The sequence below is a fragment of the Cynocephalus volans genome, chromosome 13, assembly GCF_027409185.1.
Source record: "Cynocephalus volans isolate mCynVol1 chromosome 13, mCynVol1.pri, whole genome shotgun sequence".
Classification (NCBI taxonomy): domain Eukaryota; kingdom Metazoa; phylum Chordata; class Mammalia; order Dermoptera; family Cynocephalidae; genus Cynocephalus; species Cynocephalus volans.
The window spans coordinates 44506957-45083672 of record NC_084472.1 but is presented as its reverse complement, the minus strand read 5'-3'; the positions used below and the strand labels follow the sequence as shown (position 1 = coordinate 45083672).

Below are 576716 nucleotides of genomic sequence, written 5' to 3'. Positions count from 1 at the left end.
AAATACTTGAAAATGTAGAAACAGCTTTGGAACTGGGTGTTAGGCAAAGGAGGTTGGAGCAGTTTGGAGGACTAAGAAGACAAAAAGATGAGGGAAAGTTTGGAATGTCTTAGAGACTGGTTACGTGGTGGTGAGCAGAATGCTGATAGAAATATGGACAGTAAAGGCTATTCCAAGATCTCAGAAGTAAATGAGAAGGGACTGGACTTACTGGAAACTGGGGCAAAGATCACCCTTGCTGTATACTGACAAGAAATTTGGTTGCATTCTATTCATGCCCAAAAGTATTATGGAATGTGGAACTTGAAGGTGCTGACCCAGGGTATTTGGTAGAAGAAATTTCTAAACAGCAAAACATTCAAGAAGCTGCATGGCTACTTGCAACAGCCTATGCTGAGTTGTGGCAGCCAAGGCATGACATAAAGCCAGAATTTAAAAGGGAAGCAGAGAGTGAAGATTTGAAAAAATTGCTGCCTGGAAATGTGGTAGAGAAGAAGACTGTTTTCAGGAGAAAAATACAATGGCGCAGCCCAGGGATCATTTGTTAAAAAGATTAGTATGAAAGAAGGGGATTATCAAGAGAAGGGGAAAAACCCTGAAGAAATTGCATAAACCTCTGGGGCCAACCATTCCATTACAGGCCCAGAGGCCTAGGGAGACAGAATGGTCTCAAGGAACAGGATGCCCTCTGTGGGCTCGCTACCCAGGGCCACCTCAAGATGCTGCTCCCCACACCAGCACTCCAGCTGCTTTAGCTGCTCCGGCCATGGCTAAATTGGCCCCAGATATGGCTGGATCCGCAGCTCTGGAAAATACAAGCCAGAAGGGCAGCGTCCACATGGTGTTAAGTCTGCAGGCTCGCAGAATGCCAGAGCTGCAGAGGCTTGGGAGCCTCCACCCCAATTTCAAAGGACGTATGGAAAAGCCTGGGGAGCCAGGAAGAGATCTGTCACAGGGGTGGAGTCACCTCATAGAGCCCCCACAACAGCAATGCAGAGTCAGAGTTGCAGCAGAGATACCCCACCATAGTCATGCCTAGTGGAGCTGTAGGAGTGGGACCACCATGGAGGCCCCAGAATTGTGAAGGTACTAGCATGCAAAACTGGTCTGGAAGAGCTGAAGTGTGGCCTGAGACTAGGAAAGCCATAAGAGTGGAGCTGCCCAAGGGCTTGGGGACACAACCCCCGCATTAGTGTGCAGAGGATGTACATAGAGTCAAGGTACATGTTTTGCCAGCTTTGAGATATAATGTCTGCCCTGTTTCAGACTTGTTTGGGACCTGTTACCCCTTTCTTTTGGTCTATTTCTCTCTTTTTCTATGGAAGTATGTACCCTATGCTTGTCCCACCATTGTATACTGGAAATAGATAACTTGTTATTATTTCACAGATGGAACTTTGAACTTTGGACTTTTGAGTCGGAACAAGTTAAGGCTTTGGGGACGAAATGAATGCATGTGTATGTGAAAAGAACATGAGTTTTGGGAGGTCAAGGGTGGAATGCTGTACCATGGATGCCCCCCAACCTCATTGAAGATTAAATCCCCACTGTAAATGCTGAGGATGGGAAATTCTATTACATTCATTGAAAGGTGGGGCCTTAAAGAGGTGATTAGATGGCAGGACCATGCCTTAGTGAATGGATTAGTAATGGTGATCAGGAGTGTGGTTCTGAGGGCTTTAAAAAGGTGAGCACAAGAAGGGTCTCTCTCTCTGCTCTGCCATTTTCTACCATGTGAGACCCCTGCGTTGCTGTAAAGCCACCAGCAAAGAAAACCCTCACCACAAGTGTTCTGTGGGTTGGACTTCCCAGCCTTAAAACTATAAGCAATAAATTTTGTTTTCTTTATAAAATACCCAGTTCTGTATATTTTTTATAAGCAACAGAAACTGACTAATACACATCCCAAGGTGGGTAGTCAGATAGGAGACTTTTTGCTGGATCCCCAAAGGGCTAGACCCAAGTGGAAAAGTGGAACAAGAAAAATATCTGCCTCACAAAGCGAGAAAGATTACTTATCTCAGCTTGGCTCTGCGTAAAGGGGAAATAATCTTCCCCGAGAATGAGTAGGGAAGAAAAGAGAAGGAAATCAGAAAACTGACGCTTATTCAGTGTCCTTTATACATGACATCTACAGTCATGCACCATGTAACGACTTTTCAATGACAGACCACATGTATGACGGTGGTTCCCTAAGATTATAATGGAGCTGAAAAATTCCTATCACCTAGTGATAGTCGTAGCCGACGTGCATCATGTCGTAGGGCAGCACTTTATTCATGAAAGAGCAATAGGCTAAGCCGTCTAGCCTCGGTGTGCAGTAGGCTATACCATCTAGGTTTGTGTAGGGGGTTCTTCAAGAAACAGAATAGTAGCTAGATGAGGACGAAGGGGAAGGAAGGAGGAGGTGGCTTATTGTTTTAGTGAATGAGAGACCTGAACATGTTAAATGCAGATAGAAAAAGTTGGCGCAGAGCGGAGGGGTTAAAGACACAAGGAAGAGAGAGGACACTTGGGATCTGCAGGCTGTGAAATCTGTGCACAGGTGTTGGGAATAAGTTGGAGGAAACAGTTTGGAACCAGGACGAGGGACAAACTTCCCTTGTGCTCAGAGAAGGTGCAAATGGCACAAATGCTAGAAGAAGGTCTGGTGCCCAGGAGGGAGAAGACCTGCTTCTCGTGGCTCCTATTTTTCTTAAAAGTAGGAGGGAAATTTATCTTTGGGGAGGGGCTGTTCCAAGTCAGAGGAGAATGAAGCATCATGGGAGTGACAGATTGGAGTCCCTGGGCAACTGCCTTCCAGGGCAGGCAGCCAGCCCTGACATGGCCCAAGAGATAGCAGCTTGTTTATCTCAAAAGGAACTGGCCTCAAGCTCCAGGACACATTCCTCTCACAGCCCAGACTGATAAAATTATGCCTTGAGGCTACCAGCTTTTGGGGCAAAAATGTGGGGCTCTGTGGAAACTCATAATCACACGTAGCTCTGCAGATGCCCTGGGCTGGGACAGCCACCCCTCACAGACTTTTGGGACCTTCCCAGCAATACCCTAAACCCCCATCATGCCATGTTGCTACCTCCCCCATAGTGGTCATCACAGTCCACCAGCGATCACAATCACGTGGCTTTATCAATATTCTTCTCTGTAGGTTCCTTGAGAGCAAAAATGCTATGTTTTTGACCATTGTATCTTTTTTCAAAATTGTTCTCTGTGTGAAATTGATCATATTTTTTGCTAAATTCCACCAATCTCATGCCAACACTTTGGCTCAGCCGCCACTGAGAGATGGCCCCCAGAAAGCCACCACCCTTGCCTCTGGCATGGCCTGCTTCACATGAGAGTTTTAACAAGATGATGGCTAGGGATTTATAACCCACCCCTGCCCCATCCCAGCAGCCAGACAAGAAAGGAGAATTCCAGATCTGCAACCCTTCCCAGCTCAGCTGCCTCCCTCCTAAAAGAGAATTTCTGGGAGTTTATGCAATCCCAAGTCCACAGCGTTCATTATCTCCAGCACAGGATGCCCTGGCCTTTTCCCCTTATTAATTCAACATCAGGGAGTACTACAAAGAGATGGGCCACATTCCAATCATGTCATCACTGGGGAAACAATAAAATGCCTGAATGGTGATAAAGGCTATAAACCGTTGCAGAGATAAAGGCCAGTCTCTGATTATGCTCCAACAGTGGCCTTCTGGAGGGGCTTCGAGTACAGCTCCGGAATGCTTGGTTTGCTCACTCAGCAGAAACCAGGAAAACATTTTTCATTTTGAAGCCCCTGCTGTCTCTAGCATGGGCTGAATTGACAAGAGACACAAGGCAATGGAATGTGCTGCTAGATGGAGGGCCCCAAAATTGAGCTGAGAGCACCCCGTACCCACCTACACCCCATGCGCCCTACAGGCCTGTGCGGTCTAATTTAGCAGATGTCTAGAGGAGGGAAAGTCCAGCTGGTTTGTAATCAAAAGAATCATCCCTAATATCAGGACAGCATGTGGCAACTCCTAAGCCTCTTTCACATTTTTATCTTATTTGATTCTCAAAACAAGCTAGGACAAGTGTTATTGTTCCCATTTTATAGATGAGGAAACTGAGACCCAGGTAGTTAAAACATCTATGGATCTTAAGTGGCAGAATCTCTCAGGTCTTCTGACTCCTAGTTCACAGGTTTTTCTTTTGAAGGTGCCATGCTTCCTTTTTTTAGAGTGTGGTATTTGTATCAAAAGTCATAAACAGACACTGAAGATGCTATGATTTCTTCATCCTCTCCAAGCCTATTTGGCAACAGAGCATCAGAAAAGTTCCACTCTACTTCATGATGTAAGAATCACCTCCTAGAGCAAGTTCTGACCAAGTCGTCAAACATGCTCTTCTTGCCTGATCTGAACCAGGTGTGAACAACGTTGTCTTGGGATACAAGGGCTCTCCGGGGTGGGGGATGGAAGTGGTCTGGGAAGATGTCCCACTGCAGAAGTAGAAGGACATAGGGAATGGAGCTCCACAGTTCAAACAGCCAACCTGAACTTCTTCCTTCAGGGTCAGATTGAAATGCAGATTGCAATGTATAAAATTTCAGAAATGTGAAAAACCACTTTATTTTTGCAGTTTATAATTAGTTTAATCCAATCAGCAAGTATTTTAAGGACAACCCCTGTTTGCCTGTTTGCCCAGCCCAACGCCAGGCTTAGAGAGAGATGCCAATACCTAATTGTGAATCATGGGCCCTTTGCAAAGCCCTGTGAAGCATCCTCTTCTCCTGCTTTCCTGCCTGAAACTTCAAGGCCAAAGAGAAGAAAGAACAAAGCTCTCCATGAATCTCTGCTCTACCCACAAACTTAGACTCAAAACCATGCCTTCATGGGTTAGCATCTTCATGGAGCCAAGGGCCGACAGCGCTCCCTTGAAAGCTTTCTCTGTAGAGCTGGGAGGAGAATGCACCAGGATGGGTACCAGGAGAATGCCTTTCCTCCCTACTGTTCTGGGTCTGTTCTGGCCCTGGATTGCCTACAAAGGTTGGTTACAGCACAGGGTAAATCCAGAGAGTTTCGAGTCTACCTCATTGGCATATGGGTTACTTTCAGGTCAAGTCTGAACTGGTCTGGTCCAAACTGTCGCTTCCCAGGCATGTGGCTTTACATGAACTGTAATTGCCTAAGACTCGCTGTGGTCATCCTCAATGGGATGGATGGCAAGTGACTTGAGAGCAGGGATGTAGGCAGCTGGTCTCCCAGAGCCATAAGCTCTAATTTCTTAAACCTTCACCTCCACAGAATCCCTTCTTCCCTCTCAGTTTGTTTAACATCCTTCCAGGCTCTTCCTATCAAAACCCTATCTCAAAGAAGGATCTGAAAGCAGGATAAGAACCGGCTGGAGCTGGAATAATGCCTGATTTTCCAAGTGAGGAGACTGAGGTTATTGCAGCACCTAAGGTGTGTCCTCTGCCCCTGCAATTCACACTTACAAAGACCTGAGAAATTGTAGGCATCAGTGAGGAGGGAAATATTACTGTGAGTGTTCAGCAGCCATTCATGAAATCAACAGTGGTGATTTCTGCTTTCTTTTTAGGACAAGACTTAGCACACCCTTTGCACTCACAACACCAATTCCAGCAACAAATGAGTGAGCTACTCTGGGTCTACACGCCTGACATGGACATGCTCGAGCTTGCACTTGAACATTTATTCACAAGGCATTGGCCATGGGTTGATGATCAGAGCAACCTCAGAGCCCTTTGTTCTTGTGTCATTTTTCTCAGTTATGCTAGATTCACTGTATGCTTTGCATCTCCAGTCCCAGGACAATCACACTTCACTCTACTTAGGTATCCCCAGGTAAGCAGTGTCTGGAAGCAGGAGGTTTCATCCAACATCTTACCCATACAAGCTGGCTCAAAACACATTTATTGAGCACATATTTTGTGTTGGGCACTGGGATAGGTACAGGGAAGCCAAAGTCACACAAGGCACAGTTTTTGTGCTCTCCATGATTTAAGCTTCAGTAAGGTTGGGGGATGGGAGGGAGCATCTAATCTGCAGCAGGTGCTTTGCTAAAGCTCATCACAAGGCTGGGGAGCTAAGAGAAGATCAGCCACCAACCCCGACTGGGGTGGGCAGAGATGCTGATGGAAGGCTGGGGAGGCAGTTGTCTACCTACGATTTCAGTAAAACATGGTGTTGTGGATTGATTGAATCGTGTCCCCAAAGTTCATGTATTACAAGCTTAATTCCCACTGCAACTGTTGAGAGTGGGAAATCCTATTATGGTAATTGAAAGGTGAGACTTTGAAGAAGTGATTAAATTGTAGGACCGTGCCATAGTAAAAGGATTAATAATAGTAGTCAAGGGCATGGTTCTGAGGGCTTTAAAAGAAGAGCACTTGAGAGGTTAGTTGCTCTCTGCTCTGCCATTTTCTGCCATGTGAGACCCCTGGGTCACTGTCACCACCACCAAGGCCTTCACCAGCTATGTTCCCTGGACTTCGGACTTCCCAGCCTCTGAAACTGTAAGCAATAAATTTTGTTTTCTTATAAATCACCCAGTTCCAGGTATTTCGTCATAAGCCACAGAAAGAAACTAAGACATATGGAAAGTGAAAGGATAGAGATATACACAAAATCTGCCTTAAATGAGAAGTCTTCCCTATACCTGTTCCCCTTTTGCTTCATTTCATTACCTCCTATCCTTCATAGCAAAGTCTGTTTTCCACACTTATTCCCCACGCCATTGAAATTGTTCTAAAATCACCAGGAACCTCATAATCGACAATCGAACAGTCTCACCTTCATCTTATAAACCTCCTGTTGTGTCACTCCCTCCTCCTTTCTCGGTCTCTCTGACTCCCTCTCTGCTACCTTCCTGGCTGCTGACTCCTTGGTGATTCTGTCCTTGGCTCTCTTCTTTCATGCTACTCAATCTCCCCAGGGCCATCTTACCCACATCCGACTTCAACTACCCACTTCCTGTTGCTGTCCCAGGCATGTGCTAAGCACGTTAAGTATATTATCTTGTTTAGTCCTCCACAGTCTTATAAGATAGGACTTTTTTACAGAAAAGAAAAGCAACACACAAACAGCTCATAGATGATGTCTTCCTCGAGTTTTCACAATTAGTAAGAGGCAAAGCCAGGAATCAAATTCAGCTCAGACTTCTTGAAGCCACCAGTTTCTACCACCTCCAGCACCTAGGTCTCTCCTTCAGTCCCCTCGCCTTCACTCCAGACCCCTATATCCAATTTCCCATGAGCCGGGTCTACCAAGCAAATCCATAGAAAAGTAGATGAGGGTTTGCCTCTGTGTGGACGTCCTTCCCAGAGCACCTAAAACTTACCATGTCCAAAATAGACTTCTCCTCATCCCAGCAGACCGCTGCTCTCTCTGTCTTCCCTGTCTCAATTCCCACGGCACAACCAGGGACCTAGGCTCCTGCCCCAAACATTGGGCTCTCCCTGCTTTGGTCTCATTCCTTAGCAATACTGACTGACACCTTCCTGGCCTCCCCATTTCTGCTCACCCCTATAGCCCATTCACACTGCAGCCGTTGTTTCTAAAACACACTCTGATCACACCATCCTCTTCTTAAAATCCCTCTCTGGTTGCCCAGTACCCTCAAGTCAACCCCCAAACTCTTTAGTTTGGAAGATAAAATCTTCTAGGACGCTGCCATCCCTGCCTGTCCACTTTGCTTCTGCCCCTCTCAGAGGTGGTCCATGGTCCAGCCATCTCAGCCATCTCTGGTCCCAGGAAAGCCCCAAACTCTTTCCCTCTGCTGTGGTTTTGTACATGCTTTTCGCTCTATCTAGAACAGCCATGAGATAAACCCCTACTCATCCTTGATAATGTTTGGATGTCACCCCCTCCAGGTAGCCTTCTCCAATGCCTCTCCACCTTTCCCACCTCCTGCCTTCCCAGGCACATTTCTGCGCCCCCTCATCAACCCTCCCAGAGTATCCTCTATTCACCACTGGTATGTAACTGTTCCCTCGGCTATATACTCCTGCACCCCCAACTAGGCTGCATGTGCCTCATTCCAGATGGTGCCGCCTTAATCTTTGTATCCCCGAGGACTGGCACAGTGCCTGGCAAATAGTTCTTTTAATAAATATTGATTGGTTGATTGGTCAATTAAATATAAAACAAGGTTCCCCGTGAAGAAACTGCAGTCCAGATGAGGAGGAAAGCCAGTCACAGGCAAGATGATAGAAGACACTCAATACCAAAAGCAAGCATGTTGTCTTGACGACAAGGAGCGGTAGAAATTTGGAGGAGGAAGACATTCAAGAGAGCTCGAGTGGCCAGAGTAGCAGGAGGTTTCCTGGATGAGAAGGGCGCTCATCCATGCACAGCCTGGGCCACGGCTCCACCTGCACCTGCTTTATTACCCAGCAGCAGCAACATTTGAGCAAGCGTCCGTGCCAACAGGCACCCAGGGTCCCTTCCACATAATTAGCATGTCTCTGGCGGAAGGGGGGGTCTGAATCCCACGGTCGGAGATGTAGACAAAGAGGGTCTGTTCCCTATGCTAATTGCCGCCTCTCTCCCACAGAGGATGGGGCTGTGCAAGATTCCAGGAGGCAGCCAAGCGAGGACGGGGAATTCCTCAGCCCCCGCCTTCCCCTGCTCCTCCAGCCCTGCCCATGCCCAGGGAGGGGGCCTGCCAGCCCCCACTAGGGAGAGCTGTAGGCAGAGCCTCATTCAGATACCCCACAGGCTGTCACCAAGGAAGTGGAGTTGGAAGACCAGGCAGCCTCCTACTCAGGAGCCCCAAAGCTTAAAATTCCATTTTACAGATACTGTGTAGTGCCTTCTCCAGGACACTGCTTTTTAAATGCAAATGACCCTGAAAGACGCACTACATTAAGTTCCCAACACCTTCATATAAACGGGAGGCTGTGCAGCTTTCTCGTGGGGGCAGCTGTAGAGGAACACAGAGAAGACAAGAGGACTGGCTCACAAACCATTCCTGCCACAAATGTGCCCCCAACCCTGTTGTTGCCCAGCAGCCCAGTGCGAAGCTGGCCCTTCCTTCTGCCACCACCCTGGGCTGGAGAACTCTCTAATCCTCAGCAGCACCCACCATCCCACCCCAAAACCTCTCTCCTCAAGGACTTCCTCTGCCTAGTATCAGAGACCCCCCCCCCCCGAGGCCACAGGAACCCCTGTGCATCCACATGGCTGCTGCTCCATGCTTGGGAAGCATTGGGGGCAATGCACTTAATACCCATCTACAACAGTTCTCAAACACCAGCATGCAGCAGAATCACCTGGATAGTTTGTTAAAATAGATTTCTTAGGGGGCAGGTTGAGGAGAACAGGGAGATATTGGTCAAAGGGTACAAAGTTTCAGCTGGGATGAATAAGTTCTGGAGATTTATTGTACACATAGTGACTACAGTTAATAATAATGTATTGCATACTTGAAAACTGCTAAGAGTAGATCTTGGGTGTTCTCATCACACACACACAAAAATATACCTATGTGAGGTGATGGATATTTTTAATAGCTTGATTATGATAATCATTTTTCAATGTTTACATATATCAAACTGTCACGTGTACACAGTAAATACTCATATTTACAATAATAATAATTGTTAAAGTATTGCTGGGCATTACCCCCAGAATTCCTGATTCAGTAAGTCTGAGATGGGGCCTGATAATCTGCATTTCTAACAAGTTCCCAAGGGATGCTGATGCCTGTTTACGTACCACACAATGGGAACCACAGCTGTGTAGTGTTGCCGCACAGATGTGGTCTGCAGACAAGTATCCCCGGCATCATCTGAGGGCTGTTTAGAAAGGCAGAATCAGAAGCTGCATTTTAGCAAGGCCCCCAGGTAACTGGTATGCACATTAAATTTTGGGAAGCCTTCTCTAAAGCAGGGTTTCTCAAAGTTAGGTCCAGACCACCTACATCAGAATCACCAAGGAGCTTGCTAATATAATAAAGGTATCCAGGCCCAGCCCCAGGCCTACTGAATAAGAACTTCTGGGGGCAGAGCTCAGGAAACTGCGTTTTAACAACTCCCCTGGTAATCTTTTTTTTTTTTTTAAAGATGACTGGTAAGGAGATCTTAACCCTTTGCTTGGTGTTGTCAGCACCACGCTCTCCCAAGTGAGCCACAGGCCAGCGCCTTCCCCTGGAGATCTTTATGACAGTCAGCGCCACCTCCACTTTGACTGCCCGCGAGAATCTCCTGTGGAGCTTGTCCAGGCTGCATCGCCAGAACAATCAAATCAGACTCTTTTGGGGGACCCCAAGTATTGGCATTTTTTTTAAAGTTCCCCAGGTCATTCCAACAGGCATTGGAAGTTAAGAACTTCTGGTCAACAGCAGCATCTTCTCAACAGCAAGTATTTGAGCCACGCTTCATGTTTCCTTGCATCAGACGTTCTCAAACTTGGCTACAAATCAGATTCCCCTGGGAAGTGTTTCACTTTTTTTTCTTTTTTTTTTTTTTTTTGAGATGAAATTCACATAACAGAAAACACATCATTTCAACCTTTTTTAAAAATTGAAACATACATTATTGATTGCACATATCTGTGGGTCTTGAATATCAGTATCTGTGTACAATATGTGAAACCATTTTAAAAAGTGTACAATTCAGTGGTTTTTAACACAGCCACTGTGGTGATAGTTGATGTTGTTCAACTATCACCACTGTCTAACCCCAGAACATTTTTATCACACCAAAAAGAAAGCCCATACCTCCCAATTCCTCCCTCCTCCCATCCCTTGGCAACCACTAGTCCATGTTCTGTCTCTGTGGATTTCCCTGTTATGGACATTTCATATAAATGGAATCATACAATATTCGGCCTTTTATGTCTAGCTTTTTTCACTTAGCCTAATGTTTTTGAGGTTTGTCCATGGATATATCAGCACTTTTTTTTGGCTGAATAATATTCCATTGTATGGATATACCACATTTCATTTATCCATTTATCAGTTGATGAACATTTGGTTTGTTTCTACTTTTTGACTATTACAAATAATTCTGCTACAAACATTCATGTACAAGTTTTTGCAGAAATATATGTTTTCGATTCTCTTGGGTGTATATCTAGGAGTGAAATTGCTGGGTCATATGATAACTGCATGTTCAACTTTTGAGGAACCACTAAACTGTTTTCCAAAGCAGCTGCACCATTTTATATTCCCATCAGCAGTTTACAAGAGTTATGATTTCTCCACATCCTCCCTAACACTTTTCCTTTTCTTTTCTTTTTTATTATAGTCATCCTATCAGGTGTGAACTGTATCTCATGGTTTTGATTTGCATTTCCCTAATAATGTTAAACATCTTTTACTGTACTTATTGACCATTTGTGTAACTTTGCAGAAATGTCTTTCAAATCTTCTGTCCATTTTTTAATTGGGTTATTTGTCTTTTTATTGTTGAGTTGTAAGAGCCTGGAAAGCTATTAAAATCATCCATACTTAGGTCCAAAATTGTTCAATTAAATCAGAACACTGGAGTGGGCCCAGGCATCAGTATTTTTTAAATTCCCCTAATCTGCAGTTAGGGTTGAAAATCACTGGTTTACATTATGTGGCCAAGCAAGCACAGAGATACCAAATAAGAGCCCATGAAGTTTATGATCTCATCTGATCACCTTCAGGGCTAATGGGGTCTATTCATCACCAAACATTAAGTGCCTTCTTTCTGCCAAGCACAACGCTAAAGTGGAGAGAGGTAGAAATTGGAGGAGGAAAATGCAGACGAATAAGACCCCGCTGCTGCTGTGTAAGAGCGCTCAGCCTAATAGAGAAGCCAGGCCCTAAACAAATCATTGCAATACAATGTCTTATGTGCTCTAGTGGAAGTATGTACAGAGTGCCAAAGGGACTCCAAGAAAGAGAGACTCAACTCATTCCTTCCTGAGTGCATTAGTATTGCTGAAGATGGGTTGGTAGTCATCCAGGACCTCTACCCTAAGGATAGTCCCCTCTAGCAGGATTAGCATTCCATGGGAGCTTATTAAAAAATGCGGACTCTCAGGCCCCACCCCAGACCTACTGAATCAGAATCAAGTTTAACAAGATCCACAGGTGATTCATATGTACATTAAAGTTTGAGATGCGCTGATCTCAGGTGATATCAATTAACAAGCATCCAGCAAGTCTGCCCACCTAAAACAAAATAAAAATTCTACCACGATAAGGTATCGGTTCATTAAATTGTTCCTTAAGGTAACTAACATCCTCTTTTAAAATGCAATGCATTAAATAACTCTTAGTCATGCATATCTTAGCATAAATTCATTTATCAGAATTTTTATCCTACCCCATCCTCTTTCTGAAGCTTTCTCTGCCAGCCAAATTACTAAGGAACAGGAGTCAGGACCAGATTGGGGTAACATTGGTGCTTTGGGCACAAGCACAGTTGAAACCAAAGTACAGGGGCAACAGAGAAAGCAGAAGATGGCTTCATAATTTCTTTCAAAGTCAGTCCTTGCTCACAATTTTATAACATATTTGTAGAGGCTAGTGGCTTTCCCAGCATCACACAATAAATTAGTGTAGCAGTAGCTAGTTTACAACTTGGGTGAAATGAACCATTTGACTATGTTCAACCCTCTAGATCATACCTGACTTTGATCCTTCAACAGGCAAAATCATAACCTCCCCTGACTGCAGGGCTTTCCAGAGGTCATTTCTGACCCTCTCCTTTATTCCCACACACCCATAGGTATTTGTGCTCAAGCTTTCAGCTTATCTTTTCCTAACTGTTAAAACTGGCTTGGGCACAATGAAGATTTGTATCATACTGTGGACTAACTCCTTGATGGAAAATTATCTGAGTTACTGTATAAAATTAAAGTTTAAAAAAATACTCAGTTGGATTCATATTCAACCAAAATGCCATGGACTTCAGCCGCAATAAAGTATACTGACAACAATCAACAGTAAATCAAATGGAGGGGATAGGCCATTGGTTATTTACTATAATGTGCAAATCCTTGGGGTGGGCTTCCCTGAAGATGGTCTTTATACAATCCAAACTTTCTTCAGATTAAGACATATAGATGTGGATGTCATGTGATTTCTTGGTGTGTTGACATTCTGAGGGGAAGCAGGAGGTGCAGTCAGGAGGAAGCCACCCACAGCAGGTGGCTATTACTAGAAACAAGCACGAGGTCCCCTCACCTCCTGTTCTCCTCAGCAGAAAGGAGGGTGCCTGCACCACCACTGCAAGAACAGGGAGGTATGGCCAGATGCAGGAGGGGAAACATTTGCAGTCAGGCCCCCAGCCCTGAACAGAGCGTATTAGCAGGCCATAATGAATGAGGCCAGGAGACAGAATGGGGGATCTCAGGACAGCCTTCTGGCAATGGATGTTGGCTGTGGCCTGACCACATGGAGAATAGCAGCAGTGCCTGGGGAACCAGCCCTCTGCACCACAACCTCCCTGGTGACATTGTTTATGAGGCCACTTCTCACGGTCCAAACTGCTTGTGCTTGTAAGGGATTCTCTGATGGGCGGATGGGGTGAGGAAGAAAATATCTCCTGACACTAAATTCAGGTATGCACAGAGCAGCTCTACTCTGCATTTCAAGGAGGGAGGAGGAATTAACTGCTGGACTTTGCTGAGTAAATTATCCATGCTGGTCGCTGCCCACTCACCCCTCTCCCCACCATCAGCTTTCCCCCTCCCAGCCTTAATCTTTCTACCAGGTGAGTGTTGAAGAAATATTTTAAATATGAGTCTAAAGATATGCAATACAATTCATTATCCTGCCTAGCTCTATATTCAATACAACACAGTGACTAAAAACAACAGATTTGGAGAGACCTGGGCTTGAATCCCGACCACAACTTACAACGCTGACCTTTGACAATTCAGCCTCTCCAAGCCTCAGTTTCCACATTTGAAATAAACAAAGGGAAAACTCATCTCTCATCAGTACAGTAAGGATTAAATGTATTAGGCATGGTTTCATCCTGGGTCCTCCATTATTTCCAGAAACTTCTGGGCCTGCCTAAGTGCAGGATTTATGTCAAGGTGAAAGACTGGATGTTGGCTACTGTCTGTGGTGGGAAGAGCTGATGTGTGTCCAGGACTCGCCTCACAGATTTCTCCTCCAGGGCACCTCCCATTCCCACAGCAGCTCCTCTCCTCAGGTAGCATCCCCTCCCACCACACCAGGTGGTTCTGCTGGGAAAACATATGTAAGCCATTCTTCAGGAATGTGCATGATTCTGGGTATTGCACAGCGAGCCAGTTGGGCAAGTTTGGAAATCTTGGTGACTGCTAATCTCCCACTCACCTGAAGCACTGGAGAGTTTATGATTTCATTGTCCATTTCCTTATGAGAAAGTCTTAAAACAGATGTTCCCCTAAAGAAAGCAGATGGCTCCCACCTCATAACAGGTGAATGTCCAGATTTATACAGCAGATAAACATACTCACCAGAGAAGTCTTCTGAAAGATAAATTCTTCCAGTCCTTTTAAGGGAAGGAAACAGCACAGGCGTTATACCTGTAAACCCACGTTTACATTCAAGTTCATCCACTTACTGAGAAGCCTTGTATCAGTCACTTACCTCTTTGGACTTTGGTTTTCCCCTGCCAAAGAAAAATATCTACCACATAGATTATTATAAAGGTCAAAGGAGGGAACAAAGGTGAAAGGACTTTTTAATACAATTAATGTATTAGTCATTATTTTATAATTAAATTTACAAAAATATATATCTTTTGTATAAAGTGAAGCTCACTTACATGGGACAGCCCAAGATTTTAAAGGCACTATTCTAGGGGCTGGCCCATGGTTCACTCGGAAGAGTACGGTGCTGGTAACACCAAGGCCACGGGTTCGGATCCCTACATAGGGATGGCCAGTTCGCTCACCTGGAGAGCATGGTGCTGACAACACCAAGCCAAGGGTTAAGATCCCCTTACTGGTCATCTTTCAAAAAAAATAAAAAAGGAGAGTGTGGTGCTGATAAAGGCACTATTCTAACTTGTACAAAAAATGTGGGGCTGGCTGATTATCTCAGTTGGTTAGAGCATGGTGCCAATAACACCAAGGTCCAGGGTTCAATCCCTGTACTGGACAGCCACCAAAAGAAAAAGAAAAGTGGGGAGTTCTTTGTTTTTTTTTTTTTTAAAGATGACCGGTAAGGGGATCTTAACCCTTGGCTTGGTGTTGTCAGCAACACACTCAGCCAGAGAGCGAACCGGCCATCCCTATATAGGATCCGAACCCCTGGCCTTGGTGTTATCAGCACCGCACTCTCCCGAGTGAGCCACGGGCTGGCCCTACGTGGGGAGATTTTGTGAGGCTCATGTTCTCGGGACAGAGCAGGACAGGCTTTATGTCAGGGTGGAGGTATGAATGTGGGCTACAGTCTGTGGTGAGGAAGAACAACCACAAAGTCCATTCATTGGATCCTGTTTGCCCACCTGTCCGTTCTGATCACTCTGGCTGTCATCAGCATGAAGAGGTGAACAGGAATGTTTGAGTATCACAGTGTTTAGTTTTATAGCAGTTTGGTACCAGCTTCTCCCACTTCCCATCTCACACTCCTGCCCTCACTGAACGGGAGGAGAGAAAAGCTTCAAAGTGGGTTTCCCTCACCTTTCTCATCGGGGCTCCCCTCCAGCTCTAGGGCAGGTGAGCCTCTCTCTTTGGCTTCCCTTGACAGAACAAGGAAAGCCTCCCCCTCTCCCTCTCCCTCCCCATGGGTCACCCATGTCCCTGCCACAGAGGCCTGCCAGGGGCTTTCTCCTGTTGGGTGGTTTTGCACAGCGATGTGAAAGGGAAACACTTCATCTCCTCTCACTGGCAGATGGTTTCACAGGGTGATTGTGAAAGGGAAAGCACCTCAGATGAGGTAAGTGACTGTGACCTTAAGCAAACAGTCACCACTGGCCACTGATAAACTGGCTTTCTGTCTTCCCCACCTCTCATCCCCGAGAGCCTCATGGGCTGCCCTTGAGGTCTCCAGCTACACTCCTTTAAGTCCTTGTGTTACTTATAAGCTCATGAGGAATTCACCATGTGTCTTAGGTCAGATTCCCTGAGAAGCACTGTGACACTGTGTCTGAGATGGAGATTTGCATGCAGGAAGTTTACCAGGGCGAACTCTTCAGACCAGTACCTGGGCGGAGGTGAAGGCAGCAGGGCCGGGCAGGGGAAGAGACCAGCTATGACACCACAAAGGCCTCCACTGATGCCACCAAGCTCTGCAGCTAGTGTGACCCTGCAGAGTTGTCCCCTCTCAAGGCATGGGGGTCAAGCTTTATCAACTGGTCATTGGATGTGTATTGCCCCTGGGTTGACTGACGGCAATTCCTGGAGAGAGACTCAGGTGAGAACCTTCAACTACCAACACTCCCAGCACCTGAGGAATGAGTGCCTCAGGCCGACAGAGGCTTCTGATGGCCCCCACAGCATCCACACACCATCTAAAGTGTTATCTTGACATTTCTGAACATTCACATTCTTAATTTTAAAAATGAAAATGCCATTGTAAATAAGTAATTGCATATTTCCTTAAAACTGATGTATCTAAAAACACTTCTTATATATTCAGAAAGAGTGAACCACAGCTCCCTAAAGAAATAATATTAGCAGAAAGCTGTAAAATTCAATTTCAGTGTAAAAAGTGTTCTGATTCAAATCAAAAACTGGTGAAAATGGATTGAAATATTGTTAAGATACCAATTCTCCCTAAACAGAGCCATAAATTCAATGCAAACCAACCAAAATCCAAGCAGACTTTGTTTTGTAGAAATTGACAAGTTGATTTTAAAATTCATATGAAGATGCAAAGGACCTAGAAGAGCTGAAAGAACTTTTGATAAAAATAAAAGCTGGAAGACTACCAGCACCAGACTTCTAGACTTATTATAAAGCTATGGTAATTAAGACTGTGTGGTACTGATATCAAAACAGGCAAACAGAACAACAAAACAGAGCCCAGAAATAAACCCACACATATTCGGACAATTGATTTTTGACAAAGGTGCTAAGGCAATTCCAAGGATGGACTTTTCAACAAATGGTGCTGGAACAATTAAGTATCCATATGCAGAAAAAAGAACTATGATCAATGATTAATACCTTGCACAATGCATAAAAAATTTACTTAAGATGAATCATTGACCTAAATATGAAACCTAAATCTATAAAACTTCCAGAAGACATAAGAGAAAATCTTTGTGAACTTGGGTTAGGCAAAGATTTCTCACAGATGACACTAAAAGCAACAATCATAAAAAACCAAATTGATAAATTGTATTTCATCAAAATTTTAAACTTATGCTCTTCAAAAGACACTGTTATGAGGGCCAGCCTGTGGCTCACTTGGGAGAGTGTGGTGCTGATAACACCAGGGCCAAGGATTCGGATCCCTATATAGGGACGTTGGTTAGCTCACTTGGGTGAGTGTGGTGCTGACAACACCAAGTCAAGGGTTAAGATCCCCTTACTGGTCATCTTAAAAAAAAAAAAAAAAGACACCATTATGAGAATGAAAGGACAACAGACTTGAAGAAAGTATTTGCAAATCATATATCTGATAAAGAACTTATATCCACAATACATAACCCCCAACACTCAATAAGAGAACAACTTCCCTGAAAATGGTTAAAGATTTGAACAGACACTTCACCAAAGAAGATATGTGACTGGCAAATAAGTACATGAAAACATGCTCAATGACCATTAGTCAGCAGGTCAATGCAAATTAAAACACAACGAGATACCACTGTATATCTGCTGAAATGACTAAAATCGAAAGACTTGCCACACCAAGTGGTGAGGATGTGGAACAACTGGAATTCCCACACCTTGTTGGTGGTGATATAAAATGGTACAACCACTTTGGAAAACAGTTTGGCAGTTTCTTAAAAAATCAAACATACATGTACCATATGATACAGCCATTCTACTCCTAGGTATTTACCCAAGAGAAATGAAAGCACATGTCCATACAGACACAAATGTTCATAGCAGATTTACTTGTAATAACCCCAAACTGGAAACAAAGTCCTTCATCAAATAAATGGATAAATAAATTGTTACATCTATGCAGCAGAATAGTACTCAGCAATAAAAAGGAATAAACTTCTGAGACATGCAACAACATGGATGAATCTCAAAAAAATTCTTCTGAGTGAAAAAAGCAAACAAAAAAGAGAACATACTGTGCATACATTCCACTTGTATAAAATTCTAGGCCCTTTCACAAGATGGCACTGAAGGCAGAGAAGGAAGCTCCTGCCTCTGCCAAAGCCGAAGCCAAAGCAATGAAGGCCAAGAAGGCAGTGCTGAAAGGTGTCCAAAGACACACAAAAAAGAAGATCCACACATCACCCACCTTCCAGCGGCCCAAGACACTGGCTCCGGAGGCAACCCAAATACCCTCGGAAGAGCGCCCCTGGGAGAAACAAGCTTGACCACTGTGCCATCATCAAGCTCCCCTGACCACTGAGTCTGCCATGAAGAAGACAGAAGACAACAACACACTTGCATTCATTGTGGATGTCAAGGCCAATAAGCACCAGATCAAACAGGCTGTGAAGAAGCTCTGTGACACTGATGTGGCCAAGGTCAACACCCTGATCAGGCCTGATGGAGAAAAGGCGGCATATGTTCGACTGGCTCCTGATTATGATGCTTTGGATGTTGCCAACAAAATTGGGATCATCCAAACTTGAGTCCAGATGGTTAATTCCAAATATACAATTTTTTTCAGCATAAAATCAATAAATTAATTTAATAAAATTAATTTCTAGAAAACGCCTATTAATACATAGTGACAGAAAGCAGATCAGTGATTGCCTGGGGAGAGGGCAGTAGGAAGGATTATAGAGGAGCACGAGGAAACTTCTGGAGGTGATAGTTTCACAGTCTTGATAGTGGTAATGATTTCACTGTTTCATGGTGACTTCATATGACAAAATGTCAAATTATATGATTTACATGTGTGCAGCTCATTGTGTGTTCACTGTACCTCAATAAAGCTGTTGGAAGGAGGAAGAGGAGGAGGAGAGGAAGAAAAAGAAGATGAAGAAGCCTGCAGCATTGTCGGTTTCTGTTGCTTATAACAGAATAACAGAAGCTGAGTAATTTATTAAAAAATGAAATTTATTTCTTACAGTTTTGGAGGCTGGGAAGTCCACAGTCCAGGGGGCACATCTGGTGAGGGCCTTCTTCTTGGTGGTGACTCTCTATAGTGACGCAGGATGTCATGGCAAGAAATGGCATAAGCAAGAGAGCTAACCTTCTCACTCACTGTCTTTATAAAGCCATCAGAACTGCACCCATGACCACCCATTAAACCATCAACCCATTTGCTGTGAGTTGATTGAATTGTGTCCCCAAAGTTCATATATTAGAAGCTTAATTCCCACTGTAACTATTGAGGATGGAAAATCCTATTACGGCAATTGAAAGGTGGGCCTTGAAGAGATGATTAGATTGTAGGACCGTACAGTAGTGAACAGAATAATAATGGTGCTCAGGGGCATGGTTCTGAGGGCTTTAAAAGAAGAGCACATGAGAGGTTAGTCTCTCTGTCTGCTCCACCATTTTCTGCCATGTGAGACCCCTGCATTGCTACAAAGCCACCGCCAAGACTCTCACCAGATGTGTTCCCTGGACTTTGAACTTCCCAGCCTCTGAAGCTGTAAGCAATAAATTTTGTTTCCTTTATAAGTCACCCAGTTCCAGGTGTTTTGTTATAGGCAACAGAAATGGGCTATTAGTCCATGAATGAATCAATCCATTCACCAGAGCGAAGTCCTTGCAACCCAATCACCTCTTAAAGGCCCCCAACTTCCACCACCATATTGGAGGTTAAGTTCCAACACGAGCTTGGGGAGACATTCAAACCACAGCACCAGCGTTGAAGGAGAGAGAGGTGGCATCAGTGAGGCTGCCAGGGACACGAAAATCAGGGTTGTGAAGCCACATTTGTTTCTGAGGGTCTCTTTCTAACCAGCCAGAGAGTTTGGGGTAGCCTAGTGAGAAGGAAGAAAGATGTGTTTGTCTAACAAAGGACACAGGATAAATAGGAGGGCTGATATCTCAGATGGAAAAAAGAAAATGAGTTGTTGAGGTCCTGATAGGGTGCTCTCCCTCACAATTAATAATTGAGGCTTTGACTTCATAACAACCCCACCAAAGTTGTCTTGGGGTAATCAGGACAGCAGTAAAGATGTCTTCACTTTTAAAGGGTAATCTTAGCTTCTCCATTCCAGTGAGATCATCCTAGCCTCTGCTCTGGCCTCTGCGCTTTCATGGGTCAACGGTGACATCTGTCAAAGCCTTCTGGCCATGACCAATTTGTGTAAATCCAAGACCACTTACTTCTGGTAAGTGGTCTTACCAGAGACTTCCAGCCTCTAGAACTGTAAGCAATAATTTTCATTTTCTTTACAAATCACCCAGTTTCAGGTATTTATGTTATAAGCAACAGAAATGGACTAATACAGTGTGGATTTGTTTGGGCTGAGATAATTAGCACAAATTCAGATAACTCTGCTCCCTACTGCCCCACCTGGCCTCTGGGCCTGAGCCCTTGCCTGCTTAGAGCTGTACTAGCTTCCAGACTCTTCCAGCAGCCCTTTCCCACTGCAACACAAACACACACTGGTATGATATGAAGAAAGTCAAGGTTAAATGGTATTGATAACCATGGAGTTTTAGGAAAACAAGTGACTTGAACCCTGGTTTATATTTGTTCTGTTCTTATTTCTTTTATTTACTTATTCATGTTTTTTTAGGAGAGGCCGTCCCCAATTTATAGATAACCCATAGTCACAAAAGAGGGCATTGACACCTCTCTTCTCCTCTCCATGACAACTGCTGCCACTGCGGAAACCACTTGGGAGGCAAGAGGAGAAACAAATACTGGTGCTTACTTACGGGATCCATAAGTTAAGGAGTGAAGGAATGAAGTTAACTATGAAAGCCAGGACTATTTGGGGGGACTTGATTAGAGGATAGATCCCCAAGCAGAACAGGCCTATATGTAAGGTGACTGCCCTGCTTCAATATTTTCCTACCCTAATAGGAAGCTTTCCTGTTGATTTGCTCTGCTGCCTCAGTGCAAATTGTATTAGTCCGTTTCTGTTGCTTATAACAAAATACCTAAAACTGCATGATTTACAAAGAAAACAAAATTTATTGCTTACAGTCTCGAAGGCTGGGAAGTCCACAGTTCAGGGAACACATCTGGTGAGGGTCTTGGTGGTGGCAACAGTGACAGCAGAGTATCACATTGCAAAAATGGTGGAGTAGAGAAAGAGACTAACCTCTCACATGATCTTCTTTTAAAGTCCTCAGAACCACACTATGACCACCATTTTTAATCCCTTCACTAAGGCATGGTCCTACAATCTAATCACCTCTTCAAGGCCCCACCTTTTAATTACCATAGTAAGATTTCCCAACTTCTTAACAGTCACAGTGGGGGCCAAGTTTCTAATACATAAACTTGGGGGACACAATTCAAGCTTCAATGAGTTTGGGGGTTGGGGAAGACTTTTAATCCATTACACAAATCAAAGGTTAATTCTATTAACAAGCATCTTCTTTGAACAACTCTGGACCAGTTAAAGGTCTACTAGCCATTGACACATGAGCATGACTTAGTTCAGTTAAAAACTTCCAACAAATCCCTTGTGGAAATCAGCTACAGTGAATGAAAGAGAGCTTGGGCGGAGAGAATAGGAAGTCAAATAATTTGGAAAAGGGAGCACTTGGGAGGGGAAGTTCTTGGAGCAACATAAGACTATGTCATAGGGGCCAGGAAAGGAGGCACCAGGGGAACAGAGTAGACAGAAAAGGAATGTAGACCTGATGGTCAGCAGCAGAGGAACGGCTAAAGAAAGAATGACTGTCCACCCACTGTATGGAAATTTCTGTGGCCATTGAAAAACTGATCATTAAGCTCTATTGCAATATGGGAAACACACCTAATATAATGTAGTGTGAAGAAAGCTAGAGGCATAAGAAAGAAATGTCAGAGACTGACAAACACAAACTTCACCTAGTTAAAAATTTTAACTAGAGTTGGATTGAAAGTCCTTGTATGAGTCCATTTGTGTTGCTATAACAGAAACACCTGAGACTGGGTAGTTTATAAAGGAAAAGAGGTTTATTTGGCTTACGATTCTGGGACAGCTGCATCTGGCATGGGCCTCAGGCTGCTTCTACTCATGGTGGAAAGCAGCAGGCAGCCAGCAGGTACAAACAGATCACATGGCGAAAGGAAGCAAGAGAGAGAGAAGGTGCCAGGGTCTTCTAAACAATCAGCTCTCGCAGGAACTAATAGAGCAAGGACTCACTCATTAATCCCCCCTCCCCCAGGGAGAGCATTAATCCATTCATGAGGGATCTGCCCCCATGACTCAATCAGTTTCCAACACTGCCACATTGGGGATCAAATTTCAACGTGAATTTTGGTGGGGACAACACATCCAAACTCTATCAGTCCTCCTTCTCTTCCTTCCCCTCCTTCTCATGCCCTGATTCGCAGGACATACAACCCCAGTGAGTTCTAGGACTACTGTATTTTGGCTACATGATGCATGGAATAGACTTCTGTGATCTAGCAAACATTAGGAATATAACTATGGTTTATAGCATTGTTCCTATTGAGGAAAGCTTGAATATTCTCAACATTCAACTTAAAAATGTACTTTTGTTCATAAACTGGAGACTGCCTGTAAGTATAATCCTTGTAGCATTTTTCTAATTTATACTGTTATTTTAATAAAGGGGTTCATTCTTTTGTACAAAGCAGAATTGGCAAGATTATGTGGTTTGTCTCCCTACTCTGTCTACTCCTAGAGAAGACTCATCTCTGGGTCCATCCAGGACACTCAAAGACGTTTCCCTCTAGCAATAGCTGCACCTGCGCTCAGCCTCTGCACGGCCTACCCTGCGTATCCAACACAGCCTTCTGTGCAGAACAGGTGCTTTGAGAAAAGAAACCATTAAAACAAGGGTCAGAGTTCTTGTGTGCTCTACTAGGAATTGCTCTGCTCATGTTTGGAATCATTCTAGATCATTGACAATGGAGAACAAGCAAGAAAAGGGCTGTGTCCAGGAATTTGGTTTCTATTTTAATTATTTCACTTTATTATTTTCTTTTTGGACCTCAACTTCTGAGAGTTCGATTATCCATTCTCCTCAGTTCATGGCATTCTATCATCATGAAAGTCTCTGGATTCATTTTTATTTTCCACCTTCTACTTAATCCCAACTTTTATTTTTTTCCCTTTCACCCTGGGCATCTACACTATCACGTTTCATATATATTCTTATAAATATTATTTTAAAGTATATTATTTTGAGTATATGCATTTTAATTTACATAAAATGTTCTGTAATATAGACATATTTTATTGCTCTTTTTTATTTAACAATTTTCAAGACCATCCAATTTGCATCTAGTTCAGGACTTCTACTACATGTTGTATTGTATTCCCTAGAATGAATCCACCACTTTTACTTACCCACACCCCTAAGGACACTGGTATGATAGGAAGATTCTAAGATGGTCTCCAAGATTCCCACCCTCTGGGAAACATGCCAGGTACAGTCCATTCCCCTTAAGTATGGGCAGAGCTATGATGAAATACCACTTCCATGACTAGATTATTAATCCATTAACTCTGATTAATCGAAAGAGAGAGTATCTTGGGTAGGCCTGACCTAATCAGGAAATCCCTTTAAAAGAAGGTAAGGCATGAGAGAATTGCTTATCTTACTGACCTCAAAGAAGATGAAAGCTGCCATAAATTCTCCAGCCACATGAAACTGAATTTGGCCAACAATTTGAATGAGTTTGGAAAAGGACCCTGAGTGTCAGATGAGACCGCAGTCCCAACCAACACCTTTATTTTGCACATATATGAGACTTGAACAGAGGACCCAGCTAACCTATGCCTTGACTCCTGACCCACAGAGATAATAAATGGGTGTTGTTTTAAGCTGATAAATTTGCAATAATTTGTTGCATAGCAAGAGAAACCTGATACACATTTGCCCCCAACACCCAGTATAACAAACAAGATGGTATAAATATCCTCATACATATCTCATTAGGGACCAATATGAGAATATATCTGGTGTGTATATATAGGAGTGAAATGGCTAGGTCATAAAGTATAAATATTTAAATTCACTAAATAGAGCTAGATTATTCTCCAGAATGCTGGAACATACCAGCCATGCATAAGGGTTCTGTTACTGGACTTCTTTACCAACACTTGATATTACCTTCTTTTGAAAAATTTTGCCTTTCTGATGGTATAAAGTAGTATCTCACTGTTGTAATTTATATTAATTTGACTTCTATGAGTTTGAGTATTTCTTCATACACTACTTAGCCATTTTTTCACTTCTTTCTCTCGTTTTTCTTTTGGAATCCTATTTCTTATTGATTTATAGATGTTAATTTTATGCACTGGATACTCATCTCCTTTCAGGTTTATACATCACAAATGTCTTCTCCCAGTCTGCCCTCTGTCTATTAATTTTGTCTGGTTCATATAGCAATAGAGAAATCAGCTTCTACGCGGTTTAAGTCACTAGTATCTAGGTCTCAAGCAAGCAAACCTATATCCTCACTAATGTTCCCCAATTTCCAGCCACTTTCCTTGTTCTTCCAAATTTCCACCTTCAGTCCTTCCTGTTGAAATTCAAATAATTTTTCTTCTTGTTCTCTAGGGAAAGGAGTGTTCACTTGCTGCCAGCACTGAGTATCAAACAGAGAATATATCTTATATTCAAGTAATGTTTCGACAAACACTAGGCTTGCACAGCCATAATTCTTCCAAATTTTAAGAATTGAGTTGCCAGACCATTAAGAATTCTGTAGTTTTTTATTATTTTACTATTAAAATTTTTTAATCTTGAAATTGGTTAATCTTAAAGTAAAAACTAACCATATATTTGTTTTATATATTATATACACTTGAGAAATAAATAGTGTTCTAAGTAGCATTTTTAAAAAGCAACATTATATACAATTAAGGCTTCAAGCCAAATGTATAAATACACAACCCACTGAGGATTCGATTCCCAAAGCTTTCATTACTAAAACCAGAAGTCAAAAGGATCCAGGATGCACAGCCCAAAACACAAGCTTCATTCTGGCTAGAAAGCAATCACAGAAGCAACAGGAGCACACCACTGGACTGAGAGCATACCTTGAAGACATGACTGATTATGTCTTCCGAAGTTTGGCGTTAAACAGTGATACAACTTTGGTGCAATACAGATAAACCAATATCCTTTAAAAACCTAAGTACAAAGAAAATCACTGTTCCTCCTCCATCTGATATAACACTTCCTTCCAAATAAATCTCACCCATAAAAAGCCCAACCCCTTGGCACAGGTGTTCTCCTGGTTATATATTAATAAAAGGGTTTAGGATTTTATGGATGGCTCTGAAAAAAAGTCCTAGTTTGTCACATCTGGGGCATATTGCTGGGAAATGGCTATAGATACCTTCTTGAAGTTTCAGAGATGAGTATACCATGGACTTTGCCTCCACAGAAACTGGGTCCTCAGCCTGGCTTTACCATCAACTTGGTATATAACTCTAGGCATGTGGCTGAACCTCACTAAGCCTCAGTTTTGTAAAATAGGGATAATAACAGCTGCCCTGCTCAACTCGCTCCAACTAGGTGATGCATATGCAAATCTTTTGAAAAGTATAAAAGGGTTTCTCAGATATCATGTATAAGAAAGTGGTACTAGAGCAAGATATTTTGAGGAAAAATCATTGTAGTAAATCTTAGAGCCAGCTGTGTTTGACAAGTGCCGGTTTCCATATGAACAGATATGTATAAAATGTGCATGTAATACTTCTATTTCCCTAAGTAGAGGAGATTTTGCTCCAAAGAAATCATATCCAGCAATTGGCCACCATTTTCTGGCCCCAGCACCTATAATACTATGCTTGCTATTCTACTAGTGATGAAATATGTCACTCTTGGGGGAAATGGCACGTGTTAACTAAGAAGAAATAGGTAGAAACCACTTAAAACCTCAGGGTCTCCGACTCTTACATCCTGAAGTCTTTCCCCCATGCCCCTCATGCCTTTTGCCACATGTATACTCATGGACCATCTAAACTGAAAGGGATTCTAGAAATCCCAACCCCACTAGGTTCTGAATGGAGAGGGTTAGTAATGCATCTACTGCCACATACTAATTAATATTAATTAAGTGCTCAATAAACACTTGTTCAATCAAAACACTAACAATGGAAAAATAAGAAAGCCAATGATGAGTGTTTCAGAGAGTGAGGTGGGGAGCAGGACAGAATGTCTAAGGGGTAACCAGTATCGATCGATGCAGCTCATCAGAACTCCAATGGCGAGGGCCTCAGCTCCAGCCCAGGTGTACCATCCCCTCTCTGGGTGGACAAAGTAGCAGGACTGCCACCCTGACGTGAATCAGCTCCCAGCAGAAAAACTTCTCACTAAGGCTCAAGTCAGGCTAAGTAGCTGACAGCCTTTCACTGAGCCACTTCAGAGCCAGCGTTCCTTGTCAGGCAAAGCACAGGCTCACGCAGCAACTAAGAAGCCATTCAGCTGTGTGCACACAAATCTGGACTCGGTGCTCTCAGAGGCATCCATGAAGGTCTGGAGTTAGAGCTATCCTAGAGCAGCAACAGGAGCTACAGCAGTGCACTGTCCCTCCTGTGAGAAGTCCCAGCCCGCCGTGAGAGACAAAGGTCTGAGCCCAATGAGCAAGTTCATCCCGGTGCTCCAGGGTCAAGGCCAAGAGGCGTTCTTCCTTCAGGTGAGTCCTCAGCAGTAACTTTCCTCCATGTGCTTGGATGGTGGGGTCGGGAGTCCTTGCTGGCCAGACTTCCTGGGGAACCCTCAGGGGAGCTCCGCAGCTGGACTGTAAGGAACCATGTGAGAGTGGCGTTCGTTAGCTCGCTTGCCAGCAGATGTGCAGACCTGTGTGGGGCTGTGCTCTGCCAACCTCAAGATGCAGCTTTCTGACACACCTACCAGAAGCTCTTACTTGCTTTCCTTTCAGAACAAATAGACACCATCCTGAGTGCTTCCTTCTGCCCCTCACTCCACAAGGCACAGGTTCACATTGAGAAACACCACCCTGGAGCCCTGTCTGGACCCCTAGCCACATACTTCATGGTCCTTGCATTTACATATTTAGTATAATAGGTACCTGCAACACACACACATGCCCACACACATGCACAAGTGTATGGAGAACTATCAAAGTGTCCTCTTTGCCTCGATTGAGAAATACAAGAGACTGCTGTATGGTAGGAAGGAGGCAGAAATCAGAGACCTGGATTCTAATCTCAGCTACACAAACTCACCATTGAACTTTTCTGAACCTCAGTCTCCTTACTGGTGAACAGGTGAACAGTATCCGTGTCAGCAGGGAGAATACCGAAGGTGTCACATGAGTCTAGGGATGCTACAACCTCCTAACATTAGTTTATTACTCGGGCTCCTACTGTTTTCTGTTCCTTTGAGGGAAAGGGAAGGAATGGCGTGCTTTCTAAAAGAAGTAGTGTGAGGCAGGTAGTCATGTAGTTCTCAACTGCTGTGAAGTTCTGGAGCAGAAAAGAATGAAATATCTCATCCCTTATCATAAGAATAGTGATCCTTCCTGGGTGTGCCCAATTGACATGGCTGTTCTAAAGACCACCGAAGTTAATATATATGAAAACACTTTGAAAGGTATAAATTTGAATACAAACAGAAAGAATTTAAATTATTATGACAGCAGAAAATGATATGAGTCTACACTAGACTGACTCCCTTAATTAGAAGGGCAGTTTTCAGACCCCACAAGTCCTGTGATCACTGTGCATTGGTCGCGTTGATGTGCTCCTAAACAGGAGCCAGAGCAGCTGGGGACACAGCCCAGCCCTCCAGGTTGGCAGACAGTTAATCACAGAGGCCCCCAGAGCATGGGCACAGCTGCTTGATAATTGATACCCAGACCGAGGTGAGGTGATTCGTCTGAGCAAGAAGGAACCTCGAGAACACAGGCTTTAGAGTAGACCAGTCTGCTTCAAATCCCCACTCTGCCATCACTAGCTGGGGGGCCTTGGGAGAGTGACTTAATTTTCCTGAGTCTCAGTTTCTTCATCTGTACTCAGAGATAGCAGCACCTGCCTCAGAGGGTTGGTGATGAAACTAGATGATTATGTAAGTCCGTGGATGCAGGGTGGGCACAGGCTTAGCACTTGGTGCATGGCAAAATATTACTATCTAGTACCCTGGTTGGGCAAGGATGGGGGCAAAAATCTGTGGGGAGATGGTCTCCCTCCTCCTCAGCAGGTATTTAGGCTCAGAGGGTATGTGGCAGGTAACCCCAATAAGCCCACTGCTTCACACAACGACAAGGGCCTTCCTTGATTCTGAAACAATGGGGTTCCCGCACGGGGCAATGGGACACTGAAGCTTGACGATGCCTTTGTCAGACTCAGCTCCCTGTACATGACCACTACAGCTTCTCAAAAAGGGGGGCATTAGGCCCCCTAATATCCACTCATGCCAACCTGGGTTCCAGAAAACCTAAAAAGGGGTAATATACTCTGTGCTTCTCCCTTACCTCCCAATCCCACTCTTCCCTTCTGACCCCTCTCTGTGCCCAGAAGGAAGCTAGGAACCCTGGAACATTCCCACTGCACTGCTCACTAGAAAAAAGATATCAATCGAAGGTGGGAGGGCATGGGCACCAGCCCGGGGGTGTAGCTACTGAAAGGACCTCACTCCAGTAGGGCCATGTGCTGTGAACAGGGTGAGGCAGCCCAAGGGACAAGGGACACTAACATCCTCTGCATATTTATTTATCTGTCTCTCTACTCCCAGCAGAAGGTCAGCTTCACAAAGGAAGGGATTCCTATCTGTTTGGTTCATGCTACGTGCCAAGCACACAGACCCACGCCCAGCACATGCGAGGTGATCAGCCAGCATGTGCTCAGTGAACACATGAGAAAGTCCTGGTTACCTGGTTTCGTTTTTCATTCTCCAGCCATCCCGACACTTGTGAAACCAGAGCTCTTGGCCGGGGGATATGCTAGTTTTCTCAGGGTCTTCTGCACAAAATGTCAATCTAAGAGGAAAAAGAAACCACTGATGTCACTAAAACTCTTGGGGAAATCTAGACTGGGCTTTCTGGATTTGAGGTGGGTAGAGCATGGAACAGAGAAGTTTCCATCATGCCACATCCTGACTCAAGAGCCTTCTGGACTCCCCATCACTGTTACAAGGACTCTTGTACTACAAGATCTTGTACTACAAGGATTCAGCTTCAGGCAGCCTTAACCACACCTCTCTCACCTCCTTCCCCCTGACTATCCAAAAGGTCACCTGCCTTTCAAGGCCACAGCCATCTGGGAAGCCTCTCTGACAGTGTGAGCCCTGTTAATCTAACCCTCCCTTGACCTCTCAACTTAGTAAACTAGTATATCCTCATATAAATGTTGCTTTTGTTACTGTCATTACTTCTTGTAGCATGAAGTTAATAATACATGTTTTGTGTTATTTTAAAACATTATACACTACCTGGAATTGCTTGAGGCTTAACTTCTATTTATGGTAGACTTCTCCACTAGACCGTAAACTCCTTCAATGGAGGAATTTAAGGTACTTCTAGAGCAATGTTCTATGAATACCCATTGACAAGAGCAGCTGGAGCTCAGCTACAAGTCGAAATCAAAGATTCAGCAAATGGACAGCCCAGATCACAAGAATCGGGTCTGCTAACCATTTCACTATAACTTGTGGCTGCCCATTCAGCCTCGCGGTGTGTGATTGGCATGACCACATGATCAATAAATGTGTGGGCAACTGACCCTGATGCAGAGGCAGGACAAAAGTCACATTCACAACAGTGTAAGAACCTTTCCCAGGAAGACCTAAGGACCTTAGGACCTATATGTTTATAAACATATAAAAAGATGACCTATCTCACTCACGATCAGGAAATGCAAATCACAACAGGAAGGGACCCATTTACACCCAACAGAACGGGCAAGAATGCCCACGGTGAGGAGGAAGAGAAAGAGGAGCTCTTTCTCTATAGGCTAAGAGTGGAAATTAGTCCAACCACTTTGGAGAGGGATTTAATAATATCTGGTTAGGTTGCAGAATGCATATACTGTAATCCAGCAACTCCACTTTTTTAGTACACATGCCACAAAGAGGCCATCGAACACATGTGCAAGGAAAATGTATAAGGATGTTCATCTCAGCACTATTTGTAACTACAAAAAAGGTCACAACAACTTAGATAGTCAGCGGAATAGTGGTAAAACTACTGTTTGTACTATGATGCTTCACATACAGAATTAAACATGAATAGACTAGATCTGCAAGTATTGGATAAATTTCACAAACAATGTTTGAATGAAAAGGAACTTGTAAAATAATATACCCACTCACGTAACATTCAGAAGCATCCAAGACAATGCTATACATTGTTTATGGATACAAACAGAAGTACTAAAGGTGTAAAAGCATGAAGCAAGTAAACACACTGCCACTGGTCAGGGGAAGGGTATGAAGGGGCTTCAGCTAATATCTGTAATGTTTTACTTTTTAAAAATCTTATGTCTGGAGCCAGTATGGAAAACTGTTTCAATTTCTTAAGTCTTAGTGGTGATTTAATAGGTATTTATTTTATCTGAAATATTGTACAGGTTGTCTGGTTAGCTCAGTTGGTTAGAGAGCAGCCTTATAACACCAAGGTCACAGGTTCAGATCCCCATACCAGCCAGCCACAAAAAAGAAAACTGAAATATTTTATAAAAATGATCCTCTTTCTGCTATCACACCCATAGGCATAGGTTGTACTTACAAGAGCCCAGAGAAATAAAAAGATACACAATTACCTAAATTACAGGCTGGTACCTCCAGTTCACAGTTTCTAGAGGGACCCAAGCTTCTGAGGCACTTCCTTCTGCTGCCAAGCTGGGCCATAGATGAGGGGTGTAAACAAGACATGTGAAGAATTGCAATGAAGAAAAGGCCACAAGAGGGACAAAGAGGCGAAAGCTGCTTTGTCTCGTCCCAAGGCTGGCAGTGACCTCTCCAGAAGTCGGCTGAAGGCCTTGGTTAAGGAAACTCTCCTCTCTTAACAAAGTCTCTCAGGGTTCCCTGGCTTTGAGCCATCTCTGGCTACTGTTTAGAAAGATGCCTGCTCAGAGAGTCAAGGCAGGGTATCAGGAGCTGATATATAAAAGTCTGGATCTTTCATGCTAGGCTTGGGGTTAAAAAAAAAATGGTGACGCTACCATATGGCACGGCACAGAGGATTCTCTGTTAGTCAAAGTCAGGACCCCAGCCTTGACTCAGAGCCCCTGACGTAGAGAAAGAGTAACAATCAAAATAAGATGTTGGGGAAGACCAAGTCCTCCCACAGCCCTCATCTGTGGGGGCTCCCTGAACATGACGCTCTGGTTTGCTCTGGGCAGAAGCAAAGCCTTTTGATGCATGGACCCCATAGAAAACAGATCAACAAGGCAGCACTCCTAAAAAGTCCTGTCTAGGAGAGGCCACCCCTTTCTCTGAGCCGACACAGAGCTTGGCAAACAGAACAAGGGCCAAATTCCAGCCTCTACTTGCCCACCCTCTCAGCCAAGTGCCTGCGATCACAGCATGAGATGCACAACAGCTGACAGAAGCCGTGATCTGGTAGTCACTTTTCCTTGCAAAGGTGTTTGAGGTTTCGCCTGCATGCTCTGGCAACAGAAGAATGGAGGCTGCATGCTCAGCAAAGGAAAGGATGCAGCAGAGGCACAGCCTTCTGCCAATCATTTACACGGGGCAGGAGAAGGGCCAGGAGGCACTTACTTCTGCTGGGTTTCCCCAGACTTGACCCGGATGCGCCTGATATTCAGTTCCCGCTCAGGGCTGTGGGGTTGAGACAAGTAGCTGCGAAGCTCTTTCCACAGGTTGTACCAAGACTGAGATGTCGCCTCCCACGTGAGTTTGATCTTTAGGAGGTCTCCCAAGTCTTCCTCGGTGTAGACCAGGAAGGTGTTGGTGGCATTCAGCCCAATCTGCTCCACTCTACATGGTGAAAAAGAAGCTGCTCTCACTCCCCTGCCACCTGGAGAACTGCCGCACTTGAGGGTTGCCCCAGTGGCAGCCCCTACCCACACTGACTGGAGAGAAACAGGTGTGAGGGCCCTCCCCCACCTCTTGCCCTCCACATCCCACCAGCAGGACCAAGGTGGAAACTCAGTTGTGTTCCACATTGACAGAGAGATATCTTTGCCCACAGTCCCCGGGTTTCTTATTAAAACCATTTTCAAGCATGTCTCTAGCTATGCTACTTCCTGGGGAGACAGTACTAAGAAAGGCAGAAATAGGAAAACACAAAGAAGTTGCATCCCCACTCAGCAGTGTGCAGTTTGTCTCCAGCCTACAGGCTCTGAAATCCTAGCCTCTTCCTGCCGGTCCCTCTCATTTGGCACTGGGGATGGGCTGCCTTGCTGGTATGGTCTGAGTATCTGTCCCCTCCAAAGCTCATGTGGAAGCTTGATTCCTATTGTAACAGTGTTCAGAGGATGGGAAATCAGACTATTGTAGTGAAAGGAGGGGACTTTGGGTGGTGTTTGGATCGTGAGGACTCTGTCCTCATGAATGGATTAATCAATTCATAGATTAATGGGTCAGCAGATTAATGGGTTATCATGTGTGTGGACTGGTGGCTTTATAGGCTGAGCAAGTGAGCGCGTTAGGAAAGCACTCCCGCTCAGCCCTTACCATGGGATACCCTGCACCGCCGCAGGACTCTGCTGAGAGTCCTCAGCCAAAAGAAGGCCCTCACCAGATGTGCCCCTTAACCTTGGACTTCCCAGCCTCCAAAACTGCGAGAAATAAATTGTTTTCTTTATAAATTACACAAATTCAGGTGTTCAGTTACAAGACACAGAAGACTGACCAATTCACTCGCCCCATCATGTGTGAGTGTGATTGTGTGTGTATAAAGCTGGTCTCCCCACTAGACCCTGAGCCCTGAGAGGTGAGTTACTCTGGTGGTGTTTCTTCACAACCCCAACATTACTTGGCATGGCGCTTTGTCCCTGGTGGGAACTGAACAAATATATACAGATTGCTATGTGCCCCTCCCACAGCCAAATCATTGGAAAAGGTCCAGGGATGACATTTATGAAGTTCCAGATTTCCTAAAGCCTCAGGTGCCAGGCGTTGCCTGAAATGAAACAGCAGTTTCTGCCCAGCTGATCCAGCAGCTTCTCACGCGTCTGATTCATCCTGGGAGCTTCCCTCCCAGAAATGTCTGAGTCAAGGGTTGAGGGACAGTGTGCAGAGGAAAGAGGACTGCAGAGGAAAGAGGACTGCAGAGGCCAGCTAGAAGCATCTGGCTCCTCTTCGAGGCAATCAGACTACACTCTCCTGCACATGCTCAAGTGCTTCCTCACACTCCCTCATTCATTCTCAGACCAACCTGTTCTCTGTCCTGAACCCAGAAAAAAAAACTCACAACTTACATTTCCAAAGGCAGAGTCTGAGAATCTGCATTAGTGCCATAAAGGGTGACATGAAAGGCTGGCTCGATATTTCCCACATTCTTGTAACTGAAGACGTGGATTTTCATCTGATAATGGTAAACTGCAGAGACAGCAGAACAAAGACATTTGGGAGCTGTGCTTGTCATCTCAAGGCTTCCCTGACCCCTACTGAGTCACCCAACACACTAAGTTTTCAGGGGTAGACATCCTTTTGGTCCAGATCAGTCTCTAGCCTCCCTCTGATCTTGTTCTGTCCAATAGTATAAGAGGTCACTGCAGTATAGAAGAAGGAGCCCTGAACTTGGGGGGAAGGAGACCTTTGGGGGATTTTGGCCTGGCTAATTTCTAGCTGTGTGACCCTGGATTAAGGACCAAGGAATTAACCTCTCTGAGCCTCCACTTCCTCATATGTAAAATAATACCCACAATACCACAAAATGAGATGGTCTTTATAACATGTTATAAAAATGTAAAACATCATTTTCATCCTCTGTTTGTCCTACCTCAGATTTGTTATGCTGATTAAATAAGAAAACAAATGTGAAACAGCTTTGCAAAGTTAAATGCAAGATAGAAATTTAAGATATTGATATGGTGATTATGAAGTGATATTCACGTCACAAAAGGAGCCCCCACCATTTATTTTTTTAAAGATTAATTTCCTAGAGCCTGCACAATGTAATCGGATTTGCAATGATTTGAATTAATTGTGCTGGCCTCATCTCATGGACTGGCATGTGCCCTGTGCTGCAGCAAGGTATTAAGGAGGAAAAAGTGCCTTCCTCAGGGGCCCTTTGGGAACTGAAGGTTACCTCTGAAAGGCATGCCTGCCCGGGTTTTTAGATACATTTTGCTGTTCCTCTTGTTCCTCATTTTCTTGGCATTGTAGCCAATGCTGTTACAACGGTTCTTCCGGCAGCTGAGACAGATCCCCTTTTTGAAGCGGTTGGAATCGGTGCATTGGAAGGCGAAGCTCGGCTTGTCCTGATTCACCAGGGAGTCAACAAAGAGGTGCACAGCCCGCTCATGTTCACATTTCACCACCTCTGTGATTGCTGGGGCACCAGAGACAGAGGACATGCAGGATGAGCCCTTCTCCCCAGCTAGACCCCTCAGTCAATAAGAACTGACACCTCATCCGTGATAACTGTGTGCATGGTGGCTGTTAGTATTTTTGTTGGTGTAATTCTTAATATGGGGGTACTTCAAAAACTTCATGGAAAAATAGAATTGAAAGATGATACAAATCTTTCTGTGAACTTTTTGAAGTACCCACATACATGACCAGTGATGTGCTAGGCTCCTGTTAGTATGTGTAAGAATTTAAGGCCATTCCTGCCGCCTTAGAGTTCAATCTCTTGGTGTGGGTTAGTTAGTACTACTCATGCAGAGCAATAAAGAGCAAGAGCATGCATAAATAAGTGCTAAATAGGATGCATACAGTTGTGCAGTAGGAGTCACTAAGTCCTAACAGAGTTGTATAGTCATGAAATGCTAAAAAGGGATCAAATGCTAAATATCATCTAATCCAGGGCTCAGCAAAACATGGCTTGCAGGTTGGCTACCTGTTTTCATAAAGTTGTATTGGAACACAGCCACACTCATTTGCTTATGTGTTGTCTATGTCTGCTTTCATGCTACAACAGCAGAGTGGAGTCATTGAAACAGAGACTACATGGCCTGCAAAGCCTAAAATATTTACTAGCTGACCCTTTAAGAAAATGTTTGCCAGTCCCATTCCAGTCCAATCCTTTCAATTACAGATTATGACCCAAGGCCCTTAGAGGGGAGGTGATTTGCTCAGGGTCATACAGACTGTTGGCTGCAAAGTTAGGAGTACACTTTGGATTTTCTGACCAATTGTACATCATTGTTTCTTAGTAATCAGAAGCTAAAGCCAATAGTTTAAGGAACTCCTGGGACCTTAAAAATTTGGCAAAGCCGCCCCCATCCCTTCCTCACTGGAACCACCAGCTTTAAGAAATGCTATCATCACATAGTCTTAGGCAGGGGAACTCCCCTTGCATGGACTTCCAAGCCCTACGGAGCCCCTAGGATATTAATCACATTGGGAGAGGGGAAGACTGAGTGACAGAGTGGGACATCCAAAGGTCAGAGCATCAGAGCAGAGAGAGCTGACTGGGGCTAAGATAGGCAATGTTGCCAGCAACCAAAGCAGAGAGAGAAGGGGAAACCCAGAAAGGGACCAGTCACTGGGCTACACATCAGTTTCAGCAAACTTATTTCACTCCCAAGTCTGCTGAGAATAGGCTCAAGCATTCAGAAGATGAATTATAAGTGAACGGAGAACGCCTCTTGGTTTTGTTTCTTTAAAATGTTACTAAAAATTAAAATATAGTGTATCTATGCTTTGGAATATTATATAGCCTATGAAAAGAATGTTTAGTAAATCTACCTGCTCTGATGTTTAACAACGTTCACAACATATTACTACTGAAAAAAAGAAAGTTGAAAAACAATGTGATTTTGAAAAAAATATATAACAGCACATATACATGCACAAATAAATTTGCAAAGAAAAAAGATGGAAAGGATACACTCAAAAATGTTCACGCTGTCTACATTTGAAGAGTGAAAGTAGGGATGGGAGTGGGGGGATTTTCACTTTTTGCTTTTGCAATTCTATATTGCTTGATTTTGTTCAACAAACATACATATTTCTTTTGTCATAAAAAGAAATTAATCAATAACAACTGTGACCTTGAAGCATGAGAAAGCAGAGCAGAGACCACTGGGTGGCTGTCAACAGGCATGCAGAATGATGAGAAACATTAAACAGAGTTGCAGGGCTGCCGCAGGGGAGGAGGGAATAAGGAACTGAATGGTGTCGGGAGCACTCACAGCTCTGGCTGATTTAGAAGGACATGGGATAAACTGAGTCAAACATGAAGCAGAAAATGAGGAACTCACTTCCATATGCGATTGAACCCAGGACATCGTTGAGCCCACAGCCTGGCTGGAAGTCACCTCCATTGGGGTAGATGTCGATGTGGCCAATGGGCATCTGAATCCCGATGCTCAAGCCAAAGGAGCGCGTGTAGGTGTGGAGCACATCCACAAAGTCTGCATCGTCAGGGGACAGCCTCTTGTGGATGTCCACCCCTTCAAACATGGGCCCAGCAGGATCCAAGCCTGCAGCAGAAGCAAGGGACCAAGACCAACTGTGTCAAATGTGACAAGTCACTGCGTCCTGATTTAAAGCTAAGTCCGACTGTGCAGGATGAAGATGCCCCCTGAGTCTGGCCCCTTGAATTAAGACAAGGAAGGCATGGAAAACGAGGAACCCATTTCCTTATGCGATGGACTCCAAGACATCATTGCAGAGATTAAATTCTATTGTTGTGGAACTTACTTTCTTCCAAGGTCTTCATGTGTCGTGACACCCAGCCAACCCAGTAAACTAGCCACAGGGTCACACTGCCACACAGCTCCAAGGACTTCATAGACTGTTAGAACTGGAGCAGTTCTAGAAAGAACTCAGGCTCCCTGAAACTAAGCTATTTGTCCCATTTATCCTGCCGTGGACAGCCTTCTACATCCTTAATTTTAGCGGAGTTTTTACAGAATCACTAAGCTGCCTACATCCTTCTGCAAAGAGAACTGTCTCCCCCAAACTGGGCTATTTGCATTTGGACTTACTCTTCCCTTTCTTTAGCTGAGTCAGGCCCAGGGGTGGAATGGAGAGAGAAGACGGTCACCCAACACCCTGAGAACCCATGGACTAGGCTTCAGAATTCCTCTATTTTGCAGCCTCAATGAGAAAATCTTTTTTGCCTCCAAATGTTCTGTGTTGAGCACTAGTTCTCACACTTGAAACTGCACAAATAGCACTGGAGAGCTTGTGAAAAAATTAGATTCCACCATGTAGCTATAAAAAACTCTGCCAGGACATATAAGCAACTAGTTACCTGTGTGTATGTGTATGGGGGGTGGGGAGAAGTGGGGAAATTGGGGAAGGGAATTGAGCACGTAGCCACAACAGTAAGTAAGACTTTTCACCATCTTTTAATTTTGGAACTATGTGAATGCGAAATCATTAAAAAAAAAAAAGAAAGAAAGAACTTGTAAAGCATAAAATGCAGATTCCCAAGTCCCTGACTTCCTAGAGATTCTGATTAGTAGATCTGGCATGGAGCCCAGAAATATATATTGATTCCCAGATGATCCTAAAAGTAGGTGGTCTGTGGACCAAATATTGAAACTCTTCCCTGTGCTACAGTATCATCTATAAAATGGAACCTGAACACCTTAATTCATACCATTCATGTGAGTGCTTATCAATATTAGCTACTATTACCAAGCCCAAGTGATTATGGGAGCAAGATTCATCCCAAGCAGGAAGGCTCTATGCCCTATAGACACACAGAGAGGACCTGGAGAAAGTTAAGAAACAGATGTGTAGCCAAGGAAGGGCTCTGTTCACCACCAGGAGTGATTTTGCTACCCAAAAGCACTTTTGGCAATGTCTGGAGACATTTTTTTGTTACAATGGTGAGGGGGGAGACCTACTAGCATCTAGTGGTGACAGGCCAGGGATACAGCTAAACATCCTACAATGTACAAGACATCTCCACACACAACAAAGCGTTACCTGACCCCAAATGTCAATAGTGCCTAGGCTGAGAAACCCTGCTCTACAAGCACCAAGGCCAGGTGAAAATGTGACCTAGAACAGAGTCCTGAAAGGAGGAGATGAGTACCAGAATTACATTCACCAGATCCCAGCACAACAGAACCAGGGAGCACATGGGGAGGCTTGAGATGGTCGTTTTAGCATAAGTGAAAGGTAGAGGTACTATCTAAAGCAGTGGGCCAATTTGCAGAACACATTACTCATAAAAACTGGGAGAGGCTGAAACTCTGTTTCCAGAAGAAGCTTAGATAAATTTATGTACAACCGAGGCAGAAAGGGAGGCCAGGCTGTTGCTTGGGGGTGTATCCCTAGCCCAGGACCCAAAAGAAAGATGGCACAAAAGCAGTGTCCTCCCAGAGCAGCCCAGGATGACCCATTTTAGAGGCTGCAAGGACCACGTACTGACATAAGTAACCTCTCCCTGCCTCTCGCCATGTCCCCTAAAGAAAAAAAAAAAAAAATAGAGGAACATTCTGTTTTGCAACCAGCACAAGAGAGGGGCTCTTTGCTCAGTGTGAACAAAGGTCCCCACCAGACAGTCAGTGCCATGGAAACCAAGCTGTGCTGGAGGAATGTGGCGCTGATGGGGCTTCACAGGCCGGCTGGCGGGCAGGCTGGGTCTGCACCAGCCTGACGGAGCTGCCTGCCCTGCTCTGGCTGTCTCTGACACATATCTGTGACCCACAGACTCAGGGGGAAAGGGGCACAATTTACGTTTTTAACTAGAAATGAGAAGGAGAACTTACCCCACCAAAGAAAGGGAAGATGGAGAACACCCCACCCTTCTTCCATGCTGTCATAGACTCCTCCAAAGGGCGCTCTGTCCGGCAAATGCAACACACACACACACACGCACACGCACACACACACACATATATGCAGGAAACCTCTGGGGCTACGTACTCTGGCCCAGTAGGGCAGAGCCTGCTGTACTTCAACAGCTAACTTATCTATACCTATAGAAGAGAGGCCGCGTGGCACAGAGGTTAGGTGCAGTCTCTGGAATCTGACAGCCTGGGTTTGAATCCCAGCTCTGCTACTTACAGGGTACAAAATATATTGGGCCCATTACTTAATCACTACACCCAGTTTCCCCATTTGTAAAATGTGTGGGGTTGCTATGTAGTTTCAGGATAGCATAAGTACCAGTCACATGCAAGATATTTAACATTAGGTAGCATCTAACATGTATATAGAGGACAGTTCATTCACATTTCTTGAATGAATTAATTTGCTTGCTTACTTGTTTATAACTAACTAGATAGTGTTTTAACTAGACATATATGACCCCTTCCCTAAGGGGGAAGCCTAAGAGGGTAAAACCCTAGCCCTCTGGCCAAAGCAAGATTGGGGTTCAGGTATCCCCTTGCAGGCCCCAGACTAAGGACTCCCCAGTGACTGCACAGTGAGGTATTGCTGGCCTCGGGACCCTACACAAGCTTCAGTGTCTGTCCTTTTACCAATCGAGATCATCTGGTCCACAGGCCCCTGAGAAGTCTACCAACTTTAGGGACAGGAGAGGACACAGCCCCCGCTACCAGACATGCACAGAAGCAGGTCCTGCTCCAGCTATACCATTTAAACACATACCCTCTGAAGTGCTGCTTGGCAACTGGACAGAGGCGAGGGCCCTGCTCCACAGAGGAAGGCTGGAGGGAAGGGGCTGCGCTCGGGACGTGCTCCATGCGGACATCACAGAACGCTGATTAGCATTCTGCCCAGCTCCTCTGCCGGCCACGGAAGAGAGCCCTCACCTCAGTAGCTGCCACTCAAACAGGCAGGGGAAAGAAGTGAAAAGTTCCCTCGCTAGCCCCATCTCATTCAGATTTTGAATTGGGGAAATGCAGATCTGTAGTTTGTCCTTGTTGTCAACAACACTCTGGGCCCCGCCTCTGACGGGGGCCGTGTATGTGCTGCAATTTGAACACAGCTGGCCTGGCTCTCAAATATCTTACCTCTCATTCAGGGGCTGGGAAGAGGCACTCAGACAACAGAACCCAGAGTGGCTTCCCGTACGACTGCTTTGCTCCAACGACAGGTTAATGAGCAGCCAATGGGGGCCACATAATCATGGCCCGCTTTGGACAGCTCGAGCCCCACAGTCTTGGAAATCAAAATTAAAGCTCTCAAGTGATGGTGAATAAAATCATTGGATCTAAAGAAATGTGTGTATTTGTGTGTGTGAATGTGTATTAGATGTAAGCCCAGGGACAACAATTCAGGAGGACCAATAAAAACTCAACAAATATTTTTTTAAAAACCTACCCTACCAGCTTGTCACCAACACCTGACATTCTACCTTTACCACATCATTCTTTAGCTAAGGACTTCCTGCTACCTGAGATCTGTTTTAAAATGAAAACACTACAGGGAAAGAAATTTATCAAATCTTTCCTTCTAGGTGACCACCCTTAGTATCCTGGGGGTGAGAGGGACTGGGAGTGAATACAAATAAAAGAATGCTGGAAGGAGGGAGAAAGTTCAGGGCAACAAATTACCATTAATTTTAGCATAGAGGAAGCTCTGTGCACGTACAAGTATTTGAAGGGGCCCCAAAATGGGAAAGAAAATCTTTCACACTTTGTACAATCATTAAATGATTTGATCCAAACTCTCACAGTAGATACTCACTAAGGTGCAGTTTTCAAGATGGAAACTTAATTATCTATTAATCACCTGGGTACCGATATCAGAAAGGTCTCATTAATTACAAAGTTTAACCATCCATTCTAAACAGGTAACTATCATGAATAATATGCCAACTCAGCATCAGAAAGAGCCTATTGGATGAAATAGAAATCAGAGGTGGAATTCCGGCTAGCATCTACCATTCATTCTTTTCCCTTCATTCCCTGGAGTACTACGGGCAGCAATCAGAAGTGAACACCCGGAAGCTTGGAGGCCAGGGCTCCAGTCCAGCTTCTGCTCTTTAGTTATTACCTGTTTGCTCCCAGCAAGCTGCCTCACCTCTCTGTGTCTGTTTCCTCACCTGTTGGACTACACCAGTGGTTTTCAAACTGTGTTACCCGGTGCTCTGAGACCCTGAAATTCCTCCAGGGAAGGGGAAGGCCCAAATAGCAGGTCTAACACTACACATCATATACCCTCCCAGCTTTACCCAGAATATTCCTGCCTGTCTGCCTCGTAGATTGGGACCCCACACAAGTTCCATTTGGGAAAAAAGTTTTCTGTGACTAAAAAGAACGTCTAAAAAGCTCTGGCTCAGATGTTCTCCAGGTATCTTCCAACCGTCTATGACTCAGTCAAGCTGCCTCATTTGGGAGCACTCTAGTTCTGGAACACTCTGAGCACTCAGCTCCATGGCTATGGCTGGCAGAAGCGGAGCTTACCTGTGATTCTGCCCACTGTTCCTTTCACGAAGTTGCCAGCATACCCAGCCACGTGCGCTCCCAGGCTATAGCCGATCAAGTGAACATTCCTAAGAGAAAAATCATCCTTCCCCTGCAGGAAGCCACCAAAGCGTGTGAGCTGAAGAGTGTGGTCCTGAGTCCCCAGGGTCACCAACAACTCAACAACTCAGTTGGGATGGAGGAGGAGACACAGGGGCCAGGTAAGCAAAGGTCAAAGGACTCAGTGGCACTTCACGTGCCAAGTGCTGGGGCGGGGTGGAGGGTGTGACCAGAGGCTGCATACCTGACCCTTTCCCCCATATTCTCTCTGGCAGCATCTAAGAGCAGGGGAAGCAGCAGTCTGGAGATTAAAGCCTCCGTACTCATTGGAGACTGAAGCTCCAGCCACAGGCTGCAGCGGTGCACTCCCTGACCACCCTCTTGGGCCCTGACCTCCATCCCGGCCCTGGGAGCTACCAATCTCCTGCCCACAAACCCACAAGGGACCCCAGAGTTGAAGCATCATCCGCTGACAGAGCAGCCCTCAGCAGGTGGGGGGTCAGAGGGTGGGGCTTTGACCACACAGCTCAGGAACCAAACTCTATAAAACAACATAGGCAGAGGACAGTGCAACTGCTGCAGAATCCTGACCAGAATTCTGCCAGAATTCATCAGATTCCATGGGTAAAAAGAAGGTCAGGCTGAGGCTGGCCAGTTATCTCAATTGGTTAAAGTGTAGTGTTATAACACAAAGGTCAAGTGTTCAGGTCTCCATACTGGCCAGCCACCAAAATCTTTTATAAAATTAAAAAAGGAAGGTCAGATTGGAACTGCCCAGACAATTGGGTCACTTTGACAGTGCATTCCTGCCCCTCCTGCCCCAGTTAAATCCGTTGATCTCAGGCAAATCATTAACCTATAAAAAGTAAATGTAAGACCTCGAGATCTGTTTTTCACACAATATTCTAGACAATGCATTAGGCTGCATGTGTTTGAAACAATCCCCTCCCCACCCGTAGCACAGCCATGCTTTAGAAACAAGAGCAGGCTCCAGTAGGTGTCTAAGATTACAAGCCTGTCCTGGCTCCTGGCCATTCCCAACCAACCAAAGGACATCAGTTTCTAAGATCAGCAAGTAACAACCCATAAAGGGAATTTTCTCACAGCAAATAAAGCAACCGGAAAAATCCAGAGACCTATCAGTAGTGAAAAGTCTCTCTTTTCAAGTCCCAGCTTTCAAGTATTTTGAGCAACTTAATTCAGTAAAAATTTTAATCTCAAAGATTTTGATCAAACTCCAGAAGTTGACAGTAACACCAGTGTGACCTGTATTTCTAACGAAGGTTCAGGTCTGAGATCTTGCTTGGGAGAGGAGATGACTCCCTTTCATCCCCAGTTACCTGCAGCCAGTCGAGCATTTTTGCGATGCTACGTCCCACCACCCTGGTGTTATTGACAGCATCTGTGTAAAGCTGGTGAGCTAAGGGGAGCCAGTCGACCACCACTACGTTGGCATCCTTCTCTCTTGTCTGCAGGGCTGACACGAGCTTGTGCAGCCAATTTTCAAGCATGCCGCTCATCTGCCAAGAAAACAGGAAACTTTTTAAAATTCTTTTTCTGGGCCTCAGAAATCCTAATGAATATGGTGTTCCATTCCATGACCCTCTTCCCAGCCAATTTTAGAGTGTTCACATTGGCTGCCTAAGGACCAAGCATTTGCACGTGAGGAGGGCCAGCCATGGGCAGAATCGCTACGTGGGTGTCTGTCTTCCATTGCTCTCTACATCCCCAGTTTTCCCATCAAAACCTTCTTTTTTTTTTTTTTTTTTTTTTAAAAGACCGGTAAGGGGATCTTAACCCTTGACTTGGTGTGGTCAGCACCACGCTCACCCAGTGAGCGAACCAGCCATCCGTATATGGGATCCGAACCCGGGGCCTTGGTGTTATCAGCACCGCACTCTCCCGAGTGAGCCACGGGCCGGCCCTCCCATCAAAACCTTCTGATGTCCTCTGCTGTTGCCCCACTGTCTGACAGGGCCACTTGAGATATGCATTGGTGGTGATCTTGGCATGAGGATAATCTGAGTCACAGTCAGACAAGTGACCTGGCCCATCCTTCAAAGGCAGCTGGGGAGAGTTGCCCTGGAGGATTAGCATCTTTCTTAGACATGCAGGGAGATGCTGTCTCCTAGGCAAACACAGAGTTAACAAATGACCCCTTCATATAACCCATCTCTGCCATCCCTTTTGACCCCAGAGTAGGGAAAAATCTGTCCCTGGAATCCCAAATTAGAAATCAGAACACATTTTACCACAGGAACAAAGTTATAAATGGTGGCCAGGTCCAGTTGTAAACCTATCCACAAGTAAATTATCAGATAAATAGATTTTCTGTGCCTAGCCTGAAAATCCAGACACCATTTACAATCTTGCTTGTATGGGAAACTGCTGTTCCAAGTTCTACACAGATTACGGAAGAACTTTCTGGAATGCAACCCATTTGTACGTCACAGGCAGTTTGTATTTGCATTTTGACAGGGGGCCTTAAAAAGGTTCAAATGCATGATTCCAATTGTAGGCTGTGGGATAAGGATGGATGGACAGGCCTTAATCATCTCTTCGTTCACATTCGGTATGTAGGCACCTACGCTCCCCCCACCCCCAAACATAACCATTGGTGATAGACCTAAAGACTCAGAAAGCATGTAACAGATATGAATTTCTCATCATTAAGAGAGGAATGTCCCCTCCCAATTAGCCCAGGCAGAAGCCTGGTCTCTTAATAGTGCCATTTTCGTACAGATTGTCATTATATGAATGAATAAATCCCTAGCTGGTCAAAAGCTTCTGAAGCTGAGTATTAAAGCTCTTTTTTGTTGAAGTTTGTCATGGGCCTTTCAATGTGAATTGCACAGCTAGGGCACATAAACAGCCCCAATGCCTTGAATGGGACCATCTCTATGCAAACAGGAGGGCAGCATGCCAACAGTGCCTGGCACTCCAGGCCAGCTGGCACCTCAGAGTCTCTGAGCCAGTCAAGTTGTTTCAGTGGAGCTCAGCTCTTACGGTGGGATGGCCCCCTCGAGGCAGTGGTTGGCCAATGTAATTAAGTGTAATTAGAGGGGTCCTTAAGAGCCAGTGGAGCTGAGCTGCTGTCCTCAGGAGAGCCACTTTCTGAAAGCCCGTTGTGTGCCAGAATTAAATATCACCCTGCTGGAGTCCAGATTGCCCCCTCTGCGAAGTGCCCATTACATTCTTCACAGCTGTCTGAAACACAAGCAGCCCACAAGGAAAGCAGGGAGAGAGTTTGGAATCTGGAAGCACCAGTGTTCTTTTTAATTGACCAAAACAAAGGGAACCAAATCTTGTGTTAAACTGCAGAGCTCCCTCCCCAGGCTCACCGTCCATCCATGAATGATGAAAAAGGTTTTGGCTGTCATGTTGAAACCACAGTCTTCTAAGGGCTGGCTGTGGCCCAGGGAGAGGTAGCATCCTTCATGCTCTGGGTCCTTAGAAGTGCGGAGGTTAAAGTTCACAGAGGGTTTGGCCTCAGTCTGCACATCCCTGGATTTGTGGAGCTCTTCTGGGGAGAAAGAACAAAGTGCGGGTACTTCTAGTGGCCTTGGGAAGTAAGAGATCTGGGGTCTAGTTCTAGTGTAATCTTGAGCAAATTGGTGATAGACCTAAAGACCCAGAAAGCATGTAACAGATATGAATTTCTCATCCTTAAGAGGAGGAATGTCCCCTCCCAGTTAGCCCAGGCAGAAGCCTGCTCATTGGCACTATAGATTGTCGTTATATGAACAAATAAATCCCTTGCTGATCAAGAGCTTCTGAAGCTGAGCGTTAAAGCCCTTTTTTGTTCAATACTTAAGCCATCTGGGTTTCAGTTTTTATACCTGCTGAATGTTCCCTCTTCACCTCCCAGCAGAATTGCAAAGATATTATAGAAGGGATATTATATGAGAGGCATTATACTCATCTATACTTAATGATTATAGTCACACGTATTAATTACTATGCCTCTGCAATAAATGGGTCTCTCTCTTGCTTTTCTCTCTTCTTCCCTATCAAAACAAGATTCCCTTCCTTCCCCCAAGTTCCTACTTCTAGAGTATGGGTCCTCAATTCATTTTCTGAAATGCTTGGGACCAGTTAAGTTTCAGAATTCAGTAATTTTTAGATTTTAGAAAGGCATTAGGGAACACACACCATATATTATACTTTCCCAGTGGGGTCTGGGATATCTCCCCGTGAATCAAACACACTAATATTTCTGCAGAGAAATCTATGGTTACTCACACTAGAGGGCAAAAATAGAGATTACAAATAGCCTTCTGTCAATGCAGGTCAGGTTTTGCTGCCAAATGAGTTCAGATCAGGTAAGGCCAGGTCTTGCTGCCAAACAAATTACCAAATTTTCCAGTTTTTAGAGATTTTGGATTTTGGAAATGGATTTTGACCTGTCATATAATGGGCTTCCCCCAGCCTTCCCATCTCAATTTCAGCATTTTGCTCCAAAGACCTCATGCATCCTCAGTTTCCCTTGTTGTGATGGACATGTGCCAGGCATTCATCCAGTTTGTTAAATGAATGACTAAAGCCAGGGAGAAATTACTAAGGTCAGCAAAACCACCCATTTCCAGCTCCACTGTTCATTCACAGTGCCGCCAAGGAGACGGCCCTGCTCCCAAAGTGCAGCCCACGTCACTGATGGTCCCTATGGCCTTTGAACACTAGGTAGGCACTGTCATCACACTATTTCAGATGGTCATAAATGGACCCCACTCAGCACTCTTTTAGCCATCCTGGTAAGCATCACATGATAATGGGCTAGGAAGTTAGAGCACCAAACTCCTTTCTCCCAGCAGTCTTGAGGGGAGATACCAAATGACTATCTCAGGGGCTTAATTTATCCCAGAGTTGAGAAGCAAAAGGAATCATGGAAAGAGAAACCGTAGGGATGGAGAGGGTGGTGGCGAAGGGGAAGAGCACGGTGAGGAGAATGCACCAAATGTAAGAGGGATAAGTTTCTTAACATGCAACTAAATCACATGAGCAGGTCAACTGTCATGGAAGAAATGAACAGAAGACCCAACCAGCATAAATTTGAACGATGGACATAACAAGTCTGACAGCTCCCAAATTCCACCTAGATAGCCACTTACTTGGAGACCTGATGGGGAAGTCTAGGTGAAAAGGAGTCTGCTGGCTTCCTGAAACTGATCTGTGGACAAACTCACAGATCAACAAAGAAGTTTCACTTTGGCACCTGGCTTGCTCTGACCCCACAGTTCTCTAGCTTCATCCCTACTACTCTGGCCTAGTCACTTCACCTCTGGGACTTGATGGTTGTCCTTCACCCAGATGTCCTTGTGGCTCATTTTCTCATGTCCTTCATCTCCTTGTTCAATGGTCAGCTTCTCAGCGAGGCCTTCCCTGGTCACATATTAAAATTGCACCAACTTCCCCCACCAGCACTCCATACCTCCTTCCTCTCCTTCATGTTCCTCCATAAAACTGAGTACTATTTATATATTTTAACTAGTTTACTGTCTGTCTTCCTACCACTGAAATGTAAGCTTCACAAGGGCAAGGATTCTCATCTGTTTTGTTCACAGCTGTCTCCCCTGCTCCTAGAAGAGTGCCTGGCACTAGGTAGCCATGTGATAGATACTTTTACAATGAATGAAATGGCCCACAAATACTCAGAGGCAAAGAACACACAGTTGGAAGGAACGTTAGCATTTTATAGTAGAGGAACTAGAGATGCACCCTACCCCAGGTCACCCTTCCAGTTAGCACTAGAGTTGGAAACATGTTAAGTAAACAAGCCTTTTCATTCATTCAAATTAACACTCCCACATGTACATTAGTTGACATGGACCAACATCACTTGGCCTAACCTCAGCGGACTAGTAGACGAAATGACGGAGCTTGGTTTAGGGGCTCCCCAGCCCTCCGCTGTTTAACCAGTTTAACTCGCTCTGGGTGGCCCTACCCTCACTCCACCAGGGCAGGCTGCCTCCAGTGGAAGAGAGGGCCATACAGAACCCAAGAGGAAGAAAAGCCTAAAAGTAGGAGGAGTGGGAAGGGGAAGAGTGGAGGGAGGAAAGTGTTGGGGAGGAAGAGACAGGCAAGCTGAAGGAGCGAGCCCAGCAGCTTCTCAGCACAGTGACCCATCAGATGCTCCCTGCAAGCACTAACCAAACCAGAGCCAGCTACTCTGCCACCTTAATTTTCAGAACACCTACATCATTAAAAGGAGGGGAGCCCAAAGACAGAGCTCTTTCTAACAACCTTCCTGCCTCCTGCCTCTCAAACCTTCATGTTCAAAGATGAAGACAAGATTTAAGAGCTGCTGGCAGGCCATTGGGCTTGCTGGAAAGCACCGATTAAGGGACCATATAATGGAAGGGCGGGGGGACAAGAGAGAGAGAGTACCAGCCAGCACACCCCGGCAGCCTGTTACCTTGTGGATGCCTTGCAAGGGGATGTCCTCATCAGAAGCACAGAGGAACAAGTGGACCCCAAGGCTGATGAGGAGAAAATGGACAGCACAGTGGGAAAGCCAGGAGGATTTCCTAAGAACAAGGAGGGACTGAAGAAGGGTCTGCAAGAGAGAGGTGGCCCAGCACAGAAGAGAAGCGGGGAGAGGGGGTAACAAAAATAAATGCACATTACCTTCCAGCCGTCCCTCGGAATCAAGGGCTGAGGGGCTTCCCGCAGCAAAGCAACAATAGATGCTCCAGAAACAGAGCAGAGGAAAGGACTTTCTCATCCTTGCCCGCCACACCCCCTCCCCTGAAACAGGAATTTTTAAAAAGGAAAAGAAACACCTATGGGTGTTTCCAGCAATCCGAGCCGGTAACACCAGAAGTGGGCAGTCTTCTCTCAACCCGAGGGGGGGTGAGCTGGGCAGCTGCAGGAGCAGAAGGTGGAGAATGAAAACTTGACTGCCCTGAGCCCGGGGCGGCGGGAGGGGACAGTGTGAGGGGCTTGCAACAGAACCAGATCTGCGGGGAAGCAAGGGCCGCTGTCACACCGCGAGCTCCCAGCGAAGTACTTTTTTAAAGTATCGGAGTCATCTGACCCATCGCCAGATGGTGATTTGCATAATTTATTCCCGTATCTGCACTCTGATTGGTCACACCTTCGCTGACGCCCGAACCAAGACTCCCCAAAGTTTGAATGAAAGCGCCGCACACCCACCGCGTGGACTCTCGCTCGCGCAGCCTCGCTTCGTCCCGAGCCCGCTCCGCCGGCGGCCGCGACTCCAGCCGCCCCGCTTCCTCCTAGTGCCTCTCCTGGACCCCCAGATCCTCCGCTGGCCCCTGCCGCCCCCAGCGGGCATTTTTCTGAAACCCTGCACCCTCTAGGGACGCGACCCCTGGAGAAGGGAGGTCACCCTCTCCAAGGCGCAAAGCTACCTCTGAGCCGGGAATGGTCTCTCCGCGACCCGGGCGAGAGTTCCGATAGGAGAGAGCCACCTGCAGTCGGAAAATCCCCTTGATCCCTCTCTTCTCCCTCCCCTCACGCCCAGCGAGGGCCACGACAGGTGCAGGCAGCGTGACTGGACAAGAACGCGGCAGAGCCTAGGGGCTGTGGGTTGTCGCCGGCGCCTCGGGGTCGCCCAGGACTGCTCCGAGTCCTGGTTCCGCCACTAGCTGCAAAACTCCGAGCGAGCCACTCCCCGTCTCCAAGGCCGTTCCCTGCCCCGCAATACGCGGGCGATGAACCATTCCCGCCGCTCAAGGACGTTGGGGGAAATTAAGAGTTCAAGTGCTAGAGCGCGTAGTGCGGCGCCGGGCACCTGGTAGGCGCTCTCCTGCCATGAGGGTGGACTGCAGGACACAAGGCGACCTTCCCCAAAGGGAGAAGGGAGCCGAGCTGGGGGGGGGGGGGGCGGCCGACGCGCCGTAACTACCTGGCGAGGGGAATTAAGCACCTTCTTCCACTTTTCTCCATCATTTTCTCCCTCCTCTCCTTCCCTTTATTGATCCGGGTCCCGGGGCGGAGAGCGCAGAGAGCTGGAGGCCTTGGCCCAGCGTCCGCGACTGGCGCGGGGAAGCGGGGACCGAGTCCAGGACACCGGCGGGGCGGCTGCGCCTCTGCAGCCGGTGGGGACACTGGGCGGGCGGGAGAGGTGGGACGCGCGGCGGCAGGGCTGCACCCTGCGGGCCAGCCTCGTCTCGGCCGGCCGGGGAGGGCTGGCTCTGCAAGGCGGCACCCTTGACCGCCAGTAACCCCGACGCCGCCAGGAGCCAGTCCCACCCCTGCCTGAGGAGGACGCGCCCCGCCCGGCCCTGCGCCCCTTGCTCCCCAGTGTCGGGGCTGCAGCCTGAGGGACATGTGTGGGGAAACCGGTCCGGAGCGAAGAGGTCCTGTTCTTGCCCACCCTCTTTCCTTTTGTCACTCCAGCTGCCAGCGGAGCACGCGTTGTCCCTCCCGTATGCTCTCATTCATTAACAAGAGGCCGGCCAGCTTTATTTTCTGCATATAAAACTCAGCGCTCTGTATGGGATGGTAAATGTCGTCCCCAGATACGTTGCTCCCATCCCCCTCCCGCTCTCCCTTTCCATTGACGAACTATGCAGACACAGGTCGGGTGTTATCTCCATTTTACATGTGGGAAAACTGAGTCATGGGGAAAGGCTGCACGTTTGACGACAACAGGTCTTCCTCCTGTGCTCTAGGTTTGATTTGGCCAACTGACCTCTAAATGTGAGCCCTCCACAACCTTGTCTCCGTCTCCTTCGTGGCTGAGGCAGGGGGTAACCTGTCATCAAAAATCCCCTTCCTGTTCTGAGTTGCCACAACCATGGTCCCTAGAACATTAACTGGACAATGTGGAGGGTGTGTCTTGGGGACATTTGTCATGGCTGAGATTTCCTAGGGGAGATGGTTGGTTTTCCTGCCTGGAAAAAAAAAAACAGGTTCCACAAAATCAACAGCAATTTTTAAATTGCCAGGGTTATGAAACCATTTAAGTTTTATTGCTGGTTGGTTAGAGTGCCCTCCTGTGTCTCCATATTAAAATATCATATGAGAACTTTCAAAGGACATAATGAAATTATAATCATACCATTACAATATATGACATCAACTGCTATGCTTCATACTTCCCAGAAGAACCGGAGAAGCCCTGAGGAGCCTCCTGTGTGGAGAAATTCCCAGCTGAGGTGTCTCAGTGGAAACTTGTGTTGCAGTCAAAGTTTCAAAGTCTCCAGCTACCCTGGTAAACGACTCTGGTTATTCTTTTTTGGCAGCTCAACATCTAAAGACCCTTCCTACCGTAGGGGAATGAATCCTCCTCTTATGATAAGAGCCCACTTTTCTCTACAGAAACTGAAAAGCAAACACTTGCCTTCCCAGCCTCCCTTGCAGCCAGAGTTCCCAATTTAAACTTTATCAAACAAACTCTGAACTGGAAGCTGCTGAGGCTACAAGCACATACCCACTCCACTCTGCCAATGGGCAGCCAGCTCTGGTTCTCTGTGGCAGCAGTGGAGTCTCCACCGGACGAGTCTGCAGTGAGATTTGGGGCATTGCTGTCTGCCTGAGTGTATCCTCCAAGTCTGATTCTTCTGCCTTGCAGAGATTTTGATTCCCAACATCCTCTCAATGAGTTCCTCTTTTGTATATATTATCCAGACACTGTCTGTATTGCCTAAAACTAAGAAAACGACTTAGTCGCCAGATGCTTATTGAGCGGCTACTAGGGAAAAAACACTGGGCTGAGCACTCCAAGGAATGTTCTGGAGGTCAGCCCTGCCTTCACAGACAATGTAAAAATTAAAAGTGCCAAGAGGCTGGTATGTAGGAGTTCCCAGATATCTAGACCAGGGCAATTTCAATAGCCACAAGTTTCAGTCAACTCAGGCTGCCATAACAAAATACCATAGACTGGGTGGCTTACCCAACAGAAATTTATTTCCTCACAATTATGGAAGCTGAAAGTCCAAGATCAGGGTATCGGCATAATCAGGTTCTGGTGAGGACCCTCTTCCTGGCTTCTAAACGGGGTCTCACTGTGTCCTCACATGGCAAGGAGAGAAAATAAGCTCTGGTGTCTCTTCTAATAAAGACACTAATCCCATCGTGACCCACCCTCATGACCTCATCGTGACCTAATGATCTCTCAAAGTCCCCATCTCCAAATACCATCACAGTGGGGGTTAGGACTTTAACATACATATGAATTTTGGGAGAACACGATTCAATCCTAGCACTACACATGTAATCTTACATTTTCTGGTACCCACATTATAAAGGTAAAAAGAAACACATGAAATTAATTTTAGTAATATATTTTATTTAACTCACTATATCCAAAGTGTATTTCACACTTACAGCACATGTCAGTTTGGACTAGGCACATTTCAAGTGCTCAGTAGCCACATGTAGCTAGTGGCCACGTATTGGACAATGTAGATCTAGAGTGTTAAAACTAAAACTAACTGATTTGCTCAAGGTCACACAGTTGGTCAAAAGGCAGGGATGGAACACAAATCCAGGTTTCTGATTCCAGGATCAATGCTTTTCCCATGGCCTCTCCTTATTCAAATACAGAAAAGATGATGGAAAGCCAAGATGACCAGACTTAGTGGAAGGTTTGGAATAAATTCGCACCATCAGTTAAAGAAAAAGTAGCCCTTCAAATATGTTTTAAACACCTGTCATATTCCCAGTATTATGCTAGGTGCTGGAAGAAATTCAAAAAGAAATGAAAAATATAACTGAATGTGCAGCTTCCTCAAACTCTACATTCCAAGTTCAGAGAAAAGAAAAAATATGTGAATGCAATTGATAGGAAAGACGATTGGGTGGAGGTGAGACTTGAGAAGACCTTAAGGGATGAAAAGGCTGTAAGTCCCAACTCCTGGCTGGCACTTGAATCCTCCTGAGTTACTTACAAAGTTAGGAAAGGGAGTGCCAAACCTCCATCAAGGGAACAGCCTTCCTCTGCTTACTTGGCTCTTAGTTCTGGGTAACAAGTAGCCTGGCTCTCCCCTTGATAAATTAAAGGGCTTGAAGCCTCCAATATAAATGAAAGTTTATATCATCAGCAGCATTTTATCTATTTTTTTTTTATTTATTTATTATTTTATTTTATTTTTTTTATTTTTTTTGTGACCGGCGCTCAGCCAGGGAGTGCACCGGTCATCCTTATATAGGATCCGAACCCGCGGCGGCGGGAGCGTCGCTGCGCTGCTAGCGCAGCACGCTACCGAGTGCGCCACGGGCTCAGCCCATTTTATCTAAAAGATATAAGCTAGAGCAGCATTTCCTAATGTGTGGCCTTGGGATGTTAATAGGTGTTACATGCAATACATACAGGAACAATAAGTTAAGCCAAAACAGGCTTTTTCATTGCAGAACTTCTCAGGACCATTAATTTGCTCTAACCCATCAGTGGCTTCAGCTTCAAGGTCAAGATCCTTAACATGGCCCACAACACCCTCCATGGACTGGCCCAGATGGGTAGCAGCACCTCACCTCACACCACCCTCCACTTGCCTTTCTGCCTTCCTGCCACTGGCCTTGCCTTCAGGCCCCCTAGATCTATGTCATCCAATGCAGTGCCCATGAACTGCCTGTGGCTATTGAGCACTTGAAACATGGCTAGTCCAAATTCAGACATGCTCTAAGTGTAAAATACACACCAGATTTTGAAGACAGAACAAAAAAAAATTGTAAAATATTACATTAATGATTTTTTATGTTGATTACATGTTGAAATGACAGCATTTTCGATATACTGAGTTAGGTGAAATGTGTTATTAAAATTATTTTCACTTTTTTTTTATAATGTGGTTGCTGGAGAAATTTTAATTACATATGTGACTCCCATTACTTTTCTATTGGACATTCTAAAGCCTCAAGATTTGGCATTTGACCTAATTATTACTAACTCTTTTCAGGCTTCAGATGTTCACATATCTTTTTGTGTCCCTTCCTTGGAGAAACTTCCCTGACCTCTGGCCTAGATTTTCTATAAGTATATCCCTTTCTTTTATAGAATTTACCTTGATTTGTAATTATACATAATTTGTTTGGCTATTTGATTAATGCCTCTCTCCCTCAGAGTATATGCTCCATGAAAGCAGCAATTGGGTTTGTTTTTGCTTATTATTATTCTCCTGGAGCTCAGCATAAAGCCTGGCACATAGAAAGAGCTCATTAAATATTTGTTGAATGATTACATAAATAAAGTGTGTTGTGAATCCCAGGAAGGGGACAGAGTATTCAGCTTTTGCTAAATGGATTTGACCCCAGAACTCTTGCCCCGCAAAGAGTTTAGTGAGGGACTAGAATTCTCCAGGAACACAGTTTGGGAAGCATTAGATTAAAGACTACAGAGGAATTTAATCAAGTCTAAATTTAAATCTCCATTTGCAATATGGCTCCACCTTCAAGATTCATCCAGAATCTAACCACCTCTGCACACCTCCATTGTTCCCACCCTGATCCAACTACCATCATTTTTCACCTGAAATAAACCACCTAAAATACTCTTCAATGACTCCTCATTTCATTTATGGTAAAGATGAGTCTTTACTCTGGAAGACCTCCCCTTTACCCTACAAGAACTCCCCTTTACCTCTCTGACATGAACTGAAATGACACTACTCTTACACTGGCTTAGTCCCCTCCTCATTCTGACCCTGCTGTTCTTGGAACACCTGTGCATGTTCCCACCCCAGGGCTTTTATATTTGCTGTTCCCTTTACTGATCCCTCAGATATTTGCAGGGCTTACTCCCTCACCTCATTCAGGTTTCCTGACCATTAGGCTTTCCTAACCACCCTATTTAAAGTCGCAAACCCCCTCCCAGCACCTCTATCTCTGTCCCCTGCTTAATTTTTCTCTGTAACACTTACCAACAACTGACATATTATATATCTCAACTACTAATTTGTTTAAAATCCGCCTTCCCCCACTAAGATGAAAGAGATTTTTGTGTTTTTTGATTATAAATGTATTCTCAGTGCCAGGACTTAATAAATGCTTGTTGAATAAATGCATGATAAGTTCTGAAACTACTTAAACTTTTCCAGATCCAGACAAAGAATAAAAGTGCCAGAATTCTTTCTACAAGCCCAGAATAACATTGATACCAAATCTGACAATGATTGAAATGCAAAAAAAGAAAAGTATAAACTGATCTCATTTCAAGTATTTTATATAAAATATTAGCAAATAAAACTCAACAGTGCGTGAAGAGGATAATACATCATGATCAACTGAGGTACATTCCACCCAGAAAAGCAAGCAAGCATGGCTCAAAGCAAGGAAATCTATAAATATAACTCACCACATTTATACATCAAAGGTGGACAAAAGAATTATTTCAAAAGGTGTTTGAAAAAATTAGAAATAATACAATCAAATAACAAGAGTGATTACCTACTTAATATACAAAATGTCTACTTTCCCAGTACCATAGGGAGAGGATCTCTAAAGCAGGATATAAACACAGAGGATAGTACTGGCTGATTAGCTCAGTTGGTTAGAGCAAAGTGTTGTAACACCAAGATCAAGGGTTTGCATCCCCATGCCAGCCAGCCACCAAAAAAAAAAAAAAAAAAAAAAGACGAAGATAAAAGGCTCATAATAAACCTGACTACACTAAATTTTTTTTAAAATTATCTACAGTGAAAAAGATTTCAAACAAAGTCAAAAGATAATTTAAAACTAAGTTACAAAATATTTGTGACATATTTGTTTTCTTAGTTTTCAAAGAATTTTTGCAAATTTTTTTAAAAAGACAAAATTCCAATATGTCGCTTTCTGGCACATTAGAAAAAGGACTCCTTTTGTCATGATACTTTACCTCAGCTTTTGGAAACACTATCCCATTATGCTGGTTTTGTTAGAGCACAGCACTTCACTGCCATCTGCCAGAAAAATGTCAAAATAAATATCAAAATCTATGATTTCAATAATGTGAATAGCATCCCATAGGTTGGACAGTATTTGACCAGCACAACCATTAACAACATCTGTATTCTAAACTTAGATAATAGTAAACAGGATTTCACTATATGAACATCCACCAGAATTAAAACATGCATCCAGGTAAATTCTTTTTTTTTCCCCCCGGTGTTCAGCATTCTTTCCTGTTCCCCAAATTCCATTAATACTCCTAAATCCTTGGAAAAATCAAAAACAGTCCCAGACCTTTCACAAGTGTCCCCAGGAGATGGCACTCCCGTTTGGAAACCAGTGGTCTAGAAGATGGCTGGAGGAGGTGGAGGAAGACTTAACTCTTCATTTGATGCTTTCCTATCCAGCTTGAATTTTTCGCCATGTACATACATAAAACATGAATAATTAAAATGTGAAAATAGGTTTATCTCACCCGTTGTGCTCAGTTTAGCCTCTGCTCTGCTACCTGAGGCCCCAGGTCACTCACCTGCCATCACTCTCTTCCCTGCACGGGCTGCAGGAGCCATAAATGAGGATACTGGGACAACCAGAAGCTGGGAGATGGACTCAGTGGCCTTTGAGGATATGGCTGTCGACTTCACCCTGGAGAAGGGGGCTATGATGGATCATTCCCCCCAAAAAACTTTACAGAGATGCTGTGGGGGAAATCTTTACAAACTTGGCTTTTATAGGAAAAAAATGGGAAGACCAGAACATGGAAGATTAGTACAAAAATAACAACAGACACCCATGCTCCCAGGGTGGAGCTGAGGGTAACATTCCCAGTCCAGAAGCAGGCAAGAAACACACTGAAAACATCACTTCCACGTGAGTGGCCCACCAAAGCCACCACCAGAGCTACAGCTGCTGCAAAAGCTGCTTAATACCGCAATAGTCATAGCTGCCATGTAGGTGGCTCACCAGACACTCGACTGGAGTGACACAAGGAGAGTCACCAGTGGAGACTGGAAAAAGAACAGGATGCCTCTCTCCTCAAAGCCCACTCCAGCATAATAGAAGAAGCAATGTTTCTTTTGCAAAGAAACATTGAGGTGAGATAGTCTTGTAAGCACTGTGAGATAGTCTTGTAAGCACTCTAAGCAATAGTACATAAGTTTAACAGCTAGTTTTATTTTTAGGTCAGTTAAAATATTTCTCTTTTTAATTTGAAGTGTGTTGTATCTATGGGAGAATTGAAGAATATTTTTCATATGTAGGTAGGTTTAACTTTTATATACTTTAATTGTTCATTGATGAATGGGTCATTGAAAAATGAGTCTTGGTTAATTGCTGATATTTTTCTAGTGGCCTATGTGGAAAGTACTAGATATCTCTAACATATTATATATAATACCCCATTATTTCTTATGGGAAAAATGACATTTTTAAAAAATGGTGCAAAAAGAGCTTTATTCCATTTTCCTTCCTAATAAATAGTTGGCATCAAAAAAAATTTTTAGTTAAAATAAATAATATGTAAAAATACAGGCTGGCTGGTTAGTTCTGTTGATTAGAGTGCAGTGTTATAACACCAAGGTCAATCCCCTTACTGGATAGCCACCAAAAAAAAAAAAAAAAAAACCCATAAAACGTAAAAATACACATAAATTAAATTAGTAATCTAGGGAGGAGCTAAACATAAAGGATGAAGGGTGATTCCAATAAAAGACATAATTTACCCCAGTACACAACAGTAATAGAAGTCTGAGGTCTACCACACTCTCAGCAGTAACTAGTTGAAAAAGCCTGGTCCAGAATGCCACGAGCCTTCATCTCATGGTGTCCTGCATGTCTACATCTGCAGATGACGTACGACTAGAGTGCAAAAGTGTTCAGGCCCATTCATATGGGAGAGCACATGAAAGTCATGATAATTTTTGCTGAAGAGCATTAAATGTTAGAATATTTCATTCTATCACGTAAACTATGATCTCACATAAAGCCATTTTTTAGCCAGCATGTTTTGCATAAAAATGTCAGTTTAATTAAATTTACACACTATAAAACATAATGTGAAAACACAATTATAAATACAGATGAAAAACCAGCTGTCTAACCATTAATGGCCAATTTTGAATTTTTCCTTACTCCTTTGTTACTTGTTTATGTGTTCTTTAGTCTTTTGAAAGCATCAAGAGTTAGAAAGCCCAAAAACATTAAGAAAAATTAAGGCTTTTTTGTAAGCCAAAAATAAGTTAAAAATACAAAGTTTTTAAAAGTGGTAAAATTCAAATAAATTCTGTAGTATAGTTAATAGGATTGTACCAATGTTGAGCTCCTACTTTTGATCACTGTACAGTGGCTACATACGATGTTAACAGGAGAAGCTGGTATGGGGTATACAGAGCTTATTGGACTATTTTTGCAACTTTTCTGTAAGGCAAAACTTAATTCAAGAGTAAAAGTTTTAAAAATGATGGGAAAAAACTTCAAATTGATAATAATACTTTATATTAACTTGTCTTGCAAATTGGGAAAATGCAGTTGTTCTGTTTTAGTTAAGAATGTTTATTCCATTCTGGCCAGTTAGCTCAGTTGCTTAGAGCGTAGTGTTATAACACAAGGTCAAGGATTCAGATCCCGTACAAGCCAGCCACTAAAAAAAAGAAAAGAAATGATCCCTTCAGTGATTTTAATCCACACCCTTGGTAAGAACCACTAGGGAAGGTGCTTTCTAAAGTCTCTTTCCAACCCCCTTGTCTTCTCCACTTGCGAAATCCTACTCAACCTTAAAATTCTAAGTCAAAAATCACCTCCCCCATGAAGGCCTCCTGCTAGGAAGAAACCAACCAGAATTCTGGAGATTACATTCTGAGATGAGTTGAGTTTACAAGAGTAGCTGACAACCTCAAGAGTGGACTGCACTGGGCCCCATAGTGCATGATCCAAGTGCCCTCTTCACGTCCAGTGCACTCATGTTGGCTACTGAGGATTCAGAGCTGAGTTTCTCCCTGGGAATTACTCTTGGCTTAAGGAAATAAAGCACCTACACACAAATCTCTGCTTCAAAGTCCATTTTCTGGGGAACCCACCTTAAGATAACTACCAATACCTTGCAATTAATAAATCCACTTCAAGAAACTTATCCTTCATTATGCTATGCAAAGTTACATATGTACAGGATAATTTATTGCAGCTTGCTTGCAATAGCAAAACATTAATTCCATTGCTTTTTTTTTTTTTTTTTTTTTTTTCAGCTGGCCAGTGCAGGGATCTGATTCATAGCTTTTTTGAAACTTTTAAATGTTAAACTACATGAGCACATTGTTTATTCAAAACCAAATAGGTTAAAGAGATGTAAAATAAAATAAACATTAAGGACCAAAAAGAAACCTTTGGGCTTGGAGAACCGCAGCCACAGATGGTCATCAGGAAAGCAGTTTCAGCAGAGGTACAGAAACAGAAGTTTTCAGGGGCACAATGAGTGGAGGACAGCAGAGGAAGTAACAGTGCACACAGGCCACTCTTCCCAGATGTCTTCCCAGCAGGCAGGGAAGCCTTCTTCTCCTTACTCCTGACGCCACCTGCACCAGGGCACGTTGGAGCCAGACACAGCCACTTGGGGGGGCTGGCCAGCAGCCTTTGAGGTAGGCTGGCACTCCAAACTCTGTCCTTACACGAACAAACTAGGCCAATCCAAGTTCTCTCCATTCAGCCTTTGAACTGGGGAACACGGAAAGGATTTGTGAAGCACCAAAGGTGAAATGGAAGAGATGCACAGAGAGAGACTGTGGGCAGAGGGTCCACATCAGGGCAGGAGTGGTGCACAAGCACCAGCAAGCCAGAGCAAGCCGTGAGATGAGGGAAAGCCACACGGAGCAGAACGGAAGGAGCAAGCCTTAGGGGGTAAAAGCATCAGACACAAAGTAGCTGTCACACTAATGGGGAGTACATGAGGCTGGGGCAAAATCCGTGGACTTCTGTTGTTTGTTGTTGCCAGACCTCCTTAGAAAAGGGAGTCTCAAAGTGTGGGATCTAAACCAACAACATCAGCACCACCTGAGAGCTTGTTAGAAATACACATTCTTAGTTCTCTACCCAGTCCGACTGACTCTAAAATTCTGGAGGGGAGGCCCAGAAATCTGGGCTTTTATAAGCCCTCCAGGTGATACTTGTGCTCCTTACATTTGAGAGCCACTGCTTTAGATCCAGCCTCCCCGAGGCCCAGCTGTAGTAGGACTCCCATAGGTGGATCTTTGGCTGTGTGTCTTTACAACAAACCCCCTGGCCAAAACTAGAATAAGCTCTCTGGCATAAGATCTTGTTTCCTGCACCAAAAGAGCCTAACACTGCCTTCCCCACCAGTCAAGCTAACTCCTATTCTTACTTCGAGCCTAACCTCAAGGACCACCTCCTCCAAGAAGCCTTCCCTGCAGCTCTCTCCCAGTCTAAGTAAGATGTCACTCCTCACTGCTCCTGTCGTGACAGCTCCTGGGTTGAATTAACCCTTGTTTCTGTTCAGGGAATTCCAGGGGTTAGCTGATGTTGATTGGGCAGAAGCAACAGAAGATGGCCAGCTGGCATGCCCAGAAGACTGGGCCTATACATAAAAGGTCCCTTCTCTCAGGGATCCTGCCTAACAGGGAGGCAGACAGGTAACAGATCGTTATAACACAAGTGATAAGTTTTACAAGAATGGTAGAACAATGAGATAATAAAGGAAGAGGAAAAGGGAGAAAATAAGAAAGTACTTAATATATGCACATTACATATATAAGTGAGTGGATAAATAAGGGGCGAAAAGCATAGTCCCTTGCCTGTCTGTGTTTTCTAAAATGAACAAATTTTACTTTGGTAAAGTGGGAAGAGATATAACATACCATTTAAGATTAGTGGGAAGACAAAAGTTCTTTCTCACAGAGGTAAAATAGGCTCTTTCATGTCTTGGTCCCAGCCTTGTTGGAGCTTCCCTCAGGTGGGTCCAGGTGGACAAGGCAGAGAGAAGCCAGGTCAGAACTTTCAGTGTGGCTGGTTCAGCCTGAACATGTGCCACCCCATATGAGAGGAAGGAAGCTTTTTGGCAGCTATGATAAACTTAAGCATGTCCACACTTCACATCACTGAGTTGGGAAAACCACGAAAGTGGGCACTCAGCTGTAACATTCTAACAAGCACTTTCCAGAAATGCAATGACTTTAAGCCAGCCCAGCTAAAGGCAGATTAGTGGAGTAATGTTTTGCTCTGAGCAATGCAGAAGAAAATAGTAAGGCCTAGCATTTGTGTAACACTATAAGAGAAACCCTTTTATAGGCATCATTTTATTCGACTCTTAACTCAGAATATCTTCTCCCCGCCTCGCCCCAACCAAAACACAGAGTATATCCAAAATATTGTGTGCCTATGCATATGCTCATTTTGCTGGAAAGAAGGACCCAAGCTTGCATCAGATTCTCCAGGGGCTTTTGTTGACTCCAGAAGGGTTAGACCACTGGGCTGATGGATGCAGCTGGTTTTCAGCGAGCTGGCTCTGTGTCCTCATCTGTTAAAAACAGGATTGCGCTGCATGATCTCTGTAACCTCTTCCAGCTCCTGCTGCCCCTCCCTTTGTCACACTGTCCAGGCACTTGGGAGCCAGAACTTATTTCCAGGGTCTGGAGGTGGCCTGACCTTCACTATCTATCATGGCCTCCCACAGGACCTGCAGAGGAGCAATGAGGATGTCTGCCTGCCTGGTGACAGGATCTGCAGCCAACAAATCCCTCCTCCAGGCAAGGGGATTATGAGACCTGTCTGCCTACGATTTATTCTCCTTGGTCACTTTGACTGCAGCCAAGTGCCAAGGGAAATTTGAATCTGAATGCTGCTGCCTCTGAAATAAGCTTAGAAAAATATTCAGGCTCTATTCAATAAAGAGCAAGCCTGGCTGAATCTGAAGAACCACGTTTGGGGTGGGATAAAGATGCACAGGCAGACACTGTCCAATTCAGTCAAGTCTCAGAAAACCAAAGGGAGATTAATTTCTTACTAGAGGGAGAGCTTTAGCTGCAGGAGAGGCAGTAGCTCAGAACAGAAAGGTCAAATGAAGGCAGGGGGGATGGGGAAAGTCAGAAAAACATTGAGCTCATCTGAAGGATGCATTCAGGAAGTCACAGGTGTAAGCAAGAAAAGGGCTGCTTCAATGACACATGTGCAAGCACATTTGTCGCAACCAGGTTTGCAGGAGCAACAAATTGGAGACAAGCTGCATGTACATCACTAAGAGACAACCTAAATGCACCGTGAAGTACTATATGGCCATTAAAAGGAATGTGGTACAAAGAAATGGTTACATTTGGTAATGATGAATATGCTAATTTCATGATTTGATCATCACACATTGTATACATGTACTGAAATTGAAATTCAACTCTGCGCCCCACAAATATGCATAATCAATATATTTACATAAAAACATAAATACAAGGGAATATGGCAGATCAATATGGACTGATATAAAAAAACTCCAATTTTTCTTGTTAAGCAAAGAAAAAAGCAAGGTATAGAAAAGCATGTGAAGAGTGTAGAGTTTGTTACTCTTTACATTTTTAAAGGTAAAATGTAAATATATAATATCTCTGAAAAAAATCCCAAGAAACAGATTTGGGATGGGAGAAAGACTCACTGTTCACTATATACCTTCCTAGATCTTTTGAATTGGTTACCATGTGCCCATATTCCAGTTTAAAAATATAAGTAATAATGTTAAAAAGGGGAGGGGGAAAAAAGCAGCATCTCCCCCACCCCCCAAAGTCAGCTCTGCCATGGAACCATCTTCCCTTCCCAGATGCGATGGTTAATTTTATGCGTCAACTTGGCTGGGCCTTGGTACCCAAGATAGTTGGTCAAACATTATTCTAGATGTTTCTGTGAAGGTATTTCTTTTTTAACATTTAAATCAGTAGACTTTGAGTAAAGCAGATTGCCCTCCACAGTGTGGGTGGGCCTCATCGAATCAGTTGAAGGCCTTCATAGAAAAAGATGGACCTCATTGGAAAAGTGAGACTTCCTCCAGCAGACTGCCTCTGGACCTGAACTGTGACTCTTCCCTGGGTCTCCAGCCCACCAGCCTACTCTGCAGATTTTGGACCTGCCAGCCTCCGCAATCGCAAGAGCCAATGCCTAAAAACAAATCTTTCTCTATATGTATATACACTCTGCTGGTTTCTGTTTCTCTGGAGAACCCTAACACACCAGTGCTGAAGGGAATCCCTTAGGCCAGGCTTGTGCAAAGGCAGAGGGAGGGGACCTTTGCTGCCTGCTAGGGAAAGGGCAGGGTCTGAGAATTACTCCTGTGGGGAATGGACACTGACCTCACTCTGTGGGGCAAAGCCAGGAGTAGGGCAAGTCTGGCCAGTCCTCTCTCAGCATGTGGAGCAAGCCCACCCATGGTTCTCCCATGGACACTTTGAATACTTTCTGAACATTAATGGGTAGATTTTTTTTGCTTCCTCCTGGCCCTTTCTCCTAATCTTTTTCTTTTTCCTCTCCTACTCTCCAAGTCTTTTGTCTTCCATGTCTTCTTTGTGAACAAGGTTACACCAACAGGGCAAAAATAAAAATGTTGCTATGTTGCTGTTTCCTCCCTGAGTATGATCCTATTTGCCTCAGTTCAATTACCAGTCCTGGCTTCCAGGGCCAGCAATTCTGCTGAACAGAAAAGACAGTCAATCAGCCAGTTACTTTGTCTCAAAGACCCAAATAATAAGTTTGACTGTTTTCCCCAGCTTTCATTGTTTGACCGAATAAAACCAGGCGATTCAAGTCAAGATGATTGAAAATGACATGTATAGATACCCTCTTTTTTTCTCCCTTCCCAACTCATGACACACTGAATTATTCATTCGAACTGTGTTATTCATTCTTCATTCCATCATGAAAGAGGGCATAAAATGATCTCAAACTGAAGGTCCTTGTATTGGGTGGTCCCTTTAAAATAAGTCTCCATCCATGTATCCCAGCTTCAATTAAGTAGTCAGTCCACAAAGATGTACCGACTCCAGTTATGATGAATACAGCATGCTAGGCATTGAAAGGACTCAAAAGAGCAGAAAAAGAGCCTATGGGCAGAAAGAGTGGATAAAGCACAATACATAAATAGATCATAAATTAGCAAAGAAGTACACCTGTATTGATATTCGATTCTGTACCCCACAAACATATAATCAATTATCTTTCAATAAAAAACTGTCAAAAAAAAGTAGAAAAGAAATATGTACAGCATAACAATATATGTTGTAAAAATTAAAATTATATATAATTACAAAGGTATTGAATTAAAAAATGAGTTAATACTCAAAATAAATAAGCAAAGCAGAATAAGGCTAAAGAAGTGACAACTCAGAGAGCTGTTTCTGTGGGCTGGAGTATCTCAGAAGGCTCTGTCCTGGGCACTGAAGATAAATAGGAGTCAAAAAAGAATCCTGCTTCAACTCCTGTCATATCATTCAGTCCCTCCAGCTACTGAGCAGGGTAGGTCATTCAGACAGATCTTCCCTCTGTCCAGGTAGGTTTGGTTTGAGCCAACAAATATTTCCTGCCACACATCAGGAATGGAAGCTCAAAGAGGCCAGGTGCCTTGAGCAATGTTACCCAGCATGCCAATGCCAGAATCGGGGCTGCAGCCAAGTTTCCAGCTCCCCAGTTGGTACTCTGTTCCTTAAATGAAAGAAATGGATGAGGCTCTCCAGGTAAGGGCATCAACAGGCAGAGAGGTCCAGAGGCCCAGAGGGAAAGAGTGGACAAAGCAGGATAGCTGGCACAGTGGGAGAAAAGCTGAGAACGTGAGGGCCTGTTCCCAGTCCCCACAGAACATGCACATACACAGGCACACACGCGCATACACACAGTTTTCCTCAAATTACGGTTCTGCCTGAGAGAGTATAAACAACAAGCAAATCATTAAGCATGCATCAGCTAAACCAGGATTCTGAAGAATGGCTTTAACCTGTAAGTCTTTGCCCCCCATGGGAATCTAGCTCCAAATCCATTCAGCAAGATTAATATGCTAGCAAAGCGTCCACCTGGATCTGTCTGACTTTATGTCAGAAACTCCTAGAGGAAGTAATAGTAATTCTATCTAGCTAAGTAAATAAATAAATCAACAAATAAATAAATAGAGCTTTGTCATCTATGCAAAATTACACACATTGTCCCAGAACTAATGACATTTGGCCCAATTTCAGCCACACACAAAAGAATTATCAGCGAGACAAGAAATTTGTCCTAGGGACAGTAAATAGTGGAGTGAGGCGTTCACTCCAGCTCATTGGTCTGGGACCTCCAAAGGACTAGACTCCACCATCGGGTGACCAGCTCAGATACACTATTACCAGGAGCTGTTGCAACCCCCACTGATGTGAGCAGGAAAAAATTGAGTGTGGCCTGCCAAGAGATACTGGACGGTGGCCTCCGCTTTCCCTCCCCGGGTGGGTCAGTCTCCTTATCTGTACAGTCAGGATAATAAAACTCCAAGAAAAGTTTCTTTGGGGCCTTCAGAGGGCACTTCCACGTGGGAACCACCGCTGGCATCACTCTGACCTTTACTCCTCCAGCAGACTCTCAATGGGGTAAGGGAGAACATTCTGGAGGCCTCTCTGGAGGGTATTCAGACCTGGATAGATTCCCAAACAGGGTGAAGTTCAGCTTCCTCCAGGATATTTTCTCTAACTGAGTTCTGCAATGTTCACCCTTAATATCCTCTAAGAAATACAGAGTCTCTACTTCTGAAAAGATCTCGAATCCTCCCCAGAAAATACCCCATCCAGTGGCAGAATCCCCTCCAGTGTCCTGCGTAGGTTTCACCCCACCATGGATGCTGCTGGAACCCATGTAATGAAGGAACTGTCCACTTCAGAAGGCAGCTAGTTCATTCTATTTAGGTCACTATAAATGTAAAAAGTCCCTTATATAAGGTTACTTACATCTATTCCTGATCATTCCCACCTATTGGACTTGGTTCTGCACCCTCATCCATGTGGTGATCCAAGTTCCAGAAGACTGTCAATGTCAATCCCACTTCTGCGTTTTCTCTGCTCCAGGCCAAACACTCCCAATTTACCTTACTGTGACATTTGGGTATGAGCATCAAACATGACAGGCTTTGTTTGCAATCACTTCTCTGCAACTCTCTGCTGGTGTGCCCTTGGGCAAATGACTTTGTCTTGCTGATCTTCATTCTCCTCACCTGGACTCACATAATGAACATGGCAATGCCCATTTCAGAGAGGCCATGGCAGCCAGATTCTGAGATGGCCCCTGTGACACCCACCTGCTTGTGCTAGTTCCCTGTATAAGCTCCTCCCATGGAGTATGGGCGTCTGAAGAAAAAACACTATTTTTCTTTCTACTCTCACGCACCGCTCACCACTCACTTCTGACACCAGATGAGTGGGGCATTTCCCCACACACCAAGTAGTTCCCCAACAAACACCAACAGAGTGTCCTATAATTCAATTTAATTCTCACGCTATCTACCCAGAGTTAGAATCAAATCCCACAGGTTAAGGACTCAGTCCCACGTGACTGCTTCCCACTTCAGACGCCAACCGCAAGTAATAGGTTGTGACCCATACTTCTGACCAATCAGTTATAAATCGGGGGCCCCATGATCCCCTCCCAGGTTTGAGTATTTGCTAGGACAGCTCCCAAAACTCAGGAAAATACTTATGTTTACCCATTCATTATAAAGGACATTATAAAGGATACAGATGCACAGCTGGATGGAGAGACACACAGGGCAAGGTATGCAGGAAGGGACATGGAGCTGCCACGCTCTCCCTGGGCACTCTGCTGTCCAGGTACCTCCATGTGTTCAGCAATCCAAAAGTTCTCTGAACCCAGAACTTTTGGGTTTTATGGAGGCTTCATTGTGTGGGCATGACTGATGACATCATTGACCATTGGTGATCAACTAACCTTCAGCCCTTCTCCCCTTCCTGGAAGTCAGGGGACAGGACTGAAAGTTCCAACCTCTAATCACACAGTTGGTTCCCCTGGGCACCCCAGTAAGTAAGGACAGGGCTCTGAAGGAAGGAGCACAAGTTTGTTATCAATGGGCAGAGGCAGTCTGGAGCATGAAGCGATACCTGGAAAGGTTAGATCTGGGAAAGGCCCTGTCATGGAGAGTTTCAGAGAAGGATGGCATCTAAGCAGATGGTAGAGGGCAGAGGACTAAATAAAAGGGCACCGACATACCCCAGAGCCCTATTTGGGGAAGCAGCACCAGGAGGTTAATAGCCCAAGCTCCAGCACCTGAAGGGCTCGGTAAACAGGGACTGTCATCATCACACCCAGAAATACGACACCCTCCTCTGTACTCACCTAGTTGAGACACACCTGTATCACTGCGTGTATCCCATTGAATTTCACTTAAGTAGGTCTGAGCTTAAGAGTTGTGGGCTCCTTAGAGGCAGGAACCATATCTTTTCTATCTTTGAATCTTCCTCATCCAGCACAATACTCTCACATGTGTAGGTGCTAATTAAATTTTAGAGAACTGAAGTAAGTGGTGAAGAAATCTCAGTAACTAGTCTTTGGGGAACTTTGATGGCAAAAGATGGAAGGAAAAGGACACTAAAAGAGAGCTGAAGAAAAAGAAGGAGCTGAGGGCAAGTCCCAGTGGATGTTGAGCTCAGAGTGGGGGTGTGGGGGAACTCTGAAGTGGGGAGGCCAGGTGCAAGCCTCTTAGAGAGCTCATGAAGTAGGGGACAAAGGCCTCCTCCAAAAGTGAGAGAGGGTAGAGGGTCTGGGGACTTGGGGAGAGGTAAGATGCTCTGGACTAGCCACAGTGAAAATGTCTTTCACATTTTCCAGGATAGGACCACTATGGTCAGTTCACTTGTATTTGTCAGACCTATGTTCCAATTCTTTATTCAAAAAAAAAATGTGTGTGTGTGTGTGTGTGTGTGTGTGTGTGTGTGTGTGTGTGTATGGCTACTATAGAAATCACCCCTGAGAGTCAAGGAAAATGAAACTACATTCAGCAATCAGGAAGCAGCAATAGAGAATCAAAAAAATTAAACCTTTCCATATTTACTCTTCATTATATTTTCATAAAGAAACTTGAGAAGGATGCCCAAGAAGTAACAGAAGTGGTCGTTACCCCTGGGTGGAGGAGTGGGCAGATGAGGGCAGGTAGCAAGAGGGGTAGGAGAGAGACTTTTTAATTGGATGCCTTTTTACATTGTTTCGATTTTTAAACCAGGTGAATGTATGGCCAATTTTTTTTTTTTTTTAATTATACTTTTAAAAAGAAAAAACTGTTTGGAAAACTTGTCCAGAGAATTTTGGTGAGCAAAAAGCGGAGAAGTCACCTTTGGAAACAGAAGGAAGGGAACGAAAGTGCACCTTTATCGAGTTGTCTTACAAAGGCCTCAGCACCTGGGGAGGCCACAAGGCGAGAAAGGTTAGACCAGATAGTTTTCACTAGAGCAGTTGAATAAGTGGGGGGATCGCTGGCACAGAAAGCAACAGAGGGATGTTTCTCCATCTGCATAATGAAAGAGTTGGGCTAGAAGGCCTCCTCAGAGGCTTCCAGCTCTAATGCTTGAAGTTTGTGTGTGGGGGGGGGGTTGGCATGAAGGGCATGATATTTATTTTTTAAAATTGTACCACACCGATCATGATGACCAGCATATGATGATAATCGAGGTTCTTTGAATGACAGTTTTACTTTGCTACCGTTTTCTCCTCCCATTCACAATCTCACCACTGAAAAGCTCAAAAATTAGCCCGGTTTTGAGGAAATACAGAGTTCATTAGATCAAAGTCATACTTATGTGCCAAGGTAAATAGAACTTGCACTACACACACCCTTTGCCCACAAAACGACACAGGGCAAAGCTTCATGGGACGCTGAACTGATGCCATCTAGTGGCCCATGGTGTCACTCAGTTACCCTGCAACAGAAACGTGTCCTTCAAAGGAAATTTTTGTGAATAGTGTTAAAGTTTCTTTCTGGGCTAGTCCTTAGCAAAGTCCAAAGCAAATTTTCTCATAATACCAGGGTCCCCTTTCTGGAATCCTCCCCCGTGAGAGGCAGGTGAGATGGAAAGAGAGCAAACGGAGCCACGCCCACCTGGCTCTACGCTGAATGCATCCTCAGCCACACAGAGGACCTGGGACAGGTTACCGAACTTCCCTGAATCTCGAGTCCATCTTCTATAAAACGCAGGTAGGACAATGCTCCTTACAAAGCTGCCGCGGGGATATATGTGAGGAAGCACACACATCGTGCTACATCACGAAGGTTCTCGCTGAATGTTTCTTCCATTCTTTTTCCTTCCCCTTTGTCACGGATCCTTCCTTTCTTCGCTCTGGGCTTCGGAATAATTGCTTTCCAGTTACCCAAAATACTCATTGACACTAAGAAGTGAGGGACTGAACATAGTCCTCTCCCCAAGAACACAAGGGATTCATGTCAGGAGGCCTGGGAGTTCAGTCCTGCTCCTGCTCGGGCACTGACTACGTTAGATAACCTTTCTTGCAAGAAGAAAATTGGGTTGTAAAGATTATTTGGTAAAATGAATGTGAAAGTACCTCGCATAAAATAAGCATCCAATAAACATTAGTATTCATGCCAGAAATAGTTGTATTTTATATGATGGGAGATGAAAGGACCAACTCCAACATAGAATTTCAGGCAGTCATGAAGGCAGATATCCAGGTACAAATTGCATATTACTTCATTGCCAACTCTACATTGGCATGTTGATCCCAGTTCTACAGTCCTCTTCAAGTTTTAGAAGAGCATTTGTAACTGAGTATGTGGAGCAAATCAACCCTCTAATAAACGTTGAAAAGAAATGGAACTACTATGTTGGAGAGGAAGATGGGCTCAGCCCCATGGGCAATGCTCATGGGGCTGAGCCATCGTTCATTGCTGGGACATGGTGGTCACCCTTGCTTCTGTCTATCTTTCAGGACCCCAATGAATGAAGGGACTCCTGGGAGAGGCATAGACAAAGTTAAGAGAACAAAGACTGGTTACTTCCCCTTGGACAGAGGGGAAAAGGATGAAATGGGGCTACCAGAGCCCAATGAGACCTGGGATCAGGGAGGTGGGACTGCCCATCGGGATCCGGGTTCATGGAGAAATATGTCTAGGGCTGGTGGTTCTCCACAGCCATTTCACGACAGCCTGGACTTCAGGGATTTTTGTTTATGGAATTCTCCCTTGCGTGTATCATTAATTCAACAAATATTTATTGAACTCATATTACGAACAAGGAATTATTCTAGGCACTGGGGAAAAAAGACAGACAAGGAGTATGTTCTTATAAAGCTTACATTTTTGAGCGAAAAGGTAGAAATTTAATAAGAAAAACTAATAAACAAGACCATTTCATTCAGTGAGATAAGCTGTGAGGACAATAAAACAAGATAATGTGTCTGGGGAGGAGCTTCTGTAGACTGGGTGTCAGGGAGGGCGCTGAGGCCTCAGTGCCTGGAAGTAGCCAACAGGTGAAGACCTGGTTGCAAGTGGTGACAGGCAAGGACAAAGGCATGAAGGCAGGAGTGAGTTTGTTGTCTTCCTGCAGCAGCAAGGAGCCAACGCTGCTGAGCAAAGTCAGTGAGAGGAAAATAGTAGGACATGAAGCTAGAGAGGTAGGCTGGGGCTAGATCAGCCTTGCACGCCACAGGAAGGAGCTCGGACCTCATTCTGAATGAAATGGGAAGCCTTTCAAGGGTGTTAACCTGGGAGGTACAGTGGAGGGCAGGGGAGAGTGTTATACAACATAGTTTATATTTTTAAAAGATTACATTTATCCTGCAGTTCTAGGAGCTGAATTTCAGGAAAATCAAATAGCTCTAATTGATGAGAGAAAACTGTTTTGACAAAGAGTGCCAAACTATTCCAGTATAGCAAAGAATAAAGAGACATGGCAACTAAATGCAATGTCTGATTCTGGATTTTGTTCTTAGTTCAAAAAAAAATCCATAAAAGGTATTACTGGGATAATTGGTGAACGCTGAATATGGCCTATGGATTAGATAAGAGCACATATTATACCAAATGTTACATTTCTTGACTTCGATAACTATGATTATGAAAGGGAATGACCCTGTTCTTTGGATATACACACTAAACTGTTTAGACATAAGGAAGATAATGTCTGCAACTTAACACTCAAATGATGTAAATATACACACATAATATGACATATGTCTACACACATATATATAGGGCTGGCTGGTTAGCTCACTTGGTTAGAGCATGGTGCAAATAACACCAAGGTCAAGGGTTTGGATCCCCATACCAGCCAACTATCAAAAAAACAAAAAGATTCCAATATATACATATATATGTGTATACATACATATGCATATATATACACATATAGAGAATGAGAAATATGGCAAAATATTAACCATTGGTGAATCTAAGTTAAGGGTATACAGAAATTTATTGTATTATCCTTACAACTTTTCCATAAGTTTGAAATTATTTCAAAGTAGAATGTGTTTTACAATTTAATTTTTTAATTTAAGAAAAAAATTTGCTAAGAAGAGCAGAAAAAAATGATAGAAATTTTAAAATTAGGGCTGGCCAGTTAGCTCAGGTGGTTAGAGTGTGGTGCTGACAACACCAAGGTCCAGGGTTTGATCCCCACACTGGCCAGCTGCCAAAAAAACCAAAAAATTAAATAAATTTCGTTGTTTTTCTTTTTTTTTTTTTTTGGTGGCTGGCCAGTACAGGGACCCAAGCCCATGACCTTGGTGTTATAAGGCTGCATTCTAATAAACTGAGCCAGCCCCTAAATAAAAATTTTCATTCTGGCAAATATCAGTAATTAGTGCTCATAAAACATCAGGTAAATGTTTGCTGGAGAATCAATGTTTACACAGCCAAGGTAATACCACACTGATTATTTTCTAGTCCAGGGGTTGACAAACTATAACCCATGGGCCAAATCAGGCCCACCACCTATTTTAGTAAATAAAGTTTTATCACAATACAGACATGCCCATTTGTGCACTGATTGTCTATGGCTGTTTATGCACTATAACGGAGTTGACTAGTTGCAACAGAGATCGTTTGGCCTACAAAGCCTAAAATTTCTACAATCTGGCCCTTTAAGAAAAGATTTGCCAGCCCCTGTCTAGTCTCAAGGGAGTCAATCAGAGAGTCATCACCACTTGCAGTCTTCAATCCCAGTATCCCTAATGGTGGGTCACCCAGATATTTTGTCTTCTAGTATGATACAATGTACAGTAGACAACATCATCCATAATTAGCTCTAGCCAAAAATATTTACCTTGAATCCACCAAGTTAAAAGCTAAATGATACCACAAGGAAGCAACTAGACAAATCCATGGTTAATTCTGCAGATAGACTGGCTTAGCCTCTACAACGAGACTCTGACATTAAAAAAAGGAACTGTGGAAGATTAAAAGAAACTCGAGGAACAACTAGGTACCGTGTAGATCCTAGATTGGGTCCTGCTTTGGAGAAACCAAAGGGTATGAACTAACTAGGGAAACTGAAATTTAGACTGGATTTTAGAAGAGATAAAAATGTACTAACATGGTAAAATTAAGATTAACAGGGGAAAAAGCAGATTACAAAATAGCACAAACAACATGGTTTCAATTATTAAATATATATATACACACACAAAGTATATATACTACACTATAGTAGAAGGATATACATTAAGGGTTAATCTTTTGGATAGTGGAAATATAAAGATTTTATTTTCTTAGTCTGTTTATCTGTTATATCTAACTTTCTGTAAAGCACATATAAAGCTTTTGTAATAATTTTAAATTTATAATGAATAAATGGTTCTGGCTGTTTTGGCTAGATTGTGCAGGAATCAAGAGTGGCAGCAGACTAACTAATTGAATGACAAGATGCTTTTTAGCATTTATTCCCCAAGTCTAAGTGGAAGCCAGAATCTTGTTGGAAATGAAGCTTGTCCTTCATTGGAACCCCATACACCTGGCCAAAGAGATCTTATGGCTTAGAGCACAAACTGGGTATGTTAAAGATCTTGATATTCTCTGGGGCCTTTTGTTGCACAGCAGAGGAGGGTAGAGATTTGCATGAGTCCACGGAGCTGACCAGTAGAGGGAGAGTCCAGAAGGCTGCTACAGAGCAGCCTAAAGGCAAGGCATCAGCCCTCGTTGGAGTTATACAGGGACCCTGCCAGGGAAATCTCACACGTGCGTGCGCGCGCGCACATGCACACGCACACGCACACGCACACGCACACGCACACACACACACACACCCAACATCCCTTAATGACAAGATGAAAAAGAAAATGTGTTTTTAAATTTGACTTTAAGGCTGACCAGTCAGCTCAGCTGGTTAGAGCATGGTGCTAATAACACCAAGGTCCAGAGTTTGATCCCTGTACCGGCCAGCCACCAAAATAAATAACTGAATAAAAACCAATAAAGTTGACTTTTAAAAAATTCACACCTCCTAGAAATAAATATAAGCAGAACAATAACAATAAACAGCAAAGGAATTAAAGCGTCTCAGGAAAACAAACAGAATGGGAACCCTTAGGAAAAGCCTAGCAAATAAGAAAATCTCTAGATATGAGCCCAGCTCTGGGGGCAGAGGAAAGGCAGCCAGGCAGCAGAGAGCAGAGGGCAGCCGCACGCCGCTCTGGGAGCAAATACGAGCACTCCAACCCCCTGAGGAAGGGATTACATTTTCCCCATTGTCCTGAAAAGAATTCTCCCTTCCTGGCTAATAAGGCCAATTTCTAAGTGAAGCTCAAAACAGCATTGTTTGGCAGGCTCAGACTGAAGAGAGAGGAGTAAATGCCTGCCAAGGGATTAAGACTTTCCTCCCTGGCTCTCTGAAGAGTATTATAGCAGGGGCAGCAGAGGTGGACGGTAATGCTAAAAGACAGAGCATTGAATATTCACTCATCTGAAAATTCCCAAAAGACATTCCTTTCTAAGAAGATGTTCATACTAATTTAAACCGGCCAACAGATGTAATGTGCAGGCTGACAAACCATTTCCTAAGAGACTTATAACCTCCTCAAAACAGTTGTTGGACAAACTGTCAAACTCCTGCAGGGCCCACTTGATATTTCTCTTTGTCAGGTCAGCGAGGAGAATGCTATTACTTTAAAAAGGCTAAGGGTTTGTTGTTTCCTGCTGCTCTCCAGAGATCTACAAAGTACGTGAAGCCCCAGTGGTCACCAGGAAGGAGAACCAAATAGAAGGTCTCAGGAGTTGTATTTAAATCCCATCTGAGGAGCCCAGGGATGCTTCCTATTCCATTCCCACCTTCTTTGCCCTTGCCACGTTCTTATTAACTCATGCCTGAATTTGGCTTTTCTGGTGCTCTGCTGGAATCCAATCCCAGGTTCCTGGCCTCATCAATCTACACAGCCTCAGGGCCAGAACAATCCTCTCCAACACTGCTTTCATTGAGTCTGGTGAGTGCAGGCAGCAGCGGACATAGATGTGGGATGGTGGACCCTGGAAAACAGAGCCAAAGCTGGGGCGAAGCAGACAGCCGACCCAGGAATGGCCTGCCCAAGGCAGGGTGGGGAGCAAGGCCAACAACAGCGAGCCCAGGTCACCCAGGAACGTGGAGCTCACCGTCAGCAGTCAGGAAGAGGCGGAAGTGCAAAACTGCTGCAAGGATGGTGGGAAAGAGCGCAGGCTCCAAAGGTACATCTAGGTTCACATCCTGGCTCTGTCCTTTCTGAACCTCAGTTTCCTTAGCTGTGAAATGAAACAGCAGTCCCTACTGTGGTGGTGGATACTGGGATGTGCTTCCCAGATGCCTCTTCAGGAATGAAGGACATATTCTCCATCTGCTAGGAGTGCTGTCATCCCTCTCTGAGGACTGGCTGAAGAAAATTGCCTCACCCAAGGTTATGCCTCCTTCCTGAGGCAGCTCACAGCCAGTGACTGATCAGTGGGAGGGTACAATGGCCCGTCCTCCTCCCCCGGACTTGGGACAACCCTGCAGGAACAGCCAGCTCCAGAGCTCCCCTGGGGTGGGGGTAAGGGTGCTGGCTGAGCCTTCATGAGGACTGTGTCCCAGCCATCTGACAAGGCCCCACATCAGTCTGCTCCCTAACCCTCCCTTCCTCTTTGTTGTTGCTGGTGGTGGTGGTGGTGGTGGTGTTTTGCAGAAGGCTGGTACAGGGATGGAAACCTGGTCCTTGGTGTTATCAGCACCATGCTCTAACCAACTGAGCTAACCAGCCAGCCCTCTCCCTTCCACGGTGTGGAAACCAAGAGCACTTGTTATCATCTCAGACCCTGCTTCCTGAGGAGCCCAGCTTGCAAAATCCATCTCAAGCAGTTGTGAGGTTCCATGAACTAGTAAATGTTAAGCATCCAGCCACGATGCCCAGTATAATAAAGATCAACCCCTCCCTCTTCTCCATCTAATGCAGCTGACTCAGGATGTGGTCAGCCAAATCTGAAAGATGCATGTAGTGGCTTCTTAGTTGAATGGATCCTTCCATTCGAGGAAGGATGGAAGAGAGGGAGGGAGGAAGGGAAAGAAAGAAAAGGAAGGAAGGAAGGAAAGAAATTGTGTGAATTCTGTTATTTTGTAGTGGGCTAGAAATCTTGATTCTCCTTTAATCTTAGAATAGGATTTTTAGGTAATGCATGAATCAGCCAAAAGGCTCTTGAGTAGGGGACAATAGTTCACAGATAAGTTTGGCAAAAGCCATCTAATCAATTCTAATCACTGTTTAGGGATGGGATTGTATACTTTGACTGTTTTAGGTTGCTGGTTTGATACCAGCTTCAATGACAGAGCAAGGTATGTGGGAAAGGGCACAGAGCTTCCATACCCTCCCTGGGGGTGCCACCCTCCAAGAACTTCCATGTGTACAGCTATCTGGAAGCTCTCTGAACCCAGGCCTCTTGGGCTTTTGTGGAAGCTTCATTACATAGGTATAACCGAGCAAATCATTGGCCACCAGCAACCAACCGGCCCAGAGGCTGGGTAGTAGAACTGACCGCACTGCCTTGGCCTTTTCTGTGACCCCACCTGAAGCTACCCAAGGGCTGCCAGTCACTAGTCAACTCATTAGCATACAAAAAGACACCACTTCGGAGATTCCAAGAATTTTAGGAGTTATATTCCAGGAGACCAGGACGAGCACTTAATATATATTTCACAATATCACACGTGCTAACACTGCTACTAAAAAAGTACCCCGAAATATCAATAACTTTGTAGAAGAATTTATATGTGTGATTAAATACCATGTACTATATATATGTATATATATATATTTTTTTTTTTAATTCATGATATGCCATGCTGTTAATTTAGCAACTCCTTCACTGAAACAAAGTTAATCATTTATTATTTAACAAGTATTTATATAGCACTTTCTGTGTGCCAGGCACCTTTCTAAGTGCTCTGTAAATAATAACTCATTTAATCCCCACAACAACCTTATGTGGTAGGTTCTATTATTATCATCCCCATTTTACAGATAAGAAAAGATAAAGGTAAGGAAACTAAGGCACAGACAACTTAAGAAACTTTCTCCAGGTCAGACAGCTAGTAAATGGCAGTCCTTGAAAGGACAGAGGAGATGGGATTTGAAACTAGGAAGATGGGCTACAGTGTCTCTGCTCTTAAGCACCAAGTCATGAAATTTTACAGATAGTGCTGAAAAAACTAAGAAGAATGTGATGACTGTTACATATTACATATATATATATAGTGGGGGTGGGAGGGGCAGCTGGCCTGTATGCTGTTACATACTTAGATGTATTTGGAATATGTTCCTCCTTACTTTATGTTTATTGCTATGGGAAATTAGTCTTGCATTATGCAATCCTTCAGGAATTCATCTCTTGCAAAAAATTCTATTGCATTCTGCTGCCAGATTCTTGTCATAGAGTCTCTATTCATTTCTGCTCTCTCCATCAGTCCTTTATCCCTCTCCTGATTTTATTATTATCCACTTTCTAGGTCAACTCTAAAACCATTCCTGTCTCCGACTCTGGGATCCACATAGTAGGGCACACAGTCACTGAGATGTTCAAAGAGCTTGCAATACTGTGATAAAATAAAATATATATTTTCTGGTCTTCATCCTTGGTTTCTTACACTGAGAACTTAAAACCCTTGTAATTTCCTTTGATACCAGCAATAAAGATGCATCTTTGTTATTCATAAAGAGCCCCTTTAAACCAACCTCAGTTTATGTTAATAAGGAGACTTTTGAAAATCCCCTAAGAATGGTGGCTGGCTGCCAGGGAAACAAAGCCTGTGATTAGAGGATTTGACTTTTCAGCCTCACCTTCCCCCAGCCTCTGGGGAAGGGAGAGCCTGGAGATTAAGTTCAATCAGCAATGGCCAATGATTTAATCAATCGTGACTACATAATGAAGCCTCCATCAAAACTCAAAAAGAGAGGGTTCAAAGAGCTTCCAGGTTGGTGAAGACTTCAAGGTGCTGGGAGAGGCTTACCTGGAGAAGGCATTTAAGTCCCATGTACACACACACACACATACATACACAGACACACATGCACACACCATGCATCGCCCTATGCATCTCTTCCATTTGGCTATTGTTGGGCTGGATCACAGAACCCTCTGCCCCATCCTGTGCAGGTTGTGAGTCAGGTAGTTGAAAAAAGATTCTGGTGACCAATAGCAGGATAGACATGCCTTACTCCAACATGAGCTCTTCCAGCCAGCAGTTCAGAGCCACTGCCCTTTATACAAAGGTACAAAGCAAGGTACAAAACAATGGCAAGGAACCAAGGAATACATGGGTGCACATGCACAGTCACACCACTCTTATATAACTTGTTTACAATGGATGTGCTGAATCATACCCAGCTGGATTTGAAGCAAAGGGGCCTGACTATACTGACTCCATTTTCCTCACAGCTATTCTTGAATTGAATCCTTTATGACAAACCAGTAATCTTCTATAAGGCCAATGTTACCCTGAAACCAAAGCCAAAGACATCACAAGAAAACTACAGAACAATATCCCTTATGAAGAGAACATCCAGTAAAAATTTTAAAGGATTATATGTCATGTCCAAGCAGGATTTATCCCAGGAATGCAAGGTTAGTTTAACACTTGAAAATCAAATTAATATAACACACCATATTAATAGACTAAAGAACAAAAACTACATTATGTTGATTAACTCAATAGATGCAGAAAAAGCATTTGACAAAATTCAACATTCACTCTCCCAGCACAAGGAAATGATAAATATTTTAGGTAATGGGAGGAAAAAAATCAATGGTTGCCAGGGTTTCAGTGGAGAAGGGAGAGAGGGAGGGATGAATAGATGGAGCACAGGAAATTTTAGGGTAGTGAAACTATGATACTGTAATGGTGAACACATGACATTGTGCATTTGGCAAAACCCAGAGAACGGTACATTGTAAAGAGTGAACCCTAATGTAAATTTAGCTATCAATAATGTATCCATATTGGTTCATAATTGTAACAAATGTACCACACTAATATAAAACATTAATAATAGGAGAAACTGATGTTCGAGTCAAGATGGCAGAATAGACAGTCCCCAGCGTCACTCTCTCCAACAAGTCAACCAATTTACAACTATAAAAACGAAACATCAGCCAAGCTAGGGCCACTGGAGCTCAGGGGAAGAGGAGGAGAGACCTACGGAGTTCATGAAGGCAGGAGAAACCACAATGAGAGAAAGAAAAACCTGCTGTCAGCATTTCAGGCTGCAGCTGCTTTAAGTCTCGAGCTGATGAGCGCATGGAGCAGGAGCTGGCAGAAGCTGCAGCTGTGCCTTTCAGATGGAATTACTTGGAGGTGGCAGGGGAGAAAAGGGCCTTGGTGGCCCCCAGGACAGCAAGACCACTAATAGGGTTCCCATGGACCCACACAGGAGTAAGGGGCCAGAACAGCTGAAGAAGGAAAGCCATTCAGAGGCCGGTGAGTCCACGCAAGGGACCAGCACAGAACCCGTCCCATGAGAAGTGTTTGGAGCACAGGCGGTAGGGGAGACAGGCCCACTGGTAGAACACTGGGACACAGCAAAGACAGCTGATCCATCCCCCAATCAGCGCAGGACCACTCAGAGGAGACTGGTTGGGAATGCAGAATTGCGTGGGGTGCAGTTTGATGAAAAAACTCAGGCCCAGATCAGAGTTTCTATACAACCCTGGTGCACTGGGTCTCTGGAGAGCTGGAAGTATCTATAAGGTCAACCAGTAAACCCTGAGCTGCACAAAAAGCCTTCCCTAGGGAAACAGCAGCAAAGCAGCAATTTAGCTCAACAACACAGCTCAAGTACTGGTTTCTGCAGGAAGTTCTCCCATATTAGAAGTAAGCAAAGTACAAAAAAATAGTTCTGGTCCAGGCACACCACCAGCACCTTGGGGCCCACCAGGGGACATAAGGCATGGATCTGGGGACAGGACCCCCAACCACAACCAGGCACACTGCACCAGTGCCTTGGGGCCCACCTGGGGACCTGAAGTATGAAGCTGGGGACCAGACCCACCTCCCATGACCAGGCACCACATCAGTGCTTCAGGGCCCACCCGGGGACCCAAGGCATGAAGAAGTGGACCAGACCCCCCCTTCCACAGCCAGGCATACCGCCAGTGCCACGGGGCCCACCTGGGGACCTGAGGCATGGAGAAGGAGACCGGACTCCCCTCCCACAACCAGGCACACCATGCCAGTGCCTTGGGACCTGCCCCGGGACCTGAGGTATGAAGCCAGGGTCCAGACACTCCCCACAACCAGGCACACCACCAGCACAAAAGAGCATGCCAAAAACATCACCTCCATGTGGGTGACCCATCACGGCAACCACAATAACCATGGCTGCAGGAAAGCAGCTAGATGCCACAACCACTAAGCAGATGGTCCACCAACCACTGGAGTGCATTGACACAAGGAGAGTCACCAGCAGAGATAAAGAAAAGAAGAGGACATCTCTCCCCACAAAACCCATTTCAGAGTGACAGAAGAAGCATCTGCTCTACAATAATACTGGGGACTTGATCACACCTCTCAGCATTAGACAGATCATCTAGGCAACAAATCAACAGAGTAACCATTATTCTTTCAGAAGGAGAGAAGAAATCTAGGGTGATTTGAGGGGGGAGGGGGGAGGAGAGGGGGTTGGGGAGAGATTGGACAAGGGGCATAAAGAATAATTATGATTTGTAACAATATATATGCTAGTAATATTGATTTGATCAGCATATCTCAATGTTGAACCCCCAAAATATGTATAATCAATTTTGATTCAATAAAAATTAAATAAATACATAAATAAATGATAGGAGAAACTGCAGCGGGGAGATGGCTATGGAAACTATCTGTACTTTCTGCTCTGTTTTTCTGTAAGCCTAACACTCCTATTAATATAAAGTCTATTACTTTTTATAAAAAAAATTAACATCCGCTCATGAAAAAACTCTCAGCAAACTAGGACTAGATGTGAACTTCCTCAGCCTAATAAAGGTCTATGAGAAAACTACCGCTAATATCATATTTGTTAGTGAAAGACTGAATGCTTTCCCCTCAAGACTGGGAAAAAGATGAAGATGTCCACTATCAACACTTCTATTTATCGTTGGACAGGAGGTGCTGGCCAGTGAAATAAGGCAAAAAGAAAGATAGGAAGGAAGAAAAGAAGGGAGGGGTAGGGGGGGAGGAAAGGAGTGAAGGAGAAAAAGAGGGAGGAAGGGAAATAATCCCAAAGAATAAAGCAAAGTTGAAAGATACAATTTCAAAATAAGGAAATCAATTGTATCTATATACTAGTAATCATCAATCCAAAAATGAAATTAAGAAAATATTTTTATTCACAATAGCATAAAAAAGTACTTAGGAATAAATTTAATTTTTAAAATGCAAAACTTTACACTGAAAACTACAAAATATTGCTTCTTAGGAATGTTTAAGTTTCCCTTGAACTTAAAAAGATTTAAAGAGGATATTTTTTGTTTATAGATTAGAAGACTTAATATTGTTAAAACGTCAATTCTCCCCAAATTGCTCTATTGATTCAATGCAAACCATATCAAAATCCCAGCAGGCTTTTTGTAAAACTTGACAAGCTGATCCTAAAATTGATATGAAAATACAGAGGACCTAGAACAGCCAAAACACTTTTGAAAAAGAGCAAAGTTGGAAAACATATACTATCTGAATCCATAACTTACTATAAAGTTACAGTAATCATGACAGTGTGATGTTAGAGCAAAGATGGTTGTGTAGATCAATGGAACAGAATTGAGAGTCCAGAAATAAATCCTTCCATTTACAGTCAATTGATTTTCAGTGAAAGTGCTACAGGGGCTGGCCGGTTAGCTCAGTTGGTTAGAGTGTGGTGCTGATAACACCAATGTCCAGGGTATACAGCAATTCAGAGAACTATCCTATAGAAAAGATAATTCTTTCAACAAATGGTGCTGAGACAATTAGACATTCATAAGCAAAAAAAAAAAAAAAAAGATTAATTTAGATACATTTGTCACAAAGAATGCCCACATTTCAGGATATGGCTAATTGCATTTGCATGGTATCAAAAAACATTTCTCCCATCCTTCAAGTTTCCTGGAAATACACCTCCTTTTTTAAAAAACTCAGACAAGGCTTTACTGGGGTTCATGCTCAAGCACAAGGGAGACAGCACAGAAGGGAAGGTCCTTTGACTGGCTCCCCAAGGGACCCTTCTGGGTCCTTTATAGGGTAAGGGGTGCAGGCCAGCATCATCATTCTGAGTCTCTGGAGGTCTTAGGAAGCCAAGCCAAGAATAGGACGCACTCTGATTATCTGCACTAGTTGGGTAAATTCCTCTCTTCTGGAGGTTCACCAAATATCGAGGTTCTGGCTGTACATTCTTTACTTACCACAAGACCAGGAACCCTGTAATCATGAAGACAAGGTATCAAGCCAGTCCTTCCAACGGGATTTTTACTGGCTCCAGGAAAGCTCAATCTCAATTCCTTAAGGCAGTCTGCTCATATCTGGAAAAATGACATTCTAATTAAAGCCTTGGTAAAATAATCAGTGTCTCCAATTTTGTCCTGTTACAAAAGAAAGCAGATTCTTTTTTTTTTTTTTTTTTGGTGGCTAACTGATAAGGGGATCCAAACCCTTGACATTGGTGTTATAACACTGCACTCTAAACAAAGAAAGCTGATTATTATTGAACTTATGCAAATAGCTGTATTGCTATAAAATAAGAATATCCACAAATATTTTAAAAATTCATGTGGGATCAATTTGTTCTTCCTGGTTGCAGCATGGCCATGGGCATATGCTCAGTTAGGGCTTTGGTCCTTGCGCCTGCTCAGTAGGTCCAAGATGACAGTGTTGCTCATTATTGCCACAGTCACCTTGAAGCTTTGTGTGCATGCACATGTGGGAGTAAGGGCTAACTGCCTGGGGGAAGTTTGTGGTTAGAAAATTTCCTTATCTTGGGCCACCCGTGGCTCACTTGGGAGAGTGTGGTGCTGATAACACCAAGGCCGTGGGTTGGATCCTATATGGGGATGGCCAGTTCGCTCACTGGCTGAGCGTGGTGTTGACAACACCAAGCCAAAGGTTGAGATCCCCGTACGGGTCATCTTTAAAAAAAAAAAAAAATTCCTTATCTTAATTTGTGAAAATAGCTTAGCTAGGAGTGCTGGATTCTTTGTGGCTGGAGATGAGGGGCTAAGTTTTGTCTCTAACCTGTCTTATTCCCCCAGAGGGACTTTACTCTACTGATTCTTAAGGAGAAAGGGACTGAAGGTCTCATTTTCTGGAGGTGCTTCCTGCTGAAAAGGGGTGATGACCCTATACCCTTGAAGTGTAAAATCCTCTCACTGACTGATCTAATGATTTATAGGGACTTGGTGCCTCTTGAGAGGGGATGGATTGGAATCCTTGTGCCATCATCATCTTGACATGGATCTGTTGTAGCCTGGAAGACACAGACTTTACTAACAGATGAAAAAGACAGGGCTTGAATCTACTGACATTTTTACTAAAGATATTTACAACAAGACTAATTCATTTGCAAAATAAGTTTAGTTTCTGGCCAGAGTGTTTGCATAAAGTGCAGCAGCATAATGATTTATCATACAGGCTCTTTTTTTTTTTTTTTTTTTTTTTGTCTTTTTCGTGACTGGTACTCAGCCAGTGAGTGCACCGGCCATTCCCATATAGGATCCAAACCCACGGTGGGAGCGGAGCGTCGCTGCGCTCCCAGTGCCACACTCTCCTGAGTGCGCCACGGGCTCGGCCCCATACAGGCTCTTTCTAAGTTGGCTTTGCTGGAACTTTTATAAGGAATATCAGATTATCCCTTTAAAAGGCTCAGTTGGTTAAAGTTGGTGTTGTAACTCTGAGGTCAGGGGTTTAGATCCCCACACCAGCCAGCTGTCAAAAAAAAAAAAAAAAAAAGAAGTGAGGAAGACAAGGCCAGATTACGGAGGGCTCCTAAATCATGCACAGAAAAAAATAATGGAGCTCCAAAAATGACATGATCGTTTTGGCAGCCATTTTAGAAAAATGGTTCTGTCTGGAATATGAAGAATATATTAAAATATGAAGGATATGTAGAAAAAATAAAAGCAAGGAGATTTGCAAGACTCTAGCAATAAGGTAAGTCTGTTAAATAATTGTGTGTGCAAAGACAAGAAGAAAGGAAAGTGTCTCCCAGCTTTGTTTTCTGGTTTAAGAACCTAGGTGTATAGGGAAGCCACCAACCAAGGAAGGGAGAGAGGCAGTATTGCCTAATGACCACAGGCTTGTTCACAGACACCTGCAGTGCAGTGGTTTCCAGGTCTGCCACTTCCTAGTTGTGGAACTTCATGGGAAGTGCCTTAATTTTTCTGTGCCTCAACTTCATCATTTTACAAAATGGAAATAATATCTCTTTCAACAGTTGTCCTAAGGATAAGGAAATGCATGTAAAAACACGTGAAAATAGCGCCTGGGACTTAGTAAGCTTTTATAAGCATTGTCTGCGATTATTACCATGCAACATAAAATAAAGAACCTAGAGAAAAAGAGAAAACGTTCTGTTTAACGTTGTGTTAGGTTTCAAATATTTGCATAGGGGACCTCCCAGGAAAGATGTCCATGGAATTGTTTATATCTGGGTCTAGCTCAGGAGAGAGATGTAGGGTAGGGACATTAATTTGGGAGTTCTCAACCCGTGGTTGAAAACAATGTGAGGGATGGGAATTACTGAGGAAAGGCCATGGAATCTGGCATTTGGTGCTGGGAGTGGAGAAGAGGTGAGGGACTTGGAACTGAGGTCAAGAAACCAAGTGATCTGCACAAATTGGATATGTTAAAGGCTGGGGTTTTTTCCTTTCTTTCTTTCTTTTTTTTTTTTTTTTTTTTTTGTTTGTTTGCTGAAAGAAAAGAGAGGGAAGAGAGAAAGAGGAGAAGAGAAAAGAAGGAAGGAAAGGAAGGAAGAAAAAAGAGGAAAAAAGGAAGAAGGAAAGAGAAAGGAAGGAAGCAATAAAAAAAATTTTTTTTAATTTAAAAAATTAAAGAGAAAGAAAACAACTGAGCCCAGTGCATTGTCTAGAGTCCGCTCACTTGTAGTCCCAGCTCTAGGGAGTGATGGCGCCATGAAATAGAAGACCGCAATCCAAGTGCTGACGCCACCTCTGACTGTGAGGGAATAACCAGATGGATGACCTAGTTGAGAAAGACAAAGAATAAAATGCCAAAGGGTTTTCTCCACCAGACGAGGAAGATCTAGAAGTGGCAGTGAGAAACAAGGAGGATGCTGAACTTGACCCTTCAATTAGCACTTTCTTCACACAGGTTACAATATAACTGATTGGGCAACATCCCATTCCTGTGAAATTCCTGATTACTATAATTACATCCCATGCTTTCATCTTCTTTTTTTGTTTTTGGTCGGTTCAGGGATCCGAATCCTTGACCTTAGTGTTATAACACTGAGCGCTCTAACCAACTAAGCTAACCTGCCGACCCCCATCGTTTCATGTACTTTTTTTTTTTTTTTTTTTTTTTAAAGATGACCGGTAACCGGCCATCACCATATAGGATCCGAACCCGTGGTCTTGGTGTTAGCACCACCCTCTCCCGAGTGAGCCGGGCGCTGGCCCCCGTCGTCTCATGTTCTTAATTAACCATATAGAATCCACTTTCAGGGGTACATGATCACGTAAACCTAACGGTTCGGATCCCCATACTGGCCAGCCGCCAAAAAACAAAAACAAAACCAAAACCTAACTAATTTTGATGAATAAATAAATATCTCGCTTATATCTGACAGTATGTTACCGTGTTCTAGAACTACAATCTGTTTTTAATTCACTGATGTTTAAACCAATAACTTTATTCCTGGACACACAAAAAAAGGAGAATTTGAAGACAGTCTCTAAGGCGGCAAATCGTTTTTGGACATTCTTAAAACGTATTCCACGGTCCCTTTCTTCTCCACCTCCTCTCCAATACAGATCTCGTTTCTTGGGCTGTAATCTCGCGAGAATTCAAGTTCTCATGCGCTCTCCCAGAAACCACTGCTCTTCCTCTTCCAGTAAGCGGCCTAAGGTGAGCGTCTATCTTCGTTACTCCGAGTGGTCAATCCTGCCGTCATCGGCACCATCCTGGCTTCGGGGGCGCCGGTCTTAAGTCCGCCGGGAGGAGGACTCCCAGGGCTACTGATTTCTCGCTGGTAGCGGTGTCCCTGTTTGCGGGGGAACTTGGCGGAGCGCCCGAGTTGGTGCGCCGGGCCGACTGGCCTCTGCTGCCCGCGGAGGGAAGCGATGGGCGGCAGTGGGGGTGGCAGGTCTCCTCCGCTGGCGGGGGCACGGGCGGCCTGTGGTTCGTGCTTACTCCGACTCCGCAGGTCTAGTGTCTCGCGGCGAGTGGTGGCCGAGTTCGCGGCGCGTTTGTGGTCGCAAAGAGAGAAAGTTTGGGGGGGAATAAAGTTGGGTCGAGGCTTTACTAGTTTCAACCGTGTGGCATATTCGGTGGTTCTCAATGTGGGTAATAGCTCCAAAGCCTGTGTTGCGTGAGCACTGCATTATTTATGCAGCTGTGTGAGTAAAAGTAGCTGAGTTCTGCCATGCTAATGCGTCCTCGTTTTACGCTTGAAAGATCCAGGGTTGGATTGAACCAGGCTGTATTTCCAAAGGGAAGAGAGAGGGCCGGTAAGGTCCGTGTTACTAGTTTTGACGAAGCAGTGCTGTGGTAACTGGTAGGTGCGAAGGGGAAGAAAGCACTGGAAGGAAAAAAGGATGGCTGCAATGATGCACTACTTAGGACACCTTTGGATTAATAATGAAAACAACTACTCTCTGAGCAGCTGTTGGCAGCATTTAGTGCTTATTTAAACTGCATTAGTTAATGTAGATATGTGTTGATAGAATTATGTTGTGCTCCCTTCCAGGTGATCTTTAAAAATGGTTCGCTATTCGCTTGACCCAGAAAACCCCACAAAATGTAAGTGAACAGGAATTATATATTTCCCAGTTTGGGGTAAGCATAATAAGATATCCATAATTAACCAAAACGTTTTTATTTTCTAGCGTGTAAGTCGAGAGGTTCAAATCTTCGTGTTCACTTTAAGGTATGTGAATCGTAGTTATGACCTAAGAGTTGTGCCATGCGTTCCTGTGAGTATTTCTAACTGTTCTGAAAAGGTGCCTGCAGTGATTGTTTTCCTAGGACACCTTTAGATTTACCGTGAAAATTAATAAATTCTGAGCAGCAACCTTTTATTTACACGTTGATCATCAGAGTATAAGGAGCACTTTGAGGTTTGTGGAATTTTGTAAAACTGCCAGAGAACTACTTGAGAACCTTGTATGTAGATCAAGATGGGACACACAATTGTAATTACAGAGTGATGGAATTTAAACATTTTCCCTATTTCCAAGTGAAGTCTCCCTGGCTCTTATTTACTATTATCTCCTAAGAATAGAAAGGAGGTTTTAATTTTGATATATGTTGACATTTTTAAAGTCTGAAAATTTAATGTTTACTTTAAAAATTATAATATTTTGACATGGTTAACCAACAACTTATTCATTCTTAGAACACCCGTGAAACTGCTCAGGCCATTAAGGGTATGCATATCCGTAAAGCCACCAAGTATCTGAAGGATGTCACCTTACAGAAGCAATGTGTACCATTCAGGCGTTACAATGGTGGAGTTGGTAGGTGTGCCCAGGTAAGAATTCTTAGTTACCATTTGAAAAGACAAAAATTGTGAAGAAAAGTGATTGGATGAGTTAAGAGTGGCTAAGATCTGCCTTTATCAACTCTTGTGGTTGCTGTGATGACAATCTTAGGACACCTTTGGATTAACCATGATATAAACTATGTTCTGAGCAACACTGATGCCAGATAAAGTCAATTCATCTTACTTGTAATGTTAATTTAAAATCAGGGAAAATGACTAATCACCTCCCTTCATTTTCTTTCAGGCCAAACAGTGGGGTTGGACACAGGGTCGGTGGCCCAAAAAGAGTGCTGAATTTTTGCTGCACATGCTTAAAAATGCAGAGAGTAATGCTGAACTTAAGGTATCTAAATCCTTAACATTCCTACATATAAGCAACTTGGATGGTTATTCAATTAATGTTGCTGTTGTCCAAGTTTATATCCTTGATTGTTTTGCTCTCAGTAATAAGTTTCTACCTCCAGTCTCCAGCAGACCAAAATTTTGTAAAGATTTTCAGAAGCATGGTCTTCAGTCTTTCCAAGCCTAAGACTATTTTCCTTATCCCCAGCAGTTGTAAATGTTTTCTCCTGGTTTTTTATTTATTTACTTTTTTTTTTTTTTTTAAAGATGACCAGTAAGGGGATCTTAACCCTTGGCTTGGTGTTGTCAGCACCACGCTCTCCAACGTGAGCTAACCAGCCATCCCTATATAGGGATCTGAACCCGTGGCCTTGGTGTTATCAGCACCACACTCTCCCGAGTGAGCCACGGGCCGGCCCCTCTCCTGTTTTTTTTTACTGGAGATATTTTATCAAAGGTTTGTAACTTCTTGTGCCATGGATCTTTTTGGTAGTATGGTTAATTGTCAAAATGATTTCCTTAGTAGTGGTTAATGTGGTTTGTTGCCTACGTTCATAATGAAGAAAAGTTAAATTTCAGATAGCAGAATTTGTACTTTTTCTTTTTTCTACTTTCGGTACTCCTCCATTTATCAGTAGACTTTTAAAACATTGATATAATTGATGAAACACATGAGTTTCTCCATTTTCAGTAGTGTCCATTACCCTCTCGCATTTGAAAGTGGGGGCCAAAAGTGGAATTAATTTAGGTCTGTCTAGCTCCAAACTAAGCTTCTAAGCCATGCTTCCAAAGTCTGTTTTACCGTCATGGCTTAGAAACTGGCTTTATTTTGTCCCTCAACACTCCACTCCTCTTGAATGACCTTTAGGGAGGCCACCAAACAACATGCATTTGGTACACTGAACAAATACACTGTTAGAAGTCTTAAAGGATTGCCTTTCAAAATTATTGATTAAGGCAGGGACTTTGGGGCAAGGTTGGGATTAGAATTTCCCAATGATGCAGTTGTTGGTGTTGCCTGATTTTGTTCTCCCCTCTTCCCAGGGTTTAGATGTAGATTCTCTGGTGATTGAGCATATCCAGGTGAACAAAGCACCCAAGATGCGCCGCCGTACTTACAGAGCTCATGGTCGGATTAACCCATACATGAGCTCCCCCTGCCACATCGAAATGATCCTTACTGAAAAGGAACAAATCGTTCCCAAACCAGAAGAAGAGGTTGCACAGAAGAAAAAGGTAAATTACTTAGTAGTTGCTTACTTTTGTTAGTGTGTAATACTAGAAAGATTTGTGGTTGCTGTGATGACTATCTTAGGACACCTTTGGAATAACCATGAAAGAAAACTATTCTGAGCAACCTTTTCACTCATTTTGGCCTTTGTGAGTCTTAATTTAATTTGTTTCTGGACTAATAATAGATTGTAACTTTGTATTCACTACATCAGACCCATACGACCTATCTGCTGGTGGCCCCACTTCAAACACATGTCTCAAAATGGACGCTTCCCTCTCCCAAAAATAATTCTAATAAGCTTGTGATTAGTAAATGATCAAGCTAGGAACCTGAGAGTGATTCTGTACTCTTCTTTTCACACCTACTGAATTTTAACTTCTGTTGATTTTATCACAGTTATTATCCACGGTCTTTGCTCCCTCCAGTCCTTACCAACTGGACTTCATGTTTCTATTCTTCAGTGTAAATTCAAATCTTCCAAGGTGTAATGTGGGTTTCTCTAAGAAACTTAACAATTCTTTTATTCTTTCCCCAGATATCCCAGAAGAAACTGAAGAAACAAAAACTTATGGCTCGAGAATAAATTCAGAATTAAATATAAATAAAAGAGTGTTGGTTTTATTACTAAGCATATTTCAAGCAAGTGTCTTCACAAGATGGATCAAGAGTTTTCTTATGGTTAGAATTAGAAAAGTTTTTTGTTTACCCCTTTACTTTTGTTTGTTTGTTTGTTTTGGCGGCTGGCCAGTGCAGGGATCTGAACCCTTCTTTGGTGTTATCAGCACCATGCTCTCCCAGTTGAGTAACTGGCCAGCCCTTGGCATTGATTTTGATTCATAAACATGCTGGGGTTTTACTTGGGTTTTTGTTTTTGTTTTTTTGCTACTTACAAATGGTCCCAGTAGGTATTTGTGTAGCCACGTTTTCATTTCTCTTGGGTGTGTATATACATATATATTCAAAATTGGAATTGCTATTTCATATGGTAACTTCAATAAACATTTGAGGAACTGCCAGACATTTCCGAAGAGGCTACACAGTTTACATTTCAACCAGCAGTGTGTATGGGGGTTCCAGTTTCTCCACATCCTCGCCAACACTTCCTGTACAGTTACAGCCATCCTAGTGGGTGTGGAGTACTATAACCATTTCTTCTAAGCAACTCGTCTAAAGTCAACTGTAATGTTACCCGTGCCCTTAAATATAACACTGGCAGAGTGAACATTAGCTTAACCACACTGCGAGGGAAAACAGCTCCCGCATGCAAGTGGTGTGACCTTCCCTGTGGGTGCTAAGGCACTGGCACAGACGTTAGTTCCTGAATCTGTTGAATGTTTCCCGGCACGGAGTAGCACAAGCGAGCTTCGGTGCGCAGCCCAGGAAGCTTTATGCTTAGGCTTCCGCGCCGGAAGTCCCGCCGAGTCCCTGCTCGGCGTCGCCGTGACGCCCTCTGCGTCCTCAAGCTGACGCAGGCGCGCCTTTGTCGGCCCCCTTCTGGAGGCGCCCATTGGCTGGGCTGCCGAGCGTCCCTCCCTCCGGAAGTGCGGCCATTGCCATTTGGGTGTCGCGGTCGCAGGTGAGCCGAGCTGGGGTGGGCTCGGGCCGGCGGCCGGGGGTTCAGGCCGGGCGTGGGCTCTGGCCTTGGCGCTCCTGCGGCGTCTTGGAGCTGCTTGGCAGCCTGCAGCACAGCCGCGCTCGCGGAGGTGGTCTTCCTGCGCTCCCACGGTACGCCCCTCTGCCGGACGCGCGCCGCCACCCGGCCTCCATGCTCCGCCCGCCTCTCCTTTCCTTTCCATTCTTTTCCATCTGTTTTCTCTTCGGCCTCGTATCGTCGGCTTCACTTACCTTCTGATCTGTTCTTTCCTGTCTTTTCAGTCGTTGTCCTGAACTCAGTCCGACCCCGCTCCCTCTGTCCACCTAAACGCTATGCTGAGCTGGGTTACTGTGCGGGAGGTGGCTTTCCCTCCTACACCGGCGCTGTTTCTGATGGAGCCTCAGCCTTTCTGCTCTATTCCATTTTAGTCTTGGACTAAATGGAGTGAAAGGAGATTCCTCTGCAACAGTTTTAATCCATTTAGCCTGCTGGGTTGCCTTGGAGAGAGTAATTAAAATGATAATGAATCTTTCCAGGCCACCTTCTAGACTTTTATACCCTACAGTTTCCACATGTATGACGTAAAATGTCCTACCCAATAAGCATAATAAGGATTAAGAGGTCAAATACAAGTAGCTTCTTCTTCTTTTTTTTTTTTTTTTTTTTTTAAAGATGACCAGTAAGGGGATCTTAACCCTTGACTTGGTGTTGTCAGCACCATGCTCAGCCAGTGAGCGTACCAGCCATCCCTATATGGGATCCGAACCCGGGGCCTTGGTGTTAACAACACCACACTCTCCCGAGTGAGCCACGGGCCGGCCCAAAGTAGCTTCATTTTGAAGAGAGGAAAAGTTTTATAAAAACTATAGTTGTGGTATAAGTGATCAGTAGTATTTGTTTTTGAGTTTACATAATGTGTACGAACTCATTTGAAAAAACCACTATACAAAGGAAAAAATGCATCTTTATGATGGAGGGATTGCCAGTCACCGACTTAGCTTCGTGCTCATAGCATTTTTAGTTTGTTTTGAAAGTTTGGTAGAAGGAATAACATGATCATTGTATTTTTGGAAGAGGAAAAGGCAAGAGCATTAAGCTAGAGGATTGGGAATTCTGGTGTTAGCCAGCTCTAGTTACTAGTTAGTTACCTCTGTGTGAACTTTGGACAGGTCACAACTTTTGGATCTTTTCCCCCGCCTTTTTATAATAATACTTATATGGCACTTACTGTCTGCAGACACTGAGAGCTTTGTGTTCGTATTAGCTAACTCACACTACATCTCTGTGAGATAGGTACTTTTTCATCTTCATTTCACACGTAAAGGAATTAAGGCACACTCTGGTTAAATAATTTGCCTGAAAACATCATCTACAAAGTGCTGAAAGCATGTCTCAAATCCAGGCAGCTACTAGCTGAAGTGTGCCTAATTGCTATGCTATGGTACTTGTAAGAGGCTGCAAGACCGAAACCAAATCACCTCTTCAGTTTCTTCAGAGCAGATTCGAAACATATATGGGCAAAAATAATTATTCCTTGAAAGACAGTCACTGCTTGTCTGCTTTATTTTATTTTAATCAGACAATGTTCTTTAAATTCTTAAATTGTTTTTTTTAACTTGATTAGGAAACTTTCAGAGAATCCAATTATGAGTCCTTGGTAAAATAACTGATCATTTCTTAAGTTTACATTTTTATATGTAGCTGTTGCTTGCAGTTCATTTCAAGGTTGCATTCAGATTGGATTGTCTATTCCTTTGCTCACTTCTATTTTGAATAATTTAAAGTTGCTTTGGTGTCATGATGCTGACTCATTTGCCAGCAAATACTACCTAATTTACTATATTTTGAAAATAAGAAATTTTAACATCCTGAATTATTAGCCTTATGCACTGTTCTGAAGCTTCTTGTTAAGGCCTTCCATTCTACTGTTACCATTCTCTTGTTTTTCGGTTTTTGGTTTTTTGGTGGCTGGTGGGTATGGGGATCCAAACCCCTGGCCCCACTATTAATTCTGTATTGAAGGATTAAAAAGTTTTGTAAATTTAAGAGGTCTTTTGGTTTAATAGTATGTTACCAAACTAGAGTTGGTTCTTTAAGAAAATGCTGATTTTCAGAAATTCCAGTATGCTTTCAAAACATCAAGGAAATTAGACGTGTTAATTTTTGGAAATACACAATTTACTTGTAACGTACGATAATACAAAATACATTTTTTTATTACTTGGCACCTCTTAAATTATGCCCATAAAAAGAAAAGCGAAATCTATATCAAGGGAGAGGGTGTTGCCTGGGAAAGACCAGCTGATTTGCAGCTTAGATGTCTTCCAAAGTGATATCCTGGTGCGTTTCATATTACAGGATTTGTCTCCAGTGTTGTAGATTTGGCTAATTTATATTGTCATCCCCTGAAGATTGGGACTTGGGAGTTAAATCACACTATCTACTCCACACTTAAAAGGGATGTAAGTCATAATAGTAAGTTTAAAGTTATTGTGTCTCCATTTCTTTATCTGTAAATGGAAATAGCAAAGACACCCAATTCCACTGCGTTTTTTGCCTTTTTTTTTTTTTTTTTTGGCAGCTGGTCAGAAAGGGGATCCAAACCCTTGACCTTGGTGTTCCCAGCACCACACTCTCCCAAGTGGACTAACTGGCTAGCCCCCGCTGGGTTTTTTGAGCATTAAACGATTTGTTATATGTAAACTGCCTAGTGCCTACCAAATGTTGGTGTCTTTCCTTTATCGTCAAATGTATTATTGGGGAGCAGTAATTGGAAAGGTGTGGAAGTAGGCACCTCACTATTTTTATGTCTACTACCTATTAATCCTTTATTTTGCAGATAGCAGCATTTTAAGCTTTTCCTTCACTGTAGAAATAGTCCTTTCAGATATCTTAATCTAGGTAAGTTTCTTCAGTCATTAATCCTGTAATGAACTAATTTTTTTACTTCACATATATCAACAGTTTAAGAACTCAAGCCTGGGACAATGGTGTGCATTCCTTGTATCGTCATTCCAGTTCTGCTCTGGATCTACAAAAAATTCCTGGAGCCATACATATACCCTCTGATTTCCCCTTTTGTTAGTCGCATATGGCCTAGAAAAGCTGTGCAGGAATCCAATGATAAAAATCAAGGCAAAATACACTATAAGGTAAGAACATTCAAATGCCTTGGATAAGGGTGGTACTTGGGTAAAACACTTGGCTTTTGGAAAGTCAAGTTTTTGGAAACAGTAGCTTCAATAGTTTGTTTTAAGTAATTAACATTTGGCTTAAACTAAATTTTTAAACTAGGCCTCTGATTAATAAATTGCTCCTTGTCTCATGGCCAAGATAACCAGTATTTCCTGACTAGTAAGAGTAATGGTATATAACTAATAGAGAAGAGGTGATAGTAATTTAAGCCACTTTCACTGATTGATAACTTTGGTAAGAGATTTAAAACAAGATGTAGGTTTTTTGGTTTTTTTGTTTGTTTGTTTTATCTTTCTTGTTTTGTTTTTGGTTTCCTTTTTTCTTTGGTGGCAGCTGGTATGGGGATCCGAACCCGACCATGGTGTTACAAAGCTGCGTTCTAACCAACTGAGCTAACCCGTCAGTCCCCTAGATTTTTTTTTTTTAATGAATATTTAGACAACTCTGTTGTCTGTAGCATTGGTATCTGTTAGACTCAACTCTGACTATGTTCAATTGCACTAATTTAGTCATCCTGCACATTTCTGGAAGCAAAGTTTTTGCATTCTAAAGTTTCTTGACTGTTACTAAAGTGAATTCCTCTTATAATGAGTATCTTCTTGTAATAATTCCCAAAATGTTTTTTCATTTTAGGATACGGACATAAATGGATTACCAACAAAAGGGCCAGCAGAAATCTCTGCTAAAAAGAAAGACTGAAGCGATTCTCACAAAGGATCTCATTGTTTTTAAAATGGACCTGGTAATATGAAGCACCTTTGTGGTTGTCTCTGACCTTTTTCTCGAGACCACAATTCAGGATAGATAGTTCAGATATTTACTTGTTATTAATTAGGAAATACATGGTATTTATATTTAAAATGTGTTTAGTTATATTCAGTGACCTCATTCCTGAATTCCTTTTTCACTAATGTAGCTTTTATTTCTATTGTTGCAGTTTTAATAATATGAATAAATAGGTTTGTGCCAGTGGACACTCTGTTACTAAATCTATACTTAAAAATCCTTGTGCCTCTAGCATTCATTCACATGAATTTGAGTGCTCTTTGCTCTAATTTCTTAAGGCACTTCTATTCTGAGTGGAGTACAGTTTTACTGTGAGACTGTTGTATAAAGGTGCTCTGAAGGGTAGAGTTTTGGGAGATGATAATGATGTGAAACATAAAGATGTAATGACTGTCCAACGCAGTGGAGCAACTTACTCGTGAGAGGAGTAGTTATTATTTATTTATTTATTGCTTTGAGGAAGACTGAAAAGACAGGGAAATAGGGGAAATTTCTTTGAAAATGAAACATCTTTTACATAAATGTCTGATGTGTACTATAAAATTCTAATCCTTGCTGCGTTCCTTCTATTCCTACAAATGTATTAAACATTCAGTTTAACTTGTTCTTTTTTCTTTTAAAGTTTATTTAAATATTTAAAAGGGAAATTTTTAACCACACAGAAAGCAGACTTTCAATAGTGTGACAGCATCTGGGTAGTGGTGGGATAACAATTACCTATTGTTGTATAATAAGACACTTCCAAATTTAGTGGTTTTCAACAACAATGACTTAACTGTTGTTTGCTGGTCCTGAGTCACTTGTAAGGCTGAGGACCTGGGCCTCTATTTGGTCTTTCATCTTAGGCTTCTCTACTTCCGTGTATGGATCTGTAAATATTCAAAGATGATGAGAAATATCTTTGCATCATATTTATTTATTCCGTATGAAGCAGGAAAAGATCAGAAGGGACTCTTGCCCTTGGGTCCACAATGAAGCCCTGGGTCCTAACTAAGGCTCTGTTAAGCTAAGTTTCTGGTCAAGTCGTTGATCCACCCTGAACTTCATTTGATATAATGATATAAATTAGTAGGTCTCAACTTCTCTGCCCCAGCCCACCTGAGGGATAAGATAAATTCCCATTAGTATCTAAAATCAGTTGATTAGTTTGGTTTTTAAGGTATTAAAAACTGTATTATAAAAATAGCAGATGTTTATAGCGAAACAATATAAGAGCATGTTAAATAAAAAGTTAACGTTCTTTCTCCACTCTCATTCCCTTATTCCAGCTCCACAGATGTAACCCCTGTTAGTTTTTTGTGTAGCCTTCTTGCAACTTTCTGAAAGTTAATTTGTTTTTCTTAAATCATTTTTTTTAAATCAAATAATAACGCAAGATTTACAATGTCCCCACTGCCTTAGTCCCCAAAGGCTTTACTCATTAAGCTGTTGCTTTTGGTATTTATCTCTGTATTTCTAAATAATACATATGTACTGCTGTTTTTTGACATATCAACTTTACACATTATTGACTTCCAGTCATGGTTGAGATGTAGCTTACACTCCTCCTTCTCCCACACATCCTCCCTTTGTACTTTTGTAAATTTTGCTTAAGTTCATCAGTCAGCATTTCCATCATGACTGTGCCATATGTGCAAAGGGAAAGCTATCCTTTGTGAATCTCTCATTAAGCACTTTTTAAAGAAGTTGTATGTTCTGATGGTCTTTGATAGAGAAGGGCTGTGTGCTATTATTTGGGGTTCATTTCCACCTGTAGGAGGCAGCATAACCTGTGATGGGCTGGCCCCATTTAAGTACCACACTTCTGCAAAGCCTTCCCTTTTTCCTTCAGCCTCTCCTGCCCCTGTGCTCTGCAAGCTGCTTACAACACTTCTCATCCAGGTGACCTTTCACTTCAGGTAGCTGGCTACCTGCTGTGTCTTTCACAGGATGGTTAGCTCCTTGCAGACAGGAACTGTCTTTATGTCCCACCTTCCACAGTGCCTTGGAGGGTACGTTTGCTAAATGATTTGGAACTAAAAAAAAATGCAGTACAATTACAAATTACCAAATGCTAAATCAACAAATTACTTGAATCTCTTCTGATACTTTGATAGCTCTTGAAAGGGCAGTTTCAGTGAACTAAAGAGCTACGTCACCAGGTGACCTAGTGGAGGGCTTGGAGGTTTGGGTCACTGCTGTTCTGTGCTTCTTTCTGTAGATATTTCCAGCCCCATTCTCCACAAAATGACAGGATAGGACAGATTAGGTCATAAGTCCCCTAGACTCATGCTTCTGGCTTCTGGGAGGTTCACCTTGGGTAATGAGACCAGCAGTGTCATTACTGTATTATTACCATCTTCTATAAGACTTTACCTAGTACGAATGAAAATAGTATTTGCCTACTTTGGTTCAAGGGTGCCAATAAATAAACCTGATCTTGGCCTCTGAAGTCAATTACATTTCTTCAGGTCTTCCCTAGACTCGCTGTAAATATTCATATCCAATGTTGTTTGTACCCAATGTTACAGGTTGAATGGGACCCTTCAAAATTCATATGTTCGAGTCCTAACCCCCCAGTAAATCAGAATGTGACCTTATTTGAAAATAGGGTAATTGCAGAAGGAATTAGGTTAAAATAAGTTTACTAGTGTGGGCCCTAATCCAATATAACTGGTGTCCTTTATCAAAAAGGGGAAATTTGTGTGTGTGGTTTTTTTGTTTGTTTTGTGGTTGGCTGGCACAGGGAACCAAACCTTCGACCTTGGGTTTACAAGACTGCCATAACCAACTGAGCTAAACAGCCAGTTTCCAAAATGGACTTTGTCTGTTTGGATACAGACATACACAAGAAGAAGGTCATGTGAAGATGAAGACAAATCAGGGTGATCCTTCTACAAGCCAAGGAATGCCAAAGATTGCCAGCAAACCTCCAGAAGCTAGGGGAGAGGCATGGAACAGATTCTCCCTCACAGCCTCGGAAGGCACCAACACTGCCAATGCCTGGATTTTGGACTTCTGGCTTCCAGACCAATGATACAATGTCTGTTATTTAAGCCACCCAGTGTGTGGTACTTTGCTATGATAGCCTAGCAAGCCAATATACCCAGATAATACAGTCAGGTGTAACAGCCCATTTTAGCTGGAAAGACTAACTCTGAGGGTCAAGAGGGAGTCTTCATACACTGGCATTGTTGGCAAAAAGATCTGAGACGTCCTTTTCCGGTGTGTAAGAGTGTGGGTTCTGCAGTCAGACTACCTGGGTTTGAATCACTGCCTGCTAGCTTTGCAAAGCTGAGAAGCGTATTTAATTTCTTGGGGCTATAAAATGGAGGTGATATATATAAGTATCTTGTCTTAGTCCTTTTGTGTTGCTATAACAAAATACCACGGACTGGGTAATTTATAAAGAACAGAAATTTATTTCTTACAGTTCTGGAGGCAGGGAAGTCCAAGATCAAGGCACCGGCAGATTTAATATCCAATCAGGGCCTTCTTGCTGCATCCTCACATAGTAGAAGGATGGAAGGGCGAAAAGGGCTTCTCTAGTTCCCTAGAGTCCTTTTATAAGGGTACTAATCCTATTTATAAGAGTGGAGCCCTCACGACTCAATCACCTCCCAAAAGGCCGCACCCGTTAATGTGTCACCCTGGGGGTTAAGTTCCAACATAGGAGTTTTAGAGGGACACATACATTCAAACCATAGCATACCCATTCTAAAGGATCCTAATGCCCATTAACCACTAAGTGAGTTAATGTGTCTGAAACTTTTAAAACAGTGCCTGGAATGGGTGTTTTTGACACATTGTTAACTTATTAGTTTGTGACTCTTCCTAACTTGTCCCAACAAGAAGGAAAGAGTGATGGCTGTACTGTATTTCCTCGATAGGTTCCTCTGGCAGGCCTGCAGTGGGCAGCTTCCTTCAGGAGGAAAGCAGTCAGGAAGCCCAGTGGTCTGGCTGTCCGAGAATTTCTCCCCAGGCATAGCCTCAGGGCTCAGAAAGAGGAAGGATGAGTGGGGACTCTAAAGTACAGCAGGGCTCCTGAGAACTAATTGTGTAGCCTCTCATCCTGTCCGGCAGGCAACACCCAGGAACTCACTATCTGCAGCAGTATCTGACTGGCTAACAGCTGGCTTGCAGGGAATTCATTATCATAGCATCACATGATAACTTAGAGGACTAGTTCAGGAGCCTTTTCAGTCATTTAGACAAGTTAATAGACTGTGTGTCCTTGTCCAAACCCTCTCATGTCCCTAGGACTCAGTTCCTCATCTTTAAAATGAAAGGAGGGGGTGGCCAGTTAGCCCAGTTGGTTATAGAGCTCAGCCTTCTAACACTAAGGTCACGGGTTCAAATCCCCATACTGGCCATCTGTGAAAAAATAAATAAATAAAATGAAGGGACTTCAGTGTTGATAACACCAAGGTCAAGAGTTTAGATCCCCATACTGGCCAGCCACCAATAAAGTAAAATGAAGTGACTTAATAAATCGCTAACTTTCCCCACACTGCTGTAACTTTATTTGCCTACCTGTTCAGCCAGCCTCTGCTTGAGCATGTGTAGTGATTGGTATCTCACTTCTCTTTCAGATAGACCTTTCCCTACTGGTAAGCTTAATTTCACTTAATCAGCTATGGTGAAGTGTTTTCCAAATCATTAACTTTTTACAGCAACCCTTTCTCATAGGGTTGTTTGGAGATTTAAACAAGATAGTGCACAGCTCGTAGAAAATAACGCATAATGTGAATTGTTAACTATTGTTACTGATACTGTGTCAGAATGTTGTTTTTTTGTTTTTGTTTTCTTTTGGTGGCTGGCCAGTACAGGGATACAAACCCTTGACCTTGATGTTACAAGGCTGCATTCTAACCAAGTGAGCTAACCGGCCAGCCGAGAAAGTTCTTATATGGAGCTGAAACCTGCATTCTGTTAACTTCGAAACTTATGATCCTAATTTTGTTCATTGGCAAAACAAAATAAGCCTGATTGAGCCGCCTGAGAACAGTTATATTTCTCATAAGTCTCCACATAGTCTAGTTGTTCACACTCTGTTCCCTCAGCCCTGCCACATCAGGCATGACTTCCAGACCTCTTCCATCCTGATTGCCTGTGCCAGGACAGGTTGTGGTTGATCTACATCCCTCTGAGGAGGAGTGCCCAGGAGCTGACATCTAAGACACGTAAATTGACTACCATCTGGATTATGCAGGTGGACTAACATTGAAAAAGGCATGCTCTGTGCCTTACTTAATTTTATTCTCATGGCACTTTTATGAGAATACTGAGGCTCATGGAGGGTAAGCAGCTTCTCCCAAATCATTCGGCTTATAAATTATGGAACGAGAATTCAACCCTAGATCTGTCTGACTCCAAAGTCTGCTCTTCTTTCTCAGGGAGGTGGAAACCTGAGCACTGTTCTTGGAACAAACTCAACATAATAATCTGGGGACAGTCTTGGTGCTGCTTCTGGAATGTCCTGTTAGGTACGGGTCTTTTTTGGCCTTTTAACTTCTAAAAAGAGAGTCAGCCCCCCTTCAGCTCCATAGACACACGAAGTCTGTATTTAACTTGTTGCAACACAGAAAAGCTTCACCATAGACCTTGCAGCAAACCAGTAATTATAAAAAAGCTCAGCCTACAAGGCTTTGAAGGACGCCTGGTCTACCCATTTGGTTCCACCTTTTGTCCTCATTCTCTTTTTACTCCTGTTTTTAATGTTGCAGTTTTGTGTATTTCATGTTTATTTATTTGCAAGTCACTTAAAGTACTTTTAGGAAGAAAGATATAAAAAAACTAACAAATGAATAAATAGCCCCTGCTCTTTCCCTTTTACTACACCACATCTAAACTGAACTTTCCAGAGTGCAAGTAAACTCTTAGCTGCCTGCCCTACAGTAATCTAATACCTTCTATGATCTTTTACTTTACTGTTCACAGTAATCTAATACCTTCTATGATCTTTTAAATTTAAACCACACCCTATCTATTTTGTTTGTTTGGTCTGCAACATTAAAAATGTTTTAATTGTACTTATTTTTTGAATAGGTGATATACTCACTACGTACAAAATTTACAAGGCACAAGAATGCACACAAAGATTTCTCCCTCCCATCCTGGTTCTCATGCACCCAGTTCCTCTCCTAAAAGGCAATCGATGTTACCCTTTCTTCTTTATCTTCCAGAGATATTCTCTGCATGCAGAAGCAAATACATACGTATGTATTTTACTTTCTGGTTTTTTTAGACAATGCAATATGCACTGTCGGTTTTCTTTTTTCAATTAAATGTGTTAAATAAAAATTTATAGGAGGCAATTGTTCTGGACTAAGTACCTGCACTACTCCCCAGAATAAAAATCAAAACGGGGTCTCTTCTGCTAAGTCCCACGTCACCAAACCTAAACTAAATTGTGGTCTGACCTTCAAAGAAATTAGGAGAAAGAAATAGCCAATTTCCCAAACAGGCCGGTTTAAATCTACAATCAGAATAATAATAAAGTTCCCTTTGCTTTAATCCTTACACAAAAAGGATAGCCTGAGGTAACCTGATGTTAAATAATCAGTTATTTTTCTAGTGTTCTGTCTCCCTGTCCCTATCTTACAAGGAAAGTAACACTGAAATGACCAATCTGCTTTTTGTTCTTTGTTTCGGCTTTCTTCAGCCTTTTCTGTATATGAGCTAATCTCTGCTTGGCTCACTGGAACACTTATTTTATTATAGGGAATGATGTGTGCCCCAATTCTAGAATCACAATAAAGCCAATTAATATGTTTGACTAAATTTGTTGTAATCTTGTCCTTTGACAAATATATATTTTAAAAGGAAAATGTACATCTTGAAGATCGGTGGCTATTACACTGCTTTCTGTCTTTTGACATTACAATGTAGTTGTAACCTAAAATAAAATCAAAATATGTGAAACAAAAACTGACGGAATTGAGGGGCTGGCTGGTTTAGTACACTTGGTTAGAGTGTGATGTGATAACACCAAGGTTAAGGGTTCTGATCCTCCTACAAGCTAGCTGTCAGAACAAAACAAAAAACTGACAGAATTTAAAAGAAAAATAGATGTTCCTGCAATAGGAGTTGCAGACTTTAATACTTTACCCTCAATAATGGATAGAACAACCAGACAGGAAAAGTAAAGAAACAGAGGACTTGAATAATACAACAAGCCAACTAGATTTTTCTTTTTTTTTTTTTTTGGTCTTCTTTTGGTGACTGGCCAGTATGCCAACTAGATCTAACAGACATGTGCAGAACACTCTCCCCAGCAACAAGAACATACACATTCTTCTCAAGTACACATACGACATTCTCCAGGATAGTCCATATATTAGACCACAAATTAAGTCCCAGTAGATTAAAAAAGATAAATATCATTCAAAGTATCTTCTCTGGCCAAAATGGGATAGAGTTAGAAATTCATAACAGAAGGAAAATTGGAACATTCACATATTATGGAAATTGAACAACATGCTTATTTATTTATTTACTTATTTATTTGTTTGTTTATTTATTTACTTTGGCAGCCAACAGGGATCAAACCCTGGACTTTGGTGTTATCAGCACCCCTCTTTTAACAACATACTCTTAAACAATCATTAGATCAAAGAAGAAACCATAAGGGAAATTACAAAACATGCTGACACAAATGAAAATGAAAACATGACATAACAAAAGTTACAGGATGCAATGAAAACCATGTCAAGGGGGAAATGTATAGCTATAAACACACTAAAAAAGCAGAAAGGTGCTCGCCAGTTAGCTCAGTGGTTAGAGCATGGTGTCGTAAAAAAGCAGAAGATCACTGTCACGCTAGGCTAATGTCGGAATCCTGCTGACATTGCCAATTGTAAAGCTCTTTTACCTGCCTGTAATCTTGCACTGACTGGACCAATTGTTGAGCTAGGGCTGGGTCTGGAGCTCACAAACCCCTCAAGCCCATTCACAGACTGGGTCACAGACCCTTCACACACCAGGCTGGGTTACCAGACCCCTCACACGCAAATCTATGAGCTAGGTAAGTGGCCAAAAGGTCCTTGGAGCCATAGGTTTGAAAACATGGTTGTGCGCAGTGTCCACCTGAGGCAGACGCCAGCCAAATGGTGGCGCTGTGCATGTGCACTTATGCCACCCACACACAACTTATTTACAAAGAATGTACTGCACCACCCCCAACCAGAATCAGGGTGAGGGGCCCTGATTAAACTATTCTATTTTCCTAACAATCCACCCCTTCAGGGTCCCTTGCCATACAATCTACGTGTTCAGAATCTTCCACGATGTTCCCTTAGCGAGGATAAATGACCCTTACATTTACATAACCTATTGTCCATTCAGTATGCCTTAAGGCTTGTAGTTCTGTCCTTTTAACTATTAGCCACATGTGTCTGGTTAGTAGTCACCATTGGCGTGATCCTCCACGGGAATCCTGCAGTCATACTGATGGCAAGTTCAATGCATATTCAGTAGATGATCACGCCAATCACGCAACTCTGGTGCAGTGCCTGAAGCCAGAACACTACGGGCAAAAAGACAGAAGAGTTATTGGTACCAATAGGTTATCTCAATAGCTTCTGGGATGACCCTCATCTTACCTGAACAGACCATTCCTAGGAATTTCACTGACAGCCCAGGTCCTTGCACTTTGGCTGTGTTCACAGCCCACCCCACATTGTTCCAGGTGACTTAACAGTGTTGAAGCTGCATGGGTTAAATCTGCAAGAGAATCAGAGGTTAGTAACACATCATCAATGTAGTGAAACATTGTGACCATGCTGGGCCTAGTCGACCTAGCTAGGTCCCCAGCCACCAAACCATGACAGATGCTTGGGCTATGCAGATAACCTTGGGGCAATACTTGTTGGCTATGCAGATAACCTTGGGGCAATACTTGAAAGGTCGACTGTCTTCCTTCCCACTTGAAGGCGAACTGATCTTGGCTATCAGTCAAGATTGGAATAGAGAAAAAAGCATTTGCAAGGTCCAATACATAATTATAAGTCCCCAGCTGGGTCATCAGCTGATCCATCAAGTACTGAACTGAAGGCACAACTGCATGCAAAGGAGGCACTACTTTGTTCAGTTCTCGATAATCTACAGTTATTCTCTGGGTACCATCAGGCTTTTTCACTGGCCATACCAGAGCATTAAATGGGCTATGAGATGGATGAATAATGTCAACTTTCTCTAATTCCAATATAGTGACACTTATCTCTGCATGTCTTCCCAGTAGGCGATATTGCTTTACATTAACTACATGGCTTGGGTAACACCTGTGGGTCATGTTTAGCATATCCTCGTAACACAGTCTTTACTGTCCATATTCACAGCTGAAACTCTAACCGTTGTTTGCAGATGCAAACCATAAAGTACATCCATACCCAAGATGTATTCAGCTACAGGGGATATATATATATATACAGTATATACACAAGGGGGTAATCTTCCTATGCCCAATAACAATGACACAGCTTTGACCCCAATCGTATTTCCTCCATAGCCATCTATACGAATGGGGGCCCCTGGAAACTTACCTGGATTGCCATATATGAGGCTACATTCTGCACCTGTACCCACCAATGCCAAAACACGCTGCACATTTGTTCTCAACCAATATATTGCCAATTCAGCATGAGACCTCTGGTCCTTGCCTGCCCCTAAAAGACAAGTACCTTGGCCTGCTGCCTAATCGAAATGGAACAGTTCATCCGCCTCCTTGGGAGCAACCAAAAAGTCTTAAATCCACTGAGCATACCTTGCTACCTGTTTGCAGACATTTAGTGAAATGCTGTTCAGGGGGCAGTTGCTGCCACAAGGCAAACAGGACTGCATTTGGGGGGCGGTCAGTTTTCTTTTTATCAACCTGTGCTGCAAGCAAGTCAAGCCACATCTGCTTACAGCTAGTCTTGCTTAGTCCCCTTGGGATAAAATCCCAAGCATTTCTTGGGGTTTGGTCTTAGCCACCTTTCGGACCCCTTTTGCTTGTCTGCTATCCCCTACTTCACCCAAGCTCACTATCATGGTCGTTACCTCATGTATAGGACGACAAATGTATGGGTCCAGTATGGCCATCAGTGACCCAAAGGATGTAGACGGGGTGTTTTGCAGCACTATGTTTCTCATGCTGCCTGTAAAATTTTCATTGTCCGGGCCATGAGTGTTCACATTAAACATGGACTGCCGCATCCCCAGCTCGCGAATTATTTGGACCAGCTCAGCATACGTTTGCCATTTACTAGCAATCTTGGGCAGTTCTCCAGCATTTGCCCACACGGTTTGGGCAGCTGGATTCACCCAGTCCATCAGGGAGTGATTACCTCACCCTTGTGCATATCTGCAGCTATTCTGTAGCCACTGCCTCAGGAACAGGTGTATGGTAATGGAGGCCAACTTCTCCATCTCCTCACCAGAGCACATCACGCTATCTACCTCTAGGTCCCATAACCACAACACCAAGCAGTCAGGGTCTCCCATGTTTCTGCCTGAACTGTCTTCACAAGTCAACCCAGTTCAACCTGGGTATACGGGACATAAGTGATGAACTGGGTCACCTGTGGATCGCCCACCGGTTGTCCATCCAGTCCCATAGGCTGCTCGTATTTCAATTTCTCATGCACAACAGGGCGTGCCTGGAAATGCAATGTTTCCCCCAACTCACCACTGGGTTGGTCGTCTTCCCTGGTGTGAGAGGCAGGAGTGGCCAGTTGCTGCACATCATCCTCTAGGATAATCATCCTTGCTTCCAACAACTCTGCTTTCTGCCGCAAGTCTCTGTTTGCAGCATTATGAGCTGCAGCCAGGTTCCGGTCAGCAGAAAAGTGGCCACTGGGCACCATATGCTCAAGGATAGCCACATTTTTTCCCTTTCCCAAGGGGTTTTCCATTGTAGTGCCTGGTCTATGCTGCCTTGCAGTACAGTGTGCAGCAACTACATCCCGGTCAACAGGAAGGTGTCCATAGGGCAGAGCATATTCAAAAGTAGCCACATTTCCTCTTCCTTCCAAGGGCTTTTGGCTCCTGCACCTGCTCAGAATCCTGTCACAGACTATGCCAATTGTCATGCTAGGCTAATGTTGGAATCCTGCCAACGTCACCAGTTGTAAAGCTCTTTTACCTGCCCGTAATCCTGCACCTACTGGGCCAATTGTTAAGCTAGGGCTGGGTCTGGAGCTCACAGACTCCTCAAGCCCATTCACAGACTGGGTCACAGACCCCTCACATGCAGGTCTATGAGCTAGGTAACTGGCCCAAAGGTCCTTGGAGCCATAGGTTCGAAAGCATGGCTGTGTGCGGCGGCCACCCGAGGCAGACGCCAGCCAAATGGCTGTGACACTAGCCAAATGGTGGCGGTGCCACTGTGCATGTGCACTAACTCCACTCACACACAACTTATTTACAAAGAATGTGCCGCACCAACCCCAACTGGACCCAAGGTGAGAGGCCCTGATTAAACTATTCTATTTACCAAACAATCACAAATCAACGACCTGTTTAATAAAACTTATAGGGGGCCATTGTTTTGGTCTAAGTTCCTGTACTGGGTCCCAACAGACCAGACTAAAAATCAAATGGACTCACCCCTGCTAAGTTTTATGTCACTTAGGCTGTGTTCTGACCTTCTGAGAGATCAGGAGAAAGATAATAGCCAATTTCCTGATGAGGCCAGATTAAATCTTTGATAGGTATGATAATGAAGTTCCCTGGACTTCAATGTTTACACAAAAGAGATAGCCTGAAGTAACCTGAAGTTATTTTCAATTATTCTGTCTTCCTGTCCCCACCTTACAAAGAAAGTAACTTTGATATGACCAGTCTGCTTTTTGTTCTTTGTTTCTGCTTTCTCCAGTTTTTTTCTGTCTATAAAACCAACCTCCTTTGCTTGGCTCATTGGAATGCTTATTCTATTTTATGGAATAACGTGTTGCCTGGTTCTAGAATCACAATAAAGCCAATTGACATCTTCAACTAAATTTGTGGTAATTTTGATTTTGACATAACTTTGTACCTTTTTTTTAACGTAACTTTACATCTTAAGGAACTAGAAAAAGAACAAATTAAACCCAAAGCTAGCAAAAGGAAAGAAATAATAAAGATGAGCACAGAAATAAGTGAAATAGAGAAAAGAAAATAGAAAAACTCAACAAACCCAAAAGATGGCTCTTCAAAAAGACCAACAAATTGACAAAACATTATCTTAGTGGACTAAAAAAAAGACTTAAAACCGCTAAAATCAGGAACAAAAGTGGGGACATTACTACCAATGCTATGGAAATAAAAAGGATTATAAAATTGGAGTAAGCAGAACGAAAGCCATGTTGGGATGTAAAACTGCATGGGCTGTAGGCAAATGTTAAAAGGACACAGGTTTTTTTCTTGGCATGCATTTCTCTGAGTTCCCTCTTTTCCCATGGTTAGTTGATATTTTGAATCCTGGTTATGGCACAAAATGACATTTGTATTTATTAGGTCGTATGAGAACCCTTTCGGCCACACCCCATCATGGCGCTGGCTACCCTTCTCTTTAGCCTTCTCCTTCCCACTGGCGCCACAATACCTTCCCACCGGCGCGAATCGCACGCCAATCAGCACAGGCTCCCTGCTTCTGGCCCCTTAGCAATGCAATCCATTCAATCCCTGAACACTCCGTGTCCTCAGCAAACCTATCAGCTCTCTTCTAACCCTATAAAAGCAGATGTGCCCGCTGAATAAAAAAACCTTCTCCAGCGAGCTGCCTTGCGTTTCTGTCTCATCCTTTTTTTTTTTTTTTTTTTGTCTTTTTTGTGACCGGCCGCACCGCACTCAGCCAGTGAGCACACCGGCCATCCCTATATAGGATCTGAACCCGCGGCGGGAGCACTGCTGCGCTCCCAGCACCGCACTATCCCGAGTGCACCACGGGGTCAGCCCTGTGTCTCATCCTTTAACTGGTGCTGAATTTTATTCCTTTCATTGGTGCCGAAACCTGGGACGGGATTGTCCACTGTGGACCCCAGCTCCATCTCAACCAAGGCGGCTCGCCCTCGTCCACATTTTCGGGCGCTGGCTCTTTGCACTCACCACCGCTTCCACCCTTAGGTAAGTCTCCCTTATAGGGCTGCCACCCTCCTCTGGGCTACAGCGTAGCAGTTATCAACCAACTAGACTCCGACACCCTTAAGAGGTGTAAAGTTACATGCCATTAAGACCTTTACGGTCGTGACAGACCCTCCAGCTATCCACTCCCTTCTCTCCAGGAGCCTTTGAATGTGAGGGTTCAGGGTGGAGGCTCCTTTCTGCTTCTCTCTCTCTCTCTGGACGCTAAAACGGGTTCCCAAAATCCTAGTACTAGGTTCCTCGTGGCCTCCGGCACTGTGCCTCCTGGGAGCTTGAAGTGTGGGTGACGACCCTCACTCTCCTCCTAATCTGGTTCCTATAGAACCTCCGTGGCTCACAAACTCCTCGGGGGATGCTTCCTGGATTTTGCTGACCCACTTCCAGCCCGGGGATTCATTTCCTCGTTTTCTTTTTTTCTCTTCATCTTGATTTCCCTATCTCTGTCCATTTCACAATGGGAGCCTCCTCATCCCTTCCAGAAACCTTGCCCCTCAAATGCTTACTCAGAAACTTTACTGTACTCTCCCTTACACCAGATATTAAGCCAAAGCTCTTGATCAGATTTTGCACTCAAGATTGGCCCCAGTACCCCCTGGACAACCAAAACCATTGGCCTTTTGAGGGATCCCTAGACCCAGACCTCCTTCGTGACCTTTTTAACTATTGCCAGCGCCTCAAAAAGTGGAAGGAGATCCCCTATGTCAGGCCTTTCACCTCCTCAGACAAAATCCCCATCTTTGTTCTTCATGCTCTCCCTCCCAAGTACTCCTGGCCTGTAAGTCTCCACCCCTTCTTGACCCTCCTACTTTCGATCCTGCAGACCGCCTGCCTCCCTCCACTCCCACTTCCCCTTCCACCTCAGTTTCCTCTCTGCCATCTTCCATTTCAGCTTCCCCTTCCACTCCAATTCCACAGCTGCCCCCTGTTTCCCCTCTTCCCGCAAAACCTTTTAGTCCTCCACGGACTAGATCACAGGGGCTCCCTCCGGTCCCTCCCACTATTGCACCACTTCGAGAGGTAGCTGGCCCAGAAGGGGTAATCAGAGTTCATGTACCTTTTTCCATCTCTGATCTCACACAATTAGAGAAGAAACTGGGCTCCTTTACCACTGACCCCACCACCTATGTTAGGGAGTTTCAGTGGATCCTGCAGGCTTACAGTCTCACACACCATGACATATACATGTTGATAGCTAACACTCTCCCTCCTGAGGAGCAAAGGCGTGTAGGGGAATTGGCCCAAGCCCATGCAGACGAAACACACAGGACTAATCCTAACCACCCTACAGGTCCCAATGCAGTTCCAGAACAGGATCCCCAATGGGATTATAACACCCCTATTGGCATAAATTCCCATGATGTTTTTGCCTCCTGCCTTGTAGCCGGCCTCAAGCAGGTTGCTTGAAAAGTTGTAAATTTCCAAAAGGTGCAGGAAGTAATACAAAAAAAGGAAGAAACCCCTTCCGAATTTTTAGACAGGTTAACCAAGGCCCTTCAACAATATACCAATCTAGACCCAGAAACCCCAGATGGTTGTCATGTTTTAATGACCTATTTCCTAGCCCAGAGCTACCCTGACATTAGGGCTAAATTAAAAAAGCTAAAGCAGGGGCCCGCTACTCCTCAGACTGAAATTCTTACGGTGGCTTTTAAGGTTTTTCATAATAGAGAGGAGGAAAAGGAACACCGCAAGCAGAGAACTGATCAGGCAAATTTTCAGATGCTTGCACAAATAATCCAAGGACAGCCGCAACCCAGGCACCCACAAACCCATAAGCTGCCCCCTGGAACCTGCTTTAAATGCAGAAAAGAGGGACATTGGGCAAAAGCCTGCCCCTCTCCTTGGCCTCCAACCACTCCCTGTCCCAAATGCCACAAAAGGGGCCATTGGGGATCTGATTGTCCTGCCACCCGAAGGGGAGAGGGGCCAATTACCCCACAATCTAAGCCCAACCTGTTGGGACTAGCAGGAGAAGATTGATGGGGCCTTGGGTCTCTGTTCCCGACCATGGCCATCACGACACAGGAACCCAGGGTGCGACTTGTGGTGAATGGGCACCCCATTTCCTTCCTCTTAGACACTGGAGCCACTTTTTCGGTCCTGAGGAAGTTCTGGGGCCCAACTACACCTTCCACCTCTCCTATTGTTGGGGTAGGAGGTAAACAGATTTTTCCTCATAAACCCCCTCTATTAACATGCACAATGCAAAATGTTTCCACACCCTTCTCACACTCCTTCCTTGTCATGCCCCAATGTCCCATCCCTCTACTGGGAAGAGATATTATCTCCCTTCTCAGGGTTATGATCAGCATTAGCTCCCATGCCTCGCCTACCACACAGTTTTTTATAGCACTCCTGGCCGATGACTCGGACTCACTGCCTCCTTTTCCAACATTAACTGAGCCTGTCAACACAGTTGTCTGGGACACGTCAAGCCCCTCCACTGCAAAGTGTTCTCCAATACACATTAGGCTTAAGGACCCCACTAAGTTTATATGCCAGGCCCAGTATCCCCTGACCACCACAGCCCTTCTTGGCCTTTGCCCCATCATTCAGGATTTACAAAAAAAGGACCATCTCCGCCCCACTCACTCGCCTTTCAACACCCCTATACTAGCTGTAAAAAACCTAACGGGACCTATCGCTTGGTGCAGGATTTGCACCTCATTAACTCCTCAGTCATCCCTATCCATCCCTTATCCCAGCCACCACAACCCATTTTTTGGTTTTGGATTTAAAGGATGCTGTCTTCTCTATACCTCTAGCACCAAGCTCTCAAGATATTTTTGCTTTCACTTGGACTGATCCTCACACCCGATACTCCCGGCAATTTACCTGGACTGTTCTCCCACAGGGATTTCGGGACAGTCCTCACGTCTTTGGTCAGGTTTTAGCCCAGGATCTCACTGATTTTTATGCCAACCACCCCGATTCCATGCTTCTTCAGTATGTAGATGGCCTTCTCTTGTGCAGCCCCTCGTGGGAGCAATCTCAAACAGATGCCGCTCACCTATTAAATCACTTAGCTAATAAAGGATGTTGGGTCTCCCCACATAAAGCCCAAATTTCCCAGTCAACGGTAACCTACCTCGGCTTTCTCCTTTCCCCAGGGAAAAAGTCAATTACGCTTAACAGAAAACAACTTCTCATGGACCTTCCCATTCCCCAAACAAAGGCTGAAATATTGTCATTTTGGGGATTAGCTGGATACTTCAGAGCCTGGGTCCCAAATTATTCCCTCCTGGCCAGACCTCTGTACAACCTAACTAAGGGTCCCCCTGATGAACCCCTACTCTCCTCCCCCCGCTTGCGACAGACCCTTGTACAGGCGCCAGCACTTCATCTCACTTATCTCTCTAAACCTTTCTTCTTGTACGTCCATGAGAAGGGCGGACAGGCACTCGGGGTGTTGGGACAAAATTATGGACCCACCTTTGCTCCCGTAGCATACCTTTCTAAGCAGTTAGATCCCACCGTCCATGGATGGGCACCCTGCATAAGGGCCCTAGCCGCCGGACAGCTCTTACAAAAGGAGGCATACAAATTAACTTTCGGGGCACCATTAACTATCCTTTCCCCCCACCACTTAAAGGATCTCCTGACATACAAGGGACTTCAATCCCTCCCTCTGTCCAGGGTTTTGTCCCTTCTCACCTCCTTCCTCGAAAACCCTGACATCACCTTTCTTCTGTGCCCCCCGTTAAATCCTGCCACTTTACTTCCCATACCTTGTCCTTCAGGTATAGGCACCCCTTCCCATGATTGCCTGGAGGCCCTAGAAAACTTCCTGCCCTGTCACTCCTCTCTTTCAGAAGGACCTCTCTCTCATCCTGATTACATTTGGTTTATGGACGGTAGTTCTTTCAGACAGGACTCTGCCCATTATGCAGGATATGCCGTAACCTCTCTCACCATAATCATAGAAGCCAAACCCCTACCCCCAGGCACTACCAACCAACAGGCTGAGCTTATAGCAGTTACAAGAGCCTGTATTTTAGCCCAAGGTAAATCCCTCACAATTTACACTGACTCCAAATGTGTTTTCCACATCCTGTTGTCCCATGCTGCTATGTGGAGGGAACGGGGCCTACTCACCACAAAAGGAAACTCAATCACTAATTCATCCCTTATCACCAAACTTATAGAGGCCTCTCATCTGCCCATCTGGCTAGGGGTCATTCACTGCAAGTCTCATCAGAAAGACAACTCCCGTATCACACAGGGCAATTCCAGGGCTGACGCGGCTGCACGAACAGCGGCCATGAATCCCGAACATAAACCTGCTCATCTTTTAGTCGCCCTCACTGACATCCCCGCCGCGGACAATACGGCCCTGTTCCAGCTTCTCCATGCTCTCTTCCACACTAGCCCCCAAACTTTAACCATCTTTTTACAAACTTTCTTTACACTCACCCCTTTAGATAAAGCCCTCCTACAGGAAATTTCCCTTACTTGTAAAGTCTGCCAGCGCACTAACCCCAACACTCCTTTAAAACCTAAACCTTTCCCCTCCCACCAGGCCAGAGGTCACACACCTGCAGCTGATTGGCAGGTGGATGGCACTAACATGCCGCCTGTACGATGCACTAGATATCTCCTAGTGTTCGTAGATACCTTCTCTGGATGGGTAGAGGCCTTCCCCACATCTAATAAAAGGGCTATTACAGTGGCGTCCATCCTTCTCTCTCAGATGATACCTAGGTTTGGAATGCCCACTTCATTACAGTCAGACAATGGTCCTGAGTTTATCTCTCAGTTTACCCAGAAAGTTTCCCAAGCTCTCTCTTTTCAGTGGCACTTACACTGTCCCTATCATCCCCAGGCTTCCGGAAAGGTAGAGAGATCCAACAGAACTCTTAAAAATATTTTAACAAAATTATCCTTAGAACTACACCTGGACTGGGTTCAGCTACTCCCGTTGGCCTTACTCAGGATAAGGGCTCTTCCAAAAAAACCCTCTCTGTTGTCTCCTTTTGAAATAATGTACGGGCGTTCCCTCTTACCTCCAGGGCTCACTCCCTCACAGGGTCCAATACCGCCAGACCTCAATTTACCTCTCCTTTTCCCTCTCCACTCTGAACTTTGGAAATTTCAAGATTGGCTTCTTCCTGACCCTGCTTCCTCTCAAAACTTCTTGCCTCTCCACCCTGGACAACTAGTATATTACAACTCCCTGGAAGAAAAAGGACCTGTCATGCCCAAGTGGGAGGGCCCCTACCCAGTTATTCCTTGCACCCCTACACCTGCCAAACTCTCTTTACCTGGTAACCATTTTACTCCCTGGATTCACATTTCTAGATTAAAACCAGACACCCGGAACCTCGTCCCCACCAGCGTCCAGGATATCTCAGAAGAGTCCCGAGGCTCCCCTCCATCTACTCCTTCTCCCTCTTATTCTTGTACTCCAGACCCATCTAATCCCCTGAAATTGCGATTTTCCTGCATTCCTGCCCTTCCTCTCCTCAACCATAAGGATGCTCCCTTTTAGTATTCTTAACACTTTTAATATCCTCCTCTTCTTTCTCTTTATACTTCCTCAAAGTTCCTCTTCTTCTCTGTCTTACATATGGAGATTTAAGGTGAGAGAGTCACACACACACACACACACACACACACACAAAAAACACCAAAGTCACTCATTTGGCCGCTACTGCGGACTAGCTCCATCAAAGGTTGCTCCGAGGCTGTCATTATCACTCTTTCCAATTCCAAGTTAGTTAAACAAGCCAACTGCCCTTATCTTTGCTTCCTCTTTGATCAGACCCACGAATACTGCCGCTGGTGGCCTGACACCTATGGCAGCTGTCCGTATTGGTCATGTAAGATCCACTGGGGGTTAGGGTATATGGGACAGCCTACTGGTAGGAGACTTTTTCAGTGTGACGGCAAACGACAATGTTCTTTAACCATCCAGGACCCATGGGAGAGCCGATGGGCTACCAGGGTCCTTGCTTCTGTTTACTGTAATGGCTATGCTTCACACCCCTGTGGAACTTTTGAAATATCCCATGAGTATGTTCCTCTTCATGACCCTATATCTCTTGTTTCTACAGACATAAAACATCATGAACAGAGCATCATATCCTCTTTAGAAAATGCCCCTTCCCTTCATGCCCCGGGCTCCCCTATATATACTTGGTTACAGATCATCTCCGATACCCTGTCCTTTTTATTTTTATTTTTATTTTTTTATTTTATTTTATTATTTTTTAAAAGATGACTGGTAAGGGGATCTTAATCCTTGACTTGGTGTGGTCAGCACCACGCTCAACCAGTGAGCTAACCGGCCATCCCTATATAGGATCAGAGCCCATGGCCTTGGTGTTATCAGCACCACACTCTCCCGAGTGAGCCACAGGCTGGCCCTAGAAAGAAAGTCTTAACGTTATAGGGGCCACTCAGCTCCTGGATGAGGCTTGACAAAATTGTCCTGGTTGAGGCTCCCTGAAATTGATACCAAACTCACAGGTCTGGCTGCCTGCCCCCAGACAAAAGCAAAATAATGAAAAGTCAAATGTTGGTGAAAATGGAAGTCAGCTTTTATTCAGGAATACCAGTGACCTGAGGAGAGATGTTAGGCTAGATGTTTACCCATCTCTCCACTAAACCTGAAGGAGAATGAACAGGCTAATAAAGTCACCTCAAAGACTCAGGTTTACTGAGGGGTTTTTAAAGAGGGGAATGAGGGAATGGAACATGGGAAATGAAAAGTAGGAAGGAAGGGTATGTGAGCTACATGGGGTCCATGTCTATGAGTCAGGTACAAAGTCTTGCCAAGATCTCGTCTGGTTTCTGTTCTCATCTTTGCTGTTGTCTCAGGACCCTGCAAGATTTTTGATTTGCTCCAGAGGAGAATCAATTCTTCTGCAAAGTCTTTTGTGTAGTTTCACTTCACAGACTTGGGGTTGATTTGGCTGGTGCCCAAGGTCAGCTTCTAGTCATTTGGTCTCGATCACTTGGTAAAACTCTATAAGTCTCAAAGAAAGAACTGTTAGCTTTGCAAAGTACTGATTGGCTTCTCAACCTTGTTTTTCTATTCAGCAAGCAAGGTAAGAAAGTCAGGGGGGTCAGAAGAAAGAGTGAGACGGGAAAAAAAACACCTCCAAAACTGTGCTTTTTAAAATTTGCCTACAGCCCATGTGGTTTTAAATATCAACATGGCTTCAGTCCTGCTTACTTCAACATTAACAGTGGTCCAAGTTCTTATTTATTTATTTATTTTTAAAGATGACCAGTAACGGGATCTTAACCCTTGACTTGGTGTTGTCAGCACCACACTCTCCCAAGTGAGCCACAGGCTGGCCCCCAAGTTCTTTGATTATAACTTGTTTATTTATTTTATTGTCTTCTCCCTTCAGAATGTAAGCTTCTTTAAGGCAATAAATAATGTAGTTTACGTATAACATTCCAGTGCCAAGAGCAATGTTTGGCACTTAACTGGCATGCAATAAAATATTCACTATTTTTTTAAAAAGGCACACAAGGGCCGGCCCGTGGCTCACTTGGGAGAGCGTGGTGCTGATAACACCAAGGCCACGGGTTTGGATCCCTATATAAGGGGGGAAAAAGGACACAGTGATATAGCACCAAAGTCAAGGGTTCCGATACCCATATTAGCCAGCCACAAAAAAAAAAAAAAAAAAAGGGTGATTCAAGCAGTGAGAGCAGCAGATGCTTAAAAAGCTCTGAGCAGGACACCAAGGTCGAGGGTTCAGATCCCCTGCAAAGAAAAAAAGTAGTTCTGAGCTGGGAATGCACTTGATGTATTCAAGGAACTGCTAGGAGGCCATTCCAGTTAGGTCTGACAGTGAAGGAGACAGGAGTGAAGGTGAGAGTTGGAATGGGATGAATGGGATTGGGGGAATTGAAGCATGTTGTGTAGGGCCTGGTAGGGCATTTAAATTCCTTTAATTCTGAATGAGGTGGGAAACCACAGGAAGTCTTTTAGCAGATGAGGGACATAATCTGATTTATGTAGGTGAAGGGAGGCAATTATGTTTACAATCTCATAGAAAATCAGGATAAATAATAAATTTACACTGAGACTTTGGTGTATTTCTTTTTTTGATTTTTTTGTTTGTTTGTTTGTTTTGTTCTGTTTTTTTTTGAAAAAATATTCTTTATTCTTACTTGGAAAATTGTATTTGCTACAAACATATATTGAGTATACATGTTGAATGTCTCATAAATTAAAATGTATAATGAATTTGAGTGCTAGATTTTGGAAATAGAGAATGAAATTGTATCCCAGAGAAGTTAAATCACTTGCTGAAGGTCATTTACTGGTCAATGAACTTTAGCTCAAACTAGAAAGGAGGGTTTCTGATTCCTAGCCTGGGTTCATTCTGTTTCAATATCTTATCTCCCAAGTTACCTGATTCAAGTCCTGGAAAAATCTGACTACCTCATGCTGGTGAGAAGCCTCAGACTGATCCTCTGATGTTTTCTCCCTTCCTTTTGGGAAATTCTTGGCAAGTAGGCTGAGAAATGAGCTTGAATGAGCAAACACCATGTTTCTGACCCTCTTGAGCCTTCTCTACTTATCAAACCATGCTCTCAAAAGTCTCTAGTGAAGAATCGTTCCTTGCCTCTTCCAGCTTCTGGTAGCTCCAGGCATCTTTTGGCTTGTGGCATTCCCAGGTTCTGGAAGTTAGGCTGTAGACATATCTTTTTAGGGTGGCCACTATTCAACCCAGTACACTCTCTTCTAGTAATGCTGTTCACCCTTAAACAAAGTTGAATCATTGTACTTCAGAGTTATTGAATGATTCAACCATTATGTGTTGAACATTGCCAATGCATGGGATGCTGGATAAAAGTTTGGTATTGGAGACACAAGATGATTAAGGCATGATTCCTGCTCTCCAGAAATTCTTAATAGTTTCTGAGGCTGGGAAGTCCAAAGTCCATCTGGTGGTGGCAACAGTGACTCAGGGGTCTCACATTGCAAGATGGTAGAAGCAGAGAGAGCAGCCTTTCGCTGTATTTCATTCTCTGGGTAAACCTAGGAAAAGTTCCATGAGTCTATAGCCAAGGCCATTTGATGGCTTTCAAACCATTTATTCCTGAAGGACCATGGTGGTATTTAATACCTCTGGAATAACTTTGTGTTGGTTTAGGTCAGTCCTGTTTTGTTTTTTTTTTGTTTTTTTTTGGCAGCTGGATGGTATGGCCAAGTCACTTATCAAGTCAATATTGAAAGTTGGTGACCAAAGATAATACTTTGCACATCACATGGACAATACATTTATTGAAGGACTGCCGTTCCAACTCATGCTTCCAATATTGTGAAAACCATTCCTAATCTTACTCTCTGATTTATTACATTTGCCTAGCAATGTTATGATATTTGCCTAAGAATACTGGCAAGAACTTTTTTACTTCAAGCCATCCAAAACACACAAAAGGGAGGTGATGATGTAAAATTTCAGTAATAGCCAGTTTTTTTTTTTTTTTTTTTTTTTTTAAAGATGACCGGTAAGGGGATCTTAACCCTTGACTTGGTGTTGTCAGCACCACGCTCAGCCAGTGAGCGAACCGGCCATCCGTATATGGGATCCGAACCCGGGGCCTTGGTGTTCTCAGCACCACACTCTCCCGAGTGAGCCACGGGCCGGCCCTCAGTAATAGCCAGTTTGGAAGATAATCTCACAACTTGCTACATCATTTTGGGGTAGGTAGAGTGTGTACAAAATAATTTTTAAAATACTGTGAATTTAGTTTTAGTGCCCAACTCTCTTTATTGCCGTAATTTAAAAATATAATTATAGGGCCGACCCATGGCTCACTCGGGAGAGTGAGGTGCTGATAACACCAAGGCCACAGGTTCGGATCCCTATATAGGGATGGCTGGTTGGCTCACTGGCTGAGCATGGTGCTGACAACACCAAGCCAAGGGCTGAGATCCCCTTACCAGTCATCTTTAAAAAAAAAAAAGATATATATATATATATGTGTATATATATATATATATATATATAATTATACAAGTAATTCATATTCTTGCAGAAAATTAGAAAACACATAGAAAAAAAAAAACAATTTTATTTTATTTTATTTTATTTTGTCTTTTTTGTGACCGGCTGCACCAGGCTCAGCCAGTGAGTGCACCAGATCCGAACCCGCGGCGGGAGCACTGCTGCGCTCCCAGCGCCGCACTCTCCCGAGTGCACCATGGGGTCAGCCCGAAAAAAACCAATTTTAATCACATATGATCTCATTACCCAAAGTTAATAATTGTTAAAATGGGGACTTCCAATCAAAATGGCAGTGTCCTCTCCCATAACCAATTTACAACTATTAAAAAGCAACAACAGCCAAGCTGGGGCTGCTAGAGCTCAAGGAAAGAGGGGGAGAGAACTACGAAGGCAGGAGAAGCCACGGTGAGAGATAGAAAGGACTTCCTTGACCGTTTTGAGCCCCTGCTGCTTCAAGTCTGGCCCTGGTAAGTGCACAGAGCAAGAGCTAGCAAAAGCCACAGCTGTGCCCTTTGTATGAAGTTGCTTGGAGGTGGCAGGGGAGAGGAGGGTCTTAGTGGCCCCAGGCCAGCTAGACCACTGACAGGGTTCCCATGGACCCACATAGGAGTGAGGGGCCACAGACAACTGAAAAAAGGAGCCCTCAGTGGCTGGTGAGTCACCACAAGGGACTGGTGCATGGCCCATCCCATGGGAAGAGTTTGGAGTATGGGGGGGTGGGAAGACAGGCCCACCAGGGAAACATTGGGGCACAGCATAGACAGTTGATCTGCTCTCCAATCAGCACAGGACCACTCTGTGTGCACTAGTCAAGAATACCGAACTGCATGGGGTACAGTTTGCTGAAAAAACTCAGGTCCAGATCAGAGTTTCCACACAACCCAGGTGTACAGGCCCTCACAAGACCTGGAAGTGATTACAAGGTCAACCATTAAAACCTGAGCTGCACAAAAAGCCTTCCCCAGGGAATCAACAGCAAAGCAGTAATTTAGCCCAACCACACGGCTCAAGTGCTGGTCCCCACAGGAAGTTCCCCCATATTAGAAGTAAGCAAAGGACAACAAGTTAGTTCCAGTGCAGAGTTTAAGTAGTGGGAATAGTGCATAATCCGACACTGAACTAAAAGAAAAAACTAAAAACAGATCAGAAACAAAGGTCTGATATTAGCTAGTAAAGGTCTACACCACCATGGGAACACCTATAAAACCTAGAAGGACCGGAAGCCCCTTGGGTTCCCAAGACAGGGTTGGGAGAGGGCCAAGAGCCTCAGCCACGCCTCTCTGATGTCCACATCCAGCCCAGTGATGACCACCAGGCCACTGGAAGCACACCTGGCTGCTGAGCCAGGGTGGTGGAGGGCCAAGGGCCTTAGCCATGCTCCCACAAGTCCACATCTAGCCAAGCCATGACCAGGCTACTGCTAGAAGCCCCCTAGGCTCCCCTGCCCCCCTGCCAGAACTGGGAGGTGCCACAGGCCTGACCACGCCCCCCTCTTCCACCCAGTGTACCTCCCTCCTCCTTCCCCTCTCCCCCTCCTCCCAACTGCTCTGCAACATCTTAGAATGTAAAAAAATAATTAATTAATTAATTAATTAATTTTGTTGTGGCTGGCTGGTACCAGGAACCAAACTTGACCTTGGTGTTACAAGGCTGTGCTCTAACCAACTGAGCTGACCAACCAGCCCTAAAAATTTATTAGAAAAAATAATTGTTAATATTATTTCAGTCTTTTTTCCTGGGCACATATACATAGATATTATAAATATAATACATTTACAAACATTGGATAATACTGTTCATACTGTTTACTCAATGTTTCATGAACAAGCTTTCAAATAAACATGCATCCATAATGTTCTTTACAATGGCTGCATAGTACTGTCCATCTCTTTCTAGCTAGGCTCCCAGGTACCTTGTGTTTTAGTATGTTTTCCTGCTATAATCCTGCAAGCTCAGTAAGTGTACTGGCTGTTGATGCTGGAAAAGAAAATCTAATATCTGTATAGTACTTTCCAGACTGCATTCACACATATTACTATATAATGGAAATAACAGTAACATCTGTTACACAGGTTTATTTGAGAAATAAACCGGATAACAATAGCACAGGAAATAGAAAACACCCATAATGCGAATTGTTCATTATTATTACTGTAATGTCAACAGTCCTGTAAGGGCAGTACCACCATCACGATGTATATATTTCACATGAGGAAACTGGCTGGGAGAGTGAAGTGATTGTTCAAGGACGTCCATCTGATAACTTCAGCTCATTTGACTTCAAGTTCCATACTTTTGGCATTACACAATATTGATACTGTTTCCTGGGGGACCTGTCCTTTCTCACAATACTGCTAGCAAGTGTAGACCTGCCCACTGCCTCCATCAAAAATGAATTTCCAGGGCCGGCCCGTGGCTCACTTGGGAGAGTGTGGTGCTAACACCAAAGCCATGGGTTCAGATCCCTATACAGGGATGGTTGGTTAGCTCACTTGGGAGAGCGTGCTGCTGACAACACCAAGTCAAGGGTTAAGATCCCCTTACTAGTCATCTTTATAAAAAAAACAAAAACAAACAAACAAACAAAAAAAAACTTTCCTATTTTTCAGTTCTTCAGGACCCCACAAAGAATTGCTTGACTTTGGGATGGTAATTCAGCTGGAATTAACGGGGACTTTAATAAAGCTAAGCCACCAGAACAGGTGGTGTAGGTAAGCAGGTACTCTACAACGGAGGTGAGGGTTTTGCGCGTCTCTATTTTGCCACGTGGCTTTGCGGTTGCCGGGAGGCGCTAGGGGGTTGGGGCAGCCAGTAACACCCGAGGGACTGCATTTCCCAGAAGCCGGCGCGCTGCGCACCACGTGACTGTCCGGCTGGCACGCGCAGGGCCGTTGGGTCTCTAGTCGCGTTTTCGGTCGCTTCCCTCCTCTCTCCCCGCCTCCCGGCCTCCGCACCAACGCCGTCGCCGGGGCTGGAGCTGAGCCCGAGTCGCAGCCGCAGCCGCAGGCAGACGTGGAAACATGGAGGCCTGAGCCGGCGTGCGTCACCCCGGGCTGCGGCAGCGACCGCGGCTTCTGACCCCCGCCCCCACCCGCCCGTCCCTGGAGCGAGTCAACCCGCCGGCGAGACAGGTGGGCTGTGGCGCCGCCCCTTGTCAGAGTGGGTTAGGGGTCGCCTCTCCTCCCCGGTCAGCGCAGGGAGGTGAGGGGCGGCTTCCCTGCCAGTGGGGGAGCGGGCCACCCCCAAAGGGCTGTGCCCGGGGTGCTGGAGCGGGCCCATTTTGCGCCTTCCCACGGAGCGGTGAGGGGGTGTGTTAAGAGAGTGACAGGGACCTCTGTCCGTGTCTGGTGTTGGGAGTTGGGGGCAGACCGAAGGGCAAGTCGATGCTTCCGGAGATGGGGCGATGTTGGGCTGACAAATGGGCGTGTGATGGGCAGGGTGAGCAGTAGTGTTGTTTTTTTCTTTTTTGACGCACACATTTTTATTGAGATATTCACACACCATAAAATTTACTCTTTAAAAGTACAGTTAAAGTACAACTCGGTGGTTCTTAGAATATTTACATGGTTGTGCAGCCATCACCACTCTCTAGTTCTAGAACATTTTTATCACCCCTAAAAGAAGCCCGAATCCATTAGCAGTCACTCCTCAGCCCCCTCCCTCATCCCTTGCAAGTACAAGTCTACTTTGACTCCATGAATTTGTCTAAGCAATTTGTGTTTTAACTGAACGGTGTGTGTTTGTGAACTGGGGGCAGTAGTGGGGTTTGAGGGTAGTGGCGTGATAAAGCTGATTGGATCAAAGTACGGAAAAGGAGTGGAGAAGTGATGGGATGATTGTAGTAGGGCCAGCGAACGGGTACCCAGGATGGACTGATTGGGGGGGTAGATGGAGTGGGAAGCTGGAAAGAGGAGAGGGGAGGTTGGGTGTGTAGAGAGAAGGTGCTTTGCTGGTAGGTATGAAAACATGAGGGGTGGAGGTGGTGGAGGAGTGTAATCTCAGCAGTTGCTTGGGCTCAAGAGAGGAGCTGGAGGTGGAAGGGAAGAGAATCTATGGAAATAGGTGAATGGTTGCTGCAGAGGACGAAATTTATTGACTATATGGATTTTTAGAATGATTATCTTAGATAATCCTCTCAGCAACTCATCGATAGACTGAGCAAGTATGAATATCCCATTCTGCAGATGAAGAAAAATCAGTCTTTTTAGAGTAGAGAGTAGGTGACTTGCTTAAGCTTATAAAATTAGTAAATAGCGGCTCACTTCGTTAGAGCGCAGTATTGTAACACCAAGGTCAAGGGTTCTGATCCCCACACAGACCAGCTGCCAAAAAAAAAGTTGGTAAGTAGGGCAAAGTGAGTTGGGATGAAAGAAGAATAATTGATGAAACTATCATTTGCAAGTGGATTAAATGGTAGAGAACTGAGGTGGGGCAGTGTTAATAGGTTGTAGATTCAGCTAGTAAGAAGTCTGTATTATGACAGGTACGTTATGTATTAAGAAGTTTACATTGTTATGACACATAGGTTAAGGCCTTTTTTTTTGTTTTTGTACCTTGTAAGTATAGAAAAGTTTAGGGCTGGCTGGTTAGCTCAGAGTGTCGCCTTCTAACAGGAAAGTCAAGGGTTCAGATCCCCATATCAGCCAAAAAAAAAAAAATATATATATATATATATATGTGTGTGTGTGTGTGTATATGTATATATATAAATTTAAAACAGTGAAATAATATAATGTACTCCTATGTACCCACTACCCAGTTCCAACAATTAACTTATGCCAATTTTTATTTATATCCCTACCCATTTCTATCCCTACTCCCAGTCATTTAAATTAACTAATTAGTTAATTAATTAATTTATTTATTAAAAGATGACTGGTAAGGGGATCTTAACCCTTGACTTGATGGTGTCAGCACCATACTCTCCCAAGTGAGCTAACCGGCCATCCCTATATAGGGATCCGAACCCGTGGTCTTGATGTTATCAGCACCACACTCTCCCGAGTGAGCCACGGCTGGCCCTTCCAATTATTTTATTTTATTTTATTTATTTTTATTTATTTATTTTTTTAAAAAAGATGACCGGTAAGAGGATCTCAACCCTTGGCTTGGTGTTGTCAACACCACGCTCAGCTAGTGAGCCAACTGGCCATCCCTATATAGGATCCGAACCCGTGGCCTTGGTGTTCTCAGCACCGCACTCTCCCGAGTGAGCCACGGGCTGGCCCCTTCCAATTATTTTAAAGCAAATCATAGGCATACCATTTCATCTATAAATATTTCAGTATGTATCTGTAGACCCTCTGAGTCACTCTGTCTTTTTAATATGCCCATACCATTGTCACACTTATAAAAATTAATAGTAAGCTCTTAATATTATCAATATCTAGAAGGACTTTTTAAATATGGTATCCATTTGATACAAGGGGGATAAGCAGAATAAGCAGTGCAAACATTTTTATGTTTGACTCTCAGAAAAACAAACATAATTGTTTCCTGACCCAGTAGAACCTGCTATCCTGACTTTTTTTTTTTTTTTTTTTTTATTAATATGACTCATTCTTCTGCAGAGAGTGAAGAATTGTCACTTTGGCTGGCTTTTTAATGAATGAAGTTTTGTGAGGACAGGAGATTAACAGAAGAAAAATATACTGTAACATGCACACATTACTCTTTCTTACAGTGTTCTAAGTATTTGGGCAATTTAATTATGCTTTTCTCCTGTAGATAATTTCACATATTATTAGGTGTTTAATGTGTATGTATTAGTTTTTTATGACTGCTGTAACAAATTACCACAAATTTAATGGCTAAAAATAACACAAATTTATTATTTTACAGTTTTGTAGATTGGAAGTCCAAAGTAGGTATCACTGGGCTGAAATCAGTGTGTCAGAGGATCTGTGTTCCTTTCTGAAGGTTTCTAGGGGAGAATCTATTTCCTTGCCTCTCCCAGCTTCCAGAGGTTGCTACTTTCCATGGCTTGTGGCCCCCTTCCCCTGTCTTTTTTTTTTTTTTTTTTTTTTTTAAAGATGACCTGTAAGGGGATCTTAACCCTTGGCTTGGTGTTGTCAGCACCACGCTCTCTCAAGTGAGCTAACCGGCCATCCCTATGTAGGATCTGTACCCATGGCCTTTGTGTTATCAGCACCACACTCTCCTGAGTGAGCCATGGGCCAGCCCTCCCTTCCTCTGTCTTTAAAGCCACCGATGTTGCATCTCTCTGAACATTCTTGTGTAGTCACGTCTCTGACCACAGCTGGGAAAAGTTTTCTGCTTTTAAGGATCCATATGATTATTTTAAGCCCTTTTGGATAATTTCCCTTATCGAGATCCTTAATTTAATCACACCTGCAATGTCCCTTTTGTGGTTAACATAATCACAGGTTCCATGGTTATTGTGGACATCTTTGGAGGCTATTATTCTGTCCACCATGACATGTTTTGGAATATTGTGATGAGGCTTAAGAAAGTGGTGATTTCTGTTGTTGCTACAAATACAATGAGAGTGCCATCTTTCACTGAGAATTGTAGATGATGGGAATGGTTAGAGCTAGAGAGAGGACTGTTCCATTTTTCTTTCTAGTGACTATAAACAAATATATGGGAAATACCTGTGACACTTGTAGTGTAGGCTTTGGTAAAATTAGACCTTTAAAAGTGATAAAGTATAAAAGCAGTATGTCATCATATAAAGTTTTTCTGTATTTCATTTTGGTCTCTTTTTCATGTTTCTGTTTTTGAGTATTGTAAACTTGAAATCAGTGTATGTGTATATAATGTAAACTGATACTTGACAATGCAGGGCACTCTGGCACAACGATCGTTCTCATTCCCAGGGTGACAAGGCAGGTGGGAGGTAAAGGCACCCTCAATTCAGCAGAGAGAAGACTCTTAATGAAGTGGGAGAAAATTTTACTTATTTCTAGACAATAATAACCTAAATTAGTAGGGAACAACTTTACATATAGGTCTTATTTACTAAAAGGTTTGGGTAGTACTTTTTGATGTCTTCTCCAATTTTTATCACATTCTTTAAAAATGGGGGCACCAAAAATGGCTGTAACTCTCCAATCTGGACACTGGAAGAATTAAAAAAAAATCTTTTGTGTGTTCATGTGACTGATAGTAAATTTCTTTTTTTTTTTTTGCTATTGAGTTTGAGTTTCTTATATATGGATATTAACCCCTTGTCAGGTGCATAGTTTGTGGATATTTTCTCCCATTCTGTAGGTTGTCTCGTCACTCTCTTGTTTTCTTTGTTGTGCAGAAGTTTTTTGTTTGATATAATCCCATTTGTCTACTTTTGCTTTTGTTACCTGTGCTTTTGAGTTCTTATCCAAAAAATCCTTGCGCAAACCAATTTCCTGGAGTATTTCCCCTCTGTTTTCTTCTAGTTTTTTTTTTTTTTCTTTATGGTGGTCCTTGACCTTGGTGTTATCCACACTGCACTCTAACCAACTGAGCCAACCAGCCAGCTTCCTCTTTTAGTAATTTTATAGTTTTGGGTCTTACATTTAAGTCTTCAATCCATTGTGAGTTGACTTTTTTATATGGTAAGAGAGAAGTGTCTAGGTTCATTCTTCTGCATGTGGATATATAGTTTTTCCAGCACCATTTATTAAAGAGAGTGTCCTTTCCCCAATGTGTATTCTTGGTGCCTTATTGAAAATCAGTTGGCTGTAAGTTTTTGGATTTAAATTCCATGTTCCCTATTCTATTGCATTGGTCTGTATGTCTGTTTTTATGCCAGTACCATGCTGTTTTGGTTACTGTAGCTTTGCAGTATATATACATATTTTTGTAAAAAGTAATACTTATTGCTACAGGTTACGAGAGTGAAAACAAGTATTTAGTCTTACAATTTGTTGGAAGCAGAAAAAGCTTACTGACATTTTGAGGAAAAAAGCAAAGAAATAATCAAACAAAATAGTATCTAGCCAAAGGCACAGTATTCCACAACTGCTTCATACCCTGTGCACAGCGAATCCTCTTAGAGAGAGGAGAGAAGTTACACCAAATAAGAATTGCATTAGAAGCTGCATATACTACCTTTGATTTTATTGTCCTACAACAAAAGGCTCTGTAAAATCCCTCTGGGGAAAGAAATGTAACACAAAATCTGTATAACAAAGGAAAGCAAAAGTAGCAATAAAGGCCTGTCTTAGTCCATTTCTGTTGCTTATAACAAAATACATAGAACTGGGTATTTTATAAAGAAAACAAAATTTATTTGCTTACAGTTTCTGAGGCTAAGAAGTCCAAAGTCCAGGGAACACATCTGGTGAAGGCTTTCTTTGGTGTGACTTTAGTGATGGAAGGGTATCACATTGCAGAAAATGGTAGAGCAGGGAGAGCAAGAGAAAGAACAGAGACTCTTCTCTCTCGTCTTTTAAGGTCCTCAGAACCATGCCCCTGACCATCATTTTAAAAAAATATTTATTAATACTGTTAATGTTTTTACATTCTAAGATGTTGTGGAACAGCTGGGGGAGAAAGGGGAGAGGGAAAGGGGGAAGGAAATAGGGTGGGGGCAGGAGGAAGGAGGAGGGGCAGGGTTGAGGCCTGTGGTACCTCCATCGTTCTAGCAGGGGAGACCAGGGGGCTTCCAGTGGAGGCTCAGTCATTGCTGGGCTGGATGCAGATGTCAGAGGGGTGTGGTTGAAGCCCTTGGCCCCACCACCACCCCGGCTTGGGAGCCCAGGGCACTTCTGGTGGCCGTTTGGCGGTCATCGCTGGGCTAGTTGCATATCTTCAGGGTCGTGGCTGAGGCGCTTGGCCCCCCACCACCCCAGCTCAAGAGCCCAGGGTGCTTCTAGCAGTGGCTTGGTCTGACCACCATTTTTAATCCATTCACTATAGCATGGTCCTACAATCTAATCACCTCTTCAAGGCTCCACCTTTTGATTACCATAATAGGATTTCCCACCCTCTTAACAGTCACAGTGGGGCCAAGTTTCTAATACATAAAACTTGGGGGATACAATTCAAGCTTCAGTGGGTTTTGAGGGGGACATAATTCAATCCACTACAAGGCCCATAGGAATATACACAGTAAACAGTATTTCAAACTCAAGAAGAGAAGTTTTTGATTGGAGTGTGAACTTTCAAGTTGAAGATATATTTCACAGGAATGTTCACTCAAAGCTTGAGAACTAGAGGAAAGAGACTTGAAGTTGGTAACTAAGTGGATGAAACACCTGGTTTTTCACTAGGTCACAATGATTCCCTTCAGGAAGAAGTGTTTTATCTTTAAATTCATTATTCCACTTTTTGTTGTACGGTTCATGCTTTTAAACTGCAGTTGTCTCAAACTTGCTTGCTATGGAATTGTGTAATGTCTTATAATGGCAGTCTGTCAAAAGATAACCCCAGTAGATAATTTAAGCTTCTTTTATTTTATTTTATTTTTATTTTTATTTTTATTTTTTTACTTTACAATTTTATTTTATTTTATTTTTTTTTTTTTTTAAATTTTATTTTGTCGATATACATTGTAGCTGATTAATGCTCCCCATCACCAAAACCTCCCTCCCTTCTCCCTCCCCCCTCCCCCCAACAATGTCCTTTCTGTTTGTTTGTTGTATCAACTTCAAATAATTGTGGTTGTTATATCTTCTTCCCCCCCCCCCGGTTTGTGTGTGTGTGTGTGTGTATGTGTGTGTGTGAATTTATATATTAATTTTTAGCTCCCTCCAATAAGTGAGAACATGTGGTATTTCTCTTTCTGTGCCTGACTTGTTTCACTTAATATAATTCTCTCAAGGTCCATCCATGTTGTTGCAAATGGCAGTATTTCATTCGTTTTTATAGCTGAGTAGTATTCCATTGTGTAGATGTACCACATTTTCCGTATCCACTCATCTGATGATGGGCATTTGGGCTGGTTCCAACTCTTGGCTATTGTAAAGAGTGCTGCGATGAACATTGGGGAACAGGTATACCTTCGACTTGATGATTTCCATTCCTCTGGGTATATTCCCAACAGTGGGATGGCTGGGTTGTATGGTAGATCTATTTGCAATTGTTTAAGGAACCTCCATACCATTTTCCATAGAGGCTGCACCATTTTGCAGTCCCACCAACAATGTATGAGAGTTCCTTTTTCTCCGCAGCCTCGCCAGCATTTATCGTTCATAGTCTTTTGGATTTTAGCCATCCTAACTGGGGTTAGATGGTATCTCAATGTGGTTTTGATTTGCATTTCCCGGATGCTGAGTGATGTTGAGCATTTTTTCATATGTCTGTTGGCCATTTGGATATCTTCCTTAGAGAAATGCCTACTTAGCTCTTTTGCCCATTTTTTAATTGGGTTGCTTGTTTTCTTCTTGTAAAGTTGTTTGAGTTCCTTATATATTCTGGATATTAATCCTTTGTCAGATGTATATTTTGCAAATATTTTCTCCCACTCTGTTGGTTGTCTTTTAACTCTTTTAATTGTTTCTTTTGCTGTGCAGAAGCTTTTTAGTTTGATATAATCCCATTTGTTTATTTTTCCTTTGGTTGCCCGTGCTTTTGGGGTCGTATTCATGAAGTCCGTGCCCAGTCCTATTTCCTGAAGTGTTTCCCCTATGTTTTCTTTAAGAAGTTTTATTGTCTCAGGGTGTATATTTAAATCCTTAATCCATTTTGAGTTGATTTTAGTATACGGTGAGAGGTATGGATCTAGTTTCATTCTCCTGCATATCGATATCCAGTTATCCCAGCACCACTTGCTGAAGAGGCAGTCCCTTCCCCAGTGAATAGGCTTGGTGCCTTTGTCAAAGATCAGATGGCAGTAAGTGTGTGGGTTGATTTCTGGATTCTCTGTTCTATTCCATTGGTCAGTGTGTCTGTTTTTATGCCAGTACCATACTGTTTTGGTTATTGTAGCTTTGTAGTATAGCTTAAAGTCAGGTAGTGTTATGCCTCCAGCTTTGTTTTTTTTGCTGAGCATTGCTTTGGCTATTCGTGGTCTTTTATTGTTCCATATAAATGTCTGAATAGTTTTTTCCATTTCTGAGAAAAATGTCTTTGGAATTTTGATGGGGATTGCATTGAATTTGTATATCACTTTGGGTAGTATGGACATTTTCACTATGTTGATTCTTCCAATCCAAGAGCATGGAATATCTTTCCATCTTCTTGTATCCTCTCTAATTTTTCTCAGCAGTGGTTTGTAGTTCTCATTATAGAGATTTTTCACCTCCTTGGTTAACTCAATTCCTAAGTATTTTATTTTTTTGGTGGCTATTGTAAATGGGCAGGCTTTCTTGATTTCTCCTTCTGCATGTTCACTATTGGAGAAAAGAAATGCTACTGATTTTTGTGTGTTGATTTTGTATCCTGCTACTGTGCTGAAATCATTTATCAATTCCAACAGTTTTTTTGTAGAGGTTTTAGGCTGTTCGATATATAGGATCATGTCATCTGCAAACAGGGACAGTTTGACTTCATCTTTTCCAATCTGGATGCCCTTTATTTCCTTCTCTTCTCTGATTGCTCTGGCTAGTACTTCCAACACTATGTTGAATAGGAGTGGTGAGAGTGGGCATCCTTGTCTAGTGCCTGTTCTTAAAGGAAAAGCTTTCAGCTTTTCCCCATTCAGGATGATATTGGCAGTGGGTTTGTCATATATGGCTTTAATTATGTTGAGATACTTTCCCTCTATACCTAACTTATAGAGGGTCTTTGTCATGAATGAGTGCTGAACTTTATCAAATGCTTTTTCAGCATCCATAGAGATGATCATATGGTCCTTGTGTTTGAGTTTATTAATATGGTGTATCACATTTATTGATTTGCGTATGTTGAACCAACCTTGCATCCCTGGGATGAATCCCACTTGATCGTGATGAATAATTTTTCGTATGTGTTGCTGTATTCTGTTTGCTAGTATTTTAGTGAGGATTTTTGCATCTATATTCATCAAGGATATCGGCCTGTAGTTTTCTTTTTTGGTTATATCTTTACCTGGTTTTGGTATCAGGATGATGTTTGCTTCATAGAATGAGTTTGGGAGATTTGCGTCCGTTTCAATCTTTTGGAATAGTTTGTAAAGAATCGGTGTCAATTCCTCCTTGAATGTTTGGTAAAATTCTGCTGTGAATCCATCTGGTCCTGGGCTTTTCTTTGTTGGGAGCCTTCTGATAACAGCTTCAATCTCCTTTATTGTTATTGGTCTGTTCAAATTTTCTACGTCTTCACGGTTCAGTTTTGGGAGCTTGTGTGTGTCCAGAAATGTATCCATTTCCTCCAGATTTTCAAATTTGTTGGCGTATAGTTGTTTATAGTAGTCTCGAATGATTCCTTGTATTTCAGATGAATCAGTTGTAATATCGCCTTTTTCATTTCTAATTTTTGTTATTTGAGTCTTCTCTCTTCTTTTTTTTGTTAGCCATGCTAATGGTTTGTCAATTTTATTTATCTTTTCAAAAAACCAACTTTTTGATTCGTTGATCTTTTGAATTGTTTTTTGGTTTTCAATTTCATTCAGTTCTGCTCTGATCTTAATGATTTCTTTCCGTCTGCTAACTTTAGGATTGGATTGTTCTTGTTTTTCTAGTTCTTTAAGGTGAAGTGTTAGGTTGTTCACTTGCCATCTTTCCATTCTTCTGAAGTGAGCATTTAATGCAATAAATTTTCCCCTCAATACTGCTTTTGCAGTATCCCACAGGTTTTGGTATGATGTATCATTGTTTTCATTAGTTTCAATAAACTTTTTGATTTCCTGCTTGATTTCTTCTTGGACCCATATGTCATTAAGTAGAATGCTGTTTAATTTCCATGTGTTTGTATAGTTTCCAGAGTTTTGTTTGTTATTAATTTCTAGTTTTAATCCATTGTGGTCTGAGAAGATACATGGGATAATTCCAATTTTTTTGAATTTATTGAGACTTGATTTGTGACCTAATATGTGATCTATCCTGGAGAATGATCCATGTGCTGATGAGAAGAATGAATATTCTGAGGTTGTTGGGTGGAATGTTCTGTAGATATCTGCCAATTCCAATTGGTCTAGAGTCTTGTTTAGATCTTGTGTTTCTCTACTGATTCTTTGCCTAGATGATCTGTCTAATATTGACAGTGGAGTGTTCAGGTCCCCTGCTATTATGGTATTAGTGTCTATTTCCTTCTTTAGGTCTAATAGAGTTTGTTTTATAAATCTGGCTGCTCCAACATTGGGTGCGTACATATTTATGATTGTTATGTCTTCTTGATGGATCAGTCCTTTTATCATTAAGTAGTGTCCCTCATTGTCTCTTTTTATGGTTTTTAGTTTAAAGTCTATTTTGTCAGATATAAGAATAGCCACTCCAGCTCGTTTTTCTTTTCTGTTTGCATGGTAAATCTTTTTCCATCCTTTCACTCTTAGTCTGTGTGAATCTTTATGGGTGAGGTGGGTCTCTTGTAGGCAGCATATAGTTGGGTCTTGCTTTTTGATCCAGTCAGCCAGTCTGTGTCTTTTAATTGGGGAATTTAAGCCTTTAACATTAAGAGTTGTTATTGAAAGGTGTTGATTTATTCCTAGCATTTTATTGGTTGTTTGGTTGTCTTAGGTGTCTTTTGTTCCTTGCTTTCTGATTTACTGTTTGGTTTCTTTGTTTGTTGGTTCCTTAGGTTGTAGATAGTGTTTTTGTTAGCTTGTTTTCTCTTCATGAATGCCATTTTTATTGTACTATCGGGTTTAGATTTTTCTTAGGTTTTTATGGCAGTGGTAGTTATTTTTCAGGAACCAAACCCAGTACTCCCTTGAGGATTTCTTGTAAGGGTGGTCTTGTGGTAGTGAACTCCCGCAGTTTTTGTTTGTCTGAGAAATATACTATTTGCCCCTCATTTCGGAAGGATAGCCTTGCAGGGTAGAGTATTCTTGGCTGGCAATCTTTGTCTTTTAGTATTTTGAAAATATCATCCCATTCCTTTCTAGCTTTTAGGGTTTGTGATGAAAAGTCTGATGTTAACCTGATTGGGGCTCCCTTATAGGTGATTTGACGCTTCTCTCTTGCAGCTTTTAAGATTCTCTCTTTGTCTCTGAGTTTTGCCAATTTGACTATGACATGTCTTGGAGAAGGCCTTTTTGGGTTGAATACGTTTGGAGATCGTTGAGCTTCCTGGATCTGAAGATCTGTGATTTTTCCTATACCTGGGAAGTTTTCTGCCACTATTTTGTTGAATATGTTTTCAATGGAATCTCCATTTTCCTCCCCTTCTGGAATACCCATGACTCGGATATTTGAGCGCTTGAGGTTGTCTGATATCTCTCTCAGACTTTCTTCCAAGTCCTTGATTCTTTTTTCTTTCTTTTTGTCTGCTTGTGTTATTTCAAACAGCCCATCTTCAAGTTCAGAGGTTCTCTCTTCAACTTCGACAAGCCTGCTGGTTAAACTCTCCGTTGTGTTTTTTATTTCGCTGAATAACTTCTTCAGTTCAGCAAGTTCTGCTACATTTTTTTTCAGGACATTGATTTCCTTGTATATTTCCTCTTTCAGATCCTGTATACTTTTCCTCATTTCATCATGATGTCTAGCTGAGTTTTCTTGTATGTCATTCAGTTTCCTTAGAATTATCACTCGAAATTCCTTGTCAGTTATTTCAAGGGCTTCTTGTTCTATAGGATCTAGAGTATGAGATTTATTAACTTTTGGTGGTGTACTTTCTTGATTTTTTGTATTTCTGGTGTCTTTTTTTTGGTGTTTATTCATTGTGGCAGGGGGTTTCACAGTCCACCGGTTTGAGACTAATGACTAACTAGGATGTTGCTGTGGTTGCCAATTTGGTATGGCTCCCGCCGTGACTGCTCAGTTGGCCTCTAGTGTCTTGTGTGTGTGGTTGCCTCGGGTCTTGGGCTTCTCCGGGGATCCACCTTTCTGGTCAGCTTGTACTCTCCTGGGCTGGTGGATCACGTACCACAGGGTGTGTGATCTCTGTTGAGCTTTCACTTCCCGTGCAGGACTTCTCCCCGTTCCGTGTGCTCTGGCCCAGGCTGTTAGATCGTGCAGTGGCGACCCCACCGGGTGTGTGGTTTCTGTCGAGTCTCCGCCTCCCTGGCCGCACGTCTCCCCCCTCTGTGCACACTGTGCTGGGCTGGGGCGTGTCTTCTGCACCCCTCGTCTATCAGCTGGGCCTTCAAGACCCTGCTCAGCACCGCCTCGCCCAGGAAGTCTACCAGGTTTCTGCTAGGCACAGACGACCGGTCTCTCTGGGTGCCTTTGTAGCACTGTGTAGATCTTTCTCGGGTCTTGTTCACCTTTGTATCCCCCCGGTATAAACCGAGTCTAGTGCCCGCCTGCAGCCTGCTCTCCTGCAGGTTCAAGCGGACCTGGGAACTCTCCTACCACACTATTCCCAACCAGAAATTCGTTAGGCTTTTTTCCAAACTGGTGGTCGCAGAGATGGTATCTGCCTCCCAGTAACAGGAAGTTTACCGGGGCCGGAGTCCAGGGTGTGGTGGAGTGACAGTCTGCCCGCCCGTACTTCCTAGCCCTCCCAAGACTGGTCGGGACGCCCCACACCCCCAGCCCCGCCAGAGAACCACGGAGGGAGTGGGAGAGGAGGCCGGCCCGCAGGGTCCGGAAAGCCCCGCGCCAGGCCAAGCAAATGGGCTCAGTGATGGCCGAGCAGGGCGGAGCTGCCCGCACCTGGGAAAATGGAGGCAGCACCGGGGCAGTGAGTGGCCTGGTGGTGCAGGCGGGAGCTGCGTGGGCATCCACCCCCCGAACAGAGCTGTGCCAGGGATCACTCACAGTGCTGTGCCAGGTCGGGCGCTCGCTCTGTCTCTGGTTTGTTGCCTTCCGTGTTCTCGGCGCTGCCGCCTCGGGCTGTTCAGTTGCGGCGCCACTCGGGCGCTCCCAGGAGTCTTCTTTAACCCCGGCCTGAAACCTCGAATCCTGAATAGGGCAGCTGGCCGCCTTCAGTGCGGCCCCAGCCTCCGGGATCCTGGCTGCATCCACAGCAGCCCTGGCGCCGTGTTCCCTGTTTCAAGACTCGCTTTTGCAGCTAAGAATCAGTTCTTTTCCTGCTCCACACTTCAAAGCTGTTGCCTGTAAATGAGGCAGCCTCTCCTGCCGGGGGCAAAGTGGCGTTGAGCCCCCACGACCGGCCAGCAGCAGCCGTCCTCCCTTAAGAGATGGCCAGAGGAAGGTCCACAAGTTTCCCGGCTGCCTGAGGCCCAGTGGCCACCTTTTCCACCTCAGCTACTCTGCGCCAGCCGCCGCAGCTGCCGCCATCTTGAGGTCTAAGCTTCTTTTATGAGAAGCATGTTGTTGAGCTGCCTTACAGGCTTTTTACATTAGCCATAAAAAGGTGAGTTTATCTGATCATGTATTATCCCTTCTCAAGCAAAGTCATATTAGAAGAATTCTTCTTTAAAGAGGCTTTCAAACTAGTCCTTCAAGCATTTAAAAAATCTTCATATAAAATTCCAGTTCTTTAATACGTAAGAGCTAACATTTTCCTTTAAAAAAAAAATCTCATATTCAAGTCCAAATAAGTTACAACTTGATGAAATACCTTTTTTAATGGCTCAGTACTTATTCCAGAAATATAGAGCGATATTTTTTGCACATCTTCAGAAATTAGAGATACTGAAACAGAGTAATTACCTCTAAAATGACATGATGGTACAACCCTGGCTCAGGGAACAGATCAAGCTTTCAATTTCAGGAATAAAAAACTGATACTCATCATCCAATCTATATATATATTCTTATATTATGTACATATTAATAATCTATTCAATGTAAAAAAAGATAGCAGTTTCATAAAACTTTCAAAACTCAGCATAAAAATGTAAAGAAACAAAATATTCAATATATAATCTTTTCCATAGGGAATGTGTAAATTATGCTGAGAGATAAAAACTTATCTACAAATAGAATATAACAAAAGGGAAATGATTTAAGAAGCAATCACAGGTTCATAGCTCTTCAGTTCTTCCAAATTCGTAGATCAGAGTGCTAAAAAATACAAGTGCATTTTGAAAAAACACAGCTAGTCCTGGGTAAACCATCAGTGTTTTAGGTAACATATACACCAAAAAGAATGCACATGGAAGCAATAAGTGACTCATAAATTAACATGAAACCAATGAAGAGCCAAACTCGAGCACCTGTTCTTCCTAAACAGCTGCTTTCATAGCTGTCACCTCTTACTTAAGCATCGGACACAGCATTTATCATGAAGAAAGCCAATGTGGAAGACACGCCCCATGTGTGAAAAACATGGCTTGACTGTTGTGGCTTAGCGTATGCCATTGCCCAGTCAGTCATACCCGCCAACCTGTAAAAAACAATATACCTGCTACCACAGAAGCCATGGCTTTTTTTCTCACTCCAGTCAATATAATGACATTCTGGCCAATGGAAATTATTACCACAACCCTGGAGCCTGCGCGGGCAGCAGGCGCCCTGATGCATTTTGAAGTCAGCTAGTTTGATGCCTCCTTTTCTGTGTGTGTGTGTGCATGTGCGTGTGTGTGTGTGTACGTGTGTGTGTTTTCTTAAGCGTAGGCCTTCACACATGCTGTTCTCTTTGCTTTGCAAGTTTCTGAACTTCCACATCCAACTAGGCCAATCCTCTTACCCTTTAGGTCTGTAGCTTTTATGGCATGACCTCTGGGAGGCATTCCTTGAGTCTGCAGTTGTTGCCACATTATAATTTTTTGTTGACTTACTTGTGTCTCTTACTATTTTATTTACTTTTCTACTTTTTTTTTGTGGCTGGCCAGTATAGGGTTTCGAACCCATAACCTTGGGGGTACAAGGCTGTGCTCTAACCAACTGAGCTGGCTGCCTGTGTCTCTTACTAGACTGTAAGTTTAACACAGTTTTAACCTTGGCACTTTGTATAGTGCTGGCCACATAGTCGGCACGCAAGAGATATTTGCTGAATATTGACAGACTTCTTGTGCTTATATAAACATAATGTGGTGTAACGTGGGTATTGCTTGTTTGGTTTCTCAACCCTGTACTGTTCCTTGGTATTTGTACACAAACCAATGATTGTGAAAAAGTAAGGCACATTTTCTCCAATTTATTTACAAGATTTTTTTCCTACTTAAAATAATACTTGCATGTTGTTAGAAAAGATAATACTAGAAGGCAGATTATAAAAAATCAGTAGTACCCTGCCTTACTCATCCCCACTTTTTAGTGTGAACTCCAGAGGCAGTTAAACTCTTCTAAGCTTTTTCTTCTGATACTTACCTCTGATTGTAAATAATATGTGTAAATTGCTATTTTGTGATTTATCAATGTTTGATATGTTGACTCCTTGTTATGGTAGACGAGGTGGTTGTCTTCCTCTTTCCCCTCTTCCAGCCTTGCTAGTACAGGTACATAAGAATTCTTGGTTGATTTAGTGTTCAGTGTTTCTATTATTATGACTACTGTAGTGGACTGAATTATGTCCCCCCAAAACTCACTGAAGCTTGAATTGTGTCCCCCATGTTTTATGTATTAGAAACTTAGCCCCCACTGTGATTGTTAAGAGGGTGGGAAATCCTATTATGGTAACTGAAAAGTGAGGCCTTGAAGAGGTGATTGGACTGTAGGACTGTGCAGTAGTGAATGGATTAAAAATGGTGGTCAGGGGTGTGGTTCTGAGGACTTTAAAAGAAGAGGAGAGTCTGTCTCTCTTGCTCTCTCACTGCTCCCTCTGCTTCCACCATCTTGCAGTGTGAGACGCCTGGGTCACTGTTGCCACCACCAGATGTACTTTGGACTTCCCAGCCTCAGAAGCTGTAAACAAATTTCATTTTTTTAATAAATCACCCAGTTCCAGTTATTTTGTTATAGCAACACAAAACGGAATAATACAACTACATAAATATTGCTCACTGCTGGTGGGTAGTTTACCTTGTTCCTCTTCCCCTCCCCCAATTTGCTTAGTTTTCCATGAACATGTTTATTTTTACCAAATACTTTGAAAGACCTATGGGAATTGGGGCCCAGGAAACTGATGCAGGATGTTACTCTGTCTGCTGCTGCAGCAGTGAATAATAAATTGTTTTTCTTCCTAGTCCCAGAGGCTTCCTGTCTGTTAGCTTTGTAAGTAAGGTCAAATCTCAGACCCTTCATAGGTCCTGACTTGACAGTGTAACACCCCTCTGTTTTGTTTGTGCTTTCTTTTTGGAACTCCTATAAATTGGATTTTTAATTTTCTAATTTTTTGCCACTTGTTTTCCATTTATTTGTTGTCATGTTCTTTATTACGGGAGTTTCCTTAACCTTGTCTTTTCTCCTTTCTATTAAATTTTTTATCTTATTTTTAATTTCAAGTGTCCTTTCTTGTTCTTTATGTCCTTTTTGATAGATTTTGGACGTGGCCGGTGCCATTGTGCACACAATAAGCACCAGCACAAACTAGCTGCTGTCTCATCTTCCACTCCAGCACCAAGCCCCTCCCCACTTCCCTTTACGAGAAGCCTCCTGACTGAGAAACAACTTTCCGGCTTCTGCATCGGTGCCGTTCTCCACTCAGTTACATCAACCTAATGGTCCCTCTGCCCGTACATTTCATGCCCAAAAGCTAATATAAACTCTCGCAAACCCATTGTTGGGGCTGTCCCCCATTTTCAGGGCAGCCCTGGTCTGTCCTCCATTTTGAGTACAGCCTGGCAGATTTCTTTCTTTAATAAAGCTTGAACAGTACCTGGCATCGCCGCTCACTTTCTTTCACTTTTATATGACATCCTTTTCTCAGTTCATGAAACAATATGGTATAGTGGTTTAGTTTTAAGTTTTTTTCTTAGAATCATCTGTTTTCTGTGATTCTTTTCTTCAGTTTATTTTGGTTTTTGTATTTTATGTTGGAGGCTTTCCTCACAAGTGTAATCATTTTTGGCTGTCCATTTGCTGTAGTTTGAATGTCCCCCACAAAACTTATATTGAAACTTAATCCTCAATGTGATGGGATATTGTGAGTTGGGGCCTTTGGGAAGTGATTGGATGTGAGGGCTCTGTCCTCATGAATGGATTAATCCATTCATAGATTAATGGGTTAATGGATTAATGGGTTATCATGGGAGTGGCACTGGTGGCTTTATAAGGAGAGGAAGAAGGCCCTTACCAGATGTGCCCCCCTTGACCTTGGCCTTCTCATCCTCCAGAAGTGTAAGAAATAAATTTAGTTTTTTTTATAAATTACCCAGTTTCAGATATTCTATTAAAAGTGACAGAAAATGGACTCATACACCATTCTTATTCACCTCCACATCCTCCCCCCCCCATATTGATTGGAAGCTCTTTGTGTAAATGGATTTTTTTGAGTGGTGGCAATCAGGTTTTTAAGTGGAGTGGGGGGAATCCTAAATGTCTGTATCTTTTTCCTATGTCCTCATTCAGTTTCTCTTGAGAGGAACCCTTCAATCTCCTGCCTTGAAGGCTGGGAAACTCACTGTGTAACTGTGTAGCAAGTCAACTTTGTCTTTATTCTCCTTTTTTCATCCTTCACCTCATTACCCTCCACAACGTTGGCACTGGAGTCCAGGTCTCTCCAGTCAGGTTTCTCTGAAGAGCACATGTAACGGTCTCCTGAGGAGAGAGACCCACAGTTTTTAGCTCTGCACCTTGCCCCTGTCTTCGCTGGTGCCTGTCTCCCACTTGTTAGATTTCCCAGGGTTGCTTGGGGTGAATTGCCTTTCTTCCTATTAGTGTCCCCTTTGATAGGCACTTACACTGGGGTGTTTTCAGCTCTGCCTGTTGAGTTACACTCCTCTGTCATCTTGCCATCTGCCACATTTCCTCTGATCTTATGTTTGTGAGTTTTTATATCTTTTTATTTTCATTGCTCTCATTTCATTGGAGTGGAATACCCAACTGTACTTAATATAGCACTTGGAGCCTTTCAGATAATGTTCCATTACTTGATGGACTCATGGCACCTGTGGCATGTCCTTTGGCCAGTGACTGTTGCCCATTATTTCTCTGGTCTCCTGTTTCAACCATAACGTTTCTCCTTAAAGTCTCCGAAGTACAAATAGGGTGTGCACACATGTGCGCGCGCGCACACACACACACACACACACACACACACACACACACAGAGTATTTCTTTTTTAGGAAGCAAGAGATTCTGGAATATAGCTTATGATTTGTGAATTCTCAACCTGAGACAAAGTACAGTATGATGTCTTTTACATATTTTGAGAATTTGGTTGTCATGGATTTTCAGATTCACTAATGTTTACTTTGCATTTAAGGTACGTTAAATCAAAAGATAGTGAGTACACATAAAAGAAGGGATTTAATTTTATGCATATATCAAATATTTCACAAATTAATTACAAAATATTGAACATATCATTTCTTGTTCAAAGTGTTGTTTCTGCCCATGATGGTAAAATTGACTTGGGGAAATAAATGATCCAAAAAGTTAAGAGTGAGACAGCAAAACAAGGCATATTAGAAGAGTAGTTAAATTCCAAATGAGTGGTAGAGATAATGAGTGCTGTAGGATTACAGAGGAAAAAAGAGATCACACTATGAGGAAGTGAGTAGGGTTTGAGGTGTGGGGGACAGATGTGGTATGGAAAGGCAGACGTGACTGGCAGGAGCAGAGGTGTGGAAGAGCACACTGGACTTTAGGAGAAAACTTGTCCAACTTTGTTGTGCTTATTTGCAAATTGAGGTTCACAGACCACTTGTATCAAAATAACTGTGACTCCTTTTCAAAAAGATTCGGATGCCTGTGGTCTACCCTGACATTCTGAATCTTTGGCTCCGAGAATTTCTATTTTTAACTGTATGCTCCTGAGGTGTTTTTAAATACTCATTTAAGTTTGAGAACCACAAGTTTGGAGAGTAGTTGGAAATAAAGTTGGAAAGTGAGCTTTCAGACTGTGGAGAGCCTTGAAAGTCAATGTTCTGTTTTTTTGTGTAATGAAGAATCATTGAATGTTTTTGAGCTGATGAATGAAATGATGGAAGTGGTAATTTTATTAAAAATTAAAAATAAATTATATTTGACCTTTTATTTGGCTAAGCTTACTCTGTGCTAGGTTCTCCACTAAGTGTTGCTTTGCCTCCCATGGATTTGTCATCCTTTTTCCCCTGGGTGACGGAGCTGCCAAAGATTACTCAAAGCCCATCTCTTCTGAGCAGTGAGAAGCCCCAAAAAGGGTTAATCTCCCAGAAACCTCGAGATAGAGGCATTCCTTCCATTTGGGAAATTAACCACAAATTGGTGTTCTCTTCCCGCATTTATTCTCCAGACCAGGAAGTTATAGGAAGAGAATATAGATGGGGTTTTTGCTAAGTATAGTTTAACAAGTTTAACAATAGAAGCTGGTAACATTCAGTAAAACAAGCAAGGTGACCTTCCATAATGCAATTTTCAAGAAGTTAAGTTGATCCACCAACAAAAGCTTGATCTTAGCAGACCTTCTCTTCTTACAGCAATTTCCCAGTGTCTTTACATATCAATCAGTAACCTGTCTTTGAGCCAGCAACCTTGCTGTGTTACAATTCTTTATCTTACAACAGAGACTATAGCCTGGGGAAAATTTCCTGTCCTTTGCAAGGTTAACATTTGAAACTGCAAGGCTTTGGAAAACCAGGCCCTGTGAAGTACATTTGTTTTATATATACTCCACAACTAAGTGCATTGCATGCGTCATCTTACTTCTTCCTCAGAAAATCTTATGAGTTGTAAGTACTATTGTTTTTGTTTGTTATGCAGTGGAATTTTATAAAGTGGTAAAATGGAGATTGGTAACATGGAGATTCATACTGACTCTATATAGACTTAGCAGGGTCTGTCTCATGCTAGAGCCTTTGGTCTTAATTGCTATGCTGGACTGAATTTCTTGTTTTATAAGGATTAATTTAGCAGTAAAGTGTGAAAAGTGAATCAAAGTTGAGAGATTAGAAGCAAAGAAATCAGGATACTGTTGCATTAAATCATGTGAGGTTATAGAATCCTGGTCTAGTAGGAAGCAGTGGGAATATGAAGGAAGAGATGGATTTAAAACATAATATGTAGATTTGTAAATGTTATAGAAGAACCTATAGGACTTATTGATAGGAGAGTTAGCATAGTAAAGTGGTAAAGACCAGGGAGTCTGGAATTAGATTGCCTGGGTTCAAATCCTGGTTTTGCTACTTATTATCTCTGGGATTTTGGTCAAATTACTCAAGCCCTCTGTGCCTTAATTTCCTCATCTGTAAATTGAGATAATAGGACCCACTTGTTAGGGTTGTTACAGGGACTGATGAGTCAATAATTTAAAGTGCTTAGAGTAGTTTCTGACATATAGACCGAGTAAATAAATTGGCTAAATCAAAGTGCCATTGCACATAATGTTCCCTCTGCCTGAAATATTCCTATACTCTTATTTCCTGCTTCTTGTATATAGATAACTATTGTAGTACTTACCATATTATGTTACAGTAATTTATTGACATATTGTCTTTCCTACTAGGTAGGCTTTGATGGCAGAGACCTCGTTTCATTCGTTTTCATTCATTCACTTTTTATTCATTCACTTTCAGTACCCATCATATCACCTGGCATTTGTAATAAGTATACAATAGGTATTTGTGGAATGAATGCTTGATTATATGAGAGAGATGACATGAGCCAAGGATGCTGATAACATTGATAGAAACAGTGACTTTTAGAGCAGTTGCTTATTTTGGGAGTGGGGGGGGTGTGCAAACATTAAATTCTATTTTAAGATTTAAGTTGATAGCAAGACATCAAATTGAAATGTCCATTAAATAAAGGTTTATGATTGGGTTTTTTGTGTGTGTGTGTGTGTGTGGCTGGCCAGTAAGAGGATCTGAAACCTTGATCTTGTTATTACGACACTGAGCTCTAACCGATTGAGCTAACTAGCCAGCCCTGTGATTGGGTTTGACTGAGAAGTCAATACTAAATAGTTCTGGGGTCACAAGCAAGGAGCACATTCAGAACCTTCCTGAAGGAGAGCAGATACAGAGAGAACAATCCGTTTTTTGTTTTTTTTTAACTTTAAAATATAACATGTTTATGGGTAAAGAAAAAAAAATCAAGCAGTACAGCACATAAAGTGAAAAGTTCCTTCCCCACAGATTTCCAGTCCAATTCTTCAGAGGTAACCAGTCTTATTATGTTTCCTTTGAGAAATTGTCCAGGCATCTATAAGAATTGACATGTTTATTCAAACTAATGGTGGGTTCCTACTATTTGAGCTATTCTGTGTCTTTGTTTTTACTTGAGGTATTCAGGATATCTTTGCATATTAACACATTTAAGATCTGCCTTATTCTTTTCAGTGGTTACATAGTGTTCCATTGATGAGAGAATTCAAAAATTCAAATTTTAGCTGACTTGTAAAATGCCTCTGTAACTAAATGTGCTTATCTCCTAGGACCCTCAGAACTCTGCTTAGTTAATATTCAACTGCTTGCAAGCATTTTTGCCTCTTTGTAATCTTGCTAGCCTGCCCCGTTTGCATTTCTAATTTTGCCACTTGCTTTTCTAATTTTGCCTGTGACATGAGTAAGGAAAAACTAAAACCAACAGCTGTTTATCAAAGATATAAGTTAAAACTAAGATTATGGCCTATAAATACCCTGTCAAACTTATGTTCAGGGTCTCAGGCTTTCAGGAAGTAAGTCCACCTGGGTCCCATGCTTAATAAACTTTCTGACTCTGACTCCCTAAGTATCTGGAGCTTTCTTGCCGAGTTCCACAACACCATTGTATGCTGATGGAGTTTGGATGTGTTGTCCCCTCCAAAACTCATGTGGAAATTTGATCTCCAATATGGCATTGTTAGAAACTGATTGAGTCATGGGGGTGGATCCTTCATGAATGGATTAATACTCTCCCTGGGGAGGGGGGATCAATGAGTGAGTTCTCACTCTATTAGTTCCCACGAGAGCTCATTGCTTAAAAAGACCCTGGCACCTTCTCTCTTTCTCTTGCTTCCTTTCTCTTGCTTCCTCTCACCATGTGATCTGCTTGTACCTGCCAGCTGCCTGCCATTTTCTGCCATGAGTAGAAGCAGTCTGAGGCCCATGCCAGATGCAGCTGTCCCAGAATTGTAAGCCTAATAAATCTCTCTTCTTTATAAATTACCCAGTCTCAGGTATTTCTGTTATAGCAACACAAAACGGACTAAAACATATGCTTATTCCACAATGTAGTTAATCCCTAGTGATCAGCTAGGTTATTTTGTATATTTGTTATTACAAGCAATGATGATTAACATCCACATGCATAGAACTTGTTAACTTGTGTGAGTTTGCCTGGGGGATAAGTTTTTAAAAACAAAATTATTGGTACAATGGTTATGTGCACTTAAAAATTTGATAGTTATTAACAAATATCTATACACTAATTGTGAGGGTACCTGTTTCCTTGTTATCCTCACACTGTTATCAAGGATTTTTTTAACCTTTACTGGTCTGATGGGTAGAAATGATACCTTACTGTTTTAATTAGCATATTTTACTCCTAATTTAGGCTGAAGATCTTTTTCATAAACTTAGTAGCTGTGGGACTTTGGCTATTTCATCAAATTTTTTTTAGTAATTTCTCTTTAGCAGTGTGCTGGAGGTTAATTAGGGATAAGGAAGAAATGTGAAGCCTGATTCATGCTTCTCAGGAATAATCTACCTGGGGAAATGTGTTATATATTGCTACAGAAAAATAACAGTTCAAGGCAGTTTTACATAGTGGGAGATTTAGGGGAGTAGAGGGGAGTTGCAAGAGGTAACCGGTTTTGGGAGGGGTGATAGAATCTGTTTTGCACCTGTTAAGATTGAGTTCTTGACTATACTGCATTAAGAATAGGTCCTTTGAAAGGTTTACTACTAAAAGCATCAGCAGTAGCACACTTCTCATTTCTAGCATAGACTTGTATAAGGGGAATTGTTTCCAACAAAATTATTGATTGAATTATATATATATAATGTATATATTATTCTTGAGTTTAAAAAGTCTTAAGTATTATAGGGGTATTGATAAGACTGGCCTTGTGGTCAAAGGTTAGGGCTAGAAGGAGAGATTTGAAAATAGTATCATGGAAGCCCCTAGTGAATCCAGGAGATAGGATCAGTTACTGACACATTTAGAGAAAGAAGAGATGAAAGCCAAATGAGTTTAATGATGCACAGCAAGAGGATAAAGACAACAGGACTCTTTGGAGGTGATTCAATAATGGGCCTTTCAAGTTCCATTTTATTCTGGTTTTCATTGATAAGGGTCTTGGGAGTTCCCAGTAAATCTAGAGCAGGTGATATTGTGTGTGTGTGCGTGTGCGTGTGCGTGCGTGTGTGTGTGTGTGTAATTCTTGGCATGAATCACTGCAGAAGAGATGCCATTGGGTCTCTCTCAGTTTTCTACTTTGTTTCAAGAGTATCTCAGTGGCCATTGGTCTTTGGTGGCTGAGTTTGTTCCTCCTGGGCATTCCAGCTGCCTAGGCATTGCCTTTGCTCCTTGTTCTCCGCAGATAATACCTTGTTGTTGTTGTCTGGGGGAGTGGGGGTTTAGGCAGAGATGACTGCTCAGAGTGCCCTAGGCAAGCCTCTGTTAGTTGCCCCTGGGCTCTGGCCTTTTTCTGGCTTTTCTGCCTCTGGGCTGGAGTTGCAGTTCACTCTTTTTGATGGTGCCTTTGAAGGCTCTTGTGCCAGCTCTGGGATGCCATTTCCCACTTTAGCCCAACCCCAGCTGTTTTTATTTTAATAGGGGTTCCTTACAACTTCTAGTCTCTTGTGAATTTTCCAGCACAGCTGTATGATCACTGACTATTTAAAAAATGTCTTTTACATTATTTCTAGCGTTTTGTGAGAAAAAAAAGGTAGGAGACACTGCACTTTGTGTGCGGTTGGCTGTCTCAATTTTCTCATGCTGTTCAGTCTCTCCTCATAAGCTTGTAGGCTTTATTCCTGTTGTTTTAGAAAGATTTCATAGTGGTACTGGCTGAGCAGTTATTTAACTTTTTAGTCTATCTTGGCAGCTTTGAAAGAGAAATGCAAATTAAAACCCTATTGAAAAACTACTTTTTTCACCTCTCAGTTGGCAAGAATCAAAAAGTTAGGTGTAATAGTGGTGGCTGTGCAGTGGAGAAGTAGACTTTGCTGGTAGAGTGCAACCTCTGTAGAAGGCAGCTCAGAAGTATCTATCAGAATTAGAAAGGCACATACCCTTTGACCTAGCAATTCTATTTCTATGGATTTATCATACCTATATGCTCATACATGTGTGAAATATCTTATATACCTATGGAAAGACTATTATAAGTAGTATATATATTTATATTTCTTATTGGAGAATGATTTGTAGTAGCAAAAGACTGTAAACTACCTAAATCTTCATCAATATGGGATTTGTTAAATTATAAAGTGGGATGTTATACAGTTGTAATAATGAATGAAGTGCTTCATATATTGATACGTAATGATTTCCAATATATATTGATAAATGGAAATAGTAAAGTGGCATATATCATGTTCTATGGTCTGTGTAAAAAGGGGAGGAATATATGTTTGTATATAAATGGAGTATCTGTGGAATGATACCCAAGAAAGTGGTAATATTATCTGAGCTAAGAAACCAGGTAGTTAGAAAAGGGAATGGGAGGGAGACTTTTCTTTCTTGTTTTATTTATTTCTATTTTTGTGTTATCCTTTAATTCCATTTTCCACTAACATTGTGAAGATCTCTTGCATATCCTTGGAACTCTTTGTATTTTGTACTGCGTATGTTACTAATTCATAAACAAAAATAAAAAAAAGTCTGACTTAAATTTTATTAGTAGGCTTTGTGATAATATTGTTTCTCATGGTTACCTTGTCTAGGAGGGAGGGAGGCGGTTGATTCCAAAGTGAAATTTTGTTCTTTTGAAAATTCAGCATTCATGTACCTAATTAAACTCCCAAAGCAAATCATTTTAATTGATTGCTTTTAAGGTACCACAAGAGAAGTAAAATACTGGTCTATTTAATTGAGAACAAATTGCTCTGATTCTTATTTCTTTTGCTCTGGTGTCATTTTTATCAATTTAATTTTAATTTAGTATAGAGAAGGAAAATAGAGTTCATGGTAGAGCCAGGAGAACCCATACTTAAATTACTTATGCCAGTGAACCAACTTTCTCTCAACTAACCCATTTTGGTCCACACATTTAGAGGTGTTTATCCAGTATACTACTGTTAGGCCTTCAATGATAACTGCTAATTAGATGAGTCCACTGAAAGATAGCAGACTATAAAGGAGGTCTATTTTATTTGTTTTTAAAAAAAAAAAAAAAAAAAAAAATATATATATATATATATATATATATATCTTTCAGTGAGGCATATTCAGGAATCACAGGGATTATTGGACAAAAGAAATGGAAAGGTTTAGTAAAAAGGAAGTAATTGTGCCCTAAAGTAAGTGATAGAGGACAAAATCTGTTGTATATTTCTCAGACTTAATGAAGTTAAAGCAAAATCCCAAGACCCAAATATGTTACTTATTTTGCTTTTATTGAAGAAGACATTTCAGTGTTGTTGGTTTTTTTTTTTTGGCAGCTGGCTGGTATGGGGATCTGAACGCGTGACCTTGGTGTTACAAGGCTGTGCTCTAACCAACAGAGCTAAACTGGACAGCCCAGGACAGTTCAGTTTTGAAAAAGATTTGAAAGAATTTATTTGGGGAAACTAGTCTAAGTGAAAGAGCATTCCAAAATACCAAGTAATTAAATGTGAGATACTAGTATCTTATCTCATCATGTGATAATATAGGTGATGAAGTAATTTGTTTATGTTTTTTTTTCCAACTCCTTTCTCCCAAAGTAATTTAATATGTGAAAATAAACTTAGTGGTTGTGAAAGTCCATACCTGTTAATCTTATTTGTTGGCACCTTTCTGGTACATGTAGAGTGGATTTTTTGGGTTGGATATCTTTAGTTGATTTTTAAGAACTTTTTTATTTTGAAACAATTATAGACTCATAAGAAGTTGCAAAAATAGTACAGAGAAGTCTTGGTACACACAGCTTCCCCCAATATTAATATAACTACAATACATTAGCAAAACCAGGAAATTAATATTGGCACAATATAATAGACTGCAGACTGAACTTAGATTTCTCAAGTTTTCATTTAATTTATTAATTAACTAATTAATTTTGGGGGGGCTGGCAAATTCAATGATCCAAACCCATGACCTTGTTTTATAAGACTGTGCTCTAACCAACGGAGCTAATTAGCCAGCCTTGATTTCTTCAGTTTTTACACGTACTCATTTTTTTCTCCCGTGTGTGTGTGTGTGTGTGTGTGTGTGTGTGTATAGTTTTGTGAAATTTTATCGCATGTATATGTTCATGTAACCACCACCAGAAGATACATTTTCCATTCCTGCAAATGAATTTCCTCATGCTACCCTTTTTAATTTAATTTATTTTTTTTGGCAGCTAGCCAGCAAGGGGGTACAAACCCCTGACCTTGGTGTTATCAGCACCATGCTCCAACCAAGTGAGCTAACTGGCTAGTCCTATACTCATCTTAAGCCCTCTGAATCTCCACACTCTGGCAATCATCGATCTGTTCTTCATCCCTGTAGTTTGTTGTTTCCTGAGTGTTATATAAATGGAGTCAGGGTAGATAACCTGTTTTTGTTTGTGAAAACCCTTTTTTAATGAAAAGTTTTTCATACAGAAAAGTAGAGAGAACAGTATAGTAAACACCACTTACTTCCTCCATCCAGATTTTATAATTGTTAATAATTTGTCATGTTAGTTTTGTCTCTTTTTTTCTGAACCATTTGAGAGTAAGTTGCAGGCATAATATGACTTCATCCCTAAATGCTTAAGCACATGTCTTCTAAGAATCAAGTCATTTTTCTACTAAATCACACTACCAGTATCCCATCTAAGTCTGTAATATCTCCTACTACTCAGTCCATATCAAGTTTCCTTAGTGGTCTGAAAATTATCTTTTATAGTGGGTTTTTCCCCTTTTCTTTCTTTTTTGAAATCTGGGTTCAGTAGATTCACAGAGGACATTCAATTGTTGTATTCCTTTAGTCTCCTTTAGTTTAGAACAGCTCCCTCATGCACATACTTTTATTTTCTACAATACTGACTTCTTGAAGAGTCTAGGATGGTTGTTCTTTACAATGTCCTGTATTCTGCATTTGTCTAAATATTTCCTCATGGGTTTCATCTAACTTGCTTCTCTCTCTAGCTTGTTGGTTTTGAGCACTCAAAACATTTTGTTATTTCTATTCTTTTAAGTTTGTTAAGGTGTGTTGTTATGGCCCAGAATGTGATCTCTTCTGATGAACATTCCATGTGAGCTTGAGAAGAGTTTGTATTCTGCTGTTGTTGAATGAAATAATCTATAGATGTCAATTATATCCTATTGATCTATGGTGCTGTTGTTTTTAACTATGTCTTCTATGATAGATGTTTAGATTATTGATATAGTTGGATTAATATCTACCATATTTATTACTCTTTTCTTATTTGTTGTCCTTGTTCTTTGTTATTGTTTATTGTCTTGTATTTCCCTGTATTTTCTGTACCGTGTTTTCTTGTATTTTTCTGCCTTTTGTAATTTTAACTGAGCATTTTATATGATTCCATTTTCTCTCCTTAGTATATCAATTACACCTCTCTCTCTCTCTCTTTTTTTTAACCTTTTTAAGTGATTGCCCTAGAGTTTGCAATGTATATTTACAATTAATCCAAGTTCACTTTCAAATAACACTGTGCTGCTTTACAGGTAGTACAAATACCTTATAATAGCAAAATATTTCTAATTCCCCCTGCTTATCCCTTATATCATTGCTGTCATTCACTTACACATAAGTTGCAATCATTGAATTTGAGTACGTAGCTTTTGAGATGGGCTTTTTTCACTTACAATAATGCCCTTGAAATCTATCCAAATTATTGGATACATCAATAGTTTGTTCCTTTTATTCCGTTGTATGGATATGCCAGCTTGCATATTCTTTCTCTTGTTGAAGGACGTTTGGGTTGTTTCCATTTGGCTATTACAAATAAAGCTGCCATGAACATTTGAATATGTGTATGTGGTTTTTTTTTGGTTTTTGTTAAGTTTTCATTTTTCTAGGATTATAGGCCAGGAGGCTAATTGCTGGGTTGAATTGTACATGTATGTTTACTTTATAAAAAACTGCTGAACCATTTTCCAGAGTGTCTGTACCGTTTAAAATTCCCATCAGCAACATATGAGAGATCCAATTTCTTCACATCCTCAGCAGCATTTGGTACTGTCAGTATTTTTTATTTTAATCATTCTAATAGATGTGTAGTGGTATGTCATAGGGTTTTAATGGGTAGTTCCCTAATGGCTTATGATATTGGAATATCTATTTTATGTTTTTATTTTCCATTTGCATATCTTCTTTGGTGGTCTGTTAAAATCTTTTGCATATTTTCTAATTGTATTGTTTGTTTTCTTACTATTGAGTTTAGAGAGTTCTTTATATATTCTAGATACAAGTTCTTTGTTGGATATGTGATTTTCAAATATTTTCTTCCAGTCTGTGGCTTGTCTTTTCATTCTCTTAAAAAGGTTTTTTATAGATCAAAAATTTCTAATTTTGGTGAAGCCGAATTTATTAACTTTTTTTCTTTTATGCGTTGTGCTTTTGCATCATGTCTAAGAACTCTCCTCCTAACTGTAGACCACAAAGATTTTCTCCTATGTTCTCTTCTAAAAGTTGCACAATTTTATGTTTTACATTTAGATCTGTGGCCTATTTTGAGTTAATTTTTTGTAAGGCGTGAGGTTTAGGCCAAGGTTTTCTTTTTCTTTTTCTTTCTGATTTTTTTTTTCCTATTGATGTCCAATTGTTCTAGCACCATTTGTTGAAAAGACTGTATTACCTCTATTGAATTGCTTTTGCACTATTGACAAAAATCAGTTGGCTGTACTTTTCTGGGTCTATTCTGGATTTTCTATTTTGTTTTATTGATCTGTGTGTCTGTCACTACTGTGGGTTTGAATTTAACTCCTCTTTTGTGATTCAGCGTTGACTATTGCTTGTTAGCAATCTCATTCAGTGGTGGAAATTTGAAATTTAGATTTTGGGAGATAATCAATTTTAATATGTTTTATGACATTAACTGTATCAGACATAGGTTTTCTTTTTCTTTTTCTTTTTTTTTTTGCATGAAGGTGATGCCTGATTGACACAGATTTTCTTAAGCTTGAGAGTTATGTGACTCAGTAATAAAAATTCACATTTTTTTTTTCTCTTTTAAAAGATGACCGGTAAGGGGATCTTAACCCTTGACTTGGTGTTGTCAGCACCACTCTCTCCCAAGTGAGCTAACCAGCCATCCCTATATAGGGATCTGAACTCATGGCCTTGGTGTTATCAGCATCACACTCTCCCAAGTGAGCCACAGGCCGGCCCTAAAAAATTCACATTTTTGTTGCCATTACTTTAGTTATGATGGTAACATTCTGTTTTCCATGTATGTTGTGTATGTTAAGAAGTTTAAATTTGAATAGAAAATGGAATGATGAAGGAGATTAAGATATTTTATTTTGAATCAAGTAATATACGGACATGGTTATGAAAAATCAAATAATATGATGGACTTAAAATAAAAAACTGCACTACCACTCTCTCCACTCCAGAGTCCTTTTCCTTTTCAAATCTATTAGCTGTTGCTTCTTGTTATTTACCTCTTTAGTTATAACTAACATGCTTTTACTGTTGTTTTTTTATTTAGTAATTTTAGATATTTTCTGTTGACTCCTTACCTATTATTGAAGATGATTTAGTACTCTTACACCACCATTCCCACTTCTTCTAGAATCTTCTCAGTATAGTTAATTTTCTCACAATTTTTGGTTAAGTATTTATTCAGCATTTACTTTACAGTGATTATATAAATATTGATTACAGTTGAATTGAGTCATATACTATGATTACAAGACTTCCCTTGAACAATTTTTGTTTTTCCCAGTGTACATAGTCTTCAAAAAATCATTTGCTTTGTTTTCTTTTTATTTTATTCTTTTTTGGTGGCTTGCTAGTACAGGAATTGAACCCTGGACCTTGGTGTTGGCAGCACCATGCTCTAATCAACTGATCTGACTGGCCAGGACTGCTTTGTTTTCTACATAACTATTACTCATTATGAACAAAATCTCCTACAGTATTGTAACAATCTACCGAATAAGGTCAAACACATCAAGTATCAGTTCTATTTTTTCTTCCCTTGGAGATCCTGAAGCCACTTTGACTCTTGTCCCAGCTTGTTATACTGCTCTTGTCCTGTGACTTCACTTCACCACTGCCCTATGTAGAACCCCTGTTTCCTGAATTCTGCTCTTCCTTTTTCTTGGCTTGTTTCCTTATATCTTCTAGTAGCTCCCTGAAAATGGGTGCCTGGGAGTTTTTTGAATCTTGGTAAGTCAAAAATGTCTTTTTTTTTTTTTTTTTAATTTCTTTATTTTATTTTTTATTATACATACATGTGGGGTCCAAAATATCTTTATTTTCCCTTCATACTTAATTAGTAGCTTGGCTAGCTATAGAATTCTAGTTAAATTATTTCCTCCTAATTTAAAGCCATTGCTTTCCTGTCATCTAGCTTCCAGCATAGCTGCTGAGAGGTTGAGAAACCATTTTTTTTCCATTTTTAAAATTAATGTATAAAGCAGACAGGAATAGGGGGTAATATAACAGAAACCCAAGTGCATACTATCCTTCTCAGCAAATCTAACCATTTGCCATTTGTGCTTCATCTCTCTTTCCTTCTATTCCTTTCCCTTTTCTTCCTTTCCCTTGTCTGTTTAGGAAAGTATTTGTTGATATTTCTGAAGCCCCTCTCTGTGCTTTCTGATAACATTAGAATTTGCAGTTTACTTTTCCCACGTATGTGTTAATACTTGGATATATCCATAATATTGTTTGCGTGTTTAAAAATCTTATAAATGAAGTCATGTTATGTATATTACTCTGTAGCTTTCTTTTTTTAAATTTTATATTTTTGAGATGTGTTCATGTTGGCAATTATATCTCTGGTTTATTCATTTTCACTAATGTATTGTAATCCATTGTAAGACTGTAATGAAAAATTTATTTTTTATTTATTTATTTTTTTGTGTGACCGGCCGCACCGCGCTCAGCCAGTGAGCGCATCGGCCATCCCTATATAGGATCCGAACCCGCGGTGGGAGCGCTGCTGCGCTGCTAGCGCCGCACTCTCCCGAGTGCGCCACGGGGTCGGCCCTATAATGAAAAATTTAAATAGCTTAAAATATATAAAGTAGCCTTGGAATGGGGTAGGATAAGTAAGGAATTTATGTGTTTTAGAAATTTTTTATAGTATTTTCTAATTGGGCTTAACAATTCCTATTTTAAGAACTGAAACCTACAATTAGCTACCTTGACATGGAGGCTAAATTGGAGTCAGCTATTATTGGGGTCGCTGTCCTCATGACTAGAGAAGATGAGAGTAGTGGATGGCCTTGGGTTCAGGGGCAGGTGATAAGGAGCCAAATCAGTATTTCTTCCTCGTATTCAGAAGACCTAGCTGCCCCTGTGCACAGGGGAAGCCTAATGTCCATAGATAAGCAGCTTAGTCCACTTCCAAAGAGGACATGGAAGGCATGCTTCCAAATTCTGACCTTGGATTCGATGCCTTTGTGGGACTATGAGGGACACAAGTAACAAAGCAAGTCACTAACTAATGTAAATTTCATCCGATCTGAGCTTGTTTTGGCCAGTTAGCCCCCATGGTTTCCTTTCATTGTGATGGTGTTTTTGAAATAGTGAAATTTATTGTTCATCTCACCACCATTGTATTAGTCAATGAGAGACTTTTCCTGAACAAATTGAGATAAAACATGATCTAGAGCTATGTTAAGTGTGATGTGAGGAGGACCAAGAATAGCAAATACTGAAGAGCCTTGTGGGTACTAATTATTTATTCACTCACTTGTTCCTTCAGCATAGTGTTGAGAAAATGCCTGTTACGTACTTGTCTAGACATTGGGGGTAGAAAGATGAGTAAGATAGTTCCTGTCATCAAAAGAATTCATGGTTCAGGAGAAAAGGCATGTCAAATACTGTATGTGCACTACAGCAGAATGAGAGAAACAGTAAATGTGACTCCTTTGGAATTGGAGCCTCTTTCACTTGAAGAAGGTAATTCAGGTCATTCCCATTCTCCCAAGAAGTGCAGGTAGCGCCTGGTCATTACTTGAATTCTTTCTCATCTTTGGACATTCAAGCCATCCAGTCTCTGTATTTCTTTATCACCATTGTTTTAGTAGTAAAAGAGCTTCCTTTTCAGACTGTTTGTTAATAGGTTATCTTTGTTATGAATTTGCTTTGAGACATTTTCCTGGTCAGAGGTTTGCCCATTCTAAGATTTGTGGTACAAGTGTAGATTCGGATTTTTGTGTTTGTATTGGCTAAGACAAGATTTTAGCCTCACATGTTGTCTGATGTCTAATATATTCATAAATAAAGAGAGGTGGGATTTCCTTTAGTGCGGTTACAGTTTTTCACATGTAGGTCTAGAGAAGGAAAAGTATGATGACTATTTTGAATGTTTGAACATTTTTTTCATTTTTTTTTATAGGTTGTCTTGTGAAAATGCAGGCTTAAGGAGAAGTTATTTAACAAATTAGAAGATGGGATCAAACAGCAGCAGAATCAGTGATCTTCCTAAAAATGAATACTTAAAAAAGTTATCGGGCACAGAATCTGTCTCTGAAAATGACCCGTTCTGGAATCAGCTTCTCTCATTTTCTTTCCCTGCACCAACTAGCAGGTAAGAGATTACCTGGAGATTGAAAATTTGTATGCCACATGAACTTGTGTGGTATGCTGTTTTTTAAAAAATATTTTAAAATGTTCTCTCTGTCTATCTGTCGTATATATACTAGTAGAGAATCCAAAAGGTAGGAAAAGTAGGAAATAAGCTTTTCCTTCTCTTTCCCCCACTTAGCCACCTCCCTTCTCTAGATTACTGGTAGCAGTTTCTTTTGACTCTTTCTAGAGATAGTACAAAGTTATTTAAGCATATATCCCATGTAGTTTTACAAAATTGCTTAAATATAAATGGTAGCACATTACACATACTATTTTTCCCTTGCTTTTCTCCACAGTTAAGTAAAATATGTCTTGTATATGTAGCACATATGCACCTGCCTTATTTTTAATGGCTGCAGAGTATCCATAGAATATATTTAATCAGTTTTCTTTTGATGGACATTTAGATTGTTTTCAGTCTTTTGTTATAACTGCTAATACTGCATACATCATTTCTCATGGATACAAATCCAACTGTAGTATAAATTCCTTGAAGTAGAATTGCAGGGTCGAAGTATACATGTGTTTGTAACTTTGGTAAGTATGCCAAACTGTGCTCCATGGAAGTTGCACCAATGTACACTGCTACCAGGATCTGTTTCCCTACACCTTTTGACCTTTTAAGACTTTTGACCTTTGCTGATTTGATAGGTGAAAAACAATATCTTAGTTTTAAATCCTTTTTTTTTTTTTTTTTTTTTGGTTTCTGGCTGGTACGGGATCCAAACCCACGACCTTGCTGATGATATAAGGCAGCTGTCTAACCAGCTGAGCTAACTGGCCAGCCCTTCATTTTTAAACCTTTACTATAAAAATTCACATATGTATAATAATATAGTGTGACTAGAATATTAAATTCACATATATTCAATAACTGGATTTTTAAAAAATTTATTTTTTAACAGCTTTATTGTGATAGGCGAAATAGTGCTCCCCCCAAAATGTCCATGTCCTAGTCCCCAGAATTTGTGAATATGTTACATTACATGGCAAAGGGGAATTAAGTTAGCAGATGGAATTAAGGTTGCTAACTGGGCTGGCTGGTTAGCTCAGTTGGCTGGAGCACAGTGTTATAACACCAAGGACAAGGGTTCAGATCCCCACACTGGCCAGCTGCCAGAAAAAAAAAAGTTTCTAGTTAGCTGACCTTAAAATAGAGAGATTATCCAGGTGTGCCCAAATGTAATCACAAGAATTCTTGAAACTGGAAGAGGGAGGTAGAAGAGAAAGAGTTATGTGAGGTGATGTGAGGAGAACTCAACCTACCCTTGCTGGCTTTGAAGATGGAAGAGGGGGGTCATGAACCAAGAAATGGGAGCAGCTCTAGAAGCTGGAAGAGGCTAGGAAACAGATTTCCTCTAGAGTCCCCAAAAAGGAATGCAGCCCTATGGACATTTTTAATTTTTTTTTTTAAAGATGATTGGTAAGGGGATCTTAACCCAGGCTATTTCTCTGTTTTTGAGGGTAAACTAAACACACACACACACACACACACACACACACACACACACACACACACACACACACTCTCTCTCTCTCTCTCTCTCTCTCTCTCTTTTCATTATGACCAATTGCAGTCATTTTACTTTTTTTTTTTTTTTTTTGGTGGCTGGCCAGTAGGGGGATCTGAACTTTGGTGTTATAATACCACACTCTAATCAGCTGAGCTAACTGACCAGCTCTATTTTGCTTTTTTTTTAAAAAAAAAAAACTGGTAAGGGGATCTTAACCCTTGGCTTGGTGTTGTCAGCACCATGCTCACCCAGTGAGCCAACCGGCCATCCCTATATGGGATCCGAACCCGTGGCCTTGGTGTTATCAGCACCACGGGCTGGCCCCCTATTTTGCTTTTTGATATCCAGTTGAATGAGCTTTGGACAGTGGCCTTTATGGTTTTAATTTGTATTTCTTTAATGATTAAAGTTGTGTTTATTTTCATATGTTTAAGGATGTTTGATAGTTCCTTTTCTGTGAACTGTCTGTTTATATCTTTTGGCAATAAATTTTGATTTCTAACTTTCAGATACAGTTGGATTGGGCCTTAGAAGTTTAAATTAGTTTGCAATTTATCTGATGGCATAGATTAGTTGTGTATCATATTGCTTCTGAGATCCTTCAGAAATTAAAGGTGGCTGTGATTGGTGGGAAAGATCAAACTGGACATGGCTATAGCATCAACAATATTTGAAACCATTTCCTTAATCCTTGCAAAAAAGAGAACATGATTTATTATCCAAAGTAATTTTTCTTTTCAGTTATGTTAATTTTAGTGCGATGTATGTATGCTGTTTGAATTATATGGGTTTTATATCAAAAGATGTTAAACAAGACTTAATTAAATACAGATATATACTGCGTTTAAGGAATGAAAATTATTATAAAAATGTCAGTTCTTCCCAAATTGACATATAGATTAAGGCAATTTTGTTTGGGGAGTTTAGGGGATCTTGATAAGCTGATTCTAAAATTTGTGTGGAAAGAAAACAACTAAGAATAGCTAATATACTTAAGAATAAGGAGTGTGCATGTGCATGTGTATATATGTATGTATACCTGACTTATACAGAGCTGGCCTTTCAGAGCAGTGAGGAAAAAGATGAACTTCTTAAGAAATAGTGATGGGAATAATTTTTTAGCCATTTTTGTCTATTTCTCAACTTGCGAGTTTGCCAAACTTGTGCCAGTGCCTTACAGTTTATTATGGCTTTATAGTTTTTTTGTTAGTTACTGCTTTTTCTCAAGATCCTTTGCTGTTTTCATGTGTTCATTCTTTTTTATGACATTTCTTTTTCTTAATTCACTCTTGTTTATAGAGAAGGGAATAAAGGACTCTTAGAAAGTATAAAAAGCTGTAAAGTGGATAAGCTGTCCATTGTAGGTTACTGGTGGTGTTGCCTTTATGTTTGGTCTTTCTGTCATTTTGTTTGGCTGCCCTGCTCCTCAATTATGGTAGTTGATGTGTAACTTTGAAATTGAGTAGGTTTTGAGGTAGCAGGTGCTCTCTCATTGACAGAGCCAGAGACTGGAATTACCTAGTTTATGCATTGTTTCAGAACCAAGACAAATCTCTGTAGGGAAGACTCCAAATCCAGATATATCTGAGATTGTTCACTCTTGGAATTCCTTGGGTCCATGTGTGCTGTCATTGTGTGCAGCCCACTTTTGCAGCCAAAAATTGATGTTGGCCAAATTTTAGAAACACTAATAAGGTCTTTAGGACTAATCTGATCCTTCCTTACTATTAACTATTTTTAGCACCAGAGTAATCAGATTATGTTAGAGTTTCCAGGTATGGTGCAAAATCTTACTTGGATTCTTCAATAGTTTTAAATTTGTCATCTTATTAAAATTACTTGCGAAACATGGTCTGACATAAAATCAAGAAAAATTCAAGAGTAAAGTTTAAGTAATATACGATTTTTTTTTTTTTTTTTTTTTGGTGTCTGGCTGGTATAGGAATCGAACCTTGGGCCTTGGTGTTATCAGCACCACACTCTAACCAACTGAACTAACTGGCCAGCACTTGTTTACTTTTCTTAATAAGGTGTTTTTAAAATACTTACATCATTGATTTTATACTGTTTCTAAATTACTACAAAATAGCAGCAAAAACAAAAAACAAACCTGTGCTTATTATTTTTGGTTCATAGTCATGTGAGTATCCCCACATATCACATGGTACATGTAACATAATCATAATGTGTGTTGTGCTTATTATTGAGAACCGCTGAGCCAGATGACCTTTCACTGTGCATCCAACTGTTATTTACCTGTTTGTTTCTCAGGCTGTCATGTAGGCTAGAGAGATGATGTCTCTCGCCCTCAAAGAGCTTATCGTCTTATCTGTAAATCAACAAGCGAGTATAGTGATGTGTGATAAAGGCTATTATAGAAGAAGTACAGGGAAACATGGACACAGCAGGAATATCCCTTACCTGAGCTGGAATGGAGCAGGGAGAGTCAGAAATTTCCTAGAAGAAGTGGCATGTGCTTATTTCACTTATGTTTTGAAAGGTAATTTGTTTCCCATGGTTTGAATCTCAGAATATACCAAATGGTATTTAATAAAAGGTCTCCTTCCCACCTTTATCTCCCAGTCATGCCAGTCTGCTTTCTGGAGGCAGCCAAAGATGACCTTTAAGGTGATATCTGAGCCCCAGAGGAAAGGGCCTGGGAACTGGAGAAGACTGGCCCACAAGGAAAGCTCAGTGGTGAGGAAGAGCATGTCAAGTGTATAGAACTGCAGAGGACTGGTGAGGGGAGGAGGTTTGGAAGATTTGAGGGTTCTTATAAAAAATACTAAAGAGTTTCGACTTTGTCCTAATGTCAGTAGAAACCATTGAAGGATTTTAATCAGAAAGAACATGATCATGTTTTCATTTTATTTGATGTTCTAATTGCATCACATTGTGATAGTCTCTTTGTCCTTCAGCAGAAATGATTACTTCTTGACTATGAAGTTTGTTTTTCTAAAAAATAATTCAACCATAAGATCAGATACACATGTTCCAAACAAATAGAAAGTTCGATAGTATGTGGATACTGTGTGGGATGGTACATGGATTACAGGATTCTGGAAAGTATTTGGACGGGGTGGAATGTGAACAGAGCCCCTGAAGAGGTGGATGATTTAGAAAGGGAGAAGGCAAGGTGAGAGAATTCAGACACTTTTGAAAAGAGTGTGGCCAAAGGCATTGAGGCAGGACACAGCTCTGTCTGCAGGTATGGACCAGTGGGATACTAACCTGTCTGAAGGAAAATGTTGATCCAGGCCTGTTCTGTGGCCTAGAGCCCTACCTAGTATCAGTGATGGTGTGAAGAGATAGAGGGGCAGTGGTGTCTGTAGATGGAATTTTAAAAATTTATTTATTTATTTAGGAGGCTAGCTGTAATTTTATTTTACTTGAAAAGATAATACATTTTTGTGGTTCAAAATTCACAGAATACAAAGATTGTAAAGTGGAAAGTTTCCCTTCTTCTATGCCCCCATGTGCCTGGTTCTCTTCCCCAGAGGCAACCAATGTTATCAGTTTTCTTGAATGTTATTTCAAATGTTATTTCATAAAATGTTATTTAATGCATATGTAAGCAAATATGCACATACATCTCCCCTCTTTTTAGACAAATAATAGCATGTATATCAAACACACTTCTTCACTTTGTGTTTTTTCATTGCAGTATCTTGCAGAGCCTTCTATATATTAGCTTCCTCATTCTTTTTGATGGGGTATATCAAAATTATTATAACCATTTACTTTTATCATTTGGATTGTTCCAGTGTTTTGTACTCACATATAATGCAGCAATGAATAATGTTATACGTATGGGTAGAAATGATTTCTTCCACTTTATGTTGGGAGGGCATGGGAAGCAGGTGTAATACGTTGGGAACAGATTTTAGGAGAGCATTGAAAGTGCTTTCCAACATATTTCAGGGTAAACTGATAAGGCTGCTCAGGTCTAGAGTGGTCTGGAGTAGCTTGGGGGCTCTGAAGGTTGTGGGGATTCTGACTACAGAAGGCTGAATGAATCAGAATCTGTCCACCTGTTACCCATTTTTGGCACACCTGTTAGAAAGCTGAGGATTAGATATAGGCTTTTGTTGAGTGGATTTGGTCAAAGCTCTGTTTTAGGGAGATTACTTTTAAAGTAGGGTGAATGATCGATTGGAAGAAGCAGTAAAGAAAAAATAGGGCGGGAAAACCAAATCTGAGGCATCTGTAGTACTGTACCCACGATGATGAAGGTCTGAATTTCTATTCCTATGTAGGAAATGTAAAGTCCTGCATCCCTTTAAAATTCGATTTGAGCATTTAATGTTTAAAGAGCTTAGAGTTCTAGATTTGAGGGCACAGTGCTCAGCAATATAGCAACAGCTTCTCTCTTTAAGGGGAATTGTTTTGCCAAAAAGTGTAGTCATTTTGAGTCAAGTGTGAAGAATGGAGACAGTGAAATGTGCATGGTAGGGGGAGCATAGATTTTGGAGCCAGACAGACATTGCCTTGCAGCTGCGCTATGCTACTTAGTAGCTTTGTGAACTCAGGCAAATTACTTAATCTCTTTGAGCCTGTATGGCAATAATAATCCCTACCATGTAAATTTGTAGGGACAATAAAACACCATGCTGTATGTAAAATGTCTGACTTGCCTCTTCTTTCAAGGAGTAAATACCTGTTCATTTAAAAAGGAGCAGTATTTGAGGAATGAAAATAAGCAGCAGAAATTTAACCAGTTTTCTGATGACTACTGATGATTGAAAGTCCTGTGACTCTCTTGAATTAATTCTTCAGCTGTTTTAAAAATTATGCCAGACACTGAGTAATATTTGTCTTTGTGCTTAAACAATATATTTTTTGTAACAGGCCATTTTTCAGAAACCTCTGCTGCATGATGAAAATTGTATTATGTATACTGAGCACTAGATGGTGCTCATATAAGGCAAAAGGCATTTAAAAACTCATTTTTCTTAGTACGAAATTAAGACATGTTCATTTTTAATACGTTTAAATATGGAAAACCACAAGGAAGACAAAAAAGGTAAAAATAACACTCAGGTGTAACTATTGTTAACATTTTGGTGTATATCCTTTTAGTTCTGTCATTTAAACATTTTATCATCATATTCTATGTATTGTTTCTTTAACTCACATTTCCCTCATGTTAGTGTTTTCCTACCACATAATTTTAAATGGTTGTAGAGTCTTATGAATATTTGTGTAGCTAATGTTGAACATTTTGTTTGTTTCTTATTTTTATACACAATCATGAAAAATATGATGAAATTTCCTTGTAGCTAAGTCTTTATGCATATCCCTAATTATGTAAGTAGAGTGGGTTCTTTACACTTGATATGCTGTTTGTTTCCAGAACCTTTTCATCATCCCAAACAGAAATGCTATACCTATTAAGCAATAATTCCCCATTCCCCGCTCCCCTCAGTCTCTGGAAAGCTCTCTTTTAGTTTCTGTCTCTATGAATTTGCCTATCTTAGGTACCTCTTATAAGTGGAGTCATTTGTTCTTTTGTGACTGGCTTATTTCAGGTAGCATAATATTTTCAAAGTTCATCCATATTGTGGCATGTGTCAGAATTTTCTTCCATTTTAATGCTGAATAATATCCACTGTATGTATTTGCCACATCATATAATGTTTTCTTAAACTTCAGTTTTTGTACTCTTATAGATTCTTTCAAAAGGCCTCCATTTCTCTTTAGCATTATTAGGTTCTAATTACCATTTTGATTTTTCTCTCAGAAGAATTTTTTTGCATTATATAAAAAAAAATCGTGCTAAGATAAATGATGAAAGATAATGATAAAAATATTATTTGCTAATGTAAACATCATTGTTAATTTACCAGGTATTTACTGAGCACTTACTGTGTGCCACACCTGGGCTCATTGCCTTGGGTGCATCTCTTTGTTTACTTCTCACAAACAAGTCTGTTATTTTTCTCCTACACGAGAAAACTGAGGCCTAGGAAGGTAGTCCAGGGTCAGTGAGTAGATGGTAAGAACCAGATTTAAACCAAGTTTCTATAACTCCAGAGACAATTTTGTACACCATTATACTACACTGTCTACTTTTTGGAAGCATTGACTAACTACAGACTAAGCTTCAAATGACTAAAGAGCTGCAACATTAAATTATATGATAATCTTTGAGAAAAGAGTCACCAGAGTATATTATCTTTTTAATTTTTTTTTGCAGCTGGCCAGTAGAATCACCAGATTATATATTCACGTTTTCAGGCACTTTCAAGGCTACTGGTCATAGTCACAGGTACCTTATATTTGAGTGCCATTATAACACAGGAAAGCTGATGGGTAATCTGTCCAGTGTTGTAACTCTGCCTTAATGTAGTGTGTCTTCTCTGTTTAAGGCGGGAATGATTCTTTCTCAAAGTCTTAATCTGTTTCCTCAGTTGAGAAACAGGAAAAAAGACTTTTAGGGAATTAGGTTTCAAATCTTTAACTGACAGAAACAATTAAGTAACTGTAAAATTATCTTTTTCTTTGAATCTTTGATGCCTGTCTGTTTCTGTATTTTTATTCTCTTTGGCACACTTTCTATACAATTTTATTAGAACTTTTCAGGCGGAAGCAATCTGTTCTGTCTTTAAGGGGGGCCTGGGATAGCTACAAAATTCTCTTCTAATCCTTTTCTCATAGGTTTGCTTGGATGGTGACCAGAATAATGTACTAGGCCATTTTGCTAAGGGAATAAATAATTTGAGACTTTTCTTGGCATCTTACTTTCTCAAATTAAGGGACAACAGGAAGTTCAGGTTTTACATCTTGAGTCAAAACCTTTACATTCTGTCCTTTCATTTGTATTTTTCTATGCAAAATCATTTTAGAAGATGCTTAAGTTTGCTCAGGATTAATAACTCCCTTAAACTAAAAGTTTAAATGGGGGAAAATATAACGCATTGTTTAAAGCATTAAAGTAAGGGGCCTAGTAAAGTTTTACCCCAAGTTCACCCTTGATTCCTTTTCCCACTGTGTTGGTTGGAGTCAGATTAGGTCATTTTTTCTCTTACTTTCTTGAGAAAATAAATACAATATTATCTAGCATGATAGGTGCTGAAATTTTGACACTTTAATAGTTACAGTTCCTTTCATTTTGGCAGTTGAATGACAGAATATAGGATTGTTTGTGAATCATATGAATATAAACACCTTTTTGGTTCTGCTTGGTGCATTAAAAATTGCTATAATAAATTTAGATGCAGTTTTTATCCTCTGACTTTTTCCTGTGCATAGGCCCTTTTAAAACATTAACCTTCCCAGAGTTTAACCACTGAATGGGCTGATTCTTGTTAGTTTTGTGAATGATTTCTGTAATTCTCTCTTTGCTAAGGTAAGGTGGAGAAATCTTCAGAAATGCTTCTATGCTTTTCTGAATAGTTACTTGTCGATTTTCTCAGGACATGTCTTAAACCGACAAACATTATATTTTTGTCAGAATATGTACGTTGTGGGCTGAAAATGACATTATTAATATAAGATGTCAATTTTGAAATAATTTTATGGCAGAATTTTCAGTGAAAGGGATTTGAGCATTTTCAGTGTTTATTATATGAACCTTATACTTAAATGTATTTATTTGATTGTTCAGCAAATCTGTGTTTAGAAGTCTATTATAATTTTTCCCCCAACAGCTTTTTGCCCATCTGCTTTTCTATAAACGATGTGAACTGTGAGTTTACCATCTTTCATTATTGAGATTCACATATGAGACTGGTGTGCCTAAAAGTAAAATAAAACCAGTCTCAATTACTGAAAGGTATGAATTAGGGAAAATATAGTCTAAAAATTTAGCTTCCTGACCAAACTGTTTGGTTTCATAGCAGTTGCAAGTCATCTATCATCTTACCACTTTTCTTACCAGATTTAAAATGTTCTGTTTTCTTCTAATTCTTAATCATTTACGTAATTTTTTACATGATTATAACACATTTATAATTTTTATAACAAGTAATACATTTATGACACTTCTTTTAGATATATAGAACTTCCGAGTAATTAGTGGTAGTGTTTCTAGATTGATATTGGGTTTGCTTTAATAAGAAAGTGTCTAAATTATTGTGTTATTCATACTGAAAGAATATTTAAATAGAAGTTAGATATGTTTATTCTTATATTATGACCTAGAACAAGTTACTTAGCTAATCTATTTCTGTCACTTATAAAATGAGAATATTTGTTTCCTCAGAGAACTTCTCATGGTTTTTAAAAGAAATTAAATGAAATAATCAAGGTTAAAGAACTTTGCACAGTGTATACAGGACTATACAAAATGCAAGCTATTTCAGCAAATTTATATGCATGTCAGCAGTTAATATACTAGTGTCTTTAAACACATTTCTTCTGTAGAAAGTTAAACAATACTTTTCCTAAATCCCCTCCTCCCTTCCTGAAATACTTTCTTTAAAATATAACACAGAGGTCAGTTTAACTCAGTTTTAGCCAAACATCCCTAAAGTCTGAATTTAGTGGATTTTGTCAGTGCAGTCCTGCTAAACATGTACTTAGTTATAATTTTTAGTTTTTTAAAATACATTATTTTTCTCTGCAGTGTAAGAAAATTCTTTTTAAATCTAATTTTATATTAGATTTGAGAATATGATAATAAACATTTTTTCTTTTTTTTAGATTGCAATGCTATTCTACAACCAACTTATGAGCTTCTTTTCTAAGATTATATATTATTCAACCTCTTATTTTCTTTTTTTAATCCCTGAGGGCCAACACCATGGCCTGGCAGTATCCATTGGTACCTCCTATGTTACTTAAAAATCTGAAGTATGGACAGATGAGGAAGAAAGAGCCAGATGGGTTGGCAGAAAAGAAGAGTTGACAAAGGAAAAAAGTGTTGGATGATAGAAATCACTAAAGGGGGCACAAATAATTCTTCTGGTGCTGCATATTAGGTCCACGATAGAGGTCACAGATCATCAATTAAGCTATCAGCTTATGTATGCTGCTTCCTCACTCGAGTTGTATTTCACTTGCAAACTGTTGGCTGCCTGATCTGTTACACCAGTTGACTAAAATACTGTATATAACTTTTGCATATTTTCATATGTGACAATGATCAGGAATAGGTATTTAGTTCATTAGATGACCCATGTTATGTATTTATTTTGCTTGTAGAAACTTGAATTCTTGAACTACAGGCTTTGTGTAAAAGGAGCTTTTTTCCCCCCTACCAACAAATGTTCTTTCTTGTTTATTTTCAGTTTTGGAAAACTGCCTGGCATCTAACAGTGGTACTTTGTTGATTAATGAAGGGATGCATACTTTAATACTGAGTTCTGGTCTTTTTATTCCTTCGTTCGTGAACTAATGGAGAGTCTCCCTGAGGTTATGGTAGAGAACAGATCTACCCATCAAAGCAGGGTTGTTCCTCTTCTATCACTTCATGAATTGTGGCTGATGACATGTGGAGGCATTTTCTGCTTTAGTGGCTAATATAGTCAATCATCTATGTTTATAATGAAAAAATATTACCCACAAGTTTTTACTTAATATTTGCTAAAGTTTTACTTTTTCTATGACAACTGAACATTTCTCTATCCTATTCACTAGACTGTTCTTGAAGTTAAGGCCAGAGCTGCTTGTCATACCATAGGATTGTAACAGTTTAAATCCAAAAGAGGTTGCAAACTCTCTGTATAATATCGATTTGGCCCTCCCCCCCATGTTATTTAATACGAAAATTGATTGCTTGGTATAACTAAAGGATTTAGGTGGTGTTGAATAGAATTTGTTGTAAATTTACAGTGACATGGTAATAATTTGCTACTTAGACATATCCTTTATGAATTCCTCTCTGTAGGTGATTTTAGAAGGAAAAAATCTGTACTGGTAATAAAGATTCTTATACTTGCTTACTATCATCACTTACTTATCAGGGAGTATAAAGATCACTGGATTTGGTTTCAAAAGGTCTGGGTTTGCAGTTCTACGAATTTGGCAATGTGTGGGAGCTTATAAGCCTCAGCTGTTGGTTGGTAATTGGTTAAATCTTTCTGGAATGTAATTTGTGATATTCATCAGATCAGAAATCTTCATTGACCTCGCAATTTCACTTCTCGAGTTTATGTTAAGTAGATAATTAGAAAAATTCATAAATAGATGTAGAAAGATATGTGTAAAGACATTCATAGCAATGCTATGTAGCAGAAAATTGCTAGTAACTTAAATGTTCACGAGTAAGGAGATGGATAAATAAATTAACAAATAAAAATGGTGCATCTGTATGCTAAAACAACATAATAGCCATTAAAAATGGTCCTATGTTTATAGACATGGAAAAAGATCTAGAGCATATTAAGTGGTTAAAGCCTACTATAATGTGTATTTTTAAAATGTGTATATTTATTTAACATTTCCGTATAAGTTTGTATAGCTTTTTATTTTTATGGATCAGCTTTTTAAACTTGATAATTTAGATTCACATGATTGCAAAAATGTACAGGGAGGTTCATAGCACTCTTTATCAGTTTCCCCCAACACTAATATCTTGCATAATGACAATACATTATTAAAACCAGGACATTGACATTGGTAAAATCCCCAGAGCTTATTGAGATTTCAGCAGTTAGTTATACATACATTCATTTTTATGTGTGTATAGCTCTATACAGTTTTTTCATATGTGTAGATTCATGTAGTCACCACCACAAGGAAGATACAGAACTGTTTTATCCCAACAAGTTTCCCTGTGCTTTCTCTTTATAGCTACATCCTTCCTCTTCTCCCCATCCTCTTCCCCTGCATCAGTTTTCCATCTCTATATTTATTTCAAGAATGTTATATAAATGGAATTATCCAATTTTGTAAATGGAATTATTTGAGATTGACTCTTTTCAATTAGCATAGTGTCCTTGAGATCCATTGAAGTTGTTGTGTGTCTCAGTAGTTCATCCCTTTTAAATTGCTGAGTAGTCTTCTATGTTGTGGATGTACCATAGTTTGTTTAAACAGTCACCAATCGAGGTACATTTGGATTGTTTTCACTTTTTAGTCATTAGTATATAAGTTTTCGTGTGAACTTAAGTTTTCATTTCCTTGAGATAATTGCTCAAGAGTACAATTGCTGGGTTGTATGTTAAGTGCATATTTAACTTTATATGAAACTGCCAAATGGTTTTTCAGCGTGGCTGTGACATTTTACATTCCAACCATCAATGTACAAGAGACAGTTTTTATGCGTCCTTGCCAGCATTTGATATTGTCACTATTTTTATTTTAAGTGATTCTGATATGTATGTAGTGTGGTTTTAGCGTGGTTCATTTTTACAATAATAAAAAATAAAAGCCATTTTCTTTTAAAAAATAAAATTACCTAGATTTAAGTCTCTGTTCTGCCACTTATTAGTATTTTCTTTGTAAGTGTCATTTATCTCATCTGTAGAATAGACATATACTATCTGTTGTTCCTTTTCCATAAGATGGTTGTGAGGATCAGATGACATAATGTGTTCGGAACCATTTTGTAAATTGTGAAGCACGATACACATATAAGTTACTTAATACTGAGAAGTTTTGCTAGGTGAATAACAAATATCGATTTCCTTTGAATCCACTAGGGTTATACATCTATTATAATAAAACATTAATATAAATAAAATCAAAGCAGATCACCTGCAGTTGTTTCACATAGTTGCTTTGATACTATTTCAAAGTGTGTAACAACTTCAAAATTACTAAATGATGTTTTATACTTCTCTCCCACCCAATTGTGGGGAAGTCAGGACAGGCTGGTAAATTACTTGTGAGTGTATAAAGGGATAAATATGTGCAGATTTGAAAGCTTAATACTTGTGGTTTTGTTTTTGTTGTTGGAGGAGGATTAGAGAACTCTCATTTATTGAGCTATGTGCTGTACAATTTCCACACATTGCCTTATAATCCTCACAACTATCCTGTGAGATGGTGTCTTCCTTACATCCATTTTACAGATGAAACAGACTCACAAATTAAATAACATTGCTAGGTCCTAGAGCTAGGGCTGGGGTCTGGAGCTCACAGACCCCTTGAGCCCATTCACAAACCCTTCACACGCTGGTCTATGAGCTGGACGAATAATGCCAACTTTCTCTAATTCCAATATAGTGACACTTATTTCTGCATGTCCTCCCAGTAGGCGATACTGTTTTGCATTAACTACACGTCTAGGTTTGGGTAACACCTGTGGGTCATGTTTAGCATATCCTCGTAACACAGGCTTTACTGTCCATATCCGCAGCTGAAAACTCTCCAACTGTGTTTTACAGGTGCAAACCATAAAGTACATCCATACCCAAGATGTATTCAGCTACAGGGGATATATGTACAGTATATGCACGAGGGGATAATCTTCCTATGCCTAATGGCAATGATACAACTTTGACCTCAACAGTATGTCATCCATAGCCATCTATACGAACTGTGGCCCCTGGAAACTTATCTGGATTGCCATATAGCAGGCTACATTCTGCTCTTGTATCCACCAATCGCAAAACACGCTGCACATTTGTCCTCGACCAATGTATTGCCAATTCAACATGAGGCCTCTGGTCCTCGCCTGCCCCCAAAAGACGAGTATCTTGGCCTGCTCCCTGTTCAAAATTGAACATGTCATCTGCCTCTTTGGGAGCAACGAAAAAGTCTTTCAAATCCACTGAGCATACCTTGCTACCTACCTGTTTCCAGATGTTTACTGAAACGCTGTTCAGGGCGCAGTTGCTGCCACAAGGCAAACAGAACCACATTTGGTTGCCAGTCAGTTTTCTTACTTTCTACCCCTACTGCAAGCAAGTCAAGCCACGTCTGCTTACAGCTAGTTGCTTGGTCCCTTTGGGATAAAATCCCGAGCATTTCTTGGGGTTTGGTCTTAGGCCACCTTTCGGACCCCTTTTGCTTGTCTGCTATCCTCTACTTCACCCAAGCTCGCTATCATGGTCGTTACTTCATGTATAGGACGACCAATGTATGGGGCCAGTATGGCCATCAGTGACCCAAAGGATGTTGAACAGGGCATTTTGCAGCACTATGTCTCTCATGCTGCCTGTAAAATTTTCATCGTCCGGGCCACATTAAACATGGTGTTCACATTAAACATGGACTGCCACATCCCCAGCTGTCAAATTATTTGGACCAGCTCAGCATATGTTTGCCATTTACTAACAATCTTGGGCAGTTCTCCAGCATTTGCCCACATGGTTCGGGCAGCTGGATTCACCCAGTCCATCAGGGAGTGATTACCTCGCCCGTACCTTGTGCATATCTGCGGCTATTTTGCAGCCACTGCCTCAGGGACAGGTGTATGGTAATGGAGGCCAACTTCTCCATCTCCTCACCAGAGCACATCACACTATCCACCCCTAGGTCCCATTACCACAACAGCCAAGCAGTCAGGGTCTCCCCCGTTTCTGCCTGAACTGTCTCCCCAAGTCAACCAGTTCAACCTGGGTATACGCGACATATATGGTAAACTGGGTCACCTGTGGATTCCCCACTGGTTGTCCACCCGGTCCCATAGGCTGCTCGCATTTCACTTTCTGATGCACGACAGGTCGTGCCTGGAGATGCACGGTCTCCCCCAACTCACCACTGGGTTGGTCGTGTTCCCTGGTGTGAGAGGCTGGAGTGGCCAGTTGTTGCACGTCATCCTCCAGGATAATTGTCCATGCTTCTAACAACTCTGCTTTCTTCTTCAGCTCTCAATCAATTTGTAGCATAGTGAGCAGTAGCCAGGCTCTGGTCAGCAGAAAAGTGGCCACCGGGCACCACACACTCAAAGACAGCCTCATTTCCTCCCCCTCCCAAGGGGCTCTCCACTGTAGTGCCTGGTCTGTGCTGCCTTGCATCACAGTGAGCAGCAACCAGATCCCGGTTAACAGGAAAGTGGCCGTAAGGCACAGCACATTCAAAAGTAGCCATATTTACTCCTTCTTCCAAGGGCTTTTTGGCTCCTGTACCTGCTCAGAATCCTGCTCTGACTACGCCAGTTGTAGAGCTTGGGCTAGGGTCTGGAGCTCACAAAACCCTCAAGCCCGTTCACAAGCTCTTCACATGCAGGTCTATGAGCTAGATAACTGGCAAAAAGGTCCTTGGAGCCTTGGTTGAAGAAAGAATTGTCTTTATTCAACACACATGTCTAAGAGTTAGGCAGTACAAAGAGAAACTCAGAAACTCAACTGCTACCAGCAAAGTCCAAAGAAAAACTGAGCAGCTGCCAGCAAAGTAAACTGTTTTTAGACATGAGCTCTCTGCTGGCCAGCACTGCTTCACAAACTGAAGAACACACAATAGTAACAAACTAAAAAGATACATGGGGGCACATGTGCACTAACTCCACCCACACACAACTTGTTTACAAGAAATGTGCTGCACCACTCCCAACTGGACCTCAGTGCAGGGGGCCTGACAAAACTGTTCTATTTTACCCACAAGTATGCATGAGTTTTGTTGATTGATGGTAGTGGTTAAATTGAGAGGTAGTCTAGTTGGTGTAAAGGTTTAAGAACTTCTCTATAGTTGTGAAAATCTTATCAACTTTCTTGCTGAATTACCTTCAGGTGCCCAGTGAAGGTTCTTGTTGGGAAAATAGAATAGTTTAATCAGGGACCCTCACCTTGGGTCCGGTTATGGGGGTGGTGTAAGCAAATTGTGTGAGTGGAGTTAGTGCGCATGTGCAGTGCTGTGGTTTGGCTGGCATCTAGTGCCTCAGCCATGCTCTGGAACCTGTGGCTCCAAGGACCCTTTTGGCCGGTTTTCTAGCTCAGAGACCTGCGTGTGGGGTCTGAGGATGCAACCTGGTGTGTGAGGGGTCTGGTGACCCCGCCTGGTATGTGAGGGGTCTAGGGACACAGCCTGGTGTGTGAAGGGTTTGTCACCCAGTCTGTGAATGGGCTTGAGGGATCTGTGAGCTCCAGACATTAGCCCTAGCTTGACAATTGGCCTGTAGTTGGTGCAGGATTACGAGCAAGTAAAATAGCTCAACAATTGGCTACGTTAGCAGGATGCCGACATTAGCCTTAGCGCTACAGTTCTTAAAACTATGGAAAAATCCCTACACCTGTTTGAGATTTTCCGTGCGCGCGTGTGTGTGTGTGTGTGTGTGTGTGTGTGTGTTTCTTTGGTATAGCGCTCCAGTTCCTTTTGTTTCATTGTTCATTGGGATGTCACCAGCAAAACTGAGGTCCCTGTTCTGTGACCCATCTGTTTATGTTTCAGCCAGAATGATAGTGTGGCATAGCTCTGATTTGCTAACACATAAGGATTGCTTCAGATAGAGCCCCATTTGGTCATTGGATCAATATGGTGGTTTATCTAGAGTTTAGTTTGGTCAGTAAACATTTGACTAAGAGATTACTAATTTTAACTATCCCTAATCTCCCATTATTGACAGTTTTAAAATTGACCCTGGAGGTATGGAGTTTATATATACAGTTAGTTTGAAGTACTCTGGTGTGGTACTAATTTATGTAATCTTAATTAGTATGAATATTTGACTACTGCTTTTTTGCCCCCCCCCCCCTTTTTTTTTGCATGTTTTCAGTGCCACAGATCTGCCTTTAGAAACTGCATTCAGTTTCTAATTGTAATTGTCTTGGAAACATTGGCATATTTTCGAAGTACCATTTACTTTTATTTACTGCAAATGGTGATTTGTTAGTTGCCTGCTGCCAGAATATCTGAGCTCATTTGTTTAACTAAAGCAGTACTGTGCATAGATCCCTATAACAGGCACTAACAGTTACCAACTGCCCCAGTTGCTTACCACCTCATTATAGCTCTAAATCAAGCAAATGGGAAAGCAGATTATTCTTAAAATGTTCCAAGATGTTTAGAAAATTGGAGGATGGAGGGATGAGAGGAAAGGAATTCTATTATAACAATCAGTGTGTTGCTTTTGGCAGGGGTGTGCCTGGCTGATTTCCTTTGTAGCAATAAGTAACACTTCGGAGTGCAGAAATTGCAGGCATACTGCTGCAAACAGTTCTATGACTTTTATTTAATAGATATTTATCAAGTGTTTTTCCTCTGGCGGCATGGTGGGGGATGCATGAGTGAATGAGACATTTTCCCTGTTCTCATGGAGTTTATAATCTGGGCACTGAACATGCTTCTACCCGGAGGTGGTGATTGTTGAGGAGGTTGTTGCAGTGTTGCTGTTTCAGATCATGCCCATGTGTAGAGGACCCAGGTCTGGAGTGGGGGTCTAATCACAGAATGGCAGGTGCTGGCTGGTGGTGGTGGTGATTGTTGAGGAGGTGGTTGCAGTGTTGCTGTTTCAGATCATGCCCATGTGTAGAGGACCCAGGCCTGGAGTGGGGGTCTAATCACAGAATGGCAGGTGCTGGCTGGCTCACCACAAGGGGAGCTTTCCAAGCAAGATGGGATGATTTTAACAAAGAAGTCAGACTGCATCAAAGAGATGTGTTCTTTCACATTTGGAAGCAAATAAATGTCTTTTAATAAAAATTTAATCTTGGGGAACAGACCTTGCCTTGAGGGTTGGAGAGTAGGAAGTGTTTCTTAAGGAGCAAGGGAAAATAATTTTGTTCTCTGGTAATGAGGTGTGTGACAGTGGCATCTATTCATTCAATACATTTTTATTCAGTGCCTGCTTTGTACCAGGCTGAGAATACTGTGATGAATGAGGAGCCCACAATGTAGTAGGGGCCACAGACAAGTAATTGGGCAATCTTACTGCCGTGAGCTCAGTTTTATTATTGGGTGCTTTTGGGGCAGAGAATGGGCTTTTCACCTGATCTTAAGGGATCAAGGAAGGTTTCCTGGAAGAAATGATGTCCAAATCAACCTCACTAATATATTTTGGAATTAATACCTTTTCAGTTTAATACTGTATTAAAAATGAATCAGAGCCCTGTTTTGTTTTTGCTTTGGGATACCCAGTACCTTTCTATTGAGAGAAAGCTGAGAGGCTGAACTCCATACTCCTGCCATCTGGTAAACTTCTCTAGCTTAGGAGTTTGACATTCCCCTGTGTTGATTCACCTCCAGTTCCCAGAACATGCCAGGCTCTTGGTGGCTGCCATGCCTCTGCAAATGCTGTTCCCTTTTGTCTGCCTGCCTGACTTTGCTTGCTCCTTCAGGACAGAATGGTTACTTCCTCCAAGATCTTTCCCTGATTCCTCCTGGGGTAGGTTGAATGCACATACTAGGAGCTCACAAACAGGGCTGGTCTTGATCTTTGTACTTACCCTGCACCAAATAGTCTGACTGCTTCTTCATTCCTCCGTGTGGCCTGGAGGCAGGGACAGCATCTTTCACAGAGCTTAACATGTCCTAGGGAGCCACGCAATGTTTGCTGAATGAACAAATTTAGTAGCTTTTGAAGGTTGTAGCCACGTGTATGTAATTGAAGCTCTTGATTCTAGCCAGTTTTAAAAGAGAGTGTCATTGAAGAAAGCAGAAGCACTATCAAAACAGATTTTATGCAAGAGTCTAGTTATTAACCTATAAAGCTCTTTACAATCTTTTGCATTTTATACCTTACTTTTTACTTTTTGTCTGAGTAACCAATAAACTGAGTAATTCATAGTTCCCACTTCTTGCCAACTACTAATGTGTATCATTAAATCTGACCACAGTGATTTATTAATCAGAAGTCTGTTGGTTATTAACAAAAATCAATTTGACTTAGCATATGCCAGAAAGAGGGGAATATGTGATGAAGAGACATGGGTGTCTCGTAGAATCCAAGATCAGGAACACAACTGGGCTTCAAGGAGAACTGGTCCCAAGAATTGGAATGCCAGCAGGAATTCTGAGAGTCCTTTCTGTTTATGTCTGCTTCTCTCTGCAAGGCTCTTTTTATTTGTCTTTCATACTAATTGCTTTCTCTGCTTCTTGGTGGATCTCTCTGGATGGCCTCCCATATCCCTCAGCTTTGCAGCCAAGTTTCAGCCATATGGAAAGCCTGTCTATCCATCTCAATTCCACATTCATCAAGACTTTGGCTTGGCTTAGGTTAGATCTCTGTCCCTAATCCAGTCAGCTGTGGCCATGCTGCACAAAACTGCCTGCCTCTGATCATCTCTGAAAAGTAGGCGGGAAGGTAGAAAAAAGGGTGGGGAGATGACAGGCAGGTGAAAGACATTGTGTGGCTGGCAGACCCTCTAAAAATATCTAATATAGTGATAAATACTAGACTCGTAAACTACTTTACCATAGGATCATTTCTAGGTTATCTTATTCAAAAAAAATTGGTCTTAGATAAAACTTAAGGATTTAACTTTGAAAAAATTATATTTATCTTTTAAAGTACGAATATAATTTGAGATTCTTAAGGTAATGGCATATTCACTTAAGTAGTTCTTGGTTTTAGCTTTATGTGTATATATAATATTTCTTATAAACGATATCATCTTCGGTTGCTGGGAGGCAGGTTCTAGCAGCTCTGTCCAATGGCAATATAAAGTAAGCCACATAGGTAATTTAAAGTTTTCTAGTAGCCACATTGAAAAAGTAAAATGAAACTGGTGATATTAATTTTAATGTATTTTATTTAACCCAATATATCCCAAATATTATAATTTTATGAATATAATGACAAATTTGATGAATTAATGATGAAGTATTTGTCCATTCTTTTTAAATCTTTGAAATCTGGTATGTAATTTTACATTCTAGCACATCTCAATTTGGACTAGCCACATTTCAAGTGGTGAGTAACAATATGTGGCTAGTGTTTACCTACCATATTGGACAGTTCAAGGACTGTCTAAAAGCCATCAGTTTTCTTCTACAGTTTTTCTAAAATTTGCTTGTCAAAATCCTTATTAATGCTTCTGGATCACTCCTTCTAAAAGTGCACTTTATCAGCAGAAGCAGAGAACCCTGGGGAGTAGGGGTTTTTAAACCAGCCACACGAGAGTTGCTTATTGGGAGGATTTGCTGTGCTGTGTGGACTGGCAGAAAAGAACACATAATTTTTAACCAGGTCACCAGGCTCTAAAGCTGGTTCTTATTCTTTTTATTTATTTGACAAGTAATGGGATCGCAACCCTCAGCACGGTGTCGTCCACACCACGCTCTGGCAGTGAGTGCACTGGCCATCCCTATATAGGATCCCAACCTGCGGCCTTGGCGCTACCAGCACCGCACTCTCCCAAGTGAGCCACGGGGTTGGCCCTAAAGCTGGTTCTTATTCTTTCCAGACTTCTGATTCCTGGAGTGTTAAACTCCTAGGAAGCCTCATTCTGCCTATCTAACAATAGGATTTTTTAAATGGTCCTGCTCATTAGAAGAGGTTTTTGTGGGATTTAAATGCATTACTAAATTTGAAGTGCTTTGAAAGGTAAAGGATTATGCAAATGTAAGGCATTATTTTAATTTATGAAGTAGGGGAAAAAACACTACGTTTTGGAATCAATAGTAGCTGTCATTTATTGAGGGCTTGCTTTGTGCCAGGCACTGTTCTAAGTGCTTTTACACAAATAACTCAATCATAACAGCAGGACTATTATGGTACTTTTATTATTTCTAAAGAGTTTGGAAACTACTCCAAGGTCACATATCTAGTAAGTAGTTGAGGGGAGTTGGAATGCACATTTTAAAAACGTTCTGGTGAAATATACACAACATAAAATTTGCCATTGTAACCATTTTTAAGTGTACGGTTCTGTGGCATTACATACATTCATGTAGTTTTCCAACTATCACCACTATCCATCTTCAGAATTTTTTCATCTTCCTTTACTGAAACTCTTCCCCTTTATACATTAACTTCCCCTTCCCCCCTCCCTAGCCCCTGGCATCCACCAGTCTGCTTTCTATCTCTATGAATTTGACTGTTCTAGGGACCTGATGTAAGAGGAATCATACGGTGTTTTTTTTTTTTGGTGGCTGGTTTATTTCACTTCGCTTATATAATGTCTTTAAGGTTCAACCATGTTGTAGCATGTGTCAAAATTTCCTTCTTTTTTAAGACTAAATGATATTATTCTGTTGCATGTATGTACCACTTTTTGTTTATTGATCCATCTGTGGCTGGACACTTGGATTACTTCTACCTTTTGGCTATTGTCAATAGTGCTGCTATGAACATGAGTGTGCAAATATCTCTTAAAGACCCTGCTTTCAGTTCTTTAGGGTATATACCCAGAAGTGGAATAGCTGGATCATATGGTAATTCTATGTTTAATTTTTTGAGGAACCACTGTATTTTTTTCCATAGTGGCTGCATCATTTTACATGCCCATCAGCGATGCAAAACTATAGCAATTTTTTCACATCCTTGCCAACACTTTTCCATATTTTTTTTTTTTAAACATCAGCCATCTTAATGGGTGTGAAGTGGTATCTCATTGTGGTTTTAATTTGCATTTCCCTAGTGACTAGTGATGTTGAGCATCTTTTCATCTTATCGGCCATTTGTATATCCTCTTAGAGAAATGGCTATTCAAGTCTTTTGCCCATTTTTTAATGGAGTTGTTTGGTTTTTTTGTTGTTGTTATTGAGTTGCAGGAGTTTAAAAAATATATTCTAGGTATCAATTCCTTATCAGATAAATGATTTGTAAATATTTTCTTCCATTCCATGGGATGGCTTTTCACTTTGTTGTTAGTACTTTGATGCAAAGAAGTTTTTAATTTTGATAAAGCTCAGTTTATTTATTTTTTATTTTGATGACTGTGCATTTGGTGTCATATCGAAAAAATAATTGTCAAGTCTAATGTCAAGAAGGATGTTTTCTTCTAAGAGTTTTATTTCTGCCTCTGTCTGTGCCTCCTGTGTCGATTTGCATCTGTCTCTGTACATTTTTATCTGTCTTTTGTGTCTGTCTCTGTCTTTCTATATATTGTAAACCACTGAAGCTTATAAACGCATTGTCTTTATTTTCTTGCCTTGTTTCTTCCTTTTTCTTTTTTGTAATTGGACTATTTGAAAGTATTGCAGACATATGACACTGCATGCACCTCCTAAAAATAATGACATTTTTCTTCTGTTTTTAAGGGAAAGTGTGAATAATGATGTTTTCTAAATAATTACAGTCCTATTATCAGTACTGCTTTTAGAATTGGGCATGGGCCCCTGCCTTGTGATTTCTACTTTGGAGTGCCTTTCTTAAAATTTTCTAGGTCTCCTCCCCATCCCAATGCCTGAAAGGCAGGGTACCCCATGGTCTTCTCTTTTAGAAATCTCATATTAGGAATTATAGTAAGTTTCCTAATTTATTGAAAATTGAAGCTTAGCTTTATGTGCTGATTTTATTGTTCACTACTGTGTACCATATTTTTCTTATAAATTATTTTTCTCTTATTTTTATATATTCTTTTAACTGGTTAGTGTGTATATATTTAGTATTTTATTAATTACCTTTCTTCTTCTGTCTTTCCAGTACTGAGTTGAAACTCTTGGAGGAGGCAACCATTTCAGTCTGCAGGTCTTTAGGTAAGGGGGAAGTGTGGGGGGGGGGGGCATTTTTTTCAAATTTTCTGTTATAAATTTTGATAGTATAACGTGAATTGATGAAGTGATGTATTCTTCTTGATGGTGATGGTAACAAAAGTAATAACAATTATTTTTATTCATGGTGCTCCCTGATGCTACCAGAAGATACCATTCAGTCAGTAGTAATAAGACACATAGTTGCCTATATTTGCAGTAGTGGTAATGGACTCTCCTAAGCCATAGATACTCTTTCAGCTTGTTCTTGTGAATTTTGAAATATTAAGAAAAATAAAAATATTAAGTTAGTTTTATAGTTGCATGGATAGTTCATGTAGAATATAGGACCCTTTGTCCTGTGATTTGCCAACTTCCCTGACTATATGTGTGCTGTTGTTGGCTATGTTAACTAGAATAATTATTACTAATTAAAATGCATTGTGAATATACAAAGGTATTTCAAAAAGTCATGGAAAAATAGAATTAAAATATGTATGAATCTTACGATTAACTTTCTGAAGTACCCTTGTATATTGAGGCTTCTCTGTAACAACTTGATGTTTGAGAAAGAGCATGGGATCTGGAATTGTTTTATGATTTTAATTTCAGTTCTGCTACTTATTAGCTTAGCTTTACTTTCCATCTAAATTGAGACTAAGAACAACTATTTTATAGGATTTCTGGAAGGAAAAAAATTAGATGACATGAAATATCTAGTATAATGTGTAGTATCTGGTCATCATTCACCATTTATATCAACAGATATTACATTTTTCAGGCCTTGTTTCCAAATGCTTTACTTTCAAGTTGGTAGCAATTGGAAAGAAATGTATATGCTTTTAAAAATGCAGATAATTGTACTTATATTGCATTGTTGCTTTGAAAATTAGAAATAATGTGTCCGTATACAGGAGCTTAATAAATGATAACAATATTCTATTTTTAAATCAAGCTATATGGATAAACTCCACATAAGCTATATGGGTGACTCCCATATAAGTTATTTTGCTAGAAACAGTCTTTGATGAAATACTTTTGTTTTTAAAAACAAATTATGTTGGTAGTGATAGAGGTGTTATTGTAGTAGTTGGCTTGAATTATAACCATAGATTGGAGAATTTTGTGCTAAATAGAGCTGGCTTTCAAAAACCATGTGGCAGGGGGCGGGAGGGAGGGAAAAAAAAAAAAAAAACCATGTGGCAGTTTAATACTGAAAGTTAAATAGTTTTACATAACAGTGACGTTAATGCAGCTATTGTGATGATGGCTTTTAAGGTGACCTTGGGTTGTTATAAAAATTACATTTTAAAAATTGAAAGTAATATTTACTAATTATATATAATATGGAAAGCATACTAACATGAAAAAAGGCAGTACTTGCTCATAATTCTATCACCCTGACATAGTCATTGTTAATATTTTTGTGTATTGTCTTCTATTTATTCCATGGGTATACACTTACATATATATCATCCACCATACACACACACAAATTATTTTAATCTATGTTTTTCACTTGACATTATATTAGGAGTGTGTTATTATATATTTAAAAAATACTTTTGGCAACAGCAAAAAAGATACACGTTTATTGCCAAAAATTCCAACAATACAGTGGTTGGACTAAAATAAAAATTGTCCTGTGTTGAATAACACAGAAATTACCAAAGCTAGTCTTGCGTGACAAAATTCTTTCCAGAGCATTCTATGTATAATGATTTATATGCACAATTTTATATAAATGGTATTATTTCCATGTTATTTTTTTGGTAGTATGTCAAGAACTTTTTTTCATGTTAATAAATATAAATGTATGTCAACTTTAAGGGCTACAAGGATGTGCTTAGTTTCCTTTTTAAAAAAAAATTTTTTTTCAAGCACCTATGTACTGACAACAGTTCTCTTTTTTTTTTGTTTGAAAATGCCTTTATTTTTTCTTCACTTTTCAAGGATATGTTTGCTGGGTGTAGAATTCTAGGTTAATTAATTTGTTTTCTGTGTTTTATTTTTTAAAAAATTTTACTTTTTGGCGGCTGGCCAGTATGGGGATCCGAACCCTTGACCTTGGTATTTATTATAACACTGTGCTCTAACCAATTTCTTTTCCATACTTTAAAGGTGTCATTCCATTAGTTTCTGGTTTCTCTTGTTTTTGTTAAGAGGAAAACTGTCAATCTTATTGTTGCTTATTTGAAAATAATAGGTTTTTTTTCTTCTGGCAGCTTTTAAGTTTTTCTCTTTGTCCTTTGGTTTTCAGCAGTTATAGAATGACGTGCTGAGGAGAGGTTTTCTTTATTTTTTGCTGCTTGAGGTTTATAGAGCTTCTTAAATCTGTGGGTTGATGATGTCTTTGATCAGTATTGGAAAATGTTCAGCCAGTTTCTGTTTATGTATTATTTCTGTCCTATTCTGTATCTCCTTTCCTTCTGAGACTTCTGTTATACTTCTGTTAAATGTTTTCATTGTGTCACATATCCCTTTTAGGTTCTTTTTTTTGTGTTTTATGTTCTTTTTCTCTCTGACCTTCAATAGGATATTTTCTATTAACCTATCTTTAGTTTATTAAATGCTTTCTTCTTGTGTGTCTCATCTGCTATTAAATCTATCTATTGAGATTTTTAAAACAAACTTTTAATTTTAGAATAGCTGTAGATTTACAGAAAAGTTGCAAAACTGGTATAGAGAGATCCTGTATACCCCTCACCCACCTGTTTCCCCTGTTGTGAACATCTTTCTTTAGTATGGTACGTTTGTCACAACTAAGGAATCAACATTAGTATTAACTATTAACCAAACTGCACACTTTATCCAATTCACTAGTTTTCTTCTAATGTCCCTTTTCTGTTCCAGGATCCTGCTCAGGATACCACATGACATTTAGTTGTCATGTCTCCTTAGCCTTCTCTGATCTGTAAGAGTTTCTCAGAATTTCTTCATTTTTGATGATTTTTAGAGTTTTGAGGGGTACTGGTAGGGTAATGTCCAGAATATCCCTCAATTTGAGTTTGTCTGATATTTTTCTCATGGTTAGACTGGGTTATGGGTTTGTGGGAGGAAATCACACTCTAATCAGCTGAGCTAACCTGCCAGCCCTATTTTTTTATTTTTTTATTTTTATTATTTTTGATTTTTTGGTGACTGGCTGATACGGGGATCCAAATCCTTGACCTTGGTGTTACCAACACTACACTATAATGACTGTTTTGTTTTTTAAATAGCTAACCATTTATAAATTCAAACGATTACTTATAATGTCACTTAGTAATAAAGGGGCTGTCGAATGAACAGATTTTGAAGTTGAGTCTGAATGATGGTTTTAGTCGTATCAGCCTCAGCTTAATTTGTTTTAGTGTTTTGATTTGGTTTATAATAGCTAGGTAATATTAAGTCCTACAGAGATGCGCTTGTAAACGTTAACTGTTTACTTTTTTTTATGACAGTTTATCCTGAAATCTCAGGGTATTTCATTAAACTAAAATCAAAGCTTGAAAGAGGATTACAAAATTTCGGTTTCAAAGTGAAACTCTCATGATATCTTATATCTAATCACATATCCTTGATTATGAACGCTGTACAAAAACTTCCCTCACAGAAATGTTTCACCTTGCTACAGTGGTGTTCTCTAACCAGCAGCGGTGGGCACCAGCTGGGAGACTGTTAGAGATGCAGAATCTCAGGTCATACTACACACATTTGGAATCAAAATTTGCAGTTTAATAAGAATGCCGTATGATTTAAATGTACATTAAGCTTTTAGATGCACTGTCAACCTCAGTATGTGTAGAGTTCACCTGGGATTCTGGACTTCCAACAAGCTCCCAGATAATGCTATTGCTGCTAGTCCCTGAACCACACTTGGATTAGCAAGGCGCTACAACATTTCATCAAAATGAGAACGTTAAGCAGTTATTTGCATTGACTCAAGCTGTGACAACGAATTTCCAGCAGGTAGAAGTTGAGTTATGCAGGTATGCTCTAATGGTGTACTTATTCCCATGTGTTTTTTAAAGTATATACAAGGATATTTTTAAAAGTTCATGGAAAGATTTGTATTACCTTTTAATTTTGTTTTTCCACGATCTTTTTGAAGTACCCTCGTATGTGTGGACCTGGATTTAAAAAAAAAAAAATTCTCGTGAACTCTGTCTTTCCAAATCTTTGACACAATTCAAGAAGTTCAAATATATGCATAATTCTGAGATCTGCATAAAAATGATTTCTACTGGCAGCACAGGTTCATGTGTTTGAGTGTTTGCATTTCTGGTTTTCAAAATAGTTAAAAATATACATCAAAAGAGAAACAAATATCTAGAACTCTGGAATCTCACATTTTGAAAACTGTTGATAAGGAGTAACAACTGCACTTGTCACTAACATGTTGATTTTGGGCCCAACACTACCTTTCTGAGCCTCTGTCATCTTTAGTGAAATTAAGTCTTCTGACTTAAGAGTCTCTCCCTTCTGGTAGATTTTTAACTTCTGTGCTTCTATGACTTGCTCTGTAACCTAATAGAACTTTATAGTTTCATTAAGCCCAATTCCTTGGTTATAGAGGTTGGTGTAACAGCAGTCTAGAACCAAGGATTTAAGCCAGTAGATAAGCATGTGTCTGTCCTTAAGCAAGTAACAATCCACAGGTGAGGATCTGTAAAGTGGAAGTAATATTGGTGCTTATCCTGTGGGGTTGTTGTGAGCATTAGATAAGATAATACATGTAAAGCACTTAGTATATATTGTTCAATATATGTTAGCTGTTTCTTTTACAGATGAGAAGACTGAGGTTGGAGAAGTAAAGTGATTTGTCTGAGGTTTGATATCTAGTTATTTATAGACCTGGATCTAGAAACCAGGTCTTCTATTCCCAGTATAGTATTCTCTCAATTCTTTAGGCTGGCTTTGCTGAAATGCCCATCTTTTAAACTTAAAAAAATTTTTTAAACAAATTCTTTAAAATTTTATCTTATCAAATAGTTCCCCCTTTAGCCACATTGCTTTGTTTGTGTATTTTTATTTTTCATTAGAATGATTTGTGATGATCTGAATAGAGTTTTGCTTTTATGATTTTTTACATTCTTATACTGGGCATATTGATATCAATTTTCCAGTTTTTTTGAATATCTGCTTTTCTAAAGAGAAAGATATATATGTGTAAATTGAATATATCTATTAGTTTTTTACAACTTTTTAAGAATAATCTGCGATGAGATGGCTACTTTCTTCTATTGTTTCTATCATTTTCATTTTGCAAATCATTTTTTGATGTTCACAATTAAGAGATAAGAATAGCAGTTTCTCTCATTGCTTATTTCCCTAATTCTGTGTGAAATTGGCAATAAGGTTGGTCGATGAGCAATTTCAATTTGACATTTGGTTTTAGAAATGTTATGATATGCTTATTTTGGTTTCAGTTCTTAACTTTTTAAAACCTTTTCTTCTCTTGCAGTTGAAAACAATCCTCGAACAGGAAATCTTGGTGCACTAATTAAGGTCTTCCTTTCTAGAACCAAAGAACTAAAACTTTCAGCAGAATGTCAGAAGTAAGCTGGCTGATTAAATCATTTTTGCTTTATGTGTAACAATATGAATATTATTTCTTATTTATTGGTGGAAATAGACTGTGGTGTTTTGAAAACCCTTGTAAAGGAATTATTCTCATTATTAAGGGAAAAAGGTAAAAGAGAGAGGTTTTAGTTTAGTGTCTAAGTCATTGGGGTGAGATTATAAATTCCAGAATCTGTTTGATTTCAGCATTTTAGATAATCTTTAGAAATATATTAAGAAGACTAATAGTGATGTAATTATCACTAAAAAAAAGTAATTTCTCCCATTATAACTGCTGATATATGTAGTTGAAATAATGACTTTGTTGGGGTATCATTTCATTCCATATCCGTTGCCTTTATTTTTATTTATTTATTTATTTTTATTGAAACATAATTGATAATATATATTCATGGTGTACAGAGTTGATTATTAATACTGTGTGATGATCAAATCAGGATAATTAGCATATTCATCATTACAGTATATAATCATTCTTTATGTCCATTAGCCAATTTCTTGCTTCCCCCTTTATTTCCTTTATTTTCTTCATATTACATTCAATGGAAGGGTTAACCTTTTATGCATTCAAGCATTTTTTAAAACCATTTTTTGGATGGCAGTCTTTTAAAAGATTATTCATTGTCTTGCTTCTAAACAAATTATACTGAATCCAGTTAAAATTTTTCTTGCTAGTTCATGGTCATCAACAATAAATAGCAAGTACTGTGCTGATGGTAATGCCTCATTTAAAATTTTGATTACATATTTGTATATATTTTCTTTGTCTTAGCATATTTTTGGATTTTTCAGCTTTCTTTTAATTGCCTTTATGTGGGACAACTATAGAGTTAAGAATGAAGAGCAGTCATGTCTACAGGCATCAATAAGTATTTTTATTAAGTCGACTCACTAAGTAGAATACACAAAGTGAAATATGAAGTAAGATGTAATAGATATCACTGGTCCAATGGAATCATGAGCCATTGAAAGATATGGACATTGTTCTAATATTACAAATAGGATGGGCAAAATGGTTGACAAATCATGAAGTAATCATGGTCTAGAAATAGACTTATTGCGCTTGTGGTTAAGTATTGATTCTTGTGTGATTTTGGTTTTTTCTCTCTAGCCACATCTTTATTTGGCAGACTCACAATGCTTTGTTTATTATTTGCTGTTTGCTGAAAGTGTTCATCTGTGAGATGTCAGAAGAGGAGTTACAACTTCATTTTACTTATGAAGAAAAATCTCCTGGCAGTTACTGTAAGTATTGCCTTTGTAGATGTTCTGAGTATAGCATGTGTAACATATAAGGATAAATTTGAGGAATAAAAGTATAATTTTTTTTTCTTTTTTTTTTTTTCTTTTTTTGGCACCTGGCCAGTAAGGGGATCTGAACCCTTGACCTTGGTGTTATCAACACCGTGCTCTCTTCAATGAGCTAACCAGCCAGTCCTTAAAAGTGTAGTTTTTAGAACGCTAGTTTTCCTCTTACAATTTTCATTTTTAAGTGACCTGACACTGTTACTTTCTTTTCCTGTATTAATTTAAATGAGCCAAGACTCTCAAAGTTTTTTTTTTCTCGTTTTTAATAATAAAGCCAGTAGGATCAAGGGTTTTTACTTATTTTGACTTCCATGCATGTGGAAGAAGGAAGTAAAATAAAAATACAACATTCCTTTCAAAAACATGTGTCAATTTTAAATTGACAGTGTAGTACATTATTAAGGGAGACTGCTAATCAGAATTACAGATTTTACGTTTGTGGGGAAAATAGAATAATGTAGTCAGGCTCCTTGACTCAGGTTCCTTTAGGGGTGGTGCAGCACATTTCTTGTAAACAAGTTGTGTGTGGGTGGAGTTAGTGTCATGTGCGCCAGTGTATCTTTTTAGTTTTGTTGCTATTGTGTGCTCTTCAGTTTGTGAAGCAGAAGCTGGCCTGTAGAGCTTGCATCTAAAAATAGAACATGTTTACTTTGCTGGCAGCTGCTCAGTTTTTCTTTGGACTTTGCCAGTAGCAGTTGAGTTTCTGAGTTTCTCTTTGTACTGCCTAGCTTTTAGATGTGTGTGTGCTGAATAAAGACTATTATCTCTTCAACCAAGGGTCAAAGGACTTTTTTCCTGTTACCTAGCTTATAGACCTATGTATGAAGGGTTTGTGAACAGGCTCGAGGGGTCTGTGAGCTCCAGACCCTAGCCCTACCTCTACAATGTTAAAGGTTACTTTTTTATAGGACATAATGTCAATGTCTGAGTCTGGGTGTCTTTGGGACTGCTTTATCAGAAATAACATTTTCAAGGACAGTTTTATGATGCTGGTCTCATCTTTTTCTGAAGATACAGAGAAAGGTTACCTTTTTCTCCTGATATTGCTGAGATTTTATTTTTATTTTTATTTTTTTGCCAGGGCCTATAGTTTTCAATTTCAAATGCCGATGTTTCAGTTCTTAGTGTTGAAACTTGTAACCTGTAAAGTCAAAGAGTAAAATATGATTATTAACAAATGAAATACGGGGAATGCAGTGTTCTGCATTTACCCATTATGCTAACTTCCCTTTCTGAGGGCAGAGGCAGTGTCACTCTTCAGTTTTCTGAGTTTTGTTTTCAGAATACATCTTTGCTCTCATAAGATTGACAGGGATCTAATATTTGATTCAGGGTCAAATGTTGTCAATTCCTAGAGAGGAGTGGGTGTTGGAAGAACTTAGTAATGTTTATACTTTTAATTGTGGCCTGTGTGCTGTGTGGGTTTCATGCATGTATGTAGTTACACTTACTTTCATACACTTAGGAGTAATTCTTTCTCTACTGAGTGTTAATACCTGTTTTTAAATGTCAAAGTCAAACCTTGGCAAAGGGAAACAAACACATAAAGGATTTACTGCCCACCCAGGTCAAAATCACAATGTACTAATTTTTTGGTATATCCATGTCCACTTGTGAAACATTTCTTTAATTCTAGAATTTTTAAAAACAGTGTGTGGGAAGGTAGAAAATATTCTGTGGAAAGCTAACCTTTTATGCACTCAAGCACTTTTTTTTGTTTGTTTGTTTTGGCAGCTGGCCAGTAGGGGGATCTGAATGCAAGCACTTCTTAAAACACTTTTTCTTTTTTTAAAAAAAAAACAGGTGGCCAGTCCAGGGAACTGAACCCGTGACCTTGGTATTACAAGGCTGTGCTCTAACCAACTGAGCTAACTGGCCAGCCTTAAAACACTTTTTAAGTGGCAAAAATCTTACAGAAATTCTGGTTATTATCATTTAAATATACTAAGGGATTATGTTACATTTCAAACAAATGAAATCACACACTACAACAAAATACTAGTTTACTTCTAACTCAAGATAGTAGAATGACCACATGTACATTTAGCTCTTCTCTCTTCTGAGATCCACATACTATCAGACAACTTAGGACAGTCCTTTTTTTAGGCTCCTTATGGCTTCTTTAAAGATCACGAAACAGTTTTGGGGAAATAGAATATAAATTTCTGTTTTGCTGTAATCTTTTTCTCCATTCTCATTCTCAGTGTATTTCCATGTTAGAGAAGGGGACATCCTTCTTGACCCACACTTTGAAAATATGATTTTATAGTCTAATGACTTAACATCATTTCTATGTCTGACCTCCTTGATAGTCATTTTGTAGGTTCATGTCTAAGGAGGCTGTCTCCTTCCATTTCTATGAAGTAAAAATCTCACTAAGTGCTTCTGCAGGTTTGGAGGAAACTGAAAGGTGGCAAATATCATAGGGAAGGAAATCACTTTCCTTGTAGCAGTGCAATATACAAAGTCTGTGGGACATTTAGCTGGCAAGAGCTTTTCATTTTTTTGCTAAGAAGTTTGTAGATTGAATGGAATTCGCCTGAATTTACATATGTTCTCCCAAGTATGGGGGTAGATGAGCAAAGTCCAGTTTGTGTTTGAATGAGATATCAGCAATCTTCTGTTTTATGTTTTCTGCTTAATTTATGCAGAAAATTTTTCTTTTCCTCCAGTGATACTGACTAAATATGGGCTAAGTTTATGTGTCTTTATTTATCTTTATTTAAGTTTATTCCTTAACAGTCTGCTGAATTAAAAATGTCAAAATTAAGTTTGTTTCTTAAGTGCTCTAAAGTTTCCTTCCAAACAAATATGTAGTTGACTGGCTGCAGAGAAGCTAAATCATGATGTTCTACTCTTCTTTTAAAGCTATTATCCTTCATTTCAGAGATAAAATGTGATAACTTTAACTATGATTCTTTCATTGAATAAAATAAGCATATTAATATTAATTTTAGAAGTTTTATTTTTTGTTATCCCTTTTGTTCTACAAGACCTATTGATGGAAAATCATTCATTGTTTTGCCCAGTTTTGAGTTAGTATAAATTGCTACCTCATTAGCTTGGGGGGATGGGGGAAGGGGAGAGAGAGAGAGAGAGATGTGTAGATACTGTACTAAAATTCTCTTTGATGCTGTTAAAAAAATGTTAAAATTTCAAATAATATGCCATGTTATAATTTATGAAGTAATGAGTGAGTTCCTATAAAGAGTGAGTAAAATGACAGTGAGCATAGGTAATTTTTTTTTGTTTTAAGCCAAAGGCAGATATAGATAGGAGTGTGTATGTGTATATGTTTTGTATCTTTTCCCCCTTCCCATTTTATAACTGTGAGAGCCCCAGGTATTTGGGGGCTGCTGCATGTGTATTTTCCTTGGATGAAAATGCTTGCTTTGTCTGCTTCTCAGGGGAAGTGACTCTGTGGTTCCATTATAGAAAAAGTTTTTTTTTCTTTTTCTTTTGTTTTCTTTCTTTTTAGGTAAAATTTTCTTTTTTGCATTTTGTGCTGTCCTCTTCTAGCTGTACCTTTCAGATTCTGCTTGAAGGAAACAGGCAGCCACATTTTATAGAAGGTCTATCAGGCTACCTTGGAAAAGGGATATGAGGCATGGGAAGCAAACTGAACCCTCCATGTTTAGAGACTGAGCGTTTGTCATTTCACCAAAACTTATTTCAATAAACAAAAGGCATTTTTGGCTCCACATTTGATTATTGGTATTGAAAAAACTGGGATTTCTTCTTTTTCCCCCTTAACTGATCACAGGCAAAATACATTTCCTATCTTTCTCTCTCGCCCTTAAGAAGGAAAGGAACATAATAAAGTTAAGACGTTCTGTGAGTTACTTTTGAGTATGGCTAGATTTTCCGCTAGTCTTGATCCTCCTTCTGGATCAGCTGTTACATTCTCTAACATACCATGTAACTGTATGTGATGGTCACAGACTTAATCAAGGATTTTGAAAAAATTAACTATGTTGATGTATGAGAAATTCTGCAGAATTTTGGTGTCTTGAGTGTTAAGAACTTTGTTTATTCTAGGAGGGAATGTTTGTGAGAATTATGTAGAATTAAATTAATTCAATGTAACTATATCCAAACCACTCCATCATCTTTCACAATTATTGTTTATCATTCAGCATTGATTTTCAGGGCTTGTGCTTTATACATTGATTTTGAGTTTTAAGAGATGAATGTGTTTAATTTACTATTTTGATAATTAGCACAGTATTTTTATTTTAATATAAAATTATTTTTTATTACTTACCGTGAGTAAATTGATGCACTTGAGAGATATTCTGTATTTATTTTGAGGCCAAATATCCTCCCAGAATTGCCCTTGCACCCCCCGCTCTTATGTAAGCTTGAGAAGCATGGGGTTGTTTAATACATCCTAGGTAACGTGTAATGTAGGGACAGTGTAAAAGTGACACTTTTTCAACAATAGATCACATGATGAAGATGGTTATTACACTGAAAGAGCCATCTGTGTGGTCTGACGATTGGTGATTCTGTTCAGGTACTGACAGACCATCCCCTTCTTTTGTTTGTAGTTAGCAAATCAGGATTTTATACATGCTCTAAAATGTTGTTCTTTTCTTTTTTTTTCCCCCAGCTGGCTGGTATGGGGATCCGAACCCTTGACCTTGATGTTTCCAACATCATTCTGTAACCAAGTACACTAACTGGCCAGCCCTGTTCTTTTCATTTATAATTGAGCCTACTGTTTATCCACCAACTTAAGTCCAGTGAACATCTTTTTAAGATTAAAGACTTTTGGCATAGTATTTATTTTTATCTTAGTCTTACATGTTAGTTTGAGATTTCTACTTCTCACTGTTTAAACTCTTTTTATATTCTCTACCAATCTTTTTTTTTTACAGATTGTAAAAGTGCAATAAAATTAAATGATTACACAGATACTGCTGAATGGAACTTCACTAAGCAATAGCTGAAAACATCCATCTATCAGCTGACACATGAATATCTGAATTAGGTGTCTGAAAGACTGGTGGTAGATAATATACAGTAGTACAGGTTGTTTGAAGGTTGAATTTACAAAACTAGAGGATCATTTGCAAACAATTGAGCAAAGTGAATGGAGGCATCTTAGGCATGTTGGCTTATAATAGCATACAACATTTTTTTCCTTATTCCAATCCATTGTAATACTGCTGGGATCAGATGGATATTGCTGGCATTTTTAGTGAAGCAGTCTTTGGAAGAGTAATGTGACTATCAGTAAGCTCTCAGTTTGTAATCTAAATTTGTGAAGATTTTGTGTTTGAACATTTCCCAAAGGCTATGAATGATGTGGTAGCAGATTGTTAGAGAGAATTTGTATCATTATATGAAGATAGCTCTTTCCACTATTCCATGCCTTTAAGAATTAGTCAAAAGGGACAACACCTGCCCTAGGCAAAACTGTGAAGTACGACAAAATTGTTTTCATTTTCCTTTTGCCTTCAGTGTGAGTTTTCCTTTTCTCTTCTTGGTATTATGCCCCATTTTGCCAAGGCAATACTGATATTTATTTTATATAAATTCAATATTTTAAGGCCTTAGAGGTCTAAATCTGTTGTTTGTTTCTGCAAATTTCCTTATGTATTTGATGATGTTGATTATATTTATTTGGTTTAAATCTGAAGCCCCAAATAAGGGAGGGATTTGTATTTGCTTCTAAAGAGATCCGGGGGCTGTGTCACCTGATGCCACTTTAGCCCCCTTCAATGGTTCTTGACTTAATGTTTCAAGTTCAAGTACCCTTCCTGGCCACTGAGTCTCCCAATAGTAGGCTTCATTCATATTGGCATTTGTCCTCAGGACCACCCTGCCTTAGAGTTTGTTTACTGCTCAGTGTTTTACTCTGGATTCAGATCAGTGGTTGTTCTTTTTGGTTATGATGTTGGGGGTCGTCAGAGATTTCATTTACTCTCTGGAAGTCCATCAGTGCACTAAAAATTGTTATTTTAACCAAGAACTAGTTGTTTTGTACAAGTGGGCTCAATGGAGTAACTATTTCACCAGACTGCTGCCAGTGGAAGGCAATTATAGTTTCTTTACAAATTCATTGTTGTTTATTTTTTAAATAAGGGAAGAAGCCTTTGGAGATTGAGAGACTGAAGATAGACGTTGCAGAGGGGGAGGAAATGCTGAAAAGAGGTTACAAGGAAGTAGGAGGAGCTGGGATGAAGAGCACAGCAGGGAGTATAGGCTTGCTTTGAGAGAGACTACCTCTTGCGCCTGGTGGCTGCTCTGGGCACGGAGGGGAGGAAGGAGGCAGATCATCTGCCATGAGCTGGGGAGAACAAGGTATGTGGGCCTGAGAAGCTTGGTAACCAGTTAATGCAGCACTGTGGAGAGCAGAAAAGAGACCAGGGACGTGACAAGTACAAGTAAAAGGTTTGCTTAACTGAATTTCCCATTTCCTTGGCATAAAATAGTTCAATGGGTATTTATTTTAAAAAATTGTTTATATTGTAGGACTCACTCCAAGCATAGTGGATTAAACATATATGTTTATCTATACTTTCTCCTGAAACTCCAAAAAATCAGCAAAGGAACTTTAAAAAGTCACATACTTATTAGGTTAAAGAGAAGGAGAAAGGAACACATTGTTTTTTTTTTTTTTTTTTTTTTTGTCGTTTTTTTTTTCGTGACCGGCACTCAGCCAGTGAGTGCACCGGTCAGTCCTATATAGGATCCGAACCCGCGGCGGGAGCGTCGCCGCGCTGCCAGCGCAGCACTCTACCAAGTGCGCCACAGGCTCGGCCCAAGGAACACATTGTTAATAACATTTTGGAAGTTAGGTATTGAGAAATGATGAGCTTAACTAATCAGTGAAAACTGAAAGCTAAATGCCTTCAGGGTCGAATTCCATAAAAAAGCCAATTATGCCCCAGAAACCTGAAAAGGCTTAGGAATTGGAAGTGCCAGGTGTCTTTGAAGGTAGACATCTGGGGTTGGTTGAAAGCAGTTAGATACCAAGATTCTCTCCCCTGCCGGTCTGTCATGAGACCATCACCTTCCCATTTTAATACTAGAGATGCATTTTTTCTAGGGGGTGAACCCAGAGGCCCTCCCTGATCTCCCAGGCACAGACAAGGGCTGGCCTCCAGAGTTAAATGAAAAGGCTGCAGATGGAAGAATGAGGCGTCTTGACTGGGCTGCTAGAGTGCACCAGGATTTTTCCACCCCATTTCCTTTCCTGCCAGATTAATGGATACTCTTCTAGAGAAAATGAACCAAAATAGGGAAAAAAGACTTACATTTGGGTATCCCACAGTGAAACAGCCTGAAACCTTCCAGTGAGAACTGCCCCTTGGCAGGCTCTGCCTCTGCATACCCAGCTAGGTACTTGGAGACCAAAGACCCCAAACAGTCTGAGAATAGCAGCTAACTTATAAGAGATCAAACCAAACAGAAAAAATGATGTAAGATAAGACATTTGTGGAAGCAGACTTAAAAATCCCTAATTGTACCTAACACCACCATTTCTTTTCCATTCTTCTCTGCCTTAAAACCTTTTTGAAACTCTTCTTTTGGAATTAACTTCAAAATCTGTGGCATATTTGGTTTGCTAAACTTAGTGAAGGTAAATGTCTGCTTTGGAACAGTTTTGATTTTCTTCGCTGGCTGAGGTGCTTTGCCTTCCATGGCAGCAGGGTTTCGTGGCTTGCTTTTCTCTATTTGAACTGGCCCTTAGAGACTGGGACAGACCATAGCCCAGGAGCTAAACCTGACATGGTATAGTGAGTGGTTGAGTGGTTTTTGTTTTGTTTATTTTTATTTTAATATAATATTTAGCAGTTTAGTTTCATTTGTTATAGGTAAGCAATGCTAAAAATAAATGAATAACAGAAAAATGTGACTCAGAGAAAAAAGAAAGCATAGATTTATTCCTGTAAAAGATTTGTAATCTGTCTTTGCAGAAAAACAAAAGTGCCTCTAAAAGCTCCTGAATTGTTCTTTTGGTCATGTAATATGTGCTGTCATTTTATAATATTTCTCTTTTCTTCTCTTTCTTTCCTGTATGTTATCAGTGGAACAAAATCGATTAAACTTTCCTAGTGGGCACATTTTATAATCAAACCTGGTAGATTATATTATCTTTTAGGGTAACTAGAAACATCTCTGTTTGATGACAATAATAGCAGTCTACCAGAATTATTACTGATTTTATTGGAATGGCATAGGACACAAGCTTATAAATATTGTAATGCATTGAAATGTAGATCAATTTTATTTTTAGAAAAGAATGAGTCCATTTGCTTTTCCTCTTTATGATTAATTTATAGAGGCAGTTTTATTTATGCTAATTAGAAATTTAAATATGATTTTTAATGTTTTAGAGTAATTCCAATATCATCTTCATGATTGAAACTGGCAACTACATAAACTCTACCAGGGTTTTCTGAATATAAGTTTATAATAAATATAATGTAGCTATGTGTCTTCCATATTAAGAAAGTCAATTTAGTTCTGAACTTTTCAGGCACTGTGTTAATCTGTTTTTGGATACAGCTCTGTGTTCTTGATTAGATTTTTTGTACTTGTATTTGGCACAATGTAGTTCTGGACAGCATTGACAAACTGGCAGTTTGACTTTCTGAATGCAAAGAAAACAACAATAATTAGCTCTGTCTTTTAACATTCCTTTTAGCAACTATATGTAACCAGATTTAAATGACCCATATGTTTCTTTTTTTTAAATTTACATTTTAACATTTACTTGTACATATTTGTGGGGTACAGTGTGTTGTTTCAATACATGCATATACTGCACAATAAATCATTTAGGGTAGATACCATAGTTTTCTACCATTAGTCCACCCCTTCTCCTCTTCCTCATCTTCCTCCCCTCCTGGCCTCTGCTAACCATTATTCTATTCTCTACGTCTATGAGAACCACTTTTTAAAATTTTTTTAGATTCTACATATGAGTGATATCGTATGGTATTTGTCTTTCTATGCCTGATTTACTTCACTTAACATGATGGTTTCCATTTCCATCCATGTTGCTGCAAATGATAGGATATCATTTCTTTTAACAGCTGAATAGTATTCTATTGTGTATATATACCATAGTTTTTTTATCCATTCATCCATTGATGGGCATTTAGGTTGACTCCATCTCTTGGCTATTGTGAATAGTGCTGTGATGAACATGGGAGTGCATGTGTCTTTTTGATATATTGATTTCATTTCTTTTGGGTATATATCCAGTAGTGGGATAGCTGAGTCATAAGGTAGAACTATTTTGAGTTCTCTGAGGAAACTTCATACTGTTTTCCACAATGGCTGTACCAATTTACATTCCCACCATCAGTGTAAGAGGGTTTCCTTTTCTCTGCATCCTTGCCAGCGTTTGTTATTTTCTGTCTTGTTGTTAATAGCCATTTTAACTGGGATAAGGTGTCTCATAGTGGTTTTAATTTGTATTTCCTTGATTAGTGATTTTGAGCATTTTTTCACGTGCTTGTTGGCCATTTGTATGTCTTCTTTTGGGAAAGGTCTGTTCAGGTTCTTGGCCCATTTTTTAATTGGTTTATTTATTTTTTTGTTGAGTTCCTTATATATTTTAGGTACTAGCTCCTTGTCTGATGTGTAGTCTGCAGACACTTTCTTCCATTCTGTGGTTGTCTCTCCACTTTGTTGATGTGTCTCTTGTTGTGAAGAAGCTTTTTAGTTTGATGTAGTTGCGTTTCTGTAGTTTTGGGGTTTTTTTCTCAGTGGTTACCCTTATTTTTATTTGTTTTTTTTTAAATTTCTTTTTTATTAGTATATTCATTGTTACAAGTCATACTTATTCTTCATGCCCCTTATCCAATCTCCCCCCCACCCCTTCCCCTCTAATAACCGTAGATTTATTCTGTCCATCTGTTAGATTAACTGTTCCTTTGTTGGTTTGCTGCTTAGATGATCTGTCCAGTACTGAGACAGGTGTGATCAAGTCCTCCCCTATTATTCTAAATCAGATGCTGCTTCTATTACTCTGGAGTGTGCTTTGTGGAGAGAGAAGACCTCTTCTTTATTTTTTTGGTTTGTTTTTTTTTTTCTTTCTTTCTTTTTGGTCTCTGCTGGTGTCTCTCCTTGTGTCAATGAAGTTGAGAGTTTGGCGTGCTATGTGCATGGTGGCTGTGACTGCTGCTACAGAGACTAGCTGCTTTTGCGGCAGCCATGGCAATTGTGATGGCTACGGAGGGCTACCCATGTGGAAATGGTGTTTTTGTTGTGCTCTTTACCTGGTTGTGGCTGGGTTCGGCTTCCCCCAGCTCCACGCCTGAGGACTGAGGAAAGTTTTTTAGTAAGTGGAATTCTTCAGAGATTTCAACTGGAAATTGCTTATTCTTATTTTTTGTTTTGTTGGGGCTTTGACCTTGAAACGTTACATTTTACTTGTATGAAATGTATTTATCATCATCTTTATTACTACATAAAATCGATATCAAAGCTGTGAATATACTCCTTAATTGACCCAGTGTAAACTTGGCTGAGGTCATGATTTGGATGACACATGGACCTGAATCTTTGTCACCATTTTAAGGTTTAAAAATTAGATGTGTTTATACCCCTGGAAGTAAAGCATCCAATCAGGCACCATCTGTGGCTCCTGAGCACTTGTTCTCTTACCTTCTGTAATTAAAAAACTATGTTGGCTGCTTGACTGAACAGGGATATGTTATTATACTGGCATTTGGTCTGAAATGTTCTTTAGGGAATCAGTGAGTGATTTTAAATGTTCTTACTTGGGTCTGGGTCACTACATTCTGTAGGATGAGCCAAGGAGTGACAGTTAAGCAAACATATATTGAGTGTATATATGTGCCAACAAATCAACTTGTTGGAATAGGTTGTTAACTCTCATTTGGGTTATGTTGGACAGCCTTGGCAATGAGAGGGATTTTAGTTAGATATACTTATTATGTAGTCTCAGAGACAAATGTTACTTATTTCTTTATTTTATTTTCCTCACTAGTTGAGCCAAGTCCACTGTTTCTTGGAGTGAGATTTAATGTGGTTGTTGAACTTGAGTCTTGCTATGTATCCTTTTAGCATTGATTGGTGTGTTCTGTGTGATTTAATATTCTCTTCTAGATTATTCACCTCTCAGAGGGTTATGTGCCAGTTCTATTTGTGGCAAGGCAGGAATTATTTTTTTATTTTTATTTTTGGCAGCTGGACAGTACGGGGATCTGAACCCTGGACCTTGGTGTCATAACACTGCACTCTAACCAACTGAACTAACTGGCCAGCACCTAGGAAGGAATTTTTTTTTTTTATAATTTCTGAATACCAGGTGATGTTGTAGTCTAGAAAAAAAATTGCTTAAGTTCTTTTGAGACTCCAAGTACTTGGATTCTTAGGAAATAACTGCTGGATTTGTCCTTAGACACCTGGGTTCGGTTTAGCAAACTGTACTGAATGTATGTTATGTGCAGGCTCTCTGTCAGTCATCACTCTCAGGAAGTACAGAGTCTAATAAAGGCCTGCCTGCATGTAGACAGAAAAACGACAGTATAGTGTAACCAGCATATGCAATGAAAGACACAAGCACAAGTCATGGATACTTTAGGGATGATTGTTTTTACTCAGGATTAAGCAAGAGAGTTGGGTTTTATGGAGGAGGTGAAGATTGAGGGTGCATAAAGATGGGCTTTTTAAAACAATCAGGTTTTTATTGTTGGAGAGTATTCTAGGCAGAGGGAATGTTATTGAGGAGTCATAAAATGGCATGCGGCAGATAGCTTGGTATTGCTGGAATATATGTTGTGAAGAGAGTAATGGAGGGAGATGAAGGTAGAGAGGGATGCAGAGCCTATGTCTTGCAGGGTCTGGACAGGAATTCCCCCTTATCTGCAGGGCATGCATTCCAAGACTCCCAGTGGTTGCCTGAAACTGATAATAGTATCCGAACCCTATATGTTCTATGTTTTTTTCTTGTTTTTTTCTTTTTTTTTTCTTTTTGGTAGCTGGCTGGTAAGGGGATTCAAACTCTTTACCTTGATGTGTTATTTATCAGTACCATACTCTAACCAACTGAGCTAACTGGCCAGTCCACTATGATTTTTTCAATACATACATACCTGTGATAAAGTTTAATTTATAAATTAGGCAAAGTAAGAGAATAACAATAATAACATAATAAAATAGGCCAATTATAACAATATCATACTGTAATAAAAGTTATGTGAATGGGGTCTCTCTCTCCCACTCTCAAAATATCTTTATACTTAGGACCACGATTGACCACTGATAACTGAAATAGCAGAAAGTAAAAACTTGGATAAGGCGAGACTACTGTTCTTTGGAGCTTGGAATTTTTTCCAGATACATAGTAATCAGCTTAAAGTAATGAAAGATCTAAGCCAGGAGAGTGAAAGGATGGAGTGTAGTTAGTCTGTGGTAGCAATCTAGAGTTTTGGCTGGAGAGGAGTAAAATTGGAGGAATGAATACTAGTTAGGAATGTTTAAAGGAGTTCAGAATAAGTTTAAATTTAGTAACCTTGTTTAACTAAACTGAAGTGATGAAGTAATGAACTGAAGCAGGACGGCAAGTGAAGAAAAGAAGTATTAGAAAGGTGGACTGTATAAATGAGAGGACATAGTGTTTGATGGTTATAAAAGGATGAGTTCTTACTGGGTTCTGGCTTTGGGTTACAGGTGCAGTCACCAGAAAGGAGAATAAAGAAAAAATAAGTGGATGTGAAGTGTTGGGAGAGATGAATTTAGTTCTGAGCATGTTGAATTTGAGGTACTGGTGATGCATTGAGGTGGCGATATTCAGTAGGACCTGGATATAAAGGATGTTCAGTGGAGAGGTCAAGAGGAAAACTGTACATTTAGGAATCACCAGCATATAAGTGGTGGTTGATGAGGGAGAGCATGGTTAGTGAGAAGAGAAGAAAGCAAATGGTAGAACTCTGGGGAACACATCAGTAGGTGAAAGGTATTCAGAGAAAGCAGATACTGGGAAGAAACAGAAAAAGAAGTTGAGTAGAAATAAGGTATTATAGGAACTGAGGAAACAAAGAATTTCATGAAGGAGTAGGTGTCGGCAGTGTCCAAAACCAGAAGTCGTATGAGATATTGATTGGCTTTGGAAATTTGGAGGTTACTTAGCTATTGCAGTTTTGGAAAGAGGAACACTTCCATTGGAATGGTAATTTGCATCTTCCTTTTGCCACTTATTTATTCTGTGACTTGGGAAAGCCATTTTTCCTTTGGCTTGCCGTCTATAAAAAGGTGGTTGACCTCTTGGTAGGTTTCAGTCTGTGTTCTGTGCAGCCCTAGAGGTTCAGAAAAGGTGCCTTGAGGCCCATCAAGAAGATCAAGGGCAAGGTTGGATATGGGGGGAGGGGTACAGGTCCTCTACCCCAGCTTCAAAGCAGCTGGAGCAGCTTGATTTTTATCTATTTTATGTATTTGACTTTAATATAAGATTTCATTGAAAGAAACATACTGCAGTATAAGAAACTTGAAAACTCCTGGCCTACAGGAGCCTTAAGAAACAAACTTGCTTTCTTTTTTTTTTCCTCCCTTTTTCTTTTGTTTTGGCAGCTGGCCGGCATGGGGATTCAAACCCTTGAGACTGGTGTTATAACACTGTGCTCTGACCAACTGAGCTAACTGGTCAGCTCTTCAGGCTTTAAAAAGCTGTAGTATTAATATCTGGTGTTCAAAATTCATATACTACATGAAGATCATAATAGATGCTGACTTGCTCATGATTTGGGTTTTATTCAGAGATCAACATTAGTGTCTGTGGGTTTGTGTAATGATAACTATTCTTATTCTTATTAGGAATGAATGAAAATGCAACTTCCAAACTCCATTTTATTGTATACATTGTTAAAAACCTATTTATATGTCTTACCAGGTTCTGACTCAGAAGATCTTTTGGAAGAATTGCTCTGCTGTTTGATACAGTTAATCACTGATATTCCACTCTTGTAAGTTCTGGCTAAGCCAGGATTTGTTTTATCTTCTTTGTATATTGAAAATGATAACTGATTATGCTGAAGAGTTCATGGGTCCTGGTGTAGTACTTTTTTGTGTGTGTTTTCAGGATTATACATTCATGGATTTTTTTCTCTTTTGCCTAATAGTATTTAGACCGACTATCTATTATCAAAACAAGAATTTTATGTTGTTAAGGGGAAAAGAATCAAACTCTTTATCAATATTAAGCATATGGTAGATGCAGCTAGTTGACCACCCAATATTTGTTCTTCCTTTCTTCTTGACTTCCTGATTTTATTTCTGGCCTCCTCTGGAGAGGCCAGATCTCCATTTCTAGCTTTCCTTGAATCTGGTTGTGGTCAGTGAGATGTATAGGCAAATCCTCCAGTGAGACTTCCGGGTAAAGCTCTTAGTTAGGAGGCATATCTTTTTGTTCTTGACAACCCTCTTTCCGTCTGTCTGGAATGTGGACAAGGTCTTTTGAGTTGTGTGGCCACCTTGGCACCATGACCAAGAGACTCAGAAAATCCTGCCTTGACATCATTGAGTTGCTGAACCGAAGTCAACAACTACCAATCCCCCTTCCTCACCCTGGATTTCTCACTTGACAGAAATAGATCCTTATTTGTTTATGCTACTGTAACTGGATATCTGTCACTGTAGCGCAATGCAATTCCTATGTGATTAAAAATGTTCATCTAGTTTGTTACTTTTAAAGCAATAATTCTTAACCTTTTTAAAGAAAAAATTGTCTCCCTGAGAAGTCATAATGAAATTCGAATACCCCAGACACACTGAATATTATATCTGTTCATGTACTGAGTCCCTTTGGAGGGACACAAACCATTATAATATCGATGAAGTTTTTTGCCTGAGAGAACCCATTTTCATTTCCTGTTGAGAATGCATATTTTAAAGGAATTATTTTTGAAGTAAAGAAATAGATTTTAAGGTTTATTATGACAGAATCTCAATCTACATTGGGATGTGGGTAGAAATGTGCTATATGTCTGTGGCCCAAAATGGAGACAGGTATTTGTGAGAAAAAAGTCTCCTGTCTTCTGTTGTACATGAATGCAGAATCTAGAATTTTAATATGAATTTAGAAGTGAGAACCACCAAACACTGTTCTGATTTGATCCGGTGGTGAGCAGCCTGGAAGGTAGGGCAGAGACAGCTGAGGAATCATCTGCTAGAGGGGAGAGCACAGGGGAAAATTCCCCTTTCAAGCTGAACTCTATTGACAGACAGCTATTTGCATGCCTAACATTCTTTCTTCCTTTCCTTTCTAACAGAGCTCCAGCATTGTTTGGGGTGGCAGTGTGTGTCCAGCTTAGTTTTCAGACACTTTGGCAGCAACTTGTGGGCCACATGACATAGTTTGGAGTCAGTTATACGTAAAAAGAAGTCGTGAACTTGCAGTCATGTCCCCTTCAGCTTTTTGTCCATTGCCCTCTCTTTTTCCTTCCTGGAACATGGAGGCAATGCTTGGGCCATTCTGAAACTGTGATAATGAGGGCCACATGCAAAAAATAGTGTCCCAGGAGTATGGGACATTATGAAACTGTTTCATCAGCCCTGGATCTCTTCTCTTTGGATTTCTTCTTACATGAGAAAAATAAACACCTATCTTGGTTAAGCCACTGTGGTTGGGTTTCTGTTACATATGGTCAGATGAGGAAGGGGGAACACACATATTGTCTACTATTTCCTTGTAATAGGTGGGATGCTTTGTATATTTCTGATTTAAATGTTAAAATAGCACCACCTCTAATTACTTTTTTTTCATTACCAGATTTATTGCATTTAGTATATATATCCCAAATGAGTACATTCTCTTTTTTGCTTTTATCAGTAAAATGTTTTGGAAAAGTTAGGGGGGATGGAAATAGTAAATACCTTTGGAAAGTAAATAAGCTGTGAACACAATGAATAGAGCAGCCACTTAAAACACTCTTGAGGAGCAAGCAGAAAGTGTTGTAATATATCAAACATTTCAGTGTTTTAATGTGTTTATACTTTTTAAATTAACTGAAAATGCACAGACAACCAGATGTCTTGTATTATGCACACTCAGTTTTAAACAGCTGCTGAAACAATTTCTTATGATTTAATGTTCTTGGAACTCCATCCTACAAGAAAGTTTGTCTTGGTAACGGTTTCCATGTGAAACCAAACTACTCTTTAAATGTTTCTTCTCCTATAACCTTAGTGTGGTATTACAGATCTGCTTATAATTTAAGGGAGAATATTAACATATGAAAACTGGGGATGCTTTCACACCTATATGTCATCAATTATGCTATAAACTTTTCATATTTAACATTGGCAAGCCTATGCTGAATTAGCAGGAGAGTAGCAAGAGGAATCTAATTTTAATGGCCACTGAAGGTAATTCAAAACTGGCTTAAATGTTTCTTATGAGACTCTACTAAATAATTCTATTAATACTGAAAGCAAGTGATTATCAAAGACATACATACATATATATGTAAGTGTATGATCTATATTTAGAGATCTGTAAACTACATTTTAAATGATACTTTATTATTAAAAGAATAGAATCAACTGTAGCAGTTCAGATAAATACCCAGAAATTCATTGTAGTGAACTTTGTGGGAGTTCATTTGTAATTAAAATTGACTTTTAAGTAGTTAGTGGCTACTGCTTCTCAGTCCTTTGGATTTCTTGATAAAATATTAATTCTCTGAGGTATTACTGTTCAAAGTCAGATTGTACATCTTTCAGGAATCCTTCCTTAGCATCGTACCTCTCAGCAGTTATATATTTGAAATCAAGATTAAGGCTTGCATGGGCTCATGACATGACATTTTTCAGTGTATACTGGGTTGAGCCCACTAGAATTTAGATGTCTTCCAAAAGTAAAACCTTGCCTTTAATTTTTATACATTCTCTGTGGTCTCAATTAAGAGAACAGGAAAGGAATAAAGTAAGATAAAGGCATTTTCCTCAAGACACTAATATGGAAAATAACAGAAAGGATATGGACAGGTGGGTCCAGTTCTTAGGATTTTTGACACACTATTAGTTCCTGACAGTGTTACTGTAAGGATTAACTGAGACTTGAGTGAATCAACCCAGTAGTGGAGTTTAGGTGGGGCCATAGCAGCAGAAGCAGTTATGTAGGCCCAATACTTATATTTTGAGGACTGCTCATGATGCTGTTTTATTATGAAATAGAAGATATTTTGAAGACTGGAACAAGATTTCTTTCCTTACTTTTAAATCTGTTTTTGTTGTTGTTTTTGGCAAAGCTATCACTGTTAGCTGTATATGGTGATTTCATTGTCACGTATAGGCTCTACCCCTTCTCTCTCATGCTGCTACTCCAGACAGGCCCTGAGAGGTCTGCTCAGGGTGGGCCTTTTTTCTGGCCCCAGGCCAACATACAGCCTCTTCCTCTGAGATCCATGTGTTCTTCTCCCTTATGAACCAGTGAACTCATTGAGGACTGGGACAGTTTAATTCTTAGCCTGCCCGGATTTGCAGACTTTTAAATTATAATTTAATCTAAGAAAAACTTTCTAGTTTTGTCATAAGCTATACATTGATAAAGATGAGATTTTCATGATTGATTGCCTTCACTGCCTTTTTGGGGGAGTGTGCGTCTATTTGTGTAATGTGACTTTATCTACTTGTCGAGTGCAGGGAGTATCTGATGTTACCTGCTAACTTCGACGTCCCTCATTCTGCTTCAGCCTCACTGATGTCCTTGCTAATGTGGAAATTGCCGATCCATCCTGTCTCCAGGGCCGTGGCCCTTTCTTCTGCCTTCACTCTTTCCCTTTAGTTATTTGCATGGCTCGCATCCTGACCTCCTTCAAGCTTTCTTCTGCTCAAGGGTATGTTTCTTGGAAATGGCTGCTCTGGCTACCCTTTTATAAAGCACCTCTATCTACCCTAAAATAGCTCCCCTCTCATTCTCTGTCCTTTTTTTACGCTTTGTTATTTGTCTTACCACTTACCACTACTTTTCATATTATCTGTTCACTATCTTGCTTGTATTTCTGTAAAAAATTCGAATGCAAGCTCCATGAAAACAAAAGCTCTTCTTGTGCCATACTTTGTTTTGCTCACTCCTGTATCTCTGGTACTCAGATTAGCCTCGCACATGGTAGAATCTCAATAAATACTGGTCAAATGAGTAAATTAGTAAGGATACAACCTATTCCATGTGCTTAAAACATTTTATTTCTTTGTTTCTCAGCATCTAGTCTATATAGAAACACAGTATTGTGCTAAGGCATATTCCATTGCAAGTGTAGTGGCTTGAAGCCCTTTGCAGGTTGGCACAATGTAATGACTAGGTGTCTTACTGACATTTGTAGTAGGAAGTTGCTACTGGTGGAAGCCCAAACACTGAGAAATAACATCTGACAATATTTAAGGAAATGATAGATTAATTAGTTATAAGTGCTGATTAGTGTAGGGACAATAGGTTTTGTATCTCTGTAGTCCCTAGATTATAATTTCATAGTACAATAATTTCTTTTAATTAAGTTCACCCACAAAAATGCATATTGTCAATATTCTATGAGTATATAGTATACTAGGCCATGGGCATAGAGAGACATGATTCTTGAGGAGCTTAGAGATGGATAGATAGATTGAAAATCAGTAAGAGGAAGGATTGATAACACAGTCATCACTGTAGTGATTAGCAGTGGCATTAAATTAGGCATTTAAGATATTATAAGCTCTAAAGTAAAGGTTATAGAATTTTCAGATACCGAGACAGTATTATGTATTAAGTTCAGAATAGCTTTTCAGTTTGAAAATTGATGTCTGGTGCCTTGAGGGGAAAAATCCCAGTTCATTTTTTAATATGTAAACCATAACCTGGTTTATTGAAGAAATCTGATCAAAATTTATTCAGTAGCACACAAATAATGTTACTTTTACAAGATAGCACACAAATAATGTTACTTTTACAAGATATGTGCTTAGAATGTTAATAAATGCTTAACTGATCTTTGTTAAGAAGTATAAGATATATTATGTAGAAGGGAAAAATTCACTAATTCTGGATCCAGGACATATGGTTTGAATCCTAGCACTAACCAGCAATGTCACTCCAGGCCTTGACTTTTCTCATTTTAAAATTGGGGTTAATAGATCAGAGATTATCACTTGGAAAAGACAGTTGAAGATATATGTGGTTTAGTTTTTAAATATTTTAGATATGGAAATTGAATTACATAGCTATTGGGGGAACTCACATAGTTATTGAAGGAATAGCTAGGCAAGTTGGTAGTTTAGGACTGCTGGTAGTAAGGCCATCATGTCCCTAATTGAAGTAGAGGGGCCAGCAGCTGAGAGGGAGTGTTTCATCTGGGATGAGAGCTGCCTGGTGCTCTCACTGCCTATCCTGTTGCTCAGCATTGTGTTGGAGGACCAAAGTAACACACTTGAAAATGCTTTTGTATGTTGTAAAATGCTAAATGAATTATAAGGTGTCTTGTCTCACATATACCCTATACTAAAAAAACAAAAACAAAAAAACAAAAAAACAAATTTATTTGCTTCTGAGTTAATTTTCATATTTTAAGCTTTTCAGTAAAAAGTAATAACACTTGGCCATTAACAAGTATTGTGGTCACAAGATGCAGGATGCCTGTGATTTAAAAGGAAAAGGTTGAATAATCTGTGCTGGAACTGAAGCAAGTTTCTGATGTGTTGAGCTGCTGGGAGGAGCTTATGTGTCCAAGGACTTGTTCTAGCTGGGCATTGGGTGTGAAAGGTTAGCAGCAGCAAAAGCAGAATCCTGACTTCTGTCATTTTGTCTGTGTTTGCAGATTTTCTTACAAGTTATGAGCTATTTAAGAGTCATATTAGATTTGAGAACTGGAATTTACCTTATTTCATTTACTTTTTTTTAATTTTTAAATTTAAAATTTTTTGTTTGTTTTTTGGTGGCTGACCGGTATGGTGATCTCTTGACCTTGGTGTAATAACACCATGCTCAAACCAACTGAGCTAATGGCTTATTTTATTTAGCCTAGCCCTTTTATCTTATATATATCACTGAAGTAGAGAGAAGGGAAGTGTCTTTCCTAAGTTCAGTTTGCAGTATTATGAGGTAGCTCGGTCCTGAAAACATCAAATCTCTACCTTCAAAGAATTTTTACTCTTAAAAAGTCAAGACTGTTACTGAATGCTTTTGTTAATTTCTTTTGCTGTTATTAATAAATGTAGAGCAAAATATGAATGAGGTGGTTTGATATTAGTAACTGCAAATTTTAATTCTGCCAACATTCAATTGATTTTTTTTCATTTTCAATTTTTTCTGACACTTATATAAATTATTTCTTTACAGAGTAATTTCTTTTCAGATGTAGTCCAGGTTATATTATATTTGGATACTTTATGCTAGTCACAGATGATGAATTTTATTTTGAATTGTAATATACAAGGGTACTTCAAAAAGTTCATGGGAAGATTCATATTATCTTTCAACTTCATTTTTCCTCTTTTACATTTTTCTTTTTCTTTTTGGTGGCTGGCTGGTACAGCGATGGATCCCTGGTCCTTGGTGTTATCAGCACCATGCTCTAACTGATAACAGCTAGCCCCCACAAACTTTTTGAAATACCCTTGTATGTATGCACATAGTTTGGGGAAAAAAATCAAATAGCACAGATGATTTAAAGGATAACAAATGTTCTTTGTCCCATCTCTTTTTATACCTTTCCTCCCCAAAGACAACCATTTTTAATTCTTAGCTGGTCTGGTGGTTTATATAAACCTTTATTTTTATTTTACCTTTATATTTCTAAATAATATACCACTAGTTTAAAACATTATTTGACTTTATTTTTAATAGTAGTTTTAAGTTTATAGCAAAAATTAGCAGAAAGTACAGAATTCCTAAATACCTCCTGTTCTCACACTTGTATAGTCTTCTCTACTATCAATGTCCCTCACCCGTGAGGTACATTTGTTAGAATTAATAAACCTGCATTGACACCTCATTATCCCCCAAAACATATAATTTACTTTAGGGTCCCTCTTGGTGCTGTATGTTCTGTGGGTTTTGACAAATGTACAATGACATCTATCCACTGTTATAGTATCATACAGTGTAGTGTCACTGCCCTAAGAATTCTTCGTGCTCCGCTCATTCATCCCTTCCACCTTCCCTCCCTCATAACCCCTGGCAAACCACTACTCTTTTTACTGTCTCCATAGTTTTGCCTTTTCTAGAATGTCATACAGTTGGAAACGTACAGTGTGTAGCCTTTTCAGATTGGCTTCTTTCACTTAGTGATATGCGGTTAAGATTCCTTCATATCTTTTCATGGCTTGATAGCTCATTTCTTTTTAGCACTGTCTGGATGTACCACAGTTTATCCATTCACCTACTGAAGGACATCTTTGTTGCTTCCAAAATTTGGCAATTATGAGTACAGCTGCTATAAACATCTGTGTGCAGGTCTTTGAACATGAGTTTTCATCTCCTTTGGATAACTTCTAAAGAGCACAATTTATGGATTATATGGTAAGAGTATGTTTAGTTTTGTAAGAAACTGCCAAATTGTCTTCCAAAGTGACCGTACCATTTTGAATTCCCACCAACAGTGAATAACAGTTCTTGTTGCTCCACATCCTTGGCAGCATTTGGTGGTGTTAATGTTTTGGATTTTGGTATTTGAATAGGTGAGTAGTGGTATCTCATTGTTATTTTAATTTGCCTTTCCCTAATGACATGTGGTGTTGAGCATCTCTTCATACGCATATTTGCCATCTGTATATCTTCTTTGATGAGATGTCAAAGTCTTTGACCCAGTTTCTTTTTTTTCAGACTAGTCAAATGTAGTAGTGAGAAGGGGGAAAGAGTAGAACAAGAAGTTTAATCTGTAACTGACTGTGAACAATCAAATGAGATAGCTCACTGCCTTCAGACCAGCCTGGCCTGTTTTTAATTGAGTTATTTGTTTTCTTGTTGCTGAATTTGAAGAGTTATTTGTATATTTTGGATAGCAGTCCTTTATCAGATATGTCTTTTGCAAATATTATCTCTCAGTCAGTGGCTTGTCTTCTCATTCTCTTGACAGTGCTTTCACAGAGCAGAAATTTTAATATCAGTGAGGTCTATGCTATCAATGATTTCTTTCATGGATCGTGCCTTTGGTGTTGTATCTAACATGTCATCACCATACCCAAGGTCATTTGGGTTTTTTCCTGTTTTACAGTTTTGCATTTTATATTTATATATGTGATCCATTTTGAGTTAGTTTTTGTAAAGGGTGTAAGGTCTGTGTCTAGGTTCATTTTTTTGCGTTTGGATGTGCATTCCATTTGTTGAAGGAACTATCTTTTCTCCATTGTATTGCCTTTGCTTCTTTGTCAAAGATCAGTTGACTATGTGTGGGTCTATTTCTGGGCTCTCTTTTCTGTTCCGCTGATCTATTTGTCTGTTCTTTTGCCAATACCACACTGTCTTGATTACTGTAGCTTTATAGTAAATCTTGAATTTGGGTGATGTCTGTCCTCTTAGTTTGTTCTTCTCCTTCAATTTTGTGTTGACTCTTCTGGGCCTTTTGCCTCTATAAACTTTATTATTATTATTATTATTATTATTTTAAAAGATGACTGGTAAGGGGATCTTAACCCTTGACTTGGTGTCAGCACCACGCTCTCCCAAGTGAGCTAACCAGCCGTCCCTATATAGGGATCTGAACCCGTGGCCTCGGTATTATCAGCACCGCACTCTCCCGAGTGAGTCCTGGGCCGGCCCTACCTCTGTGAACTTTAGAATCAGTTTGTTGGTGTTCACAAAATAACTTGCTGGGGTTTTAATTGGGATTGCTTGACTGTATTGATCACGTTGAGAAGAATTGTTGACAATACTGAGTCTTCCTATCCATGAATGTGGAATATCCTTCCATTTATTTAGTTCTTTGATTTCTTTTCTGTGGTGGCTGGCCGGTATAGGGACCCGAACCCATGACCTTGGTGTTATCAGCACCACACTCTAACCAACTGAGCTAACTGGCCAGCCCTAGTTCTTTGATTTCTTTCATCAGAGTTTTATAGTTTTCTCATATGGATCTTGTATATATATTTTTAGATTTATACCCAAGTATTTTTGGGGGGGATGCTAATGTAAATATATATTACTGTTTCTTAATTCATTAAATTATTTATTGGTACCTGCTCAGATGATTGTCTCTTTCTGCCTACCTGCATGTTACCTGTTGCTGTATTCTTTTACTATATTTAAATTATTATTTTTAGGTTTTTTGTGTAATATATCTTTTTGTTCTTTCAACTATAGGCAGTAATATGTGATTTTCCCTTTGTAAATTAAAAATATCAGTGCCCACACCCTTTATGTAGTTCTCTTTCCTTTCTTCCAACTTGTATCATCTGTACTTTTACTTCTTCGTAAGAAGTACACAAAAGGAAGATAAAGGATAGGAATTAGTTGGGTTCAACAAAAATAATGGAATGGTAGAGCTTTTCATCTCTTAAATCTTTTTTCTTTTAAGATGACTGGTAAGGGGATCTTAACCCTTGACTTGGTGGTGTCAGCACCATGCTCCCCCAGTGAGCAAACCAGCCATCCCTATATGGGATCCAAACCAGTGGCCTTGGTGTTCTCAGCACCACACTCTCCCAAGTGAGCTACGGGCTGGCCCTCATCTCTTAAATCTTAACTACACATCTTTATTGTTTTAAAATATTACTAATTCCTAGATCAGAAAATATTTATTAATAATAATAAATATGGATTATATTTATTTAGGCAAATCTCTCTTGTAACATGATTGGAGTTAGGTCTTTTTTGGGCAGCTGGCCAGTTGGAGCATCCAAATTCTTGACCTTGGTGTTACAACACAATGCCGTAACCAATTGAACTAACTGGCTGGCCTAATTTTCTTTTAGTATATTTATTGTTTTGAGAACTGACTTTATTTATCTTTGTATCTATCTATCAATCCGTTTATTTGCAACCAATATCGGAATCCTAACCCTTGACTTTGGTGTTGCAACATCATACACTAACCAACTGAGCAAACTGGCCAGGCTAATTTTCGTTTAGTATATTTACTGTTTTGAGAACTGACTTTATTTATTTTTTTATTTGCGGTTGACTAGTACGGGAATCTGAACCTTTGACTTTGGTGTTACAATACCACTTTATAACCAACTAAGCAAACTGGCCATTCCCTGAGAACTGACTCTTCCCCCCATCCCCCCACCCCACAGGACTTTTAATGTTTGTTATTTTTTAGCAAGTTAATGGTTGTTTTATTTTTTAAACTTTTTTCTTCGGGAATAATGATAGATTCTCAGGAAGGTACAAAGAAATGAATGGGGAAGTCCCTTGTACCCTTCACCCAGTCTCCGCAATGTTACATTTTGCTTGTTAACAATAACTATAGTACAAAATCAAAACCAGGAAATTGACATTGGTCCAACCCTCAGAACTTACTTAGATTTTATGAATTATGATGCATGTATGTGTGTGCATATTAGTTTGCTAGGACTGCTGGAACAAAGTACCACAAACTGTGTAACTTAAACAACAGAAATTGATTGTCTCACATTTCCTTAGGCCAGAAGTCCAAGATCAAGATATGGGCAGAGTCGGTTCCTTCTGAGAGCTGTGAGGGAAGGATTTGTTCAATCTTCATGTTCATATGATGTTCTCCCTTTGTGCATATGTCTGTATCAAAATTGCCCCCCCCCCCCGCTTTTTAAAAAATTTTTATTGAATCAAAATTGATTATACGTATTTTTGGGGTTTAACATTGAGATATGTTGATTAAATCAATATTACTAGCATATATATTGTTACAAATTGTAATTATTCTTTATGCCCCTTGTCCATTCTCCCCATCCCCCTTTTTCTCCCCCCTCTAATTACCCTAGATTTCTTCTCTCCTTCTGAAAGACTGATGGTTACTCTGTTGATTTTTTGCCTAGATGATCTGTCTAATGCTGAGAGGTGTGATCAGGTCCCCCAATATTATCATAGAGCAGATGCTCCTTCTGTCACTCTGAAATGGGCTTTGTGGAGAGAGACATCCTCTTCTTTTCTTTATCTCTGCTGGTGACTCTCCTTGTGTCAGTGCATTCCAGTGGCTGGCGGACCATCTGTGTGGTGGTTGTGGTGGCTAGTAGCAGCCATGGTTATTGTGGTGGCTGTGGTGGGTCACCCACATGGAGGTGATGTTTTTGGCATGTTCCTTGGTACTGGCAGTGTGCCTGGTTGTGGGGTGTGTCTGGTCCCCGGCTCCTTGCTTTGGGTTCCCGGGTGGGCCCTGAGGTGCTGGCGCAGTGTGCCTGGGTGTGGGAGGGGAGTCGGCTCCCCGGATCCATGCCTTGGGTCACCAGGTGGTCCCTGAGATGCTGGTGTGGTGTGCCTGGTTGTGGGAGGGGGGTCCGGTCCTCTTCTCCATGCCTCAGGTCCCCAGGTAGGCCCTGAGGTGCTGGCTCAGTGTGCCTGGTTGTGGGAAGGAGTCTGGTCCCTGGCTCCATACCGCAGGCCCCCAGGTGAGGCCACGGGGCACTGGCGGTGTGCCTGGTTGGTGGGGGGGTGTCTAGTCCCTGGTGCCAAGCATTGGGCCACCAGGTGGGCCCTGATGTGCTGGCACGGTGTGCCTGGTTGTGGGTAGAGGGTCCGGTTCCTGGCTCCATGCTTTGGGTCCCCAGGCAGGCCCTAAGGCGCTGGCTCAGTGTGCCTCATTGTGGGAGGGGGTCTGGTCCCCAGCTCTATACCCTGGGCCCCCAGGTGGGGCCACAAGGCACTGGCAGTGTGCCTGGTTATGGGTGGGGGATCTGGTCCCCTTCTCTATGCCTTGGTCCACAGGCAGGCTCCGTGGCTCTGGTGCATTGTGCCTGGTTGTGGGAGGGGGGTCCGGTCCCCTTCTCCATTCCTCAGGTCACCAGGTGGTTCCTGAGGTGCTGATGCTGTGTGCCTGGTTGTGGGATGGGGGTCCAGTCCCCTTCTTCATCCCTTGGGTTCCCAGGTGGTTCCTGAGGTGCTGACGTGTGCCTGGATGTGGGATGGGGGTCTGGTCCCCAGATCCATGCCTTGGGTCCCCAGGGCTCTGAGGTGCTGGCGCAGTGTACCTGGTTGTGGGAGGGGGGTCTGGTCCCATTCTCCATGCTCAGGTCACCAGGAGGGCCCTGAGGTGCTGGCATGGTGTGCCTCATTGTGGGAGGGGAGTCTGGTTCACTTCTCCATGCCTCAGGTCACCGGGTGGGTCCTGAGGTACTGTCATAGTGTGCCTGGTTGTGGGAGGGGGGTCTGGTACCTGGCTCCATGCCTCATGTCCCCTGGTGGGCCCCAAGGTCTTGGTGATGTGCCTTGGCTGGAAGTAATTTTTTGTCCTTTGCTTACTTCTAAAACTTGGGAACTCCCTGTGGGAATCAGTACTTGAACTCTGTGGTTTAGCTAAATTGCTGCTTTGCTGCTGCTTCCCTAGTGAAGGCTTTTTGTGCAGCTCAGGTTGACTTTGTACTTCTGGCTCTCCAGAGACCCGGTGCACTGGGGTTGTGTAGAAACTCTGATCTGGGCCTGAGTTTTTTCGTCAAACTGCACCCCATGCAATTCTGCATTCTCCACCAGCCTCCTCTGAGTAGTCCTGCACTGATTGGGGGTGGATTGGCTGTCCTTGTTGTGTCCCAGTGATCTCCCAGTGGGCCTGTCTCCCCCACTGCCTGTGCTCCAAACACTTCCCATGGGAAGGGCCCTGTGCAGGTCCCTTGCGATGACTCACCAGCCTCTGAATTGCTCCCCTTTTTACAGCTGTGTTCTGGCTCCTTGCTCCTGCATGGGTCCATGGGAACCCTATTAGTGGTCTTGCTGTCCTGGGGGCCACGAAGGCCCTCTTCTCCCCTGCCGCCTCCAAGGAACTCCATCTGCAGGGCACTGCTGTGGCTTCCGCTGGCTCCTGCTCCATGCTTTCAGCAGCTGGAGCCTTAAAGCTGCCGTGGCCCAAAATGCTGAGAGCAGTTTTTTCTTTCTCTCATCATGGTTTCTCCTGCCTTCATGAACTCCATAGGTCTCTCCTCCTCTTCCCTGAGCTCCAGTGGCCCCAACTTGGCTGATGTTACATTTTTATAGTTGTAAATTGGTTGATTTGTGGGAGAGAGTGATGCTGGGGACTATTCTGCCATCTTGCTATGCTCCCTGAGAATTGACTTTTAAACAGAATAATGATATCACTCTGTGAAAACCTGATTAGGGAAAAATTTGGAAGCTTTTTTGTTTCTACATTGTAGACCTATTTAAGTCTCTTCTACTGCAGTCAAATGCTCTATCCCTGAGCTATACCCCACACAGCCTTTTAAGTCTCTTCTAAAAATCTTTCGGGGTGACAAAAAGTGTCAAAATTTAAAGAGAAACCCACCCCTGTGGAACTCATTGAGCTATACGTTTATAATATGTGTACTTTTCTGTAGATATATTCTACTTCAATAAAAAGTATTTTTTTCCACCTTTTTTCCCCCTAATTTTGTTCTTTTTGCATGAAATTAAAAAAAATTTTTTTTATTGAATCATAATTGATTATACATATTTTTGGGGTTCAGTGTTGACATATGTTGATCAAATCAGTATTGCTAACCTATATATTGTTACAAATTGTACTTATTCTTCATGCCCCTTGTCCAGTCTCTCCCTATCCCCTCCCCCTCCCCCCTCTGATAACCCTAGGTTTCTTCTCTCCTTCTGAAAGAATGATGGTTACTCTGTTGATTTGTTGCCTAGACGATCTGTCTAATGCTGAGAGGTGTATTCAGGTCCCCCAATATTATCATAGAGCAGATGCTTCTTCTGTCACTCTGGAAAGGGCTTTGTGGAGAGAGACATCCTCTTCTTTTCTTTGGTCTCTGCTGGTAATTCTCCTTGTATCAGTGCACTGTAGTGGCTGGTGGACCATCTGCATGGTGGTTGTGGTGTCTAGCTGCTTTCATGACAGCCATGGTTATCGTGGTGGCTGTGGTGGGCCACTCACATGGAGGTGATGTTTTTGGCATGCTCCTTGACGCTAGTGGTATGCCTGGTTGTGGTGGTGGGGTCTGGTCTCCGATCCATGCCTCAGGACCCCAGGTGGCCACTGAGGCGCTGGCAATGTGCCTGGCCAATAAAAAGTATTAAAAAGCTTTTTAAAAAATTACACCCAGTAATCTGTTTAGGCATAGAGAGAGTTTAACAAAATAAATTACTAGGCGTTGTCAATTATTTGGGCATTAAACCTTGCTAAAGAATCCATAGGTTGTTCCATAAGAGTCAGCTTCAACTAGAAAAATCTGGTTCAATGTCATAGGGTTTTTATTTTTATTTTTATTTTTTTGTGACCGGTAAGGGGATCGCAACCCTTGGCTTGGTGTCGTCCGCACCGCGCTCAGCCAGTGAGCATACCGGCCATCCCTATATAGGATCCGAACCTGCGGCCTTGGTGCTCCCAGCGCCGCACTCTCCCGAGTGAGCCACGGGGTTGGCCCAATGTCATAGGGTTTTTAAAAAAATAATTATCTTTTCAATTTTACACTTATTTGTGTGGGGTACAATGTGTTGTTTCAATACATGCATATCTTGCACAATAGTTCACTTAGGGTAGGTAGCATAGTTTTGTCCCCATTAGTTCATGCCTTATCTTCCCCTCCATGCCCACCCCTCCCAGCCTCTGGTAACCATTATTCTATTCTCTCTCTGTTTTTTTTTTCTTTTTAAACATACAAAGAATAATATCCTTATTGCAAAAAGAACTCTTAAAAATGAATTGAAAATCTTAGCTGAAATTTGGTGAAGGATATGAGCAGATAAGTCACACACACACCCAAAGAAGTACATGTGGTTAATAAATATCTTCCAGAATCTGGTTGCAGGTAGGTGTGGTGCTGTCTTAGCCCCCATCTCTCAGGATCCCAGGCATTGGGCTAGCTCCATTGCTGGCCTGGATGTCAAAAAATTATTTTTTAAGTCAAGTTTATAAAGGTATAATTTACCTATCACAGAATTTATTTTCTCTATTGTTCAGTTTTATGAGTTTTGACAAGTGCATACAGTTGTATATGTATACTGAAATCATGAGATAGAAAAATTCAATCACCCCCTGCCCCCATAAAAATTCCCTCATTCTCATTGTAATCAATTCCTTTCCAACTCCCAGTCCCTGGCATCCACTGATGTGCTTTCTTTTTCTATGGGATTTGCCTGTTCTAGACATTCCATATAAATGCTTTCATATCATGTGTGGTCTTTTGTGTTTGGGTTTCTTACTTAGTGTAATGTTTTCTTTCTTTTTTTTTTTTTCTTTTTTCTTTTTTTGGCTGGTACAGGGACCAAACCCTGGACCTTGGTGTTATAAATACCACACTTTAAGCAACTGAACGAACTGGCCAACCCAATATAATGTTTTCAAAGTTCATTATATTTGTAGCACAGATCAGTACTTCATTCCTTTTTATTATTTTAGCCTCATTTTTACAAGCTCTACATCTAGTCTTGGGATTTCCCTCATCAAAGCCCTCAGTCCTCTTGTTTCAATCTAGATTGGTTGCTTTTGGGCCTATCACATACCTGTGTCATCTGGGATTTTCCTTCACTTATCTTCTTGGATTGCTTCCACTGTTTCTTGGATAATTTTCTTTAACCTTTTTTTGGTTTATTCCCTCATTTTTTTGGAGCACATCTTCATGTAGCTTTCTGGAAAAAGTGTTAGTCTTTGCATGTCTATATTTGTGTGTGAAAGATAGTTAGGCTGGTTTTAAATTTCTGATTGAGAAGTGTTGCACTCTCTTTGTCCTCACATGGATTTGCCACCTCTCTCCCCTGGGTGACAGAGACACAAAAGATTACTTAAAGCCCATTTCCTCTGAGCAATGAGACACCCTGATGGGGTTATCTTCCTGGAACCCTCAAGAGAGAGGCATTCTTCATTTGAGAAATTAACACTGAGCTGGGGTTCTGTCTCAGTATTTATTCTCCAGGGCAGAAAGTTACAGAAAAATAGCACAGGTGAAGTTATGGTTAAGTATAGTTTTAACAATAGAAGCTGGTACCATCAGTGAAATAGCAAAGTGATATTCCATAATGCAATTTGCAAAAGGTTAAGTTGATCCACCAACAAAAGCTTGTTCTTAGCAAATACTGTGTTTTCCTACAGCAGTTTCCTCAGTATTTTTACGTAACAATAAAGCAACTTTTTAAGCATATCAATCAGTAGGTTAACCTGCTCCAAAGACATTTGTCCTTGACAGCCAGCAACTTTGCTGTGTGACAATTCTCTATCCACAGCAGAGACTTTAGCCTGGGGAAAGTTTCCTGTCTTTTGCAAGGTTAACAATTCTATATGTAATTTTAAAAAGTTAGGCTAAACATGAAACTACAGGGCTTTGGAAACTAGGCCCTGTGAAATACTTTTGCTTTATAAATGTTAGTATACTCCACAGAGAAGCATTATTCTTTAGAGTTCTGAAGACATTGCTTTATTGTCTTCTAATATTAGTATTGTTTAAAGAGAATTCTGATGTCATCCGATGTCATTGCTTTGTAGGTTTTCTTTTCCTCTGTGGGTGATTTTGGAATCTTAGGCTTATCTTTAGGATTCTGACATATGATAATGTGTTTGGGTGTAGGTGACATTTTATTCGTTTATTGACTGCTTATTTAGGGCAACCTTTCAGTCAGTAAATCTATGTTCTTCAGCTGTGGGAAGTTTTTTTGTGTTATTTCTTTGTTTTTTCTTTCCCCTTTTTTTCTTATCTCTCTGAAATTCATGTACAAGTCAGGTATTAGACTTCTGTACATTTAATCTTTCTCTATTATCTCAATATTTTACACTTAAAAAAATTTTTTTTTATTTGAACATTTACTTGTACATATTTGTGGGGTATAGTGTGTTGTCTCAATGCATGCATGTACTGCACAATGATTTACTTAGGGTCGATAGCATAGTCTTTCTAATTTGTTGGAAATTTATTTCATTTGTATCTTTTGATCTGCCTCATCAAAATTTCTTTATTAGAATATTTGATCTATTTTTGAATAGTTAATGTGTGTGCATGGGAAAATGTCATACAGTACAGAAGGGTATACAATAAAAAGTAAGTCTCCTCACTTTAGATCTTTATTCCCTACTCTTCTAATCCCTCCACCCAGTGACAGTGATAGCACATAAAAACTGTTTTTAAACAAAAATGGTACCATACCATAGAGACTGTTTGACAAGTTGCTTTTTTCACTTTTAACTTGATTTTTTCCCCCAATCAGTAGCTATAGCTCTACTTTTTTTTTTAAACTTTAATTTTATTTTTTTGGGAGTGGCTGGCTGGTACAGGGATTTAACTGTGAATCTCGGTGTTATCAGCACCATTCTTGAATTAGCTGAGCTAACTGGCCAGCAGTCTACTTTAATTTTTTATAGCTGTGTATGAATTGTCTGAATATATTACAATTTATTTAATCACTCCCTTATAAAAGTTGTTTAGTTGATTTCCAGTCTGTTACTGTTATAAACAATACTACAATGAATATTCAGTACATAAATTCACTTCATTCATATATAGAGATCTGGTTATCATATATGTCTTACAGTTGGCATTGAGTGTGTACATTTTAAATTTTGATAAAAATACAATACATTTGATAAAAATGTACCCCCTAAAGAGATTATACCAGTTATAGTCCCATCAAAAACCTTTAAAAGCGCTTTGACAATATTGTATGTATTAAATTTTTTTGTAAGTTAAAAATGGAACTTATGTTGTGATTATTATATGCATATTTCCATTATAAGTGAGATTGAACATCTCCATATATTTAAAAGCCATTTCTAATTTTCAGTGAAGTTTTGGCAATCCTTTTCAGTTCAGCTCTTTTTCTCTCTGATTGCTCCTTGTTGTACAAATGCACAATTTTGCGCTGGCATCATTGCACTTTGGGCACCCACTGATCACCATACATTCTATAATTGTCACAATTTTGTTGTATTTGCTTTATCATTAATCTGTCGATCTATCTTAAATTTTGTTTTTCTGGGATAATTTTGAAACTTTTTTGTTTCGAACTTGATTTTAGTTCTAGATCTGTGGCTATATTTTAAACATTGGATATGTTTTTGCATATGTAGGATTAACTCTAAGAATCAGAAAAACCTGGAACAGATATTTGAGTTTCTGTAACCCACCCCCTTAGTTTTACATATGAAGTTGGCAGGTAAAGTGGTTGATAAAGGTAACGAGTGGCAGTTCTGAGGCTAGAACCCAGATTTCTGGACTCCTAACTTTTAGGCTCTCTTTCTTGTGTTGTGAAAACTTTTATAAATGAAAGAGTATTGCTACGTTTTTGATTTGTTAACTTTTAAAACTAGCCATCATACTAATGTATTATTATTGACATTATCTGTTGTACACCGTATCACTTTTTAGTCTTTCCTCATATTTGACTTTTAGAATCTCCATGTTGGCATGACACTGATATTTCTAAATTTTGGTCTTAATCCTTTGAACTTGTCAGTTGTTTTTATTAAACTTATGTTCCATTTACAGTACCTTCAGGTTTCTTATCCAATAGTAAGTCAAGGAGGATGTTTTTTCCCTCTGTATTCATTGACTTTGCCCTATGCCAACACTAACACCCATTGCATGGAGGCTTTTGTCTTTATCCAAGTGTTCCACTCTGCCCTAGCAGAGCAGTGCAAGGTCATGGAGCCTGTCTTTTTTTCTTCACACGAAATTAATAACTTGCTCCAACAGTAGTTTGTTCTAGGACATTTCCAGACCAGATGGTGGAAAATTCTTGGGATAATGTGGCAGCCAAAGCAACATTTTGGCTTTTTAAAGTTGACTTTGTTTTGGCGATTGTGTAATGAAAATCTTCTGAAGATTATACAAGGACATTAAAACAAGAAAGATCTGTTGGCCTAAAACATTTTTGATCATTTGAAAACCACCATACTCAGCATGGTAGAATTTTGGTTTCTTTCAAGTATTGCCCTCTCTGGCTCTTTCACCTGATTATTTGGCACTTAAGATAGCCCAGTTAATATATTTTTAATTTTGTATTCACAGGAATCTAAGATTGCCCTTGAACTCCTTTATTTGAGCATTATAGAAAGTTATGGCAGAAAATGACATTAGAGATCATCTTGCCCAATGTACTTATTTACAAATAAGAAAGTCAACACCCAGATAAGTTATTTGTTGAAATTAACAGAGTGAGTTAATAGAAAATTTAAATGCAAATCCTAGCTTTCCTAATTTTGAATCAGTGACTTCTACAGCATGCTATAATGTGACTTGACTTAGTTTTTCATTTGCTCTTATTTCAATAGGTCATCAAATTGTAATAGAAGTTCAGCTTTTAACATTTTCAGCAATCTTCTGTTTTTAGTTCTTGATTAATTTTTGTATAGATGATATTTTATGTAATTCAGAAATCTAACACATAAAAGTGCACATGAACAGTCTTCCTTCTATCTCTATCTCCTGCTTCTCAGCCTTCCTTTTTGCCTCCATAATTAACCTCTACACGTAGTTTTTTATGTATCCTTCTTGAGATTTTTCATGCATATATATTCAATTATGAATATAGATTCTTATTTTATTCTGTTTTTACATAAAAGATGGGACATTCTACATATTGTTTTGAACTTTGCTCTTTTTTTTCCAGTTAACAATCTATCCTGGCAGTCCTTGTACATCAGCATTTAGAGAACTTTCTCATTTTTGTTTTTTAAATAGAGGCTTTGTTGAGATATAGTTTAAATACCCCCAAATTTAGCCTTTCAAAGTACAAAACTTACTGGTTTTAAGTATGTTCACAAATTTGTGAAACCATCACCACTATCTAATTCCAGAACATTTTTATTACCCTGAAAAGAAATCCTATACCCATTAGCAGTCAGTCCTCATTTGCTCCTGCCTCTGGTAACCACTAATATGCTTTCTGTCTGTGGATTTGTTTCTTCTGGACATTTTTAATAAATGAAATCACACGATATACAGCCTTTTGTGTCTGGCTTCTTTTACTTTGTATGTGTTCAAGGTTCATCCATGTTGTAGTATGTACTAGTGCTTTATTCTTTTTTCTTGCCGTAAAATATTTCATTGTACTTGTATACCACATTTTGTTTATCCATTCATCAGTTGATGGATATTTGGTTTGTTTCTATTTTTGGCCATTATGAATAATGATACTATGAACATTCATGTACAAGATTTTCTGTGGTTATATGTTTTCAGTTCTTTTGGGTATGTATCTAGGAGTGGAATTGCTAGGTCATGTGGTAACTCTATGTTTAACTTTTTAAGTAACTGCCAAACTTTTCCACAGCGGCTTTACCATTTTTTATTCCCTCCAGTTGCGTATGAAGTTTCCAATTTCTCCATATCCTTTCTCATTCTTCTTTAAAAACTACCTAATATTCTGTTATCGGTAAGAATGAAAACATTTAATCATTCTATTAATGGACTTTAGGGTTGTTAACATTTTTTGCTCATATTTTTTCTCATTTTCGTTTTGGATCCTCTATCATATCTATTTCTAGCCCTTTTTATATTAGAAGGATTAGCCTTTTGTGACATGAATTTAAAGTTATTTTTTCTGTTTGCCTTTTAACGACTTATTTGCTTATAGTCTATTTTTGTTTTTGCTATGATGAACTTTTGAAAACAATTTAAACAATTTGAATTTATTAATCTTTTACAGCTTTTAAGAACTTCAGGATCTGTAAACTGGCTCCTTGTTACCTTTTTGACCCCATCTCCTGCCACTCTCCTATTCTAGCCCCACTGGCCTCTTTGCTGCTCCTTAAATATAGTAGGCATGTTCCTACTAGGTCTTTGCATGTGCTGGTCCCTCTACCTGGAAGACTCTTACCCCGCTCCCTTGCTTCTTCCAAGTCTTTGCTCAAATTCGTCTTCTTGTTGAGGTTTTCCTGTTTCAAATTGTATCACACCTGTGATAGACTGTCAGTAACCCCCAGATTTCATTATCTTCTTCTTTGTTATTAGAATTAAGCTGGGCAGTGACAGTGTAGATAGAAATGACATTTCTCAGGCTTCCTTAAAACTAGTTGTGGATGGACGGGCCGACCCCGTGGTGCACTTGGGAGAGTGTGGTGCTGGGAGCACAGCAGTGCTCCCGCTGCGGGCTCAGATCCTATATAAGGATGGCCGATGCGCTCACTGGCTGAGCACGGTGCGGCCCGTCACACACACAAAAAAAGACAAAAAAAAAAAAATAGTTGTGGATGTACCAGAGAAAATGATATTTGCAACTTTTACATTATTTAAGAAGAAATGATGTGCTTTGGAGTACGTTTTTCTCTTTTCTGTGGTGGGAAATGATGACCACTGGAGCAGACTTAGAAGCACATGCAAAGGGCAACAGAGCTTCCTCCCAGCGTGGGTCTTTAGATGATCATATTAAATAGAGCCTGCTTGATCTGGATTTTTATATGGCACAGAAATGAGCTTTGATTTGGTTTAAAATCCTCTAATTTTGGACCTCTTTGCTATGGCAGCTTAGCCTGACTATTCCTTATCCTCCCACCCTGACCTGGCAGTCTTGGTCCAACCTTCATGATTTAATTTTTTCCTAGCACTTACTACCTCTTAGTTTACTATATAATATGTTTCTTTGTCTGCTCCTCTAGAATATAAGCTCCTTGGCATATAGTAAGTGCTCAATAAATATATAGACTGAATGGTTGAAAAGTCCTTCTTTTAAATATATTATAAGGGAATTCTTCATTTCCCCTCTCAGAATGTTAGGATTTTTTTTTTTCTCCAGCTTCAAACCTTTGATATATTTGGGATTTATTTTAGTATAGGATCTGAGGTATGGATTCAAGTTCATTTATTATTTTTTCAGAAGGTTAAATACAGTTGTTCTAACACTGTTTGTATCAATATCTTTTAAAAATTTTCTTGAAGTCTTATTATTAAGTTGTGTAACAGGGATTTAAAAATAAGAAACACCTACTGTTCTCTTCGGTAGATTTCTCACAAGAGGAAAAATTACAGTCTCCATCATCATCAAATCAAAAAGGAGATGCTGTTCTTTTTAGGCATTAATTCTTTTTATTTTTCTAGATCTTATATTTTTATTCACATTAAGAGGTATGTTGGCATGTGGGATCTCTTGGTCTATGGCTTGTAGTTATGGGCTATTTTGGCAATGATCAACAATAACAAATACTGTGTTGAGCTATGTCACTAAGCTTTATATTGAGTTAAGTGTTTTGATATTGAAATGCATATTCACTTTTTATAGTTATTACAAATTAGGTGTCTGTGAGTGTTAGATTGCTGTTTTTTATTATGAAGGAACAGAATTTTTAGGTGTAAAATCTGTCAAATAGTGTTTAAATGCTTTTAATGACTAAACACTTTTTTTTTTTTTTTTGTCGTTTTTTCGTGACCGGCACTCAGCCAGTGAGTGCACCGGTCATTCCTATATAGGATCCGAACCCGCGGCGGGAGCGTCGCCGCACTCCCAGCGCAGCACTCTACCGAGTGCGCCACAGGCTCGGCCCAATGACTAAACACTTTTAATGAGGCTGAGTCTGTGACTCTCTGCCCTCTGCCAGTAGTAAAAAATTTAACTCACATCTTTGGCAAGTTTGGCTAACTCACGTTAGACTGTTTCTCTGTAGTTGCATACCTCTTTTACGTTGATAGTTTACAATGAAGTGAGAGTGTGAAGTAATTGAGAACTGTGGTTGAAATAAGATTAGATATAATCCGTGGACTATCTCTCATGATATATATATTTTTTTCCTGTAAATTTCCCAGTAGAGAGACTATTTTGAAGCAAATGTTTCTCCCATTCATTTTCTTTGTACCTTTCCCATTTTAAAAATTTGAATTAGGAACAATAAAAATAGTCACCTATAATCTCATATCCCAGGACTGTTATGTTTTTGCATATTAGTGTCTGCATGTGTAAGTATTCACAAGCACATCTGCTGTCATAGGCAAAGTCTGCTGTCTTTTCTTAACATTACATCGCGAAGCAAATGTTTCAATAACATGTGTTTCAAAAGCAGATGGGATAACTTGTTTTATGAGTCCAGCATAACCCTATACTAAAACCTAACAACGACATTACATAAAGAGAAAATTACAGGTTAATATCATGAACATAGAAGCAGAAATACTTTAAAAAATTAGCAAATTGCATTCAGCAATATATGTAAAGGATAATACATCATAACCAGGTAGGACTTATCTCAGGAAAGCAAGATTGTGTAACAAACAGTTGAAAATTAATGAACATAATTTGCCACATTGGTAAAATTTAGAAAAGCCATCACAGTAAATGTGGAAAAAGCATTGACTAAATCCAACATCCATTCATGAAAAAAATCTCAGCAAACTAGGAATAGAAGGAAACACCTTCAGCTGGATAAAGTGTATCTATGTAAAACCTGCTGTAAACATTACACTTCATGGTGAACAACTGAATGCTTTCCCTCATCCATTAGAAACAAGTCAAGGATGTTTGCTCTCAGCATTTCTATTCACCATTGTATTGGAGGCCCTAACCAGTGCAGTAAAGCAAAGAAAAGAGATAAAAGGTATAGATTGGAAATAAAGAAGTAAAACTATGCTTATTTAATGGCAATATGATTATGTAGAAAATCCTAAGGAATACACAAAAGCTACTTGAACCTAAAAATGCATCTAGCAAGGTTGCAGATTATAAAGTCTATCATGGACTGGAAAGTTTATGTGTCCCTCCCCCTCCCCAAAATTCATATATTGAAACCTAATCTTCAATGCAATTAAGAAGTGGGGGTCTTTGGGTGATAATTAGGTAATGAGAGTAGAATCCTCATAAATGGGATGAGTGCCCTTTGAAGAAGAGACACAAGAGCTTGTTCCCTGTTTCTGCTCTCAAGGTAGAGGATGTGGGAAGCTCACTGTCATGTGCACACCAGGAAGTGGACCATCCCAGACACTGAATAGGCTGGCAGCTTGATCTTTGCCTTTCCAGCATCCACAATTGTGAGGAACGTAAGGGTACTTCAAAAAGTTTATGGAAAAAATAGAATTGAAAGATAATACAAGTCTTTCCATGAACTTTTTCAAGTACCCTCATAAATGTTTTTTATTTAAGCTACTTAGTCTGTAGTAATTTGTTATATCATCCCAAAGTAATTAAGACAAAGTCAGTACACAAAAATCATATACTAGCATCAATCATTTAGAGAATAAAAACTTACAAATTCCGTTAAAAAAAACCCCATGAAATGAGTAAATTCAACAAATATGTGCACAACTTATATGAGGGTACTTCAAAAAGTTCATAGAGAGATTTATGTTATCTTTTAATTCTGTTTTTCTGTGACCTTTTTGAAGTACCCTCTTATTAACTAAAAGACGTTGCTCAGTAAACTTAAAGAAGACCTAAATGTAGATACATATCATATTCACAAACTGGAAGACTTAAATTGTTAAGATGCTAGTATACCTTATTTGTACTAGGATTTTTTATGTACAAATTGAGAAGCTAATTCTAAAACATATGGAAAGGCAAGGAACCTAGAATATATAAAGCAATATTGGAAAAGAGGAATAAATGGAATACTTGTACTACCTTACTTTTCACGATGAACTGTAAAGCTACAATTTTTAGGACAATGTGGTGTTGACATAAATATAGACTAATCAATGAGCAACGAGATAGATCTACTCTTATGTGGTCAATTGTTTTTCAAGAAAGGCAGCAAAATCATTCAATTGGGGAGGAAAAGCTTTTTTCAACCAATGATGGTAGAAAAGCTAGTTATTCACGTGGGGAAAAAACAAAATAAAGTAAAATGAAAAACATTGACCCCTTACCTTACATGTAACACATAAATTAGAAAAATATACACATCTTTGGTTTAGGCAAAGGTAGCTTAGGAAGGACAAAGAAAGAAATAACCATAAAAGAAAAACTTGATAAGTTAAACTTTATCAAAAATAAAAACTTTGCCTCATCTGTCTGCAAAACATGTATCTGACAAAAGATTTTATTCCTGAATATATCAAGAGCTATTACAAATTAAAAAATAATTAGGTAAATAACCCAATTAAAAATGGACAAAAGATTTAAATTGATACGTTACATAAAAGATATATGAATGGCCAAGAAGCACATTAAAATAGTCATCAGGAAAATGCAAATTAAAGCCATAATGATATTGCTATACACCCACTAGAGTAGCTAAAATTAAGAAGACTGGACAGTATTGAATAGTGGTGAAAATGTGGAGTAACTAGAACTTTCAAAAACTGCTTGTGGGAGAAGAAGACAATCTGAAAAGGGTATCTTCTTTATGATTCCAACTATATGACATTCTGGAAAAGGCAAAACAATGAAACAGTAGAAAGATTAGTGGTTGCAAGGGATTTCAGGTGAGGGTGAGGAGGGAGGGAAAAGTAGGTGGTGTGTGTGATTTTTAGGACAGCAAAATTATTCTGTATGATACTGTAATCATTGATACATGTTATTATACATTTGTCAAAACGTATAGAACAGAATATCAAGAGTGAACCTTATTGTAAACTATGGATTTTGAGTGATAATGATGTGTCCGTGTTGGTTTACTGATTATAACAAATGTACTTTTCTGGTGGGGGAGGCTGTGCATATATGGATGGGAGGAGGTATAAGGGAACTCTCTGTGCTTTCCATCAATTTTCTGTGAACACAAAACTGCTCTAAAAAATATAAGCTATATTTAAAAACATTGTTGTGGGAGTGTAAAAGGGTACAACCACTTTGGGAAAAGGTTTGACAGTTTCTCACAAAGTCAAATATTCACGTCTTTCATCCTACAACTTTATTTTCAGGTATTTACCCAAGAAAAATGAAAATATATCTGTGCAAATGACTTGTATGCTTAATTTATAATACTTTATTCATAATAGCTCTAAATGGAAACAACCCAAATGTCCATCAACATTATCCTGTTGTCTCTCTGTACTTTATTCTGATAATTTCTTGTGACTTAATGTCTGTGTCACTAAACCTCTCTTCAGCTGGCTCTAATTTGAGTTTTTCTTCTTCCTTTTTGTTCTTTTTTTTTTTTTTTTTTTAATCAACTGAATTTTAACATTTGGCTATTGTATTTTTCAGTTCTAGAATTTTTTTCTAGAAGTTAATTTTTTTTGGAGGTCTGGTTTATTTATATAGTTTACAGGTCTGTAAGAAATTTTTGATTTGAAAAATGTGGCTTTTATCCCAGGAGTATAGTTTTTATCCCATGAACATAGTTGTGTTTGGTAATTATTAGTATCAGGAATGTTTTGTTTGTTTTGTGGATGTATGGTTGTTCTTGTTCATATAATCTCATCTTTTTATGTGCCTGTTTTTAATTGTTAGTCTTTGCAAAGTGGTAGAAACAATTAGATGGTTAGTATGATTTTATCTTTCTTCAGAGAGGATTGTCTCTTCTGTTGAGTATCTTGGATTCATCTTAATTCATTTTCAGGGCTGAAATTTAAAGCTGGGTTATAGTCTTGTAGTGAGTTGATATACTTCCTCTCTCCCTTACTCCCAAGGTAAGGATCCCTTTGAGGATCCCAACACTTTTTGTGGGGTGAATTACCAGGGCTTGCACCTTTGAACTCCAGCTTTTGTCCTCTAAACCCTCAGCCCTGTCAAAAACACTGCTCAGATTCCCAGCCACCTCTTATGGATCTGTAAAGCAATCCAGGCCAAAGCAATCCAGCTGTCAGGCTGAGATAGATTTTTATAGTGCCTTGAATCTTGGCCTTATAATCCTTCAATATTTTGTTAGCTTTTTGATGCTTGTAGGAAGTGTCCTTCTCGATTCCCTTTTACCCTAAGGATTTTTGTTGACTTCATCAGGAAGTTTCTTCTGAACTTCCTATCCATTACTGCTGGAAATGGAAATAGGCCCAATCCCTGTCTTTAAATAATCTATGGTTATGTAAGTTGATATGAAGGTGTGTTTTATTACATTTTTCATTTATTTTCTAATATTAGTAGATTTTTTTTTTTTGGCAGCTGGCCAATACAGGGATCTGAAGTTGAATTTTTTAATTCAACAAGTGTTTATTGTCTCATATGATGTAGACTATAAGAGTATGAAAAGCATTATAATAGTGATATTCAGAATATATTATAGGCACACCGTTAATCTACTTGTGGGTCAAGGAATGTTTTCTGGAGGAGGTGAAGCTAGCCCAAAGTCTTGAATGATGAATATGAATTAGCCAAGCAGTTTGGGGACAGAGGGGAAGATGGAACTGTTATACAGACTTGGGAGATATGAGGAGACATGGTACGGATTAATTGATGGACACATTTTACCCACATGTATCTTTAAAATGTATTTCTGAAGTGGCTATTTCAGAGGTTTTTCTGTTTATATAACTTTTTTTCCAGATGAGCTGATCTCAAATTTACGTTTCTCATTTTGAAGCTGACTTTTTAAAAACATCAGTCATCTTTAATATTTGTGATAGAAAATGGATTAAATGAGGGCATGGGCTGCTGTGCCTAAGTTGTACTTCAAACGAATATTGAGTAATCATTTTAGCTTTTGCTACTAGTTCTGTTACTGTGGCCCCAGGAGTCTAGTGAAATTTTATGCAGAGTTCTAAATCATGAAGTAGTGTTTGGAAGCTGGGAGTTTCAGATATTTTTTGTCATGTAAAATTTGGACATGAATAGATATATTTTTCTTGATTTTAGTAAACCTAAAATAATATTTATTCCTCATTGTGCCTGTGAGCATTGTGGAGACTATGGAACAAATATATGAGTACTTACTCGTTATTAGCCCCTATTTTAGGGGCTAGGGATACAGTACTGAATAAAACATAAATTGTAGTTGTGGCTGGACAGACAATGGACAAATTCATATTTAATATAATATCAGGATATGATAAAGGCAGTGAAAAAAATGTAATATGGTCGTATGTAAGGGAAGGCTTCTTGTGAAGTGGACATTTTAATAGAAACACAAATGAAGTCAGAGACAGGGTCCCATCGCTATCTGATGGGAGAGCACTCTAAGCAGAGGGAACAGCAGCTGCAAGGCCTTGAGGTGGGTACATGCTTAGTATATCCAAGGACCACTGAGTAGGCCGGGAGAACCGGAGCAGAATGAGCAAGGATAGAGGGCATATGTTGGGAGATAAGTTAGGATGATTAGTCAGAAGATAGAGTCTTAGAGGCTGAGTTAGGGACACTGCATTTTATTCTAAGTGGGGTGGGCAGCTACTGGATGGTCATTATCCTTGTTTGAATAATTTTCATTCTGTGTATTTAAACTTTCTTTTGCTTTGTGGCTATAAGTACTGTTGCTCCTTAGACAACTAAAATTGGGGATTAGATTCTTGACATTATTGAAAAAAAATATTCTGTTGTAGCCGAATTTATACCTTTGCTATCATTTGAAGCTGTGCTTCATTGTGTGCTTAAATTATTTCTTCTACCCAGTTTATTGGAGCCTATTTTAATCTATTTGTTTGAACATTATATTTTTATTACCTCCATGAGTATAACTATGAGTAATATTTTCATGCTGGCTGGTGGCAGATTTTTGGTTCCTATTGAAATTAGCACTTACATCTGATTCTTGCTGGGTGCTAGTGTAGGCAGAGTAATGTCTCCCCACCCCCAAAGATGTTCATGCTCTAGTCCCTGGAACCTATGAGTAATATAACTTATGTGTCAAAAGCAATTTTGTAGTTGTGATTAAAATTAAAGACTTTTTTTTTTTTTTCGTGACCGGCACTCACCCAGTGAGTGCACCAGCCATTCCTATGTAGGATCCGAACCCGCGGCAGGAGCGTTGCTGCGCTACCAGCGCCGCACTCTCCCGAGTGCGCCACGGGCTTGGCCCAAAATTAAAGACCTTTTGATGGGGAGAAACTTTACTTTATTATTCCAGTCTAATCACACAAGTCCTTTAAGGGAGATGAGGAAAACAGAAGAATGGGCCGGAGAGATGCAACATGAGGAGTCATTCGAAGCTGGTGCTGGTACCGTAGATGGAGGAGCCAGGGAATCTTGCGACCTCTAGAAGCTTGGAAATGCCTTCAGTTTACGCAGCAAGAAAGTGGGGACATGAGTTCTACATCCACAAGGAACTGAATCTTACCAGCAACCCAAATGAGTAGGAATGGATTCTTCCTTAGAGCCTCCAGAATGGAAGGCAGCTTGCTGACATCTTCATTTTAGCCACAGTATGAGACCTGTGCTGTACTTTCTGACCTCCAGAACTGTGTGAAAACAAATTTGTGCTATTTAAAGATGCTAAAGTTTGGGCCGGCTCGTGGCGCACTCGGGTGAGTCCAGCGCTTGGGAGCGCAGCGGCGTTCCCACCACGGGTTCGGGTCCTATATAGGAATGGCCGGTGCAGTGCGCTCGCTGGCTGAGCGCGGTTCGGGCGACACCAAGCCAAGGGTTGCGTTCCCCTTACCGGTCACAAAAGGACAAAAAATAAATAAATAAATAAAGATGCTAAAGTTTGTGATGATTTAATGACAGCAACATAAAACGAATACAGTGCTGATGAAACATATTCAGCTTCTAAAATCAGACAACTTTAGCAAATTAGATTTAAGTGTACATTTTTAATGGCTCATTCATTCCAACCAATATTTAAGTACCTAATATTTGCTGGGAACTATGGTAGGAGCTAGGAATAAGAGAGGTCCCTGTCTTTACCAAACTTGTGGTCTGCAGTTACTTCATAAATGGTCAATTTTTTAATTTTACACTTGTAAACTTCACGCATATAAGTGTAAATGCAGAGAGAATAATGAAGCACCATATGCTAATCACTCAGTTTCAACAATTACAACTCTTGGCCACTCTTGTTTCACCTATACCCCTATCCATAACCACTCTCCTCCACCTCTCAGATTAATTCAAGAAAATTCCAGACATCACATTATGTCTGGACAATTTTATGTGAAGCTTTGCTATGCAGTTATTATCTCATGTTCCACATGATACAAGAAAAATACAGACCTTGTTTTTATTTTATCATCTTCATCATAGTATACTGTATTGTCTGTCTGTGAATTCATTTGCAGTTTTTAGCTCTCTCTATTTTATCATGAAATTTTGTCCAGGATTTCTTTGGTGCAAATTAGAAAATTGTATAGATCAGTTGTTTGCAAAAGTGCTGTAATACTGGTTTTGGAGTTACAACTAAATTTTATCAAATAGGTGAATTCACAAAGGATCTGTGAATAATGAGCAACAACTAGTACTAGCCAGAGCAATCAGAGAACAGAAGGAAATAAAGAGCATCCAGATTGGAAAAGATGAAGTCAAACTGTCCCTGTTTGCAGATGACATGATCCTATATATCGAACAGCCTAAAACCTCTACAAAAAAACTGCTGGAATTGATAAATGATTTCAGCACAGTAGCAGGATACAAAATCAACACACAAAAATCAGTAGCATTTCTTTTCTCCAATAGTGAACATGCAGAACGAGAAATCAAGAAAGCCTGCCCATTTACAATAGCCACCAAAAAAATAAAATACTTAGGAATTGAGTTAACCAAGGAGGTGAAAAATCTCTATAATGAGAACTACAAACCACTGCTGAGAGAAATTAGAGAGGATACAAGAAGATGAAAAGATATCCCATGCTCTTGGATTGGAAGAATCAACATAGTGAAAATGTCCATACTACCCAAAGTGATATACAAATTCAATGCAATCCCCATCAAAATTCCAAAGACATTTTTCTCAGAAATGGAAAAAACTATCCAGACATTTATATGGAACAATAAAAGACCACGCATAGCCAAAGCAATGCTCAGCAAAAAAAATAAAGCTGGAGGCATAACACTACCTGACTTTAAGCTATACTACAAAGCTATAATAACCAAAACAGTATGGTACTGGCATAAAAACAGACACACTGACCAATGGAATAGAATAGAGAATCCAGAAATCAACCCACACACTTACTGCCATCTGATCTTTGACAAAGGCACCAAGCCTATTCACTGGGGAAGGGACTGCCTCTTCAGCAAATGGTGCTGGGATAACTGGATATCCATATGCAGGAGAATGAAACTAGACCCATACCTCTCACTGTATACTAAAATCAACTCAAAATGGATTAAGGATTTAAATATACACCCTGAAACAATAAAACTTCTTAAAGAAAACATAGGAGAAACACTTCAGGAAATAGGACTGGACACAGACTTCATGAATACGACCCCAAAAGCACGGGCAAACAAAGGAAAAATAAACAAATGGGATTATATCAAACTAAAAAGCTTCTGCACAGCAAAAGAAACAATTAACAGAGTTAAAAGACAACCAACAGAGTGGGAGAAAATATTTGCAAAATATACATCTGACAAAGGATTAATATCCAGAATATATAAGGAACTCAAACAACTTTACAAGAAAAAAACAAGCAACCCAATTAAAAAAATGGGCAAAAGAGCTAAGTAGGCATTTCTCTAAGGAAGATATACAAATGGCCAACAGACATATGAAAAAATGCTCAACATCACTCAGCATCCGGGAAATGCAAATCAAAACCACACTGAGATACCATCTAACCCCAGTTAGGATGGCTAAAATCCAAAAGACTCTGAACGATAAATGCTGGCGAGGTTGCGGAGAAAAAGGAACTCTCATACATTGTTGGTGGGACTGCAAAATGGTGCAGCCTCTATGGAAAATGGTATGGAGGTTCCTCAAACAATTGCAGATAGATCTACCATATGACCCAGCTATCCCACTGTTGGGAATATACCCAGAGGAAAGGAAATCATCAAGTCGAAGGTATACCTGTTCCCCAATGTTCATCGCAGCACTCTTTACAATAGCCAAGAGTTGGAACCAGCCCAAATGTCCATCATCGGATGAGTGGATACGGAAAATGTGGTACATCTACACAATGGAATACTACTCAGCTATAAAAACGAATGAAATACTGCCATTTGCAACAACATGGATGGACCTTGAGAGAATTATATTAAGTGAAACAAGTCAGGCACAGAAAGAGAAATACCACATGTTCTCACTTATTGGTGGGAGCTAAAAATTAATATATAAATTCACACACACACACACACACACACACACAAAAAAAAAAAAAACGGGGGGGGGAGAAGATATAACAACCACAATTACTTGAAGTTGATACGACAAGCAAACAGAAAGGACATTGTTGGGGGGGAGGGGGAGAGGGAGAAGGGAGGGAGGTTTTGGTGATGGGGGGCAATAATCAGCCACAATGTATATCGACAAAATAAAATTTAAAAAATAAAATAACTTTTTATTTAAAATAAATAAATAAAAATAATAATGAGCAACAACTATATACATGGTGATTTGTTGTTTACTATGTTTTTGATTTAGGTTGATGATATCACCATCTCTGAGTTCTAAATCTGGAAACCTTAGTCTTTCTTGATTGGTTTTAAGTTCATATCGCTCACTTTAAGCATCCAGTCTGTCATTGAGTGGTATTAGTTTTATTTTGTTTAATGTTAAAGTCTGATTGCTCTTTTCCATTTCTGTTGTCATTGTTTTAGTTGAGGTCCTCATAATGTCCCACCTATCACCTTATGTTTCCCAACCTCTTATGCCTCCATTCATCCCACAATTGGACCCCTCAGGTGTAGGGTTGAGTTAATTGTATTCTTCAGCACTGTCATCATTAGCTCATTCATGGTCTGCCCTTCTCTCCATTTAATATTCATTCATTCACTTACTCACTTTTTTGTCCTATTCTCTACTCCTTTTCTTTTCCATAAACAGCCATTCTAATGTGTTTAATGTATGTGCTTTTATATGTATATGTTCAAATATAAAATGTTATGTGTACATGTATTTTATATATATGTGTGTGTGTGTGTATATATATATATAGAATTGTGTTATAGAACTCATTCTGTTTTCTGCTTTTTTCCCTCTCAGAACTGTTTTTAAGAGTTACTTGTGATGTTTAGTGAACATCTAGTCTGTGGCATTTAAAACCACTGCATTGTGTGTATCCACCACATTTTACTTATTCAGTCCCTCAGTGATGGACACCTGGATTGCCTCCAACTTTGCACCCCCACAGATGATGAATGTCTTTGTGTTATTTATCTATTACTGCATAAAAATTACCCTATAACTTAGCTGTTTAAAACAGATATTATTTTGCAGTTTTTTAGGGTTAGGGATATGGGTACAGCTTAGGTTGGTGCCTCTGACTCAAGGTGTCTCGTGAGGTTGTAGTCCAGCTGGGGCTGTGGTCTCATCCGAAGCCTCTACCAGGGAGGACTTGCTCCCTAGATCTCTCATTTGGCTGTTGGCAGGATTGTGTTCTTCAAGGGTTGTTGGACTGAGGACTCAGTCAACTCAGTCATCAGCCTCACTGGCTGTTGACTGGAGGTGGCCTCCCTTAGTTTTTTGTCATGTGGACCTCTCCACATGTCACCTCATACCAAGACATCTGGAAAGCAAATGAAAGAACGAGAGAGGGAGCCTAAAACCAGCCATTGTCTTTGTAAGCTAATCTCTCCGAAGTGACATCCTATCACTTTCACTGTATTTTGTTAGAAATACAGTGTATTTCACTGTATTGTTAGAAGTTAGTCACTAAATCCAGCGTATGCTGGGGCTGGGGGAGGAAGACTGACACAAGGTACAAATAGCAGGAAGCAGGGATTATTGGGGGTCATTTTAGAGGTTGCCTCCTACAGTCCTCCTTTGTATCTCTGTGAATTTTTCTTTGGCACACAAAAAGGGTACTTCAAAAAGTTTGTGGAAAAATAGAATTAAAAGATAATACAGATGTTTTCATGGAATTTGTGAAGTACTCTTGTATATATACTGGGCATAGGTTGTTCTCTAAAATGATTTTGCTGGTCACTGTTCCCATCAGAGGAACATGAGGGTTTTTATATCATTAGCATGCCTGCCAATAGTTTACATTATCTCAGGCATAAAGGGCTATCACGTTATTTTAAATTGCCTGATTATATCTTTTGCTCTTTTTGTTCTAGTGGAGTTTCTACCTTTTTATTGGTCATTTGCAGCAGTTGCTTATAGTATTCTAGATATTAGTGTCTTGTTCTTCTTCCAGTCTATTATCTGCTTATTTACTTTGTCCAAGGTTTCATTTCTTGAGCAGTAATTTTTAATTTTGATGTAATTACATGGGTGGTTTGTGCTTTTAGGCTTTTATTTAAGAAGTCCTTTCTTGTGTTTATATTACAAACTTAAATCATTGTACATTTTGTTCTGTTAACTTCAGTTTTACCATTCACACGTAAATCTTTAATCCATCTGTGGTAGGTCTTTGAGTATGTTGTAAATTAGGAATCCATTATCATTTTTCTTCATGAAATTAGCCAGTTTTCCCCCACACCATCTTCTGTAAAGTCTATTCTTTCTCCCTTGATTTGTGGAGCCGCCTTTATTGTTTCCATGTATATACAGGTTTGTCTTTAAGTTCTCATTGGGTTCCATTGGTTTGTCTATTCTTTTGTGTGCAAATACCATGCTGCTTTTATTACTGCATCTGTGTAGCATGGCTTGATATCTGGCAGGCAAAGTCCCCCTCTTTGCTCTTCATTTTCATGGTTGATTCAGCTATGTTTATTGTTTTATAAAAATTTTAGAGTCAATTTATAAAGTTCCTCAAAAAAGTCCGGTGAGAATTTTGGTTGTGATTGCGTTGACGTCATAGATGAACTTGAGTAGAATTGTCTTCACAGGGTTAGGTTGTTCCATGCAGATCCTCCTCTTCTGTGTCCTTTATTGGTGTTTAAGTTTTTGGTTTTTTTCATGGATGTCCCATGAATTCTTGGCTAATTCCCAAATATTTTAGTTATTTTTACAATCTTGCAACATGGTATCTTGTTTTTGATAATCAACTATTGTTGGTTAGTGTTGCTAAGGAGAAATGCTGTTTATCTGTTTTTCAAAGTTTCTTTTATTTGGCAACCTAGCCCAACTTTTTAATTAGGTCTAGTTAAAATTTTGTTGATCTTCTTGTAACTGTTTTAATCTCTCTTCCTTCAATATATACACATTTCTTTTCCTTTTCATTCATTTCTCAGCTTCCAATACCTGTCCCTTTGCCTCCACCTCTTCTCCATCCACCTAGCAATCTGTTTGATCAATATTTAATTTCTTGCTTTTCTTCCAAATTACCAGACCTTTTGAAATCTGCGTGTCTTTGTGTGGTTTCTTTATTTTAATGCTCTTCCCCTTTGTCTTATTCTTCCTCTGCTCAGATACCATCTTCTTTGTGAAGCATTTCCCTCCTGCCCCAGGCAGAATTGGTTGCTGTTATCTTCGTCTTCCTATATAGAGAGTTCATATTCTTTCATAGGATTTGCTGGATTTTGTTGTAATTTCTTTTTATGTGCCTGATTCTTTTGCCGACTCTTCACTAGGACCTCTCTCTTTCTCCTCTCGCTTCTTTTTCCCTTCTCTCTCAATCTCTTGTCACTACTGTGTCTGTCTTCTCAGTTATCTCCTTTCTCAGGCAAGATCATCTCCTACATTGGCAAAGAAATCCAGTAGCAGATCTAGACATGTGTGGTTCTTAGCACTCACAATCTCAGGAGAAAATGCCTCTTTTCTGACAGTTCCAGAAGTCCTGGGAAAGATTTCACAGGGACCATTTTTATTGGGCATACCTTGATCACCTCTTGCAACCAGGAGGTGGAGTCAAGCCCCATCTGAAGCATATTTGTGGGGAGGGGATAAGTTCTTGGAAGGAAAAGAGGGCTGCTTTTGCCAGAAGAGTGGGAGCTGGATGTTGGTCAGGCAAAATCAATAGAAGACAGCCTCTAAGTCAGTCTACATCCTTGATCCTTCTTTCATGAAATTACCTTTACATTTTTGTTGCAATCAGTATTCCTTTTATGCCTATGAACATGTATTATATGACCTTAACATACTTCTTCCTCTTTGCTGTTCTAAGTTGTGTATGCCTTGTACACTATGCTGATGAATCTGTTTAGGAAGGTATCCAGTAAATTTTCAGTCAAAATCAGAGCAATAAAGATTCTTCTCTCTTTCTCAGTATATATCCATTGAGTACCTGTTATGTACTAAATTGAGAATGCCAAAAAAAACCCCACAAAAAGACAAAAAACCAGACAAACAAAAATGGAAGGGTCCCTAGCTAGAATCTCATGTGTTCTAATAAGAAAGATAAACTTATCTGCAAGTAGCTGCCACTCATACGTTAGGTCTTAACTTAAATGTCACTTTTTTAGAGAAGCTATCTTTTGATTCCACAAATCAAAAGAGTTAAAATCAGAGTCCTCTATAATCCTCTTGTGTTGCAACTGGCTCTTTTTGTTGTTGTTGTCCTTTTTGGAGTAATTTTTATTTGATTTCTGTCTTCTCCACTAATTGTGAGCTCCATAAAAGCAGGAGCCTTATCTATTATTAATGGCCTTGTCCCCAGTATATAGCTTAGTGCCTGTATAGACATAGTAAGAATAGTCTTTATCAATATTTGTTGAATGATATATAAGCTGAGATACAATGTGATAAACAACTTTATAGAATTTGTTTCTCTGGGCCTTTAGGAGCACATGGGAGGTATCAATTAGTTCCACTTAGGAGTTTTGGAGAATGGATTTTTAGCTTGGTATAAAACTTAATGCCATGTTGACTTAGTATTGTTATGTGCTATAAGCTTTCCCTACCTCCCAACATCAAATCCTCTACTTTTCATTGCTTTAAGTTTACAAAATTCCATGGAAAGAGACTGATTTTCTTTGGCTCAATTGATTTCGAAGGAGAGTAACCCTCTGTTCCAAATATATTTCCCCAAGTTTATTAGACCTAGTATTTATTAACGTTCATAGTTTTTCGTTTAAAAAAAAAAAACAATTTGTTTCTGGATCTGGGACATAGAGGAAGCTCTTAAATTATAAACCACTGTAGTCGATTCTTTATTACTGAAACATTTGTAAGGAAGTAGTCATCTATTTACCTATCTAGATAGGCTCTACCCTGTAGCAAGGTATTTATTACTTCAGGATTTGGCCTTAAAACCTGACCCAACTGAAAAGCCTAGCCAATTGACTATAGAGTATAGATTCCCAACAGGCGTGGATTATATGAATGAGTGGTTATTGTGATGCAAAATCTTTTGGGTTTTGAGCACCCAAATTATCATTAGTGAAACATACCACGATGTGAAACATCAGTTTTGTCTTTCTTCCAGTTCAGGAAGTAAGAATAAATGCAAGAATTGCTTTTTATGTGGTTAATATTTACAATAGTAATTAGGGAAATTTCAGGAAGGCAAATTATTCCACAGTACTTTAAAAGTCAGATTTCTGAGTAGAACTGAGATTTATTGATTTTTTGTTTTATTTTGTATACTTTGTTTTTAAACATATTTCTGTCAGTAATAACACCTTACAGTATCTGGTAGAATTTAAGCTTGTTCAATTCTCGTTTAATGAGCCTTCATTTAAGTAGGTGATAAGTACTTTTCTTTGGGAATTTCATGAATATTTCAGTTTTATAAAAATATTTTGATATGTTCTTAGAGTTTTTACTTTTTGCTGTACTGTTGAGATTTCCACTTTCCTGTTCTTCACATGTTACTCTTCCCTATGATAATCCTGTTTCAACATTTGCAGTAACTGAAAATTTCTGGATGCCTTTATTCCTTTTTGTGCTCCCTGCTCAACTCAAACTTTTCCTTTTTGTTTGACCTGAGATTTGTTTCTAAAAGGGATTAATGATCATTGGATGACAAGGTATTCCTTCGTAATAGAAATGTACTTAATAAAACAGGTATAATGTGTTTACTGTTAATATTTTGCTGAACATCCAAAGTTGGCCTTGAGAAAGTGGACACTAGAGACAACAAATCTAGGGTGTACCATTGTTTTGATCATAAAGCGATTACCAACTCCAAAAGTCATTGTTTTCTTCCCTACACTGTGACTTCTCTTCAGTTTTACAATCTGAATATTTGCTTCTGTAGTATGACTGAACAGGGATGAATATAGAAGTCTAGATTGGATCTTCACAGCTTAACATTACTGGGAACTGTTTCTGTTATACACTAATAGACTAGGAAATGGGAACTGAAAAAGAGAGAGATAGTGGGATCCAAATACAAGAGCTAATGACCAGAAAAGAGTTTAATAATTTTGCTTGACTTAATTTTTATGGTAAACATATTAGTATTTTTTAATAACCTAAAAATGTTTGACTATTTAGATTTGAGTTTTTCTTGTACAGTTTATTTAGAAGAGTAATATCTTAATCTTCCAAAGTGACTTTTCTGTTTTTCCTCCATTTCTCCAGAGATATTACATATGAAATATCAGTAGAAGCTATATCAACAATGGTTGTTTTCCTTTCCTGCCAACTCTTCCACAAGGAAGTTTTGCGACAGAGCATCAGCCACAAGTATTTGATGCGAGGTCCATGGTATGTTTCTATTTTAAATTAGTCTGATTATTTCATTTTATTATTTTATTTTTTTATTGAATCAAAATTGATTATATATATTTTGGGGGTTCAACATTGAGATATGGTGATCAAATCAATATTACTAGCATATATATTGTTACAAATCATAATTATTCTTTATGCCCCTTGTCCAATCTCTCCTTATCCCCCTCTCCCTCCCCTCTCCCCCCTCTAATCACCCTAGATTTCTTCTCTCCTGAAAGAATGATGGTTACTCTGTTGATTTGTTGCCTAGATGATCAGTCCAATGCTGGGAGGTGTGATCAGGTCCTCCAGTATTATCACAGAGCAGATGCTTCTTCTGTCACTCTGTAACAGGCTTTGTGGAAAGAGACATCCTCTTTTCTTTATCTCTGCTGGTGACTCTCCTTGTATCAATGCACTCCATTGGCTGGTGGACCATCTGTGTGGTGGTTGTGGCATCTAGCCACTTTCACAGCAGCCATGGTTATTGTGGTGGCTGTGGTGGGCCACCCACATGGAGGTGATGTTTTTGGCATGCTCCTTGGTGCTGGCGGTGTGCCTGGTTGTGGGGTGTGTCTGGTCCTGGCTCCATGCTTTGGGTTCCTGGGTAGGGCCCGAGGTGCTGACGCAGTATGCCTGGGTGTGGGAGGGGAGTCCACTCCCCGGCTCCATGCCTCAGGTCACCAGGTGGGCCCTGAGGCACTAGCATGGTGTGCCTGGTTGTGGGAGGGGGGTCAGTTCCCCTTCTCCATGCCTCGGGTCCCTGGGTGGGCCCTGAGGTGCTGGCTCGATATGCCCGGTTGTGGGAAGGGGTCTGGTCCCTGGCTCCATACCCTGGGCCACCAGGTGGGGCCATGAGGCACTGGCGGTGTGCCTGGTTGTGGGAGGGGGGGGTCTGGTCCCTGGCTCCATGCCTTGCATCACTGGGTGGGCCTAGAGGTGCTGGCGCAGTATGCCTGGTTGTGGGGGTTCTGGTCCACTTCTCCATGACTAGGGTCCCCGGGCAGACCCCCAGGTGGGGCCCCAAGACACTGGATGTGGGAGAGGGGTCTGGTCCCTGGCTGCATGCCTCGGGTTAAATTTGTCTCATTTTTTAATGTATAAATCTATACATCTAGCCTTGTCCTCTTACCTGGGTATTGTCCCATATCTCCTGCCAGATATTTTCTCTGGTTGTTCTATCATTATTTCAAACCCAGCGCATAAGGAGCCAAATTCTGCTTTCCTGTCCAAACCGTCCTTCCTTGTTGTCCCTCAACTTCATTACCTTCCCTAGTGGTTGCTTTGTAAAATTCAAACTGAAATCCTCTTTTTTTTTTCTTTCTTCTCCTTCATTCTCTATGCCTAAGCAGTCATCAAGTTGTGTTTGTTCATTCAAGGTATTTTTGTATCTTCCCCTTCTCACCAGTCTCTTTGAAACAAGGGTAATGTATGCTTCATCACCATGTGCTTGAATTATTCCAGCACTCTCTTCACTAACCATTCCTATTTTCACTGAGTCTACAGATATTTCTTGTGTGCCAGCCATCTGCCAGGGACATGTTAGGCTGCGGGGCCATGCTCCTGAGCAGAAGCCTACAGCCTCCTAGGGGTGGGGATGGGAATAGGTAAATACTAAATAAAAACACACACACACTACTCCTTCCTTCAACTTATTCGTACCTTCTGTTGACACAGTCTTCACAAAACTTTAAACTGTAAAACAAATCCAACTGAAGTAGCTTTGATTAAAGTTCTCAGGTAGTCGGGAGCTTTGTCTTCTCCACATCCTCCTTGCCACCCTGAGTATACCTGTGGCACATTTACAGAACTCTTTGGAGCTCTTTGGAACATATTTAAAAATCACTGAGAAGGGGGAAAGGGCCTGGGCTTTGCAGATGGAAGGTTTGCATTTAAACCCTTCTTTGACAGTGACACTCAGAATGACCTTGGTTTGAAGTAGTACCTGGTATTGTGGGACTATGTACTCCTTAGCTAAAGGAAGACTGTGAACTTGGTTCCTCACAGTGTGCCAAATTTATATTTCACAGTGTGAAATATACAGATTATAAATAAGGTAGCTGAAGCTTAAGAATGTAAGTGATTTGACCTATGTCTTATGGAGTGGTAAGAGGCAAAGCCAGAATTAAGCCTCAAAATGGATCTCAAAGCCCATGGTCTTTACTATTATGTGACAATCCTAGATTTCTTTGAATTGTGCTTATTAATAACCCTTTTATACTAATAGATAGTGTTAATGGTAGAATTATTTCCGTATCATTATGAAGAATTAGGTGACTCCCATAAATATGAGTTTGATGTTTTTTTCTTTTTGTGCAGTCTTCCATACACCAGCAAACTTGTGAAAACCTTATTGTATAATTTCATCAGACAAGAAAAGCCACCTCCTCCGGGAGCCAGTGTTTTCCCTCAGCAGTCGGATGGGGGAGGACTGCTTTATGGGCTTGCATCAGGAGTAGCAAGTAAGCCTTATCAGACTTTTTCAATTCTTTGGTGGACATAAATTTTGTCTAATTAGGCATAAGAAATTCTGTTCGCTTGGCTACTGCCAATAGCAGTTGTATTGGAGTTGTACAGCTGGCTAAATACTGAAAGTAACTTAAGATATTAATTTTTCCATTCTGTGCAGTGGTTACGTTAAATATATGCAAATAATGAATAGATTACTACAAAATAGCATTTTTCAAGAAGAATGTTTACACATAAATATGCATATTGCTTGAGTTCTGTCTACACAGTAAAAATAAAATTAAGCCTTTGGAAACTTTTTACTGCTTCTGCTTGTGTTACAAGAGGAGATCTTTCTGTGTTGGGGGCTTTGTTGGTTAGGATTTTATATGACTAATTAGGCATAGTTTCCTGATATACTCAGTGCTTTGTCTGATTGACAAATTAGCACTTTTGAAGAGTTTTATAGTAAACTGTGAAGTGGCACAAATGAGTTTTGTCAGATTTGGAGTGAATTTCATAACTGAAGAAAGCCCTTTCCTTCCTCACAGTCAGCCCTCATTCCTGCTTCACAGTGTTCAGACCTGAGGGCCTGACAGGGGTACCTCTGGTGCTCTCCTTTGTTAGCATGCAGGCCCTGGGTTCTATGAGGTTATGTAACTGAACTTTTACTTTATTCTGAAGGAAAAAGGAAATCTAGAGTGACTCTGACAGTTGTAAGGTCTGGTGGGTGCTCTTACTCTTACTAAGCCAGCGGTATACTCGCTGCTTAAGTACATAGTGCAGGGTACAAGTGGAGCTGATTGTCACAGCTGAATTTTGTCTGTGGCATGCTCTCCACACTCAAGCAGCAACAGTTTGATGTGAAAAGGTAGTACTGTGTGATAACTTATTAGATAATGATTCCTGGGGACTTCTTTGGATTCAAAACCTCTTTAAAAAAACAGTAGACTTGTTCTGTTGATTTAAGGAATTGATCAGTGAGCCAGACTTTCTAGAATTGTTTAACCATGCCATACCTACATAGGTTCTTCAAGTTACTCCTGTCCATTACCCTCCTTATTTCAGATGAGAAAGCTGTACATGGCTTGCTCATTCATGACTTCTGGAGGCAGCACAGGTATGGTTTTTGTGTCCCATGGGAAAGCTTAATTAATCTGTTAGTGGTCTTTATATATATATTTTTTTTATTAAACTGGTATAAGTATTTAAAAACTGAGTATTTTCCAGTATTCCAATATGGTTAGAGATTTTTGGGGGTAGATAATACAAGTTCATAAACTGCTTTTTTCTAAACAGTGGCAATACTTGGCTTTTTTTTTTAAGTAAACATAGATTTGTGTGTAAGTTTTTCTTTCAGTTTATCTCTCATATCAGAAGCCCAGTATTGTATGTGGTGTAATTAGTGTGCCAGGTATCAAAAAACTTGGATTTAAAATTTTAGATCTGTTTCTAACTAATTAGCAGTGTATCATTAGGAAATCCCTTAATTTTGCTAGCTGTCATTTTCCTTGTCTGTTGATTGAGAAGGTTGATTGGGATGTATGATCTCTGAGATTATTTACACATAACTTTCAGTGATTCTATGGGCTTTTTTCTCACCATTTTAAAATTTAATATTCAGTTAGGGGCATTAAAATGGATTTTTGGTTTTTAGCATGCTACAGGCAAAAAAGGTTTTACATAGCTTTCTTCTTAACTCTTTATAAAACTATTCATGTAAAAATATAAATCAAGATGGAGTAATTATAGATTCATTATTTTACAGTATGTGACTCAAAGGATTATAAAGCACAACGAAAAGACATTCTCCTAAAAAGGGCAGCTATGTACAGTACTGTGGGCAAAATAAAATGTAAACACACAATCATGTAATTTTGAATTAAGCCAAATTCTAGGAAAGTTAGTCAAGTTGACAAAGTTTGACTTTAGTTTAGTTGATGATCTTTTGGTTGGTAGTTAAGGGATTTTCTTACTTTAATATTGGCTTGAGAAAAATATGATTTGATAGTTTCTCACCAAAAGGAAGTGTATTTCAAAACCAAATGTAACTTATAAAGTTATATTAGTTTTTGTTGGGATTGAATTTTTCCTGGCTATAGAAAGCATTTCCTTTCATAGCAGTATGGGTATTGTATGTATTGCTTAAGTTATTTCTTTTGAAGCAGAGTGCTTTATTTCAAAAAACTTCACAGTTTTGATAGTGAAGCTTTGTTGGCACTGGCAGAGGAAGAGCAGAATCCTTGTGCTAGAACTGGGTCTGGGTGGGTACTGAGCCACATGCCTGGACCTTCCTCAGAGTCAGGCAAGGCCTTCTCTTCTCACTTTTACTGACATATTTTTGGTTATTCTGTTTGTTTGCCAGAATCTAGAATCTATTACTTCTTGCATCCTGACACTCTCCCCTTTCATGTCTTCTCTTGGCTTGTTTCATTAACCTAGAGTGCTACTTCCTCCTCTCTCTGACTCTTGATTTCCTGCCCAACCACCAATTAAGGTCTGTCCACGAAGACTTCCTTTGCCCTTCTAGCTGGATGTGATCTTTTCCTGTAGCATTTACCCTTCTCTTTTGTGTTGCAATTACTTGTGTACATGCATCCTCCTCCCTACACTGGCTCTGTGCACAGAAAAATAAGAGCTGATGTTTATATAACACTGGAGTTTAGAGAGCAACTTTTGAACATCTCATTTTATTCTAATAGCAACCTCATGCATCTGAACTAGATGGTTTTTCTTTTTTAATATGATAAAGAGGTATTCCTAGTTATTACATTATTTTGTCTAAGATCACATAGGAGAGAAACGATGTTGGTTTGCACTTGAGCTCAGTTTGTTTGACTCTAGAGCCTTTGCCGTTTTGCCTTTCATTTGTGACCACTTGAGTCCTGAGTGTGTAAGCTGTTTTTTGACTTAAGTATGTGTGTTCACTGTAGTATCCAGCAGAGCACCTTACATCTGTGGACTGTCAATAAGTAGTTGCATGTAATTAAATGCCAAAAGCTAATACTTGTCTGCATTCATGACATATATGAATTCAGTTATAATAACAGTGCCTGTCATTTATTGAATGCCCTGTTTTCCAGGCACTAGAAGCTACTTAACATACATGATTTCATCTGCTCCTTATGTATTTTTCTTTTAACATTTTATTATGGATAATTTCAGGGATGCACAGAGTAGACAGAATGGTGTAATAAACTCCCATCTACCCACAACACATCTAATTTTTTGCTAATTTTTTTCTCAATGTATCTCCCTCCTCCTACTTTTTAAAAAACGTTTTGTTTGGAAAAAAGGTTACATATATAGAAAACTTTCAAAAATTAAAATATTTCAAAAAACTCTACGTACCTTTAATCAAGACTGATTTATTAATATTTTATCTCGTTTGTTTTGTTATCGTATCCTTCCTTTCTCTCTCTCTCTCGCTCTCTCACTCTGTATATACACATACACACCACTCTTTTTTTTAACTTTTCGAGGATAAGTTACCTACATCATGGCCCTTTACTCCTAAATACTTCCATGTATGTTTCCTAAAGGTGAATATCTCTTACACAACCACAGTACACTTATCAGTTTCAGTAAATTTAACATTTGACTTACCCTTAAAAGCAGATGAGTTAGGGATTTATTTCTACCTCAGTAAGAGGAAAGAAATGGAGAGTTTTCTTTGTATTTTAAATCTGCTTTACCAAGTGTTGCACTGCAGTTGAATTTTTACTATTAGGTTTTCTTGTACCTACTTTGCTCTCAATTTATCTATATTAGACTAAAAGCTCTGTGGTGCAGCAAATCCCTTTCTTCTTTCTGCTTATTATTGGCACTGAATTGTGCAGTGAGTGCTTGGATAGTGTTCAACCAGAATGTAACAAATAATTGGAGGAATTACTAATAACTTTTAATTACCACTAATAAGTTTTTTTTTGCAGTTAATGAGAGTAGTAAAAGTTAACTTGTATAGATCTTGTTCTTTTGTTGAAAAAGCTTTTTCAAATGTGTCAAGTGTGATTTGTTTTTTCCCCTGGAAGTGTTTAGAATGAATTATGCATTAATTTATTACTTTATCTTGTAATATCTGCAATACATGCAGACAAACCCTGTTTCCCTAATTTTACAGTATGAGAAAAAATCGTTTCCTTTCTCTTTATAGTTTTTTAGTTTAGATGTTTGTCTAACATGCTGACAAAATGCAAAAGAATCAATTGATATATCACTTTACTATTTAGAAAAGAGTGCTACAGTTTTAATAAATGTGGTATTTTAGTGAATCATAGAATTCCAGAACCACCTGGCATACTTTAAAAAAAATACATGTGCATTGTAATTAGACCTTGGAATTTCTAACTCATTAGACATGAGATGGGGCCTGGTAATACACATTTTCAGTGAGCTCTAGATGATTGTGATATACCTGGTCCATTTCAGCATTGCAAGTGTGGTGCAGCTCCCTTTCCAGCACTTGAATCAGTTCTCTGTGGCCCCTTAATGGCAGCTGATTGAGCCAGTGCTGCTAACTGGTGAGGAAATAACATTGTTTTGAAATAGCTCTACTGGCTTTAACTGACTCCCTCCTCCTGTGATAAATTGCTTTCTGTTCTTACTGCTCTGTTGCAGATGAGGTCCAGTTTATCAGGATCAGTCTTTAACACTCAGTAGTACTCCAGCATGGAATAGATGGAACTCTAACCTCCCTAATTCTGGACACTGTGTGTTTTTAAAAGTTAAATTAATTTAAACTAAATGCATGTTAACTTGTTTGGGTGCTAATATTCAGTTTTTAATGAATTTGTTGTCAATTTTATCATCTAAGTCTTTTCCATACCTGTAGCTTTTATGTCTAGTCTTTTCAAGTTTTATATATAAAGATAACGGTACAGACTTTTCAGTGTATCTTAGTGATATATAACTTTGTTATATGTAGCGTGGTCCATAATTCCAGTCAAAGAATAAGATTTGCTCTCATTTTCAGCTCTAGATCACCATTAAACAAATACTTTGGGGCTTTCTGCTTTTTTCAGGGCCGTGTCCTTGGCACCATATTGAGAGAGAAGTGACACTCTCTAATTCATGTGTGGAGAGCAGAGTGTTTCTGTAGATGTCACATGTAAAATAACAACACAAGTAAATGTAACTGGGGATTTTGTGACTGTTCTATATAGAATAGATTTCATTTCCTGTAGCCTAAGTTTTCCAGGGAACGGATTTTAGAATTAATTGAGGGTTCCTGTAGTTCCCTTGATTTTTAGGACTTACTCACAAGAATCTTCATGAAACTGGAACTGGAAGTCCTCCTGGTGGCAGGAGGTGTTGGACGAGCCTCTTGTGATTTCAAACCAGGTCCCTTAACTGCCAGTCCCCCTGCCCCTGCCCACCATCCCCATGTCTTCCATTCCTGGATTCCTGGTGGATAAGGGTGGATTCCAGAGCCTGGTTATCAGAAGATTTGGGATAGAGTCACAGCTCAGTGTGACCTTAGACAAGTTCTTCAACTTTTGAAATCCCATTACTTAATTTATAATGCTGAAAAACATGACCTTATATACAGGATTATTGTGAGGAATAAATGAGATGTGCATAAAATCACTTCTAAAACTGTATATCTGTCCTCATGTAAATAACTTTTGTTATCTGCACTGAAGCTCTGATGGTGCTTGTTAGTTAATATCAAAATAATCTGAAAGAAAATAAATATATTTAGAATAATACCTAATAATCAGAAAATCCTAGACAAATTTATGAAGTCAATTAAGAAATTTAAGAACTTTCTGTCTTTTTGGTCTGTGCAAACTTTAAGATTTATATAAAAATGTTTCAAAAAACTGACTAAATTGAATATACTAGCCATGTTTTTGCTTTTTCTACAACTGGCTTTTCATTTTATGTGGTGCAAAATTTGGCCAATGATAGTCAGAAAGGAAAATTTGATTGTTAAATAGATACTGTCCACAAGAGATTTCTCCTTGCTTCCTAAATGAACTTGCCTTGACAACAATTGCTATAGTGCCATTTCTTATTCACTAATTTATCTGAAAGTTTATTATATTTTCTTTTTCACAGTTTGTTCATAAAATTAGCCAATTAAAGATTGTAGTAAAGAAAAGATTTGCTGCTGACCCAACCTGAATTATAGTAAGTATTTCAAATGTTCAACTTATCAAAGATATCAGTAGTATTGGTAGTCTTAGGTGTAGTCAGTTAGGCAACTGATAATTAATTCTTATTTTAATCTACAAGCATATCACCCTACCTATTTAAAGATATTTTATAAAGCAAATGACCAAAGTTCCTTACCTCCGTGATTTGTTATCGGGCAGGATATGTGGTGGTAAGGTGTTTTCTTGGTCTGCTTGGGCTAATATAACAAAATACCATAGACCGGGCAGCTAAAACAACACACATCTATTTTTCATAGTTCTGGAGGCTGGGAATTCCAAGATGAAGGTGCCAGCAGATTTGGTTCTTGTTGTGAGCCCTCTCCCTGGCTTGTGGACAACCAATTCTTGTTGTGTCCTCATGTGTCAGAGAGAGGAAGCTCTGATGTCTCTTCTTCTTATAAGGGTACTAATCCCATCATGGAGGCTCCACCCTCATGACCTTTTCTAAACCTAATCACCTCTCAAAGGCCCCACCTCCTAATACCATCACGTTAAAGGTTAGGGCTTCAACATAGGAATTTTGCGGTGACACAAAAATTCAGTCCACAGCAGATATTAAGTAGGTTACGCTGGAATTCCCCTCACCGAAATTCTCAATTTGGGAGGCTGCTGGTATCTTTTGTATGCTGATAGCTAAGGTTCCTTTCAGCCCCATTCGTTTTTTTAAACCACAGCCCTGCTCAGTGGTGATGGTGAAAGTTGTGGCCAAAGTAGATCACTTACTACACCACTAATTTGTTTAAAAAACAAAAACAAAAACATGCCAAAGTGTGTAAGGAGTCCCTCAAAAAATAATTCTGTGATTGAAATAAATTATTTTCTTTTCTGATTTTGGGGGCCATCACTTACATCGTGCTTTGGAGGTATTGGCTCTCGGTTATGACATAATTATGGAGGAGTGGAGGAGGTACAAGTATCAGACTCCAGATGTTGGTATTAGGAAGATCTAAAATTGAATGCGAGACCTGCCACTTACTAACTCTGTGTTCTTTGGCTATTTATTTAACCTCCCATGCCTTAAATTCCTTATGGTAAAATGAGGTTAATACCTTCCTTTGTCGGAGGAAATCAAATGAGCAAATGTATAGGAAAGAGACTGGCACCTTGTGGGCACACCGTAAATGGTCACCATTAGTAACAGATATTACATAATAATATTAAAATATAACTTGTGTTTTAGAAATGCTAAAAAAATAGAAAAAAACAATAACTATGATGATTTATCAGTTTACTCAGATTTTTAATGTAAATTATGAAAGTATTGGATATTTGGTATATGCATATATATTGTAAATTATTGTATGTAACATACATATAATGTTTATTACATATAATAGAGATTTCAGATAGTCATTAAAAGAAATATGTTGAAACTTGATATTGTGAGGAGAAATAATATTTAGTTTTTTTCAGATTCCATCCTTACTTCTTTGACCCTGTCTTTTAATGTATTTTCCTCTAACGTCTAAAAGAAAGGGTGAGGCAAGGAAGGGTTGACTTTGAATTTCTTCTGTGTTTTAAGTTATAAGACAAAACTGTAATGTGATTATAACTAAGTATTTAATATTTTAAGGAGCCAAGCCTAATTAAATGTGTTCTGCCAAACTGCACTTTCCATCACAAGTACTGAGGTTTTACACAATAACTTCTGATATATGGTTTTTCCATTTGAATGAGCCATCAAAAATGTTTTTTTTCCTTTGCTTGCAGTGGTGGCTGTCCAAGCTAAATCATAAGGCCAAAGTAGTGATTATTTGTTTAGGCAAATGCTGTAATAAGAAATTAATAAAGTAGAACTTGAAGATTAAAATTTATATTTCTTCCAGTTGCTGCTATTGAGAATATTATTGAATTTATTATTATAGGTATGGCATGCAGTAGTTGTAATTTATTTTACGTGATGGTTATTTTTCTCTTCAGTTTTGGCTTTTTCTGGGGTGACTCATCGAGAGAAAGAAAAACTACTGTAAGAGAAAAAGTATGTGGCACTCAGAAACAGGCATAGTTGTGTGAAAATAACAGATTTCTAATTAAAACAAGTTGAAAGTTCTAATTTGAACTTTCAAAAAGAAAGTGCTTTACAAACAAAAATTACATTCTCATTTCATTTTTATTTGGAATGATTTGGTAGATTTTATATACCAAGTGAAAGAATGACTTTTTCCTTCTCTGTTTTCCATATTGAACTCATTTTGTGACTTATTAATATAGTTAATTTCATTTTACTGTTTCTTTGGAGTGGTTCCTTGCAGGGATGCATTGAGGAGTTAAAATAGTATCTGCAATGCAAGATGATTGACCATTTAGTTGTATAGTAATATGTTATTTTACTTTTAATTGCTCTTTGACAAGAGTATTGTTTCAGATTTTAGACTTTAAAAAGGTGTTTATTGAATGACATTCATTGGAAGTAATATAGTGTCAAAATATATTTTTGAGTTGTTATGTTTGTGCTTGCAATTTGCTGACAATGACTTCCAAACCAGTTTTCAGAAATAGCTTTGAGGGCCAGCCCGGTGGCTCACTCAGTGCAGACGACACCATGCCGAGGGTTGTGATCCCCTTACTGGTCAAAAAAAAAAAAGAAATGGCATTGAAAGTCAAAGTGCCAGTCCTTTACTTTCATTTCCTTATTAACAGATTTGAAGGGAAGATTGATGGCCTCTTTCATGCTACACGTGGTTGGGGAATGAATTCATTTATATTTTCTAGGAAGCACACAGAATAAAACAATTTCAGATGAAATCCTAGGAATAAGTTTCTTAGGCTTGAGACAAGTGCTATTTGTTTGGTACTAATGATTTAATCTGTTTTTGAGACTTCTGTAATGTAAATTATTTTATCGTGGAACTTAAAATATTTTAAAAATAAGAATATTATAATTATTAAAATTAGAAACCCATAATTTTTTGAGAATATAAATCTTATTCTTTGAAAGGTGAAGCAATTAAAATTGATTTGCTTTAAAACTGTTAAATTCCATCCCAGTCAAGTGAGTGTAATTTTTATTAAGCAGCTGTTTTAATTTACATTAATTTCAGCATGGGTGTTTGTAGTAAATTCAAAAGTTAAATTAATTCAAGGTAACTTTCTGACAGTATTTGTGAATGGTAGTAAAAACCCTCATAAACCGCAGCTGGTATAGTTTGAGACCACCTTTTATATGAATAAATAATTTTTTAAAAGTCTAATGTTAGGAATTTTTCAGATTTTCTTTTTAAAATAGAATAACTATGTTTCCGCAACTTAGTTTGAAATGCATTAATGAAATAAGCTACATTGATGGATGAGTAGAGGGCTGTATAGTGGGTAGAGATGTTATCACAAATATAGCAAAATGTTAATGTAGAATCTAGGTGGTGAGTATATGGGTATTTGCTATAATTTTCCTGACTTTTCTGTGTGTTTGACAATTTTATAATAAAATGTTGGGGAAAAATTGAGTCACTCTGAGGATGAATTATTGTTGTAAATTTCAGTTTGCCCATTAAAAAGCTATGTATTTATCGCTTTTATAACCTCCTTAATCCTTCCAAAAGTGCTAGGTGAGATAGCTTCTGAAGAATATAGGATCTGACCAGACCTGGGTTTGAACCCTGACTGCAAGCTGATTAGCTCTATAACCTTAGGCAAGTTTTGTAACCTCTCCAGGCCTTTCCCCATCCATAAAAATGGAATGATGATTTCTTACAAGACTATGGTAAATGTTTCTTTATTTTTTCTTTTGTACTTTTCATAGTTTTTGTGAGCTGAGACAATGGCCCTTTTGAAGGCCCATCAAATGCAATTGAGGCCTAGCAGCCTCCAGACTCACTTCTTTAAAGCCATGGGGGTCGCATACTTGACAGAGGCTAGGCAAAAGGAAGGGAGGGAGAGAAGCAGCTGGCCATCCTCACTAGCAGAATAGTGGATTGGAAGAGAATATGGTTTTAGCATCAGAAAGATATAAACTCTGCATTTTATAAGTTTTGTAACCTTGAGCAAGTTACCTAACTTGGCTGAACCCTCATTTTCTCTTTTTAAAAATGAAACTTAGAATATCTTTATCTGTGGGCTTTTGTTACATTTAAACAGCATGTGACAAGTAGTGAATAAGTGTCTAGAACATGATGAACACTGAAAACAAATGCTAGTTACCATTCACCTGCCTTATCCTTTTATCCCTCTCATCTGTGCCTATTTCTTTAGTTTTCCAATTATCTTAAATAGTTTTCTTTCCTGTTTCATGGTCTTTCAGCCTTTCTGCTTGTAAAATTATCTACAAAATTAAGGTAATTTCCTCCTTTTCCATATTACTTAAAAGGATAGTAAATACCCGTTCAACAGCAATCTCCATAGCACCCTTCACCATAACTTCATCAAATTGGAAGCCTTGCTAGGTATCAATACCATTCTTCCAGCCTGTTGTCATTTTTTAGGACTATTAACTGTAGTCCTCATGCTGTAGCTTATATCTAGTTTGTTTATTTTAGAAAGTGTAGACAGATGAATGGATACTAGCTCTAAGAGAGCAGGCCTTTTTGGAATAGTAATTATTCCCAAGTATAAAGTTTTGCAGGAACATTTCCAAAAGTAAAAATAATTTTACTCATTTACATGTCTATATTACTCAAGAGATGGTGCTGTGTGAGTAAATAAGAATTTGTGGGGTTATCTACCTATTAATTTAATTTAATTTTTTAAAATTTATCAATATACAGTATAGTTGATATTTGTGTCCCTTTACCAATTCTTCCTTTTCTCCCCTTCCTTCCTCCCCTTTACTTATATATTTTTAAAGATAGTTTCTAGACCTGCCCCAGTTTGTTCTGCTTCCTATTCTTGTCCTCCCTTACCCCTGTGTTGTTCCAACCCTTCTTCATTGCTCTTGGCTTACTAGCTGCTATGCTTCCTGCCTTAGTTTGCTGCTGTGTGTAACCCTGCCCTGTGCAACTGCTGCCATCTCTGGGTTGGCTCCAGGAGAAACATCGTGGTCATGAGTTTGTGAACCTGGGAGCGAGGGTCTGGGGTGGCAGGCATAGGCTTGAAGCAGGGTCAGATGGAGTGGAGAATAAAAATTATAGTGGAGCGAGGGTGGGGTCTGTATAAACTGTCTCTTTTGCTGGGTGGCCCTGGGTTCTTGAACTGGTCTAGACCTCTCTGTTATCTACTTCTGTCCTCTGCTAGAATGTAAAGAAAGTCTTACGAGCAGGAATTGCTTTTACGGCACATTGGCAAGAGAACCTGGGTTGTGGGAGGTACTAAATATTTGTTCAAAGAATGAATGTCATCTAGCCTTTGTGAACACCAGTCTTGAAAATGTGAGTGGCTAAGGAGTAGGGAAGTACCATTATATAAGAGGTAACTGTTTTACCTAAACATTTTTGATAAATCTCCGTTTCTAGCCCAGCTTCTTACTCCTGCTCCCATTCCATATGTCTTCTCTAATACTAGACCCTTGCCAAAGATTCTGCTGGGGCAGGTGGACTCTCTTCTGTGAGAATCTGTCTGTGTCTTCTTCCACTACATTCACTATTAACTCTCCACCAGAAGTTTGGTAAAATCTTTCATCTGCTTATGGCCTCATTCTTACTCTCTTTATGCTTGTGGATTTATACTTTCAATTGCTCCTTTACATTTCATTTAAAAACTAGTAGACTTTATTTTTTGAGCAGTTTTAAGTTTACAGAAGAATGAGGGGAAAGTATACAAAATTCTCATATACACCCTGCCTCCCCCAGTTTCCCTTATTATATTACCTATTGCATTAGTGTTGTACATTTGTTTTAATTGAAGAGCTAATATTGATACAAAATTATGTGCTAAAGTCCATTGTTTACATTAAGGCTCATTCTTTGTGTTATACAGTTTTATGGGTTTTGACAGATGCATAATTGCCTCAAATTGGAAGCAACCAAAATTTCTTTCAGTAGGTGTAACGAACTGTGGTACATCCATATATTATTCAGCAATAAAAAGAAATGAGCTATTAAGCCAGAAAAAGACACGGAGAAACCTTAAATGTATATTGCTAAGTGAAAGAAGCCAGTCAAAAAAGACCTACATACTGTGTGATTCCAACTATATGACATTCTGGAAAATGCAAAAAACAAAACAAACAAAAAAAAAACAGTCAAAAGATCAGTAGTTGCCAAGGGTTCAGGGGGAGGGGAAGAGGGCTAAGTAGGTATAGCACAGAGCATTTTTAAGGGAGTGAAACTGTTCTGTATGATAGTGTAATGATGTATCCTGCTTTTTAGTTAACTTTATCACATATCTCATATTGTTATAAACTTCTGTTAATGTTGTTCTTATTGTCTCTTTATTTTACTGTGTGGTAACTTACTTAAATTACATGTTATTGTACACTTAGCTGGTTTATAAATTTTTATTCTTGTAAGTATTGGGGCAGTGAACATCTTTATCCCTGATGTTTTCTTTTGCAATTTGGATTATTTTCTTCAGCTATATTAATTCTGGGACGTTTTGATTGGGGCCTTCAAGTTTATAAAATAAGCCAGTAAAAACTTGCATTCTTTTTCTTTCTTTTTGATTTTTATTGTAAAATGTCTATATTTAACTTTAAGAGTTTTTCATGAATTTTTTATTTTTAAAAAAGACATATATGTATTTTTAGCAAACAAGTGTATCTTGTTGTCTTATACTTCCATTACATTTTTGAAAGAAAATACTTGCTTTGGGTTTTTTCTCCAGTAGACTGGTTTCCTTCAATACAGTAACAAAGTGTTTTGTTCCAATTACATGGTTACCACTGAGAGATGTTTTAATGATTGTATGGACATTTTGGTACAACAAAATGATGTGCTATGATCCATTTGCTTTTAAATTTTATTTGCATATTTTATTTAAAATTCTGGTAGAATTAGGTAATAATTGAGCTGATTATTGGAAATGTATTTATTTTGAAAACATTTAAAAAATTATGTCTTTCAATTTTTCGTGTAGTCATTGCAGAAACAACTTAATAAGTACTTAGACCATAAATGTTGAGAGTGTTTAACAGTAGGCAACGATGGGTGGAAAGTAGGGTGTTCTCTGGAAAGAATATCTTCGTTGCTGTGTCTGAAGTTAATAACATCACATCTTCACAGTAAATAAAGTTCAATATTTAAGAAATATATTTCATTTTCTTACTACAGATGTTCGTGTGTCTATCCCCCCCCCCACCTGGTGGGCAGGTCAAATGTAAAATACCATTCAGTATTTTTGTGCTTGGGAATTTAAATTTATGGAGCCTAAAATTACATGTTGAGTGATTAAAGAAATAAGCAGTCTTAATAAATATGATTACAACACATAAAAGAGTCCGCCAAACAGAAGAGAGAATGAAGAGTTCTAATGGTTTGGGGATTGTTGAGATACTTCCCAGAGATGTACAGAGGTCAATGATAGGATGTGAATATCTTAATTCACTCTGCTGTGGAGCTGGATGTTGCTAGTGGAGATGTAATTTTACTCTTATTTTGCATGGAGTGAAAATGAATTAAATCTGTTTCAAAATTGGGCGAGTATGAAAACAGGTACAATTGCCAAACTGGAGATGAATGTTACATTTAAATTACAAAAGAAGGCTTTGGCGTACCAGTAAGAAGTCTTATTTACTTTTTTAAGAATGTAATTAGGTACAGCTACTTTGGAAAACGTTTGGTCATTATTTAGTTAACCTGGGTAGGCACACATATTCTGTAACCCACCAGCTTTATTATTAGTTGTACTCCCTAAAGGAATTTGCATGGGTGTACCAGAAAACATATGTAAAGGCATTCAAAATGGCATTGTATAGTTTCAAACTTGAATCATGTGAAATAATCATCAACAGTAGAATGAATAGTATTATATTTATTGTATGCAACTGAATGTCCTACAGGTACCCACACAAACCTGAATGACTCTTACAATACACTGTTGAGTGAAAGAAGCAAGTAACAAAAGAATACATATATTATGAAAGTTCAAAAACAGGCAAAACTATATTTAAAAAACTGGCAAAACTAAACTATGTTGTTTAGGGTCTGTCTGTAGGTGGTGAAACTATAAAGAAAAGTAAGGAAATGATTATCATAACTTGTAAGATACTGTGCAATAAGGAGGAAACTGCTTCTCCTGTTTCTTTCAGTTTACCCTTGGTGACAGCAGCATGTGAGAAGATCATGTTTTATTCTTCAGTAGTCTTTGGTTTGCACTTTTATATTAATTTCTTATTTACTCTTGTTTTTTACGTTTATTTATGTCCCTCCTTCTTATAATCATGGCGGAATTTTTCCCCTTTTGCTTTAGTTTGATAAAAATTTCCTCTGGTATAGGGAAAGATCAAATGCTTGGAATGTATGATCTAGAACTAAACTTATCTATAAGTGTTTTTCAGCTACTGTAAGGCTGATATGATTATTCTGTTTTTATTTTTTTCCTTGGTATTTTCCCTTGACTCCTGCATTGGTCAGGGTTCTCCAGAGAGAGAACCAATAGGATAGATAGAAAGATAGATAAATAGATGGATGCAAGGGGATTTTATTTGGGAAATGGCTTAAGCAATTATGGAGGCTGAGAACTGCCAAGGCAGGCCATCTGCAAACTGGAGACCCTGGGATGCCAGTAGTGTGGCACAGTCCAAGTTTGAAGGCCTCATACGAGGCAAGCAAATGGTGTAACTCTCATTTCGAGGCTGAAGGCCTGAGAACCTGGGGTGCTTCTGGTATAAGTCCTGAAGTCCAAAAGTGAGAGAGCCTGGAGTTTGGATGCCCAAGGACAGGAAAAGAAGAGTTTATCCCAGCTCCAGGAGAGAAAGGAAGTCACCTTTTTGTTCTCTCTGGACCCTCATGTGATTGGATGGTGTCTGCCCACTTTGAGGACAGATCTTCCCCACTCAGTCCACTGACTCACATGCCAGTCTCCTCTGGAAACACCTTCACAGATACGCCCAGAAATAATTCTTTACCAGTTCTCTAGGTAGTCCTTAATCCAGTCAGGCTGACATCTGAAATTAACCATCACAGCCCAGCTGAGCATAGGTATGAAAATGGGGGAGAGTAGTTGAGTTGCTGTTTGGATAGGGGAAGGGGGAATGAGAGAGACCCGAAGAGAGTGAATGGGTATAATCATGCCTACTTTAAATCCCCATAGCACTTCACAAATTATCAAGTCTCTCACATTTATTTTCTCATTTGATGTTTACAATAACCCTTTGAGGTAAGTAGTACAGGTGAAGTGTCATTCTCATTGGAAATTTTATCTATACTGGTGGCTTCAAGGATTAGTTAAGAGTGCACGATCACAACTCCTTATCTCTGGCACCACCTCTCTTCTGATTTCCTGGCACATGTTTTTAGAACTCCGTTAGTCTTAGAGGTGCCTAATCTGTTCTTTCACTCTACCTCTGCTATCTCAGAAAATCTGTCTTCCATTTAGCTCTCTAAGCTTGGACCCAAGCCTCTGTTCTTGATTTCATTCTTTACTTCCCCAGCTCCAACATGCTCTCAGTTATGCACACACACACTCACACACACGCACACATAGTGCATAAATATAAATGATAATGAAATTTTACAGCTATCCCAATATCTGTAGCTTTTCCGGAGATAAAGATGGACAGTACATGACAATAAAAGAAAAAAGTCACCATAAAAATATAAACGGTGTAAATTTGTAGATGCTTTTCAGTTTTACTTGCAGATGATCTGTCTTCTGTTCCTTTTGTAACCTTAACCTTACCTTCATCAGCTTTCATTTGAATTCTTACAGACCCACCTTTTATTACAATCTTTTCCATGCTTTTCTCTTGGAGACAGCTTTCTAAAACTTGATTGTGTTGGTTTTTCTATTTATATTCTTTTGATAGAGATCTCATTGATAATAAAAAAAAAACATATATATATATATATTTTTTTTTTTTTGGCCGTTGGCTGGTATGGGGACCAACAATAAAATAAATACTAAAGCCCATAGTGGCATATGATGACCATCCTCACTGGGATTCAGTTTGCCTTACCACTTTCAGCTCCCCTTATGTGATCACTCACTGTTCTCTAGCGGTGCCTTACGTTTCTATGCCTATGGGGCTTTGGTCATGGTGCTCACTCTGCCTACACCTGCACTGTCTCTATCGAAGCCTGTAACTAACTATACACATGTGACATTGCAATGCAACTAGTTGAATCAGTGTATTTTAAATAGAAAATACAGACCAGATTCTAAAGACTAAAAAAAAAAGTAAAACACTTTATCTATTTATAATTTTTATATTGATTACATTGAAATGATATTTTGCAGATATTGGATTAAATAAAATATAATATAAAAATTATTTTTACCTTTTTTGACTTTTTAAATTGACTACTAGAAAATTTAAATTGTATCTGTGACCCTTATTAGTTCTATTGAACAACATTTGGTTAGAATGTAACCCTCTTTTTTGCTTATTGATCTCATCATCTATAATCCTCCCAGATTTTTTTTTTTTTTTTTTACATCAACCTATTGAATTAACAAGGGCTAATATAGAGGACATGTTAAAAACAGAGTAAAATGGGCTAGAAAATACAGATACAAACATATATTCTGTATTGGGAAAATACAGATAACTGTAAAGAAAACTTAAAATATCCATTAATTCCGTGGGCTAAAGATAATCATGATTAATAGTTTGATACATCTTCTATGAATATGTAGCAAATATACACATATATATACTATTTCATATGTATATACATAATTGAGGTCATACTTCAGGTGTATAATTTTGCATGTCTGGGAGTATCTTTTGTCTTCAGAAACTAATACTGACAATTACTCATGTTTTGCACTAAAAGTTTTTATACTTTATCAAAGTAACATTATCACATTCACCCTTTTCCTTAGCTTTTAAGTTCAGGCTACAAATCTTCAATTGAATAAATTTTAGCAATAGCTTTCCAGGGGGCCTTGATTAATATTCATTTAACTCAGGGTAAACAGACTGAATTTTGTGTAATTAATTTCATTTCTAAACCTGGCTAACTCTATTAAAAAATAAAACTGTTGTTGTAAGTTTAATATATTAGATTTTCTTTTTAATCACTTGAAATATCTAACCAAAGCACGTCCCACTCTTATACTTAAACAATTATAGTATATCCAATACAGTAGATCTCTAGTTTTTTTTTGTTTGTTTGTTTTTAAAGGTGACAGGTAAGGGGATCTTAACCCTTGACTTGGTGTTATCAGCACCGTGCTCACCCAGTGAGCTAACTTGCCATCCCTATATTGGATCCAAACCCGTGGCCTTGGTGTTATTAGCACCTCACTCTCCCAAGTGAGCTACGAGCCTGCCCTTCTAGTTCTTTTAAACATTTTGATATTATTTGCAAAGTGAGATTTTCTTATGTCTTAGTCTTGTACACATCCATGGTAGTTTTTCTGGAAACATTGATGACTTTATACTGAACCATTTTTATTGTCCCTGTGATGTCTGGGAATCCCAAGTCTGTGCCTTCAGATGGGGTTAGTTTCAACCCTCCCCTGCACCCATGGGTTCAGATTATATCAACACTTCATTCTTTTGGGAGATTTGTGTTGGCCAGTGTTTCTTACCTTTTTCTTCCATTATAGTCCCCCTAAGGAACTTTTTTAGACCATTCTTTCCTAATTGCCATTGCCCCTACAATAGAAAATTTAAAACCCCAGATATATTGTATATTTGTTTATGTACTTTATATATCTGTGATTTATAAATTAAAAAGTTTTCTTACTCCCTCTCCTCTCCAATTAAGATTCCAAGTTTTGCCCCCTTGGGGCTGATGTTGCCACCTTTGAGAATGCATAATGTAGCAAAAATCTGCAACCCTCCTCTTAGGGTGGGCCATCTTCCTCCAACTATGCTTTTTCTCTTCCTTTCATATTCTTTCTGTCACGCTTGGACATAACTCTCATAGATATTTAAATGATATTGAATCTGAATCCTCATTTTCCTAATGTTCTTGTCTGGCTCTACACTAACAATGCTGACATGATGACATGCTCGTGACAATATAGCTTTTTAAATCCTGTCCTGTTCATGTAACATTATGTCGTAGTTTCCATGCCATTAATATTTCTTCATAAATACAGTTTAAAATGATGTATCTTATGGATCCACCAAAATTTATTTAGCCTTTAGCATATCGTTAGTCATGTTGGTAGTTTCCAATATATTGCTATTCTGGGTAACGCTGGTGAACGTCTTTCTCCATTACATTGCAAGAGAACCTGCTGGCTCCATTGCCTTGGGAGCCTTACTACCCGAAAGCCATGACCCATGCTTGCATCTGCCAGGCATCCCACCAGAAGCAGAAAGAAAAATGGTTCCTCCATTCTTTTCCTCTTCTAGTCTCTTGCCAGTGGCTCCCATTGTCAGGCCCTAACCTGAAGCCAGGAGGCAAAGAAGTTTGGGTAATACTCATATGGTTTGCAGCTTTCTAGCCCCCTGCAATACAGATCATAGATGGGAGGGAGTAAAAATGAAAGCAAACAAATATTAAATGGCTAGTACTGTGATCTTTATTTTAGAGACATTATATGATTTTCATGAAGTAACACAGCTAGAAGATGGTAAGACTTGACTTTAAAACCATGTGTTACTTCAAAGCCAGTGATATTTTCATACCGTCTATCTCTGTCTCCATACTATATATTACATGTGTGTAAGAAATGTGTGTGTGAAAGTGTATAAAATTTTAAAACATTATTACATAAAGGGCATTAGAAGTTATGAAAATTAATAAGTAATATAAGCTATAATTCTACGACTATAAAAAAATCAACTGTTTCCATTTTTTCTCATTCTGTTAGTTTTTGTTCCTATGTATATGTATACATATTTTAGCAAATTAAGAATTATAGTAAGTGACATTTAAAATGTTAATATCAAGTTTTAGCTTGTTATTATGGTATATTAAGGGTACATTATGAAAATAATACATATTATTATATATTTGAAAAGTTTGAGTCCAAATAAAGAAAGGTGCGATTTAAATCCAAGCTGTTACTTTTTATTAATTTCAGTTCCTGACTTGATCACATCAGGAAAGCAGGCAAATTCTTGCTGTAAAATGGCCGAAGTTATTTTCTTCCTCCTTTTGGCTCTATGATTAATAGCACATGTTTTGAGGTATCCTGTTGCTCGCATTCAAAGGGAGGATGTTATGGTAAGCCTCCCAATACTTCTGCCAGTTCCCATGTTGTTCATAAAGCTCACTGGCTTATCTGGGCACAGTTGTTACCCCTGATCTAAGTTAAAGAAAGAACACAAAGGACAGGATATGGAAGGCAAACTAGATGTTCCATCATTTCAGATAGAAGGGACATGTTTTTGGGACACTCTGAAGGTTTTACTCAAATATGGTGTGAAAGTGACTGCTGGTTGTTCCCCTCCCCCATTTTAGCTGAGTACATGGGCACGCAGAGTAGACCTCATTTCTCAGTGTGGTCTATATTTTGGCCAGTGTAATGTAAGCAGAAGCAGCATGGGCAAACTTGCAAGTAGAATTTTTAAAGAGTGCATAAGACATATACTCATCTTTCCCCTGCTGACTTGAAAGAAAGTGTCATGGCTGGAGCTGGTTTAGCCATCTAGGACCATGAATAACTGCAGGAATGGAGATTATACACAGTGAAACAAAAACAGAAAAGAGCCTGGCTCTTGAACCCTGTGAAGCGGCATGCAAGCTCTGCTGCACTGCTTGTGGACTTTCGTTGGAGCCATTATTACACAGGTCTGTTCCTTGTGACTCTCCCTAATCCTGACTCATACATGTGGTTGATAACATATAGTAGATGAAGACAAGGCTGTGGGATAATAAACTAGCTTTCTAGGACGGATTATTTGTAGAAGTTTTCAGAATCTCATAGGAAGCAGAAGAGAGTGGGATAAGAGAGGACCATGTACTATTTCTACTCTGGGTACCAATTTTTGTCCTCAGTCCACTGACATTTTTGTCATGCTTTTCACAAAGTAAAACATTTAAATCCAAAGTAAAAGAAACAACCACGAAAACATAGAGAATTACAGTCTTTTTTGTTGCTGTTAAACAGACCTTGAGTGCTGAGAGTCATAGTAATTTACACATTGTAGAGAAAGCCATGAAAGTCATTAACCGTGCTTTTTAAGCTTAGCCATAATAGCTGAGGCAAATGAGTGCATAACGTGAAGGATCTAGGATTTTGTCAGAAGCCACTTAGCACATGCTCACGTTTCATATTTTATCTTACAAATTAATGCGCATTTTAAGTTCTACTTGGGTAAATATATCCATGTTTGTTTTATTACCAAAAAGATGTAATCACATGCCAGTTCAATTACTTAACTTCCTTGAAATCTTTATAAAAAATTAATGGTCCAGGAAAATATACCATGTTTGTTTTGTGGCTTTTCTTATTCCTAGCATGTCACAGACTATCTCCAGGAGTTCACACATCCCAGTTTAAGAAGCAGTATACATGTGGTTTGAACCTAATAGAGTTTCTGAGCCAAATGAATTTCCCTTTCTTCTCTTTCTGAGTGATGTGATATATTGCAAAAAGCTTGAAACCTGGATTTAAGCTATTTTTGTGACATTGGAGGGGGGACAATCACTAAATCTCTACTTTCTGGCAACTTTAGTGATCTGAAGTTTTAATTTGTTGTGTTATGTGTCTGCTGTTCTCTTCTGAAGTTGCTGTCAGGCATGTTGACCTTCTAACTCTGTTCTTCATGTCTCTTGATCTCTCAGAATTCCCGTTTCTCTCTCATCTGCATTATATGTTGATTAAGGTAAGTGTGTAGAGCTAAGGTAGAAAGACTAAATAGTTCTCTTCTGATGGATCTCATTTTTCAGTTAAAAAAAAAGTGAAAATCAGCTGAGTGTGAAGATTGGAGATTGGTGTTGGAAGTTTGAAGGGAGCAGTAGGAGAGTCAGTTTCCTCAGGGGACTGGGGAAGTGTAGTACGATCACTAGGCAGAAAGGGGCCCACTTGGGATTTGTGGTGTTGAACTTAAAGTAAGAGCAAGTGGAATGAATGGTTGTTATGTTTTTCTTCAGCTGTGTATAACTGTTTTGGGATGTGGAGTTAGGTGGAGAGTTGGATTTAATCAAGGCTGCAGTTTTGCCAGGCAAATATGATGGAGGAAAAGAGTGAGGGAGTTGGGAAGGAGTATGCAGTTTATATACTTGTATGCCATTCATTTGTGAGAACATACAAAATTGTGAGACTTGAATTTTTGGCCTGTCTGTGGTTCTTCAAAATTGGGTGCATGTAGGGAAAATATAGGAAAATGGACAGGGCCCCTCAGATGTTCAGAATCTTGCTAAGCATTTGATGTAAATGTGCACGTGCACCCAGGTGTTCCTTGGTTATTGTCTAATGTAATTGCACATGTGCACCCAGGAGTTCCTGGGTTGTCTGATTCACACCCAGATGTCCTGGGTTATTGGACTTGCGTATAAAGGACAACTAGCTCTGATCCACGGTGCCCCCCAGGGGGCTATGGGGAGGCTGCTACTGCTGCTAGAGGCTGTTGCTGCCAGGGCCCTTGGGATGCCCCAGAGGCCACTGCCATTGCCACTGCTGCTGTTGCTACTCGATCTGTAACCTGCTGCTGCTGAGGACTGAGTTCGTGTTGTCTGCCAGCGGCTCCTGGGATCTTTCTCAATTACCTAGCTCGTGGACCTGCGTGTAAGGAGTCTGGTGACCCAGCCAGATATTGGGAAAATATAGGAAAATGGTCAGAGCCCCTCAGGTGTTCAGAATCTTTCCGAGCATTTGATGTAATTATCCACGTGCACCCAGGTGTTCCTTGGTTATTATCTAATGTAATTGTGTATGGTCACCCAGGTGTCCTGGGTTATGGACTTAAGTGTAAAGTATTAAAGTCTCTGATACACGCCGCCACCCCCGCTTCTCGGAAAGCCCCAGGAGGCCACTAGGGCGGCTGCTCCTAGCTCTGAATATAAACCTATTAATTTTTTACCCATGGCTCCCAGGATCTTTTCCTATTACCTAGCTTGTGGACCTGCATGTGAAGGTTTGTGACCCAGTCTGTACAACGGGCTTGAGGGGTCTGTGACCCAGTCTGTACAATGGGTTTCAAGGGTCTGTGGGCCCTAGCCCTAGCAAGACAATTGGCAGGGTTCCGACAATAGCCCCACTAGCAAGACAGCGGTGGAGCAGCAGTGTCCTGCAGACCCATCAGCCTGCCTTCTCCAGCCTTACCTCACTCACATGTTCAGCTGAAGTTCTAGGTGCACTGACGGGCCACACCTGAGCAGCTTTGTCTGCTACCATTCCATACACTGAAATGCTTTCCTCTTCTCCATCTGCGGATCTGTCTCTCACCGGCACACCCCAGGCCACAGGGAGCTAGTCCACAGGACGTTGTAAACCTCTCATTATAGTGCATTATAATGGCATTCCTGCCTGTTTCCTCTCTCCAAATTACAGACACCTTAAATGTAGTGACAATTTATTCATTAAGGAATCTGAGCAGGCCTGCCAAAGAGGGCTGCTAAAGAGACAGTTTAGTAAATGTTTGTGGAAGAAATGAACCATTAAAAAGGGGGAAAAACGCCTAGGAGAGATTGTTCCTTAGGGCAAATCAAGAAATGCAGGTGCAACAAAATAAGCAAAAACAAAAAACAAAAAAATTGTGTCTTTTTGGACTAGTAACTATTTCCTTTGGGATATGGGTGTCTGTGGATGAGGATGAAGAGTGGGAGAGAAATCTAGAAAGATTATTGTTAGACACATTGTAAACCACAAAAAACAGTTCCCTATAGCAGATATATTGAATTCAGGCTTGTTAAATCCCAGGTGCTGACTACTTGTTCCCAGGGAGGCGAGGGGCCCTCATTATTGTTTTGCAGCAGGAGATGCAGTGGGGGTAGTGGTTGAGAGCATTCGCTGCAGAATCGGAACGACATGGGTGCACATCTGCTTAGCTCTTACGTGAGTGAGGAACTTAACCTTTTTGAGCTTGAACTTCTTTTTCTGTAAAATTGGGTGAATAATAATGTTAGTGAGATTTAAGTGTGGTATTTCGTGGATCATGATTAAGTGGCAGAAGCTGCTATTTTTCTTCCCCCTTTCCTTCTCTTCTTTCACTCTCTTTCCTTTGAACAGCCCTTTGAGTATGGTGGTCTTGAAACTCTATTGATCATATATCCTGTCAATGTATCCTTTTAAAGCAACCCCCTGATTTAAGTGAATTGATTTATAAGTTATATAATGCATTGTCAAACTAATATATACTCATAAGATGTCTACAAATTGACATTTTTCAAAGAATAAGATTAGATAAATTTTAAAGTATTTAAAATTGTGTTTACTAACAAGAAGCACTCTTTACAATAGCTAAGAGTTGGAACCAGCCCAAATGTCCATCATCAGATGAGTGGATACGGAAAATGTGGTACATCTACACAACGGAATACTACTCAGCTATAAAAAAGAATGAAATACTGCCATTTGCAACGACATGGATGGACCTAGAGAGAATTATATTAAGTGAAATGAATCAGGCACAGAAAGAGTCAGGCACATGTTCTCACTTATTTGTGGGAGCTAAAAACAAATAAATAAATATACAAAAAAAACGGGAGGGAAGAAGACACAACAATCACAGTTCCTTGAAGTTGATACGACAAGTGAACAGAAAGGACATTGTTGGGAGGGAGGGGGGAGAGGGAGGTGGGAGGCAGGTTTCGGTGATGGGCCACAATAATCAACCACATTGTATATTGACAAAATAAAAAAAATATTAAAAAAAGAAAATTGTTTTATTATTAATTATCAGGATGAATTTTTAAATGTTTTGCTAATTGTGATGACTTCGTAGTGTCATTATTTAGTGTGTCAGGAACAGTGATTGTATAGAGTCATGTTCATTGTTAATAATGGTGGATATAAATCTGTATTTACATAGTAACAGATAGGGGAGTAGTTTTCTTCAGAGATCTGATTAATATCTTTGTTTTTACCTTATAAAATGGCTAACAAAGAGCCCACACAGGTAGTAGAGGGGTCATCTCCGCTGTATTTTGTGTCGTCATTTGCTTGTGCTTGAATAGATTTATATATTTTCAATCGGTGATTTCTTTTCAAGAAAGTTTTAAAAGTCTTACGGTTCCATTATTTTTAAACTGGATTTTATGAGAGTTTGTTTAGTTAAACCTAGATGATATGATTAAGCACACTAAATCCCAGTGTGTCTCACTATGCTGAAGGAGAAGGAAGGAGAGAGTACCTCTGTCACCCCTTTTGCATGGCAGAGCTCCCACTCTTCTCTCAGGATACCTAGGGTACTGCACACGGCTGTGACTTCCTGACAGATGGACCGAGTGTGGGTGCCAGTGGTAGTCTGGGTGATGCTTACTGCTAAAGCTCAGCTGCTGCATATTTGTTAGATGAAAAACAAAGCTCTATTTTCTTTCCTCACCTGCTTTGGAGTCTCCTAGTGTTAGTGTGTATTCATTAACTGCTTGTTGAATTTAATCGAATATTTTGGGGATACTTTTTCAATTTTAAAATACTTACAGACCATTCCTGTCACTTACTTGCATATTCCATGTTTACTACATGTAACTTTAGTTTGTTGAGTATTATGTCTTGAGAACCTTTTTGATTCACTAATTTGAAATTCTTTTTCAAATATGTATGTATGTCCTCTCATTTCAAAGATTCTACTTTCCTAGTGCCTTCCAAGCTCCCGTCTTCTTCTGTTAGATGACATTGCTATTGCTGCCTTTAAGGCCTGGGATACCATCCTTTATAACTCAGGCTTTCTTCTCAGTCTTATCAATAAAATTGAAATGGTCAAAGTTTTGGGAAGGAACTTTTGCCATCTTTCCTTGAATTTCACTTTCAACCAGGAAGCAGTAGTTACTCATGGGTTCTCTTACCTTTGGTCTATGATCTTGCATGGAATGACTTCTTAATTCCCTGAAAAATAACAGCTGGAGACCTTTATGGACAAAGTGGCTATTACTGAAGGTAGGAATAAATCTATACTGTATACTTTATTACATCTGCAATCATTGGTTTGTATTTACTTCTTCACAAGGGAACTTGAATGCTAATGTAAACATTTATTTATAGATGCCAAAATGATTCTTTTTGGTGCCTGGTACTGTTAAAGTTAATAAGTTTATTCTGTATGTTTTTGAGTATATGAAAATAGTGTGTTAATATTAGTTTCTGATAATTTCTCATGTAATTTAGGCATCAATCTTGATTTTTTTATTTGGAGAAAGTAAAGAATTTCATGTGATTATTTTTACATAAAACAAAAAAGGTCAACCTGCAAAAAATGCAAAATTAAAATATTCATTAGTCCATTTCTGTTGCTTATAACAAAATACTTGAAACTGGATGATTTATAAAGAAAACGAAATTTATTGCTCACAAATTCTGAGCCTGGGAAGACCAAAGCCCATCTAGTGGTGGCAACAGTGACCCGGGGGTCTCACATTACAAGATGGTGGGAGGAGAGAGAGAGTAACCACCTCCTTCACTCTCCTTTTAAAGCCCTACAAACCATGCCCATGACCACCATTTTTAATCCATTCACTACTGCACGGTCCTACAATTGAATCACTTCTTCAAGGCTCCACCTTTCAATTACCATAATAGGATCTCCCACCCTCTTAACAGTCACAGTGGGGGCCAAGTTTCTAATACATAAAACTTGGGGGACACAATTCAAGCTTCAGTGAGTTTTGGGGGGACATAAGGCAATCTACTACACATTGTTTTCTATTTAACGCAACACAAAAAGTTGTGCTAGATCTTAGGGACACAAAGGAATCAAGCCATGGTGAAGAAGGGAAGGCACTTTCAGGGAATCCACAGTTCAGCAGGAAATACAAGCCAGGGCTGTGCAGTAGGATAGCCATGGAAAAGAGACAGAGAGGTTTGTCGTAACAATAAAGAGTCTAGACACAGTTAAGGCCCTGTAATTTTCACAGGGGTGACACATTGCATTGTTGGATTTCCTCACCTGAAGGAGGAGTGAATGGTTGTATTAGGTTAAAGCATGTTGATTTATGTTTCTGTTCCATCAAACACACACAATCTAAAGTGTTATGTTTTGCTGAGGTACCTCATTATCAGTAGATGAAAGCATGGTCTGGTTCTTGCAGGATTAAAGATCATGTATCATGGAGGAAATGTTGTAGGGATAGGGCTGCTTTTGTTTGAAGGTGGGGAGTTTCCTGGTGGTATACACTGTCAGATGCTTAGAGACTTATTTTCCTATAGGGCAGTATTTCCCAAACTTCAACCACATTCATGCATCTGCCATTAGTTTGTCCCATGAGTACAACTAGAATTCCAATTTACTTATTTCACTTTAGAATGATTTATTTTTTCAAAAATTTAAGCATATTATTTGCTTTATTCTTATACTAAGTGGTAAAGTCCTTGAAATTTTGAGATTGATATTTTAGTATATATATTTCTAATATACATAACTATTAAAGTTTTAAAAAGTTTTCCTGTGCTGCACTTAACCATCCCTCACATCATCAATGGTCTATGTACCATTTTGGGAAACACTGCTTTAGGGGATGACATTGGCACATATGGAATGAAGTTACTGGGAACCAGATGTGGCCTGTTTAAAGGAAGGGCTATCTTCTGAGCTCACAGTGCCCTTTTCTGTTTCACGGACAATAGTTAACTTGTTTTTGCAAGTGTGTGTGAGGTAGGATTTATCTCTGAGGACACAAGCTTTCTTATTTATTTTGTTTTCTTTTATGCTTTACATTTTAATATAGTGTTTGGCTCATGTAAGGTTCTCATAAATGTTTATTTTAGGGATGTGTGAATCTAGAGTTTTACTGAGACAAAGGAATTCTAGTACCTTTTATTTAATTTTTGAAAACAGATATTAGTCTTGTTAATTATTTAATTATTTCAGTCATTTTTTTCAACTTAACAGTTGTTCCATTTTCTATTCTTAAAGGAATTAAACTTTTTAAAAAGTTCCATGTGGCTTATATTATGCCAGACTATAAGTCAGAGATTCTGACAGATTTCAAACTACAAAGGTGGATAAAAGGTTTTACTGTGCTATGAATTTTTAGAAATATTTTCCTTTGTTCCTTTATGATGTATTTTTTCTTTTTTGAGATGGTCAAAGCATTCCTTTTGGGAGACAGGATGGGGTAGTAATATCATCTTGTTTTGTGTTAGGAAAATTGAATTTGACTCAAAACTGTTTTAGTAACTAGCAGTCACCAGATATTTCAAGTGTTTTAAATGTAAACACATGTAAAAAAGTGAAACTATTAGTGACCTTCTTTTCCCCTTTCCTAGCATTATAGTATGATTGGTCGTAGTTCAAGATTATATATGTTACTGGTTTACATTTATATTAAGCTGGCAAAATAGTTGCTGAAGATCGTGTTTTCTTAACTTATAAGTTGATCATGTAGAAAAAGAGATACTTGAGGACAATGTCCTTTAATAAATGTGTAACATCAAGTTTGACTTTTTTGTGATTAAACCAATACTTTATTTCTTTTAAGAAACATTGTTGTTCTAAGGTATCCTGTTTCTTTAAATTACATTTTATTGTTTCTTTTACTGTTTGTTCATTTCAGAAATCAAAGCATTCTAGTGAGAAAAAAAATCCCCGTTAATTTCAGTATACAAACATCACCACTTTGAGCATTATGGTATACATCTGTTATCATCATCTCATAAAACAAGATGCATACTGTTCTTTTGTTTTTCTTAGGGATAAACATTTTTATTTAAGTGTAATATACAGAAAGTGCAAAAATAATTAGCATATTGCTCAATTATCATAAAGTGAACATGTACAGTCAGGTCAAATAATTCCAGCAGCCCAGAAACTTCTCACACGCAATCTTCCAGTCACTCTCTTCTCCCCACTCGAAGGGTGACCACTATCTTAACTTCTAACAATACAGATTCATTTTGTCTGGTTTTGAACTTTATAATAATGGAACCGTATGCACTGTGTTCTTTTGTGTTTGCCTTCTTTTGCTTATTTGTGAAATTCATACATGTTCTTGTATGAAGCGTAGTTCATTTTTATTACCATATATTCCATTTTAAGATCATTTCACATTTTATTTATCCTTTATACCGTAATGTGTATTTGGTTCATTTCTAACTTTTGGCTGTTAAAATAATGCTACTATGTTCATTCCCATACACGTCTTTTCATAATGTAAGCATTTTGTTGGATATAATTTAGTGGAATTGCTGGGTCCAAGATTGCATCATTCATTGTTAGTAGTTATAATTAAACAGTTTTCCAAAGTATTTGCACCAATTTATGTTCTCCCTAGAGTATATGATGGTTCCAGTTGCTCCACATCCATGCCAACACTTTTTTATAGAGAAGGTAAAATCAACTTTATTGAGGTATAATTTATATACAGTAAAATTTACCCTTTTTGTGTGTGTGTATAGTTCTATTTGCTTTGACAAGTGTGTACAGTCATGTAATATCCATCATAATCAAGATTGTGGGCATATCTATTACCCTAAACAGTCCCCTTGTGTCCCTTTGTAGTCAAATTCTAACAACCCACCCTTTAGTTTTCCACACACTTTTCTGAAGTACCCTCGTACATAGGTATAATCAAAGTCAGACATTGGTGGGTGTGATAACAGAAGGAGATGTACCCACAGTGCTGTGAGAACAGACAGGAAAGAAAAGTTATTTTTTGCTTCATGTATTAGAACAAATGACTGTGATTTGGATCTCGGAGGATTTTCCAAGGAGGAAAAAAAAAAGTTTAAAACAAGGGAGGAAGTAGAATGGAATCCTTGATTGAATAGTAGCCATGTAAAAAAATAAAAAGTTCGTAGACCAGTGGTCAGTTCTATTCATTGATACGTTTCTGAACGCTTTTTTCATCAAGAGTCATGACATTTAGGTAACATTATTTTTTTCCCCCAGCAGACTCACTGCAGTTTTTTTATTTGCTTGTCTCTGTTTTATGTCAGTTTCTCCTTTGAACTGTAAGCTTTGTGGGTAGGGCATTATTGTCTTTTTGGTCCATCAGTGTCTAATCCAGTTTCTTGCATTTTGCCCAATCCCTAGCAGGCCCTTACTGATGAATTGAATATATGTGAGTGCACATGCAGTTAACACGTATTTGGGGACAGTGAGCTTCTTCTGTGCTGGAGTTTAGATTTGTTCGGATCCTTGAAAGAAATCAACTTCAAAGGAGTTAAGTGATTATCAGACACATATTTTCCCCATGGAGATGTTCTTAACTGGTGATAGACTTGTACTGTGTTTTGACAGTATCTTGCTTGTGATATCATATTATAGTTTTATAAGATGTTACCATTAGAGGTAACAAGGTAAAGGAATCCCTCTGTATTGTTTCTTTCAAGAGGCTGTGAATCTATAATTATCTTGAAATAAAAAGTTTTAAAAAGTTATGATGGACCAAAGAAAAAGTTTCTAAGCAACCATATTCTGGGACTTTGTAATAAATTGCATTATTTAGAATATTGGTTTGGCTTTTAGAAGAGATCAGACACTAGAGATCAGCCTTAAATAAGACAGAAGGCTTACATTTTGCTCACATAAAAGTCTAAGCTAGTCTAGGGGTGTAGTACAGGCTGGCTTCCTGAGGTCATCCAGGGCAGAGTTCCTCCTTTCCTATCTTGTTTTACTATTCCTCGTGTGGTGTCCTCATGCACAGTCTGGGTCTACACCACTATCCCTGAGTTCTAGTGAATGGGAAGGGTGAGGATGTGAACAGGAAATTGCTTCTTTTTAAGGATGTGACCTAAAACTTACGTGTGCTATTCCCAGTCATATCCCTTTGGTTGGAATTTAGTCATGTGAACCTACGGTAGTTAACTGCAAGAAAGACTGGAGAACATAGTTCTCCCAGCTGAATCTCAGGGTATATTATTTATCAAAAGTAAGAAAAGGAGCATAGTGTTGGAGTCAGGTAGCTCTGCCACTGTTTGTCCTGGAATGCATGCATGTTCAGTAAGTTTTTTGGTGAAACTGTCTTCCCTTATTATTTCACTACACTTATATGGGAAAAGCACAGGTGTTTTAAGATTTAGATGGGTATGTTGGATTATTATGGCTATTAAAATTGGTTTATAGTATTCCAGTGCTGGTCTCCTCATTACAATGTTAACTTCCTCAAAGGCAGAGTATGATGAGCTTTTCTTCTTTGTATTTTTGGCTTCTGGCATAGGGGCCTAACCCTGATAGTTACTCGTTAAGTATTTATTGACAGATTAACCTTTCATAGGTGTTGATTGAAATTTCTCTAGCAGAATTTTCATACATGTCTCTAATAGCTGAGCTGCTTTCTCCTTAATTCTGTCATGGAATCTGGTTTGTTATAATATTACAGATTCAAAATATTTGAATATGACTCTTTAAGCAGATTTTTATAACTGTGCATAGTGTAATTTATTTTTTGTATAATTCTGATTGAATAGTTGTGGAATATGTTTGTTAGATGTCAGAAATCAATTATAGTTTAGCAAATAGGATGTTTAGTAATATGAAAAAGCGGTAATTTACCTGTTTTGTTAAATCTTAATAGAGTGATGGTTATTTTTGAGTTCAACATTTTTAAAATGAGAGCTGTTTTTTCCTTGATTTTTATTTTTTGTTTACTTTTTCATTTAAAAAAATTGACAGATAAAATTGTATGCATTTGTCACGTACCACATGATATTTTAAAGCTTATATGGTTATTATTTTTATTGATGTTTCAGTTTGTCATACTTTGTATCTCCTTACTTTTTTTTTTAAAGCATAAGTTTTATTTAAGGCACTGGGAAGGGCAGAGCAGGAGGGAATCACAAAAGGTTAATGTCCTCACATTTTGATTGTTAAGGATAAATACTCTTCACTTAGTACTTTTAAAAAACTTGTATTATCAATACCAGATTTGTTCTTTTAGTTAATTGGGGTGCTTTTTAGTTTTAGTTATATGAATTTTATTTTAAGACTTTATTTGGAGGACCCGAGGGATACAATTAAAAAACTTGGGGAACCATTCTTAATTTGGTTTTTGGAACAGAAGGAGAGATACACTGTAACTTTCCCTTATTTTTCTGGTGGAGAGAAAATTTTTTTTGCCAACAGGAAAACGCAATTCCACTAGGATTCTTGGGTCATAGATCAGAGGCTTGGATCCGCAAAAAGAAATGAACTTTTGGAAGAATTCTGGTCCAGTATTATGGGCCAGTTTAAACTACAATGTAGGCAATGGCAGTCTGCTTCATTTCTCCCTATAAGGAAAGGCAGCATTGCTGTACTATTTACCAGACAAAGGAAGGAGGACTGTGTGGGGGTGGGGGACAGAGGGAGAAGATAGGGAAGCTTCCCAATAAAATGTTAGTTTGTCTGGCGTTATAAGCAGCTTCTCAGCCCTCTTGGAAAGACTTGAAGCGGGCAGGGGAAGGACAGTGAAGTTGTGCTGAAGGAGAAGCAGGATTTTGTTTATGAAATTTGCCAGTGGTCGTTACCTCTTATTTCTCCTTGCAATGAAGGTGAACAGCTGTGAAGAGAATCTAAAAAAACAGATTTTTTCTTGGAGAGAATTTTGTGATTATGTTTGTTGCAGATTGAACTTTCTGGTTGTGTTTTTCTTTGCTTGTCATCCTGGAACACACAGTGATGGACATAGGCGTCAGTCATGGAGCATACTCCGAGTGGAAGGAGGTGACTTAAAATTTTAAAAAGCAGCACAGATCAACAACCAATTGATCCCAAAGCAAATAATTAATACTTGTCCACTGACTGTACTTATATAATTTTGATTTTCTTATTAAATGTCTCAAGTTTCTCAACTATGTTATGAACATTGTTTTGAATAAAATTAAAATTTGCGAAATGTAATTATCAATTATTAATAATTTTTATCCAAATTTTCCTAATGAAAAGGAGGGGGCACACTACTTAACAGAAACTTTCTTGTCTTCCTCAATCATCTTAAAGTTCTTCCTGTATTTAAAAAAAAAAGAATCCTTCTTGCCTCAAGTTTGCTTTTATCTGCACTGAAGGTTGATGTGAGATGTGTGATTTGAGGTTCCTGGTATACTCCTCTGGAGACCTCTGGAATTTGTGTTGGGGTAGGGGATATTCCCTGCCCCCCAAACAACAGCTTCTTAAACGTTAATAGTAAAATCATTCCAACAAATCATAGAAAAAGCTTGAGATGTGTAGGTCCACAATTATATAAGAAATGACATATTCATAGGTTATTTATGAGGTAGTTTATATTGTGTGTTCAATAAAAAATGCAAAATGGAAATGAACACATGTTCACAGGGAACTGTTTGCAGTGTAAAGAAGAAATGAAGAGTATCTGTGTTAGTTCAGGGGAAATAAAATTTATCAGTTGCTTATTTTGCTGTACTTTTTTTCATTTTCTTTATAGAAGCGTTTGATTCCTTTAACAAAAGTGTTTTTGTAAAAATGACATCTACTCATTGTAATAAGTAATTTTAAAAAATAGACATGTGCAAAGACTAAAGCAAAATCTCACAATCATTGCCACTGTTCTAGATACAATCAATATTAACATGTTGGTAATTTTTCCCTCCAAAATTTTCAGGAGTTTTTTTGTTAAAATAAAAATTATAAGACTGAGCTACGAATGATAAAGCTGTTTGGAAAAAACAATTATAGGGCTGTGTTTCTGGTTCCAAAATGTATTGCATCACATTTTCTGGGGGTGGTGACCAGGAATATTCCTCTTTCCTTTCCTTCCTTCCTTCCTTGTTTTTTAATTGCTTAAGTTATGCTCAAGTTAAGTTATATTACATCTATGTTGTAATATAGTCAAGCAATAGAGTAAGACACTGAACAAAATGTCAGACTCTCTTTAAGCCACCTTCACTGTCACTCCTCTTCATGACTAGTAGTGACCATTGTCAACAGTGCACCATGCCAGGCACCTGTAGGTGGATTTAGATGCATAGATATGTATATTTGCAAGTTTTTCAAGCAAATAGGGCATATTATTTGTATGTGTGTACTGTTTCATAATTAACCCTTTACAATTAATGACATAAGTACTGATGAGTGTTTCCATATTCCATACAATGATATACTGGTGGGGTGTATATTGTTCTGTTATTTTAATTTAATTATTTAATTAATTTTGCTGGCCAGTGTACGAATTGAACTGCAGACCTTGGTGTTAGTTGCACCATGCTGTAACCAACTGAGCTAACCAACCAGCTCTAATTTTATTCTTTTACATTTATTTTAAAAGAAATAAATGAATATATTATTATTGTAAAATATTTAAACTATACAAATAAAACAAAAGTCCTCCTTGAATTTTATGCAATCCCATTTCGTTCTCTGGAGGTAAATTCTGTTACCGGTATGATGTACACTTTGTCCTTCTTGTTTTTTTTTTTTTTTTTTTAAATGTGTTTATATTTTTATTTTTTTGGTGGCTGGCCTGTATGGGGATCCAAACTCTTGACCTTCGTGTTAACAACACCATGCTCTCCCTAGTGAGCTAACCGTCCAGGCCTAAATGTATTTATATATGGCTGTATACACATAGATACATATATGGTTTTGATAAGTGATTTTTAAAATTGTTATCAATTTTTCTGCCACTTCTTTTTTCACTTAACAGTGTATCTTAAAGTTATTTCCTTGTTAGTGAATAGACATCTACCTTTTAAAATTATATTCTATGGTATGGATCAATCATAGTTTATGTTATCATTGTTACTGGTCAATGTTTACATTGCTTTCATTATTTGACCATTATCAATATTACAATAAACATTCCTATACGTGCATTTTTGTGTACCTATTCAAGTGTTCCTTAGCATAGAAAAAAAGAATTGTGGATTGGTGAAAGTGTCCATTTTAAATTTCAATGAGAACTGCCAAATATCCTCAAAAGTCCGGTACCAGTTTGGTTTCTTACTGTTGGTAATTTTCTATATCTTTACTAATACTGTGTGTAATCAGTCTTTGAAAAAATTTTCTGTTCTCATGATCAATTTATATGTATGTATTTTTCTTTTTATTGCCCATTTTTATTTTGGAATTTTTATTGATTTGTAGGAGATCTTTTTTTTTTAATCTAAATCCTTTTGTTATATATGTTTCAAATTTTTTCTCCTTGGTCTGTTATTTGTCTTATACTTTATGATATATTTCATCACTTAAAAGTGTTTAATTTTTACATAGTCAAGTTACTAGTCATATTTTCTTGAATTTTGTTTCTTGCATAAGAAAAAGCCTTCTTTAGCAAGGTTTATACACATACTTCTATAATTAAATACTTGGAAAATGATTAAATTTTATTGTCTCAAGAACATTTATAGAATTTTGTCCTTTTCCTTACTGATTTGGAATACTATCTTTATCATAAACTTAATTCAGAAATACATGTGGTACTATGCAGAACACAGGTCTCTTCTGTTGACCTATTTGTCTACACTATTGCCAGATCATACTTTTAAATGATTATAGCCTTATAAAAATTTTGCCTGTGAGTGAGAGCATACCTCCCCAGGTTAGCCTTTTTCAGAATTTTTTTCTTTTCTTATATATTTTTTCATCTAATAATATTTATATGGTGCTACAAAACATCAAATAAATTCCTGTTGGTATTTTGATAGTTATTATACTGAATTTTAGATTCACTTAGGGGCAGATTTTACATTTTTGCAATACTGTATCTTTTTGTCCAGAAACATGTTATGTCTCTACATTAATTGAGATCTTATATGGCCTTCTATCAAGTTCTGTGATTGTCAGCTTAAAAGTCTTACATGTTTTAGGTTTTTTCCTGTATATTTTATTGGATTTTTTGCTATTGTGATTGTAATTAAATATATTTTATAATTACTTATTGCTTGTATATAAAGCTTTTGCTTTTTTTTTGTTGTCGATCTTATGGCCATAGAACTGTACCAGAATCTTCTGTCAGTTCTTGCAGTATGTTAGTAGTGGAGTGTCAGTTGATTGTCTTTGATGTTTTAGAGCACCTCTGTCCAATAGAAATATAGTATAAGCCATGTATGTAATTTTAAAAGTCCTAGTCATCATTTTTTTTAAAGAAACAGGTGAAAGTAAATGTAATGATGTATTTTAACCCAGTATATCTAAAATATTATCATTTCAACATGTAATCAATATAAAAACCATTAAAGATATTTCACATTTTTTTTCTTTTTTTTTTTCTATTACATCTCCGGAATTCACTGTGTATTTTATACTTACAGCACAATGCAAAGTGGCTAATGGCACTGCATTTTTCAGTGGACAATCATACCACTTGCTAATAATGAAAATTTTTTCCTAACTTTTGTTGTTGTTGTTGTTTTGGTCTTAATGTTTTTGCTTAGAGCACCAACAGTACAGTGCTAATGTTGATATTAATGAGAATACTTACACTATTTGACCACTATGGATTTCTGCTTAGAGTGATTTTAGAAACCAAGGATAAGTTTCCTCCCCTTTCTGGTTTGTAAGAATTTTTTTTTTTTTTCTTTGAACTATGGATAGGTTTTACATTAAAAAAAAAATTTTTTTTTTCTTTTATCTGTTGACCATATTTTTTTCTCCTTTTTTTTTTTTTAAATGAGAAATAATACTTTTTAAATGATGAGAAATTATTGTGTTTTGGAGACAAAGCCTCTTGATCACTATGCATTTGTTCTTTTAACCAATTTTTCCTACTAGATTTCCTTTTGCTTTTGTTTAATTTAGGCTATCTAAAAATCTCTGTCGATTGCTCTATTTTGTTTTCAATGCAGTCTTTGTCTAGTTTTTGTAACAGAAGATTTTTCTGGCCTTGTCACATGTGTTGTGTAACTGTGATTCTTTTTCTATACTTCAGAACTGCTTATTATAATATGAGAATTATCTGTTCTTTTGTGTTTGGCAGACTTATTTGTAAAATAAATCTGGACTTGGTTTGTTTTTTAGGGTTAGCTCTTTGACTCCATTTTCCACTCTTGTAAGGTATTTGTCCATTCAGGCTTTCTTCTTCTTTGACCAATTTTGGTATTTTGTATTTTCTTAGATATTTTTATATTTTATTTGTTTTCAGATATATTAGTATAAAATTGTACATGAAATTTTCTTATGATTATCTATAGTTTTTATATGTAAAAAAATCTAGAAAGATTTATAATAAACTTAAATAGTGGGTTATCTATGGGAAGTAGAAGTGGAATTATGAGACTAGGGAATGATACTTTTATAATCAGAAAAGTGATATTTCACAATTTTAAACAAAAAGTATAGAATGTTGTACAGAAATACATTCTTCGTCTTGGTAGTTGTACATCCTAACTGTGTGTTTTCTTCTCAAGCTGGTCTCTGGACTGTCTTCACACTAGGCGGTGTGGGCAGCAAAGCAGCTGTCACTCCAGAGCTTTCTTCCCCTCTGGCCAACCAGAGTCTCTTGCTTCTGCTGGTGTTGGCCAACCTGACAGATGCTCCAGATGCACCAAACCCCTACAGACAGGCCATTATATCCTTTAAGAACACACAAGGTTGGTGCAGTTTTTTTTCTGAATATTCTTTCTAATGAGGAGAGTATTATTTATTTTATATTGTTTATTGTCTTATAGTTTGGGAGATGAGTGTCAATTTGCATATTTTCATATTGGTTAAAAATGAGGAAATCTTAGATTTTCTTGTCAGTAGTTTCATGAAGGTCAAATAAATCTTAAAAGGCGGCCGTGGTCCTCTATATCCATTTAAATTTACATTTCTTTCAAAGATAATCAAACCAGCATGTGCTTAATTTGGATCAGTCTGTACTACCTGTTAGGGATAGGCGTTAACCTGGAAAACCCCAAATGATAAGTTGTTTTACATTTTTATTTAAAGTCTGTATTCCAGTTAGAGTTTTATAGAATGAAAAGTTAGAATAGAAATCAGCAAACTTTTTTCTGTGCAGGGACAGTGGCTTTAGGGGGGCATATGGTCTCTGTTGCAGCCTCTTAAGTCTGCCCTTGTAGCATGAAAGTAGCCATTGATAATACATAAACACATGAGTGTGGCTGTGTTCCAGTAAACCTTCATTTCCAAGATGGGTGGTAGGTTGTAATTTGCTAACCCCTAAAGTAGAATATAAGCAGCTATTCCCATGTTGAGAGAGTAATCTCTTGTCAAAAGGTTACACTCTAAAAGCGAGATCACTACAGTAGTTAAATTTTCAAGATGTGTTCAACACTAATATAATTAAGATGGGTGAGAAGCACAGTTATTGGTAGGAACATTTTTAAGGCTTGTGATGATCAATGCCATGTTCCTTTCCAGATCTATTCTAATATATGTTTCCTATAGACAGTGGCTGAGTGTGCAAGTTAGTTGTGACTTTGCCATTTCTGGTATTATCGTTCACAGGGTATCTTAGTCCATTTGTGCTGCTATAACAAAAAACTTTAGACTGGGTAATCAAAAAAGAACAGAAATTTATTTCTCACAGTTCTGGAGGTCCAAGATAAAGGCACCAGCAGGTTTGGTGTCTGGTGAGGGCCTGATCAGTGCTTCCAGAATGGCGCCTTGAATGTTGTTCCTCCCATGGTGGAAGGGTTGGAAGGGCAGAGGACTGAATGCTGTGTGAAGCTTCTCTCATAGAGACCTTAATATCCTGTTCACGAGGACAGAGCCCTCATGACCTAATCATCTAAAGGCCCCTCTTAATTCTATCACGGAAGATTAAATTTTCAGCACATATTTCAAAGGAGCACAAATATTCAGACCATAGCATGGAGCAATAGGGAATCAATCACAATTTGATAAAAAATGAAAATTTATCTATCTGGTAGTATTTTTCTATTCCCATTACTATACTCTTTTTTTTTTTTTTTTTTTTGGTGACAGTGTGGCTTAGTGGTTAAAAAAGGAAGTTTTAGAGTCAAGCAGATTTGAGTTCACACCACACCTCTGTCACTCCAGAGTGTGAGACCTCTGATAATTTGCTTCATCTCAGTAAGCTGCAGTGGCATTGCCTATAAAATGGAAATAATATTACCTAATAGTATTTGTATATATATCAGACAAGGTAAGGTTTTAAAATGATTAGCTCAGATTTTGCAACAGCGAGTATTCAGTATATGATATGTATGATTGTTGCTTTTGCTGCTCAGGCCAAATGTTAGTATTTAGGATAGAACCTTGCTTGGGATAGTCATCTTTTAGGAGACCAGGTAGTACGTGATTCAGAATGTTGGCTTTAGGGTCAGACTCACCTGTGTTCATATCCCAGTTTTTCTTTTTTTCAACACTGCTTATCTGTAAAGCAAGGATTATAATCTCTACCTCACAAAGTTCTTATAAGAATTAAATGAGCATTTACCATAGTACAGACTCACTAAATTATTGCTGCTATTATAGAAAGCAATGTAATGTAGTGGTAACAGCAGAGGTTGATCTAGGAAAAGTTACTTAATCTGTCTAGGCCTCTCTTTTATCCTTTATAAAAGTGATCAGAATAATGACATGGTTGTTGTATGGATTAAATAAGAGATAACACACACAATCATTTAGTATAACAGCTAATTCATAGCACTTGTTAACAAGTAATGTATAGATGTTGTGGATACATACATACAACACACGTGCTCCATTTGTGGTTAGGTATAATACAGATTGGTGAATATGTTACTTTGCTACCATTGTAAAGAAGTGTAAAGCATCCAGAATCTTCCTCCAGTGAATCTTCTGTAGATTCTGTAATGTTTGCATACTCACTATAAATGGTAACACTTCCTTTTGCCATCCCTTGCAAAAATATGACGTCAGTCACACAAAGGAATTATTTTTTTAAGTGTCAAAAATAAATTGTTTAGATTGAGAAAATAACCTATATGTTAAATGTGGAAGGAAAAATGAGGGCACTGTGTAGTCAAATTGAGGGCATTTTTAGATGCTTTCTTCTTACAAATAGAAAGTTTGGAAAGGAAAATTTGAGAGGCATAGGATTGTGTTGTCAAAGATTGTATTGGGAACATCTCTTTTCCACAGAGCACAGCTTTCAGAAATGTTAAAGCAGGTTTTTTTGTTTTTGGAGGTGCTTCTGTGTTTTAAAGTCTTTCTAAAAAAACTCTCAGAATTTACTTTTCAAATGCATAAAAATAAGAGCTTCTTGTGCTGTCATGTTCCAATGTTTTATTTGATGACATTGTGACTGAGTCAATTGAACCTGTCTTTATCTCCTTTTTTACTTCCTAACCTTGCTTGCTTCACTTTCTAGGGAAATCCAGTTAATTGTAGGAAAGGGGTTATGTCAGTTTTGGAATATCAAGAGTTTTCCCAGTATGGGCTGTGATTTATGCTTTTCAAAAGTTTCTTGGTTGCAGTCAGGTTTAAGTTTCCCTTAAATGAAAAAGTTATAGAAGTTTTCTAATAGTTGTCTTAGGCTTGGTATGTTCTGTCCATTATAGAAGCTAATGTTGAATATATATATTCATTCTGATATTATTTTAGAACTTGCTAAATTATATGTTATTCTAGCCATTTTCTATTTTTTTCAGCCATTTTCTTCATAAGGGGATTAATAACATTGAATACTTCAGCCACGATTTATTCATTTGAAGAAAATTAGCTTTTTTAAGGCAGTTTTTTCTTTTCAAGCCTATCTTATAAGAGGATTTTCTATTTTATTTAGAAACTGTATTCTTTGGCTGTAGATATTTTTATTTAGGACTGGTGGTCATTTAGTTTTGGTAACAAAGCATCTCAATGTCCTGGTTAAATTATATCTATTGGAGAGCCTTTTTCCTATCTCTATAGCTCTGTTTATTTAACTTCATATTCTTATAGCCAATTCGTTTCATCCATATTACTGGGAAAATACTAACAAAGTCCAAATATATGACTTAATTCTTCAAGTAATTTTTAAAGTAAATTCAAAATCTTAATTGAAATTTTGAATCTGAAATGTAGTGACTGTACATAAAACTAATGGTAATTGAGTTGTACACATTTCTTTAACAGGACAGTCCAGAAAATACTGATGTTTTTTAAAATTTTGTTTTCTGTATTCCAGATAGCAGTCCTTTCCCCTCGTCAATTCCACATGCTTTCCAGATCAACTTTAACAGCTTGTACACGGCTCTGTGTGAACAGCAGACATCTGATCAAGCAACTCTCCTCTTGTACACATTGCTCCATCAGAATAGTAATATTAGAACGTACATGTTGGCTCGCACGGACATGGAAAATCTTGTAAGTATCATACTAAACGTTACATGCTTTTTGTATTTTACGATATTTTGAAGAAGAATTTCTTTTGCCAAGAGGGTAAGTATGTTTGCCTGGTTGCCACAGAGCTGATGGCTGAGCGATTGATAGGGAGATGACAGGCAGGTACAGGCAGAGGGTATGAGTTTCTCCAGTGTATAAACATAGCTCACATAGAGGTGGCCTCACAGCACAGATCACAGCAGCATCCCCAGCTGGCTTGACAAGCCTCCCTGTCCTTGAAGTCTTTAACAGCCTCTACTACCCATGATTTAGCCTGATCAAGTCCTCCAAGTAATACTCTCTGCAATTCTCAAGGAGATTTCTATATTCTTTCGATCCCTTCCAGCTGCTAAGTGTTTGTCCAACAAGTTCATGTAATGGCACAAGTTCAGCATATTCCTCGTGAGAATGGCCTAAAGGAAAGTGATTTTTCAACTCAGCTTTCTAAGTGTCCCATCCTCTGCCAGGTTTAGACTTTAGGACTATCTGCACTGAATTCCTGGAGTGTTATAGTTATCTTAAGGTACATTTGCCAGATATCACTTAAATGTACACTATCTTTCACTATGCGAGTGAAATTTGTTCCCAAATTTTTGCTCATAGATGAAAACTCTTACAAGCAGTCATTGATTTCCATTGTAACTAATGTGCAAACATCAGTGTTTCCATGAGGAAAAAGAAACTACCTCACCAGTGTGTTAATATTGTGTTTGAAGTACACAATATATAGATAACCACAGGCTTTTAATACCTTCATAAAAATGTGAACATTCCTGAAACAGCCAGCAGCTGGCTGACAGCAACAGAATGTCCCCTCTATGCCAGTTTTTACAGAACTCTCCAGGTATTTGGTAGCCATTTTTTCAGAATTAAATATAAAATGTTGCGTAAATAGTGAGGAAACATGGAATATTAGAATTCACTGAGCATATTCTAATCTACATCAGAGTGACACTCAGAACAGAAAGGACGATGAACCTGTCTCCACACCCGCTACATGTGAAAACACTGGCTTAAACAGCAAAACTGAGTGTGAAAGAATACTGCACTTATGAGTAAAAACGTGTCAAGAGAAGACTTGTTTTCTGATGGGTGTGTATAAGCGCAGGGACAATTGTAAGTATGATGTATTCTAATGGAAAAGTTGGCAACAGGCAGACAACCTGTGACATCACCTGTTCTAGGAAGTTCCATGGTAAGGACATTGGTATATAAGATGGTGCATCCTCATCAGGAAACAAGTCTTCTCTTGACACGTTTTTACTCACAGGAGTGGTATTCTTTAACATCCTATTTTGCTATTTAAGACAATGTTTTCCACATGTAGCTGGTGTGGAGACAGGCTCGTCGTCCTTTCTGTTCTGTGTGTCACTCTGGTGTAGATTAGAATATGCTCAGTGAATTCTAACATTCCATGTTTTCTCACTATTTACACAATATTTTATATTTAACTCTGAAAAAATGGCTACCAAATACCTGGAGAGTTCTGTAAAAACTGGCATAGAGGGGACGTTCTGTTGCTGTCAGCCAGCTGCTGGCTGTGTCAGGAATGTTCACATTTTTATGAAGGCATTAAAAGCCCGTAGTTACCTATATATTGTCTACTTCAAACACAGTATTGACACGTTCATGATATACCTGTCTCTGTATTTGATGACATACACCAGTGAAAAGTTAAAAGATTTTGTTTTGAATTTTTTGGTGGGGTGGGATGGGGTTTGTTTATTTGTTTTCGTTTTGTTTTAATTTTCTTGCGTAGATTACTTTGATAATTTCTTAATATATGTACCTAGCTGTCCTTTTGCCTTCTGTAATAAATTTGTTGATGCTATGATTAGAAAATATTTTATCAGTAAGAAATTTACTGTGTTGATCTGATTTTGTTGTTGTTAATGATTCTTTTATTCTGTTGCCTTTGATATTAAGAAGGTAATGTTTGGCACGGTGTTTCTAAGAATGCCTTTTTTGCGTAATTTCTTTTAAGACTGAAGGCAGATCTGCTTCTATTGTGACAGATGTTGACTGACTTGAATCCCTCCTACTGATGGTCTGACTCACTGCTATTTGACTTGTTTTAACTCAAGACTGTTCATTAATCTGGTATAACTTCTTGTGATACATTCTTAATTGGCATTAAGAATTTATTGTTATCTTTATTGTTATTAGAATAACAGTACACTGACTCCTAAATTTTTTTGTGTCTAGGAATAGTGTCTAGGGAAGAATCCCAGTGCCTAAATATCAAGAAAAGAAATTAAGAGGGTGTACTTTTTAGAAAAGCACTTTATGGGCATACTTATTATTGTATTTTATCATCACAAGCAAAGAAGTCTATCTAGAAAAGTAGCTAGACGTTGGAAATAGTCGTGATTCTTTTAGTTGTAAATAACAAACCCAGTTTAAGGAAAAGGGAATGTATTTGCACAAATGAAAAATTTGTGAAGACTTTTGGCTTCTGTCATGGCTGGTTCTAGGGGCTAAGTGATACTGTCCAGGCTCTGTCTCTCCATTCCTTGCCTCTGCTTTCCACAGCTTTGGCCTCATTCTCAGGCGTACTCTTTCCAAATGAGAGAGAGATTGCCACCAGCAGCTTAGGGCATATGTCCATTTTACAGCTCATAAGATAAAAGGAAGAAAAATTATATACCTACTATTCATCCATAAAAAATTTATGAAGGAGGGCTTGCCGGTTAGCTCACTCAGTAGAGTGTAGTGCTGGGGGAAAAAAAAATCATGAATGGCTCCAGTAGTCTTTTCTTGGATTGCGTGCCTACTTCTTTGACCAATCGTTATGGAAAAGGGCCCTCTTGATGATAAGCCACAATAGCCACAAGAGTAAAGGGGAGTTCCTTAAAGGAAGGACTCTGGACAAGTAATGTATAGTCACTTAAACATTGAACCAATTATAACTTCTTTAGCTGGGGGTATATGAGTTAGTCATTTTTTTAAAAAATTTTAAACAAGCTTAATTAATTCACTACATTTTTCTTGCATAAAAATCCTTTGTTGTAGCCACAGCTGGATCCTGGGTCCTCTGCATGGAGACTCTGGTGTGGGTCTTTACAGGATGGTCAGTGAATTCTTGATAGAGAAACTTGGTCTTCTTCCAGAGGTTGAGGATCAGATAATGGTAGGTCTTGGAGATGGCATCAAAGGAAGCCTTGGCAAAGTTGCTCAGGGTGGCAGTGCAGCCCCTGGCTGAGGTGTAGTAGTCATCAATACCAGCCATCAGCAGCAGCTTCTTGAGTACAGAGGCCAAGATGATGCCACTGCCTCTGGGGGTGGGGAGGAAGTACACCAGCACAGAGCTTCAGTGGCATGTCACTTTGCAAGGGACAGTGTGGGGCTTGCCAGTCTTGTTACCCCAGTAGCCTATCCACATAGGGACAATAGAGACCTTGGCCAGGGTAATGGCTCCTGGTGGTGGCTACCTCACTGAGGCACTTAACTCCCAGACCGACTTGGCCATTGTAGTTCCTGATGGCAGCAAATGCCTTGAACCTGGTCCTCTGTCCAGCACAGGTCTGTTTTTGCACCAGTGTAATCTTCAAAACCTCATTCTTGAAGGATGGTCCAGGAAAAAGTCATTGATCTCAGACTTCTTTTTTGGGGGGGTGGGGGGGGTGGCTGGCCTGTAAGGAAATCTGAACCCGTGACATTGGTATTACAAGACTGTGCTCTAATCAACTGAGCCAACTGGCCAGCCCTCAGACTCCGTTATGGGCAAGGAAAAGAAATAGATCTCATTCAGGGACTTGATCTTCATGCCCTTGACCAAGTGGTCCAGTTTGGTGATGGGGATTCACTTCTTGTCCTCAGCTTTGCCTCTGTGAGCTCCACAGACTGAGGCCATGATGCTGGCCCTGGGTGCTGCTGCTGAAGCCTCCTCAGAGGCCTCCGTGGCCTCTCATTTCAGGGCCCCTAGGGCCCAGGCCCTCCTGCTGCACTGGCATCACCCACCATTTGGTGTTCTTTCAGAGAAGAAGCAGTCACCATTTTAATTTCTGTTTGTGTTAGTCAAGCAGAAGTTTGGCCGCTGTTTCCCTTGGGCCTCTACCTGTCTTCTGTTCTTGGGTCAGGTGTTGGGCATACACAAATATTGCGGATATGCAACTCATGCCATTTTGATATCTTACTAATTTAAAGCTTCACTGAATAGATTCCTAGAAATGAGATTCATATTTACAGTAACATGCAGTCTATGATTTGTCATAAATTATCAGAAGAAATTACAGAAGGCTTTTCATGTCTTCTTTTAGATGGACTAATAGTGCTTTATTTTCTGAGTGTGATTCTTACATAACAATCACGAAGGAAAAATACCTTTTTTTTTTTTAGCCTTCCCCCCTTTTCCTTTTCATGACCAAGTTTCTCTGAAGCTTGGGCCATAGTCTTTGTCTTCACTAGTTTACTTACTGTTTCAGTTTTCAACCTGATGTGATCCAACTTCTGTTCCCACAGTTCCCTCACCAGCAGCTCCTTGTTACTAAGTCCATTGGGCATGTTTCCTCACTGTCCTAGTTGACCGCTCTGCTGCATTTGACACTGTTTGCCTCTTTATTCATTAAACTGTCCAACCCCCGCATCTTGGTCAGTTCTGTCTGCTGTAACAAAAATACCGTAGACTGGGTGCTGAAACAGCAGAAATTTATTTCTCACAGTTCTGTAGGCTGGTAATTCCAAGATAAAGTTTCCAGTCAACTCGGTAACTGGTGAGGGCTTGCTTGCTGCTGTGCAGATGGCTGTCTACTTGCTGTGTCTTCACATAGTAGAGAGAGAGAGAGGAAGTAAGCTCTCTTCTGTCTCTTATAAGGGCACTAATCCCATCATGAGCTTCACCCTCATTACCTAATTACCTCCCAAAGGTCTTACTTCCTAATACCATCCTATTGGGGGTGAGGGTTTCAGCACAAGAGTTTTGAGGGACACAAGCATGCAGTCCATGCACCTACACATGTGCATCTTTACTTTCTGGCCATTGTACTCTGCTGGTTTTCCTACCTGTGTCTACTGCTGTTCTTTATCTTTTAAGTATTATTTTCCTTTATCCTTTAAATGTGTCCTGCTGCAGGATTCTGTCTTTCTGTCTTTTGTTCTCTGAACTTCTGCCTAAAATGTCTGATCAAATCCCATTCTGTTGTTACAGTGCTGATTTCGTGTGTCTCATGCCCATGTATCTAGCTGCCCCAGACCTCTCTAGTGGCTGTCTCATAGACACCTTAAACCAAACATATAAAAATTGGGCTCATTTTGCCCCCAACCTACTCCTCCTCCTCTTACTCCTCTATTCTCTGTAACAGCGAACCATCCATGCATCTGGCAAAAGCTGGATGCTATGACTCCTGTTTTCTTCTCCCACAACCAACCAAGAGTTCAGCAAGTTGCAGGATACAGTATCGGTATACAAGATCTATATGCAAAAATAAATTGTATTTTTATACATTAGCAATGAACAATCCGAAAATGAAGTTAAGAAAACATTTCTATGCACAATAACATCAAATAGAATAAAATACTTACAAATAAATTTAACTAAAGAGGTATAAAACTTATACTCTGAAAACTACAAAATATTGTTAAAAGAAATGGAAAAACACCGAACGTTCATTGATCACAACACTTAACATTGTTAAGATGGTAATACTTGCCAAACTGACCTACAGATTCAACACAGTTCCTATCAGAATCCAAGTGGATTTCTTGATAGAAATTGACAAGGAGATTCTGAAATTCATGTGGGATTGTGAGACACCCAAAATAGTCAAAGTGATCCTGAAACAGAACAAAGTAAGACAACTCACACTTCCTGATTTCAAAACTTACCAGAGCAACAGCAATAAATCTAGTATGGTAATTGCACAAGGGTGGACCTAACAGATCAGTGGAATTGAATTGAGAGTCCAGAAATAAACTCATATATCTATGGTCAACTGATTTTCAGTCAAGGTACCAAGATCTATGTGGAAAAGAATAATCTTTTCAACAAATGGTGCTGATGTAATTGGATAGCCACTTGTGAGAGAATAAAGTTGGGTCTTTATTTCACCCCATATACAAAATTAACTCAAAGTGGATCAAAGACCTAAAAGGAGCTAAAACTATAAAATTCTTAGAAGAAAACATAGGGGTAAATCTTCATGACCTTGGATTTGGCAAATGATTCTTAGATATAACAAAAGCATGATTGACAGAGGAAAACAGATAAATAGGACTTCATCAAAATAAAAAGTTTTGTGCCTCAAAGGACAACATCAAGAAAGTGAAAAGACAGCCCAAAGAATAGGAGAAAATATTTGCGAACCATTTATCTGGTAAAGGACTGTACCTAGAATATATAAAGAACATTTATAACTCAATAATAAAAGGCCATCCCAATTAAAAAAATGACCAAAAGATCTGGATAGACATTTCTCCAGTGAAGATATACAGATGGTGAATAATAAGCACATTAAAAAAAAAATACTTGACATCATTAGTCATCAGATAAATGCAAATCAAAACCACAAGGAGATACCACTTCACACCCAGAATGATAGCTAGAATAAAAAAGATAACAAGTGATGAGTAGGATGTGGAGAAATTTGATCTGTCATACACTACTGGTGAGAATGTAAAGTATGTCTGCAAAAAAACTCGTACCTGTATGTTCACAGCAGCATTATTCATACTAGCTAGAAAGTTAGAAACAATCCAAAGGTCTATCAACAGAAGAACAGATAAAGGTGGTATGTCTATACAATGGAATATTATTTGGCATAAAAAGGAATAAGCTCCTCATACATGCTACAACATGGATGAACCTTGGAAACGTGCTCAGTGAAAGAAGGCAGTCACAAGAATCTACATATACGATTCCATTGATGTGAAAGTCCAGAATAGGGAAACCTATAGAGACGTAAAGTAGTCCCTTTGAGTTTAGTGTGTGGGGGGTGGTGACAGCTAAAGGGTATGGGGTTTCTTTTTAACATGATGAAAATGTTCTAAAATTGACTGTAGTGATTTACACATATTTATGAAAACCATTGAATTGTGCAGTTTAAATGGATGGATTGTGTGTTATATTACTTATATCTCAGTAAAAGTATTTGAAAGGAAGAATTGAAATGCTATTCTGATGTAAGCCCATTGTACTCATTGCTTACTCTTGTTTATTATTACTTGTTTGTGTGAAATACCATTTACTTGCCTATCTTGTCAAGTAAAGTACAGGGTCTTGAGAACATTTTAGGTACTGAAGGTGTTACATATTATGGTCATGATATGTTTATTACAGGCTTAGCCAGAAAAAAAGAACAACATGACATAGACACCGTAAACCAAACAGATGTTCAATTAAATGGCTATGAAATCTAACTATGTTAATTAGGTAATGTGGAATGTGAGTACAGTGTATTATATTTGACATAATGTCAGAAGGAAAGAATGCCAGGATTATACATATGAAAAAGAGCAAAGACTTTTGGTAACTGAGTTATTGGAATGTAGTAAAGCTCATGCACCGAACTTCATACAGAAGAAGTTCCAGCTACGACTTGTAAAAGAATAAAACACTCAGGGCTACATTTTAGAAGTCTCCTACAGTACGTGTGCCTCCCCAAACATGTATGGTCCTGATGTGTGGGTGTACAATCCTGTTTTTGTGGGCTTTATATACTGGCTTGTGCTTTAGGAACTTGTGTATATGAACGATTTACTCATTACAGGTTATTGTCTGATTTAGACTATATATTTTTTGTTCATTTTTCTAGCATTCAGTGGATAGTGTTCACAGTAGTTTCACATAAGACATGTAGTTATCCTGCCCCTATTTAGTAGACACTTTTAGTAATCTACTTACCTTAGTTAGTAAAGAATGAACAAGTTGAATTTGTGAAAGTAGTGATTCAAAATAAACTAAATAGGGGCCGGCCCTGTGGCTCACTCGGGAGAGTGTGGCGCTGGTAGCACCGAGGCTGCGGGTTCGGATCCTATATAGGGATGGCTGGTGCGCTCACTGGCTGAGCGTGGTGCAGACCACAGCGTGCCGCGATCCCCTTACCAGTCCAAAAAAACCCAAAATAAACTAAATAGGTCTATATATAAACAGGATTATAAATGAAATGCTTCAGATACACTGAAGAGTAAACTCAATATACACGTTGAAAAAATGCACCTTGGGTTGCGATAGGCTAATTGTTTGTTTATTTGAAATATGTTTTTTACTTATTAGCATTATAGTACAAGTGATGCTAAACACATAAAATATTCTTTAATTTCTGAACAGCTATGCTCCCACCGCTCCCTATTTGGTTAGGTTGGGGAAGGTGGTGTGACTTATTAAAACTTAAACCATGAGTCTAAATGGCCTCTGCATATCCAACCTTTATGTTGGGTAGACTTTTAGATACTTTCACAGAGTTAGTGATGAATTTCTCTACTGGTATACATATGGGAAGTACATTCAGTCAGAAGCTGGTTTGTATGTTTTTTTCTCTAAAGAAAAATGTAATTATGATATTAAAGCAAAAGGTACCAAGTAAAAGTATAAATGTTTGAAACATTTGGTCTCATAATAAAATATTGAAATAATAAATTATAACTTTTATTCCTTAGGTTTTACCAATTCTTGAGATTCTGTATCATGTTGAAGAAAGAAATTCACACCATGTGTATATGGCCCTTATAATATTGTTGATTCTTACAGAAGATGATGGCTTCAATAGATCCATTCATGAAGTAGTAAGTTACCATTACTTTGATTAGCATTTCTTCTGTCTTTTCCTTTTGGTATATGTTTCTGTGAGAACCTTAAATTAAAAATGGTATATGTTTCTCTAGATGTATGAAATGGAGCTTTTTTTTTTTCCCCTGAACATTTATTAGCCACTATTAAAAACTCTCTGAAAATCGTTCCTTAATAATTGATGCAAATGTTTTTGCTGCTAGGGGGTTCATTTTTCTTCTCCATTTCAGTTTCACTTTTTAGTTGTGGCAGAATTTGTTAAGCATTTTTCTCCTTACATACAAAATGAGAGAAGGAAGAGGGAACGAAGGGGAGAAGGTTGAGAAATTGCTTTATATTTTTTTGAAAGAGAGTAACAGAACTTCTTTAAATTTTGGTCATTTTGGAGAGTTCTATTTCCAAACTAGTTTTATCTAACTCTTTGGCATTTTCCTTGTGTCAAAATAATACACGTACATAGTTTTAAAACTTATGTAGAACGTGTACCGGCCAGCCACCAAAAACAAACAAAAACTTATATAGAAGTACAAGGTTTTAATGAAAAACAGCAGAGCTGTATCTACCCTATTCCTGATTCCTACTTCCCTAAGACAAATGCTTTCAACTCTGTCCATGTTTCTAAGTAGTATGTTTATACTGTTATTTCTTGATTTTTCAGATGTAGATATTAACTGTTACCTTCCTAAAATGGAAGATGCATCATTAGCTCTTCCTCCTGCAGACATGCACGTTCCTTCTGGGTGCCCAGTGCATTTGCCAGCACATAGACTTTCTTTTGCCATGTTACTACCATTTTTGATTAACTTTGGCTTTTACATTATTATGCTTTTCTTAACTATTATTCCTAGCTCAGGAATGTAGTGTAGGATAATTGCATTCCTTTCTTTTACACATTTTACTATTTCTGTAGCACATCATTGCCCTGTTTTTTATTTATGTATTAATCGCTAATTCAACCCCCAGTACCTCAAGAGAACTGAGAATCCCTTCAAAATGTATTTAAACATAATGCATTTTCTTCGTGGACTCTGTCTTTGGCCACATTGCAGGCTTTTCCTCAAGTGTCTGGTGCTCCTGGCTGATGTGTTCCTCTGTACTAGTAAGCACTACAGTGGCTGGGCGTATTTACCATACCTTGCTCTATGTAGTCTCTTTCTCTGGAACTCTTACTCTGTGATCCTTTTCTTATGGGTGATTCTCAAAGGACTTTTCCAGTCTCCTCTCTGGGTTGGGGTGGGGGTATCTAGTAAGAGAAAGGGGCAGGGCTTTCACTTGGAAATTATTACCTCTATATGGAATTATAACTGTGGACCTAATTGTCTTGTTTTCTGTAATTTTCTTAACAAAGTATTTCTGGACCCTGTTTTGCTCACCTTCTCAAGTTTGAAAATGAATTTTTTTTTTTTTTTTTTTTTCCTCCAAGCGATGGTGTGTGTGATTCTTTTTTTTTTTTTCTTAATTTTATTTTGTTGATATACAATGTGGTTGATTATTGTGGCCCATTACCGAAACCTCCCTCTCTCCTCCTTCTCACCCCTCCCTCCCAACAATGTCCTTTCTGTTTGCTTGTCGTATCAACTTCAAAGAATTATAGTTGTTATGTCTCCCCCCCGCCCGGTTTTTGTGCGTGTGTGTGTGTGTGTGTGTGTGTGTGTGTGTGTGTGTGTGTGTGTGTGTGTGTGTGTGTGTGTGTGTGAATTTATTTATTTATATTTAGCTCCTACCAATAAGTGAGAACATGTGGTATTTCTCTTTCTGTGCCTGACTTGTTTCACTTAATATAATTCTCTCCAGGTCCATCCATGTTGTTGCAAATGGCAGTATTTCATTCGTTTTTATAGCTGAGTAGTATTCCATTGTGTAGATATACCACATTTTCCGTATCCACTCATCCGATGATGGACATTTGGGCTGGTTCCAACTCTTGGCTATTGTAAAGAGTGCTGCGATGAACATTGGGGAACAGGTATACCTTCGACTTGATGATTTCCATTCCTCTGGGTATATTCCCAACAGTGGGATAGCTGGGTCGTATGGTAGATCTATCTGCAATTGTTTGAGGAACCTCCATACCATTTTCCATAGAGGCTGCACCATTTTGCAGTCCCACCAACAATGTATGAGAGTTCCTTTTTCTCCGCAACCTCGCCAGCATTTATCGTTCACAGTCTTTTGGATTTTAGCCATCCTAACTGGGGTTAGATGGTATCTCAGTGTAGTTTTGATTTGCATTTCTCTGATGCTGAGTGATGTTGAGCATTTTTTCATATGTCTGTTGGCCATTTGTATATCTTCCTTAGAGAAATGCCTACTTAGCTGTTTTGCCCATTTTTTAATTGGTTTTCTTCTTGTAAAGTTGTTTGAGTTCCTTATATATTCTGGATATTAATCCTTTGTCAGATGTATATTTTGCAAATATTTTCTCCCACTCTGTTGGTTGTCTTTTAACTCTGTTAATTGTTTCTTTTGCTGTGCAGAAGCTTTTTAGTTTGATATAATCCCATTTGTTTATTTTTCCTTTGGTTGCCTGTGCTTTTGGGGTCGTATTCATGAAGTCTCTGTCCAGTCCTATTTCCTGAAGTGTCTCTCCTATGTTTTCTTTAAGAAGTTTTATTGTTTCAGGGTTTATTCAACACACAAAAATCAGTAGCATTTCTATTCTCCAATAGTGAACATGCAGAAGAAGAAATCAAGAAAGCCTGCCCATTTACAGTAGCCATCAAAAAAATAAAATACTTAGGAATTGAGTTAACCAAGGATGTGAAAAATCTCTATAATGAGAACTACAAACCACTGCTGAGAGAAATTAGAGAGGATACAAGAAGATGGAAAGATATTCCATGCTCTTGGATTGGAAGAATCAACATAGTGAAAATGTCCATACTACCCAAAGTGATATACAAATTTAATGCAATCCCCATCAAAATTCCAAAGACATTTTTCTCAGAAATGGAAAGAACTATCCAGACATTTATATGGAATAACAAAAGACCATGCATAGCCAAAGCAACGCTGAGCAAAGAAAATAAAGCTGGAGGCATAACACTACCTGACTTTAAATTATACTATAAAGCTATAATAACCAAAACAGTATGGTACTGGCATAAAAACAGACACACTGATCAGTGGAATAGAACAGAGAATCCAGAAATCAACCCACACACCTACAGCCATCTGATCTTTGACAAAGGCACCAAGCCTATACACTGGGGAAGAGACTGCCTCTTTAGCAAATGGTGCTGGGATAACTGGATATCCATATGCAGGAGAATGAAACCAGACCCACACCTTTCACCATACACTAAAGTCAACTGAAAATGAATGTTTTTATTTTCTCTCTCACACCTCATTCCATTACCCTTTAGTGAGAAGAAACAAATAGAGAGACTCACTAACTTGTTTCTTTCTCTAGATTTGGGAGTTTGGGTCAGAATATCAGGATTTTGGCAATTTTTCTGAAGGAACTATTAGAAGGTAAGATAGGATTCAGAGTTAAGCATGTGCGTCTTGGCCCTGTTTTAATTTATTCTCTTATTATCAGAGACCCCAATACACCTATTATTTATAAGCCCAAGCATACATTATATTTTTTATCACTTCTTTTTACCATTTGGATAGCCTGAGATTTGTAATACATATATTGTTTAATGGTCCATATTTACTTCATCTACTCAAAGAAGAGTATCTGTTTAATTAGTATGTAGGACCAAGATTAGTATGACATTTGGTGTAAATTCAATAAGCATTTAGTGAGTGTATACTATCTGCTTGTGTTAACAGTTAAATGAATTTTAAGATGTGAGTCACTTTTTTAGTATAGCTCCTGGCTTTTACTTACCAGATAAATAATGTGCTTTTATTCTGTTTTCCAAATTATAGAGGCGGAGTTTGAGGATATTAAATTTGGGCTCAAGCCTGTTTGTTCAGTCTGCTACTCTTCTAAATCAAGACTTTAAAATTGTGATTTCACAATTCCTACCTGTTTTCCTGCCTGGAGTTGTGACACATTCATTCCTTTTGGCATTTCTTTCTCTTTTCTGATCCTCTTTCTATCAAACATAGAAGTGCTTACACTTCATTTTTCTACAGTTACACCAGGTTTATAGCACTGTGGCATGCCCTCTCCTGTAAAGTGTTTTTCCACAGGAGCAGGCAGCCTGGTGGGAACCCCAAAGATACTGCCATAGGACTGTCTACTATTGAGTGTTGTTTTATTCTCTTATCTTTTTGCTCCAAGGTGGTGACTATAATGTTTCTTGCACTGAGGTTCTTTCTTCTCCTGCCCACCTGTTACTTTTACTCTATAAAATATTTGTATTTTTGAAATTATACCCCATCTTTTAATTATAGATTAGTTTCTGTTTGAGCCTGATTTAAAAAGTCCATTTATGCTCTTATACATTTAAAGCTTTGCAGTGTGTTTTCTGTATTCTAACTTATGGTGTATTTAGCCAGCCATTTATGTATCATCTACCTTGGATTTAAAATTTATGATGCATTCTGTTTTTCATTTAATATATAAAATCTGCATACGATAATTTAAACTTAGGTTAGTTAAAGTGAGTGGTTACAGAATGTACAGATATAGAGTAATTAATGATTTTTATTTATGACCTGTAGAACTAATTCCTATTTAAAATTAATGTCTACACAGAATAAGTAACACAGTATACTGCTTCTAGAAGTCAGGTTTATAGTCTTTCATACTAAGATTTACAATTTTATTTTATTTATTTATTTTTTCTTTAAATTTTATACAATGTGGTTGATTATTGTGGCCCATTACCGAAACCTCCCTCTCCCCTCCCTCTAAGGTTTACAATTTTAAATACAAATAAATTATATTACATTTGTTTGAGGGTGTAAGTCTAAGTAATTTAAGTCTAGATTTTACTTTTTGGCTGAAAGTTTTGCTCATCAGAAACATAGCTTAGGACATTGCAACCAAGATTTAGAGGATATGATTCTTTTCAAGTACATGTAGAACATTTACCAAAATTGATCATATGTTAACCAGAAACAGGTCTCCACAAATTTTGGATGATGAGAATTATATATAGTAAATTCATAAATCTTACCAGAATGTTTTGATTATTTTTTCAATATTTCTGCTTGGAATGTTGAATGTTTTCTTCCTCTCAAAGAAATGTTGTATTGCTAATTTTTCTATTTTTCTTTTAGTCTGTTACTTCTGGAACTCTTATGAAGTGGATATTAGACCTCCACTTTTCTCTTATAGTTTCTGTGAAGAACTTCTCACTTTGGTCTTTTAAATCACAAATTCAGTTTTCCATAGTGCTCATTCTGCTAATTTTTCTTTCTCCCCTAAATTTTAGCCATCATATTTTTGATCTTAAGCAATTTTTCTTTGTTCTGTGATTTTCCCTTTTCATAGAGCATGTTCTTATTTTTATGGATGCAGTATTCAGTCAAATCTCACCAAATATACTAATTAGAATTAAAAAAAAAAAAATCCAGCTTCCTACATCATCTCTGTTTAATTGGAGATTTCTTTGCTTTGCTTTTTCTATTTCATAATTCATTATTTGGTTAGTAGACTTTTTATTATGAACACCATCAAACTTAAACATCATTGGAGAAAATAGTAGAATGAATCCCCATGTACTCATTGGCAACATTTTGCTGTCCTTATTTCATCTGCCTTTACCATTTTTTACATTTTGGCAATAGTCTTTTTAAACAAATCTTATAAATCATATGTGTTTGTATATAATTTCACTGGTAAGTATTTTAGCAAGTATGGACTTTTTAATATATAACCATAACACCATTAGTACATCCAACAAAATCAACAGTAATTTTTGAATTCCTACTAATACTCTATTTTCTCCAATTATCTTTTTAAAAATTTTATTTTAATTTACACGTTGTAATTATGCACACTTATGGGGTACAATCTGATATTTTGATACATATACATGTTGTATAATAATCCGGTTGAGGTAGTAAATGTATCAATCACTTCATATATTTATCATTTCTTTGTGGCAAAAACATTCAAAAGCCCCTGCTCTAGCTATTACATAAGACACAAAGTTGTCACCCTACTGTACAATAGAATATCAGAACTTATTCCTCCTTCAGTTATCTAAAATCAACTGTAAAAAGACATCTGTTTGAATCAAATTTTAAAGTTTACTTATTACACTTTAGTTCTTAAGATTCTTAAATGTATAATAATCTCTCCCCCTCCCTCTTACTACACCACTGATTTGTTGAAGACACTGGGTCATTTGTTTAGCAGAATTTGTCTTTGGCTGATTATATAATCATGTTATTTAACATGTTCTTCTATCCTCTGTATTTCACATACAGCTGGTAATTAGAACAGAGCTTTAATTAGGTTCGGCATATCTTTTAGGCTGTTGAATTTCTTCACCTTTTGTTATGTGTTTGTTGTCTATCCGTAGTTATAAATGCAAGTCTGGATTCATTGGTTTGGAAGGTGGTGGGACCTCCCTTGGCAGCTGTGAATGACGGAGGTCTGCTGTGCTCTGCAGATGAGTATATCTTCTCAGTTGAGAAGCAAGACTCAGCCCTGTGTCTCTTCCTATTTCAGGCATAGATAGAAAAGGATGTGGCACATTGGCTCTCCATGAGTCAAAGAGAAAGGATATAGAAATAACCTTAATGGAAGAGAATATTAGGTATTTCTAGTGCTCAGTGAAGCCTGTTTTGGTTTTTGGGGTTTTTTGTTGTTGTTGTTGTTGTTTCTCTTTTTATGTACTTGTGATAGCCCGTAATTGGCTGCTGTGCTGTTTGGTTTTTGTGTCTGTCTGATACCCATATTACAAATCTACTGTGGAAATGTCTCAACTTAATTTAGAAAACAGTTCCTTCTTACCGAGGCCTTACCGAGGGCTGGAGGTGTCCGCTGCAGCTGCTAGCTCTGCATAGCCCCAGCAGAACACTGGTCCATCTCTTTTTGAAGATCTGGGCTTGTTTGTGCCCTTGGCCTCTCTCTTCTAAACACAAGCATGGAGGTTTTCTGCAATCTGTTGGGAAAGCTCTACTTGCTTTTCAAGAAGTACCTAGCTTTCCTTATTTTTGCTTTCAAACTGCTAAGTTCTGATTGGTTTTTCTGCCACTTTTATCAGACTATGTGCCATATCTCTTTCAGATACAATTGCTTGTCTACTAATGATATCCTCCTCTGTTTTCCACACTTTTTTTTTTCTCTCTCTCATTAAGGAGGAAGGAGAAGTAAACACATCAGCAGTTTGCTTACTTGAAATGAAAATCTCACAATTTACTTCTGTATACTGCTTAACTTATCTTCGGAGCAAAGTCATGACTTCTCAAAAACCATGGACATGGAGTAATTTTTTTTTCCTTAAAGCAATCATTTTTACTTAAATTTTTCTTTCTCATTACAGATATTAAAAAATATTACTTGGTATTCAGAACGGATTTTAACTGAAATTTCATTAGGGAGTCTCCTGATACTAGTTGTAATAAGAACCATTCAATACAACATGACAAGGACAAGAGTAAGTATTCCATAGCTGTTTTTCTATCTTTTCACATATAGTAGAATTAAGACTATGGTTTAAAGCAATTCCAAATTTTAGAGTGCCACAATTCTCATGAAATACGGTGGAAAAATACAGATCAGCATATAGTCACTGTATTACATGATTCTAATGTAATATCTGTTAATGTTTCATGGTTGTATAATCAAAAATATCTTACATGAAACAGAAAATAAACAGTGCTGCACATTTAGACAAAAGCTACTGTATATCTTTGCTGGAGTGATAATATTGATTTGCCTTCTAAAAGCAGCAAGAAGAGAATATAAGAAGGTATGAGAAAATATGAATTCAGATGGGAAAGAAAAGTCAATGAGAGAGAATACTTTAAAGAGTAAAAAATTTCTACTGGATTCTATTTATAGTAACTGGAAGCAAATTTCAGTTCTGGTCAACAAAAATAAATTGTCAAAGAGAAGCAATGTATAGAATTCACAGTTAAGAGAAGTGCTCAACTTTTCTGAACTGTTTTCAGTTATTTCCCTCTGTGGAACTAATGTAGATGCATATCCATATTTTTTGTCTGAAGCCCAAGGAGCCAGATGTCTTTTAGAATGGAGGTTTTCTTGGATTTTAAAAAGATAATTACAGTGTATATGCTGTACTATGTGTAACCATTAGGGTCTGAAGCAGCACACTGTAATTAAACATTAGTATTTCTGCATCAAAATATTTCAATATTTAACGTGGTGAGAATAATGAAGACTACCAATAGCATCATAATTTTTTGTGTCAGGTGTTGCTTCCAAGCAAATTGTGAAAAAACTTTGAATTTTCTGTGCTTTATGGATTTGGGAATTAGAGAAAAGGGATTGTGGATCTGAACTTTCTAAAATCAGTAACAATTGAGTTTACATTTGCTTCTAGTTAATTTTTCTTAAAATATAGAGAAGCCTTGATGTATGTCTTAAACTTGCTGTTTTCTAACAGGACAAGTACCTTCACACAAATTGTTTGGCAGCTTTAGCAAATATGTCAGCACAGTTTCGCTCTCTCCACCAGTATGCTGCCCAGAGAATCATCAGGTAAATATAAGCTTTAAAAGAAATAATGATTTTTGCTTTGTGGCTGACCTGTTGAGAAGGATTCTGTGGTGGTCCCTTTTTAAATGTTATCTACACGGAATATCAAATTTTCTTGCTTAATTTTTATCACCTTCTTGTTTGATTGCATATATCTTGTTCTGTTTTGTTTTCTAATCCAACTTGTCAATCAAAGTTAATTGTATTTACTTTCAATCTTTTAATAGAATCTAGTTTAGGTGCTGTGTGTTACCTTTTTACAGAGGAGCAGGTATATTTCTTAGTAATGCAGACTAAAGGTTAACATATTTGCTGAGCATTTTATAGAGCATCACAGTACACTTTGAAGGAGTTATCTGTGTTTGTTTTAGAGAATTCTTTTCATAGCAGTTTACCCTTGTATTAGTTTCCTTTTGCTGCTGTAACAAACTAACACAAATTAGCTTAAACCAACACAAATTTGTTATCTTACAAATTCTCTAGGTTAGAAGTCCAATGTGGGTCTCACTAGTCTAAAGTCAAGATGTCAACAGGGCTGTGTTCCTTTCTGGAGGCTCTAGAGGAGGGTCTACTTTTTTTTTTTTTTTTTTTTTTTTTTTGTCTTTTCTAGCTGTTAGAGACTGCCTGCGTACCTTGGCTCTTGGTCCCTTCTTCCATTTTCTAAGCCAGCAGCAGTAGGTTTTCTCACATCTCATCACTCTGACCTCCTCTTGTGGCTACCTCTTCCACTCTGGTGACTCTTGTGTTTTTCTTGGCCCTACCCAGATAGCACAGGATAATTTCCCCATCTCAAGATCGGAATCACAACTGCAAAGCCCTTTTTGCCATGGAAAGTGACATATTCACAAGTTCAAGGAATTAGGACATGGACATTTTGGGGGGAGCCATATATTCTGTCTGCCAGAAACCCCTGTCTCTTCCCCACACTTTGCCAAACACACGATCTTTAAGGATATGAAAGCTGTTTAATCAGTCATGAGTGAGTATCATTTGCAGGGGTCTTTAACATATATAGGAGCTTCTTTACCTTCTGATAGGCTGCTCAATATTGTCCTAGCAGCTCTTGAGTAGAACATTTTTTTATATGAGTCAGTGAAGTCATATTGTTTCCTTTAATTTGTGCTTTTAGGGAAATGCAGTTTTGATCATTGGTTTTTATTTTCCAGTCATTGGTGGTGATCACAACTCCATATCTCTTATAGCCCCTGATCTCACATTCTGTCCATTGGTTAGACATTTAATAACCAGGGCTCATTTTTAACTATTGTTCAGAAATAACTTACTTTCTTCATCTGTTTATTTATCTGCAGTATTTAGGAGACAATATTTTGCATTGACTCACTTTTTAAATTTATGTCTGGTTTTAATACATTCTATTAGTTTGTTTTTTGGGTTTGTACTTGAGAGGTAGTCCGGTTGGCTGATTTTGGACTAACAGAACTTCATGATTTAAAGTAAACATAGCTGTCTTCTCATATCTTGGAGTCTTCTGGTTAATTCTGGAGAACCTTTAGTTTCCAGAAGTTGATGTTTGTCACCATTCTTTATTTCAGCATGACAGTTTTAGTGATTTCTCTGCTGCTTTTTGGTCTGTTTTACTGTCTATGTTTGTGGAGTGTTATAATGGTTTCATGAAGATTTCATTATAAGATTAATTTTCCTCAACTGATAAATAAACATTTGGTCTGTTCACTATGAAAATGCCAAATGAGCTGATTCAGAATTGAAGTTATGATAAAATGTATTAAGCAAAATTAAATAAAAATTTTCTAGATGTAAGAGTTGGGAAAAAAAATGCAAATAAAGCATTGTGCCCAATTTTTTATCTGTGATGACGAAACTAGAAAACAAACCAATCATATTTGAAGAAATAAGAAACATAATTTAGATTTGTGATGGAGGAATATTTAAATTTATCTAAATATTGAATATACTACCCAAAAATGAGTAGTGCTTTACTTCATTTTAGTGGATTTTTATTTAGCATTGTATGAGTGAGGAACTATGTTAAGCAATACAGGGAATAACAAAATTAATAATAAATGTTCTTGCCCTCACATAGCTTACAGTTCAGTAGCAAGGATAAGATAAGGACCCTATCCTTGCACATATAAGAGATCTCATATACAGCAGAATGTGGTAAATATCCCAGTGAAAGAAAAATTCCTACAGTGGTGGGGGGGGGTGAGTGAGTGGTTCAGAGAATGGTGAGATCACATCTCGTTGAGAGATTAGGCAGAGAGGAATGGCATTAGAAACTGCACTAATAGGGAATAACATCAACCACAACCAAACAAACCAAAACAAGAGAGGATGTGCTGAGAGAGGATGGTTTACATGTAGAAAATAACCAGTTTCATTTAATTGGCATGTTGCTGATGCATATAGGGATTACAGGCGAGAAGCCTGAAAGAATGAGCAGGGGTCTTATTGCGGAAGGGCGTGGTGTTAGACTCACAGTTTAGGATAATGGAAGGAATAGAGAGAGAAAGGAAGATTTGGTCTGCGATAACAACAAAATGAAAATGTGAGTTAAATGAGTTATAAATGGATTTTGAAGGAAAGAGTTTAAGGTGAATTTCCAGGGTCATCCATTTCAGCAGGTGACTCATGCTGTTTGTCACACTGAGAGAAGTGCAGTTCCAAAAAGTTCCCAAGTGCTGCCAATGCTTCTTTTCCAAGGATCACATTTGAGTGGCCAGTAAGCACCAGAACATCCGTGTTATCCAGGAGGGAGCTTGTTAGAGACGCGGAGTGTGGGCCTCGCTTCAGACACACTGAATCAGAATCTTCTTTTTAACAAGATCCCCAAATGATTTGTATGCACATTAAAGTCTGGAAAACACTTTGAGTTTGGGCCTGGAAATCAAGATTTATTCCCTCAGAAAACACTTGTCTTGAATTGGAAATGGGGCCTAGCTTTTTTGTATCTTGAGAGAACTCATTTTCTATTACATGTTTGTGTTTAGTGTGTAGGATGGTAAAGCATAAGAAATGCCTAACAAAAACTGTTTAGACACATAGAAGAGTCTGTGTTATAGCAGTGCAACTCAAGATTCACCAGATGCTCTAGTAACTCCTTTGAGTGGGAAGTAATCAGTTTTCACATACACGTTTTCTAAATCCTCTTTTAGGAAGTCTACAGAATTTTTAATCTGTCAGTTGCAAAACTTAGAGGAGCCAGTCTGTCATGTGATCTTCAACAAAATGCAAAACAGAATAACATGTTTCAATGCTATGAAAGGATTTGAATAAAGTTTTTAAAAACGTTCTTACCTGTGCATAAATGTAAGGATCAATTTCTTGTGGTGTCTAGGCTATTGTTTATATTTAATGACAATACATCTTTTACAGACTCTTGGTGTCTGAGAAAAATTATATACAGATATGATCTGTTCAACTTTATGAAGTCTTTTTAACATAAGCATGGATGTTTGATTTATTTATTATGTGGGATTATGAGGTTATTAATTCAGTTTAAAAACTTTTATAAAGAGTAGATTATATGCAGAGGATTATTGTGGGTTACAAAGATATTATTTAATACCTGCACTTAAGACTTTTCCTTGGGCTGGCCAGTTAGCTTAGTTGGTTAGAGCGTGATGCTGATAACACCAAGGTCCAGGGTTTGATCCCTGTATGGCCAGCAGCAGGAAAAAGAAAAGACTTTTCCTTATTTCCTCTATTCTTTCCTTTGGCTTCTCTTCACCCATGGCTTAACAGATAGTTTCTCTAGCATCTCATTCTGTCTTGTTTTTTTCTTTCTTCAGTCTTTACACATTTTCCCTGGGAGATCACATATATGCCTATGACTTCACCTACTGTCTAATTGTTTACTGAACACCACCGAAATCTAAATTTATAATCTAGATCTTTCTTTCTTTCTTTCTCTTTCACTATACTGGCAGCCACTATAGTACGAGTATTATGGGTAAGAGCACAGACTCTGTAGACTGTCAGAGTTTGGGATCCCAGCTCCAAAACTTACTAGCTATGGAGACGTCATTTAATTTTTCTATAGAGCCGTTTCCCTGTCTGTAAGATGGGGGTGACAGTAGTTGCTGTCTCAAAGAATTATGGTGAGGATTAAGTCATTAATATTTGTAAAAGGCCTGGCACACAATGTGTGCTCATATGTGTTAGCTAGGTGAGCACTGGCTTTACTAGATTCTCTACCTGGATATCCCATACTTACTGCAAACTTTTATTATGTTTAAAACTGAAGAAACTCGTTTTTAAACCTACTCTTCCTTTTAAATTCCCTATCCTACATCATGGGTCTTACCACAGCCACCTAATTTGCCAAGCCAGAAACCTGCAAGTAATTCAGTGACATTTCTCCCTGTCAAATTCTGTATCTTGTTCGGCCTTGATGTTGTGTCTGACCCTGCTGTTGAAACTTGCATTCATACCCTCTTTTCTGTCTCCATTGCTATTGCCTTGATTCAGGTGTTCACCGTCTTTACCCAAACCATATCAGTAGTCTGCTGGTCTTTTTGACTCTCTATTCACCCCACCACAATCTCTCTCTACACCACTGCATCCATGTGAAAAGCAGATCTGATCCTATTGCTTCCTTTGCTTCAAATCATTAAATGGCTTCCCACTGCCAGGAGGTTAAAACCCAATCTGCTTAGAGCACTGGCGCTTCACAGAGGGTGATTTTGTCCCCCGGGGATATTTCACAATATCTGGAGTTGGGTCTTTTTTTTATTTTGGTTCCCATAACTGGGGAGGAGGCTGCTACTGACGTCTAGTGGGTAGAGACCAGAGAAGTTGCTAACCATTCTTTGATGTACAGGACAGCCCCAACAACAAAAAATTACGCAGCCCAAGAATGTCAGTAGTGCCGAGGATGAGAAATCCAGTTTTAGAGCCACATGGTCTGCCCTTTACTCTTAATCTTTGATTGCTACTTGACATGTGGCTGGTGATCCAGCCTTACCAAATCATTATACTCCCCTGTTCTTGCATAGCTACACTCCTGAATCTGCATAAGTGTGGTTTGGAACTAGAAAAAAGTTGAGGTAGTTTCTGGTATCACCTCTTCTTTCCGCAAGTCTTTTTTCCCCAACTAGCTTCCTACTCTTCTATGCTTTTTGTTTTATCTTAAACCTTCAACGGCTTCTTCCACTTGCTAAGGCTGCCCTCAGTTCAGCTGCTAGGCCTTTTTACTTTGGATCCAGCTGCTGCTAGTACAGTTACTTCTTATTTCCCCATTCAGATTACCAAGAGAAAGAACCCAGTTGGCCCTGCACATGTCTTCATAGCAGCCTGTGGGTCATTGTCAGTTTCTGGCCCAGGGGCTAGTTATTGGAGTAGGAGCAGGGAGAAGAGGCTAGGGAAAAAAGAAAGTTACATGTGAGAAAATCTGGCTGTGGCTACCTCGCTTCTGTCAGAAGTGGATGTGGGAAACATAAAAGTTCAGAGTCTCGACCTGTCCAGTGTAGGTACTTACGACACATTGGCCCGAAGGTGCCAGTCTTATTGCTTAAACAGAGTAATAATTACTGGAGATAAAAGACTTGTCTTACATTTCTTTTCATTACTGGACAGAGTAGCTCTCAATAGGCATGCGATAGACTTTTAATAAATACTTAGTGACTAATTCTTAGAAAATGGGCTGGCATTTGGGATTTTAAGCTTAGTTCTGGTGCCTACCATTCTGAGACTTCACATAAATTGATTGGTCTCTTGCCACATTTTGCAGATATCTGCTACTTTTTGAAGCTAGTAAAGTTGATAATATGGTGTCCAAAAAATGCTTTAGACAATGCATGACATTATTGAAATGTTTCTGGTTTTTCAAGCCTCTTCAGAATAAATTAATATAAAATATAGATTAGGTTTTTAATTGAAACATTTTATAAGAGTAGTACTTTTTTTGGGTAAAATTTAATAATGTAATTTAAGAATTTTTAAATTCTTAAAGCCATGATTTATATTTTCATCTTTTCTCATCATTTCATCTTTTCTCATCGTGTAACATGACATCTGGTTATTTCTGTTGATTATGATATTTTAGGAATACTATTTTAATTTTAAAATAAGGTCTGTTGAATGACAAATTCAAACATGTCACTTCTTCAGTGTCTCAGCACTTGTCTCCATTTTGTTACTTTGAAGACTGGTAAAAGTCTGGAGGCTTATACAATTTAGCGTGTTGGCTTCACATAACTAAGTGGCTATCCCAAGTTGATCGAGATCAAAAGCCCACGCCCCGTTCCACAGCACTGTCATAGCAAGGCTGGCAGAAAATCATTTGTGAGAGTGATTCACCTGCTGTGGGACCACGGATCTGAACTCCTCCTAGAGGTTATCTGAAACAGACGAAGGTAGTTGAAGGTAGCCACACCATTGCTGATCACTGCGTTTGGTGCTCCCCATCCCTCATTCCAGCTGCCTTCAATATAGCTACGTACTGAAAGTTATAGTAACAAAGACAGTACGATCTTTTTTATTTTTTAAAAATCGACTATTTGAAATAGGTATGGATGTGTTCAGGTATTACAGTACATGGAAAATATCCTGGGAAATAAACATGGAAAGGAAAACAAGAACTGTTGATCTTTTAGCCTGAGACCATAATATTTTTCTTACATCTAATCCTTGATATTAAATTTTATTTTTTAATTCCTTACTGAGCTTCTATTGTATGCTTGTCACTGCTGAAATTCTCTTTGAGATTTCCTGTGTTTTCATTTGAGATTGTCATTTGTTGTATCTAGAAATTAAATGTTAGCTATAGTTGGTTTAATTTTTAAAACTAATTCAGTATCAGCTTCATATTATTATGATACCATTGTAGTCAGGGAATTGTTTATTTAGGGAAGGAATTATCTGATACTAAGTTATAATGAATTGTTCAGTTCTGTCCAAAATATCAGTAAGTTATTTAACTTTTGTCTCCCATCTCTAAAATGAGATGTAATACCTACTTCATGTGAGAATTGTAAGAGTTAATAATGGCTTGTAAAGTCTTTTGCATTCCTATTTTCTCTATTATACCATTATAACATTTTTGAAATGTTTTGAATCTAAAAATAAATCTGGATAGCATCCCTACAAAATAATTTTTTGGTCTCCGTTAATATTCCTAGATTCTGATTCCCTGTCTAACGGATTACCAAATTGCCTGTATTTCCCATATATTTCTCTAAAGAAAGAAAATGAAGATCTCATTGAATGTAGATAGAGGTTGTTAATAATAATGTTTTTTATTTTAGACTCGTAGGAGATCTGAGCAATGGCTTGCAGTGTAAGTACTTCTTTTATACAAACATGGTTTCATTTTTTTTTTAAAAGACAGAATTAACATGTTCTTGCCCAATTCCTAGGCAATAAAGAGGTTCCAGTTTCACCATTGCTTTGGTCTTTGCTGATTCTTGTTTGATCTTGGCATAGCAGTAGCCAAGAAAGGAAAGAGGAATGTTTGCCTTAAAAATCTGGCTTCCTGTACTTTCTACAGCCAGTGGTACTTTGAAGGCAGCTAAATTTTTCAGGGAAATCTGGCATGGTTTGCTTTTTTTAGTTTAGTCCTTAAGAAGTTACATTGAGAACATTTAGACAGCTCCCAGTTGAAAATTTATAAGTTTCCAATAGAAAATTTCTAACTATTCAGAGAATTGCTAGTATTATATAATAGCATGTCTTGGCAGACTTGATGGGACATGTGAAAACTTCGTAATTGGTTTAATTGCAGTTTAGACTGCTGGCACATTCAAAATGTCATTTTCAATGAAGCATGTCATACATTTATCTGAATTTTGATTTCTTATAAGTAAAGATCTTCGTGGACAAAATTGCCACGTGGGAAATTAAACATTAAAATAACTTGTGTAGAGCTTTATAGAATGTCACCATCACGTTGTAGAGGTAACTGGGTTTGGAAGGGGTGTGGCTCATATTTTGTCTTCTTAACCATGGATTATTAAGCCTCCATTTCTATCTACTACTGTGAAGGATCTGAGATTTTTACCATACTTTCAAGCTAACAAATTAGCCTGCCACAGTTTTGTGGATCCTGGTAGGAGACTCAGACTCTTGGGTCAGAGACAAAGGAGTTTGTTACTGTCTTTTTATTATATATTTTATTACAAATTATTTCTCACAGTAATAGTAGTAGGAGCCAGGGTATCATTTTCTTGTGTGGTTACCTGTGCTCACAGGGCAGCATGACAAGAGCAAGTGACATTTGCAAATGGAGATGCTTGGGTTACAGGAGAGGAACCCCAAGTTTAGGAAACCCCAGTCTTTTATAATAGGCTTCAAGCAAACCTGATGCACCTTTGCTTTGGAGGGAGACATCTTTAATATATTCGAAAGCAAACAAACTACCCTGTGCTGTAAAGGGAGATTATTTCCATCTTCCAAATCTGTTCACTCTACAAGTATCTATGAAAAGATAGTCTAGAGCACCAGGCTGTTTATGCCTCTGCTTTTAAGATGTGCAGAAATACGAGAGACCTGTGGGGAATTGTCTCCCGACATTCTTTACCTAGTCATGCATTTCTATTGCTAGTTGGAAAAATCTGTCACTGTTTCACTGAGGTAGCTAGTTGATACTGCTGTAGGTTTTATTTTTCAGTTGCTAATGCATTGGATTTATGTATCTTAGAAGAAGTAAAGGATTGAATGGGCTCATCAATCTCTGCTTTGCACATGTGTCAAACTGAACCTCCAGCTCAGGTGTCAGTGTCATTAATGCAACCCTTAAAGCCTTGTTGCTGAGTGGCTTTGAAGAACCAGAGTATTTTTGGTTTAAAAACAAATCTTAAAATTATAAATTTGGAAGAACCTTTAATGATCATCTAAGACAAAGTTGCACATTTTACATATGGAAATACTGAAATCTAGAGGAGTTATATGACTAGTCCAAGCAAACACTGTTGCAGAAGCAGATGTAGAAATCAAGTCATCCAGCTCCTAGCCTAGTATTCTTCCCAGAACAAAAGAAAAAAGAGGTGTGTGCTTTCTCTCTCTCTTTTATAAAAACATAGTTGTGATATCTGATATGTTATTAAATACTAAGGCCAGAGAAGAAAAATAAAGTGACTTAAAACATTTTCCTTCTTGATGAATTGTACGTGTTTTTTGGACATTATAAAAAGCACCTTTTCTGAGACAAAGAAACCAAGTGTTGTGTTAACAGGAGAAATGGGAGTAAACAGAAAGGTAAAAAGATTTAAAATGACTCATGTTCGTTGTAAATATATACTGAATCAGATGTACCTGAGACTTGACAAGTGAGGGAAGAGAGAATGTTTCCTTAGGAGTAAGAAGAGGAGAATTGGAAAAAGGTAACTTTGAAAAGGTAGGTAGAGACTCCCTATCACAAATATTGTGAATTTTCTGAACATTTGTTCATTTGCTTAACGCACCTAAGTTTCCTCATGTATGAAATGGGAGCATTCTCTTAGGGCTGCTGTGAAGAATAAATTAGTTAATATAGATGAAGTGCTTAGAACTGCGTCTGTTGAATAGCAATCACCCAGGAATTACCAAAGGCAAAAAGTCTGCCTTGTTAGGGGAACTGACACACAGTACTATGTCTTGTTCCTGATGGCCCAGTAGGTATTTGAATGAATAGTGAAATTATGATACTCGAACGATTATAATATATGGTTAAGTACTGGTTATAGGTGAGGAGGAACCAGAATGCCATATAGACTACCACTCCTTTTTTTTTTTAAAATTTGCACAGCTGATATCTGACACATTTTGCATCCTGGGCCCTATACATTGTGTTATTTGTGTTATCCAATGATATGGGTATTATTATTTCCATTTTATAAAGTAGAAACTAAATCTCACAGAAGTAACTCGTATAAGGAAAGTGACAACACTGGGATATAAACCTATGCCTATCCTCCATCCATTGCCTGTACTACCTTCCATTGCCAAGTGCTACTTAGAAATGAAGTTTTAAATTAAAAGCAAGTGAGTAAGTTATGTACAGGGCAGTTTAATATAACACTCTGCCTTGGGTTAGTTGTTGTCAACCTTTCTAAGCTTATAATCTCCTTGTTGACATGTTTTTAAAAACCTGTTGGCTATCTTTTAGTAGCTGCTGTCTGAGATTTGAAGGTGGGGTCCCAGCTGTCTTGTGATAGGATATGCTAGCAGCCTTTCTCAATTGGGCTTCCAAGAGAATCAAGCCCTATGGAGACTGAGATGAGTGAGGATTTTTTCAGTTCTTCCAAGGAGATGTTTGCTCATGGTGAATACCTTTCTAAACAGGTGGAAGTGAAGTCAGTTTATGACAATAATTTTGTCTTTTAGGATCTCTGGTTGTAAAGATCTGAGAGGCCTTCTGGGCTTGTCCACCGGTTAAGAAAAATTACTGTAGGAACTTAATGTGACATGTCTGTTACTGATTTTTTAAAATATAAAGTGTGCCTGTTTTCTTATCTTCATTAGTCAAACATGAAGATCATATTGAAGTGTGAGAACATTTGTATATTCTTCATGTAATAAACTTTCACAGATCCATTAGTCCTGGAAATTCAGAAGTATTCACAACTCTGTCATTATTTACTACCTGATGTGAACATATTAATGGTACCTTAGTACAAAAGATAATTAGAGACTGTCACGTTATTATACATTTTCCATTTAGAATCACTCGATCTTAAGTAAAACACTGAGATTCTTAATATACTCTCTGAGAAACTAGAGTAACTGGTCTAATGTTTTCTTCATGGTGTATTCTATAACATAGTTGTGGTTTCTTTTTGACAAGAGTAGGTAGTTAGGGGTCACCTCATCATTTGTCAGATATTTTCTATATGTCCACCGTGTGTCAGACATCGCCAAGCATTGGAGATTCACACAGTTGACTTGAGTGCTGCCTTCAAAGAGCTTTCAGCCTAGCGTATGTGGTGGACTGATAGTCCTGGAGCCCTGAAATGGTGCTCTGATGAAAGTTGCTGACACAGGAGGGGCAAGACAGCTCACCTGAGCATCACTGAAGTACCAGAGAGGTGATGCTGAGTTATATCTTGATAGTTACACTCTTTTAAATTGGCAGAGGGAAGCAGCTCTTTTCTCCAGTTGTCTGGCTCAGTCCTTCCCTAAACTTCCTTTAGAAACCCTAGGTATAATTTTACTTTTATAAATATAGTTCCTTTTCAGCTATCTACAGAAAAACTTACAAAACTTGCTTCATGTAACTTGACTCCCACAAGAAAGAGATAAAAATAAGTAAAATATGTACTAACAGAAAAACTACTGCAGAGGCTCTCTGCCAAGCTGACCTTCATCCAATCTTAATTTGTTTTCTTATTCGGAAAACTTTTTCAGTTTGTATTATAATTGTCAGATGATTGAAATACTCAGATTACTTCAAAATTTTGTTTGCCTGAAGGTACCGATTAGGTCAGCAGTTGTCACCTAGAGTGAGAGAGACGGAGTGGGGTTATAGCAAGTGGGGTGTAACGTCGGGCAACCTGAGTCATTTCTACAGTGAAGGTTCCTGAAGAAAATGTGCGTATTGTGGTAGGAAAACATTTAAGAACTACCAGTGCAGAAGGTAACTTATTGTGGAATCTGTGAATTTGTATATTATTAAATTGACTAGCATCAGTTCATAGGCATTTAGAAGCCTTTCAAATGAGGGATCATTTTTTTTTCTTTTTAATTCGGAAAACTCAAAAAAAAAAAATATATAAAGAGAATGGTATGATGAATCTTTAGGTTCCCATCACCTAGTTTCAACAAATATCAATTTATGACTAACTTTATTTCATGTGTATACACACCTTTTCTTCCCTATCCTGGATTATTTTGACATCATTTTATCTATCAAAATTGCATTATGTAAAGGAAGAAGTTTTTATAAGCATCTATTTATGATTTGATTCCTCCTCAAATGGTAGAGAGAAAAATAAAATCGGTGTTACCACCATCATCCAAGATATGGAAATTAGCCATAGTTTAGTTCCTTAGTCATTTAGAGTCCAATTCAGTTTCAGGGCTTACTCTTTGCCACTCATGGTACTAGTCATTATATAGACACTATCTTATTTAATTGTGACTATAGCCCTCTATGAGGCACAGAATTTCTGTTTTATAGGTGAGGAAACTGAGGTGCAGAGAGAATATGATATTTGCCCAGAGTGAAATAGCTCATAGCGTGGTGGAAATTAGAATCCAGGTCTGACCCTAGCCTGGATGTGTTCTTTCTGGTAGACCTGACATTGATAAATACTGAAAAGGATAGACAGACACCATCCACCTGTGCTCACATTCTTAGTTTTGAATGAATGGAATGTCCAGTCCACTGTGCAGATTTTCTGTATAGTCTTGAATCACTTCAGTGCAGTGGTTCTCAAAGTGTGGTCTGCAAGCCATAGAGGATTCATGGAATCTAAACTAGTTTTATAGGACATCATTTGCCGTTTCACTGGGCTGATATTTGCCCCAATAGTGCAAAGGGAAAGTTGGGGTAAAACTGCTGAGGACTTAGCATAAATCAAGTGGCACCAAACTGCAGTAGTACCCACTATATTTTCTACAGCCATGTGCTGGCAGTGGGGAAAAAGAAAAGGCCATTTCCACTTAAAAATGTTCTTGATGAAACAGTAAAAATAGTTGCAGTAAATCTTGACCCTTGAGTATGTGTCCTTTTAATATTTTGTTTGATAAACCTGGAAGTTCGTATAAAGCATGTCTGCAGTGTACTGAACTACAGTGATTGTCCTGAAGAGAAGTGTGTATATTGAGCTGAACTAGCCACTTTTGTGCTGGAATGCCATTTTTACATGAGAGAATGAGTGACAGTCTATGATTATTTAGACTTGGCAGACATCTTATTGAAAATGAATGAAGTGAGCCTGTCGCTTCAAAGAAAACAACTGCCGGTGTTGGTCGCCAATAATAAAGTTAGAGCATTCAAGCAAAAAATTAGAATTTTGAAAAACTTGTACTGGCACCATGAGTTTTGACACTTGCCAGTAACTTAAAGACTTTTGTGATAAGATCAATGATGATGTTAATAAATGGATTTTTTAAAATATTGTATAGATGAAATGTGTCAGCATTTGGGAAATGTGCATAACTCAGTGAACTAATATTTTTCATGTGACTAAAAAGTTATTTTTCATTAAGTATGTTATTTATGTTAATATGTGTTCATTATTATGTTTAAATTAATTAATATATTAGATTTTTCTCAGTTTTAATGTTGGTATAAGCTACATAAAGAAAGGTTCTTTGGGGTCCTCAATAATTTTCTTAAGAGCCTGAAGGGGCCCTGAGATAAAGTTTAAGAACTACTGCTCTAATGCACTCTTAGCAGATGAGGTGGTAGAAAGAATGTGAGCATGTCTGTTTTACAGAGTTCACTGTATATACTTTTAAATATCTACTGTTTCTGAATTAATTATACTCTTACTTCCTTCCATCAGTATAATCAATAGTTAGCTATGTTTGTATTATTCATGCTTCCATTTAATAAATATTTATTGAGAATATAGTTATCAGGGGTCGGAAGAGAAGGAAGATACACAGTGTATATAAATCATGTTTATTTTCTGTATGAGCTCATGGTCTCTATCTAAAAAAGTTATAAGATGGTAATGCTACTGTACTAAATTGTTTTTTAAGTTTGTTGCTCATCGTGCATGGGTATGGCTATAAAAATTTGTTCTGGTTGTCTATTGCAATGTAACAAACCATACCAAAACTTAGTGGCTTCAAATAACAGGTTGCACCAATCTTTCACTGTGCTGTGGGTTGATGGCTTAGCTAAGTGATACTCACTTGAGCTCTCTCATATGTTTGCAGCCAGAGGCTGGGTTGGACATCCAGTATGACCGCATATAATGACTGGCAGTTGATGCTGCTGTCAGCTGGGAGGTCTTTGAGGCATTAATTGATACCCATCAGTTCTTCTCCATATGACCTTGCCCTGAAGCTTGGCCTTCTCACAATGAAGCAGCCAAGTTCCCAAGAGGGAATGTCCCAAGAGTGGCAGAAATTGTAAGGTTTCTTAGGACCTAGCGCAGCTTTCCCACAATGTCACTTCCAACACATTTTATCGGTCAAAAGCAGGTCACAGGACCAGCCCAGATTCAAGAGGAAAAGACTGCAGAAGGGCATAAATGCTGAGAGGCATTGTTCATTTTTGGCCATCTTTGGATTCTAGCTGCCACAGAACTGTCATATGACTATTGAATTAAGTGTCATAAATCATTATCCACTGTAGCTGGGGAAGTGAATGACTACTTTCATTCTTAAATCCTGGGCTTAAAATAAATGTCTAGATTTCTGTTCGAGATAGAACATAAAGCAGAATCCATTCACATACTATTTAGTTTCTTTTGTTGTGAAGGAAATGCCCACTTTCCCATAGGCAAAACAGAAAAGGAGCAGGTGCACAGAGTTCCTGTACTATGAATGCTCATGTGGCTGGCTGCACTTGCAGGCCAGTGAGTAGCTGATATTGACCGGTTGTTGTCTTTGGACTGAGAAAACATATGGCTGTGTGTGACTGGCTGGATGGTCACTCTCTGACAGTGGCAGCCCCAGAAGTTCTATACAAGAGAGGCAGAGGGACAGCATTAAATTTGGAGGGCAGAGTTCGAAGATTTTGGAAGTGGCATTTATACAACATTCACACGGTCTCAAATTTGATTGTGTATTCACAGTGGCTTAGAGATCTAGGTGGAGGAAATTTTATAGGGGAATGCTTTAGTTAAAGTTCCCCTTGGTGGTGCTGTTGCACTATAACTTCCAAAGAAAACACCTTTCTGGTGCCCATTTTTTTCAGGAAACATTTCATTGGTCACTAACGTGCACCAGGCCCTGTGCTAGGCTTAGGGGAACTAGTAAAACAGTTATTGTCCTCGTAGTATAATCTTGGCTATTGACTTTAACATTTTCTCAAAAGTGAAAAAACAATACATAATTAATTGAATTTAAGCCAGATCCAATTGTTGCCTGTAGACACCCTTGAGGTAGTAACTAGTTTACCTAAAGATTATAATATTCACAAAGTTCACAATTTTACTTAAAAGGGTATCAAATAGCTCTTAAATATATTTTAAAATGTGCAATTTCACTCTAATTAGAAAAATGCAATTTAAAACTTCACTAACAGGCCATTTTTCACCTGTCAGACTACAACAGTCTGTTTGCCAGATTATGTGGAAACAGACCCTCACAAACTTTGCTAGTGTGAATATGAACTGGTACAGCTCCTCTGAAGAACAAAGTGGCAATAGCTGTCCAAATTCCAGGTACATTACCCTCTGACTCAGCAGCCATACCTGGCATTTGTGCAAAATGAGAACGTACGAGTTTATGTTGGGATTTTTAAAAAATAATAGCAAAAGGTTAGAAACAACTCAAGTCTTTATCAATAGAGACCTGTTTAAATAAATATAGTGCCCTGACACAATAGATAGTAAGTGTGCAGCTGAAACAAAAACAGTAAGAGTGCTACTGATGGAAGGTTCTTGAAGGTATATTATGTGAGAACAAGACATGGAACAATATGTGAAGTATGTGATTAGTATAAGTAAGGGGGGAGATAGTGAATATTTGCATTTGTTTTTATTAATGTGAAGAAACTCTGAAAGTATGCACAAGAAACTGATAAAAGTGCTTATGAGGTGGGAAGAAAGCCAGATTTTTAACTGTAAATGTTTCTCTTCTCTTTCCATGTATGCCAAAGGAGCACTGATCTTCGTTTTGTTCACTAGTGTATCTCAAGTAGCTATAACAATACATGGCACATAAAGAATATTTTTAGAATAAATGATTATTTAAAAATAACTCAGTTAAAAAACAAAAGCAACATAGGCTCATTACAGAAAATATAGACAAACTTGCAAACCATAATGCCCACTTCCAAGCAATCCTTAGCCAATGCTTTGGCATGTAACACTATTTATAATTTTCTATTTACATATGTGCAATATAGTTTTATAAAAAACAAGCTATATATAATATATAGAGTTTTATAGGCATTTTACATATGTATATTATCCATTTTGAAAGATACATTTTTGTAACATGATGTCCTCAAAATATCATTGAATTTATCTGAATAAAATTAATGTCATACATTTGGACATTTAAATTGTGTTTATATGCACATACACACACATATAGGTTTAGAAAGATACTTTGCGCATGCATGAGAGACAGTGTGTGATAGTGGTTAGCAGTGCAAACACTGGAGTCGGGGACCCACCTCTACCTCTTGCTAGCTCTGTGATTTTGAGGGATTACCTAACTTTTCCATGTGTATAGTCTCTCATCTCTACAACGTGGATAATAATAGACTCTACTTTGTGGGATTATTGTGAGTATTAAATAAAAATAGGAAAACCATTTAGAACAATATTTAGTACATTTAAGTGTTAGCCAACCCCTCCTCCCCAAATGTGGAGCACAGGAAAAAAAAAAGGCAGACTTGATTATGAGTAATTATTACTATTCCATTCTTTTTTTTTTTTTTTTTTAAGTTTTATTTTATCGATATACATTGTGGCTGATTATTGCTCCCCATCACCAAAACCTCCCTCCCTTCTCCCTCCCCCCCCCAACAATGTCCTTTCTGTTTGCTTGTCGTATCAACTTCAAGTAGTTGTGGTTGTTATATCTTCTCCCCCCCCGTTTGTGTGTGTGTGTGTGTGTGTGTGTGTGTGTGTGTGTGTGTGTGTGTGTGAATTTATATATTAATTTTTAGCTCCCACCAATAAGTGAGAACATGTGGTATTTCTCTTTCTGTGCCTGACTTGTTTCACTTAATATAATTCTCTCAAGGTCCATTCTTGAGCCTCAAAACCTTTCGCTAGCATTTGTTTGTAAGCTTGTCATTTAGGTACTGCCCGCTAATGTGATCCCCGGGTCACAAGCAGGAGACCCCTATGGATAGTTTGCCTGATAACGTTTATCGTTTATCGTGAAGTCACCTGGATGAGCAGCCGCAGGGGAATTCCTCTCTTCAAGGAGGTGGAGCCAGTTGTACTGCTCCGGGTCCAAGGTGTGTCGTCAGCAGCAAGGAAAGATGTTCAGGGTCTGTCTGGGGAGATCAAGTTCAAGATGAGTGCCTGCTGATTTCCCAGTTCACCTTGCCAAGGTATACTCGCAATGGGGAGGTCTGTGTGAACTGACATGATTCTGAGTCCATGCTGTGTGCGTCCTCCACCTCAGAGGCAGCGGCCAGTTCTCCTCCTCCCATTTGCTTGCATTATTATTGTTAAAACCCTTTATTTTCGTTTCTCATTAATAATGAGCTCTTAGAATTAATCCCTGCCTGTTTGCTTTCCTGAGTCTCACCATTTATAAAGCGATTTCTTCTTTCCACATATTGGTTTTCTTAAAGTGGAGTATATTTGATCAAATTGAAATAGTTCTGAAATACCAATTATATGACTGAGAATGGCTATTTATATGTGTTTTTTATTTATACATTAATGGGTTTTTCACAGACTACCCTTACATAACAGGAAAACTGGAAGTCTTTTCTAATAGGTTTTAAAAGGTTTTAATTTTTTGATTATTCAAAGTGACACCTTTGAATTATTATTAAATAATAATTTTTTATTAAATAAAACATTTTAGGACAACAAAAATAACTAAATTACAGTATTTTATACAAATTTTTGTATTCTTTGTATATCTAGAGATCAATGAAGATTGAATTAGTTTAAACAAATTTTGTTTCCAGTGGTCTTTGATTCCTTATGAAGTGTGTGAAGATTTTATAGAATTATGTTTTTATATCACACTTATAAAACAGAGTGGATATTGTGTGATAATTGAAAGATTTTAGGCATTTTTTCAAGCCACAAATATTTTTTTCTTATACGGTGATATATAGTACTTATTTTTCTTTCCTACCATACCATTTGCTCCTGTTTTGCTGTTGTGTATTGGTTGGCCTCATTGTATCCCATAAGAAATTACTAACCCTGACTGGTCCAGACATTGGTAGCAATGTAATCTTATGCCTTTTTAAAAGACTTTCTTAAAATTGGCTGTAGACTAACTGAAAAAGTGGAAGTAAGCCTTATGAAAGTCTAACTATTATCATTATAAGTATTTTTTTTAAATTGTTCATAACTTGAAATAGTATTTCACTTTAGCCTGTTATTTTTTTAGCTATTGATAATGATACCGTATGTGTTGAAAGGCATTTCATCAAATGTCAGTCAGATTTAGGTTCAACTATGAGTAACAGAAAAATCGAAAATCTGAATAGCTTAAAGAAGAAAGAATTTTATTTCTCTCCAAGTAAAAGTCCAAAGCAGTCCTTCTAGAGTTGATAAGGAGACTCTGCTCAAGGAAGTCTGTATTCATTTCCATTGCTGCTGTAACAAATTACTACAAACTTAACTGCTTGAAACAACATAGATTTATATCTCACAGTTCCATAGATTAGAAATCTGGTTTAGCTCAGCTGGTTTCTCTGCTCTAGGTTTGACAAGGTTGAAATCAAGTGTTGGCATGTTGGGCTCTTACTGGAAGGTTCTGGGAAGAACCTGCTTCCAGCCTTGTTCAGGTTGTTGGTAAAATCCAGTTCCTTGTGATTGTAGGACTCAGGTCCCCCCTTGTCTTCCTGGCGCTCAGTTGGGGGCTGCATTTAGCTCCTGGAAGCCTCTCTCTGATCTTTGCATATGGGCCCCTATATTTCAGGGCTTAGTGGCACATCTAGTACTTCTTCTCATGCTGGAATCCCTCTGACTTTTCCCTCTGCCACATATCTCTGACTTCAGCCAGAGAAATTTCTCTGCTTTTAAGGGTTTATGCGATTAATTGTGCATATCTGTATAATCTAGGATAATCTCCCTGTTTGAAAGTTTGTAATCTTAATTATATCTGCAGATTTCCTTTTGATTTGTAATGTAATGTAGTCACAGGTCCTAGGCATTAGGGCATGGACATCTTTGGGTGGGGGGCATTCTGCCTATCACAGAGTCCGCAGAGAGTCAAATTCCTTTCAGTGTTCTTCCACAATCTCTAGGGTCTGATCTTCCTTCTTATTGTCCCAGTCAGCATTTGAGTTCAAGCCACAGGACAGAGGAAGAGACAAAGAGTAAAAGGTGAGGTGAGGCACTGTGGGGGACTCTCAAGGAAGATTTCCAGAAGCTGCCAGGAGGTACTTCAATGTAATAAACTAGAACTTAGTCATGTGACCATACTTAGCAATGTAAGCTGAGAAATGCAGTCTTTATTCACTGCAGCCATGTGCCCAGGAAAAAAAATACGTTACTGTAGAGGAAGGGGAGGAATAGACCATTGGGGAACACCCAACAGCCTCTGCCCCACCAAGTGCATTTTTCTAATCACTGGAAACCAAGAAACTAGAGGGAATTACAATAGCATAACTATCATATTGTCGGGGTGGGGCAACAGTGCCTTCATGGGCAAATTGAAGGTCCTTAGGATCAGAATGAAGAGAAATCCTTAAATAAGCAGTGTATCTTGACACTTGATCACAAAAAATAGCATTTATTTTTCTTTCATATATATATGGCATAGTGCTTTTACAGAGTAAGTCTTAGTCATTCTTTTTTGAATGAATCAAAATGTTATTCCTTATGTGGCATTTAGAGTAATATAAGCTATTTCATAAGACTACAGTCGATGCTTTTTTCATCTAACTGTTCTGTGAAAGATATGTTCTTGGACATTGTGTTGAGTCTTAGCCAGACACCCCCACTGAGTGTAACCAATCCCTGCCTTTTTGCATTATGTAGATCTTTAATTCCTACATCTAAGTATCATATCTACTGAAAGAAAATGTGAAAGTAGAGTTTAGGAATCAGAAATTTAGTTTTAATCTAGTAGAATTTCTGTATGGCCAGCTTCTATAAGACAGAAAGTAAGAAGAGGCAGAGAGTACCCTAGGAATTTGGAAGGGAGCAAGAAGTGAGTACTTCTAATCCAGGATAAAACAGATGACTTCATGAAGTACATGTCACTTAAATGAGATCTGAAAGCATGGATATTTCAATAGGTAAAAGGTAGGGGAATAGGAAAATTGCATACGTAACTAAAAAAAACATCAATGGACTGGCAGGGAAGAATTTGGAAAGTATGTAGAACCGACTATTAATATAAAAGAATTACTTTTTAAAAAATTTTATATTCTGAAGTTTTCTTGTCTCCAGCCTCTATTCCTTTTCCTTCCAGCAGAAATAAAACCAGATATAGATAGTGTAAATTTTTAGAATGATGTTGATGTGGCCCTCTTCAAGACTAGTTAGTGCTTACACTTGGTATTTAGACTTTGACAAAGATTTTTCTGGTAATTTTTCAGCTCCAATGTGGTAATACAGTAAGAAGCATTTTAACAGCCATTTATTTCATTAGTTGTATCTAGACTGTCACTAACTCAGAGGAACCAAATAGAAGTAGATCCACTCCACCCTACTTCATTTGCAAAGTGAACATGCTGATGCTAATAATAATGAAAGGGATGCGATAGCTACTTGTTTATATTTCAGCGTCTTTCACATAGAACAGTGTAACTATGACCAGTATTTCAGCTTACCGTGGGAAAGAATTAAGAGAACTTAAGCTATTCAGCGATGGCTGCTTACCTTTGGAGGTGCCTTAGGAAACGTGGATGGAAAGTTAAGTAAGGTCCCTCCCAATCCAAGAGTCTATGATTTTGATTACCTTACTTGAAAGCAATGGTTTTCAGGTTTTGTTTTGTGTTTTGATCTCTTGTAGATCTCTTGTCTTTCTTGCTCATGGCAACATGAGCAGCCAGAGCTATGGGTATACCCATGTGAGTCCTCCCAGAGCAGCTCTATTCTGCTTATATCTGTTTTATGTGTTGCTCTTTCATATCAGATTTTGATTAAGAAAGGGTTCCATGGCTTTACATGAATCAGTAACTGAGGTAAAAATTAGAAAACACTTCTTTAAAAGATGGAGTTATGAGGGTTGATCTTAGGGGTCCTTGAACTTCTCAAAGGGCAGTGTATTATTTTAAGCTATTATAGCTATCAAAAAGATGGATATTGTGTATTAGAAAAGTAGCATTCTTTAGTATCATTCATTAAGTCATTGTTTTTTTTAAATAACTAATGGGTCCATTTAAAAAATATATTTGTGATGTCGAAACATTCTTTTTTCTTTTACATATAGGTTATAACTACATAAAGGTTATTGAGGTTTTTTTGCTTGGTTCTGTTATTTATTTTCTTTTGTTCTCTATCTTCTACAGAATTTTATCTGTTAGCAGAGAGAATGTGGATTCTTAGGGAGAAAATGTGTTTTATTAATTATAAGGCATATGTCTCAGGCTACCAAACCAAGTATACTGAATGTTTTGAATTAAATATTTAGCGCTTCATTGACTGTTTCCTCTGACTTCCATTAAGACCTTGAGAAATAATTCTTCTCTAATAAGCCTTTCGTTTGGACCTATAAACAAATTGATGTAGAATGAGCCATCGCTGTAGTATTTAGGGTGTGGTAAGCTTTTCTCAGTAACTTATCTAACTGCAGTATAGTTTATTTTTGGTAGGATGTTAACAAATTTCTGTCTCTGCAGGAAACAGTTTTGTTCTCAGATATCTGATAGTATTGTTTTGAGAATAGTGAGAAATTTTTGGTGCTGGCATGGAATAAGAAATGTTGAAAGCATACAGAGATTATAAAGGGCTTGATATTAAAGGTTTTTACAAGGTAAATGGTCTGTCCTTGAACAGGACATATAGAACTGAATTAAAAATCTATAATGTTATTTTCTTGTTTTTTCCCTAGAATATAGTTGGTATATTTGACTAGCATAGTCTGATGCTTCACCATAAGTGGTTGTCATTTTTAATTTTTTAGGTTGGTTAAAAAAAATCGATTATATACAGAAAATTTCCCTTTTGTAGTGTGTAGTTCTTTGAGTTAACAAACACATATAGTCATGTATTTACCACCACAATCAAAGTTTCATCTCTCTAAAGATTCCCATGGGTGGACTTTTCCACCCATCCAAGCCCCTTTTTGTCCTGTGGTTTTCTCTTTTCCACATTGTCATAAATGAAGTCTTGAGTCTGGAGATTTATCCATGTTCTTATGTGTATCATTACTTTTTGTTACTGAGAAGTGTTCCATCATATGGATACCACAGTTTATACATTCACCAGTTGAAGGACATTTGGGTTTTCATCTTGGAGCAGTGAAGGATGAAGCTGCCATGAATATTTGTATAGAGAATTTTGTGGGAACCTAAGTTTTCATTTCTCTTCAGTAAATACCTAGGAACGGTGTTTCTCAGTCATATGGCAAGTGTATGTTTATCTTAATAAGAAACTGCCAAACTCTTTTCCAAAATAGTTGTACCATTTTGCATTCCTGCCATAATATGTGTTCCAGTTACTCCACATCCTCACCAGCAATTAGTACTGTTTTTTGTAAAAGCCATTACAGTAGCTATGTAGTGCTGTCTCATGGTTTTAATTTGCATTTCCCTAATGACTAACGATGAGCATCTTTTCGTGTGTTCTTTTGCAGTCCATATATCTTCTTTGGTGATGTGTATATTCAGACCTTTTGTCCTTTTTATATTAGGTTGTTTGGGGGTTTTTTTTTTTTGTTGTTTTTTGGGTTTTTTGAGTTTTGAGAGTTCTTTTTACATTTTGGATACAAGTGCTTTACAGGTATGTGTTTTGCAAATTTATTTCTAATTCTTTATAGTCCACAGTACTCTCTTCTGTTTCTATTCTTATGGCTGTCATTGTCATATTTATTATTTCATCAAATAGTAAATATGTGGAATTCTTTTATAAGGGTACTTGAAAAAGTTCATGGAAAAATAGAATTAAAAGATAATATGAATCTTTCCATGAACTTTTTGAAGTACCCATGTATGTCTTATGTTGTTTTCTTGTCATTTAACTTTTAGTATGTTTAAATTTTGAATCTTCACTTAGATTATAAACTGCTTGATAAGTAACTAATGGTTACTTTCTTATGGATTGCATACTAAATAGAGATGAAAGATGAAACATTAGACTGTTTATTCAGATGTGAGATAAACAGGAGCCTGTGTCCCTTCCATGATGACATAGGTGTTCCTTGTACCTGATTTCCTCCTATGAATGGTCACCAGAAAAAGCACTTGGGCTTGTCTTCCAAACACTAACATAATAAACTCCCCATCTCCCCATGATCTCTCTCATTTCATCTTGCCCATTTTCTACATCCGACAGTTGCATCTTTCACCTTAAAAAGGATATGTACCCTTTCATAAGGCACCCTAGTTCTAGAGGGTGGTAGAAGTATTGCTGATTTTGATTCAAAATTATCTAATTCATAGAAGGAATAAAGTGATAACTAGTAAGGTGTTCAGAACTATTTCAGGTTGGCCAGTTGTGAGATTAATTATGTTGTTGTAGTTCTCTATTTTGCTGGGAGAAAATAGAAAGCTTGTATTTCGTTGGGGACCAGTGTTGTTTAAAATGATTGAATCTTTTGCACTTCCTCAAAGTGAACAAATCATGGGATTTTTTTTTTTTTTTAAAGATTTTAAAAATTCAGCAGTTAAGGCCTTAGAGAGAAATTTGTGTGGAAGTTCCTATTGCCAGTGATTTATAGACCTTTGCTGACTCCTAAGGAGGGAAGTAATTTTACATTTATGGTTATGACTTTGAATCCCAACCCAGCCTAAACTGTGATTGTAAGTATAATAGAAGGGTAATTGTGATGCATAGAAAATCCCGTAAGCAAGATAACTTGTGGATCATTGGATATGAAACATTAATTTTTGTCAATTTTCCTCCAGTGAATCAATAAATATTGTGCTTTCTTATGCCAAGCAACATGCTAGGTACTAGAGAAACAAAAATAAAAATCCAGGATCTGTCCTCAAAAAGCTTATGATTGAGAGGGGAGGTGAAATAAAGACAGTTATAAACGCATTTGGTAAAGTTGTATATGGGTAGTAAGCATAAGGCACAATGGGAACCCAGAAAGGGAAGCTCCAAAATGTGCCTGAAGCAATCGGCGGAGGCCTCATGGAAGAGTCACACTTAAAGAATGAAGGAGTGGGAGTTTGCCAGAAGGGCAAGGAGATTGAATGAGCATCTCCAGATAGTTGGCAACAGGTGCAGTGGCCCAGAGGTAAGAGAATGCATGGCCTCTCTTTTTCCCCAGGAAAGGTGTCCTGCTGTGTCCCTCAGTTACTTTGGCAGTCAGGCTAATACTTCACTTAGGCTGGTTATAGCATTGAGCTGGTGAGACCAAGATTTGGCTTTTCATCTCCTCCCACCCACACCAGTGAGCTTCAATTTCATGATGACCACATTCCTGTAACAGCACCCATAATCCTTGCCTGCCAGCTCACAGATGTGGGTTTAGTGTGTGCCACCACACCCATGTGGATAAAAGGGTGAGGGAGTGTGGATGTTTGACTGTACATCCATGACCACAACTGAAAAACGACTCTCAGATGGTCTTCTGATGATGAGGATTAGCATAATTTATATATACACACACATATGTATGAATACTTGCTCTTATTTTTAATGACCCCAATAGATTTTCAACTTTCATGATTATTTAGTATTTTATCTTGTGTATATTTTTCCAGCTCTGCTACAGAAAGGATGTGACATAAATATTTAATCAGTCTCAGCAGAATCGGCCTTATTTCATAGCTCCTGATTATCTAACTTTACTGATCTAATACTTGTGGCATGTATGTTGAAGAATCAAAACTTAGAACTCAGGTTTTTTAGAAGAATTTTACAATGGCTATAAATCATTTTGTCAAGAAGGAGTTTGTAAAATATAAAAATATATAAAAATTTTAAAATACAAAATAGTGAGCAAACTTTTTGATCATCATAAAATGTGCTGAATCTGCTATTTTATACCTATTTATTTGTGAACTCAATCTTTCCATTATATTCTTAGTGTTTACACCCCTGATTATTCACTGTAGACAGATGTGTGTGGACTGAAGAACACTTTTGGATCTAATATATAGTTATCATTAATGTCCCCCAAAGACTAGATTTTTTTTAAGAAGTATCTTAATTTCTCCACATGACATGAATAGGTAAATTTTTAAAATTTTAGGTTGAATTATACGTCTTTGACATACTATTTGATATCTCTATAATGAGCATGCGCTTTAGGACTTTTTCCCTCAATCAACTTCACTCCCACTGGAACCAATTTGGCTTCTGTGAGAGTCATCATTTTAATGTGTGCTCTGTCAATTTACCACTTCCCCTGGTACAAGGAGGAACATAGTGACATTGAAATGCTTCTTTTAAAATAAAAATTATAAACAAATATAATCAAGAAATTATTTTCAAGTAAAATTTCTTTTTTTCTTATAAAATTTCCATCAGTGCTCCCTTCATCCTAAGACTGTGTTCATGAAAAGAAAGTGTTAGAAGGGAATTTGGAATGAATGTCTGCATTTGTGGATTTTTAGACCTTGCTTATTAGACCACAAGTAGAGTAGACAGCAACATGCCATTAACACATTGAAATACAGGTTCAAGCCATATAGCAGACTGCATTGCTGGGAACCAAGCCAGCTTCACATTGCTGCATGGACATACTGGGCATTTGTAGAGCAAATGTCTGTAATGGAGAGCCATGACAACATTCTTTTTCAATAGTTGCTTTGTCTAATGTCAAAAGACATTTTTTTATACACATGCTATGTAGAAAGGAATGCTGGTAATAAATTGATCTGTTTATCCACACCTGTAGATGTAGTTTGTAACATCTTTAAAACAAGGGACAGTGGTGTACTTAATGAGTCCCATGTAAGTTTCTGTCTGCTTAGTCTAATATTTTTAGATACCTGGTACATATGACATGTACTGTTTATAAAGCTTTTGAAAAAATTATTTTTAAGTGCCTTGTCCCCTTTGCTTTGGTAGTATATGAAAGTCAATACCTTTAGCTATTTTGTTTTCTATAAAGAAGAGAATGAGATTGTATAAGCTAAACTGTGATCAAATCTTTGAAGAAAAGTCGGAGTTCTCAAAAAATAAAGTTTGTCCCTAAGAGATATGATTAATACTGTAGTTACTACCAAATTTGTACCTGAATCTAACAAATATTTTAAAATCAGGAAGCAAATAATTTGACAAAGACATGAAATTGCTATCTAAAATATTTGGCTATTTTTAACGTTTCAAAAATGTTCAAGTATTAGGTCTTTATCGATGCTTTTATATCCCCAAATAATGGCTAACTTAGGATGAAAGTGTTTATTGGAAGATTTTTAAATCAGCAGAATATTTGATTAAATTTCAAGTATCAATAGTATGAATTTTAATTGAATAAAATTTTTATTTTGCTACAAATCTAGGGATTTCTTGTTCTGAATTTCTTCAGCAACTGAGAAAATAAAACATCTCACAGAAAAGATGTTTATGTTAAAGAGGTCCTTTTTTATTATTATTTCAATTTCTATTACTTTCTAGATCTGGCAGTCAGATATTAGATCATTTCATCCCTTCTGAGCTAGTACTGGATTGTTCCTTTCAATATATTTTCCAGTGCTTGGGCCAGTCTGTTAATCCTTCATACTAGAGATTCCCAGGATGTTCATTGCTGGCAGTAGATTCAGCTCCAGGAAAAATGGCTTCTGCTGCCAAGGAGTTAAATGATTCAAGGGTTGTGCTTCCACCACTGTTGTATAGTTTCCTGACATTCGTCCCAGATTTTCCTTTGCTTATTTTCTTGGATTTGGAAGTGTTACACTGTGTAAAATTGTGGGTGTGTATGTGTGCTATTTTATAAATTTTTGGTTTGCAAAAATCTCCTCTGGAAACTTAATGCATATTTAATGCATGTGAATGAGTTAATCAGTAGGATTAAAGATATCTCAGGAAGTCTTACATTCGGGTTATGTTTTAATGAAAGGTATTTTTAATGTTACGAACAAAAAGAACTCTTGGTCATCAGTGACTTTCATATTGCCAAATCCACTGGACATTTTCTGTCTTATTTGCCTGCTTAGTTGTGTTTGACACTGTTAATCACTCTTTCCTCATAACAGTCTCTTCTTGGTTTCCTTGTCTTAAGATTTTTTTGGCTGCTCTTCAAAATTCTGTAAAAGTTTATCTTCCTCTATCTAGATTTAAAGTGATCTTAAGACATTATTAAATATTGGCATTTCTCAAGGTCACCCTGTCTTAATTCAGGCTGCTATAACAAAATACTGTAAACTGATAGCTTATAAAAACAGGCATTTACTATTCATAGTTCTGGAGTCTGGGAAGTCCAAAATTAAAGTGCCAGCAGATTTGGTGTCTACCGAGGGCCTGCTTCCTGGTTCATAGATGGCAGTTTTTTCTGTGTCCTCACATGGTGGAGTACAAGCTCTCTAAAACTCAGCATGTCCAAAATGGAAAGCTTGCCCTTGCCCAGCCTTCCTTGATCATCTTTCCCTGTTCCTGCCTCAGTGAATGACACCACCTTTAATGCAAGCCAGAAACCTGGGAGTCGTTTTTGACACTTCCCTTCTCTCACCTACCATATTTAATTAATTATCAAGTCTTGTCAGAAACTCTCTCTCAGATCCATCCATTCTCCTTTACTATTGCCTTGGTCCCTACTCTACTTCAGTAACTTTTAAAAAGTTATCTCTCACCTTTTAAAACAGGTCTGATGTCAATTCTTGCTCCATCAGTCTACAACCAGACTGATCATTTCAAAATGCAGAGCTCATCCTGTAACTCCTTTATTAAATACACTTCAAATTCTTCCCATTGTTTCTAGGATAAAGACAAAACTCTTCTGTGATCTGATTCCACCTACTGCTCTTTCTCCCGATATCAGCTCCTGACACACTATCTTTACTTCTGCATGGGAGATATTTTCTTTCAGCCCAGGTCCTTTGTCTATGTTGTCCCTTCTACCTGTAATTCTTTTTCTGCTTATCTTTATTCATCTTTTAATTCTTGGTTGAATCATTACTTTTATAAGGAAATCTTCCCTTACTTATGTGATCAGGTGAAGTCTCTCTTTTATGTTTCATTTGTAGCTCTTTGTTACCTGTTTACATCAATTTGATTATTTAATTAGTTTGTCCACCCAAGATTATTAACAGTAGTTCCTTAATATCATCTTATACCAAACCCATATTCACATTGTGCCTGATTATCTAAAAAAAAAAAAAAAAATCTTTATTTTTGGTTAGTTCATGTCAGGATCCACTCAAGATCCTTGCACCACATTTGATTAGTCATTTCTCTTAGGTTTTGTTTTTTTTTTTCAATCTAGCAGGGCTGAGTTTTTATAAGCAAAGTTTTTTAGAACACAGCCATACCCATTCATTTATGTGTGTTCTATGGCTGCTTTCTCACAGAAATTGTCGGTTATATTTCATTACATCTATACAATGTGTGTTGATCTGTTCAGAGTAATTAACCTATTCATCATTGCAGTACTTTCTTTGTGCTATGCACATTTGATCTCCTCTCTTTTAGTCGTTTGGTTACATGTAGTAAGTAAAACATTATCGGTTATAGTTTTCTGGGTTGACTATACACCAGTAGGGCTTATTTTTCCTATCTTGCTACTTTTGTGTCCATTCATCTGCCTTTGACCATCCCTCCCCCCAAGCTCCTAGATATTAGTGAGAATGCGCAGTATTTCTCTTTCTGTGCCTGGCTTATTTCATTTAACATAGTTTTCTCCAATCTCATCCAAGTTGTTGTGAATGGCAGAATTTCATTCCTTTTTATGGAGGAGTAGTATTTCATTATGTATATGTACAACATTTTCTTTATCCAGTCATTTGTCGATGGACATTTAGATTGGTTCCATATCTTGGCTGTTGTGAACAGAGCTGCAAATAAACATGGGGAGTGCAGGTATCCCTTTGACATGATACTTTTCATTCCTTTGCATATATACCCAGTAGTGGGATTGCTGGGTCATACGGTAGTTCTCTCTGTAGTTGAGAAACCTCCATAATGTTTTCCACAATTGCTGTGCTAACTTACAATCCCACCAACAGTGTATAAGTGTTCCTCTTTCTCCGCATCCTTGCCAGCGTTTGTTATTTTCTGTCTTTGATGGCTTCCTTATTTTCTTACTTTTAGGCCAACAGGATGTCCCAGGCTCATTTGTATATATCCTGTCTCAGACCTAGAAACAGACATTCTTCCAGGGAGCTCTGTTTTCTTTTAGAGGGCATGATATTTTAGAAACCACAGTGTGGTTGGTAGGTGATAGGGGTGCTCATTACTAAGTAGTTTATAATTTCTTTTAGGTCTCTTTGATAGACAAAGGTAGGAAAAAATGTAGATTCTGGAAAAGAAAAAAGACCATACTTTTATCTCTGATTCAAGTTTAAGATTATTTGACAAAAATTCTGATTTGATTCTTTGAACAGCATTAATGTAATATTTTTCTCTTTATTCTGCTGTGTATGTGTATAATTGTTCACAATAATAGTAATATTATCACTAATACTAAGTCTTAGTGAATGAATTTTAGGATTATTTTGGTGTCTTTATTTGTCCGTAGAATATGTCTGGCCAATTCTATGTTTTAAAGTTATTCAAAATAATTCTTTGTGTCGTTTTATCACCACTTGATATGTGGTTAATTTATTTCAGTTTGAGGGAATTTTTTCTTTTGGTTTAACTTTAATTTTTGAACATTTATAGTTTTAAGTTGCCTTAATAAGATATAATCTTCTTAGCACTGCCCCAAACATGGCACATCTAGAATAATGTATTTACTTTTTTGCCATATGTTAACAATGACTAGTGTTGTAACAAAGGTAGGATGACATGAGTGGTTGGCCCTGTATCTGGGTAGGCAGTAAGGGGATGGATTGTCTGTGTCTATAGAGAATTTTAAAACCATAGTAAAATTGACTAAAAGTCGGTCTGCTTTTTTAATTATCACCATGCAGCAGCAATTCTAAATACTGTCAGTGAAAAAATACTCTTCTCTGCCCTTGGTATGTTGCTGAGAAGCTTATTAACCAATGTGAGTATCCAAAGGAGAGTAACAAGGTCGATGAGGAATCTAGAAACCATAGCCCGTGAGAGATGAGAGAACAGATGTTTAGTATCAATCAGAGAGGAAAAGATTAAGAGATTTCACAGTTTCTTCACATATTTAAAGACTATTACATAGAGAAATAACTTAGATTTTGTGTATCTAATTCCAGGTTTCATTACTGGGTAGAAGTTACAGGACAACAGAATTGAGCTTATTATAAGGAAAAGTTTTCTAGTTGTTAGATTTACTTACTTATCTGTGAAATGGAGCCGTTTGTGAAATTACAGTTCCTTTTTGCCTAAAGATGTATAGTGAGAGCAGTGTGAGCATCTTGCAGGGTAGTTAGGAAGACGATCTTCTGTGGGTGCACTAGATGACCTCCTGGACCCCCCAGCCCTACGATTCTGAGATCACAGTGCCCCATTTTCAGGCATCCTTACCATATAATCCCATCCACTAAAAAACAAACAAAAAACCCACAAAAAACCATAAAAACAATAAAAACACACCATCTTATTCACCTCTAAGCCCCATTACAAGTTTGTTAATATTATCTCTTTTCGTGGAGCTGTTAAATGTTTTTATTCTCTCACGTGGTAGGAAATGTAAAATTGTTTATAATGTTATCAAATACTTGAGAAGTTGAGACTAGAATTCTTCTAGGCATTTTTTTCCTCAGGTCAAACTTCGTACCATTGGTGAAGGCTTTCTTAACTGAAAGTTAAAAATTAGCCCCTTCCCAGCACCTTTTATTATATTTTCTTTATTGCATTAACTGAAATTATCTTGTTTATTTTTATTCATTTGTTCTCAGTCCAGTTTACATTCAATGAGGTATGCATGATAATATCCATATTCCTGTATCCTATCCATCTCTACTGTGTTTTTTTAAAACTTCTTCCAATTTGCTAGCCCAAAATTGGTATTTCATTCTTGTAGTTTAATTTTTTTAATCTCTGGTTAGAATAAATTTTTTTCCAAATGTTAATTGCTTATATATTTTATGAATTACTGTTATGTGCACTTGTTCATTTGTCAGTTGTGCTTTTCATCTTTCACTTGTTGATTTCAAAGAGCTCTTTGTAGACACAAGGAGAAATTGGCTGTCTATCTAATGTTATAAATATGTATTACCTTTTAATTTTATTAATGGTGGTTTTGACATTTTAAGTGTTTATATAGTCACGACGTTGACCAATCTTTTTTCTAAGGGCCACTTCTCCTACTTCCCTCTTTTATTTTTCTGCTTCTTTTGTGGATTCATTTTTTATTTTTTAAACATTTAACTCACATTCACTTGGGATTTAATTTGATTTGCTGTGTAAGGTCAATGTCTCACTTAAAAAAAAAAATTTAATCAGTTTTTCCAGAGATAAATATAAAAAATTCCTTTCTTTTCCAAAATTTAAATGTAGCCTGTATCATGTCCTAGATTCTGTTTTGGGTCTTCTGTGCTCTGTTATGTTGATGTGTCTATTCCTCTCCCAGTGCCATTCATTTTTATTATGATAGCCTTATGTGTTTGCATAGTGTGAGGGTAAAGCCCTCCTATTGCTCTTCTTTTTCAGTGTCCTCTTGGCTCTTTTTATGTATTTCTTCTTCTGGTACAGTAGTTCAGACTTGTACTTCATGAATCTGGGGCATGGGGATAATATGAATGGGCTTTTGGCGCTCTTTAAAGATCTCGAAATTTTATATAAAACTTGTGTGTATATTTCCTGGTACATTTTTCTGTAAGGGGATCCATATCTTTTACTGGCTTTTAAAATGGACACCTAAAAAAATTTAATCACTGCAAGAGAATTGTGTTGTCATAATCAAATATTACTCTTTAGATTTAGAATCTGTGAAGGAGAATGGCATCCTTTATAATATTTTGTCTTCCCGTCCAGGAACATGTTGGTGTCTCTTCATTTGTTCAAGTTTTCTCTTATGCCCATCAATGAATTTTTCTAATTTCTTTTAAATAGGTCCTAAATATTTATTATTAATTTAATTTCTTAGTATCTTATGTGTTCTAATGGATCTGCTAACAAGCTTTCTCTAAAAAAGAGAAAGGAAAGGGAGATTGGAAAAGGATTCACAGAATGTTCTGGATAGTCTCTAAAGTTTAACTTGCCCCTTTTAATCTTGTTTTTCTTTGAAAGTTCTTTAAGCATATAAATAATTAAGAAAATAAGTAAAAAGATACTATGAAACAAAGTACTGTATAAGATACATTATTAGAAAACTTGACTCCAGGGTCTTTTTAAAGCATTACTCTTTTGCTTGTGGTTTTTGGCATCTTTTACAGACTGAATGTTGTTCTAGGACAGAACATTTTCATATTTTATTTTGGTGAAGCATGACCATATCGAGTAACATTTTAGAACTATACATTGCATAATCTTGGACATTTTCATATAAGAAGAGACACTAAGGAAATTTTATTTTTTAACAAAGTGCAGCTCTTAAGTAACAGTGACTATTTTTTATGGGATAGCTCCAAACCACATTTGCTTACTTCCCACGCTCTAGTTTTTTGCTGTCCCAAGCTTTAAGTATAGAGGTCAGAATGACATTTTAGGGCTCTAGATTTCAATCCCGTCATCTTAAAATGGATATTATTTAGTTTACCTAAAATACCAATTCTGTTTTCTTTTTTTAGGTTAAAAATAAATTAGTTTTTTAATGTGTTAATATTATATTCATTTTTTAAAAACTTTTTGTCTTTAAATTACAGACTTACAAAAAACTTGCAAAAATGGTACAAGGAATTTTCATTTACCTTTCACTCAGATTCCCCAAATGTTAAAATTTATGTTTGCTTTATCATCTTTCTCTCTACTTCTGAAATGTTTGAAAGTAAATTTACAGACATGATGTACCTTTACTACTAGGTACTTCAGTGTGTATTTCTTAAAAACGGACATTTATCAAAATCAGGAAATTAACACTGATAAAATACTATCATCTAATCAACAGGCAATCAAATTTTGTTGTTTGGTATAGTAATTTCCTTTGTAGAAAAAAAAAAACCTTTTTCCCCATAGTCTGGGATCCAATATCAGAATCACTTGTTACATTTAGTTACTCTCCTTCATTGGCTTTAATCTGGAACAGTTCCTCAGTCTTCTTTTTTTGTCTTTCACGGCCTTCAAAATTTGAAGAATATGGAACAGTTTTTCTGTAGAATGCCCCTCAATTTGGATTTGTCTGATTCCTTGGGATTAGATTTTGGCTATGCTGTGATCACTTCAGGAGACACATGATGTCTACTTGTCCTATTACTGATGGTGATATTAACTGTGGTCACTTGTTGAAAGTGGTGGTGATTCACTCCTATATGGAAGCTAGGAAAGTTGATCGCATGGGAGCAGAGAGCAGAATAGTGGTTACCAGAGTCCAGGGAGGGTGGGAGGAGGGGGTCAGTGAGAGGATGGTTAATGGATTCAAAATTGCAGCTAGGTGGAAGGAATAAAATCTAGTGTTCTATAGCACTGTAACGTGACTCTAATTAACAACAATTTATTGTATACTTTCACTTAGCTGGAAAAGAGAAATTTGAATGTTCCCAACACAAATGACAAATGTTAGAGGTGATGGGTATGTTAATTAATCTGATTTGATCATTACACATTGTATACATTTGTCAAAATATCACATAGTACCCCATAAATATGTACAGTTATTATGTCAGTTAAAAATACGTTTTATGTTTTGTTAAGTTTTTGCTCTTCTTTCGTGGACCAAGTCCTGTTGTCCTTTCCAAGACTCAGTGGAAGTAACTGATTAAAGTATAATCCCCTTTAAAACATTTTTTAACTCTACCTTATCTTGGGCATTATCAACTTCTTAAGACTTACTCAATTTCAGTGAGATTTTTGTTATTGTCTAATATGTGTCTTTCCCTCCAGATTGTAAGCTTCATAAGAGTAGAGACTGTGTGTGTATTTTTTCCCTCACTCCATCTTTAATGCCCAGCCCACTTCCTAAATGCAGTAAAAGGTAGATGCTGCTCGGCTGATTGGTTGTTTGGTTAGTAGTGGAATGGATAAGTAGATTGCTCATTTGTGGAAATTCACCCATTTTAAATATTCCAATTTATTAGTTTTTATTTTGAGGTCAACATACTTTAAAAACCACCTGTCACCCCCAGTGGTGACTTGATACACTTTTGGCAAGGTTCTCCAGACAAAAAGACTGGTAGTCTAGGTGTATCACTCGATGGTTCACTATTTTGTTAATTCACCTTGTCAGATTGATTTTGTATTCTTCTCTTTCAAACTTGTTATTTTCAAATGGCCTGAAATGTGGAGCCAGTGAAATTGCTCCTCTTATGATTTTACTTTTTTGTAATTACTTCAAAATTTTAGAGCAATTTAAAGTTTGTACTTCAATGTTGTTTGCGGAATTGACACTTAGAGAGATCAAGTACCCATTAATATAAAGCTGCCAATGGCTTACCTGGGTCTAGATTTCTAAGTTTTCTGGATCCTAATTCAGTATTCCCTCTACCATTGCATCTTCCATATTTTTGAAGAATTATTGCCTGTCTGCCAGTAATGTATTCATAATACTTTGACGAGAAAATATCTTACATCACTTTGCTCTACCAAGACAGATTTCATGTTTCACTAAAGACACAATCATATTTTGAGACTTTTCATTCTTTGAGAATACCTTTATTTCCTTTCTTTTAAGTAGGCATTTTTCAAAGAGCAGTTTTAGGTTCACAGCAAAATAGAACAGAAAGTGCAAAGAGTTCCCATATACCCCCTGCAGCCCCATCCTTCCACTGTCAACATCCTCCTCAGTATTTGTTACAATTGGTGAATCTGCACTGACACATCATTATTAGCCAAAGCCCATAGTTTACATTAGGGTTCATTCTTGGTGTTACACATTCTGTGGGTTTTGACCAATGTACAATATGTATCTACCATTGTAGTATCATACAAAATAGTTTCACTGCCCTAAAAAATCCTCTGGGCTTTGCTTATTCATCCCTCCCTTCCACAAAACCCCTGGTAACTATGGATCTTTTAACTGTCTCTGCAGTTTTGCTTTTCCAGAATGTCGTACAGTTGGAATCACACAGTACATAGACTTTTTAGATTGGCTTCTTTCACTTAGTAATATGCATTTAGGTTCCACCATGTCTTTTCATGACTTGATAGCTCATTTCTTTTTAGTGCTGAATGATATTCCATTGTCTGGATGTAGCAGAGTTTATTTTCCATTCACCTACTGAAGGAAATCTTGGTTGCTTCCAAGTTTTGGCAGTTACGAATAAAGCTGCTGTAAACATTGTGTGCAGGTTTTTGTGTGAACGTGTTTTCACCTCCTTTGGGTCAATTCTAAGGAGCACAATTTCTGGATTGCATGGTAAGAATATGTTTAGTTTTGTAAGAAAGTACCAAACTGTCTTCCAAAGTGACTGTACCATTTTTCATTCCCACCAGCAATGAATGAGAGTTTCTGTTGCTCCCCATCCTCACCAGCATTTGGTGTTTATCAGTGTTGTGGATTTGGGCTATTCTAAGAAGTCGGTAGTGGTGTCTCATTGTTGTTTTAATTTGAATTTTCCTAATGACATATAATGTGGAGCACCTTTTCATATGCTTATTTACCATCTATATAACTTCTTTGGTGAGGTGACTGTTCAGGTCTTTTGCCCATTTTTTATTTGGGTCGTTGTTCATTTTCTTTTTTTATCTTTTTATACTCTTTTAACAGTTGTTTTTTTCTTGGGCACCATCTAGTGAAGATACACAGAAAGCTTTGGGGACATATAAAGAATGATTTACTTTTTCAAAGGAAAACTCTTCTGTTTCTCTCCTTTTACCTTTGTCTTTCAGTTATACCTGCCGCCACTTGCGGAGATATGTTTATGTGTTGGACAAACTGTATTTCCCCCACTCTCACTGTTCTACGCTTCAGCATTGCTTCTCGACCCTCAGTGACAATGGAGAGGAACTCTTGTCTTTAACTTGCTCTCACATTCTCAGATCCTATGCTTCCAGGTTATTAACCTCTGCTGTCCATTTACTGCATGCTGCATGTTGTATATGACAGATATTTGCATGTTTTAATGGGACACTTGTCAATTAAATGATTAAAAGGAAAATTTGTATTTGAAATTATACTAAGTAATTCTTTAAAAGAACAGCTGGAATGTTTCCTTACACATGTCTTCTTAAGTACTTTATATTATGTTTCATGGGAAAGAGGAAAGCTTTCAACCACACAGTTGTCATATAAACTTGCCAGAACTTTTCTACACTTTGTTGTATTTGGAAATCTTTTGATTTAATTTATGGTAGTTGGAGTACTCTGATTTGTATATGAAATAGATTCTGTAGTTGTTATTATTTACAAATGAATTTTAAGGTCTTTTCCTTGCTCTGCAAGCACACCTGAGAAGTAGCTATAGGACTTCATCCTTGTTCCAATAGAGGCATATTCAGCTGAGCAGAACTTATTTTATTCAGGTTTTGTGTTTCTTACTCATTTTATTTACATACAGAGTAGTTATGAAATCAGCAAGTTGCAATGTGTCATGGATGAGTGTAGGTTAAACACAATGATGGTAGGAGTAGCAAAAAAGAGACAAGCTATCAATCTCAAATATCAGAGGAAATCAACACCTGCCATTTAGTGTGTATCATGCACTAAAATAGATGTGGAGTATGACGTTACTGCTTTGTACTTTGCAGTTGACATTTTTAACACACATGCCAGCGCTATACTGTTAGGTAGGTATAATGATTTAAGGCAATATCTTTACTGCCAGATGTTTAGAGGAAGAAGGACAAACCTCAATGACAACCTTAACCAGAAAATGGAAAACATTTAGAACTAAAATAGACCTTTCCCGATGAAGAAATGTACAAAAGCTCCAGACTACACATTATATCTAAGTGAAAACACTGTGTTAGGAAAGGAAGATGGTGTGGCATCTGAGTTGACAGAGACTTTTCTTGGTATCAGAAGGATTTTACAGACTCTCATGATGATGTTGATTAGCCTCTTATTGGGTCAATATAGATACTTTTGAGAATCAAAAAATCAGAGACAGAAAAGTAAGTGAAAATAATAAACTCTTAAGTATGTAATATAGAAGAATTTATCAAACTTGTCAAACTATAGCCATTGACTCATGTAAAATGAGTGAATATCAAGTAAGTGAATGATACTCTCAGGAACTGGAGACAAAGCTTGTCTGGTTGCAGGGACTGGGGAGAGCTGCAACTGATTGTTGAACCTCTTAAGTGGGTAGCATAATTGACCTTACTTTTATTTACCAGTGTATCGGTCAGAGCTCTCCACAAAACTGATAGGAAATTTTATATATAAATATATCGAGGTGGGGGTAGGGGGTAGAGAATTGGGTTTGGTGATTGTAGGGGCTAGCAAGTCTGAAATCTGTAGGGCAGGTTGGCAGCCTGTAATTCCAGGTAAGTGTTGATGTTGTGATCTTGAATTCTAAATCCACAGGGCAGGCCATCAGGCTAGAAACTCTGGCAGGATTTTTATGTTGTGGTCTTGAGGCAGAATTCCTTCTTCCTTGGGAAACCACAGTCTCTGTAAAGCCTCCAACTAATTGGATGAGTCTCACTCACATGATAGAGGGTAATCTGCTTTCCTTAAAGTAACTGATCATAAAAGTTAATCACATCTGCAAATACCTTCACAGCAACGTCTAGACTCGTGTTTGACTAAATAGCTGGGTGCCATAGCCAAGCCAAGTTGACACATAATATTAACCATCACACTATGCTTCTCTTTTTTCTTTGTGTGTGTCATATCTGTCCTACCAGACTGTAAGCCTCTTGGGGTGAACAATTTATCTTATTCATTGTCATACATCTTATTGCATCTCATGCCTGCACATTGTTAACCTTCATTAATACTGCTGGTGGCAGGTTTTTACCATTCACCATTTGTCACAGAGGCCACTGTTTTTTTCCCTCTGGTGTCACAGCCCTCACCTGGCAGGAACAGACAGAAGAGATAAATACATAATCAACTGGGAAGACAGAAGGAAGTGAAAGGAAGAGGAGAAGAATTTAGTAGGGAGGAACAAAAGTAAAAACTTTAGAACAGAGAAGGTGGCAAAAGCAGTGTGTGATTCCTGAGCCCCTTCCCCTGAGTCCTGGCAAAGTCACTTCTACACTCAGTCTCTCAGTTGGCATAGAATTCCTTTCGTATTTTCCGTTTCCTCTTTTGGTACTTCCCTGGAATTCCTCATTCTGTACCCACTTTGGTCACTTTCTTCTCCTCAGAACTCTCAGCTAAGGTTTTTGAGGACTGCACAGCCTTTGGGGTGCATCTGCAAAGAAAGGCCCGGGTCGGTAGTAGAGGAAACACCTTGGGGCCAGGAAAACTTTATAGTGTTTTTGAACACGTTTTGACTGTTCTCTGACAGTCTTCCATCTTCTCTCACCTTCCAGGGCCATCACAGCATATGTCATGTCTCTGGGCCTCTATGTCTGCCAGGCCCTGCCCATTTTTTCTGAACAGCAGAGAGGAAATACAGTATTGATACAGTGTGGTGGCTGGGGGCAGTGGGCTCTGCTGTAAAGTCCTGTCCCCCTCCTCTACCAGCTTGCAATCCCAGTACACAGGACAGGGTTCCGTTCAGGATAGACCTCAGAATGTGGGTGTGATTTGCATAAAAGGAAGTATCTGTTCACCTTCTTGTGCCGTGTTCCTTTGCAAGTGACTAACATCCTGCATACACAGTGACACGTGATCAAATGTAGTCCCTGCAGTTGAGACATTTTCTTTCCACAGAAGTGCATTATATAGAAGGACAAACCAAGCCAGCTATCTGAGTGTAGCAATCACAGACTCCACAAAATCAAAAAGCTTTTGGTTAGGCAGCACTTTTAAAATGTAATTCAGTTCCTAGAGAGAAATATAAGCTTATTCCTCAAGAACTTTACCTTAGTCTAACATGAATTACTGCTGTAGATAGAAATCTCAGTCATTCTGCTACGTTTCTTCCTAATGTAAAAATTCTTTTTACAGCATCCCTGTGAGCACTTCTGGGTGCTTCTTACCTCAGGACGCAGTAGCATTCTTGGATTTTGATTTTAGAAAGATTGTCATATGTTAAATCTGCCTGCCAGTGATTTTCATATGTTGATTATAGCTCCGTGCTTGAAAGAAACACACAAATATATAAACTGTGGTTTTTATGAGATTCCTTCAGGTTTTTGAAAACACTTGTCACAACTCCCTTTAATTTTTTTTTTTCTGCATCTTAAATACCTTGGTTACTTTAACCATTCCTGAGAACAGGTGATTTTTAGATTATTCAGTCTTCTTATTATCTTCCTGGATCATCTATATTTGACAGCACCCATTATAAAGTTTGGTATTCAGAATTAGATGTAGTATTTCAGTTCTACTTTATAATTTTGGCTTTTATAATTTAAAAAATTATAAATTATGAATTAAATTATGGACATAAGTTATGCTTTTAATTTGTCCTAAGACTGCACCAGTTTTTTTAAAACAGGCACACCTTGACTCCCAGATCTTTTTCACATGAACACACATCTCCCTAGACTTGTACATTTAAATATTTGAACATAATTACAGGGCTTTACATTTATTCTTACTTAAATGTATTGATTTTGTCCCATCTCTGAGTCATACTTCATGAAGCTATGAGACCTGGTCACTCCTCTGTTTTATCCCCAGAAGCAATGAGATCAACTCTCAAGTTACCAAGCTTAGATTTGACGGCTAATAGAAATCACATTTAGAATTTTGATTAAGCACTTGAGAATTCATTGTTTGTAACTACATGAAGTCAAATGCTTTGACTGCTTAGATTTTTATGTCCAGTTTTAAATTCTACTTTCTTAGGTGTCAGGGTGGAGTGGTGAATAAGTTTTATGAGAAATCTGTGAAGTAAGAAAGTACCTATTTTCCTTTATTTTTAATTGACAGTATATTTAATATACGTGTTTTGGTGATGTCAAGAATATAGCTGCTAATATCATTTTAATTGGACCTCAGTGAGGTAAGGAGAAATCAAAGGAAAGTTTAGTGTAGAGATGATTCTGTTGTAGTGGCACAGTTTATTTTGAGTTATTGTTAACTTAGGGCTTCATATCGATGCTGTGCCTCATGCTAGAAAGCTGAGAAAGAACATCATCAATGGTTAAAAATTATTTTCTAGCACATACTGATTTTAAAACATTATGTTCTCTTATAAAATTAAGCTTAGCACTGAAGTCTCTGGCTAGTTAATACTTTGCCAAGATCACTGACTCCTGACCTTTAGGGGGTCATAGAACTCTTCTAGAATCTATTAAAAATTATGTACTCTCTCCAAAGACAGAAATAGAGATTTTTACCTCTAAATTCAGAGGTTACATGGACCTGATTTATTAGAATATTAGATACAACTGCTGTAAAAAAAAAAAAAAAAATAGGACCTGACCCCTTCCCCTCAATAGCAATGGCTCAGACAAGAAGATAGAAGTTTATCTTTCAAGTAAAAATCTAAGCTGGTGCGGCAGCTCTGCCCCACAGAATTTTCAAGACCTGGAGCCCTTCTGTCTTGTCACCACCCCCAGTGTCTTGCCTGCATCCACAAAGTCTGGAATGGCTCACCACAAGTTCTGTATTCCACATGGCAGGAGGGTGGAAGGGACCAGGGTAGGATGTAAATTTCCATTTTAAGGACACATGGCCAAAAGTCATAGGACTATCCAACCTGCATGGGAGGCTGGAAAGAGTCTTTACCTGAGTGGCTGTGTGGTCTGCTAAAAATTCTGTTACTGGGCAAGAGGAGGAAACAGTTATGGGGACAACTAACAGTCTCTGCCACACTATTGGGAGTTCCTGTCTTGGGTAATAAAATTAACAAATGTTTACTCAGTGGTTACTGTGTGATTAGTCCTGTGCCAGGCAGCAAGGGGGGTTCATGGTGAAGACAGGAAGATAAAAACCAGTGAGAAAAATCATTGCCTTGTACTGTTAGTTAAATATAAAATTAATAATGTGTAAAAAAGAGATTTTTTTCTGACGGGGGGATCTGAAATGGCCTCAAACAAGTAGGATTTGAGCAGGAACAAAGGATAGATTATGTTTGATTAGTAGAGCAGATATGGAAAACTCAAGTGCAGAAGTTCACATACGGGACAGCACATGATAATACAGGGTGGTTTGGCAAGGCTAGATTTGTATATGGGATTAATCTGTTTTCCAACTAGTTATATTGTCTAGGGCCAGGCTCCTGAGGGCATTGAGTGCTAGCTCAGGATATTTTGTATGTTTGTTTTTGTTTTATTTTTGGCATTTTTTGTTTGTATATGGATTTCAGTAGATAGTTGAGTTTTACTTAGTGTTTTTGAGCATGGAGATATGGTCAAAGCATGCTTCTTCTGATGATCATTGTGCATTTAAAAGAATTTGAGAATCCGAATTTAGGTAATAGACCAACACAAAGACCCTGATTGTGGCAGTAGAGGTGGAAAAAGAAGGAATAGATGGAAGTGAATTTTGAAAAATAAGAATTGGAGAACCATGTCGAGAGAACATAATTAAACATTGAAGTGGTATAGTTTGAAATATTAGTAAGAGTTCTCATTACTTCTGTGCATGTATTTAGTTCTTATCAATCAACTTGCAAATATTATGTGTCTATGTGGTTTATATTTTGTACTGTAAGAGTATGCTAAAGATATTCTTGTTATTAATACTCAATATAAAAAGCTTTGTGTAAATCCAGTTGGTTGATTTTTCAAGAATACTTTTTATACTGTCCAACCATTTTAAAATTTGTTTTAATATACTAAAGATATGGTATAATGCCCAATTCTGGATTATTTTCCAATACCAAGTTGCATATGTATTATAAAGAATGGTGATTCAAGAGATCTGTTGTATGACATGGTGGCTATAGTTAATAACAGTTTATTGCATACATGAATATTGCTAAGAGTAGGTTTTAAGTGTTCTCACTACAAAAAATAAGTCTGTCAGATAATGAATATGTTAATTAGCTTGATTTAGTCATTTCCACAATGTATACGTATATCAAAACATTATTTTTATACACCATAAATACACACAATTTTTTTCAAAAAAATTTTTTAAAAGAATGGCAAAATATAGTGGATTCTATAGTGAGATATGCTAGAAATATCTGCCAAAAGTCATTAAAATGTTAGTATCTTGGAATTTATTCTAAGGAAAGAACTCAGCCAAAGGAGTAGTATTGAGAAACAGCATAAGAGAATGGTCATGTAAACTATATATCCCATGAACTCAATGGAATATCATGTAGCCATTAAAAATATTATAAAGAAAAATAAGTAGAAGTGTGGAAAACTTTTGATATAATGTTAAGTAAAAAGATAATATCAAATTATATGCCACTATTAAAACAACTATATAAAAATTATATGCATATCAACAAAAATTAGATAATGTATAAATATAGTTGTGGAACATTAGTAAAATATACATGACATTTCTTTTTAAAATAATTTTTAAAAATTTTTTAGGAATTTTTAAAAAATTATGTAACTTTAGTTTTTTCTCTGCCCTCTTCCCTATTGCCCCGAGTTAAATGTGTATCTTTGGCTTTTCTTTCCATTACCAACATACTGTAATGTAATTTCATTAATTGGCAACAAACTGCAGTGGTTTACAGGAGTAGATAGGAGTTCCGCAATCTATGATCACAGAGAATTTCTCCAATGGGTTATTTTAGAATTTTTATAGATTTACTTTTTATTGGAGGGGAGGTTGCCTTTTATTTTTAACTGAATGGTTTTATAATTCTGAGTAAGCACAACATTAAATCATTTCTATATCTAAACTTAGCACTTTCAAATTTAGAAGAATTTTTACCCATTTGGTATGTCTTTTATACTGTGGTTAAAAAAAAAATCACATCTGGTGCTATTTTATTGCTTTTAAGGGATTGTATCTTCAGTCTAAATCTAAGATAATGTTCTAATGAATTTCTTCAAGAAAGTTTTTAAAAATTGCTGCAGTGGTCTTGTCATCGTGTACCACTCATTAGATATGTAATGAATAAATATTTGAAGCCATAGTAATAATTTTTCATGCATGTTATACTGTCTTAATAATTCTGTTGTGGCTGTATGCTTTATTGATTTCTGTGCCACTTCTGTGGCATGAAATGAAATGTATTATCCCACTTAAACCATTATGGTTTCCTTTTGAATTACATATTCACTACTTGATCCTGTCATCAAGCTTCTTCCATTGTCTATAATGTGGTGTTCAGTCTTAGAGATTTACTGCTTTAGTACTCAGTGTAGTATAAGTCAAAATAGGACACGTAAATTTAGATCAGAAAAATTGGTAAGAAAATACAATAGGCAGTTTAAGTTTTAGTATGTTTTCTGGTCTTGGGTTTTCTTTCTTCTCGAGAGCTATAGGAGTGAATTGTTGGTGTGCATTCTCGGGGAGAGGAGGGCAAAGCGTGAGGACCCACCTCCCTTGATCTCCCAGTCGAGGTAGACAGGTTTGTCCCACCCTCTTCTTTTGCCATTTGTTTTTAGTTTCTTTTGTTTTAAATATTAGAGTTCCTTAAGGCTTCTTCCTAAGGCCCTCCTTTCTTTTCACTTAAACTCTTACCTTAGGCGTTTCCATCGATTTCTGTGACTTTACATGACATCCATGTGCCAATACTTTCCGTTTTGATAACTCCAGCTGAAGCTCTGAGCTCCAGTTACATACTGTCACCTGCCTTAATGTTATCACCACTCACACCTCTCACATGCCCCATCTCTCAGGTGAATTCTTAAGCTTTCTCTGGAAACCTTTTCCTTTAGTCTCCCTTATCTCAGTAAATGGTGCCTGCATTCATCAAGTTGCTTATGCCAATCACATGAGAATCATCAATATTTTCCCCTTACCACCTATATCTATTTTCACTATCTATTTCAGTTCTATATCCAAAATATAAATTGAATCTGGCCTCCTTTCTCTGTCATCACCGCCAGCCACCCTAGCTCAAACAATCCTTATTAGACTCCTTTCTGGTTCTCCTCCTCCAGTTCTGTCACTCCCACCCCAGCCCCTAATTCCTGATTTAGCAAGTGTCTTCATGTACGTATTCTGAATTAGATTGTCTCTTCCTTGCTCAAACACTTCCCTTTGCCCACAGGATTCTACATTCTCTAGCCATAGCAATTGCTTTTTTCTTTTCTAGGATTTACTGACCCTTTTTCATCTCAGGATTTCTCACATGCTCTTCCTGTCTTTTCCCTACTCTATATTTTTGACATTCATCACTTCATCAGACAGGTTTTCCCTTATTCCCCAATCTATTGTTAGTACTTAATATTATGTTTTCTCTCATACCTGAATATTCTCTCTCTCTCTCTTTCTGTATATGTTAAGTTCCACAAGGGCAGAAGATCTGCGTGTGTATGTTTTTAACCACTGATCCCTAGCACTTAATATAATACTTGGGTATACAATAGGTGCTTCTTATTTGCTAAGAATGAGTAATTTTTGTTTACTGAAATTAATTTACCTTTTTGCAGACTTGCCTGGTCTACTAATGACCACTTCTTCAGAGATTATCTTGGCCAGAAGATGGCCATCCTAACACAGTGCTGCTACATCTTCAGGTAGTATAGTACTCAAGGTAGCATCATTAGCTGATGGAGTATTCTGGTTATAATTTCCACCGACACTCAGTAAAAGTGCTTGGCAAAGGAAGGCTCCTTAATTCTTCTTGACTATATGGGATTGCATTGCCTTTCCCCTAGTAAAATATCTTACAAATTTCCCACTTTTTGCATATATCTGTTAAAGCATGACCATCAAGGTAATGCCAACGTGGTTTAAAAGATGCCTCATAAAAATACAAAATAACATTTTCTTGGGTAGTTCTAGCTAAGCAGAACACAGAGGAAAAAGTATCATTATTCTATATAAAATTTTGCCTCTTGAAATTTAAATACAACACTGTCAAACAATATGAAAACAGAGTAGTCCTAACAAGCTTTACCCACCCCTCCCCAAGTTTTTCTTTGGCATAAATCAATTATGGAAGTTAATGGCTATAATAGTAGCAACAGAGTGAAGTTTCAGAAATATAGGTAAGAAATAAGAAAGTATATTATCGTATATATTAAAACTTCTATTTAACTTCCCTTGTAATTCAAACTTTCTTAGAAAAGCAAACAAACTTAGATTATACCTAATTGGAAATGTTTAGAAAAATATGTTTTTACTGTGTTACTTTATTAAGAGTATTGGTAAGATTTATTGAAGACCAACAGTAACGTTAGAACACCACCCAAAATAAATGTTACACTAGCCTGCCTTGGTGGTCTGCATTAAAATGTCAGCAAATTATACAATTTATTGTTCCAAAAAGGGAAGAAATTGAGGTTAAATAAAAATAATAAATGATACTTACTAGAAAAGTAAATTTTTAATCTGTGAGAAGGATGTCATGAGAATTTTGGAATGTACAAAGAAAGAAATAGTAGACTCTTAGGAAAGAAAAATATGAAATTCAAATTTGATCTAAAAAAACAATAGTAGATTTTTTTCCCCATCGAATGCTTCTAGGTATAGATTGCATTGGTAAATGAGGCACTCAAGTCTCAGTTGATGTATTTCTGGATGTGTACAGGTGTGAACAGAGTTCCTGAATATGAACACTCTAAATAACAAAATTTCTCATGCAATTTAGACTGTGTGAATGGAACATTTGGAGTGGATACAAAGTTCCCCAGGTTGGATGCTCTTCCCCTGGGGCTGCCATTTGCAGGGAATTTCATGTACACATTCAGACATGCAGACTTGCACAACTACTTATTATAGAAATATTCTTGGTTACTAGATGTCTGAGAGGCTTAAACATACAGGGTTTCCCGTATATGGAAGAAAAGTGATTCCACCCACTCTCCATGCCTTGGCACGTCATGGTGCCAGCCCTTACATTTATTTGATTTCTAGAATTTAAATAGGCAGTGATGTAAATCAGAAGTTAATGTTTCACCTACTGGCACTAAGTAACTAAATCATCATACTCATGATAAGGAATGTAAATCCTTTTCAATTTGGCTACAGAATAGAAATGGCATCTGTTCTAATCTGATCCCTCTAAATTATATTGACAACAAAATGATTTATTTCTATGTTATAAAAGATGAAGAAGCAGAGGAAAATACAGAGACAATAAACGGTTTGGCAAAGATCACACAAAAAGCTGGAAGTAGAATCCAAGTCTCTCTGGAGTACCTGCTCTGATCAAAGTTTCGTCTTATTGAATGTCACATCATTTGTAAAGTGAGATAAATATATCTCAGTACACATGTGCTTAGTGAACTATTCTCAGTAGATTGCTTCTTCTATTTCAAAAAAGTTTCATGTTTTGAGATTTTTAAATTTCAGTTTTATTCTATTTTAAAACCTCCATCTTACAGATTTGAACTAGGATGAAAACTGAAGAGTTAACTTTGGCATTTTTCCATGCGCATTCTTAATATTGATCTTAAACTGGAATCAGATGTGTTCCAAGAGGTCACTTGTTTTGTACAATTCTACAAACTAGCTGTCTATAAGAGGCAGTTCATTAAAAATTAATTTTTAAATGAACTTTAGATGTACTGTATAGATTTTTTTAAAGGCTGTATATTAGAGAAAGCGTACATACAAGATATTTTCTTTGCCCAGTAGTGGTGATAATAGGTAATATTTATTGAGCTCTTACCCTGTAACAGACTATTCTAGTTATTATCTATTTTTTTGATTTTAATTTTTAAAAATTTTATTATATGTTGACAAATTAAAGTTGTATATATTTATGGGGAACAGAGTAGTGTTATGATTTTTGAATACAATATGGAAAGATTAAATTAAGCTAATTAATGCATCTATCACCTCAAATATTTAATATTTTTTGTGATAAAAATATTAGAAATTTACTGTCTTAGCAATAACGAAATGTACATTCTCAAATATTCATCGTGCTGTGCAATTGATTTAAAAAAACAAACTTATTTTTTCTGTATTCTTTGACTATCATCTTCCCATTCTCCCCATCTCTTAGCTTCTGATGACCACCATTCTACCCTCTGCTTCTATGAGTTCAATTGTTTTTCAGTGTAATTCCTATCAAAATTCCAGTGTTATTTCTCATGGATAGAGAAGAAACAATTCTAAAATTCATAGGGAACAAAGATGCAAGCATCACACTACCTGATTTCAAACTATTATATTCTACAAAGCAATACTAATTACAACAGCATGGTACTGGCATAAAAATAGACACACTGACCACTGGAATATAATAGAGAGCCCAGAAAAGAACCCACAACTCTACTGTCGATTGATCTTTGATAAAGGTGCCAAAAGTATACAGTGGGAAAAAGATAGTCTCTTCAATAAAAGGTATTGGGAATACTGGATATCCATATGCAAAAGAAGGAAACTGTACCCTTATCTCACACCAGATACAAAAATTGACTCAAAATGTATTAAAGACCTGAAACTGTAAAACTACTAGAAGAAAACAACTACATGACTTTGGTCTGGACAATGATTTTTTACAGTTATTAACTATTTTTATTTTAATCCTCAAAACACCTCTATAAGATATTATATTATTATTCCCATTTTATAGATAAGGAAACTGATACATAGAGTGATTAAATAACTTTCTAGAAGATGGTAAAGCCAGTATTGCATTCTGGCTCCAAAAGCTACACTTTTAACTTTATACTACTTCCTAAAAAATCTTTTAATAATAGTATGATTTTGTTAAGTAACTTTGCCCTTGAAACCATTTCAACTCATCTTAGAACCCCCATAAGTTTGTTATTATTTGACAGTTGCACATTTTAAATTATATTTGCATCTAAATTTTTGAACTTATCTACCTACTCACAATTTCACTTGGAGATAGTTTTAAAAACTTGCTAAAATTTAAAATTGAAGTGTAGACAGTAGATACAGAAGAAACTCAAAACCATACTTCTTTGTCTTCTAAATTCTTTATGTACCATTTAGTCTGGTTCCTTTTCCACAGCTACTAATCCTTATAAAAATGTCATGGTGTTGTATCCAAAATGGCTGTTTGGTTTTAATTTTTTACTTTTTCCTCCTCAGAGTAGTAGTTGATATAGGGGTACAGAGTGAAGTTATGATTTTTTAAAAAATCATGGTTTTAAACCTGATTTCACACAGTAAGCATTTATAGGCATGGTTTTAAAACAGAATTCACACAGTAAGCATATAGGCAGATTTTCAAGGGAACCCAAAAGATAACTTTTGTGTTTTACTTACTATTGAGAAGAGAAAAAATAAGAGCAATTAGCAGCTGAATATAGTGTATAATGGTTCCAGTCTTATACCTTCCTTGTCTTCCCTTGTTTAGTAACTAACAGTTGTATCATTCTTCTAACTTTAAGTAAACAAAATAAACAAAAGCTTTCCAGGAGATTTATAAAGTTACTATCCATATATGTACATTTTTATACAGGTATCATTTATATAAACTTAAAAGATATTTACTTTTAAGTTTGTTCTTGTTGTACCTTGTGTTGATAATTTCTTTTTCTGTGCGCATTTACTCTTAGGTGGCACATACTATATACCACTAGGAAGTTTAAGTTCCTATTATTCATGATAGCGGAAGTCTTAAGAATTCAGTATATGGTCTCTGCATCCCAGCATTGGAAAGCTGGGCAGAGAGCAATTTATATCTGGTTAAGGTGGTTTCATTAGGTTTCACACAATGTCCTCAGCCCTAAACTTCCCAAATCACTTTTAAAGATAGCAGTGGAGCTACATACAATGTTTTAGTGTCTTTTCTGTAAAATGTTAGAAAATAAAAGAAAGGTTAACAAATTAATCTAAAATCAGTGAATAAAAAGCTGCAGGAAAATTTATTTTTACATGATCAATAAGAAAAGCGTGTTCAGAGAATACTTTTCATAGTTTAGCTGATTGTACAGTAGCCTGTGAATTCTTTTTACTGTCCTTAAATGGTCAAGTCAAAGAGTGTCACTGTGGATTAAGTACTTATCAGTAAAACATCGTGGACAATCATCTGGTCTGTGGTTATTTTATTCTTGCTGTTTTCTTGTCTTACATAACACTGTATTACTGTAGCATGCAAGCTATTGCAACCATGTGTTGCGATTGTCTAGTTTAAAGGAAGGAAAAGAGCTTTAGTTTTCGTTAGTTTTTAAATATTCCTTATGAAGAATCACTGTCATTTAATTTCTGTGCCTGGCACTAAGCACCAAATGCAAGAGGTATCCAGGCCACCGAATTTTACATAACTCTTGGTGTTGACTATCACAAGAGTTTGTGGTATTTCCTGTTACCATGGTAGTATAGAGAAATTTTATTTTACTCTCACTGTCTAGTTTTCTAGTCCTTCCCTTCCTCTTGTGAATATACTACTACTAATGATAACCTGTTTGTACATTGAATCTGTATACATTAGTAATTTGTGGTTCCACTGAAAGGTGATCCACTTGAACTAGAATCATGATATGAACTAAGGCATTTGTCACAAAGTTGTGACTCATGCCTGTGACTTTTGGATTTGGGGGTTTATTCTCCTGTTGCTCTATTTACCCACATCCTTGTTATTTAGTTATTTCTGGGCTTAGCTCACTGTTTGGCAGATGGTAAACATAGATTGCTTGTTTTTAAAACTGCTTTGGGGACCAAATATAACAGTATATGATCTAATGCTTCTCCGGTGTTCCATGCCATCTAGAAATTTGACCAGAAGTATAAAAGCAAATTGTTTTGCCCTGGAAAAGAAGCAGCAGTTGTACTCATATTCTTGAAGATCGTTTCTCACTTATGAACAGCTGGATCTTAAAGTCTCACTCACCTTTTCCTTTGTCCGTGTGCCATACACTATCCACTGACGAAGAAGACATGTTAGGAACACACACCTACAGTGCTATACCATCTGGCTTTGGCTGACTTAAGGAAACAAAATTGGTTGAGCTAGGACTTCTTGGATGGAGTACTTTCACCTCCTGCCTTTTATGCATCTTTTCTTCAATTGAGACTAAGTCAATTTGGCTTTAATTTGAAGTGCCTTTTTATAGTTAAAATGGTGTGGTTTTGTTTTGCTATAGTGAGAACGCTACCCTAATCAGTCATATGAACTCTTAAAATGATTCTTTATAGTCAGCTCAGCTCTGGTGTATTTGTATTCTTAGATTTGAATTTGATGACACATGACTTAAGTCACTGCTTTTTATGTGTTGGGGAATGTACATACCTATTTGAATAGCTTCCTTTAACATCAGTAATGAAAAAGTATCAGTCAGTAGTCTTCTCAAAGGGTAAAGTGGCCTTATTTGTTTACAACATGTGGAAGTTTGACATATCTCCCCATAACCAGAACCATAGAACTCATTTTTCCAGTACATGTTGTGTTTTTTAACATAAAGAAGCTAAATGTATTATCGTGTTGTTATTCCTAATCTTGTTCTATAGGTGGCATTCTCTGATTTTGTGCATTTAGGAAAGCTGGTTTGTCCCTGTTATGGGACCAGATGACATTTCTTCTTATGGCCTAGATTAATATAAATACAATAGTTATTTCCTAGCCATTAATAACCGTTACTTAAATATTTAAGGAAAGTTTAGTTTTCATTCTGTTATTTTTAGATATATTAACATCCCATTAAAAATATCTTTAATGTTCTGTTTCAGCTTTGAATTTTAATTCAGTGTGTTTGTGTTAAACAAACAATTATGTTCAAAAATTATCTTGTTTAATGTATAATTCCACTGAAAAACAGAATATGCTAATGGGGTTTCTAATGCATTAGCTCATACTCATTAACCAAATGTACAGTCTTTGGCCCCAAAATGATGGCTTTCCATGTGCCATTTTGTTTTTCTAACTTTTCTGTATAGCACATACCACTCACTGTCCTTATTGCCAATGTGAGCAAACAGGCACAGAGTTGGTGTTCAGAATTGTAAGTTGTAGGAGATAGGAGCAGGGCCAGACCAGAACCCCACTTCACTCATTTCCCTCATGACACTGAGAGTAACTTTTTTTTAGATTGTGCACTACCAATGAATATGATCTCCCTTTTGAAAATCAAATGTTCACATCTGAGTGTTTATCCCTGTATCTTTGGAAAGATATGGTTGAATTTATGGTTTTTAGCAAGATCCCTCTGGATTATGCATTTCCTTTGGTTAACAGATATATCTGAAATATCCCTACTTTTAAATTGTAAAGTTTGTCAGGATTCACATTCTCTTTGATGTGAGTGAATATGGTGAACTTCATGGTAGTGTAATAAGAATAAAAACATTTCAGATTTTAGCCTCAAAGAGTCTAATGGATCCAGTCTATAAATAGGGACAGGTGGGTAGATGGGTGATCTCAGGTAGGCTTTGCTGACTAAAGTAACTTTTTAAAAAGTGATTGGAAGACAGACATTTGGTGGATTAGTAGGTTTGTTCCAAGCGTAGGGGGTGACAAGAAAGAAGATACAGGCAAGAGTGAGCAAGACAGACAAAGGATTCATTTAGAAGAAAAGAATGGGGAATAGGACAGGATGTGGGAGGAGATGAGATCAGATATAAGAATTGGAAAAGAGTTGTGGAGCCATTTGAAGACAAGAAAAAAGTTGTGCTTTAAATGTTGAGAGGCAGCACTATGATTAGAAGAAGAGGTGTGGTGAACTTATACCCCACAAAGAAAGAGTGCTGGCAGGTTGGTAATTTTCCTTATTTCATAAGAAAGTGAATGGGCAAAGAATGAAGTGATGATTAAGTGGGTGATCATATAATTTATCATCCAAACCAGGTCACTTTAAGAGAGTGAAAGGGGACAGTATTTAATAGTTATGTGCTGAGACAAAATGGGTAAACTGGGTCCTGGGAAAATCAGGCCCTGTGGTTATCCCATTGTTATTAAATAATTACTTGGAATTTATTAATAGATCACAAAGATAGAAAGAATTAAAATCCTATGTTTTGAAAGTGATAGATACAGTTTTAGTCTGTTTTGTGTTGCTATAACAGAATTACCTGTGACTGGGTAATTTATAAAGAAGAGAGGTTTATTTGGCTTATGATTCTGGGACAGCTGCATCTGGCACAGGCCTCAGGCTGCTTCTGTTCATAGTGGAAAGTGGCAGCAGCCGGCGGGTACAAGCAGATCACATGGTGAGAAGAAGCAAGAGAAAGGAAGTACCAGGGTCTTTTTAAACAACGAGCTCTCACGGGAGCTAATAGAGCGAGAACGCTCTCATTACTCCCCCCACCCCCAGGGAGAACATTAATCCATTCATGAGGGATCCGTCCCCATGACTCAATCAGTTTCCAACACTGCCACACTGGGGCTCAAATTTCCACATGAGTTTTGGAGGGGACAACACATCCATACTCCATCAGATACATCATTAATATTTCTTCAAAAACAAACAACTGTAAATAGGTGAATGTCAAATCCCAGTAAGGATTAGCAAGAACAGTCACGGAGGTTGATTGACAGATATTGGTGTTTTCATGGCAATATGCATGGTGCTTAGGTGTTGAGTCAGGCTGCCTAGGCTTGAGTTCTAGTTCTGCCACTGACCAGCTGATAATTTTTAGCAAGTAAGGTGGGGATAATAGGGAAAACTGCCTCTCTGGGTTGTGGTCAGATTTAAATGAGATAATGTGTGGAAGCCTCTTAGCACAATGCCCATCACATGCTAAGCACTGAGATGCCACTATTATTGTTTTTCCCACGACAACTACTACAACAACTACTATTTATATATTGGTGGTTAGCATATTTTCAATTTAAAGATAAATACTTTAAGTTTTCTGATGTTGCTGGTAGCCTTCCGCTTTTTATTTTTAACAATAATTCAGTAATTAAGGGTATAAATTTGAAAAACAATTTTTGTTCCAGCTTTAATATATTATAGCTCACATTATACCTTCTACCTATCTAGGCCATTTTTACTTTTCAGAAGTAGACAGGTTTTCACAGTCCTATAATTGAATTATTGAATACAGCAATTCTCATTTCGTCCTGCAGTAAGTTTTAAAGATGTTTTCAGCAGCACGGTGTTACTGTAAATGATGGCTGAAGAATAATCATTTAATTTTCTGTTCTAAGTAAGAAAGATGAAACTTTGCTGGGGATGGGGGTGGTTATTGGCAAATAATGGTATGATTTAGATCTTTTAAGCTTTAAGTAATCATTTGAAGAAATCCATGAAATTACCAGTAATTCAACTTGAACATGCCCTTCTTTGGGCTACTTGTATTTATTGTTTCTTTAGCTTTATTTTTATAATTTCGTAAATGATGGTTATTTTATTTTATTATGTGATAGTTCACCATACCTCTGAGATATATATTGCTGGAGTAACTCTGACACTATGATGGAGTATCTCTACTACCTCAGTAACCACGTCCTTGGGAATTGAGCTTTCTTTTAGAATTAGTTTGCTTGTAAAGGGATTATGGAATATCTAATCTTCCTAGTTTAGAGTGACTTGTGGTGGCCGTGACTAAGGATGAAGTGACCACACTGTTTCAAGTATAGCCTTCTAGAGAGAAGGCTATTTTTCCCAACAGAAGAGTTTCCACTGCTGGTCTTGGAGACTCAAGTGCCCTAACATGCCTTTTAGTGGGAAGAGAAAGGAACTGCTTCATCTTAACCACATGCCTATATGTATCAGTCAGCTCTGGCTGCCATAACAAAGTACTATAGACTGGGTAGCTTAAAAAACAGAAATTATCACAGTTCTGGAGGCTGGAAGCCCAAGATCAGGGTGCCAGCAGGGTTGGCATCTGGTGAGGGTTTTCCCCTGGGGTTGCAGGTGGCTGCCTTCTTACTATGTGCTCACATGGCCTCTTCTTTGTACATACACACAGAGACAGCTCTCTGTTGTCTCATAAGGACACTAATCCTATCAGATCAGGGACCAAACCTTATGACCCCATTTAACCTTAGTTACTTCCTTACTCCAACTAGCAACATTGGGGGATAAAGCTTCAACATATGAATTGGGGGGGGGTGCATACATTCAGTTCATAACGCTATGCATCCTAAATTATTTCTATATCTGACTTTAGTTCAATTAAACAAACATTTTTTGAGGACCCGTTAAATGTAGAGGCACTATGCTAGGCACTAAGGAGGCAGAAATGAATTATCCCGTGCTCAAGAGCTTAATATTTTAGCTAGGGAAATAAACATGGATACAACTAACTAGAAAATGTGATAAACGTTTTTCTAAGCTAGATTTTGAAGGGTGATTCAAAATTTGCCAGGCAAATTTGTGGAGGGAAGGGATGTACTTTAGGCTGAAAGATTAACATGAGCATGGCATGGTGTGTTCAGGAAACGATGAGCAGACTGATGTGGACAGGATGTGGAATGAAGTAGGGAGTGGCAGGTGTGAATCTAGACATGAAAAACAGCTTTGTGTTGTTTGTCTTTCCTGATTGTCACCTCTCACCCCCAGGGTGTCGGAGACACAAAGGATTACTCAAAACCCATTTCTTCTGAACAGTGAGAAACCCCGAAGTGGTTAATATCCAGGAACCTTCAAGAGAGGCATTCCTCCTTGGGAATTTACACCAAACTGGGGTTCTTTCTCAGTATTTATTCTCCAGGCCAGAAAGTTACGGAAAAGGAACATAAGTGGAGTTATGGCTAAGCATAGTTTAACAATAGAAGCTGGTAACATCAGTGAAATAACAAAGTGACATTCCATAATGCAATTAGTAAAAAGTTAAGTTGGTCCACCAATAAAAGCTTGCTCTTAGCAAGCACTTTCTTTCCCTACAGCAATTTCTTTAGTATGTTTACATAACAATCAAGTAACTTTCCTAACATATCAGTCAGTAGGTTAACCCAAGGGCATCTGTCCTTGAGCCAGCAACTTTGCTGTGTTATAATTCTTTATCTACATCAGACTTTAGCCTGGTGAGAGTTTACTGTCCTTTGCAAGCTTAACATTTCTATATGTAATTTTAAAACGTTAGGTTATACCTGAAACTACAGGGCTTTGGAAGTTAGGCCCTGTGAAATACATTTGCTTTATAAATGTTAGTATATGCCACACTGATGGTGCCACAACATTGTCTAAAGTATAGAGTACCTAGTATGTTGATTTCTGCAATGAAAAACATATGTTTTAAAAGACTTGCAATGACTGGCATTTACAATTTACAAAAGACCAATTGTGGAAATAAAATACCATGGTACAAAACACATAATTAGTAGTATTAAGGGAATAAAATATTCACCCAAGTTGAAGGAATCATATTTATAGTATTTGAAAAATCAGGGTTAAATTTAAAATACTTTGGTTATTAGAGAAGGAAAAAATTGTATAATCACTACATCAAGTAAGGAAAAAGATTAAAAATCTTTGGCTTTCTCCAACATTCTTTAAGTTCCTACATAAAATTTCTAAAACTCTGGGTTTTTTTTCACACATGTTCGAAAGTCACTATTTGCTCCCAACCAAGGTGGAGTAACAGAGACTGGATTTACCCTTCCACCTGAAACAGTGTCAATGAACACAGACACAGTATATGAAACAATGCCTTTCAAGACACTGGGCATCAGGCACCAAAAGAAACTAAACCCTGAGAGATGGAAAATAAATGAGGGGAGCCCTAAGAGAATTGTAGTTCTGAGAGAGCTTCTAGACCATTGTTCAGAATTATAGCTATTAAGCCAGCACTCAAACCAAAAGAAGGCAGGGAAAAAAGAATATATGTGACAAACAGAAAATTAATAGCAAAATAATATATTTAAATATAACCAAATCACTCACACTGGTCAAAAGAAAGTGGAGTGACTATATTAATATCAAACTGACTTCAGAGCACAAATATTATGAGAATAAAGAAAATAATTTCATAATAATAAAGGAATTAATTAATCAAGAGGACTGTTATAATCCTGAATGTGTATGCATCAAATAACAGAGCTTCAAAATATGTGAAGCAAAAACTAATCAAATTGCAAAGAGAAATGGACAAGTCTACAGTAATAGTTGGAGATTTCAATACCTCTTAATAATTGATAAAGCAAGTAAGCAGAAAAAATGAGCAAGAATATAGAAGACTTAATACTATTAACCAGCTTGACCTAATTGACATTTATAGAGCACTTCAACCAACAACAGCAAATGCACTTTGTTCTCATTTGTGCATGGGAATATTTACCAAGAAAGGCCATATTCTGTGCCATCAGATGTCTCAGTAAGATTTATGATGGGCTGGCTGGTTAGCTTAGTTAGTAGAATGTGGTGCTGACAACACCAAGGTCAAGGGTTCTGATCCCTGTACTGGCCAGCTGCTCCACCCAAAAAAGTTTAGGTCATGAGATTCAAGTCATAGATAGCATGTCTCTGACCACAATGGAATTATAACAGAAATCAATAACAGCACTCTGGAAAAATCTTCAAATATTTGGAAATTAAATAACACACTTCTGAATAACCCATGGATCAAAGAAGAAATTGAAAGGGAATTTTACACTAAATTAAAATGAAAATGTAACATACCAAATTTATAGGATGCTACTAAAGCAGTATTTTGAGAGAAAATTATAGCCTGAAATGCCTGTATTGGAAAAGAAGAAAGGTCTCAAATCAAAGACATCAGCATCCACCATAGGAAACTAGAAAAAGAAGAGCAAATTAAACCCAATATATGGAGAAGAAAGACGATAATAAAGAGAAGAAATCAGCGGTATAGAAGACAGAAAAACAATAGAGAAAAATTAACAAAACCAAAAGTGCATTCTTTGAGAAAATTAATCAAATTGATAAACCTCTAGCCAAAATTTACGTGGAGTCATTTTGGACTGTATCCTGGACACATGAAGGTTGTATTGTGGAGACTATGGGTTCTATTGTAGACCAACTTGTCTGTTGCACATAGAACAAGGAACAACATATTCTGTTTACTGGGGGATCAGGAATTAAATTGAAATACATTTATATAAAAATCAAAAGATTTTCAATTGCAATATAAATATAGTACTGAGCTATCTCAAAAACCATGGTGTGTGAAGGAACATGCTTTTTGCTGTGAGTTTCTCTCATAAAATCATCTTAGTCTCTGTCCTTGACTTTTCCTCCCAAAGCACATCTTTCTTTTAGTACGTTCTCTAACCCTCAACACTATCTTGATTCCAGATGGCTTGCTTAGCTTCATGACGTGGCATTTCCAGTGATTCCCTGAAACAGAAACTATTCTAACAGTCTGTGGTACGGACTCAGCCCAGAGAGGTGCTGTAGTTTGGTTTGCACAGTGTTTTTAAAAAGTTGAAATTTGTTGCTAACATATAACAAGAGTTGGAATAGCTAATAACTTAGAGCCCACTTTCCTCCGTGCCAGTAATCTGTTGGTACTGATGGCTTTTTCCATAGGCTCTCTATTAAGAGCTTTTATATTAATTTTCTCGGTTTAATCATCACAGTAACTCTTATTCAGTAGCTGTCACCATCATCACCATCACCATTATGTAAGGAAACTGAGTCTCAGAAAATTTAATTGTCCAAGTTCACAGGGCTGGTAAGTAGAGGAGTGTCTCTGAATTATCCTAAATTCCTTTCTTTATAATGTCAAAAACAAGGTTATTTTTATCTTTCATTTCAGTTGAAAAATCATTAATTTCAAAGGTATCAAGTTCATTACATTATTTAAATGTTGCAAGGTTAAAATTTGCATTTATTTGTCAGTTTTCCCTAAATTCCTTAAGGCTGGATTTTCCATAGGCTACTTCTATAAAGTTAGCATTTGTTGTCTGTATTGTTCCAATAGGTTACTGATAGATAATTAAGAAAATGTTCACTTTAACACCATTTTCCTATTTAAACACTTTTAACATGACTTCTTTCCATGAAAATAACAATCACTATGTGAGAACAAGGAGAGGCACTGATGTCTATAGCTTTCTGGTTTCAAAATGAACACAGTTTAAAATTCATTTTGAATAAAAATTGTCCATGATTTATTTATTTATTTATTTATTTATTTTATTATTTTATTTTTTTCGTGACCGGCACTCAGCCAGGGAGTGCACCGGTCATTCCTATATAGGATCCGAACCCGCGGTGGGAGCGTCGCCACGCTGCTAGCGCAGCACGCTACCGAGTGCGCCACGGGCTCAGCCCGAAATTGTCCATGATTTAGATAACAATTTATGTCTTTCATCAAGAAACAAATGTCTCTTCCCCACAAAGCTAGACTTGTATATTCTAGCTTAACAAATATTTACATTTAGTCTGAACAGATTAGATCTTTAATTCCAGACTGTTTGTGTCTATCTAAATAGCATTGTTATCAAACCAGAGCTGGTGTTGTCAGTTTCCCACACAACAGATTATCTGATTAAATACGTCTCTTATATGAAAGTAAATTGGAATTAAATACTAACTTACACTATGGTTTGGTGAACATTTGTGGTGTAGTCATGTAACTTACTCTGTTAAAAGTAAGGAAAGTATTAACCCTCTCCACTTTAGTGTAAACTTTTGAAGAAATTAAACAGATTCATGCTTTTAATAAAGTATCTTTTGTCTAAAGCTTTATTTTGGCGGGGAATTGGGGTGATGGTATTAACAGAGCATCTTTTACTGTTACTATCTCTATAGATTAAGAATGAGCAAAATATCAAAGCAGTTAGGTACAGAGGAATTAGTAGAGACTTTGATGTCAAACAGACCTGGGGCAGGTTACTTTCTCTTCCTTCTCTGTACACTAGGGATAAAAATGCCTACCTTATAGATTACTCTTGACAGTGATTTCTCTAAAGACCCAACCCTGTGCTTGGTATGTAATACACAGTCTGTAGGTGGTAACCATGCTCCTCCTCCTCTTGGCCATCATAGTCATCAACAAAATGACTTTACAGTTTTTACTGACCTGAAGAGATATTGTATGGTGACCATATATATATTCCAAACCAAAAATTGTGATGTGATTTGTAAGCAAATGATAGAAGCACATTAGAGGAAATTTAAGGTCTCAATGTGTTAGGAAACTTTTCAGTAGATTTCTTTAATTGGGCACTGTCCAAGAAAATTAGAAACACGTACACTCTTTGAGCCTAATATATCTACAGTGAATATTGGTCAGATCCCCTTATCATTGGTAATTACAGTACAGCGAAAAGTCAGTGTATGATCCAAACATATCAGGCTTCAGATTTTAAATAAGTTGTAGCAAAATAAAGTTCAGTAATAGTCTTGTACACGAAGACATTAAGATTATATGGAATGGAATTAGCACTGGATTGGGAGTCAAAAGACCAGAATTGATCTCTCTTTCAGGACGCTGTTTAACCTTGGCCGAATTATGTCACCTCTCTTGTTTTTTCTCAGCACTCAAAGGAGGGAGCTGGATTACATCTTTACCATCTCAAATATAATGAACCAGTGCCTTAGAGTGTGTTGTGATGGGAATACCTTGTACAACAAATCTCCCAAGAGTGGGATTAACTGCAGCTATAGAGCCAGCAGAGGGAGCACAAAGCATGAATTTATGTCTGGGTCTTAGGAGAATTGGGATGGGTGGGGGTGGATTATGTGGTTAAACATTAACCACAATTCTTAAAATAAGAGATTATTTTCTATCAGGTTATGTTCAACTTGATTTGAGCTATAATTTTGTCTTGAAGTAGTTACATTTTTACAACTACTGATAGAATTCTACCTTTATAATTATTGGTAGTTACAATAAAGAGCTCTCTTTTAAAAGGACATTTAATCAGTGGTAATTCATAAGGCTCACTATGGTTTACTTTTATATTGTTAAATATATTTTAGTAAAAACATTGTAATTTTATCATATGAAAAATATTCTGTAGGTAGTGTAGTAATTCTGATGCTTAGAGCCACAAGACTTTAAAGTCCTTTTTAAGTGATACCTCATTTACCTAGCATCCTTAGGAATTGTCCAGTTCCACATATTCCTCAGATAACAAAAGTATATTTCACTCAAGTACTACCTTAAAAATGTTTTTAAAGTATTTTGGATAGAGATCTTGCTCTTGCAGACTTTTGCAAGTTTTTAGGTTCAGTAGACCTTGCACACATTTGAGACTTTTTCTTGACTGTGCAGAGTTGTCAATTTGAACACACACTATCGTACTAAACCGTAATGGAATTCTGAGTTTGCCCCTACTTTGATGTTGAGACTCCTTTCTCTCTTTTTGGTTACTCTTTAATTTTCCTGTTCTTCACATATTCCCATCCTGGTATTTCCCTTGTCTTTGTTCCTTTTATTATTTAGAAGTTTTAGCTGAGGAAGCTAGTAACTGAGCTTGTTGGGAATTGTGTTCAATTAAATTAGTGAGACTTTGAGTTAAGGCCAAAGGAGTTAAGTTCGTAGTTTTCCTTTGGGCATTGGTAACCATTTCGTGCATAGAAGTCTTTCTTTGTGTTTTGGGTTATGTCTTAAGAGCTGTGAAAGGGGGCTGCTCCTGTATTTCAGGATGAGTCACAGTAGTGGTGGGTTTCCTGTGAAGTTACTGTAAATTCATATTTGGTTTCATGGTTTTTCTAAGAAGTTTTTCAAAACTTTAACTCAAAGAATATTTTATTCACCAATAATCAGCCATTAGATCTTTTTTTAAAAAGGAAAATGAGGAATAGGGATAACTAACCCCATGGTACCGTTGGTGTATACAGGCAGCATTGCAGAAGAGTTGAAAGAAGAAAAGAGGAACGGACATTTGTGCCCTTGAAATAAATGTACAAGTAAAAGATAAAGGAAGGTATACGTTACAAATGTGTAGCGCAAGTATAAATTCGTAATTGAGAACACAAAGGTTTAAAAGAAGTTGAAATAAATGGCTGGGTTTTACAGGTTTAAGATTTTTAGTAGTAATGAGGCTGGCAGAAGTTGAAGAGGCATTTACCAGTAGAAACCTATAATTCCAATTAAGACTTTCTGTTCCTCTGACACTCCCAAAGACTAATTATATTTGCTAAATTAAGATTAAAGGCTGAGCAAAAAGAAATCTCAAAGTTCTAGTTGGGATCCTCAAATTAAGGATCCAACACCTGGAAAATATCTTCTTTGTAAGTTGTGTTGTAGTAGAAGTGAAGGTATTCTGCAGCATTTCCACGTAGTTATCACTATCATGTTTCCTGTGACTGTCTTTGCAAAATCTGACATGTAGTAAACATGCTTTATTTGGTAGGTTTCCCCTGAGAGGAAATTTCTTTACACTTAGGAAGTTCCTTATGACTCGTGATGATGATAACTTCTAAAAGGCGAAAGATTTATACGTTTTGAAGAGAAACAAAGAGAGTTGATGATGATAACTTCTAAACTGCTGTCCCGGCTCCTCTGTGCTCACTGTGAGATACTTCTACTTTACAGATGAATTTTCTCATTAAATATTATTTTGATTCCAGTTATTGCTATAAATTAGTGACACTGTGCTATGAGATTTTTAAAAATTAGATAGGTGTGCTATTTGCTTAGCATGCAGTTTTCTCAAGGGACTAAGAAAGAGTGATGGAAAAAGACAACCTAAATTCTTTCAAGTCAGAAAACCTGTTTCTATTCTTTACAAAATGTACTTTTCTAATAGAGAAGAGAAAATACTATAATACTTTTAGCAAGTTTGAAATCTTTAGAATTGCATACTAATTATAGAATACTTAAGATATTTCATTATAGTTGAGTTTATATCAGTGTATACATTTTATAGTATATTGTCCGCAAATACGTTAAAATTAGGAGTAAAGTTGTTCTTTTGAATTAAATCAAGTTACCAATTTTTAATTTGGATATTCCTGCTAAATAACATTTCTGACCAAATTTGGTCAAAATTGGAAATACCTACTTAAGAAAAAGACCTGTTCATTATGTTCACTTATGAAATATTTTTCTACTGAATTAAAGTTAAAAATACGTAAAAGAAATTTACACGAATACCATTGTGAAAAATAAAAGTAATTGTCTTTAATCTAATGATAGAGTGAAAAAAGAGTATTTCACTCACTTATATTTTTAGTAATATAGTTACCAGACCATGTTTTGACAAATCATGTATTTTATTCATTATTCTCAATGTATCTTTACTAGTAATAATTATAGTAATTAATTATGAAAAATTATTTTTAAAGTTATTAGTCATCTTTCAGCTTTCTTTCTATGTCTTCCTTATTTGGACTTTAACAAGTGCAAATTCAATTCCTGAGTTTCAGCATTTTTTAAAAGAAACATTGTTTAGTTGAATACTTTACCGTGTTGTATGATTAGTTAATTTTGGTTCTATATGTACTTTGTAACTGTACAGTCATGCCGTGAAGATCATACTGAACTTTGTAATCATAATTTTAAGTTATTGCTGAGACATCTTATGAGTTTTTATGTCAATAGGATTGGGTTCTCCAGCTGAAATTCAAGGTATGCTCTTTTGGTGCGAACCTTGCTTACTAGATTTTATACATACATCTTTATATCTTTTGCTTTTACTTAAGAGTTTTTGAAGATGATGAGTTATTGACATTTTCCTTATATTGTTGCAATATGGAGCAATGTAAATTCTAATGGATCCTATGGCATCCAGTGTACCAATGGACACATCTGTTGTCCATGCATTATGCACTGTACTGCTAGTCCAGGAAATATTGGCATTTTAACAAGCCTTACTTTAACAGCCAGCTTGGTAGTGGTGGTGAGGTTTCTTGTTTTGTTCTCTACCTTCTATGCCATAAAATCAATACTATTTTAGTACTTGTTCTGGATGGAAATGAATTTTAGGCTTATTTTTTAAGCTATATCTAAAATAATGTTTATGCTATGCATCTGACAAGGGACTAATATCCAGAATATACAAAGAGCTCAAACAACTTTACAGCCAACCCCCGCCCCTGCAAATAATCCAATTAAAAAATGAGCAAGGGAGCTGTATAGACATTTCTCAAAGGAAGACATACAAATGGCCAACAGGAATATGAAAAAATGCTCAACATCACTAATCATCAGGAAATGCAAATCAAATCCTCTTTGAGATACCACCTCACCCCAGTCAGACTGGTATTATAAAAAAAGAATAAATACTGGCAAAGATGTGGAGAAAGAGAAACCCTTCTGCACTGTTGGTGGGACTGTAAATTAGTATAGCCATTATGGAGAACAGTGTGGAGGTTTATTCCTCAGACCGCTACAGATAGAGCTACCAGATGATCCAGCAATCCCACTACTGGGGATATATCCAGAGGATCAGAAATCATCATGTTGAAGGGATACCTGCACTCCCATGTTTATTGCAGCTCTGTTTATAATAACCAGGCAATGGAACCACCCTAAATGTCCATTGATGGATGACAGGATAAGGAAATTGTGATATATATACACAGTGGAATACTACTCAGCCATAAAAAAGAATGAAATTCTACCATGTGCAGTAACATGGATGAGCCTGGTGAAAATTATACTAAGTGAATCAACCCAGGTACAGAAAAAGAAATACCTCATGTTCACACTTAATAACCGGGAACTGAATCTGTAAATAAACAAATTAACAATAAAGACAGAGAAGGAAAGAAACAACAATCACAATAATATGCTGAACTTTTAGAAAGAGAGAAAAGAACTGGGTAGGGCCGGCCTGTGGCTCACTTGGGAGAGTGCGGTGCTGATAACACCAAGGCCATGGGTTCGGATCCCTATATAGGGATGGCCGGTTGCTCACTTCAGAGAGCGTGGTGCTGAAAACACCAAGTCAAGGGTTGGGATCCCCTTACTGGTCATCTTTAAAAAAAAAAAAAAAAAAAAAACTATGGTTACTAGAGGTGGAAAAGGGAGGGGGGCTAACAAGGAATTGGTTAATGGACACAGAGAATGATTGCGTATTATAATGATGAAGAAGCTGACTATCCTGATCTAACCACCACACATTATAAACAACTATTAAAAGTCAAGTGTTGTACCCCACATGTATGTATAATAAATTATCTTAAAAATAAGAATTGAAAAATAAAATAATGTTTATGATTATTACAGGTAATTAAATGTGAATGAATGGGCAGCAGTTTACCCTGCCCTAACATTGTTTCTTTGTATAAATGTCAATGTTCTTAGCAAAGCTAATTGTGTAGTTAGTCATCTCCTTCATTTTAACTTTAGGTCCTTAAAAAATATATATATTTTTTTTAACTAAAGATAAGTAAGACCTCTTGTTTCTAATTTTATAAGGCAGGAATACTGACATCTATGCAGTTTCCTTTACTGGAGTAAGAAGGGAGAAGAGAAAAAGAAGAAAGATCATTAGTAGCAGGCATATTTTAGACCACGTTATGTGCAGAACACTGTCCAAAGATCTACAGTCAGGGCATTAAATGAACTTAACATTTGGGGGAAAAAACGAGTTTACAATACATACATGTATTATAGCAATTTGAGAGCAACTATGAAGCATGTTAAGACAAATAATTAAGATTATGTAATTTGCTAGAGAGGAGGAGTCTGGAAAGTTACTATTTCTATTCTGCAAGTACAAAGAGATGACTTTCATAAAATGAATTTGTTCTATCCTCATAGACTTTGATGATATTGTACTTTATTGAAGGTGTTTTAATCCTCACATCTTTTCCACATTTGTTAGAGTTATCCAATATCTGGCCTTTTTCCCCTCAGCTTTTTCCCTCACTTCTGATTTGGTCTGATTGTCTTTGACAAAGGCTACATGAAACTTGTCCTCGGCAATCACTGGTCTGCTCGACTTTCTCTGAATAGATAGGATTTTTCATGAGAAGCCGATAAGTAGAATGAAGAAGAAAACCATTCTGTGTGAACAGACCAACATTTCAGAAGTGGCAGGAGTCATGTTATCCTCCCCTGCAGCTGCGCTCATCCACGTGCCCACACGCAGCGGTGCGCCTTCCCCCACTCGCCCAGTGTCTGCAGTTACACAGTAGCGTTAGGGAAGAGCAATTCAGTCAGTGTTTATGTCGATATAACCAGATATTATTCACAGATGATCCATATAGTGTGATGTGATTGTATTTACTTTCTTAAACAATTGTCTCAAAACGTCTTTATTTTAAACTTTGTTCTAGAATAAACATTTGGCAAGGTTTAGTTCGACATTCGGGGTCATTTTCTCTTGCATTTGGAAAGGATTGCTCATTGTTCTGTAGCTGGTGAGACATATAATGCCATATGAATTCTTGACAGGGGGTATGTGGCCTTCCCTTCCTCCCTCCTTCCCTCTTTTTCGCTGTTTTTTAGGACCTTCTTTGTTTCCAGTGTTTTGAAATTCCATTTGTGTTAAGATATGGGTTTTTTGTTTGTTTTTACCTCTTTTCTGGATCCTTGGTAGGCTTTTTCATTCTGGAAATTGTTTTTCAGTCTTGAGAACTTTCCTTGAAATAACTCTTTAATAGTGTCCTCCTCTTCCCCTTCCATTTTCTCTGTTCTTTTATTTTTTTAATTCCTGTGTTAGACTTTGTGGACCAGTTCCCTAATTGTCATTTTCCTACTGTTTTCCATCTCTTTGTATTTTTTGCTCCACTTTCTGGGAAAGTTCTTCAAATTTCTTTTCAACCCATTCTATTGAATTTTTCATTTCTGTTATCATATTTTCATTTCCTAAGAGTTCTTTTTTGTTCTCTGATAGTCCTTTTTGTATGGTCTCCTTGTTTCATAGCTGCAATATATGAGGCTACTTCAGAAACTTCAAGGAAAATAGAATTAAAAAATAATATGAATCTTTCCGTGAACTTTTTGATGTACCCCTGTATTTACTTTTCTCTGTTAACTTTTAAAATGTTAGTTACCAAGCTTTCTTCCCCAAGTATTATCTCTGTTTTATCCAAGTTCCTATTTTCTTTTTTGATTGTCGTTTTAGTGGCACTTTCTAGTGATCTTTGACAAAGCATTTATGTTTAAAAGTGAGTCCCTAAAGTACTGATTGGAAGTTCTGTGTACGTGGGTTGGGCTGTGTTGACTGGTGGCTTTGTTTTAGGGTATTCCAGCTGGACTGGTTTTGGGGGGAATCCCCAAGTGTCAGTATGTATTGGTCATTTAGTCCTGATGCTTTTTAATTTGTCTTGAGAGTAATCCTCCAGTATTTTTCCTGGGTCTACAAACCCAGCTAATGGCATTCTCTGAGCTGATTGGAGTAGTGAAGCCAGAGGTTCCAGTGTTCAGCTTTGAGATGTTCACTTTATCACTGTCTTTCAGTATGGCACTTCCATCCTCCACGTGCCTCTGGCCCCAATGCCAGAGTCTCTCTGGCTCATCCTTTTGAGGGGGAATACCTCCATTCTTCTGCCAAGTGGAGGAAGACATTCATTGGGCTGAGTGGAGGAAGGGAGGGGAACTGAAAGTCTGACTTCCTAAATACGTATTTTCAATCAATCTTCCTGTTTGGGGCCTTATCTGCACCCTCACTTTCTAATACCTGGTGCTTCTAATACCTACACCTTGGTGGAGTTCTAGAGTGTGAACCCATTAGCTTCTGTTCTTTCCCCACTTCTAGCTTCGGTTTTGGTTCATCTATTGCCATGGCTTTAAATTCTGATTATATGTTTATAGTTCTCAAATGTATATCTTTAACCTGAATCCAGACTCATAAATCCACCTGTCCGCTTGAAACCTCAACTTGGAAAATGATTAGGCATCTCAAACTTACCATATCCAGAAGAGAACTCCTGATGATCTACCTGAAACCTGTTCCCCCATGGTCTTTCCCATCTCAGTAAATGGTACACTCATCCTTCTATTTGCTTAGGCTGAAAACCTTGATGATATCTGTGATATTGTGAAATCTATATTTGGTCTTTGTTCCCATTACCTGATATACAACCACTAAAATCCTTAGAATCTCCAGAGTGATGAGTGTCTTATTGTATGCTAATGAGTTGACTGATGACCGGCAGCCCCTGGGTAGCTTCAGGATGGCACTGGTCACTGGAAAGACCAAGGCAGGATTAGAGGAGTGGGACTTTTAGTCTCACACCCCAGCCTCTGAGGAGGGGGCAGGGGATGAAAGTTAGGTTGATCATGAATGGCCAATAATTTAATCAGTTGTGCCTGTAGTGAGGCCTCCATAGAAACCCAAGAGGCCTGGGTTTGGAGAGCCTCCAGATAGCTGAACATGTGGAGGTTCCTGGAGGGTAGGGCACCTGGGGAGGGCATTGGAAGATCTGTGCCCCCTTCCCCCGTACCTGATCCTGTGCATGTCTTCATCTGTGTCCTTTGTAATATCCTTTATGATAAATGGGTAAATGTAAGTAAGTGTTTCCTTGAGTTCTCTGAGCTGCTCAGCAAATCAGTTGAACCCAAGGAGAGTGTTGTGGGCACCCCGATTTATGGCTGTTTGGTCAGAAGTTCCAGAGGTTTGGGCTTGTGATTGTCATCTGAAGTGGAGGACAGTCTTGGGGAGCCCTCAACCTGTGGCATCTGACACAATCTCCAGGTAGATAGTGTCAGAATTGAATTGAATTGGAGGACATCCAGTTGGTGTCCACTGCAGAATCAATTGCTTAGCACGTGGGGAGTAACCCCCCACACATCTGGTGTCAGAAGTGTGTTGCAAGAGTATAGTGGGAGAAACTGAGTGTTTTCTCCCACTCACTACTTGACTCTTCTCTTTCTCTTATACACCAGACCCAATCTGGCAGCATATCTTGTTGGTTTTGCCATCAGCTAAGTTTATATACTCAGGAAAAATATTGGAGGATTACTTTCAGAGAAACTGAAAAGTGTAAGGCAATTGTATTTCTAGGTTAATGGGAGAGAATGCTTGTTTTTTGTTTGTTTTTAGAGTAGTAAAAATACAGAAAAAATATACTTTCATGGCCATAAAAGCACCAGGTATCTGTTTAAAGAATCAGAAACCAGATAAACCTTGGCATTTTAAACTCAACAAAAGTACTTTTTTATCAGGGAATTTCTACTTTAATGAACTAATAGTGAGTACCTACTGTGTTCCAGGCATCGTTCTAGGCACTGAGAATGTAGCAGTGAACAAAACGCAGCCATAGACAAACATGAATGAATCGACATGGTTGTATCACAATAAACTTCTTTTATAAAAACAAATAATGGGCTGGATTTGGTCTGCGGGCTGTAGTTTGCCAACTTCTGTTTTAGTGGGTGGAAACAATAAAAGTATGTAAGAAAAGTATATAATATTTTAGAAAGCGATGAGTTGTATGGGAAAAAATAAAGCAGTGGAAGAAAAAAGGAGGCAATTTTAGCTGGTGTGATTGTGGTAGGCCTCAAAGAAGAAGTGATGTTGGAGCAAAGACTTCAAGATAGATAAGGGAGTAACCATATGAAAGAGTAAAGATTTGTTTTAAGGATGCTTAGTGGAGAATAGCTCACAAGAGAAGTGCAGATGTTGGAAACTTCAGGGACTTGAATTGGTGAATCAGCACCTCCTGGTGCTCCTCCAGGGCATATTCATCCATCCATCGATCCATTCATTCACTCTCCCTCTCACTCTTCCCCTTCCCCTCCTCCACTTTTAAGCAGTATAATCCTTGGCAAATTAATTTATCTTTGTAATGCCTTCGTTTACTCATGTATAATGTGAGAATAATAGTAATAGACTTTTTATTAAGCAGCTGTATATTAATTTAGTTAATAAATATAAAAGATAGAAAGATGATTGGCACAGAGTACATTCTCAGTAAATAGCAACTACCATTATTCATCTGCATCATCATCATATAAAAAGGTAACCATTGGGATCCATCCTAGGAATGTAAAGTTGGTTTAACATTCCATACTTAATCAGTACAGCCCACTACTTTATTAGACTTAAAAAGGGAACCATATGATCATCTCAGTAGGTACAGAAGATGCATTTGACAAAATCCAACACCTATTTATGAAAAAAAAAAACCCAAAGAAACAAAAAAACTTTTCAGATAAGTAGTTGAGGGGTATTTTTTCAACCTGATAAAAGGCATCTGTGAAAAACTTACAGCTAAACTCATGCTCAATGGTGAATGACTGGATACATTTTCCCTAAGATCAAGAAAATGGCAAGGATGTCTACTGTCACATTTATTCAGTATTATTCTGGAGGTCCTAGCCAGTGCAGTAAGTCAAGAAAAAAATTTTAAATCCATATTGGAAAGGAAGATTTAAAACGGTCTTTTTATTAACTATTTAACTATTTGCATAAAACATGATCATGTATTAAAAATCCTAATAAATCTACAAAAAACTACTAGAATTAATAAATGTTTAGCAAGGTCATGGGATATAAGGTCACTATATAACAATAATTGTATTTTTTTATCCTTACAATGAACAATCAGAAATTGAAATTTAAAAACAAAATTATTTAGCAGCATCAAAACTATTAAATAACTTAGGGATAAACTTAACAAAATATATGTGAGATCCGTATGCTGAAAACTGTAAAACATTGCCAAAAGAAATTAAAGGAGACTAAATAATCAGTGATTTCATGCTCATGGATCAAAGAGCTGGTGTTGTTAAGATTATAAAATTGATCTATGCATTGATCACAATCCTAATCAAAATATTACCAGACTATTGGGTAGAAATTGACAATTTGATTTTAAATTTTGTATCGAAATAAAAGGGCCTAGAATAGCCAAAAGCAATTTTGACAGAAAGCTTATGTTAGAAGACTCACACTACCTGATTTTAAGATTTAATATAAAGTTGAGGTAATCAAGACAGTATGGTGGTTTCAGTGTATGAAAGATTTACAGGACTTCCGGTCAAGATGGCGGAATAGATGGTCCCCAGTGTCACTCTCTCCCACAGATCAATGAATTTATAAAAATGTAACATCAGCCAAACTGGGGCCACTGGAGCTGAGGTGAAAAGGAGGAGAGACCTATGGAACTCATGAAGGCAAGAGAAACCACGAAGAGAGAAAGAAAAAACTGCTCTCAGCGTTTTGGGCTGCGACTGCTTTAATGCTGGAGCACATGAAGCAGGAGCCATCTGCCGCAGCTGTGCCCTTTAGATGGAATTACTTGGAGGCGGAAGGGGAGAAGAGTACTTTGATGGCCCCCAGGACAGCAAGACCACTAACAGGGTTCCCGTGGACCCACGCAGTAGCGAGGAGCCAGAACAACTGAAAAAAAGGGGCCATTCAGAGGCCAGTGAGTCATTGCAAGGGACAGGTGCACGGCCCGACCCATGAGAAGTGTTTGGAGCACGGGCGGTGTGGGAGACAGACCCAGATGGAGAACACTGGGACACAGAAAGGACAGCCAATCTGCCCCCCAGTCAGTGCAGGACCACTCAGATGAGCCTGGTCGGGAATGCAGAACTGCATGGGGTGCAGTTTGATGAAAAAACTCAGGCCCAGATCAGAGTTTCTACACAATCTAGGTGCATCGAGTATCTGAAGAGCCAGAAGTACCTTAAGGTTGACCATTAAACCCTGAGCTGCACAAAAAGCCTTCCCTAGGGAAACAGCAGCAAAGCATCAATTTACCTCAACCAAACAGCTCAAGCACTGGTTCCCACAGGAAGTCCCCCATTTTAGAAGTAAGCAAAGGACAAAAACTTTGTTCCCACCCAAGGGCCCGAGGCATGGAGAAGGGGACCGAACCGCCCTCCCACAACCAGGCACACCTTGCCAGTGCCTCACATCCTGTCCGGGGACCTGGGGAATGGAAAAGGGGACTGGATCCTCCTCCTACCACCAGGCACATCACACCACTGCCTTGGGGCCTGCGTGGACCCGAGGTATGGAGAAGGGGACCAAAAACCCCCTCTCACAACCAGGCACACTGTGCCAGTACCTCAGGGCGTGCCTAGGGACCCAGAGTGAGGAGCTGGGGACTGTACCTCCTCCCACAACCAGGCACACCATGCCATCACCTCGGACCCACTTGGGGACCCGGGGCATGGAACTGGGGATCGGACACGCTTCACAACCAGGCACACTGCCAGAACCACGGAGCAGGCCAAAATCATCTCCTCCGTGTGGGTGGCCCACCACAGCCACCACGATAACCATGGCTGCCGTGAAGGCAGCTAGATGCCACAACCACCACGCAGATGGTCTGCCAGCCACTAGAGTGAGTTGACACAAGGAGAGTCACCAGCAGAGAGAAAGAAAAGAGGAGGATGTCTGTTTACACAAAGCCCATTTCACAGTGATGGAAGAGACGTCTGCTCTATGATAGTATTGGGGGACCTGATCACACCTCTCAGCATTGGACAGATCATGTGGGCAGCAACTCAACAGAGTAACCGTTATTCTTTCAGAGGGAGAGAAGAAATCTAGGGTGACTAGAGGGGGGAGGGGGAGTGGAAGGGGAGGGGGAGAGGAAGAGGGAGGGGAGAGGAAGGGGAATGAGGCTGGATTGGACAAGGGGCATAATTACAATTTGTAACAATATATGTGCTAGTAATATTGATTTGATCAACATATCTCAATGTTGAACCCCCAAAATATGTATAATCAATTTTGATTCAATAAAAAAAAAAAAAAAAAAAAAAAAAAAAGATTTACAGACAAATGGAATAGAACAGCCCAGAAATAGGTGCAGTTTTAGTCAATGAAATTTTGGCAAGGGTGTCAAGGTAATTCAAGGGGGAGAGGATAGTCTTTTCAATAAATGATGCTGGAAAAATTAAGTATGTGCAAAAAAACCAAACCAGTAAAATGGCCTTGACTCTTCATGTCATACACACTTATTAACTCAAAATGGATCATAGATCTAGATCTAAAAGTTAAAACTATAAAACTTCCAGAAGAAATCATAGGAGAAAATTTGGGGGATCTTGGGTTAGGCAAAGATTTCTCAGGACACAAAAAACAAAAAATTGTTTTTAAAAATTTGATGAATTAGACTTTATCAAATTTTAAAATTTTGCTCTTCAGAAGACACTGTTAAAAGAATGAAGAGAAAATCCACCCCCACCCCCAAGCCACAGCCTGGGAGAAAATATTAACGAATCATGTACCTGATAAAGGACCTACATCCAGAATATATAAATAACTACTACAACTCAAGAAAAAGAAAAACCAGTTTCTTAAATGGGAAAAAGATTTGAGTAGATACTTTACCAAAGAAAACATATGAGTTCAAGAAAACTCATTAGGAAAATGCAAATTAAAATCACAGAATATCTACCTCACACCCACTAGAAGGGCTAAAGTTAAAAAGACTGATGTACCTAGTGTTAGCAAGAATGTGAAACAGTTTGACAGTTCCTTACAGGTTAAACAAAAAGCATACGGTCCAACAATCCCATGCACAGGTATTTATTCAAGAGAAGTGAAAATATGCTTACATAAAAACCTGTGCGAGAATGTTTATAGCAACTTTATTCATAATAACTCAACACTAGGAACAACCTAAATGTTCATCACCTAGAAAATAGATAAGGAAATAGAAGTACATCCATACAATTTAAAACTACTCAGTAATGAAAAGGAATGAATTACACGCAAAACAACGTGGATGAATTTGAAAAGCATTATGCTGAGCAATAGAAGGCAGACACAAAAGAGCATGTGTTGTATGATTCTATTTACATGAAATTCTAGAAAAGGCAAAACTGTAGTGACAGGCAGCAGATCAGTGATTGTCTGGGGGGCAGGGGGCAGGTATTGGAGGAAGAGATTGTAATAGAGCATGAGGGAACTTATTGGGACAATGGAAATGTTCTATATCTGATTATGGTGATGGGTTACATGAATATTTACATTTTTCAAAATTTATTGCACTGTACACTTAAAATCAGCAAGTTTTATTATATGTAGATTATTCCTCAATAAAGCTGATTGAAAATGAGGTAATCAGCATTGTAACTCTATATGTACCAAGTAGGTAGTGGAGAAGTTAGTGTAGCTCAGAGGCAGGGAGAGCTGGAGAACTCTTTCACAGAAGGCATGGACTCGGTGGCAGTGAAGGAGAGGAGGAAGGAGGAATGCCTGTATGTAGAAGGAATCTGTCTACAGACAGAAGAGCTGGACCTTGGCATGAGATTTGGTTTCTAGTCCCAGCTCTGCCCCTAATAATTTTAAAATAGTTTTTTGTATTTCTTTACATCTTAATAGCTCTTTAGGATTTATAATGAACTTGTGTATTCATATACCATATAGCTTTGACCACAGGTCAACCACCCAACTCTCTATATGTAAGTTTCTTTTTCTGGAAATCATCTCTGGTTCTTTTGTGGAGTTAGGTTACTTCTCATTTCCCTTGTGACTGCTTGATAGAGCTTGGATGTGTTGTCCCTGCCAAAACTCACGTGGAAATCTGATCCCTGATGGAAGCTGTTTAAGTCATGGGGGCGGATCTCTCATGAATGGATTAATGCTCTCCCTGGGGGAGGGGGGCCTGAGTGAGAACTCACTGTATTAGTTGCTGCAAGAGCTGGTTGTTTAAAAGACCCTGGAACCTCCTCTCTCTCTCTCTCTCTCTCTCTCTTCCTCTTGCCATGTGATCTGCTTGTACCTGCCAGCTGCTTACACATTCCACCATGAGTAGAAGCAGCCTGAGGCCTGTGCCAGATGCAGCTGTCCCAGAATCTTAAGCCAAATAAACCTCTCTTCTTTATAAATTACCCAGTCTCAGGTATTCTGTTGTAGCAACACAAAACGGACTAATACACTGCTGTTATGAGTGTGTTAGAGGAAGGATGAGGCATGGAAAGAAGTTGACTCAGAGTTGGGAGGATTGGCAAGGCTCTTATGGGAAATGTCTTAAACTTTCAAAGAGGGAGCCCCCATGCCACCTCCCAGTAAGTGACCTTCTCTCTGTGTTGCCTTCCATTCAGAGTTTTACTCTAGCTCCCCAACAATGCTGACTTTCTGAAAAGAAGAATCTACACCTATTTTCTATTCTTCCTCACATCCTACTTATTTCTCAACCACTGCAGTCCAGCTGCTGCCTCCTACTTCCCTCTGAAAATGGATAAGGTCTCCATTGATTTGTTTCCTTGTGCCAAATCCAGTGACTTCGTTTTGCTTTTTAAATCCTGCTTTACCATTGGACAGCTTTTAATAGTGATGCTTATTCCCGCCTTGAAATTACTTTCTTGGCTCTTCAGAACATCTTCTTTTCTAGTTCTTTTCCTATTTCTGACTATTCCTCTAAGTGACCTTTACTGGCTTCATCTGTTCATACTTTAGTCTTAGTGTTTCCCGGAGGTCTATTCTTACATTGCTTTTCTTACATTACACAATATCCTTGGGTGATCACCTCTGCTTTTATGATTGCAACTGATGCAGATAGCCCTCAAATTTCTCCTCACTTCTCTTCTGAGCACCAGTTTAGTACATGGGGTCTTCAGAAAGTTAATGGAAAGATTGATATTACCTTTTGATTCTAGTTTTCCACAAGCTTTCTGAAATACCCTTGTATTTCTAAACTGCCCTTCTGGTTATTTCTAACCATCTCTACCTGGTATTCCTGAGCACCTCTAAGTTTCCTGGCACAATTGTTTTGAGCACAGATTCTGGAGCCAGCCTGCCTGAATTTAAGTCCTGGGTTCACCACTTAGTAACTACGTGCCTGGGCAGATTACTTAACCTCTCTCTGCTTTGATTCCTTCATCCCTTTAATAAAAAAGTGGGGGTGGGGGAGAATGGGATGGGTAATAGTAGTATCTCCCTCACGTGATTATTTTGCCGATGGTGCCTGAAATACAGGAAACATCACTTAAATCCTTGCTGCAGCTATTAATTTGTCTTCCTGAGCCCTCTCTCTGCTCTTCAACTCTTCTGTATTCCTAGCATGTACAGTCACCTCCTCAGCCAGCCACTAAGTTTCCCAAGTTAGAATCCTCGGTTATCCCAGCTTCCCTTCTTCTACTCTTGTTTGCCTTCCAAATAGCTCATACTTGTTGTATTAGTCCATGTCTGTTGCTTATAAGATTTATTCCTGAAACTGAGTGATTTATAAAGAAAATGAAATTTATTGCTTACAGTTCTGAGTCTGAGAAGTCCAAAGTCCATCAGGTGGTCACGGCAGTGACCCAGGGGTCTCACATTGCAAGATAGTAGAAGCAGAGAGAGAGAGACGGACAGACTCTCCTCTTCTTTTAAAGCCCTCAGAACCACACCCCTGACCACCATTTTTAATCCATTCAGTACTGCACAGTCCTACAATCCAATCACCTCTTCAAGGTCCCACCTTTCTGTAATAGGATTCCCCACCCTCTTAACAGTCACAGTGGGGGCCACGTTTCTCATATATAAAAGTTGGGAGAGAATTCAAGCCTCAGTGAGTTTTGGGGGGACATAATTCAATCCTCTACACTTGTTTTCATCCAAGGCCTCCTCATATCTTACTTTCAGTGATGTAAACATTTCCCAAAGGTTCTCTGTTTCTTCTTTTGTTGTCATGTCATCTTTAGAAAGAGGAATCAAATGTAATTATTATATACTTGTGCCTCATTGCTCAGGTCATTGCTTTTCAAATGTTGATTCTAGGAGCCTCTGGGTTCCATGGCCCACCACAAGATGGGAAGGCATAGAGAAGGCCCAGGACATGGGTACCCAAGGAGTAATTACTCAGCCATCCTTCCTGCCTCCCACCTCGCATCTCAGTACCAAACACAACAGCTTTGCTTTCATCTCTTTCTCATACCGTAGTCCTGCCATCATAGACACCTCTGGCCTCACCGTGAAGTCCAGGGTCTATATGAGACAGAAGAGCGCTTTATGAACTATCCTCACTACCACCCAGCCTTTCACTGTGCTCTGCCATGTACTCACCACTGATGCACATGTGCTCGTGTTTCCCTGCTTCAGCTCATCCTCTTTTTTTCTGCCCAAGGTTTTACTGTTGCCTGGTTTGCTTGACTGACCCCTAACTGTTCCATAAGATGCAGCCCAGGCATCATCTCCAAAAGTGATTTCCTGTTGCTACCTTCAGGTGCAATTGGGCAGCCCTCACCTGTGTCCCCATGGCCTACCCTGTTCATCTCCTGTCTGTTTAGATATATACTCCCTGCCCTGACGGCACCTTCTGGGAAGGCAAGACAAAGACTGTGTTGCTTTTGCTTGCTATTGTATCCCAGGCAACATTCACAGTGTCTGACACATAGTAGGCCCTTGGTAAATGTCTGACTTATTGACAATCTCCATGATTTAACAAGATGAAATGAAACCTCTTAGCATGGAGTGTAAGGCCTTTCCCCGTCCCCTCCACAATCTGGCTTCTGCCTGTCTTGCCAGCTTCATTTCTTGCCACCTCTCACCTGCCATGAACTTTCTCTATTCTAGTCTTAGAAGCTGTGGGTCTTTCACTGTGGGTAGGTCTCTCTATGCCTTCTTATACACTGTTTCTTCTTTCTGAATTGTTCTTCTTCCCCCTTCACTTTTCCAGCTAGCAAACCCCTTAACCTTCAAGGCCACAGTGAAGATAGATTTTTTCTGGGATGTACCTAGCCTTTCTCTGTGCTCCCACTGCACTCCTTCAGACCTGTGGCATTCTCTGATTTCAGTATTATTTACATCTTTTTTTCTTATCCCATTAGACTTGAGCTTTTCGAGGGCAAGGAACCATGCCTCTTTCATCATTTTGTAAGATTGATTTCCATTAGCTTCTCACTCCATGTAGAATAAAGTCCAGGGCTTTTGATGTGCCATAAGTGGCCCTTCACAGTCTGTCTTCAAGCTGTCTTCATTCTGGTCTTATCTCCTGCCACCATCTGTGCACCCTAAACTACAGCCATTTTTCCCAGCTTGTGATTTTCTCAGCATGTTCCAGTTTGGACTGACCACACGTATTCTATTTACATGCTGCTTTCTTTTGTGAAATGCCGTCTGCTGGCAGAGGCTGTGTGTTTTTCAGGATAGAATGTTCTTTTTATCAGATTTTTTAAATGTATATAATATTTCAGACACACACAAAAATAGAGACTAATATAGCAATCCCATGTATATGTATACAGAGTTACAAAAAGAACATTTTATATGAGGGTACTTAAGTTTATGGAAAAGTTAAGTTTGTGGAAAAATAGAATTGAAAGATAATACAAATCTTTCCACAAACTTTTTGAAGAACCATCATATATAAATGTGTATGAAAAGACAAAGACAACGTTCATGCAGTTGTGTAAGAGCTGAATCTCCTATTTCTTCCTCCCTGACCCCATTTTCTTTTCTCCTTCCTCAGAGAACAATGGCTATACTGAACGTACGGTTTATCATTTCCATATATATTTTGTTATTACTTCATTTATTTTATCTATAAAAGATATATAATATTGTTTTGGATTTTAAAACATTATATAAATATCACCATGTTCACATTCTGTAAGAATCTTGTTTTTTACTCAACATTGTTTTTGAGATATATCCATATTGATATGTGTACTTTTATTTTATTTTTCTTTATTTTATTTATTGAATCAAAATCGATGATGCATATTTTGGGGGTTAAAGATACGTGTACCTGTAGTTAATTTTAAACTGCTCTATAGTATTTCATTGTATCAATATCAAACAGTTTACTTACCTATTCTGTTCTTGATCAGTGTTTCGGTTGTTTTCGGCTTTTCATTGTTAAGCCAATTTGTAATGAACATTCTTGCTCATACACACACAAACCTAGTATTTTTCTAATTTTAAAAATGTATATATTCTGGAAAATATATCCTGACTGAATGAATGTTAAGCATACCTGAAGATCAGTTTCACTTATTTTTAAAACGAGATTTACCCTTTTATATATACAGACATCATGTGTCTTTATTACTCTCACCAGCATTAAGCGAGGGCTAAGTACTTTGAATGCAAAGCTCTCAGCAAAAGTTGCTTTTTTCAGCTGTTTCAAGTCACGTCTCATATAAATTTCGGTCATTTTTCCTTAAAAATGCCAAGTGAAAACCAAAATTAGAATGTTAAAAACAAAAAACTTAGAAATTTCTAGCTATAAGTTCTGAGGAAAAAGCCTATTAAATTGTATGATAATAACAACTTAAAGTATGAATTCTGTTTCTCATTCATGATAGAGAACTGGAAATGACCTCAAATTATCTGTTCTTACACAAACTTTCTTAAACATAGCTGGGGGCAGTGTTCACAGCTTCATGGGGTGTACCATTTCTATGTTTTATGCCTTTAAGAGTCATTAGATTTTTCCATTATGCTCTACTGAAATAACTTATGTTTGAATTGAAGCTCACTTCCTTGTTTGGTCTCCTACTCGTAAGGAAAACAGATTGTTAGTATTCTCCTTTAAAATAAATAAATAAACTAGCCTTTCTTCTCCAAAGGAAACAATTTCAAGTGTTTTTGCTCTGGTTCCTAGGACTGGTTTAATAGTTTTCTTAGACTGATGATGGAAGTTACTATAGATTACTTCTGTTGTTCTCTGAGAGAGAATGAGAGAATGAATATCCCAGGTTTGTTGAACCCACAGAGCAGCTCCTGGGTTCTTAAGCATATTTATTGTTTTCCCTTTTTGTTTGGGCATCCAGTATATGTCTCTGAGTCTTGCCATGCCCTATGCTAGAATCAACTACCAAAGTTCTTTTAGTCTCAAAATCTTAATTTCACTTCTTCCGTAAAATGTACTGCAACCAATTAGATGTATCTTACTAATTTCCTTCTTTATACACTTTCATGTGAACATCCTTTATACACAATCCCAATATATTTTTACTTTTTCTTTGCATCCCCTGCAAAATAATTTGCATATTTAAAAATACATACCCCTAATGCAATTCAGTATCATGTCCAGTTACTCTTTTACTCAGCAGTTTTACTTCAAGTAATTTAGCCTGTAGATAGTCTCACTCAGGTATGCTAAAATTTATGTACAAAGGTGTTCATTGCAGTGCTGTTTACAGTATAAAAAACTGAACCAATTGCAATGACAGATTAATAATGAACTAAATGAATTATGGTATATTCATATGCTTAGATATCAAGTAACTGGCACTTAATAAATGTTCTTGAATAAATGAAGGAATATATCATTAAATGGAAAAAGTGCAAGGTACAGACAGCATGTATTTTGTAGAATAAAAGAAATGGATGTGTATGTACAAGGAGTCTTCAAAAAGTTCGTGGAAGATGCCTATTATGAAAAACTATGCATGGGTTTCAAAACTTTGTTTCACCACCAGGGTAAACTCATACTAGCTTGCTATAACACGTCTCAACAGTATCTAGTTTGATGCATTAAGAAGATCTCAGTGTGAAATGACCCTCTATCAGAGCAACATGAATTCTGCTCAAATTGAGGCAAGAATAAACATCAAGTTTATGGTGAAGTTTGGATGGAAGAATGATGAAATCATCGATGCTTTACAAAAAGCTTATGGGAACAATGCTGCAAGGAAATCAGCAGTTTAAAAATGGATAATTCGTTGTAAGAAGAGGTGAGACTATGTCCAAGACAGGAAATATTTTTTAAACATTAAAGAGTAACTGTTTGTATAATTATTGCTTCCTCCATCATGTCATTTTTTCATTAGTAGATAAAAATTAAATCTCTGATGCAAAAAAAAAAAAAAAGGGTGAGACAGTATTGAAGATGAAGCCCACAGTTGCAGACCATCCACCTCAATTTGTGCGAAAAAAGTTAATCTTGTTCATGCCCAAATTGAAGAGGACTGACAGTTAACAGCAGAAACAGCAGCCAACACCGTAGACATCTCGGTTGGTTCAGCTTCCACAATTCTGACTGAGAAATGACAGTCGAGCAAACTTTCCACTTGAACGGTGCCAAAACTGCTGCTCCCCGATCCGCTGCAGACAAGAGCCAAGGTGTCAGTGGAAATCTTAAATACGTGGGGCCAAGATCCTGAAGCATTTCTTCAAAGAATTTTTTCCTTTTTTTTGACCGTTAAGAGGCTCGCAACCCTCGGCACGGTGTGGTCCGCACCACGCTCAGCCAGTGAGTGCACCGGCCATCCCCGTACACGACTGAGCCGCGGGGCCAGCCCCATTTCTTCAGAGAACTGTAACAGAAGATGAAACATGGCTTCACCAGTATGATTCTGAAGACAAAGCACAGTCAAAGGAAAAGTGGACCAGTTGAGCAAAGGTCATGGCAACAGTTTTTTGAGACACTCAAGGCATTTTGCTTGTTGACTTTCTGGAGGGCCAAAGAACGATAACATCTGCTTATTTTAAAGTGTTTTGAGAAAGTTAGGAAAAGCGTTAGCAGAAAAACACCCAAGAAACCTTCACCAGAGAGTCCTTTTCCACCATGACCATCCTTCTGCTCATTCCTCTAATCAAACAAGGCCAGTTTTGCAAGAGTTTCAATGGGAAGTCATTCGATATTCACCTTACAGTCCTGATTTGGCTGCTTCTGACTTCTTTTTATTTCCAAATATTAGGGAAAAATAAATCTTTAAAGGGCACGCATTTTTCTTCAGTTAGTAATGTAAAAAGACTGCATTGACATGGTTCAAGTCCCAGGACCCTCAGTTCTTTAGGGATGGACTAAATGGGTGGTATCATCCCTTACAGAAGTGTCTTGAACTTGATGGAAATTATATTGAGAAATAAAGTTTATATTTTTTATTTTTATCTTTTAATCCCATTTTTCCATGAACTTTTTGAAGTTCCCTTTTACATATTCAATTATATACATGCCTTGATGTATATAACATTTCTGGAATCATATATAGTAAACAATTAATATTAGTTACCAATGGGTCATGGGTATAATGGTGTGTGGAAATTGTATGTTTACTTTAAAAAGTAAAAAAAAAAAAACAAAGTAAAATTAAACTTCAAAGAGAAAGACTCAGAAAAATAAAACAATTGCAAAAAATGCATGTATGCTTATAGATTAAATCCTGCTTTTTACTTTTTTATATAATACCTCCACTGCAGTTTTCTCACTGCCCTCGACTTTTGGCTCTCTGCTTTGCCTTCTGTTTGGAAATGCCTTCTTTCCTCTCTTGCTCAAGTAAATCTCTTACTTTTCGGCCTAATTCCTGTATGAAATTTTTACTATGCTGTTCCATTTCAGAGAAATCTCTCTTTTAAACACATGCTTGGCACATAACCAGTATCATATGATTTCAAAATTATTCATTCAGTAATTATTTCATGTAATTGTTTTTTCTTCCTACTGTATTTGAGTATAGATTCAGAGAATATTCATTGCCTCTTATATTCTCTTTGTACAACATCTAGCAATACCAATAAGTGTTTAAGGAAGTTTTTTCCTTGATTATGTTAGTTAAAACTTAATTTAGAATATTTAGTGGCCCTGTCTTCAGTGAATATCCTACTTGAACCCTGTGAAATGATTAGATATTTTCCTAGATTTGTATTCAGATCAGTATTCTATTTAGAAGGGCATCACTAAGAAATACTAGAGTAATATTTTTAGCATTTAAGAAAAATACCTCATTTATATGGAAAGTACATAGAATCAGGTTTGTCTTTATTTTAAAGCTGCTGTCTAACCCAAAGAAGAATTTTTTATTCATTGGATATAATATACTTAATGTTAGAATTATATAATTATGATATGCATATTTGATGCTCTATTATTAGGCACATACACATTGAGGATTGTTACATCTTGGTGAACTGGCTTTCATCATTATATAATCTCCCTTTTAATCTCTACTAATGATATTCTTGTCTTTAAGCCTTCTTTGTCTGAAATTAATATAGGCACTCATTTTCTTATGATTAGTGTTTATATAGTATGTCTTTTTTTTTTTTTTGCATCCTTTTACTGTTAACTTATGTGTCTTTAGATTTACAGGTGTATCACACTTTTAAACAGCACATGATTGGGTCTAACTTTTTTATCCAGTCTGAAAATCTCTGCCATTTAACTGGAGTTAATGACATTTGCATTTAATGTAAATCAGCTTTATTCTTTGAAGATTGTTCATTTAGCTTTGTTAGGGTGCCTCTTAGAATAAAGTAATCTGTACTCTAGATTAAAATAGCCTTACTTCTAAAGCATGGCCTACTGAGAATTCAACTGAATGCTTATGTTCAATGAGTTTATCCACTGGCTGATTGGAACTATATTATCCCTCAGTCTGTTATGACTTCTAAAATGTCTGTTCAATTTATAGCTCCTGGGTAGTTGTTCACTGCCACATCTATGGGATCTTGCTCTGCACAGCACAGTTTAGTATTTACCCAAACACTCAGGAAGACACTTGGATTTCTACACCTCCTTTCTTGAAATTCTCTCCTCTCTAGTATTCTGTCTTGAAAATTTCAGATGCCACAGCAGCTCCAAATTCATATCTCCATCTTATCAGCTCATTACAATACTACTGTGTACTGTTTGGATCCCACCTTTCTGAACCATAGTCTGGAATGTTTCTCTAGACAGAAACTCACCATTATGGAGCTCATGTGTATCTCCCTTCTTTTAAGGATTATAATCCTGCACTTCAGGTGTTGTATAACATCTGAAAACAGTTGTTTCATATAATTTTTCCAGTTTTTAGTTGGTTACAGCAGGTGAGTTAGTCTAGTACCAGTTAATCCATCATGGCCAGAAGCATAAATTTTATAAAATATATATTTAAAGTCATTCTTTTTGAAAAATAAGGACATAAAGCTATAATACAGAATTATAGACTCTGAATTATGCTAGGGAAATAATCTGATCCAACACATTTGTTTGAAAGATGAGAAAACTAAGATACTTCTGTATCAAGTGCCTTGTGGCAAATTACATGATGAGTAGCCATAAAGTTAGTTCACATCCAGGGTTTTCTCATTCTCTGTCCACTGTTCTTTCCACTGTCATCATCTTTTGAAAATTTCTTCTATGTTTAAAGCATAATTTTACATTGTCAAACGTTTTTTATTTTTTAGAACGCTTATCATTTAAACATCATCACTCCATTTTTTGGTTATGTAAATAGTATTGTTAATCATGCTGTTGACACAGGCATGAACAAAGAATCATTTACAAATTTGTTTTAGAGTAATTGACATGCTGTAGAAATATATAATTCCATGTAAAACAATTTAATATAATTGGGTTTTTTGTTTGTTTTTCAGTTTATTTTCTTTGCTGTCTAAAAAGCACAACAAAGTTCTGGAACAAGCCACACAGTCCTTGAGAGGTTCGCTGAGTTCTAATGATGTTCCTCTACCAGATTACGTAAGTAGTTACCTTATTTTATCAGTAAAAATTTTTCCTTTAATTGTTAAATTTATAAATAACAATACCCCTCTCTTCTCAAAACGACTGTGCTCTTGGTGCCTGAGAATACTATGCAAATGAAAGAGTGATATCTCAAATCAAGGAAAACCTTTTAAGTGATTATTAACAAGTGTTTGAAAAAAATCAGTCCTAAACCACTGATAGTTAATAATTAGGAATCTTAATATCTGAGTCAGGGAACCCACTCAAACTAATTACACAAAAACAAAAAGAGAGATTTTATAGAAAATATGCGAAGGTATCTTACTGAACTCAGGTGGAGGAAGTACACTTGGATTTCACAGAGAGTTAACTAGAACTTGAAATTGGAAAGCCATTAAGTTCAGGAATATCCTGTTTCTGGGGCCATTTAGTTTCTGATCTTTGCTCCGTTTTGCTTCTGCTTTTCTGCTTTTTTGATGCTTTCTATCAGCCACATTTCTCTGTTTGATCACTTGGACCTAAAATACCAGCCCCATCCCTTCCCCTTTTTCCCACCAAACTATAACATGTCTTTGTGAGTGGAGTGCCTTTAACTAACTGATCAGAGTCTTGAAGTCTTAATTCTCAATCTCTGGGAAAGAGAATCTAATGGGTTCTGCTCTCATCAGTGTGAGACACTAGTCTTATTAGCTGTGGTCAGGAGAGAACAGCAGTAACTTGGTGCCTTTGTTCCATACACTTAAAGGTAAGAGCTTATTGCCACCTCACCTCAGAGGGTGCTGGTAGAATAGAGTAGAAGCAGTATAGGGCTGAACGTTATGTAATAATAGGAACAAGAATGCATCATGAGTTCCTTTAAGGCATTGGGGCTTTCTGACACGAAGTGCTAAAAATTATCTTACTATAAACCACAGAAGCTCATCAGGTTCTAATAAGGACCTCCCTAAATTGCCAGACATCAATTTAGCGGGTAGATATTTAGAAGTTTATTAAAATATTTTTTTATTGTGAGTTTGAAGTGACGATGCATACCAGACAGCTAGAGAGTTGTTTTGCTTGTATCCTGTGGTTTGTTTCATTTCTAAGTGGTTGTGCTGATATGATACTGTGGGAACAGCACCCAGGCCGGATATCAGTCGCTGATAAACAAAGATAAGCTGTGTGCAGCCACAACCTGACTGGTGCAGTTTATTTTGTATGTGTATTAAAAATAAGGATATGTTTTTCTTAAAAATAAGGATATGTATTATGTTATGATCTGTCATCCCATTAAGGTATTAAGTTTATTATTGAAAAAGTATCTTTTAAGATTTTCCTGCTAAGTTGAGTATTCTGAACTTTAAGAAAAATTAGCATAATAGGTCACTCAATTCTACACTTGCTATGACTTGTGAATAAGAAAAATATTTCTTTCTAATTGTCCTTGGAAATCTCAGCTGGAGCCAGGGTGGTTCAGTGGGGAGTTATGTTTATTAAGAACTTAAACCTGGTTCATCTCTAAATGTGTTTTTATACAATTATTTGATTTATGTAGTATTTCCGTGTTGTTTGTTTCACAAAAATGTGTTGTTTGTATAGTCCTGAAGTTAGCCTAACAGCATTCTTTGATCAGAAATCTGTAAAATTGATATTTCTTTGAGGAAATAGGTCATATTTAATGGTGTTTGCCAATCATGAAGATGGTTATGCAATGAAAAGACAGTTTGAATCTGTAACAGATGTGTGCATTTTCCTATTGAATTTACAGCTTTTAGAGTTGTGGATTGTTTTCTTTTTACATGAAATTGTCACTAAATAAAAGTGAATTTCTTAAAGCATCTGCTTTCTAGAAATACTGGGAAAATTCCATTTGGAATCTGTCACTGACAGTCCTTATTTTAACATTTGCATATATGAGACTTTGCAGATCACAAGATTTTTAAAATGGGTTATGAACTTGAATTTTGTTGCCTTTCTCCAGAGTTAATTGAAGAGGATGGTTAGCACTAATTGAGTAGTAATGCCAGTAACTGTTCCTGCCATGGATCTGAAAGGTGATTAAAGAAAACAGTAGTAACCTTAAAAATAAGCACTGCAGTATGTTCTTCTTTCATGACAACTGTTTTTTCGTCTTCCCATTGCTCAAGAAGAAATCGTTATAAGTGATTTGCAACTTTGAAACCATGTTCTTATTGCCATTCACTTTTAAATTAGTCATTGACTGGAAAATGAATATGCTCCTTTTTTTTTCCCCCTTCCCTCAAAATTTTACTTATTAAGTATCCTTGCCAACAACCACATAAGATTCTGTGTCCTGGACTAATGCTTTAGACCATATTTATTAAATACGGAAAAGGAAAATGAAAGGGTTTTAATGCAGCAGTGGATTCCCAGATGTGTACTTTCTACACCAAGATTGAATGAACTATATTAGCAAAGAGTTTGAATAAGTGCTTAAAAATAAGGATATGTTTTTCTTCTCACTATAGTACATAGAGTACTTTCAGACTACCTAGAGGTTTCTGAGTTTATTAAGAAAATGTTTATCTTTATTATACATAATTTACAAGTCAGTTGAGTAACAATGTAGAAAGCAAGTTGCAATTTACGAAACATCAGTATTAGTACTTTGGTACAACCATGTTTGTCTGAACAGCTCAGGGGAAACCTGAAGCCTTCAACCAAGTTCTAGATAATGAAGAAACTGCCCTGCCTGCATAAGGGGAAATAAAACAAAAATTGTATTTCGGTCCTCCATGGGGAGAGAGAATGCCTGCTATAGAGAGTGATGGCTGATTCTGCAGCCTCTATGGAAGCAATACAGGTACTTAGGAGAGCAAGTAAAGTTCAGATGACTTGGCTGTGCTCTGGTGTCTTCTCAATGTCAGGGCTTCTCAAAATTTAACTCAGTGACTAAAGGGACAGGAGACAATTGTTAAAGGAGAATCTTTCAACAGTTTTTAAAAATAAGAATGAACCTTTCAAACAGCTTTGGTCATATACAACAGAACCTGAATATGGAAAATGAAACTAAAGTGATAAATGAGTTATAGAAGCTTTTAAAACTATAACCATGGTTTTAAAATATGAACATTGTCACTGTGTCATATGACTTTGTTCCCCTGGTTTCTAACAATCATCTTAGCAACTATTTGAGATGAGAAGAATCTAACTTTCATTCTAGGTGGAACTATAAGGAACCAAATTATATTGACCTTTGATCATCAAAGAGCTTCTGAATTTTTTGCTAGGACTGACTATACTAACTCCAAACAGTAAATGCAAAGGCACAAGCAAAAAGACCCTGGCCAAAGAGTCAGGAGACACAATCAGAAAAATCAGTGTAAATATAAACAATAGTTACAAGTCTATTATTGACTTACTAAGCAAGTGTAATGCTACCAATTGATATGGATATAGGTATAGCCCATTGGTTTTTAAAGTCACATTTTTACTTTTATACTTTCATGGCTGTGCTTTAGAGTTGTCCAGAGACTACATGATGAGTGATTAATGTCATTGCTCTGACAGCTAATAGAATGTGCTTCTATATTTTCAGGTTTTAAATTTTCTTAGTTTTAATTTCTAATATGGTCAATACCAATACATATAATCTACATGAAAATATCATTTTGAGAACATCAGTGATTTTTAAGAGTATTAAAGGAGTCTTGAGACCAAAATGTTTGAGAACCATTGGTATATATGATCTGTTATACACCCACACATCCACACACATACATTTAAATATATGCTGTCTTACGTTCTACAGTTGTGTCATTTGTGTTGTTCTTTTCTCCATTAGTAGGATTGAATGCACTTTGAAGGCATAGACTGTAGTATCCTAAGTGGAAAAGAATTGAGTAATTATTAACCAGTTAATTGATGAGGATGAAACCCAACTCAGCACCTTCGTACACTCTGGCAGGTGTCCTAAATTGAAAAAGAGTCTTAAACCTCAGTCATATGTGTGTGACATACAATTAGAATTATTTGACCACTTTCTTAGTCAAAGATGAATTTCTAACAGATGGTGGACATGGCTAATTGTTATGCTAAATTATCAAATTTCCTCATTAATTTTTGCATGATGTTTATGTCAAAATTGATTCTTTCGTATTTGAGAGGTAGTCATGGCATTTTTTTCCTTTTAATTCAATACAAATGGAAGTTTGTCAACCTCTACTTGATCTGATATAATAGTTTGCAATATTAAATTGTAGCATCCTAAAGAGTAAAAACATTATATTTGAAATCTATTTTGATCAACTCATGATTGCTTGTCATTATCATTCTATATGAAACCCTAACATATTGCTGACCCTGGAATATGTCATTTATCTCACCTTTTGAGTTGATGGCTCTTATTAATAATTTTATACATTTTTTTAAATCTCTTTTTAGACATTTAGTTGCTTTGGAAATGTAATACGGAATATTATGACCTGATTCCATATGATGAGAAATTTTAAATTTAGGGATTTTTCTGTCGAAATTTCCCTCCTTTCATTTTAGGTCATTCTATCTTTAAGATTCTTTGTTAGTATTTACTCTTTAATTCAGATCTCAAATTCATTTGATTCAGTAGTTGATGGATAGATAATATTGAAAACTATTTTCACCCATTTGGTTTGTACAGTGTTTGTGCCTTTACTGAGCTAGTGTGAAAATGCCCTCCTTATGCACATACACATAAATAAATACAGGTGTTCCTCAATTTGTGATGGGTTTCATCCCAGCAAACCCGTCATATGTTGAAAACATCCTAAGTTGAAATGTATTTAATACACCTAAACTTCCGAACATCATAGCTTAGCCTAGCCTACCTTAATGTGCTCAGAACACTAATGTTAGCCTAAAGTTGGGCAAAATTATCTAAAACAAAGTCTATTTTATAATTAAGTGTTGGATATCTCATGTAGTTTATTGAATCCTGTACTGAAAGTGAAACACAATGGTTGTGTGGGTACTTGAAGTGCAGTTTCTACCGAATGCATATCACTTTTGCACTGTTGTGAAGTTGAAAAATCATTAAGCTGAACCATCATTAACTCTGGGACCATCTGTACAAAGACACATACATACTACTCTTCGTACTTTGTGGTATTTTCTTTTTTTTTAATTTAAATATAGTTGATTGTACAAATCTGTGTGGTACAGAGTTGGATATCAATACCTGTGTGCAATATGTGGTGTTCAAATCAGGATGATTAGTATATTCAACTTTATACAACGTAATCATTTTTTGTAACCCTTTACCAAGTCCTCCCTTACCCCCCTCCACTCCCTTCCCTCCCTCTTTCCCACCTCTGAAAACCTCGGTTCTGTTCTGTCCTTGAAAGTTCAGTGTATTATTGTGATTGTATCTTTTTTGTTTGTTTGTTTCTTTCTTTCTTTCTTTTAGCTCTGTGGTATTCTTAATGGCACTGTCTTTTAAAGATTTTTCTGGAGGATTTAAAGCCTAGGGTAAAGAATTAAATTCATACAAGATGGGAACATTTATCTTGGATGTGCTGCCATATCCAAAAAGTTTGAAATTATGAAATTTATCACTATTTAAAAAAAAGTTCCTTTTGGATATTGTCACTTTTGAAAGAATTTGGGTGTTAGCTTTACGTGTTTATTCCAGTGATGGTGACATTAATCAGAATATTGCTAAAACTTCTGTTTTTGAATTACTTTAGCATGTGAGAGGTAAAAATGAAGAAGACATAGTTCCTACACGTAGGGAATGTAAAAGACTAGTTAAAAGAAATGCACTAAACTATTCAATTCAACATATGACAGATTTTATGAAAGAGCTATAACCAAATTTGTGGAATGACAGAAGAGGGAGAGAACAACTTTGAGGAAATAGGGGAGGTATTGTGTGAGTCTTTGTAGAAAAGAGTTGAAATGTGAAGTGGTTAGAACTCATAAAAGGAGACGTTAAGGAGGGAAAACAGTCCAGGGGTTATGCTTCTTGAATAAGGGCATAGAAGTGAAAAAAGATAGCACATCTTCTCCACTGGGCTGTTTGTGTCTAGCAAAGTGTCTGGTATATACGAGTATTAGGTGGTCAGGAATTATTTGTCACCTCCTCTCATATCATACACAAAAACTAACTCAAAATGGACCATAGACCTCAGTGTAAGAGCTAAAACTATAAAACTTCTCTAAAATTTTAAAATTGATACATAATTATATTTCTTTATGGGGTACATGAGATAACTTGGTACATGTATAAAATGTGTGATGATCAGAGAGGGTAATTAGATATTCATCTCCTCAAACATTTATCATTTTTCTGTGTTGAGAATATTCCAAATCTCCTCTAGCTATTTTGAAATATGCAATAAATTATTTACTGCAGTGACCCTAGTGTGTTGTCAAACAGAACGTATTCAGGCTTTATAATTGTGTTTTTGTGCCCATTAACCAAACTCTCCCTTTAACCCCCTACCCCCTACCCTTCTCAGCCACTGGTAGGCATTATTCTACTCCGTACTTCTGTGAGATCAACTTTTTTAGCTCCCACATATGAGTAAGAATATGTGATATTTGTTTTTCTGTGTCTGGCTTATTTCACTTAATGTAGTGTTCTCCAGGCTTATTCATGTTGCTGCCAATGACAGCATTTTATTCTTTTTTATGGCTGAATAATATTCCATTGTGTATATATATCAAATTTTCTTTATCCATTCATCCGCTGATGTACACGTAGGTTGATTCCATATCTTGGCTATTTGTGAATAGTGCTGCAGTAAACATGGGAAGTCAGATCTCTTTCACATACTGATTTCTTTTTCTTTAGGTATATACCCAGCAGTGGGATTGCTTGGTCATATGGTATTTCTATTTTAGTTTTTTTGAGGAACCTCCATACTGTTTTCCATAATGGCTGTACTAATTTACATTCCTACCAACAGTTTTTAGGAGTTCCCATTTCTCTGCATCCTTGCCTGCATTTGTTATTTTTTGTCTTTTTGATTATGCCCATTTAGATTGCGGTGAGATTATAACTCATTGTGGTTTTGATTTGCATTTCCCTGATGGTTAGTGATGTTGAGCATTTTTTTATATGCCTGTTGGACATTTATGTATCTTCTTTGGAGAAAAGTCTATTCAGGTTTTTTGCCCATTTTCAAATTAGATTATTTGTTTTTGTCTTGGTATTTTGTTTTTGATTTTTGTTTTTTTGTTGCTGTTGAGTTGTTCAAGTTCTTCATAAACTCCGGTTATTAATCCTATGTCAAATAGTCTGCAAGTATTTTCTGTCATTCTGTAGGTTGTCTCTTCACTCTGTTGATTGTTTCCTTTGCTATGCAGAAGTTTTTAGTTTGATATAATCCCATTTGTCTGTTTTCGAATTTGTTGTCTTTGCATTCGAGGTCTTATCCAAAAAATCCTTGCCCAGATCCATGTCCTGAAGAGTTTCGTAAATATTTTCTTCTACTAGTTTCATAGTTTTGAGTCTTACATTTAAGGTTTTAATCCATTTTCAGTTAGTTTTTGTATGTGGTGAAAGATTGGAGCTCGTTTCATTCTTCTGCATACGGATATCTTCTTTATAGGTATATTATCTTGAAATTTTTAAGAAGGGAAAATATTGTTTGAGCAGTGATTTGACTGTAGAAATTGCAGCAGCCACCACTCATTATCCACAGTGAGCAGTGACATCAGGAGGGTTCTCTAATCTGTCTGGGAACATCTGAGTAGTTATTTGGCATCAAAGGGTAGATCTGAACCCCACAGATGGGCCCCCACTTTCCAGATGCTCTCTGACCTTGGAATTACCAGGGCCGGGTGTGTGACTTCCACTTGAGTAGTTAGATATGCAAATTACACAAAGATGTGTGTATTTTTTGGCCTTGTTTAAGAGCAAAAAATGGAATAAAGGAAAATATTAATCAATAAAGGAGTTATTAAATAAAGTGTAAATTTATCCAATGTACTATTCTGCAGCTATTTTTTTAAAACATGAATCCAATCTATGCATTTATATGAAAAGATATCCATAATATAGAAATTTATAAAAAAATATTTTGTAGTATATAAGCCATACATGTATGCTTTAAATTTTTCTGGAATAATGTACAAGAAACTATTAAATAGTGATTACCTCCAATGACTTGGACTGAAGAATCTCAAGGGAAGGAAAAGGATATCATAGATTTTACTTTATCTTCTTTATTGGTATAGATTTTGAAATTTTTGTCAGGTACATGCATAACTTAGCTTCCTTCCTCCCTCCCTTTCTTCCTTCCTTTCTTAGGATAATTTTACACTTGCAGAGTTGTTCTAAAGAATTTCTGGATATACTTCAGCCAGTTTTCTCTTTTGTTGATATCTTACGTTAGGATATAACATTTATCACAACTAAGACATTAATGTCTGTGCAATACTATTAACTAAAATACAAATCTCATTTGTATTTTTACCAATTTTAACATTAATGTCATTATTTTTTTCTCGGATCCAACCCAGGATCCCACATTAAATTTTGTCGTCATGTCTCTTTCGTCTTCCTTGTCTTTCATGACCTTGACACTTTTAAAGACTGCTGGTCGTTATTTTGTGGAGTGTCCCTCAATTTGGGTTTGTCTGGTGTTTCCTCATTATTAGATTGATGTTGTGCATTATTGTGAGGCATACACAGGTGATGTGCACTTCTCGTTGTATCATTTCAGGGAATACACGTTACTGGTATGTACTACTGGCGGTACTTACCTTGATCACTTTGCTTAGGTGATGTCTGCCAAGATTTTTCACTATATGCCTGTTAATTTGCTTTTGTAATTACCACATTATTCTGGAGGTATATTTTGAGACAATGCCAATATCCTTTTTCTGCTTAAACATTTTTCTACAAGTTTTAGAATCCTTTGGTGGACATTACCTGGAGAATATATCACTGAGTTACTAGTGATTTTCTATTTTTCTCACTCCTTATACATTAGTAGAATTCTGCAAGGAAGAGTTGTCTCTTCTCCCCTGTATATGTATTTGTGCTGTTGTTTATTTATATCAGTATGGACTCATGGATACTTATTTTTTTTCTTTGTGTTAAAACCCCAAACTATTGTTATTTTGTTGCTCAGGTTGTTGCACTTTTGATCATTGGGAGCTCTTTCATGTTGCATCCTCCGCCCTTTCAATATGTTCCTATCTTTTTTTTTTTGGAGATCCTTAAGATGTTCCAGTTCATCTTGTATTTGCCCTGCCCCAGCCCTGGAATCATCCAGTTCTCCAAGGAGGATTGTGAAATTTGGTTGAATGTCTCTATAGTTACTTTCTTTTTATTTATTAATTTACTTATTGTGTATTATTTTTAAATTTAGTAAAAATGTCTTTTTTAATCTAAAATGGGGTGCATAGTTGACTATCAGTATTTGTGTATAACATGTGATGATCAAATATTATAAGCATGTTCATTATTATAAATTGTAATTATTCTTTGTGTTCTTTACCCAGTTTCTCCCTAACCCTCCTCTCCCTCCCCCTTTCTCACCTCTGGTGACTTAATTCTGTTCTCTACTTCTGAAAGTTCAATGTATTACTTCCTTCCTTCCTCCCTCCCATTTATGAGTGAGGACACGTAATATTTTTCTTTCTCTGCCTTGCTTTTTTCACTTAAGATAAGTTTCTTCGGGCTCAACCATGTTGCTATGAATGGCAGAATTTTATTCATTTTATGGCTGAGTAGTATTCCAATGTATGTATACCACATTTTCCTTATCTAGTCATCCATCAATGGATATTTAGGTTGCTTCCAGCTCTTAGCTATTGTAGATAGAGCTGTGATAAACATGGGAGTGCCTGTATCCCTTCAACATGATGATTTCCATTCCTTTGGGTAAATACCCAGAAGTGGGATAGCTGGATTGTGTGGTAGATCTATCTGTAGTTTTCTGAAAAACCTCCATATGGTTTTCCATAATGGCTGTACGAATTTACAGTTCCACCAACAGAGTAGAAGAGTTCCCCTTTCTCTGCATCTTAACCAACATTTGTTATTCTCAGTCTTTTTGATTATAGCCAGTCTAACTGGGGTGAGATGATATCTCAGTGTGGTTTTAATCTGCATTTCCCTGATGATTAGTGAGGTTGAGTATTTTTTCATGTGCCTATTGGCCATTTGTATGTCTTCCTTCAAAAAATGTCTATTCAGCTCCTTTGCCCATTTTTTAATTGGGTTGTTTTTTTACCGTGAAGTTGTTTGAGTGCCTTGTATATTCTGAATATTAACCCCTTGTCAGATGTATAGTTTGCAAATATTTTCTCCCATTCTATAGGTTATCTTTTCATTCTGTTGATTGTTTCCTTTCCTGTACAGAAACTTATTAGTTTGACATAATCCCATTTATTTATTTTTTCTTTTGTCGCATGTGCTTTTGTGATCTTATTCATGAAGTCTTTGCTCAGTCCTACTTCCTGAAGTGTTTCCCTATGTTTTCTTTTAGTAGTTTTATAGTTTCAGGTCTTGTACTTAAGTCTTTAATCCATTTTGAGTTGATTTTGGTATGTGGTGAGAGGTACAGGTCTAATTTCATTCTTCTTCATATGGATGTCCATATTTTCCCAGCACCATTTATTTAAGAGTAGTCTTTCCCCCATGTATGTTTTTGTTGCCTTTGTCAAAGGTCAGTTGGCTGTAAGTATGTAGGTTGATTTCTGGGTTCTCTATTCTGTTCCACTGGTCCGAGTGTCTGTTTTTATGCCAGCATCATGCTGTTTTGGTTACTATAGTTTTATAGTATAATTTGAAGTCAGGTAGTGTTATGAATCTGGCTTTTTTTTTTTTTTTTTTTTGCTCAGGATTGTTTTGATTATTTGGGGTCTTTTGTTATTATATGTGAATGTTAGGATTGTTTTCTCTATTTCTGTGAAGATTGACATTAGCATTTTGATGGGGATTGCATTGAATCTGTAGATTGCTTTAGGTAGTATGGACATTTTCATAATATTTTTTCTTCCAGTCGAAGAGCATGGAATGTATTTCCGTCTTTTTGTGTCTTCTTTAATTTCTTTCAGTAGTGATTTGTAGAGATTTTTCACCTCCTTGGTTAAATTGATTCCTAGCTATTTTATTTTTTAGATGACTACTGTAAATGGGCTTTCTTTATTTCTCTTTCTATTAGTTCATTATTGGAGAATGTAAATGCAATTGATTTTAGGACATTGATTTTGTATCCTGCAACATTACTGAAATTGTTCATCAGCATAGAAATTTTTGGCAGAGTCTTTAAGTTTTTCCGTATATAGGATCATGTTATTGGCAAAGATGGACAGTTTGACTTGGTCTTTTCAAATCTGGATGCCCTTTATTTCTTTCTCTTGCCTGATGACTCTGGCTAGTAATTCTAATGTTATGTTAAGTAGGAGTGGTAAGAGTAGGCATCCTTATATTATTCCTGTTCTTAAGGGAAAAGCTGAAAGCTTTTCAGGATGATATTGGTGATAGGTTTGTTATATATGGCTTTTATTGTGTTGAAATACTTTCCTTCTATACCTAGTTTGCTGAGAGCCTTTATCATGTAGGGATATTGAATTTTGTCAGATACTTTTTCTGCATCTGTTGAGGTGATCATATGATTTTTGTCCTTGATTATGTTGATGTGATATATCACATTTATTGATTTGTGTATATTGAACCATCCTTGTCACCCTGGGATGAATTCCACTTTATTGTGGTGTATAATTTTTTTGATGTGTTGCTGTATTCTGATTACTAATATTTTGTTGAAGATTTTTGAATCTATATTCATGGAGATATTGGTTTGTAGCTTTCTTTTTTGTTGTATATTTGTCTGATCATGGTATCAAGGTGATGCTGGCCTCATAGAATGAGTTTGGGAGAGTGGCCTCTGTTTCAGTTTTTTGGAATAGTTTGAAAAGGATTGGTGTTAATTCTTCTTGAAAGCTTTTGTAGAATTCAGCAGTGAAGCCATCCAGGAGTGTGCTTTTCTTTGTTGGAAGACTGCTGATTACTGCTTCAATCTCCTTGCTTGTTATTGGTCTGTTCAGGTTTTGTATTTCTTCTTGGTTCAGTCTTGGTAGTTTGTATGTGTCCAGAAATTTATCCATTTCCTCCAGTTTTTCAAATTTCATATTGTGGTCTATCTCTTTCTTTAGATCTAATAGTGGTTGCTTATATAAAGCAAACACTGGGTGCTCCAGCATTGGGTGCATGTATATTTATGATTGTTATATATTCTTGCTGGATAGATCCCTTTATCATTATATATTGACCTTCTTTGTCTCTTTTTATGGCTTTTGGTTTAAAGTGTATTTTATCTGATATAAGAATAGCTACTCCTGCATGGTTTTGGTTTCCATTTGTGTGGTATATCTTTTTCCATCCTTTCTCTATTAGTTTGTGTGTCTTTACAGGTGAGGTTAGCCTCTTGAAGACAGCATAGAGTTGGGTCTAGCTTTTAAATCCAATTTGTCAGTCTATGTCTTTTGAGAGGGGAAGTTTAATCTGTTTACATTTAGGTTTGTTATTTAAAGTTATTGTTGTACTTCTGACATTTTATCACTTTTTGTTTAGATGTTTTAAATATCTGCTGTTCCTTTCTTCCCCTTTTATTATTCATCTTCAATGTTTGTTGGTTTTTTGAGGTGGTAAGATTTAGTTTCTTTTTATTTTTCATTTGCATTTATGTTTTACCAGTGGGTTTTGTTCTTTCTTGTGTATTTGTGGTAGTGATTATTGTTTTTCATATCCCAGATTGAGAATTTCTTGTAGTGTTGGTTGTGTGGTGGTGAACTCCTGCAGTTTTTGTTTGACTGGGAAATATGCTATTTCTCCCTCATTTCTGAGGGATAGCCTTGCTGGGTATAGTATTCATGGCTGGCAGGTTTTTTTTGGTTTTTTTTTTTTGGTATTTTGAGTATATCATCCCATTTTCTTCTGTTGAGTTTCTGTTGAGAAGTCTCCTGTTAGTCTGATAGGTGCTCCTTAATTGGTGATTTGACACTCTTCTCTTGCTGCTTTTAGGATTCTCTTTGTCTTTGAGTTTTGCCTCTTTAACTATAATGTGTCTCAGAGAGGATCTTTTGAATTTAATCTGTTTGAGGATCTTTGAGCTTCCTGGATCTGAAGGTCCATGTCTTTCCTTATACCGGGGAAGTTTTCCATTATTATTTTATTGAATAGGTTTTCAATGCATTTACCTTTCTCCTCTCCTCTAGAACACCCACAATTTGGATGTTTTTGCACGTAAGGTTGTCTGCTAGCTCTTTTAGATTTTCTTCATTTTTTAAAATTATTTTTTCCTTTTTTTTCCCCCCCTTCCTGGGTTATTTCAAAAAGACTGTCGTGGAGATTATAAATTCTTTCTTCTGCTTGCTCTAACCTGCTGCTTAAGCTCTCAGTTGTGTTTTTTATTTCATTGAATGAATCCCTCAGTTCCAGGAGTTCTGCTACATTCTTTTTTAAAGTATTAATCTCTTTGTAAATTTTCTCTTTCACATCCTGTAATTTTTTTTGTTTGTTTCATTGTGTTGTCTGAGTCTTCTCTTGTGCCATTGCAGTGATCTGTACTTGAGCGGTAGAAGTTGTGATGGTGACAGGTAGACCAACTCCGTGGAAGTGGTGTGGTGCCTCCAGTAACGGCAGTGCTCCTGCCTGCTGATTGGACAGGGAGCAGGCTGCCCCAGGCTTTTCTGCCCCACCTTGGCCTCCAGTCAGAGAGGCACTTTTTCCTTCTTTCCCGATAGATCTCAATGGATTTCCCTTCTTTACTAAGCTTCAAAGCTTTCAAGATGTTGGCAGGTGGGAATGAAAGGCAGAGGGAGGAAACATGGGGCAGGAGTGCCACCTGGCCATGTGCCAACTGGGGCAGCCACCTGAGGGACTAGAGAACATAGGGCAAAAAGTTGAGTGACAGAACAGAGTGTAGATGAGACTATAGTTACTTTCATAATGAAGAAACTGTAAAAAAACCAAAAAAACAAAAAAAACTTAGAGCTAAATATCATTGTTTAGTCAGGGTTCTCCAGAGAGACAAAATCAATAGGATATGTATATAAATATATGAGAGGGAATTTATTAGGGGAGTTGGCTTATGAAATTATGAAGGCTGTTTTAAGTCTCATGGTAGGCTGTCTGCAAACTGGATGCCTATAGCATGGCTCAGTCTAAGTCTGGAAGCCTCAAAACCATGGAAGCCGATGGTGTGATTCTCAGCCCAAGGCCAAAGGCCTGAGAGCCAGAGGTGCTGCTGGTCTAAGTCCTGCAACTCAAAGGCTGAAGAGTGTTGAGTACTGATGTCCAGACAGGAGAGAAGAACATATTCCAGCTCCAGGAGATAGAGTGAGAAATTCGCTTTTTGCTCCACTTTTGACCCCCACAGGATGGATGGTGCCCGCTCATAGTGAATGCAGAAATTTTCCATGCAGTCCACTTATGTTCACATGCTAATATCTTCTGGCAACACCTTCACAAGCACACCCAGAAATAGTGCCTTACCAGGTTTCTAGGTATTTCTTAACGTAGACAAGTTGACATCTAAAATTAACCATCACACTTGTGAATAAGGTTGGTGAACATCCCTAGAACAACTGCTTTGAACTTAAATAGATCCTAAGCCCCACGTTGATGAGGTCTCAGTTTCTTCTTTAGTTGAAGAAATTGATTTTTCCCCAGCTTTATGGAGGTATGATTGACAAATAAAAATTATGTGTATTTAGGGTATGCAGTGAATGATTTGATACACGTATACATTGCGAAATGATTACCACAGTCAAGTTAATTAACACATTTATCACCTCACATAGTTACCTTTTTTTGCAGTGAGAACACTTAAAATCTACTCTTTTAACAAATTTCAAGTATACAATACAGTATTATTAGCTGTAGTCATCCATGCTGTACATTAGATCCACAGAAATTATTCATCTTATAACTGAAAATTTATATCCTTTTGTCAACATCTCCCCCTTTTCCCCATCTCCTAGGCCTTAGCAACCACCCTTCTATTCTCGGCCTCTATGAGTTCGACTTTTTAGATTCTGCATATAAATGAAATCATACAGTATTTGTCTTTCTGTGTCTGTCTTAGCATAATGTCCTCTAGTTTCATTCATGTTGTTGCAAATGGTAAGATCTCCTTTTTATGGCTGGATAATATTTTACTGTGTATATATACCACATTTTCTTTACACGTTCATCTGTCAGCAGGCACTTAGGCTGTTTCCATCTTCGCTATTACGAATAATGCTGCAGAGAACATGGGAATGCAGATATGTCTTCAAGATACTGATTTCATTTTCTTTGAATGTATACTCAGAAGTGGGATTGCTGGATCATGTGGTAGTTTTATTTTTAATTTTTTAAGGAACCGGTACACTGTTTTTTATAATGGCTTTACCAATACAATTGATTTTAAAATTCAAATAAACAAAGTCTCTAGCAAGTGAGCCAGCTTTCCCCTCCCCATCCCATAACTTTTTTTAAAATTAAAAACCAGGCCTGACTTTAGTACAATAAGATACATTTTCATGGTTGTGTCATAACTTGGCTAGGGACTAAGAGCTGCAAAAGTGTTCTGAGAATGATTCTAGGGACAGTAATTTAGTTGGAGGTCTCCCCTCTTCTTAAAAAAAAAAAAAACTTCTTTATTCTTAAAAGCACACCTCAATGAGGAAAAGAGTTGCCTTTTTTTAATTCCAGGAGAGGAAGTTTGTCCTGTCTCTTCTTTATGGAAGGTGATAGAATATTCTTTTTTAGGACTTTTTAAAAATCATTATTAAAAATATTTAAATAACTTTTATATTCCTTCCTCTGGTCTATAAAAAGAAATAGGTTGTATTTGCATTGAAATCTGGCAATGATTAATTAACTTTCTAAGTGAACTTTAAAGAATACAGAAAAAATAACCCATGCATATTAAATTCAGTAGTAATGTGTGATAGATTTATAAAAACCAGTGATCACAGTTTTTATCCCCCCTTTCTAGTCTAGTGAAAAAAAATTCTTACCTGCTGGTATACAGAGCTAATATAAAAACACCTTTTTCTGAGGTATCTCCAAATTTCCTTTTATTTACTTAAGAAATCCTTGTTTTAATTTTCTGTCTGCTTGCATCTTGACAGTTTTTCTTCTCTTTCTCCCTATCTGCCTGAGCTGGTAGTTCCTAATAGGAAGAAAAGAAGTCTAGTATTTGGAATTTTCTTTGATTTATCCTTGATTTACATGGCAAATAGAAAGCAGCTGTCTATTTAAGCATCTAATTCTTGAAACCATAGTCCCCTCAAGCGTCATCTGGAAATAATGTAGCTTGTAAAACAAAGCTAAGAAGAAAAGGCAATGTTTGTTTTATGTGGGATGAATGATTTCTGTTGGGGTCCTTTAATTCAGCTATTATGAGGGTTATTAAAAAGCAGTATTACAAAAGAGGTTTAAATGAAAAGAATGTTTTTGAGCTGGTATCTCATTATTACAGTTGATTATAGTTAAAGCTGCAAATGTTTTATAAATGGCACTTTATTTTAGTTTCTCCAAATAAGACCCCCTAAACCAGTAATCTTATTCATTGTATGAGTGGAAATTCAACTTTTCCATGGTTGACTTAATTTCTGGAAACAAATTGTATTTGAGAATTCAGCTCTGCCTGTTTTGCTAGAAATTTTATGGATTTGTGAAAAATTCTTCAGAGAAGAATCCTTACAGGAATATTTGAGGATCACTTTATAAGTGCAGAGAATAAATACAAGAAACATCCGAGTTTATCTAGACTTCAGTATTATTAGGAAACTCAGTGAACACTATATAAAGTTAAGACCTAAATTGTTTAATTTATTCATAAAATATCTGAGCTATGAATTTGGAGATCTCAGTAATAGGAAGGAAGGGATATACTTTGGGAAATAGAAAGATGAGTTCATTTGTGTTTTGACTGTTATTAGAGGCCATTCCATGATTGGAGTATATTAGTTTCCTTGATTTATTTGTTAATACAACAAAACAGTTATTTTTGGATAATTGACATTTAAGAACTAAACATTCAGTCTTTAAATGTACTTGGAACTGCAGAAATGGAATTACTTAGCATGTTTGATTAATAATCAATAGGGAAGGCATGCTTAATTATTTTCACACATTTGAGTCACCTTTAATGTCTCTCCTGGTATCTTCTATGATTTTAAATATGCATTTTGCATGCGGTCATAAGGAGTGTATTGTGTTGCTCAGAAATGTATCCTTTTTCCTTTAATGTACAGTGCTAGCTGATCAATATAGTGACTGAATTAGTCAATCATCCTCTTTAGGATTGTGTTTTAAGCCTGGTTTAGTTAGCTCAGAATGCCATACCAAAATACTATCGACCAGGTGGCTTAAAGAACAGAAGTTTATTTCCTCACAGTTCTGGAGGTTGGAAGTCCAAGATTGGGGTGCCAGCACGGTTAGATTGTGGTGAGGGCTCTCTTCCTGGCTTTCAGATGGCTGTCTTCTCACTGTGTGCTCACACAGCCTTTTGTCAGTGTGCACACTGGCGGAGAGAATGAGGTCAAAATCTCTGGTGTCTCTTCTTCTAAAGGCACTAATTCTGTCAGACCAGGGCCCCACTCTCATCACTTAATTATATCCCAAAGGCCCCATCTCCAAATTCCATCATATTGTGGGTTAGGGCTTCAACATGAAGTTGGGGGTGGGGGTGAGGGACACAAAGCCTAAACAGTACTGTTTAAGTATTATCTCTTTTAAGAATTTTCATATTGGTCAATAAATTCAAATTAGAGTAATGATAACTTTTGTTTCATTATTAGTAGTGTTTTAATCTGTAATGTGAAAGAACTCATTAACGAATTCTGTCTTAAATTTCTCATACTCATTACAAATGCTCCATAAATCACAAATATTCTCTACATTAAAAGAGTGATGCATGCATAAAAGCACTCTGTAATGGTACTTGAAATTTCTCATTCTTCTGTCCAACAGATATTTAGTGAGCAACCACTATGTTCCAGGCACTGTTCTCTTCCCAGTGACCATGAAGATCTCTGCCCTCATGAAGCCTGTATTCTAATACAGGGAGATATATAATCTGGGAGAATGAATGGATGAGTGAATAAAATGTTGGAAGATAGTAGGTCCCATGAGAAAATAAAGAAGGATAGAGGGATTGGAAGTACTGGAAATGTAATGTCAGTAATGTCAGTGGGTGGTCAGTGGAGCATATGCGTCATTTAGAAGGTTTCACTTGAGCAAAGAGCTAAAGAAGAGGTGATAAGCCATGTAGATATCTAGGGGCAGTGTGGTCTAATAAGACAGAGCAGGGAGTGCAAAGGCCTTGAGGCAGGAGCCCTGACAAAGTATTGTGGCTGAAAAGATTATCTGAATCATGTTTACAATTGTCTTGAACAAATGCTTATTAAGGAGTGACCCCAAATAGTTTTAAATATAGCAACAACCCAAGAATTAGAAGACCTGAGTTCTATTTTTGAAATCCTTTAATTTACTATGAGCTTGGGCAACTTATTTTGCCATTCTGACCCTTGATTTCCTTGCCTTTAAAAATGTATCTTAAAGAAAACTTTTTGGTGTGGTTTCTTTAGCTTTAGCGTTCTCTTATTCCATCATTTCCATGAGGATATACTGGATATATAGAAAGGAATTTAGGCTATTACTTCAAGTCAGATGCTGGGAGAGAAGTGGGAGGAAGAAAAGGAGATAATTAGCTAATTTCAGTATCACTTATAGTAGGGAATCAATAGAAAATGCCAAACAACATAGGGGTCTAGGGGAATTATTAAAGTTATTAATATAAAAGTAACCATTAGAACAAAGATATAAACTTTTCTAAATACCAAAAAAATACTAAAGAAATAAAATATAAAAGGAAAGCAAATAAAATAGACTATATTGAAAGACTACTTATATAAAAGACTTGGGGGCCGAGCCCATGGCGCACTCGGGAGAGTGCAGCGCTGGGAGCGTGGCGACGCTCCCGCCGAGGTTTCGGATCCTATATAGGAATGGCCGGTGCACTCACTGGCTGAGTGCCGGTCACAAAAAAGACAAAAAAATAAATAAAAATAAAATAAATAAAAGACTTGGATACATATAAATATTTATGACAGCACTGAAACCAAACAGATTAATCTTCAACCTGTATCTCCATTAATAAGAACTGGTTGAAATAACTTTGTTATATTCATACAAGAGAGTACCAGGCAGCTATAAAAATGAATGAAAAATGCCTCTATGTGAAGCTCTGTATGCCACCATATAGTCATCCTCAGGATGTGTTGGTGATATCCATTTGTATTTATTTATATTTGTAAACAAACAATGGAAAGACAAACTTAAAAAAAAATTTTTAACAGTTGCCTATGAAGAGTGAAGGAATAGGGTAAAAGTGGGAAGAATGAAGCTAGACGTCTTTGAATATCTCTTGTTCTTTGATGTAACTTAAGAACTACATAAATATTTTACATGATTATTAAACAAAATTTAAAAGAGCAATCCCTAGAATTTAAATAAATTAAATTAAATTAACCTAAATATATTTGTAGTTGATGGCATAACCAAACAGCTAAGTGATTCTTATCCCTAGCAGGCTGTACCTTAAAGACACAACCAAAAAAAAAAAATCAAATTGATTTTACTAATGATTTTTTGTGTAGAAACCTTGGCCTTATTATTTCAAGACATGGGTGTATAATGTGAGATAAAGGAAATAAGTAATGGTTAAATATTCTAATTTTGTTTTCTCCATTGTCATTGGGAACCTGGATTCTCGGCATGGGTACATTATGCAGATGTAAAACAGAAGACACTGAGTAAAAACTCTTTGATCTTGAATTTGAATAGAAAGTATCTGTATGGACTCATGTTTTTGGGTTTTTTTATATATCTGTAGCTATGTCTAGTCATTCTACTTCTGTCCTTTGAACTCATAAAACAGTGACCAACCCAGTAACATAGCTGATTGTTTTACTTCTTCTTATAGAATAACTCTGCATGACATTTTCTCATTGTAACATCATCATTATTGCATAAAGTATTTGACACTGTATAAAGATTTCTGGAACTTAGGTGATGCTGGGAGACATTGCCATTTTCCTTAAGGAAACGATATGCCAATATTATAAAGGAGAACTACAGAGATAAAAAATAAATTGATTGTAGAAAATCTATAGTCTCAATACATGAGTAATAACATGCATCCTCTTACTTTCTCAGAAGAAAAGCAAGCCATTTTAATTATTATTATGTAGTCATTGATAAATCACTTCATTAGGTCTGAGCTTCAGTTCTCCCCATCCAAGAACAAAGACCCTGGAGTTAGACATACCTGGGTTTGAATCCTAGTTCTGTCTCTTCATAGCTATGTGATAGAAAGGAGATTACTCAATCTTTTAGAGTTCAATTTCTATATCTGAGAATAAGGACAATAGTCCTATTATTTATTAGTTACCTGTTATTAATTAGCTTTTTTTATAGGATAAAATACAGTGGATGCAAAAGTAAAACAGAATAAATTCAAGGAGAGCATCATTCATAAACATATGTTGAGAACATATGTATTGATTTTATCCATGGCATGTTTTGCCACAGACATTGAGTATACAGTGATGAGTGGACAGACACGGACTCTGCCTCAAGGACCTAGTGGAGGAAAAAAATATCATTTAGCAAGCAAATAAATACAAAATTATAAATAAAGTGGGGAAAATAACAGGGATATAGTACAAGAAAATCATGAGAATACCAATTTAGATTTGGGTACATAGGGGAGATCAGGGATTTGCTTTCTGAGAAAGTGCTATTCAAGTGAGATCTGATAGATAAATAAGAGCCAGAGAAAGCGTGGAGAAACAGCATGTGTAAAGGCCCTGAGGCAGGACAGAGCTCTGTTTATTCAAGAAACTGTAAGCAGGCCAGTGTGGCTTGGATTGGGGAGAGCTGGAGGGTAGAAGTGTTAAATAAGATTGGAGGTATAGGTCAGTCAGATTATGCCAGGCCTGACGGACCTTCTGTTATAAGGAGTTGGGATGTTACCCATAGTTCAACAGAAAGTCATTGAAAGATTTTGAGCAGTGGAGTAACCTGGCCTTATATACCTTTGAAAAGAGCACTGTGGAGAAGGGATAGGAGTTGAGGCTGGGGGCCAGTTAACCTGGTGAGAGATGACAGTGGTTGGAACTTAGAGAAGGTGAGGCTGCAGATGGAAATGTAAGTGTCATCAGCATAAATAAGATGTTCAAAGTCATGGCAATTGATGAAAGCACAATGGGAAGGAAAAAAAGATCGGTCCAGAGCTCTGAGAGACCTCCAACCTTCAGAAGTTGAGTAGAAGAGGAAACATTAATAAGGGGAATTGGGGAATCCCAAGTGCATGATGTCAGGTAGGCACATCTTGAGGAGGAGGAAATGGTGAAGCAACTACGGACTGAAGATTGATGGTGAGATGAGGATTAAAACATGTCCACTGGATTTGGCAAAACAGAATTGTATCTGGGCATGGAAAATGGGTTATTTTGAGTAGTATAAGATGACAGGGTAGCTAGATTAATCATGAGAAGATTCTTTTAAGGAATAGATTTTGAGTTGAAGTCTAAGAAAGAAAGGATATGAAGTTAATTACTCTCAATTTCCTATTTAGCCTTTCTTACCGTAGAATATGTCTATACCCTGTTCCAAATTTTTAGCATACCCAACTTTATGAAGTTCTTGTGGGGACTGATGATAATAGATAAGCTTGTTTAAAATACAAGTTTTATATCAGTACTTTACTAACAACTCCTGATAATAAACATCATAGTAGTTAAATATCCTGATGAATTTTTTTAAAAGCCATATCAGATTTTAAATTAAATTATGCTTAATAAACCAAGTGAAAAATACTAAAGTCAAAGTGTATTCCCATCTCTCAGGTTATGGAAAGCTCCAAATGGCCTCCTTGTAGCACTGAAATTATTTCCATGAGATTACAGGATGCATTTAAGTATCTCTTTCATTAAATAATAATCCTTGCAGTGATCAGCCTGTTCATGGTTCAAAGGAAATACTCCTTGAAATCATGTATAAATGTACTACCCCCCCACACAAATGTTTGTCATTTTTCCTATCAAAAAATATAGAGGAAGAGGTTTTGAGAACTAAGTATTAAGTGAGGAAAATGAGTGCTTTGTAATAAAGCTTGACAACTTGTGTGCGTGTGCGTGTGTGTGTGGCTTCTGAAAAAGCTTTAGATTTTTTTTTTTCTTTTTAATCTTTTATCCTAGTGTCCTTACTATTGTATTACTTATATAGAGCCTTCTGTCCATTGAGTTCAAAGCACTTACAGTCATCAAATCATTTATTTCTTGGATTTATTGAATGAGCCCCCATTGTTCAAAAGCCCGTGGGCGTAAGTACAAAGTTATAAAAGCACACAAATTAAATGTAATAGCACAGGAGTAAGAGAGAAAGCCAGCAGGATCACCGCTGTGCCTGTTGGGAAGTCCAGACTCTTATAAGGAAAGAAAAGAAGAGAAAACAAAAGAGAATATGAAAGGGAAAAACCTACAACCTAGGATTCATCATATTCTGAGAGTTACAAAATAAATTTGTCAGTCAAAGGGAATGACCACGGGGTGCCGTTAGGAGAGACCTAATTGAATTTAGAGGGCACTCTGTAACTGCTCCAGCTCTCAAAGACACACATTTTTTGTCTACTAAGTATATGAGAAATTATTGTTCTCTCTCTCCCTCATTTTGCAGGTAGACATTCAGATATAAGGGGATTTGCTTAACTGCCATTGTCTCAAAGCAGTATCATAAAGTTTGAAACATGATCTTATTCTCAGATTCCCAGTTAAGTCTGGTTTTCATTTCCTTCAACAATTATTAGAAGAATATCCATTTCTTTTTAGTTGTCTCCACACAGTGGTTTAAAAAAATGGATATTTTCACGGTTTAGTAAATCAGTAAAACTTAACACGCTCATTCTAAAATTAATTTAGAAGAGGAAATGCCTCAGTTTTAAAGAGAAAGAAGTCAAAAGATAATTGAAAATTATAAAATTAAAAATTAAGAAATAACAAATTTCAGATTAAGGAGGAAAATAGAGGAAATAGCAAAAATGGTTCAAAGTATTTGACTCTAAGAAGTGGGTACTGGGGGAAGGGAAAGGAGTGGTCAGGGGACTGATCTTTAAGTCTAGAAGTTTTCTTGTATTTCAAACTATGCTCATTTATTACCTTGATAAAAATTAAAATAAAAGTTTAGGGAAAAGAAAAAGAACAATCATATACAATAAATATTTGGAATCATTTTCAAAATTGAGCTTAATATATTATTCTCTAAGTCTTAGCCTGTAAAGTAGTAGTCTCATCAGCACCCTCACTCTGTAAAGCATAATCTGGTTTTTGGTAATTCAGGAGAGATTAGCTAAAACTGCTAACAAATTATACATTCCACAGTTAGGTATTTTTCTCCTACTTCTGATGTTCTTCCTCATTTAATTGGAAATGACAATGAATGGCTTGACTGAAACTCTTGAAAGTATAACTCTGTAAAGTCTTAAATGGGATGCTTCCTGTGCTGCTTTATTCAGGTCTCAGTCTAAATTGTATTTATCTTCCCTTTCTTTGCTCTGCCTTCATAGCATTTCCCACAGTTCACAGTTCTCCCCCACTGGACTTTAAGCTCCACCTAGTACAGTTCCTTTTCATAAAATCAGTCATTCAAAAAAAAAAAAAAATCAGTCATTCAGTATTTGTTAGATGCTAAATTATCTAACACATTTCCTCTGGGACTATTGGGGTGGCTAATTGGTAGCTATTGGGAGCATTGATTAAATTGTATCAATTAGCCTGCTAACCTGAGGGAGGTAATAAAACTTCCCCACCTGCCTAGATTAAATTGAATCAGACCTACCAAGGCCAGTAAATTACAGTGAAGCACAGGATAGTGGACAGATATCAGTGTCCGTGCTATCAGAGCTCTTAGGAGGTGCAAGGAATATTCAGATAGAAACTGTTTTGAGATCTTTTGTAAAAGGCAGTTTGTGACTGGTTTTTTGTGTGTGCAGTTAATGCATTTTTAATTTCTCTCTCTGTGTCTTTGTCTTTCAGTTTCTTATTCATTTTGCTCAAACATATCTGGTTACTCATCCAATTTATTCAAATTTTAATTGACATAAAGTTGAAACCATTAAGAAAGTTATAATTATTCTTCTGTTTGGCTTGTTAACACAACAAAGGGTTAGCATTAGCAATGACTATTGGATAATAACCAGTAAATTAGTTCAATTAATGTCACAACATGTTTCTTACACTTGTATATAAATCAAATACATAGAAGGAGAAAAACTGCTTTCTAAAAACTTTGCTTGGAGAGGCATTTTTATTAAGAAGGCAATTAAATTACTAAATTTGGTTTTATACTACTATGTCCCTGTTCTTTGGATTAACAGAATTCTTGTTCATCTAACTCCCAATGTGATTTCTTTGTAAAACCAAGGGGTTTTCAGGAAAGTTTTAACTGATTATTGGCTTTATTGATGAGTGTGGTAGAGATTTGTGCTCCTGTACACATTTAGTTTCTTGCCAGAGTTAAATGAATGGACAGCCATTACAAAAGACTTTCTGTTGCACCCTCTGTGATTGATGTGTAAGTGATACAGTGTGTACAGTCCGTCCCACTTGAGCTGGAGCATGTCTAATAACATCTTTGACTTTAGATCTTAGGGAAAGTGTGGCTTGCCTTTAACTAAAGAAAAACTGAAATTGCCTGTTTCTTATTTACAAACTTACAGGACAGCTGACCAAAAGGAACTATGACCACTTCCTTTATGTGATGCTAAATTATCTAACCTTATTACTCTTTCTTAATATTCAGACAAAGTTAGAGAATGGCAGAGTTTCTAGAGTCAAAGGCAAAAAGTCAGTTTTAATTGACTAAATTGATTACACATTTCTGTAGCATTTACAGTTAACAAGTCATTTTCAAATCGATCAGTCCTCAGAATATTACAAGGTACACAAGCATTATATTTCCGCTTAACAAGAGAGGAAATTCTCCTTAGAGAGGTTATATGACTTGCACAGACCCTGAAGCAACTATTTAGCACAGTCTGGTCAAGAACTGAGGTCTTTTGACTCTGGCCTAGTGTTCTTTCCATTTCACTTGGACATGCCAGTGAAAGCATTCTGTTACTATTCACCAACTGCCAGGCCCTGTTCTGAGTGCTTTATTTAACTCATTCAATTCTCATCGCACCACTGTGAGTGAGGTAGGTACAGGAAGGAGATGTTTACTTGCCATTTTGGTCATAGCTGAGGGCATGTTGTGTCAGTCCAGTGCATTCTGGCAATGGGAATGCCATTACAAATTTTATTTAAAGGATTCACACATTGTAGAAAAGCTGCATCTTCATTATTTTACTCCTTGTGCGGTCACTACACTTCTACCAAGTGGATTTTAGGTTTGTTTCCATTGATACTAGTAGGAGCACTTGAAAGTTTTGTTACAGTGTACTCGTGACCACAAAATGTCTGTTACTTGTATTTCTTATCTTCCTTGTAACAAAACCTCTTTCTTATCCCCAAATTGATACAAGTAGACTAAAGAAGTAAAATAGCAGAAAAGGAGGGAGCTGGGGGAATCACATTCTTTCTTGCTAAGTAAATTTTGACTTAGGGGACTCCTTTTAATAGCTTTTTCTGTATTTCTGCATTAATATCAACTTTTTCTTTCTTGCTGTGTTTAGAATTTACTTTTTCTATTTTGATTTTATCATTTACATATCGATAGTAGTTTCTAAAAACATTTCAGGAAAAACATTAGGAAAATAAAATTAGGCATCTGTCTCATGTAGCAAAATGACAGGCAGCCCCCAACTCATGACTTAATTGATTGCTAGAACATGATCCTAAGTTGAGCCATTTTAGTCAGAGCCTTATAAATGTTATTCATATTAGGTTCCATCCCCCAAACTAATTTCATATCATAAAAACACAAAAAATAGATTACAATGAATGAAAAATTTGTATTTTGCACATACAGTCACAAACAGGAACAGCTAAAAATTTTTGTATATGTATATATATAAAATTGTGGGTGTCTTTGAGGCTTTGAAAATGTAAAGCCAATGACGTTTTGGACTGAAGACATCTTGTTGTAGTAACTCGCTATAGTAAGTATTCTTCATTACTCTAAGGACCTTCAATCTATTTTTAAAATTAGTTCCTGCTACCAGAATAAATTGTTAATTTAATACAGGATTGCCTCCCAAAGTTTTTGAGTGGTAATTGCTAGGTGATAAGCAGTTTCCATGGCAACTTCGGTGATCTCTTGCTCTAATTGTAACAGCTGACTGAGTCACCCTCATTGCCATTGACCTTGACTGAATCATGAACATTAGCAGTTGTTTGGACAAAATGTAGGCATTGGTCCCATTCATTCAGCAACCATAAATACAACTTTTGGTCATTGTATAGAAAATGGCTATAATGTGGGTTTCAAATCAAGCTGTCTTCAATCAGGTGTCACCTATATTTCACCATTAGACTTGGAATGTTTTTTAAACTAATATTTTTAAAGGAGATTACCCATTTAGTATAACAGTAGCCTTTAGGTTTTCAAAGATCTCAGATTCACAGCTCAGAGCACTTCATTGTAATGCATATAAATGTTCTGAAACTCAAATTTCACCTTTATGAAAGCACTTCTCTAAGTAGATATTAAAGTGCAAGTCAGAAAAAGTTGCAGTTTTTTATCTTAATGCTTGATAGCATTAATATACCTCCCAAGTACATCTGTTTCTAATAAGACACTTTCATGCATTATTATTACTCCTTTTGCTAGTAACAGCAAAAATTTCATGAGCTGCTATTCTGTATTAGGGTAAGTGTTTTACATATTCATTATCTCATTTCCACTGTACTATAGTAGTTTTGCTGATAAAGAAGTTGAGGTTTAGAATCTTGCCCAAGGTCAGAGAGGCAGTAATTGTATAACAGGGATTCAAAGGCAAGTCAGGTTGATCACAGAGCCTGGGGTTGTTAACTACTGTGCCACAGTATTTTCTCTTCTGTACCCTGGCCTATTTTCCATAAAACTGGGGCGTCCTTACCATACAGAGTAATAGCTCCTGATTTGAATCCATGAAAATAGTTTTTGGTGTTTTCAGTGAGCTTCAGCACTTCTCAATGATATTTGCAGTATTATTTCCAAGTGAAAGTAACCTGTTTTTCTTCCTTTTTAAAAAATGTTAAATTCCTTACATATCTTGAAAGAAGCGTTTTTGAGATATTTCTGCCCTGTGAAACTAGACCTGATTTTATAACTCCAAGGTGAAATAAAGGGCAAGGACTGCATCTTATTTCATATTCTCAGTGTCTGTTCTCAGTGCTTAGGACAATGCTGCATGTCATGATGTTGACCTCCAGTTAATGTTTGTAAAATCATTGTGTTCTCTGGTTGTTTTATATTCATTTTACTTTGCCTGTTTCAATCGACTGAGAATCAGTTTTGTCAAATTTTATCTCCGTCTAGAAATAAATCGAGACAGCATTACTTTTATGTGTTAATTATTCTAGGGAACTTCCCTTTGAAAATAAAAATGCTTCAAGCATAAGGTATTATTTGTTTTTTTAACTGACAATTCAAAAAATGTATTCTATATTTTTGCTTTTCTATTTTAATTTCCTAATTTGAAAACTGAAGTGATATTTAATGCTGTTTGAGATTTAGTCTCCTTATAAACCTTACGCAAAAGCTTACTTCCTATTGCTTTGCTAGAAATATCCCCACAAACAAAGGTTTTCACCCAGTGAAGTTTGAACACCATTGAAACCCTGGGGGAATGGGGACTTGGAAGATCATTGGGCTAATTGGGTTTTTCCCCCAACATTTTATTATGAAAAGTTTCAAATATACAAAAAAGTTGAAAAAACTTTTACAGTGAATGCTCATATACCCACCACACAGATTCTCCAGCTAACATTTTACTTAATTTGCTTTATCAATACCTAGTCATTTCTCTGTTTTTTCATCAATTCATCCTATTTTTATGTATTTCAGTTAGTTGCATGATGCATCATTTTCAGGGTATTCCTTTGTCTAGATGTACTGTACTTTATCTAACCAATCATCTACTATTAGACCTTTGGGACTGTGGTAGAGGAAATAATGGCCCCTGAAAACTGTCCATATTCTATCCTCAGAACCTGTAGATATTTTAACATAGCAAAAGGGACTTTGCAGATATAACTAAGGTTATGGACCTTAAAATAGGAAGGTTAGCCTGGTTTGAATTTCAGAGAGACTCAAAGCTGAGCAACATTTGACATGCTGCTGCTCATTTGAATATGTGAGGACAATCTGAGGAGGAAGGCAGGTGGCCTGAAGTTGCTAACAGAGACTTGGAGCTGATACCCTTCAAGAAAATTGGACACTCAGCTCTTTAGGCACAAGGAACTGAATGCTGTCTACATCCTGAGGGAACTTGGAAGTGGATTATCTTCCAGAGCCTCCAGTCTATAGCCCTTTGAAGCTAAGCTAAGGCCTGGAATCCTGCTCACAGCGCCAGTTGTCTAGCTCTTAATCCTGTTCGTGACACCAATTGTAAAGCTAGGTGACCACGCCAGTTGTCGGGCTCTTTTACCTGCCGGTAATCCTGCACCGATTGGGCTGATTGTCAAGCTAAGGCTGGATCTAGAGCCCACAGACCCTTCGAGCCCATTCACAGACTGGGTCACAAACGCTTCACATGCCAGGCTGTGTCCCCAGACCCCTTACACGCAGGTTTATGAGCTAGGCAACTGGCCAAAAGGTTGTTGGAGCCATAGGCTGGAAAGCATGGTCGTGGGGCAGCTGCCCCAGCCAGTAAACACCAGCCAATGTGTTGGCACCCCGCAGGGGCACCTATTCCACCCCCACCCCCACCCCACACAATGTTTACTGAACCACGCTCAACCGGCCCTGAGGCGAGGGGAGCCTGATTAAATTATTCTATTTTCCCAACAAGCCCTACCCAGCTGACACCTTGATTTGGGCCTTCTGAGACCCAAACAAGCCAAACCTACCTGAATGTCTGCAGAACTATGAGATCATAAATTTGGTATTGTTTTATTTAAGCTGCTGAATTTGCAGTAGTTTGTTGTGGCAATAATAGAAAACTAATTCAGGGATGATCAAAATTTTTTGTTAATAGTACAGTAAACATCCCCGAGGCTAAATTATTTCCTGAGAATAAATGCCTAATATTAGAATTTGCAGGGACAAAAGTCTTAACATTTTTTAAAACTCTTAGTATATATTTATAAATTGATCCCTGGAAAGCAGTTTCAGATTATATTTTCATCAGTACTCTATTGAGAATGCCCATTTGCTTTCTTCCTGAACAATGGGAATTACAATTATTTGTTATTTTTATTAATCTAATAGGCCAAAAAATGATATATAGCATTGTAATTTTATTTATTTATTTATTTATTTTATTTTTATTTTTTGAAAGATGACCGGTAAGGGGATCTTAACCCTTGACTTGGTGTTGTGAGCACCACGCTCAGCCAGTGAGCGAACCGGCCATCCGTATATGGGATCCGAACCCGGGGCCTTGGTGTTATCAGCACCGCACTCTCCCGAGTGAGCCACGGGCCGGCCCTAGCATTGTAATTTTAATAGGCATTTTTTAACTACTAGCAAAGCTGAACATATTTTAACGTTTTTGTCTTTTGCGAATTACGTGTTTGTGTCCTTTGTGCATTTTTCTACTGAGTTGTCTGTCAGGAAGCCCCTTTCTCCTACTTTACTGAACAGTTTTTTAAATGAGAAGTGACTATTGATTTTTCTCTAATTCCTTTTTAAATGATCATGACTTTTTTCTCCCTTGAATATTTACTATGAGTAAATCAATAGATTTCCTAGTATTACACTCTTCTAGAATTCTTGAAACCACTTGGGTTGTAGTATTTCTTTAGTACAATGTTGAATTTAATATGTGTTTTATTGAGTATTCTAGAGACATTGATTTTTATTTTCATCCTTGAACTAACTTTACCAGATTTTGAAATCAGAGTTATGTTACCCCCATTTAAGGAAGAGCAAAATGAGAAACTTTTTTTTCAGTTTTAAAAACTTACATGGCATGGTAATCATATATTCTCTGAAAATATAAAGGAGTTTACTCATAAAATAAGATGAATACAATCCTCTTTTTTAGTGGTATATCTCTACAGATTTTCCTCTTTTTTTCATGGTTATTCTTTTTACTTTTTTTTTGTTGTTGGCTGGCTGATACAGAGATCCAAACCCTTGACCTTGGAGCTTTTCACATTTTTTATTTGATCAAGTTGAGGAATTTGTAGTTTCCTAAACAATTTTCCCTTTTATTCCTTTTCATTCAAATTGTCAATTTAAACATACTTTATGGTGAAAAAATTTCAAACATACACAGTAGTAGCTTAGTGAATGAACCCTATTACCTAGATTTTACAATTAGGTTTTGGCACATATCTTGTAACTGCACTTTTTATTTTTTCTTTGCCAAGTTATTTTAAAGTAAATCCTGGAATTTTACTCCATATTTTGGTATGCATCTCTAAAAATAATAGCATTTTCTTTTATAATCGTAATATCATTATCACATTTAACAAACATAGCATTTTTTTCTGGATATTATCTAATGCATAAATAACATAATCACATTTCTCCAGAAGTCCGAAAAATGGCTATTGGCAATATGTTAAAATCAGAATCCAAATAAAATTCACGCGTTTGGTGGTTATGTTTCCTAAATCTCTTTTAACCTTGAGCAGTCCCTCCTCCCTTCTTTTCCTGTTCATTATAATATTGTGGAAACTGAACTCTTTGTCCTGTAGAGTCTTCCACATTCTGGGTATGTCCTTTTGTTTCCTTTTAATATTATTTAACTTGTGCTCTCTCTCTCATATTTACTGTAAATGGAAGTTAGCTTTAAAGGCTTGAATAAATTCAGATTCTCTTTTCTTGGCACGAATACTTAATAGGTGGTACTGTTTGCTTCACACGTCAGGAGGTATAGTTATCTCACTTTAGTGATGCTAAGCGTTATGGTATAAATTGTGTTTCCCCAAAGTTCATGTGTTGAAACCCTAAACCCCCAATGTTACTGTATTTGTTGATAGAGCATTTAAGGATAATTAAGATTAAATGATGTCATAAAGGTGAGGCCTTGATTCAACAGCACTGTTGTCCTTACACGAGGCGGAAGAGAGAGCAGAGCTCGCTGGCTCCCTTCTGTGCTGCTCACAGAGGAGAGACCATGTGAGGACACCTCAAGAAGGTGCCTGCTGCATGCCAGCAAGTTTGAGATATCCTCCATTTCTGTAACCATATTCTCTGTCATCTCGAAAGTTGTATATTGTGGTTTTCCTCTTTTTTTTCTGATTAGCATTTTGTTTAGTTATTGTTTGCTTTTATTAAAAACGAATATATTCATTTTTTCTGTTGTGGTTTTATTTTATTTTCTAATTTATTCATTTAGGTTTTTATTATTTCTTCTATCCTACTTTCTTTGGGCTTATTTTGTTTGCTATCTAAATTTTACTTGTTTAATTAGGAATGACTGTAAGGCTGTACATTTTTCTTTAAATGCACCGTTGGTTGCATCTCTGTATTACTGATTAGCATTTTACCACTTGGTATTTGTATTTTTCTAACTGATTTTTAAGGTTTTTCATATATTTTTGTTATTTGTGACATATGTTGCCAGTATTTTTTTTAGTTGTCATTAGCCTTTCCTCCATTTATAGGGTTCCTTTTTTCAGTTCAGAAGATTTAAATTTTTGTGTATTCAAAGTTTTGTGTTTTTTTCTTTTAGGGTCTCCAGGTTTTGTTTTGTTTTATTTTGCTTCAAACTTTGAAAAGCTTTCCTGCCTCACTCACCAAATCCCTGGGTCAAGATTATGGAAATATTTACCTACTTTTTTCCTACCCCTTTCAAAATTGATTTTTGCATTTTAATCTTTAATCTTTTAGAATTCTTTTTGTTGGAAGAAATAAATTAGAAATGTGTCCTTAACATTTTTTCTGTGTAATTATTATTCAGTTAACCCGGTAGCATTGATTCAATATTTATCCCCTCTGATATGAAATTCGATCTGTGTAATTTATTTAATTTCCACATACACTTTCGAATGTGTTTCAGGATTCTTTGTTTTCTGATAATTTCTCTCTGTCTATGGTACCATTTCTAATATACTAATCAGTGCAGCTTTGTACTATGTTTTGTTCTGTTAGAAAATGTTTCCTCTTTGCTTTTTTATAAAATTTTGGATAGTAGTTTCAAAGTTTCACCCTTAAGTTTCTGTCTCTGCCATCTCTTTTCTATTTCTGTGCCCTTTGCACTATGCCCAACAAGTTATGCCCCTGAATCTCTACCTCGGTAGGTTTTCAAAATGTGCTCCCTGGACTTGTCGGGTTGCTTCACCTTCTCTTATCCTAGAGCTACTTAAAGTTCTCCAGCACTACTTTTTAGCCAGAAATGTTTTTTAAATTCTTTTGGATATTTCACAGCTGGAAGGAGCCCTAAAAGTCCTCTTTGCGCCAAGGATGGAGTCCTGAACTCATCTGTGACCTGTGAGGTCTGCTTGATCCAGTTGTGCCTCTTGTCATGACTCCCCTGTATTTACTGTTCTAGCTGGACTGGATTCCTGACCATGCCGTTGAAGTCTCAGTTTCACCCTTCAGCTTTCTGCACTTGGGCATCTCTCTGGCTTTCCGCCTCCCCCTCCAGCTTGGACAGGTCTCTGCCCATTCATACCATGTAATGAGCACTTTCTATCTGCGAGGCAGACTGCAAATATTTTTACATACAGTACAGATGCTTCTTGACTTATGACAGGGTTACATCCCAATAAATTCAGCTCAGTTGAAAATATACTAAGTCAAAAATGGGCGTTTTTGTAGACATGACACGATGCAAAATCACAAAATGCAATATCCAAAAAATATGGCAACACAGTACACTGTAAGTGTTGCTGGTTGTTTTCCCTGTCATCACTAGGCTGACTAGGGGCTGCAGCTCACTGCCGCTGCCCAGCATTGCAAGAGAATATGGTGCCACAGATTGCTAGCCTAGGAAAAGATCAAAATTCAAAGTATGATTTCTACTGAATGTGTGTCGCTTTCACACTGTTGTAAAGTTAAAAAATTGTAAGTTAAGCCATCGTAAATTGGGGACCATCTGTATATTTAATCCTCACATCCTAAAAAGTAGGTAGTACTTTCATTTTTCAGATGGGAAAGCTGAGACTCAAAGAGGTTGCGTGAATTGCCCAAGGACACACAACTCACATATGCTAAAGTTTCAGATCCAGGTCTGACTCCAGAGCTTATGTTCCTGTCACTCTGCTGTACCCCTCCCCAGCCAACCCCCAGCCTACTCCAAGTGCTCCCACAGCAGCTGTTTCCACAGGGTGTCTCTCCCCTAAATGGTAACGTGTGAGGGCATGGACATGTCTGGATCCCCACTTCATCCCAGCACCTGCCATAGTACCTGCCATGTCCATGCAATGGACTATATGATTTATTTTATATATCTCATAATTTTCTGTTGAATGCTAGACATTCTGTACAGGATAGAATAGAGTCTGAGGTAAAAAGTATTCTTGCCTATAAAAGGGGAATCCTCTGCTTTTAGGCTATTAATGTAGAGTTATGTCATTCTAGTAAGGACTTGATCTGGGTTTGGGTTTTGTATCTTCAGTGTACCACCAGCTTCAAATTCCCCCAACGGTTTTTACTTTATGCTTGAAGAGTGGAGTCTGGGGTGTCAGTTTTTTTCAGTGTTCTTTACTACTCTGCTTTCAGCAATCCCTGCAGTAGGATTGGAGAAGGGGTCACTCTGTTGTCATAGTCCAGTCTTAATCTTGGAGAGTACCTGTGTGCGCCTGAGTGATAGAGGTGGGGCTTTGTCAGTATCCCTGTCCCTTCTCCAATGATGGCAGACCTCTGCTTGGTATTGGTATAGGATCCTGAACCTAACCTGGTTTCCTGCCTCACATCCCATGCTGGAAGGTTTTTGCTTTTATCCCTCTACAAGCAAGAATGATCTTTGCCTATGTCCTAGAGATGAGAGAGTTTCTTACCTCTCATTTAGGGGCAGATGAGTCATGTATGGTTATGTTTCTGCTTGTCCTCTAGAAGCAATGGAAATTTGCCTGTGCTCTGGGCCAAGTGGGCTTTTGCATAGGATGGGGAAGCAGGTGAGCCTTGGCACCTGACCCAGCAGCAGCTGATCAACTTGTGCAAGCTTGAGCCAGAGGGAGGGACTCTCTTCAGTCTCCTGCCCCACACATCTTTCTTATGAGTACCTGGTGGAGGCCAGTGGAAAAGAGCTTTCAAGTGAGTGCAAACTCCACTGCATCTGGGGCTCCACCTTTGCAGACTGACACATTAGACCACACTTAGCCTTTATAAATTGTTGAAATTTTAGGTGCTTTCTTCTTACCCACTTCTCACCCTCATTGCACTTGGCTGCCTTGCAGACCATCATTCTCTGATAGGCTTAAGAAGACTTAAGATCTGGCTTTTTCTCATCATTAGGGTAGGAAGGGCATTCTTTGTCACTTTCTACATCCTTAACAGACACCAAAGTCCAGGTCCCTTTTATTGCTTCCCTGAATGACCTCAGAGAAACCAAACCGTTTATTTTACCTCTGAAGGAACTGAGGCCTGAGAAAGTGACTTCTCCTGTCCATGGCAAAACTGGGACCAGAACTCAATCTAGAGCGTCTTTCTACTGAGTTAGAGCCACCTCTGTTTTTCCTGTTTTGTTCTGTTTTTCACATCAGAGATATAGTACCCCTATATGTGGTTCTTTACCGCCTCTCCTAGCATCACTGACTCTTCTTCCCAGGAAAGAATAAAAAAGGGCACCAAACACTGAAGTCAATGTGAAATCCATGGCAACAGGTTTAGAGATTATTTCCTTTCTGTGTATTAACAATATCAAAGAGAATTAACATACATTGAAAATAGAAGAATCAGTAGGTTCTTGGGTTTAGAGAATGATTATTTTGGAACTTAGCCGTGTACATTTTTATTCTCAAAGGTTGTTGGATTTTTTTCCTGTCTCAAAACTAACAATGATTCCATTCAAGGTGGTGGGGTAATCTAAAGTAAATTCTGAATTTTACTGAAGTTTGAGGTCACCCTAAAGATTTTTCTATGTTAATTATATTTTTTGGTTAATCTAATAAAATTTGTTTTCTAAGTTCAGTTTTTTCTAAATCCTTTATGGAAGCTGAGACTTGAGAGTAGGAATTGATTTTGAAAAATTAGGTAAGCACTTTTTTTTGCAGATAAAAAACTCTAGCTCAAGTTAAGTGATTTATGAAAGGTCACACAGCTAGGTATTGGCAGAGCTGGGACTGAGCTAGGACTCTTGGGTCTCACATTGGAGTGAGAGGAGGTGCTCAGTAGAAAGTCAAAGCTATTAAGAAAAAAAAAAGTATCTTCCTAGAGTATTATTTTACTCAGATTTTATTTTTTATAGGAAATAGAAGGTGTTTATTTTTATAATAAAACACCAAAATATTTTAAGAAGAATGAAAATGAACACTAATTCTTAAGGTAAAACATTAAATTTTCAAAAAACAAAAACACCAAGCTCTGGTGTATGCGTGGCCTCTTCTGCAGCAGGAGGGCCTGGGGAAAGGTGAGACGTTCTGTCTGCACCTGCTTTCTGGCCTGTGCTAGTGACCGGCTAAGGCAGTCTGATTGTTGGGGGCTGCAACTTAGTTGGATTTCCATCAGAACATTCCTTTTTTTGTGAATTCTCTGGGCTATTTTCCAAATATGGGAAAACATGTAACATAAGCCAGTGTCCCCTGGCAGCCACCATTATCTTGCCCCTTGCCACCCATGCCTTTGCAGCAGTAGGTTTTAAATAACGACTTCCCAGGGTTCTATTTGAGGATTGTGAGCCACCTTCAAACTGTGTCCAGGGAATGGAGAAAAACACCACATAGTTTACATTCCCACATGAGAAGTGTGGTGCTATAACTCTGCTGTCTCCTTTCTGCCCTCCCCTCCCACCACTTCATTAAGGTTATCCATTGTCTCGTTTGGTCACAGGATTTATTCTTCAGCTGCGATTTTGTTTGTAATATAAAGCCAGTTCTTTTTATCAGAAGTTCCATATTTGGGGACAAATCCAGTTCTGGCTAGAAATAACATGGTCACAAAGCTTTTTAGTGTGTGTGCCAGTGAATTAACAACATAAAGATAACAGGAGTCTATCACCGTATGACTGCCTTTGAAGGCCATGTGTGCATTAACTTTGAAAAGAGCCTTGCCTGTGCATTTCCTCCCCCTTGTCTCCCCCCTTTGGCAAAGTCCCATTAATTTTGTTGAAGGTTTTATTTTCTGCTGAAAATGCAGGAAATTTAGACAACTCTCTTGGAATCCCCCCAAAACTAATACAAACAAGATACATATGCTTCTCTTAAGGAAACTAAAAATAAATGATTAGAAAATATTTAACTGTATAAATTCCCTCTTAAAAGGAAAAGGAAGTTTATAAAATGAGAGGCAACTCTGAGTGCTGTTAACAAGGTAAAATATTCCCACAACTGCCAACTTGCCTATTTGATATTAAATTACTACTTAGTGTAAAATTTGTTCAGCTTAGATTCCCAGCATGTACGAACTATCAGAAACATCCAAAAATGGGATCATTTTCTCAGGGTCATTGTTTTTACATTTAAAATTGTCTACAATAAAATAAGCGTGCCCATTTTGGGGGAGAGGAAGCATGTTTGATCTGGGATTCGTTCCTGTTCTGGAAGCTGTATGTACTAAAAGGAAAATACCATGAATGAAAGAGGCACAGTATTCTCTACACATTTTACTGCACCGTGAATGACCCATCAGATTGTATCTCTGACAAAGCTAATTTTGACATAGTACAGAGGAAATATGAATTTTTAAAAGCATGTCTTTTTATAAAAACGTATTTTATTCCATAAATGTAATTCAGTTTTTCTATACACTGTCCCCTAAAGGACCAGTTTTATAAATTAATAACAGTGGAATTTTGGATTTAAAATATTTAAGACTAAGAAATGCGATTTCTGAGTCCTTTCTATTTATAGTAATTGCATTACTTTAGCAACTTTAGAAAGGCATTTATCTTTTTGTACTTTCTGTAATAATGTCTAAAGTTAAAATGGTGTTTCTCCTTTAAAATGCTTTAATAATATCTTTGTTTTTATTCTGAAAAATACTCACATCATACTTACCATGTGTTACACACTGTTTTAAGAGCTTTACAAATGTACCTCATTTAAACTTCATGAAAAAAATCTCAGGTAAAATTAAACACCATTTGAAATACTTATACCCAAATAACGATAAAATTAGATAACCTTTTAAGTCTTACAGTATTTAAACAATGAGTTTTGGGTACTTTTGTAATTTTAAAGAAACTCTTCAATCAAATTTATGCTAATTATTAATCTTTTTACAAGTGCTGATTATTACTCAGTAATACTTTTAAAAAATGAAACATAAAGGATTTCATTAGTTGATTGCCATTGATACTAGATACCTGCACCAGAATCTAGCCATGATAGCAACCTGAAGATTCATATAACTTGGAAATTATAATTATTGGGATAGTTTTTCCTGGAAATAAGAATTAGCCAAAAGTTTAATACTTTGTTTTCAGTAAATCAGAATCCCCTGGTATATAATTTACCCCTCTGGCCCATAATTATTTCGTGATCTGCTTGGTGCCTTGAATCTGTAGTTGATCTTCCAACATGAATGCATGGTTTATAGGAAATTACTTACACAGTAGGAATTCTGCCTGTTCCTTAAAGGACAATTAAAGTAGTGGATAGCAGAGAAGTATTGTCACTTAAAAATAGAAATGAATGAGTTGCAAGGATTACAAATGTGTAAATAGTTACATAGCTTAATGGAGGTAAATGAATATACAGAATGAAATCTATGATCAAAACAGTCCAAATAGTAAACATCTAGCAGAATGTGAATCAGATGATGACAAGGCTTTAAACCAGGTCATACTGAAGGATGGTTGAAGTTGCTGGTAGGTTTGGAAAGAAGGTAATAGCTGTGACAGTGACATAGAATGAAGACCAATGAGTAGGAGTAAAGTGATGGACATTTTCTAAGCTGTAACAGCTTTCTGTAACTTAGAGGGAAGAACCAGGAGCCTCTCAGAAGTGCTCTGTGTTCAGGGATAGGCTGGGTGACCACTTGCTATGAATGTTATTAAAGGGATTCTAGCATTAAAGGGAGTGGCGTTAGAGTCTTATGTAACTTCTGAGTGTGTTTGATGATTTTACGATTCTTTGATCAAATTCTAAGCTTTCTAACTAGATAGATAATAACTGAATTGCTCAGTATGAAGCTGAAGAATTGCTGAATTGAATAAAACAATGTATGTAGAAATTCTTGGTACAGTTTTTGGAACATAATAAAGCCAATTAATGTAGATACCTGACTTCAAGGAAATCTCATTTTATTTCTCAAGAAAGAATTCCTTTAAGAGTGCTTGTGGGAATAACCATGGTTGACATCCAGCTGGTGTAAACTGGTAAGGCTGCCGCATCAAATAGGATAGCAGTGCCTACTAGTTGTTAAATGTTTGGAATTTCACCCCTGGGTATAACCAGGAAGGAAACTTACTTTATCTCATAAAAAGGGTAGTTGGGGTGGGTTTTGGAGGGGTTCCTTATATTGAAATATTAATAATCTAAATTATTTGCAATGTTACACATTAAAATAGATATTGGCAGAAAATTATGATCAGCTACTCTTTAAATTAAACTTATTTTTAATTTCTAAATTCTGTCTAGTTTCTAATTTTTGTTTTCCTAGTAGTTTTACAATATTAAAAAACAGAGGATGCTTTATAACATGACAATCCAGCAAAATATGATATCATATAAAATGTCTTTGCTATAACTTCCCACGTTATATTTTCAGTCAATCTGAGTAATGCTAGAAACTATGTGTTATTGTCATTTAGTTAATAAATCTGCAGTTGACTATAATCTATGAAAGATAGCATTAGAACTTAACTTGTCACAGAAACAATATAAGAGAAGTTAGGCAAAATACCCAGTAATTCCTTTAAATATATGAGGGTTAGTGTAACTCTTAAAAAGCCTTATGTCAGATTGATGCAAAGTAAAAACTAATGTAGTATATGCTTATTGATGTAAAGTTTCAAGTTTATGCTTGCTCTGACTAGGGAATAAAATAAGTGGTCAGTATTTTAGCTTGGATTTAAACGAGCAGGTGCTTACTTGGTTGGGTTTATCACCCTATTCATTTCAGCAAATTACTTAAATAAACATTGAGAATAAACTCTCAGTGTGTTTGAAAGCATAAATTGTAAGCTATCAGTAGATAAATCATTTTTGAAATATAACTTAATGTATCAGGGCTTATGCTTAACATAAATGTGTACATGAAATACTTATAAACATAAAATGCTACAGAAAACTAATATTTTGATTTATTTATATTTCTAGAGTAGTCATACTATCTCACTGAGTAGTTGTTCTTAAATGACTTTGAGAGAAAATTCTAAAACTTGAAGTCTCCTCCTCCGTCTCTACTAATTCAAGCACCAGAATGAGATAAAAATGTAATTGAGGAAGAACTTCTGGTCAAGATTATGTTGTGTTTCAAATCTGAAGCCTAATCTCATCTTCTTTGCTCCAAAAACCTAATAATAATAGATAAACCGTAACAATTAAAACACATAGCCACACTGAAAAATGTGATAGATATTTCCTGATGGACCAGAAACAGAGAAAGCAGTCAAAGCAGGGAGCAGGGTCTCACAGTGAGACTCCTTAAGGTCTGGAAGGAGGCAGGAGTGGTTGGGAACTGAGCCACCAAATGATAAAGTACTAAAGATCCTCAGGTGAGAGAGGCAGGACACTAGTACCAGGTTTCTTGCTAGAAATTGGGAGCTGAAATAGATCTTCTATTTTAAAAAGTCTAAATAAATATGCTAATAATGACTGTTAAGTTTTATGCATGTTTAGGGAGGTGGGAGGACACAGAAATAGCCTCACAGTGGGATCTTGAGACAAACTGATGATGGCTTGGTGACAGATCCTGCCAATACTGTCTTCAATGTGATTGCAGGCAGGAGCCCTGAGACAATTGAGACCTGGTTTCAGAGTAAGGACTCTAGGAAGCTAGACCTGACCTATAGATTTGGGGGGATTAAGCCACATTAGATGAGCTTACATAACAAAATTCCAAAATACATGCTGAAATCTAATTTATTACTGAGAAAGACAGTCAACATAGTCATGATCATAATTAAGGTAAAGTTATCCAAACAATAATGAATAGAAAAATTTTGGAAATTAAGTATTTATAATACCCTCAAAGATAAGTAAAGGAATAATACTCATAAGGAAGAATAAATAGTTATGAAATAAAAACAGGGAGAAAAACAAGAACATGACTATGAGAGAGAACTAGTTAATTAGAAGACTTAAAAAATAAAAGATATAGTTATTAAAATTGAAAGCTCAATATACAAGATTAATTTATACTAGATACTATCAAAAAGAGTTAATAAATTGAAAGATAATAATTAGAAAAGATTATCCAGTTATCGTTATGGAAGACACATTGTCAGGTCAAAAGTACGCTCTGAATATACTGAGCAGTATAGATAAAAATAAACCAACACATAGGCACATAGTTGTGAAACTGAAGAACATAAAAGATGAGAAGAAAATCTTAAAATCAATCTAAAAGGAAAGACATTATTTACAGGGGAATAATAGTTATATTTATAGTAAACTTCTCGACTGCAGAAATAGATTCCAGAATAAAACGAATGAAAATCTTTAAAGTGCAGAAGAAAATAACTAGAATTTTATATCCAGATGAAATTTAATGTAAGAGTGAATGCAAAATAGACATATTTCAATCATTCAGAGATTAAAGGGTTTGTTATTTATAAACCCTCAGTGAAAGAACTACTAAAGGATGTACTTAAAGTGGATCTGTAAAGAAGTGGAATGTAAAAAATGATTTTCTGTGCCAAAATTAATATGTAAATTAAATTAATCATTGACTTTTCAAAAACCAATTTATGGTGTTTCTTTGAAAGGTGAAATTAAAATTTAAGCAACTATAACAAGGCAAGAAAGAAGAATGGGGTCAGAGGATTGTGTTCAAGCAGGAGTAAAAGTATGTTAACCTCCTTGGGTCATTTTTAGGAGATGGATAGCAGTATTTTTAAAGTTAGATGTGTATAAGCGTACTTCAAAAATGTGAAAAAATAGAATTAAAAGATAATATGTTATAACATCAAAACTCAAGGGTTTGGATCCTCATACTGGCCAGACACCCCCCAACCAAAAAAAAAAAAAAGATAATGCAAATCTTTTCATGAACTTTTGGAAGCACCTTTGAATGTTAAAAATTTAAGGTCTACATCTACAAGAATAGAAATACTCTCTTTAGCCTTCACACCAGCTGGGGGAAAAGCAGATCACAGGGTAATAAAAAGCTTTCTCAATTCAACAGAGGTTAGAAAGGGAAGGCAGGGCTGGAAGATGTGAACTACAGATAAAGAATGATAAATGTTAAGTGTGGCAGATTATATTTTTAAAAGATGACGACAACAATATCTTCTGCCCCATATGCTCTTCTAGAAACTTTGCCACTTCCCCATGAAGAAGTGCAGTCTACATCCCCTTTCTTTGTACCTAAGTAGTCTTCGTGATTGCCTCAAACAATAGAGTATGGTAGAAGTAACACTAAGTAGTTTCCAAAATTAGATCTCTTGGAACCTCCATACGGTGAGGAAGCTCAGGTAGCCCAGAGGAATCAAAGGAGAATCAAAGATCCAGATCCGCAGCTCCAGCTGCGCCCCCAGCTTGCACCCAGCAAGCTTGCAAGCCTTCTTGAGCTTTCATGAAAGTAGATCTCCAGTCCCCATGTGATGCCACATGGAGCAGAGACAGGTTGTCTTCATCATGTCCTGCCCGGATTGTGAACAAAACAAATGATTATTGCCATTTTAAGCAGCTAAGCTCTGGGCTCTGGGGTAGTTTGTTACACAGCAGTAGATAACTGATACAGGAAATCACAAAATAAGATGGTAGGAATAAATCAAAAGATATCAGTAATAATAATAAATGTAAATGAATTAAACTCATTTTAAAAACAGACTATCAGATTAGATTAAAAAATTATAAAGCCTTGCCATATAGTTGCTCTTAACTATACAGTTGACCCTTGAACAACATGGGTTTGAACCACGTGGGTCCACTTATATATGGGTTCAGCACCTGCGGATTTGACCAAGCACAGATTAAAAATACAGTATTCACAGGATGCTGAACCCACATGTGTGGAAGGCTGGCTTTTCATATCTTTAGTTCCACAGGCCAATTGTGACACTTACGCATCCATTGATTTTGGTATACGTGGGGATCCCCTGCATAGAGGGCTGACTGTATATGTTTGACTATATATGTTTTCAACTTTTACCACAGAAAGTTTGAAAATTGAAGGATGGAGAAAGATAAACCTGGTAAATGCTAAACAAAATGAAGATGGTGTAGCAATATTGATATCAGTAAAAGATTTAGTTTAATAAAACAAACAATATAAAGAAAAACAATATGTAATGATAAAAATGTTTTTCAAAAGATGGCAATCACTCAGTTGGTTAGACTGGTGCTTATAATACTGAGGTCCAGGGTTCAATCCCTGTACCGGGCAGCCAAACAAACAAACAAACAAACAAATAAAAACATGGCAAGTATGCACCTAAAGTCATTTTGAATATATGAATCACTTGTAAAAACTGATAAATCCTTAATCATTATTGGAAATTTTGACATAACTCTATCATAAACTCACAAATCAATCACATGCAAAAGTCAGTAAGGATATAGAAGCTTGATCTAAAAAGTAGATAGAGGATAAGCAGGGAAGCATTTCAGGAAATGTTATAAAATTGTTATAACATTTATTATAAAATGTTATAAAAATGTCTTAAATCAGAGAAACTTCTAAAAATTTCAAAGATTTAACATAGAGACCACATTCACTAATCACAGTAGAGTCACATTTTAAAAATAGTTGGAAACTAAACAGTCGACCCTTAAATAACTCATGGATTCAAGGAAAAATTTTTCAAGAGAAATTAGTATCTAGAATTGTGCAACATGGCAGTACGAGTGAGCTCTGCCTCCTGGTGCTCATGCCTTTGTATAATAACCTCGCCTTGAGTGTAATGTGGACTTGTTGATTTCTTTAACAAATAGAATAGAGCAGAAAGTATGAGATGTTGCTTCTGAGATTAGGTTACAAAACCACTCTGGCTTCTGTCTTGGGCACCCTCTCTCACTCTTCCTCAGCTCATTTATTCTGGGGAAAGCCAGCTACCATATTGTGAGCTGCCATATGGAGAGACCCACATGACAAGCAACTGATAACCCCAGCCAAGAGCCGGTGAGAACCTGAGGCCTGCCAACAGATGTAAGAATGATCCTAGATGTGGATCTTACCCCATATTGAGCCCTGGGGTGACCATAAGGCTCTGATTGCAGCTTTGCTGGGTACCATAAGCCAGAGGTACTTAGTTAAGCCATATCCACATTGCTGGCCCACATAAATATTTGTTTTTTAAGAAGCTATGTTTTGGAGTAATTTGTATGCAGCAATAGGTAGTTAATACAGTACTACATACCAAAACCTGAGGATTGTGACTAAACAGTAATTTTAGAGCCTCAAGTACTGTTATTAGGAAAAAGAGAAAGGCCAAAAATAAATATTAATTATTAAATAATGAAAATGAGGCCAGATCAATGAAATGAGACATAAAGGAATGATGAGAAAAATTAACAAAAACAAAAGCTAGTTATTTGAAAAAAACAAATAAAGCAGTCAAGCCTCTGGTAAGTTTTACTGGGGTGGGGGGGGCAGAGAAAGCAGAAATAAACATTAGGAATGTTAGGAATGAGAAGGGAGACCTAATTAAAAACACAGATTTTTAAAACCCTAAGAGAATAATATGAATAATCAGTGTGACAACTGAAACAAAATGGGCAATTCTGAGAGTGAAGAGTTACACTATTCAAAGAACTCTTAAAAATTGATAAAGAGACAAGTCATTCTAAAAAATAGGTAAAGAATATGAAGAAACCGCTTCACTTGAGTGCAGATAAATCCAAATGGCAGCATATGTAAAAATGCTGAAACTTGCCTACTATTCAGGAAAATGATTATTAAGGTATTAACAAGGTTCATATCTTTCAGGTAGCAAATTTTAAAAAGAAACTTTATACCTGTTACTGGTGAGAAAATGAGGGAAAGGGTTTCCCTACGTGGCCAGGATAGACGTGTTGTCGTCACTCTTTAAATAACAACCTAGCGATGTCTATTAGTGTTTCAGCAGTCCCTCTCCTGGAATCTGTCCCAGAGAAGTAAAGGTGCCCCTGTATCACAGATGTACTGGGACACTCGTCAGCCTTGTCCATACAAACGAGGAAACTGAGTTTTAATTGGATGCCCTTCGGTAGAAGAACGTTGTGATATATTTTACATATGTTATAAACCTATAGTGCATTTCTACTTTTTTTTTTTTTTTGCTTTGGAAATCAGTTCTCTTTTAGAATTATTAAAAATAAAAAAAATGCCTTTCTTTCCTTGTGTACATCTACATTTCTGTATGGTTCTATATTCCTTCTACCTGAAAAAATTCCTTTAATATTTTGTATAGTTCAGGTATGCAGGTAATAAATTATCTCAGCTTATTTTGATCTGAAAAAGTCTTTATTTTACCTTCATATATGGGAGATATTTTCTGCTGGTTATGGATTTCTTAGTTGACACTTTTCTTATTTCAGCGCTTAGTGACACTGCTACATTTAGATTGGATTGAGTAGCTTCTCTTGAGAAGTCTGCTCTTATTCTTATCTTTGTGCCTCTGTATTTAATGTATTTTTTTTCTTTGATTTTCTCTGTCTTTGGCTTTCGGTAATTTGAATATGATGTATTTAAGTGTTTCTTTTGTTCTGACGGGGTGTGGCCAGGGGAGCTTTGGGGGAATTCTCTGAGGTGTTTGTACCTATTTGATTCTTTCATTACTTTTAGGAGATGCTCATCAGCCATTGTCTCCTCAAGTATTTCTTTTGCCCCGTTCTTTCTCTTTTCACCTTCTGGGAGTCGATGACATGTACATTAATGTGTATCGTGTTGTTTTACCGCTCTTGTTGAATTCTGTTCTGCTCGTTCTTCTCACTCTTTTTTCTCTTTGTACATTTACTTGTGCAATTTCTACTGACTTGACTTCAAGTTTATAATTCTTCCCTCAGCTCTGTCAAGTCTGCTGTTGAACCCAACTAAGGCATTTTTCACTGCTATTATCACATTTTTTAAAAATTCTAGCATTTTGTGATTTGTCACTTATAGTTTTCCACTCTGTTGAAATTCCCCATCAACTTAAACATGCATAGTTATAGTAGGTTTTGTAGATCATATTTCTTTTCAATTTCCTTTTTGAAATTTTCAATATCATATCACTTGAGTCAGATTCTGCTGATTACTTTGTCTCTTGGACATGGGTTGTTTTTACTTGTTTTTTGGGTATCTCCTAAATTTTGATTGAATGTTAAACCTTGTGTTTAAGAAAATAGAGGTGGAGGTGAGTTGTATGGAAATAGGCAAACCATTTTGTCTCTTAAGCTGGGGTGTTAAACTTTTTCTGTAAAGAGCCAAATAATAAATATTTTTTACTTTGCCGCCATACAGTCTCTGAAGTAAACTTTATCTGGTACTAATATAGCCATTCCTGCATTCTTTTGATTTATGTTTACAGGGGTATATATTTTTCCATCTTTTTACTTTCAACCTAAATATATTTGAAGTGAGTTATAATGAAGCTTCTTGTATATAGCATATAGTTGTGTCATGTGATTTTTATTCTCTCTGCCAATCTTTTGATTTTAATTACTATATTTAAAATGTTTGCAATTAATGTAGTTATTGATGTTAGGCTTAAATCCACCAGTTTACTTTCTGTTTTCTGTTTGTTCCCTATTTTTCATTTTCCTGTCTTTTGTTCCCACCTTCCTGCACATACAAACTTTTTAGAAATACAACTTGATTATCTATAGTATTTTTGTGTGTATCTCTTTGTGTAGGTTTGCTCTAGATGTCATATTACACATACATAACTTACCACAGTCTGGTTGTGTTGACATTTTGCCAGTGTAAGTGTAGAAACTTTTCCTTTAAATCCCTTTACGTTCCTTTATTTACGATATAATTGTCTTCAGTATTCTTTTATATACCCTGAGGACCACATGAGAGTTATAATTTGTGCTTCAGCTGTCAAACATATTATAGAAAACTCAAGAGAAGGGAAGTCTATTGTATAAACCTATATTTTTGCTCTTTCTGTTGCTTTCTTCCAAGAGGTTTGCTGATTGCTTTCTTTGAGTTTTCCTGTCTTATAACTATTTTACGTTCAGATCCTCAAACACTGTCACTCTGAGGAAATGCTAACAAAACCGTAGGCTATTTATCTGTAAATATAAAGACTGAAATGACAGTGTAGAGAACCAAGGTCATTTTCTGAATTAGGCACTTTTCTCAGAATTGGTAAGATCCTGGGCCGAGCCTGTGGCGCACTCGGGAGGGTGCTGCGCTGGGAGCGCGGCAACGCTCCCAGCGGCTGCGGGTTCGGATCCTATATAGGAATGGCCGGTGCACTCACTGGCTGAGTGCCGGTCACGAAAAAAGAAAAAAAAAAAAAAAAAAAAAAAAAAAAGAATTGGTAAGATCCTACCGCTACTTTAAATTGTGGAAGTCTAATGATTTAGAGGGTAAAGTGATAAGAATACATGTAAGAGCTGATGAAACAACAAATTTCCCTCTAGACTGGTGAGTCTATAGTTTATTATGTGAAATTCCTAATTATCACCATACGAAGTTCAAAAGATTTTAACTCAAATCGTGTAGTAACTGATAAACCTTATTTTAAAGATTCTTGACAGAAATAATCTTCAAGAGCTTTTCTGCTTGTTCTTTCCAATGCTGTTATAACTTTGAATCAATTACTTTTATTTTGACTAATTCTATTGCAAGGAGAAAAACACTGACTTTGTGTTGGGGTTTGCTTTTTTTTTTTTTTTTTTTGTAAGGCACAAGACCTAAATGTCATCGAAGAAGTGATTCGAATGATGTTAGAGATCATCAATTCCTGCCTGACAAATTCTCTTCACCACAACCCAAACTTGGTGTATGCACTGCTTTACAAACGAGATCTCTTTGAACAGTTTCGAACTCATCCTTCATTTCAGGATATAATGCAAAATATTGATCTGGTAAGTGTCAAATGACGATATTTATTATGATTCTTTTTAAGTATTAAAGCAGAGAATGTTTACTTTAACAAGCCCTGGTAAGAACTACAACAGTAAGAGTCCCTTCTTTCAACATTAACTATATTTGCAGTCTATTTTACTATAACCATTGTTGCGTTCCGTGTGTATATATGTATGTATGTATATATTATATATACACACATATTTTTAATAGAATTGAGATCATTCTTTATTTTATACAGTCCTGTATTCTGCCATTTTTACTTAACATTTAGATTATCAGCATTTTTCTGTAGTATCATCAATTCTTTGAAAATCTCGTTTTAATATCTATCTAGCCTACATTGTCCTAAAATATATTTAACCATTATCCCATTATTACTCATTTTGATTATTCCAGTGTTTTATATCAATTCATAATTAATGAACAGTTTGTAAATAAATCTTATCTCACATTTTTAAATTATATTTTTGGTATAGTTTTAAAACAGGAATTTTTACTAGTTTTTACTGTCAGAGGGTATCTACATTTCCAAGATTCAACACAGGCTGCCAAATTGCTTTCCAGAAACTTATGATTTATGCATCTGTATATCATTTTATACTTCCACAAATGACCTATGGGAGGATCTATCTTTCTCACTTTTGCAGCTTTGAGCTGCAAAATAATTCTTTCTACAGTGAGAATGTTATTTCATCATTATTTTATTTTAATCTCTTTAATCACAAGTGTGGTTAAACATTTTTCACTGATCGATGTACTTTTGCTTCCTCTTTTTAAAGAATGTTTTTTGCTGAATTTTTCATTGGTTTATTATTCTTTTTGAACTCAGTTTGGTTCCATAAATATTTCTTGAATAGGTAATATGATTCACAGTGCTAGGCGCAAGAGTAAATTGAAGAGCCAATATCTTATCCATGTGTTACTTATGTTTAGAAATACATGCAACAGTTAAATTATCCCACAAGCATAAATGTATAATTTCAGTATTAAGCAGGCACATGTACATACCTTTCTCTAGGGTGCCTACCCGATACTGGAATTGCTAGGTGACGTGTATCACCCCAAACTGTTTTCCATGGCGTGCTACCATTTTACACTCCAGCCAATGGTATATGAGAATTCCTGTGTTTTACATCTTCATAAACACTTAGTTTTGATAGTTTTGTCACTTTTGTAATGGTATCTTATTATAGTTTTAATTCATAATTCCTTGATTACTAATGAGGATAAGCATATTTTATATTTTATATGCTTATTGACCATTTGGATTTCCTCTTTTGTGAAGTGCCTATTTAAGTCATTTGCCATATTTTCTATTGAGTTATTCATCTTTTCTTATTAATATTATATTTTATTATTATTATGTTATGTTCTAAGTTCTAGGCCTTTCTTGGGTATGTATTGCAAATACCCACTCACTAACACAGCTACAGACTTTCTGACAGAACTCTAAAATTCCTCTCAAAATGGTCAAACAGATCAGGTAACGTTCTCAGTTCCATTCTTTCCTTGGAGACCTGCCTTCTGCCACACCCATTGTGTGCTGGTTCTCCTATGCAGCTGTGGTGTCTCCCTGGGAATTTCCTTTGCTGCTGTCCTTTGATTGATCCTGGCTCTATGTCTTCCTCCTTCTTGGTTTACTGCTTCATGTTGGTGGAGCATATACTGCAATAGCTTTCTGGGAAAAGAGTGTATGTGAAACAGATTTTTTATTCTTTAATTTCTCATATCTGAAAATGTTTTTCCTCTCCTTTTATAATGACCTGTTCTCTGTAGAAGCTTTTCTTTCTCTTTATCCTTATGTTCTGAAATTTTATGATTTTCTGTACCTTTGTTAACTGTGTTGGGCACTTAGAGGGCACTTTTACTGTAGAGGACTCATTCTCAAAACTACTAAATATTCTTTAAAATTGTTTCTTCCTTGCTACTCCCTCTCTATGAAATTCCTGTTAATCAAATGACGAATTCGTTAGGAGTCCCATAATATCAATGTCATTAAATCTTGTTTTGTGGGGTGATTTCAGATAAGAATCTCCCAGGCTCCTACAAGGGGTACATAAGCCTATCTGTTAAGGCTTTAAAAACTGAAGTAGAAAGATGCTGAGCCTTTCAGCTGAAGTAGAAAGGGTGAGGGAGAGAGGGTGGCCTCTTGAGTGGAAACCTCCTGTTTGCTTTCTGGGTGGCAGCAATGCATAGATGTATGCATAGATTCTGCTCAAATTTCAGATATTTAAGAATGTCCACTCTCATAAACCAGTTTACTAAAGTAGGTTCATCTTTTGCTCATCTCAGGGGAGTCTTGTGTAGTTGTTAAGTACAAAGTTGAAATCAGCTTAAGACTATAACTAGTGTTCCATTTCAGTTTCTTAATGCATAGGATGTATCAACTTCTTAATACTCTGCAATCCACACAGTTACATATGAGTTTAACTACAACTGAGTATATTGTTGCAAATCTATTGATTTGCTCCATATCACTGCTGTTTCATAATTATTGGTAAAGAAAAAGAAAAATTTAAACTTTTTGCTGTCATTTTAACTAGTGTTTTCATTGGCTTTCCTTAAGTTACTTAAACTATATACCTAAGGGTTGCAGATATGGCAAAATACTTCACCACACGCACTTTCGTCATTTTCCTAAACTTACTCATATGTCAACATCATTTAAGTATCATTAACAGAATTGGCATATTTGGATACAGTTGCCATCAGTATAATCAAGATAAAGTAGAAACACATATCACAGGAGCATGTTTATTTCTTAGAGTTAGACTTGACATTTTTAGGCAAGTCTTTAAAATCTCACCATTATGATCTAGTACTGCCGTGTAGATTTGTTGATATTTAGGATGTGTGAGAGCATCCTCGAGCTACTTCTCAAATATTTCTCCTCTGACCTGTGTCCATCTTGTTAACTCTGGGCTTAATTGGTATAAATTCCTCTTTTAAAATTAAGAAGTATTAGTGTTAATAAGGTCATGAAACAAATTATTACTTAAGGGACACCTGCCACAAGTTACCTCTGTCTTCTTTTGTGGGATGGATAATTTCTGACAACTTGGTAGACTGTTATTTATAGTTCAAGAATTAATGTTAATTGTATGCTTTGGTAAAATATGAGAATGCAAAACACAGGGCATTGAGAAATCCTTAGCTATACAGAAATGTGAAGAGTCAAGGCGGGTTGGGAGTATCTCCTGAGGGAATGCAGTCTCTGCTCTGATCCTAGCTCTCAAAAAAACTATCTGGAACTCGGGTAGAGCATTTATCTGTGCCTCTTAACAGTTTATTTCTAATAGCAGCGTTAAAGATAATACAAATAACATTGAGCAGAAATTGTTTTTCTCTAAGATGCCAACTTTATAGGCTACCTATGAATTCCGGAAAGCTATTTCTAGCCATGCTATTCATGGATTCGTCCAAATTCATTTCTGTTTCTTGCTAGTACCATTTTTAGAAGTAAAGTAGTGGGTTTAGATTCATTATGTTGTGAATAAAGGTTCATGTTCTTTACATAGACCTAGAAGCTGTCACGAGGGTAGTGGTTTCTGTTTTGGACATTGTTTCTAAGCTAGAATGGCTATTGCATCCGTCCACAGTAGTCTCGTTCTCTTGCATCTGAGCTGTCATTTGAGGGGCCAAAGACCAACCCCAAAACTGCTGTTAAGATTCCCAAGGAAACCAAAAGCCTGTGGCCATGCTGTTGGCATCCTATTTTTTCCTGTCCTTTTATCCTTTTAAATTAATCTGATGCTGGAGGCACCCACACTGGAGCAGGTAGGTGCTGGCATGGGACTACCAGCCCAGGCCAGCGCGCACCGCCCAGAGAGGCCCAAGAGCTGCCAGGCCCACATGCCCTGAGGCACCCACGCTGGAGCAGGTAGATGCCACCGCAGGACTCCCAGCCCAGGCCAGTGCGTGCCACCTGGAGAGGCCCTAAAGCCTCCAAGCCCACAGGGCCCTGAGCCATCCGCATTGCAACAGGTAGGCACCGCTGCGGGACTCCCAGCACAGGCCAGTCCCTGCAGCCCAGAGAGGCCCGAGCCTCCTGCCCACAGGCACTGAGGTAGCCATGCCAAATTGGCAGTCCCTACAGGATCCTAGCCAGACATTAGGGTTGAACGAGTGGACCGTGAAATCCTCTGCCACAGTGACTAAATACCAAAAGAAAGATACAAGAAATATGAAAAATCAAGAAAGTACAACACCACCAAAGGGTAATAATAACTCTCAAGCTCTAGATCCTACGAAACAGGAAGTCCTTGAAATGACTTACGAGGAATTTCGAGCAACAATTCTAAGGAAACTAAATGAGATACAGGAAAACTCAGTTAGGCAGCACAATGAAGAAAGAAGAAATGTACAAATAAATCAATGCCCTGAAAAAGAATGTAGCAGAGCTTGCAGAGCTGAAGAATTCATTCAATGAAATAAATTAATCTGATGCCAAGTGTGGCCTATTGTAGGCTTGAGACGCTTGACGTCTAATTGGACCTAAGAATATCACCCAAGAATGGGCATTGTAATGCTAAAATAGTGTTTTCTTGTATTTGTTTATGAATGTATCTATTTCAAGTTCCAGGGTGAGGCATATTCCTCATTTTTCAAGATTTATCCAGATCTTTGCATTGTAGGAACATCCAGTATGCCCTTTTTCAGCCTTCGTATTTCTAATCTGCATCGTCCCTTCCTGTCTTTCTCTCTCTCTTTTTTTTTAATGGACACTCACCTGAACTATGCACTATATATGGCTGGTAATATACACCTGCAATAAATTGGAGGAAAATGCTTGCTGTTTAATTCGCAGTAACTTTCATTGTGATAGCCAATATTTTCCTTGTGTTTCTGACAAAAGACTAACCCACAGTTTCTTTCCTGTGGTCATAGCTGTAATAGGTGTTAGATCGTCATGTTAGTATGCATCGTTTGGATTGTTTAGCTTTAAAAAGTTATTTAAACCATATAAAAAACAATTTGCTCTTTTTCTATTCATGATCATTGATAGCTTTTATTGCATGCTTTCTGAGCATTTACATTATCTTACTTAATCCTCATTAAAGAACAAACCTGTGAGATATGTTTCATTTTAATCCTCAATTTACATATAAATAAACCATTTTAGAAAGATTAATAAACTTGCTCACAGTCATATATTCAGAAAGTGAAAGAGCCAGGACTCAAAACCAGGACAGTTTGATGATAAAAGCCAATGTTTAGAATCATTGTACTTAATTTACTGTGTTCCTACAATTACTTTCTCATTGGTTTGCTTATTCACTACCTGAAAACATCTGATCATATACACAAACCTGGAGCTTTCACACTGTTTACTTTCTCCTTCAAGATCTTTCTTAACAGTGTCAAGTCAGTCTTTGTTCCACCAATGGTCAAAATTAGGAACATTCTTAGCAACTAGGTTATTGACATTTTAAAAAATGTCTCTGAAGAAACATATTTTGTAAGGACACATAATAGCCATGCAAAGGATTTAATCTACATCCATTTGAAACTCGTATCCTTTGGAAGAGGTGAAAAGCGGAGCACAGGTGAGAAAGTAGAAAGGACCTCACTACATAGCACACAGTACAGAACCGTGTGGAAGTAATAAAGGCATTAAATTGGACTTACCCAGTGCTTACTTTTCTATTCAGAAGAATGGGCCACTTACTGACACTTCAACTGTATCCAGTGAAAAATACATTATCACGATACTCATTTGGCTATATGCTGTTATGCAGTTCTTAAAACTAGATAAATAAATGCCTAAGCAATTTTAAGCTCACCTACTAAGTGCTAGAAATGAGGCTAATGCCTTTATTTACATCTTCTCTTTTATTTTCCTTAAATTATATAAACTAGGATTATTACCCCACATTACAGATAAGAAAACTAAGATACTAAGAAGTTTCTCAGGTACTGTTAAGACAAATTCCTGCCTAAGAATCACTGTCCTAGGTAATGATCATATATATTTGCACAGGGCTTTATCATTGTGGATTATTTGCACATGCACTCTCTCATTGACCCCTTCCCATACCTGGGAGGGAGGCAGAGTAGGGCTAGAGAGGGGAAATGGTTGGCTCCAGGTCACGTTGCCTGCAAGTCACTCAATTGTGCCTTAAATCCAGATCTTCTCATTCTAAATTCCACGTTTTCAACATTTACTTGGATAAACCTAAGTAAGATTCAAAGTGATCATGTTTTCCAACAAACTTTTTGCTGAATACTACCATCCGAAGTAGTGCTGGGTACACTGGAAATACATTTTTAAAAACATTGTAAACTCCTTTTACATATTTTGGAAAGAATGCTGTGATAAAGATATAAATAATGTCTCTACTTTTTGACTCTTTCCACAGTTTACCTTCCGTCCCCTCCCCTGAATATCCCTGAAATTTTGGCTTAAGCAAGCTTTTGCTATTTTCTTCTTTCACGGAATTAACCTTGAAAAGTATTGGTAGAGGAAACTAGGAATCTACTGTTATTTTTAGCTGACAGGGAGTTCAGAGTTGATATTTTTCATTAAGACATTCAGTAGCACTGAATATCTGAGACAGGAGTGACTAGACCTGGAGCACTTTTAACTTCTGAAGAAGTAGTTAGACATGTGTTTTTCAAGTGGCCAAATTTTTATTGTCCACTGGTACATATCCCTCCCATCTAAAACATAAGATGATATGGTCTGGCTGAATTAAGCAGAGGGACAAAGTAGAATTACCACACCAAAAAAGAGAGGACATTTAAGAAATTTCCTAGTTGGCTCAGGCAAAAAATAGCTGAATATAAATAGGAAAGTGATACAGTGAACTATAATAATTATGTAGTACGGTGAAGGCAAGAACTACTTCTCTTTCTGGACAGTGTAAAATTCACGTTAGATCTTGTGAATTTTCAGACCTGACCATCCTTACCGAGCTCTAAGCTAGTGAATTCACTTGCCTATTTGATTGTCCCACAAATGCTGAGCAAAGTTGAATCATAATTCTTGATTTTCTCCAAAAAACAAACATAAAATAAAAATTTTTCTTCCACAGTCTTATCTCAATAAGTGGCACGAATATCTACCCAGCTGCTTAGGGAGGAAAAAAAAAAAAAAAAAAAAGAAAGAAAGAAAGAAAAGGAAGGGGAATAATGAAATAAGGAGAGCTATGAATAGGAGAGATTGCGCGTTTAAACAGAGTGGTCAGAGAAGGCATCTCTCAGAAGGTGCATTTGCACCAAGACTTGAAGGAGGTAGAGAGTAAGCCATGCAGCTGTCTGGTGGCAGAGTGTCCTAGGTAAAGAGAACAGAGGGGTAGAATGGGGTGGTGGGGATTTGGCTGGGAAAGAGCAGGAGTGACTATTTTGAGATGATAGTAGAGGGATGGTTAATGAAAAATAAACTTTCTGGACTGGCCTTCTGCCTAGGATATAGAAAGCGAGAAAGAGTTTCCACCCTAATCAAGAGAAAATTGATAAACCACAAAATCATAACTTTTCTTGAGCTCATCAATGAGCTGAGGAAACCAATAGCCTAGATCCCCCACTCACCCAATTTGAGGTGCGACACTGGGATTGGATCACATGTTATAGAGCACATAGGAGGACTAGGCAGCCACTATAGATGTAGGTACAAAGAAATCAGATGTAATTTTAACAACCTGCTAAAAGTTGTGTGTGGACTAGTGTGATATTACAGAACACCCAGGAGACCCAGACATTAGAGGAATTTGCACTCATAGGCTCTTTTCTGCTAAGACTAGTGGCGGGGCGGGAAGCCAGAGTGATCCTAACCATGGTGATGCAGACATGGAAAAATATGTAGCTCCATGCTCCTGCCAGACCCTTCTCTCATATGGTGCAAAAGCCTTGGGTTGCTGGGGGAGGAGCACCAAACCTTGTTGCCCTCAGGGCACAACTAGAGACCCATTGTTGCTGGGATGGATAGAAGAAAAAACCCTGTACTTGTGGGAAAGGGGCAGGAAACTGTTCTAGCCCCAGGATCCTGTAAGAGTACCGTTAGAGGTGTCCTACCACAAGACTCACCACAAATACATGGCAAAGGAAGGGAAGAAAAAGCTGAGAAAATCTCATGCCCTAGGCCCAGGCATACAGAGCCTACTTAAGACTGATATTTTAGGACAGCAGGCCCAGGACAATGGAGAACCCCCTACCTCCTGCCACCAACCTAGTAAGTACTGAGTAACAAGCAACAGCAGTCTACCCCTGGGAAGGGATCAAGAACATGGATACAGACCTTGCTCTGTGACCCAGGCATACAGGGATAACTGAAAATGAAAGAGGAGCATGAGCATTGAAGAACCTATGGCACTTCAGGTCCTAATTAAGCAGCAGGCATCATTAGAGGATGTGGTACACTGCAGGTAGCTATAGCAACAAGAAAACTCAAATCCTTCTCACCTTCTGAGTAAATTAGCTCAACCTCCAAGCCTGACCTAAAAGAAGGTGTGCCCGATTCCAGCATAAATACATAGTATTTACCTCAGTCTCTGTGGTTTTACACATGATGTCCAATATTCAGTCAAACATTATGAGACATAAAAAAGCAAGGAAAAGTCTTACTGTCAGGAGACAACAGAACCAGACTCAGTGATGACTCAGATGTTGGGACTATCAGACAGGGACTTTAGTGATGATTAATATATTTAAAAGATCTAGCACAAAGTCCAACAAAGTGTGATTCATGGGCCAAATCCAGCCCACGACTTGTCTTTGTACAGCCTGTGAACTAAGAAGGTTTTTTTGCATTTTTAAAGGGTTGTTTAGAAAAAGAGAAAAAGAAGAATATGTGACAGAGACATTTGTGACCCACAAAGCTTAAAATATTTACTACCTGGCCTTTTATAGAAAAAGTTTGCCACTCACTGACCTAGTGGAAAAGGTGACAACATGTAGAAGTAGAGAGAGATTGAAACTGTAAGAAAAAATCCAGTGGGAATGCTAGAAGTAAAAAACATGATTGATAAAGAATTGTCTGGACTGGCTTGTTAGTAGGCTTGGGTATACCCAAGGAAAAAAAAATCTGTGATCTTGAAGTTAGGTCCGTAGAAATTATGTGAACAAACACTATGAAAAAATGTGAGAAATGAGAACAAAGCGTCCAAGAGCTGTAAGATGATATCAGCTGACCCAGCATAAATATGATTGAGTCCCAGAAGGAGAAGAAGAAAGAACAGAAGAAATATTTGAAGAGATAATGACTGAGAATTTTCCAAAAATACTGAAAGAAAATCCCAATCAGGATAAATTCATTTAAAAGAAAAAGACATTTTATATTTAAACATCTGAAAGCCAAGGTAAAAGAGAAAATATAATTGTAAGTTAGGCAGAGAAAAAAGAAACATTATATGCGAGGAACACATACAATAGCAGCAGTCTTCTAGTCACTGCCGATGTAAGTCAGATAATGGAGTGACATCTTCAAAATGCTAAATGAAAAAAAAACTCAGCAACCCAGAATTTATACCCTAGAAAAAAGTCTATAAAAACTGAAAACTGAATGAAGATATTTTCAGATGACTAAAGACTGAGAGAACTTATTTGCTAGCAGGTGTGTACTGTAAGAAATGTTAAAGGAAGTTATTCAAGCAGAAGAAATATCATACCTGACAGAAACTTGGATCTACAAAAAGAAATTAAGAGTTCTAGAAATAGTAAAAATTAAGGTAAACGTAAAAGTCTTTTTCTTATGTTGATTTATTCTATAAAATAATTGACTGTCTAAAGGAAGGGGTCAGCAAACTTTTTCTGTAAATGGCCAGATGTAAATATTTCAGGCTTTATGGTCTAAATAGTCTCTGTCACAACTATTTAACTCAGCTTTTGTAGTTCAATAGCAGCCATAGACAGTATGCCAACAAATGGGCATGGCCATGTTCCAATAAAATTTTATTTACAAAAACAGACAACACGCCAGGTTTGGCCCACAGGCTATAGGTGGCAAACTTCTTGTCTAAAACAAGACAGTAACAATGTATTGTGGGGTTTATAACATGTTTAAAAATAAGCTATATCTCAACAGTAGCACAAAGGATGGGAGGGAAGAATGGGAGGTTGGCACATAGTATCAGGAGACATTTCTCCATAGGTCTTGTGTTTTGCCATTTGGGGAGCAAATGCAGTGACTGCCCTTGGCTCTAGATGGTGTTTTCAAAGATGTTTGTCTCTCCCTTTGGAGCAAAAGATAGGCAGGCTTACTGCCCAGTATAAGAGCTTTGGGTTCTCTAAGTTCAGGGTTCTGTTCCTGTGTGTGCAGGTGTTATCCGGCTCATATCACTTCACCCTGTGTGAACTGGGGCTTGGGGAGCAAGTGCAATAATGCTAATGATCTGATCAGTGCTGTTGCTGTAACTAACACACTGTCTTCTGTCTCTGACCCAAAAACTTCTATTGTCTTCCAGGATCCATAAAGCTGTGAATGGCTACTTTGTTAACTCTCAAGTAGGGTAAAATTTCAGACTCTTCACAGTTCTCGACAATGCAAAGTGGTATAATATTATTTGAAAGTAGACTGTGATAAATTAAAGATGTATATTATAAATTCTGAGGCAACCACTTAAAAATAGAAATAGAGATATAACCAGTAAGCTGACGATGGAGATAAAATACTGGTAGAATCATAAATTATACTCAATCCAAAGGCAGGCAGGAAAAGCAGAATAAATAATAGTGGAACAAATAGAAAACAATAAGCAATATGATAGATTTAATTCCAACCCATATGTCCACATCCAGCCCTGTGATGACTGACCTGCTACTGGAAGCCTCCCAGGCCCCTGAGTCAGGCCAGTGAAGCAGCCAGCCATGAGCCAGCCCTGCCCCCTACCCCTACCTCAGTTTTTCTACCGCTCTTCCTCCTCCCCCTCCCCAACCACTGCTGTGCAACATCTTAGAATATTAAAAAGTAATAATAATAATAAATTTAAAAAGAAAAAATAAATCCAGCCATGACAATAATGAAATGTAACTGCTTCAAATGCCTCCATTAAAAGACAGAAATTTTCAGACTGGATAAAAAGTAACACTTAACTATGTGCTGTGTACAAGAAACCACTTTAAATATAAAGACTTAAAATAAAAGCAAAAGGATGATAGAAGTTTTACCATGCAAGCACTAATCAAAAGAAAGCTGGGGTGACTATATTAATAGCAGACAAAGTAGACTTCAGAACAGGGAATATTACTAGAGATAAAGTGGGACACTGTGTTATGACAAAGGGGTAAATTCACCAAGAAATAACAATCCTAAATGTATATACATCTAATAACAGAGCTTCAAAATACATGAAGCAAAAGCTGATAGAATTGCAAGAAGAAATAGACAAATCCATAATTATATATAATTGGAGAAGTCAAAACCTCTTTTGCAATAATTGATGTAACAAATACACAGAAAATTAGTAATGATGTAGAAGACACAAACATAACTTACCAACCGAATTGATTTAGTTGACATAGGACATCCCACCCAACATCAGTGCATTCTCTGAGATAGACCATATTTGGGGCCATAAAACAAACCTCAACAAATTTTAAAAACTTAAAATAATATGGAGTATATTCTTTGACCACAGTGAAATTAAACTGGAAGTCAATAAGAAAGATATCTGGGAAATCTCCAAATATTTGGAAATTAAACAGTATACCCAAGGGTCAAAGGGGAGTTTACAAGGAAAATAGAGCAAATTTAACGTGAGCAAATTTGTGGGATACAGCACAAGCTCAGTGGGAAATTAATGGCATTAAATAAGTTAATATCTGCAAAGTGCCTTGCACATGGTAAGTGCTCACAGAATGTGTACAGTATTATTAGGTGTATCTCAGTACCCTCATTTACAGAATGACAAAGTTGCTGCATTATCATTACTGATTCCTATGTAGTAGATGCGGCAACTTTGTCACTTTGCATATATTATAGGGAGAACTGGGATTTAAACCCAAGCAGTCTGACAACAGGTAAGTTCTCTAAACCACGGCATGATGATACATCTGGAAGAAATTGAGTGTCTTACAAGTCATGTTGCTAGTAATCGTCAGAGGCAGGACCCAGATCTAGGCCTTCTAACTTTGAGTGGTTCTCTACTGTGATGTCTAACTCTTTTAATTATATGGGTTTGATCTGTGTCTTATCCTCCCAACTGCATCTTTCTTGAAGACAGAAAATGATATCTATTTCCCTTGTAAATCCTCTAGAGATACCTACATACCTACTGAATATTGATTAAAACACAAAAACTTGAGGGGAAAACTCAGGTCAATGAGGAAATACAGATGTATTTTACTTTCTAAAACATTTTTACCATTGTTTTAAAAATTTTTTAAACTTAGTTCTCTGCTTTTAACTCTTGGGAGAGTGGCCATTTAGCATGCAAGAATGTTTACCTGTCTAGCACATACTGGCTTCTTTTTTGCCCTCATCTACTCCAGAGAACCTTCTCACTTCTGTAAATCTCTGATCTAGCGGTCATTCGCTGGTTTCATAACAGGTGGTTCAAAGTGATTTTGACATTACTTAAAGGATACAACTGATTAATCAGAACGTGACACTGGGCAATCAATGTTCAAAGCTAATAGCATAATGGAAGGTAATGTGCTATACTTGGATTTCATGAGTTGCAGCGAAATATGGTAGGTGGAGGAAAGTTGCCTTTTGAGTTACACTAACAAAGCATTCATTCCCAATTTAGGTAAAGATGTCACTTTAAATTTTTTCTACTATTGCCTATGCCTTACATTTTCAGAGGAAAAGAGTATATCTATTTTAATAGTTTTAATGGTTACTGTGTAAGTTGATAAAAGCCACATATCTGTTGTAGTCATCATCACTAAAATTACTATCGTGCAGAATTCTAACCTGGTAGTAAAAAGTACAAGTTCATATTTTTGAATGAATTTTCACATTCTTTGCTGATGTTACAGTCTGACTGTATCAGAAATTTTTGGCTAAATAACTTATACCTTTCACCTTGGATATTTCTTGTTAAAAAACCTGAGCCTGTGCTCCATTTGCTACATAAGAATTGTTGGCGACATGATAAAGTAAGATGAAACACCTGAGTACAGTCCTCCTCTTGACTCTTGACCGGATAACCCTGGTCCAGCTTCTTGTCTCTCTGATCCTGTTTACTCTTCAGTAGGATAGAGATTTTATCAGCCTCATAGGATTGTTGTGAGAATCAAATAGTATATGTAGAGAACAAGGTCCATAATAAACATTCAGCAGAAGTTCATTTCCTTCCTTTTTGATATATAAAGTATACTTCCCTTCTGGAAGTGGTAGTTTTATCGTTTTCTAAAATAGTGTGGGTTTGAATGCAAAAACATTAAAATATCAGCTTTAAAACAAACATACAAATGAGAGACAGTTTGATAAAAGGAATTTAGTTAGAAACCAAGCCTCATGCCCACTCTCTGGGTCTCCGGGGGGGAATGGAAATTCCTTGTGGCTTACAGGCAAGCCATTGCAGGCCAAGAGTGAACAATATAGGGCTGTCATTGCATTACTTTGTTCCTTGGTGATGGAACATGTAAGTACTCTGTCTTTTGTTGGTTTGTAATGGCTTTGAGTGCATGAGCACTATGAGTTCCACTTAGCTTTGATTGTATGCATTTTGTTATCTCAATCAGCTATCTCCACAGTGGATGGATGCACATACCCCAGAGGTTGCACCAACAGTCCACAGGATCATGGGAAGAAAATATTAGAGCTTTTATTTATTCATCTAAAAATTCTTTTTAAAAGAGAGATTTAGTTTTACTAATGCTATTGGCACTTACAATCTGCCGTGATCTCTGTGTCAGCTACAGCACTCCAGGCATCCTGAGAGAAGAGATTAGGTAGAAGGAGCTCCTCAACTTACAGAGCATGGCACATGCATGTGCACTCGCCTTTTCACTCACTTGAATTTCCTTGTACTCTGTGTGTTCCTGGTTGTAGTATGTAGATTTAATTAAACAAACCCCCACACAATATTGTACTACCCCATAGATAGAAAGTAATACAAGTACACGTGACAAAAGATAATAGGAGAGCTGCCATCCTCCTCCTCCTAGACCAAGTGCCACATTGCAAGGTGAAAACCATGATGAACCAATCTAATCTCACAAGCAATGGATTTATAAAAATTATCAGGAAGACTGTTTACATTATGGATTTATATCCACTATACTGAATAGTGCATCTTACTATAAGTGAATTTTGTGCTTGCTGATGATAATGTTGAGCTGTTATGATTAGCAAGACATGATAGCTAATTATCCAGGTTTTCAATAATATTTTAATGAGTACAAAAAAGTGTTTTGTATCATCAGTGAAGTATTTTTCAGACCTAGTTTATTTTGTCTTATTCTTTTAAATCGCTCTTTATGTATATTTTATATGTAAAACATAAATATTGTCATATATTGCATAACTTATAAACAGAACATATATTGTAAGTATGTCCTCATTTTTTTACTAGTAGATGTAAACAATCAGAAAAGTTTAGAGAACTCTGGTCTACATTCTGGCTGATTGTTAAGATCCCCGGGAGAGAAGGTCCCTGGCAAGGCCCTGAGATCAGTTATTTAACAAGGCTTCCCAGCTATTTTTAATGATCAGTCATATTTGAAAACTACTCCTTGTCTGCATTATCTAATGCTATAAGCCAGAAATCATCCATATTGAAATGTCAGCTTTTAGCAAATTTGGGGGGCTGGAGCTGGGGGGGGGGCGAACCATTCTGTAAGCCTAAAGCATCCGTGTAAGATCTACTTTTTCATTGATATTTTTTCATTTCTTAGAATATGTTTTTAACAGATATGTTTTTAAATACTTTTTGGCCTAAGAAGAGAATTTTCTTCCATAGATATAAGGTTGACCCATATGAAATTGCCAATATTCAACCATTTTTTTACCAACAAAAATGGCAATTCATGTGGTTAATCAGTTTTTTCTTAGAAAAAAATTTAAAGACATTTACACAGAAGGAAGGCATTTGTTTTGTATCTTTGTTGCATATTTTTAAATAAGATTTTAATCTAACTAGCACAATATGTTTTCTGTTTGTGTTCTTTCTTCAGAGATTTATTCACTGTATTGTAAAACTCAATTTGCATACTGCTGTGTCTAAACTCTGAACAAAATTTTAATCCCAGAATCCCAAAAAGATCTTAAAATCTAGCTTGGGGAACACAAAACCCATAGACACATACTGACAAACTAACCTGTTGTGGACAAAACAAGCAACTTCCAATGGACCTGGTGCCAGCAAACTGACTGAGATAAATGATTCATCTGGAGTCAAAGGCGTTATAACCAGCCGTCAGCTAGCTGCCTTCATTATCACTAATTGCTGCAGAGTTGTGAGGCACACACTTATTAATGGTTGTGGCTCCAGCTAAGTCTCTTTACTTTTGAAAACAAATGCATTTCAGTGGCATTTATGTAATATTGTGTACTTTCCACTAGAATGGTTAAAAGTTAATGTACTCTTGATCAATCAATATTTAGGAGAGTAATTCTGAAAGAAAATGTATCTAAATGTTTGCAAAGAATTACTTGTAACTTAATATATTTTACCTATAAAATAACATGTAAAAGGAAATGTTTCAACTTAAAAAAAAAAATGAATGCTTATATTTTTGCATACCTGACTATAAACACCTAAGTGTTATTCTCTTGAATTGAAAAGATGTCTGTAGTATTCTTGATTTATTAACATTGTGATGTTAAAAATGATGTTAAAAGATGACATTCTTTTAGTTTTTAATGACAGATATTTAGGGACAGTGTTCCTTAATGTTACTGTGTTAATATCTTGCTACATAGTTCAGGCTGTGCTAAAACATGAAACAAAAGTAATTATAGGTGAAACAAAAGTAATTTATAGGTTGCTGCTGACGATCCCTAGTGATCAGGGAGAAGGGTGATATGGATAAATTATTCATTATTCATAGGTAATCCCCAAAACATCATTTTGGCTATAAGCCATAACCTTCAATTTCCTTCCCTATTAAGCCTTTATTTATTTATTTTTATTTATTTTTTTTTTGAGAGCTACTATTAAGCCTCAAAATTGATGGGTTCTGAGGGTTAGCTTTCTCTTCTCTCTTTCTGGTGGGTTCTGCTCTCTAAATGAAACATAAATGTAAGGTCAGGCAATACAAGAAAGTGCAGAATTCAGGGGACCACTTAAGTCCCAGAATGAATAATCAGCCCCGAATATTCAGTGTTGGCTCTGATTTGGCCATTAAATGCTATAGAGGACTACGTTTAAAAGAAGGGCTAGTGGATTAAAAGCCAGGTTACTCTAGAAATGGAATTATGATGGTTTGACTACCTTGTGCAAAAGGCATCTGCTGAAGATACATTTTATACATCTACTTGTTTAAAAAGTAATATTTTATATTGCAGGTTATTACCTTCTTTAGCTCAAGGTTGCTACAAGCTGGAGCTGAGCTGTCAGTGGAACGGGTCTTGGAAATCATTAAGCAAGGTCTTGTCGCACTGCCCAAAGATAGACTAAAGGTAAGATGGCTAAAAAACGTTCAGTTGACACTTAATACTGTATCACTTGATGTAAATATTAGGCTCTATTCAGAACCATATTGCTTACTCAGTACTTATGCTAGAAATCCTCTTTAAATATTGCCTACTCTACATACTCATACTCAAGAACTGTGATAAAGGTTTCTGACAGTTTTTTAAGAGAAAATAATAGAAGGACTAATATCTTCATACCACTGCATATCCTGTAACTGTTGCATATACTGAGTAATTTATGTACTCAATATACATAACCCAGTGATATGAATTTAGTCTTAGAAGTATCATCAAGGGTTGGTGGGAAGATGGTGGTGATGATGATGATGACTACAACAGTAGCTAATAGTTGCAGAGTGGTTACTCAGTGCCATGCGGGGTTCTAAAAATCTTACGGAAATCAGTTCATTTAGTCTTCATAACAACGCTTTGAGGCAGGTAGTTATCATCCTGATTTTGCAGATGATATACAGAGAGGTTAAGAAACTCACCCAAAGCCTTATAACTAGAAAATGACAGAGCCTGGGGGATTCAAACCCAGGAAGTCTTGCTCCAAAGGCCATGCTCATAATCACCACATAATTTAGCATATGCCTGGGGTGTGGTAATAGAAAGAGAAGGATTTCGTGGAGTAGTAGGGCAAATACTGTATTTTAAGAAGGCATTTACATTTGTGTGATGTTTTCTTGAAGTGAGCTCATGATATAAAACTCATACCTCAAGACTAATTATCCCATAAGAAACGATGTAAAGGGGACATTTTGGGGGATGCATGAATGTACAGCATTGTAGTATATTTGTACTTCAGTACTTCTTTTTAATTTTGTTCTTCATTAGCTCTAATTTTTTAGAGTGCTTTCTCCTAAATTAATAGTACAAGACGTCATAGTAGATATTTGGCCGCCTTTATAGTGTTTTATCACACCTAAATTCTGTTCCAAAGTCACTGTTTTGGAGGCTGTGTTTTTCAGCACTATCACTAGAACCACTGCTTAATGAACGCTTAAGAGATGTTATTGTAGGATATAAAAATATTTTCAGTTATAATAACTGAATTTGTAAAACAACAGCACATTAGTCATCATAATCACTTACAGAAGTTCCACTGTGCATAAACAGCAGTGAGATTCACACAGTACTAAGCAAGATGGCAGGTGTTTCTGCTTATCAACTAAAGTGGCACCAACATGTGGTAATAGCATAAAAGCAGATTACAGTTCAGTGGACCCTCCAGCTTTGACATTTTTCTATTCTTGACAATGTTTTGAATGTAGAAAATTCATATTATTTCCATTCTTACATAAGGTAAGATATTGATTTGTTGGTTTGCTTTTGTTATTTGTGGGTTTGTTTTTTGTTTTGGGGTTTGTTTTTTTTTTTTTTTTTGCACTATTTCAAGTTTACTTAAACTATACCATGTGAATCAGTACAAAAACCCATGAAAATTTAGAGCGGCTGCTCTCAGGAACTGATGGATCTTGGTGTCTAAGCAGAGTCAAGAAAGAAGGCTGCCAGAAGAGGGAAATGCCAAGGAGTCAGGGGAAGGGGGATTTTGATGAGATCAAAGAACTGTCATAGTGGAGGTAATGGAGATGTGATTAGAGAGCAGTATATTTAGATTTAAGATTTCAAAAGTGGAACAGATCTTGGTGATAACATGGTCTGGATTTGGCCATGAGTGTGGGGAACTGAAATGGTGTGGATGGGAGTGAAAAGGTGGCGTGATGGAGCCAGTTGATGAACTGGGAGCTTAGGACAGGTCATTCACAGGAACATCTAGTCACCCAAGATGACAACAAGGCATGGGGTAGAGAGAAAGACTAGGATCCAAATGCCACAGTAAATGGGAGAGTGACTGGGAAGTCAGCAGGGAGCAGCTACAGGAAGAGAAGAGGCTGGTGCCAGTCTCATATGAGCAGAGCGGAGCTTTTTGCTTATGGGTAGAGGTATAATGGCCAGGGAGCAATGTGAAAGCAAAGAGGACACCAGCCCCCACTCCAGACCCTGAAGGATGTACAGAGGATGAAAGAATGAGCAGCCTGTACTTCCAAAGGCTCCAGGAGAGTCGGAGTCTTGAGGGGAGAACCTTATTTCAGTTAAAGAGATTAGGAGGGAAGATTCTGTGCAAAGACTGAGAGTGTAGGGATACTTATCCACAAAAGAGGGGTATGAAGAGGCACTGTGGGTATGGGAGGCAGGGAAGCAACAGGAGATTGGGTCAGGAGACAGAAAGCACAAAGCAGCATGGGGCGAAAGTGCAGGAGAGGGCAGCTGCCGGAGAGGCTTATGTTTGAGACATTGGCCAATGAGACAAGGACATAGGACATGTTAGGTTTAAACTCACTACAGGTGCCATCTGCACTGAGTAAATCTATTAAGCATCTGCTCTGTGACAGCATTGTTCTGCGAGCTTGGGCCACGTCACCAGGTGAAGATCCATGCCGTCACAGGGCACACAGCTAGCAGGAGGAGACAGACAGTGAAAGTGAGCATCATGAATAAAAGACGATCTAGTGTGCTAGGATGTAAGTGCCATAGAGCATAAAGGAAAAAGAGCCAGTTAAGAGAGGTTGGAATTATCAGCGAGGGCACAGTAGGAGAAGGTTGTAGAATCACAAAGAATGGTCTAGGCAACGTTTAGCAAAGATGAGAGGATGGTGAGGGAGTTCAACGTGCCGATCCATGCAGTGAAAACAGCCACTGCTAAGGTCCTAAGGCAAGAGGATGCCAGGCATGTTGAAGAAATAGCCAGAGCTGCGTGAACAAGGGCAGAGTGGTGGAGATGAGGGGCGGGGGTGGGACTGCACGTCATGTGGTAGGGCCTTGTAGACCATATAATAATTTTGGGTTTTTTTTTCTGAATGACATGGAGAACCAGTGCAAGATTTTGAGAAAAGGAATGGCACGACATACTTTATCTTTTAATGGAATCACTCAGGCCACTGTGTTAAGAAGCAGAGAGACCAGTTAGAAGACTATTGCTTGTTATATACTGTAAAAGAAGAATTACACGTTTCTTTTTATGCCACAGGGCAATGGGTAGAAATTAAACCAAGATAGGTATTAGCTCAACCTAGAAAAAGGCTTTCTGAGTAAAATTGTTTAGTAGTCAGTATGTGGCTTCATGAAATAATGAATACTTCACGTGAAGTATTCACAGTAAAGTCTGGATGGTAAATATAAGAGGAGCACTGGGTGGCAAGGGGACTCAAGTCCATGACGTAGGGGAAAAAGGTTGAAAGAATTCCTGTTAATTGAAAGTTATATAGGATAAACCCAAAGATGTCTTGCACTTTCTGAGAGTCTAGGATTCTGTCTTTTATAATTCCATGATGAATTTTTGTAGAGTAGTGCTCTAGTCACATTCCTCTGCTATTTATAAATATTCAGAGGTTAATGCCCTCTTGCTACTAGCTGGATGGAGTCTGGAGTCCTTAGCCTGGAATTCTAGACCATTCACAGTCTAACTCCAAGCTGCTGTTCCAGTCTTTTCTCTCCTGCTTCCCTGTACCCACCACTGCTCCAGGCAACCAGAACAATATGTGTGCCTTTTGCTTCTTCCTTGCATTTTTGGATTTGCTTCCATGCTTCCATGCTTCTCTGTTCTCAATAAATCCCAAATTCTAAGCACTCATTAAAGGTCTCCATAAATTTAACAACTTTTGTGAAGCCTTTCCTTTTACTTTCTATCTACATTTGCCTCCCTCTTCAAAATACCCATAACATTTTACACCTGTGTCTTGTGAGCCTCCTGCCCTCTTCTGTCTTGCATTTAGTTGTTTAAATGTTTGTCCCACTCAACTGTAACTTCCTTGAGAATAGGGGTTCTGTCTTACTCTTCTGCAACACCTTGATGCCTAGTTCAGTGATTTGTACATAGTAGTTGCTCAATAAATGTGATGTAATAAATGAAAAGCCTATTTTATATACTCTAAAGAGGAAATGGGGCCTCGTTAGAATTCAAGAATTTGGTAGTAAAATTTTCTATCTGCGGACTTGCTTTTCTGATTTTGATTCTACCATCCACTTTGGAATTTTAATTCATATAACTGTCTCTCCCTATATGTGCCGGGTACTGTCCTACACACTGGGATACAGCAGTGACAGAACAGACAAAAATCCCTGCCCTCTTAGAGCTTATTTTTTTTGTGGAAAAGATAGTAAATAAAATATATTCTATTTTAGATAGCAGTAAATAGTCTTAAAAAATACAGATGGGAAAGGGGAACAGTTTTAGACAGGATGGCCAGAAGAGAAAATATTTGTCGGTGCTGTTTGATTTTTTTCTTTTTTTACATTTTATTATTAAAAATTTTAGGCTTACAGAGAACTTGCAAAAATAGTAAAGACAGTTCATATAAATCCTTCATTCAGCTTCCCCTAATATTAACACCATTTATATCTATTATTAAAATCCAAAAATTAAAATTAGTACTACAATACTGTTGACTAAATTACAGACCTTATTTGAAATTTGCCAATTTTTTTCTTCCAATGCCCTTTTTTTCAGTTTCAGAATCCTATCCAGGACCCCACATTGCATTTAGGTGTGTCTCCTCCCCTCTGTGACTGTTACTCAGTCTGACACTTTTTTATGAGTGCTTGTCAGTTATTTTGTAGAATATCTCTCATTTTGGGTTTTTCTGATGTTTTCTCATGATTATATAGAAGTTATGCATACCTGGTAAAAATACCATAGAAGTGATGTGTCCTTCTCAGTGTATCATGTTAGGGACATGATATTACCACGTCTCATTACTAGTGATGTTATCCTTGGTCATTGGTTTGATGTGACATCTACCAGGTTTCTGCAGTAAAAGATGACTTTATTCCCTTATTTTATTGGTAAATATCTTGGGAGTGATACTTGGAGACGTTGCTAGGGTCTGTTTGTCCTCAGTTTTGCGCACTGGTTTTATCATCCATTGGTAGATCTTCCCTACAGTTGTTATTATGGTGTTTACCTAATGATGACTTTGTATTTTGTTCTATAGGTTATAATTCAGTACTATCATTTTTGTTGTTGTTGCTGCTCAAATTGTTCTAACTTTGGCCAGTGGGACTCCTCCATGTTGGTTCCTGTGTCCTTTGACATGTTCCCATCTTGTTTTGAGTACTTTCTTTCTTTCTGCCTGCACAAGATGCTATATTCTCATCTTGTACAGATGCCCCTTGACTTGCGATGGGTTAACCTGTTGTAAAATTGAAAAATCTTCAAGTGAAAACCCTCATAAGTCTGTGATTGTCTGTATTTTCCCTGCCCCAGACCCCAGCCGTGGACTTAATCACTTCTCCAATAAGCCCTGGTATTCGTGTGTGTATAGATGATGGCATTCAGGAACAAAGACCTGGGCACTAGGTCACCACCTTCTTAGAACTTTATTATATGCCCTTCCTTTCCCCACTTCCTTTGTCTTCCATGGACTGCTAATGCTTCTTCACTCTGCTGTCATATCCAGGTAATTTTTTCCCTTCTGTATCCCTTCCTATGATAACCTTTAGCTCTTTTTTTTTTTTTTTTTTTACTTAGCTCTCACTAATTGTGTTTTTAGCTATTTTTTTTCTACTTATTCCAATCCCAGATTTTATTTTCTAACTCCTTTAGTGAACGCTGTTGGCCCAAGAGCCCCTCCACAGCCATAGGAGATACTAAAAGTTAATCTTGTAGTTCTCTGTAATACTTACCTTAAAGCAAAATGAATTACAGTGTGCAGGCTAAGTGCTTGAATGTTCATATGTTTTCCATTTATTACACTATGTTCAAATATATAATGAACATATATTTTTTGTATTTGAAACAGTGACATATAAGTGAAAATATCTCTTTGTTTTTCAGGATTATGGCTAAGTAGAGAAATTAATTGGTCTGTGGCAGGTCTCAGTCGAGTTAACTCTTATTTAGAGCAAGATTCTATTGAGGCCAAAGTCAAGGGCAAATCCCTTAAGTGGGCCAGTTAATTTTGCTCTGTAATGTAGCAAGAACTTGTACTCCTGACTCCAGCTTGCCACTCTATGGTTGCAAAAGGGTGGAGGATGGATGATTCAGTTAAAACAAACAAACAAACAAACAAAAGCCCCATCACCAGTACTAGAAGAGAAACTAAAATTACATTTACTTACAGATGGTGAGTCATACTCAGTTGGTTTAAATGATAGCATATTATTACCACAGATGTTGCTAGGGGAAAAAAAGGCTGTTTATTCTTGTAATCAGCCTTATCTCAATTATTTTAATCATCTTTTTGGGTTAAGTGTTTATAATAAAATGAATCACTTAAAACCTCTAGAATTTAATTCACAGAATACTGCAGTATCTAAAGTTGATTGAAAATTCAAGCCGTGTGTTGCATAATATTTATATTATACCACATGACAGCACATTATAGTCTTCTGGGGTGGTTTGCTAATGTATACTGATAAAATAATTGTCAGGTATGTAATAATAGCTTTATACATGAGGTTGATGTAAAATAGTTGGTTTCAAATTGGAAATGCATTTTTAGTAAGCTCTGTATGCAAGTGTGGAATAATATATACTTACTGATTTGTTCTTTCTTAAAATATATAAATTAAACATTAAAAAATTCAAAGTTCTTTCCAACCACCTTGTGGGTTGTAAAGACAATCACTATGCCCCTTACTCATGAGAAATTCCCCAGCTGAAGCAGATGAGCCAGAATTTTTTGAAGTTTCCTTTGCCTTGTAGAACTGCAGCCAAATTTGTAGAAGAATTATTCTTCCAAGTTTGGGCAAGTAAACATTAAGATCTGGAAGCCCATGGCATAGTAATTGACTTTCAACCAAATAAAATATTTTTCAATCATGTATTATTTGACAAAGCCTTCTAAAATATTTGTGTAATATCCTGTGTGGGAATATATACTCTTTGGATAAATCTGTCTATATAGTTAAACAACGTGGCTGTTCAGAGTAAATAGTATTAATATCATTCTAAACATTCTCTTCTTACTGGTATTCTGTGGAGTCCGGGAAAGGCAATACCAGGTAATTATTTTTTCCGGACCCTCCTTCTTAAACAGAGACTTAAAGAACAGGCTCTGAAATTTTAAGTTGCTTATTTCTCCTGTAACAGGGTTTGGAAGGAAATAAATAAAGTTAGTATGTTCTTCAGGAGCTGAGTTAGAAGCCACAGCTCAAAGCTCTCACTGTCTGCATCCACAGCAGGGCATGTTCCTGGCTCCCATTTCGCTTACTACGGAGCAGTTTGAATGTCATGGCGATGGGTCAGACTCACCCAGGCCGGTGCTGTTCTCACGCCACTACCACACCACCTCATGTCTGGTTATGTAAAGTTTCCAGGTTCCCTCTCTTTTTCAGGTTAGTGAATTATCTATGTATTTGAGGATTAAGAATTTTACTATATCTAGTGTTTGGAAATTAGGTCATACTTTTCAAGGAGAATTAACCTTCTTTTTTAGTGTAAATAAGAAACTATGGAATGTAAGTTATTGACATTAACTGAATATTTTATTTACTTAAGATACTCGATAAATCATAGGAATTAAAAGTGATTACCAGTTTCACACTAAATGATTTTAAAGCCTTCATTTTATGTCTACTTTTTAGAATATTTTCACTGTTGTCTTTAGTTGCATAAAGAGAAATGTAGAAAGTTACACTAATTGAAATTTCAAGAGGTTTTACATAGCTTCTTCATATTGACTTGCTTAAAAACCTCCACCTTTCTCCAGGTGGGGGTCTCTCCTCCTTCCCCACGCCAAGTGTCTTTTGTTTCTGTCAGTTCTCTATCCCCAGAGCAGATGCCTGAGCACCACACACTCCTGCACCCACCAGACAACACTCAGCATGTCCGCAGTCACACTGTCCTGCTTCCTGCACATCCGTCCTCCTCATACCCATGGGAGGACGACTCACCAGCATCCTCCCTCTAACTCAGAAGCACTGTTAGCTCCTGATTCCAACCATCCTAATTATGATTTCTCCGGGGAAACCTCCACGTTGCCATGCTCCCGTTTTGCTCCTCCACATTTCTCCTGCAGTCTGTTGCCATGACCTCCTGACAGGGGTCCCCACTTCTGTGTTCTTCCTCTCAACACCTCCTTAGCCCTGTTGCCAGAGATACCTCCAGCATACACCCTGCTGTGGTCCAACACACAAGGCACCACGTTGCCTAACTCCTGACTTAGGTGGTGGTCTTTTTCCTCCCACCATATCATACTGCAGGCACATCTCCAAATGCACAGTGTTCGTGCATGTCAGGCGTGTGTACGAGGCGCTCCTGCCTCCTTCCTCCTTTCCTTCCAGCTTCTCACAGCCTCATGTCATGTCTGTCAGGTGAGCGGATCATGCTTCAAGTCACAACACGGGCTCCCCACTTTCTATGAAGCCCACTCCCATTCACCCAGGCACACTTGGGTGGTTCTTTCTCCATGTTCCTGTAGAACTTGTATGTCTTTCCATTATAGCACAAAACATCCCCAGCACCTAGCTCAGGGCCTGCAATGGTACTCATTTAATACATAGCCCTTGGGTTAACTCACTTCTCTCCTTTGCCTTTTTATTCTTTATGACTCTCTTTTCTCTCAGTCAAAATACTGCTTTCTCCTTTGGCCCTTTAATTCTCCTTATCCATTGCACAGCATTAATGCAAAACATCAGTATGGTTTACTCCTACCCAGTGAAAAGTGAGAGTTTTCTCCATGGCATGCTGTACCAAGGACCCCTGGCCCAGGCTCTGGGGTGGAGGGTGGGAGGATGGAGACCGTGCCCTCTCTTACTGCTATGCTTTCCCAGCCAGTTGGCTTCCCTTTATTTTGTCCTGTTTCTATCACCCTTCTCCCTCTGTCCCCAAATTTGCCTCTCAGAATGTATGCATTCTCCTGTCACTTTATGTTAATTTGCATCATCATCATCACTTATAGTACTTATACAAATAATACATGATAATTTACAAATGTGGTTTGACAGTTTATTCCACCTAAAGCTAGTTATTTTACCCCACTTTGAACGTGGCATTGCTAGGACATTGTTGGGGAAACAGAGGTGTGTAAAACATCAGCCTTGCCCCCAAAATAAAGTGTCACCTTTCAGGAAAGAAAAGGCATACCCTCGCAAGACAACTAACACAGCAGAGCAGTTTAGCTGCGTGTCAAATGACTGGTGTAGATGTTAAGTTCTGGAGGAAAGAATGGACACATCACTGGGAAGGGCTGATCAGGGAAGGTTAAGGAGAAACCTGGACTTCAGCTTTGCTGTCCTGAAGAGATGGTAAGGTTTCCATGAAAGAGGAAACCTTAGGCTGAGATGAAAGAGGAGAAATCCAGGCAGAGGAAATCTGTGTGTGGGTGGAAGAGAAGGCCCACGGCAAGTTCAGCTTAGTGTCCAGCTGAAACAATAGGACTCCCTTAATTCCTTCTGCCGAATTCATGTGGCTTTTTAAATTTAATGATAGAATAAAGTCATTAGACCAGTGGCTTTCAACTTTTTGACTGCCATCCAACAGTAAATACATTTTACACCATGATACAGTATATGCATTTATATACAACCAAAACAAAAGTTTCAAAAAATAAAACTTACCCTCATTAAATGGGATGTACACTATCTCCTATTTCTTTTTTTTTTTTAATTGTTGGTCGGACCTATTAAATTGATTTGATAATCAACTATTGTTTAGTGACTCAGAGTTTTTAAAATAACGTATGGAATCATTGGCTTTGAAAGTGTGATCTTTGTACTAGCAACATCAGCTTCCCCTGGGAACTTGTTAGAAATGCAGATTCTCAGGTTCCACCCAGACCTACTGAGTAACAAGCTGTTGGAACTCAGCAATTGGTGCCTTTACAGGTCCCCCAGCTATGTATATGCTCATACTGATACCCGCTCTAGTTTGAGAAACACAGCACCAGATAATTGCCCCGATCACACCAGCACTCTCCACCCTTAGAGCCTTTGCCTGGATTGCTCTCCCCCAGATGCCCGTATGCCTCACTTCTGCACCTCTGTCAAGTCTTTACTCACATGAGCAAATGAAACCTCACTCTCAGTGAGGCCAGCCCTGTTGAAATTTCAGCACTCCTAATCCCCCCAATCCTACTGTAATTTTTTTCCACAACATTCATCACCTAACATGCTGTGTAATTATTTATTATTATCCTACTAGATAATATAAGATCCAGGAGGGCTCAGGAATCTTTACATTTTATTCACTGGGGTATCTGAAGCATACCTGGCACATACTGGGCACTTTAATATTTGCTGACTGGCAGGGGGAGAGGGAAAGAGGGAGGGAGGAAAGGAAAGGAAGAAGGAATGGGCCTGTTGACCATGAGTGATGGTCCAAAATGCTGCTTCAAGAAAACACTTTTTGGAGAACAGCTCTCCATAGACTTTTAAAATGTCAACTTTCATGCCAAAATATTATAAAGAAGCCAAGTTAAGACTGGAGGCACTGGTCACTCTGTTGGAATAGTTACTTTTTTAAAAGTCTATAATATTATTCTATATTCATGCATTCATATAGCTACAAAGTCCTAATCTGAAGACCTCAGCTTTAGTCATTCTCATCAATGAGTTAATTACTATGTAAATTGGCCATACTAAATTTTTAATAGTTTCTCAGGGGCTCTCTTCTTGGTTGTCACCTGCAGTGATTTCATTATAGTTCATGTAGAGTAAAATATTCTGATTTATGTTATTAGGATAGATTTGTCAAATTATCTCATTTTATTGTATTTCTGAGTCTTAGAGGGTGAAGAGCATGATGGAACTGTGAGGTTGTATGAAGGTCCAGTAAAGAACCACTGTGTGCTTTTTTTTCTGATTGATTTCTCTGCTTTCCCCAATATATATAGAGAGCATGTATGTTTTCAGGTCCTGACAGAAACTGATAGGAGCATAAGCCAGTCCTGCTCTAACTGAGAAAGCTGAGGAGCTCTAATGCCTGGTATTCGTCTCCCCACCCAACAGTTTAGCCTCTTCATATTAAGTCTGCTCCTAGCTTATAACTCCTTTAATTGTACAAATGACCTTGTCTGACTTTTTTCTTCCTGCTTTTGCTTTGGTTTTGCTTTGTTTTTAAATCATTTTAGACTCTGTTTTCTCTCTCTTCTTTTTAGAATATTGTTATCTCCCCCCCCCCCTTTTTTTTTCTTTTAGGTAGGGACTCAGAAGCATTGAGCATAAAAAGCACAGCCCTGTGCTGGGCTTCTATCCTGAAAAAGGGAGACTAGCTGCATCCCTGCCATTTCCCCAAACCCAAAATGATCTCTGCAGAGTTTGACAATCAGAACAGCTCTCCTCCCTTTCTAACCCTCCTTTAGTTTTTTGTCCAGTAAAGAACAAAGTTCAGGTCTTATTTATAAGTTACTTCTGCCTTGAATGGAACAATAAAACACAAGCTCATAAGTGGTTCAGGAAACTGCTGGAATAATGCAGCAACATTCAATCCCCATATGAAAAGTTTTATGTTATGAAATACATGATCTCAAATGTGCACATGTGCACACACATACACACACCACATTTGAAAGATGTTGTTATAGCTTTCTGAGTCACCAGTTCTACACATTAAGAAGAAAGCAAATGCAAAATCTTACCCAAGCAAGGACAGTCCCTCAATTGAATCCCTCAGAGTAATTTTTCAGGATAAGGATGGTAGGAAGGCACAATAGAACATCTACGAGGGTACTTCAAAAAGTTCATGAAAAAATGGAATTAAAAGATAATACGAATCTTTCCATGAGCTTTTTGAAGTTCCCTTGTATAATATTGATACTAGACTCCCCTGTATATTCTGTATATTGGCTTTATCTGAGTATGAATCTGTTCACACTGATTCTCCATCGAGGTGAGGATTTCAGGAGAAGTCTCTTTATTAATAAACACAGTCACCTGGAGCACTATTTTCAGTAGGTTTCTGGATCCCAGCTCAGAGGTTCTGGGTTAGTAGTCTGGTGAAGGACTTGGGAATCTGTCTTTTTAAACAGTTTTCTGAGTGATCCTGATAACCTGCCAGATTTGGGAACCACTATTGTATGGCCCAGTTTTTTCCAGTTCCCTGTCTTTACAAAACTGAGGAGATGATGGCTAAGATTAGCATTATCCTTGATAGGATTAGAACTGTTTATTTTCCTTCCCTAAAAGAGGCAGAGAACTTTTACGTCATGAACTTTAAAATAGGTTTCTTTAAAATAGAAGATTTATTTTATATGTAATCCAAATGTAAGGTCACAATTAATTTTAAGTTAGACAAATAGTAGTAAAATTGTATTAATAAAGTCCATGGTCTTTTAAATGTTGCCTCTGCTCTTCAGTGTGACATAAGTGTCCCTCTTTGGCTCAACTCCTTTTTTCTTTGTTGTTGACTGTCCAGTTAACATTTATGAGGCGTTGCTCTGTACCAGATGCTCTGCTGGGTACTTCTCTACAGGTCTTCCCACTTAGTCTTCCCCACAGCCCCGTTAAATATAAGAATAATTTCCATTTTGCAACTGGGGAAACTGAGGCTAAAGAGAAGGCAAATGGCTTGACCAAGATTATTTCAGTCCATCTCATGTTTGAGCCATACATTTCATCTATTTCATCTTTAAAATCTTAAATTTTTGGGAGTTTCAAGATGGCGGCGGCGGCGGCGGCTGGCGCGGAGTAGCTGAGGTGGAAAAGGTGGCCACTGGGCCTCAGGCAGCCGGGAAACTTGTGGACCTTCCTCTGGCCATCTCTTAAGGGAGGACTGCTGCTGCTGGCCGGTCGTGGGGGCTCAACGCCACTTTGCCCCCGGCAGGAGAGGCTGCCTCATTTACAGGCAACAGCTTTGAAGTGTGGAGCAGGAAAAGAACTGATTCTTAGCTGCAAAAGTGAGTCTTGAAACAGGGAACACGGCGCCAGGGCTGCTGTGGATGCAGCCAGGATCCCGGAGGCTGGGGCCGCACTGAAGGCGGCCAGCTGCCCTATTCAGGATTCGAGGTTTCAGGCCGGCATTAAAGAAGATTCCTGGGAGCACCCGAGCGGCGCCGCGACTGAACAGCCCGAGGCGGCAGCGCCGAGAACACGGAAGGCAACAAACCAGAGACAGAGCGAGCGCCCGACCTGGCACAGCACTGTGAGTGATCCCTGGCACAGCTCTGTTCGGGGGGTGGATGCCCACGTGGCTCCCGCCTGCACCACCAGGCCACTCACTGCCACGGTGCTGCCTCCATTTTCCCAGGTGCGGGCAGCTCCGCCCTGCTCGGCCATCACTGAGCCCATTTGCTTGGCCTGGCGCGGGGCTTTCTGGATCCTGCGGGCCGACCTCCTCTCCCACTCCCTCCGCGGTTCTCTGGCAGGGCTGGGAGTGTGGGGCGTCCCGACCAGTTTTGGGAGGGCTAGGAAGTACGGGCAGGCCGACTGTCACTCCACCACACCCTGGACTCCGGCCCCGGTAAACTCCCTGTTACTGGGAGGCAGATACCATCTCTGCGACCACCAGTTTGGAAAAAAGCCTAACGAATTTCTGGTTGGGAATAGTGTGGTAGGAGAGTTCCCAGGTCTGCTTGAACCTGCCGGAGAGCAGGCTGCAGGCGGGCACTAGACTCGGTGTATACCGGGGGGATACAAAGGTGAACAAGACCCGACACAGTGCTACAAAGGCACCCAGAGAGACTGGTCGTCTGTGCCTAGCAGAAACCTGGTAGACTTCCTGGGCGAGGCGGTGCTGAGCAGGGTCTTGAAGGCCCAGCTGATAGACGAGGGGTGCAGAAGACACGCCCCAACCCAGCACAGTGTGCACAGAGGGGGGAGACGTGCGGCCAGGGAGGCGGAGACTCGACAGAAACCACACACCCGGTGGGGTCGCCACTGCACGATCTAACAGCCTGGGCCAGAGCACACGGAACGGGGAGAAGTCCTGTACAGAAAGTGAAAGCTCAACAGAGATCACACACCCTGTGGTACGTGATCCACCAGCCCAGCAGAGTACAAGCTGACCAGAAAGGTGGATCCCCGGAGAAGCCCAAGACCCGAGGCAACCACACACACAAGACACTAGAGGCCAACTGAGCAGTCACGGCGGGAGCCATACCAAATTGGCAACCACAGCAACATCCTAGTTAGTCATTAGTCTTAAACCGGTGGACTGTGAAACCCCCTGCCACAATGAATAAACACCAAAAAAAAGACACCAGAAATACAAAAAATCAAGAAAGTACACCACCAAAAGTTAATAAATCTCATACTCTAGATCCTATAGAACAAGAAGCCCTTGAAATAACTGATAAGGAATTTCGAGTGATAATTCTAAGGAAACTGAATGAGATACAAGAAAACTCAGCTAGACATCATGATGAAATGAGGAAAAGTATACAGGATCTGAAAGAGGAAATATACAAGGAAATCAATGTCCTGAAAAAAAATGTAGCAGAACTTGCTGAACTGAAGAAGTTATTCAGCGAAATAAAAAACACAACGGAGAGTTTAACCAGCAGGCTTGTCGAAGTTGAAGAGAGAACCTCTGAACTTGAAGATGGGCTGTTTGAAATAACACAAGCAGACAAAAAGAAAGAAAAAAGAATCAAGGACATGGAAGAAAATCTGAGAGAGATATCAGACAACCTCAAGCGCTCAAATATCCGAGTCATGGGTATTCCAGAAGGGGAGGAAAATGGAGATTCCATTGAAAACATATTCAACAAAACAGTGGCAGAAAACTTCCCAGGTATAGGAAAAATCACAGATCTTCAGATCCAGGAAGCTCAACGATCTCCAAACGTATTCAACCCAAAAAGGCCTTCTCCAAGACATGTCATAGTCAAATTGGCAAAACTCAGAGACAAAGAGAGAATCTTAAAAGCTGCAAGAGAGAAGCGTCAAATCACCTATAAGGGAGCCCCAATCAGGTTAACATCAGACTTTTCATCACAAACCCTAAAAGCTAGAAAGGAATGGGATGATATTTTCAAAATACTAAAAGACAAAGATTGCCAGCCAAGAATACTCTACCCTGCAAGGCTATCCTTCCGAAATGAGGGGCAAATAGTATATTTCTCAGACAAACAAAAACTGCGGGAGTTCACTACCACAAGACCACCCTTACAAGAAATCCTCAAGGGAGTACTGGGTTTGGTTCCTGAAAAATAACTACCACTGCCATAAAAACCTAAGAAAAATCTAAACCCACTAGTACAATAAAAATGGCATTCATGAAGAGAAAACAAGCTAACAAAAACACTATCTACAACCTAAGGAACCAACAAACAAAGAAACCAAACAGTAAATCAGAAAGCAAGGAACAAAAGACACCTAAGACAACCAAACAACCAATAAAATGCTAGGAATAAATCAACACCTTTCAATAACAACTCTTAATGTTAAAGGCTTAAATTCCCCAATTAAAAGACACAGACTGGCTGACTGGATCAAAAAGCAGGACCCAACTATATGCTGCCTACAAGAGACCCACCTCACCCATAAAGATTCACACAGACTAAGAGTGAAAGGATGGAAAAAGATTTACCATGCAAACAGAAAAGAAAAACGAGCTGGAGTGGCTATTCTTATATCTGACAAAATAGACTTTAAACTAAAAACCATAAAAAGAGACAATGAGGGACACTACTTAATGATAAAAGGACTGATCCATCAAGAAGACATAACAATCATAAATATGTACGCACCCAATGTTGGAGCAGCCAGATTTATAAAACAAACTCTATTAGACCTAAAGAAGGAAATAGACACTAATACCATAATAGCAGGGGACCTGAACACTCCACTGTCAATATTAGACAGATCATCTAGGCAAAGAATCAGTAGAGAAACACAAGATCTAAACAAGACTCTAGACCAATTGGAATTGGCAGATATCTACAGAACATTCCACCCAACAACCTCAGAATATTCATTCTTCTCATCAGCACATGGATCATTCTCCAAGATAGATCACATATTAGGTCACAAATCAAGTCTCAATAAATTCAAAAAAATTGGAATTATCCCATGTATCTTCTCAGACCACAATGGATTAAAACTAGAAATTAATAACAAACAAAACTCTGGAAACTATACAAACACATGGAAATTAAACAGCATTCTACTTAATGACATATGGGTCCAAGAAGAAATCAAGCAGGAAATCAAAAAGTTTATTGAAACTAATGAAAACAATGATACATCATACCAAAACCTGTGGGATACTGCAAAAGCAGTATTGAGGGGAAAATTTATTGCATTAAATGCTCACTTCAGAAGAATGGAAAGATGGCAAGTGAACAACCTAACACTTCACCTTAAAGAACTAGAAAAACAAGAACAATCCAATCCTAAAGTTAGCAGACGGAAAGAAATCATTAAGATCAGAGCAGAACTGAATGAAATTGAAAACCAAAAAACAATTCAAAAGATCAACGAATCAAAAAGTTGGTTTTTTGAAAAGATAAATAAAATTGACAAACCATTAGCATGGCTAACAAAAAAAAGAAGAGAGAAGACTCAAATAACAAAAATTAGAAATGAAAAAGGCGATATTACAACTGATTCATCTGAAATACAAGGAATCATTCGAGACTACTATAAACAACTATACGCCAACAAATTTGAAAATCTGGAGGAAATGGATAAATTTCTGGACACACACAAGCTCCCAAAACTGAACCGTGAAGACGTAGAAAATTTGAACAGACCAATAACAATAAAGGAGATTGAAGCTGTTATCAGAAGGCTCCCAACAAAGAAAAGCCCAGGACCAGATGGATTCACAGCAGAATTTTACCAAACATTCAAAGAGGAATTGACACCGATTCTTTACAAACTATTCCAAAAGATTGAAACGGACGCAAATCTCCCAAACTCATTCTATGAAGCAAACATCATCCTGATACCAAAACCAGGTAAAGATATAACCAAAAAAGAAAACTACAGGCCGATATCCTTGATGAATATAGATGCAAAAATCCTCACTAAAATACTAGCAAACAGAATACAGCAACACATACGAAAAATTATTCATCACGATCAAGTGGGATTCATCCCAGGGATGCAAGGTTGGTTCAACATACGCAAATCAATAAATGTGATACACCATATTAATAAACTCAAACACAAGGACCATATGATCATCTCTATAGATGCTGAAAAAGCATTTGATAAAGTTCAGCACTCATTCATGACAAAGACCCTCTATAAGTTAGGTATAGAGGGAAAGTATCTCAACATAATTAAAGCCATATATGCCAAACCCACTGCCAATATCATCCTGAATGGGGAAAAGCTGAAAGCTTTTCCTTTAAGAACAGGCACTAGACAAGGATGCCCACTCTCACCACTCCTATTCAACTAAGTGTCCCTCTTTGGCTCAACTCCTTTTTTCTTTGTTGTTGACTGTCCAGTTAACATTTATGAGGCGTTGCTCTGTACCAGATGCTCTGCTGGGTACTTCTCTACAGGTCTTCCCACTTAGTCTTCCCCACAGCCCCGTTAAATATAAGAATAATTTCCATTTTGCAACTGGGGAAACTGAGGCTAAAGAGAAGGCAAATGGCTTGACCAAGATTATTTCAGTCCATCTCATGTTTGAGCCATACATTTCATCTATTTCATCTTTAAAATCTTAAATTTTTGGGAGTTTCAAGATGGCGGCGGCGGCGGCGGCTGGCGCGGAGTAGCTGAGGTGGAAAAGGTGGCCACTGGGCCTCAGGCAGCCGGGAAACTTGTGGACCTTCCTCTGGCCATCTCTTAAGGGAGGACTGCTGCTGCTGGCCGGTCGTGGGGGCTCTCCACTTTGCCCCCGGCAGGAGAGGCTGCCTCATTTACAGGCAACAGCTTTGAAGTGTGGAGCAGGAAAAGAACTGATTCTTAGCTGCAAAAGTGAGTCTTGAAACAGGGAACACGGCGCAAGGGCTGCTGTGGATGCAGCCAGGATCCCGGAGGCTGGGGCCGCACTGAAGGCGGCCAGCTGCCCTATTCAGGATTCGAGGTTTCAGGCCGGCATTAAAGAAGATTCCTGGGAGCGCCCGAGCGGCGCCGCGACTGAACAGCCCGAGGCGGCAGCGCCGAGAACACGGAAGGCAACAAACCAGAGACAGAGCGAGCGCCCGACCTGGCACAGCACTGTGAGTGATCCCTGGCACAGCTCTGTTCGGGGGGTGGATGCCCACGCGGCTCCCGCCTGCACCACCAGGCCACTCACTGCCACGGTGCTGCCTCCATTTTCCCAGGTGCGGGCAGCTCCGCCCTGCTCGGCCATCACTGAGCCCATTTGCTTGGCCTGGCGCGGGGCTTTCTGGATCCTGCGGGCCGACCTCCTCTCCCACTCCCTCCGCGGTTCTCTGGCAGGGCTGGGAGTGTGGGGCGTCCCGACCAGTTTTGGGAGGGCTAGGAAGTACGGGCAGGCCGACTGTCACTCCACCACACCCTGGACTCCGGCCCCGGTAAACTCCCTGTTACTGGGAGGCAGATACCATCTCTGCGACCACCAGTTTGGAAAAAAGCCTAACGAATTTCTGGTTGGGAATAGTGTGGTAGGAGAGTTCCCAGGTCCGCTTGAACCTGCCGGAGAGCAGGCTGCAGGCGGGCACTAGACTCGGTTTATACCGGGGGGATACAAAGGTGAACAAGACCCGAGAAAGATCTACACAGTGCTACAAAGGCACCCAGAGAGACCGGTCGTCAGTGCCTAGCAGAAACCTGGTAGACTTCCTGGGCGAGGCGGTGCTGAGCAGGGTCTTGAAGGCCCAGCTGATAGACGAGGGGTGCAGAAGACACGCCCCAGCCCAGCACAGTGTGCACAGAGGGGGGAGACGTGCGGCCAGGGAGGCGGAGACTCGACAGAAACCACACACCCGGTGGGGTCGCCACTGCACGATCTAACAGCCTGGGCCAGAGCACACGGAACGGGGAGAAGTCCTGTACAGAAAGTGAAAGCTCAACAGAGATCACACACCCTGTGGTACGTGATCCACCAGCCCAGCAGAGTACAAGCTGACCAGAAAGGTGGATCCCCGGAGAAGCCCAAGACCCGAGGCAACCACACACACAAGACACTAGAGGCCAACTGAGCAGTCACGGCGGGAGCCATACCAAATTGGCAACCACAGCAACATCCTAGTTAGTCATTAGTCTTAAACCGGTGGACTGTGAAACCCCCTGCCACAATGAATAAACACCAAAAAAAAGACACCAGAAATACAAAAAATCAAGAAAGTACACCACCAAAAGTTAATAAATCTCATACTCTAGATCCTATAGAACAAGAAGCCCTTGAAATAACTGACAAGGAATTTCGAGTGATAATTCTAAGGAAACTGAATGAGATACAAGAAAACTCAGCTAGACATCATGATGAAATGAGGAAAAGTATACAGGATCTGAAAGAGGAAATATACAAGGAAATCAATGTCCTGAAAAAAAATGTAGCAGAACTTGCTGAACTGAAGAAGTTATTCAGCGAAATAAAAAACACAACGGAGAGTTTAACCAGCAGGCTTGTCGAAGTTGAAGAGAGAACCTCTGAACTTGAAGATGGGCTGTTTGAAATAACACAAGCAGACAAAAAGAAAGAAAAAAGAATCAAGGACATGGAAGAAAATCTGAGAGAGATATCAGACAACCTCAAGCGCTCAAATATCCGAGTCATGGGTATTCCAGAAGGGGAGGAAAATGGAGATTCCATTGAAAACATATTCAACAAAATAGTGGCAGAAAACTTCCCAGGTATAGGAAAAATCACAGATCTTCAGATCCAGGAAGCTCAACGATCTCCAAACGTATTCAACCCAAAAAGGCCTTCTCCAAGACATGTCATAGTCAAATTGGCAAAACTCAGAGACAAAGAGAGAATCTTAAAAGCTGCAAGAGAGAAGCGTCAAATCACCTATAAGGGAGCCCCAATCAGGTTAACATCAGACTTTTCATCACAAACCCTAAAAGCTAGAAAGGTATGGGATGATATTTTCAAAATACTAAAAGACAAAGATTGCCAGCCAAGAATACTCTACCCTGCAAGGCTATCCTTCCGAAATGAGGGGCAAATAGTATATTTCTCAGACAAACAAAAACTGCGGGAGTTCACTACCACAAGACCACCCTTACAAGAAATCCTCAAGGGAGTACTGGGTTTGGTTCCTGAAAAATAACTACCACTGCCATAAAAACCTAAGAAAAATCTAAACCCGCTAGTACAATAAAAATGGCATTCATGAAGAGAAAACAAGCTAACAAAAACACTATCTACAACCTAAGGAACCAACAAACAAAGAAACCAAACAGTAAATCAGAAAGCAAGGAACAAAAGACACCTAAGACAACCAAACAACCAATAAAATGCTAGGAATAAATCAACACCTTTCAATAACAACTCTTAATGTTAAAGGCTTAAATTCCCCAATTAAAAGACACAGACTGGCTGACTGGATCAAAAAGCAGGACCCAACTATATGCTGCCTACAAGAGACCCACCTCACCCATAAAGATTCACACAGACTAAGAGTGAAAGGATGGAAAAAGATTTACCATGCAAACAGAAAAGAAAAACGAGCTGGAGTGGCTATTCTTATATCTGACAAAATAGACTTTAAACTAAAAACCATAAAAAGAGACAATGAGGGACACTACTTAATGATAAAAGGACTGATCCATCAAGAAGACATAACAATCATAAATATGTACGCACCCAATGTTGGAGCAGCCAGATTTATAAAACAAACTCTATTAGACCTAAAGAAGGAAATAGACACTAATACCATAATAGCAGGGGACCTGAACACTCCACTGTCAATATTAGACAGATCATCTAGGCAAAGAATCAGTAGAGAAACACAAGATCTAAACAAGACTCTAGACCAATTGGAATTGGCAGATATCTACAGAACATTCCACCCAACAACTTCAGAATATTCATTCTTCTCATCAGCACATGGATCATTCTCCAGGATAGATCACATATTAGGTCACAAATCAAGTCTCAATAAATTCAAAAAAATTGGAATTATCCCATGTATCTTCTCAGACCACAATGGATTAAAACTAGAAATTAATAACAAACAAAACTCTGGAAACTATACAAACACATGGAAATTAAACAGCATTCTACTTAATGACATATGGGTCCAAGAAGAAATCAAGCAGGATATCAAAAAGTTTATTGAAACTAATGAAAACAATGATACATCATACCAAAACCTGTGGGATACTGCAAAAGCAGTATTGAGGGGAAAATTTATTGCATTAAATGCTCACTTCAGAAGAATGGAAAGATGGCAAGTGAACAACCTAACACTTCACCTTAAAGAACTAGAAAAACAAGAACAATCCAATCCTAAAGTTAGCAGACGGAAAGAAATCATTAAGATCAGAGCAGAACTGAATGAAATTGAAAACCAAAAAACAATTCAAAAGATCAACGAATCAAAAAGTTGGTTTTTTGAAAAGATAAATAAAATTGACAAACCATTAACATGGCTAACAAAAAAAAGAAGAGAGAAGACTCAAATAACAAAAATTAGAAATGAAAAAGGCGATATTACAACTGATTCATCTGAAATACAAGGAATCATTCGAGACTACTATAAACAACTATACGCCAACAAATTTGAAAATCTGGAGGAAATGGATAAATTTCTGGACACACACAAGCTCCCAAAACTGAACCGTGAAGACGTAGAAAATCTGAACAGACCAATACCAATAAAGGAGATTGAAGCTGTTATCAGAAGGCTCCCAACAAAGAAAAGCCCAGGACCAGATGGATTCACAGCAGAATTTTACCAAACATTCAAAGAGGAATTGACACCGATTCTTTACAAACTATTCCAAAAGATTGAAACGGACGCAAATCTCCCAAACTCATTCTATGAAGCAAACATCATCCTGATACCAAAACCAGGTAAAGATATAACCAAAAAAGAAAACTACAGGCCGATATCCTTGATGAATATAGATGCAAAAATCCTCACTAAAATACTAGCAAACAGAATACAGCAACACATACGAAAAATTATTCATCACGATCAAGTGGGATTCATCCCAGGGATGCAAGGTTGGTTCAACATACGCAAATCAATAAATGTGATACACCATATTAATAAACTCAAACACAAGGACCATATGATCATCTCTATAGATGCTGAAAAAGCATTTGATAAAGTTCAGCACTCATTCATGACAAAGACCCTCTATAAGTTAGGTATAGAGGGAAAGTATCTCAACATAATTAAAGCCATATATGCCAAACCCACTGCCAATATCATCCTGAATGGGGAAAAGCTGAAAGCTTTTCCTTTAAGAACAGGAAGTAGACAAAGATGCCCACTCTCACCACTCCTATTCAACATAGTGTTGGAAGTACTAGCCAGAGCAATCAGAGAAGAGAAGGAAGTAAAGGGCATCCAGATTGGAAAAGATGAAGTCAAACTGTCCCTGTTTGCAGATGACATGATCCTATATATCGAACAGCCTAAAACCTCTACAAAAAAACTGTTGAAATTGATAAATGATTTCAGCACAGTAGCAGGATACAAAATCAACACACAAAAATCAGTAGCATTTCTTTTCTCCAATAGTGAACATGCAGAAGGAGAAATCAAGAAAGCCTGCCCATTTACAATAGCCACCAAAAAAATAAAATACTTAGGAATTGAGTTAACCAAGGAGGTGAAAAATCTCTATCATGAGAACTACAAACCACTGCTGAGAGAAATTAGAGAGGATACAAGAAGATGGAAAGATATTCCATGCTCTTGGATTGGAAGAATCAACATAGTGAAAATGTCCATACTACCCAAAGTGATATACAAATTCAATGCAATCCCCATCAAAATTCCAAAGACATTTTTCTCAGAAATGGAAAAAACTATTCAGACATTTATATGGAACAATAAAAGACCACGAATAGCCAAAGCAATGCTCAGCAAAAAAAATAAAGCTGGAGGCATAACACTACCTGACTTTAAGCTATACTACAAAGCTATAATAACCAAAACAGTATGGTACTGGCATAAAAACAGACACACTGACCAATGGAATAGAATAGAGAATCCAGAAATCAACCCACACACTTACTGCCATCTGATCTTTGACAAAGGCACCAAGCCTATTCACTGGGGAAGGGACTGCCTCTTCAGCAAGTGGTGCTGGGATAACTGGATATCGATATGCAGGAGAATGAAACTAGATCCATACCTCTCACCGTATACTAAAATCAACTCAAAATGGATTAAGGATTTAAATATACACCCTGAGACAATAAAACTTCTTAAAGAAAACATAGGGGAAACACTTCAGGAAATAGGACTGGGCACAGACTTCATGAATACGACCCCAAAAGCACGGGCAACCAAAGGAAAAATAAACAAATGGGATTATATCAAACTAAAAAGCTTCTGCACAGCAAAAGAAACAATTAAAAGAGTTAAAAGACAACCAACAGAGTGGGAGAAAATATTTGCAAAATATACATCTGACAAAGGATTAATATCCAGAATATATAAGGAACTCAAACAACTTTACAAGAAGAAAACAAGCAACCCAATTAAAAAATGGGCAAAAGAGCTAAGTAGGCATTTCTCTAAGGAAGATATCCAAATGGCCAACAGACATATGAAAAAATGCTCAACATCTCTCAGCATCCGGGAAATGCAAATCAAAACCACATTGAGATACCATCTAACCCCAGTTAGGATGGCTAAAATCCAAAAGACTATGAACGATAAATGCTGGTGAGGCTGCGGAGAAAAAGGAACTCTCATACATTGTTGGTGGGACTGCAAAATGGTGCAGCCTCTATGGAAAATGGTATGGAGGTTCCTTAAACAATTGCAAATAGATCTACCATACGACCCAGCCATCCCACTGTTGGGAATATACCCAGAGGAATGGAAATCATCAAGTTGAAGGTATACCTGTTCCCCAATGTTCATCGCAGCACTCTTTACAATAGCCAAGAGTTGGAACCAGCCCAAATGCCCATCATCAGATGAGTGGATTCGGAAAATGTGGTACATCTACACAATGGAATACTACTCAGCTATAAAAACGAATGAAATTCTGCCATTTGCAACAACATGGATGGACCTTGAGAGAATTATATTAAGTGACACAAGTCAGGCACAGAAAGAGAAATACCACATGTTCTCACTTATTGGAGGGAGCTAAAAATTAATATATTAATTCACACACACACATACACACATACACACACAAAACGGGGGGGGGAGGAAGAAGATATAACAACCACAATTATTTGAAGTTGATACAACAAACAAACAGAAAGGACATTGTTGGGGGGGAGGGGGGGAGGGAGAAGGGAGGGAGGTTTTGGTGATGGGGAGCATTAATCAGCTACAATGTATATCGACAAAATAAAATTTAAAAAAAAAAAAAATCTTAAATTTTTGCCTCCTCTTAACTCACATAAATTAGATCAATTTGTTTAACCTAAGGCATTCATAACACACCAAATGATGTTCTCTAGACAGTGGGTGTAATCTTTGAAATGTTTGAAACATTACTGCTCTATGGAGTACTGAAAGGCTGTTAGGCCTTTTTTTATATGTAGTATTGAAATTGCAGTAAACATACAATGGTTTCATGTCAAATTTACTTTCAGGGTAGCCATTCTTGATAAACAATGTAGCCCATGATTATTTTTTATATTGTCTTACATTATTTTTGTTTAATTAAACATGTATATTTGTAAGCAGTTTATAGGCAATTTTTTTTCCTTGCAATGGATGAGTAGATTAGGTTAGTTTTTACTTTGTGATCCCAGAATAGAAAAATTCAGTCTTCATCATCATTACATCTTGAATGTAGTCATGAAAAACTAAAAACACTTAATTGAAAGTGATAAAAATCTGATTTTTTTTCTGTAGCAAAATAATTCCTGCCCAATGTCTTAGTTCGTTTAGGCAACTATAGCAAAATACCATAAGCCAGATAGATCATAAACAACAGAAATATATTTCTCAAAGATCTAGAGGATGGAAAGTCCAAGATCAGGGCACCAGCAGATTCAGTGTCTGGAGAGGACCCACTTGCTGGCTCATAGATGGCATCTTCTCCCTGACTCCTCACATGGCATGAGGGGTGAGGGAGCTGTCTGTGGTATCTTTTATAAGGCACTAATCCTATTCGTAAGGGCTCCCCTCATGACGTAGTCACCTCCCAAAGGCCCCACTTCTAAATACTATCACATTGGGGATTAGGATTTCAACATATGAATTTTGTGGGAACACAAACACTCAGTTTGTAGCACCTACTTCTCCAAAACATGGCTTCTAATGACTGAGGGACACAAGTTCACAATGTGAGGGAAGCTCTGGAAAATGTTGATACTCTTAACGTGGAGAGGGAAATGTTCACATATTTGATTTTATCTTTAAATCCCTCATATAAATTTTGATAGAATTTTCTTTGGTCAGAAATTTGAGAATTATAAATTAAAGTTTTCTAAAAAGAAAGTCTACTTTGATGATTTAAAAAACATAACCATTTATCATTACTCATCTGTCCCAGTCTTTACTCTTCTATGAGATTGACCATGTGAAAGTTACTGAGGTGGTTTTGTTACCTCTATAGTTACTGTTCAAGTCATTTACTACAATACTTACAAAATATTTTTAATGTTATTTATGCCAAAAACTAATAGCTCCCAGACAGTTACAAAATTATTTTAATGTATAAGTGAAGAATTAATTATTTTTTATAAAAAGAATGACTAGGGAATTATAATTTGTTCTGTGGGCTCTGATTATTTTATTAACATCCTCAACTCAGTGTTTGTACATAGAATTTTTTTAAAGTAAATGAATGAGAAAATTTTTTTAAAAAACTAAATTCTTATGATTTTTGAAGGGGTGTTCTTAACTGAGCATGTGGCCCAAAAGCTTCTAAAAACTTTGAAAGGGATATAAGATATAATAAGACTTTTAAAAGACACCAAAGTCCAATATCTTAAATATTAATGTAATACCTTACACATAGCAAAATTGGTCATTTGGGGGAAAAAGACTGCTTTCTTACAGTGGTTTTCATTTTTGAGGCAAGTTGGAAGGGTCAGTGATTGGCCGCAGATAATCACACCAAGGATGCTGGTAAGCGTCTGACCATGTCGGTTAAGGTTTCTTGGTACTTCATTTGTTGGTTTTAGAGGACTCAAGGCCCTGAAACCTAGCCTAGTTCTATGAAGAATGTGAATACTGTTGATACCCAAAAGTGAGTTTGAGATAATTAATTAGCTAATATAACATTTTTTTGTTCTCTTAGCAATTCATTACAGTTTCTTTACAGGCTTTTTGCCTGGGAGCTCTGAAGGGCAGAAGGAAGTACTTAGATACTGTACACTCTAATGGGTGGGAACCTAATCCATTTTGAAAATGTAAAAGTAATGATAATGATCTTTAACCAAAACCCAGCTTAAAATATGAATTTGGACAAATATTTCAGGAGATTTCCTAATCTTTAACTAATATGTCAATTGGTGGATTGTAAAAATCACTACCAGCATGCCACACTTGAAGAATACCCACTGTACACGAACCCCAAGGTTAGAAATGATAAATTATAGGCTAGTTGTTTGGTGTCCAGAAATGATTTTTTCTCATCAAAAAGATTTCTTGCTTGCTCTTTCAAATACAAATGACCCTATTACACTTAAAATATGAAACAGTTTTTAAAAAGCACTTAAAGCCAGCCTTTACTTGGTATGAGATGAATTAAACCTGTGATATATTTGGTGTCAAATTATATGGACTGTTGCTCACTAGTCTTACAGTGAGATTGAAAGGAACATATTTTACACCTAATTTCAGAAGTTTATTGAATCACAAGAATAATAATGTGTTTCTAGTCATACATATCTGTAACATAGCCAAGGTTTCATCTACTAAGAAAGCCACCCCCCCTTTTTTTTTCTTACTATTTAAATTGAGAGAGATATCATATATACAGATGACTACATAGATTACAGAGATGCAGTTTAAGAGAATAATTATAAAGTGAATATCTGTGTAATCACTATTTAGATTAAGAAATGAAACATTGCCAATAGCTCAGAAGTCCCACTATACCCTGTCCTCCTAGAAATAAACATTGTCCTGACTTTGAAAGTAATTGTAGTTTTTGCTTCTTTTTGTTTTTTTGGAGGTAGTTGTATTATTCTTCTTCATAATTTTACCATCTGTGTGTATATTCCCAAACAATATGGTTTCTTGTTTTTGAACTTTTCATATGTGGAATTATGCACTATATTTTCCTTTGCAACTTTCTTCTTTCAGTCAACATTATGTTTAGAAGAGACATTTATGTTGCCACACAAAGTTTGTTCATTTCCACAGATGTATTAGTATCACATTGTGTAACTATAACACAGTCTATTCATTCTACTATTGGTAGGCACTTAGATTATTTCCAATTTTGAGCTACTAAAAAAGAAATTTCCCAAAATAAATGAAGTAAAACTTAATAGAATTGAAAAGAAATAGAGATAATTCAAAAACAATAGTTGGAGATTTCAATACCACAACAATAGAACAGCTAGATAGAAAGTGAGCAAGAATGTAGACTTGAACAACACTATCGACCAACTTGACCTAATCGACATCTATAGAGCACTCTACCCAATGGCAACAGAATACATATTTCTTTCAAGTGCTCATGGAATGCTCCAAGGTGGACTACATCCCAAGTCAAAAAAACAAGTCTCAAACTTAAAAGGATTGAAGTCACACAAGTATATTTACTGATTACAACAGAATTAAAAACCAATAGAAATCTGGGAAATCCCCAAATACTTGGAAATTAAACAACACACTTTTAATGAGTCAAAGAAGAAATCTCAAGGGAAAATAGAAAATATATTGAACTGAATGAAAATGAAAACATACCAAATTTATAGGATGCAGCTCAAGCAGTACTTAGAGGAAAATTTATAGCTTTAAATAGCTATATTAGAAAAAATATATTTATCAAATAAATAACCTAAGATTCCACTTTAAGAAACTAGAAAAAGAAAAGCAAATTAAACCCAAAGCAAGCAAAAGGATGGAAATCATAAAGATCAGAGCAGAAATTAATGAAATAGGAAACAAAAAAACAATAGATATCAGTCAGTATTGGTAAAACCAAAAGCTCGTACTTTGAAAAGATCAATAAAATGGATAAACCTTTACCTAGAATGAGCAAGAAAAAAAGACACAAAGTGAAAAACGAATGAGAGAATATCATTAATGACCCTGTAGAAATTAAAAGAAATATAAGTGAATATTATGAATAATTTTAAACCAACAAATTAAATATTGTAGATGAAATGGACAATGTTTAGAAAGACACAAATTACCAAAACTGACTTAAGAAATTGAAAATCTCGGGCTGAGCCCGTGGCGCACTCAGGAGAGTGTGGTATTGGGAGCGCAGCGACGCTCCCACCACAGGTTCGGATCCTATATAGGAATGGCCGGTGCACTCACTGGCTGAGTGCCGGTCATGAAAAAGACAAAAAAAAAAGAAATAGAAAATCTGAATAGACTTATCACTATTTTAAAAAAAGAAGAATTAGTGGTGTAAATCTTCCCATGAAGAGAAAAACAGACTTATGTGGCTTCACTGGTAAATAGTTCTTAAAATGAAATAGAACGAATTCTACACAAACTTTGAGAAACTAGAGGAAGGAGGAATGCTTCTAACTCATTTAGTGAGGCCAGTATTACCTTGATACCCAAACTAGAAAGACATCACAGGAAAAGAAAAGTATAGACCAGTATCTCCTATGAACAGAAATACAAAAGTCCATTACAAAATATTAGCAAACCAACCCCAGCAACACATAGACAGGATTATACACTGTGACTAAGTGATATTTATCTCAGGAATGCAAAATTAATTTAATATCCAAAAATCAAATAATATACCATATTAATACAGGACAAAAACCACATCTTTTGGGGGGGAAGTGGGGGGGGCTGACCCATATGGGATCCAAACCTGTGACCTTGGTGTTGTAAGGCTGTGCTCCAACCTAGTGAGCTAAGCAGCTAGCCGATCATCTTAGTAGGCCGGGGATTAACAATCTACAGCCCAAATCCTGCCTGCCACCTATTTTTGTCAATAAAGTTTCATTGGAACACAGCTGTACTCACTCATTTATGTATTGTCTATAGTTGCTTTCACACTGCAGTAGCAAAGTTGAGTAGTTGTGACAGAGATCATATGGCTCACAAAGCCTAAAATATTTATTACTTGATACTTTACAGAATAAGTTTGCTGCCCCCCACAATAGAGAGAAAACCTAACATCTGTCCATGATAAAAATCCTCAAAAAACTAGCAATACAGGGGAACTTACTCACTTGATAACAGGCACCTGTAAAATACCTACTGCTAACATCATACATAATAAAGAAGGACTGAATGCTTTTTTCTCTAGGATCAGGAACAAAGCATGGATGTCTTTTCTCAACACATCTATTCAGCATTGTGCTGGAGGTCCTAATGAGATGTTAAGGCAGGATAAAGGAATCAAATTGATAGAGATCGAAAATGAAGAAGTAAAACTTTATCTGCAGATGAAATGGTCCCGTATGTAGAAAACCTTAAGGAATTCACAGCACAATTAACAGAGCCAATAAATGAGTTCAGAAGATTGCTGGATATAAGATCAGTATATAAAAGTCTGTTGTGTTTCTACTTACTAAAAACATTGATGAACTATGATATGCATATGTTCAATTTCAGTGTCAAACTGCTACCAAAAATGGTTGTACCAATTTATACTTCTATCAGCAGTGTTTGAGAGTTCTTGTTTTTCTACATCCTCATAAAAGATGCCATCCATTTCACTTCATATTAATTTGGTAGGTGGGTATAAGTACCTCCTTGTGGTCCTATACATTCTTTATACTTTTCTTCTTCCTAGAACAACCCTGATTGCTTCTTGCTTCTGGAAATGCCTTCTAAAACATGAAGTTATTCTGTCTCTTCACTTGCTTCTACAAAGACATTGAGGATTTTTCCTTTGTCTTCACTCCCTGAAAGTGTACCCTATTGTTGTGTCTTTCACACTCTTGGCCATGCCAGTCTCATCTGTCTCCTACTCTTATCCGCCCTGAGTCATACACTCTTGCCAAAACATTACTTGTGTTTTTCTACCTCTGTGCTTTGGGATATGCTACTTCCTATCTTCCTTTGAAATTCTACCCATATTTCAAAAAGCACCACCAAAACTCTCTCTTATTTCTCTTAAGTTCTTCTTTACCATTTTGTACTATTTGTATTCCATGCTACCCTATATGTAAATATGTATGTACATGTTTTAATTTTTCTCATTTCAAGTTCCTTGCTGTGTTTTCTATGTGTGCCTTGCACAGAATAGTCATTAAATATTATTGAGTGAATTAATGCAGCATGGTTGAAAGTCAGCATGGGAATTAAGTGGCTGCTTCCAAGTGTTATGGTCTAAGACCCTTCCAGATGATAACCCATGTAGAAAACAACTATAAATTCTGGACATATAATATAAAACATAACTACCTGAAGATACTGGAGAGTGAATAGAAGCAAACAGACTCTGCGGGGAGTTCACGCTCATTTAGAGGAGGAGAGATAGGAAGATATATAAATAAGTTTCCATATCCATGGCTTTTATCCTGGGGCTTAGTACAGTCCATGTAGTTCACGGCATGGTGGTGAGAGGCTCATATGGAAAAACTTAATATTTCTGGCCTGGGAAACCACAGAAGTGAAGCTGGGAAAGCATGAATGCTGAAGAGACTAGAGGGAGTCCAGAAGGGAGAGAGCCAGAGGAGGAATCTCCATACTTTGTCTGTCCACATTTCTGACTTATCCCTGAACCATACGTGAGAAACAGACTGAAAGCTCAGCCAAAGACCAAAAAGCTGAACTAAGACCAGAGTTGTAGCTCTGAAGATATGGAAGAGTGAACAGATGCAAAAAGACTGGTAGAGAGTGTCTGCTGTTCACCTGGAGGATGGGAAATAGCAAACTTACTTCCTGTCTCTGAGGCTTTTAGCCTCGGACTAACTGCAGCCCATGAACATGCAGCAGAGGTGGGTGCACAAAGAAAAGTCACAGCCTTTCTGACCTGAGGAACCAGAAATGAGAAGCTGAGCATCCACGAATTCTGTAAACAGTGGAGGAATCCCAGAAAAGAAAGAGTCAGAGAAGGAGATCTTTAAACTCTGACTATCCACATCTTGGACTGAAGCTTGAACCACACCCCCGCAGAACAAACTTTATTTGTTTATTATTTTTCCATTTAAAACTTTTTTCTCTACTCCAAACACAGAACATAATAGGTTTAAAAGACAGAGTTACGCACCAAAACAAATATAAGCGTATCTATAGGTTAAAAGTGGAATAAAAATCATTGCAAGACAAAGAAAAGAGAGTAAAACCAAAATAAAACAAAATTTTGTACTTTACCACATCAAGAAGAACACAAAAAGAGAGAAGAGGAAAGAAAAACAAACAAAACAACAACAACAAAAAAAAAAAACAGAGAAAATGAATGGTAGAAAAATAGAACAAGATAGTAAATATAATCCATAATTTGTATGTAATCATAGTAAATTTAAATGGATTAAATAAGCCTATTAAAAGATAGAAGCCTCAGATTGAATTTTTTAAATTAGCAATAACAAAATCCAGCTTAAAAGATCTACAGCCAAACTAAAATAACATGTTTTTTAAAACAGGAGATAAAAGAAGATATACTGGACAAATAACCAAAATATAGGTGATTTAGCATTAATGTTATCTGGTGAAATGGAATTTTAGGTGAAAAACCTTAATGGGGTTAATGAACAATGCCAACATATTGAAAAAAGAACAATACATCAGTTAAATACAGCAGTCGTGACTCAGAAAACTGGTCCTGGTTCTCCTCCTTCAAAAATTTGCATTTGAGAATGATACGTCACTTGTGCATACAGTGTCTATTTTGCAGTGCTACACCAACAGAAATTTCAATGTAAATAATCTTGTTACAATTCAGAGAAATCTGTTTCCATCTAGATTTGGGGTTTTTTTAATGGAACATTTATAATTGCCTGCACTCTAGATAATGGTTTCAAAGAATTGACGTCATATAAACCAGTTTTACCAAAACTTCAGGGACAGAAAATTTTACACAATTTGTTTAAAGAGAAATAGAATAAGAGCAAGAGCTTCCCACTTATTGTATTATATGAAACTAGTACAGCTTTGATAGCAGAAACAAGAAATGACAGAACAAAAAATAAAAGTACTGACCTATCTCACAAATTAGCATAGAAAAAAAACCAAACATAAAAATTTAGCAGGTTGAATCCATGAATATATAAAAATACATCATTGTCAAAGAAGGACTTATCCCAGAAATATAAGGATGGTTTAACATCAGACCCTTGTAACGTAATATTCCATATGAACAGTTTGAAGGAGAAAAATACGTATGATAAACTTAATATGTATAGATTATGTGTTTAGTAACATTAAACACAATTCACAAAAGACTCTTAGCTAGCTAGAAATAGAAAGGCATTTCCTTACCCTGATAAAACATGATAAGATTGGTCCATTTATTTATTTACTCTTTTGGCAGCCGGCCGGTACGAGGATTCAAACCCTGGACCTTTGTATTACAAGGCTTGCTCTCTAACCAACTAAGCTAACCAGCCAGCCCTTGCAGAAGAAATTTTAAACAGCCAGGCTAAAGACAAAAGATCTGAACTGGGACCAGAGCTGCTCAAAATACAGTTTGCAGTTCAAGACCAAACAAGAATCTCTACAACTTATCATTAATTTTACTCAAGATAGAATCCAAAATTTCCTGACATCCGAGGAACCAAGAAAATGGAACACATTCTCTACATAAAAGAAAATAATTTCAGTTCAACCCCAAAATGATCCTGATATTAGAACTAACAGACAAGAATTTTGAAGTGACTATTATAATTCTCCTGAAATTTTTCATTGCACAAAATGTTTTCAGTGCACAAAAATTTCAGGAGAGAAATGAAACATCTTATCTTAGAAATACAAATGATAAAAAAAAAAAAACCCAATGGAAGAAAAAAAAAATTACAGGTATGAGATCCTAATACCAAGCAAAATAAACACAAAGAATCTCATGTCAAGGCACATTAGCATCAAAACTGTTAAAAGCCTGTGATAAAGATCAAGAGAAAAACTACATAGTATGACATAGTACATAGTTCCCCTATCTGAGGGGAACAGCAATCCAATTAACATCTCATTTCTCATTAGAAACCATAGACTCAAAGAGAATGGAGCAAAATCTTTAAAGTGCTGAAAGAAAAGCAATTGTCAACTCAGAATTCTGTGTCCAGTGAAAAGATCATTCAAGAATGAAAGTGAAATAAGGACATTATAAGGTAAAAGAAAACAGAGAACCAGTTGCCCGCACACTTGCACTATAAAAAATGCTAAAGGAAGTTCTTCAGGCTGACCAGAAATGATACCAGATGGAAACTCAGATTTTCAGAGGAGACTGAAGAATATTTACCAAAAATGGTAAATATCTAGGTAAATGCAAAATGTTCATATTTATATTCTCATTCCTCCCACCTCCTTGTTCTCTCTCTTTCCTATTAACTTTTAAATAAACTATATATATTCCCTAAAACTGAAATTATCATATTGCCTTTTAGGGTTTATAGTGTTTGTTGACATATATAACAACTATCATATAAAGGATACGAGAGGAAGGATGTGATCCTGTATGGTTATGAGTTGTATGTATTATATGAAGTAGTATATTGTTACCTGTAAGTTGACTGTGGAAAGTTAAGGATATATATTCTAATTTCTAGGGCTACCAGTATAAAAATAATACAAAAGTGAATAGCTTAAAAGCCAATAGTAAAATTAAAATAGAATTCTAAAAGATGCTCAAAATATCCTCCTTTTCCACCCCAACAGGAAAGGAGGAATGAAGGAACAAACCAGAGAGGATTCAAATAGAAAATAAAAAATACGATAGCAGATCCAAACCTAACCATATCAATAATTACATTAAATGTTAATGCACCACTCATTAAAAGGCAAGAATTGTCAGAATGGATAAAATAAGACCCAACTACATGATGTCTGCAGAGGATGAGCTTTAATATAAACATGTTTTGAAAGCAAATGGATGGAAAAAAGTGCCAGGCAGACAGTAAGCATGAGGTTAATGGGTTACATGTGTGAATGTCAGACAATATGGATTTCAGAACAAAGCCTAAGATGAGGGGGATACTTCCTAATGATCAAAGGGACAATGCATTAGGAAGACATGACAAGCGCAAATGCATATGCACCAATAACAAAGCTTCAAAATCATGAAACAGAAAATTGACAGAGTTAAAAGGAGAAACAGACAACTCCACTATCTTTGTTACAGATTTTAACATTCCTCCCTCAGCAACTGGTAGAACAACTAGAAAAAAAATAAATAAATAAAGACATGGGAGATCTGAAAAATACTATCAACCACCTTGACTCAATTGACAGTCATAGAAAATCTCACCTAACAATGGCAGAATTCACACTCTTTTCAAATGTATGTGGCACCTTTACCAAGATAGACCATATTCTGAACCATAAGAACAAATCTCAATAAATTTAAAAACATTAGAATCATTAAAGTGAGATGAGATGATTAGAAGTTGGTAAAATGCTAGAAAAGGCAAAATTGTGACAGAAAACAGATCTGTGGCTGCCCTGGGCCAAGGGGGAGTGCAGAGGGACCTATTGTATATCTTGATTATGGTGGTGATCACACAATTGCATACGAATAACAAATTTATCAAATTGAACACTTGAAGTTAGAGAATTTTGTTGTGTGACAATCTCAGTAAGCAAAAAAGAGGGAAACCATCAGTTTGGTCATTTTCACCTAACAAATGCCAGCGTTCAATTCAAACATGTAATTGGAGACAGAAAAACATTGCCAAAGGAAAAAGAAAAAAAAAACACTTGTGAAGCTCCCATGTTGTGCAGAGTGCCATATGCCATATGTTTCACCACTTGCGAAAGCAGCTAATTTATGGTTAGAGCTTTTAAAGAGTTCAGAGTTTGGAAGAAGGGACCATACAAGCTAAGCTCCTAAGCAGAACTTAGAGCAGTCTTTCTCCGTATCCCTTCTCACACAGCCCAGAACTAGTTCTTGTAACAGAGAATAAAAGCTAAATAGTACCCACCCTGTAGGAAGAAAAAGATTTTCCATCTAAGCATATTATCTGTCAAAAAGCAATGAGGGCTGACAGCAGCCGTGTGTTCTGGGGCATTCATAGCCTCTGTGTAGTGCTCCCAGGGAGAATTCTGGTAGTAACTGATGCCACATTTGTGCAGTACCTTCAAGGATTGTTTTAAAGCAGAACGTACAATTCGCTTCTTCCCACGTGTCTTCAGGATGTGAACATTCTGCACTTTATACTGTTAGTACACTTTTATATAACTCTCTATGTAAAAAGGAAAATGGCTTCAGAAAAGCCATTTTGTGTGTCCTGTGGTCTCAAAACCTTGACAATACAGTGCTTGCTATTACATTGGTGTTGTGAATTACTTGAGCAATTACAATAGTATGTTTCACTAAAACATATTTCAGTAGTTTACATTTGGCATAACCTCTGTAGCATGGAGAGTAAATCAAAAGTAGGAAATAATTTATAGTGTCATCTAGAAGTAGAAAGGCATGATAGTTTTTCTTAATGTGTCTTCCAGACTCAAAGTTAAAAACACCATAACATTTTTCATATGATTGCAACTGTGTGTTCATATTTATATTTATATATACACAGAAACAGAAAGATTATTCCCCAAAATGAAAATATTTGCTCACTTTGAGTAATAAGATTAAGGGTGGGTTGGGTTGTTTGTTTGTTTGTCTGTTTTGCTTTGCTTTGCTTTGCTTGAAATTTACTTTAATGTTGTTATACCGCTTCTACAGTAACAGGGTGCCCCTGCTAACGCATTTCTGACATTGAACTAAAGTGGAAGATAAACATTGCCACAGACTCATCATAGGAAATATGTGTTAGCAAGCTTTTAAGTGTACGGGGATTAAACTCTTCTCATGTCGTATCAGATCTTTACTGTAAGCTAGCCCTAATGTTTCCCAGTAGAAAATAATAATTATATCTTCCACTGGAAAGAGCACTTCATAAAACTTTTTTTTACAAAACAGAGTAAACAGTCTTTTGATCCTTTCTGCTTCCCCACCTCAAAACTTAAACTGCCATTCCTTGTTTCCGAGACTCACAGTAGTAAATGTTTTGAATTCTCAGTGTTGCAAAAATTCTGACATTTTATAGCATTACCCACTACCCCACCACCGAAATGTGGATGGAACTTCATGTCTATAGTTTTTCTCATACCCACTGCCATTTTCCCAAGTGAGGATCCAGAAATGCTTGTTTTCCTGTTGACCCTGCCATTGACTGTGTTTATTTATCCTTTACTAAATTTCCGTGTACCTTCATTTTCTTAGCTCCCCAATGGACTTATTTGCTCACTTTAATTCAGCAAAACATTTCTGAGTGACCTTGATCCTTGGGTGAAAATCTGAAGAGAGGTATAGGGAATGGTGGGGCGTGGGAGCAGGGGCGTATCCCACGTTGATATATAGGAAACAGCCTTCAGCATTCGGGCTGGGTCTGCCCCTGCCAGGCCGGCCCAACCTCCTCCTCGGGAGCTGCACACTGGGCCTCAAAGGGGACAGTGTTGTGACTCATGTTGATTAAGAAGAACCTGGAAGGAAGGAAAAAGCATACAGAAAGACGGAATTTCCCTAGCTTCTCCTCAGATTCCTGTGTGTCCAGACCCCGGGGTCCTGCGTCCTTCTTCGTCATCTAGCTGTAGAAACCGCGTTTATCTATCCTTCTCCAGCAAGGAGGCAAAAGTCGAAGCTCGGTCCCTGACCTCCTGGATTTTTGGTTCATGAGCATCTGAAGAGGACTCCTGCCCAGTCTGCCTCCCCCACCACTTATCATGGCCTCTTCCATCAGCACTCCTGGAGCCTGGTCACGTCGGGCCTTCTCCATAGCAGTCGCGACGTTATCGCCCTTGAAGCCTCCCTCCTCTCTCCTCATTCCCACCTCCACCTGGCTTCTGGATTTGACAAGTCGGGAAGAGCTACATTCAGAAGAAAACAGAAACGTTTTAGTTCACTTGGAATCTATTATACGAGAAACTCGTGTGCTTTGCAGAATATTTACAAGAAATGGTTCTTGAAATTAATTAGAGGTCTTAGATTTGCTTTGGCCATTAAACCCCGTAGTCATTTGTAGCTCTGTTCTACAAAGCACTGATGATTATCCTTTAAATAACTCAGTTTTCATGTTGTGAAACAGACTAATTCTCCTACCAAAGGTAATGAGCCCTATTTTTAAATGAAACCTTTTGATTTTTCCAGTTCAGCCTGTTTTCTGAATTTAAAAGTACCATGCACAAATATTATATATGAATATAATTAAAATTTGAGTGGTTCATAAGGAATATATTTAGAAATACATTTTTGCTCTTTATTTATAATCTGTGGAGACCAAAAAAGCCCTGGTGTTAAAATGGTCTTTTTCAATTCATTTGACTGACCAGAACCACAACTCAGACAGTTTTAAAATAAGCTGGGAAACTCCCTTTCCCTCTGTCTTTCCTTTTTGTTATCAAATCAATCTGACCTTAATAAAGCAGATTTAGTCCTGGCTCCCTACAGGTGAATGCACAAACTTTTCTTCCTAGCCTGGGCCTGGAGACAACCCAACTCAGTGTCACCAAGAATCTAAAACTGAAGTTAAGAAAGAATGCATCTCGTGGGCCCAAAACCACGGAAGAAGAGAAAATGGATTAAATGGTTAAAGAGGAAGCTGAGGGCTCATTTGCAGTCCTCTTTCCTTATTTTATGCATTATTGTTATTGGTAGATGAAATTAGCGTCCTCCTCTGTGGACCCCAGCATCTCCTGTCGCAGTGTGGTGTGACTTTGCGAGGGGGAGGCTAATCAGCTCCAGCTTCCTTACTGCAGTCCAAGCCTGCCAGCCTCCTGAAAGCTTACTAATTTCAGATTTTGTTTTCTTACGTTTTTTGTAATTGAGGGCCTGACGTCATTATCTAATACTTTTCCTTTCTCCTGCCTCCAAGTGTTCATTTGACTGTTTTATGGAGGGTAATTGTGTGTGTTTTCTAAGCAAACCCAAATTACATATTTTAAATCTGTCAGATTAAGCTTTGACAAAAATTTACTTGAATTCAGTAAACATATTTTTAAGTACTATATGGGCTTTGACCAGTTCTGAATTAATGTGAAAAGCATTAATGTTTTTTAATTTTAAGTTTTAATATAGCACATATTTCTATATTTTTGAGACTGCTTTTTAGTTTATGTAAAGATATTCATTTCAAGCTTAAAATGTAAATGATCTTCTGATTAATGAGGTTATTCACATTCCAAATAAACTGGTTTAAATAATTGGAGGTTCTTCCTATACTTCATAACTCTCCTCAGATTGACTTTCTACATTTTACTCTTATTTATCCGAGTACTTGTTTTTATACATTGCGTTTCCTCAACTCTACATGTAAACTTGAATGCGGAGGATATTTTGGTTTGAGTTGGACAAGGGGGATTAAGTTTAAATGATGAAGACCATTATACCTGCTCTTCTAAAATAATTTTAATAGGCATATGTTTCCAGCCCTGCAGGTTAAAAAGCCTGGACTAATGGAAGGGACACACAATAGCAGTGTCGTTTCTGAAAGGGGTACCACATGTGTGTGAAACCATATCCCGTTCGCTTCAGCGGGGGCTGTAAGTGGAGTCTGGCAGCTCTCCTGTTTGCATGCTGTCTGGCTCGGCAGTGATAAGCAAAGACAGGCTGGCTCCTTCGAGGAGCCTTTCAGTACAGTCGGAGCTCTCAACAGTTCCGAAACTCACTGGCTGACTTTCCCCTGTGGACCATTCGTTTATCAGGAAATGAAATTGGTTACAGGGTTTCTCATGTTGCCAAACCTCACTGACGAAATCTGATTTCTTCCAGAGTTCATGAGAGGCATTAACTCTTTATTGTTGGTCAGCACTCTGTGTCTTAGATTGTGGGAACCCCCACTGATACGAAGCTTTGAGGAACTCCACAGGGGAGGGGTGGGAGTGAGGCGTTTTGGGGGGCTGCTTCCATAGATATCAGAAGATGACTCCTTTGGAATGGGATTTTTTTTATGTTGACATCTTCATCTTTCAAACTAGAGTGTCAGTTTCACAGGACTGATTTTTCCACTTCTGAAAACAAAAGCCTTTAAACATGACATGAATCACCTTATTGGCAGCATAGCTTTGTAACTTAGACCAGAGATCATTATTTAAACTTTGTGAAACTAGTAGGAACAAAAATAAAGAGAAGCATGTAGTTATACGGCACAGAAAACGTTTGGGTGAGGGAAGGTTAAATTATTACAAAGTATATGTAATCTAGTTCATATGTTTAAGAAGCAGAACTAGGCTAAATTATCTAAAATATTCTGACGTACTGAATCGTTTCATTTTGTAAAACAAAATCTGACTAGCAGGGCATTCTGTTGTAGGCCAGTCTGTTCAGTGCCATCGACAGCTACGACCTCCTGTGTTTGGAATTAGAAGGCCCAGAGGTAACACACTGCATGCATGTGGCAGTTATTATGGCTGTGGAAGTGGTTGCTGGCTAATTGATAGCAGTGGCAGCTAGAAACAGCCTCATTTAATTTCAGTAGTCCATATGACAAGACACTATAAAGGGGACCCTTTGCAGTCTTATCATTATTGTCCTTTTTTTCTCCTTGTCATTAAATATGTAATAGTTAATGTACACACTTGATAATATTTAGGAATGAATTCCTTCAACCCCTTTTTTCCCCCTTTGGAGAGTGTTTTCATTTGACTTTCAGTCCTGATTGTTTTAGGCCCCCAAGTAAGTAGAGAATCACTTTCAGTGAGCCCTGATACCCTTGGCTTCTATTTGCTAAAAATGTACTTGTAGTCACAAAGCCAACCCTTAGCCTGTGCGGGCTGGTGGTTTTGCTCATAATCTGAACCCCGGAGAGACACACTGCTTCCATAAAGGGTAAATGAATGAATCATTTTCTCTATTCATCTGTGGGAGATAAGCTTTTGTGAACTTGAATTGTATTTAGAACATTTGTGTCCATGGTTTCAATTGTATCCCAGAATGTTACACAGACTGAAGTGGGTGGTTACTTTTTGTCAAGGAAGATCTTATTTTTCTCCATTTAGTTTTAATATGTTTATAGCAAAAGACCATATTTTTGAAAATGAAAGCAAAGTCTTTCATTAAAAATGTACATTAGAGGACTTTTACTAATGAATGTGTTTAAAGAGTGTGCCTAGTTCTTTTTCTTGTTTCTAATAACCTCTGCCATTAAATAAATATTCCTATCAAATTTGTGCATTCAACATTTTTCCTGTTGATACAGACATGAAAAATAATAGCAGGCTGGCTCTATAGAATATTTGCCTTCATCTCTGGCAATCTGTATCCCAGCCCTAACCAACGGGATCTGAAAATGAAAAATCAGTGAGTATTCTCATCCTTTGTACATGTTCTGTACATTCCACCATATAGCCTCTCATCATTAACAGTCCCTACTGAAGAGAAAACACCACCTCTAGTATGGAGGATTTTTCAGATCAGTACACAATGGAATAGAAGGAACCATGTGGGTTCTTGATCTTTATATTTATTTATGGTGTTCCCACAGTCCTTAGACCTCTGAGTCCTTGAACAAATATCTGCAACATCCGTTGGCTAACATTCCTCTATTTGCAATAGGGATTTTCTTGCCTTTCATTTATTTGTTCAACTAGTATTGATTGAACAACGCCTGCCTGTACAGCACTCTGGTAGTGGTTGTCCCTTAAAGATATGTTTACTGTTTAGGAGGACACAGTTTCTAAAGTAGCATTCAAAGAAATAGCTTCTCTACTCTCTGTCTTTTCAGATGTGTGGAATTTCGAGCAAATTAGGGGATGCAAAGGAGGGGGGATTGGGAAGCAGAGGAAGGAGACTGCTCTCAAACTCGGAGGGCTTTGAGATACCTTAGTTTCCTTGTGTGTGTGAAATGAGAAATGTGAACAGAATACAGACCCTGAAGCCAATGTCCTGAAGCACGTAAGTTAGAGAGACAGGCTGGATCCTGGAGGGCTTAGGAGTGAATGGCAGCTACCCCATCTGTGCAGTCCAGGGCAAGTTATCTAACCCTCCCTGTACATCACTTTCCCACCTCAAGGACAGGTCTGTCTCATCACCTTGCTTACTTCCTGGACAGTTGGGAAATTAAAAGAGACAATCCACGTAAAGTCCTTAGCACAAAGCAAGCTCTCAGTAATTGTTTGCCAGTGTTAGTTTTTCACTTATCCATCAACTTCGCTTTTCTAGAACAAATCTAAGAACTAGAGCTATAGATTCTAAGCAGTCAAAATGGGGTGGCTCAAGGTCTTTTTTATGCACTTTATTAGTAGGAGAGGGCTATGAGCTCCTTGATAACGATTTTGACAAGTTTAGCCATCTGGTTCCCAAGTCCGTAATAGAAGATTAGAAGCCACAACTTAAAAGAACTGCTACAAGTTCGTATGTTAACAGTAGTGAAAAGTGAGGGCCACTTGTCCTCATTAGCAAGGGAAGAGACAGTTAAACACATGTGACTCCTACTTTTCAGTGTCTTTTAAGAACTTGTACACATTACTCATGAAAAGACATCAGAAAAAATTGCAAATCTATAGCGGTCATGACCCTGAGGAAAAGTTAGGGCAATTACAGGACATAGAGCTCATATAATCTCTGCCCTTGAGAAACATAACTTCATCTTTCAGAATAGCAAGTGGGTGACCCAGGCCCAAACAAGGTGCAAGTCACTAGTCTGAACTTTCAAGTGGATAAACTGCTGAGGGATTTTATTTAGCTGGTTAGTTTACTTGTTGTTTTACTTTGGAAGGAATCATAGCAAGAGTCTTTTAAATGTTAACTTTAAAATATAATTTGTTTTGAAATTTACAGTTTATCACCATCCTTCATGAGCAAATTAAAAGCTCTGTCAGGACTAAAGTTACCTAATTAAACTCACATATCATCCTATCTAGATAAGAAGTTTTCTAGTAAAGCGAGATCTCTTCTTTCCATAACCAGCCTACTGTACTACTTTTGTTTTGCCCATGTTTCTTCAGTATACATTCTCTTCTCAATAAACAGAAACTGAAAACTTGGTCTTATAGATTTCTCTCTGATTCCAGTGTTTTTAAAAGATTCTTTAGTGTGTGTAGTTAGGAAAAGATAGATCAATTTCATGCAGATGTGTTCACATGAACTATTTAGAGTTGACCATGATTCTGAATCTCACAAGTGTACCACTTGCCAGTAGAATAAAAAAGATGGTAAGATGGTTTGGAATGTAATTACTCCTGGAGAGGAAATAGGAGAAACCACTTTCTTATTTTAAATTTCTGCTCTTATCCTCAGCGTATGAGAGCTGCACATGAGTTTTTAAGTTCTAACAAAAGCAACCAAGTATCAGGGTGCCCCGGTTACTTTTTTGGTTGTTTTGATTTGTCTTTTACTTGTCACCTCCAGCAGCCCAGCCTAACAAAAACTGTTAAAATTATTTAAAAACGATGTTCTCTGGAGTTCCCTTCATTTCCAAGGAGCAGCATCGAACTGTGCCCTTTCTCTATTGTAAGCCTTAGGGTTTATAGGAAATGTTGTTTAAAGAAAGATACAGGGGAGTCAGGAATGAGCTGCTTTCATTCTTAAGGACATGGACCTCCTCTGAGCATCAGCTGTTAGAATGGAGAGAGAAGGGATATTTTAGAAACCCTCTGTTTTTAACCCCTTTATTTTATGAGTAGTGAAAATGAGGAGAGTTGACCCATCTGAGGTCACAAGGCTGCTGTGGGCAGATCCAGGCACAGATCCCCAGGCTTCCTGACTCCGTTTGGTAAAGTCCCTTTCTACTGCAAGGCTCTTCTCTGCATTCAAGGGACACTATAGTCATCCTCTCTCAGAGCATTCTCAAAAAAAGCTTGCTTGTCCAGCTATTACTAGTAATTGACCCTTTGCTGAGTGTTCTTTGTATAGGAGGATGATGCCATGAGTTTTCACTTGGTGTGCATTATGTATTTGTGTTAATTCAAATCCTCTTTCACTGTCCTGTCCTCTTTGTGACTAACAAAGAATATCTTTGCAAGAGGGCCAGTTTTGGACTGCTGGGTGGCCTATGATAGCAACATCCCAGATCTGTCTAGGCCTTGGAGAAACCACATTCTCAGGCTAGTTCTCAGGGGCTCAGAGATCTACTGCCATAAGTATTTTTAGAACTGTATTTTCGAGTTGTGTGTGCATACACATTTGTGTTTAGACATATTTTTAACTAGCAGACTTCAATTTTTTTATTATGCTAATATCTTATTTAACCGCAAGTTTGAGAGACAGAGTCTGCCCCTCTGTAGCTGAATGTGGCATGGACAATTGCTACAGGATAACGCTCATCCTTCTTTGTCCTCTGAACGTGGCACTCACGTTCCAGCATTGGCCTTTGCTTGCCTCAACCGTGTGTTTGCCGTGAGAGCCAACAAAAGCCAGATCTCCTCCCCAACATTTTCACACATCTCCCTACCCCTTCTTTTCACACCATTCATTGTCTATGCCAATCATTTGCTGTTTAGTGCATTCTGCCTCTGGTAAGACTTATCTGTATGTCCTTTTTTTTCCAACTTAATGGTAACACCTGATGTCAAGGACCTGTCATCGGCTTTTTTATATTCCCACCACCCAGCAGGGGCCCCTCATGCAATAGGCACACGTAGCATGTTGTTTAATTGTGATGGGATCAGGAGGCATGAGTCTGACAAAAGTACAGGGCCATGTTGGCCAAGACACAGATATGATAGCCACCAGGTAGGCTGTGACAACATCCAGTGAGGGTTTGATGCAGGGGCAGGTCAGGGGTAAGAAAAGCAATAAAGAAGGTGTGATGTGGTCATTGAAAACCTTAAAAAAATAAAAAGGATCCAAATTATATAGTCACTTTGGAAAGTAGTTTGGTTTATCTACTAAAGTTGATACATACTCTATTCCACTCCTATGTATATACCTAGCATAAATGCCTGCCTCTGCATATAAGGAGACATGTATAAGAATGTCCAAAACATCATTGTTCATAATAGTTAAACCCTGGAAACAACCCAGTGTCCATCAGCAGTAGAATTAATAAGTTGTGCAATGAAAATGAATGAATCACAGCTAATCCCAACATGTATGAATCTCACACGCGTACTAGTAAATGAAAGAATCCAGACACAGAATGGTAAATGCTATATAAATCTATCAACATAAAGTTCAGAGATAGGTAAAACTCACCTTTCATGTTAAGGAATGCAGATATAGGTGGTAAAAGTAAGAAAGAATGAATCAATCCCCATAAAAGTCAGGATGGCAGTAATGAGGGCTGCAGTGAGTGCTCTTTGGCTGGACTCCAGCAGTGGTCCCGGAAGTGCTCGTCTTCCACCAGCTGAGTTGTTATGCTTTTGTGTCTGTGGACTTTTCTGTACATCACATGTTATGTTTCACAATAGAAAAGGTTAAAAAAAATACGGGGGAGAGTCAATAAAGACTCCTTTATTTAAAAAACGAACAAAGTGTGGTAAGTGATAGAAATGTTAAGAGGATTCTAATGAAGGTAAACATATTCCCATCAACTGTGTAAAGCTCTTCTCCCTGTTTCTATTTGCATATAAAAATCAAATGGTTTCATCTGTTTTCTCTCTTCTAAAATGTGATTTATGCCCCACCCCACACAAGGAAAAGGAATAGAGAGAGATATATCAAAATGTTTCACAGTTGTTATGTTTAGATTGTGAAACTAGTGATAATTTTTTTAATTCCTGTTTTAAATTTTTTTCAGTAAATGGTACATTTTACAGCATGTAGAAAATGTTTTAAAATTTTTTTCCATTTAAAAAAAGGAAAAGATGGCCTAAGTAGTATGAGTTAGAGGAGGTTATAATAATGAATAACTTAGGAGTTAGTGGAGTTAATGATTTAAAGCAAATGAGAATGGGAAAATAGATCAATCATATCCCTGCTTTCTCTAAAATAAAGGTCCAAGCCTCCTGTGGGTATTTTAGTGATGTGTTATGCAAAGAACCTCAAGCCAAAGCTTTTTACTTGTTTGTGAGCATTTTCAGACAATTTGCATTTTTGAGTAATTCTCTCTGATCTAGCAATGAATTAGCTGAGCAAGTAACTTTTAAGTCTACCTTAAACAGTTTAGTACTTTCAGAAATGAGAGTGTGGCTAATTTTAAATCATACAGGTAAGCAAAAAGTTTGAGAAAATAATTTAATAGCTTAGCAATCCTTAGAGACAGGGTACCTGTTTTTAAGATGTGATATTTAGTCATGAGATGACTACGAATCAATACTACATATATAATAAGCAACAAAGAGGTTAAATTGCAAAACAGTATTTGAAGGTAAAGAAAGAAACTACAATTTTGAGCATGGGAAAAATTAAATCTAGATTCATTTCAATTGCATATTTAGAAGTCTGAAAAAGAAAAAAATATATATATATGTGTGTATATATATTAGGAACACAATGTTCCAGATGATTTATTAATAGAACTTAATACACTCTTGCTGGAGATTTCAAGTATGTGTTAGCCTCTCCACATATAAGTGCAAAGTCTAAAAATTTCCTTGCATTAGTCTAGCTAGTTTTGTGTTTGTTTTAACTTTGAAGTAGGATTTAATCAAATAGATCATAGCTAAAAATTCAGAGTGACCCTCAGAAAGTGAATGTTGACATTTTTTTTAGGAAGTATAAAATTATAGAGCTTGCTGTGGAGAGCTTCACAGAAATGAATCTATTTTCAGAATTACGCTTGATGTAATTCTTGCATATTTATTTCAAAGGCATTTTCTTTTAAGTGATAAGTGATTTGGGCAGAAGATAGGATAAAAAGGTAGTTTAAAATAATTGAAGTCTCAGAACTTAATTTTTATTGACCAGTGAGTAGGTTTATAAAACATCTTATTTTGAAATCGGAGAATTTATATTTTCAAGCTGGAATCTGCCTAAAAATGCTACTTTTCTAGGCCTGGCAGTTTTTCTGATTAAATTTTGTATAATATATATAGTTAGATTGTAAGTTTTATGATAAGTTTCTATATAGGCTAATAAATTGTGAACTGTCAGTTTATAAGAAGTAAAAAATAAAAAGCCTAGTCCTTTTGGAAGTGACTACTTTTACTATTTTCCTTCTAAAGATAAAGTGATTACCATTGTTTCTGCATGTGTGACTCTAATCATATTTTTCTGCGGTGTCTAAAGTGCTTCTTCCCTACCAAAACTCACCCCTTTCTTTGAAGGTGTAGAAGTTATTACATCCCCAGCAAAGCCTTTCCCCACCACTTGGCAGCCCAGCTACTAGAGCACTTCACACTCGAAGTACAGTGTTCTACGTGGTTATGGCTATTCCTTTAGAGAAGAAGCTCCTCCCGGGCAAGGACGGTCCTCAGCCACATTGAGTTTCTTAGCCCTGTGACAAAGGTCTTTCATTTGCGTATTTCTTTAGTTCTATCTACATGTTTATTCACAAAATATAACTTCTGTACAACTTATTTCTCGTAAGAGGAACTTTCAGTAAGAGGAGAATTATTTAGGCCTGGATAAGAAACTTTTTTTTTTCTTTTGTGAGTAATTCAGAGTATCTGTATGCCTCGCTCATCCTTCTGATGTGAGCTCTCCTTGTACAGGCCTGTGTGAAATGTGGGAAATGGGGCAGAGTATGTAATAATCTCAGTGGTTTTTATGGAAGTTGGGGATTTTTTTTTAACTTGCTAAATATGTACTTGTCCTCTATTTGTTCCTTTGTCCTACAAATAGGTGTGCTTTAGTGAAACTTCGTATTAGTAGGATTCCAGTTAATTTAGGTTTTGCCACAGTGAGGAAACGGAGAGGAGAGGTGAATAAAAACTGATAATGGCAGAATATGCCAAATGCAGAACACTTCCCCTTGGGGATTTTGTTGTCTTCTGCCCTCGAATGAATGAATGAGTGAATGAATGAATAAGGCAGGTTGCCTAAATGGCTTTCTAAATCTATTATAATCTCTCTTATCACCCACCTCCATTCCCATCCCTTATTTCCAAAGGTGAAAAGGAAGTAGGGAAGGGAAGAATCCCTGGAATGAAATTTGGATGCACATTTCTGCAGAGGAGTAAGTTTTTCTAAACTTTGCATAGAGGATGAACCCCTCACTGGAGTCAGTTCTTCTAAGCTGGAACCCCTTAACCCTAGTGTGTCCCGAGGACTCTTATTTCCTTTCCAAATAGTTCAAGGGTGGGGTGGAGGGAGGACACATGGCAAATGGTGTGACCACCCATGCGTGTTCTGTGCATGGGAGATGGGGTTGGGTACCGTGCCGTTGGCATGAGCACCTTGAGGCCAACCCGTTTTAATTCTTTTCTCTGGAATCTTAGGGGCTTGCTGTTTTTCCCGAAACCTGTGGGAGGCAGTTTCCTGGCTTTACACTTACGGCAGAAGACCTAAAGGAGTCCATCAGTCACTGCATTTGCAGGCTCCGGTGATCCCAGAGTCAAGGCCTGGAGACTGACTAGGGCATTAGTCAGCAGGTCCTGAGCTTGAGCTAGATAAGGGTGCACTTCCTAGACTTTGATCAGAAAGTTAATTGTTGGTGACAGTGAGTCTGTCCTTGTTTCTAAGCCATTGTTATTGCTCTCTAGTATTTCCAGGACGGGCGATTGAAGATTAAAATGTACAGAATTAAGTGAAACATCTTCCTTTGGAAATGTGTATTGGTACTTTCTCCCAGGCTCTCTTGCTCCCTCTTCTAACTTTTGAAGATAGAGGCAGGAGAATTATAATTTTGGCCAGCCGTCCAGACAGCTTGCTTAATCTAGGCTCTCAGGCTATCAGGCCTGGGGGTTCGTCTCAGCCACTACTGCTTAACTGAACATAAAGGCACCATGAAGTCAGCTGCACGGAGACCCTTTCCCAGAGGCATACTGGCTCAAAGAAACTATATCAGAAAGATAAGGACTCATTAGTATGGAGCCAGACGGAGGATGGAAACAGAATTTTATTTGTCTGCTCCATTGTTTCTTGGGAAAAACAAAAGTAACAAAGGTCATTGGACTCAAAACATGAAATTTGACCATTGACAGAGGAGGCTCTTGGATTGATTTCTGGATCTGTCACGTCCCAGCCCTGATTTCTTTCCCTTTCTGGAGAGAGGCAGCTGTGAAGAGCTGCCAAGTCTCCCTGCCTCTTCACCCTGGTGGCATTGCCACCTCTCCTCTGTTCCCACTGTCATCTCTTGGGTCCAGGCCCTTATCCCCCATCACCTGGACCCCATCACCCGTCCCCTAGGGGCTGCTCCCCCTCCAATCCAAATGGATAACATTGCTTCCCAAGTAGTTTTCCAGTGCCATGCTCTGGTCCTGGGTGCTACTCTGCTCACATGCATGGAGTGGCTCCCCTTTGCACACAGAATAAAGTCTAGGCTGAGGCCCAGTAGATCTCCATAAACCTGCCTTCTGAGCATTTTTCACATTACCCCCCCCACCCCCATTCTCTGAACAAACTGAACGCCGGCTGGCCCTTGGGCACCCTTGAGCTTTTCTGCCTCCATGTCTGTGCTCTTATTCCTCTGCCTAGAAAGCCTTTCTTCCCCCGTGCATATGCCCTAATCCTACCCCTTATGTACAGACCACCCAATTGGCACCTCCCCCTTGAAGCCTACCTTAATGCTCCGGTTTAAAATAATTTTTCTTTTCCCCGGACCCCATACGTTACACTTATTCATATTCTTAACATGGTACTTGTCACCTCCTGCCTGGTGTTAGTATTATTTTTGTACATGGCTTATCTCCATGCCTACATTATAAACACCTTGGTGCAGAGGCTCTGCTGTTCTTTTTGGTATCTTCAATGGCAGTGGTTCCTAGTGGTTTCCATCAAGGATTATTTTTAAGCACAGAGTAACATTATCAGATTTCATTATGGTCCTTTTTGCTCATGCTCTCCTCACTACCCAGCAGGTCCTCAGAGAGATCATTGTATGGGAGGATTCGAACATTTTCTTGGTTGGCCAGGCATCTGAATAACTCCCTCTGCCAAAAGTGCCTTCCCGCCTCTCCATTCTCCTTCACCACCACCCTGGATTCACTGTCTTATCAGCTTCCCCTGACTGCTCTTCCACACAGGGTCTCTCTCCCTCCTGAACCACCAGAGCCCCAGGAAGAGGATACCGTTCCTGTAGGAAATGTACAGATAAATGCTTGTAGGTAGGCAGGGACTGAGCACTGCAAGATTTTGGAGGTGGGGGACACATGTGAGCCAACTCTGTAGGAAATGGCTCTGTAGCAAACGTGGGAGGAAGGACAGCTTAGCCATAAAAGAGCAGTCTCAGAAAAGGCATTGTGGTGGTTATTTGCCTGCAGTGTGCAGAGGACCTGGGGGAATTCCTTTGGCAGAGGCTGATGGTTTGTGTAAAGGATAGGAAGAAGATGAAGTGAGAGTTCATGTGCAGCCAGTTTGCGGAGGTCCTAGAATCCAGCCAAATCAGAACCGGCCATTATTACATTGCACCTTCTAACATTAGGTAACGTTGGAGAATTGCTTTTTAGTGATATTTTTTCCATTTGCATTTATCTTAGCTCTCCGAGTAAATGTTAAGATCCTTAAAGGCAGGGACCATATTTCATATTTTTATTAAATGCTTTTATTATACAAGGGATCACCCCATAATTTAATTTACTCTCATAATTGGGTTATGAGATAACTGGGGTGAAGAGGCAAGGTTCTCTTAAAGGAAAGCAAAAAGTTCTTACCTGTTTGATAATATATAGGTTAATGTTTAGGGACAAAATTATATAATGTCCAAAATTGGCACCTAAATACTTCAAAGGAGGGAAGTTGAGGTAGATGAAACAAGAGTGCCTATGAGTTAATGACACGTAGCTCGTTGATGGGCACTCGGGGTTCACTGTACCATTCTATCCACTTTAGTGTATGTGGCTAATTTTCAATAATAAAATGTGGGCTCTTCACTGGGGCTGAGTGAGCCTTCAGCCTGGAGGGCTCCCGCATGCCCCTGCAGAACAGGCACCCGTGCCTCTCACTGCCAGATGAGCCCAATGCCATAGCCCTGACCACCAGGACAGCCAGGAGAACAGCGAAGGGCCAGCCATTGGTTGGGATCCTGATGTAGTCATAACTAAATGATGCAGACCCAGCAGCTGGATGGCAAAGAAGACCATTATTTTGTATCCACTATTGTATTAAAATACTTTGATAAAGCATCAGTGGTTATAATTATAATGTAAATATTAATATAAAAAGGAAGGAAGGATACATGGGTGAATAGGTCACCTTTTGTCTTATTCCATTCCGGCTGCTGTAATAAAATGCCATAGACTGAGTGGCTTATAAACAACAGAAATTTATTGCTCACAGTTCTAGATGCTGGGAAGTCCAAGATCAAGGTGCTGGCAAGTCCAAGATCAAGGTGCTGGCAGATTTGATGTCTGGTGAGGTCCCACTTCCTGGTTCATAGACAGCACCCCCTAGCTGTGTCCTTACATGGTGGAAGGAACTAGCTAGCTCTCTGTGGTCTCTTTTATAAGGGCACTAACCCTCATAAGAGGGGTTTAATTAGAAGTTTTATTTTAAAACATCTTTTTCCTCACAAAGTATTTTGTATGTTTACCAGGATAGACAAACCATAGAAGATGTATCTACAGTGTAAATTACTCTTAAAATAAGCACAGCATTCTCTCTTCCTTAATCTGCTTCTTTTGAAAGTACAGCAACATTTAAAAAGCTCCAGAACTCAGATGTTGTCATCCCTTTCATGCTGAGAATACTTTAGTTCTCTTTATGAGAAGTTTATAGTTTTCATGCTGTTTTCTTATTTGTACCAAATTTTTATTTTTTTTAAAAAGTATGTTTTACATACTACTCTTGCTCTAAATAAACCCAAATATAAAAAAGTATTTTATTGCTTCCTATATCCAAATTTTAAAATATAATACATTAATTATTTAAATTTAGAATTTCCCTTTGAAAGATTCTTTAAAAATGTTTTGTGAATATTTTCAAGGTAAATTCTGATTTTGCTTAATTTTCATGCTTGCAGTGTATAACAAATTGAATTATCTATGGTTGTCCCTTGAAAATAAATTATGAGATAAGCAATGTATCTTTCTTTACTGAAATATGTAAATTTGAAATAATTAGAGCCTGTATTATGAAATATAAGACTCCTTGCACTGTTATGACTATAGATCTTCAAATGCTTCACCTACAGAAATTGTTCTTTCCTTCTGGATGATTGATTTGAAAAAATAATGGTAGTGACCAAAATAGAGAACGAAAAAGGTCCTCTATTTTCTAGTTTTCCTTTGGCTGTGACCTTTGTCACAAGGCAGGAGGTGGGCTCTTTTAGGGCTCTTCTGCGGCACTGCTTGGACAGGCAGGGCAGGTTGCTAACTGAGTCTGGCCGCAGCCCAATGTGAATCACTTCAGCATCATGGCCAGTCTTCAGCTTCGTCCTCCCACCAGCCAGAGCAGGCCTCATCAGCTATACTGGCCTACAGATGAAGTAACTAAGTGTCAAAGAGGTGATACTACTTGTCCAAGTGTATCAGTGTCAGAGCCAGCTTTAAAATTCATACGTCTTGAATTTTCCCTCCTTTTCCCCCTCCAGTATACCATCCTGAGTGGGAGAGCTGCATATTAGTCTTAAAAGTTATTTAAACTTAAATAATGGGTCAGTGTGACATTGCCATGGGGAGCATTCAGTGCCACCTGCCTGCTTTTTACAAACTCCAGTCTGTCTAAGCCGGGGAAGCAAAAAGGGGTGGAAGTCAAAGTGTTGTGCCTGGTGCAGCTCCAGCTTTCCAGATTCTGATGACATGGGGCCTGGTGACTCCCGAGGCCCTGGCCAGATCCCTCAGTTAACATTTCGATTATACCTTCCTCTACCCCACATCCGCAGCAGGCAGAGCCACTGCTGGGGAGGAAGTAAGAACAGGTATGGCCGCAGCTTCCCTGGCCATGAGAGGCCATGGGCCGGTTTGCGGCCCTGCCTGCCCAGTCCTGAGCGGTGTGAGCCAATGGCTGGGCGCCAGGAGCAGCTCTTCCAGCCCGTGGAGTCGGCCTTCTCCGTGGCTCCTGGTCTTGTGGGTTAGCATCACCATTTCACCACCTCTGGACGTGCTTTTCTTTTACCCTGCATGCATGTTGTTGCTTGCTCATAAAGTAAAATGTAAAAACGTTCCCTTCATAAGAAAATGACAGAAAAAATTCAAATCACGTGGATTTATACCAGTGCAGTTAAATTTCTCACCTGCGCTGAGGCCAGTTCAGGACTCCATTTTGGATACAGTGGGCCAGCTTTTAAATTGCTAACACACTGAGGAATGACAGATAGCGCCCATGCCTTTGTGTAAAGGAATGGGTAAAAGTGGCAAAGAATAAACTTTCATAAGTGGAAGATCCTATCTTTGCTTCAGTTTACAAATATTAATGTTTTCACACTCATCAGCTTTCCATGAATATTTTCCTCAGGGGCATGCAGTCTGAGAGCCAGATCATGTATTATTTGTGATTGTGTCTCCTGTTCCTTGTTTATTATTCTCTCTCTGCATTGGTTGGAAAGCAGAGAGTTGGAAGTATTATTTTTCTCTTCTGCTATAATATCAACCCCTGTTTCAGAAAGTGAGAGCAGAAGGTGACAGCTGAAGAGACAGGAATGACTTGAGGAACACCGAAGTCCCCATCAACCCCTCCCCGTCACTCATTTCCCCAGGTTGGGCTCTCATTGCCCTCTCCATTCTTATGTCAGGGCCAGCGCCATCATCGCCACAGGCTGACCAGGGAGCTGCTGGACCATTCTGTCTGCCACTGGTCATTTGTTCATTCATTTAGCATGAGCCATCCCAGGATATTTCTTGGAACCCTGGAGGGAAACATTTCTTCACCCATTTCTTAAACATTTCTTTAGCTCATGCTAGTCTTTGCCTTCCCACTCTGACTGCAGGGAGACCTTTGCCCAAGAAAGGGAATTCAGATTATTTACCCAAAGCTCTCCACTGTGCTCATGCCTTCTGCCTGTTTAGCCCTCTGCATCTGGGGAAGCTCTGCAGCTTGGCATAGAGCTGTTAAGAAGATGGGCCGTGGGCAGGATCCCACGCTATCTGTTTAGAACTTCAAACCAAAGAGAATGTGACGACTGTGGATTAGAAAGAACTCGTGGCACCTGCATTCAAACTCTGTCTCCCATTAACATCATCATCTTTGAAGGCAGACAGCAGTGACATAAAAATAGTTATTTATTTGTAAAATGATTTGCCTACTGGTGGAACTAGGAAGCTCCTAGCAAATATGGACCTACTAGATTGTCTTGAAGCGCCATTTTCTGCCACTTTCCCCATACTTTTTCTTTTCAATCACCTTCATTTTGCAGATGGTTAGCTGCCTTTCTGTATCTTAGGGCCAGTCTGGCCAGTGGCCCAAAATACTGACTTCTTGTTTGATCTCTGTCACATTTTAGCCTTGAGGCCTGAAATAAATCATCATTACTGTAGACCTCAGTATCCTCATATGCTAAATGAGGGAGCTGGCTAGATGGTACCTAAATCTTTCCAGCTCTAGTGTGCTGAGATGTCTTTGCAATTCTGCAGACTCAGTCTTTCCCAATTCCTGAGAATCATATAGTTCTTGCCATGTATAACTTCTCCTCCAAAATCCAGATTCCTTTCATCTCTGGTCATTCTTTTTCCTCTGTCTTCATGAATGGCAGAATAGTTAGGGACCAAGAATTTGCATTTCTAACAAGTGCCTACCCACATGATGCTGATGCTACTGGTCTGTGGTCTCATTTCTCTAGCATGACTTTTGGGTGGGGAGAGGCAGTGGGGTGTAGCTTGTTGGGGTAACTGTGACACACACACAAACATGTGTTACCATCATCACCAACATCTCCCCCAGCCAGTCATTTTAATAAACGTGACTATCTTTCTTCCTTCACCACCTCTCTCCAGCACCTGAAGAATCTGGGAAAAATAAGTGGAATTTTGACTCAGATCCCTGTTGTCTTTCACAACCCCAGTGCCACTGCCTACCAGCGTGTTTCCTTGCCTGTCTCTGCCTCGCAGCCCCAGATGCTCCATTTGTTCCTGGCTTGCTTGTCCCTGCCTAAAGTGACCTCCTGACCCCTTCTCCACCTGTCCCTCCTAGCCTAAGTCCCACTGCCTCCATGAAGACTGTCCCAGCAATGATAGATTTTTTGACCTTCTTCCTCCTGGAAACTCTTCAGTGGTTCACTCTCTTTATCATTCTTCTTGGTACTTAACGTTCAGTTTATGTATTTATATTTTCTCACCTTATGAGATTTACAGCGCTTTGAGAAAAGGGGCTTTGCTTTATGCTTGCCATACTCCACAGTGGTTTTCACATAGTAGATTGGTCAGTTGATGAAGGTGAAGCAAGAAGGAAAGTGGAGGAAGGCTGGTGATTGTGGGAGCGTGGTATTCTTCATGCAGTACAGTACGTAAAGAAAATATGGGCTTTGCTTCTATGATATACTTCCTATAGTGTGTATTTTGAAATTTTTAAATGGCAAATTTTCAGGATTAAAAGTTTTGAAAGTTTGAGTTTCAACCATTTTTTTTTAAACTATAAAATAATGTTTTCTATCTTCCTTAGATATTTTATACAGATATTTTGGTTAGTTCCCCTGTGATTATAACTTACCAGTTATAAATTCTAAATTGTATATACCTGTGATAGTCCAGATTAGAGGGAGGGATATTATACCATTCAATTATTTTCGCTTTATAGTTTATTTTAATGTATAGTAGGGCAGTTTCCCCTTAGTTATTTTTCTTTTTTGGCACTAGTTATCAAATCACATAACTCTGCTGTGCTAATGTTTTTCTCATTCCCCCTCTCGTGACCTACTCCAGGCTCAAGAAAGGAATATGGATTTTTCTAACTGACCTAGCTGTTCAAGCTGGGAGAGCCCGCCTTCTGGATAGCTCACATTTACATGATTTTAGAACTTCTCTGACATACCCGTTCTTGAACGGAATCTAAGGTAGACTCATTTCATACCAAATACTTCTTTTCAGCCAATAATATTATTAGGAATCTTTTAAAGCAGTCTGTTTCTGTTCCCTTTCCTCTAGACTTCCTGGTTCTCTTGGTTAGTTCTAATGACTATGAAGAAATAAACAAATTTCATTATGTACTGTTTTTAATTCCTTGATGACATGTGTTGGAATAACCATGGGCCCAGGCTGTCACATTTGGCAGGGAAGCCACAGGTCTGGCTTGGCCCCTCAAGCTCGTGATTGGGTCACTGAGAAACTCCTACAGCCATAGGAAGTACTAAGACTGAATGTGTGCCTTTAAGTTATAAACCACTTCTCAGAATTGTGGGATCTAAGTAGGATTTTCTTCTAGTAGATAGAAGAAAACATCATTGGCTTAGCAACCACAAAGCTTTTCACGTAACACTTGGAGTAGATTGTTCTTTCCATAAGCAGAGAAAAATAATACTCCTATATAATGGATGTGTGGGAATGTTGATTACCAGAGCCTAGTTTTTACTTCTTGCTAAGGAATAATTAAGGCATAATTTTTGTAATAATGATAGATACCCCTTGAAGTCCTAAAGGCTATTGTGTTTGCTTACAATTTAAATCCCAAGAATGTTCAAAGAAGATAACTCTTAAGAAATTAAAGACAACTTCTTATCTCCATATTTGTCTTAGTTGGAATTCTCTTTCGAGATATCTCTTTAACATGCCATGGCCAGGGCTGTGTTTCCCACATGATAAAATCACCCGAATTCTCCTTCACTCAGGGGCACACTAGTCTGGGCTGGGGGTAATCAGCAAAGCCTCCTGTCTGCTCTCGTCCCTACGTCCTCTGCCTGTCATTCCACATGTAACTCTCAGCAGGAACATCACAGACAGGGCACACCTTGTTTTGCCAGAATTTGTCTAAACATGATTCAGAATCTTCTTCCACTTTATCTCCCACTCCCTTGGTTCAGAAATTGGTCTGGGGGGAAAAATGAGTATAAAGAAAGACTATCACAGATATAGTAGTTAGTTCAGACTGATGCTGTAAGTAGTTAGTTGAGATCATATGCTTTTTTATACCATATTTCAACCTTGACAAGAGTAAAAGGTAAAGAACTCAAAAATGGAACTAGAAATATCCATATTCTCACTCATATATAGAAGCTTAAAAAGTTGATCTCATAGAAGTAGAGATAGACTAGTGGTTACTAGAGACTAATAAGGGGAGTGGGGAGGGGAGGTGGAGAGTGAGTGGTCAGTGGGTAGGAATTGTAGAGAGAGAGGAGGAATGGGGTCTAGTGTCGTTGGGCTGGCCGTTTAGTCCAGCTGGTTAGAGCGCAGCCTATAACACCGAGGTCATAGGTTCAGATGCCCGTACCTGCCAGCCGCCAAAAAAAAAGATCTAGTGTTCTACAGCAATTTAGGGAGACTGCAGCTAACAGAAAATTACTGTATAACTTCAGGTAGCTAGTTGAGAGGATGTTGAACACAAAGAGGTGACAAATGTTTGAGGTGATGGGTGTGCTAAACACCCTGATATGTTCGTTGCACACAGTATAAATGAACGCTAATATATTTTACTCCATAAATATATACAATTATCATGGGTCAATTAAGAAAAAATAAATTTTAAAAAAAATGTCAGAGACAGAAGTAGATTAGAGGTTACCAGAAATTGGGGGAAGGGGGGATAATGAGAATTTTAAAAACAAAATGGAACTTGCCTCTATTTACATATTATGCATCAGTCTGGTCCATAGCTATCTGTAGCTCATGCACATGTTAAGGAGTTTGCTTCATTTTCTTTCTATGTTTGTTTGTTTGCTTTTTTTTTGGCAGCTGGCTTGTACAAGGATCAAACCCTAGACCCCTTGTTATCAGTACCACACTCTAACCAGCTGAGCTAACCAGCCAGTCCCACTTCATTTTCCATGGCTCAAATATATATGAAACATAAAATATGACAGTGACCATCTATGTCAACATTACCCATTATCCATGAGCTGTATTTTCCTGAGTGAGCGAGAATATGACAGTGGTAAGATAGTGGTAAAATAGCAGGCAATTTGCGAAATACATTAATCTGTTGGATTGAAGCGGTGCCTGCAAAATTCCAAATAAGACACTCATTTACTTCTCAAAGTGCCATGGGTTTGATATGGCTCATTTGGTCCTAAATAACTTGGAGCATTTATTTCACTAATTCACCTACTGTGCAGGACCCAATTTCCAACACACACACACACACACCCTTGCAGGACCCAATTTCCAACACACACACACACACACACACACACACACCCTCCTTACACACACACACCCTCCTTACACACACACACACACACCCTCCTTAAAAGACAAAACAAATCTTCTATCAACTTTTTGAAGTACCCACTTATATACGAGTGTATATATGTATCTAACTCTGGTGTGTCTGCAGCAGTTTTTACCCCTTTGTCATTTATTCATTCATTCACTCAGCAAATGTCTCTTAAGCCACTGGCAATATTCTAAGCACAGGGGACATATCAGTGAGGGAATAAAAAAGCAAAAACCCTTGCCATCCTGGAGCGTACATTCTACTTAGAATTTCTGTCACAGTAGTGCATTTGTTTTCTGGGATCTCACTGTCTCGGCCAGATACTTGGGTCCCACCCAAAGGGATGAACCCCACCACCTGGGGCAAGCAATCCTGATCACTTCTGGCTCCCCCTCTAGGCCGGCTTTCAGCAAAAGAAATTCTGCCAGTAAATTCTGTTCTTTTGCCCCTCATCTTCTACATTGTAATCAAATATTCTCCTCCTCCTGGCCTCCCCACCAGCCCCCAGAAAAGAGAGAAATTGAAAATGGAAGACAAAAGTCTGTCTCCTTTCCGTGAACCCCCTTAGCCTGGGTCTCTGAGAGAAGCATCTAACAGCAAGGACGTTGCTCAGACTTCACACTCAGAAGGGCTTCAAAATTCTGGCAGATGGCATGAGGGTCAGTTTGTAGAGAGAGTCACACAAGTGTGGATTTCAGCCTTTTGCTGCATCCTTCATATTTTTCCTGAGTCTTTTTGCCCCCAGTTAAAGAAGCTGTTAGTGTCACTTGTAGACACTCATAAGCGGTGAAACAGTTTACTGAGCTTGAGGTAGCCTGAGCTTCCAGGATCCACGTCTGCTGACCTCAAATAACTGCTCCTCTTGGGTGGTAACTTACTGCCCAGAGAGCCCCCCCAGGGCCCCTGCATGGTGTCCCTGGATACACAGTGTATTGTGACTGTCTTCTGAACCACACTCCTAACAGACTTCTGAATTTCAGCTTTGCATTTCTTAATTTGTAATTTCTAGTAAGTGATCCTTCATAATTTTGTATATTTTGAATTTAGTTCTTTATTAATTTTAAAATTCACAAGATAGAACTACTTCACATTAAGTGCTGTTGTTACTTATGGACCAGTGCTTACCTTCTTTTTGTTAAGTTATGATAGCTGATACATTTGTAACTCATTCTGTTACACTTGGAGGAGCCAGTCTTGCTCAGGCAGTAATTTAGCTGCAGTAATGATACAAATGTTTCCCAATGTGTTAGTTTGCTATTTCTCCCAGAGTTTGTTGCCCAAGCCCACCTGAAGTCCCTTGGCCCCAGGATTAGCCACAACTTCCTGGGAGAGCCCCTCGTGGGCACCGTCCTCTTTCCATCTGTGTCATACTACCTGTTCTTACTCCTCCCTCTAAACTATATGCCTTGTTCAAGGGTCTGCAGCCCCACACATGCCTCATCAACAGTTTAAGGACTCAGTGAAGGACCCAAGTTACACAGGGATAGTATATGAGGGGGAGGGATGATGGGGGAGTGTATAATCCCCAAATTTTATAATCCACCCTTGGATTTTTCAAAAAAAGGACATAAATGCTGCCGGCTATCTTAGAACAGGATCTTGAAACTGGTTTACTTTTCATCTGAGCAGGACTACCCACTACAAACCCTGTGTGTGCTGTTTACAGTAACTAACCTAATCAATCCTGACCCACACCATCTGCCAGCAGTTACTGGGCTGCCTTACTTCCAACCATAACCCATTCACCTGTCTATTCAGAGGCTTAAGATAGCACAACAAAAAAAATTTCGAGACTGTGTAGCTATTTGATTTTAAATTGTATTAAACTTTCTCTGGAGCTGAGCCAGGTGCTTGCTAGAGTTCCTGATGCCATCTGCATAATCTTCAGGTGGAAGGGGGAAAACTCATTGACCTTTTGTGGTAATAAAATTGTTGCAGTTGTGCCTACATCTGTTCACTGAGTTTCCTGTGGGTTTCACCAGATCACATGACTGACAGCAGTGACAGGCTTTAAGGCTTTTGGTCTGCTTGTTATACCCAAGTCTCAACCACCAAATCAGACCTTTGCTTTGTCTCTGAGCTGCACACCCGGATGTCCCACTGTGGTAGGTTGACTCACTGGAGCTGATAAAAACATTCCGGCCAAGCTTGAGAGTCTAGCATTACCTCTGGCTCCGAAAATCAAAACAACAGGATTGTTGTAAGTAGCTTTGGATTGAGATCAAGCTCCAAGCTTGAGAGATGGCTTTTCTCTCCTTGTTGAGCTGAGTCACAGAACAAGTATCTTAGAAAGAGAGGAGTAGAAGCCTGGGGTTCAGAGTAGCCTGGGCCTGAGGTAACCAGCACCCTGCCCTGTGCTAGCCAGTTCTGGGCAAATTCTTGCAAGCCCCCATCCGTCCCGAGTACCTCCTCAGTTTTCCCAAAAGTTTGGTAATCCTCAAAGCATGTCTACCCCAGAGTCACTGGCTGGAGCCCAAAAGGTCCTAAGACGTCCCAGAGGGAGACATGGGTACAGAAGAACTGGCTGAATATCAGAGCTGGGGAGACCTGAGAGTCCAAGCAGCCTGCGGCCTGGGTTTTGGGCCACCAAATGGAGTATGCTGGCCATGTCAGAGATGAGCCACTCCCAAGTGAGGAAGGTGGACTTCCTCACCTCAGAGGATGGCATTATTGTTCTCTGCTGGCTCAAAAAGGAGCATAAAGGAAAGAGTGACTTTTCCTAGGTTGTTGATTTGACATTTAGACTATGACATCTCTTGGACTGAGTCCTGATGAAATGTGTCCCCAGTGTCCCTAGTGCTAAATAAAACCTTTTGTCTTTCTTTTCCTTAGCACTTCAGACTTCTAAGACATCTTAGAGAAACACATATTTTTAAGAAGCTCTGTTTAAAATCTCAAGTCATGTTGCGTGTCTCAATTGCTATGTAGATGGGCGAGCAGATTTGGGGGTTGGGGGTGGGGGGCAAATTAAACGCAGCCCAGGCCCATCTGGTTATGCAGGAGCTGCATCCACTTTCACCCATGGTGACTGCATGGTGTTTTTAAAACTTCTTTATGATTTATGCCTGTTATACCCCCTTGTAAAGTGTTCCCAGTACACTGGTCTTACAAATAACTCATTTCAGGAAGAAAGAATCTCTTTACCTTGTACATCCAAGTGTTAGCTCTGTATAGCCAATTCTGGAGAAGATGCATAAATAGCAAGGAAAACAAGAGCATTTTTACCCTTTGTGAACCTTTTAAGCGCTGGAGAAAAGTTCCAAGCCAACAACCCAAGGAATAATGTCCCTCAGTTCACTTGTTCACTCTAGAAGAGAGGGAGCTGGTGCTGTGGGTTCAGGGACATGCACAGTTCTATCTGCATGTTCAAGGGATTTTCCAGTAATGGCTGTGCATTCATGCCACTGTCTCTGCTTGCTCTTTCGGTTCCCCCACCACCAACGGTGCACACTTGGGAATCAACAACTTCAGAACCCAGTCTGTGGAAGGGATCATCCTTAACTAGCCAGCACAGGCAGGGCTGAGCCCGGGACCTCGGCCCACTTAGCTGTGAGCTCTCAGCCCACGGAACAACTGAAAAACAGCTTCATTTTGTGTTGGTTTTAAGTAATTGGGAGCCTTAGCCTTTGAAACCATCTATTGTCAACCCCCAGGACAGCTCAGGAACCTTTCTATACTTACCCTCCCCACTGTGAAGCCTGGCTAAGTAGAAATCAGCAAATGCTTTATTGCAGGGTTGCAGCTGAAACCAGTCCCAGGCCATTCAACCCTTTCTCCAGCTCAACCTAACAGAGCCTACAGGCATGTCAGGGAGTACACAGGTTTAGACCTTACTGGGGTCACCTCATAAAACCACACCCAGTCAGCATTGGGAGGCACTCAGAGGTTTTTCATTTTACACAAGGTAAGAAAACTGAGTTCTAGAGAAATACTATGATTTGCCCCAAATTTCCCAGCTTGCCAGTAGCCAAGCCAGGACACAGCCAAGGTCTCCTGGCCCCAGCCTGGAGTTGCATGGAGATCATTCCATCATTTCACAGTGAGGAAGCTCGGGCACAAAGGTGAAGTGACTCATTGGGATTTGGGAGGGGGCACTGAAGACACATTCGAAGCTTGTTGTAATTACTTGAGTCCATATTGGCTATAGATATTTTAAGGGCACACCCAAGTCCCTATTGATGTGGAAGGCTGTTGTGGAAAGGTGTGAGGTTCGTTTAGCTTCTGGCTCCACCAACAGGCTGAACGTCTCTTTGGCATGTTGCTTATCCTTTTGGGGCCTTGCTTTTCTTAACTTTGCAATGGAGTTATTAATACCTATGTCACAGGACTATTGTGCAGATTTGAAGTCATTCGTTCATTCTTTTAATTCATTCAACAAACATTTAAGTGTCAGTAATATGCCAGATGCTCATAGGTTCCTGCCTTCTCAGAGCCTGTATTCTAGTAAAGTTACACAAGTAACAAGTTAATAAACAAGATAAGCACTGATTGCACTGTGTTATGAAGGCAATAAACCAATGGGCCGAGAGACACCACTTTTGTTTTTTATAGGGTAGTCATTGGTGAATGGGACGTGCCTGGTGCTTGGGCAGCTCCACTCGGTGTCACTGCCCCTGAGCTCCCTGCTGTGGGGTCTCTGTGAGCTCCAAGCAGAAGGCTCAGCGTCCTCCCTCCGGGTCAACTGCAGCCACCCCAGCCCTATGCAGCTTGGGGTGTGAGCCACCGTGCCCCTGGCTCCATCTTGGATGTTGTTGAATGTATCACATAATCTTACAGGAAGGTTGTGAACACCTGGGTCACGTACCTAATGTCAAATTCGTTGTAGCAGTGACCTTTCTGTCCTCATTACCATAGCCCTAAACCCACCTCAGGGCCAGTTCCCTCCCTTCCAGTTGAACCTGACTCTGAGTCAGAGAAAAAGGGCAGTTCTTCAGAACCTGCCTACACTTAGTGAAATAGCTTTGTTTTTTAAAAATGTTTGTGAAGATGAGTCTGTTGATTTTAAGCCATTTGTCAGAACTTGTTCCTGGTTCATGCAGGGAGGCTCAGGTCCTTTATGTTCCTATTATTAAGAGTAAGGAAACAGGGCTGCCGACTGAGAAGCGTCCATTTGGGTGGCCTAAGAGAAGTGGGTGTGGGACCAGGCCAGTCACAGGGTTCCTAGTCTTTAGATTTGATTGCTGAATGTTATAAGAGCATACTTCATGTTTGCATGTCATTTTAATGTCCATAATGCAATATCTATTGAGTGCCTGCTCTGTGTTAGGCACTACACAAAGCCCTTTACGTGGCTTATCTCATCTAATTGTCACTACAACCCTGTGAAATAGGCAGGTTGGTTAAATTCAAGATCTCAGGGTATAATAAACTTTATCTTTTAATATCCCGAGTCTGAGCAAGGAGATGAGACTTGTCGAAAGTCACCCAGCTAATAAGGATTAGCCCTTAAATGCTGGGACCATGTGTGTCTGAGTCACAGCTACATTTTTAGTCCTGTGCTTACTATACACTAGGCCCTCAGTGAATATTTGCTGAATGAATGAATGAAGTGGAAAGAAATGGGTCTAAAACCCAAAATATCTGCCTTTTGAGTGCTTTTTCTAATTGTTTCCAAGATTAAATGAGTAACTGTATAGTGTTTGAATATGCTTGCTACATAATAGGTAATTAATTGTTATAACTGTCAGTTATAATTGCAGAATTGATTATTAAGTTTTTTGTGGAAAACTTCTATAGAAATAATCATTGATCAGCTTAAAGAATAACTTCATAATGAAATCTACACATCTGCTATTGGCAAATAAAATTTATACTATTTTATACTTTTTTAATGTACTATTATGTACTGTATACAGGATATTCTTGCCACTTTGGGCATCACCTTACACTGAGATTTTGCTTACAACATTTGAAAGCCATGGTTATTACTGGCCAAATAGTGTACTTTTAGCCTAGAGGAAAGGTCTCCATGTTGTTAAGAGGGTGAGATGGATTATTGTTTGGACATAAACCTGAGGCATTTTCGCCTCTGTTTTTATCAGGTCTTGGGGTGCCAGGTGCTTATCCCAGATCCACTTGCACAAGATTTCAGGCCAGTCTTTGACTCATTCTTTCTACCTGAATAGTCATAAGAATTTCCCAAAGCCATGAGGGCCAGTAAACTTAATGCCAGCCCATAAGCTCAGTTCTAGCTCTTGCCGAAGTTTCTGTAATTCAGACGGAAGGAGTTCTCCTGAGAGCAGTTCACAGTTCGCTCATCCTCCTTCCCTTGCCACCCTCCTGGGAGATACAGAGAGCACCCAGCCTCACCTAAACTGCCTCAGGCCTTCCTGGGAAGCCTCCACACGTGACAGCAGATGATTTCTAACAACAGAAGTGCCTTTTAGTGGTTACGTTACCACTTAGAAATGTAGGCCGCTGCTGTTCCAACTGAAAGAGGTGATATGGGGCTCTGACCTTTCGACCTTTCCAAAGCACCACCTCTGCCCACACACCCACCCCCTCGGCCTTCAGTCCTCTCCCAGTCAGTGCAAGAGGTTTTCTAACGTTTGAGGTCGTTCTGAGGACTAGGACTTTCATCTCCTTTATTACGGGGTAGACCTTTTCTTCTTCAGACAAGGTTCCCCGTCCTTTCTTGATTATTGACATTATTGTGACTTTGTGGTTATTTTTTAAGGACCGGCACTGTGCGGAATTCTGTGCCATTCAAAGGGCACAGAACTAACCCTGAAGGGTTTCATGGAGCCTAAGAGAATCGAATGTAAGGACAAAATACTAGGGTGGCTAGAACTCTGATGTCACTTTTTGAACTGACTTTGCACACCAGCAAGACCTAGATTTAAACCCGACTCTGCCCCAGCAGGCTGTGTGACCTTGAACCAAGCGCTGAGCCTCTCTGAGCTTCACTTTCCCTTCTGTTAGTGGGGTTGGTGATTCTGGCCTTGGCAGGACACTGTGGTGACTGAGCATGATGCTGTGTGGGAAGCTTCAGACAGGTGTAGTGTTGAGGGAGTTCTGGTTGGTGGTAGCAACTAGCCACACCCTATTGCTACAAATGCAGAAAATAGTATCGTTGTATTGGTACCAATAAGGCACCTGATCCCTGACAAAGACCCGATACCCTCTCTAAGTACCCCAGTACCTGAGAACCCCATGCCAGGCCAAAAGCAGCACGAGAGTATGTGAGGAAACTTGTCAAGGATGCCAAGGGTGCCAGGCCCCTGGGGACCCCCAGCTGCTGAGCAATTATTATGCACCCAGAGAAACCTGGCTCGAGGTGGGCAGGATTCAAGGGGCTTCATGAACGGGTGACCAGGGAATGGAAAACTGGAGGGCCTAGTTGAACCCCAGTTTGTGTCAGCAAGTGCTGTAAGTATTGCCACATCCACATCCCTAAGCCAATCAAACTTTGTCAGCCAGACTGACCCAAAGAACCCAGTTACAGAAGTCCTATAAATCGCAGTCGTGAACATTGTCATCAGCACACATGGAGACCTCTAGTCTATATGGACAATCATAAAGAACTGATTGGAACACTGACAGTCTGGAAGGGCCTAGGTTTTCATTAAACCAGAGTAGCTTTGGAAAGGGAGTAGAAGGCATGAGAGGGGATCTAGGGGTAGGTATGCTGGAGTCTGGCCACGTCTCAAGCCTATCTGTGTATGTCCATATTTACATAACACGCTGGGAGCTATGAAGGAGGGAGTCAGTTTTCGCTGAAGCCATAACATATGGGGACTATGCCATCTGTGGTATGTTGAAGTAACATCAGTGATCAGAGTACTCTCCTTTTTAGGAATTCCTATATACTTTTTCAAGGTGTAACTCAACACTCACCTGCCACAAAACATTTCCTGTTTGACTCTGCCCCTCTGTGATCATTCTGGAATTTCTGAGGATCCAGCACTTTGCTGTTTTTAGTCTTAATCACTGTAAATGATACTTTAAAATCCTTGTAGCTCTGTGTGTGCATGTGCATGTGTGTACAGTTCCTCTCCCTGCCCCTCCGCTTTCTGAAATATCTCTTAAACCCACCCAGCCAGCATCATCTCACTTCAGGCTATTTCCCCTTCCCTGGACCAGGCACCTTCTCCCGCCTGCTGCCGTGTCCCCCGTTTGCCACACTGTGATCCGAGGGGCCACCATATAGTACTATTCTCCTCATGCCGCACCCTTCTTCAGATTCTTCCCAGGCTCTGGGACCCTGGCATGGGCCGAGGAGGCTTCATGTGGCTCCTGTATCTAGCCCTTGCCCCCCAGTTTTTGTTCTTCCCCTGCCCCCTCCTCAGCCCTGCAACAGTGTGCCTCATACCTCATGCATGAGGCCCTCCCTCGTGCTCTCCCTTCTTCATCCGGCTGCCACCTCCTCCTCCTTCAGGCCTGTAGAGCATCTTGTCCTGCCCTTTCTCACTACTCTATAAGCATTTGTTGCATTCTTCTTGAAGCTGCTACTGTTTATTCATTTCTCCCTTCCATGAGAATGAGACTTCCGTGAGGATAGGACCTGTGTATGGCTGCTGCATCCGAGGTCCCCAGGCCTGGCCCACACAGTGCATGCCTGGCACCAAGTAGCGGAGAGTCAAGAGAATGAATGAATAGACTCACTAAGAAGGACTAGATATGATAATATTCAAAAAGCATCTATGACTGTGTCTGGGACATAGCCAGTCCTTAATGTATGGCTCATTGTTTCACTGGTAGATTTAATTGTGAAATTATTTACCAAGTGCCTGGCCACTACCTCTGGGGATACAGCAGCTAACAAAACAGATGAGCATCTCTGTGCCCTCAGAGTCATGCCTCTAGTACAGTGGGATGAACATGGTTGCAGGTGCATGTGTGGGGCTGCGGTGTTCCCTTTCCTTCTTTCTTGCCAGCCCCCTCCCTCAACCTTCCCCACCTCCCTCCTCTTTAGGACCCTGGGCTTGCCCTGTCTCTACCCACCCCTCCTGGGACCAAGGGTCACCAGGCTGCAGAGTCCTGTTGGCAAGGGAAGAGGCCCTGGGCTCTTAGGCTGCTGAAAGGAGAGTCGCTTCCTCTGCCCTGGCTGGAAGAAACTGGTCAGGAATAAAATTAGAAAATCGAAAGCCCAGGCCCAGGTGCCAGCTTGCACGCTCTGCTTGCCCTCCTGGACAGGACTGCAGAGTTCAGGCTTGGGCGCTCATGTGCTTGCGCCCGGGTAAGGGAGGATCACTTCGGTCTCTGCCTCTGCAAAGCTGAAGCCTTCACTCCCGCCCTGAGGGGGAAGAGGCTGAGGCCAGGTGACGGCAGAACGAGCTGCCTGCCCCAGGCCCGCGTCCAGTGCCTGCCTCTTCAGTTCAAGGCTCAGGACATAGGAGGGGAGAGCCCTCATCCCCAACGTGACTGAACCCTGACAACAATGTCTCTCTGAAAGAGCCAGCCTCAATGTTGTGCACCGGATGACATTTGCCTGAAGCCTGTCTGCCGCAGGGCCCATTTCTCAGCAGTGATATTTCTCACCTCACCTCTAGCCCTGCTTGGGTCCCTGTTCAGTGAAGTGTTGGCAAAACTGGCCTTAGCTGACCAGGACCCAGGGTGTGATTTGCTCTTCCCACAGGTGGTTTACATTTTCTTATGAAGCCTTTGATAGCTGAAGTATTTTAAAGGCCTGGAGCTTTCAGGCCCTGTGACCAGTTAGCGGAGGTGGCCCCGCAGCCACACCACTTCTGCTTTTGCTGGTGCATGGAATGTGAGATTATAAAACCATCTTGTTTTCATTGCAGAAATTTCCAGAATTGAAATTCAAATACGTGGAAGAGGAGCAGCCTGAGGAGTTTTTTATCCCCTACGTCTGGTCGCTTGTCTACAACTCAGCAGTAGGCCTCTACTGGAACCCACAGGACATCCAGCTGTTCACGATGGACCCCGACTGAGGGCAGGACGCTGTCTCCCACCTCGACCCCCGGCAGCCCAGCAGCCTTTCTAGTTATTTTATTTCTGGGGAACAGAAGTAGACAGATTGCCTGATGTATCTTCTGTTTAAGAGGATTACACAAGCCATGTTTCCCTTGCACACTTTGGTTTGGAGAATTGGTGCTGGTTGGCAATAGATCACTCAGCTTAGATTGTAGTGCAAAAGGGGAGTGGGGGGGAGGTACACCACAATAATAAACATAAAAACCTGTTCAACACGCAATTTTATTTCTAAACCAAAAATCTAGAGCTTTCCCAGGAACCTAATGCCTTAGGCACATAAAGCTTCAATGGTATCCTTTTTTTTTTTTTTTTTGGCATGTTGGAGAGTTTTGGTTGTACGTGTGAGATTCCTTTAACATTAAGGAATGTCAGTGAGAAAATACCATGAGACAGGAATTAGTAAGGAAGTGAAGGTGTGTGTGTGTGTGTGTGTGTGTGTGTGTGTGTGTGTGTGTGTGTGTGTGTGTGTGTGTGTGTGTGTGTGTGTGTGTGTGTGTGTGTGTGTGTGTGTGTGTGTGTGTGTGTGTGTGTGTGTGTGTGTGTGTGTGTGTGTGTGTGTGTGTGTGTGTGTGTGTGTGTGTGTGTGTGTTTGCCTCTTAGAGGGCCCACAATTTCATGAACTCTGCGCCTGGGCAGTTTGATATTAACCTTTAGAGCCTCTGCATCTTTCCCTCACAGAAAGTGACTCCTTCTAGTGAAGCCCAGATTAACTTTTCTGTGGATTTGGCCTCTGAGCTGTAACTGGAATTAAATTGGAGTCTAGCATGAATTGTTAATCTACTTTGTGTTAATCGTTCAGAAAAGAAAAGCTTTATTTTGAAAGCAGTCTTGTCCCTTCAACCAGACTAATAGGAGAAGGGAGACCAATTTATTAATACCATATTCTACGTGAGATGGAAAACATGTTTTTCTCTTTGTTTCTGATTTTTAAAAAACTTTCTTGGGCCTATGTGATGCATTCATTTGGTCCCTGAGCTGGAGGAAGGAGTTTCTCTGAGGGAAATGTCTGCAGGGGCTGCACTGGGCAGGGTCCAGTGGGAACGTCCTCTCGAGTCATGCTCTGCGCCCTTGGCCACCCTTTCACAGTCTAGATGAGGGGCCTAGTTTCATTCTCAAAGACACAAAGAGAACTTGCTTTTCTGCACAGAGAGTAGATAATCCCAGGTGAGCCTGAGCACCCTGTTCCAACCTGCTGTCATATCAGAACCAGCCTCTCCCCCTGTCCCATGTCCCTGGGGCTGGAGGCACAAATCATTTGGGTCCATCAGCATCTTCTGAGAGCCCAGCAGGAGCCATTGTCATTCACCCAAGCTCTGTAAGAAAAGGTCAAAAACTGCCACATCTCAGTGTGCGTCTGGGTGGTTTCCACATGCGAGAAGCCTGGGCCGAACTGTCCTTCAGCAGCTCTGAGGGGGGTCAGGACATCTGACCTTAATCCACATCTGGACAGGGGACCAAACGGAAGCTCCCTGAGGCCAGATGACTTGTGGAGGGCCCGTCCCTGGGGTAGGGGCCCAGAGGCCAAGTGCTGCGTGCCCACCGCCGCCTCAGTGCTTGTTCTGTCAGGGCTCTGACTGTCCCCACGAAAGGCTGGGGCCTCTGGCTCCTGCAGTTCACTTCAGAGCACACGTACAGGGCTTCTCAGGCTAGTCTTCAGGTGCGCTCACCACTGCTGCTTGGCGTGAGGTGAGCTGAAGCCAGGGGGAGCAGCTTGGTTATCACTGCAGGTAGCAAGTATCCTTTCCTATGTGGGGAAACTATTTGCAGCTTTAATTTGTTTCCAAAGCATTTTAATATGCTTCCTTTTTCTTTAAACAAAACAAAACAAAACAACACATTTTAAAGGGTCATGTGAAGCAACTGAGTCTGGTAGGACCACAGAATTGTCCTCTGAGTCTGAGGGCTGGGCAGTGCCACGAAACAGTCACTGGGCTCCAGGGCTGGCAGTTCGTGTTTCATGAGGAAATGTAGTCAAAAGCCTGGCCATCTTGATAGACGGCAGACTCTCAAGGAAGTTTTCATTGAGGGAGTCACAAGGTCTCTTCCCCAGGCCTCCTGGCTCACTGAGGTTCCCCCAGAGCCCCAGTCTCAAGTGTCTCCCTCCCTCGCCCTCTCTTTGGACTCATCCCACAGAGGAAGTGCTCACCTGCCTGAAAGCTGGGCTGTGGCAGCCGCCTCAGGGAAGGCCTGGAGGGAAGCTGCCTCCACCCTGGTTGCTGCTGAGGGTTGGGCCTCACGCCGGCATCACGACTTCAGCTCTGCAAAACCACCAGGAGTTTCTTCCTTATTCTATGAAAGTTTTATTATGTGGCAATAAATTTCAATAATAAGCTTGAATTGTGCTTGCATTAATTTTGAGTATTAATTTGCCTTAGAAATCTTTTTGTTTTACACAAAGTAAAAATGTGTAAAATAATGCAGCACAGGATCATCCTGTGTTTGGATGGAAATTAACATCTGATTTTACCCAAGATATGAAGACATTATTGCAGCGTGTCATTTTATCAATAAAGGGTTCTGCCATACATTTATTTTTAAAAGAATGTGCCCTTTTCAATAGTAACTTCCCTATTAAGAGTTCAAGGCACTTTGAAAAAAAGCTTCAGAATTCTAACTCTGGTTCGCACAGTCACCCATTGAGGCCAGCGTCATAGGATCAGTGAACAGCAACCTTGCAACAGAACTGCCATCGTTTAACAATGCAGACAGAACAACTCAAGGACAAAGAGAAAACAAAGAAGAGAGGGTCCGTGAAGGTGAAGCATAGAAAGTACAAGAAAGTATAGAAGCATAGAAAGCACACGCAGTTCTCTCTGGAAGGAAATCACAGGAGTTGGAAAAGTAGAAGATGGAGAGAGGAGAGAACATAGGACCAATGTCAGAACACTCAGCAGCTTCCTCAAGAGCTTGTTAAGGTGCATCCAAGAGAAATGATTCGTGGGGGATACTTTTAGGCAACATACCGTCTTTGGATTCTGGAGAGCCAGGGTTTTACATTAGGTGTTACAACTCTGTGCACAACTGAGTCACCTGTGCTGCTTTGCAGAGCCAGAAATGAGAGTCGTGGTACTTGCTGCTACTTTATAGGCTTGAGTTTGCAAGTTCAACCACTTGGATCTCTAATTCTCTCCCAGGCATTATGCCTGCAATCTCAGTAGTTGTCACTTGATATTAGGGACTGATCCTTGGACCTTCTGACTCCAAATTCAAGGCTAGTTCAGTGTCCTACGTCACCTCCAGGAGTCAAGGAGGACAGGGTTTCTATTCTCTGATGAAGAGCCAAGCTTGCTATGAGTATGAAAAACGGAGGAGTACATTGTAGCACGTGACCTATAGCAAATAACGCATTTGTCTTTTTTTTAAGAATTCTACTAAAGCATAAAATTTAATCTCATTAGAGTACAGCTGTTCAGAGTCCCCAACCAAAGGAAGAGACATTTACCAGCAACCTCCACCCCTTGTTCAATTCATATTCCAACCCCTAATCTGACTTCACAAAGCTAAGTACCAGCTACTCAGACACGCCTCCAGAATTAGCAAAAGCCCCCAGAGGAAAAGCAGCCCCATATAGCTGGACAGATAATATTTCACCATCCTGTTGGCTCTGTATGCCTTCAAACAAATTTTTTAAATATTTTGGCCAGATTTCCAAGTTGTACTTAACTGGAGGGTTGGTTTGGATTACCTAGTTCAACATTATTGTCAGTAGACTGTCCCTCATGGGTACTGCAGCTTAACTTCTAAGCCATCTCAGTACCTGAATGTGGATTGAGGTGAAACCAGATTACTGGTGCTCCCAGCTGCCTAGCTGAAGCAAATGTAAATTCTCTCTGAAAGAAGCGAACATAACCCAAGGCCTCGATTTATTTCTACATTATAATCAGAAGTATCCAGGTATGGGAGAAGACCAGACAACATGAATTACTTGAATAAAAATTATCCGGGTTGGAGGGGTGGGAATAGAAGTACCCAACAGGGCTCTGATACATCACTCACTCACAGAATTTGAAACAGCTATGTTTACTGTGTGTTCAAAAAAGAAAAAAAAAAAATGCGTGTTCTGGAATTGCAACAGAGTTGGAAATTATTTTTAAAAAATAAAGACTGAATGGAAATTCTAGAACTGAAAAATACTATAACAATAATTAAGAATAATTTGGGCCGAGCCCGTGGCGTACTCGGGAGAGTGCAGCGCTGGGAGCGCAGCGACGCTCCCGCCGCGGGTTCGGATCCTATGTAGGACTGGCTGGTGCACTCACTGGCTGAGTGCCGGTCACGAAAAAGACAAAAAAAAAAAAAAAAAAGAATAATTCAGTGAGTGTGTTTAAGAGTAGATTAAACATAATTCAGAACAGAATGAGTAAGATGAAAAATTGGGGGTGGGGGAACACAGTCAAAAAGACAATAGAGAATAGAGGGTAAGGGGCATAAAGGATACAGTGAGAATGTCTGACCTAAGTGTAGTTGGAATCTCAAAAGAGTAGAAGAATGGGATATTTAAATAAATGGCTGAGAACATTTCCAAAACCCATGAAAGATGTCAAGCCAGAAAATAAAGCCCTCCCACCAGCCACAGGTGGGATAAATAAAAACAGACAGACCACACCTGGGCACATCATAGTAAAACTGTTGGAAACCAAAGAAAAAGAAAACTTTTAAACCTGCCCGGGGAGGGGGCAAACAGATATAACCGTCAAAGGAGCAGCAACTAAACAGACAGGTAACTTCTCAGCAGAAACAATGGAAGACAATGAAATACCACCTTTTATTTATTTGTTTGTTTATTTTTCCAGAAATTACTTTTGTACCCCATGTCCTCCACCCAGCCATCCCCCAACTTCCCTTCCCCCCTTCCCCCCCTCCACCTTGTATCCCTGGGTGTGCTCTCTCCCTCTGCAAGACCAATGCACCACTGTGGTCTTTCTTTCCTTCCTTCCTTTCTCTCTTAGCTCCCACTTATGAGTGTGAGCACATGCGATATTTATCCCTCTGTGCTTTGCTTATTTCACGCAACATAAATTTCTCCAGGCTCATCCATGTTGTTGCAAATGGGAGTATTTCATTCTTTTTTTATGGCAGAGTAGTATTCCATGGTGTATATATACCACAGTTTCCTTATCCAATCATCTATTGATGGACATTTAGGTTAGTTCCATGGCTTGGCTATTGTAAACGGAGCTGTGATGAACATGGGAGTGCAGGTATCCCATGTTCTTGCCTTAAGAAATGTATATCTTGAGGCAAGCAACAGAGCATGCCTGGGGTCCTGAGGCAGGAACCGAGGGGTCACCCCCGCCTGCAACCAGGAAAGGATCACACCGAAAACATCACTTCCTTGTGGGTGGCCCACCACAGCCACCGCCATAGCCACGGCTGCTGCACCACAGCAGTAGCCACAGCCACTGTGCAGGTGGCCCGCCAGACACTCAACTGCTTTTACACAAGGAGAGTTACCAGCAATGACCAGAAAAACAAGAGGATGTCTCTCTCCACAAATCCCACTTCAGGGTAATAGAAGAAGCATCTGCTCCACAGTAGTAGTGGGGGACTCAAACACCCCTCTCTCAGCGTTGGACAGAGCATCTAGGCAACAAAATCAACAAAGAAACCATTAGTCTTTCAGAAGGAGAGAACTAGTATATGGTTATTAGAGGTGGGAGAGGGGAGGAAAGGGGGATGGGGAGATTGGATAAGGGGCATAAAGAATGATTATGATTTGTAATAATGAATATCCTAATAATACTAATTTGATCAACATATATTGTACCCTGGTGATGGTAGTCAACATTGTACCCCAAATTATGTATAATCAATTACGTTTCAATAAAACAATACAAAAGTATATCTTTAAATGCATATGTTAGAAAAAAAGGTTGAAAATCAATTATCCAAGCAACCACCTCAAAATTTGAAAAATAGCAAATGAAACAAAAGTGAAAATAAAAGCCAAAATTACTGATATAGAACACAAATATACAATAAGGGGAATCAAGAAAGTGAAAAGTTTGTTCTTTAAAAGAACTAAGGGTTTTGATAACCCTTAACAAGACTGATCAAAGTAGGAGGAAGGGAGAGACGGATAGCCAATATCAGAAGGGAAAACGGGCAGATGCCTTCAGATCATGCAGACAATTAAAATAAGAGAATATTACAAATACTAATTTCAAATCTAGATGAAATGGGCTGGCCAGTTAATTCGATTAGAGTGTGGTGTTATAACACCAAAGTCAAGGGTTCAGATCCCCATAGCAGCCAGCTGCCCCCGCCCCCCAAAAATCTAGGTGAAATGATCTTGATTGAAATGACGGGTGTACACATACGTCAAAACTAATCAAATAGTACACTTCACACATGTACAGCATTTGCATGTCAAGTATGTCTCAATAAAGCTATCTTTAGATTTTGAATAAAATGAACAAATTCCTTTAAAAAAACAAAAACAAAACAGCTTTCCAAAACTGACATCAAAGGATCCTGAATATTGGAATCATCCTCTCTCTAGTGCATAAATCGAACCCATAATTTAAAATCTCCCCACAAGGACGTCTACAGGCTCAGATGGCTTCACCAGTGAATTCAACTAAACATTTAACAGAGAAATAATGCCTGTCTTACACAAACGCTCACAGAGAATAGAAAACCTCCAAATTTGTTTTATGAAACCACAGCCTTAGTTATCAAAAATCTGACAAGAACAATATAAGAGATCAAAATTGCAGGCCAGTTCTTCTTATGAATATAAATACAAAGGTCTAAACAAAATATTAGCAAATAGAAACCAGCAATACATAGGGCCAGGCTTGGCTCACTCGGGAGAGCGTGGTGCTGGTAGCGCCGAGGCCGTGGGTTCGGATCCCATATAGGGGTGGCCAGCTCACTGGCTGAGCGTGGTGCAGACCACATCGTGCCAAGGGTTACGATCCCCATTGCTATCCCCTTACCGGTCAAAAAGAAAAAAAAAAAAACCCAGCAATATATAAAAACAACGTGTAAAAAAATATCATGATCAAATTGGATTGATCAATCATGGTCATTCACATTAACAGCATAAAGAAGGAAAAGTAAGTGTTCTTAATAAATGCTGGAAAAAATGTATAAAATTCATCAGTCTTGGGTGATATAAATGTTTAGCAAACTAGAAAAAGAAGAAATGGTCTTAATCTAATAGATATTATTGAAAAAACCTGCAGCAAACACATCATACTTAAAGCTTTCATTCTGAGATCTGAAGCAAGAAAAGGCTATTCATTATCACTTCTTCTATTCAAAATGTTACTAGATAATGATATGCACAGCAAAGTATTTAGGGGGGAGTTTACTGGTGTCTAAAATTACTTTGAAATGCATCACAAATGGGAATAAAAGGATGGATTGATGGATTCGTAAAAGGATGGGTAGATACGTGATAAAGCAAGTATGGTCAATGTGGTAAAATCTAGAACGGTGGACTCTATCTGCTGGGTATATGAGTGTACATTGTAAGTTTTTTCAATTTTGCATATGTTGGGCAAAAATAGCACCTGAGGTCTTAGCCTAGTGCAAGAAGTTTTTTTTAAAAATTGAGGGAACATTTATTCTATTTTATGAAATGATGTGTTTCCCGATTCTAGAATCACAATAAAGCCAATTGAGATCTTTTAAAACAAAGAAAGAAAAGAAAGAAGACAATTGGATTGGGTAGGAAGAAAATAAAGCCATTATTTGCAAATGGCACGATTATGTAGATAATCTAAAAGAATCTGCCGATAAACTAGTGAAATTAACAAGGCTTCTGGATATAGGGTTATAGACAAAAATCACTTATATTTCTATCCAGTACTAAACATTGGAAAATAAAAATTTAAATAGTTCATTTGAACCATTTACAGTAGCAATTTTTAAAAACATTCTACACCCAGGAATCAACCTAAAAAAAATTGAGTGAAACTTAAGAAGATATAAATAAGGATTCTCTAAATAAGGGTCCCTTCCAGGGTCGCTAGATTTATGGATTGGAAAGCTCAATATTATAGTCAGTTCTCTCAATCCAAATCCCAGTGGGTTTTTTGGGAGAATGGAGAAACTTGACAAATTGATTCTAAAATTTACATGAAAATGCAAAAACCCAAGAATAACCCAGAAAATCTAGAAAAAGAAGCTCATACATAACCAGATGTCTACAATTTATACATCTACTCTAAGACAGTTTAGTACTGGTACAAAGATAGGCAAATATATCAATGGACTAGAATAAGAAAGTCCTAATATAGAGAGACAATTGGTTTGACAAAGGGGTCAGTGCTGAGCAGTGGGGAAAGGATTTTTTTTTACCCTAGAAAATGGTCCTGGCACCGTGGGAGAGAAATGAATCTTGACCCCTACTTCACTCCTTACTCAAGGTCAATTCCTGGGGACTATTGAGCTAAATGTGAAAGGCAAAACCATAATATTCCAGGAGGAAAAAAATAGGAGACTATCTTGATGTTTTTCAGATAGATTTCTTAAGACAAAAGACATTAACCTTAAAGAAAAGATCTGATAAATTAGATTACGATCAAATTAGGAAGCTCTGTTCAACAAAAGAGAATGAGAAGGCAAGCTGTAGAGTGAAATGAGGTATTTGTAATGCATGAAACCACAAAGGGCTCAAATATAGAACATATAAAGAGCTCAAATTAATAAGGAAAAGACAATAAGAAAATCAGCAAAATATACAGGCACTTCTCAAAAAATTTCCAATAGCATATGAAAAAGTGCTGAAATCAAGGAAAAAGCAGATTGAACCACAATGAGGTACCATTGCACACTCACCAGAATGGCTAAATTAAAAGGTTAACGACATGGACTGTTGGTATGGAGCAACGGGAATCCTCATATGCTACATGGAGGAATGTAAATCAATAGCACTTTGGAAAACCGTCGGGCAATATTTGTTGAAATTGAAGATACTCATACACTAATACCTAGCAACTCCAGTGCTAAGAATATACCCAAGAAAAATGCACACGTGTACCAAGAGACAGGTTCAACTGTTGATAGGAGAATTATTCATAATACCTCAAAATTGGAAGTACCCCAAATGATTGTCAACTGTAGAATATATAAATAAATGACAGTATATTATACAATGTGACACTATACAGCAATGAAAAATGAGTAACCAGCTGCACTCAATTATGTAGATGAATCGCACAAATATAATACTGTTCGAAAGAAGACATCGAAGAAAAGAATTCATACTGTATGAGCTCATTTACACAAAGAAAAGGCCAAAAAACTCTTATCATTTGGGATGTGTGCTTAGGTTGTAAGAGTATGAAGAAGGCAGCAAGCTGGTGACTTTTGGGGAAGCAGAGGGGACAGTGATGGGGGGACCGGCGGGACTCTGGGTGCTGGCGACCTCTTTCTTTGCGGGTGGTGGTTACATAGGTGTTTGCTTGGCAATAAATCAGTGAACTATACATTTGCATCTTGTGTGTTTTCTGTATGTTTATGAGATTTTACAATTAAAACTGTTAAAACTAACCTATAATTAATTTAAAATTTAAACAAAACTTAAAGGAATGTAACTCGAAATAAGTTGGTGATTTCTGTTTTGTTTTGTTTTGGTTTTTTACATCTGGCCAGTAAGGAGATCCAAATCCTTGACCTTGGTGTTACCAGCACCACAGTCTGAGCTAAGCAGCCAGCCCGTGGCTGATAATCTCTGATAAGTGTTTCCTCACCCACTGAGTTCTAGACTGATCTAGCTGGAGGAACAACCGCATAAATAATCCTAAAACACTGACTAAGACAGAAAAGATTTTGCCTTTGGGAGGTTGTGTTGATTTTCTTAAGTTATCACGTTTTCCATTTGGATATTTGATTATTATTAAATAAATTTCTACTGACTGATGCATGGAACCCAATGAAGTCTCCTTGAAATCAATGGCCAAAATCTCTCCTCTCCACAGGAAGGCAATGAGACGTCAGTAAGCCCTCGAGAACAACATCTCCACTCTCAGTCCCTCCCCGACAACCCCATGCTGTCAGGGTTGGCACCTAAGTGTGGCCAGGGGGACCACCCTCGACCCGGGTCAGGGGATCCTGCCTCTTTCTCCCATAAGCATGGAGATCTCTGGCGCTGTGTTCTTACCATTGCCTGAGACAGGAGAGGGTCCTGCAAACCTGAGACAGAGGAGGATCCTGTAAACCTGAGACAGAAGAGGGTCCTGCAAACCTGAGACAGAAGAGGGTCCTGCAAACCTGAGACAGAGGAGGATCCTGTAAACCTGAGACAGAGGAGGATCCTGTAAACCTGAGACAGAAGAGGGTCCTGCAAACCTGAGACAGAGGAGGATCCTGTAAACCTGAGACAGGAGAGGGTCCTGCAAACCTGAGACAGAGGAGGGTCCTGCAAACCTGAGATGGGAAATTTCTCCATATGTGTGACAGCCTCTCTATGGTGATTAGGCCCCCAGCTCTGAGCCAGGGCCACAGGGGGACACTTAAATCTAACACCCTCATGCACACCCTGGGCTGTGGGGGACCAGCTCCACCACACAGGACTCAGGGGGCAGCTCCATTGTTTACCCCTTGGGCAAGTCCCATCCCCCCACCACCTTCCTGACCTTCAGTGTCTTCATCGTGCAACAGGACTCTTCTATGGGACACTGTATAATGAATGTGACATTCTCATGCCATCACACTTCACGTTTTCCAGTTTTCTCATGTGTGTTTGCTCATCCGGACCCCACACCCACCTGTGACAGGAAAGACGGGGTGGGGGGGCATTATGTTCTTCATGGGAAAGAAGCCTAGAGAGATGGTGGCCTAACTAGGGTCACAGCACAGGTAAGAGAGAGGCAGAGCTCAAACCCCAGGCCTGATCCTTACCCCGCACCCCAGCTTCCTCACATAACAATCTTCATTTCTATGGCATACCGAGAGACTTCTCACTGCACCCAGCTGTGAGGTGTGCATATACGAGGGTATGTCACAAAGTCCTCGGGAAAAGGCAATGAAAAGGCAATAAGAATCTTTCCATGAACTTCTGGAGTGCCCTTGGACAGCGGACTGCCCACGTGGGAACATCGCTGTGGAGCCGACATGGTGGGACTGCTGTCCTGAAGGGAGAGCCCGGCAGAGCCCAGTGGGAAGAGACCCCCTTCCTGCCCTGCGGGAACCCTTTTTTTGGTGGCTGGTCAGTGCAGGGATGGAAGCCTTGACCTATGTGTTATCAGCGCCATGCTCAGCTAGCTGGCCGGCAGCCCTGGGATTCTTCACTCCATCAGGGAAGACGACACAGATTACTGTGTGAGCCATGGACATAATCCTGCCAAAGCACCAAGAAGGCATTTGAGGGTGGGAGCTTGTCTGTGGTTATCTTCCAGGACTTCAGAGTCTACGTTCTGGTCCCAGTTACCAGCAGTCAGACCTCAGACTAACACTGTCTCCCGGGGCCTCACTTTCTACACCACACCAAGGTGTGGTGGAACCAGTTTATAGCCACTAAAAATAGGCCACTTGCTTCCTTTGGCAGGGTTACTAGTGGATTAGCACGCTCAGCAACGGAGGGACCTGGATTTAAGTAACAGTTCTCGAAGGGGGATCCAGAGATCCTAGGCATCCCTAAGGCTTTTGTCATCGTCATCACCATCAGTTATTTGCTTTTTCACTTTCATTCTTTCATCAGTGTTTGGTGGAGTTCTCCAGAAGCTGCATGGTGTATGACATTGCAACAGATTGACTACAGGAACTGATATGAGAAACTGGCTGTCTTCTATGAAGACACTAGGGATTTGCAAAAATGCAAAACTATGTCACTCTTCTCAGAAATTTTTTTGATTTGAAAAATAGTTATTTTTCATAAAAATGATATTTATGTTAATATGTCATGGGTTTATTATTGTTACTCTTTCGTGTCAATAACAATTTTAAAATTCCTCAGTTTAATTTTTTAATAAATGTTGTTTGATATAACCCACATAAACAGAAGTTTTGGGAGTCCTGAGGAATTTTTAAGAGTGCCAAAGTGTGCCAATCCCAGACACTTGGAGAACCACTGATGTAAGGGACGGTTTCTAGAGGGAGGTACTGGTCTCTGGTCTCAGCCTTGCCCTGTCCAACCTTTTTATCAATGCTTTGGATGAAGATACAGAAAGAATGTTCTCCAGATCTGTGAGTGACATGAAATTGACAGAGCTACTGATCAAATGACAGAAAGAGGATCCAAAAAATGTAACAGGCCGAATTTTATGAGATGAAATGTACCACGAATAATTGTGAGGTTCAACCTTTGGGTCCAAAAGTTTGGGTTTAGGAAAATGAGTCTCACTCTATACCTTCACACAGGACAATATTTAGGGGTTCCAATTGTGTGTAGTGGCTGCCAAAAAAGATGATGTAATTTATAACTCATTAATAGATTTATGGGGAACCCAGGACAAGGGTGGTTACAGGGCTGTTGACAGATTCAGCTCTTGTCTGTCTCAAAATGTTTTTATTTTGCCTTCATTTTTGAAGATATTTTTGCCTTATACAGAATTCTAGGCTGGAGTCTTGCCTCACGTGGGCTCAGCTTAGCCAGTGACTTTAGAGGGATTAGTAGGAAATTTGGGGGCTCCTTCCTCTCTAGGATGTGTCCCTCCACTTCCAGCCACACCGGCTGCCCCACCCTGCAACCTCTGTCTGGTGAGCCCAGTAAGACAGTGACTTGCTTGGCCTCTATTTCCTGGGTCCTGGGGAGCAGGAGAGGCCACGGGAAATGTGAGCGAGTGAGGGTTCTCATGCTTTGCCTACCCAACATCCAGCAGCGTCTTATTCCCCGGCAAAGAGCACCATACCCCTCCCCAAAGGTGACACCCCCGAGTCCCAGCCTCTCACTGCACTCAGCCTCGGGTCTGGTCGTGGCCTTCCTTCCCAAGTGCAGGAGGCAACACTTGGACTAATATTTTTCTACTGCATAACAAGGGACACCAGCTCTTTACACACTGTGGGTGGATTCTCACTATCTCCCACCCAACCACCTCCCCTAAGCCAGTGGTGCCTTTTAGGTGTTGTTATTTGCAGCGAACATGTGATCTACTTGAGCTAATTTAGGCAGAGAAGGACTTATTTCTGGGGAGGAGGTAGCTCTTCAGTCCTGGGGAGGCTGGGACCTAAGCTGAGATGCTGCACAGCCAGGGGGTACCCAGGTGCTCCCAGGACTGGGTGGCAACTGGGCTGCTGGTCTGCCCAGCACTCAGCATTCATCTGCACAGCTAGGACCCAGTCACTAAACTGTGCTTGCAGTCACCTCAGAGGACCCAGGTGCCAATTCTTCACCCTACTGTGCATGCACCTGCCACCCCCGATGCTTACTCCCACCTTCCAAGTCTCTGCGAGATGGCTCTGCTTGGGGAGAGCTGGGCTGCATGCAGACCCCAGCTGCAGAAGAGCCCGGACAGTGAAGTCTTTTGCCTTCCAGCCTCTGGTGACAGGAAAGCCACTTCATGGCGAGGAATGTGCCTCGGGAGCCAAACTGTGGTGTCTGTCGCTTTGCCTTAGGCTGTTGTTCGAGTCTTAAGTAAAATAACATTTAAAGCATGGAGAACATAAATTCTTGGAGAGCGGGAATTTATGTCTGATTTCTGCATGTCTGCATCCCACACCTACAGCAGTGCCTGACCTCAAGAAGTATTTGGTGAATAATGCCAGCATTCAGCACAGTTTTCTAGAAATGGTAAGCCCTGCATAAATAATAGCTAGTATTATCTCACGTGATAGGAATCACCAGCAAGGGCTAATGTAGCAGCTCAGCACCATCTTAGGGACCCAGGCTCTGCCCAGCTGCAGTTTGACACCCTCAGTCTGGCTTCATAGTCACAAGAGGGCTGACACAGCTCCTGGTGTTGCATAAAGGCATGATTTCATCCAGAGCACAGCTGGGGAGTGGGGCTCCTCTCCCAGAGGCCCCCTGGCATTTCTGTGTCCAGGACTACAAGGAGATAGGTCCACCATCATGGCAAACTAATCAGGATCTGGAGCCGGCTGGTTTACTGTGTGGAGGAGAGTGAACACCAGAACATGGCTCAGGCTCTTTTAGAACGAAGAAGCGGGGAGACAGAGCTGGGCAGGTAACCAACCGTGTCCGTTTGATCAGGGGCAAAGGGGAAGGCAGAGCCAGAATTATCATGAGAACCCCCGTCCGGAGCTCTCCTGAGTTCCAGCTCTCCCACCCTGCGGTGGGATGAGGCTGCCGGGAGGACAGGGCCAGGTCCGCCTCTGGAGGATGGACGCACCCACAGCGGTGTCCTCACCAGGGCTCCCCCCAGCCACCACAGTCACCCACACACATACCACACACCACACACCACACACCACACACACACCACACACCACACACACACCACACACCACACACACACCACACACACACACACACACACGCACACCTACACACGCACACACACACCAACACACGCACACACACACACCACACACGCACACACACACCACACACACCACACACGCACACCACACACACACACCACACACGCACACCAACACACGCACACACATACATATGCACACACACACACCACACACACCACACACACACACACACCACACACACACACACACCACACACACACACACATACCACACACACACCACACTCACCCACACACATACCACACACCACACACACACACCACACACACACACACCACACACACACACACCACACACACACCACACACACACTGAAAGAAGTGTTTTCCAAGCTAGCCGCAGTAACGCCATTCCGCAAGGCACAGAAAAATACCCTAGTAAAAAAAAAAAAAAAAAAATCAACAGCAGTTTCCAGGGCGCCCTTCAGCTGTTTCAAGAACTCCCACATGACCCGCGCTTTTTCCCTGGCCTTGTTTAAACCGACCAATTACCTTGCTTCTCGCTTCTGTACCCGCGCTTTTTGCTATAAAACAAGCTCAAAAACTCTACTCGGCGCGCCAGTCTACCGAGAGACTGAGCCGCCCGGGTACCCGTGTGTTCAATAAAACCTCTTGCTAATTGCATCCGGAGCCGTGGTCTCGTTGTTCCTTGGGAGGGTCTCTCCTGACTGATTGATTGCCTAAATCAGGCGTCTCTCATTTGGGGGCTCGTCCGGGATCAGACCCCCACCCAAGGACCACCGACCCACCAACGGGAGGTAAGCTGGCCAGCGATCGCTCCGTGTCTCGTTTCTGTGTCTGACTCCGTAACTCTGACTGTCCCTCTGAGTGCGCGCATTTTGGTTTCAGTTTGTTCCGGGCTGATCGCTCTGGGAGCGACGTGTGAGTAGCGAACAGACGTGTTCGGGGGCTCACCGCCCGGTAATCCTGGGAGACGTCCCAGGATCAGGGGAGGACCAGGGACGCCTGGTGGACCCCTCAGGAGAGGATCATTATGTTCTGATCCCACTGCCGCGTCTAGAGAGGCGCGCTCTGCCATCTGACTCCTTCTTTTGTCTCTACGCTACTCGATCTCGCCGCCGTTTCTGGTTTCTTTTTGTTTTGTTCCTGATAGGCCTCTGTGTCGTGGTCCCTCTCTTCGAAATGGGACAAAATAACTCTACCCCTCTCTCCCTCACTCTAGATCACTGGAGGGACGTGAGAGCAAGGGCTCACAATCTGTCTGTGGAAATCAGAAAGGGAAAATGGCGGACCTTTTGTTCCTCCGAGTGGCCCACGTTCGGTGTCGGGTGGCCGCCGGAAGGAACTTTTAATGTCTCTGTCATTTCCGCAGTTAAAAGGATTGTCTTTCAGGAAATCGGGGGACACCCGGACCAAGTTCCATATATCGTGGTGTGGCAAGACCTCGCCCAGAGTCCCCCACCATGGATGCTGCCCTCTGTCAAGGTCGCTGTCGTCTCCAGTCCAGAGAGGCCATCCGCTCCTCCCCGACCCCCCATCTACCCGGCAACAGACGACTCGCTCCTTCTCTCTGAGCCCCCGCCCTATCCGGCGGCCCTGCCACCTCCTCTGGCCCCTCAGGCGGTCGGACCGGCGCCGGTCCAGGCGCCCGATATTTCCGAACCTGAGGGACCAGCCGCGGGGACCAGGAGTCGCCGTGCCCGCAGTCCGGCAAACGACTCGGGTCCTGACTCCACTGTGATTTTACCCCTCCGAGCCATAGGACCCCCAGCCGAGCCCAACGGCCTAGTCCCTCTGCAATATTGGCCTTTCTCTTCAGCAGATCTTTATAATTGGAAATCTAATCATCCTTCTTTTTCTGAAAATCCAGCAGGACTCACGGGGCTCCTTGAGTCTCTTATGTTTTCTCATCAGCCCACCTGGGACGATTGCCAACAGCTCCTACAGATTCTCTTCACCACGGAGGAACGAGAAAGGATTCTCCTTGAGGCCCGCAAGAATGTCCTGGGGGACAACGGGGCCCCTACTCAACTCGACAACCTCATTAATGAGGCCTTCCCCCTCAATCGACCTCAGTGGGACTACAACACAGCCGCAGGTAGGGAGCGTCTCCTGGTCTACCGCCGGACTCTAGTGGCAGGTCTCAAAGGGGCAGCTCGGCGCCCCACCAATTTGGCTAAGGTAAGAGAGGTCTTACAAGGACCGGCAGAACCCCCTTCGGTTTTCTTAGAACGCCTAATGGAGGCCTATAGGAGATACACTCCGTTTGAGCCCTCTTCTGAGGGGCAGCAGGCTGCAGTTACCATGGCCTTCATCGGACAGTCAGCCCCAGATATTAAAAAAAAGTTACAGAGGCTAGAGGGGCTCCAAGATTATTCCTTGCAAGATTTAGTGAGGGAGGCAGAAAAGGTGTACCATAAAAGGGAGACAGAAGAAGAAAGGGAAGAAAGAAAAAAAAAAAAGGCAGAAGAAAGAGAAAGGCGGCGCGATAAGCGCCAAGAAAAAAACTTAACTAGGATTTTGGCCGCAGTGGTAAGTGAAAAAGGTTTTAGAGATAGGCAGACAGGGAATCTGAGCAACCAGGCAAGAAAGACACCTAGGGATAAAAAATCTCCTCTGAACAAAGACCAGTGCGCATACTGTAAAGAAAAGGGTCACTGGGCAAGAGAATGTCCCCGAAAGAAAAACGTCAGAGAAGCCAAAGTTCTGTCCCTAGATGACTAGGGGAGTCAAGGTTCGGACCCCCTCCCCGAACCCAGGATAACGCTGACTGTGGAGGGGACTCCCATTGAGTTCCTGGTCGATACCGGGGCTGAACATTCAGTTTTGACCCAACCCCTGGGAAGGGTAGGGTCCAGACGGACAGTCGTACAAGGAGCAACAGGGAGCAAAGTCTACCCCTGGACCACAAAGAGACTTTTAAAGGCTGGACATAAACAGGTGACCCACTCCTTTCTGGTCATACCCGAGTGCCCCGCCCCTTTGTTGGGTAGGGACCTCTTAACCAAACTAAAGGCCCAGATCCAGTTTTCTGCTGAGGGCCCACAAGTAACATGGGAAGACCGCCCTACACTGTGCCTGACCCTGAACCTAGAAGAAGAATACCGGCTACATGAAAAGCCAGGTCCCTCCTCTATCGACCCATCCTGGCTCCAACTTTTTCCCACTGTATGGGCAGAGAGGGCAGGCATGGGACTGGCCAATCAAGTCCCACCAGTGGTAGTGGAACTAAAATCAGGTGCCTCACCGGTGGCTGTTCGACAATATCCAATGAGCAAGGAAGCCCGGGAAGGTATCAGACCCCACATCCAGAGGTTCTTAGACCTAGGGGTCTTGGTGCCCTGTCAATCGCCCTGGAATACCCCTCTACTACCTGTAAAAAAGCCAGGGACCAATGACTATCGGCCAGTCCAAGACCTGAGAGAAATTAATAAAAGGGTACAGGATATTCATCCCACCGTCCCAAACCCTTACAGCCTTCTGAGTTCCCTTCCGCCCTGCCACACTTGGTATTCAGTCTTAGATCTCAAGGATGCCTTTTTCTGCCTCAGGCTACACCCCAGCAGCCAGCCGCTATTCGCGTTCGAGTGGAAAAACCCAGAAAAAGGTAACACAGGTCAGTTGACCTGGACACGGCTGCCCCAAGGGTTCAAGAACTCTCCCACTCTCTTCGACGAGGCCCTCCACCGAGATTTGGCCCCCTTTAGGGCCCTCAACCCTCAGGTAGTGCTACTCCAATATGTAGACGACCTCTTGGTGGCAGCCCCCACATATAGAGACTGCAAAGAAGGGACACAGAAGCTCCTACAGGAATTAAGTAAATTAGGGTACCGGGTATCGGCTAAAAAGGCCCAGCTCTGCCAAAGAGAGGTCACCTATCTGGGGTACCTACTCAAGGGGGGAAAAAGATGGCTAACCCCGGCCCGAAAGGCTACTGTTATAAAAATCCCCGCTCCCACGACCCCCAAACAGGTCCGTGAATTTCTGGGCACTGCAGGATTCTGCAGGCTCTGGATCCCTGGGTTTGCTTCCCTAGCTGCACCCCTGTATCCCTTAACAAAGGAAAGCATCCCTTTTACCTGGACTGAGGAACATCAAAAAGCTTTTAACCACATAAAAAAAGCCTTGCTGTCAGCCCCCGCTTTGGCCCTCCCAGACCTCACCAAACCATTTACTCTATACGTAGATGAGAGAGCCGGTGTGGCCCGGGGAGTGCTTACTCAGACTTTAGGACCCTGGCGGCGGCCAGTAGCTTACCTATCAAAAAAATTGGATCCGGTGGCTAGCGGGTGGCCAACCTGCCTGAAAGCGGTTGCAGCCGTGGCACTCCTTCTCAAGGACGCTGATAAGTTAACCTTGGGACAGAATGTGACTGTGATTGCTCCCCATAGCCTCGAAAGCATTGTGCGGCAGCCCCCCGACCGGTGGATGACCAATGCCAGGATGACTCATTACCAGAGCCTGCTGCTAAATGAAAGGGTATCGTTTGCACCCCCTGCCATCCTGAACCCAGCTACCCTCCTACCAGTCGAATCGGAAGCCACCCCAGTACACAGGTGCTCAGAGATCCTCGCCGAAGAAACTGGAACTCGACGAGACCTGAAGGACCAGCCATTGCCCGGGGTGCCAGCCTGGTATACGGACGGTAGCAGTTTCATCGCGGAGGGTAAGCGGAGAGCAGGGGCCGCCATCGTAGATGGCAAGCGGACGGTGTGGACAAGCAGCCTGCCAGAAGGTACGTCAGCCCAGAAGGCCGAACTAGTGGCTTTGACGCAGGCATTACGCCTGGCCAAAGGAAAAAACATCAACATCTACACCGACAGCAGGTATGCTTTTGCCACTGCTCACATTCATGGGGCAATATATAAACAGAGGGGGTTGCTCACTTCTGCGGGAAAAGACATTAAAAACAAGGAAGAAATTTTGGCCCTGCTAGAGGCCATTCACCTCCCTAAGCGGGTCGCCATTATCCACTGCCCCGGCCACCAGAGGGGAAATGACCCTGTGGCCACCGGGAACCGGAGGGCCGACGAGGCTGCAAAACAAGCCGCCCTGTCAACCAGAGTGCTGGCAGAAACTACAAAACCTCAAGAGCTAATCGAACCCGCCCAGGTTAAGGCCGAGCCAAGAGAGCTCACCCCTGACCGGGGAAAAGAATTTATTCAGCGGTTGCATCAGTTGACACACTTAGGACCAGAAAAGCTTCTCCAATTAGTAAACCGCACCAGCCTCCTCATCCCAAACCTCCAGTCTGTAGTTCGCGAGGTCACCAGTCGGTGTCAGGCTTGTGTCATGACTAATGCGGTCCCAACCTACCGAGAGATCGGAAAGAAACAACGAGGAGATCAACCCGGCGTGTACTGGGAGGTAAACTTCACAGAGGTAAAGCCTGGCCGGTATGGAAACAGGTATCTGCTGGTATTCATAGACACTTTTTCCGGATGGGTAGAAGCTTTTCCTACCAAAACTGAAACGGCCCTGACCGTCTGCAAAAAGATATTAGAGGAAATTCTACCCCGCTTCGGGATCCCTAAGGTACTCGGGTCAGACAATGGCCCAGCCTTTGTTGCTCAGATAAGTCAGGGACTGGCCACTCAACTGGGGATAAATTGGAAGTTACACTGTGCGTATAGACCCCAGAGCTCAGGTCAGGTAAAAAGAATGAACAGAACAATCAAAAAGACCTTAACCAAATTAGCCTTAGAGACCGGTGGAAAAGACTGGGTGGCCCTCCTTCCCTTAGCGCTGCTCAGAGCCAGGAATACCCCTGGCCAGTTTGGTCTAACTCCTTATGAAATTCTCTATGGGGGACCACCCCCCATACTCGAGTCTGGAGGGACATTGGGTCCCAATGATAATTTTCTCCCTGTCTTATTTACTCATTTAAAGGCTTTAGAAGTTGTAAGGACCCAGATCTGGGACCAGATCAAGGAGGTGTACAAGCCCGGTACCGTGACAATCCCCCACCCGTTCCAGGCCGGAGACCGAGTGCTTGTCAGACGCCACCGACCCAGCAGCCTTGAGCCTCGGTGGAAAGGCCCGTACCTGGTGTTGCTGACCACCCCGACCGCAGTAAAAGTCAACGGTATCGCTGCCTGGGTCCATGCTTCTCACCTCAAGCCTGCACCACCCTCGGCACCAGATGAGTCTTGGGAGCTGGAAAAGACTGATCATCCTCTTAAGCTGCGTTTTCGGCGGCGGCAGAACGAGTCGGAGTGAAAACCCTCACCAGCCTGTGACCCTCACCTGGCAGGTACTGTCCCAAACTGGGAACGTTGTCTGGAAAACAGAGAAAGTCCAGCCCCCTTGGACTTGGTGGCCCATTCTTACACCTGATGTATGTGCCCTGGCGGCCGGTCTTGAGTCCTGGGATATCCCAGAAACCGATGTATCAACCTCTAAGAGAGTCAGACCCCCTGACTCAAACTATGAGAACGCTTATAGACAGATCACCTGGGGAGCCATAGGATGCAGCTACCCTAAGGCTAGGACCAGAATGGCAAGTTCCACCTTCTACGTGTGTCCCCGGGATGGCCGGTCCCTTTCAGAAGCTAGAAGGTGTGGAGGGCTAAAATCCCTGTATTGTAAAAAATGGGGTTGTAAAACCACGGGGACTGTTTATTGGCAACCTACGTCCTCCTGGGACCTCATAACTGTAAAATGAAATAACACAGAGCGATCATGGGGTGCCCTACTGGCAACCTGTGAAAAAACCGGCTGGTGTAACCCCCTTAAAATAGATTTCACAGAACAAGGACGGCAATCCAAAGAGTGGATAATAGGAAAAACCTGGGGATTGGGATTCTATGTGTCTGGATATCCAGGCGTACAGTTAACCATTCGGTTAAAGATCACCAGCAAGCCAGCTGAGACAGTGGGCCCCAACTCCGTCCTTGCGAAACAAGGACCCCCTAACAAAAACCCCCCTTCCCCAACGAGGGAAGCGCCGCCCATCTCTCAACCCTCGGCGGCTCCTAGCCAAGTCCCTACGGTACTGGAGGGAAGTGTTGCCCTGAACACCCTGTCTCCCACCACGGGCGACAGACTCTTTGGCCTTGTAAGGGGGGCCTTCCTAGCCTTAAATGCTACCGACCCAGACGCCACGAAGTCTTGCTGGCTCTGTTTGGCCTTGGGTCCCCCTTATTATGAAGGAGTTGCCTCCTTGGGAGGGGCCTTCACTTATACCTCCAACTATACCCAGTGCCGCTGGGAGAGCCAAGGAAAGCTTACCCTCACTGAGGTCTCAGGACACGGGTCGTGCATAGGAAAGGTGCCCTCTACCCATCAGCATCTTTGCAACCAGACCCTACCCATCAACTCCTCCACGGAACATCAGTACCTGCTCCCCACCAACCATAGCTGGTGGGCCTGCAGCACCGGCCTCACCCCCTGCCTCTCCACCTCAGTTTTTAATCAGTCTAAAGATTTCTGTATCCTGATCCAGCTGGTCCCTCGCATCTATTACCATTCTGAAGAAACTTTGTTGCAGGCCTATAACAATCCTCACCCCAGGGTTAAAAGAGAGCCTGTCTCACTTACCCTAGCTGTTCTTCTGGGGTTGGGGGTCGCAGCAGGTATAGGTACTGGCGCATCCGCCCTAGTTAAAGGGCCCATAGACCTCCAACAAGGCCTAGCCAGCCTCCAGACCGCCATGGATACTGACCTCCGGGTCCTCCAGGACTCAATCAGCAAGCTGGAGGACTCGCTGACTTCCCTATCGGAGGTAGTACTCCAAAATAGAAGAGGCCTTAACCTACTGTTCCTAAGAAAAGGAGGCCTCTGCGCGGCCCTAAGAGAAGAGTGCTGTTTTTATGTAGACCACTCAGGTGTGGTGCGAGACTCCATGAGAAAACTCAAAGAGAGACTAGATAAAAGACAGTTGGAGCGCCAGAAAAACCAAAACTGGTATGAAGGGTGGTTCAATAACTCCCCTTGGTTCACTACCCTCCTATCAACCATCGCCGGGCCCCTATTGCTCCTCCTTCTGTTGTTCACCCTCGGGCCCTGCATCATCAATAGGTTAGTCCAGTTCATCAATGACAGGGTAAGTGCAGTAAAAATTCTGGTCCTTAGACAAAAATATCAGACCCTAGACAACGAAGACAACCTCTAAATTCGCTCTAAGATTAGAGCTTCCCACAAGAGAAATGGGGGAATGAAAGAAGTGTTTTCCAAGCTAGCCGCAGTAACGCCATTCCGCAAGGCACAGAAAAATACCCTAGTAAAAAAAAAAAAAAAAAAATCAACAGCAGTTTCCAGGGCGCCCTTCAGCTGTTTCAAGAACTCCCACATGACCCGCGCTTTTTCCCTGGCCTTGTTTAAACCGACCAATTACCTTGCTTCTCGCTTCTGTACCCGCGCTTTTTGCTATAAAACAAGCTCAAAAACTCTACTCGGCGCGCCAGTCTACCGAGAGACTGAGCCGCCCGGGTACCCGTGTGTTCAATAAAACCTCTTGCTAATTGCATCCGGAGCCGTGGTCTCGTTGTTCCTTGGGAGGGTCTCTCCTGACTGATTGATTGCCTAAATCAGGCGTCTCTCAACACCACACACACACACACACACACCACACACACACACCACACACACACCACACACACACACACCACACACACACACACCACACACGCACACCACACACGCACACCACACACGCACACACGCACACCAACACACGCACACACATACATATGCACACACACACACCACACACACCACACACACACACACCACACACACACACACACACCACACACACACCACACACACACACCACACACACACACACCACACACACCACACACGCACACCACACACACACACCACACACGCACACCACACACGCACACACGCACACCAACACACGCACACACATACATATGCACACACACACACCACACACACACACACACCACACACACACACATACCACACACACACCACACTCACCCACACACATACCACACACCACACACACACCACACACCACACACACCACACTCACCCACACACATACCACACACCACACACACACCACACACCACACACACCACACACACACCCACACACACCACACACACACCACACACACACACCACCACACACACACACATACCACACACCACACACACACACCACACACACACACATACCACACACCACACACACACACCACACACCCACATACACCACACCCACCACACACACACCCCCCCACACACCACACCCACCACACACACACCACACACACACCACACACACACCACACACACACACCACCACACACACACACATACCACACACCCACACACACCACACACACCACACACACCACACACACCACACACACACACACACACACACCACACACACGCCACACACACACACACACACCACACTCACCTACACACATACCACACACACACCACACACCACACACCCACATACACCACACACACCACACACACACCACACACACCACACCACACAGCACACACGCACACCAGACACACACACCACACACACACACATACCACACACCACACACACACACCACACACCCACATACACCACACCCACCACACACACATACCACACACACACCACACCCACCACACACACACACCCCCACACACACCACACACACCACACACACACCACACACACCACACACACACACCACACACACACACATACCACACACCACACACACACACCACACACCCACACACACCACACACACCACACACACCACACACACGCCACACACACACACACACGCCACACACACACACACACCACACTCACCCACACACATACCACACACACACCACACACCACACACACCACACACACACACACACACCACACACACCACACACACACCCACACACACCACACACACCACACCACACAGCACACACGCACACCAGACACACACACCACACACCACACACACACACCACACGCACACACACCTACACACGCACACACACGCACAAACACCTACACACGCACACACGCACGCAAGCTGCTCCAAAGGCGGCTTCTCCGTGTCCCAGAGTCCACTTAATAGCAAACAGGGTTTGATGAGAACAATTTGTGGCACCCGGGCCCTGAAACTGGAAACATCTGTCCTTACCATAGCACAGCCTCCCAACCAGCCCCAGCCCAGCTTTAAGGGGCCCACCCGGCCTCGCCTGGGGACTCAAGATCCTTCCAGAGAGAACACCGTGGAGCCCTCAGCCTGGGAGGGGTCTCCAGGCTCCCAGCCTCATCTGGCTGACCTCCATGCCACCCGCACTCCAGACCCACAGTGGACTTAGGACTGAGGAGCCCAAGGAGCCCAGGCTATGCTTTACCCACCTCACCCCCACTCCCACTGGGGCCAGGGCTGGGCAGAAAGGGAAGACCCCCTTCCTCATCCCACCGCCTCTGTCCACATCCCCCTTCCCCTCCTTGGCTCCCTGGCCAGCTGCTGTGCCCCTCTGAGGCCAGGCTGGGACATTGTCTTTTCCATGTAGCCCAGGCTGGGTGGATGCCCATCCGCCGGGCGCCCAGGGTCCCTCTCAGGGCCTTCACTCCACTGGACTGTGAAGCCATACGTGTTCTTCAGAGATGAGCACCCATCACCGTGCTGGCTTTGCAAAGCCTCCACAAGCAGCTGTGGTAGAAGTGACCCAGTGCACCTGGGTCCGAGGGGGCATGAACGGGGCTGCGGCCACTGTGGGTTCCAGAAGACAGAGCCAACACCCACCAGTGCTGGGGCAGAGATCAGTGCCGCCCTCCCGGCTCCACTACAGAGAACCTAGCCTCAGGGAGGTCTGACTGGCTCCCTTGTGGGCACCTGTGTGCCCCAGGCCTGTCACCAGATTTCTCCAGGTCTCAGTTTCCCCAGTCTGTAACAGGGATGACGACCGTGCGGGAGCAGGGATTTAGGAAAGATGTGAAGTGTCTGGGCAGTGGGGGCTTAACAGATGGGAGAGAGCTTAGTGGTGGCAGCTGTCACCACAGACTGCCAGGAATGTTGATCTTGACCTGAATTCACCTGGACAACAACCTCGTAGAGGGAATTTCCCTGAGTATGTGTTGAAGAGATGTGGGGGCAAGGTGGGGTTGGGGGGAACACCTAAGCCCCCAAAAGCTCTGCCCAGAGCCTGGCACAGTAGGGCCTTGTGGCAGAGCTGTCTTGCAGGTAGGGGTACAGGGAGCAGAGGAAATCCTACATGGGGCCAGGGCAGAGCACATGTCCTGGCCACCTACGAGGAAGACTCGCTCCACTGGCCCAGTTCAAATCCAACCTCCTCCAGGAAGCCTCCTGGATGGGCCCAGTACCGCCCCACATCCTTCCTTCCTGGGCTCCCATAGCTCAATCCCAGCCCTGCCACCCCTGTCCCTGTCCACCACAAGTGGCAGCCCACTGCCAGCCTCAGGTTGGGCTAGCCTCCCCTCAGGCCTCCATGGCCTGGCCATTCCCTCTGAGCAGCCTGAGATCTGCAGGGCAGAATGTTGTCCCCGTGACACAGGCAGGAAGGAGACTGAGGCACAGAGAGGTGCCAGGGCCCTCACGGCTGGTGCTGATTCCATGTGTACTCCCGGCCCCACCCTGCTGCCTGATGGATTTGCAGGGGATCTGGCCCCTGAGAAGGTGGTGGCACCATAGGGGGGTTGGCAGGGACTGTTGGATGAGGGATGTCGGGGACTGGTGCTGGAGGGGGCTGAGGGTCTTTGGGAAAGGCTGGCAACGAGGGTGTAGGGGGAAGGGGCACCCTGGAAAGGTGAGTCCTACCAGGGACATTTCCACCCAGCACTTGGCTGCACCAGCACCTTAGCACAGGACCCCCACCCAGTGCAGATCCCCCAACCTGGGAAGATACCAGCAGAGCAGAGGGTGTCCAGCGTGGGAGAAAACCCCCTAAACCAGCCAGCCCTGCCTGACAGTAGGAGCCCCAGACCCAACCACCCCCCCCTCGATCTAGCGACCAGGAAACCAGATGTTGGCTGAGGCAGCCATTCCAAAGTGTACACATCTTCAAAGCAGGGCTATTTTCCGTGTCCTTTGGGCAATTTCGGAACAAGTTTGTAAAACTGGAATTTTAATGGATGACATATTCGTGTCGTGCGTGTGTGTGCGCTTGTGTGTGTGTTGGGAGGGCATCTTTGGTGGCTATTGCGGCTACAGCATCTTGGGAGGTGGGGGGGGGTGTTTCTTAAAGGACATCCAGGTTCACTTCCAGGTTCACTGTGTGTTGCCAGGAGTGGAACCTACAAGAACTGCAGGATGGAGGGAACGGGGGGCTTCAGAGCCAGCTGGTGAGGGGGTGTGGGCGGCCCTGAGCCTCCTGTCTAGCATGGGGGTGGGAGGCACAGCCTGATCTGAGGTCACCCCCACCTCCAGCACTCACATGCCCTCTTCTCCCGGCTCAACTTAGAACCCAGATATATTCTTGTGCTCTGGCTGCCATAGCAAAGTCCTGCAGACTGGGGGGCTTTCACAGCAAAAATTTACTTCTCACAGTTCTGGAGGCTGGAAGTCCAAGATCAGGGTGTCAACAGGCCGGTCTCTTCTGTGGCCTCTGTCTGGGCTCGCAGACGGCCATCTTCTCACCATGTCCTCATGTGGCCTTCCCTCTGTGTCTGTCCTCATCTCCTCTTCTAGGGACACCAGTCCTATTGAATGAGGGGCCACGCTCATGACCTCATTTTACCCTAAGTACCTCTTCAAATACCCCATCTCCAAATACAGTTCCATTCCTAGGGACAGGGGGTTAGGACTGCAACACATGAATTTGGGGACACACAATTCAGCCCATGACACCAGACACCACCTGAGTTTGCCCCGATTTGGTCTTACCTTCAACACCTTCATTTTACCTATATTTCCTCTCTTCCCCTTCTGTTAGGTGCCCCCACCCCCACATTGTACCCCTGCCCAAACTGGCCTTTTTCCTTGGGGTCAGCAAATCAGTTCACCCCCAAAGTGTAAGCATGGAGCCCACTGTTCCCAGGCCCCTCTCGCTCCCCTCGCTCTCCCTGACTCTGACCCTGCCTTTGTGTGTGGGCGGTGGCCTCATGGTATCCCCTCTCAAGAGCTCCATGAGGAAGTACCGTGCAGCTCATGATAGTCTGCTGCTTGGTCACGTCCCCAAGTCCTCCATCCACCCCTCTGCCTCAAGCCTGATCGTCTCACGCTGGGGCATGATCGGCCCATGGGGATGGGGGACAGGGCGGAGGCTTCCAGGCCACAGGAAGCAGGAGCAGAGGTGAGGACAGGGAAAAGCTGGGGGCTGCTGGGGAGATGCAGCTGGCAGTGGGGAAGGCATCAGAAAGTGGTCATGGGACAGGGATTTGGGGTCCTGTGATGGGGGGAGATAAGCATAAGCTAAGGTGGCTATCCTGGAGAACACCCACATTCAAGGGCATACCCCCGAGGGTAACTGAGGCAGGCAGCGAAAAGGAGGGTGACACAGGAAGGAGTGAGGAGTCACAGATGCCAAGGGCCAGGGTATTTTCAAGAAGGCCCCAATGGTGGCCGGGAGGTGGAAAAAGGTCAGGCACCAGGCTGACAGTGTTTCTGTGAAGGGGCGGGGGCAGGAGACAGATGGCAGCCGTCCTGTTGATCTGTCACTGCATAGCAAGCCCAACACGTAGCAGCTTAAACAACCATGTTATTATGTTGCAGACTCTGCAGGTCAGATGGTTGGACAGGGCACAGAGTAGGCAGCTTGTTCCTGTCCATGACATCTGGGGCTCACTGGCGAGACGCCAAAGCTAGAGGGTGACTCAATAGCAGAGGTCCCTTGACCTGGAGGTGTCTTCCCTCACGTCTGGGGCTGTCAGCTGGAACCTCTCCTCTCAGCCTGGGCTTCCTCACAGCATGGCGGCCTTGCAGTCACGGGGCCTGGATGTGGCAGCTCAGGGCTCCAGACAAGTGTCCGGTAAGCACCAATCCCCTCTGGAAACTTAAAAGAGGAAAGTCAGTATAATGACGGGGTCTTCAGAACATGGACCCTGGAGACAGACTGCCTGGGTTTGAACCCCCGCTCTGGCATGCACTGGCTGTGGGGCCTCTCGGCCTCAGTTTCCTAATCTATAAATAGGCATGGTAACTGATCTGCACACAAAGCTGTCACGCAGATTAAGCCTGTGCTATAAGGTGACACACAGAGGGTTCAGGCTGCTGTGTAAGTGTTGATACAAGCATCACCCTGAGGGAAGGTTGCATGAAGAGAGTCTTGGGCAAGTTTTCAGGCTGAGGGGCCCAAGAGATGGCAGCCTCAGGAGAGGCAGCTGGGTGAGGCCTTTCAGGGCTCAGGGAAGCCCCCCTGCAGGGTCACGTTTCAACTGTGCCTCAAAGTCCAGAGAGGGTAGGGCCAGATCGGGGACACCATGAGCAAGGGACTGGCCAATGCAAAGGCTAGAGGCAGATCCAGAGAACAGGAAGCAGCTCCATTCAGCCCAGGCCCGGCCCGGAGGGGTCCTAATTTGGGTTGGGATATAAATTTGACTTTGGAGGAAACGGATCAGGCCCAGGAAAGGGTCTCCATAGAAAAGCAGCTCAGCTCTTTCTTCACAAACCCATCCCACCATGCCACAATCACCCCTGCATTTTCTGTTGCCATTTTTAGCAGGGCAGAGGAAATGTGCACAAATCAGGACATTAATGTGAAATCACTCTCAAGATGCTGTGTGATGGTGCGTGTGCAGGCGTGTGCACATGCGTGAGTGTGCATGCGTGCATGTGTGTGTGTGTGCGTGTGTGTGTGTGTGTGTGTGTGTGTGTGCGTGCACATTTGTGATAATTGGCTGGCAGGCACGTCAAGTCTGGGGAATGGGGCACCACCCAGTTTAGCAGTGCAAAACCCATGCAGCCCCGAGTAGAGTGTGAGCTCTGGGCACACCTGGTCTCTTATCTGCTAGATAAGCTCCCTGAGGCCAGGCCCAGGCCCCAACCCCCAGTCTCCTGTGCCCTGCCTGCCTGAACTGCAACCTGGGCTCACCACCCTGCAGGCTGGTGCTGAGCCAGGTGAAAGTTTGCAGCTTCCAACTCCCTGGCTCCCCAAAGTACCAAAATTCTCCCCTAGGCCCCTCATGGCTTGCCCTCTTTGTCCCCCTGATGAGGCTGCTCCCTCGGCCAAGTGGAAGAAGCAGTGCTCTCCAGCCCTGGCACACACCTCCTGTAGACAGTGGGGACGGCGGGGTGCAGGGCAGCATGACCTTGGCTCTGAGACTTTGGCAGGCCCCGCCCCTCTTACTTTAGTCATGGAATTCTCCAGAGGCAGGCAGGGCTGCAGCCTGGAGCCAGGAGAGGTGAGGTCGTGGGTCATATCCACCACCTGCCCAGCCAGCAGGCAGGGACGGGTGTGTCCTCTCCCTGGGGCATGGCAGCTGAGCTCATGTTTCCTGGAGCTCATTCACCTTGATCTGGACACCTGAATGTCCCTGGAGCAGGTCGGGGCTTCCTTGTGGGTGCTGTGTCTCTTTCTTGGGTTTCAAGTCCCCTTCCACCTTTCTTTCCCCTACACTTGATAGGGAAGCCAGGGGTCTGGGGCCCTGGGGGAGGATGAGGGAGATGAGTGAGGGCACGTGGGCAGCAGAACAGAGGTGGGAAAGGACACGGGCTGTCCAGCTCGCCTGGAGGAGTGGGCACATCGTAGGGAAATGCTGCCGAGAGGTGGAAGGAAGTCCAGCTGCGACTGGAGAAGTGTAGCCGGATCGCCGTCCTGGACGGTCATGTCACCTGCGTTGGTCATATTGCCTCATGAAGGCCATTACAGCCATGCACTGCTGGCTACAAGGCTCCAAAGAGGGGTCTGGACCTACTCCGACTGAGCACCCAGCATCTCTGCCCTGCACGTCTCACCCTATCACATCTTCCCACCATCCCTGAAAGAGAGATGAGTCGCCGTAATTTACAGTGGGAAGCTGAGGCTTTAAGAGGTATCTCTGGGCCCTAGGTCATACAGAGACCACAGAGGCTCAAACCCAGCTCCCCCAACCCCAGAGCCAGTGCTCCTTCCCTCCCGCCAGCCATGAGGATTCGGCTCCAACCAAATGTATGAAAAAGCAAAGCAGCCAAAGGTGGCACTCGGCTGGGAGCAGGGGAGGGCATCACAGGGAGGGAGGTGGTCCATTCGGGGGACAAGGAGAGAAGACAAAGAGACTGTTCCAGACCTGCTGAGTCCATGGTGAGGATGACACCTTCTTGTGGACATGCGCGGAGGCCACTGGAGAAATAGGTCTGAACTAGAGAGGCCAGGACTGGGGCTTCTAAAGTCAGCTCCCCAGAGGCAAGGACAGTTCCAAACCACCAGAGCCCTCGGAAATTCAGGGCATTTGGAGAGCAGTGGTGCCCAAAACTGGGAATGGGGGCAGGAGTGAGGTGTCACCCTGGAGGGGTCTGTGGGTCATCAGATTTGCACACCGAATCACAGCAACCATCGCCAGATACACTGGACTTGGGGCTGGGGGGGTCTATGGCAGTGGGTGAGGGTGGAGGAGGCAGAGGGGTACGATGTGGGAGCAGAGGGCAGCCTGGCCCTGGGCTGGAGAGTGAGGAAGGGGTGTTCACATCCTCCACCCCAAGGCCCCTGCCCCTGGGACTGTACCCGATTCCTCCCTCCCTGCACCTGGGGGGGCTGGGGGGACAGGAGGCTGGGGGGAGGCTGGGGAGAGGACGCACAGCCAGGGCAGTCTGCCGGCTCTGCCCTCTCTCCTATCTGATGTCCCCCTCATGTGTGGGGGGCACAGTTGTGATCGTCACTCCCTGGTGCCACCTGGACCAGCTTGTCACGCTCAGCAACCTCAGGAGAGGCCAGGCTGGTTGGGCCGCTGGCTTGGTTGGTTTGGGGGATATTTGGAGCAGCTGTCTGAATGTAGTCCCGAACTCACAGACCTCACACACACACACATATGCTCACTCACTCACACACTCACATCACACATGCGTGCGCGCGCACACACACACACACACACACACACACACACACACACACACACACACACACACACACCTGCAGCCAAGATGTAGGCTCATGTCATGGGGCCAGGGGGACTTCCAGCGGGTGGGGTGAGGACTGGCTAAGCGTCCTCAAGTGAAGGTTGCTCTTCACAGCTGTGGCCTGCAGCCCAGAGAGAGCAAGGGGGTGTCCAAGGTCACCCAGCATGTCAGGGTTGGCCAGGGCTAGGTGGCAGATGTGCACTCCCGGGCCACTGGCTCTCCTTCCCTGCTGTTCTCCAGCCTCTGCTCCCCTTCAGGACTCGCACCCTGAGCACCAGCCCCTCGGTGGGCAAGAGTCTCTCCCACTGAGCCCTTGACCCCTGCCATGGGCCTGAGTGGTGCCCCCGTGACCTGAGCACTGAGGAGGAGATGAACCAGATGGGAGGGGCTGCAAAAGGGATGCCCACTCCTGCCACAGAAGGCCCCTGGCCCAAAACTCATCTCGGAGCACAGCCTGCCGCCGGGAGGTCGGTGTGGGGAGGTGCGGCAGATGCTGAGTTCCCAGCAAGCATGTGGCTGAAGGAGCAGCTTATGGGGGGACTGCTCGGACCCCTGCTCTGTCACTTACCAGGGCCAGGATGCGACCTCTCTGTACCTCACTCTCTGTGAGAGGGGTTTCATCAAAGTGGCCCCCTCAGAGGGCTACCAGGTGGGTTAAATGTGATCATGCCTGCAGAGGGTTGCGTGGAATGCCTGGCAGCGTGGGCTCAGCAGACAGAACCGTCAAGCCAAGGCCCAGGCCCAGGACATGGTGGCCACGGTCACTCAGCTGTGCAGGCTGAGCTCAGGTGAGGAGTGAGGATGAGCCAGTTTCAGGCACCCCGGGAGGGAGAGGCGTCGCTGTGACACTGTGACAGGGCTGGCCCTGCTGTGAGAGAGCTGGCCCTGCCAGCAGGTGCTCTTGGGTACCCCCAGCTGTCAGTCATGCAGGGTTCAAGGGGCAGGATCTGTGGGGAAGTGGCCAACTGCCCACTGCTAAAGAGACACAGAGGAATCCTGGGGTTACCAGTCCCCGTCTGCAGAGCCACCCCAGAGCTGGGGGTGGAGGCTTTGCAAATAAAAGGGGATTGTCTGGTCCTGTCCTCCCTAACCCTGAGTGGAGCCACTGGGGAGGGTGGGGAGCAGCAGAGCTGGCCAAAGGCCCAGTTGAATCCTGCTGAGCAAGCAGCAGGAATTCAGGGTGCACAAGGCCAGGCCCCTCCTTCAAAGCCCCCAGCCAAGGCCCCTTGGGGTTAAGAGTGAGTTTAACTGTCGCTGCAGGCCTTGCGCAAAGCGCAATGCCCCTTTCCTCTCTCTTGGCCTTGCTGGGTTCACTCCACTCCTTAGCTGCCCCTGCCCCCGGGGTGAGGGCAAAACTTCTGCCCTGGTTTCCCCATAGTGCCTGGCAAGGTCGGTGCTACCCCCTGGGAGTGCACCATTGTGACTCCCATGGTAGGAGGGGGGTGACTGTTAGATAAAGTGGAGTGGGGCAGCGGAAGGTGGAGTCAGGGCCTGGTGCACCTGCCTGGACGTCCACTTGAGCACTGAGGTCACGGCTGGGAGGCCGTGAGGCTCCCCCAGGAAGACGTGCCATCAGTGCCTCTGTGGCCTCATTATCTTCATTAGGGCCTGGAGCCCAGGTGTGCAGAGCTGAGCAGGCAGGCACGGAGTCACCCCAGGAGAAATGGGCCTCTCCCGGGGACCAGACACATGGGAAAATGGGGTCCCACCACTGGAGAGGGCTCCTCTGAGCCCAGGCCCTCTCCCCAACACACACACACACACACCGGCCTCTGCCTGTGATCCAAGGGGAAGGAATGTTTATTGAGCACCTGCGGTGTGCCAAAGCCAGCTGTAACAATGCTGCACATGGGCGCCAAAGGGCTAAGGGTGGCCCTCCACGGGGGAGGGGTTCTCCCCGGTGAAGGAAGAACTAGGAGAGGAGGAGCGAAGGGCACAAAAGTCAGAAGGTCAGAAGTGGAGCTATCCCCGGAGAGGAAGCATAGAGGGGCTGGTGAGAGAGTTGGCTGAGACACCCTTGGGCCAGGGACAGGCCTGGAGTCCTGGAGTCCTGGTCTCCACCAGGGACAGGCCTGGAGTCCTGGAGTCCTGGTCTCCTCTGAGGGCAGAGCTGGTGCTCGTGCTCATGTGCGTTCCCTGGCGTGTGCATCCCACAGTGCTGCATGCAAGAGCAGCAAGTGGACAGTCCCTTCTCTGTCCCCCACTTCTCCCCATCTGGACAGGGGCAGGAGCTGGCAGCACATTTTGAGCTGGGACAGGAGACCCATAGCCATCCAGATGGGCCCCTGCCAGCCTCTCTTCCCTTCTTTGGCCAAGACAGCCCCAGAGGCAGGGGCACCCTGCCAGCCTCCCTTCATCATCTGCTCCCTGACCAGGCGCTCCTCAGCTGACATCATACTGAATGGCACGAGACCAGGTGCTTTCCCCTAAGATCAGGACCAAGGCAGGATATCTGCTGTCGTAGCTCCTATTTCTACATTGTGCTGGACGTTCTAACCACTTGATTAGGCAAGAAAATAAATAAAAAGCACCCAGGTTGGAAAGGAAGACATAAAATTATGTCTGTTTGCAGACAACCTGATCTTATATATAGAAAATCCTAAAGAATCCATTAAAAACTATTAGAACTAATAAACAATTTCAGCAAGTTTGCAGGATACAAAATCAATATACAAAAATCAACTTTATTTCTACATACTTGCAATGAACAATCCAAAACGATACAAAGAAAACAATTCCATTTATGATAGCGTAAAAAAGAATAAAATACTTAGAAACAATTTAACAGAAGAAATGTAGGTCTTGTACTCTGAAAACCACAAAACATTGTTGAAGGAAATTTGAAAAGATTGAAATAAATTGAAAGACAACCCACTTCATTAATCAGAAGATTTAATATTGTTAAGATGCCAATACTGCCCAAATTGATCTCGAGATTTGACATATCCCTACCTCTTAAGGCTCTCAAAAGTCTTTCTGAGAAGCAGGGATGGGGCCCTCTATTTGGGAGAGTTGGGGGTCTCACCTTGGCAATTCCATCAGGACTGTCCACAGCTAACCCCAAGGGTTGCCTACCTTAGGGCAGTATGTTAGTTGTAGGAAAGCCTGATATGAATCCCAATGCTGTGTGACCTTGGGCATGTTACTTAACCTCTCTGAGACTCTTTTACATGACTATAAGATTTACCACCTATCTCACAGAGTAGTAAAAAATAAATAATATTTGCAAAGCATTTCCCACATGGCCTAGCACATGCTCAACCAAGGTCAATTTCCTGCATGTGCCTTCCCCCACAAACATTCCCCCTCCCCATGTTCCTAGGTCAGAGAGCTGCACCTACCTCGGGATAGGCCCAGGCCTACAGAGGGGTTGGGACCCACAGTCATGTGTACTCATGGATGCTGCCCAGCGGTCTGACCTCCTGGGGCAGAGCTGGGACCCACTGGGACTTCCTAGAACCATCAGGATCCATGGTCACTGGTTTAAGGGTGAGGTCCCTTCCAATCCCCAACTTCAAGGCTCCACAAGGGGTGGTTTGTGGATAAGTGGAGGAGGCACAGCTGTGGCTTCTGGGAGCCCCGAGCCAGGACTAATCATCGCAGCGAACACGTAGTGGCCCTTGTCTGCACCAAGCACTGCACTGAGCACGTATAAACTCATTGAATGCTTCCAGCGGCCCTGCAAGGTAAGCAGATCTTTCATCCCAGCTTTGCAGAAGAGGACACTGATGTGGAGAGTAGCTCCCCAGAGCAGCACAAGCAGGGGATGGCCCAGCTGGGTCTTCAGTCCAGCTTCTTTATGGTCCCTGAGGCCGAGAGGGGTAGGCAGCTGCCTTCAAGAGGGCCCCAGTTACCAGGAACTGGGTAATGAGACCCATGGGGTCCCGGCCCGAGCTACGGCTCAGAAGGCATAAAAGGTTCGCAGAAGGATCTGGGCCCTCAGGGTAAATTAGACTCTGGAGCCTCTGAGCATACATCTTACAGGGGCCCACCCCTTCTCCCCAACATGACCAGACCAGCTCTGGGGCCTGGGACATCTGTGACTTCTGTGGGCTGTATACAGTGTGCCAGGGGCAAATGGGGCCCATGCCAGGCCTGCACCCCACTTGCACAACATTCACCCCTGCGGGGGGTTGTGTCCACCTAAGGAAAATACTCCATGTGGGTGAACAGTGGCCCTGGCTGGAGAGAGAGTTGGATCCGCTCTTCCTGATTGATTCCCAGCTTGTCATTCACCAACTCCTCAACCTTGGGCAAAATCACTTACCGTCTGTGAGCCTCAACCTGCTCTTCTATAAGGCAGAGACAGAATTGACTTCTCTGGGTTGATGCAAGAGCTCTGGACAATACGTGGGGAGAGCCCCCGGTGCGCAAATAGTTGGCCCCACACGGCAGAGTTTTTATTAGCCTTTGAGAATGCAAATGTGCAAGGTGAGAAAAAATGCTGCAGGAGCCAGTCACCAGGCAGAGGATGACCTAGCTGCCCAGGAGCTGGGATCGGGCCGCGATGGAGAATCTTGGACGAGATTCCCAAGTCGAGGGAAGGAAAAGCATGCCAGGCACTGAGAATGGGACCAGCCAAGGCAGAGAGGAGGGAAGGTGTGAGAAAGCAAGCCAGACCTTGGGCATGATCACATTCAGTCTTCCCAGAAACTCACTGTATGCAGAAGACACTAAATGGCCCGAGGTAGTGCAGTGGGAAGGGGTGGAGAAGGAATTCCCACCTGTGATTGTGAGCCTGGGGGCTGGGTGTGAGCCATCCTGCCTCTGCAGAGGGTGGAGGGGAGTGGGGGTGCAGGGCAGGGCCCAAGAAGGAACCCAATAGTTTATCTTTGGAAAAACAAGGCAGTTGACCCAGGGCAAAAACAAGAGACAAACTGGCAAAGCCAAGCAGAGAAGGGAACGTAGAGGCAAGCAGGACACGATCAGTGTCAGGTCAGGATGGTGGTTACCTTTGAGGGGGGCGGTAAAGAAGGAGGTGATGACTGGGAGGGGACCCCTGGGATGACAGTGGCTTCTGGGGTGCTGGAAATGTTCTGTGTGGCTTCGGGAGTGCCCTTTATAATCATTTATTCAGCTGTACCTTTCTCTTTAATGCACTTTTATCTATGCCTATTTCATGATAAGAAAAGTTGAAAAAAGAAAACAAACCCCCCACAACAACAGGACCAGGAAAGGGAGGGAGCACAGCCAAGATAAGAGACTTTCACATTGTTAGAAAAAATTATATAGAACTTATTAGGTCGTATGAGAACCCTTTCTTGGCCACGCCCCATCATGGCGCTGGCTGCCCTTCTCTTCCGCCTTCTCCTTCCCGCCGGCGCCACAATACCCTCCTGCCGGCGCGAATCGCCCGCCAGTCAGCACAGGCTCCCTGCTCCTGGCCCCTTAGCAACGCAATCCATCCAATCCCCGAACGCCCCGTGTCCTCAGCAAACCTATCCTCTCTCTTCTAACCCTATAAAAGCAGATGTGCCCGCTGAGTAAGAATACCTTCTCCGGCGAGCTACCTTGAGGTTTTGTCTTATCCTTTAACTGGTGCTGAATTTTATTCTTTTCAGAACTCTATGCCAAAGTAGTCAAAAATCGGAATGATACTGGATGCGTTTTTGGAAATGTTGGAGAAAGATACTCAAGAAGGGGTAGAAGCTCTGACCAGCTCTGTACGTGCCCCAGACCCCAGACCCCAGGCCCCAGGACCTGGGCTCTACCCAGCCCACACTGTCCACATGGATCACTTCTGTAATCTCTTTCTTGAGATTTTTGTATGTAGTATATAGTATCTGTACAATGGGGGGAAATCCAAATGTTCAACAAAGAGAGGACAGCTCAGGCCATGGCTATGGAGCGGGGCTGGCTGGGAGGTGGGGAGGCTTTGCTCCGAGGCCGCCCCTCCGCTGACCCATTTTCTGGAGGCGCCTCCAGAGGCCTGGAGATAAGGCTGGCGTCTGGCTGAACTTGTGCTGTGGTCAGTAGGTCTGCCCACTGGAGCCTGAGTCCCACTCCTTCCGGAGAAGTCTATTAGCATATCTTTACTATCTGGGCGCCTTGGAGCCAGTGCTGCTGAGAAAGGCCGGAGCTCGCTGGGTCGGACTTCCCCCCCCCTCTCCTGTCCCAGCAGGATGGCGTCAGGGAAGAAGCTAAACAAATCTCAACCCAAGGCTGGGCTCACTTCCCTTCCTAGCGGACAGAACTCCCTCAGCCCAGAAGTTTGGGGCCTGAGCCAGGCTAGTGGGCCAGGGAGTGAGGCTGCAGCCCTGACGGAGACTCGGAGGCTTGGGGACACCTGGCCTGGGGTCCCTGTGCTTCCCCTTGACAAAATACCTCTCCTAGGGTAAGCCCCTCCTGGCTTGGTTGGTTCTTATGCCAACAAGGTCTGGGGGTCTGAGTCCCCATCATCTTTACCCTGAGGAGTAGGATTTAGGGAGGCACTGGACACCCAGAAACCATAAAGAAAAATCCTTTGGTTACTTGGAAGCTGAAAGGGGAAAAAAAAGATATAAACAAAACATTCAAAGACAAATGACGCACCATGAGAAAATACATATTTGCATCATACATAAAGTGGGAAGGATTAGTCTCCTGAATCTATCCACAAGAAGATAACCCAATAGAAAAATAGGCAAAAGATGAGAAGCAATTCCAAAAAGAAAATAAAATGGTTCCATAAACTTATAGAAAATGCATATTTGCTCCAGTACAGGTAGCCAACAAAGATACATTTTTCCTCTATAAGATTGGAAAGAAATTAAAAGATTGATAACATGCAGTGCTGGGAGGGAGGTGGCAAAATGGCTCACGCTGTGGGTGTGAATGTAAATTGGTGCAGCCTGCAGGGGGTTACAGCTATCCGATGTTCAACTGCACATAACGTTCAACCCAGCAATTCTGTGTCTGGGAAAATATCGCACAGAAGTGCCGCACAAGCTCAAGGGGAGAGTTTGGAAAGATGTTCATGCAGCTTTGCCTGAATTAGAGGTAACCTGAATGCCCATCAATAACAGTTTGCTCCAGTAAGTTATGGTACCTCTACTACGAATCCCAGGCATCACACCCGTTAGGAAGAATTTCACGATATGTTGTTGGATGAAAAAGCGAATCATGGAGGAATATGTATAAAATGGGCTCAAATTTGTGGAGCAAAACAAATCAAACCTGAACAATAACAGAGAAGAAAAACACTGAGAGAGAAACGGTTACTACAGGCAGTGGAATTTGAAGGAGGCGGCTGGATGGAGTGGACGTTCATTTCTGCCTTTAGATACTTTTATGTTGCTTTCATGTTTTTTCATCAAACACGTAAAGAAAAGTTAAAAAATGAAAAGGGATGATCTCGAGAGAAGGGCAAAAGCTTGCACCCGAAGGCGACTTCGCTGGCGGGAAGCTGAGGTGCTGTGGGGGCCGTCCACAGGAGGGGCAGCCTCAGCCCTTTGTCCCCCAGAGCTGCTCCAGCCCCCTCAGCAGGGCAGCCCCCCTCAGAAACCGCACGGTCCTCAGCAGACAAGCCCACCGCCTGCCCTCCTCAGGGCGCTCTTCCAGGTCGGCCTTTCTGGAATGCAGAGACCACCGGCGCCTGCTTCCCATCCAGAGCCCACGGGATAGGCCCGGAGCACGGCTCCTCTGGCCTCCTTCCCACCGGCCTCCTTCCCAGCAGCCTACGACTCCTGTGACCCCACTGCTGGGGCAGATTTAGGCCTCAGCTCTGATCCTCTTTCCCAGACAGTGGCCAGTTCACCCTCCCTGCCAGGCAGACGCCACCCACCCTGAAGGTGCCCGGCTGCCTTCTGCCCTCGGCCTTACCTCTGGCAACGCCCTCAGCCCACCAGGCCTCAGAAGGAGAGAAGGCGTGTGTGTACGAGTGTGTGCGCGCGTGCGTGTGTGTGTGTCCATGTGGGGGGGTGTATGAGTGTGTGTGTGCGTGTATGTGCACGTGGGGTGTGCGTGTGTGTACGAGTGTGTGCGCGTGTGTGCATGTGGGGGTTGCGCGTGTGTACGAGTGTGCACGCATGCGTGCGTGTGGGTGCGTGCGTGTGTACGAGTGTGCGCGCGTGTGCGACAGTGCGCCGGTGTGTATGTGGGGTGTGCGTTTGTGCACGTGTGTGTGTGCGTGTGGGGGTTGTGCGTGTGCGCGTGTGTACGAGTGTGTGTGTGCATGCGTCTGTACGAGTGTGCATGCATGCATACGTGCGTGTGGGTGGGTGGGCGTGTGTGCATGCATGTGCGACTGAGGAGTGATAATCTGCTTCTCGGAGATTACCTGGGTCCTCTGCAGTCTCACCCAGGGCCCCAAAGTCAGCAATCGATGGTGGGCGTCGTTCTCCCTCCCTGGGCAGAGAGCCCTGCTGCGGTGACCCTGGTGGGCAGGGAGAGGGAGGGCTGTCGCCCTCTTCTCCCCTCCTGGTGACCAGCCTCCCTCAGGAACCGCACACTAGTCCCACTGGACCCCGGACATCCAACATGGTATCCCATAGTTGGGAGGAGAGAAACCAGTATCCCTTACCTGGCCCCTGAGGTCCCCAGGCCCCTGCAGCCCTCTCCTTCCCTGCAGTGAGAGGGGCAGCCTAGGACAATCAAAGTGACCTCCCAACAGAGCCACCTGATGCCCCACGTAGACCAGTTCACCTGCTCTCTCCCAATTTTCTTAAAATTTAACTTTTTAAAAAAAATTACAAAACATACTTGTTATTTAAAAAAATTGAATAGGGTCGGCCCCGTGGCTCACTCGGGAGAGTGTGGCGCTGGGAGCGCAGCAGCGCTGATAGCTCCAAGGTCGAGGTTTCGGATCCTATATAGGGATGGCCGGTGCGCTCACTGGCGGAGCGTGGTGCAGACCACACGGTGCCAACGGTTGCAGTCCCCTTACCGGTCAGAAGAAAAAACAAACAAACAAAAAAACCCCAAAAACTGAACAATAGAGAATATGCAGTAAAAGTTGAAAACACTCACTCCCCCTCCCACTCTTTGGAGATTCTTCCTCTTAACAGTTTACAGTGACTCCTTCCAGACTTTGCTCCTGTACAGAGAAGCATTTTTAGTATCTACACATTGTAACCAAATGCTTCCCAAATGCCTCCCAAGTCAGCTCCTCAGCCCGGGGCCTGGGACCCTGCATGACCGCTCTGCCGGGCACGTCTCATTGTACTTCTTTATTCACTCAGCAAATATCTGCTCAGCATCTGCTGTGGGAGGAGGAGCAGACAGACTCCTGTCCTTCCTGACCAGGGAGACACCAAGTCAGCCAGCGGGGTCCTCTCAGGTGTTGCTGGGTGTTTTCTCTCCCTCTTCTCAGACCCAGCCTCGTCGTCTGCCTGCCTGGAAGACGCTTGGTGTCCCTCTGATTTTGCAAATCCTCCCGGCCCTTTAAGATCCAGCTCTTCCTAATTGTCCCAGCCCACTGGGCCCTCTCTCCTCTTCCAAACTCCTTCACCACTTCCTAAGTCATGCTCTCTATTTTATTTTTCACTCCTGAGGTCCATTTGTCCCATAAGGGTGTTAAGCACCTACGATGTGCCAGATTCCATGATAAGACCCATCGAGGAAATGTAGCAACCCTGCCAAGTTCTTAGGGCCACTTTGCCTAAGAGGAAACTGAGGCACAGGAGGTAAATAACTGGCTCCAGGTGACAGGGATGGGAGCCTGGGTAGGCCGGACCCCTTAGCCCAGGGTAGTTCTGCAAACTCCACCCAGGAATTGAGCGCTGGTCCTAGATGTCCCAGGGCAGCCTGACTCCAGACCTTCTACCCAGCATGTCCAGAGTTTGTTCTGAAAATGCAGTGTTCATTCCCTGAGCCTTGTGATAGCTAAGAGGTGTGGCTTAAGAAAGAGATGGGGAGTCAATTTTGTGGGTCCCCTACTCTGCCTATCTCATTAAGGGGAGAGGAAAGGTCTGTGAGCGGAAGAAATGGCAGGTGGAGGGGAGGAGTGGGTGGGTGACAGAAGGGGCCGGCTGGTGGCTCTGCCTGACTGTGAATCGTCCAGGCGTGTTTTGATACGTCGCACTCAGAGGAGGGTGCAATTATTTGCTAACGTATCATTAATGGATCGGTTCCCGCCTGCCACAGAAGGCGGTTGCTTGGAGACAGGGTGAAGGGGCACGTTCTCTATGTGTGCATGAGAATCCAGAGAAGGCTGCAAGGCGGCCCACCTGCTCCCTAGTCCCCTTGTCACCACCAGCAGACTCCGAGGAGCCAAGGAATCAAGTGTTCCCCGCCTAGTGCTCCGAGAAATTCTGGAGCTTTCTTTGTGCTCATATCCGCAATAGATTGGTCTCAGCTGGCTGGGTCCTGAGTTATATTTTACTGTTTCTCAGATGACAGTGGGTTTAGCCATGCTGCTACAACATGAGGCTGTGTCATCTCCTGTTGGGGGCCCTCTGTGGGCTTTTGGGGGGATTGGTAGAAGGGATTTGAGAGTGGCTGCCTGGTACCAGGGAAAGAGCAGAGGCTTCAACATCAGAAAGACTCCAAACACCAACTCTCCAGCTGGACAATTTTTGGCAAAATGCTTAACCTCTCTGAGTCCAGTTCTCTGTCCATAAAATGGAGATGGTGCTGCAACCTTGCAGAGGTTTAAACAGAATCAGAGCTAATGTTTGAAAAGAGGTCAGAATATGATGTGCTCAAGAAATGGTAGTTATTGCTCTTGGGCGTTATGCAGGTTTTCATTCATTCGACAACACTGACTGCATGCCTCCCCTGAGCTGGGTGACTTTACTGCCACTTGAGATACATCAGTGAACACAAGAGGCAAAGACCCTTGCCCAAATGGAGTGGACACTCTAGTGGGAGAAGTTAGCCTGTAAGCAATAAGAGTCATAAATAATGAATGAACTGTATGAAATATTAAAGGTAATAAATGCTGTAGTGAGAAATAGAATTGAAATTTTAAATAGGGTGGGAAGGAAGGACTTGTTGAGAAGGTGACATTTGAGCCAAGACATGAAGGCAATGAGAGGGACAAGGGCAGACACTGGACAGAGAGGACAGCCAGGACAGAGGCCTAGGGCAGGGTGTGCTTGCAGTGCCTGCTGGTCGGAGGAGGCCTGCTGGGCTGGAATGAAGTGATTGGTGGGGGTGGGAGTGGCCAGATGAAGTAGGTCCTTACAGACCAGTAGTTCTCAAGCGTGAGCACGCCTTGGAACGGGGTGCAGGGGCTTGGAAAGTATAGGTGCTACTACCCCACCCCAACCAGAGTCCCTGACTCTGTAGGTCTGGGGCGGGGCCTGAGAATGTGCATTTCTAGCAAGTTCCCAGATGTGGGTGCAGCTGGTCTGGGGACCCTGCTTTAAGAACAAGTGTAAAGACCACTGTCAGGTCTTTGGTTTTACCCTGGAGGGTTTGGGGTTCTGAGCAGAGGCTCAGTGATATGGCTCGAATTCTAAAAGGACCCTCTGGCTGCTATGTTGACAGTAACTTCAGGGGAACAAGGGCGGACACAGGGACATGAGTGAGTAATTGGAATTTTCCGATGAGATTACCGTGGTAATGGAGGTGCTGAGAAGTGGTTGGATCTGGCTGTATACTGAAGGCAGAGTCAATGGAACTTCCTGATGGATTGGACATGGGGTCTGACAGAAAGAGGTCAAGGATGACTGCAAGGTTTTTAGCCTGAGTAAGAGAAGGACGGAGTTGCCATGAACCCAACAGGGGAACCCTCCAGGGAGAGCAGCTGGGGGAAGCTCAGGAGTTCAGGTTTGTCATGTTGAGAGTGATATGGTCATTGGAGGCCCATGCAGAGAGGTCAAAGAACCTGTTGGAATTATGAGCCTGGAGGTCAGAAGAGGTCTGGGCTGGAGAATGAAGGGTCGGCAAACAGGTGAGATAGGATGAGACCACCAAGGGAGTGGGTGTAGCCCAGAGAGGGTGGAGTCCACTCTGGGCCTCTAACTCAGGAGGGCAGGAGAAGAGGTGGGTGCAGCCCATGAGGGGAGGGGGAGGGGGAGGAGGAAGGGGGGAGGAGGAAGGAGGGAGGAGGAAGGAGGGAGGGGAGGGGAGGAGGAAGGGGGGAGGGAGGGGAGTGGGGAGGGGAGGGGGAAGCGGAAGGAGGAAGGGAGGGAGGGGGAGGGGAGGGAGAGGAGGGGAGGGGATGGGAAGGGGGAGGAGAGGGAGGGGAGGGGGGAGGGGAGGGAGGAGACGGAGGCGGAGGGGAGGGGGAGGAGAGGGGAGGGGCACCTGTGGGGAGGGAAATGCAAGGTTATTAAGCCTGGAAGTGAAGAAAGGGTGTCAAGGAGGAGGGGATGACCCACGCTGAATGCTGCTCATAGACCAAGTTGAGGACTGGGAGCTGACGTTGGGTTTGGTAACAAGGAGGTTGTTTCAGTTCCTGTCATCCTTCATGCATCCATTCAGGTATCTGTTGAGCACCAGCTCTGAGCCAGGCTATGCCCCAGGCGCTGTCAGGGCTGTGGAGAAATGACAGCTCTCTTCCTGCCCTGAAGGCAGCTTCAGGGGGCACCCTGACATGTAGAAGGCACTTCCGACACTGCAGGGTGCTTCTGCAGAAATTCATCCTTCTCGCTCTCCAGAACGGAGCGCTGCAGGAGCCGAGTGGCCCTGAAGGTGCTGGGTGGTGGCGTTTGGAACAGAATCTGTTTTGAGACCCTTGCATGTCTCAGCACTGCTTGGAAGAAAGTCTCCAGGTAGCTAGGGGATGCTTGAGCGGTCTACTCCTCTGTTTTTCTTTGGATTTACTTTTTTTAATTAAACGAGTAATCATGAATATATTTTACCTGCACATAAGTGATTTAGACGATACAAAAACATAGAGTCAGAGAGGATGTCCTTCTCCCTCCCCTGACCCCTCCCAGAGTCACTGCTGTCAAAGGCTTGCCGCACCCCTTCAGGTTCTCCTGCGTGCTGACATGTACAAAGTCTTCTGGAACTGAGGTTTCTTGTATTACATAAATGGTCTTACTGTGAGGGTCTACAATTTGCTTCTTATTCTCAATCTGTCTTGAAAGATCCTTTCTGGTTAAAACCAAACTCTATGGGAGTAGAGCCGACAATAATGGTGACCAGTGACTGTTGAGCTGAGTGGTCCCCTGGTCCCTCACTCTTCCCTGCTCAGCTGGGCCAGGGAGGCTCCCCAGACCTCCTGCTGCTGGTTGGCTTTGGCCAGCGAGAGGCCCCAGCCAGGAGGTCAGAGAGCAAAGGGTCAGGGTTCCCAGTCCTTGTTCCCCAGCTCCCTCCTGGGCTGAGGCTTGGCCATGGCTGCATTCTTCCACCAGAGCCCACAGCTCCTGTCCCCCTAAAGCAGCTCTCCCTCTGTTCTGTAACCCTCTCCCCATCCAGTGGCTGTACCTCCTCAGCTCCTTCAAGTGGGCCAGGTGGTGGCCGGGCCCTCTCACCATGCCTACACCTTTGTAAACAGTCCCTCTACCTAGTTGTCTTCAGTCACCCTTTTTGAGACCCCTCTTGTGCTCCCTGCAGGGACTGTGCCCCATATAAGCACTTTCTAGGTCCCAGGCACTACTCCCGGTTCTCATACATCCTCACACCTGCCCTTCTGTGGAATTGTCATCCTCATTTTACAGGTGAGGACGCCGAGGCCCAGCAAAGTTAAGCATGTCACCTCTTACTGTAACGTAATTTATTAACTAGTCCTCTATGACGAAGTTGTTTTCCATGCTCCCTGCATGCGACTTCTGGGACACATGAGGCCAGGGGTGTACTGGGTGGGGGCGTGTGGGTGACTTCCTCTAATCTCCCAGCAGACTTCCTGATTGACCGCCACCTTCTTTCTCTTTTCCTCCCTTTCCTGCCTCCCTCTTCAGGCTCACCTCCAACCCCTAACCCCTAGGAGTAGCTGCCCCAGAGGCCAGTGTGGGGGGACAAGCCTCAAGTCTCAGGGCAGGCTCAGGTTCAAGTAAAACACATACATTTCAGGCCCTTGAGGAGAGGCAGCCAGAGCTTGCTTCTGCCCAAGGCCTCAGTCCTGAGAAAGCTGGCCCTGAGCCCCTTCCCTCAGCAGCCCCTGAAGGCCTCATGCTCTGCCCTGATGGGCACAGGCCAGGCTGGCAGGACCCTCGGATTGTGGCAATGGGCACGGTGCTGGCTGGGCTTGTCGGAGGGTCAGAACCAGAGGCGCAAAGGAGAAAATTCCAGGCTGGACCCTGGATCTGGGGGCTCTGAAGGCTCTGGATGGCCCCAGCCACAAGGCACACCCCTCCCCCCTGCCCTACCCCACCAGCGCAATTCACTGGGCTGATTCAGGGGAACAGAACCTATGTATTACTGTTTATGACAACAGCCTTACATACAACATGGAAAGGACCAAACTGCTCCCTCTTCTCCCCGCCACCTTCCCCTTCCCTTCTTCCCCGTCGCAAAGACCTCTTGGGTTTCCTGAGAAATTCAATTTTCCAGGATACTCTTCCATCAAAAAAAGAGTTGTGGGATAAGTTGCAGTGCTTGCAAACTCGGGACTACCACTTCACCTTGAAAAGAAATGGCGGGAAGCCCTTCAAGGTAGTGTATTAGCAAGGAAAGCAAATTCCTAAACAGACTAAAGAACATCAGCAAACCAGACACCTGCTAACAGGGCTGTGGGTACAGAGAGGTCTGCAGCACAAGGAAGGGGCACTCACTGCCAGCCCCAGAAAAGGGAGAAGTGGGCTCATATGGTTGAACCTTTTATAGCCAACATTTATCACTTATTATCTGAATAATTTTAAACAGGCTAAAGTTTTTATATCCAAGTGGTGAGTCAGATGAAAGGAATGTCATTATGCCCACTTTGGAGGTGAGGAAAACTGAGGCCCAGGGCAGCTGAGCAAGTGAGTGAGCAGGTAATGGGTCCAGGACTCCAGGCCTCCTTTCCAGAGCACCTTTCCTGGGCGCAGCTGGGAGAGTCACCTTAGGAACAGGCCTGGGCTTTGGCCCATCTAGCCTTGAGTTTATTGATTGTTGATGAAGTCCCCACCCAGAGCCCATGTCCTCTGGGTCACCCGCAGTACCTGGCTCAGGGCTATGGCATCTCGGCCTTTGGAGCCAAGCAGAGCAGGGGGAATCACTTTAGTCTACAGAAGAGGAAGCTGAGGCCCAGAGAGGTTGTGTGACTTGCCGAGGTCTCAGATGCTCAGTCTGGTGCTCATACCTTCAACTTCCACTCAGGAGAAAAGGGCATCTCCCCAAACTGCTATGATCACAACTGGCCCAACTGGCTGGGCCCGAAAGGCCTCAGGGGCCCGTGGGGTGAAAGTGCAAAGAAGAAAGGAGAGCAGGAGGGCCCAGAAGAGACCTGAGGCATGTTTGAGTCTGCCACTGTGACTTCAGACAGGCTGAGGAATTGGGGGTGAGGACATGAGAGCAAAGAAGGTCCCAGGGGGCAGAGGCCTATGGAGGGGCCGGGAGGTGTCCGGGGGCTGTGTTGGCCCTGCCCTGGCAGTGAAGCCATGTGTGTCCCAAGGACAGAGGGGCTGGCCTGGACACCCTTCCCTCCCCACCTCTGGCTCCCAGGGCCCTGGACCCCTTGTTGCTGATGACAGGATCACAGGAGGCTGGATGCAGCCAAGAAGCCCCCCAGAATTCCTCCTCCCAGGACCAGAGATCTAGGTAGTTCCTCCCTGGAGAGTGGGTCTGAACCCTGGTCTTGCTTCTCTGGATGGTAGGGGCTTATGTGACTCCATGTGAGGTTTGGGAAAAACCTTGGAGAACGGTCCCAACAACCAACTTCTTTTTAAAAAAATTGACTATAATCCACTTACCAGCCAGCGATGATTGAAGTGAATAAATAAATAAATAATAAGAAATTTAAGGGGCTGGCCAGTTAGCTCAGTTGGTTAGAGCATGGTGCTGATAACACCAAGGTCCAGAGTTCAATCTCTGTACTGGTCAGCTGCAAAAAAAAAATTTACTACAAATTTACAGTTGTAAATTTAGAATTAATGATAGAATTAATTGCTGGGTATGATGTTAATTTGATTTTTATCTCAATTTTGAGGTCTGAATTTTATTACAGGCAATGCATTTAACAATTAATTGATTCTTTTATACTGTTTAATTATTTGGCTAGCTCCATTTGTACCTAAAGATTGACTGATGATCTACCCACTAAAGAAAACAATCAAGAGAGAGAAGGGCAAACTATTGAATGGGAGAAAATAATTGCAAATCATATATCTCATAAGAGGGTAATATCCAGCATATATAAAGACCTCTTACAACTCAATGACAAAAAACATAACCAGATTTTTAAATGGGCAAAAAATCTTAATAGACATTTTTTCAAAGAAGATATACAAATGGCAAAAAGCACATGGAAAGATGTTCAACATCACTAATCATTAGGGAAATGCAAATTAAAACTCAAAACTACAGTGAGATACTACCTATTAGGATGGCTAGTATAAAAAAAAAAACCCAAAATAACAAGTGTTGGTGAAGATGTGGAGACACTGGGACCCCCGTGCACTGCTGGTGGGAGTATAAAATGGTGCAGCTGCTGTGGAAAATGGTGTGGCAGTTTCTCAAAATACTAAAAATAGGAATACCATATGATCAAGCAATCCTACTTCTGAAAGCAGGGTCTCAAAGAGATATTTGTACACCTGTTGTGTCAGTCCGTTTCTGTTGCTTATAACAAAATACCTGAAACTGGGTGATTTATTAAAAAGAAAAAATTATTGCTTATGGCTTCTGAGGCTGGGAAGTCCAAAGACCACCTGGTGGTGGCGACAGTGACTCAGGGGTCTCACATTGCAAGATGGTGGAAGCAGAGAGAACAGAAAGAAAGACTCTCTTCTTTTAAAGCCCTCAGAATCACGCCCCTGACCACCATTGTTAATCCATTCACTACAGTATGGTCCTACAATCCAATCACCTCTTCAAGGCCCCACCTTTCAATGACCATGATAGGATTTCCCACTCTCTTAACAGTCACAGTGGGGGCCAAGTTTCTAATACATAAAACTTAGGGGCACAATTCAAGCTTCAGTGAGTTTTGGGGGGACATAATTCAATCCACTACACCCGCGTTCATAGCAACGTTATTTATGATAGCCAAAAAGGGGAGGCAAACGGAAGCTCATCAGTGGATAAATGGTTGAAGAAAATGTGGCCTATGTTATTCAGCCTTAAAAAAAGAAGGAAATCCTGTCACATGCTACTACATGGACGAACCTTGAGGACACTATGCTGAGTGAAATAGGTCAGTCACAAAAGGACAAATACTGTATGATTCCACCTGTATGAACTATCTAGAGAAGTCACAGTCACAGAAGCAGAAAGTAGAATGATGGTTGCTGAGGGCTGGGGAGAGGGGCAAGGCAGAGCTGTTGTTTAATGGGCACGGAGTTGCACTTTTGGGAGATGAAAAAGTTCTGGAGATCTCTTCACAACAATGTGAATATAGTCGACACTACAGAACTGTACACTTAAAAACAGTTATGAGGGTAAATTTTATATTATGTGTTTTTTTTACCACAATTTCAAATAAAAAATAAAAAAACTGACCAATGAACACATTATAAAGTCTTATTTTAGTTGGTAGCCTGTGTTTGTTTGTGAGCTCAGTGCTCTATTTTTACCAATACACACACTGCCTTTATTATATTTCCAAAGCCCAACAACCAGCTCACCTCTATTCTCATCGGCCACCACCTTCTCCCACCCCAGTCCTGGTCCAGCATCCCATGGCATCTTGAGGGGTCTTAGCCCTGCCAGGCCCCTAGAGGGCATGCAGGGGTGCCTGGCCCTGGGCAGGGCACACAGTAGGCCTGTGGCTAAGACCGGATGCCTGACTGAGGATCTTGGGGCCTGCAGACTGTTGACTCCTGGCAGGTCAAGCCTCTCTGCTCAAGTCGGAAGAGGGAAGTCAGAACCCAGAGGGGCCTGGGGCCCCAGAGATGCTCACCAAAAGGGAAAGGCTCAGCAGCTGGTTGGGGAGGGGACACTGGGCAGGAGTCCCTTGGCTCTCAACCCTGGCTGCACATTAGAATCTCATGGTTACATCAGAATCAGTATTTTTTAAAGCTCCCTAGGTGACTGCTGCACACAGCCATGGTTGACAACCACTGCTCTAGGGAATGGGACAGATGTGCGCCCCCATGGCGGCAAAGACTAGGCCCGTTGTCGGTGGGAGTTGCAGCCCAGGGCCCAGGATGCCCTCTGTAGCCTCTGCCCCTGGGGCTCTCAGCTGCACCTGACCTTGGTCAAGAACTGACAGGCAGGCACCCAGGGTCCCGCCTGGAATTCCAAGGCTGTCACCCGTTCCCCATCACCCCACCCAGGAGCCAAGGATGTTACGTCATGTTCAGGCCCTGAGTCACTGCGGATGTCTCTGGTGATGGCCACAAAAAGGCAGACACCCAGCAGGAGGGAGGAAGCCATGAGCACAGCCAGGCTCCTGCGTACCCTCTCGGAGCAGCCCTGTAAACAGGACCAAGCTATTTTAGGGGAATAAGATCAAATGTGGGGATAAGTTCCTCCAGCTACTTTTGACTCAGTGCTTCAGGCTATTTCTGTGAGGACTCAGGCTGGTGACAGCCCGCGTCACTGAGCACTCTGGGTCTGAAATTAAATGTGTCTGCCTGGAAGAAGGAGTGTGAATTCCTATAGGATACATAGTTGCCAGGCAACACAGTGTCAAGGCCAAAACACGGGCCAGGACAGAATGGGTGCGCGAGACACTCAGGTTTGCAAAGTGCCAGCTCAAGCCTGTGACAGTCTCAAGGGTCTCCTATACTCCCTAAACAGATATTTGTCCAGGATGGCTACAGGTCTTTAACCACACACAGAGGCTCCACTGGGGAGCCAGAAACCCTGCACACCAGCATGCAGCACAGCCCAGCCCCTACCAGGACCCTGCACCCCATTTTGATCAGGAGTTCTGTATTATTTTTCTAATGAGAACCCCTCACAAATTGTGTAAGCTTCAGGGCCCCTGAAAACCTGCAGCAGCCCTTGGCCCCTTACCATACCAAAAGAAAAAGTTCTATTTATGAGTATCCAAGTCAAATTCACATACAATAAACACCACTGCAATGAAAATTCCAGGGACCAAAGCTTTGGTCAAACACCCAGTTAAAATCAGTTTCATGTATATACTTGGGAACAGACAGGGAACTTAAAAACCACCGAGCTCGGTCCACTTAAAGATGGGGAAACTGAGGCTCTGAGAGGTAAGGTGATGTGCCCTGCCCCCTCCGAGTCACCAGCAGAGTCTCCTGTTGGTCCGCAGGCACCCTTGCCTGCTTCCACCCCCAGCCCCTGGAGCTGGTGATAAAGGGAATTGACCTGTGAGTATTTTGAAAACATACCTCAGAGGTGAAAGACACAGAGTGCAAGGTGGCATTTTTTATTATTCTTGTGATGTCATCACTTTGAGAAGCTTATCTATACATACATCTCCCCACCCCAACAACAAAGTCTGCTTCAAAAAAGAAAGCCCTGAAGCAAACTGTTTGTTTCAGGAGTTGCTTAGCGAGGAGAAGCATCTGCTCTCCAGATTCTAAAACTGTAGGTGTTGTGGGCAGCAAAGTCTCCAGGTCTCTCTGGCCCCTGCCTGCCCTTCTCGCCCGTCCAGGCTGTAGCAGTGTCTGGGGGAGAGGGAGGGAACGTGGGTGTCCAGCAGGAGGAGGCTGAAGCCAGGACAAACCTCAGAGCCTCTTCTTCTCCAACACCGGTCCAGCCCCAGTGGTTTCCAGATTCCTCACCCAGCCTTCCTGCCTTTGCTCACAGACCCACTTCCTGAAATGCCACCCCCACCTCCTACCAATTCACCCACCCTCCAGAAAATGTGCCTAGAAAGAACCTTAGAGATCATCTAGTCCTGCAGCTTTTCAGACAAAATTTCAAGGCCCTGATGTTCTGAGGGTCCACAGGCCATGTGCTACTGACCTGTTAGGCACTCTTTTGCTTTCCTGGATCACCATTTTTTTCCTTAAAAATCACTACCCTAGGTCCTGTTCCTGTGGGGATTTGCTAGACCCATGACTTTCAAAAAGTGGCCCCTAGACCAGCATCATGAGCCTTACCTGGGAAATTTGTAGATAAGCAAATTCTCAGGTCCCACCCCAGACACTAACTGAATTCTATCCCTGGGGCGGGGGTCCAGTATTATGTGTGTTAACAAGTCCGTAGGCTGATTCTGATACACCCAAAGTTCGGAGAACTTTATACTAGACTGTAAGCTCCATGAAGGTAGGAATCCACCTTGTTTGTTTACTGCCACTTAGGCAGAGCTCCTGGAAGATAGTAGCTGCTCAGTAAATGCTTGTTAAATGACTATACTAATTCATTTTAACAGCTGAAAATGGTTTAGTGGGTCCATTCACATCTGCATTTTAGCACGCCTTTGAGAGAAGTGGGTGTTGAGGGGGCTGTGGACACTTTGAGGGGGTAAGAGCCAAAGGGTCTCTGGTTGGGTTGGCTTGGAAGGGTGTCCCCCAGGGCTGTCTGTGTCTGAGGACAGCTTACTGTAGGAATGGGGGGCGATCCTCTCTTCTCGTCCTGTCTTTATTCATCCAACCTCTTTTATAGAAAGGATCCTCTTGGTTTTGAGAGAAGCGAGGTCACTGCATAAGCAGGAAGTGAAAGATGGGTCCCTCACAAACTAGATGATGGCCTGGGACTCAGAGGAAGCCCTGCCAGTGGTGCTCGCAGTGAAGGAACCGATGGCTCACATGGCACTTGCTGCTCTGCTCATCCGTGGTCCAGTGCCTGGCAGGCATGGCTGTCTGCCCAGTGTCCTGCCTTTTTGGTCTGCTCAGCAGCTCTGGGGAGAGGGGTGGTGGGTTCGGAAAGGAAGGCCATGCCTGCAGTCTCATGGCGTCTCCCACCATCTGCGGTCTGGGCCAGACAGCAAGAAGGTTTCCAGGAAGGGCCCTTGGTCTACATCACAGACAGCAGTTGGGTTCCCGAGCTGCGCTGTGTTAGCGCAGACCACGGAATTGACAATAAGCGCATGCTGCCACCACCTGCCCTGCACTGGTCCCCACCCGTGTACCAGGTGACGTGGGGACATGGCAGGGGCTCACAGGGACACAGTCTGACTGCAGAAGGCCACCGCACTCCCACAAAGCAATCTGAGAGACAGTTCGTGGGAAGGCGGTAGAGGGCTCTGAGGAATGCTGCAATCCCGAGGAGTCAGCTGGGGTGGGTTAGGGGGGTTGGGTCACTTTTTAGGAGGCATGACAATTGTCCCTGATTCCTGCATGCTTTCAAACTCATCGGGATTAACTGGAGAGTAAGAGGCACAAAAGCATTCCCCTGAAAATCCCCAAATTGCCAACCATCTCTGAGTCCAGCTGCTGGCTGCATTTTTACAAATAATATCCAGCACAACTCTTCCCACTGTGGTTGTCATAGCAGGGTTTTCCCTGAATGTTCTCTAGGGTCGTTGTGTGGGGTGGAGGGGTAAAGGGGTTCGGGAGAAGGAAGACTTGGGAATTATTTCTACATAAATAACTTGCTATTTTGGTTTCACTACTGGACTAGATGCCAAGTATCAATTAAATGTTTTTTGAAGAAAAAATAGATGTATTAATCCCTGCTCATCCCTTTGATGGCACGTCTGCCCTTTGCTGTTTGTGAGGTTGTGTGTGGGTGTGGATGCCCATGTGTGCATGTGAAGTGTGTTATAGCTGTGTGGGCTGAACACACACAAGCTGCACATACACATTCATGTCCAAACAATACGTGCCGTTCAAAAATGATAAAGCCGCTTCAGGAATCTGACTCAGAAATGACTGGATTTAGCATTTTTGTGGGATGGGATGGTGAGGCACGTCCCCTCCACATGCCATCTCCCATGAGGACAGAAAAGAACATCATACTTTATTTTATGACCAGCAGGTCATTCGTCTATATCTGCTCTTGAAAGCCACTGAGGACATTTTGCCAATCACTAAGAGAAACTAAATAAACAGAGCCAAACAGTGTCAGCTCTCTGCAGCTGAGTAATTATGAGGAATTCCTCTTTAAATAGAAGTTTAAGTAAATATAGAAAGATCACTTTACAGAAGGCAGCTCGGGAAGAGATGGGGGAGCGGGGCAAAAGCGAGACCCTTCCAAGCCGAGGGGCAGGGAGGACGGGCGGTGGAGGAGCGGGCCTGGCAGGCTGTCTTCCACCGAGCGAGCTCTTCTCTCTGGGGGCCCAGGAAGCAGCGTGCCACCGCTCCGTCTTCGTCTTGGCAGCCTTCAATTTCAGATGCTTCATTCATAAAAGTGGCTTCTGTTCTGGGCCTGCGGCTGAAATGCTGGCCCTGAAGATTCTCTCTTTCTGTCCACCAGCTCACTTTGGGGGCCTCTAGATACTTCAGCATGCATATCATTAACCAGAGTTCAACATTTGTTTAATGTGTGTTTTCTCTCAATATAAAATATATGTACAATGAAATGCGCAAATCTTAAGTGTGAATTCACTGAGTTTTGAGAAATGAATAGATTGTGTAACCCAGGCCCCAGCAAGATGGTCAGAACATGACCATCCTGCCAGAAAGCTCCCTCGTCGTGGCAGGCCTGTGCTGGAGAAGGCCCCTGACCACGCTCTTCCCGGAGACACGTGGGCAAAGCTCACACTGCAGGCTCTAACAGCTGCATGCCACAAAAGTCTGATAAGTCCCCACTGAAAAGTCCCACCCAGTGCAGGCTGCCCACTGCACTCCGTTAATGCAAGGACATGTGATGATCTCTCTCCTGTCATCTGAACATTCCGTAATCCCCCCACAGGGCTCAGAATTCCCTGTGGTCATGGCAAAAGGAAGAGTCATGGCCTGGAAAGCCAGAGCAGGGGTTGTGCTCCCCACTGTAACGCCAACACACGTTCCAAGTCACTCCTGCACACAGACTGAGAGGTCCTGGAAGTCTTCCCAGGGGAAGTGGCATTCCAGTGGTGTTTTGAGGAATGGATAGGAGTTTGCTGGATGCAGGGGGAAGGGTATTCCAGAGCAGGTGGGACATCTCTGAACCGTCAACCCTAGTGTGTTGGGAAACTCTAGGGAGACAGAATGGCTGGAATGTGGGTGAAGGGGTGGGGAGAGGAGATGAGGGCACACAAGGGCCAGGGGTGAAGGCAGGCTCAGCCTCCTTGAAGAGGACTTTGTCCTAAGAGCAGCTGGAGCCATGGGAGATATTAGGCAGAGAGGTGGCATATCCAAGCTTCCATATTTCAAACTTCCCAGTGGTTGCCGTATGGAGAAAGGTTTAAAGAGGGACGAGAAGGGAAGCAGGAAACTCAGTTAAGAGATAATTGAAGTGGTCTGGGTGAGAAATGAGAGTGGCCAGGACCAGGCTAGTGGAGGGAAGTGGAGAGAAGTAGGCAAAATGGAGACGTATGTAGGTGCTGGAATAACCGGGTGAGGTCAGTAGGAGTTGGGGGCAGGAAGAGTCAAGGATAAGGTGGAGGCAATTTGTTGGATGAAGCAGTCATTTCTGAGATAGGAAACCAGAGGAGGAGCAGTTTGGGGGTGTCTGGTTTGCGGGGTGTGTCTGTAGAGCACACAGGGGAGAGGTTCAGCAAGCTGCTGGATGCAGGGGTCTGGAACTCAGAAGGAGGCCCAGGCAGGACATGAGAGTTAGGTCCTCAGGCATGGACAGCATTTGAAGCTGTGGTTTGGATCAAGTCACTCCTGGGAGAGTGTGGAGTGAGGACAGGGCTGAGGAGTGCCCCTAGGGAACCCCACATTTGGGGTAAGTGGCAGGGGAGCCCTAGGAGTCCAAGGAGAGGAGAAACAGGGGAGTGATGGGGGATTCTGGAAGCCAAGGCAGGAGCCAGAGAAGGGAACGTTCCATAGCTCTAATATCACCTAGAGAGGGCCTCAAAAGTGGCCACCAGGTGACAGCAAGGTGAGGCTGGAGGCCACAGAAAGGCCCGTTCACTGGAAAAGTGGACAGCCGGTCTGGCCTGGCCTGCAGAGCTGCCCTTTCCAGCGGCTGTGACCGCCACCACCCACACTTCCTCCTGCCCAGTGGAGCTGTCCAGCCGGTGCTGAACAGGGGACAGGAGGGGGGCAGGTGTGCGGCGAGTCTTTACTCTCACCTGAGCAGAAGATGCTATTTTACTGTGGGCCTGCACCAGGTGCCAGGTAAGGTGGCTGCCCCTCACCTGCAGGAGAGTCCAAGCATGTCAACACTTCCTGGGTTAGCTGGAGGAAGGAAGCAGCTCAGGTACTGGAGGTGGAGGAAGGTGTGTTGGAGAGGGTGCTCATCACCTGAAGACAGGTTAGGCCCTCAGGCAGCGGTCTCGACCAGGCTGCACCCCAGACCAATGAACTCAGAGTCTCTGTGGCAGACCTGGACACCAGTGTTTGTCAAAGTCCCCCAGGTATTCAGCCCTTCCAGGGTTGAAAACCACCAGTCTACGGAGAGAAGAGTTCAGGTGTGGGACTCTGCACATTTTAGCAGCAGTGATTGCGACAACAGAACCCCCAAGAAGGGGCTGACCCTGGAGGGGCAGAGAAAGCTACACCACATGGTCTACTCCCTTTCCAATATGGCGCTTCCTTCTTGCTCCAAACCCCAAAGGCCCTGGGTGGCATTTTACTCCAGGAAGGGCCATCCTCACCCCACTCCCAGCCCCATGTCTTAACCTGGCAAAATCCACCAGGTTCCTTGCTCCCCTGCCACTGGGGAGGACTCCGGGCAACCCCAGCACTTCTAGAAAACCACCCGGGTTGGGCTCCTGAGTGGTCACCCCCAGGCGCTCTGTGCTCATGAAGGTCAGAGCCTGTGGACAGCCACTTATCAACCAGAAGCCCCTCTCCAGCATCAGAGAGGTGAAGGACCATGTGAAGGCCTCTCTGTCTAAATCTGTCCTTGCCTTAAGTCAGAGCATAAAGCCCATGGGGGCCACCGAGTTCAGGGCCTGTACTTTCGCTCTAAGTGGGAGGTCCCAGCCTTGGCAGGTTGGGGCTCAGGAAAAAGGGGGGAAAGGTCAGAGTCAACGTGGTCTCCTTCTTCCTGGAGAAGAGCTTTTGGGAGGCCAGGAGAGACGCTGTCAGCTGGGAGTCAGGAATGAAACAGTCCTGTCTGAAGACTGGATCAGGATCCTGTGCAGCTTCAAGGCAGGGTGGCCCCAGCTCCCCTCCAGAGATGAACTCCTGGAGTAACTTGACCCTGATGTGACCTACTGAGCTCTGGCTGGCCTCATTCGTAACAGGTTCTGCACAGACAGGCTAATCTAATCGCCTTCTGGAGTAGGGGATGAGAACGCTGCAGCCCAGAGGTGAGGTGACTCTCGCAAGGTCACGCGGCACCCGGCGGGTGGGTCACTTCTAGAATCCAGGGCTCCAGACGCCTGCTCCCGTGGAATTTGAAATGCACTGCAGAAGTCACTCAACAGTGGACAACTATTGAGCACTGACTGTGTGCTCTGCCTCCCTCTTTGAGTGTGTGGCTGGGTTGTGGGGACTCCTCTTGCACACATGAAAAAACCAAATGCCTCGAGGGAGCAGCGTCTGGGCCAAGCCTCAGACTGGACCTGGGGAGGGGACACGTCAGGTCTGGGTGAGCCCTGAGGCAGGCAGAGGGTGTATGAAGGCCGGTGGGGGCAGCAGCCCCGGGTATGCACTGGCACAGAGGCAGCCAGCCATGAGGCTGAGCCCCACCAGTCTGGCTGTTGGGATGTGGGGTCACATGGAGCAGGGACAGGAAGGAGGCCTAGGACAGGGCAGGGCCTCTTGAGCTGTGTCCAGCCTGGCTTTCCTCCCCCTCTCTCTTTCCTGCCCATTGCTATAGGGGTGAGCACCCAGGCGTTCACTTTTAGAATTTTTAGAATTGTGAAAATGGAAAGTAACAGAGGCCTGGGAGCGGGGACAGGGGGCTCTGCAGAGTGGTGCCAAGAATTCAGGAATCATGTCCCTTCTGAAGGGGGACTTCTCCCTGCCCCAGCCCTGGTTCCTCACTGGTGTCTTCAGCTCCCAGCCCTCACAGGCTGGCTTGGCCCTCACCAGGGTTCGGTGAGGCTGGAGCTGAATAAGAATTCGAGGCCAGGACCTTTGGGAAGTAGAAACCACTAATCTTATCCACTGGGCTCTGAGGAATTTGGCAGGACCAGGAGGAAGGGGCTCTGGGGCCTGGGCTGGCTGGCCCCAGCCTATCTCCCCTACCCTGGAGCAGGGGCGCACACATTATTAATAGCCCCGCAATAAACCCCAGCGATAAGACGGCTCCTCCTCCCAAAGCACAGACAGTTGTTCGAGTTCAGGACAAGGAAACAGATGAACAAACCGCCAGACCCAGCACGGCTGGGTTTTGTCCATGTAACAAATCTTTGGACAGATGCCACAGCCCATGTCCCGAGAGGTCCCACATCAGTTGGTCCACGCAGCATGCAAGGCAGGGGATTCTCTTTCCTCTACAGAGGCAACATTCATCCAGCCTCACCTCAATTCCTGGATCTGTCCCTCTCTCCAGAGAGGCTGTCCCTCTCCCTACCAGCCAAAGGCTGACCTAGGCCTGGCCACCACGTGCAACCAATCCCACCTCTCTGCAAAGGTTCCCTATGCCCCCCAGTCTGCGTCTTCCAGACATAGCCGGGGCAGAGGCATGCATTTGGGTAGTGCTCTAATTCTTTCCCCTGAGCACCTCCTGTCTCCAGTTTGCAAGAGCCCAAGGCAGTAGTAGTCAGGCCACAGACCCCAAGGACCCCAATGCACTAGTCTCCTCAGAGCTATTCCATTTGTTTACAGGTGTTTGTTGAGTGAGTAGATGAATGAAGTTAGCCCACCTGGTTCCTAGATGGGGTCTTAAGAGCAAATATGTCATACACAGCGAGCCTGAGAAAGCAGAGAGCAAATGGGTTGGGGCTCAGACAGGGACTAGGGTCCCACCCACCCTGGCCCCTCAGTGCCTTGGATCAGGGCCTGGCCTCCTCAGCTGGCTTCAGGGTAGCTGTGGATGAAATGCCCCTTGATATTCGGGGGCTGAGTCCTCTCCCTATTCACAGCCCCAAGCAGCCTGAGGGGCCATGAGAAACCTTCTCAGGATACATGATCTGGGCCGAGATGGAGCCTCGGGTGCAGCCAAACAGCCTATTTTTGGTGTTAGCTCAGGAGCCGCCTAAGGCACTTGGTAACCAACTTCTCAGGGTCCCTCAGGAACACCCTGACCCCCAGCTCGGGAGCTCAGCTCTGCCTGGTTCTGATCTTGGCCCTGCTGGGCAAGGCCTGCAACCTTGGGAAGGCCATCAGCATCGTCCCTTCACTGTCAGCATCCATGAAGCTGTGTCCACGGGGTCCGAGGCCCCCAAACCTCGGGCCTGCTCTGAGCTCTGAGCTGAAGGCCTCGAGGCTGGGCAGGCCACAGGGAGGCCAGCCTTCCTGGGGGTGTACAGGGTTTGAAGTGGGCCCTCCTCCCCCGCGCCCGGCTGGTGGGTAGCAGGGAGCTCCCGAGACCTCACCGGCCACAGGTCCAGAGCGGCCAGGATGGGCATGTTGGGGTTTGCAGAAAAACACGACTTTCTTCCTCCATATGAGAAAATGTTGGAAAACTTTTAAACAAGAAAACCGCGTGGGGACCGTGGAAATGGGGGACGAAGAGGAGGGCAGGAGAGGGCAAATTATTTTCTTTTCTGAGAACACTTATTTCTCTCTGAGTAGCCAAGCAAATCCTAATCCCAGCAGTTTTGGGGCCAGATTCAATAAAAACTCTGTCTGCTGAAGCCTGAGCGAAGCCACAGAAAATAAATACTTGGTGGCTTGTCCGGTCTCCTGCTGCCGGGAGCCGGGAGCCGGGAGCCCGGGGCCGTTCTACTGACTCGGCCCAGTGGGCCAGGACCGAGTGTGGAATTCTCTCCCGGCCAATCAGCTTCCTCTCCCCAGTCAGGTCCATTTAAAAATCATAAGTAGAGTTTCCGGTGTGGAGGGGAAAACAGAAGAGAGCATATTCGGTTGAAGGAAGAAGAAAAGAACTGCAGAAAGGCCAATTTATTTTCAGTCAGAGCCAGAAGTGATTGGATTGTCTTGTTTGTAAAACATAATATTTGGGGTTAGGTCCCTCCCTTAGTGCCCGCACTTCTGCCTCATGTCTCCTTAAACAAATTCTGGACTCTGAAGTAGGAAAGCCAGGTTCTCAGGGTGGAGGGCTATCGTCCAAGGGCTCTGCAGGCCCGGCGACGGGATAACTGGGGAAAGTGCACTGGGAAACCACGGTCGGGAAATACTCAGGGCCACCAGTCAAAACAGGACAGACCTTCTCGCACAGTGCCTCTGGGGGTGGAAGAAGGAAGTGTAGGATTTGATGCTGGGGGTGGGGGGAGGGCTTTTACAGGAACCCAAGAGGAAAGGAAGGGTAAGGCCCACCCAATGAGTGAGTGGGTGGTCCAGACGGAGATGGGAGAGAGGCAAGAGAGCACTCTAAACCCCATCAGGGCCTGGGAACTGAAAATCCCCAACTTCTTACAGATTACTGGTGAAAGCATTTGGATGCTCATGTTGGGGTGTGAAACATCCTAACCCCAAAGGTGGGCAAGAATGTGACCTCTTTCTCCTTTCTATTCATTGTCCAGATCCTCTCTCTCCCTGGGGGCCTGGTAGGCTCCAGAGGAGGTTGTGTGTTGGGGGTGAATTAATGTGTCTTCCCCTGTCCCACTCTACGTCCAGGGGAAAAACAATGGACGGTTCTTGTCTTCCAAGGGAAAGAAAAGCACAGAGCTGCAGGGCCTGGGCCTGAGTCCTGTCTGGAGCTGTGTCCACTCTTCTAGCCACTGCCACCTCCAAGGGCTTGGCTGGACTGCCAGAGGACCATGGCTTCAGTCTGTAAGTATTTTTTCCTTGGTGCCCACTCAAGCCCCAGGCAGGATATTCTACCCTCAGAGAGTCACTCCATTAAGTTCAATCCTGTTTTCCCCTAAGTTCCTATTTAAAAGTGCAGATATTCTTGAGAGGGCTGATTCTGAGAATGCATCTGACTGACTCCTCAGGGCACTGGAGGCTGGAGTGTCCTCCTGGCCTGGCTCTTGTGGGGTTTGGGTTAGCTGTTCACCTTTCTGGTAGAGCTACCTGTTCCCCAAAGCTCTCTCCGGCGGCCTCAAAGTCAGAATTGGTGGCTCTTTGTACAGAAGGAGAATCTCAAAGCCCTTGTTTTTTGGGAAGGAGAAAAAAAGGAAGGAGGGGTAGGAGGTACTGTAGACAGTTTGGTCCCCACTTTCAAAATCAGGGTAGTCATGGGTAACTTAAAATAAGCTTCTGGGGGCAAGTACTTAATCTCTTTAGTAACTGTATATATATACAGGTGGCGACATGTCAACTAGCCCAAAATTCATGTATCTAAAATACCCCAATAGAACCAGGATTTAAATAGAAAAGACTTCTGACACCAAATAGATGTTTAAAAACCCTGCTCTAAAATAAAAGCTCTTTATTTACTGGTAAGCCTTTAGTCAAAACTTTTGAACTCGTACATTATGCACAATTGTAACGGGCTGTGTGAGCTCATATCCAAACCCATGCATGAATAAAAAGTAAAAGGAGGCAAAAGAACTGTTAAAAGAAAAATGATCACAACTCAGCTGTCTGGCGTATGTGGCACAGGGATGAGGGGGGCCTCACCTTCATAGCGCTCTGTAGTCATGGGGTATCAAAGCCTGAGGAAATAACAGGATTCACACAGGGGACCACAAGTCAGCAGGAAAGCATTCAACTCTGCCCAGGGGAGTATGCGATAGATTCAAGAAAGATGTATATTCAAAACTGAACTCAGCTCTGACTTTAGAGGGACAAACCCTCTATCGGCATACCAGATTTCTCCTGCAGCTGAGCTGGGGTGGAGGTTTTGCTGCACACAGCTCCGCAGCCAGCAAGCTCTTCCACTCTCCTGAAGCATTGCTGGGGGCAGAAGGAAGTGGGCCCTGCCCCCAGCCTGCATTTGTGACCAGCCCAGGCTGGTGCCCAGCAGGCCCCAGGGCCCCCTGCCCCTTCACTCTCCCATCTCGGTACCTTTGCTCCTGCTTCCCTTTCTTTTCATCCTCCCGTCTCATCCTCTCTCAACTTCTTCCATCCCTCCTCTCCATCCCACGCACACCTCCACCAGCCGCTATCCAGTAGCACTCTCTGCGATGGCAGAAATGCTGCTTGTGCTGGCCAATACAGTAGCAACTAGCCACACGTGGCTACTGAGCACTTGAAATGTGGCTAGTGCAGCCGAGCAACTTCATCTTTATTTTCACTCTTTTTAATTTAAATAGCCACATGTGGCTAGTGGCTATTGCTTCTGGACAGCACAGTGACCTTGGAGGGGCTCCATGGGGACTCTCAGTCTGCACAGAGAAATTGCTCACTGCCCTGTTGCCCGGGACTACCACAGGCATTCATTCATTGTGCATACAACAGTTATTAAGCACCCACTGTATACTGGGCAGAAAAAGATTATCTTGTGAAACACTTGATTATCAGGACCTTCCTTCTTCTGTTTTTCCTTTTTTGACAAGCAAATCTTGGATGCCTCCTCAGCACTCAGTGCTGAATGGCAACGGTTCTCAAGCTAAGAGAGCAGCAGAATCATTCAGAGGCTTGTTCAAAATGCAGAACCCCCTCCCCCGCATTAGATCTGCTGAATCAGAATCTCCAGGGTGTGGGTCTGGCATCGGAGGCTCCCACAAGAAATATAAAACCAATGGCAGATGCTTTCCTACCAAAAGCTTATAATATAGAAAGTGTGATTAAAAAAAAAAAAGTCCGTAACTAGTGAGCTCTTTCTGCAAACAGCTATTCCCCAAGAACTGTCTGCAAATACCCCAGAGAGGACTAACAACATAAGCCTTTTATGGTGACATCTTATGGGAGTTCCTTGGCAGATGTCGTTCCCGCCATGGAGGCAAGCAGCAGAGTGGATCAGAGCCAGGGCTGCAAGGTTGCTCCGGCCTCAGGGCCTGCCTGTGGGACCTTGACCAGGCTGTTTCCTATCTGTAAAGTGGGGACAATCATCCTTAGCTCCCATGTCACTACAGCTCCTTGTGAGAGTTAATCACTGGGAGACCAGGACAAGCTTCAGAGGACTGAAGACCTTGAGGTTCTCAGGGCCCTCAGGACTGGAGGAGATGGGGAAGGGGTGTCCCCCAAAGGGCATTTAGACCTTTCTAGTCTTTATGTTGGGAAATGTTCAGCTTGGAAAACCTTGTTCTAATTTTATTCTAGTTCAACTGGAACACATTTAGAAAATGCATAGATTTGATTTCAATTCAATCTTGTTCGTTGAGTACTTTTGGGGCTTAAAAAAATGGACTTAAGTAGGGAATCAGTAATTAATAATAATATCTGAGTCAAGGGTTGACCATTTCAGGTAGAAGGTTTTGATCCCCTGGTTCAGTTCAAGTACTTGTTCAAATCAACTTAATAAGCATTTATTTAGCACCTAGTTAGTTCCAAGAACAAACCAAATGTGAGACAGTCTCAAGGAAATTCTTCTCAGCTGGGGAGAGACAACTAAATAGCCATAATCCCCATAATAACTAAACAAGCTAAAAACCAGGGAACCCCAATAAGAAGCAAGGAGTTCTGGGTGAGGCAGGCTGGGAAAGACACGATGGAGGGGTGTTGGGTGAGCTGGCGCTGAACAGCGAGTGAGCAGGTGTCTCCCAGGCAGCTGGCGATGGGGGGGAAGGGGAACAGGAAGGTCAGGTAAGCTGTGATATGCATAAGGTCACAGGAGAAAGAGAAGGGGGCGCTCTGGTCTGTGGGAGGCCCCTGGGCTTGGAGAGGTGCTTGGAGGAGACCATGAAGACTCCACGCTTGGCCTCTGCGTTAGTGCTCTGTCCCCAGCCCCAAGACAGAACCACACGTGGCGTGGAAGCTACATCAGTCCCCTGAGCAGAAAGAAGTACATATGTATTCACTTATGTACTTATTTGTTTGTTTAATAGCTTTATTGAGATATAATTCCCATACCATACAATTCATTCATTCAAAGTATAAAATTGAATGGTTTTTAGCATATTCACAGACATGTGCAACCACCACGACGGTCAATTTTAGAGCATTTTCATCACTTCAAGAAGAAACCCCATGCCCTTTAGCTATCACTCTCCCATCCCCTGCCCTATCACCTCCACCTCCACCCCAGCCCTAAGCAACCATTAATCTACTTTCTGTCTGTACAGATTTCTCTATTCTGGACATTTCAAATAAATGGAATCTTATGATACGTGGCTTTTTATATCTGGCTTCTTTCACTTAGCATAATGTTTTCATCCATGCTAGGAGCCTTCCACGTTGCAGTATCAGTATGTCACTCCTTTTTACGGCCAAGTAATATTTCATTGTATGGATGTACCACATGTTGTTCATCCACTTACCTGTGAATGAATAATGGGTTGTTTCCACTCTTTGGCTATTATAAATAATGCTGCTGTGAACATTTGTGTACAAGTTTCTGTACAAGTCATTAGTGTTATGACTCCCATGTTCCAGATGAGGATATATGTTTTTATTTCTCTTAGGTATAAACCCAGGAGTGAAATTGCTGGATCATAAGTGCTGGGTCATAGGGTACTTATGCTTAAATGCTCAAAAAATGGCCATAATGTTTTGTGTTTATACATCTACTTTGAGGAGAAGGAAATGAAATGAATGAGAAGATAGCAGTGATAATGGAAATCTGCTTGAAGCCAAGGAGCGCCCGCATTCAGGCAAGGAAAAGGTTAGGATGGCAATCAGATCACCATGAGTGGCATTACATCTTCCCAGGGACAGTGCCAACTGAGAGCAGATGGGCATGGGGCCAGCACCTTTGGCCACCCACCTATTGACCAAAGGCACCTCCTTGTCACTCACTGCTCCACCCCTTTACAGACCAAGGCCCAGGCTGGCTGCAAGTCTTGGTGCAGCACAGCCCCAGCCTGGCATCTCTCCCTTCTGAGACAGTTAAAAGGTAACGATGTCAAAGTCCAGAGGAAGGAAGAAACATAATCAAGGCCATGTTCATCCTGGCATGTTAGGTGAGGCCTTAGTATGTACCAGGAACTGCTAAGCATGTCCATATAGTCTGTATACATAGTTTTCACTAAGTGCCAAACACTGACCTAAATAAACCCTTTCCAGATTGAAAGAAAACCACTCAGTGAAGGAATTCCTGCTATGACTGCCATGTTACAGATGAAGACACTCAGTCAGAGAGAGATGAGCTAGCTTCCTCAAGGCTGAACAGTTCATAGTGAAGAGGGTGGGAGTTGAAGACAGTTTGTCTGGCTCCATCGCCCATCTCACTATACCACCTCAACTGTTCTCTTGCAAGGACAATGTCAAAATTCTCATTTCCCAGACAAGGACACTGAGGCTGAGTTTGATACCTTTTCCCAAGGTTGGGGACTCAAGACCAGGCTCCAGCCTACACCAAGGCCTCCCTATATGGTGAGAGAGGGCAGAGCTCAGCATGCCGTGAGTCACAGCGGTTACAGGTGCAGGTGTATGCTTTTGCATACTGCCATCTCTTCCACGAAGCTCTCCCTGACTGCTCCCCCAGTCAGGGTTACAGGTACCCCCTCTGGGCTCCTGCAGCTCCCAGGGATGCTCCTGCCATGGCCAGTGCAGATAGCGCCTTTGTGCAGATGAGGAGGTGCCCTTCCTCCCTTGGGAGTGCCCAGTCTGCCCCAGGATCTTGGGGGCTGCTGCATACCCCCTTAGCTGGACACCCTAGTGTAGGACACAACCTACGCACTGTGCAGGAGAGTCTCTGGGGTGTGTGTGGGAGGGAGGTGGTGTATGTGTGGTGTGTGCAGGGGGTCTTGTGTGTATATGGTGTGCAAGTGGGGGGTTGTGTGTGTATACAGGGTGTGTGGTGGGTGCAGAATATGTGTGGTGTGTATCTGTGATTGTGTTACGTGGTGTGGGTGCGTGTTGTGTGTGATGTGTGTGGTGTATGTGTTTGATGTGTGTGTAATGTGGGCCTGTGATGTATGTATGTGGTGTGGGTGTGTGTGATGTGTGTGTGGGGTTGTGTGTGTATGTAGTGTGGGTGCGCGTGTGTGTGAATTTGTGCTGCTCTCTGTAAAATCTCCCCAGCTGGCCTCTGAGTACTTAGGGGTGGGAAGCCAAGGTGTGAGGGTCCCCCTTCCTAGGAGCAGAAACATGGGGTATCCCTCAGAGGTCACAGTAGCCAGGCCTTCTGCTACCTGGGAGTGATGGCTGATGTGTCCCACCACATGCCGAGAATGTGCTTTTGGTCCCCATAGGCAGATCACAGCTGCTCTCCTGCTCATGAAAGGCTTTCCTTCCAGAAGTCTGGCTTATTCCTTCATTGGTGAGGGAAAGGTCTGGACAGACTGAAAGGAGGACCCGGGGGAGCAAAATGTTCACAAGGAGGTCAAGGGATCCTGTCAGCCTGAGGCCCTGGTCAGGAAAGACTACAGCTCAGAGGAGAGACTGGGAAGGACAGGCTGGGGTCCCCTAAGGAAGATGTTCTGGAAACCAAAGCTATCCAGCAGCGGACGAGGCCGCCTCATAAGGCAGCAAGCCCCACACCAACCAGACATGTTCCAGCAGAAGCTGCGGCCCACCCCTCAGCAATCATGTGGAGGAATTGCCCCTTTACAGTGCAGGTACAGGGTATGGATTAGAAGACAGCCCCGAAGATCCCTCACCTCCTAGTTTCTGCATGAGTGGGGACCCTGGGCCACCTCCTTCCAGCAACTGCACTTGCCCTGGATTCCCAGAAGATACTCGATTTTCCCCAGCTGCCCCTCCAAATACTCCAGGCTATCAGAATGTGGAAGGCGATTTAGAGCCCACCCTCCCATTTTATGGATGAGGACACTGAGGCCCTTATAGCAAAGGGAATTGCCAAAGGTCACAGTGGCACAGCTTACATAATGGGCATGTCTTACAGGTGCCCCACTAAGCACTCTCAGCGCCTCACAGCCATACCCCAGGCAGGTGTCAGCTCCATTTTACACAGGGGAGAACTTGGACACAGATTGAGAGAGGATAATTTGGCCCAGGTCCCACCGCGACAAAGAGGAGGGACAGGATTCTAACAGGGTCCCCTCTGCTTCCAAAGCCCTTCCTGGTGACCCTGACCTTCAAACCTCAGTGTCTCATTTACAGCAATAAAGTCAGATAAGTCCACTAAGAAATGGAGACAGTCCCTTTCAGTGACGTCTGCCAGGACAGGTTTAGGGAGGCTGGGCAGGTCACTTATCTCTTTGAGTTTGTTTCCTCAATTGTAAAATGGGGATAATAATAGTAACAATAACATTTGAGGCTTGTGAGATTTCAGTAAATAAAATATGTAAAGTCTTCTCTTTAGAGCCCTCAATAATCAACATTTCTCTTCCCTCAATCCCTTTCCATCCCCAAAGTGATAGGGGTATATACTATTTTATTTCTCTCCATGTATTTTCAAATGTTAAGAATGATGCGAAAGGTTGATTAGCCCGTAGGACCTTGGCCAAGCCTCTGGTTTCTGAGACCTTAATGGCCTCAGTCAACTTTATGGAGATGTAATCTACAAACAATAAAATGTTCCCATTTTAAGTTTAGCGTTTGATGAGTTTTGACAAGTGTACATACATATAACCACTTCAATCAAGATACAGGACATTTACATCACCCCCAGAAAAGAGTTCCCTTGTCCCCACCTCAGTCACGTCCCCCCCACTCCCCCACCCCCCCAGAGCTGATGCTTTTGGTGGACTAAGAAGGGTTACATTTGTCCTTTCTAGTGTTTTACATAAAGGGGGTCATATGGTGTGTATTCTTTTGTCCGGGTTCTTTCACTCAGCATAATGCATTTGAGATTTACCCACCGTTACGTGTAGCTTGATCCTTTTTATTCCAACACAAGGACAGAACCAGTGAACGGATTCCCTGTGGCTCCTCTGACAGGCTGGGCCTCCCCAGAACCGGCTCCTTCTCCTGCTCGGCTACAGCTTCAGTGCTACTAACCACACAGGGTCCAGCCCGCAATAAGGGCTCAGTTTGTTGCGAGTCAATTGATAAAACAGGCGATATTTGTGAAAAGCACGCATTGCCAAACCGAGGTGGTGAGTCATTTCATTGCATTTCAAGCAGCCCCACCAGAGTGGAGAGGAAGGGGTAAAACTTAACATAACGAAGTGGAAAGGACGGTTTAAAATAAAGAGCTTAAGCAGCCCTGGGAATAGTCCCTGTGTTCAATCATCCAGCCCAGCTCGGTTTCCCCGCCCCCGACCCCACCAGGGATAATTAAAAGCTGGACGCCTCGGTCCCTTCCCTGGGGAGGCGGCGGTGCTCACTGCGTGAATGGGCTCTCAGGAATGAATAACGACACAGTGGCCTCATTGTTCGGCGGCCGGGGAAACTGAGGCCAGAGGGCGGGAGGGAGGCCGCCGGGTGACTGGAGGCTGGGTCACCGCGTGAGTCAGCGGCGCAGACAGGCAAGATTGCTGTCATTAAGGTTTACAGGTCCGCCGCCGCCACCGCGGCTGTGCGGTCCGCGCCCCGCCCGGCCCGAGTCCCCGCCGCGGGCGCGCCTCCCCGCGTCCCGCTCGGGCCACCACGCCTCGGCGCCTG

The 576716-nt window shown here is 40.2% G+C and overlaps 4 protein-coding genes, 5 non-coding genes and 2 pseudogenes across 13 annotated transcripts; 9 read left to right on the top strand and 2 right to left on the bottom strand.

Annotated features, from left to right (window-relative positions):
* Positions 1-18202: 18202 nt before the first annotated feature.
* LOC134361503 (large ribosomal subunit protein uL23-like) lies at positions 18203-18670 on the top strand (annotated as a pseudogene).
* A 6303-nt stretch (positions 18671-24973) lies between these two features.
* LIPG (lipase G, endothelial type) lies at positions 24974-48525 on the bottom strand. The gene is made up of 10 exons (XM_063077229.1): positions 48200-48525; positions 44917-45098; positions 42916-43095; positions 41516-41627; positions 36443-36664; positions 34324-34566; positions 33491-33611; positions 31827-32045; positions 28981-29085; positions 24974-26886 (listed from the first exon to the last, which is right to left on the bottom strand). Exons 1-10 carry the CDS (start codon positions 48294-48296, stop codon positions 26865-26867), a joined length of 1503 nt encoding a protein of 500 aa, XP_062933299.1. The 5' UTR covers positions 48297-48525; the 3' UTR covers positions 24974-26864.
* A 22446-nt stretch (positions 48526-70971) lies between these two features.
* On the top strand, positions 70972-71045 carry TRNAV-GAC (transfer RNA valine (anticodon GAC)). Its single transcript has one exon. It is a non-coding gene; the product is annotated as a tRNA-Val (tRNA).
* A 13942-nt stretch (positions 71046-84987) lies between these two features.
* RPL17 (ribosomal protein L17) lies at positions 84988-88779 on the top strand. 2 transcript variants are annotated; one of them, XM_063076996.1, is made up of 7 exons: positions 84988-85063; positions 85781-85833; positions 85920-85960; positions 86429-86563; positions 86820-86918; positions 87962-88153; positions 88687-88779. In XM_063076996.1, the coding sequence occupies exons 2-7, from the start codon at positions 85794-85796 to the stop codon at positions 88732-88734; spliced, it is 555 nt and encodes a 184-aa protein (XP_062933066.1). In that variant the 5' UTR covers positions 84988-85063; positions 85781-85793; the 3' UTR covers positions 88735-88779. The 2 variants fall into 2 exon arrangements, with proteins under 2 accessions (XP_062933066.1, XP_062933068.1); XM_063076998.1 differs by having other exon boundaries at positions 85044-85059.
* On the top strand, positions 85633-85697 carry LOC134362316 (small nucleolar RNA SNORD58). Its single transcript, XR_010021592.1, has one exon. It is a non-coding gene; the product is annotated as a small nucleolar RNA SNORD58 (small nucleolar RNA).
* LOC134362317 (small nucleolar RNA SNORD58) lies at positions 86038-86102 on the top strand. Its single transcript, XR_010021593.1, has one exon. It is a non-coding gene; the product is annotated as a small nucleolar RNA SNORD58 (small nucleolar RNA).
* Positions 86664-86728, top strand: LOC134362315 (small nucleolar RNA SNORD58). The gene has a single exon (XR_010021591.1). It is a non-coding gene; the product is annotated as a small nucleolar RNA SNORD58 (small nucleolar RNA).
* On the top strand, positions 88212-88275 carry LOC134362314 (small nucleolar RNA SNORD58). The gene has a single exon (XR_010021590.1). It is a non-coding gene; the product is annotated as a small nucleolar RNA SNORD58 (small nucleolar RNA).
* A 912-nt stretch (positions 88780-89691) lies between the features above and the next one.
* On the top strand, positions 89692-95126 carry C13H18orf32 (chromosome 13 C18orf32 homolog). Of its 2 annotated transcripts, none has more exons than XM_063077000.1 (3): positions 89692-89727; positions 92710-92897; positions 93574-95126. In XM_063077000.1, exons 2-3 carry the CDS (start codon positions 92733-92735, stop codon positions 93637-93639), a joined length of 231 nt encoding a protein of 76 aa, XP_062933070.1. In that variant the 5' UTR covers positions 89692-89727; positions 92710-92732; the 3' UTR covers positions 93640-95126. The 2 variants fall into 2 exon arrangements, with proteins under 2 accessions (XP_062933070.1, XP_062933069.1); XM_063076999.1 differs by lacking the exon at positions 89692-89727 and adding an exon at positions 89736-89876.
* A 24546-nt stretch (positions 95127-119672) lies between these two features.
* On the top strand, positions 119673-509157 carry DYM (dymeclin). Of its 3 annotated transcripts, XM_063076500.1 has the most exons (18): positions 119673-119914; positions 152314-152505; positions 175413-175465; positions 180906-180999; positions 182136-182269; positions 196209-196281; positions 234577-234702; positions 237028-237170; positions 273627-273809; positions 277316-277494; positions 286105-286230; positions 293632-293745; positions 294718-294812; positions 377680-377782; positions 424883-425065; positions 441463-441576; positions 448774-448929; positions 508752-508835. In XM_063076500.1, exons 2-17 carry the CDS (start codon positions 152366-152368, stop codon positions 448900-448902), a joined length of 1989 nt encoding a protein of 662 aa, XP_062932570.1. In that variant the 5' UTR covers positions 119673-119914; positions 152314-152365; the 3' UTR covers positions 448903-448929; positions 508752-508835. The 3 variants fall into 3 exon arrangements, with proteins under 3 accessions (XP_062932570.1, XP_062932569.1, XP_062932571.1); XM_063076499.1 differs by lacking the exon at positions 448774-448929 and having other exon boundaries at positions 119675-119914; positions 508752-509157; XM_063076501.1 differs by lacking the exons at positions 273627-273809; positions 448774-448929 and having other exon boundaries at positions 119675-119914; positions 508752-509157.
* Positions 133678-134176, bottom strand: LOC134361666 (transmembrane protein 50B-like; annotated as a pseudogene).
* Positions 509158-576716: the final 67559 nt, after the last annotated feature.

Coding starts and splice junctions, on each gene's coding strand:
- RPL17 (XM_063076996.1), top strand. CDS start 85,794: ATGGTTCGCTATTCGCTTGACCCAGAAAACCCCACAAAAT. Junction 86,564..86,819: donor GAGTTGGTAGGTGTGCCCAG/GTAAGAATTCTT, acceptor ATTTTCTTTCAG/GCCAAACAGTGGGGTTGGAC. Junction 88,154..88,686: donor AGGTTGCACAGAAGAAAAAG/GTAAATTACTTA, acceptor TTCTTTCCCCAG/ATATCCCAGAAGAAACTGAA.
- DYM (XM_063076499.1), top strand. CDS start 152,366: ATGGGATCAAACAGCAGCAGAATCAGTGATCTTCCTAAAAATGAATAC. Junction 181,000..182,135: donor CTTTCAGCAGAATGTCAGAA/GTAAGCTGGCTG, acceptor TTTTCTCTCTAG/CCACATCTTTATTTGGCAGA. Junction 234,703..237,027: donor TATTTGATGCGAGGTCCATG/GTATGTTTCTAT, acceptor CTTTTTGTGCAG/TCTTCCATACACCAGCAAAC.
- LIPG (XM_063077229.1), bottom strand. CDS start 48,296: ATGAGAAAGTCCTTTCCTCTGCTCTGTTTCTGGAGCATCTATTGTTGC. Junction 45,099..48,199: donor TTCCGAGGGACGGCTGGAAG/GTAATGTGCATT, acceptor CTTTCTCCCCAG/AAGAGCTCCACAAATCCAGG. Junction 32,046..33,490: donor CAGACTCTGCCTTTGGAAAT/GTAAGTTGTGAG, acceptor TTCACCATGTAG/AGTGGAGCAGATTGGGCTGA.
- C13H18orf32 (XM_063077000.1), top strand. CDS start 92,733: ATGGTGTGCATTCCTTGTATCGTCATTCCAGTTCTGCTCTGGATCTAC. Junction 92,898..93,573: donor AAGGCAAAATACACTATAAG/GTAAGAACATTC, acceptor TTTTCATTTTAG/GATACGGACATAAATGGATT.